General features: G+C 43.9%; 1 protein-coding gene and 1 long non-coding RNA gene across 2 annotated transcripts; one reads left to right on the forward strand and one right to left on the reverse strand.

Moving 5' to 3' along the window:
- Window positions 1–47205: 47205 nt before the first annotated feature.
- ryr2 (ryanodine receptor 2) lies at window positions 47206–348888 on the forward strand. Its single transcript, XM_033025458.1, is given in 99 exon segments — window positions 47206–47275; window positions 48104–48182; window positions 49948–50060; window positions 51509–51608; window positions 57579–57675; window positions 67072–67146; window positions 75086–75242; window positions 81259–81423; window positions 82961–83082; window positions 85318–85501; window positions 85754–85889; window positions 87649–87744; window positions 93422–93540; window positions 95790–95923; window positions 105320–105561; window positions 112420–112612; window positions 114720–114936; window positions 116723–116827; window positions 128877–128980; window positions 130858–130941; window positions 141241–141400; window positions 150924–151071; window positions 154170–154378; window positions 154843–155017; window positions 162161–162369; window positions 164003–164355; window positions 165057–165174; window positions 167361–167521; window positions 170760–170919; window positions 173724–173810; window positions 175167–175393; window positions 178673–179468; window positions 183820–184020; window positions 186867–186972; window positions 189039–189182; window positions 190979–191252; window positions 192393–192507; window positions 194049–194181; window positions 195901–196004; window positions 200318–200453; window positions 202635–202821; window positions 203793–203895; window positions 204906–205026; window positions 208924–209093; window positions 210413–210633; window positions 212065–212155; window positions 214645–214785; window positions 224086–224249; window positions 225410–225488; window positions 226181–226270; window positions 227503–227640; window positions 228787–228864; window positions 231088–231163; window positions 232974–233097; window positions 233820–233935; window positions 236003–236067; window positions 237437–237558; window positions 242257–242306; window positions 243623–243683; window positions 244470–244708; window positions 248433–248514; window positions 249318–249448; window positions 254371–254691; window positions 259758–259998; window positions 261723–261810; window positions 261917–262009; window positions 265708–265878; window positions 271682–271816; window positions 272840–272952; window positions 275705–275801; window positions 277286–277392; window positions 280746–280797; window positions 281041–281094; window positions 286041–286140; window positions 288788–288867; window positions 290348–290424; window positions 291968–292041; window positions 299134–299214; window positions 301326–301414; window positions 303984–304112; window positions 305219–305323; window positions 307056–307137; window positions 308479–308942; window positions 308944–309786; window positions 311567–311634; window positions 316306–316453; window positions 319575–319661; window positions 322510–322731; window positions 323989–324119; window positions 325761–325803; window positions 327400–327533; window positions 333583–333643; window positions 338155–338301; window positions 339100–339234; window positions 341145–341301; window positions 342498–342562; window positions 345245–345345; window positions 346923–346974; window positions 347778–348888. Coding segments are annotated over 99 exon segments (14433 nt in total). The 5' UTR covers window positions 47206–47272; the 3' UTR covers window positions 347874–348888.
- LOC116975991 lies at window positions 53410–70977 on the reverse strand. Its single transcript, XR_004412831.1, has 3 exons — window positions 70967–70977; window positions 56706–56708; window positions 53410–53484 (listed from the first exon to the last, which is right to left on the reverse strand). It is a non-coding gene; the product is annotated as an uncharacterized LOC116975991 (long non-coding RNA).
- Window positions 348889–576716: the final 227828 nt, after the last annotated feature.

Consider the following 576716-nt stretch of genomic DNA (forward strand, 5'->3'; position numbering starts at 1 on the left):
GTTTTTGCTGAACTTTGAAGCATCTGCAGTCTCTAGCGTCTCCATCTTGCATGTCTAGTTGATGCCTCATCAATATAGTTGCTTCTTTCTCTCTGTGTTCTCATGTTTAATATATATTAAGTACCACTAATTGAAAACGCACACAATACTTTCCGGTGTGTCATCTTTTATTACTTAAAAAATTGAACTCAATGATGTGGTGACTCAAGCCAGTATATGGATGAACAGTATATTTTCATTTGGAAGACACAGTTTGGGTTAATGTGAGAACTATGTGAGAACTGTGCTCAGTAGTGTACTTGAGAGGGATTAAATAAAAGGCAGGACACAAGGAAATGAAAGTAATGTGATTAGATTGATGAATGCAATGCCCTCAGGAATATGGATGACCTGGTTGTTTAGTATTGATTAATTGGATCTGGAAAAACATAGATCTGGAGTACTGAGAGAAAATAGGAAGATACCCATTTTTGTGGCATTTAATTTCAGTGTTTTTTTAAATGACACCCGACACAGGCTAGATTTGCATTCAAAACTCGTGTGAAAGAAAAGCGAACAAGAACTGTAAATGGCACATGATCAACCTCATGTTGGGCATCTTTTGTTAATTGCAAGGCAGCAGTCAATGACAGTATAATTAAAAGATTCAGACTATGTAATTAACCATTATTCGCTCCTTGAGAGGGATTCTTGTCTCGGAATAAGTTCTGGATAACTAAGAACGAATTTCTATCTTCATGAATCTCAGTCAGCTCCAATGTGCATCACAGTCCTTTAAGATATTTTGGAATTGTGGTCACTGGTATGAGGAAAATGCAGTGGGTGTTTTTTACGAACAGCGATGGATGGCAGAGTTGTGCAGCGGTAGAGTTGCTGCCTTACAGTGGCAGAGTCCCGGGTCCAGAGTCTGCACTCCAGCGATACTTTGCAGCGATACATTTAACGACATTCAATCATGAACCAATAGGTGATCATGAACCAACAGACCTATCACACAAAGGCACGTCGGCAATGACTACCAACACAGTGGCGTAGCTAGTAGAGCTGTGTAGGAAAGAACTGCAGATGTGGTCTAAATCGAAGGTAGACAGAAAATGCTGGAGTAACTCAGCGAGACAGGCAGCATCTCTGGAGAGAAGGAATGGATGACGTTTCGGGTCGAGCCGAAACATCACCCATTCCTGCTCTCCAGAGATACTGCCTGTTCTGCTGAGTTACTCCAGCATTTTGTGTCTAGCAAGCAGAGCTGTTGCCTCACAGCGGCAGAGACCTGAGTTCAATCCTGATTACAAGTACAGTATGTATGGAGTTTGCACTTTCTCCCTGTGACCATGTGGATTTCCTCCGAGTGCTCTAGTTTCCTCCCACACCCTAAAGATGTGTGGGTTTGTAGGTTAATTGGCTTCTGTAACTTGCCCCTAGTGTGCAGGGAGTGGATGAGAACGTGGAATAACATAGAACTAGTGTGTGAAAGGGTGATTGGTGGTCGGTAGGGACTCGATGGGCCGAAGGGCATGTTTTCATGCTGCATCTCTAAACTAAAGGAGTCAAACCACCATTCCAGACATCCGGTCCTCAATCTGCAACATCTTGGAGCAGGAATGTAATGGACTAACTGCGTGAATATTGTGTTAGAGCAGGTCAGAGATGAGGTATTCGGGGAAGAAGGGAGTGTGGATGGTTGTCGATGGCATTGGCAGAGTTATGATGATGATCATGATTCCTGTGATCATGACTGAAATAAAGTAAAAGAAGGAAACTGCCTGGGTGAGATGTTTCTATGGGGAAAAATTAATCTGAATAAGGGTTCCGACCCGAAACGTCATCTATTCCTTTTCTCCAGAGGTTCTGCCTGACGTGCTGAGTTAATCCAGCACTTTGTGTCTATACAAAGGGCCCTATCTGGCTACAGCATATTTCATTGTTTTGGCTCCACACTCTTCACAAGAGTAAAGACTGTACATATATATGTACCAACAATCGAACAATGAAATTCTTACTTGCAACAGCATATCTTGCCTGTAAACATATAACATATAATAAACAATGTGCTAGAGTTGGAGCTGGTGCAGAGGAGGATTACAAGACTGATACCAGTAGTGCATAGGTCAATGCCTACTATGTTCTGTTGTGCTGAAGCAAAGCAAGAATTCCATTGTCCTATCAGGGACACATGACAATAAACTTACTTGAACCTGAACTTGCACATAGGTTAACATATGATAAGCGTTTGAAGGCAATGGCCTGTACTCGCGGGACCTCATCGAAACTTACTGAATAATGAAAAGCCTGGATAGAGTGGATGTGGAGAAGATGTTCCATGAGTGGGAGAGTCTAGGACTAGAAGCCACAGCCTCAGAATAAAAGGATGTACCTTTAAAAAGAATTTCTTTAGTCAGAGGATGAATCTGTGAAATTCATTGCCACAAACGGCTGTGAAAAGGCCGTCAATGGATATTATTAAACCATTCTTTCATCATATGTCAGTCCCGCCATCCCAGGCATTAACCTGGTGAACCTACGCTGCACTCCCTCAATCGCAAGAATGTCCTTCCTCAAATTAGGAGATCAAAACGGCACACAATACTCCAGCTTTGGTCTCACCAGGGCCCTGTACAACTGCAGTAGGACCTCCTTGCTCCTAAATTCAAATCCTCTTGCAATGAAGGCCAACATGCCATTAGCTTTCTTCATTGCATGCCTTACCTGCATGCTTACTTTCAGTGACTGATGTACAAGGACACCCTGGTCTCATTGCACCTCCCCTTTTCCTAATCTGACACCATTCAGATATTAATCTGCTTTCCTGTTCTTGCCACCAAAGTGGATAACCTCACATTTATCCACATTATACTGCATCTGCCATGCATCTGCCCACTCACCCAACCGATCCAAGTCACCCTGCAGCCTCATAGCATCCTCATCACAGCTCACACTGCCACCCAGCTTTGTGTCATTTGCAAACTTGGAGATGTTACTTTTAATTCCCTCATCTAAATCGGTAATATATATTGTAAATAACTGGGGTCCCAGCACCGAGCCCTGCGTCACCCCACTAGTTACTGCCTGCCATTCTGAAAAGGACCCGTTAATTCCTACCCTTTGCTTCCTTTCTGCCACCCACTTCTCTAACCATGTCAATGCCCTACCCCCAATACCATGTGCACAAATTTTGCACACCAATATTATGTGTTCTAATTTTGCACACTAAGGCGGAGATTGACAGATTCTTGATTAGTAGGGGTGTCAGAGGTTATGGGGAGAAGGCAAGAAATTGGGGTTGAGAGGGAAAGATAGATCAGCCATGATTGAATGGCGGAGTAGACTTGATTGGCCAAATGAGAATTGGTCTAATTCTGCTCGGACTTTATGAATTTATGAACTTATGAAACAAAACCATTCAATGAATTAATAACACAATAATAGAGCAAAAAAAGCCCAAAGTCCTTAGTGCAACCGAAGGCCGTCTTTATCTTATATTGTTTAGTTTAGTTTACACATTGTGGAAACAGACCCTTCGGCCCACCGAATCCATGCCAACCAGTGATCACGCACACACTAGCACTATCCTACACACTCGGGACAATTTACAGAAGTCAATTACCCTACAAGTCAGCATGTCTTTGGAATGTGGGAGGAAATTGGAACACCCGGAGCAGTTACAAGCACCCGTAGACAGGATCGAACCTGGGTCTCTCACATTGATAGGCAGCTGCTCTACCACTGCGCCACTGCACCACCCATATCTTTGAATAAACTCTGAACTACATAAACTATTATTGTTATTATTGCACTATTATTGTGTTTTTTGCGTGTGTACGTATGTGTGCGTGTGTGTGTATATGTATATATAATATATATATATATATATATATATATATATATATATATATATATATATGTATATAAATGACCTATGTGTATTTGCGACTATGTGTATATCTACACACATTAAACTTTTTTTGTCTCTTGTTTATTATATTGTCTACAGTGTACTATGGTTACATATTGTGTTGTGCTACTGCAAGTAAGAATTTCATTGTTCTATCTGGGACACATGACAATAAAACACTCTTGACTCTTGACCTCTTGTACCAGGAAAGATTTCATTCAGTCGCATCTTCATTGTATGCTGTTTTTAATGTCACAGATGCATGCACAACAATCTCTAAGCATGCCTACATCTCATGTATGGAGATCTGGGTGAAAGAGTGCTATCAATGTGAAAGTGCCCGACTGTATTGAAAATAGTGCTTGTGATTAAAATTCTGCAGTGAATTTCTTTATTCAATGAAATTGGGCTGGGTGATATAGGCGTTTAGCCGCAGGTTCCCAATCAATATCAAGGACGGTGTGTTTTTTAACCATTGGGCTAAATTCCCTAAATGTAAGATAAGTGATCATCTGGAGTTCAGGTACAATAGCTGTAACAGACATTCCAGCTGAGGGATTTCCTCCAGCCCTGAAGTATTTCGAGCTGAATTATTAAACAAATGTTTTCAGAGGAACATCCAACAAAATCTGTTGTGACATATTCCACGCTGCAGCTTCACTCAGCCTCTGATAAGATTCCTCTACCTCCAGGAAGATTTTGTTTTTTTAGTCTTGGGATACAGGGCGGAAACAGGCTCTTCAGTGCACCGAGTCTGCTCTGACCAGCAATCCCAGTAAACCAGCACTATCCTACTCACACTAGGGACAATTTACAATATTTATCAAATCCAAATTAGCCTACAAACCTGCAGGTCTTTGGAGTGTGGGAGGAAACTGGAGCACGGAGAAAGCCTACATGGCCACAGGGAGAACGTACAAACTCTGTACAGAGAGCACCCGCAGACAGGATTGAACCCAGGTCACTGGAGCTGTAAAGCAGCAACTCGACCGATGCGCCACTGAATACACAGTGTCATAATTACCTTGCATTGGACCACTTAAACTTTATATTTTTCTTGTTATGGGTCAATTAAATGTCAAATTGAAGTGCGGCATAACACTTTGCAAATATTTTTTTGCATAAAACTGGTTTCAGTTTTGAAAAATATACTGATGCTGGTGAACTTATAAATGGGTAATAAAATGGAGCTGTGGATGCTGGTTTATACCAAAGATAGACAAAATGCTGGAGCAACAGTGAGCCAGGCACCATCTTGGGTCGTGTCCCTTCTTCAGGCAAGTTTTGGGTCGGGTCCTTCTTCAGACTGATTGTTGGGCGGGTGGGATGCAACTGGAAGCAAGAAAAGACCAGGACAAATCAGGGCCAGTGTCATCAGGCAGGGTGGTTCCCTGATGGGCCAATTGTTGACTGGGGTTAATTTATAGTTTATATAAGTTTATTGTCACGTGTACCAAGATACAGTGAAAAGCTTTCATTGCATGCTAACCAGTCAATGGAAAGACTATACATGATTACAATCGAGCCACCAATAGTGTACAGATACATGATAAAGGGAATAACATTTAGTGCACGACCTGCTACTTTCCTCCAGTTATTTTTATTTTTACTGAATATTAACTTTGGTAAAGCACAAGCCATGTTTCTGTAGAGAACCTTGCATCATGATTGCATCACCTTCCAGTGCGTTGGTAACTGTAGCGGTTGTGTAGGTGGTCCCTATATCCAAGCAGTACTTCTCCCATTTTTTGATGCTGGACAAGTGCTGTTTTTTAGTGGATGTTCGAAGGGATGCTGACATGGTGTCGACGGTTTGTTATGATAATCCCAGTCCCAGAAGTGGTTTGTGCAGAATCTGCAACCCAGGAGTTTGATTTTTCCATGGCACGGGTGGCTTGTGCCCAACACTGGGTGTTAATAACTCTGGGTCACTGGGGAATACCATCGGAGTTTCAACAACCATGTCATGGAGTATTGGGAATCATGGCTGTGTAGGCCAGTCGGGTACTATCAAAATACCTGAAGCAGAGTCCATTTGTATTGTGCGTAGTCCCCGACTGATGAGGCAGAAGGGAGGAAATGCATAGAAGAAGAATTTCCCCAATCCAGCGCGAACGCATCTACCGCCGCTGCCTCATGGTCTGGTTCCCAAGCGACATACATAGGTACCTGGTGATTTAGCCTTGATGCAAATAAATCGATATCTGGCGTGCCATATTTTTTTATTTTTTTTTGGGGGGGTTTTTAACATCCATTTGATGTTGTCATTAAATTTACGTGACCTGGTGTCTGCCACTGTATTTAGCTTACCTGGCAGGTAAGTTGCTGATAGCCAAATATGTCTTTGGACACACCATTGCCAAATTGTGTTGACCAACTTGTCGCATGATACCGATTTTATGCCGCCCATATGGTTAATGTAGGCCACCACCGTAGTATTATCTATTTATAACCGTACATGCTAGTGATGCATATTTATGCCATGACAATATGTTTTTGTCTTCTGAATATTGCCAGAGCTGGTTTTAGTGTCTGGATGACACTCTTGGGCTGATGTGAGCCCATTGGGTAACGCTTTAAACTGCTATAGCTGCCCCATCCAGGTAAATTTCAGGTATCTGCGATGATCCTTGTGAATGGTACTTAATAGTAAACATCTTTAAGATGAATGCTTGCCATGAAGTATCCTTTGGAATTTAGTTGTTTGGCAGTAACAACCGGTTCCATTTTGAAATGTATATACTTAACAAACATATTTAGTGAAGTTAAGTCAATGATGATGCGACATCCACCATCTTTTTTGGGTTTAGTGAATACATTTGATACGAATTGCAAGGGTTCAGGTTTTCCAATGATACCCTTTGTAATTATTCTCACCAGTTCAGCTTGTCCCTCTTGTTTCTTTAACGGAGAGGGGAAAAATACCCTCTGGGGTGAATGTTGACCTGGTGGCAATTTTTCTAGTATGAATTGTATTCACTAATGCCATTGAGTATATACTGATCACTCGTGATAGACTCCCATGTGTTAGTATTACTCTATATACTGGTAGGAACCAGACCCACCTACCTCCATGGTTATGGGTATTCTTCTGTTTCCTGCCGGTCCAACGAGTGTTGCACGTCGTCTGACGTGGCGGTGACGTTGGGGGGTGGCACATTTTCCATGGGGTCCGCTCTGGGCCCTGGTCTTAAGAAGACTTTCGGTGATAGAATGCGGACCACGAGCTTTCATCAGTCCGATATGGTAGACGTTGACTGATGGACGCGATGGGGTGCTGCTGCGTAGGAATTACTGTTTTTGGTTACTCGTCCCGGCCCTGCCCTCATGAGCCGAAAGTTTTGTAAAACCTCTTGCATGTCCTTCATATGCTTTGTGAGGTTTTTGCCAAAGAGCAGTGGGTCTGGCTCAGTGGCTGGGGTATGCACAACCCCGCAATGTAGGATTTTATGGCAGGTCTTATGACTTGTTTACGAAGGTTGTGGTCATCTCCGTATTTGTCCATGGAACGAGGAAAAAAACTATGTGATGGCTGTCGTCAGGCTTTTAACGGCCTCCTGCACGTGGGGTTTCCACGTAGCTGTCCACCACACCTAGCAGCTCTTCCTGTTCCTGCACCCCTTGCATACTCCCGAGATCTTCAGCCATTGCCCCTGTTCTTGACCAGCCCAGTCCTGGTCACCAAAGCTATCCTCTGGCAAGGAGGAAGCAATGGACAGTGCACAAGGCACTGTGGAGGGAGTGCCTGACCCCCCTCTGCGAGAGCGCCCCTCCTGGGGTGCACCTCGCTGGAGCTCCTGCTCCAAGAGCCGCTCCATGCGGCTCAGGCGGCTGTCTCTCCCCCGCCTGGGTGGAGAGACGTCCCCGTCCGACAAGTCGGAGCCACCGGCCGGATGCCTCTTCTTTGGCTTTAACATCCAGCCCGCTGCTCAGGCGCTAGCGGGCTGGGCTCGGACACGGTGTCGGGGTAGCGGACTGCCCGGTAAGCGGTCCTACCACCTTGATGCTGCCCCCGCGAGATGAAACGCTCCTCCGTGGAGTCGAGCGTGGGGCAGGTCTGTTCAGGCGGCTGTCTTTCCCCCCGGGCGGGCGGAAAGACGTCCCATCCGATAAGTCGGAGCCTCCGTGGCGTTACTTCCAGCCCGCTGCTCAGGCGCTAGCGGGCTGGGCTCGGCGTGGTGTCGGGACAGCGGAGCGCCGGGTAAGCGGTCCTACCGCCTTGTTGCTGCCCCCCCGATGGAAGGCTCCTCCGTGGAGTCGAGCGGGGGACAGGTCTGTTCTGTTGCTGCCCCCCCTGATGGAAGGCTCCTCCGTGGAGTCGAGTGGGGGACAGGTTTGTTGCAGAGCCTTTCTTCTCTGCCGGACAGCAGAAGGCTCCCTGTGAAAGAAAAACCCGACGTCAGCTTACCTGACGGTCCGTTCTTTCACCTCCATAGCTGAGCGCCTGACTCCCGCTGTGCCGCTGTTGCTCTGCTGGACGTAATGGCGCGCATGCGTGCTGAACGGGTTCTTCACGGAATCACTCACGTGACTCCGAAGTAAAATCAAGGAGTCTCACTCCTTCCCAGGCAAAAGGTACAAAAGTGTGAAAACACACACCTCCAGATTCAGGGACAGATTCTTCCCAGCTGTTATCAGGTAACTGAACCATCCTATCAACTAGAGTGCGGTCCTGATCTACCACCTACCTCATTATAGACCCTTGGTCTATATTTAATTGGACTTTACTGGACTTTATCTTGCACTAAATGTTATTCCCTTTATCCTGTATCTGTACATAGTTGGTGGCTCAATGGTAATCTTGTATAGCCCTTCCATTGATTGGATAGCATGCAACAAAAAGATTTACACTGTACTTCGGTCCACGTGACACTAAACTAAACTAAACAAAACAACAATGTTTTTAATGGAAATGCATCATAAACTTTTCTGATTATGAGAGTAGGAGGCAGTGATGCCCTGGAATTCCCGTTGATCCGTGGTATCAAGGGGCCCATCTTGCATGCGGGATCAGTGGACTATTTCTGTACCATTTACTAATCGGGGATGTGCTTAGGTATGGGCCATACTTTACTGGGACTGTTTGTGAGAAAAGAACTCCACTGTCCATTTGCACTTCACACATATGACAATGAAAGCACCTACAGATGGAGACACTAGGAACTGCAGATGCTGGAATCCTGGGCAGAGCACAAAGTGCTGGAGGAATTATTGCTGAGTTCCTCCAAAACTTTGTGCTTGTGCTGAGTTCTACAGGTGCATTGGCGGATATGACCTGTGTGTCGTGTCCTAAAGGATGGCTGTATGTTAGGCAAAATGTCCTCTGGAAAGCAGGTGTTGAACATAGAACACATAACTGTGCAGCATAAGAACAGGCCCTTCGGACCACTTTGTCTGTGCCCAACAAGATGCCAAATTCACTTAATCCATTCTGCCTGCACGTGATCCATATCCCTGCAAACCAAGCATATTCATGCGCCTACTGTAAACACCACTATCATATCTGCTTCCCCCACCAACCCAAGCAGTGCATTCCCTCTGCACAAAATATTTGATGTGGTCACAGAGAATTTTCCCCTCCATAGACATGGAGACATAGACATTGTCATAAAGGTGGTAGATAGATGATAATCAATTTTATACCTGCAACATCATTTTGCAGGGAGTTAAAAAAGGATTATTAGGTTTGTGGTCACCTGTGTCAATTTTGTCACCTATTTGGGCATTAAATTATGTGTAGGAAGTAACTCCAGATGTTGGTTTACAACGAAGATAGACACAAAATGCTGGAATAAAGCAGCGGGTCAGCCAGCAGCTCTGGAGAAAAGGCACAGGTGATGTTTCAGGTCGAGACCCTTCTTCAGACTGAAAGTCAGGGGAGAGTTAAACTAGAGGTATGAAATGGTTCCAAAAAATCAGAGCCGGCACTGATGACCAAGGGAAGATAGAGCCCACAATGGTTCATTGTTGGCTTTGGAAGAGGTGATAATAGGATTAAACGAGAACTTACCGTTTGAAGTTTGATCTTTATTTTATGAAAAGTTGGATTGAGAGACTACGTGAAGAACCCACCAGCATGCATGCGTATCAATCTTCAGAGCCACTATATGAAACCACAGTCCACTTGAACCAGATTCAAGCTATAGAAAGATTAATAACCCTTGACTTACCAAATGAAATTTATGAGATTCGGGATTGGGAGTGGAAGGCACGTAGTCTCTCACTACAACTTCTCATGAAATAAAGATCAAACTTCAAACGGTAAATTCTCGTTAAATCTTTCCATTTTATTTCAAAGTCTATTTGAAGCCTTTGAAGCTGTGTGGTTTCATGCAGTAAACCAATCTGTATGTAAACACACTACACAGATAAACCATAAATGGTAGAAAAGACATGGGCCATTAACACATGATGCTAACTTTACATACATGTACATCGCCCTTAATTGGACCACAGTCCCATTAGCCTTGGAGTTGCAGACAAACAGCTCATGTAACACTGTCTAGAATTCTATCTGCAATCGCCCAGACATGTTAAGCGATTTATTATAAACTTCCGAAAGTGCGTTCATCTGAGCCTCCTGCTGTTGCAAGAATGTGATCAAGAGGAACATCCATTCTATAGGCTGCCGACGTGCCAGCAGCCCTAGTAGAGTGTGACTTGAAATTATCTGTATTCACTCCCGCTTTCAACAGCGTACACTCTATCCATCATGAAATAGTCTGTACCGACACTCTCTTGTGAGACTTTTTTATAACTATGAAGAAAGCTTTTCCTTCATCTCAGAAGTTCTTCAATGTACTTTTTCACATAATAAACACCCACAATCTCCAATCTGGTGGGTATGCTGCCAGCTCCAACTTTTACCCAACCGTGCCTGCTCTGCTTTATGAGTTCATTTACATAAATTGCTACCCTCTTGTCAGATATGACCGAGTTATCCAGACGGAGATTGCATAAAGACTGAGCTCTTCATGCTGAAATAAGTGTCATAAGCATGACTAACATGAGTAGCTGCTCCAGCGTTAGGATGCAGCTGGTGCCAATTTGCGTAAAAAATATAATACCGATTACACATTCCACACTACTTGTATCTGTGCTTTAGAGGGTTCATATTAAAGACACCTCCCATAAACATTGTCTCCAGTGGGTGAGAGCCAAAAACGTTTGTTGTCCCAATCCAAGCACTAGATATGATGATAAGGCACTGCGAGCAGTGTTAATAGTAAGATTAAACGAGAACTTACCAGTTTGAAGTTTGATCTGTATTTTATGAGGAGTTACGATGAGGGATTACGTGAAGAACCCGCTCAGCGCGCATGCGCGGCATACTTCCAAGCAGTGGTGGAATCACAGATAGACACAGTTATTGAAGTAAACATAGTAAAGAAAAGGAGACATCAGTTATCAGTTTGACCTATATTATGAGGGTGGGAGCGGAGGGCACATAATCCCTCATCGTAACTCCTCATAAAATACAGATCAAACTTCAAACTGGTAAGTTCTCGTTTAATCTTACTATTTTACTTCGGAGTCACATTAGTCACTACGTGAAGACTTCAAAGCTCTGTGATTTCAAACCGTGTAACAGTTTTATTTCACTCACTGCCGAAGTTCTTGTGGGAGGAAGTGTGTTATCGTAACCAACCAATGAATCTGTTTTTCGAGAAACAAAAATGGTATTTAGTAACAATAACAAATTAAATTGCTCCCCCGGGCTTAAATTAAATATTTGCAGTTTGTAAAAAATTTCTGCAAACAAGTCAGGTTTCGTCAACGGCTTATTGTAAAAATTTCTGAATGTCGTTTCCCTCGACCATTCTGCTGTCGTCAGAATATGGTCAACTGGTACGTCCATTCTTTCGGCCGTTGATGTAGACGCTGCCCTGGTGGAATGAGATTTGAAAAAGTTAGTGTCTATTCCGGCAGCCTTTAGAACCTGCTTGAGCCTTCTTGCAATGGTTTGGCTCGTTACCCGGCCATGAGGTTTTTTGTGGCTGACCCATAAGGCCTTTTCACTCCCTCTGATGTTATAGGTTGTGTCTATATAATATAGTAGATAGGTCATGACACACAACCGCGGCTCTGGCGGGTAAGCCCGGAACACCACAACTGGATTGGCTATACCTGGCCTGCTCTGTTCTACCAGACCCTGGATGATGAACGAGATCTGGTCTGGGGTGGTCACCATGTTGTCCAGTCGCAATCGATGTAGTGACTGGACCCTCTGAGTGGATACAAGTGCCATCAACATGAGCGTTTTCAGGGTAGTTTGTTCGAGGCTGAGGGATCTGGCTGGTGGCCATCCCCTGAGGTATGTCAGGACCACACTGACATCCCATAAATGGGTATACCTTGGTCTAGGGGTTTGATGTTATATTTGTTCATTAATCTTCATTAATTTGACCACCAGTGGATGGGATCCCATCGGCTGTTGTCCTGGTGCTGGTTTCAAATAAGCAGACAGGGCACTCCTTGCTGTGTTGACGGCACTGTAGCTGATTCCTCTTTGTGGTGTAGGTAGGCCAGGAACTCCAGTGCGTTGGTGACTGTTGCTGTTGTGTACGTGGTCCCTGTTTCCTGGCAGTACTTCTCCCATTTCTTGATGCTGGTTAAGTACTGCTTCTTAGTGGATGTTCGAAAGGGATGCTGACATGGTGTTGATGGTTTGTTCTGACAATCCCAGTTCCAGATAAGGTCTGTTTAAAACCCTGCAACCCATGAGTTTGATTTTCTCATGGCATGGGTGGCTTATGCCTGATACCGGGTGAGTTAACAACTCTGGGTCACTGGGGAATACCATCGGTGTTTCAACAAACATGTCATGCAGTACTGGGAACCATGGCTGTGTAGGCCAGTCGGGTACTATCAAACCCTGATGCAGAGTCCATCTGTATTTTTCATAGTACCTGACTGATAAGGCAGAAGGGAGGGAAAACATAGAAGAAGGAATTTTCCCAATCCAGCGTGAAGGCATCTACTACCGCTGCTGCCTCTGGGTCTGGTTCCCAAGCGACATGCATAGGTATCTGGTGATTTAGCCTTGATGCAAATAAATCGATATCTGGCGTGCCATATAGCTTGATAATTTTTGCAAATACTTTGGGTTTTACATCCATTCGATGTTGTCATTGAATTTGCGTGACCTGGTGTCTGCCACTGTATTTAGCTTACCTGATAGGTAAGTTGCTGACAGCCAAATATGTCTTTTTGACACACCATTGCCAAACTGTGTTGACCAATTTGTCGCATGATAATCGATATTTATGCCTCCCATATGGTTAATGTAGGCCACCACCGTAGTATTATCCATTTGTAACCGTACATGCAGTGATGCATATTTGATGTATATGCTTTTAATCCATAAAAGGCACCCAACATCGCTAAATAATTAATGCCCCGTGTAAGTAGTAATGATGACTTTAGGTTAGTCCATCTACCACATGTTAGATAATGATAGGGCTGAAACTATGCCAACTGTTTTGATATAGTTTCAGTGGGTAATTTCATGACCCGATCATAATGACCTGCATGATATTTTAATGCCTGTACCTTTGCTCTTTGTAGGTTTTATAATGCAATGGTCCGAATTGTGTAGCCAGGAATGCTGCTACCATTTTCCCAATTACTCTTGCTACTTGTCGAATAGCTGGTTGCTCGTTGACCATTAAATTGTGGCATAATTGCGCCAATTCTACCGTTTTGTCTTTTGGCAAAGTCACAGTCATATGGACTGAATTAATTGGGAAGTCTAAGTAGTCCATGATAGTGGATGGCTTCAACTTTGATTTATCTGGATGTAAAACAAACCCCAGGGTTTCGAAAACTGTTTTGTAGCTGAAAAACAGCTGACATAGCCAATTCCATGGTCTTCTTATTAGTTTTGCCAGGGCTGGTTTTAGTATCTTGATGAATAACCTTGAGCTGACGTTACCCCATGGGGTAATGCTTTAACTGTCATAGTTGCCCCATCCAGGTAAATTTTAGGTATCTGCGTAGATCCTTTTGAATGGGTACTGAATAGTAAGCATATTTGAGGCCAATGCTTACCATAAAGTATCCTTTGAAATTAGATTCCTTATTTTACATATTATTGTAGGCACCAGACCCACCTACCTCCATGGATATGGGCATTTCTTCTGTCTCTTCCCAGATCAGCGAGTCTGGCGCGTTGTCTGACGTGGCGGTGATGTTGGGGGGTGGCGCATTTTCCATGGGGTCCTGCTCTGGGCCGTGGTCTAAAAGACTCCCGGGCATAAAAAATTGCAGTCCCCGAGCTTTCACCAGTCCCATATGGTAGACGTCGACTGGTGGACGCGATGGGGTGCTGCCGCTTGGGTATTGTATTTTTGGGGTTTGCTCGTCCTGGGGCCTGCCCTCATGAGGCCGAAAGTTTTTATTCCCATGAGGTTTTTGCCAAAGAGCAGTGAGGCTGACTCAGTGGCTGGGGTTTAGTACAACCCAAATTCGGGATTTAGGGCAGGTCTTATGATTTATATACGGAGGTAATTTATCTCGCTCTGCGTGTTGCACAACAGTGCGAGAGTGATTTGTTAGTTAGTGATCATCTCCGTATTGTCCACAGAAAACGAGCAAATGGTGTGATGGCTGACGTCAGGAGCCTGAGGATCCGCTGCAGTATCAGCTCCTGGTCCGAGTATTTGTCCCGACGTGCCCCCAGATTTGGCTGTTGACTGCCGGCACTTTGAAGGACTATAATTTATTGGAGCTGTACATTTTAAAGCCTCATTAACCACCTGCTCCTGTAGGTGCCTGTCGGAGAGGTGGTCAACGCTGGCCGTTAGTTTTTAGGCTCTTATGGCCTTCCTGCACGTGGGGTAGCCACGTAGCGGTCCACACACACCCAGCAGCTCTTCCTGTTCCTGCACCCCTGGCATACTCCCGAATTCTTCAGCCAGCGACCCCCCCTTCATGACCAGCCCAGCCCTGGTCACCCCAAAGCTAACCACACTAAGGAGGAAGCGATGGGCAGTGCCTAGGCACTGTGGAGGGTATGCCTGAACCCTCCAGTGAGACTGCCCCTCACGGCTGTCTCTCTCACATGCGGGTGGAGAGACGTCCCCTCCGACAAGTCGGAAGCCACCGGCCGGATGCCTCTTCGGATGGCTAAACATCCAGCCCGCAGCTCAGGCACTAGCGGGACTGGGCTCGGCGTGATGATGGGGATAGCGGAGCGCCCGGTAATTGTTCCTACCACCTGTTGCTGCCCCCCCTGCAATGGAACGCTCCTCCGCTGGAGTCGAGCGGGGGACAGGTTCTTCTAGAGCTTTTGTGCCTTGTAGAAGCGAGAGCGCCCCTCAAGCAGCGCGTCTCGCAGGCACCTGCTCCGAGAGCCGCTCCAGCGGCTCAGGCGGCTCTCTCTCCCCCCATGCGGGTGGAGAGACGTCCCGTCCGAATCGGGAAAACACCTGCCGGATGCCTCTTCAGGTGGCTATGCACCCAGCCTGCTGCTCAGGTACTAGCCGGCTAGGCTCGGCACGGTGTCGGGGAATAGCGGAACACCGGGTAAACGCTCCTACCGCCTGTTGCTGCCCCCCTCCCCGACGGAAAACGTTCCTCCTCGAACGGGGGACAGTTTTGTTCCAGAGCCTTTTTCTCTGCCTGTAAAACAGAAGCAGAAAAAGGCTCCCCTGTAATAGAAACCCGACCTCAGGGTACTCACCTGACGGTCCGTTTCATTCTGTAGTGGGAGCGCCTAACTCCCGTTGCAGCCGCTGTTGCACTGCTGGCGTTAATGCCGTGCATGCGCGCTGAGCGGGTTCTTCACGTAGTCACTCATGTGACTCCGAAGTAAAATTGCGCTATAACTTAGTGGCTTTTCATAAAACCAAACTGAAAGAAACCCCCAAACCTCTGCTACTTCTGGTTTAAAGTTGCTTACATGTGTCTCATCATAAAACTTTCCCTCTGTTTTATGTAGGTAGCATAGTTTTCTTGTGCCATCTCGCCAAGCTGCAGTGATCACGTCAACTGTCCTGCTGCAATAGTTTTGTCGGCTCAAGCCTGGGCTTTCCTGGATAAATAACAAATCCTAGATCTTCTAGGAGGGTCTATCTCTGTGTCGTCTCTCATCTTTCCTATGATGAGAGTGTCAACTATTTCCTGTGATTCACATGTAGTGATACCGGAAAGAATGCATCTTTGAGATCAGTATTGGAGGGGGAAGGGGTGATAAATGTTTGGTAACTGGGGGATCGCGTGGGCCAAAGTGGATTGAGCAGAGGTGCTCAGCGAAATGACCGCCCAGACTGCGCTTGCTCACCGATATATGGGAGTCCACACCTGAAACAACGGGTACAGTCGATGAGGTTTAGTTTAGTTTCGTGATCCAGCACAGAAACCGGCTCTTCGGCCCACCGAGTCCCCACTGACCAGTGATCCCCGCACATTGACACTATCCTACACACACGAGGGACAATTTACACATACACCAAGTCAATTAATCTACATATCTGTACGTCTTTGGAGTGTGGGAGGAAACCAAACATCGTGGAGAAAACCCACATGGTCACGGGGAGAACAGTCGGGATCGAACCCGGGTCTCCAGCGCTGCAAGCTCTATAAGGCAACAACTCTACCTCTGCGCCACCGTGCCGCCCTTTGCATTAGACCATTAGGTATTTCATTAGATTATTTCCAGCATTCTTGTGCCTTCCCAGAGTTCATTGACTTCCTCCAGTTGCTGCCCATGTACTAATAGTCACCGTCTTGGCAATTAGCCCTAGGGTGACAGCCAGCGTGTGTGGAACTGTGCTGCAGTGTGAGTCAAGGACGCATACTGATCAGTGCAGAGCTACAATCAAGTTCCAGCAGACTGCTCCCACTGTGCAAGAGTATGTTCGGTGTAATTCATTACATTGTGAAATATAACAGTACCGGGTGGAGGTGATGGTGCCTCTTAATTGTCGGGGTTGCTAGGTAAAATATTATTATTTGATGTCTCAATGCAGAAATATTTTGTGGAGCAGGTGCAAGAGAAATGATTGGACACCAGTGAGAGCGCATGATTGCCTTGTCTGCCTAACAGGGGGATTGATTGATTTTTTCATTTTGGCCTTGTATCATTAATAAAAAATCAGTGAGCTCTTGGCATCAAAGGAGCGAACTCAGACAACGAACCAATCTTCGGAAAAGGCTATTCAGGAAATCCAACTGTTCTGCTTGCTGTTGAGACAGAAGCTCCAATAGACGAGGGGAATCGAAGGGGGTGAAAAGGGGGAAAAGCAGACAATTTGGCAACACTCTCTTCAGCTTGTCTCCTGGCTCTCCAAAATGTTTCAATAGAGTTATGGAGTCATACAGTGTGGAAACAGGTCCATCAACCCAACTTGCCCATACCAACTGACATGCTCCATTGACACTAGTCCCACCAGCCTCCACTTGGCCTGTATTCCTCTAAACCTACCCTGTCCATGTACCTGTTCTAAATGTTTCTTGAACGTTGTGATAGTAACTGCCTCAGCTAATTCCTCCGGTAGCTCTTTCCATATTCCTACTACCACCCTTTGCGAGAAACAAGAACAAAATCTCTTGTCTCTTGAAGCTGTTGACTCTTGAATCTCATTATTTCAGAATTAGCTGTTGAATTTATACTCTGTAAAATTAATCTGAGATTAGAAATTAGTATCAGAAACACAGACTCTAAAACGGAATAAAGGCTAAGTCACAGTTAGATAGTTAGATCTATCTCTCCCTCCTAACCCCATTCTCCTGCCTTCTCCCCATAACCCCTGACACCTGTACTAATCAAAAATCTATCTGTGCCTTAAAAATATCCACTGACTTGGCCCCAACAGCCTTCTGTGGCAAAGAATTCCACAGATTCGCCCCCCTCTGACTGAAGACATTTCTCCTCATCTCCTTCCTTAAAGAATATCCTTTAATTCTAAGGCTGTGACTTCTAGTCCTAGCAATTATATATAACCATGCTCAGTACCTATAGAGTTGTACAGCACAGAAACATGCTTTATGAACAACCAGCTTGGTATAAAAACTTTGGTTTAGGCACGGGGCATTTTCACGATGTAGCAGACAATGAGAATTCATCTTTGGACCCCAATTTAGTTAATTCATTGATTTTGTCCAAAACTCTTGGTAACAGAAATCGAAGCCATTTTAAATTCACTGAAAAACTGGATATAGAGAAGGAAGTGATTACGTTTCTGAGGCTCAATCTGGAGGTAATAGTTTAATTGCACTTAGATAATATTTGGTTGCACTCCAGACTTCGATTCTTGGAGCTAATATTATAGTTATTAATTAAAAAAAAAAATCATTATATTGTCTTTACAGACCTGTTAAGATGCAGCAAGTAAGAATTCCGTTGTTTCATTGTCGGTACATATGGCAATTAAACACTCTTGAATCTTGATATTTCTCTAGGAATGTTGGTTAAAGCTGGCTAAACAAAATGAAAGCAAATACTTTGTAATGATAAGAAAAGTTAAAGGGAACAATTTTCAGTACAAGGTACTTCCAGTCTGAAGAAAAGTCCCGACCCAAAACATTGTCCATTTCCTCCACCAATCATTTTCCAAAGGATTCATTAGCATGAGTATAAGAGCAGGGAGGTTCTACTGCAGTTGTACAGGGTCTTGGTGAGACCACACCTGGAGTATTGCATACAGTTTTGGTCTCCTAATCTGAGGAAAGACATTCTTGCCATAGAGGGAGTACAGAGAAGGTTCACCAGATTGATTCCTGGGATGGCAGGACTTTCATATGAAGAAAGACTGGATAGACTCGGCTTGTACTCGCTAGAATTTAGAAGATTGAGGGGGGATCTTATAGAAACTCACAAAATTCTTAAGGGGTTGGACAGGCTAGATGCAGGAAGATTATTCCCGATGTTGGGGAAGTCCAAAACTAGGGGTCACAGTTTAAGGATAAGAGGGAAGTCTTTTAGGACCGAGATGAGAAAATCATTTTTTACACAGAGAGTGGTGAATCTGTGGAATTCTCTGCCACAGAAGGTAGTTGAGGCCAGTTCATTGGCTATATTTAAGAGACAGTTAGATGTGGACCTTGTGGCTAAAGGGATCAGGGGGTATGGAGAGAAGGCAGGGATGGGATACTGAGTTGGATGATCAGCCATGATCATATCGAATGGCGGTGCAGGCTCGAAGGGCCGAATGGCCTACTCCTGCAGTTATTTTCTATGTTTTTATGTTTCTGTGTCGTCTCCGCGCCGTTCAGAGCTTTTCTCCGCCTCCCTGCCTTTCAACGAGTTCTGGGTCCGCCACGACGTAGAGCTTTTCTCCTGTCGCCTCTGCCTCCGTGCCTTTCCCTTTTTCCTTTCAGCACTCTCACTAACTTGAAAGATTGGGAAGATCATGACTGTGCAGTCATTCATTTGATTATGTTTTGCTGTATTTTACATTAGCTTAGTTTAGTTTATTGTCACGTGTACCGAGGCAAAATGAAAAGCTTTTTTGTCGCGCTATCCACTCAGCGGAAAGACTACACATGAGTTACAATCGAGCTGTCCGCACTGAACAGATACAGGATAAAGGAAATAACATTTAGTGCAAGATTAAGTCTTTTTATAGATGGTCCGAGGGAATTGCAGTGTAAAACATTGTTATTTAAGAAGTGCGAGGCGATGACATATAGTTTAGCAATTTATTTAAAGGTTTATGTACAGAATACGATTGTGTGTTGTGATTATTTTTGAGGAATATTTGTGCAAGTAGCGTATTTATGCAGCCCACATCCTTCATTCCCCATGGATGGTGGATGTCTGAGAATATACTTACTGTAAATTAACTTTCATCAGATGAATGAGTTTTCAATTAAATGTCTTGTTTACATTTTTAATGAATAATTTTTCAAATCATTTAAACATATTTTAAATATTTTTAGATGTCTTTGATTATCAGTTGAAAATGCTTTCGACAGCATGAACAGCCATGGGGTCATGAGGCTGCTTGCGATCCTCAGGAATGAACATCTGAGGTTTAATTACTGCTCCAAGACTATTATGTTTTGTGGGGCAGCTGCAGCAGCAAGACCTTGAGGTTGATGGAGCCATGGGGCCACAATATGTTAGTGTGGCCAAGGGATTAACAGGGAAACTGGTGTAAACAGGCAGAGTCAAGCACAATCTTCCCAATCTTTCCCAATAGATTCTCAAGTTGTTCATCCTAAAATCAACACCTAATATGCAAGTTTTCTATCCCTGAGCCTAACAATTCGCAACTCTATCCTTTTCAGGCTCACACACTTTTCTTCTTCATCTCTGGCGTTTCTGCCTATCAAACTGCCTATCAAATAACCCACTCACCTCTGTCATTCTATTACAGGCCACTCCCTATCCTGTCCGAAAGAAGGGTCCCGACCTGAAACGTCACCTATCCATGTTCTCCAGGGATGCTGCTTGACCTGAGTTGCTCCAGCACTTTGTATATATCTTTGGTGCAAGCCAGCATCTGCAGTTTCTTGTGTAGGAAGGATGCTGGTTTACACCACAGGTAGACACAAAATGTTGGAGTAACTTAGGCAGCATCTCGGGAGAAAAGGAATAGGTCATCTTCTTGCATATGGCGTGCATAGCCTAAAGTTGTAGATCAACCTGTTCTATTTGATCTCTTTGTTTGTGCACGTTGATTGCATTAGTCGAAACAGGGTGGACCACGTGAAAGTTGCAATCTCTCACCCCAAGGAATAGGTGACGTTTTGGGTCGAGATCTTTACCCGCAATGTCACCCGTTTCTTTTCTCCAGAGATGCTGCCTGACCCGCTGAGTCACTCCATCATTTTGTATCTCTCTGCGGATTCTTGTTATTAGTCCCCAAATATATGTCTGGCTGATGGAAAAAGTACAACATCAAACATTATGATTAAATGTAAACTTTGCAAATATCCAGACACGAGTAAGGGCCTCATCTATGATGGGAAAGGGGACCCCCATTTCCTAAAGAATGAGGACATCTCGGATATCCTGGTATGGAACACCTCATCTTGCACCAGATGCAGTGTAGACGGAGGAATTGGGAGTAGGGGGTAGAGTCAGTCAGTTGGCACTGTGGTGCAGGGGTAGAGTTGCTACCTCACAGCATCAGAGACCCGGGTTCCATCCTGACAGGTGCTGTCTGTACGGATTTGTATGTTCTTCCCGCGACCACGTGGATTTACTCCGTTTCCTCTCGTACAGATTTGTAGGTTAATTGGCTTTGGTGAAAATTGCAACTTGTCCCTAGTATGTAGGATACTGCTAGTGTATGGGGTGATTGGGGGGACAGTGTATGAGGGAATGTTTGGAGATAAATTGGACAATTGCAGACATACAGGATGAGCTCCATTATAAACCCAGTAATGTTGCGGGTCAAGTAGCATCTCTGGAGTAACATGGATAAGTGATGGTTTGAGGTTGGGTCCTCTCCTTCAGTTATAAACCTGGTCGGCATGGACAACATGGGATGAAAGACTAGCTCCCTGCGCTATGACTCTGTATATTGAGGTTCATCTTCATGGGGCTGTATTAAGCACTCTGACAGTTGTGTCGATCAGAATGCCTGACTGAATGAAATGGACCAATTTTCATTCCATTAATTTAAATGGAAGGAATATTGAAGAGTTTACCTCGTAGGTGTGTGCTTTGTCTTGCTGCATAGCTAGCTGTACATTCAAGAAACTATTCCTTCCTCTGTGCTTGGACATTAAGGTACATTTAAAATAACTTTGTTCAACTGCTGGACATGGTGTGCGTTGTAAGCAGCAAAAAGAATTGCAAGCTGTTTAAAAATCTAGACCAGACTAGCTTCCTGTAGTTGAGTAAGTGTTTCTTTATTGGTTTAGTTTAGTTTAAAGATTCAACACGGAAGCAAGCCATTCGGACCGTTGAGTTCACGCCAACCAGTGATCCTTGCACACTAACATTATCCAAAACACTAGGGACAATTTACAATATTTACCAAAGCCAATCACCCCACGTCTTTGGAATGTGGAAGGAAATCGGAGCACCCGGAGAAAACCCACGCGGTCATGGAGAATACGTACAAATGTGCAAACAAATGCAATAAAAGCTTTTCACTGTACCTCGTTACATGTGACAATAAAGTAATATGATGTCCCGCCCAGCCCATCGAACCTCTTCATCTGGGGCAAAGCTTTCTGTAGACTTGGTGAAACAGCTGAAATTCCCACAACGCATTGCCATGACCACCCTGAGGCCAGATATCTTCCTGGTCTCAGAGGCGATCAAAAACATCGTCTTGTTGGAACTGACAGTGCCGTGGGAGGACCGCCTGGAGGAGGCCCACGAGAGGAAGATGACCAAGTATGAAGAGCTGGTCATAGACTGCCGCAAGCAGGGCTGGAAGGCAAGGTGTATGCCCATCGAGGTTGGCTGCAGAGGTTTTGCAGGGCAATCGCTCTACAAAGCCTTGAGTGCACTGGGCATCAACGGAATGGAGAGGAGAAGAGCCATCACGAACACCACAGAGGCAGCGGAGAAGACCTCGAGATGGCTCTGGATCAGGAGAGGAGGTTCATGGGGAGGAGCGAATGCCACCTGAACACAAGTTGTGGTCTGATCAACCACGGTTGGGTTGCCTAGGTGAGGGTGTCTGATGTTGAAAGACCCGAAACACCCAATGACCCCAGGTTACATCACTGATGATGTGTTCAGGAGCATCAATAGATGTATTTGTATAAACTCCGTACAGACAACACCCGTAGTCAGGATCAAACCCTGTCAGGCAGCAACTCTACCGCTGCGCCACCTTGCTGCCCTTAAAATGTTTCTTTATTATTTTTCATCAACAAAGATTATGGTGAAATTGGTCCTACTGGCAAGCCATATGTGGTTCATTCACGTGATTTAGATGAACTAAATCATTTGTTGGACTGCAAATGAGATCAGCTTGAAAGATACATTTTTGTTCTGCCTTCTATAATGGGAGTTTTAATCACCTGCTGAAGTGAGCAGTATTTCAGTAGTCTGTGTGCAGTGCACAAGTTTGCGTTTCTGATCATTAAATAGATATTGAGCAATAAAAGTCATCTTTTAGATCAGTAAGGATGTGACAGCCATGTAGGGGAACAATGGATGATGTTCATCGTAAAATAATTATGACTCTATATGTTACTGTCACATGATGAGCAATCTCCCCCACACCGCCGTGCATCCAAATTCAGTGACTCTAGACAGTAGGTCTAGGAATTGTAGGTCTACAATTTTGGTGTGAAATACATTAATTGAGGTAAGGTGAGTCACAGCTTCATACAATTCTCTCAGACAATGTGAAGTTTATGTGTATTGGATATCAGGATGTAATCATTAGACTTGTTCCAAGTCTCTCTGTCGCTGCTGCCGCAACACATGGACGTGTCCAGATACATACAGTGATCTCAACTGGCTTAGCTGTGCATGCTTGTCCCACAAGCACCTTAATGGGGTCAGGGTGCCTGTACGTCCCTCTTCACCACCGCTCGATCTGTCTTAAAAGTGTTCATAATTACCACCAATTCAACACCTCTGAACTACGAACTGCCCTGATTGTACTAGGCTTTGGTTTTGTTTTTGCAGAATCTATTTTTTAAATTTTGTTGTTTATTCTGGTATCCACTGAGAACGAGTCTAAGTATCTGTTGAGCTGCTGCAAGTAAGAATTACATTGTTCTGTTTTGGGACATAAGACAACAAAACACTTGGCTCTTGACTCCTGACTCATAACTACTATGTTTCTTTCCTCTCTTCCATTTTATTTCTGAATTAAATGTAAGTCTATTTTTAGATCTGTGTTTTGGTTTATTCTCTTAACATGCACTGGTATTATGCTGGAAAATAACAGGTTGATGTCTCTAAATTGCATTAAATCAATGGCTGATTTTTGTTCTGCATTTCATGTGAGCCATGTGGTGTAGACGGTGAACTCTCAATGACGTATTTATTCTGTTTACTTGCAGAATGATGAAGTTGTGCTGCAGTGCAGCGCCACTCTCCACAAGGAGCAGCTCAAACTCTGTCTCGCTGCCGAGGGCTTTGGCAATCGACTCTGTTTTTTGGAGTCTACCTCAAATTCCAAGGTGAGCCTTTGTGAAATCTTCATTGCACTTTCACCATTCGCCATAGAATCGTCATCGGTAATTGGTAATGTGCCGGAACTGTGATACTATGACGAACAACTTGTACTGTCAAATAAATTGTATTGTAAGAGAAGCTAGGCATTGATTTGTTAGTGAATAAAAGTAACCATTTCCAGCACGTCCCCAGCAACTCTCACCAACTTCTTCAGATGTGCCGCAGAAAGCATTTTATTGGGATGCATCACAGCATGGTTTGGGAACAACTCCATCCAAGATGGCAAGAAATTGTAGAGCATTTTCCACTCGCCCATCGGGCAAGAGGAACAGAAGTGTGAAGATGCACACCTCCATATTCAGAGGGATAGTTTCTTCTCAGCTGTTATCAGGCTACTGAACCATCCTATCACCAACTAGAGAGTGGTCCTGAGCTACCATCTACCTCATTGGAGACCTTCGAACTATCTTTAAATGGGCTTTGCTGGACTTTATCTTACACTAAACATTATTCCCTTTATCCTGTATCTGTACACTGTACATGGCTTAATTGTAATCTTGTATAATCGTTTTGCTGACTGGAGAACGCAACAAAATATTTTTATACTGTACCTTGGTACCTGTTACAATAATAAACCAAACTAAACTGTTGGAAACATAACCAATCAAGAGCTGCCACATTTTCAAAAAATTAGGCTTCTATGAAGCAAACAACTGCTTGATAAGATCATAGAAACAATGACAAAACGTGCTGGAGTAACTCAGCGGGTCAGGCAACATATCTGGAGAACAAGTCTGAAGAAGGGCCTCAACATGAAATATCACCTATCAATGTCCTCCAGAGATGCTGCCTGACTCGTTGAGTTAATCCAGCATTTTGTGTAATTGCTGGTTAAAATGAATTGTTCAAAAAAGATAATTATTAAGTGGGATTTCTTGTTTAATTGCTCCCCACACCCCACGATCAGTCTGAGGAGGGGTCCTGCAGTGAAACGTTACCTATCCATGTTCTACAGGGACCTGCAGAGTTGCCCGACCTGCTGAGTTTTATGCCCCTGTCCCACTTAGGAAACCTGAACGGAAACCTCTGGAGACTTTGCGCCCCACCCAAGGTTTCCGTGCGGTTCCCGGAGGTTTTTGTCAGTCTCCCTAATAGTTGAAAGTGGTTTCCGCTTCTTCTATCTTCCGGCGATTATTTCACAAAATTCAAAACCGGCCGCGACTAAAAATAGGTTGCCGTTTTAAAAATCGGTAATTTTTTGGTCGAAGCCGGTTGCGATGCTAGTTGAAGGTGGTTGCCGGAGGTTGCATGTAGTGGAAGGTCTTCCACTACTTGCAACCTCCGGCAACCACCTGCAACCTCCGGCAACCACCTTCAACCTCCGGCAAACAACCTACATTAATGATTTAGATGAGGGAATTGAAAGTAACATTAGAAAATTTGCAGATGACACAAAGCTGGGTAGCAGTGTGAACTGTGAAGATGCTATGAGGATGCAGGGTGACTTGGACGGGTTGGGTAAGTGGGCAGATGCATGGCAGGTGCAATATAATGTGGATACATGTGAGGTTATCCACTTTGGTGGCACGAACAGGAAGGCAGATCATTATCTGAATGGTGTCAGGTTAGGAAAAGGGGAAGTTCAACGAGACATGGGTGTCCTTGTAAATCAGTCACTGAAAGTAAGCATGCAGGTACAGCAGGCAGTGAAGAAAGCTAATGGCATGTTGGCCTTCATAACGAGAGGAGTTGAGTATAGGGGCAAATAGGTCCTTCTGCAGTTGTTCAGGGCCCTGGTGAGACCACTCCTGGAGTATTGTGTGCAGTTTTGGTCCTCTAATTTGAGAACGGACATTATTACTATTGCGGGAGTGCAGCGTAGGTTCCCAAGGTCAATTCCCGGTATGGCGGGACTGTCATATGAAGAATGGAGCGACTGGGCTTGTATTCACTGGAAATTAGAAGGATGAGAGGGGATCTTATAGAGACGTATAAAATGATTAAGGGATTGTACACACTAGATGCAGGAAACATGTTTCCGATGTTGGGGGGCTCCAGAACCTGGGGCCACAGTATAAGAATAAGGGGTAGGACATTTAGAACTGAGATGAGGAAAAACTTTTTCGCCCAAAGGGTTGTGAATTTGTGGAATTCTCTGCCTCAGATGGCGGTGGAGGCCAGTTCGCTGGATGCATTCAAAAGAGAGTTACAATACAATACAATTTATTTGTTATCATTTGAACCTCTTGAGGTTCAAACGAAATTTGGTTTTAGTAGTCATACACACAAGAAAAAGAACCAAGACACAACACAATTTACATAAACATCCATCACAGTGAATCTCCTCCTCACTGTGATGGAAGGCAAAGTCTTATCTCTCCCCTGCACTCCTCCCGATGTCAGAGTCAAAGTCCCCGGCGGGCGATGGTAAGTGTCCCGTGGCCATTAAAGCCGCGCCGGGCGATGTAAGGCCCTGCTCCAGGTACTTTTCAACCCTGCAACTCGGGTGGGAAAAGTCGCCGTTGCTGAAGCCCCGAAAAGCGGTCTCCCACCAGGGACCCGTGGGCTCCCGGTGTCACCGTCCACCAGACCTGCGGTTGGAGCCTCCGAATCTCCGGGGTCGGGCCGCAGCAGCGCGCCATCACAGCTCCACCCGCTCTGAACTCGGCCAGCTCCGCGATGGTGGGTAAGTCCGCCGGCTCCGCGACTGGAGCCCCAGGTCGTTCCGGTTGGAGGCCGCCCATGGTGCTAGGCCCCAATGACGACGGAGACCCGACAGAGAAAAGGTCGGGTTCTCCGTAAAGGGAAAAGATTTTAAAGTTTCCCCCACCACCCCCCCCCACCCCCCGCCCCCCACACACATACTCAGTTAAAAAAAACCCACTATAACTACATTTAAACGAGACAAAAAATAATAAAAGACAGATGGGCTGCAGAGGCCGCGGCGACGTGAGTCGCGCCGCCCACCCGATGAGATAGAACACCCAGTTAGATAGAACTCTTAGGGCGAGCGGAATCAAGGGATATGGAGAGAAGGCAGGAACGGGGTACTAATTATGGATGATCAGCCATGATTACTTTGAATGACGCTGCTGGCTCGAAGGGCCGAATGGCCTACTCCTGCACCTATTGTCTATGTAGCTATGTATCTATGTTCTCCACATAGACGTTTAACTGGTGCACATTTTCCTTGGGCTGCTTTGTTTCACACACTGAATGACAATAGGTGTCAGCTTTCGCACATTATGAAAGCTGTTTTCTACAAATGGGTTTGAAGTGTCAACGAGTATTAATCCTGCAACAGAACGTCACAGAGATACCGCCTGATGATGATGCAAGTTGAGCACTTCATTGTAGCTTGTGCTTTCAACTTAAATGTCTACTTTAATGGAACCAATCTTTTGCAGTGGAAAGGCATTTGTCTGCTGCAATGTATATATTTTATGGCACTCACTCTTTTGACAGCAGGGCCAGTTGGCTGTGACTAACCAGTATAATAATCATTTTAGGATAGACACAAAATGCTGAAGGGTCAGGCAGCATCCCTGGAGAACATGGGGAGGTGACGTTTTGGGTTATAGACAATAGACAATAGGTGCAGGAGTAGGCCATTCACCCTGTCACCCAGCTTTGTGTCATCTACAAATTTGCTAATGTTACTTTTAATCCCTTCATCTAAATCATTGATGTATATTGTAAATAACTGCGGTCCCAGCACCGAGCCTTGCGGTACCCCATTAATCACTGCCTGCCATTCTGAAAGGGATCCGTTAATCCCTACTCTTTGATTCCTGTCCGCCAACCAAATTTCTATCCATGTCAGCACTCTACCCCCAATACCATGTGCCCTAATTTTAAGGAAGTTTATTGGCCAAGTATTCACATACAAGGAATTTGCCTTGGTGCTCCGCCCACAAGTACAACATGACATACAGTGACAGTTACGAATGACTCAGAAAAAACTAAACATTAATAATAATAAAACATTAAAGATAAAACACCATTGATCAAGCATGTGAACCAACAAAATACCAGATCAAAGGGAGGCTACAGATTTTTGGCTGTTGAGTAGAGCAACTACTCGTGGATGAAAACTGTTTTTATGTCTGGCTGTGGCAGCTTTGACAATCCGGAGTCGATTTCCCGAGGGAAGTGATTCAAAGGGTTTGTGGCCAGGATGAGAGAGGTCAGAGATGATCTTGCCCGCTCGCTTCCTGGCCCTTGCAGTGTACAGTTCATCAATGCAGGGAAGGTTGCAGCCAATAACCTTCTCTGCTGATCAGCCGATTCGCTGCAGCCTCCAGGTGTCGTGCTTGGTGGCTGAGCCAAACCAGACCATGATGGAGATGGTGAGAACAGACTCTACGATGGCCGTGTAGAATTTGACCATCATTGCCTGTGGCAGATTGTGATTCATCAGCTGCTGCAGGAAGTACATCCTCTGTTGTGTCTTTTTGACTGTGGAGTCGATGGTGGCCCCCCACTTAAGGTTCTTGGAGATGATGGTTCCCAGGAACTTAAAAGACTCCACAGATGTGACTGGGGTGCCCACTAATCTCCACTATTTGCCCACTAATCTCCTATGTGGAACCATATCAGCTTTCTGAAAGTCGAGGTACACTACATCCACTGGCTCTCCCTTGTCCATTTTCCTCGTTACATAGAAACATTGAAAATAGGTGCAGGAGTAGGCCATTCGGCCCTTCGAGCCTGCACCGCCATTCGATATGATCATGGCTGATCATCCAACTCAGTATCCCATCCCTGCCTTCTCTCCATACCCCCTGATCTCTTTAGCCACAAGGGCCACATCTAACTCCCTCTTAAATATAGCCAATGAACTGGCCTCAACTACCTTCTGTGGCAGAGAATTCCACAGATTCATCACTCTCTGTGTAAAAAATGATTTTCTCATCTCGGTCCTAAAAGACTTCCCTCTTATCCTTAAACTGTGACCCCTAGTTCTGGACTTCCCCAACATCGGGAATAATCTTCCTGCATCTAGCCTGTCCAACCCCTTAAGAATTTTGTAAGTTTCTATAAGATCCCCCCTCAATCTTCTTAATTCCAGCGTGTACAAGCCGAGTCTATCCAGTCTTTCTTCATATGAAAGTCCTGCCATCCCAGGAATCAGTCTGGTGAACCTTCTCTGTACTCCCTCTATGGCAAGAATGTCTTTCCTCAGATTAGGAGACCAAAACTGTATGCAATACTCCAGGTGTGGTCTCACCAAGATCCTGTACAACTGCAGTAGAACCTCCCTGCTCTTATACTCAAAAATACTTACATCCTCAAAAAATTCCAGAAGATTAGTCAAGCATGATTTCCCCTTTGAAAATCCATGCTAACTCGGACCGATCCTCTACTGCTATCCAAATGTGCTGCTATTTCATCTTTTATGATTGACTCCAGCATCATCCCCACCACTGATGTCAGACTAACTGGTCTATAATTCCCTGTTTTCTCTCTCCTGCCTTTCTTAACATGTGGGATAACATTAGCTACCCTCCAATCCACAGGAACTGATCCTGAACCTATAGAACATTGGAAAATCACCAATATCAACGGTTTCTAGAGCCACTTCCTTAATACCCTGGGATGCAGACCATCAGGCCCTGGAGATTTATCAGCCTTCAGTCCCAATGGTCTACCCAACACTATTTCCTACCTAACATGGATTTTCTTTAGTTCTTTCGTCACCCCAGGTCCTCCGGCCACTACTATATCAGGAAGATTGTTTGTGTCCTCCTTAGTGAAGACGGATCCAAAGTACCTGTTCAACTCATCTGCCATTTCCTTGTTCCCCATAATAAATTCACCTTTTTCAGTCTTCAAGGGTTCAACTTTGATCTTAACTAATTTTTTCCTCTTCTCATACCTAAAGAAGATTTTACTTTCTTCCTTTATATTTTTGGCTAGCTCACCTTCGTACCTCATCTTTTCTCCCCATAATGCCTTTTTAGTTATCTTCTGTTGATCTTTAAACATTACCCAATCCTCTTGCTTCCCGCTCATCTTTGCTATGTTGTACGTCTCCTTTATTTTTATACTGTTCCTGACGTCCCATGTTGGCCATGGTCGCCCCTTACTCCCCTTGGAATCTTTCTTCCTCTTTGGAATGAACTGATCCTGCACCTTCGGGTATTATTCCCAGAAATACCTGTCATTGTTGTTCCACTGTCATCCCTGCTAGTGTATCTTTCCAGTCAACTTTGACCAGCTCCTCCCTCGTGGCCCCATAGTCCCTTTTATTCAACTGTAACACTGACACCTCCGATCTACCCTTCTCCCTCTCTAATTGTAGATTAAACCTGACCATATTATGGTCACTACCTCCTAATAGCTCCTTAACCTCAAGTTCCTTTATCAAATCTGGTTCATTACATAACACTAAATCCAGAATTGCCTTCTCCCTGGTAGGCTCCAATACATGCTGCTCTAAGACACAAACTCCCTTTCTTGGGGTCTAGTAACAACCTGATTTTCCCAGTCTACCTGCATGTTGAAATGCTACATGCCAATTTTAACTCCTGATTCAACTTGCACCTTTAACCAGGCTACTGTTTGGGCAGCTTTCTATATAGGGTATCTTTCTTCCCATCAGACCATCTGAAGCGTGAAAACGCACAACTTCAGATACAGCGCCAGTTTCTTCCCAGCTGTTATCAGGCAACTGAACCCTCCTATCGACAACTAGGGAGCAGTGTTGAGCTACCATCTACCTCATTGGAGACCTTTGGACCATCTTCAATCAGACTTTATTGGACTTTTTCTTGTATTATTCCCCGTATCCTGTATGTGTACACTGTGGATATGTGTTATAATCATGTAGTCTTTTCGCTGACTGATTAGCACACAACAAAAGCTTTTCACTGCAGTTCGGTGCATGTGACAATAAACTAATATAAATTATAAACTATCCCAGCCAACAGTTGGCCTATCAGGGAACCACCCTTACATTTGATGATTTTAGGAGTTCTTGGAAATGAAACCGTGTGCTCAGTCACAGAGTCACACAGAATAGAAACCGGCCCTTTGGCCCAACTTGCCCATGCCGACCAAGATGCTCCATCTGTGCTAGTCATACATGCTTGCGTTTGGCCTGCATCCCTCTAAACCTTTCTTGTCTGTCCAAATGTATTTTTAATATTGTTCTATTACCTACCTCAAGTACCTCCTCTGGCAGCTTGTGCTATATACCCACCACCCTCTGTGAAAATGTTGTTCCTCAGGTTCCTATTAAATCTTTCACCCACACCTTAAAACCTCTGTCCTCTGGTTCTTGTTCCTCCTACTCTGGGTAAAAGACTCTCCCTGTGCATTCGCCCTGTCTATTCCCCTCATGATCTAATACACCTCAATAAGATTGACGATACTGTGCCTGATGGGCAGAGCGGTTCTGATGGGCAGAATATTCTACAGAGAAATTGTTCTGTAATAACCACAGTGAGCAAGTGAGGCTGGTGTCTGGAGTGGAGGCTCTGCCTGCAGGATTCCTTTCACTGACCCACTAAATGAGCAATGAGTTATTTTTGAATTTGACCGCATTGTCATGTAGGGATACGCAAGCTGTCCTTTTTTGGAGAATTGGAGCAGGCACCGGTTCTTTGTTACAATCACATTTTCTTTTAAAGCTGCATTGAATTGTTTAGTTTAGTTTAGATTAGCGATGCATCCTGGAAACAGGCCCTTTGGCCCACCCTGTCAGCGCCGGCCGACCAGTGATCCTCATAGACTAGCACTATCCTAAACAGGGAGAATGAACAAACTCCATGCAGATAGCACATGTTGTCAGGATTTGTCTCTGAGGTGGATGGGCAGTGATATGTAATTTAACTCCCAGTCGCTTAAAACTTCCCACAAGGAAAACAATCCTTTCTAATGAAATTTAGTTTACTTTAGTTTAGAGAAACAGCGTGGAAACAGGCCTTTCGGCCCACCGAGTCCACGCCGACCAACGATCACCCGTACACTGGTTCTGTCCTACACACTAGGGACAATTTACAGAAGCCAATTAACCTACAAACCTGTACGTCTTTGGGATGTTGGAGGAAACTGGAGCACCCGGAGTAAACCCACACAGTCACAGGGAGAACGTGCAAATTACGCACAGACAGACAGAGATGCTGCCTGACCCGCTGAGTTACTCCAGTAATTTGTGTCTATCTTTGGTATAAACCAGCATCTGCAGTTCCTTCCTCAACTAAATAACAGACAGGTGCTCCAAAAGGCAGAAGGTGTCAAATAGTATCCTGCAAGGATCTGTGTTCAAAATATTTATAAATAATGGGATAAAAATCCACAAAGCCCACAGATGACACAAAGGAAGGTTGCATTATAAACAGTGAGTGTGGCAGTATTAATTATCAAATGTTATTAATAGGTTGAGCTGATGGGGGACTCTGCAGGAAATGGATCTCAGTATTGGCGCTGGTTGGGTCATTCATTTAACAAAACCCTTTCTAACGAATAAAAGGTGAGGGGTGGCACAGTGGTGCAGCTGGTGGAGCTGCTGCCTTATTGTGCTAGAGACCCGGGTTTGATGCTGACCTCAGGTACTGGCTGTGTGTAGTTTGCATGTTCTTCCTGTGACCGAATGTAACCGAATATATGCAGGCTTCAAGAATCTCTGATCAATGACCTGGAGAAAGAACGATTTGAAGAACACAAACTACTATTTATTAAAGCAAAATACAGTAAAACTATTGGCAAAATAACGGGTCTCATGCACATCTGCACATCCAAGTCTCCTGTCTGCAATGGCTGGCCCTCCACCTCCCCTTCCCCCTCCACCTCCCCCACCCCCTCCAGTGAATAGCATTTTAGATAAGGAGAGAAGAGGAGTGAAATGTGAAGCTTTAGGGAGGGATATGGGTGGAGATAGAAAGAGGGGAATAAAAGGAACATTTGTGACGGGGATTGGAGATGAATGGATTGAGTAATGGAAAGGAGCATGGAGGCTGGAGGGGTAGGTGGTGGTGGAAAAACTGTGTGCACACCAGGGTAGGGTGGGTTACTGGTTGAAATTCACTTTAGTTTAGTTTAGATTATTGTCACGTGTACCAAGGTATAATGAAAAGCTTTTGTTGCATGCTAACCAGTCAGCAGAAAGACTATATGATTACAATCAAGCCACCCACAGTGTACAGGTACACGATAAAGGGAATAATGCTGAGTGTAAGATAAAGTTCAGTAAAGTCTGATTAAAGATAGACTGAGGGTCTCCAATGATGTCGATAGTAGATCAGGACTGCTCACCAGTAGATCAAAGTGGTGAATTCAGTGCAAATTCCTTGTGTCTCTAAATGTTATGCCTTGTTCCTTTTATTGCAGAATGTTCCTCCAGATCTGTCTATCTGCACCTTCGTATTGGAGCAATCCTTCTCTGTACGAGCTCTTCAGGAGATGCTGGCAAACAATGAAGAGAAAGCCGAAGGGGCAAGTAAAGCTTCATCAACAAAATATTTTCCCTTCATATGCATAGAGACTTAGAACAGGTCCTTCAGACTGACTCATCCATGCCTACCAAGATGCCCATCTAATCTAGTCCCATTTGCCTGCATTTGGCCCATCTATATTACTAAAAGTCTGATCTTGACCGCTTTTGGCTCGCTGTGGTGTGATTTCCGAGAAAACGCCGCCACCTATGGCCGTCATTTTTGGCCACCTCGCTCAGAGCCCCACTCCGCCTTCCGGGACTGGAGGATTTTTCCAATCGATGAAAAATCAGAGAGATATTAATGTTTTTTTTTTAAATGCCATTCTCTCTGCTGCCCCTGCTGGTGAGAGGGGGAGGGACTATAAAACCCGGAAGTGGTGTGCCTCACTCAGTCTCTGCAAGATGGAGGAACCAAGAGGGTCACATCTCTCTGAGGGGGGGGGGGGGGGGGGGGGGGGGGGGGGGGGGGGGTTTGTGTGTTGGGGGGGGGAGTGTGGAGGTCCAACTTTGTGTTTTTAGGGGTTTGAACTTTTCTCTCACAGGTCACACCTTGTCTGAGTTGTCCCCTGACCCACTGTGTCGTCTGGTTGTGTGTTTTTTTTTGTTGTTTTATGGTGGTTTCACCTTGCTTGAAATGGTATGAAACTTAATTTGAATCTGGTGGCCTTGCACCCTGCATGAAATGGTATGAAACTGCATTTGAATTTGGTGGCCTTGCACCCTCCTTGAATGGTATGAAACTGCACTTGAATTTGGTAGTCTTGCACCCTGCTTGAAGTGGTTGGAAACTGCACTTGAATTCAATGGCCTTTCACCCTGCTTTAAGTGGTAGGAAACTGAACCTGAATTTGGTGGCCTTGCACCCTGCTTGAAGTGGTATGAAACTGCACTTGAATTTGGTAGTCTTGCACCCTGCTTGAAGTGGTTGGAAACTGCACTTGAATTTGGTGGCCTTGCACCCTGCTTGAAATGGTAGAAAAATGGATTTGAATTTGGTGGTCTTGCCCTCTGCTTGAAATGGAATTTCAAGGAATAGCCGTGAGTCAACTGCCAGCACCAGCCATGAGTGAGCTGCCAGCACATCAGGCTTGAGGGACTGAGCTGCCACCCTAAGAATCCATTTGGCCTACAATTTCCATACTAGCCCTCTGGAGACCAGTAGTCCCTGCAGCCAACAACACCCATACCTTAATACTGGAATTGGTGGAGAGGTGGAATATTGCATTGGGGGACCAGCCCTCCCGTGTGAACATGCGACCCAATGGGTCCCACTTAGTCTAGTATACCCCTAAACCTTTCCTATCCATGAACCTGTCCAAGTGGTTTTTCAATGTTGTTATAATATCTGCCTCAACTACCTCCTGTGGCAGCTTGTTCCATATCCCCACCATCCTCTGAGTGAAAAAAGTGCCCCTCCAACTCATTAAATCCTTCCCCACTCATCTTGAAGCTACATCATCTAGTTTTTGATACCCCTACCCTGGGTAAAAGACTCTATGCATTCACTATATCAATACCCTTCATGGTTTTATACACCTCGATAAGATCACCCCTCATCCTCCTGTGCTCCGAGGAATGAAATCCTAGCCTGTCCAATCTCTCCCTATAGCTCAGGTCCTCAAGTCCTAGCAACATCCTCGTAAATTCCTCTTTGCACTCTTTCCAGCTGAATGACATTCTTCCTATAGCAGGGTGACCAGAACTGAAACAATATTCCAAATGCCGCATATTATATCATATTAGGAAGCCATTCATCCTATCTTGTCCCTGTTTGCCAACAATGGGCTTTGGGTCAATCTCACTTCCCGGCTCTTGTTCTGCAGCCATGCAGGCTATAATTTTTCAAGAGTTGATCTAAAAACGTTTAAAATGAAGCAAGACTTTATCCACCAACCTTCCAATCAGTGAGATCCAGAGTTGGATTAAATGTCCTCAATTCTCCTTTTACCAGTTAACACGAATCTATGACAAGCAATTATGGTCCTCCTTGCCAAGAGAGCTGTTCACGTTGTTTACGCCACCCATCATTTTATACACCCTAATCTTCCTTTAGTCACTTTTATTCTAAAATGCCCAACACACAATAGGGTAGCAGGTACTATCACAACTTTTAAGAAACATTTAGACAGGTACATGGATAGGATAGGTTTAGAGGGATATGAGCCAAATGCAGGTGGGTGGGATTAGTGCAATGGGCCATGTTAGTCTGTGTGGGCAGATTAGGCCGAAGAGCCTGTTTCCACACTTTATGACTTTGACTCTAACCCCTGTATTTCACAAGGTTATTTCTAGTTCTGACTACTGGATGTAATTCTAAGTCAACTGCATGCCATTGAATCGTCTCCAATAATGCTTCTACCACCAAAGGTGGGAAAAACTGGTGAAAGAAAATGATTCCATTAAATTCAAAGTGGGCTCATTTCCATATCTTGGGTCTGTTTTCGGCTGCTTGAACCTGAAGCACAAAGGGTTTTGTCCCCAAGTGAAGTGTTCCCTCTGTGCTACTATCAATACTGGAATTTTCATTTAATCATGATGTACTGCTAATTCCGTCAGTTTCAAAGTTCTGTTCATCCTCATGGCCCAGGTCTCCCACACCTCACCCAGTCCAATCTGAGACACGCGTGCAGCATCCGCAACACAACCACAGCAGGTTTGGTGCAAAGGTAGGAGTGTCAAATGGGAACACATGACAGATAGGGTCACGGAGACCAGCAGGCTGCAGAGTAGCATTGTGACCGGCCTCCAGTTTACCTGAGCACAACACAAAGTGCTGGAGGAACCTGGGCAGCATCTGGAGAGGGAATAAGTTCATACGTTCATAAGTTATAGGAGCAGAATTAGGCCATTTGGCCCATCATCTACTCCGCCATTCAATCATGGCTGATCTATCGTTTCCCCTCAACCCCATTCTCCTGCCTTCTTTCCATAACCCCTGACACCCTTACTAATCGAATGGACAGGCAACGTTTTGGGTTGAGACCCTTCTTAATACTGATTGTGGGTAGGGGGTGAGAAAGCTGAAAGAGTGTCAAGATTTATGGGGAGAAGGCAGGTGAATGGAGTTGAGAGGGAAAGATAGATCAGCCATGATTGAATTGTGCAGTAGACTCGATGGGCCAAATGGTCTAATTCTGCTCCTATAACTTATGAAATCAGTCTGAATAAGGGTTCCGACCAGACCCGTCGTCGATCCACTCCCTCCACAAACGCCTGACCCATTGAGTTCCTCCAACAATTTGTGTTTTGATCAAGATTCCAACATCTGCAGTTCCTTATATCCTTAGTTCATCTGATATGCGTTTGCTCCCTGGGTGGAACTAGGTAAATTGTAAGAAAATATGTGTGCAAAATCTAATATAGGTTTGCCACACAAAACAATGAAGAATGCAACAAAGTGTGAGAAGTCATCTTCTACAATTTCTAGTGGACAAAGAATGCTGGAGAAACTCAACGGATGAGGCAGCATCTATGGAGAGAAGGGATTGGCGACGTTCGGGTCGAGACCCTTCTTCAGACTGGATAGGTGTCTATTTGAAGGACTGATCACAAAATCTAGGCCAAGGGGGAAATTCAACCGAGAAATATTGCCAGTGAAAGATTAGAAATCAGGACTCGGAGCATTAAGCATTGCAAGGTGTTGAGTTAGGGTTATGAAGAAATGCGCAATAGAAAGCATTTTATCGGGATGCATAATTTGGGGACAGCTCCATCCATGACCGCAAGAAATTGCAGAAAGTTGTGGTCGTAGCCCAGATCATCACACAAACCAACCTCCATCTATACTACATGCTGCCTCGGCAAGGCCACCAGCATAAGCAAGGACCAGTCTCACCCTGGACACTCCCTCTTCTCCCCTCTCCCATCAGGCAAGAGGTACAGAAGTGTGAAAACACACACCTCCAGATTCAGGGACAGTTTCTTCCCAGCTGTTATCAGACAACTGAACCATCCTATCACCAACGAGTGCGATTCTGACCTCCCTTTGAGCTGATTGGAGACCCTCGGATTATCTTTAATCTGACTTTACTGGACTTTATCTTGTACTAAACATTATTTATTTTTACCTGTATCTGTACACCATGGATGGCTTGATTGTAATCATGTGTACTCTTTTCGTTGACTGGATAGCACACAACAAAAATGCATTTTACTGTACCTCTGTACAAGTGACACCAATAATAAACTAATCTAAACTGAAACTAAAATGGTAAAAAGACCTTCAAAAGATTTTTTGTCATATAGCAGAATACTTGGGAAAATGCTGATCAGACTAACATTTCCACCCTTGCTTTCCTGCCCTATAAATAAATATGGCAGGTAGAAAACATCAATGTATATGACTCAATAAACGTTATTACGGTTCCCTATTTATAGACGTGTAAGAGATATAATTACAGACGTTACAGGATGAGTAACATTACGTACCTATGAGACATTCCAATTCTTGCTGTTGCTGCTCTTGATAAAGATATTATCGTGTTTAATGTGTAATACAGCCAGGCCTTGGTTTAGCTCATTGCAATGCTTAATTCCATTGTGAATAATGTCAAATATCTTCATTGTCTCAGCTTAAGTTATGCATACCATCTTCTCTACTGAGTTTTAACCGTATAACTCAATCTAAAGTTTCTTGATTCAGTTGAGATGCTGAGTCAGGTCGTACAGTCATGAGTAATATTTGAGACTTTGTAGATTTAATATTGTTTTATGGATATTAAACATTTATTTTAGATTATGTGTCTGCTATTTGGAGACAATGACTCAATTATTTTGATGTATTAAGACTTGACTTATTAATTCCTCATATGTTAGAACATTAAATAGGACTGAATTTGTGGAAAGGAACTGCAGATGCGAGTATATATTGAAGATAGACACAAAGTGCTGGAGTAACTCAGCAGACCAGGCAGCATCTCATGGAGAAAAAGGATGCCTGATGTTTCTGAAGAAGGGTCCTGATCTGAAAGGTCACCCATGCTTTAACTCCAGAGATGCTGCCTGACCCGCTGAGTTACTCCAGCAGTTTGTGTCTATCTATTCAGCAGTACAGCACAGGAACAGGCCCTTTGGCCCACAATGTCTGTATTGAACATGATCCAAGACCAACTCTTATCTGCCTATACATAATCCATATCCCTCAGGTCCTTGCATTTTATTCCCTACATCATTTTCAAATTATCACTCAAAGGTGATGGTTAAGTGTTTAATTCTTTCTAATGAAATGATTCTGTTTAGTTATTCTGTGCAAATATATTTTTGATTGTTAAATGGATTAAAATACTGAACAGAGGAGTGTGCCCAACTATAAGAAAGTGCCAACATTTATTTTCAGCCAATTCTTAATCACAAGAAGGTACACAAAAAAACTGGAGAAACTCAGCGGGTCCAACAGCATCTATGGAGCGAAGGAAATAGGCAACGTTTCGGGCCGAAACCCTTCTTCAGACTTAATCACAAGAAGTTTGCCAAGATTTACAACTTATCAGTTTCTGACATACCTTTGTCGAATCTTCATCTTTGGTGCATACCTTTTGTTTGCCCATACTAAGTTATGGCTGTAGTACTGGGAGCATTATTAAGTTCAAGGTTTCAAGGTCAGTTTATTGTCACATGTACCAATTAAGGCAGAGTGAAATTTGAATTACCATACAGCTATACTAAAAAAATCAACAAGGCACACAACTACATAAAAGTTAACATAAACATCCACCACAGTGGATTCCCCACGTTCCTTACTGTGATGGAAGGCAATAAAGTCCAACCTTCCTCTTTTATTCTCCCATGGTAGGGGCAGTCGAACCATCCGCAGATGGGTTGATCGAAGCTCCCGCAGCCGGCGGTCAAAGCCTCCACATTGGGGGGATTGAAGCTCCCGTGTCGGGGAGATCCAAGCTCCTGCGGGCTCCTCGATGTTGAAGTCCGCAGGCACCCGTGGTGGAGCTCTCGAAATCGGTCTCCAGCAAAGGCCGTCAACTCCTTGATGTTAGGCCGCAGTGCAGACGGAGATACGATACGGGAAAATAGCATCTCCATCGAGGAAGGAGATTAGAAAAAGTTTCCCTCAACCCCCTCCCCCACCCTCACATAAAACAAGCAGAAGAACACTAAAAACATACATTTAACACATACAAACGCACAACAAAAGAAGGAAGGGGCAGACAGACTGTTCGGTTCTAGGAACAAATCAGGCCATTCGGCCTATCAAGTTTCGCCATTCAATCATGGCTGTTCTATCTTTCTCCCTCAACCTCATTCTCCTAGCTTCTTCCCATAACCCCTGACACCCGTATTAATTACAAATATGTCATTCTAGGGCTTCAAAATATCCATTGATTTGGCCTCCACTGGCAATGAAATCCACAGATTCACCACCCTCTGCCTAAAGATTCTCAGCTTCTGAGACAAATGTCTGTATCATCAAGCCTCACTTCAGAGAGCTGACTTCACTTTAGGCTAAGCCACTAAATCATGCCCCCTTTATTCGTTTATTTTAGTTTAGAGATACAGCGTGGAAACAGACCTTTCGACCCATCATGTCCACGTTGATCAACGATCACTCATACACTGGTTCCATCCTACACACTAGGGACAATTTACAGAAGCCAATTAACCTACAAACTTGTATGTCTTTGTAATGTGGGAGAAAACCAGAGCACCCGGATAAAACCCACGGTCACAGGGAGAACATGCACACTCCACACAGACAGCACCCCAGTCAGGATTGAACCCGGGTCTCTGGCACTGTAGGGCAGCAAATCTACTGCTGCGCCACTGTGCCGACCCTTATGTTGGCGTAATAGATCCTATGTGACTATTCGTAGAAGAGCAGTGGGGCCTTCTCTGGTGTCCTGGCCATGCTATTCCTGAACAATGATGAATAAAACAGATTGAAAAAAGACCAAGTGTTAGAGTAACTAAACTGGTCAGGCACTCTGCCAGGGACCCCCACATATAACCATATAACCATATATATAACATCCATCTGAAACTTTGGTGACAGGTAAATGCGTGCAGATGCAGCCCAACCAATCAGTGTAAAGAATGGTCCCATTCCCTCCGCAGATGCTGCCTGACCCGCCGAGTTACTCCAGCACTTTGTGTTTTGTTCACGATTCCAGCATCTGCATTTCTGTGTGTCTCCTGCAGCCTAATCGTTTTGTAATTTCTCAACGCATGCACTCAGTGTCTCTATTTATCAAACCCATGACCTAATATGCTTTTCAAAAGCACTTAATTGTTTTTTCTCTCCTTTGAGATTTCTTGAGGATGTGAAGGACCCATTTTGTTCCTCCTTTCCTTTTCTTGTACTATTGACGCCTTGTTGCATGATGAAGCAACATGACATTGGAACTACCAATTCCTTTGGGTATTGCACTGTGGCACTTGAAACATCTTTAAAATATTGCCTCCAATTTTAAAGAACATTCGAGTTTTGTGTGTTCTTTCACTGGAAAGTATCCACTTTTAAATTTAATTTTAAACTGTCACTGGCACAATTGATCACCTGTTTAGCTGGATTGTGGGAGATGAACACAATCCAGAGGTGTGCCCAGGAATTTAAATTTGACTGATTGGGAAGGGAGGGGGGAGGGGGCACTTTAAACGTTTTGGGTCGGAACCCTCCTTCACACCCTTCTGAAGAAGGGTTCTGACACGAAACATCACCCGTCCTTTTTCTCCAGAGATGCTGCCTGACCCACTGAGTTACTTCAGCGCTTTGTGTATCTTCGGTATAAACCAGCATCTGCAGTTCCTTCCTTCCTATATATGGGTATGTGCCTTGAATGTGTTTGCTGATCACTGGGCAGATAGAGATCTTGCTGCCATTACTATTTCTCCTTCACCCTACACCAACACCCACTCCCAATGCATACACCTGAAGTGACCCCATTTATGAATGAATGCAACCTAACCTGTGTGAATTCAGGTTAGATTCAATAGTAAACTTCTGTAATTGATCACATATTAACACAAGCATAAACCTGCTATAAATCTAGAATTTGAACTAAAAAAAACTCCAAGTGCTGGAGTAATTCAGTGGGTCAGGCAGCATCCCTGGAGGACATGGATAGGTGACATTTCGGCTTGGAGCCAACAAATCCTAGACCAATTCCCAACAGCAGTGCATTACTATAATCCGCCAGCCATGATGTGTCTGAGTTTAGTTGGAAAAACCTTGAGTGTGCGCACGGAGGAAAACGCAGATTGGTCCATTCACTGATTTTCCCAACCCAGTTTACACCCATCCACAAAGAAAACCCAGCAATATAGATACCGGCCATGATTGCTCCTGGTCTTTCTCGCCTGGAATTCTTTGCCTCCGAAGGCTGTGGAGGCCAAGTCAATGGGTATTATTAAGGCAGAGATAAATAGATTCTTGATTAGCATGTGTGTCAGGGGTTAGGGGGAGAAGGCAGGAGAATGGGTCAGCCATGATTAAATGGCAGGTCAGAGTTGATGGGCCAAATGGCCTAATTCTGCTCCTATCACTTATGACCATATGACCTGATGAATCTCAGTCTGAAGAAAGGTCTCGACCCGAAACGTCACCTATTCCTTTTCTCCAGAGATGCTGCCTGACCCGCTGAGTTACACCAGCATTTTGTGTCTATCTTCTGCTGTTCCTTTCTACACATGATAAGATGTAACTTGTATTTTCTAGGACGTTAGCATAGGCCTGTGGATTATTCAGATGCTAGAATAAATATTGAGCCAATGCATGCAATGCAGTGAGTCAGTGCACCAGCGGTCTATGAGGAACCTCCTTGCTTGAAGTTATCCGTTGCCGGGCCTGGTTGGTCCTGTTTTTTTCTTGCTTCCAATTTCCACCCCAACCCAAAACATCACCTATCCACGTTTTCCAGAGATGCGTCCTGACTCACTGAGTTACTCCAGCAATTTGTGTCTACCTTTGGAATAAACCAGCATCTACAGTTCCTTTTTACGACACAATAAAATGAACAATTAAAAACAGAACCTGTTTTGTTGATATTATTATTTAACATTTTAATCTCGTGTGTATACAAGCTGTTAACGGAAGATTGTTCCTTACTAATGATAAAGAGTTTGGGGATACACATTGTAGGTTGCGGGCGTGTTATCAGTATCACACATCATAATGCTTGCCAACTGGCTTCATATTGGTTTAAATAGGATAATACCATCATTTATATAGATGTTTATGTGATAATGTTTTAACCCAAATCTCTTTATAAAGAGATTATTATTAATGTTTATTAAACTGCAGTTTTAGTTGGTAAGCTTATCTTCACTTATGCAGGCTTTATATAACACATGCATGGATTTATTAGAAATAAAAAATAAAAAAACATGTTTAGTTGATGCGTTCTGCTTTCCTGTTGCAGTGAAAAGCTGAGATGCTTCATATTTAGTTGTATTCATATTCTAGCAATGATAAATTCTGCTGATTTTAATATGATATTTCTATAAATTAACTTTTTCAAAATATTTCATATGCTTACACAGAAATTCATGAAGGTAAGTTGAAAAATACCTCACTGACCCTTGCATTGCTTGCTGCAATCTGTAGTTTGCTTGTGAAATGCATTGATTAGCATTTGCAACTTCCCTTGACGCATGCCTTCACATTCACGTATTAGTGGAAATAATTTTGTTAGAAGTTGATTTAGTTGAGCTAAAAGAGATCAACAGAATCTTGATTAGTACATGTGACAGGGGTTATGGGGAGAAGGCAGGAAAATGGGGTTGAGAAGGAAAGATAGATCAGCCATGATTGAATGGTGGAGTAGACTTGATGGGCCGAATGGCCTTATTCTGCACCCAGAATTTATGAACTTTGTAAGTTCTAGGAGCAGAATTAGCCCATTCGGCCCAACGAGTCTACTTCGCTATTCAATCATGACTGATTTATCTTTCCTTCTCAATCCCATTCTCCTGCCTTCTCCCCATAACCCCTGACAGACACCCTTGCAGAGCATGAAACCATTTGTCCAAATCGTTGCAAGATTAAAGAGAGCCATCCAGCATCACCTTTCATCCACTTCTTGGTTTGCTGCCATGAAGTTACAGCATTTAAAGTGTCACGCAAGTACTTTTTAATCTGATGAGGCTTTCTGTCTCTCCATCTGACAAGCCGTGAGCTGTGATTATTCACCACTCTGCAAGTGAATTACTCATCCTCATTGCCCTGCTAATCCCTCATAGCAATTATATTAAACCATGCTCAGTACTTATAGAGTATAGAGTAATACAGCACGGAAGCACGACCTTCAGCCCAACTCTTTTTGGCCTTACTTCAAATTTTAGTTACAGCACAGAAATAGGCCCTTCGGCCCACCGAGTCCGTGCTGACCAGTGATCACCCTATACATCAGCACTATCCGACACACTTGGAACAATTTACAATTTTTACTGAAGCCAATTAACCTACAAACCTCCATGTCTTTGGAGTGTGGGAGGAAACCAGAGCACCCAGAGAAAACCCACACAGTCACAAAGAGAACAAACAATCACCATACTGGCGACACCCATAGTCAGACTTGAACACTGGTTTCTGACACTGTACGGCAGCAAGTCTACTGCTTCACAACTGTGCCACTCTAGGATACTGTAGCACCCTGAGAAAACCCACACTGTCACAGGAAGAATGTACAAACCTCATCCTTGATAGACACCCTAGAATAGATAGGATAAGTGCACAGTCTTCTACCCACAGTGGAGGAATCAAGAACCAAAAGATATAGGTTTATGCTGAGGAGGGAAAGATTTAATATTAACCTGAGGGACAACTAGTTCACACAGAGGGTGGTGGGTACAAGGACATGTGTGGGATAGAAGCAGGCAGAAGATAGGACTGTTCGATGAACTTTTATAACTTTGTCGGCCCCAGAAATGTGGCGACTCTTGTTTACTGCCTAGGTGAGGACTGCTGCATGATTTTACCATGTTGTATGCAAAACAAAACATTTCACTGTACCTAAGTACACGTGACAATAAAGTATCATTGAATCACTGACACTAGAGATGTTGCATGACCCACTGAGTTCCTCCAGTACTTTGAGTCTTTCTTTCAAACTAATGCCTCTGGATTATTTGCTCTGGCACCCGGTTGGTGCTGTAATAAATTAAATACCATGCTCACATAAGCCTGATTATTATCTTGTTAGATATGCTGTGATGTACATTTGGTATTCTGTGAAGAAAGTTATTGAGCTAGGCTGATAAAGTCTCAGTGGACACCAAAAATCATGACTATCTATAATTAAACTTTCAAGGGTTGAAGTTTTTACTATACTTTGCTTGGGGAGTCTTCTTTATGATTCATTTATTATTTCCCTCGCTATAGCTTTGGCCACACAACATTGGGAAAAAGATCATAAACAGCAGAATATTTTTCCCAGAGCATTTTTCTGGGCTGCAACCACGGCTCTGTGGATGATAGGAGACTCCGGTGTGTCAACTCGATTTAGTGCATGGATATTATCTATTTTTTCAAGATTATGTCTCTTGTGTGCAAACATCTTGGACGGTCATCTAAACTCAGTTTGTAGGAGACAGTAAACTAACATTTGAATGAAGAATTTTTGTTGGAGCTGTTTGTGATTATATTATCTAACCTGAATTACAGGACAAGTAATGGGGTGGCACAATGGCACAGAGTTGCCGCCTTACAACAACAGAGACCCGGATTTAATCCAGACTACAGGTGCTGTCTGTACGGAGTTTGTATGTTCTCACTGTGATTCTTACAGTGTTTTCACTGTTTTCTATTGACGCTCCGGTTTCCTCCCACATTTCAAAGATGTATAGATTTGTAGGTTCATTGGCTTTGGTATAATTGTCCCGAGTATGTAGAATAGTGCTAGTGCATGGGGTTATCACTGGTAAGCACGGATTGGGTGGGCAAAAGGGCCTGTTTCTGCACTGTATCTCTAAAGTTTAAAGACATCCTGTTTCCTGACCTTTGAATGGAGATGAGGAGGAATTATTTTAGCTAGAGGATGGAGAATCTGTGGAATTCATTGCCATGGCTGGCTGTGGAGGCCAAGTCATTGGGTATTTTTAAAGTGGAGATTGATAGGTTCTTGATTAGTAAGGGTATAAAAGCTACAGGGAGAAGGCAGGAGAATGAGGTTGAGAGGTAAAAATACATCTGCCTTGATTGAATGGCAGAGCTGACACGATGGGCTGAATGGCCTAATTCTGCTCCTATGTCTTATGGTCTTATGATATTTGTGGTTGTTTAGATATTACATTTTCCCAGATCCTGTAGTGCAATATTAAAGGCACGCAGATTAGTTCAGTTTCGAGATACAGCGCGGAAACAAGCCCTTCGGCCAACCGAGTTCATGCCAACTAGCGATCCCCGCACATTAACACTATCCTACACACACTAGGAACAATTTACATTTATACTAAGCCAATCTGCCTACAAACCTGTATGTGTTGGAAGGGACTGCAGATGCTGGTTTAAACTGAAGGAGGGTCACGACCCGAAACGTCACACCATTCCTTCTCTCCAGAGATGCTGCCTGTCCCGCTGAGTTACTCCAGCTTTTTGTGTCTTTCTTCGGTACAAAACAATATGTCTTTGGAGTGTGGGAGGAAACCGGAGCTTCCCAGGGAAAACCCATGCAGGTCATGGAGAGAACGTACAAACTCTGTATAGATAAGCACCTGTATTCAGTATTGAATTCGGGTCTCTGGCGATGTAAGGCAGCAACTCTACCACTGCATCACTATTACCACTCTATTATAGAGTCATACAGCGGGGAATCCGGCCCTTCGACCCAACTTGCCCACATTTCCCAGGAGCTTTGCCTGAGACATCTACACTTTAGAAGTTCTGAATTACATTGGATTAGGTAGAAAGTAAAGTGCAGAAATGGACCATGCAATCCAACTGGTCCCTGTCAAGTGTGGGAGCATCTTCTTCTGACACCTCTTCAGCAACCTAATCAGTAGACCTTTTTATTCTATTCCGTCCCATGAATGTATTTAGCTTTTCTTCTTTAGAGGGAATAACCGTACAATTACAGCGTGGGATCCTCGGAGTTATTCTTTATAGAATCTAGAGCTTTATGGGATCTAGAACCATCTGGCAGAATTCTATTTTTGAATTGAAAGATACAGCAAGGAAACAGGCCCTTTGGCCCATCGGGTCCATGCCGACCATTGACCATGCGTTCACACTAGTTGTATGTTATCCCAATTCCCCATCCACTCTCTACACACTGGGGACAACTGTACAGAGGCCAATTATCCTACAAACTCGCCTGTCTTTAGAAACATAGAAACATAGCAAAATAGGTGCAGGAGTAGGCCATTTGGCCCTTCAAGCCATTCAATATGATCATGGCTGATCATCCAAAATCAGTACCCCGTTCCTGCTTTTTCCCCATATCCATTGATTCCGTTAGCCAAAAGAGCTAAATCTAACTCTCTCTTGAAAACATCCAGTGAATTGACCTCCACTGCTTTCTGTGGCAGAGAATTCCACAGATTCACAACTCTCTGGATGAAAAAGTTTTTCCTCACCTCAGTCCTAAATGGCCTACCCCTTATTCTTAAAATGTGGCCACATGCGGGAGGAAGCCAGAGCACTCGGAGGAAACCTATGCGGTCACAGGGAGAACTTGCAAACTTAACACAGAGAGCACCCGAGGTCCGGATCGAACTCGGGCGGCTGGCCCTATGAGGCAGCAGCTTTATCAGCCACATACACCACTGTGCTGCCCACAGTGGAATATTTAACAGGACAATTGAATTGGTTGTAATAAGTGTTGTGCCTTATGTTTTATCTGTTGTCATATCCTGAAACATTATCATTTTTTATTAACAGACAGCTCAGGGTGGAGGCCACCGCACCCTCCTGTATGGACATGCAGTATTGCTCAGACACTCTTACAGTGGAATGGTAAGTCGCTAACTTTAGTGCACTATTTCACGTCAAGGTTCATAAAATAGAATTCAGAATCACTCGTTACCCTATCTATTCCTCTCATGATCTTATACACTTCAATAAGATCACCTCTCATCCTCCAGCGCTCCAAGGAATAAAGTCCTAGACAGCTCATCTTCAACATAGCTCAGGCCCTCGAGTCCCGGTAACATCCTCATAAACCTTCACTGTATCCTTTGCAGCTTAACAATATCCTTCCTATAACAGGATGACCAAAACCTAAATCAATACTCTAAATGTGGCCGCACCAACGTTTTGTGCAACTGTAACATGGCCTCCCAACATCTACATTCAATATTCTGATCAAGGCCAATGTGCCGAAAGCCTTCTTGAGCACCATACGAACCCGTGACATCACATTCAATGATCTTCCAAGGTGCTTCAGGTGTTTTAACATTGGTGTTTTAGGCATTTTAACAGTGAGAAACTAGCATATTTTGTTGATCACGGAAAAGGTTCAACAATGATAATACTACACATACTGGACATCAATAAAATTAGAAAATGCCAGAGTCAGGCGATATCTCTGGACAGAGAGACCGAGTTAACACCTTGGGCTGTTAATTTGAAATGTTATCTCTGTTTCTGTCCGCACAGATATCACCTGACCTTCTTAGCATTTACAGCATTTCCATTTGTATTCCGTATCTGCAGTTAGAGGCTTGATCTGATTTACAGAAAATAAAAAATAATCCTCAATAACTGCTGTTAATTATCATTCTCATTTGAACTGTTGCCAGTCTGATATTTTAACCCATTGCTGTCCTGTATTTTGTTTCCAAGTATCTTTCTTGTTTGTCCACATCTCGATCTTCAACAGACAAATTGGCCTTTGATGTCGGGCTGCAGGAAGATACAACTGGTACGTTTGAAAGAGGTCCTACAGGTCAAATGGTTCTTGGGTTGGACAGGAGAATGTAGGCTTTTCTCTCTTTCATGGGGCAGTTTGAGGTATAATTGTCTTACAGAGCCTACAAGCAGTGTAGCAGAGGCGTTGGTAATGAGAGAGTGGGCATAGCAAGCTGGGGACGAACCTTGGTATTGGTTTGGTTTGAGTTTATTACCATGATCATCATTTAGAGTATTAAGAGTCAAGAGTGTTTAATTGCCATATGTACTGAAACAGAATAATGAAATTCTTACTTGCAGTCGCACAATAGACAGTACAGTTTCAAACGGTTCTCGGGTTGGATGGGAGAATGTAGGATTTTCTCTCTTTCATAGGGCAGGTTAAGGTACAAATGTTTTACAGAGTCTACAGAGAGGAGGTGCTGATAATGGGAGGGTGGTCATGGCAGGCTTATAGCAAACCTTGGCTTTGGTTTTAGTTTATGCAGTAATCATATTACTGTAACCATCATTCAGGGTATTAAGAGTTGAGAGGGTTTAATTGTCATATGTACCGACAACGGAACAATGAAATTCTTACTTGCAGCAGCTTAATAGGTCTGTAAACACAATACTCAAAATGTGTAAATGGTGACAAATGGCAACAAAACCTGGCAACGTTGGCATGTGCTCTCAGTGGAGTATTTCTATGCTTTTTGTACTATCAGGGATTGTGCTTCGGCGTGGCAATACTTCACAGAACTGTATGCAAAATAAAGAATTTCACTCTGCATCTGTACACATGGTAATAAAGAAGCATTGATAATAAAGAAATATTGGAAAAAAGCAATAAATTAAAAACCCCAATATTAGTGCAAAAAGCCCAAAATCTTCCGTTCAACCAAGACCATTCGTAATTCATAATTTAGTTATTGGGGATGTGTGTGGATGGGTGCATGGGACTGGCTTGTGCTGAACTTATATGCTGCATGGATTTACCTCCCTTGTAGTTCAGGGAGAATGAACCAACATTCCACCCCTGAGGCAAATAGTGAGGGGCAGTGACTGGCCGATGGTATCAATGGCCATTTGAAATACCTTTACACTATTCAAATATATTTAAAATACAGCTCCACCACTGATTTTCCGGCACCCTTGGTTCCAGAGCCTTGCTGGATTATCCGTTTTGCCAGACCAACAATGGGAGGAGTCCAACGATACAGGAACGGCCCGCCTTGACCCACGGGGAGCCGAGACATCAGCCCACAAAGTCGGCCTCGGAAGACGGCTATGGGAACAGATCCGCCGGCTCTGGCCAGGCGGAGTTCCAGAAACACAAGCATTGGGACAGTGGAATCTAAAAACTTGGCAGCTTTCAAAAATTGAAAGGCAACAGAGAATATATTGCTGAAAAGAGACTAAGGGGTAAAATTAGCACTGTATAAATAGCAATGTAAATGTTCTAATTAAGATTCAGTTGTATTTATTGCATGAGCCTGATTATTAAAAGTACAGCATATTGACATGAAGATAGACACAAAAAGCTGGGACCCAGGAATGGGTGTTTCTCTCCAGAGATGCTGCCTGCCCCGCTGAGTTACTCCAGCTTTTTGTGTCTATCTTTGGTTTAAACCAGCAACTGCAGTTCCTTCCTACACTGCATTTTTGAATATAGAATTCAGTGTGCGTTTACTTCTGTTAAGTTTCAAGTTATACTGACATTGCTTATGTGCAAAGTGGACATGGTATTGTGTAATTGTATAGACTAGAGCACTGATTTAATTGCCCTGTTTGTGTAGGGGAGGCCTGCTGGTGGACGATACACCCAGCCTCTAAACAACGCTCAGAAGGAGAAAAAGTACGTGTTGGGGATGACCTTATTTTAGTCAGTATTTCTTCAGAGCGGTACCTGGTGAGTAAAATGTTTCACGTATCACTTTCCAGTGCTTGCAAGGAAACATGCTGTGAATTTCATCCGACTAATTTGTGCTGGTCCGTGAAGCAAAATCATAGTCTGTTTACAGGGCGGCACAGTGGTGTAGCGGTAGAGTTGCTGCCTCACAGCGCCAGTCCCGTGGCTTAGATCCTGCTTACGGGTGCTTGTCTGTACGGAGTTTGCACGTTCTCCCTGTGACCGCGTGGGTTTTCTCCGGGTGCTCCGGATTCCTCCCACATTCCAAAGACGTACGGGTTTGTAGGTTAATTGGACACTGTAAATTGTTACCAGTGTGTAGGATAGAACTAGTGTATGAGGATTGCTGGTCGGCGCGGATTTTGTGTGTCGTCTCTAAAGTAAACTAAGCTGAACTAAACTAGTTCTGGTAAGAAATAAGCAGCTGGCAAATGAAACCTGCTCCAAGGTTTAAGTTTACTTTTAGAAACATAGAAACATAGTAAATAGGTGCAGGAGGAGGCCAGTCGGCCCTTCGAGCCAGCAGTGCCATTCATTCACAATCAGTAACCTGTGCCTGCCTTCTCCCCATACCCCTTGATTCTGCTAGCCCGTGAAAAGCTTTTGTTTGCATGCTATCAACATTTAGTTAAAACTATACATGAATATAGTCAAGCCAAACATAAGTACAAAAGAGGGAGTGAAAAGAAAGATACCAGTGTGCAGAATGTAGTTTCTCAGCATTGGAGCATAACAGTTCCTAATTGGAAGTAATTCACTGATATTTGGGTAAAATGGACTTTGAACAAATGTTCAAATATCTTGAATATACTTTAACATATAGAAACACGAAATGGCAGATGCTGGTTTACAAAGAAGGATACAAAGTGCTGGAGTAACTCAGCGGGTCAGGCAGCATCTCTGGAGAACATGGATTGGTTCATGAAGGCCCTATCCTTGACTGAAGAAGGGTCCCGACCCAAAACTTCCCCTACCCATGTTCTCCGGGGATGCTGCCTGACCCCCTGAGTTACTCTAGCACTTTGCCCTTCTTTGTAAACCAGCATCTGCCCTGTCTTGTTTCAATATGTTAAAGTACAGGTATATTAAAGATATTTGAACATTTGATCAAAGTCCATTTTACCCAAATATCAGTGAATTACTACCAATTAGGAACTGTTACACTCCAATGCTGAGAAACTACATTCTGCACACTGGTATCTTTTTTTTCACTATCTTTTGTACTTATGTTTGGCTTGACTATATTCATGTATAGTTTTATCTACATTTTGTACCCTTTGTATATACTTGTCTTCGAATAAATTCTTGAAGCAGGCTTGAAGGCTGACGTGTTTGCCCTTTGAATGGCGAGAGGATGCGGTGTTTAAAGAGACCAGCATTCTGTTAAGATGTATTTAAGTCTGACCCGCAGTCTCCAGCCGATGCTGAGCTGATTTGTTCTCTTGCAGCATTTGTCATATGGCTGTAGCACTTTACAAGTTGATGCCGCATTCCAGCAAACCCTCTGGAGTGTTGCTCCAATTTGCTCTGGAAGTGAAGTAGCGCAAGGTAAGATTGTCTCAACACCCTCCCCTCGTACTGCAGTGTCATTGCTGCAATTGTGCCATTCGGCTTCCACCCTGACGGAATATTTCACATACACATTCCACCCCCCCCCCCCCCCATCGTTTGAGAGGAGTTGATATCTTTAAGTTGTTTTTAACCGGTTTTAATCAATAATTTGTTTTTTATCCCCCCTCTGTTTTTCTGGAGATTCCCGATACAGCATGTACCATTTATTCAAATTAGACTACAGAAATGTAGCGTGGAAACAAGCCCTTCAGCCCACCGAGTCCGCGCCGACCAGCGATTACCTCTAAACATTAGCACTATACCTCACTCAGGGGATAATTTTACAATTTACAGAAACCAATTGACCGACAGACAGGTGAGGTGTGGGAGGAAACTGGAGCATCCGGGAAAACCCCACGCGATCACAGGGAGAATGTACAAACTACGTACAGACAGCTTCAAACGCAGGCGTCTGGCGCTGTAAGGCAGCAACTCTACCAATGCATAACCACGCCACCCTTATTTGCCCTTGACAGAGACAGACCCGGATCCAACGGCATGGACTCCACCACGGTTGGGAGTCTCCCTGCTGCAGTCTTCTCAGCTATTGTGGTGATCCACCTCCTGGCCCCGCCAGTTTCAATATTGAGGAATTGGTACTCATCAGCCGACAGCACCCGAAGCCAGGCCCGCTGCGCCACTGTGCCACCCATGCAGTCTATGGTAAAGAACACAAGAGGCGGCATAGTGGCACAACGGTAGAGTTGCTGCCTTATAGCGCCAGAGTGCTGGGTTCGAGCCTGACTACAGGTCTGTACAGAGTTTGTACTTTCTCCCTGTGACCGCATGGGTTTTCTCCGGGTGCTCCACATTCTTGTTTCCTCCCACATTCCAAAGATGTGCAGGTTTGCAGGTTAATTGGCTTTGGTAGCATTGTAAAATTGTCCCCAGTGTGTAGGATAGTGGTAGTGTATGGGGTTCGTTGGTTGGTGCGCTCTCAGTGGGCTGAAGGGCCTGCTTCCACTCTGTATCTCTAAACTAGATGTACTTGGATGTTGCCAGGACTCGAGCGTCTGAGGTACTGGGAGAGGTTGAGCAGGCTGGGACTCTATTCCCTGAAGCGCAGGAGGATGAGGAGTGATCTTATTGAAGTGTATAAAATCATGAGAGGAATAGATCAGGGAGATGCACAGAGATTCTTGCCCAGAATAGATGAATTGCGGACCAGAGGACACAGGTTTAAGTTTAAGGGGAACATTTCTATTTCCTACCACTAACAGAATCTGAGGGGTAACATTTTCACACATAGGGTGATGGGAATATGGAACGAGCTGCCAGAGGAGGCAGGGACCATCGCAACGTTTTAGAAATAGTTAGACAAATACATGGATAGGACAAGTTTGGAGGGATATGGGTCAAATGTAGGCAGGTGGGAGTAGTGTAGCTGGGACATGTTGGCCGGTGTGGGCAAATTGGGCTGAAGGGCCTGTTTCCACATTTTGCAGGTGCCGAAATCACTACCAAAACATGGGGGACACAATTTCTTGGCGCAGCGCGCAAACGCATACATGCACACACACACATACACGCGCGCCCACACACACACACGCGAGGCTTCGGAGGCTTCGCCGGTGGGCCCTGTGGACGGTAACATTGGGAGCTGACCTGGTTGGTGACCGACTACGAACTCCAGCAACAGCAGCTTTGCCCACCCAAAATCGTGGGGCTTGAATCGGCCCATTCTCGGGCCTTTTCATCGCCCGGCACGGCTTAAAATCGGCCGGCGGGAGCTTCAACATCAGGAGCCTCAATCGCCTTGATGCAGCAGTTTGATTTGAAGCTGCGCTGGGCGATGAACGGCCCCACGAACGGGCTGAGTCAGCCCTCAGAAAGCATCTGATACCCACTTGAATCTTTCAAAAGCTACAATGTGATAAATAACACAAACAAATAAACCCGAAGTAAATGAAGGCAAACAGAAGAACCAACCTTGGAGGGGGGAGAGAGAGATGGGAAAAACATACTAAATAACGTGAGTGACCGTGAATGAAGGATTTACCTGCAAGCTAACCAGGAAACCCGTTTGACCAGATTCCTTAATGACCTGACCCATTTAAATCCGATCCCGTTTAAATCTTTCCCATCCACCAATACATCCAATTAGTTCAAATGGTATTCAAAAGGGAACTTCAGATGCTGGAATATCGAAGGTACACAAAATTGCTGGGGAAACTCAGCGGGTGCAGCAGCATCTATGGAGCGAAGGAAATAGATAGTCTGAAGAAGGGTTTCGGCCCGAAACGTCGCCTATTTCCTTCGCTCCATAGATGCTGCTGCACCCGCTGAGTTTCCCCAGCAATTTTGTGTACCCTAGTTCAAATGGTAATTGTACCCACATCAGATTGCTTTGGAAGGTCAAACACAATTGGTGACACATCGTGTTAATATGGTGTTAATAGAGACATTTAACAAGCGCTTAACAGTGAAACCCCCACTGTCTCAGAAAGCGGAGATTTTAATAGTTTTATTTCACCCGAATTTCAAAATCTGGATTACAAAACATGGGGGGATTGTTCCCCCCCTCTCAAAACATGGGGGGGGGGGGGGACATGTGTGACCCCCCCCCCAGGATTTCCACCCATGACTCTATGACTATATCTATGAGTAAACCATTTACTCTGGGGGGGAAAGACTTAATGGAGACCTGAGGGGTCACTTTTTTACCCAAAGGGTGATGGGTGCAAGGAACAAGCTGCCATAGGAGGTAGTTGAAGCTGGGACTATCCCAACATTTTATACATGGATTAGAGGGATATGGGCCACAGGCAGGTGGGAGTGGTGCTGATGGGGCATGTTGGACAGCATGGGCAAGTTGGGCTGAAGGGCCTGTTTCCGTGCTGTATGACTCTGTGACTCTATCTAACCCTCAAACATTCCAGCATTCAACAAGGTCACGCCTGATCTTCTACCTCAACATAATTTTCATGTATTATTCCTTGAATCTGCCTCTACCTAGAAATCTATGGATTTCCTGATTTTAATCAAACCGTTAGCTGAGCCTTTACAAACTACCAGGGTAGAACATTTCAAACATCTAAACTAAACTAAATCTGGAATGATTCCATTTTGAAATGTGGCAACGCAGTGGCACAGAGGTAGAGTTGCTCCATTATAGCTCCAGGGCCCGGGTTCCATCCTGACTACAGGTGCTCTTTGTGTGGATTTTCTATGCTCTCCCTATGACCGTCTGGGTTTTCTCCAGGTACCTCCCACATTCCAAAGACGTGTAAGTTTGTAGTTTAATTGGTTTCTGTAACTTGTCCTTAGTGTGTAGGATAAAACTAGTGTATGGGGGGGTTGCTGGTCTGCGCGGACACGGTGGGCCATAGGACCTGTTTTCACACTGCATCTCTAAACTAAACTAAACTAAACTAAACTAAACTAAACTAACCTAATCTACTTTCCTCTTCCTTCAGCGATAGAGATAAGCGATAGAACATAGAACAATACAGCACAGGAACAGGCCCTTTGACCCACAATGGCTGTGTCGAACATAATGCCGAACACAAGCTAACTAATCTCATCTACCAGCACGTGATCCACACCCTTCCATTCCCTGCACATCCATGTGTCTATCTAAAAGCCTCTTAAACGCCACCATCCTATCTTTCCCCACCTCCCCACCACCTCTGACAGTGCACCCCAGACACTCATCACCCTCGGTGTAAAACAATTGTCCTGCACATCCCTTTAATGCTTGCAGTTCATATGGTTGACAGTCTATTCTTGTTTTTATTTAGGTCATAATGTCATAAGGATTAGGAGTAGAATTAGGCCATTCGGCCCATCAAGTCTACTCCGCCGTTCATTCATGGCTGATCGATCTCTCCCTCCTAACCCCGTTCTCCTGCCTTCTCCCCATAAGCTCTGACACCTGTACTAATCAAAAATCTATCTATCGCTGCCTTAAAAATATCTACTGACTTGGCCTGAAATATTTACAGCCTTCTAACATAGAAACATAGAATATAGGTGCAGGAGGAGATCATTCGGCCCTTCGAGCCTACACCACCATTCATTGTGATCATGGCTGATCGTTCCCAATCAATAACCCGTGCCTGCCTTCTCCCCATATCCCTTAATTCCACGAGCCTCAAGAGCTCTATCTCACTCTCTCTTAAATCCATCCAGTGACTTGGCCTCCACTGCCCTCTGTGGCAGGGAATTCCACAAATTCACAACTCTCTGGGTGAAAACGTTTTTTCTCACCTCAGTCTTAAATGGCTTCCCCGTTATTCTAAGACTGTGGCCCCTGGTTCTGGACTCGCCCAACATTGGGAACATTCTGTGGCAAAGAATTCCACAGATTCACCATCCACTGACTAAAGAAAATGCTCGTCATCTATAGTGACAGATTTTCATTTCGTTTCAAGGATATTTTCCTTTCGTCGCTATGATTGAAGACAGGGGATCAGGAGATAATCGAAACGCACTCACGAGCTCTCCACGAAAAATTCAATGCCGTCGAAAGATAAATCTGCCAAACACACCCTTGATTAATAGTTTCTTTATTGTAGTAGTAAAAACAGTAAGATATTTATCCAAACTTCTTCTCCTATAAGTACATTTTAATCTTACTCGTGATCATACTCGTGCATGGTTGAAAGCTGTGACCTCTCCCCCATGCTTCTTCAAACTAAACTAACTACTAGGGCGCATGCGTGAGAATCTCCGCCGCAAACATGCCTCAGACTACGTATAAATCCCACCCACATAATTACAGGCAGATAAAATTTAAAGGTAACTGGTTATAGTTATAACACACTGAGTTAAGCTAAATGGTCACCACATCATCTCCTTTCAAAAACAACGTCCTTTAATTCTAAGGCTATGACCTCTAGCCCTAGACTCTCCCACTAGTGGAAACATCCTCACCACATCCACTCTATCCAAGCCATTCACTATTCTGTGTGTTTCAATGAGGTCCTCCCTCATTCTTCCAAACTCCAGCGAGTACAGGCCCAGTGCCGACAAACACTCATCATAGGTTAACCTACTCATTCCTGGGATCATTCTTGTAAATCTCCTCTAGACCCTCTCCAGAGCCAGCACATCCTTCCTCAGATATGGTGCCCATAAATGCTCACAATATTCCAAATACGGCCTTACCAGCGCCTTATAGTAAGATTGCATTCTTTACTCCCAATTCGACTTGCAGATTAACTTTTTGGGAATCCTGCACCAGCAGTGTCAAGTCCCATTGTACCTCCGATTTCTGGATTCTCATCCCATTTAGAAAATAATCCATACCTTTATTCCTACTACCAAAATGCATCTCCACACTTTGCTACACTATATTCCATCTGCTACTTCTCTGCTCACTCTCCCAACCTGACCAAGTCCTTCTGCAGAGTTGCTGCCTTTTCTACACTACCTGCCCCTCGACCTATTTTCGTAGCATCCACAAACTTTGCCAAAAAGCCTTCAATCCCCTGGTCTAAATAATTAATGTACAATGTGAAGAGTAGCGGCCCCAGCACCAACCCTTGCGGGACTTCACTAGTCACTGGCAGCCAATCAGAAAAAAAAACCTTTATTGCCACTCTTTGTCTTCTGCCATCCAGCTAACCTGCTATCCATGCTAGTATCTGTCCTTTGATACCGTGGGCTCTCATCTTCTTTAGCAGCCTAACGTGTGGCACCTTATCAAGGGCTTTCTGAAAATCTAAGTAAACGCCATCTCCTGACTCTCCTTTGTCTGTCCTGCTATTTACTTCTTCAAAGAATTTCAGCAAATTTGTCAAGCAGGACCTCCCCTTCACAAAGCCATGCTGACCGGCCTATTTTATTGTGAACTTCTAAGTACTCTGTAACCTCATCCTTTATAATGGACTCTAATTTGTGAATAAACAGTATGTTTTTTATGTTTCATGTTAAGTGTTAATTTAAATTATTTTCTATTAATAGGATATTTAAAGGGAGGGGATGTACTGAGGTTACCACATGGACACATGGATGAATGTCTTACTGTACCTTCAGGAGAGCATGGAGAAGAACAGCGAAGGTAATTAATGGCTGCCAACCAAAGGGCCTGTCCCACTAACGCGACATTTCAACGATTGTCTTCGACCTTCAAGCTCGAGGGCACTCGCCTGAAAAACCTCGAGCTGGATCGACCGTCAGTGATGAAACCGTGAGGTGGATCGACCGTCTGCACACACACACACACACACACACACACACACACACACACACAAACACATCGCAAAGGCGGGGGCCAGGGAAAGCGGGGAGCGCTGTCTGAAATTCACACCCGCGATTAACAGGAATGTAAAACACGGCACAGTTACGGTAAGTCCTTTAGAGAGAGCGGAGGGGGGGGGGGGGGAGAGAAGGGGAGAGAAGGGGAGAGAAGGGGGGAGAAGGAGTGGAGACACTTTTTAAAAGCCAGACAACTTTTAATAAAGTTTAGCGGGCATTTAACATTGGCGGTCGGTATATTACCTTTTTTTTCTCAACGAGCTTTATCTTCGACAACCTTCGATTACCTTCGATTGCCTTTGACTACCTACAATAGTATTACAACCTACTACGACCTACCTCGACTAAACCTACGAGTAAAAAAATATAGATTTTTTCCATGGCGATCTTTTTTTACTCGCGGGCATTTTTCAGCATGTTGAAAAAAACGCCGCGACCTAGCTGAGGCCTCGAGTACACGGGGACTACTCTCGAGCATGAAGGAGAGTTACAAAGACCCCCTAGGACCTCGTGTCGACCATGCTGCGAGTGTGAGTCGAGGGCAAGCTCTTCTATACTTACGAATTAGGTCGCGCTGAGCCTGTTCTCGCTGGAGTATTGAAGGATGAGGGGTAACCTTATTGAAACCTACCGAATAGTGAAAGGCCTGGATAGAGTGATTGTGAATATGTTTCCACTAGTGGGAACGTCTTGGACCATCGGCCATAGCCACAGAATAAAAGAATATTACTTTAGAAAGGTAATTAGGGAGAATTTCTTTCGTCAGAGGCTGGTAAATCTGTGGAATTCATTGCCAGATGGCTGTGGAGGCCAAGTCAATGGATATTTTTAAGGCGGAGATTGACAGGTTTTTGATTAGTAAGGGGTCAGGGTTTATGGGGAGAAGGCAGGAGAATGGGATTAAGATCAGCCATGATTGAATGGCGGAGTGGGTTCAATGGGCTAAATTGCCTAATTCTGCTTCTATAACATGAATGTGAACATGAACTTGAAAAAACACAACATCCAACAGATTTGCAATGATGAAACTTATTTGCAAAAGCCTCTCAAATGCACATCAAGTGGCACATTGGTAGCTGATAGAACTGCTGCTTCACGGCCCCAGAGACCCTGGTTTGATCCTGACCTCGGATGCTGTCTGCGTTGAGTTTGCATGTTCTCCTTATACAGGCACCACGTGGGTTTGCTCAGGTTGCTATTGTTTCCTCCCACATCCCAAAGACGTGCAGGTCTATAGGTTAAATGGATGCTCTAAATTGTCCCTAGTGTGTGGGTGAATGGATGAGAAAATGGGGTAATGTAGAATTTGTGTAAATGGGAGATCCGTGGTTGGTACGGACTCAGTGGGCCTGTTTCACCACTGTCACTCTAAAAGCTAATCTCTCAAGTATTTCTTGTACAGCCATGCAATTGCATGCGACAATATGACCTGCAGATTAACATCTTAATTTAGGATCCACACATGATATGGTTTAGTATTGTCACCTGTACTGAGGTACAGTGAAAATCTTTTGTTTGTGTGCTATCCAGTCAAAGCAAAGACAACACATGATTACAATCAAGCCATCCACAGGGTACAAATGAAGGATATTAGGAACAACATTTAGTGCAAGATAAAGTCCGATGAAAGATGGTTCAAAAATCTCCATAAAAGTAGGTCAGGACGGCACACTAGCTGATGAGAGGACCGTTCAGTTGCCTGATAACAACTGGAACGAAACTGTCCCTGAATCTGGACGAGTGTGTTTTGAAACATCTGCACCTCTTGCCTGATGGGAGAGTGGAGAAGAGGGAGTGTCTGGGGTGAGACTCGTCCTTGAGTTGGCCTGGCAGCCTTACCGAGAAGATGGAGTCAATGGAAGGGAGGTTGGTTTGTGTGATGGACTGGGGTACATCCATAACTCTCCACAATTCTTTTTGTGGTCTGGGATGGAGCTGTTCCCAAACCATGCTGTGATGCATCCCGATAAAATGTTTGCTGCTTAAAGGTTTTACCATTCCAGTACATGCTGCATTATCCGTCAACGTTGATTACTCAAAGGTTTTAAATAACCTATTGCAGTTACCACGAGCAGGTTCAAAGTCGGATTATACATTTTAATCACATATTTGCATCCTTTTAATGTCACATTCAAGAAGCCAAAGAGAATTTGATGCTGTTACCCTACAATTAACTTAAGGAAGTGATAGAAACAATGCAGGTCTATTATTCTTACCCCTTTTTCCAGTATTTAACTTGTAGACTTGTATTTAAAAATAGAGGGAAACAAAAGTGATGGGGCTAAATTAGATAAGAAATTCCCTCTTGCACACTTAGATGCCTAGAAAATGTCAGCCTGGATTCTGCATCCAAGTTTGTGGAATAGGACTATGAATTCATGTTACTCCGAGTATTCATTTTGAGGGAATAAAACCAGGGATGTAATGCTGAGGCTTTGTAAGGCACTGATCAGATTGCATTTGGAGCATTGTGAGCAGTTTTAGGTCCGATATCTGATGAGGATGTGCTGGCATTGGAGAGGGTCCAGGGGAGGTTTACGAGAATGATCCCAGGAATGATTGGGTTAATGTATGTTGAGCATTTGACAGCACGGGGCTAGTACTCACTGCAGTTTAGAAGGACGAGGGAGGCACCTCATTGAAACTCACCAAAAAATGGTAGAGTGGATGTGGAGAGGATGTTTCCACGAGTGGGATAGTCTTGGAAGCAGAGGGCACAGCCTCAGAATAAAAGGATGTATCTTTAAAAAAGAGATGATGAGCGATTTATTTAGCCAGAGGGTGGTGAATCTGTCGAATTCATTGCCACAGGTGACTGTGGAGGCCAAGTTTTTGGGTGTTTTTAAAGCGGAGATTGACAGATTCTTAGTAAGGGTGCAACCATCATAGGGAAAAGACAGGAGGATGGGGTTGAGGGGGAAAAATAGATCAGCCATGATTGAGTGGCGGAGTAGACTTGGCAGGCCAAATGACCTAATTTACTGTTATGACTTATGAAACATGGGAGTTGTACCGTGGAAGGGGAGGTAGAGCTTATACTTCTCCCTGAAAGGGGCTGACGCTGTGCTCCCATGAACCTCCGTGAACTATTAGTCTCTGATAGCTATCATAATCCATTTGGATACCTGTTAATTGTATTTATATCTACACCTTAAGGAGTGTCACAGCACAGAAACAGGCCATTTAACCCAACTTGCCCATGCCGACCAAAATGCCCCATCTATGCTTGTCCCACCTGCCTGCGTTTAGCCGATATCCCTCTAAACCTTTCCTAACCAAGTGTCTTTTAGATATTGTAATAGTACCTGCCTCAATTACATCCTCTGATAGCTTGTTCCATATACCCACCAGCCTCTGTGAAAAAAAATATCCCTCAGATTCCTATTCAATCTTTCCCCTCATCTTATATCTAGATCCTCTGTTTTTTGATTCCCAGTCTTGGAAAAGACTGTGCATTCAACCTTTCTAGTGCCCCCCATGATATTGTACACCTCAATATAATCACCCCTCATGCTCATGCACTCCAAGGAATAAAGTCCTAGTCTGCCCAACCTCTCCCCATTGTTCAAACCCTAGCCAGAATTTAGTATTGTAACCTGCATTTTTTAACGAATGCCTCTGTTATAGTCATACAGCATGGTGACAGGCCCTTTGTCCCAATTTTCCCACGCCAACCAACAATCTCAATCTACACTAGTCCCACCAGCCTGTGTTGGGCCCATATCCTTCTAAACCTAATCTATCCAGTCTGAAGAAGGCCCGAAACGTTGCCTATTTCCTTCGCTCCATAGATGCTGCCTCACCCGCTGAGTTTCTCCAGCATTATTGTCTACCTTTGATTTTCCAGCATCTGCAGTTCCTTCTTAAACAACTATCCATGTGGATGGATTGTTTTTAAACAATGAGTATCATGAGTCATAGTTGAGGGTGAGTGTTGTTAAGATGGAGCGAGATGCCCATCTGGGTAGAAACAGGGCCAGATAAGTGTGTGAGGTTAGACAATTGAGGTTGGATGTAATTGAAAAGGTTGAATAGAAAACAACAACTACATGTTTACTTCGCACAGTAAAGATCATTTTTTACCAGTGGTCAGGTGGTAAATAGACTCTGCTACAGGATTCCAACGTAGACAGAGTTAAGGAGTTTGTACCATGATTAACTTTTGTACTGGAATCCTATTTTTTAGCATAACATTTTCTCAAAGAGAGGAGAAACGTTGGACAGTGAGTTCTTTACATGAAGTAGACACAACATGCTGGAGAAACTCAGCAGGACAGGCAGGGCAGCATCTCTGGGGAAAGGGAACAGGTGACTATTGAAGAGATGAACTCTTCTTCAGACCCAAAACGTCACCTGTTCCTTTTCTCCACAACTGCTCCCTGACCCGAAGATAGACACAAAAAGCTGGAGTAACTCAGCGGCACAGGCAGCATCTCTGGTGAGAAGGAATGGATGACGTTTCGGGTCGAGACCCTTCTTCTGACTTTGTCTGCTTCCTGACCCGCTGAGTTGCTCCATCACTTTGTGTCTAACTTCGGTATAAACCAGTTCCTTCCCACACACCTTTACAAGAGGTATTTCTTTTCATGAAAATTTTTTTTTAAACTACCTAAAGTTGTATATTAGTCATCCTTAATAATGATTGCTATGAAGTTATCCATTTCCTACCGATTTTCCCTTGCTGATTGATGTGTGAATCTATTCACAGTATGCAGCAGCCATACATCACTGTCAGTTCGCTCTGAACTGTTTCCTCAGACTTAATCTGTCACAAAGGGAAATAGCAAATAATGTGAGTGACCTTTGATTTTCATTTATGTCAAAAACTCAACTGATTCCGTTCAGAGTTTGCAAAGTGAAACTATTGAGTTCTGAGTTTTTCTGAACATTTCTTCAAGGATAGTGGATCTTAACGAAATTGTAATCACCTATATATGGTCTTTTTAATCATGTATAGTCTTTTCACTGACTGGATAGGACACAACCAAAAATCTTTTCACAGTACCTTAGGACACGTGGCAATAAACTAAACTAAACTAGATTTAATGGGAACCTGAGGGGTAACTCTTTTATACAAAGGGCGGTGGCAAGTGGCTGCCAGAGGAAGTAGTTGAGGCAGGCACTATTGTTTAAGAAACATTTAGACAGGTATATGGATAGGACAGGTTTAGAGGAATATGGGCCAAATGCAGGCAGGTGGGACTAATGTAGATGGGACATGTTGGTCGGCGTGGGCAAGTTGGGCCAAATTCCTGTTTCCACGCTGTATGATTCTAAGACTGCAATCTAAAAAACTAAACTAAACTAAATTTCCACATTCCTGCTTCCATGTATAGCATAAAATGCCAGTCAGATCATCTTTGACTTAGAAAAACTTCTTACGTTTGTTGAGAGCAGAAGTTTTAACTTAATTGGCTGATGTAAATGGAGTGTGTATTCCTCTATGATTTATGCCCTTCAATAGACTACTGTTTGTATGTATGATTGTAGTACTAATGTTGAATGGAGTTGATCCAATTGCTTGATGAGTAGCCACAATGAAGCTACTCTCTCAGTAGATTCTTTGCCATATAAAGTACTTTTCATTAATTTAATCTTTTGACCAGCCTTCAGTATCTTAAAGAGTCATAGAGTCATACAGCATGGAAACAGGCCCTTTGGGTCAACTTGCCCATACAGACCAACATGCCCCATCTACACTAGTCCTACATGCCTGCATTTGGCCCATATTCCCCTAAACCTTTCCTATCCATGTACCTGTCCAAATATTTTTTGTTGTGATAATACCTGCCTCAACTACCTCCTTTGACAGCCCATTCCATGTACCTTCCACTCTTTGTATGAAACATCATCCATCCCTTCTCTCCAGAGATGCTGCCTGCAATTCAGACTGAGGAAGGGAGTTAGATGTGGCCCTTGTGGCTAAAGGGACCAGGGGGTATGGAGAGAAGGCAGGTACAGGATACTGAGTTGGATGATCAGCCATGATCATATTGAATGGCGGTGCAGGATCGAAGGGCCGAATGGCCTACTCCTGCACCTATGTTTCTATGTTTCTATGTATCTCTTAGTCTCTCCCCAGTTTATGCAGTGGAAGTTTAAAAATGGAGCAAAGCTTTAAAATCATAAGCATTAGTTCAGCTTGTTGACATCCAAGGAGAAAGTGACTTTGCTTTACAGCAAAATGTGTGTCTAATTTTGGATGAAATTGTTTCACATGGACCTGCTTTAAGTCAATATGTGAAGCTGGCTGATTTAAATGGGTCACCTTGACCGGAGAAGGGATGTTGCTGTGCATAAGAATATTCCCTGGATGGTGCAATGATCTGTAAATGCATTTCAGACAATGCAGCAATGTTCACACTATAGATTGGACAATGTTTAGTTGGGAAACTAACATAATCATGTGTTATTTAATAGCAATCTTACACAAAGGCAATTGCAAAAAAACGGTGGCTTTCCATTGTTTAAAGTACTTTAGACTTTAGAGATGCAGTGTGGATACAGGCCCTTCAGCCCAATGAGTCCGTGCTGATCAGCGATCACATCATACATTAGCACTATCCTACACACCAAGGACAATTTACAATTTCACCAAAGCCAATTAACATACACATTTTCATGTATTTGGAGAGTGGGAGGAAACTGGACCCCTGGATAAATTCCTCGCGGTCATAGGGAGAACGGACAAACTCCATACAGCCAGCACCAGTAGTCATGATTGCTACCTGGGTCTGCTGCTGTGAGGCAGCAACTCTATCACTGCGTCACTGTGCCAGAATCATTCATATGTTTGATATATTTCATTGTCTGGCATTGTGATTGTATGGAGCAAACTGCTTGACTAAATTAGTGAACCTTTGTTTGTTACAGTGAAGTAATTACTCCATTAAAAATAAATGAGTTAAATGCACTGTTAAAAGAGTGGACAGATCAACTTCAGAAATGTATTTGCTAAGGTGTTAAATTGAGAAATTCTGATCTTACAAGGCAAAATGTGTTTAGTTGCTCTGCCTGCTGTCAGTAAATGCATGACCATGGACAGATCATCCTCTAATGGGAAACATATACATTACATATGCAATACATTGTGTATGTATAGTGCGGCACAGTGGCGCAGCGGTAGAGCTGCTGCCTTACAACGCCAGAAACCCAGTTTCGATCCTGACTATCGGTGCTGTCCGTACAGAGTTTGTGTGACTCCGTGGGTTTTCCCTTGCCACTCTAGTTTTCTCCCACACACCAAAGAGTACAGGTTGTAGGTTAGTTTGGTTTCGGTAACAATTGTAAGTTCTCCCTCATGTGTTGGATAGTGTACAGGGATCACTGGCCGGCATGGACCTCGTGGGCAGAATAGCCTGTTTCTGCACTGTATCTCGAAACTAAACTAAGCATTGGGGTAAGAAATCCTCTGGCTCTCGGTACCATTAATTAATTGAATGTGTTACAAGTCAGTGAGACACAGAAATAGTCTTCACTAAGGCGTCACTACATATCGACAAATTGTGTTGGCAAGATATGTAAGCAAATCGTTCATATGCTTGAGATGAAATTACATAGTCTGGTATTTAGATTGAATGGAGCAACCTGTTTGACTTAATCAGTGAACCCTTCAGCTCTCATTGTTGTAATTAATTGAAGGGGATGTAATGTGTCCATATTAAAAGTATCAAGGCTAATTTTGATGCTGATAAGCAGTGAGATACAAAACCAGCGGTAATTTACAATCACACTGTGTATTGGCTGTGCCAAGCCAACGAGCAAGTCAAAGACCAGTAAAGAATTATTTCTCAGAATTTACATTTGCTGTATTGTTGCTTTGTTAACTTTAAGAAAGTTAAGAAAGTTAACTTAGTTAACTTTAACTTGCCATGATAAGTGGCTGGCGGGCTTGGAGAAGGTGTGGATCAGAAGCTGAGGAGAGCCTCAAAGACTGGAGTTTGGGGTCTTAAGCCCCTGTCCCACTTTCACAACCTAATTGGTGATCTTTGCCGAGTTTGCCCTTGACTCATACTCGCAGCATTGTCGCCACGAGGTTGTAGGAGGTCTTCGTAACTCTTCCTCATGCTTGTGAGTGGTCTCCGCGTACTCGTGCCCTCAAGTAGGTCGAGGCGTTTTATCCAGCCTGATTAAAAATGTCCATGAGTAAAAAAAAGGTCGGCATGAAAAAAATGGATACTTTTTACTCGTAGGTAGGTCAGGATGGTAGTCGTAGATAGTCATAGATAGTCGTAGTTGGTCGTGGGTAGTCGTAGGTCGGTAACAGGTCCAAGAGAAAAAAAAGCGAACATGACATAATTTTATCATGTGATCATTTTCCACTCGTAGCCAGTCGTATTTGGTCTTAGGTGTGGAAAACTGAGGTCGAGGGGGTTGTAGGAGGTCGTAGACATAGTTGTAAGAGGTCGTAGACATAGTCGAAGGAGGTCGTAGGAGGTCTTTTACTTCGGCAAGTCAACACGACCGTGACATTTTTTTTCCAACTCATCTAGGGTCTTCTAAACTCGTGGATTAGGTCGTCCAAGTGGGACAGGCCCTTTATGATTTAAGGGTGGAGAGATGGTTAATCAGCAGCCTCAATTGCACTGGAGGGAGATCTTTTGAACACGGTGTGGGTCTGAGCTTGGTGATGGGGGATGGAAGCTTTGTGATTAGGGTCTGGTTGTTTCCAGGAGTTGGGGGATGAGGACGAAATGGCATTTGTTCCATGTGAGGATGGGTCAGGAAACAATGGTTATCAGATCGGCTTCAAGTAAATGGGAGTTCTTTCGACTGAAGAGTTAATATAATATGGTTGCTGCAGTAGTGACCACCGATTGTCCATTAGTGGTTATTTCCTTGAATGATGTGCATCAATTTCTTTCTTAATGTTTCAAAAGAAATGTTGGATGTGAAAGAATGCCATTGAAATAAATCATGAAAAGCACCCAGAAATACTAGGTGGGATTATAGATCCAGCTGCATAGTTGACAGCAACCATTTTGCCTCCTACCAATCAATATTAGATCGGATAATTAACAATATGCTTGGATCGGATGGTAATTTAATGCAAGTAATGAATATAATATCTAGGTCATGGTTTTGAACGTTTGCAATAATTTATTGGTAAATAGTAATTAGATGTAACAAGTTATGTTATGGCACAAATCAACATTAAATCAAAGATGGTCCAATTATAACTCTTTCAATTTTCTTTCAGGACAGTGCATTATGAAGGTGGAGCAGTGTCCATTCATGCCCGATCTCTGTGGAGACTGGAGACACTGAGGGTTGCGTAAGTAGCAAATCTCATCACTTTATCCGAGAGTTCCCTAGAGTCCCATTGCAGAGGAAGGATGTGCTCGCGTTGGAGCGGGTCCAGAGGAGATTTACGAGAATTATCCCAGATATGATTGAGTTTATTTATGATGAGCGTGTGATGGCACTGGGCCTGTACTCGCTGGAATTAAGAAGGATGAGGGGACACCTCATTGAAACTTACCGAATATTTGAATAGAGGATATTTCCACCAGTGGGAGAGTCTGGGACCAGAGGCTAAAGGCCATATCTTTCGAATGAAGATGGGGAATTTCTTCAGTCAGATTGTGGTGAATCTGTGGAATTCCTTGCCACAGACAGCTGTAGAGGCTAAATCATTGGATATTTTTAAGATGGAGATTGACAGATTCTACATTGGTACAGGTGTCGGGGGTTGTGGGGAGAAGGCAGGAGAATGGGGTTGAGAGGGAAAGATAGATCAGCCATGATTGGGCCTAATAGGAGTAGGCCTAATCCTGCTCCTACAACATGAATATATGAGAGTTGGATAAAAAAAGTTTGAGGTTAAAACTTCACTGTCAATAACAGGTTGGTTAAGTCATAGAATTGTGCAGCATAGAAACAGGCCCTTCGGCCTGCCGTGTCCATGCTGACAAGCGACCATCGATCACCCATGTCCACGCTAGCTAGCCTGCCCATTTATACTAATCCCACTTAATTTCATATCCTTCTGTGCCCTTCTCAAGTACTAGTTGAAAAGCCTCTTATATGTTGATACTGTTACCGCCTCTGGGGCAATACTGTGGCACAGCGGTAGAGTTGCTGCCTTACAGCCCCTGAGTCTCGGGTCCTGAATATGGGTGCTGTCTGTAGGGAATTTGTACATTCTCCCTGTGACAGTGTGGGTTCTCTCCGGGTGCTCCAGTTTCCTCCCACATCCCAAAGATGTACAGGTTTGTAGCTTAAGTAAGTAAGTTTATTGGCCAAGTATTCACATACAAGGAATTTGCCTTGATGCTCCGCCCACAAGTAACAACATGACATACAGTGACAGTTACGAATGACTCAGAAAACACTAAACATTAATAATAATAAAACATTAAAGATAAAACACCATTGATCAAGCATGTGAACCAACAAAATACCAGATCAAAGGGAGGCTACAGATTTTTGGCTGTTGAGTAGAGCAACTACTCGTGGATGAAAACTGTTTTTATGTCTGGCTGTGGCAGCTTTGACAATCCGGAGTCGACTTCCAGAGGGAAGTGATTCAAAGAGTTTGTGGCCAGGGTGAGAGGGGTCAGAGATGATCTTGCCCGCTCGCTTCCTGGCCCTTGCAGTGTACAGTTCATCAACGGAGGGAAGGTTGCAGCCAATAACCTTCTCTGCTGCTCGGACGATTCGCTGCAGCCTCCAGGTGTCGTGCTTGGTGGCTGAGCCAAACCAGACCATGATGGCGAAAGTGAGAACAGACTCTACGATGGCCGTGTAGAATTGGACCATCATTGCCTGTAGCAGATTGTGCTTCCTCAGCTGCCGTAGGAAGTACATCCTCTGTTGTGCCTTTTTGACTGTGGAGTCGATGGTAGCCCCCCACTTAAGGTTCTTGGAGATGATGGTTCCCAGGAACTTAAAAGACTCCACAGATGTGACTGTGGTGTTGTTGATGGTGAGTTGGATGAGGAGACGGGGAGCTCTCCTAAAGTCTACAATCAATTCCACTGCACTGTCTTGAGCTCTAGGTTGTTGCGTCTAGGTTGTTGTTGTCTACTAGGAAGCCAGCTGTGACACTTCCTGTCTGTAGGCAGATTCCTCCCCATCCTGGATCAGTCCAATCAGGGTTGTGTCGTCCGCAAACTTGAGATGCTTGACAGAGGTGTCTGTGGAGTTGCAGTCGTTGGTGTAGAGAGAGGAGAGGAGAGGAGAGAGTACACAGCCTTGTGGTGCTTCTATGCTGAGCGTTTGCGAGTCCGAGATGTGCTTTCCCAGCCTCACATGCTGCTTCCTGTCTGTCAGGAAGCTGGTGATCCACCGACAGATGAGTTCAGGCACAGTCAACTCGGAAAGACAGTCAACATTGGAGTGTAGTAACTCTGGCACAATGGTGTTGAATGCAGAGCTAAAATCAACAAACAGGATCCTCGCATGGATCCTCGCTTAGTTGGCTACTATAAAATGGAAAGAAATTGTCCCCAGTGTGTTGGTTATTGTTAGTTTATGGGGCGATTGCTGGTCGGCGCAGACTCAGAGGACGGAAGGGCCTGTTTTCACGCTGTATCGCTGAAGTCTGAAGTCTGAAGTTTGATGTCGGGTCTAAAGTCTAAAGCCTCCACCACCGTCTCTGACAGCTGATTTCAGATGGAGGAGAGTCAGGGAAGAGGGAAACTAGAGGCATGAAAAGGTTCAGAACAAATGAGAGCAGGCACCAATGACCAAGGAAAGGTTTATGGTCCATTGTTGGCTGTGGAAGAGTTTATAATGAAGGGATATATGAATGCAAACAGTGGAGCTAGCAGGACGACTAGGGTGGAGGGGGGGCAGAGAGAGAGAGCGGCTATCACTGTCTCCAGAATAATTGGATTCACAAGGCTAAGTGACTGTAGTCACATGAAGAGTGTGGGGGTTGAGTGGGGACAGCAGACTGGATCGAAAATTATCCAGCCATTACAGTTCCCAATGCTTAGAGCAGTTGATTGGTGCAAATGCAACTTGTATGGGACACTACAAACAGAGAAACTGCAGACGCTGGTTTACAAAAACGACGCAGTAACTCAGCGGGTCAGGCAGCATCTACAATAAAAAAGGCACAAATGCTGCTGCCTGACTTGCTGAGTTCCTACAGCAGTTTGTGTCTTTGTAAGGACGCTGCTTGGCAGATATAAATTGGACAATCCTAAAGTTATAACCTGAAGCTGCATTCCATTTCACCAGAAAGGAATTGAGCACATCAGGTAATTGGATTTTAATGAGATGTTGCTTATTTATTCAACACATTTATTATTCAAGAGGAAAAAACAAAGGGGAAAAACCAGGGTCAGGCCGCATCTGTGGAGAGAAATGGACAGAGGACGTTTTGGGTCAAGACCCTTCTTCAGACTGAAAGAGTATTGGGGTGATTAGAGAGCGAAAGAGGCGTGGTGAAGGGGTTGGGTAAGAACTGTGAGTGATGGGTGGATCCAGGTAAGGAGGGTAAGATTTGCAGAAGGTTCGGTTGGGAGGGTGGGGAGAAGGGTGAGAGAGCAACCAAAGCTGGAGGTGATGTGTGGAAGATAAAAGGGTGTAAATGGTGGAAGGAAGGTAGGAAGGAAGAAAGATGGGGAGTGAGATGTGCAACAGAGGGAGTGATGGAGGGTAGATGGGAACATGTGAAGGGGGGTGGTTGTGGGGAGGAGTGGGTGATGAGTGGATGAAGGAGGTTGAGGATGGGAAAGGAACTGGGTGATTGGGTTTGGGTGGGAAAAAGAAAGGGGTGCATGGGTTGGGGTAGGAAGCTGGGAGGATGAGAAGGAGGCAGGTGGGGGAAAGAGAGGGTGTGGTTTACCTGAAATTGGAGAATTCAATGTTGATGCTGGAAAGTTGGTGCAGTGGTAGAGTTGCTGCCTTGCAGCGCCAGAGACCAGGGTTCAATCATGACTACGGGTGCTGTCCGTATGGAGTTTGTACGTTCTCCCTGTGTCCGCGTGGGTTTTCGCTGGGTGCTCCTGTTTCCTCCCACTCCAAAGATGTACAGGTTTGAAGGTTGATTGGCTTCGGTAAGTTTAAACTCCCTAGTGTGTGGGATAGCGTCAGTGTATGGGTGATTGCTGGTTAGCGCGGACTTCCAGTCTGCTGTCAACATTCAACCTCCCACACTTTTCCCGTGATTACAACACTTGGCCCTGTGAATCCAATTATTCTGGAGACGGGGTATTCACAGCATTCCCTCCCCCACCATAATCATCCGGCTAGCTTCACTGTTTGTATCCATATATCCCTTCGTTATCACCTCTTTCACAGCCAACAATGGGCCATTGTGGGCCCCACCTTTTCTTGGTCATTGGTGTCGCCTCTGATTTGTTCTGAACCTTTGTATACCTCCCGTTTCCCTCTCCCCTGACTCTCTGAGTCAAAGTCTGATGAAGGGCCTGGGTCGAAGGACATGCGCACTGTATCGCTAAAGTCTAAAGTAAAGACAATGCCGCAGAAGGGTCTCGAACTGAGACGTCATCAATCTTGCCTGACCCGCTGAGTTACTCCAGCACTTTGTGTTTTTCCTTGGTAAAACAACATCTGCAGTTTTTAAGCCCCTGTGGCTCAGCACTTCAACTCCCCCTCCCATTCCCAATCTGACCTCTCTGTCCTGGGTCTCCTCCATTGCCAGAGTGAGCAACACCGGAAATTGGAGGAACAGCACCTCATATTTCGCTTGGGGAGTCTGCATCCTGCGGGCATGAACATCGAATTCTCCCAATTTTGTTAGCCCTTGCTGTCTCCTCCCCTTCCTCAGCCCTCGGGCGGTCTCCTCCCATCCCCCAGCCCTCGGGCTCCTCCTCCTCCTTTTTCCTTCCTTCTCCCCGCCACCCCCTATCAGTCTGAAGAAGGGTTTTGGCCCGAAACGTTACCTATTTCCTTCGCTCCATAGATGCTGCTGCACCCGCTGAGTTTCTCCAGCATTTTTGTGTACCTTCTGCAGTTTTTAACCCTGTTTCTATTCAATGTTTCCCACTCTGTCAGTGGAGGAAGTTAAGGACAGATATGTCGTTGTGGGGGTAGAAAGTGCAATTGAAGTGGATAGCAACTTGGAGCACCAGCTGTCTCTTGTGTACCATTCCAGCATTTGCAATCTCTTGTTTCTTCATCTGTTATTCAAGCCATTGCTGAATAATACAACCCCACAACAGTTAAAGGTGATTAATTGTATAAGTTAATTGCATATTAATGAAGTACGGTCTAGTTAATGAACACCTGTCTCTGCCCAAAACGCATGGGCTGTTAAACAAGCAGCAAGTGGCAGCATTGTAATTAGCCACAGCGGAAACGGCAAATAGTTGGCATCAATAACTAATTTTAATAACTATCCATTTTCAGAAGTGGCGTGGCCTGGCCTGATTCCCTATTAAAATTATAAAAATATCATAATTACCATTAATTGGCTACAACGCTCCCACTAATGGAGGGGTCAAGAACCAGGGGGCGCAGATTTTAGATGAAAACAGATACAGAATGGTGTAGTAATTCAACGAGCCAGGCAGCATCTCTGGAGGACATGGATGGACTATGTTTCGGGCCAGGACCCTTCTTGTGACTTCTTCACTGAGTCATCAATTGAATAACCCCTTTCATCAGTGTTGTCTTCTTTCCCTTCTCCTTCCCGACCCAAAACATCACCTATCCATGTTCACCAGCGATGATGCCTGACCTGCCGAGTTACTCCAGTACTTTCTGCCTTTTTTTGTAAACCAGCATTTGCAGTTCCTTGCTTCCACTGTCACTTGGCAGACTTTGTCCTGCCCCGACATGTCTTCCAGCTTTCTCCCCTCCCCCCACCCCACATTCCAATCACAATCAAAGTGAAGAAGGGTCTCGACCCGACACGTCACCTATCCATCTTCTCCAGAGATGTAGCCTGACCCACTGGGTTACGCCAGCACTTTCTGTCTTGTTTTGTAAACCAGCATCTGCAGCTCCTTGCATCTACAGATTTTAGATGGTTGGCAGAAGTAATTGCCAGGAAATTGGTTTGCCTCTGGAATGGACGCAGTGTCAATCGTGCTAATTTAGTTTTTAGTTTAGTTTAGAGATACAGTGCGGAAACAGGCCCTTCGGCCCACCGAGTCCACACCGACCAGTGATCCTCGCACATTAACACTATCTTACCCACACACACTAGGGACATAGAAACATAGAAACATAGAAAATAGGTGCAGGAGTAGGCCATTCGGCCCTTCGAGCCTGCACCGCCATTCAATATGATCATGGCTGATCATCCAACTCAGTATCCTGTACCTGCTTTCTCTCCATACCCCCTGATCCCTTTAGCCACAACGGCCACATCTAACTCCCTCTTAAATATAGCCAATGAACTGGCCTCAACTACATTCTGTGGCAGAAAATTCCAGAGACTCACCACTCTCTGTGTAAAAAATGTTTTTCTCATCTCAGTCCTAAAAGATTTCCCCCTTATCCTTAAACTGTGACCCCTAGTTCTGGACTTCCCCAACATCGGGAACAATCTTCCTGCATCTAGCCTGACAATTTACACAAACCAAGCCAATTAATCTACAAACCTGTACGTCTTTGGAGTGTGGGAGGAAACCGAAGATATCTGAGAAAACCCATGCAGGGAACGGGGAGAACGTACAAACAGCACCCGTAGTCGGGATCGAACCTGGGTCTCTGGTGCTGCAAGCGCTGTAAGGCAGCAACACTACCGCTGCGCCACCGTGCCGCCCTAATGATCGAATTGGTCGAATGCAAGAATGGATCAGAATGGAAGAAATAAAACTTGCATGGGCCAGGAGGATGGGCAAGGATTAAGACCAGCTACCTGCCCTTGGAAAGATCTGGCACGTACCCAATGATGCCGCTGACCACTCTGCTGGGCAAATTTTATGAATTCTACAAAAGAAAAACAATGTTAAAAAATGTATATTTTGTTTGAGATTTCAAAAAAATAGCTGTCAGTAACAACAATGAGAAGCTGTTGAGACAGAATCCTATTGTCACTGTATGGAGAATTGGCTTGGTTTCATTTTTATTTATGAGATTTTGATTGTCCTTTACCTGACTTTATTCTGAATGGATATGATGTAGTTTTAATTTTTACATGGATGTTGCCAGGACTTGAGGACCTGAGCTATAGGGAGAGGTTGGGCAGGCTAGGACTTAATTCCTTGGAGCAAGGGGGTTTGGAGGGAGGGGGGGTGGGGGGGGTGGAGAAGGGGGGGGGGGGGGGGGGGGGGGGGGGATCTAGAGGTGTATAAGATCATGAGGGGAATAGATAGGGTGAATGCATTGTCTTTTACCCAGAGTCAGGCAACGTAAGTTTAATGAGAGAGGGGAAAGATTTAATAGGAACCTGAGGGACAATTGTATAGAAAAACTTAGAAAATAGGTGCAGGAGGAGATCATTTGGCTCTTCGAGCCACCACCGCCATTCATTGTGATCATGGCTGATCATCCACTATCAGTAACCTGTGCCTGCCTTCTCCCCATTTCCCTTAATTCCGCTAGCCCCTAGAGCTCTATCTAACTCTTTTAAATTCATCCAATGAATTAGCCTCTACTGCCGTCTGTGGCAGAGAATTCCACAATTTCACAACTCTCTGGTTGAAAAAGTTTTTTCTCATCTCAGTTTTAAATTGCTTCCCCTTTATTCTTAGACTGTGGCTCCTGGTTCTGGACTCCCCCAACACTGGGAATATTTTTCCTACATCTAACTTGTCCAGTCCTTTTATAATTTTATATGTTTCTATAAGAAACCCTCTCATCCTTCTAAATTCCAGTGAATACAAGCACAGTCTTTCAATCTTTCCTCATATGACAATCCCGCCATCCCGGGGATTAATTTCGCGAACCTAAGCTGGACTGCCTCAATAGCACGAATGTCCTTCCTCAAATTAGGAGACCAAAACTGCACACAATACTCCAGATGTGGTCTCACCGGGGCCCTGTACAACTGCAGAAGGACCTCTTTACTCCTATACTCAAATTTTGTTATGAAGGACAACTTGCCATTAGCTTTCTTCTCTGCTTGCTGTACTTGCATGTTTCACAGAGGGTGGTGGGTGTATGGAACAAACTTGGAGCAGGTAATATGACAACATTTAAAAGGCATTTGGACAGGTACACGGATAGGAAAGGTTTCGAGGGATAGGGGCAGGTGACTAGAGTAGATGGGGCACCTTGGTCGGGATTGGTAAGTTGGGCCGAAGGGCCTGTTTCTGTGCTCTATGACTCTATGACTCTTATTGCAGATGGAGTGGAAGCCACATCAGATGGGGCCAGCCATTCAGACTGAGACATGTTACAACTGGAAACTACTTGAGCCTCATTGACGAGAAAGGCCTTCTTCTAATGGGCAAGGAGATATCCGATGTAAAAAGCACAGCTTTTTGTTTCAGATCATCCAAGGTATGTTGGAGCAATTGCTTCGTACTCTAGACCGGTGCCATTACAATGATAATGTCATCATCTGTCTTCCTGTACTGCTTTGTGTGTTTCCATAAACTGCAGAGTTAGGGAATGTAGACTTAAGGAAACCAGAATTGAAGTTCCTCCACTCAACATAGAATATGACAATAGGATAGATTGGACTTTAGACAATAGTGTACTTAAATGTACTTAAATTGCTTCTAGTTAAATTACCCATATTCTGGAATGATGTTTTATTAAAATTTATTTGGGACATGTGGGCATCCATCAATGGCAAGGCTAGCAATTATTGCCTATCCAAAAGCACCTTTGAGAAGATGGTGTTGAGCTCCTTATTTAACAAAGTGCTGGAGTAGCTCAGTGGGTCAGGCAGCATCTCTAGAAAACATGGATAGATGACGTTTTGGATCAAGTCCCTTCTACTGTTAATAGTGGAACAGATACCATTAAAGAAAATAGATGGACATTTGAGGTAGTGGCCGGAGGGAGAACCATTGGTGGCAGGTTTGATATTTGATGATAATATTGACTGCAATGCCAAAACTTACAGTACACCCAGCTTGAATACATTGCTACTTATCATTGGAAATGAAAAAGAAATAGAGACATTTAACAAGTGGTTGGATTTTACACTCCCATCAAAAATGAAAATTACCCTCATTATGCCTATCTGATAAATTGTATTTAAGCGGTGTATTGGGACTCCTAACTACTTTGCTCTTGAACCAGAGAAATGAAACTATTATAGATATATTTCTTCAAAGGTGATTCATCCCACATTTTCCATCTTAATATTAGCGAAATATTAAATTTGATAGACACCAAAGTTTTCTGGTAAATATCATTCTTGCTTCAAATTGCGGATTATGTATAATTGTTAGACATTGGCACAACTGAACTCATTATGATGAATTAAGAGCAACTCACTTTCTTTTGCTGCTGTCTTGGATTCTTTTCAAGTGGCTATAATAAGATCCATCTAGCGTGGGTGTTTTTCATGGCGTGCCTGAGCTGTAAGATTGGACATTAAAATTAAAAAACTCACGATGCCCCCTCCCACCCACATGCTGACATATACTGGTGCTTTTCAATTTGATACTGTGTTGTGTTATTTTAGCTGCACATAGTTGAGAATGTATCAAATAATTTTCCCACATACAAAATTGCACTTAACCTCAGCTCTTTGAGTCATAGTGAGCCATGGAGTTATGCAGCGTGGAAACAGGCCCTTCAGCCCAACTTGCCCACGACAACCAACATGCCCCATCTACACTAGATCCACCTGCCTGCGTTTTGCCCCTATCCTTCTAAACATATCTTATCCATGTCCCAATGTTTGTTAAATGCTGTGATCGTACCTGCCTCAGCTACCTCTTCCGGCAGCTCGTTCCATACACTTACCACCCTTTGTGTAAACAAAAGTTGTCGCTCAGGTTCCTATCTTTTCCCCCCTCACCTTTAATCTATGTCCTCTAGTTCTTGATTCCAATATTTTACATAGAAAGCTTGTATGGAATATAATTGATGCGTTGACATTGGTGATTGACCAAAAAGTGGCCGTGATTTGAAGAAAACTAAATTATTGATTAATATCAAGGGTTGTAAAAATTAACTTTTCTATTGCTTATAATGAACCAAGGCTAATATGTTTCTCAATCTTGACAACAGCATAAACTCAGAGTAGGAGAAAAGCAAACTCAAGAAATACTGCCTCATAGACAATGCCAAGTTGGGGTTTGTTCAGAATTGGCCATGGAAGAGAGGTACAGCATGGAAATAGGCCCTTCTGTCCACCGAGTCCACGCCGACCATCAATTACCTGTTCGCACTAGTACTATATTATCCGACTAGTATACAATTGTATACAGGTCAGATTAACCTACAAACCCGCACATCTTTGGGATGTGGAAGGAACCCCTCCCGATCATAGGGAGAATGTACAAACTCCACTCAGACAGCGCCCAAGGTCAGGATTGAACCCGGGTCTCTGGTGCTGTGAGGCAGAGGCTCTACCACCCTTTTATGATTAAAAGACAAGGATAATTGCTTATGAAAGAAATCTCCAATGCAATAATGTACTGACGCTGTTCAGAGACAGAGGCCATTGATCACCCATACACATTATCACTCCTACACACTAGGGGCAATTTTAAGCCAACAAACCTGCACGTCTTTAGAGTGTGGGAGGAAACCGGAGCACCAAGAGAAAACCCACAACCAACATGGTCACAGGGAGAAGGTACAAACTCCACACAGACAACATCCGTAGTCAGGATTAAACACAGCTCTGCCGATGCAATACTGTGCCTTCCTTTTGTGCTCTCAAATTTATGGCGTGTTCACTGGTGTAGAGAAATACAAATTACAGGAAGAAAAATGTGGGAATACAACATCTTGAATTTTCCATTTGTTACATGTGCCTCTTCTAATCATCTAGCCCTCAATGTAAATGTACTTATTACAGTGAGCCTATCGCTTGATTCACAATCTGTTGAGATTGTTGCACATTTATAATAATGCGCCATATGTCAGTGTTGTTAATCAAATGCCAGAGGTCTCCCTTTACACGTCAGGGTAACAGTGGTTTTGTATATCTCCTCTATACTGAATAACTCAGCATCTGTGAAAGATTGCCAAAAGCAATGCCCAGAAATTACCTGCAACAAATTTTACATTTCCTTGAATGCTGCTGATGCCAACCAGACTCGTACACCAACATCTGGAATTTCTTTCGGTTCTTCTGATTAGTTATCATAACAATGAAGGAAAATTGATGCAACACACAAACCTGCCCAATCTTGGTTTCCACTGAGCCCACAGCAGCTAAATGGGACTTTTGATAATGGTGTAGAGAGATTGTACATCTCCAGCAAAGATGAACCATTTAGGACCAGGGGTTTTCAAATGTTCCTAGTGCCAGAGAGCATTAGAGATGTCACGGATGGAAGTGGGAAGGGATTGGACAAGGGAAGAAAGCATGGAGTAAAGGTAGGAAGAAATGCGTTTGGTGGGGAAGAGCATGTTGAGGATTGCTTGCTTTCAGCAACAGTGGTTTCTATATCAGGAACTATATTGAATTATTCTCACAGCCAGACAAATCAGGAAGTAGAAAGTTCAAAATATGAATTGATTGATTGATTGATTATACCTTTAATAATCCTTTACAGGAAATTACAGTGGCACGACAGCTTCAAGACAGACATAACACCACACATTTCCTCAAATAGCTTCCATACTTAACAAGTTAAAATACAAGTTAAAATACAAGTTAAAATACAATGAATGAAAAAAAGTGCAGTTATTTATGCGCATTATATAACCTTATAGCAGCTGGTAAACAAGACTTCCTATGTCTCTCAGTTTTGCACATTGGTGCAATCAGTCTCTGACTGAAGATGCTGCTCTTGATCACCTTCAGGGCATGGAGTGGGTGAGTGGGGTTGGTCATTATTGAACCCAGTTTGTTCAGAGTTCTGGCCTCTGCCACCTGCTGGACCGTTCGTTGCTCAGCCCCGACCACTGAGCCGGCCTTCCTGATCAGCTTGTCCAGTCTGTTTTTGTCTGCTATGCGGGCGCCATCTCCCCAACAGGCCACAGCAAAAAACAGAGCACTGGCCACCACTGAATGGTAGACACTGCACAGCAGGGGTTGGCAGATGTTAAATGACCTCAGCCTCCTTAAAAAATACAGTCGACTTTGTCCCTTCCTGTACACCGCCTCCATATGATTCTTCCAGTCCAGCTCACTGTCAAGCTGCACACCAAGGTACCTGTGGTTGGCGACCACCTCCACCTCAGTGCCCCTAATGGTGATTGGTGTTGGTTGAGTCCTCCTCCTCCCCCTCCTGAAGTCCACAACTATCTCCTTAGTTTTTGTGGTGTTAAGATGGAGGTTATTGTGTGCACTCCACTCCACAAAGTTGCTTATTATGTCTCTATACTCCTCCTCATTGCCCCCTTTGATGAGGCCGACAACAGCTGTGTCATCCGAAAATTTCTGCAAAAAGCAGCTGTTGGTGTTATATTGGAGATCCGCTGTGTAGATGGTAAACAGGAATGGAGCCAGCACAGTTCCTTGTGGAGCCCCTGTGCTGCTCAAGATGATGCTTGAGACATTGTTCTGTAGGCGCACGTACTGTGGTCTGAGGAAAAGGTAATCCAAACACCACAGTACCAGTGATGGATGAACTAACTTTAAATATTACAAAATTAAATTAAAATGCTCATTACCCATTGCTAATGCCCCACAGTGGCATAGTACCATTGTAGTGGTAGAATTGTTGCCTTACAATGCCAGAGACTCGGATTCGATCCTTTCAATGGCTGCTGTCTGTATGGAGTTTGTACGTTCCACGTGGGTTTTCTCAGGGTGCTTCTGTTTCTTCCCACATTCTAAAGATGTACAGGTTTGTAAGCTAATTGGCTTCGGTAAAATTGTACAATTGTCTCTTGTGTAAAGGATAGTGTTAGTCTACGAGGATCGCTGGTCAGTGCAAACTCGGTGGGCCAAAGGGCCGGTTTCTGCACTGTTTCTCTAAAGTCTAATTTCGAAAACTCAAGGGGTTAAGAATATGAAATTTCCCAGATAAGCTTTAAAAATACAATGTTCATTTTTTTTAAAGCATGGAAGAGTGAACTAAATTTCTGAGAGTAATTATTTTTTTTTACACAAAATACAGTAAGATGGTGGTTACATTTCTATCCAGAAACCTGACCTGTTCTGGAAACATGAGTTCAAATCCCGATGTAGCAGCTGGAAAATGTAAATTGAATTGAATACATTTGTGATAAAAGGCTAATATTGGCAACGATAACATGGAATGAGTAGATTGATTTAGAACCCTTTCTGTTTCACTCTTGGTCATGAGAGAAGAAAAGGGGCCGCACAGTGGTGCAGCGGTAGAGTTGCTGCCTTACAGCGCCAGAGACTGGTTAGATCCTGACTATGGGTGCTGTCTGTAGGAGTTTGTACATTTTCCCTGTGACCGCGTGGCCAGTATTTGGCCCACATCTCTCGAAACCTATCCTACCCATGTACCTGTCCAAATGTCTTTTGGAGATGGTACCTGTCTCCAGTGATGCTGCCTGTCCCACTGAGTTACTCCAGCATTTTGTGTCTACCTTCGATTTAAACCAGCATCTGCAGTTCTTTCCTACATTAGCTCCACTGCAAAATCTCCACAAGGTATTATCTGAATGGTATCAGATTAGGAAAAGGGGAGGCGCAACAAGACCTTGGTGTGCTTGCACATCAGTCACTGAAAGAAAGCATGCAGGTAAAGCAGGCAGTGAAGAAAGCTAATGGCATGCTGGCCTTCATTGCGAGAGGATTTGAGTTTAGGAGAAGGAGGTCCTATTGCAATTGTACAGGGCCCTGGTGAGACCACACCTGGAGTATTGTGTGAAATTTTGGTCTCCTAATTTTAGAAAGGACATTAATGCCATTGAGGGAGTGTTGCGTAGGTTCATCAGGTTAATTCCAGGGATGGCGAGACTGACATATGATGAAAGAATGGGTCGACTGGGCTTGTAGTCGCTGAAATTTGGAAGGATGAGAGGGTATCTTATAGAAACATATAAAATTCTTAAAGGATTGGACAGGCTAGATGCAGGAAAAATTTTTGCAATGTTGGGTGTCACAGTTTAAGAATAAGGGGTAGACCATTTAGGACTGAGATGAGGAAAAACTTCTTCACCCAGAGAGTTATGAATCTGTGGAATTCTCGGCCACAGAAGGTAGTGGAGGCCTATTCACTGGATATTTTCAAGAGAGAGTTAGATTTAGCTCTCAGAGGTAAAGGAATCAAGGAATATTCTTAAACTGTGACCCCTGGTTCTGGACTCCCCCAACATTGTAAACAACTTTCCTGCATCTAGCCTGTTCCTGTGACTTGCGTTTCATTTCACTCTTTTGACTTTTGGGACTGTCATAATATTTGACAATTCTTTTTTTTTAACTGAGGAATTGTTTCAGAACAATGTGATTCATTTTCAGGAAAAACTGGATGCCGGAATAAGAAAAGAAGTGGACGGGATGGGATCTCCAGAGATAAAATATGGTGATTCTGTGTGCTTTATCCAGCATGTAGACACTGGACTATGGCTCACCTATCAGTCTGTAGACGCCAAATCAGCTCGGATGGGAACGGCTCAACGTAAAGTAGGTTTTTTGGCCTGGGTATTACTGACATGGCTGAATTTCTGACATTGTTCATGAGTTTGTCTTCATGAATATCACGCTCATTGAGGTGACTACTCTCCAGTTTGAGTATGAGATAATCCCAACAATGTTTACATTCCATGGTGTTGGTTGAGAATGTTGAAAAGCAGGAACATAGTCCTTCTGCACACAACGTGCCACAATTCACCCTTTGGAAAAAGACCCCGTATTCCAAGCTTGTGATCTTATACCATTTCCATCATCCGCCATCCTCTGGTATTTCTCGGTGTAAGTCACCTATAGTACCTAGCTCATGCCACTTTAAGTTACGTGGAATTAGTTCATTAGTTCGTGTCCATAGGTTGTAGTTGCAGAATTAGGCCATTCAGACCATCAAGTCCATCAAGTCTACTCTGCCTTCAAATCATGGCTGATCTATCTCTCCCTCTCCTGACTCCTCCCCATAACCCCTGACACCCACACAAATTCAGAATCTATCAATCTCCGCCTTAAAGTGAGATTACCTGAATATATTTTACACAGTAACATCAGAGGTGACACCGGTCCTGTCAATTCAGGCTAGATTTCAACACAAAAAGCTGAAACCCTTCTTCTGTTAATGTAATGGGCCTGTCACACTTAGGCGAATTTTCAGCGGACTACTGGCGACTGTCAAGTTGCCGGCAGTCGCCTGAAAAACCGGCAACTGGAACGGCGACAGTCAGAGTGGAACACACACACAAACGCATCGCTTCCTTCACCAGCCCATTATGCAGGCGGGGGACAGGGCAAGCGGGGGGAGCGCTGTCTAAAGAATTCACACTGTGCAAAGCCAAGGTGAAACAGACACACACCGCGATGAACAGGAAGGTTGGCGCTATACAAAGACGACTAAAGCATAGTGTACGGTAAGTCCTTTAAAAGAGGGGAGAGAGGAGGGGGGGGGGGAGGAGGGGGTAGAAGAGGGGTGAAGGAGTGGAGACTTTTAAGAAGCCAGAGATACACAGCTGTGAAGTTGCGCTGACATTTAACATTACCGGTCGGTTATCCTTGGTTCTGAAAACTACTGCTTACCTTTTTTTTCCCAATGAGCCAATGAAATTCACCGGTCAGCACCGACTACAACCTGTGAGAACCTGTGAGAACCTCCGAGAACCTTCGACCTCCTGGCAACCCATTAGGTCCTCCTGGCGACCTACCTACGGCTCGAGAATTCTCGCTACTCTCCATGGCGGCTTCATTCTAGTCGCCGCTAATTTTTCAACATGTTGAAAAATTCACAGCGACCATAATGAGGCCGCGACTAGTTCCCAGAATGCGGGAACTCCTCACGACCATGAAGGTGACTCCCTGGCAACCACCCGCAAACACGTGGCGACCATGTGACGACAGCATAATCTCCTGCAGTCGCCTAAAAAGTCGTTTAAGTGGGACAGGCCCATAATGATCACGTTTTATTGAGAGAGGGAGAGAAGCCAAGTTATCAATTGAAGAGAGGAGTGGCCGGTAATAAACGGTTGTGCCTTATGTTTTTCAGGCCATAATGCATCATGAAGGTCACATGGACGATGGCTTAACTCTCTCACGCTCTCAACATGAAGAATCGAGGACTGCCCGTGTTATACGCAGTACCGTCTTTCTCTTCAACAGATTTATTGGGTACGCTGTTGAATTCTGGTTGACTCTTAAGTTGAGGGTGGCAGATATAGGGGAGGTGGCTTATGTTCATAAGTTCTAGGAGCAGAATTAGGCCATTCGGCCCATCGGGTCTACTCTGCCATTCAATCATGGCTGATCTATCTCCCTCTGAACCCCATTCTTCTGCCTTCTCCCCATAACCCCTGACACCCTTACTAATCAAGAATTTGTCATATCCGTCTCAAAAATATGCATTGATTTGGCCTTCACAGCTGCCTGTGGCAATGAATTTCACAGATTCACCACCTTCTGACTAAAGAAATTCCTGCTCATTTCCTTTCTAAAGATACGTCCTTTCATTCTGAGGCGATGGTTTCTGTGCCTAGACTCTCCCACTAGTGGAAACATCCTCTCCACATTCACTCTATCCATGCTTTTCACTACTCTAAGTTTCAAAGAGGTTTTAGAGTCCCACAACTGCAGTGCTTTGTTTGAGTAGCTTTGAAGTCACTGGTTATATGTCGAGTCAGTACAGGATGAGGCAATGTCCCTCAATGATTTTGTTGTAATTCAAAGCAGTTTCACATTCAGTTTTCCACCTCAGTAAAAAAACTTACGTTTGTAACTTTTTCGGCATGGATGGATTAGGCCGAAGGGCCTGTTTATGTGTTTCTAGCTTTGTGACTTGGGTTCTACTAAAAATAAAGAACGTCTACTTTGCCCACTCCACCAATCTAACGAAGGTTACAGATTCAAGTCCCTAGAAATTTGAGGCTAATGTACTACTGGAATATTGAGGGGTTTTCCCGTTGAACTGAGCTTGTGTGTTCCCCTACATAATGCATAAAACATTCTGAGGCACTTTTTTGAAGGGTAGTTGAGCCTTGAGTATTTGAGTGTAGTGCCAGAGACCCGGGTTAGATCTTGACTATGGATGGTGTCTGTACTAAGTTTGTACGTTCTCCCTGTGACCGCGTGGGATCCCAAAGATGTGCAGGTTTGTACGTTAATTGGCTTCTGATAAATTGACCCTAGTCTGTAGGATAGAATGAGTAGATGGGTGATCACTGATCAGCGCAGACTCAGTAGGTTGAAGGGTCTGTTCCCACGCTGTATCCACCTGCATCTTGGCCAGCATTTACCCCCATAGCCAACATCACTACAATGGTATATTTTGTCATTATTGATTAGCAATTTTTGTGAGCTACCTTTGCAAATATTGGCTCCAACAATTCAAGAGTCAAGAGTGTTTTATTGTCATATAATACAGAACAATTAGATTCTTACTTGCAGCAGCACAACAGTTATGTAAACCCATAATTTAAATTAAAAAATCTTCACCACATTTGATTTAAAGTACTTTGTATAAACCTTGAGAATATGAAAGTTTCTGTACAAGTCAGCCACCTCTTTTATGAACAAACATGTTTGTGAGAAAGGATGTCCTAATCGGATCTAATTGGCCCTGTGCCACATTTCTGAAGAAGTGCCTGTGGGTATATTAGAAATGTATCTTGCAGGAGTATTTTTAGCCTAGAGATGGAATGTGGAAACAGGCCCTTCGGTCCATCGAGCCCACGTCGACCAACGATCATTCGTACGCTAGTTCTATGTCCTACACACTAGGGGCAATTTACAGAAGCCAATTAACATACAAACATGCACGTCTTTGGAATGTGGGAGGAAACCAGAGCACTTGGGGAAAACCCATGCAGTCACAGGGAGAACATACAAACTCCACATGGACGGTACCCGTAGTCAGTATCGAACCTGGGTCTTGGCGCTGTGAGGCAGCTGCTCCATCGCTGCGCCACTGTGCCGCCCAAGTCCTGGGTTGTCAGAGAGTGCTACCGATGTGTCTCCAAACAAATGGGACATGGAGAAAGAACTGGTGTTTCAAAAGTTAATGTAGCACAAACATAGAAACATAGAAAATAGGTGCAGGACCGAGATGAGGAAAACATTTTTCACACAGAGAGTGGTGAATCTCTGGAACTCTCTGCCACAGAGGGTAGTTGAGGCCAGTTCGTTGGCTATATTTAAGAGGGAGTTAGATGTGGCCCTTGTGGCTAAAGGGATCAGGGGGTATGGAGAGAAGGCAGGTACAGGATACTGAGTTGGATGATCAGCCATGATCATATTGAATGACGGTGCAGGCTCGAAGGGCCGAATGGCCTACTCCTGCACCTAATTTCTATATCTATCTTTGTGCTACATTAACATGATGGATGAATATTGAATTTGTTCAATTTTCAGGGGCCTTGACGCTCTCAATAAACAAGGAAAGTCCACCTCTGTTGATTTACCCATTGAATCAGTCAGCTTGAGTTTGCAGGATCTGATCGGCTACTTTCAGCCACCCGACGAACATCTAGAACACGAAGAGAAACAGAACAGATTGCGAGTGCTGAAGAACAGACAAAATCTCTTCCAGGAAGAGGTAAACAACCAACCCTTTGTGATGCTTAGACATTACCATCTGTGCCAATTTGTTCAGTTAAGGTTATATTAGTGCATAATGCCCTGAAAAATTGCTTGTATAAAATACAGCCCGTTTCCATTTGATTCTCAAACCTATCTGATGTCAATCTGGTGGTAACTCTGCCTCACGATAAATAAGTAAATTCAAGACAAATGGAATGGATGCAGATAAGAATGCTGAAAAGGTTTATCTATCTACATTCACTTTCAGGGAATGATTAACCTTGTTCTTGAGTGCATTGATCACCTTAACGTGTACAGCAGTGCGGCCCATTTTACCGATGTCGCTGGGAAGGAAGCAGGAGAGTCCTGGAGAGCAATTCTCAACTCATTGTATGAATTACTAGGTAAGACTCTGTTCTCTGAATTTGTATTGAGATGCTTCTAACAGCAGGTCGCACGCACGATTATTGACAATGTCTCCCAGTAACAATCCAGATGAAGGATTTTTCTCAGACTACTTTTGAAAGTTATTCTGGATGTTAAAGGTTTGAGGTGGCCAATAAGTTGAAAGCACCAGTTTTTTTCTGTGGGTTGTGAGACTCTCATGGCATAGAACAATCCATTCTACCATGGCAATAGAAGGCGAGAGCGATGTAAATATCGAAGAGGAATTTTGGCATGTAAACTAAGCAATTAATTACAGATAAATTAACTCAATAAGTTAATGTCATAGAAGCAGAATTAGACCATTCGGCCCATCAATCCTACTCTGCCATTTGGGACCTGAGTTCGACCCTGACTATAGATGCTGTCTGTACGGAGTTTGAACATTCTCTCTGTGACCGTGTGGGTTTTCTCCGTGTGTTCCGGTTTCCTCCCATATTCCAAAGACGTGCAGATTTGTAGGTTAATTGGCTTGTGTAAATTGCTCTTGGTGTGTAGGTAGTGGATGAGAAAGTGGGACAACATAGAACTAGTGTACGGGGGATCAATAGTCAGCATGGACTCGGTGGGCCAACGGGCCTGTTTCCACGCTGTATCTCTAAACTAAACTCATTAAAATGGAATTACCAACAAATGAATTCTAACATCAAGTAGACATCACAGTGTTTCATAAACTCTTTAGACTTTAGAGATACAGCGTGGAAACAGGCCCTTCGGCCAACCGAGTCCGCACCGACCAGTGATCATCGTAAACTTGTATTATTCTACACAGGAGGGACAAATTACTGCTTTCATCGATGCTAATTAATCTGCAAACCAGTACTTCTTTGTACAAACCAGTACAAACCAGAACACCTGGAGAAAACCCACACGGTCACAGGGAGAATGTACAAACTCAGTACAGACTGCACCCGTAGTCAGGATAGAACCAGGTGCTATAAGGCAGCAACTCTAGAGCTGTGCCACTGTGCTGCCCCACTTGTCCACTTGCTCACTTTAAATTTTGGTTCAAGGATTAATTGAAAACGGAAATGTATTTTAACTGAGTCTCAAGCAGCATGTGAATCTAATGTTAGGTCTGGAGCACAATCTATTGAATCAACACCTCAAATTCTAAAGCTTCAGATTTTGTTGTAAGGTGAAATGATTCAACACATGCAGTTTGGCATGACTGCTGGACTTCGAAGTCATGGCCATCCTTGTTCTCCTTCTGATCAGTTCAATATGGTATGTGAAATACTGCTTGGCCTAATTCTCCTTTTGTAGACTGGTCTCCAAAATTCTGCTTGGAAGATAAGCTACAGTGATTTAAAAAAGTAAACATTTTAGTTTGGTTTAGTTTAGAGATACAGTGTGGAAACAGGCCCTTCGGCCCACCGAGTCTGTGCCAACCAGCGATCCTCACACATTAGCACTATCTTACTCACACTAGGGAGAATTTCACTGAAGCCAATTAACCTACAAACCTGTACATCTTCAGAGTGTGGGAGGAAATTGAAGCTCTGGGAGAAACCCATGCAGGTCCCAGGGAAAAAGTACAAACTCTGTACAGACAGCACTCGTAGTCAGGATCAAACCCAGGTCTCTGCTGCTGTAAGACAGCAACTCTACCACTGCACCACCATGCACCCTCAAATAGTCATTAGTCGATTAAAACGGAATATACTGAAATGTAAAGGGGCATATAGTGGTAACTCATTGTTTATTGTTTTGTTTTAGCTGCCCTAATCAGAGGAAATCGCAAAAACTGTGCCCAATTTTCGGGTTCCTTGGACTGGCTGATTAGCAGACTGGAGAGATTAGAAGCTTCTTCCGGTGTGTATGAATCTTTCATAATCTTACCATTTTTTTGAAAGGATATACAGGTCCACGCCCGATTTTCCGGCACCCTTGAGTCCACAGCTTTACTGGGTTATCTGTTTTGCCGGCCCAACAGAGGTCACGGCCTAGGGGATGGTCAAGAAACCAGCCCTCAAAGTTGGCCAGGGATGTCGGCTATGGGAACAGTCACTGCCGGCTCCAGTGGGGCCAGAGTTCCAGACCCTCAGGCACATGGGCAAATTTGACCCACTGATCGGCGCAGAAGTCCCACCTCACCCAGCCTGGGCACTGCATTTTTGGGGGGGAATTCAGAAGGGGGGATTTCTAGTGCGCTCTCGTAATTTTGTCCGGATTAAAGGAGGTGCTGGACCACCAGTTGTCGGACATTGGTGCTGGAGCTGTAAGCAGATTATTTCTCTGGTTAAAATTGTGTTTTGCATTTAAAATGTATGTGGCATATATTACAAGCAATATTATAGGCATTTCCAAAGATTGCATAATTTGATTCAATACTTAGTTTAGTTTACTTTATGAGGTGAATTCTGTTTTGAAGTTTGGATTCACAATTTATTGATGACCTTCCTAATCAAAACCTATCTCTCGCCGCTTTGAAAATACCCAATGATGGCCTCCACAGCCGTCTGTGACAATGCATTCCACAGATTCACCACCCTCTGATGAAAGATATTCTCCTCGTCTCCTTTCGAATGCAGTCTTGACTCAATAATGTCAGTCCAGACAGATTTAAACTGAACCCTGCTGTCTCGCTCTGCTAACAGGTGATGCCTACATTTGCTGCATCCAACATCTAATTAGGATGAATCGCGGAATGGGCATGTATTTTATACGTTGGAGCACAGGAAGATGAGGGGTGATCTCATAGAGAAGTGTAAGAACATGAGAGGAATAGATAGGGTATATGCAGTCTTTTGCCCAGAATAGGGGGATCAAGACCCAGAGGGCATAGGTGTCAGACACAAAGTGCTGAAATAACTCAGCGGGTCAGTTACTCTATTAATTTGTGTTTATCTTTGTTATAAACAAGCATTTGCAGTTCCTTCCTACACACGGACATACTGTAGGTGTAAGGTAACCGAGGAAAGATTTAATAGGTACCTGAAGGGCAACTTTTTTACACAAAGTGTGTTAGGTATATGGAACGGGCTGCCAGAGGAGGAAGTTGAAGCAGGTACTGTCATAATTTTTAAGAAATGTTTGGACAGGTACAATATGTTTGGAAGGATATGAGCCAAGCACAGACAGGTGGGACTAGTGTGGATGGGGCATGTTGGTCGGCATGGACACATTTGGACAAAAGGCCAGTTTCCATGCGGTATGACTCTGTTTCTTTTGTCAACTGATGTGTTTGGTGTGTTAGAAGACACTTTTTATATCATAAGGTCATAAGTGATAGGAGCAGAATTAGGTCATTCGGCCCATCAATTCTACTCTGCCATTCAATCATGGCTGTTCTATCTCTCCCTCCTATCCCCATTCTCCTGCCTTCTCCCCATAACCCCTGAAACCAGTATATTATTGACCTTGCCTTTCACAGAGAAACCGCAGTGTACCGCAGTGTTATGTGTATCGCAGTGAATTATGACCATGCATATTTCGAGCTCTGTCCAGACCCCGCAGAATGCTGTGGAGCTACAAAATCAGCAACATTAAATGCATTTTGGATATACACTGACCCAGCCTTACTGTAGGTCTCCATCATCTGGTACTTCAAATCTTGTTTATTTCCCAGATCTGGGGCTGATTCAGAAAAATAAATTTCAGCACTAGGTTGTTCCACTGGGAAGGTTAGTAAAGGATGTGATATTTAAAAATTAAGTAAGTTAAATAAGTAAATGCAATTTCCATGTTGCATTGTGCTAATTTCTGGGATGAATCAATTCCCATTTCATGGCACTGGTTCAATTTTTGCTGGAAATGATGCAAAACTAGCCAATTAGACAGGTGGGCATGAACCTTTTCACTTTGCTTTAATATATTTGAGAGTAATTACAAAAATCCAGCCTTAAGGTTTGAATGATGTTTACTTCATGATACAGGCTTTCAATGGTTGATTGTCATGAGACTGTTTCAGAGATAACCCTGTTTCCTGTAGAAACAAAGAACTGCAGATGTGGTTTATACCAAAGGTAGACACAAAGTGACTCAGTGGGTCAGGCAGCATCTCTGGAGAAAAAGAATAGGTGATATTCTGGGTCAGTATGATTGAAGAATCTGAGTCTGAAGAAGGTTCCCAAACTGAAACGTCACCAATCCTGTTTCTCCAGAGATGCTGCCTGACCCACCAGCATTTTGTGTCTTTGGCTTCTCTCAGAGTGTTTTTCCAGTGCGAACTGTTGTCCTTCAATAAACCGACCTGTTGGACAGACTCACTCACCACTTATCATCGAGCTGTTTTATATTGTGTCGGTGCCTATCTGAGTAAAAGCCAGATACCGGGTACAAGTATAGCACAGAATTCCCTCCTACATGTCTAACCCTGTTTCCTTCTTATTTGGAGTGAAGTTCTAAAGACGATGAGATTGTTTTTTTTACTGTGCTTCAGAGGAAACCAACAGGGAAATCTAACATAAAAAACACGCTCAGCTGATTAGAACTATTAACCTTGGAAAAACAGACAAGTAATTAGCTAGAAACTGAGTTAGCTTTTTGTAACTGTTGGAAGCAGTACATATACTAACAGATTTCATCAGGGGTTGAGGGCACTTTATTCGGATTCACCACTGTGAGGAGGATTATCTTTTTTTGCTCTTTTTTTTTCTCACATTATTCCTCGCAGTTGTCTGTTTTTTAATGTTTTCAAAGCGCGTCATACTCAAGCAGTTTGACTCCCTGTGGCGGAAACCTCTCTTTCCTTGAACACATCCATTTATTTTTTATGGAACCAAGTTTACTGTAAATGCCCTTTATTTCTTACGAATTATGGAAATGACGTTAATGTGAAGAACTATCTGTGGAGAGATGTGTACAAAGCAGAAAATATTTGATCTTCAGGGTCCGGTTCTTCATTTGATTAAAATATTTCTGTTTTACCGTGCTTTGTCGTTGACGTTGATTCTGCTGACTGCAGTGAAGTGGCCGCACTAGGTCCTGATTTTGTTTTAGAAATGGTTTGGAAACAGGCCCTTCTGTCCATGCTGACCATCGATCCATTCACACTAGCTCTCTGGTGTCCCACTTTTGCATCCACTCCTTACACAGTAGGAGGGATTTACGGAGGGGCCAATTAACCTACCAACCCGCACATCTTTGGGTCGTGGGAGGAAATCGGAGCACCAGGGGAAAACCCACGTGCCCACAGGGAGAACGTGCAAACTCAACACAGACAGCACCCGAGGTCAGGAATGGGATCGATCACGGGTCTCTGGTGCTGTGAGGCAGTGTTTAGCTGACTGGGGACTTCATCGCAGTGAACGTCTACATCATAGTGCACCATTCCAGCACACTTGTAGCAGTGGCAGAGTGCCATTGAGTTCAGCCTGCCATTAGGATAATCAGGAGACACAAGGAACTGCAGACGCAAGTGGAATATGATGAGCAATTCCTCCAGTTTGCAAGGTCTGCTGGATCTCCCCGTTGCTAACCATTTAAACTCTCCTTCCCTTCCCCGTTCTGACCTTTCTGTCCTTGGCCTCCACTATCACTAGAACGAGGCCACACGCAAACTGGAGGAACCGCACCTGTGGGGCAGCACAGTGGCACAGCAGTAGACTTGCTGCCTGTCTATACAGAGTTTGCATGTTTACCCCGTGACCGTGTGAGTCCGCCAGGTGATCCAGTTTCCTCCCACATTCCACAACCATGCAGGTTTGTAAGTTAGCTGGGTTCTGTAAATTGTTCCTGTTGTGTTGGATAGAACTAGAGTAGGGGGCTCATTCGTCGGCGTGGACTCGGTGGGTCAAAGGGGCCTGATTTCAAGCTGTATTTCTAAACTAAACTAAACTAAACCAAAGTAAGTGCCCCATGTTCCCCTTGGGTAGCTTACAATCCAACGGTATGAACTTTGAGTTCTCCAATTTCAAATAATATCCCTCCTCCCTCTCTCTTCCCTGCGCAGCATCCATCCACCCACTCCCCCCCCCCCCCCAGACCCCTCCTCCCAGTGGGCAAACCCTTCTTCTACTATCCCAACTCTGTTCCTCTGCTCCTTTCCCCTCCTTTGTATGTTCATGTCCCATCCCTATGCCAGTATTTCCTTTGATCCTTCCCCTCTCCCCCATCTCCTTCCACCTCTATCCCTCCTTTACATTTCACACCTCATCTCAGACCCTTTTGTCTCCTTCATCACTCACTCCACCCCTCTGCCAATGACCCCTCCCCCCGCCCACCCCCCCTCACCAGTATCTACCTATCACTTCACGTTGTAGGAGTAGCTTTAGGCCATTCGGCCCATCGAGTCTACTCCACCATTCAATCATGGCTGATCTCTGCCACCTAATCCCATCTTCTTGCCTTCTCCCCATAACCCTTGACACCCTGGTGTCCTGGATCACCCTGGATCACCTGCCAGGCTTTGTGCCATCCCCCCTACTATCTTTCCTGCGTTCTCCACCCCAACTACAAACAGTGTGAAGAAGACCTGACCCAAAACGCCACTATCTACAGATGCTGCCGGAACCACTGAGTTCCTCCAGTGTTTTGTGTTTTGCTCAGGACAAACAGACTGCTTGTACTCCAGGCAGGAATGAATGGGATGTCTAGATGTGTTAGAAACAAGGGATAGCAAATGCTGGCTTTACAAAAAAAAGGACACAAAGTGCTGGAATAGGTCAGGTCAGGCACCAGCTCTGGAGAACATGGAGCGGTGATGTTTCGGGTTGGGACCTTTTTTCAGACCAAAGAAGGGTCCCAACCCAAAACGTCACCCATCCATATTCTCCAGAGATGATGCCTGACCCCCTGAGTTACTCCAGCACTTTGTGTCCTGCTTAGAAGTGATGATGCACACAGAAAAAAATCTTCCCTGATAATAGTGAAATGAAAATTCACTTAATGCATTCATAGGAACATAGAAACATAGAAAATAGGTGCAGGAGGAGGCCATTCGGCCCTTCGAGCCAGCACCGCCATTCATTGTGATCATGGCTGATCGTCCCCTATCAATAACCCGTGCCTGCCTTCTCCCCATATCCCTTGACTCCACTAGCCCCTAGAGCTCTATCTAACTCTCTCTTAAATCCATCCAGTGACTTAGCCTCCACTGCGCTCTGTGGCAGGGAATTCCATAAATTCACAACTCTCTGGGTGGAAAATATTTTCTCACCTCAGTCTTAAATGACCTCCCATTTATTCCAAGACTGTGGCCCCTGGTTCTGGACTCGCCCAACATTGGGAACATTTTTCCTGCATCTAGCTTGTCCAGTCCTTTTATAATTTTATATGTTTCTATAAGATTGCCCCTCATCCTTCTAAACTCCAGTGAATACAAGCCTAGTCTTTTCAATCTTTCCTCATATGACAGTCCCGCCATCCCAGGGATCAATCTCGTGAACCTACGCTGCACTGCCTCAATCACAAGGATGTCCTTCCTCAAATTAGGAGACCAAAACTGTACGCAATACTCCAGATGTGGTCTCACCAGACCCTTATACAACTGCAGAAGAAAGTTGAACAAATTCATTGAACTAATTAACTTCCATTTTTTACCAAATAGGAATCCTTGAAGTTTTGCACTGTGTTCTTGTGGAAAGCCCGGAAGCTCTGAACATTATCAAGGAAGGGCATATAAAATCCATTATTTCCTTGCTAGATAAACATGGAAGAAATCATAAGGTATTGTTCATCAATATTTTACTTCCTGATAAGGCATACTGTATTGCTAAATTTATTATGGTAAGGTTCGAAGGTGTTAATATGTTTATAAAGAAATGCTCACGTTTATTTGTATATTTGAATTTTACAATGAATAGTAAGCAGAGCAATAAACCTCTTAGTATTTTGCAATTTCTACATGTTTTAATTCTAGATAATGTATTTTACTATTTACCTTTTTCTTTAATAAAAAATAAATTGTAATTGATTATAGATGTCAGAATTAGATGGATTTTCTTGGCTTCAGTATTTATGTTTGTTTTAAAAAATCAGATTATTGAAGATTTTAATATTACTTTATGTTTGTTTCCATTTCAAAGCCAAAACCTGGCTTCAGTTTTAGCCGTAATGGGAGGGTTGTGTTGTACTGGTCATCTGGATACCTCCAAGTATAGCCCACGTTAATCCATTTTCATCTCTTGCCACCCTCTTCCATTTTCTTGTCCGTCCTCCATTTTTGACGAGAGGTTACAGAGTGACAGAGCAGGGAAACAGGTTCTTCAGCCCAACTTGTCCATGCCCACCAAGATGCCCCATCTACACTAGCCCCATCTGCCCGCGTTTGTCCTATGTCCTCTCACCCTTTCCTATCTTTGTCTCTACAAGTGTTTTGGTTTAGTTTAATTTGGAGATAAAGTGTGACAACAGGCCCATTGGCTCACTGAGTCCGTGCTGACCAATGATCACCCTATTCTACCTGAAGACCGTAAAAGGTGAATTTATTATGGAGAACAAGGAAATGGCAGATGAGTTGAACAGGTACTTTGGATCTGTCTTCACGAAGGAGGTCACAAACAATCTTCCTGATATAGTAGTGGCCAGAGGATCTGGGGTGGCAGAGGAACTGAAGGAAATCCACATTAGGCAGGAAATGGTGTTGGATAGACTGATGGCAGGCAGTGACTAGTGGGGCACCGCAAGGCTCGGTGCTGGAGTTTGAACAAATTTATAAAGTTGAGTGCTTTTCATTTCTAAATTGTGCATTGACATGAATTGAATAAACGCCCCAATCTCGTGCTGAAAATTATGTTTCATGAGTGTAACAAGTTATGAAGTCGTTCTGTCATGCCTTATCCTTAAGGAAACCTCTAACTTTGTTTTAAATTATGATATTCTGGAACCACTTCATCAGTAGATTGTGCTGGACAAAGATTATTCCCCAAATTTTTAACCATAAGACATAGGAGCAGGATTAGGCCATCTGGCCCATGGAGTCTACACCGTTGTTCACTCGTGGCTGATCTATCTTTCCCCCCTCAACCCCATTCTCCTGCCTTCTCCCTGAAATCATTGACACCCTTTCTACTCATGATCCTATCCATCCCCGCTTTAAAAATACCCAAATTACATCCTCCACGGCCGTCTGTGGCAATGAATAACATTGATTCACCACCTTCTGGGTAAAGGAATTCTTCATTATAAAGATACATCCTTTTATTCAGAGGCTGTACCTTTGGTTCTAGTCTCTCCCACTGGTGGAAACATCCTTTCCATGTCTTCTCTACCCAGGCCTTTCATCATCTGGTATCTTTCAGTGAGATCCTTGCAAGTCTGGATGGAGCATCTGCGGATGAACAAGTTTCCCCTCCACACCTGAGAGATGTCTCATGAGCAGCTTAAATGGACTTCAGATGCCATACAGCTGAGGCCTGTCCCCTAGAATACCTGAGGTGGTTTTAAATGTCTCTGGAGTACATTGGGTCTCCCTCTCTAATACATCAGCCCTCAACCCACCTGGCTCAATGCTGGCTGCAGTAGCAGAGCAGGAGATCTAAGGTGCAGCATCTGATCTCCACCTCACCTCAATCTTGCACATTCGGTAGCGGGTGCGTAGAGGAATAAGGACCAAACGCAGAAAGGTTTGACTAATGTAGATGTAGGGGGGTAACTTGGGGAAGAAGGATCTGTTTTCATGTTGTATGACTATGACTCTCAGTGTACTGTTGGATCAGTGAAATGTTATGGCAGATTGTCTATGTTTGGTATAAACCAGCATCTACAGTTCTATCCTGCACGTTTCATCTTGTGGTAACCGATGTGATGGAAAAAATCAGAAGCGACACAATTCGAACTGAAACGTCACCGAATCCTTCTCTCCTGAGATGTTTCCCATCCCGCTGAGCTACTCCAGCATTTTGTGTCTATCTTCGGTGTAAACCAGCATCTGCAGTTCCTTCCTACACATACAATTAATTTTCTTGTTACCCAAGGTTTTGGATGTGTTGTGCTCTCTGTGTGTCTGCCATGGAGTTGCCGTACGATCTAACCAGCATCTAATTTGTGACAACTTACTACCAGGAAGAGACCTACTGTTGCAAACACAGCTCATCAACCATGTCAGCAGGTAATGCTACCCACTTACTTGCTGAAACATAATGTATTTTTAAATGTCAAGAATGCAGTAAAGCAATCGACTGATATACTAATTTCTTCCAACACTTTTATTAACCCACAACTATTCTTTGTTGATTCTGATGTGAATGATAAACAATTTTAGATGAGATCTAAATGATGACTAAACATTAGTCTCATGCTTCTTTTGTTCATCTTCTGTTGTAACTTGTATTTTCTCTGCATGTCAGGAAATGGTGTTCGGTAAACTGTTGGGACTGGAGGCAGATAAATCCCCAGGGCCTGATGGTCTGCATCCCAGAGTACTCAGGGCGGTGGCCCGAGAAATCGTTGATGCATTGGTGATCATTTTCCAATGTTCTCTCGACTCTGGATCAGTTTCTGTGGATTGGAGGGTAGCCAATGTAACCCCACTTTTAAAAAATGGAGAGAGAGAGAAAACGGGGAATTAAGGACCAATTAGCCTTACATCGGTATTGGGGAGGTTGCTTGAGTCGATTGTTAAAGATGTTATAGCAGCGCATTTGGATCGGTCAAAGTCAGCATGGATTTCATAGTCAGCAAGGGGAAATCATGTTTGACTAATCTTCTGGAATTTTTTGAGGATGTAACAGATCCTTTTCAGAATGGCAGGCAGTGACTAGTGGGGTGCCGCAAGGTTCGGCGCTGGGACCCCAGTTAATTACAATATATATTAATGATTTAGACGAGGGAAATTGATTGAAATCTCCATGTTTCCGGATGACACAAAGCTGGGGGGCAGTGGGAGCTGCGATGAGGATGCTATGAGGCTACAGGGTGACTTGGATAGGTTGGGTGAGTGGGCAGATGCAGTATAATGGCAGATGCAGTATAATGTGGATAAATGTGAGGTTATCCACTTTGGTGGCAAGGACAAGAAATCAGATTATTATGTGAATGGTGTCAGACAAGGAAAAGGGGAGGTGCAACGAGACCTGTGTGTGCTTGTACATCAGTCACTGAAAGTAAGCATGCAGGTACAGCAGGCAGCGAAGAAAGCTAGTGGTATGTTGGCCTTCATTGCGAGAGGTTTTAAGGAGCAAGGAGGTCCTACTGCACTTCTACAGGGCCCTGGTGAGACCACACCTGGACTATTGTGTGCAATTTTGGTCTCCTAATTTGAGGAAGGACATTTTTGCTATTGAGGGAGTGCAGCGTAGGTTCACCAGGTTAATTTCCGGGATGGCGGGACTGACATATGATGAAAGAATGGGTCGAATGGGGTTGTATTCACTGAAATTTAGAAGGATGGGAAGGGATCTTATAGAAACATATACAATTCTTAAAGGATTGGACAGGCTAGATGCAGGAAAAATGTTCCTGATGTTGGGAGAGTCCAGAACCAGGGGTCACAGTTTAAGAATAAGGGGTAGGCCTTTTAGGACTGAGATGAGAAAAAACCTCTCCACCCAGAGAGTTGCGAATCTGTGGAATTCTCTGCCGCAGAAGGCAGTGGAGGCCAATTCACTGGATGTTTTCAAGAGAGTTAGATTTAGCTCTTACAATACAATACAATACATTTTACTTCGGAGTCACGTGAGTGACTACGTGAAGAACCCGCTTCCAACGCATGCGTGTAATATCGCTACACGCATTGCACGAGTCAACAGAAGGGTGGAGGACATCCCCCAGTAACGGGAGAAGGAAAAAAGGACCAGCAAAAGGCAGGTAAATGGACAGAGTGAAAAGGAAGCGGTCTGCAAAAAAGCTGCCCGAGAAACGCGTTGTAAACGTGGATGAACGGCAGAGACAGCAGCCGTCGGCTCTAGATGCCTCGGTAGAGGAATCAGCTGTGCCAGAAATCATTCTGGCACCGACGAAACTCACTCACCGGCCGGGAGGCAAAGTTCAAACAAAAACGCACCATCTAGCAGAGCCCGACTTGGAGCAGCAGCGGGCGACCAGCCCGTATCAATATCGGACCAGGGCTGAACGGGTGCGGCAGACGGAACAAACCCGCTATGAGTGGCTGCATACGGAGCAGCCAGGAGAAACAGCTGACCGGGAACACCGGGAACAGACGTGGACCGACAGTCAGGACCGGTGTGGCCAGCGGCGGGACGAGGAAAGCCCGCAAACCAGCACCCGTGAGTACCGGGGACGGGAACAGCGGGGCTACAGAGAACAGCAGCACACTGCTGAAAGGCTGCAGGGAGGGAGCAGCCAAAAATAGCAAGTGCAGCTCACCGTCTAAAGGAGCTGCTGGAGGAGCTCCTTCACAGTGGCAGTCCCATGAATGTGGAGACTAGCCACAGTGGGCAGACAAGCCCCATATGGGTACCCCGTGAGGGACCCCCTGAAATCTCGACCTCTTCGGAGGAGAGTGGGCAGGACCCTGATGGGCCAGACCCTGATCACACAGCTTCCCATGATCCTGAATCTGCAGAAAAACATACACTGCTGGACATGGTGGCTGATTACTTCAAACCAAGTCAAACAGGGGCAGACTTGGATTCCAGGATGGCAGCCAGTATTAACTACATGTCTGGCCATCAACTCCAACAACAAATATTCACAGAGACACTGGCCAGACATCTGCCACCTGGTAACTGTGATGCATTACAAATCCCCAGTGTCAACCAATGCATTTGGAAGCATATGGGGAAGGACATCAGGAACCATGATCTCAAAATCCAGAAAGCCTTAAAGGGGCTTACGGCAGGGATCACAGCTTACATCCGCACCCTGGACAAAGAGCAAACTAAAGGCCACCAAGACGCACTAGCCCTGTTCTGTAATGTACAATATGAGCTGAATAGCATGCGGAGGGCGGCTATTCAGCCAGCACTGGATCCTAAATATGCAACAATTTGCAAACAAAGAGCCGTTAAAACCCAACCCTTTTGTTTGGGGAAGCCAAGACACTGGGGCTCATCAAAACCAGCGCAAAGGCTTATTTTGGATCACGGTACCAGCCACATGGAAGACCGAAAAGTGTGGCTTATATCAGTGGCAGTGCCAGAACCCAATATAACCCGCAGCAGCCTTCTTTTAGGGTATGGCCAGGGACGGCCACCCTGGAAGATGCGGAAGCCTAAACCTCCAGTACAACCACGAACACGAATAAAAACAAAACCCCCTTTTTTCAAAAAACAAAGAAAATAATACAACCACCAGTAACCATGGAGGTAGGTGGGTGTGGTTCTTTTGTAAAAAAGGGACCCACGACGGTGGGAGGGAGGTTGCAATACTACAGTGACGAATGGTGTAAAATCACTACAGACTCGTATGTTCTAAGCAGTATTCAGGGTTGTCTGATAGAATTTACTCATCCCAATAACCCCCCAGTACAACATACACCAGAAAGGCATTTCGTCCTTACAAAAACCGAACAATCTAAAGCCCACATGGAGCTACAACGATTGTATACAAAAGGTGTGATTGAGCATACTACTCATGAACAATTAAAATTTGTATCAAACATATTTATTAAAAATAAAAAGATGGGTGTTGCAGGATTATCATTGACCTTTCAACCCTAAACACATTCGTTCAATATGTTCATTTTAAGATGGATACCTTTATCACTGCTAAAGAATTAGTATCAGCTGGTTTCTATATGACAAGCATTGACTTAAAAGATGCATACTATACAGTACCCATCAGAGGGGAACACAGACATGGAGTTAAGTGTAAATTGATACCAGAAACGAATATGGATTATCTAGGATTCACCATTAACACGGTCAATATGTTAGTAACTTTACCAATAAATAAAGCCGCAGCCCTACAGGAGGATTGCAGCGAGCTTCTTAACACCAACAGACCCTCCATTAGACGGGTAGGCCGGATAATTGGGAAGATTGTGGCTACATTCCCGGCCACACATTTTGGGCCATTACATTATCAAAATTTGCAAAGAGCAAAAATTAGAGCACTCAAATTTAACAAAGGTCATTTTGATAGACCTATGGAGCTGCCTACGGAAGCTATAATTGAACTACAGTGGTGGGAACATAGCATTAGGTATTGCTCCAACCCCATCATTATTGACAACTCGTCTATGGTATTACAAAATGGTGTATCCAAAGAAACATTTGGATATCGGCAACATACCTACCAGGTAAGCTAAATTCAGTGGCAGACACCAGGTCACGCAAATTTAATGAAAACACGGAATGGATGTTAAATAAAAATGTATTTGCTGAAATTACAGCAAAATATGGTAGACCAGATATTGATATTTTTTGCGTCCAGGTTGAATCACCAATTACCAAGGTATGTGTCCTGGGAACCAGACCCTGGGGCAGAAGCTACAGATGCTTTCTCACTGCATTGGGGGAAATGGCGTTTTTTATGCTTTTCCCCCATTCTGCATCATCAATCGGGTACAAAGGAAAATTCAACAATATTTGGCATCTGGGATTCTCATAGTACCCGATTGGCCTACTCAACCGTGGTATTCGGTCATACAGGGGATGGTGTTAGAACCATGTTCCATTATTGGACATAGCCCGAATTTATTAATTCATCCAGTAACTGGAGGGGGGGCAGTCACCCATGCCATAAGACTATGGATTTGTTGATTTGTAGAGTCTGAAAGACCCACTACACGGCATGGGGCTGTCAGACAGGACGATGAATCTCATCACATCCGCACAAAGACTGTCAACACGGAAGCAGTACCTCGGACACATCAAGAAATGGGGCATATATACTGCTTTGACAACAACCTAGACCAAAGGGCCAAGAACATTCCGGCCGTATTGGAATTCTTAACAAACCTCCATTATGATAAACGATTGGGCTACAGTGCCATCAATAGTGCCAGAAGTGCACTCTCCAATTACCTATCACAAGGAACGGAGCGGCACACGGTGGGAACGCACCCCCTGGTAACAAAACTTATGAGGGGCATATTCAATGCAAATCCCCCTAAAACCAGGTACTCCAAAATCTGGGATGTGGGTGTCGTTTTAAACATGCTGAGGAGCTGGTGGCCCATAAACAGCATTATCACTGCAGAAACTGACCATGAAGATGGTTATGCTCATGGCGTTAGTTACTGCACAACGAGTCCAGTCATTAAGCAAACTGAGCCTGGACTCCTTGATCATCTCACGAGAGAAACTGGTGTTTGTCATACATGAGTTAATAAAACAAACAGACCAGGTTCATCGGGTCAAGAGATTGAATTTATGGCATATCCATATGACGAACGTCTGTGTATAGCAAGACATATCCAATTATACATGGAATATACTAAGAGCATTCGAGGTCAGGAAATGGCTTTGTTAATTTCTTACAAGAAACCGCACAAAAGGGTCACGACCCAAACTATCTCAAGGTGGCTCAAATGTGTCCTAAAGATGGCAGGAATAAACACTAATGGTTTTAAATCTCATTCCACCAGGGCTGCAGCAAAATCCGCAGCAAAGGTTCTGAGGTACCCACGGACCAAATCCTCAGAATAGCAGGATGGTCATCCGAAAGGACTTTCCAAAGGTTTATAATAAACCAGTTTTGGAGCCATCATCATTTTCGGAAAGCATTTTACGTTCAATATTATAATTTGCCCGAAGGGTTACAGGGCTATGATTTCAATTAATAAATGTATTTTCTCGTTATATCACACAAGTCTTTGTATAAGTGTGTCTAAAATTGCTAATGATACTCTCTCCCGATACCCAAGGCAGTTGTGAAGCATGGACTCGTTCCACGGCATGAGGTCACAGAGCTTTGAAATCTTCACGTAGTCACTCACGTGACTCCGAAGTAAAATAGTAAGATTAAACGAGAACTTACCAGTTTGAAGTTTGATCTGTATTTTATGAGGAGGAACGTTGAGGGAATACGTGCCCTCCGCTCCCACCCTCCTATGATCATATCAAAACTGGTATCTCTTTGATAATCTTACTATGTTAGGTCATTATAGTTTCTGTGACCTCACACCGCTGCTTTGAAGAATGACACGCATGCGTTGGAAGCGGGTTCTTCACGTATTCCCTCAACGTTCCTCCTCATAAAATACAGATCAAACTTCAAACTGGTAAGTTCTCGTTTAATCTTACTAGTTTATTTGTCATTTGAGCCTCACATGAAGTTCAAACGAAATTTGGTTTCTGCAGTCATACAAGAGAAAAGAACCAAGACACACACCAACACAATTTACACAAACATCCATCACAGTGAATCTCCTCCTCACTGTGATGGAAGGCAAAGTCTTGTCTCTCCCCTGCTCTCCATTCCTCTCCCGAAGTCAAAGTCAAAGCCCCCGGCGGGCGCTAGCAAGTCCCACGGTGACTTAAAGCCGCGCTGGGCGATGTAAGGCCCTGCTCCGGGTCCCGATGTTGGAGCCCCCGGCGGGCGCTAGCAAGTCCGCGGCCATTTAAAGCCACGCCGGGCAATGTAAGGCCCCGCTCCAGGTCACTTTCAACCCCGCAATTCGAGCGGGAGAAGTCGCCGTTGCCGGTGCCCCACAAAGCGGTCTCCCACCAGGGACCCGCGAGCTCCCGGTGTCACCATCCACCGGAGTCGGGTCGCAGCAGCGCGCCACCACAGCTCTCCACGCTCCGAAGCTGGCAAGCTCTACGGTGGCAGGTCCGCAGCTCCGCAGCTCTGCAGGCTCCATGACTTGAGCTGTCGTTCCGGTTGGAGGCCGCTCCACGGTGCTAGGCCCCAACGGCAACGGAGACCCGACAGGGAAAGGTCGGGTCCCCGTACAGGGACGAGATCTAAAAGTTTCCCCCACCCACCCCACCTGCCCCCCACACATACACAATCGAAAACCCACCACAAACTATACACTCAACAGGACAATAAAATAAAAAAAGACAGACGGACTGCAGAGGCCGCTGCGACGTCGGTCACGCCGCCAACACCGCCAACTCTTGGGGCTAAAGGAATCAAAGGACATGGGGGAAAAGCAGGAACGGGATTTTAGATGATCAGCCATGATCACATTGAATGACGGTACTGGCTCGAAAGGCCAAATGGCCTACTCCTGCAGCAAGGTTTTTATGTTTCTATGTTCTATGTTTCTATGGACTGGACAGAATGGAGCTGCTGTCACACACAGCCACTTCAGTGGTCCACCAGTGAGACAATTCCACATCTCTCTATGTTGTGGTACCCTGAAGAAAGATTGTCAAATTCATCAAGTTTTATGTTGTGACCAGGATTGCACTTGGAACTTGATTGAAACTGGTCAAAATTATTTATTAATGGCAGGGGGATAAAGATGAGCTAGAATTTGAGGGAACAAGGAATAAAGTTTAGTTTAGTTTAGAGATACGGCTTGGAAAGAGGCCCTATGGCCCACCGTGCCCGCACCGACCAGCGATCCTCTGCACATTAACACTGTCCTACACACACTAGGGACAATCTAGACATACCAAGCTAAAGCCAAGTTGTTGAGTAAAATAGTAAGATTAAACGAGAACTTACCAGTTTGAAGTTTGATCTGTATTTTACGAGGAGTTACGATGAGGGATTACGTGAAGAGCCTGCTCAGCACGCATGCGGGGCATACTTCAAAGCAGCGGTGTGGAATCACAGATAGACACAGTTATTGAAGTAAACATAGTAAAGACAAGGAGACACCAGTTTATCAGTTTGATCCATATTATTGAGGGTGGGAGCGGAGGGCACGTAATCCCTCATCGTAGCTCCTCGTAAAATACAGATCAAACTTCAAACTGGTAAGTTCTCGTTTAATCTTACTATTTTACTTCGGAGTCACGTGAGTGATTCCGTGAAGACTTCAAAGCTCTGTGATTTCAAACCGTGTAACAGTTATCACTTCACGCACTGCCGAAGTCCTTGAGGGAGGAAGTGTGTTATCCTAATCAACCAATGAATCTGTTTGTAGAAAAACACAATGGTATTTTTTAACAATAACAACAAAGAAATTAAATTGCTCCCCTGGGCTTAAATTAAATATTTGCAGTCTGTAAAATCTTTCCTGCAAATAAAACAGGTTTTGCCAACGGCTTATTATAAAATTTCTGAACGGTCTTTTCCCCGACCATCCTGCTGTAGCCAGGAAGTGGTCTATAGGCACGTCCATTCTTTTAGCCGTCGACGTGGATGCTGCCCTGGTGGAATAAAATTTGTACATGTTAGTGTTTATCCCAGCAGTTTTTAAGCACCTGCTTGAGCCATCTCGCAATGGTTTGGCTCGTCACCCGACCATAAGGTTTTTTATGACTGACCCACAAGGCTTTTCATCTCCCTCAAATATTTTGGTTGTGTCTATGTAGGATAGTAGGTGGGTCATGGCACATAACCGTGGTTCTGGCGGGTAAGCCCGGAATTCCACGACTGGATTAGGTGTTCCTGGTCTGCTCTGTTTGATCAGTCCCTGGATGCTGAACGTAATGCCGCACATGCATGCTGAGCGGGCTCTTCACGGAATCACTCACGTGACTCCGAAGTAAAATTATATGAAAAGTAGTAATTGTATCTCAGAGATGCTCTGCAGCATCTCTTGCAAAAAAGTTAATTGGTATTTCTGTTATAAACTTTTGTTCTGAAGAATAAGTTATGGAAAACTTTCCAGCATCAGTGTTATTTTATTCATGAGGACATGTCTGTTCACTTGAAGAGTTCAGTTTTCTATTAGCATAATGGGTAAACACTAATGATGTAATCTGTTCGCTACACAAACCAAGTGGGAGTTGTGTTTTCAGTACTATTAGAACAGAGATCAGTACAGATGATAGGCATAAAATGCTGGAATAACTCAGAAGGTCAGGTAGCATCTCTGGAGAACATGGATAGGTGATATTTCGGGTTGAGACCCTTCTACAGTCTCAGGCTGAGTCCGAAGTAGGGTCTCGACCCGAAATGTGATCTATCTATATTCTCCAGAGATGCTGCCTGACCTGCAGAGTTATACTCCAACACTTTGTGCCCTTTTGTGTACTAACCAGCATCTGCAGTTTCTTCTTTCTACAAGTAGGTGGAAAGGTTTTGTGTTGGTGATTTGTACCAACCTTATTTAGACCAACATATCTGTCAAAATATGTAGGAAGGAACTGCAGGTGCTGATTTATACTGAGGATAGACACAAAATGCTGGAGTAACTCAGCGGGTCATACAGCATCGCTGGAGAAAAATAATGGGTGACATTTTGAGTTGGCTGAAGAAGGGTTCCAACCCAAAACGTCGCCTATTCATTTCTCCAGAGATGTTGCCTGACCCGCTGAGCTACTCCAGCATCTCGTGTCTATCTTCAACATGTCTGACAGGTGCGTTGGTGACTCTTGTGCAATTGAGTACCATCTAAGATTCCAGCACGACAGGTCTGTGGAGCTGCTATTTCCTTAACAGACAAAGGATTGTGTGCTGGAATGTATTTAGAACTTGAAACATGCAGCAAAAGTTTCCTGAATGAAGGATCCCAATTTCTCTTTGCTACTTTCAGCATGAGGCCCAATATCTTCCTTGGAATCAGCGACGGTGCTGCCCAGTACAAGAAGTGGTACTTCGAGCTTATAGTGGACCACGTTGACCCCTTTGTAACAACGGAAGCTACACACCTTCGGGTTGGCTGGGCTTCCACAGACGGCTATTCACCCTGCCCTGGAGGAGGTGAAGGATGGGGTGGAAATGGTGTAGGAGATGACCTCTACTCCTACGGATTTGATGGACTGCACTTATGGTCAGGTGAGTGGTCCTTTTTAATTAGTGGTAACAATATTGTAAATAACCCAATTACAAATGCAACTTGAATTCTACTCCTCGGGAGCACATTCTAACAAAAAAAATTAATGAACTCCAAATTATATTACAGAAACATAGAAAATAGGTGCAGGAGTAGGGCATTCGGCCCTTCAAGCCAGCACTGCCATTCAAAATGATCATGGCTGATCATCAACAATCAGTACCCCGTTCCTGCCTTCCTGCCATATCACTTGATTCCATTAGCTGAGAGTGAGAACCAACTCTCTCTTGAATACCATATTAGTGTCATAGTTAGACAGCGTTGAAATAGGTCCTTCGGGCCAACTTGCTCATGTCCCATCTATGCTATTCCCGCCCGTCCGCGCTTGGCCCATATCCCTCTAAACCTATCCTACCCATGTACCTGTCCAAAGGTCTCTTAAATGTAACGGTAGTACCTTCCTTAACTACCTCTTCTCGCAGCCTATTCCGTATACCCACCACCCTCTGTTTAAAAATATGGTAAACTAAAAACATCTGGCCCTTGTCATACATATGAGGTGTTGCATTTTGGTCTGTCAAACCAAGGCAGGACTTGCCCAGTAAAGGATAGAGCTCTGGAGAGTGCTGCAGAACAGAGTGATCTGAGAGTACAGGTGCACTGTTCCCTGAAAGTGGTGATTCAGGTGGGCAGGGTGTTGAAGAAGGCATTTGACACACGTGCCTTCTTCGGGAAGAGTATTGAGGACAAAAACTGGTGCGTTATGATGCAGCTGTACTAGTCATTGGTGAAACCACATAAGGAGTACTGCATGCAGTTCTGGTTGCCCAGCTATAGGAAGGATGTTATTAAGTTGTAAAGGATGCAGCAAAGATTCACCAGGATATTACATAGACTTTATGGACTGAGTTATAGAGTGAGGTTCGATGGACTGGGATGGACTGGGAGTTTGTTTTCTTGGGAATGTAGGAGGTTGAGGAATGATCTTCTGGAAATACCCAAAATCATAAGGAGCATGGATAAAGTGAGCATTTACAGTATTTCTAGAATACTCTAAAACTGGTGAGGAAAACTGTAAGAGGGATCTTGGGGGTGAAATGTTGTCATGCAGGGGATGGTTGGATAGTGACTTGGACGGGTTGGGTGAGTGGGCAGAAGCATGGCAAATGCAGTATAATGTGGATAAATGTGAGGTGATCCATTTTGGTGGCAAGAACAGGAAGGCAGATTATTATCTGAATGTTGTCAGATTAGGAAAAGGGAAAGGTGCAACGAGACCTGTGTGTGCTTGTACATCAGTCACTGAAAGTAAGCATGCAGGTACAACAATAGCTGGAGCGCTATTGCGGAGCGGGCGATGCCTTTCCTGGGTCGCCGCGCTGGAACTCCAGTATGCTGGGACCGCCGATAAGAACATTGTGGAGCCGCGGTTCTGTGGAGCGGCCAGCTGCGACGCTGAACGTTACATCCCGGAGCCTGGGATCTCTTGCTGAGATCGCCAGTGTGCGGAGCTCCGTCCGGCGCGGTCTGTTGGCTTGGAAGCCGCGGTCTCCGGTGGGAAGGCGGCCGTTCCTGGCACCCCAAGCCGCTGGGGGTTCTCCCGACGCCGAAGCACCATCACCCGGCGAGAACATCGGGCGCCGTGGCGGCGACTGTGGAGGCCTCAATAGGCCCGACTTTGGGTGGACAAGAGGATGGGGACTGGACTTTGTGCCTTCCCCCACAGTGGGAATCACTGTGGGGGGATGTTTTTGTGTTGAACTTCTTTTTGAATCTATGTTGTATTTTTATTAGTGTGCTGCAAGGACATCAGAATTTCCCCTGAATAAGGGGATTAATAAAGTTTAATCTAATCTAATCTAATCTAGTCTTAATTTACCCGATCTCCCAGTGGTTCAGCACTTCAACTACCCCTCCCATTCCCAATCTGACCTTTCTGTCCTGGGCCTCCTCCATTGTCAGAGTGAGGCCCAGCGCAAATCGGAGGAACAGCACCTCATATTTCGCTTGGGTAGTTCACACCCCAGCGGTATGGACATTGACTTCTCTAACCAGATAGCCCTTGCTTTCTCTCTCCATCCCCTTCCCTTTCCCAGTTCTCCCACTAGTCTTACTGTCTCCGACTACATTCTATCTTTGTCCCACCCCCTCCCCTGACATCAGTCTGAAGAAGGGTCTCGACCCGAAATGTCGCCCATTCCTTCTCTCCAGAGATGCTGCCTCACCCGCTGAGTTACTCCAGCATTTTGTATCTATCTTCGATTTAAACCAGCATCTGCAGTTCTTTCTTACACACGAGGTCCTAACGCAGTTGTACAGGGCCCTGGTGAGGCCGGACCTGGAGTATAGTGTGCAATTTTGGTCTCCTAATTTGAGGAAGGACATTATTGCTATTGAGGGAGTGCAGCGTAGGTTCACCAGGTTAATTCCCGGGATGGCGGGACTGACATATGAGGAAAGAATGGAGTGACTGGGCTTATAATCACTGGAATTTAGATGAGAGAGGATCTTATAGAAACGTATAGAATTCTTAAGGAATTGGACAGATTAGATGCAGGAAAAATGTTCCCGATGTTGTGCGAGTCCAGAACCATGGGTCACAGTTTAAGAATAAGTGGTAGGCCATTTGGGACTGAGATGAGGAAAAAACTTTTCACCCAGAGAGTTGTGAATCTGTGAAATTCTCTGCCACAGAAGGCAGTGGAGGCCAATTCACTGGATGTTTTCAAGAGAGAGTTAGATTTAATTCCTGGGGCTAAAGGAATCAAGGGACATGGGGAAAAAGCAGGAATAGCGTACTGATTTTGGAAGATCAGCCATGATCATATTGAATGGTGGTGCTGGCTTGAAACATAGAAACATAGAAATTAGGTGCAGGAGTAGGCCATTCGGCCCTTCGAGCCTGCACCGCCATTCAATATGATCATGGCTGATCATCCAACTCAGTATCCCGTACCTGCCTTCTCTCCATACCCTCTGATCCCCTTAGCCACAAGGGCCACATCTAACTCCCTCTTAAATATAGCCAATGAACTGGCCTCGACTACCCTCTGTGGCAGAGAGTTCCAGAGATTCACCACTCTCTGTGTGAAAAAAGTTCTTCTCATCTCGGTTTTAAAGGATTTCCCCCTTATCCTTAAGCTGTGACCCCTTGTCCTGGACTTCCCCAACATCGGGAGCAATCTTCCTGCATCTAGCCTGTCCAACCCCTTAAGAATGTTGTAAGTTTCTATAAGATCCCCTCTCAATCTCCTAAATTCTAGAGTATAAACCAAGTCTATCCAGTCTTTCTTCATAAGACAGTCCTGACATCCCAGGAATCAGTCTGGTGAACCTTCTCTGCACTCCCTCTATGGCAATAATGTCCTTCCTCAGATTTGGAGACCAAAACTGTATGCAATACTCCAGGTGTGGTCTCACCAAGACCCTGTACAACTGCAGTAGAACCTCCCTGCTCCTATACTCAAATCCTTTTGCTATGAAAGCTAACATACCATTCGCTTTCTTCACTGCCTGCTGCACCTGCATGCCTACTTTCAATGACTGGTGTACCATGACACCCAGGTCTCGCTGCATCTCCCCTTTTCCTAGTCGGCCACCATTTAGATAATAGTCTGCTTTCCTGTTTTTGCCACCAAAATGGATAACCTCACATTTATCCACATTATACTGCATCTGCCAAACATTTGCCCACTCACCCAGCCTATCCAAGTCACCTTGCAGTCTCCTAGCATCCTCCTCACAGCTAACACTGCCCCCCAGCTTAGTGTCATCCGCAAACTTGGAGATATTGCCTTCAATTCCCTCATCCAGATCATTAATATATATTGTAAATAGCTGGGGTCCCAGCACTGAGCCTTGCGGTACCCCACTAGTCACTGCCTGCCATTGTGAAAAGGACCCGTTTACTCCTACTCTTTGCTTCCTGTTTGCCAGCCAGTTCTCTATCCACATCAATACTGTACCCCCAATGCCGTGTGCTTTAAGTTTGTATACTAATCTCTTATGTGGGACCTTGTCGAAAGCCTTCTGGAATTCCAGATACACCACATCCACTGGTTCTCCCCTATCCACGCTACTAGTTACATCCTCGAAAAATTCTATAAGATTCGTCAGACATAATTTACCTTTTGTAAATCCATGCTGACTTTGTCCAATGATTTCACCACTTTCCAAATGTGCTGCTATCCCATCTTTAATAACTGACTCTAGCAGTTTCCCCACTACCGATGTTAGACTAACTGGTCTGTAATTCCCCGTTTTCTCTCTCCCTCCCTTCTTAAAAAGTGGGGTTACGTTTGCTACCCGCCAATCCTCAGGAACTACTCCAGAATCTAAAGAGTTTTGAAAGATTATTACTAATGCATCCACTATTTCTGGAGCTACTTCCTTAAGTACTCTGGGATGCAACCTATCTGGCCCTGGGGATTTATCGGCCTTTAATCCATTCAATTTACCCAACACCACTTCCTGGCTAACCTGGATTTCACTCAATTCCTCCAACTCCTTTGACCCGCGGTCCCCTGCTATTTCCGGCAGATTATTTATGTCTTCCTTAGTGAAGACGGAACCAAAGTAGTTATTCAATTGGTCCGCCATATCCTTGTTCCCCACGATCACCTCACCTGTTTCTGACTGCAAGGGACCTACATTTGTTTTAACTAATCTCTTTCTTTTCACATATCTATAAAAACTTTTGCAGTCAGTTTTTATGTTCCCTGCCAGTTTTCTTTCATAATCTATTTTTCCTTTCCTAATTAAGCCCTTTGTCCTCCTCTGCTGGTCTCTGAATTTCTCCCAGTCCTCTGGTATGCTGCTTTTTCTGGCTAATTTGTACGCATCATCCTTCGCTTTGATACTATCCCTGATTTCCCTTGTTATCCACGGATGCACTACCTTCCCTGATTAATTCTTTTGCCAAACTGGGATGAACAATTTTTGTAGTTCATCCATGCAGTCTTTAAATGTCTTCCATTGCATATCCACCGTCAACCCTTTTAGAATTAATTGCCAGTCAATCTTGGCCAATTCACGTCTGAAGGGCCTTATGGCCTACTCCTGCGCCTATATTTCTATATTTGAAATGAGCTGTCAGAACAGGCTGTCGGGATAAATAAAATAATGACTTTAAATAGACATGTAGACAAATATATGGATAGGAAGGGTTTAGAGGTATATGGGCCAAATAACACAGCCCAGAATGCCAACTTGCTTGGCATAGACGAAGCTTGGTTCTGTGCTGCATAACTCTATGCTGTATAACTCTGGCTCTGTTCCATAATGAAGGTCTCTCAATAAGAAAACCAGAATAGAAATAGATCAATAGTTCGTTGCCTGCCAGTCATTATGCATAATTTCATTTGTTATCATTATGCTATAATGATTAGAGTATTAATGCATAATTGTATGCAGTGTTTTTCTGTTTTAAGATGTAATGCAGTTAAGTTTAGAAAAGAGCTAAATAGAAATCTGCCCACCGTTGTTGTATATTCCCATTTTCTCATACTTTAGGTCGTGAAGGTTCATTTAATAAATAAAATAATTTTACATGGTAATTGTTAACACTGTATTACATGTAAAATCACCTATCTAAATTGAGATTATCTGTGGAATTGTCTTAAAGAAATTAGTGTGCCTGACAATTGAAAGCACCTCACAACCATGGTGGAACCAGGAAGGAACTGTAGATGCTACGAGTAAATCTACATTAAAATGGTTAACCAAAAACCATGGATGTGAGATCGACACAAAATGCTGGAGTAACTCAGTGGACAGACAGCATCTCTGGATAGAAGGAATTGGTGACGTTTCGGGTCACGACCGTTCTTCACACTGTCAGACGTCACCCATTCCTTCTGTCCAATGATGCTGCCTGTCCCGCTGAATTACTCCAGCATTTTGTGTTGATCTCACATCCATGGTTTTTGGTTAACCATTTTCAGCAGAGAATCTGCTTCGCACAAAGTCCACAGAGGAAAGGAATCGCCAGATGATGGTTTGCAATGAAAACAAAAGATTGCAGATATTGCAAATCAGAAATAATACCAGAAAATGCTGAAATCTCCCAGCAGGTCAGGTAGTATCTGGGGAAAGGCAGAGTTTAGTTCAGATAGACACCAAATGCTGGAGTAACTCAGCAAGTCAGGCAGCATTTCTGGAGAAAAGGAAAAAGTGACGTTTTGGGTCGAGACGCTTCATGAGTCTCAGAGTGCCATTTTATATGGCTTTTGTTTAGTTTGTTTCATTGGTAAGTGCACCAATGTACAGTGAAAAGCTTTTTATGGCGTGCTGCCCTGTCAGCAGAAAGACAATATATGATTACCATCAAGCCATCCACTGTGTGCAGGTACAGGATTAATTTGGTTGAACTCCCCTGAGGTTGGCTTGAAGCCCCCGGCTACAATGACCAGACAAAAGCGTGGAGCAATTGTAATGATTAATTGCAGATCCACTTCTGGTTCCACCACACAGAGAGTCGCCTTTACTTACCTTCAGCTTTGGAGATACAGTGCCAAACCAGGCCCTTTGGCCCACCGAGTCGATGCCGACCAGTGATCAGCCCGTACACTAGCACTATCCTATACACTAGGTACAATTTGCAATTTATAAGTTGAACCTACAAACATGTACGTCTTTGGAGTGTGGGAGGAAACCGGAGCACCCAGAGAAAACCCCACGCAGTCACAGGGAGAACGTGCAAACTCCATACAGACAGCACCCGTGGTCAGGATCAAACCCGGGTCTCTGGTGCTGTTAGGCAGCGACTCTACCATTAATTGATGGGGTTTTGTTGATTCAGGGAGGGGTTTTCGGAAATAGATGCTGATATTCTCTTCACCTGACGCTTTCTCTCTTTGTAGGCTGCATTGCTCGGACAGTAAATTCACCAAACCAGCATTTGCTGAGGGATGATGACGTTGTCAGCTGCTGCCTGGATTTAAGCGCTCCAAGTATTTCCTTCCGCATTAATGGACAACCAGTTCAGGGAATGTTTGAAAATTTCAACACCGATGGGCTCTTCTTTCCTGTGGTCAGCTTCTCGACAGGAGTAAAGTCAGTGATCCTCAACATCTTTTGCTTATCCTCATGTATATTTTACTTTATTACATCGCGGAAGCAGGCCCTTTGGCCCACCTAGTCCATGCCGACAATTTATAATTTTACCGAAGCCAATTAACCTTCAAACCTGTACATCTTTGGAGTGCGGGAGGAAACTGAAACACCCGGAAAAAACCCACGCGGTCACAGGGAGACCGTACAAACTCTGTGCAGACAGAACCCGTAGTCAGGATCGAACCTGGGTCTCAGGCACTGTCAGGCAGCAACTCTACCACAGCACCACCATGCCTCATTTGTTCCACATCCCTCAGTGCCCTTGTTCGGGGAGGCATTGTTGGTGAATTTGGAGGTCAGTTAAATGTACTGCTGTGGATCTGGTTTCACTTTGAGATCAGCTCGAGTAAGGGCAGTACATTTTAGAACAATACAGCACAGGAACAGGCCATTCAGCCCATAATTTCTGTGCTGGACATGATGCCAAGTTGAACTAATCTCTTCCACTAGCACATGATCTATTCCCTGCATATCCATATGTCTTTTCCAAAAACCTCTTAAATAATGTTATTGTATCTGCCTCCACCACCCCCTGGCAGAGTGTTCCAGGCACTTTTCTCCTTCAAAAGACATTGTGAAAAAGATTAGGTTTATGATCATCCAACATTTTTACGGTCACCATGACCGACGCTAATTTTTTCATTTAAAGTCTGGAATTTATGCCCACAATCCGTATGTGAATGAAAATAAATCCCAGGACTTGTCTGAATTGAATAAATGTATGAAATAAAAGCTATAGATGTTCCAGGAGTAGAAGTAATCGCAGCATTCATAGAGATTCACTGTGAAAAAGTATGAATTTGATTTCTGTGCACAAGAAAATCTGTTGAAGTTGCTTTGTGACGATATTGGCAATGCCAGTATTATTTAAATTGGAGAAAGGCGAGTTTTATTTCCCAAACAAATATCGAATACTGTCATTTATAACAGAGTGAAATATTTTTCACACGCATTTCCTACATTTAGAACATGGAATTACGATTAGTATTGTGAAAGAACAAAGTCAGGATATTCTGGAGCTTGGTGATGCAGCAGAGAGTTGTTGCCTTCCAGCGCCTGAGACTCGGGTTTGATCTTAACTGTGGGTGCTGTCTGTTTGGAATTTGCATATTCTCCCTGTGGGTTTTCTCCGGGTGCTCAGGTTTCCTCCCACATTCTAAAGAAGTGCGGGTTTGTAGGTTAACTGGCTTCTGTAAAATATTAGAACTTATGTACAAGTGATCGTTGGTCACCAAAGGGCATGTTTCAACTCTGTGTCGAGATACTGGCCCGAATGTCAGCCTTGGAAGTCGGCTATGGGAACGGATCTGCCGGCTCCAGCTGGTACAGAGTTCCAGAGCCCTGGCCACAGGGAGCAAATTTGACCTGCCGATTGATCACGGAAGTCCCGATGAGGTTGAGATCGGCCGTCTCACACAACCTAGGAGTGACATTTTCGGGGGCCGTCCGGGGGGGATTTCAAGTGCACTCTCTGTATTTTGTTTGGATAAAGGAGATGCTAGACGACCAGTTGCCAGAAAATCAGTGGTGGACCCGTAATACAGAACATTTCACTTTTTTGAACCTTTCACACAGTAGGCTGCGGGATTATTGGAGTTTCACTGTGGTGTCGCTCACAGTTTTCAGCCCAATTCCCCTTTAAGCGATTATAGAGTCATATAGTGTGGAAACAGACCCTTCAGCCTCACCTGCCCACACCGACCAACATGTTCCATCTACACTAGCCCCACCTACCTGCGTTTGGCCCATATCTCTCTAAACCTATCCTATCCATTTAACTGTCTAAATGTTTCTTAAACGTTGCAATTGTACCTTCCTCAACTACCTCCTCTGGCAACTTGTTCCATGCACCGCCCACTCTTTGTGGGGAAATAATTACCCCTCAGGTTCCTATTAACTCTTTACCTCCTTAGCTTTAAACCTATGGCCTCCGGTTCTCAAATCTCCAATTCATTTATGGGTCGTAGTTGTAGTTATTTTGCTGGTTTGCTCTCCGGTTTTCTAATCAACCATTTCTTCCAAACAAGCCGTACTTGTGTCTCCCTAGAGTTCGTTTCTTGCTTGGCGGTCGCCACGGGGAGTTTAAGTTCCTTCCACCTCCTGGTTATGCTCCGTGTTTCGAAGCCTTGCTGCCAAAAGAAAAAATGAGGGTGGAACACACGAACGAATATAAGCAAGACCACAATGGCGTGCGTGACCTACTGGGTCCGACCATCTCTCTCACACAAGCTGCCTTCACTCCAATGCCTGTGGATACCTCTCAGGTACTATAGAAACAAGGAGCTGCAGATGCTGGCCTACACAAAAGGACACAAAGTGCTGGAGTAACTCAGGAGATCAAGTAGCAACTTCGGAGAACATGGATAGGTAATGTTCTGCTCGAAGTAGGTTCCTGACCCATAACGTCACTTATCCATGTTCTCCAGGGATGCTGCTTGACCAGCTGTGTTATTCCAGCACTTTGTCTGATTTTCTGGAGGAAGGTACATTGGTATGTGGGGCCCTTCTTCTGACCGAATGTTGGGGGAGGGGAAGATAACTGGGAGAGAGAAGGGGGCGGGCAAAGTGTGGCAGGCAATAGATAGACATAGGCAATGGGGTTTTTTGATAGACAGATGGTTAGAACAAAGGCCCGAGATTAAATCCGAGGGTGTAAGACAGACTGATTGAAGAGTGGCAAATTGTGAAGCCAGAGGAAGGAATGTAGGGGTGTGGGAATGGGGGGATCGGAGGCTAAAGGGGAGTGGGAAAGGGTCATTATTACAGTTCAGGTACAACACCAAAAATTGTTACTTGTTTCACTGACCAATTGGACACTATTATGTGTCACACCAAATATAACTTTATAATAGCATGTGAAAGTATTTTCAACATTTTAGGACAATTTTGTTTTTGGACAATTGTTCTCCATGTTATAGAGTCTTGCAACACAGAAGCAGGCCCAACAAAATCATCACCTCACTCCCCCGAAATCCACCGAATGAAACAATTTAGGACGAAGAGGGAGTGGCATGAACTCTATGCACTCGTGGAATGACTGTACATTTACCCTATCTAATGCTCTCATCCTCCTGCACTCCGTGGAATAAAGTCCCAGGCTGCTCAACCTCGCCCTACAGCTCAGGCCCTCGAGTCCTGGCAACATCCTTGTAAATCTTCTCTATGGCCTTTCCAGTTTAAAAACATCACACCAACAATGGCATATAGTCCATCTGTTCAACAACACTCCTCAGGGGCCCTATTCCCCGTGAAAGTCTGACCCTGGTTTGACTGCTGTGTTGCTGTGTGCCTTCTGTTATATCACTCCTAAGCTCTGGTTTAAGGATGACATGGCAGTGTCATTGAGTGGAACTTTTTCCCAAAATGAATATCTGCTGGCCTGGTGAAATTAAAAGTCAGAAGCTCCCGGGTATCTCAAATCCTCCGGCACACTTATCTGCCTGTAATCATAATCATAATCACGGAAGGATGCACTCGTGTGGGTTCTGATTTCCTCAAGGCAATGTGCATACTGTTACTGAATGCTTCAAATCGTTATCAGTCATCTCACACGCTTCATGTTGTTCTCTTCAAGGCAAGCAGAAGAGCTTGCCTTTTCTAGCGTGACAAACTTCTGATTCTACTGCAATAAATTGAGAAATGGTCTTGAAATACAAATGGAACTGTAATATGGAGTCTGGTAACCTAGAGTCATTGAGTCACGCAGTGTGAAACCAGGCCCTTCGGCCCTACTTGCCTACGCTGACCAACATGCCACGTTACATCACGTTTGACCAATATCCCTCAAAACCTATACTATCCATGCACCTGTTTAATTGTTTCTTCAATGTTGTGATAGTACCTGCTTCAACTACTTCCTCCAGCAGCTCGTTCCATGCACTCACCACCTTTTGCGTAGTTAATGAAAAGTTGCCCTTCAAGTTCCTATTAAATCTGTCCCCCCATCACCTTACAAAAGCTTTGCTGGTGTTTTCTCTGTGTTGTATGTTTAACGGAATAATATTTTGTACCTTTACTTACTGTGACATTCCCAACTTGAACCTGTTTCAGATTGTGCTCCCACCTCACCTGGACCGTATACGAGAAAAGCTTGCAGAAAACATCCATGAGCTCTGGGTGATGAATAAAATAGAGTTGGGGTGGACCTATGGACCGGTATGTCCGCAACGTACAATTAATTTGCTTGGTCTTGAATGAGGCAAGTGTCGTGTCTTTGATCTGGGCTGAATGAGTCAAAAATATTCTTTAGTGTGATGATGAAAACAACTCTGGAGAAAAGTAGAAACAGGAAACTGTAAATGCTGGCATACAAACAAAAGACACATGTAACTCAGCAGATCAGGCAGCATCTCTGGAGAACATGGATAGATTATATAACCATATAACCATATAACAATTACAGCACGGAAACAGGCCATCTTGACCCTTCTAGTCCGTGCCGAACACGTATTCTCCCCTAGTCCCATATACCTGCGCTCAGACCATAACCCTCCATTCCTTTCCCGTCCATATAACTATCCAATTTATTTTTAAATGATAAAAACGAACCTGCCTCCACCACCTTCACTGGAAGCTCATTCCACACAGCCACCACTCTCTGAGTAAAGAAGTTTTACCCTCATGTTACCCCTAAACTTCTGTCCCTTAATTCTCAAGTCATGTCCCCTTGTTTGAATCTTCCCTACTCTCAGTGGGAAAAGCTTATCCACGTCAACTCTGTCTATCCCTCTCATCATTTTAAAGACCTCTATCAAGTCCCCCCTTAACCTTCTGCGCTCCAAAGAATAAAGCCCTAACTTGTTCAACCTTTCTCTGTAACTTAGTTGCTGAAACCCAGGCAACATTCTAGTAAATCTCCTGTACTCTCTCTATTTTGTTGACATCCTTCCTATAATTAGGCGAGCAAAATTGTACACTCTAGAATTAGCCTCACCAATGCCTTGTACAATTTTAACATTACATCCCAACTTCTATACTCAATGCTCTGATTTATAAAGGCCAGCACACCAAAAGCTTTCTTTACCACCCTATCTACATGAGATTCCACCATCGGGGAACTGTGCACAGTTATTCCCAGATCCCTCTGTTCACCTGCATTCTTCAATTCCCTACCATTTACCATGTACGTCCTATTTTGATTTGTCCTGCCAAGATGTAGCACCTCACACTTATCAGCATTAAACTCCATCTGCCATCTTTCAGCCCACTCTTCCAACTGGCATAAATCTCTCTGTAGACTTTGAAAACTACTTCATTGTTCACAACCCCACCTATCTTAGTATCATCTGCATACTTACTAATCCAATTTACCACACCATCATCCAGATCATTGATGTACATGACAAACAACAGTGGACCCAACACAGATCCCTGTGGCACCCCACTAGTCACTGGCCTCCAACCTGACAAACAACCATCCACCATTACTCTCTGGCATCTCCCATTCAGCCACTGTTGAATCCATCTTGCTACTCCACCATTAATACCCAACCATTGAACCTTCTTAACCAACCTTCCATGAGGAACCTTGTCAAAGGCCTTACTGAAGTCCATATATACAACATCCACTGCTTTACCCTCATCAATTTCCCGAGTAACCTCTTCAAAAAATTCAAGAAGATTAGTCAAACATGACCTTCCAGGCACAAATCCATGTTGACTGTTCCTAATCAGACCCTGTTTATCCAGATGCTTATATATATTATCTCTAAGTATCCTTTCCATTAATTTGCCCACCACTGACGTCAAACTAACAGGTCTATAATTGCTAGGTTTACTCTTAGACCCCTTTTTAAACAATGGAACAACATGCGCAGTACGCCAATCCTCCGGTACTATTCCCGTTTCTAATGACATTTGAAATATTTCTGTCATAGCCCCTGCTATTTCTACACTAACTTCCCTCAATGTCCTAGGGAATATCCTGTCCGGACCTGGAGACTTATCCACTTTTATATTTCTCAAAAGTGTCAGTACTTCCTCTTCTTTGAATCTCATAGTTTCCATAGCTACTCTACTTGTTTCCCTTACCTCACATAATTCAATATCCTTCTCCTTGGTGAATACCGAAGAAAAGAAATTGTTCAATATCTCCCCCATCTCTTTTGGCTCTGCAGATAGCTGTCCACTCTGACTCTCTAATGGACCAATTTTATCCCTTGTTATCCTTTTGCTATTAATATAGCTGTAGAAACCCTTTGGATTTACTTTCACCTTACTTGCCAAAGCAACCTCATATCTTCTTTTAGCTTTTCTAATTTCTTTCTTAAGATTCTTTTTACATTCTTTATACTCCTCAAGCACCTCATTTACTCCATGCTGCCTATAATTATTGTAGATCTCTCTCTTTTTCCGAACCAAGTGTCCAATTTCCCTTGGCTCTTTCCAATTTTTACTATTTCCTTTCAACCGAACAGGGACATAAAGATTCTGTACTCTTAAAATTTCACCTTTAAATGTCCTCCATTTCTCTTCCACATCTTTCCCATAAAACAAACTGTCCCAATTTACTCCTTTTAAATCCTTTCGCATCTCCTCAAAGTTAGCCTTTCTCCAATCAAAAATCTCAACCCTAGGTCCAGTTCTGACCCTCTCCATAATTATATTGAAACTAATGGTATTGTGATCACTGGTCCCGAACTGTTCCCCAAAGCATACCTCTGCCACCTGACCCGTCTCATTTCAATTCAATTTCAATTCAATTCAATTCAATTTATTGTCATTTGGACCCCTTGAGGTCCAAACGAAATGCCGTTTCTGCAGCCATACATTACAAACAAATAGACCCAAGACGCAACATATTTTACATAAACATCCATCACATTGCTGTGATGGAAGGCCAAAAAAACTTCTCTCTCCACTGCACTTCCCCCCCCCCCGATGTCAGAGTCAAAGTCAAAGCCCCCGGCGGGCGATGGCGAATTGTCCCGTGGCCATTTAAGCCACGTCGGGTGATGCAAGGTTGCGCACCGGGTCTTGATGTTAGAGCCCCCGGCGGGCTCTCGCAGTCCCGCCGCCATTCCAAGCCGTGCGGGGCGGTGCTGTAAGGCCCCGCTCAGGTGCTCTTCAACCCCGCAACTCGGGCGGGAGAAGTCGCCGTTGCGGGAGCCCTGAAAAGCGGTCTCCCTCCAGGTACCCGCGGGCTCCCGGTGCCGTCCGCCAAACCCGCAGTTGCAGCCACCGAATCTCCGGGGGTCGGGTCGCAGCAGCGTCCACCACAGCTCCACCCGCTCTGGACTCGGCCAGCTCCGCGACGGTGAGGTGAGTAGTCGGCACCACAGCCCCCGGTTTTCCTGTTGGAGGCCGCTCCTCGTTGCAGCCCCAACGACAACGGAGACCCGACAAAGAAAAGGTCGGGTCTCCCGTGCAGGGAGAGATTTAAAAGTTACCCCCAACCCCCCCCACACCACCCCCACCCCCCCACACACATACCCCAACAAAAATAACAAAAACTACATAAAAATATAGACATAAAATAATAAAAACGCAGACGGACTGCAGAGGCCGCTGCTGACGAGAGTCGCGCCGCATACCGGATACCGGATTTCCTAACAGGAAGTCCAGCACCGCCCCTTCTCTAGTAGGCACTTCTATGTATTGCTGCAAAATACTATCCTGCACACATTTTACAAACTCCAACCCATCCAGCCCATTTACAGAATGTGTTTCCCAGTCTATGTGTGGAAAATTGAAATCTCCCACAATCAGTACCTTGTGCTTACTACTAATATCTGCAATCTCCTTACATATTTGCTCTTCCAATTCTCGCTCCCCATTTGGCAGTCTATAATACATGATAAGTGTTGCTACCCCTTTCCCATTTCTCAGTTCCACCCAAATAGCCTCCCTAGACGAGCCCTCTAATCTATCCTGCCAAAGCACTGCTGTAATAACTTCCCTGATAAGCAATGCAACACCTTCACCTCTTGCCCCTCCAATTCTATCACACCTGAAGCAACGAAATCCTGGAATATTTAGTTTCCAATCACAGCCCTCCTGCAACCATGTTTCACTGATCGCCACAACACCATACTTCCAGGTGTCAATCCAGGCTCTAAGTTCATCCGCCTTTCTTACAATGCTCCTAGCATTAAAATATACACATTTAAGAAACCCACCCTCTCTTATTCTGTATATTGTCTTTTTCTTCTCTCTCCCCTACATTTTGGGTCAGTGCTACCATTCTCTGCCTCCTGCCTCACACACTGACTGCTAGCTTTCCCAATTTGAGTCCCTCCCCCCAACCATACTAGTTTAAAGTCTCCCCAGTAGCCTTTGCAAATCTCCCCGCCAGGATATTGGTCCCTCTCGAGTTCAAGTGCAACCCGTCCTTTCCGTACAGGTCGCACCTTCCCCAAAAGTGGTCCCAATGATCCAGAAACTTGAATCCATACCCACTGCACCAGTCCCTCATCCACTCATTTATCCTCCACCTCGCTCCATTCCTACTCTCACTGTCGCGTGGCACAGGCAGTAATCCTGAGATTGTTACCTTTGCAGTCCTTCTCCTTAACTCTCTACCTAACTCCCTAAATTCTTCTTTCAGGACCTCTTCTCTTTTTTTACCTATGTCGTTGGTACCTATATGTACCACAACCTCAGGCTCCTCTCCCTCCCATTTCAGGATTTCTTGGACACTTTCAGACACATCCCTGACCCTGGCACCAGGGAGGCAAACTACCATCCGGGTCTCCTGTCTGCGTCCACAGAATCGCCTATCCGACCCCCTGACTATAGAGTCCCCTTTTACAATTGCCCTCCTCTTCTTTTCCTTACCTTTCTGAGCAACAGGACCAGTCTTTGCAACAGGACCAGTCTCCAGAGGCCCGGCCGCTGTCGCTGCCCCCAGGTAGGCTGTCTCCCCCACGCTTACTCAAACATGAGTACTTATTTTCAAGGTGTACAGCCACCGGGGTACTCACCAGTCCCTGCCTCTGCCCATTGCCCTTCCTAACTGTGACCCAGTTTTCTGTCTCCCGTGGTCTTGGAGTGACCACCTCCCTGTAACTCCTTTCTATGACCTCCTCGCTCTCCCTGAGCAGACAGAGGTCATCGAGTTGCTGCTCCAGGTTCCTAACACGGTCCCTTAGGAGCCCCATCTCGACGCACCTGGCGCAGATGTGGACGTCTGGAGGGCACTCAGACTCCATGACCTCCCACATCTGACATCCAGAACAGTAAACTGCCCTGGGCCTCATTCTCCCCCTTCTCCGAATACAATAAAGCCTTACCCGGAATACAAGCCAATCAGCTGCTTCCTCTAGTCCTGTAACGGCTGCTTCCTCTAGTCCGTTCGACCAGTCAGAGGCTTCCACCAGCCCCCTTAATTTGAAGTGTGATCTGCGAATGGAACATTGCAGATTTTGGCCGCTCCTCCCTCTGTAACAGCTCCTGGGCCTCTGTTGAAACAAGCCCCGCGATGGGTTTTTGAACTCACCACACGGACGTCGCTCCTCCCTCTGTAACGGCTCCTGGGCCTTAACTCCCAGAATCCTTAACTCCTTAATTATGTTTTGGGTATGGTCCCTTCTGTCTGAAGAAGGGCCCTGATCCAAAACATCACCTATCTATGTTTTCCAGAAATGCTGCCTGATTGGCTGAGTTACTCCAGCACATTGTGCCATTTTTCTGGAGAACGGTATACTGGCAGATAGTGAACAGAACAGTAGTTTAGTTTCATTTAGAGATACAGTGCGGAAACAAGCCCTTCGGCCCTCCGAGTCCACGACGACCAGCGATTCCCATACACTATCACTATCCTGCACACTAGGGACAATTTACAATTTTTACGGAAGCCAATTAACGTGCAAACCTGCAGGTCTTTGGAGTGCGGGAAAGAAACCCCGAGCACCTGCAGAAACCCCACACGGTCATGGGGAGAACGTACAAATTCCGTACCAGGATTTGATACTGACTACTGGTGCTGTCTATACGGAGTTTGTCCGTTCTCCCTGTGACCGCGTGGATTTTATCCGGGTGCTCCGGTTTCCTCCCACATTCTAAATGCCTGCAGGTTTGTAGGTTAATTGGTTTCCATAAAAAAAATTGGCCCTAGTGTGTAGGATAGAAATAGTATTTGGGATGATCGTTGGTTGGTGTGAACTCAGTGGGCAGAAGGGCTGAAGTGTATCTAAACTAAACTAAACTAATCAAACATGCCCGTCTCTGGGAAGTGACTCCGGCGCTACTGTGGCCAAGTGTTGTTGAGCCTGCACCTCCCCACAAAAAACATAGAAACATAGAAATTAGGTGCAGGAGTAGGCCATTCAGCCCTTCGAGCCTGCACCGCCATTCAATATGATCATGACTGATCATCCAACTCAGTATCCCGTACCTGCCTTCTCTCCATACCCCCTGATCCCTTTAGCCCCAAGGGCCACATCTAACTCCCTCTTAAATATAGCTAATGAATTGGCCTCAACTACCTTCTGTGGCAGAGAATTCCAGAGATTCACCACTCTCTGTGTGAAAAATGTTTTTCTCATCTCGGTCCTAAAAGATTTCCCCCTTATCCTTAAACTGTGACCCCTTGTTCTGGACTTCCCCAACATCGGGAACAATCTTCCTGCATCTAGCCTGTCCAATTTAAGAATTTTGTAAGTTTCTATAAGATCCCCCCTCAATCTTCTAAATTCTAACGAATACAAGCCGAGTCTATCCAGTCTTTCTTCATATGAAAGTCCTGACATTCCAGGAATCAGTCTGCTGAACCTTCTCTGTACTCCCTCTATGGCAAGAATGTCTTTCCTCAGATTAGGAGACCTAAACTGTACGCAATACTCCAGGTGTGGTCTCACCAAGACCCTGTCCAACTGCAGTAGAATCTCCCTGCTCCTATACTCAAATCCTTTTGCTCTGAATGCTAACATACCATTCGCTTTCTTCACTGCCTGCTGCACCTGCATGCCTACTTTCAATGACTGGTGTACCATGACACCCAGGTCGCGTTGCATCTCCCCTTTTCCTAATCGGCCACCATTTAGATAATAGTCTACTTTCCTGTTTTTGCCACCAAAGTGGATAAAAACAAAACAACGTCACATATCCACTATTTAGGACATTAGACATCTGGTATAAACAGGTTGTCTTTGTGTGATGCATGGTCTGAAATTTTTCTCAGTCCTCTCATTGTTTATTTTATTGTTACCTTAACCGGGGTATAGTGAAAAGCTTTTGTTGCGTGCAAACTAGTCAGTGGAAAGACAATACATGATAACAATTGAGCCATCCACAGTGTACAGATACATGATAAGCGGAATAACGTGAATAACGTCTTGTACAAGATAAAGCCTTTAAAGTCCGATCAAAGATAGTCTGAGGGTCTCCAATGAGGTAGATGGTAGCTCAGGACTGCCCTCCAGTTGTTGGTAAGATGCTTTAGTTGCCTGATAACAGCTGGGAAGAAATTTTCCCTGAATCTGGAGGTATACGTTTTCATACTTCTATACCTTTTTCCCAATGGGAGAGGGGAGAAGAGGGAGGGGCCGGGGTGAGACTCATCCTTGATTATGCTGCTTGCCTTGCTGAGGCCGTGTGAGGTGTAAACGAGTCAAGGGAAGGTAAGTTGGTTTGTGTGATGGTCTGGGCTGTGCCCACAGTTCCCTGCAATTTCTTGCGGTCTTGGATGGAGCTGTTCCCTAAACTATGCTGTGATGCATCCCGATAAAATGCTTTCGCAGCATTTACCTCATTGTATATTTCACCAGCTGTCTCAACGAATGCAGAGCTGGGTATCAGTGTAGGCTGTGTGGAGGATGTCAAGAGATTTTAGAGGCTATAGGCAGACTACTTGAGTTGGCGAGGATGTTGTGGATGGTATACAACGTGAAAAAATATGAGAACAATGATTTTGTTGGGAAAGATAGAGCAAAGTTTCTTTTTAAATATTGAGAGTGAAATGTATTCATCTTCAGACTTCTCTTCCTAAGAGGGCTCTGGAGCAGCCACTGAATATATTCAAGACAGAGATTGATAGATCTTTGGGTAACAAGGGAATTAAGAGATAGCACAGGAAAGTGACGCTCAAGTAAGTGATCTTAATGAATGATGGAGTAGATACCAGAGACCAATTAGCCTGTGACTGTTCCTATTTCCTATGCTGTTATGTTCACCTGACAATTGCATCAGGTTAGTTTTAGGGGTCAATAGAGTGGCTAAAGTCTCTATTAAGTATTGTGCAACTAGCTACCCAAGTATTTCAGCTAAAAATGTGTGGCTGTCAGGTGAAAGGTGTCTGTCTCCTTCTCTCATTGTCCCCATCACCGGAGCGGTCATGAGAAAGGTGGCCAAATGTACCAGGAAGTAGAAGTGTATCATTGTCCTTCTGAGATTGTTCAGCACTTCAGGGCACATTTAGTTTAGTTTAGTTTATTGTCACGTCTACCATGGTACAGTGAAAAGCTTTTGCTGGGTGCTGTCCAGTCAGCGGAAAGGTTATACATGATTACAGTCAAGTCATCCACAGTGTACAAATACATGATACAGGGAGTAACATTTAGTACAAGGTAAAGTCCCATCAAAGATAGTTCAAGGGTCACCAATGAGGTAGATGTTAGCTCAGGACTGCTGTCTTGTTGTTGATAGGATGTTCAGTTGAATAGAATAGAATAGAATAGTTTCTTTATTGTCATTTTAACATGAACCATGTACAACGAAATTGTAAAATGTCAGCCAGTCAGTGCACCATTTCAAACATTTCTAAAAGCTAACGATACATACAAGGTAAAATATTAAAAAAGATAAACAACTAAAATAAATATCATAAAAATAGCACGCATAAACACCCAGCCCTACATCCTTCTGTCGATTTCACAGTCTCTTAGTATGTATCGCCCCTGCGTTCCTTGGCGGCTACATTTAGTGCCTTTATAGCAGTGGGGTAAAAACTGTTTTTAAGTCTGTTTGTCCTTGTCCTTGTAGATCTGTACCGTCTGCCTGACGGTAACAGTTCAAACAGGGAGTGTCCGGGGTGGGAAATGTCCTTTATAATACTCTGGGATTTTTTGATGCAGCGGGAACTGTGTAAGTCCTCCAAGGTAAGGAGAGGGCAGCCGACAATCCTCTGGGCGTTGTCAATGGCCCTCTGGAGCGCTTTCCTCTGAGCCGCTGTGCAGCTGGTGTACCATACGCATACACAGTATGTTAGGATGCTCTCAATGGAGCACCGATAAAAGGACAGCAGCAGTCTCTGAGTGATGTTATTCTTCCTGAGCACCCTCAGGAAGTGCAGTCTCTGCTGGACCTTTTTCAGCAGCGCAGAGGTGTTCACGCTCCACGTCAGGTCCTCCTCAATATGGATTCCCAGGAAGCGGAAATCCGCCACCCTCTCCACACAGTCCCCTCTGATAATTAATGGTACCATGTCCGTTTTATTCTTTCTGAAGTCTATTATTATTTCCTTTGTCTTTAAGGTGTTGAGGAGCAGGTTATTTTCTCCACACCACACTGTCAGCTGCTCCACCTCATCCCGGTAGGCGTACTCGTCCCCCCCGGAGATGAGTCCCACCACCGTAGTGTCATCCGCAAATTTGACAATGGTGTTGCTGTGGTGGGCGGGGGTGCAGTCATGTGTGTAGATGGTGTAGAGCAGGGGGCTCAGCACGCAGCCCTGTGGAGAGCCGGTACTGAGGCTGAGGGCCGTGGATGTGTGATGGCCCACTCTGACTCTCTGGCTGCGACCCGACAGGAAGCTATTTATCCACATGCAGGTGGAGTGTGGAAGTCCCAAGTCCCCCAGTTTGTCCACCAGTTTGTGGGGAAGGATGGTATTAAAGGCAGAGCTGTAGTCCACAAAGAGCATCCGCACGTAGCTCCCCCGCTGCTCCAGGTGGGACAGTGCAGTGGGGGATAACAGCTGGGAAGAAACTGCCCCTGAATCTGGAGGTGTGCGTTTTCATACTTCTGTACCTCCTGCCTGATGGGAGAGGGGAGAAGAGTGTGTGACTGGGGTGAGACTCATCCTTGATTATGCTGATGGTCTTGCCGAGGCACATACACAAATGACACTGCAACTGAAATTTGGTTGCAGAGCAGCTGAATTTTAGAAGTTTAGTACAATGTGCATGCTATGTTGAGGATTCAATATGTGTAGACGCGGATGATTTTCCAAGTCACTCACTCACCTCACTACCCCGAAATGCATCGAATGACACAATTTAACCTGGTTGGGAAAATGTCTATTTTATTACTTATTGAATTAAGTATTGTGTGAGAAAGATGTCTTTGAATAGAAGGTAATTACAGTGCAGTATGCTTGCCTTCATTGCTAGGGGCACTGAGTATGTCAGGAAAGCCTGAGGCAGGACGACAGGACTTTGGTTAGGCCACACTTGGAGTATTACGTGCAGTTCTAGTAGCCCCCATTACAAGAAAGATGTGGAGGCTATGGAGAGGACACAGAGGAGATTTGCCAGATTAAAGGGTTTCAGCCATAGGGAGAGGTTGTATATACTTTGATTGTTTTCTCTGGAACGTCGGAGGTTGATAGAAGTAAGTAAAATTATGAGAGGCATAGATAGGGTAGACTGTCATAACCTTTTTCCCAGGGTGGAAATGTCCAACACTAGAGGGCATAGCCATATAGTGAGAGGGGGAAGGTTTAATGGACATGTGCAAGGCAAGTTATTTTACACAGAGAGTAGTGGGGGCCAGGAACGTGCTGCAAGGGTGGTGGTGGAGGCAAATACAATAGTGGTATTTAACAGGCTTTTTGATAGGCACATGGAAGTGCAAGGAATAGAGGGATATGGATCATGTACAGGCAGATGAGATCAGTTCAACTTGGCATTATGTTCGGCATGAACATTGTCGGCTGAAGGTCCTGTTCCTGTGCTGTTCTGCTCTATGTTCTAATTCATTTAAATTTAAGTGGCAGAATTGTGAGTTTTTTTAATTGCTATTTTTAACTCACACTTGATATATTGACAAAATCTCAGTGATTGTCAGCTAAGTATATTATTTCATCCAAGTTGTGTTAGATAGATTTAGATTACTAGATCAAGTGGGACCCGTTGGGTCCCATGTTCACACGGGAGGGCTGGTCCCCAACGCAATATCCACCTCGCCACCAATTCCAATATTGGTGGCCAATGTGGGGGGGGGGGGGGGGGGGGGGGCTTCTGGAGATCTAGTATGGGTGTTGTGGGCTGAAGGGCCTGGTTTCCACAGGGCTAGTATGGACATTGTGTGCCAAATGGATTCTTGGACTGGCAACTCAGTCACTCAGGCCTGGTGGACTGGCAGCTCAGTCACTCAGGCCTGGTAGGCTGGCAGCTCAGTCACTCAGGCCTCGTGGGCTGGCAGCTCAGTCACTCAGGCCTGGTGGGCTGACAGCTCAGTCACTCAGGGCTGGTGGGCTGGCAGAACAGTCACTCGGGGCTGGTTGGCTGGCAGTTCACTCACGGCTATTTCTTGAAATTCCATTTCAAGCAGAGTGCAGGCCACCAAATTCAATTTCATAGCATTTCAATCAGAGTGCAGGCCAGCAAATTCAATTTCATAGCATTTTAAGCAGAGCGCAGGCCACCAAATTCAATTTCATAGCATTTCAAGCAGTGCAGGCCACCAAATTCCATTTCATAGCATTTCAAGCAGAGTGCAGGCCACCAAATTTAATTTCATAGCATTTCAAACAGAGTGGAGGCCATTAAATTGCTAAACAACTCATTGCATTGTAACTAAGGGCTAACAAATCATTTTAATTTTGCATTGCATTGCATTGTAATTGTAACTAAGGGCTAAGAAATCATTTATTGCAAGTACATTGCAGACTCACAGTTCAGTTGATTCACGGCTTAGAATCACAGTTGTGGACTCTCCCTCGCGATCTTCCAGAGTGACTGACTCACGTCCAGGCATCCGGGGTTTTATAGTCCTGCCCCCCCCCCCCCCCCCGGAAGGGGCGTAACTTTCATCTTGGTGATTGACAGGCGAGAGGACTAATCAGCTGATCTCAAGATTTTTTAAACACTCACAACTTTTTTATTTTCCATCGATCGGAAAAATCCTCGGGGCTGCCTCAGCGGAGGAGGACTATGAGTAAGATGGCCAAAAATCATAGCGATATATGGTAGCGCTTTTCTAAAATCAATATACAGCGCAGACAGGAAGTGGTCAAGATGAGACTTTTAGTTATATAGATAGATATCATGGCTTCAGAAGAAGAGCCATGAGTTCTGCCTGCAATTAATTGAGCATTTTCCTGCAGATCCGAGATGACAACAAACGACAACACCCTTGCCTGGTAGAATTCTCCAAGTTGCCAGAACAGGAGCGAAATTACAATTTGCAGATGTCTCTGGAAACCCTGAAGTGAGTTTGTTCTTTAATATAATATTTTCCTTCATAAGGGGGCAATTTTCCTGGTGTAAGTAAATTTAGTTTTTATTTATACAATTAATACTTTTTGTTATCTAATGTGCCTTGTGAAGTTTATCTTTATTGTTTAGATCAGGAGATATCTTCCTGAAGATCAAGGTAGCACAGTGGCGCAACGGTAGAGATGCTGGCTTAATAATAATAATAATAACTTTATTTATAAAGCACTTTAAACAACCGCAGTTGCCACAAAGTGCTGTACATGAGAACTCATGGACAAAAAGTTATTACAAACCATTAAAAACCGTAAAACGAAGGACTAAAAAACAGTAAAAATATAAAAGACATTAAAACCACTAAGAACAGGAGCAATGTCTCAGCCAGTGTCGAAAGCCAGAGAATAAAAATGAGTTTTTAGGGAGGATTTGAAGATGGACAGTGAGGGGGCCTGTCTGATGTGCAACGGCAAGGTGTTCCAAAGTGCCGGAGCAGCAACAGAAAAGGCTCTATCCCCTCTGAGCTTCCGCTTAGACCTTGGTACCTCAAGGAGCAGCTGATCAGCTGACCTGAGGCACCGGGCAGGAGCATATAGGTGGAGCAGCTCAGAGAGGTAAGGCGGGGCGAGCCCATTCAACGATTTGAAAACAAATAAAATAATTTTAAAATGAACTCGAAAGTGCACTGGGAGCCAGTGAAGGGAGGCCAAAATTGGCGTAATGTGCTCCCTCTTTCGAGTTCCGGTTAAAAGGCGAGCGGTGTAGAAGGTGGGGAAGAATGGGGGGCGGGGGGGAATGCAGGAATTACTTGAAATTAGATAAATCAATGTTTATACCGCTGGGGTGTAAGCTGCCCAAGCATAATATGAGGTGTGTTCCTCCAATTTGCATGTGGCCTCACTCTGATAGTGGAGGAGGCCCAAGACGGAGAGGGCAGTGTAGGAATGGGAAGGGAAGTAAAGATGTTTGGCAACTGGAAGATTGCATAACAAAAGACAGACCGATCATAAGTGTTGAGCAAAACGATTGTTTTCGAACTTGCTTGCATGTAGATTTAGTGCAAATGTAACAAAGGCAGTTTAGTTTGTTTTCTTCCCATGTTCTTATTTGCAGAAATGCAGTGCTTTCAGAGATCGTGGTGGAGGCAGATACGACAGTGGCATTTAAGAAACTTTTAGTTAGGGACATGGAAATGGAGGGATATGGATCAAGTGCAAGCAGAGGTGATTAGTGAAACTTGGCACCATGTTTGGCATGGACAATGTGGGCTGAAGCTGTCAGCTGTGCTGTCCAACCTTGTGTTGTGGTTATCTTGATGACAGCACCTTGTCCATCTTGTACATTACATTTGCTCTCTGTATATGTTCTGATGATTTGTTCCACATCGGTGCTTTCGAAATGTCTTCCTTTTTCCTTCACTGTGGCTTTCCGACCACATTGTGTCAGGGCTCTCAACCATGTCTCCTCTGTTTTCCCAAACTTCTGCTTTCACCTGTTCCAGAGCAAGGATATAAGTACCTCTTGTCCTCTCCTTTCACCCCCTCATCCTGAAAATTCATAAGATTCTCCTCCATGATTTCTATTACCAACTAACCTACAAACCTGTACGTCCTTGGGGTATGGAAACTGGAGCTCCCGGAGAAAACCCATGCGGTCACAGGGAGAAGGTACAAACTCCATACAGACAGCACCTGTAGTCAGGATCGAGCCCGGGTCTCTGACATTGTAAGGCAGCAACTCTACCACTGTGCCACCGTGCCGCCCTTGTTGAGCCAAAGGACCTGCTACTGTTCAATAAATACCACACGCACCATGCCAATGCTGATCTTTGCCGCTGTCTGAGCTGTTACTTATTCTTGTACCTTTGTTTTGCAGAACACTTATGGCTTTGGGGTGCCATGTTGGCATCGCCGATGAACAGGCAGAAGAGAAAGTGAAGACATTAAAGCTGCCCAGAAAGTGAGTTCATGGAGCAAGTGTGTGTATGTGTGTGGGCGTACACGTTTATATGAGTACGCATCTGTGCATGTAACACTTCTGCCTCTTGGCTTCCAAGGTATACTTCTTTGTTCTCCTTTCCATTACCACTGTAAAAGAGAAGTTATGGTATCTATGTCCACCCTGACAATATGTTAACAACTAAGTACAGCTTATTTGCTGAATGAGGCTTTTTTGAGGATAGTCAGAGAATCGTCATAGGCCCCCCTCGGTCATGACTGACCATGGGTGATGCATCCTAGTTGCTGGCTGCTTGCTCCAAACCTCGGCTAGAGCAGCGTCACTTGTGGCTAAAGAGACCAATGCGGGAGTGACAGTCTCTGTGGCAAAGGTCACATTTGTGTGTGGTCTCTGGTTTGTTGAAGTTGCTGCGTCCCATCTCTGCGTGCCCGCTTGTTTGCCGCTGCGTTCAACAGTTCCTCTTCCCCCGTTTTGGGACGTTGGTTCAGGGTACCTCTCCACCTCGTGCGGTCAGCTGCAAGGCTCTCCCAGGACCACATCGATGTCGAGCGGCTTCATATCTCTCTTGCAGACATCCTTGTAACGTAGCTGGGGGCGGCCGATGGTTCACACAGAGAGATGGTTCACACGATGGTTCAGAGAATCACACAGCACGGAAACAGGCCCTTCAGTCCATCTTGCCCACGCCAACCAACATGTCCCATCTACACTAGTCCCACCTGCTCACATTTGACCCATATCCCTCAAAACCTTTCCTATCCATGTGCCTGCCCAAATGTATTTTAAATGTTATAGTACTTACCTCAACTCCCCCTCTGGCTGCTCGTTCCATTTACCCACCAACCTCTGTGTGAAAAAGTTGCCCCTCGGGTTCTTTTTAAATCTTTGCCCCCTCACCTTAAACCTATGATCTCTAGATCTTGATTCCCCTACTCTGGGTAAAAGACAGTCTGTAGCATTGGTTCAGAGAGGCGTGTTGTTGGATGTCACAGTGAGGTGGAAATTGATATTAGACTGGTGAGGCTGTAAGTTCTGCATTCTAAGTTTACAAACCCGAAATATGCACACTTTCCCCATTTCCCCTTTATCATGCAGTCCCAAATCAGCAGTCCAGCAATGGGTTGGTTTTAACATTTTCATCTTGTGCACTGTTTGCTTTCTTTCCTGACTCTAGGTGGCAACACAGTTAGGAAAGAGAGCACATTGTAAACCGGATGAATAATTTAAAAGCAAGTTGTAGTTGGACCATCGATTTGGACCACTAGGATTCCAAAGCCAGAGTTAATAAAATCCGATTCAGTTCATAAATGTGGAGCTGTGGCAATTTAATCATAAGCTCATAAATCATGTGATAGGAGCAGAATTAGGCCATTTGGCCAATCAAGTCTACTCCACCATTCAATCATGGCTGATCTATCTTTCCCTCTTAACCCCATTCTCCTGCCTTCTCCCCATAACCCCCGACACCCTTACTAATCACTACAGATTTGGTACGCAATCTATCAGCTGGTAAATCAATCCTTAAGTTGCGCAGTGGTAGAGCTGCTGCCTCACAGCGCCAGAGACTCGGGTTCGATCCTGACCTCGGGTGCTGCCTGTGTGGAATTTGCACGTTCTCCTGTGACCGTAAGGGTTTCCTCTGGGTTTCCTTAGGGTTCCTCCCACATCCCAAAGGCGGCGGGTTTGTACAATAATTGGCCTCTGTAAAAATTGCCCCCCTAGTATGTAGGGAGTGGGTGTGAAAGTGGGATATCGTGAACTAGTGTGAATGGGTGATTGATGGTCGGCGTGGGCCAAAGGGCCTGTTTCCATGCTGTATCTTTCGACTTCATCCACTCTGAAATTCCACCCTGAATTCCTGGCTTCTCTCCCTTTCTCCCCCACCTCCCCCTCTCCCGAATATGTATGACTCAGTGTGCTGACCCTTTAGCACAGTGCAAACTATTGTTGGAGTTGAGTGAGAGTAGTGAAATGTGTAGGACAGAACTACAGATGCTGGTTTACACCGAAGATAGACACAAAATGCTGGAGTAACTCAGCGGGTCAGGAGCATTTCTGGAGAAAAGGAATAGGTGACGTTTCGCTTCGAGACCCTTCATCAGACTTGACCTCTGGTCTCGACCTGAAACGTCACCTATTACTTTTCTCCAGAGATGCTGCCTGACCCGCTGAGTTACTCCAGCATTTTGTGTCTATCTTGAGATTAAAGGAATGTTCTGCTGGCATGATTTGTATTTTGACAGAAAGTCCATTATTTTCCAAGGCTGTTGAGCAGTTTTTCAGTTTGATTGCTTGGCCTCCCATGACACCAGCACTGCCACACCGATGGTGACAAGTGAGCTGAAAATCATTGCCACACTGTATCACTTCGGAGAAGGGAAGCAAATACTGAACAGGTTTGCTTTGCTCATTGCACAGTACTAAACCGAAAGACATTTGCACAGTGGAGCAGTCAAAATGTAGAAACAATGATAGACATAAAGTGCTGGAGTAACTCAGCAGGTCAGGCAGCAACTCTGGAGAAAATGAATCAGTGACGTTATAGGTCCACACCCTTCTTACATAGGCACATAAACAATAGGTGTAGGAGTAGGCCAATTGGCCGTTCGAGCCAGCACCAGCATTCAATTTGATTATGGCTGATCATCTACAATCAGTAGCCCATTCCTGCCTTCTCCCCATACCCCTTGACTCCGCTAGCCCGAAGAGCTCTATCTCACTCTCTTTTGAATGAATCCAGTGAATCGGCCTCCACTGCCTTGAGGCAGAGAATTCCACAAATTCACAACTCTCTGTGTGAAAAAGTTTTTCCTCATCTCAGTTCTAAATGGCCTACCCCTTATTTTTAAATTATGGCCCCTGGTTCAGGACCCCCAACATCAGGAATATGTTTCCTGCATCTAGTGTGTCCAATTCCTTAATAATTTTATATGTTTCTGTCAGATCCCCTCTCATTCATCTAAATTCCAGTGAATACAAGCCCGGTCGCTCCATTATTTTAGTCTGGCAAATTAGGACTTAATTGAAGAATTATTATTTTTAAACAAATCCACAAAATTATCATTTGGGGTTCCAAAGGGTAAGAAATATTAACATAAGACAAATGAGATGTGGTATGATGGCTTCTATTGCAAATAGAATAGAGGACAGGTGTGAAGAAGCTGCAACTGTACAGACCTTTGATAATCACTCGTGTTTTATTTAGCTGCATGTGAAGAATGCACTTGGTTCTTACAGAGATTTCCCACACTAACACTCACCCTCCTCCCCATTTTAAGTCTGCGATACAATCTCTCAGTTTACCTGCTGTGATAAGACAAGCTGCTTCACTTTTATTTTCAACATGTTTATGCATGCTTTCGCATATTTTCAACATGCATTTTTTTCACCTTCTCGGAGTAGCGCGAGATCGTGACTGAGTTACAAGCTCATTAAGTGTTTGATGATACCATAGCAGACATGGTAAAGGCTTGAAGATCATGATCTCATCCTCTGGCAGCTTGTGATGGCAGGGCTCTGTCGAGCTTCCCCATCTGAGTGGATAATCCAACTTAAAAGAACACAACCTGCTAGAGTAACACAGGGGTACACAAAATTGCTGGAGGAACTCAGCGGGTGCAGCAGCATCTATGGAGCGAAGGAAATAGGCGACGTTTCGGGCTGAAACCCTTCTTCAGACTGATGGGGGGTGGGGAAAGAAAGAAGGAAAAAGGGAGGAGGAGCTGTCTCCTCCCACCCTCCCATCCGCCCGCCCTCGGGCTCCTCCTCCTCCCTTTTTCCTTCTTTCTTTCCCCACCCCCCATCAGTCTGAAGAAGGGTTTCGGCCCGAAACGTCGCCTATTTCCTTCGCTCCATAGATGCTGCTGCACCCGCTGAGTTCCTCCAGCAATTTTGTGTACCTTCGATATTCCAGCATCTGCAGTTCCCTTTTGAACAGAGTAACACAGGGGGTCAGGCAGCATCTCGAGAACGTGGATAGGAACGTTTCGGGTTGGGACTCATCTTCACACTATTCTTCAGAGTTGCTGCCTTACCCGCTGCGTTACTCCAGCACTTTGTGTCCTTTTGATGTTCTGAATCAGCACCTGCAGTTTCTTTTTGTTGCTATGGATAATCCTATTTGTTATGTGGATTCCTGGCAGCCTTTGGATGAGATTTCTATAAGCCACAGAGTGCAGTAAAGTGGAAGTAACAGAGCAAGTGGTTTAATCAGAAACAAAATGGAGATCAGCAAAGCCATGCTGGCTCAGTCTGTCTATTTCCTTGCTTAATTCTGCTAATCCTGACTGAAATTAATCCTTAAGATCCTATCTTGGTTGAAGGCTGAAAGAAACAAATATCAGCAATTACTCTGCTGCGGACGGTATGGGGTTTCTCGGATTTAAAATAAAATGTGGGCTTGTGCAAAGGATGTGCAAAACGTTGTTATGCACAGCACTATTGAGTTGAGCTGTGAAGTTAATAGCTGATGTGGTTTGGACTGTTAGAATGCAAAACGCATTGTGCGACTTAGCATTGTCAATTCCAGAAGCCCAGAGCAAACTGGATGAGTGCATACTGTCGTTGTGTCCTTGGGCAAGACACTTCACCCACCTTTGCCTGTGTGTGAATGTGTGTGAGTGATTGGTGGTGGTCGGAGGGGCCGTAGGCGCAGATTGGCAGCCACGCTTCCGTCAGTCTGCCCCAGGGCAGCTGTGGCTACAGAAGTAGCTTACCACCACCGAGTGTGACTGAGGAGTGAATGAATAATGCGATGTAAAGCGCCTTGAGTATTAGAAAGGCGCTATATAAATCCCATCCATCATTATTATTATTATTATTATTCAGGTCTCTGAAGGCTCGCACCGGTAGACTAAAAAATAGTTTCTACCCATGTGCGATAAAAGAGCTTAATTCCAACAGAGAACACTGGGGAAGCAAAATGTAATTCCAAGAAATGCCACCAAATTTTTTTAAATTCTTTTTAAATACTTATTTATTACTTTACTAATAAGTGTACATATGTGTCAATGGTTGTCGTGTTTGTATTTTTTTAACCAGAGGAGATGTAATGGAATTTCGTTGCACAGTATTGTGCAATGACAATAAATGTATTCATTCATGCTCCAAGCTTGGATGCCAAAGGAACAAAACTATTTGCATCAAAGAGGTAATAAGAAGAAACTGCAGATGCTGGTTTATACCAAAGATAGACACAAAGTGCTGGAGTAACTCAGCTGATCATGGTTGGTAATGTCATGTCCATTTTATCCAGGGATGGTGTCTGACTCGCTGAGTTAATCCAGCACTTTGTGTCTATCTTTGCATCAAAGAGGCCTCAGCTGAAGGAAGCATTTCCATTCAGAAATATGAGCGCACAAGACAATACAACAGTGCTTTGTTGTCACATGAAAAACACAGTGGAATTCTTTTTGAGTTGGCACCATTTCCAATTTGGCACCATTTCCAATGTCTGGTCTGTGCACTGAGTCTTAAGGAACAACGCCCAATTCAACAAACTGATGTGCCTCTTCTCTCCCGTCCACCTTAGTGCCCAAGGAGATCAGCCATTCAGGCCAGCTACGCAACTTGATAAGACCGTAGTCTCAACTCCACATTCCATTATGTCCCCCTGTTAACCTTAATCGCCCTTGGCCGTAAGGTGGGAGGAGGAGTGCGATGTAGTTTAGTCTCGTTCTTCACAGAATCTTGCCAGGCAACCTGTGCAAATGCTCTTGGTTATAGATTTGGAGGAGGGGGTGAGGGGGGGGGTGATAGGGTGGGGGGGATCAGGCAATGCAATGGCGTTGAGCAACGAATTTGCTTCAAGACCATGTCAAATGCTTTCTTATGAAATACCAGCACAGATGCTGTTCCTGTTGTTGCACGGCTTGTAACAGTGAATGTTCACATTTAAACTGCTGTTCTCAAATATCTATTGTATATGAGTTTGAGCTGATTGTATCTACATTTGGTATATCTGGATAGCATGTAATGGAATGCCCTGGTGCAACATTAGCGGACATGCGATGTCATAGGCAGATCAAACCACAGCAAGTAGTTAGGACGGCACAGTGGTAGAGTTACTGCCTCACTGCGCCAGAGACCCAGGTTCCATCTTGACTGTGAGTGCTGCCTGTGCGGATTTTGAACGTTCTCCCTGTGACCGCGTGGGTTTCCTTCAGTTTCCTCCCACATCCCAAAGAAGTGCACGTTTGTAGGTTCATTGGATTCTTGGCCCCTGGTGAGTAGCATGCGAAAGTGGGGTAATATAGAACTATTGTACGGGTGATTGATGGTCGGTGTGGACTCGGTGGGACTGTTTCCATGCTGTATCTCTAAAGTAAACTCTAAACTCCAGTTACACTTTCTTGGGTTTAAGCACAGCTTGGTGTACCCAAACACAAGGATAGGCATGCAATTGAGGGCCACAATGAGTATATTTATTGGTATTGGTTTATTATTATCAATTTTACAGTGACCGTGTGGGAAACATGAAAAGCCTTTTGTGGCATACTAACCAGTCAGCGGAAAGACTACGTGATTACAATCGAGCCGTCCACATTGTACAGATACATGATCAAGTGAATAACATTTAGTGCAAGATAAAGTTCAGTAAAGTCCAATTAAAGATAGTCAGAGGGTCTTCAATGAGGTAGATAGTATAGGAATGTTACAAAATTTTGAGATTTTAAAAATCAAGCTTGTAATTTATCCCATCAGATAAAGCATAAAAAAAAAACCTTTAATATTTACCTAATTCTTTTTCATATCTTCAATATTAAAAAAGTTATGGTTATTTTCATACTCGGAAATTAGCATCTTGTTCCCTATTGTTTTGCATTGACTTAAGTCAAAAGCTGTGATCGAGGACAAGGGCCGTTTTACCCAGACATACATACAGATCGGTCATGGCTGCCGCCATTTTCAACATGGAGGCCGCCATGTTTAACATGGTGGCGGCCACAATCCGATCTGTATGTACTGTGGAAATTTTTAGTCAGATATTTAGCATGAAAATAGTGATCACGGATAGACAATTACACAATACAGATAATCTTCATGTTGCCGATATCGGGGCCTAATTAACTTATTTCGCATCATCAGATTAAAATTAAATTACACCTAATACTAGATGTTAAGTAAACGTCCTACATACCTTTTGTTTTAGCTTGAACTTGTGATCCGTGATTTTGAAGGTCTTGAATTTGAGCCGCGACTTTCAAATCCAGCGATTCAATAGACCAGCAACGTGTTGAATAAAAAACGCAAACGGATGACAGAACGGGATTTCCTCTACATCATAAGCTTGTTGTAAGAGGAAATCCCACCCTGACAACAATGAAAAGCCTGCAATTTACTCACCACCCCTCCCCCCCCCTACAGTCTCTCGAGTTCCACAGTCGGCAGATCTGGGATCTGGGGTGCCACTGATGGCAGGGATTGTAGCAACGCTAGATGGTAGCTCAGGACCACTCTCTAGTAGTTCGTAGGATGGCAAATCATATCATACATGAGTACATCAGGTAATACCAATGGGAAAATAAACTTATTGGCACTGGGCATATCTTAATTTCCTCTGCGGAGATAGAAATGTATTTGGAATCCTCCAGTCAATGTGATCACTTCAAACATTCCTCCTTGTGGTGTAACATGCTCTATCTATCTATACATAGCTAAAACTCTGATCTTGTTATCTTCCGGTTTGGCTATCATTCTATTTGCGCAAAAACGGTTCGCGATAGCGCTATGATTTTCCGCCAGTTCACTCACCGTTCTCCTGTGCTGCGACTGCACCAAGTTTTGCTCCGATCGGTTGAATGTCGCAAACGTTAGCGAGGTGTGAAAATCATAAAAAACGCGCGTGCGCAGATCGATCTCTTCTCCTGCCAGTCAGCGCTGCGCGGATTACCTGTCACTCTCCGGGACGGTCCGCCCCTTCCTGCGCCATCGCATCTTTACTGGAGCTGAGGATGGCTGGCGGAGGTTTCCAACCGGACTTTTGGAGGGACCTGAAGCAGCCGCCCCGCCCCAAGCAGCAGGCCAGTGTCGGAGACCCAACCCATAGTTGGAGACCCAGCCTGGAGTCGGAGATGTCGCCAAACGGAAAGCGAAGACTCTCATCCCGGCAGAGGAGAATGACCAGCGACCAGCGCCCACTGTGAGTCCCCATCGCACCGCCATTCCCAGCCACTACCCCTCTGGTCCCCCTCGCTGGCTCCTCCCCCCCTCCCCCGTGATGCCCCCCCTCTCCCCCATGGCTCTTCCCCCCATCTTTTCTCTGAGCTCACTACCCCCCCCCCCCGCCCTCACACTTTTCTCCCCCCACAACTCCCCCCGGCCACACACCCGTCCCACACACACCCTCCCACACACATACCCCGGCACACACACCCCCCCCCCGCCCCAAACCCCCCCGCCCCCACAACCCCCCCTTCCCCCATAAACCCACCTGCCCCACATACACCAACCCCCCTAACATGCCCCCCCACACAGCACCCACCCACACACCCTGCCGCCACACTTCCCTGCCCCCACAACCCCCCTCCCCCACAACCCCCCTCCCCCACAACCGCCCCGCTGCCACAACGCCCCCGCCCCCACACACACTCCCCTGCTCAGACACCCCTTCCCCCACAACCCCTCCACCCGCACACCCCTCCCCCCTCACAACCACCCCCACAACCAACCCTCCTCACAACCACCCCCCCACACACCCTGATGCCATCACCCCCCCACACACCATCCTCTCCCCCCTCCTACACCTCTCTGTCCACACTAACCCCTCCTCTCCTCCCACCACACCCCCCCACCCCGCCACATATCCCACTTCCCTCTCCCCCTCTCCTCCCACACATGAAGAGGAGGGTGAGGGAGTGCTCGGGGATGAGAGGAAATGAGCCGCGCGTGAGCAGTTAGGGGCTATGGGTGAGTGGTGGAATATTGCGTTGGGGAATGGGTTGCGTTGGGGGACCAGGCCTCCCGTGTGACTGGGACCCATTGGGTCCCACTTTGTCTAGTTCTTAAAATGACTGCAGACAGTCTTGTCAGGATCTGTTAACTTGGAAATATGCCCAATTTCAACAGCTGTGCCAAAACATGCTGCAAAATGTTATTTTCCCTTTAATTGTTTTTGTGAGTTGTTTTATTTTCTTGTAAATGATGTTTGCTCATTCATTGAATTCACACTCTAGTTGTCTAATTATTTCCGTGCACTGAAATGGTCTAGGAGAGAAAAATTAGGGGTTTGTTTAGCAGTTGAAGAAAAGGCAGATGTCGTCATTATTTCCCATCTCATTGACAACAAACTAAATAAGATTAGTTTAGACCATGACTAACTGTGTTCTCGGACTTGTGGTGTTCCTATATGCTAACTCTAATATGTTGCTACCAAATCTCCAATTGTTGTACAAAATAATTCATGGAGGACTACTAATTCCTTCAAACCACAGAAGGAACTGCAGATGCTGGTTTACAAAAGGAGATGTAAGCGTTGGAGTAACTCAACAGGTCAGGCAGCATGCCCGGGGAACATGAACAGATGACGTTTTGGGACGGGACCGTTCTTCAGACTGATAGGTGGGGGTGATGTGGGACTAGTAGGTTGGGGAGGAGGAAAGTTGGAGGAGTGGCAGGACATAGCATGGCAGGTGGGCATAGGCAAGGGGAGGTTTTGATAGAAAGATGCTTGGAACATGTTTGGATGGTTGGACTCTTCGGGTTTGAAGAAGGCTTCTGATCCAAAACGACACCTATTCCTTTTTTCCAAAGATGCTGCTTGACCCGCTGAGTTACTTCAACACTTTGTGTCTATCTTCTGTATAAACCAGCATCTGCAGTTCCTTCCTACACAGGAAATTACTGAATTCATTGTTGGGTCCAAGGGTTCCAATGTGCCTGAACAGAAGATGTGATGCAGTTTCTCGAGTGTTATATGGGGGCTCATTGAATTGTCAACTGTTGGTGTTTGGAAAATCTAAAGAGCGCAGTTGCAATTGGGATTCAGTGTATATAGAGCACTACATAAGTTCATAAGTTATAGTAACAGAATTAGGCCATTTGGCCCATCAAGTTTACTCCGCCATTCAATCATGGCCGATCTATCTTTCGTTCTCATCCCCATTCTCCTGCCTTCTCCCCCAAATCCCAGAACCAAAATTCTGTCAATCTCCATCTTAAAATCCATTGACTTGGCCTCCACAGCATTTTGTGGCAATAAATTCCACAGATTCACCACCCTCTGAGTAATGACTGCATACTGTAAGATACCTTAATGTAACTGAAAATGACTAATAAGAAATACTGCATTTTCTGACACAGCTACCAGCTACCCAGTGGATACAAGCCCGCTCCTATGGATTTGAGCCACATCAAATTAACCTCAACCCAGGAGGCCATGGTGGATAAACTGGCAGAGAATGCGCACAATGTTTGGGCCAGAGACCGCATCAGACAGGGCTGGACATACGGCATTCAGCAGGTAAGCCCTGTCCTGTCTGTTTAGAATGTAGAAATAAGGAACTTCAGATGCTGCTTCATACCAAAGATAGACACAAAGTGCTGGAGTAACTCAAGGTGTCAGGCAGCAACTGTAGAAAAACGATAGGCAACTCAATATGGACGTTTTTGTGTGATGGGAACTTGAATGGAAAGCCGTACCTCACAACTCTTGTTCCTTTCTGACATTAACTCCAACTTGCTTCAATCTGCTTTAACTAAGGGTTTTCTTTTTGCCCAGTCCTGCCATGTTGTACTAAATAATTGTATATATTTCAAGAAAAGGGCATTCGAATGACAGCATAAATGGCTTTGAGTGTTAATTAGATGAGTATTTAAAGAGAATTGATTAAGGGACACAATAAAAAGTCTGACTTTTAGGTTTGATATTAATAAAGAAGGAAAGGTTAGGTAGACTTAATGTCTTTTGCCTGTTCCAAGGGATAATTATGTTCAAATGAATCATATGTTGAATTTTGAATTCTACTCAATTTGCTCAACGTTAAACTATTTTTCCAAAGTGGATATCAATAATAAATGGGGTCCTGATGTTTGGCTGGAAACTTGCATTTGTGTGGAGTTTCCGGAATTAATATGTGCTATCTGCATAGATTAATTATATAGATGAATATTTATTGCTGGCTTAAAATTAGATATTTCAAATAGAAGAGAAATGCTGCGGTATTTCATCGAGGCAAATTACTTATTTGACAACAAGGAAATATTAAGACATAGAATATGCCATCAAGGTCAAAGTTGAAATAATTGAATGGTGTCATTCATCTTCACATGACTAAACACCATTAAAACTGCACTCTATTTGATTAAACAATGTTAAAAGTCATCTTCTAATGCACTTTTGAGAAAAAAATAGACGAGGGCAGTAAAAATGTAACCAATACTGTGAATTTGTATGCTATGACATTTTCTATTGAACAAATAAAGTATTATTAGCAGCTGAGAATTAGGGAGAAAAAAATCAATTTCCTACCAGTGGCCGTGCGAGTCTAGTGCCGATTCCATCCATCCAGTCAGCAGCTTGTCCATGTTGAATCCTGTGCTGATTCTGTTGGCTAAGCAACAGAAAATAGAGAGTCAAGATATATAGGTTATGTTTGGTTTAACAAGGTTATAGTAGTTTACATGGATAGGACAGGTTTAGAAGGATATGGGCCAAATGCTAGTACTAGTGTAGATGGGACAAATTGGGCCGATGGGCCTGTTTCCATGCTGTAAGATTCTATGACTCTAAGCTGTAACTGGTGAAATGCTACAGGAGTACTGTAAACATCATACTCTGTATCAATAACTTGGATGAAGGGAATATGTTGACACAAAGAAAAATGGGAAAACATTCCGTGGAACATAGAACAGAACACGATAGCACAGGAACAGGCCCTTGGGCCCACAATGTCTGTTCTGAACATGATACCAACACTTATATGCCTGCACATGATGCATATCCCTCTGTTCCCTGCATATGAGGGAGCCACAAAATACAAGAAATTGCATCCACCCAGCACATATTTTCATGTGCAAATTCAAAATAAAAACCTAGATTTTACTTCGGAGTCACGTGAGTGACTACGTGAAGAACCCGCTTCCAACGCATGCGTGTCATATCGCTACACGCATTGCACGAGTCAACAGAAGGGTGGAGGACATCCCCCAGTAACGGGAGAAGGAAAAAAGGACCAGCAAAAGGCAGGTAAGGACTCTGCATTTTTATTCACAGAAAAATGGACAGAGTGAAAAGGAAACGTTCTGCAAAAAAGCTGCCCGAGAAACGCGTTGTAAACGTGGATGAACGGCAGAGACAGCAGCCGTCGGCTCTAGAGGCCTCGGTAGAGGAATCAGCTGTGCCAGAAATCATTCTGGCACCGACGAAACTTACTCACCGGCCGGGAGGCAAAGTTCAAACTAAAACGCACCATCTAGCAGAGCCCGACTTGGAGCAGCAGCGGGCGACCAGCCCGTATCAATATCGGACCAGGGCTGAACGGGTGCGGCAGACGGAACAAACCGGCTATGAGTGGCTGCATACGGAGCAGCCAGGAGAAACAGCTGACCGGGAACAGACGTGGACCGACAGTCAGGACCGGTGTGGCCAGCGGCGGGACGAGGAAAGCCCGCAAACCAGCACCCGTGAGTACCGGGGATGGGAACAGCTGGGATACAGAGAAGAGCAGCACACGGCTGAAAGGCTGCAGGAATGGGAGCAGCCAAAAATAGCAAGTGCAGCTCACCGTCTAAAGGAGCTGCTGGAGGAGCTCCTTCACAGTGGCAGTCCCATGAATGTGGAGACTAGCCACAGTGGGCAGACAAGCCCCATATGGGTACCCCGTGAGGGACCCCCTGAAATCTCGACCTCTTCGGAGGAGAGTGGGCAGGACCCTGATGGGCCAGACCCTGATCACACAGCTTCCCATGATCCTGAATCTGCAGAAAAACATACACTGCTGGACATGGTGGCTGATTACTTCAAACCAAGTCAAACAGGGGCAGACTTGGATTCCAGGATGGCAGCCAGTATTAACTACATGTCTGGCCATCAACTCCAACAACAAATATTCACAGAGACACTGGCCAGACATCTGCCACCTGGTAACTGTGATGTATTACAAATCCCCAGTGTCAACCAATGCATTTGGAAGCATATGGGGAAGGAAATCAGGAACCATGATCTCAAAATCCAGAAAGCCTTAAAGGGGCTTACGGCAGGGATCACAGCTTACATCCGCACCCTGGACAAAACAGAGCAAACTAAAGGCCACCAAGACGCACTAGCCCTGTTCTGTAATGTACAATATGAGCTGAATAGCATGCGGAGGGCGGCTATTCAGCCAGCACTGGATCCTAAATATGCAACAATTTGCAAACAAAGAGCCGTTAAAACCCCAACCCTTTTGTTTGGGGAAGCCAAGACACTGGGGCTCATCAAAACCAGCGCAAAGGCTTATTTTGGATCACGGTACCAGCCACATGGAAGACCGAAAAGTGTGGCTTATATCAGTGGCAGTGCCAGAACCCAATATAACCCGCAGCAGCCTTCTTTTAAGGTATGGCCAGGGACGGCCACCCTGGTAGATGCGGAAGCCTAAACCTCCAGTACAACCACGAACACGAATAAAAACAAAACCCCCTTTTTTCAAAAAACAAAGAAAATAATACAACCACCAGTAACCATGGAGGTAGGTGGGTGTGGTTCTTTTGTAAAAAAGGGACCCACGACGGTGGGAGGGAGGTTGCAATACTACAGTGACGAATGGTGTAAAATCACTACAGACTCGTATGTTCTAAGCAGTATTCAGGGTTATCTGATAAAATTTACTCATCCCAATAACCCCCCAGTACAACATACACCAGAAAGGCATTTCGTCCTTACAAAAACCGAACAATCTAAAGCCCACATGGAGCTACAACGATTGTATACAAAAGGTGTGATTGAGCATACTACTCATGAACAATTAAAATTTGTATCAAACATATTTATTAAAAATAAAAAAGATGGGGGTTGCAGGATTATCATTGACCTTTCAACCCTAAACACATTCGTTCAATATGTTCATTTTAAGATGGATACCTTTATCACTGCTAAAGAATTAGTATCAGCTGGTTTCTATATGACAAGCATTGACTTAAAAGATGCATACTATACAGTACCCATCAGAGGGGAACACAGACGGTAGTTAAGTGTAAATTGATACCAGAAACGAATATGGATTATCTAGGATTCACCATTAACACGGTCAATATGTTAGTAACTTTACCAATAAATAAAGCCGCAGCCCTACAGGAGGATTGCAGCGAGCTTCTTAACACCAACAGACCCTCCATTAGACGGGTAGGCCGGATAATTGGGAAGATTGTGGCTACATTCCCGGCCACACATTTTGGGCCATTACATTATCAAAATTTGCAAAGAGCAAAAATTAGAGCACTCAAATTTAACAAAGGTCATTTTGATAGACCTATGGAGCTGCCTACGGAAGCTATAATTGAACTACAGTGGTGGGAACATAGCATTAGGTATTGCTCCAACCCCATCATTATTGACAACTCGTCTATGGTATTACAAAATGGTGTATCCAAAGAAACATTTGGATATCGGCAACATAAAGGTAAGCTAAATTCAGTGGCAGACACCAGGTCACGCAAATTTAATGAAAACACGGAATGGATGTTAAATAAAATGTATTTGCTGAAATTACAGCAAAATATGGTAGACCAGATATTGATATTTTTGCGTCCAGGTTGAATCACCAATTACCAAGGTATGTGTCCTGGGAACCAGACCCTGGGGCAGAAGCTACAGATGCTTTCTCACTGCATTGGGGGAAATGGCGTTTTTTATGCTTTTCCCCCATTCTGCATCATCAATCGGGTACAAAGGAAAATTCAACAATATTCGGCATCTGGGATTCTCATAGTACCCGATTGGCCTACTCAACCGTGGTATACAGGGGATGGTGTTAGAACCATGTTCCATTATTGGACATAGCCCGAATTTATTAATTCATCCAGTAACTGGAGGGGGGCAGTCACCCATGCCATAAGACTATGGATTTGTTGATTTGTAGAGTCTGAAAGACCCACTACACGGCATGGGGCTGTCAGACAGGACGATGAATCTCATCACATCCGCACAAAGACTGTCAACACGGAAGCAGTACCTCGGACACATCAAGAAATGGGGCATATATACTGCTTTGACAACAACCTAGACCAAAGGGCCAAGAACATTCCGGCCGTATTGGAATTCTTAACAAACCTCCATTATGATAAACGATTGGGCTACAGTGCCATCAATAGTGCCAGAAGTGCACTCTCCAATTACCTATCACAAGGAACGGAGCGGCACACGGTGGGAACGCACCCCCTGGTAACAAAACTTATGAGGGGCATATTCAATGCAAATCCCCCTAAAACCAGGTACTCCAAAATCTGGGATGTGGGTGTTGTTTTAAACATGCTGAGGAGCTGGTAGCCCATAAACAGCATTATCACTGCAGAAACTGACCATGAAGATGGTTATGCTCATGGCGTTAGTTACTGCACAACGAGTCCAGTCATTAAGCAAACTGAGCCTGGACTCCTTGATCATCTCACGAGAGAAACTGGTGTTTGTCATACATGAGTTAATAAAACAAACAGACCAGGTTCATCGGGTCAAGTGATTGAATTTATGGCATATCCATATGACGAACGTCTGTGTATAGCAAGACATATCCAATTATACATGGAATATACTAAGAGCATTCGAGGTCAGGAAATGGCTTTGTTAATTTCTTACAAGAAACCGCACAAAAGGGTCACGACCCAAACTATCTCAAGGTGGCTCAAATGTGTCCTAAAGATGGCAGGAATAAACACTAATGGTTTTAAATCTCATTCCACCAGGGCTGCAGCAAAATCCGCAGCAAAAATTCTGAGGTACCCACGGACCAAATCCTCAGAATAGCAGGATGGTCATCCGAAAGGACTTTCCAAAGGTTTTATAATAAACCAGTTTTTGGAGCCATCATCATTTTCGGAAAGCATTTTACGTTCAATATTATAATTTGCCCGAAGGGTGACAGGGCTATGATTTCAATTAATAAATGTATTTTCTCATTATATCACACAAGTCTTTGTATAAGTGTGTCTAAAATTGCTAATGATACTCTCTCCCGATACCCAAGGCAGTTGTGAAGCATGGACTCGTTCCACGGCATGAGGTCACAGAGCTTTGAAATCTTCACGTAGTCACTCACGTGACTCCGAAGTAAAATAGTAAGATTAAACGAGAACTTACCAGTTTGAAGTTTGATCTGTATTTTATGAGGAGGAACGTTGAGGGAATACGTGCCCTCCGCTCCCACCCTCCTATGATCATATCAAAACTGGTATCTCTTTGATAATCTTACTATGTTAGGTCATTATAGTTTCTGTGACCTCACACCGCTGCTTTGAAGAATGGCACGCATGCGTTGGAAGCGGGTTCTTCACGTATTCCCTCAACGTTCCTCCTCATAAAATACAGATCAAACTTCAAACTGGTAAGTTCTCGTTTAATCTTACTATTCTACTGACAATCATCCATTTTCTGATACTGAACATTAGTCATAGAGCCATATAGTCAAACTGTGGGAAAACAGACCCTTTGGCCCAACTTGTCTACACGACCCAACATGTCCTATCAACACTAGTCCCATCTGCTTGCATTTGGCCCATATTCCTCTAAATTTATTCTATCCCTGGGCCTGTCCAAATGTTTTTTAAACATTGTGATAGTGCCTGCTTCAATTACCTCCTCTGACAGCTTGTTCCATACACCCACCACCCTCTGTGCAAAGAAGGTGCCCCTCAGGTTCCGATTAAATCTTTCCCCTCTCATCTTAAAACACATTATATCAAACAGTTGGTTGGTGGGAACTCAAAACACACTGTTTCCGCCCCCAACCACACAAAAGCATCTTCACAAAACATTCAACACAAAGACAGGTCATGGATGTTTCCTCACACTTTGTTCCTAGGGCGATAGGGCCTTACGTGCACATGTAGTCATAGAGCCACACAACATGGGAACAGGCCCTTAGGCCCAACTTGACCATGCCAACCAAAATGCCCCATGTAAACTAAATACATTTGCCTGCATTTGGCCCATATTCCTCAAAACCCTTCCCTGTCCCTGTCCAAGTGTCTTTAAACGCTGTTATAGTACTTGCCTCAACTACCCTCTCCGGGAGCTTGTTTCATGCACACTTCACCCTCTGAGTGAAAAAGTTGCCCCACAGGTTCCTATGAAATCATTCTCTCTCACCATAAACCTATGTTCTCTGGTTCTTGATTCCCCCGCCCTGGGTAAAAGACTGTTTGCATTCACCCTGTCTATTCCCTTCATGATGTTGTACCCTTCTAAAGCTGGGAATTAAAAATTGCATGTAAGTCTCGATCACTTTAGAAACCAAGACAGTAAAGTAAACATCATTGCTAATATATGATGGGTTCCCTCACTCACAGCATGTTCCTTTTTATCACTCCAATGATGAACGCGATATTTTTTAGAGATATTAGATGAAGCTTTAAGTAAAGCTGGTATTCTTCAACATATTGGAATGAGAGATATGATTCCTGATATCCCAATTACAGCTTATTCAGAGGTAGCGGGGAATTGCATGCTGCAGCTTCCAGAAAGATGTAACATGCTGAAGAAACAGAGTCAAGAGTGTTTTATTGTCCTGAAACAGAACAATGAAATTCTTACTTGCAGCAGTGCAATAGATAAGTAAACATATCACTCTGTAAACAACTCAATAATCGTGCAAAGACAAAAACAATGGCCCAAAGTCAATGTAGTTCAGAGTTTATTTGGAGGTTGTATTGTTTAATAGCAAGATGGTTTAAGGGATGAAGCTACTCTTGAACCTGATGTTACAGTTTTCAGGCTCCTATACCGTACCGATGGCAGAGGGAAATGAATGTGTGGCCAGGGTGGTGTAGGTCTTGCTGGCTGTCTTCTTGAGGCAGCGATTCCTGTCAGTCCCTTGGATGGTGGGGAGGTCAGTACCCGTGAGGGACCGGGCAGTGTTCACTACATTTAGCAATCTTCTACATTCCTGGGCATTCAAGTTGCTGAACCAGGCCGTGACAATGCTTGGTGTTTGTTTTAAAAAGACGATTTTGCTGTTTCAATGAGATATAAAATACTAAACAATTGGATACATTTTCCAATTTTGGGGAAGCTAAATGCACATCAATTAGCTGTAATTTTAAAGAAGCATTCTAACTCTTGGCTGATAGAATGGCGGAGACCTGCAACTGAACCAAATGGTTTGGGATCTCCACAAAGTAATGTAGTTAATGGGCACATTTCAGCACCTGACTAGGTGAGTCAGTTTAGTTTATTGTCACGTGTACCGAGGTACATGTCAACAGAAAGACAATACATGATTATAATCGAGCAATTTACAGTGTATAGATACACAATAAGGGAATAACGTTTAGTGCAGGGTAGAGGCAGCAAAGTCTGATCAAGGGTAGTCCAAGGTTCTCCATCATAAAATTTGCTAATTACACCACGGTGGTAGGACTGATCAGTGACAACAACAAATCAGCCTCCAGGGAGGAGGTCCAGCACCTGGCAGCTTGGTGTACCAACAACAACCTTGTCCTCAACACACAGAAGATGAAGGAAATCATTGTGGACTACCGGAAGACCAGAGGCGGTAGACACACCCCCATCCACATAAACGGGACTGAGGTGGAGTGCGTCTCCAACTTTAAATTCCTCGGGGTACACATCTCTGAGGATCTGTCCTGGTCCCTCAACACCGCCAAACTGATTACAAAGGCGCAGCAGTGCCTCTACTTTCTGAGGAGGCTTAAGAAAGTTCACCAGTCCTCTCAGATCCTGTCCAACTTCTACCGCTGTACCATAGAGCATCCTGACCACCTGCTTCACGGTGTGGTACAGTGGCTGCACCAGGAAGGCACTGCAACGGGTGGTGAAAACCGCCCATCACATCATCGGTGCCCCCTACCTGCCATGGCTGTCTTTCACCGCACACGGTGTCTGAGACGGGCTGGCAAAATCATTAAGGACCCCTCACACCCCAACCGTGGACTGTTTGCCCTCCTCCCATCAGGGAGGCGGTACAGGAGCCTCAGGTCTCGCACCAGCAGGCTAAGGAACAGTTTCTTCCCCAGCACCATTACCCTGCTGAACTCACAGGCCTGGTGCTAGCCCTCCCCCTTCTCATCGGTATTATTTATGGTTTTTATAATTTATAGTAAAGCCTTTATTCACCAGAATATAGCACGTCAATCTTTTGCACCTTAACAACTATCTGTATATATGTATATGCCTATGCACATGCACCAATATATCCTCATTTGTATATATTGTCTTGTAATTGTAATTGTAATTGTAATTTATTTATTTAGTCAGCACTTTACTACTTTGCACTCTGGTTAGGCTGCATTTCGTTGTACCTGTACTTGTACTATGTGCAATGACAATAAAGTTGAATCTAAAAATTAAAAAAATAAATAAAAAGAGGTAGAGCACCCTTGGCATCATCTTTTAGATTAGTTCAGATAGTTCATAAAAATCATCAGTTCTCTCAGTCAATGTTGAATAAAGACCAAGGCAGCTTTTCCAACTTTCCCTCAATCGTAGTAGCTAAAGCAAAGCTGTAACATTTGGAAGCTGGACTTAAAACTAGTTTGAAAGACACAAAGTGCTGGAGTAACCCAGCAGCTCAGGCAGCATCTCTGGAGATCATGGAGAGGTGATGTTTCAGGTCGGGACTCTTCTTCAGACGGATTGTAGTGGAGGCGAGGAAAGCTCCATCTTCTGCAGAGATGCTGCCTGACCCGCTAAGTTACTCCAGAACTTTGTGTCTTTTTTTTTATAGCATTATCTGATTTGACTGGATAGCATGCAAAACAAAGCATTTCATTGTACCTCAGTACATATGGCAATAATGAACCTAAACCTAAATCTGGTGTTTATTTTATTGTAGGATGTCAAAAATAGAAGAAACCCTCGTCTGGTTCCATATACCTTGCTGGATGAGCGAACAAAGAAGTCCAACAAAGACAGCTTGCGTGAAGCAGTTCGCACACTGCTTGGGTACGGATATAATCTGGAGGCACCAGACCAAGACTATGGTAGGTGTCATTCCTTCCTTTCCTCAAGAAATGAGTCCAGAATCAAGAGTGTTTCATTTTCATATGTCCCGAAAAGGAACAATGACATTCTTACTTGCAGCTCTAATTCAATTCTTTATTTCTTTTTAAATCTTTTTATTGTTTTGTTTTTCAAAAAAACAAGAATAAAACATAAAAAAACAGCAAAAAGAATAATGATAAACATAACAATGATATTGATACATAGGGATCAGGATTACATCAATAACAGGTATAACCTAATATGAGAGCAGTGTCAATATACACATTGAAAATAGACCTCCTGGTCTCTATGTAAATATAGTTAAATCTTTAAGAGAAAACTTATAAATGTAAAAGAAAACACAAAGATAAAAAGACAAAAAGAAAAGGAAAAAAGGGAAAAATAAAACCCCCCTAAACTAAAGGGAAAAAAAATTAATAATAATAAAATAAGAATATAAATAAAATAAATTAAAAAACGAAACAAAGCAAAACCGAATCTGAACTGAGAATTTCAACAATTTAAGTCTGTTTGTCGTCAAGTCCGTTCCACCCTACAGAGGTAAAATAGTTTTTATAACGGTTAAAGAGGGAGCAATTTATGTTGTGTGAAAGTGTTCAATAAATTTTCCCCAAGTCTTATGAAATTTAACCAAGGGTTCAACAATGTCACTCCTGAATTTTTCTAAATTTAAACATGATATCGTTTCAGAATACCACTGGAATGTGGTCGGAGGGTTGGAGTCTTTCCATTTAAATAAAATAGATCTTCTGGCGATTAATGTGGTAGCTCTAATTAAATTCTTACTTTGTGGCGCAGCAGCAGAGTTGGGGGTGGGGGGGAGGGGGGGGGAGGAGAGGCGTTTGATAGGGGGCTGGACAAAGGCCAAAGTTGAAGAGACGACAACAAATGTAAGATAGGGATTGAAGAAGTGCCAATAGTGTAGTCAGAGGAAGGAATGGAGCAAGTGGACGGAGGGATGGGGAAGGGGAAAAATTGATGCAAATCCAGGTGGGGGACAGGAAAGAGGGGAGGGGTGAGGCCGGTGGGGGGGGGGGGGGGGGGGGGGGGGGGGGAGAGTTGTTAGTTGGTTAGTTACCTGAAATTGTGGAGACTTCAATGTTCATACCATTGGGTTATAAGCTATTATGACTCTGGAGGAGGCCCAGGACTGAAAGGTCAGTGTGGGAATGGGAAGAGGAAATAAAATGGGTAGCAACTGGGAGAACCTGCTGGTCTCAGCAGACTTAGTGCAAGTGTTCTGTGAAATGAACACCCTCTGCATATTTTTGTAAAAATTAACTGAAAATTAGTCAAGGGACTGAGCTATAGGGAAAGGTTGAACTGGCTAGGGCTTTATTCCTTGGAGCCCAGGAGGGGTGATCTTATAGAGGTGTACAAAATCATGAGAGGAATAGATCGAGTAGACGCACGGAATCTCTTGCCCAGAGCAGGGGAATCGAGAACATGCGGACATAGGTTTAAGGTGAGGGAGGTATGATATAATAGGAACCTGAAGGGTAACTTTTTCACAAAAAGGGTGGTGGGCGTATGGAACAAGCTGCCGGAGGAGGTAGTTGAGGCAGGTATTATCGCAATGTTTAAGAAACATTTAGATAGGTACATGGATAGGACAGGTTCGGAAGGATATGGGCCAAACGCAGCAAGTTGGACTAGTTGGTCGGCATGGGCAAGTTGGGCCGAAGGGCCTGTTTCCAAGCTGTATGATTCTATGACTGACTCTCTCCAAGAGTAATTTTTAAAGAAATGAGAGCGACTGAAAATCTCAAATAAAAAGTCTCTTGTGATATATTATTCATTTCCATTGGGGAAGGAAACCTGGAAATTGCATGTAAAAATGGCTTAACGTATGTTTTAATACGAGAGTGATCATCATCTGTTGAAAACCCACCACCTTGGCCTGGGTGTGAATCAGATCAGCACAGCTGTCATCTTCGACATTGGGAATGCGTCAAGCTCATCCTTTGGTTACTGGTGGAAATTGGCGCAATAACATACATCCCACGTCCTCTTAGCTCCCAGTAAAACAAAGAGCAAATCTCGCAGCGGGTTGGCATCAATATGCTGATTAAAAGGTGCCTCCTGAGACACAGAAGAGTAACTGGATGCATCTGCCTGCGCAGGTTTTACATTTTCTGCATGTTCTGCACATTGTTGTTGGTACATTTAGCAGCAATGTTTCTGTGGTGAAATACCTTTCTCCTCAATTCAATGCAGAATATCCTGCAGCATTGTGGCAGAACTCTCCCTGAGCTCTAGGGAACAAGTTAGCACTATTCACCCAGAGAAAATCCATGCGATCACAGGGAGAAGGTACAAACATAGACAGCATGCCTAGTCGGGTTTGAACCTAGGTCTCTCCCCTAGGTTTCCTCCTTCCTCCGACTAAGGGCCTGTTTCTGTGCTGTCTCTCTAAAGCCTAAAATTCTAAAGTCTAACAACATTTTTTTTTCATCTAATCTTCTGCATACATTTATCACTTGGAATTTTGTAAAACACATTGTGAGGGAGAGGTGGATTTGATAGAGCTTAACTGGAGAAGGATTGTGGCTGGAAACATCTGTCTGCTGTACAAACGAAGAGGAGCAGCTGAAATAACCTAGTGGGTTAATTAGCATCTGCAGTCTCTTGTTCCTCCTGGTTGTTGTGCACTTTGAGGCTTCCATGAGTGGCTGATTTAGTTTAGTTTAGAGATACAGCGTGGAAACAAGCCTTTCAGCCCACCGATTCCGCGCTGACCAGCGATCCCCGTACACTAGTTCTGTCCTACACAATGGGGACAATATACACAAGTTAATTAGCCTACAAACCTGTACGTCCTTGGAATGTGGGAAGAAACCGGTGCACCTGGAGAAAGCCCACGCGGTCACAGGGAGAATGTTCAAACTCCGTACAGACAGCACCCGTAGTCAGGATCGAACCCGGGTCTCTGGCGCTATAAGGTATCAACTCTACCGCTGTGCCATCATGCCGTCATCTGTTGTTCTCTCACCGCAGACGTTGCTTGACCTGCTGTGTATTTCCAACATTTTCCGCTTACATTTCTTTCCTGTGTTTTTTTTTGGTAAATTTGTAGCTGCCCGATCTGCTCAGTCGAACAACGCGGCTCAGAGGTTTCGCATTTTCCGTGCGGAGAAAACCTATGCGGTGAAAAGCGGGAAGTGGTACTTTGAGTTTGAGGCGGTGACTGCTGGGGACATGCGTATCGGCTGGACCAGACCAGGCTGCCGCTCGGATCAGGAGCTCGGCACCGATGACCAGTCCTTTGTGTTCGATGGTTTCAAGGTTTGTTACCTGTGAGACAGGCAACTTGGCAATAATCGAGTAAGATAGAAACAGTGGGTTTCTTTATCAAAGAATATAGAAGAGTACAGAAATAAAAATGAACTGCAGTTGCTGGTTTATATCAAAGATAGACACAACATGCTGGAGTAATTCAACAGTTCAGGCTGCATCTTTGAAGAACATGGATAGGTGACTTTTCGGGTCGAGACACTTCTTCAGACTGATTATGATGAGAGGGGGTGAGAAAGCTGTAAGAGAGTTGGAGGTGGGACAAAGCCTGGCAAACTAAACTAAACACAATGAAACAATGCAAATGAAAATGCTTTTTCATGACTTGGTTTAAGAAGGGAATGATTGTACTTTGGACATGTTCTGGGTGTACTCTGCTCTGGTTAACACTGGTTGTACTACAGTAGCACCGAGTCGCATGCCTTGTGACCATGTCCACACGCTATCTCCTGCAGGGCCAGCGGTGGCATCAGGGCAATGAGCACTTTGGCCGCTCCTGGCAGGCGGGTGACGTAGTCGGCTGCTTGGCTGACATGAACGAGAACACCATGACCTTCACCCTGAACGGGGAGGTGCTGCTGGATGACTCAGGATCCGAGCTTGCCTTCAAGGACTTTGAGGCCGGTGATGGTAAGAAGCAGCTGATATGCAATTTAGAAAAAAAAACTTAATTTTGATTCAATAATTCAATGATACTTTACTGTCACATGTACCTAGGTTCAGTGAAATTCTTAGCTTTCCTGGTAAAATTGTACTATAGATAAGCACAATCATATAAGTACAAAAGAGCAACTATTGTGGTGTAAGAATAGTGGACTTCACCGAGGCAATACATAAAGAGTCGCCACATTTTTGACGCCAGCTTGTGCCCTGCAAGTTTCAGATTTCTGATCTTGGCCATAGAGACCCGTTGTCCTGGTGGCAGCACTGAGTCGGTGTTGCAGGGGACGGCCTGACATGGCGATGCTGTTAGTGTCCTCCACCGCTCTTCTGCCTCTCCTGCTGCTGAAGGCCGCGTCCAATCCATTTACTCGGCCTCAGTGGAGCCTGCAATTTAGTAAAAAAACCCTTGCCATTTAATTCAATGATTCAATGATACTTTATTCTTGCATATACTTAAGTCCAGTGAAAGTCTTTGTTTTGCATACAATCTGGTAAAATCATACCTGATCATAAGTACAATCATAGATCAGTACAAAAGTGCTGATCTATGATTGCAGATGTTATTATTATTATTGTTATAGAGTCATAGAGTGATACAGTGTGGAAAGAGGCCCCATGGCCAACATGTCCCAGCTACACTGGTCCCACCTGCCCGCATTCAGTCCATCTCCCTCCAAACCTATCGATATAATAATAATAATAAATACTTTATTGATCCCCTCAGGGAAATTCAGATGTCCAGAAGCCCCCAACCAACAAACCCACAGATTCAAAACGAACGCAGACAGAAAATACATAGAATACAATGTGGACACTACCTGAGAGCAATAAATACTTAAAAAGACCAATAATTAACAATTAAAAATTAAAAATTGCAAAATGCATCCCCTTATATCCCTCCAAATCTATATTATTGTAGATGTTAATTCAAATATAAGCCCTACATGAGGGAGAATTATGAATCGGATTAAAAGAGAATTGTGAATATTTTGTTTCCCAAGATGTACGGATGATCGCTGGTCTGCCCTGTCCCAGTGGGCTGAAGGGCCTGTTTCCATACTGAAATCTAAAATCTAAAGATGAGATTGCAAGTTACATCAGTCTTAACATTGTTGCAGGGTTGGTTCAGACAGAGCTGACACTAGTTCTAATGAATAATGAACTCCCACGTGTAGTATGAAGGAACTGCAGATGCTGGTTTATACCAAAGAGACACAAAATACTGGAGTATTTTGGGTCGGGACCCTTCTTCAGATCCCCACATAAGGGAGAGTTTCAATCTTGTAGCAAACAACCTGCTGGTTGGAGCTCAGGCAATCCAAAAGAGACATGATTGCAAATAGTGCTAACAACCAATAGAAAGAGAAGGGAGGTACTTTCTGAACCATTGGAAAATTTAAATGGTAGCTGCATCCATAGTTTCCTTGTTCGTCAGTACCATGCTTCACTTGGATAGAATGTAAGCTCTGTGCTTGAATAAAAGATTTAAAAGCGATGACATGACTCGGGGAATCATTGAGAATTTGATGATCTAACATCACACATTGTTATCTTTAAAAGAATGAGAATCATCAGGCATCAATGCAGCTTTTGGCTGCGTTATAAGACTTTAGATCGGATTCGGTGTGGGTTTAGGTCTAACCAGTGTCACACATCAGCAGGTTAGGTGAGTATTGTCATGACCATAAGACATAGGAGCAGAATTAGGTTATTCGACCCATCAAGTCCACTCTGCCTTTCAATCATGGCTGATGTGTTTTTCCGTCACAAACCCATTCTCATGCTTTCTACCTGTAATTTTGTAATGCTCTTCCTAATCTATGTATCTCCGTTTTAAAAATACCTATTGACTTGGCCTCCACAGCCATCTGTCACAATGAATTCCACAGAATTACCACTCTCTGGCTAGTGAAACTCCTCATCACCTTTCTAAAGGTATATCCTTTTATTCTGAGGCTGTGCCCTCTGGTTCTAGACTTTCCCACTACTGGAGAAATCCTCTCCACATCCACTCTATCTTTAATCTCTACCTCTATCCTAAAGGCTCTATCTTTAATCAGTCTGAAAAAGGGTCTCGACCCAAAACGTCACCTGTTCCATCTCTCCAGAGATGAGGCCTGTCCCGCTGAGATGCTCCAGAATTTTGCGTGTATCATCGGTGTAAACCAGCATCTGCAGTTCCTTCCTACATGTATTGAATATAGAAGTTGGGAAGTCTTGTTGCAGTTATGTAAGATGTTGGTGAGGCATTTTGAGTATTGTGTTCATTTCTGGGCACCATTGTTATAAGAAATATGTTGTTAAGTTGGAAAGGGTACAGAGAAGATTGACAAGGATGTTGTCAGGACTCGAGGGCCTGAGCTATAGGGGGAGGTTGAGCAGGCTGGGACCCTTGATGCGCAGGTGGATGAAGGGTGATCTTATAGAGGTGTACATAATCATGAGAAATAGGTTGGGTAGACAAACAGAGTCTCTTACCCAGACTAGGGGAATCGAGAACCAGAGGACATAGGTTTAAGGTGAGGGGGGAAAGATTTAAAAGGAACCTGAGGGATAACTTTTTCAGGTAAAGGGTGGTGGGTGTATGGAATAAGCTGCCGGAGGAGGTAGTTGAGGCAGGTACTAAACGCAACGTTTAGAAAACATTTGTACAGGCACATAGATAGAACACTTTTAGATGGATATGGGCCAAATGCAGGTAGGTAGGACGTGTAGATGGGACATATTGTTCAGTGTGGGCAAGTTGGGCCAAAGTCCTACACTGTTGGACTCTATGACCCATGAGCTGAGAGCTATACTGTGACAAATTATTTCATTGTGAATCACTAGATGTATCCAGTCGAGAGCAATTGAATTTGAGAACATGTTGCAGTCTGGCTGTTGCTCGTAGCATCTGTTTTGTGTTTTTTTAATATTCATGATCTGCTCTTCAGCTGCTAACACACCAAACTACCTGAGTAGGTTGAGAGGCAACACAGACAGAAAACCTACTGTGTCCTACGAACAGTAATTGAATTTGAGAAAATCATCTGTGCTGGTATAGGATTTAAAAAATGCAGGTCCACCATTGATTTTCTGACTCCCAGGTTCGTGAGCATTTCTGGATTATCCTTTTTGCCGGGCGAACAGAGGTCACGGCCCCTGAGAGGAGATGAATGGAACCAGCACCATCCGCCCTGGCCGCCCAGGGACCGAGATACTGGCCATGAAACTCTGCCGTGGGAACGGATCTGTTAGCTCCGGCTGGGCCGGAGGTCTGGAACCTCGGCCACAGGGAGCAAATTTGACTCGCCAATCAGCCGCAGAAGTTGGCTACGGGAACAGATCTGCCGGCTCCGGTCGGGTCGGAGGGGGCAAATTCAACCCGCCGATCGACGCAGAAGTCCCGGTGAGGTCGAGATCGGCCACCTCACCCAGCCTAGGCACCACATTTTCGGTGGGACTTCCTGAGGGGATTTCAAATACGATCTCGTAATTTTGTCCGGATTTGTGTCGGACCACCAGTCGCCAGAAAACGTTGGTGGACCTACACCAACATTTCCAAAAATCAAACAATATGGAGACACAAGAGTCTGCAGATGCTGGAGTCTTGAGCAAAACACAAAGTCTTGGAAGAACTGAGTGCGTCAGGCAGCATCTGGGAAGGGAATGGACAGACGATGTTTCATGTTGGGACCATTCCCTCACCAGATGAGTTAAGCGATACAGTGTGGAAACAGGCCCATCGGCCCACAGAGTCGACACTGACCCATACACTAGTTCTATCCTACATACTAGGGACAATTTACAGAAGCCAATTAACTTACAAACCGACAAGTCTTGAGAATGTAGGAAGAAACCAGAGCACCCGGAGAAAACCTAAGCGGTCACAGCGAGAATGTTCCAACTCTTTTTACAAAGCGTTTGTAGTCAGGATCGAACCCGTGTCTCTGGCGCTCTAAGGCAGCAACTCTACCCCTGCATCACTGTTGCCTGACCCACTCAGTTTTCCCAGCACTTTGCATTTTGCTCAAGGCTAACAATATAGCTAGTACTGCTAACACACAATACACATCCTTTGGTTTATTGTCACATATACTGAGCTGCAATGAGAAGCTTTGTTTTGAAAGCTATCCAAACAGATTAGATTATACTATACATGGATACAATCAATTCAAACTCAAGTACAATAGGACCAGCAAAGGGGAATATACAGAGTGTGGAATATAGTTCTTAGCATTGTAGCTGAGGCAGGGACTATCGCAATGTTTAAGAAACAATTAGACAGGCAAATGGATAGGACAGATTTCACGGAATATGAGCCAAACGGAGGCAAGTGGGACTAGTGCAGATGGGACATGTTGGTCGGCGTGTACAAATTGGACACTGTTTAACTCTATGACTCTATGACCATATTGTAGCACATTAGCTCCTCAGACAAAGTTCAATGTCCTAATGGGCTCGCGGTGAATCGAACAGTACCATAGTTTATGGAAGGACTGTTCAGATGATGGAGGGGAAGAGGATGTTCCTGAGTCTGGTGATGCATGCTTTCAAGCTTCCGTACCTTCCACCAGACGGGAGCAGAGAGAAGATGGAATGACCGGGGAAGGACAAGTCTTTGATTAATATTGGTTGCTTGTCTGAGGCAGCATGAAGTAGAGATGAAGTCAAAGGTGGGGAGTATGGTCTGTGAGATGTTCTGGGCTATACCTGCAACTCTCTGATCATGTGGGTTTCTTCCCACATCCCAAAAGCAGGCTGCTTTGTAGGTGAATTGGCCCCGAGTGTGCGGGGAGCGGTGTGAAAGTGGGAAAGCAGAACTGGCGTGTGAACGGGTGATCAATGATTGGCATGGACTTGGCAGGCCAGAGGATCTGTTTCTATGCTGCATCTTTCAATCAATTCAAAGTGCTTCCATCACACTGTCTTTTACTCATTTTGTCGTTCACCCATACTTATTTTTATTTCCTTACTGAGTAAAGGGTGAATCTTCTGATGCTGCAGCATGAATGTTCATTTTCAGTTTTCAAAGCTAAACCTAAAATTCGCATCACAATATTCCAGTGGGAAGAGTGTTGCTTGCATTATAATACATTCTTTTAGAGCTGACAGCAATGCTGGTTGAGATCTGTGAGAACATTTCAACGCATCATCGCAAAGGGACTAGACGATAAGGCTCTCACTCTTTGAGTGATTTTTATGGTGTTAGGGTGTCTAGCAACACAGTTTTAACACCAAACAAATATGGCTTGGAATAATTTCTTGGCCAATATGTTTGAAAACTGAAATTGAACACTCATGTAGTACCAGAAGATTCACCTTGCCTCTGTAATGAACTGAAAAGAATGGATGAAAGACAGTGTGACTGAAATACTTTGAAATGAATTGAATGATACAATATGGAAACAGGCCCTTCAGCCTGCCGAGTCCACGCCAACCATCGACCACCCATTCACACACTAGTTCTATGTCATCCCACTTTCACACCACTTCAAAAGCTTTGATTGTAATCATTTATTGTCTTTCTGCTGATTGGTTAGCTTGCAACAAAAAGCTTTTAACTGTACCTCGGTACACATTACAATAAACTAAACTGAAACTGAAACTGAACTCCCTACACACTGGGGGCCAATTAACCCAACACATCCACATGTCATTGCGATGTGGGAGGATACCCATGTGGTCACAGGGAGAACGTGCAAACTCCACACAGCCAGCACCCGAGGTCAGGATCGTTCCCAGGTCTCTGGCGCTGTGAGGCAGCAGCTCTACCAGGTTCACCACTGTTTTAAAGCAGATTGTAACCTAATTTTATGTGACCTTAAATAAAGTCAGTTTAGGTTTCGCCTAAGGGATTAGTCAGATTGTTCAGTTTAAGTAGCTTATTGCATCAGGATGACTCTCTCTACTGACGTTGCTCTATAGTGATAATTAAATTGTTAAATATTTTACGTACTTGGTTTTACTGTGGTCCTCATCAAGACCTTCTTTCACATCTTTGTTGAGGATTTAGCTTGTGTCTCTTTTTCTAATGAGATTGTATTTTTCTCCTTCAAAATTGTTTTTTTACTCGCCCCTTACACAAATAATTTAAAAAAAAACTATTCAATACGAATCTGAGAGACAACTTTTTCGTTCAGAGGATGATGCGTTTATGGATGGAGCTGCCAGAGGGAGGTATAATAACAACATTTAAAAGGCAACTGGATAGATATACGGATAGGTTTAGAGGAATGTGGGGACGAGCGTAGATGGAACACCTTGGTTGGCATGGACGAGTTTGGCCATAGGGCTTGTTTCCATGCTGTTTGACTCTAAATGGGATGAGCATAGATGGGTATCTTGGTTGACATGGATGAGTTTACTTTAGTTTAGTTTAGTTTATTGTCACGTGTACCGAGCTACAGTGAAAACTTTCTGTTGTGTGCTAACCAGTCAGTGGAAAGACTATACATGCTTACAATCAAGCTGCCCACAGTGTACTGATGCAGGATAAAGAAAATAGCGTTTAGTGGAATACAGGTCTACCTCATTGGAGACCGTCAAACTATCTTTAATCAGACTTTAGTCAATGTTATATCGCACTAAACGTTATTCCCTTTATCCTCCATCTATACACTGAGGACGGCTTGATTGTAATCATGGACAGTCTTTCCGCTGACTGGATAGCCCACAACAAAAAGGTTTTCACTGGATCTCAGTACACGTAATATTAGTAAACTAAAATAAGTGTCCGGCACGGACTAGAAGGGCCGAGATGGCCTGTTTCCCTGCTGTAATTGTTATATGGTTAAACTAAACTAAACATTGTGTACTTTCTTCACCGTATATGTTTAGAGGGTGAAGGGGCTGCAGTGTGATATTTCTGCCAAAGATAGACACATAGTGCTCGAATAACTCAAGAGGGTCAGGCACAAAGGGATGGGTGAGGTTTCGGGTCGGGACCCTTCTTGAGACTGTGAAGAAGGGTCCCGACCCGAAACATCACCCATCCTTTTTCTCCAGAGATGCTGCCTGACCCGCTGAGTTACTCCGGCACTTTGTGTCTATCTTCGGTGTAAACCGGCACCTGCAGTTCCTTTCTACACCCTTACAAGGCTGCCATTTATTTCTCCGTTCTCTTTGCAGGGTTTATTCCAGTGTGTAGCTTGGGACTCTCTCAAGTTGGTAGGATGAACTTTGGAAATGACGTTGCTACGCTTAAGTACTTCACCATCTGCGGTCTGCAAGAGGGATACGAGCCCTTTGCGGTGAACATGAACAGGGACATCACCATATGGTTCAGCAAGAGGCTGCCTCAGTTCATCTCTGTGCCAGCAAACCATGAGCACATCGAGGTAAGGGTGAACGAGGGATTGACAATAGAGATGACCTATTGCTCAACAGTTTCAAGAGTGTTTATTGTCACATGTCCCAAAATGGGACAATTAAATTCTTACTTGCACCGGCACAGCAGGTATGTAAACATAGTACTCTGTGGACACCATAATAGGAACAAATAAGTTCAGTGTATATACCCAGAAGCAGCTATTCATTTCCTCAGGCCTCTTCAATCATTCCATGAGATTATGGTGGATCTGAATTCTATCTCTGCCATAAAAATTCTTAATGTGTTCAGTGAACAAAATACTTATCGATTCAATTATATTTAAAGTCAGCAATTAACTTGGCATCAATGATCATTTGAGGAAAAGTTCCAGATTTCAATCACACTGCGCAAGTAAAATTGTTCATGAACTGAAAGACCAGGATCTAATATGTGAAGTCTTCCTCCTTTCCCTCCTCTGCCAACTACTGAAATTATTATTCTATATCAAATCACTCGTTCCCCTTAATATATCCCCATAGCCTCAGAATAAAAAGATGTACCTTTAGAAAGGAGCTGAGGCATTTCTTTAGTCAGATGGTGGTGAATCAAATCCATTGCCACAGATGGATGTGCTGGCCAAGTCAATGGATATTTTAAAGGCGGAGATTGACAGATTCTTGATTAGTACGGCTGTCAGGGTTTATGAGGAGAAGGTAGGAGAATGGGGTTGAGAGGGAAAGATAGATCAGCCATGGTTGAATAGCAGAGTAGACGATGGGCCCAATGGCCTCATTCTGCTCCTAGAACGTATGAACATGATTATCTCAGAAGACATCTCCTCAAAGACAGTTCAAGAAGGCACTCATTCCCACTATATCAAAAGCGAATTGAGGTGACAAATATGTGTTGATATTGCCAATGATGCTGACATGAATAAAAAGTAATACCATTTGAGGGATGCTGACTACACAAGCAAATGTCATCTACGAGTCCTGTTATAGAGTCATTGAGTTGCACAGTGTGGAAACAGGCCCATCGGTCCAACTTTCCCACACCAACCAACATGCTCCATCTACACTAGTCCCACCTGCGTCCTTTTGGCCCATATCCCTTTAAACCTATCCTATCCATATGCCTTCTGTTTTTTAAACATTGCAATAGTACCTGCCTCAACTACCTGCTCCGGCAGCACCTTCCATACACCACCACCCTTTGTGTAAAAAAGTTACTCTTCAGGTTTCCATTAAATCTTTCCCCCTCCTCACCTTAATCCTATGTTCTCTGGTTCTTGATTCCACTACTCTGGGCAAAAGAGTCTGTGCATTCACCTGATCTATTCCTCTCATGATTTTGTCCACCTGTCACAATAAATATTTTATCGTAATTTCCGAGCTTTTCAGTTGCAAGGTTATTTTAATGAAATGTCAGTACAGATCTTTATGACCTGGCATTTGAAATTAAAGCTTCAACTAATATGTCTAATACAGACATTTAAGGTAAGCAAATGCCATGTTTGCTTGCTGCAGAAGGCTTGTTTAGATTCATAGATGCTTTGATCAAAGTGTATTTTTTACATGTTGTTCTTTTACTTACTACATTTGAATTAAAATGTCAAAATCAAGAACACATTTGCAAACCCATCTGTTGCACATATGTACTAGGTGACGAGAATAGATGGCACCGTGGAAAGCTCGCCCTGCTTGAAGGTCATACAGAGGTCATTTGGCTCACAGAACAGCAGCACAGACATTGTTTTCTACCGACTGAGTATGCCCATTGAATGTGCAGAGGTCTTCTCCAAAATGCCCATCGGAGGTCTGGCCAACACCAACATCCTACCTCAGAAAAACGAAATTGAAGACTACGACGCCGATTCGGACTTCGAGGTTCTAATGAAAACAGCACATGGGCACCTGGCCTCGACCACCTCCGAGAAAGAGAAGGAAAGTGTCAAGGCAGAATTCAATAACCACAAGGACTACAATCAAGAAAAGCCTTCTCGCCTAAAGCAGAGGTGGGTGGCAGCTTTGGTTCATGCTGATTACATGCTGTGGGTGGCCCGGAAGCGCAGCGGTAGATTTGCTGCCTAACAGCGCCAGAGACCCGGGGTCGATCCAGACCACGGGTGCTGTCTGTATGGAGTTTGCAGTAGGGATGAAGCTTTCAAGAATCTGGTGGTATGTGGATTCAGCCTATTGTGTTTTCTGACTGGTGGGAGAAGTGGAACGGACACAGGTGAAAATGGTCCTTGATTATGTGTTAGCCACTTGAAAAAGAGTGAAAGTTAGATGAAGTCGATGGTGGTGAGGTTGGTTTGTGTGATGGACTGGGATGGATCCACAACTTTCTGCAATTTCTTACGGCCTTAGGTGGAGCAGTTGTGGTGCATTCTGTCAGGATGCTTTTTAAAGTACATCTGTGGAAAAGGGGAAGAGTTTAACTTGCACTAAACATTATTCCCTTTATCCTGTATCTGTACACTGAGGATAGTTGGATTGTAATCATGTATAGTCTTTCAGCTGACTGGATAGCATGCCACAAAAGTTTTTCACTGTACATGACAATAAACTAAACTAAACTAAACTAAAGAGTCCTTGGAGATAGTTATATTACATTGCTCTGTGCCACCTATCCATTTTAAAGTGAGATGCTACTGGCTTTTATGAATGCTTCAGAAAATATCACGGCTCTAATAAAATAAAACTTAATTTTCAGATTTATGTTAATGCGAACAAAACCTGACTATAACTTAACACATTCTTCAACACGACTCCCTGAGGAGGTACATGCTGACGATAGAGATGATTATGACTTCTTGATGCAGACAACAACAGTAAGTGGTCGATAATGGTCACAGAAAGATGATGCTTTCAGTAAATTTTTGATCTATTTTGATTTGTATGAATCTTTTTGAACCTGTCTTCATGTACATGACAAAATAGTTAGAAAAATAGTTAATAGTTAGAAAAAATCAATTGTTGCCCAGTATTAATGCAACCCAGCGGAATGAACATTGGTTTCTCTAATTTCAAGTAACCCCTGTATTTCCTCTCTCCCTCCACTCTTCCACCCTAGTCGTCTGATTAGATCCACTGTTCACATCCTTGTATCCCTGTCGTTATCACCTCTTCCACAGCCAACAATGGGCCATTATGAGTTATTTCTTATCTCCAGTTCCCACCCCTCTACTTTCAGTCTGAAGAAGGGTTCCGAACCGCAACGTCACTCCTCCTTTTTCTCCAGAGGTGCTGCTTGAAAATAGTGGAAATCAAATTAAAATGTCAATTTTATGTGAAACATTGTCCAGTTTGTAATTGATTGCATGGATAGGTCATTGTTGACATCGTTCTTTTCCCTCCCTTTTACTTTCATATTATTTTGTCACCATATTTTTTTAACTATTGAGGCAATTTGACAAGTACCTCATTGTCAGCGATCTGCATTTTCCTTATTTAGTTTATAATTCTCAGAAAAGTAGCAGCTGTTTGTATGTTGATCATGACCTTGATTATGCCAAAGTAAACCACAGTAGGTGCTGGATATTCTGCAATGAAAAGGATGCTGGAAGTAGTCAGTAGGTCAGGCAGCATCTGTGGAGAGAACAACTGCAACAGATCTTTTTTACCAATGCTGGTGCTAATTCCAGGTCATCCACATGAATGCACGTATTTCCCAGTTTCTAACTTTAAACTTTAGACTTTAGAGATACAGGTGGAAACAGGTCGTTCAGATCACCGAGTCTGCACCGACCAGCAATCACCCTGTGCACTAACACAATCCTACACACCAGGGACAATTTAAAATTTACAGAAGCCAATTAACCTATAAATCTGTACTACAAACATTGCACTGGACAGGCGCTCCTGGAGGAAATCCGTGCAGGAAGGAGCTGCACGTCATGAAACGGAACTACGCCGTGTCGCAGAGACAAAGCGACAGCATCGTAAGGAGAGAGAGAAGGGGGCTCGACGACTACCAACCACCTCCAGTCTCCACTGCCCACGTTGCACCATGGTGTGTGGATCGCGGATCGGCCTCTACAGACATCTGCAGACCCACAAGTAGACGACACTATGGAAAGGAGAGGACTGTCATACTTGTTTCGAGTGACCACCGATGAATGCAACAACACAATAATAAATGTACAATAGGCACTAATACAATAAATTATCAGTTATTCTTGGGTACCCAGACTGTAATAGTGCAAGCTGAAGTGTGTATTGCATCCAATACAAAGACCATAGCAGTTTGTTGCTAAGGTTAGGGTTGTGCAGCGTGGTTCAGGAACCTGACGCTGAGTCTACAGAATGATGCAAGGATCCTTGTCATGGTTTATCCCAATCAGCTCCATACCAGGGGACTCTCTGATTTACGTACAGTTTCCAGGGACACATTTGGAGATGGACATCAAGTGCTGCTGGAAGATCATCAACTCTGTGAAGGACGCTCATGAAACATGTTGGACTCCCAGCAGAGCGAGATTTCCGTCAGGGAATGTTGTCAACTGGCACTTTCCAGACTGCAGGAGTATGTGCTGAGGGACTCGCTGAAGCTTGGCGCAGTGGGGGAGTGATGGAGGACCACAGTCTAGGGTCTTCCCGCTACTGCCCATTGGGGTGCAGGGTCTGTTGGGATGCCCCTCAAATAAGGGAAGGGATACCACCCCAGGGGGCCACATGAGTGGTAAGGACGCCTGCTATAATGATGGTTTTGTGAGCACTACTAAATACAATGCAAAATAATGTATGTATAGCTGCTGAGAATGTCGGAAGCATTTTTGCTCTGTTCTTGTTTTGTGTATATTTTGTATTATTCAGAATAAAGTTTATTTTGGGGAAAAAAATAACCTGACGGTGGATGAATAAAAGTTGTTCTACCACTGGGAGCCAATCTCCTGGACCTCTGGTCTTCTGTCCAAACTAACTTAGAAGATCCAGAGGCTGGGACAATTGAGTTGAAAGGGCAGTTCTTGTGGTTGGGAATCAAATTCTCTGTTGATACATTTTTCTTTATTTTCAGTATTATTATTCCGTGAGAATATTTCCCGGTCAGGAGCCTACAAATGTTTGGGTTGGTTGGATCACCTCAGACTTTCACCAGTACGACACTGTCTACGAGCTGGAGAAGGTTCGCACCGTGACAGTAACCCTAGGAGACGAGAAGGGGAAGGTTCATGAAAGGTAAGAGTTTGTCCGTTGTTGGGAAAGTATTCTTGCAGCAGTTTGCATTCATTATTCACTTCCCAAAGGCAATTGAACAAAAGGGCAAAGAGAAAATGAGTGGACAAGTGGCTTCAGACACTTGAGGTCTGTCTGAGGCAGGGTCCTGACCCGAAACATCACCTATCCCTGATCACCAGGGATGCTGCCTGACCCGCTGAGGTACTCCAGCATTTTGTGCCTTTCCTTGGTAAACCAACATCTGCAGTTCCTTGTTTCTACATGGGACATCTTTCAATTGGAATCTCTAATGACATCTGTTAATAACCAGGAAGTGGGGTGGCACCAAGTAATTTGTCCAGCAAACAGTCAATTGTCCACCAAGCATCATAAATTAATCTGGAAAATATTAAATTTAAAGTAGAGCTTATAAAAAAAATCTTCAGCAGCTTCTCTCAATAAAAGTCGAGTTAATTTGCCCTAAAAGTGCAGTGAATCGAAAATAATTACCTCAGTTCAATGAATGTTACTTTATTGCAAGTAACACTGTTTGAACTGAGGTAATTATTTTCGGTCACCTGACTTGTTTAACAATGGATAGGGGCAGCACAGTGGCGCAGCGGTAGATTTGCTGCCTTTCAACACCAGAGACCCGGGTTTGATCCTGACTATGGGTGCTCTCCGTACGGAGTTTGCACATTCTACTTGTGACCGCATGGGTTTTCTCTGGGTGCTCTTGTTTCTTGCCACTCTCCAAAGATGTATAGGTTTGTAAGTTAATTGGCTTTGGTAAAAAATATTGTAAATAGTTTCTGGTATTTAGGATAGAGTTAGTATGCAAGGTGATTGATTGCTGGTCGGTGCAGACTCGGTGGGCCAAAGGGCTTGTTTCTCCGCTGTATCTGTAAAAGTCTGGTCTAAAGAATTGCCCACTGGTCCTTTGGGAAATAGTCTAATCATCATATCCAGATTTTTTATTAATGAGGTGGAAGGTTTTATATGGATCTACAAGTCTAGGTAGGAATCCCTTTTATTGGATATTCTGTTTGAGGTTTAGGCTTTCAATTGAAGGCGAGAGAAGCTTTGGGTATGAAAGGGAATTTCTACATGGGACACTTATAGTAGCACTGTTCTAATGGCAGCAAAATCAGACTGTCACTGGTGAGCTGTCAAAAGAAGGAGAGCTTTGATAGATAATGATGCCAGTCGCCTCATGAATGCAGTTGTGTCACTAAACAAATTGAGGGCAGCACAGTGGCACAGCAGTAGAGTTGCTGCTTTACAGCGCCAGAGATCCAGGTTCGATCCTGACTACGGGTGCTGTCTCTATGGAGTTTGCACATTCTACCTGTGACCCACGTTCCAAAGATGTGCAGGTTTTAGATTAATTGGCCTCTGTAGCTTGTCCCCAGCGCGTAGGATAGAACGTGTATGGGTGATCTTTGGTCAGCGCAGACTTGGTGGGCCGAAAGGCCTGGTTCCACACTGTATCTCTAAACTAAATTAAAATAAATGGGAGCTTTAATAAACAAAGAACTGCAGATATGCTTTACATTAAAAATAGATGAAAAAATGCTGGAGTAACTCAGTGGGTCAGGTAGCATCTCTGCAGAAAATGGCTAGGGGACGTTTTTTGGGTCGGTCCTTTCTTACCTGTCCAGATTCTCCAGAGATGCTGCCTGACCCACTGAGTTACCCCAGCACTTTGTGTTGTTACATGGGAGTTTTGTTCTTTATCAACAGAAGAGATATGGATATAAAAAATTATTGGTGGAAGAATGATGGGGCATTCACGTGCAGGTTGTGATCAACAATAACTTGTATCATGTTGAACATGGTTCTCACAAGAACAGAAATAATTTGCCACACATAGCCGAAGATGTCAGACATGTTGGTGCAATGTCAAATGTCTGATTAATTGATAGTGAGTTGGGTTGCATTTAGAAGGATGAGGGAAGGCCTGGATAGAATGTATGTGGAGAGGATGTTTACAGTATTGGGAGAGTCTTGGACCAGAGGGCACGGCCTCAGAATAAAAGGGCGTACCTTTAGAATGGCGATGAGGTAAAATTTATTTACCAACAGGAGGGTGAATCTGGAATTCATTGCCACAGATGGCTGTGGAAGCCAAGTCATTGGGTATTTTTAAAGTGTAGATATGGTTCTTGATTACTAAGAGCATGAAAGGGGAGGTTAGAGGAGATGGCAGGAGAGTGGGGTTAAGAGGAAAAATAGATTAGCCATGGTTGAATGGCGGAGCAGACTCGATGGGCCGAATGGCCCAATTCTACTCCTGTGCCATGGTTTTATTATATTATGGAGATTACAGGCAAGGGATGAGGGAAGTGATTATCCAGTGAAACTCACCTTCAGTTAGTGAAAGAGTCATAGAGTCCTACAGTTTAAGTAAATACTGCAGATGCTGGAAAAATCGAAGGTAAACAAAAATGCTGGAGAAACCAAGGATATGTGACGTTTCGGGTCTCGACACGAAGCGTCACCTATTCCTTCGCTCCATAGATGCTGCCTCACCCGCTGAGTTTCTCCAGCATTTTTGTCTACCTTAGAGTCCTACAGGATCTACGGCCTAACTTCCCCACACTGACAAACGTGCCCCATCTACACTCGTCCCACCTGCCTGCGTTTGACCCATATCCCTCTAGTCCTATCCTATCCTATCCATGTGCCTGTCTAAATGTTTCTTAAACATTGCAATAGATATGCCTCAACTAGCTCCTCTGGCAGCTTGGTCCATACACCCACCACCCTTTGTGTGAAACAAATTGCCCCTCAGGTTCATATTAAATCTTTACCCCCTCAGCTAAAACCTACGTCCTCTGGTTCCCGAATTCCCAACACGGGTCAAGAAACTCTGTGCGTATGCCCCAACTATTCCTCTCACGATTTTGTACATCTCTATAAGATCACCCGTCATACTCAAGCGCTCCAAGGAATAATGTCCCAGCCTGCTCAACCTCTCCCTATCGTTCAGGCCCTCGTGTCCAGGCAACATCCTCGTTAATCCTGTCCTCGCCCTTTCCAGCTTGGCACCATCTTTCCTATAATATAATTTTGTACACCTCTATAAGATCACCCCTCATCCTCCTGCGCTCCAAGTTGCTTTTCGGAGAGACGGAACGATGCGGTTAGCTGCCAATACAGCTGGAAGTCTTTCATTCCAGGCATTGTTATATCTGCCCACACACATTGCGGCATAGCTCTGACTGATTTTTCTGTAAATGTTTTTTTCCCATTGCAGCATAAAACGAAGTAACTGCTACATGGTGTGGGCGGGAGAAAGCACAAGCCCTGGGCAAGGACGAAATAACAATGGCCTGGAAATTGGCTGCCTAGTGGATACTGCTAGCGGCTTATTGACCTTCACTGCCAATGGCAAGGAATTAAATACATATTATCAGGTAAGTCTTAGGTTGCAAATGGAATGGAAAGAGAGATTTCCACTTTACTGTAGTTTTTATCTTTCTTTCTGTATGGGAAATCATGTCTCATGAATTTTAGTTTTAGTTTTAGTTTTAGAGATACAGCATGGAAAGAGACCCTTCGGCCCACCGAATCCGTGCCGACCAATGATTACCCGTACACTAGTTCTGTCCTACACACTAGGGACAATTTACATGATTTACCGCGTGGATTTCCTCCCACATCCCAATGACGTGGGTTGGTACAATGGCGCAGCAATAGAGGTGCTGGCTTACAGCACCAGAGACCCGGGTTCAATCCTGACTACGAGAGCTGTCAGTACTGGGTTTGTACGTTTTCCCTATGACTGCATGGGTTTTCTCTTGGTGCTCCTAAGATGTGGGGGATTGTAGGTTAATTGGCTTCTGTAAATTCTAGTATGTAGGATAGAACTAGTTGACGAATAATTGAAAGTTGGTGCGGGCTCAGTGGGATGAAAGGCCTGTTTCCACGCTGTATCTCTAAAACTAAAGCTTAAAACTACTGGGTTTTAAATCAAATTCGTGCATTTCATTCTTAATTTAATGAGTTGTGGTTTTCGTGTTCAGCTGACCCATTTAGCGAGTTTTGATGTGCAAACGTGCTAAGAGCGATAAAATGTTGTTGACAAACTATATTAACACATTAGGCATGTTTGTTGTACAGGGGCTCTTGTTTGGGAATGTGTCTGTACTGTAATGGTTGAAATTTCTATCTGCGCTTTGGGAGAAAAAAAACCCCCCATGTTAAATTGATCTCAGTTACTCTTTATTAGTCAAAAAACACATTTCATATACCTGCTGAAGTGTCCCTTTCTAAGGACTTCCACACTGTGGGTTGCATTAAAAACCCTCACAACCACACAATGTGCCACCATTTTGTTAATGTTACAATGGACCACACACTTCATTGAACCATAAGTAGGCAGACTGGAGTGGTGTTCCGTTATTCATTATCCAGATCCATTATCTTGTTTTTTTGTGTGTGCTAATTTATACCTCCAAGTAGATTGCTCTTCATCAAAAAAATTGCACTAAGTGTTTGCTAGAGAGTGCTTGAGCACTCATTTGTACGCCTACAGAGCAGAGTTATTTGTTGGGATATGAATCAAAATGTTGGTTGGATCTTCTGTTTCATAGAGACATAGAGCCACACAGTGTGGAAACAGGCCCTTTGACCCAACTTGCCCATGCCAACCAACATGCCCCATCTACACTGGTCCCACCTGCCTGTGTTTGGACCTTATCCCTCTCAACCTATACTATCCATGTACCTGTCCAAATGTATTTTAAATGTTGTTATACTACCTGCCTCCCTACCTCCTCCAGCAACTCGTTCCATTAACCCACCATCCTCTGTGTGGTGAAAGTTGTCCCGCAGGTTCCTATTATTTTTTTCCTCTCTCATCTTAAACCTATGTCCTATGATTCCCCAACTCTGTGTAAAAGACTCTGGGCATTCACCCTATCAATTCTCCTCGTGATTTTATGCACCCCTCATCTTTCTGCGCTCCAAGGAATAATGTCCTAACCTGTTCAACCTTTCCATATAGCTCAGGTCCTCGAGTCCCTCGAGTCCTGGCTTCATAACTCTTCTCTGCACCTTTCCAGCTCAACAACATTTCTCCTATAACATGGTGACCAAAACTGAACACAATACTCTAAATGTGGCCTCAGCAATGTCTTGTACAACTGTAACATGTTCTCCTGACTTCCATACTCAATATTCTGACTGATGAAGGCCAATGTGCTAAATGCCTTCTGGACCACCCAATCTACCTGTGACGCCACTTTCAAGGAAAAAGCTGGGCCTGAGCTATAGCGAGAGGTTTACCTGACAGCAAGGATACCACACATAGAAACTAAAAACTGCAGATGCTGGGTAGTACACACAAGGACACACAGTGCTTGAGTAACTCAGCAGGTCAGGCAGCAGTCTGAAGAAGGGTCTCGATCCGAAACATTACCTATCCATGTTCTCGAGAGATGTTGCCATACCTGCTGAGTTACTCCAGCAATTTGTGCCCTTTAGGATACTGCATGTTTTTCCACGCACCATGGCGGACCAGACTTACGTGTATTTAGCTGCAACTAGCATAACGAGAATGCAGACACAAGGAACTGCAGATGCTGGCTTACAAATAAAGGTGACAAAGTGCTGGAGTAATTCAGTGGGTCAGGCAGCATCTCTGGAGAACATGGATAGGTCACCTTTTGGTTCAGGACCCTTCTTCAGACTGTCAAGGCAGGTACAATGTTTATAAGATATTTGGACTGGTACAAGGATAAGAAAGGTTTTGAGGGATATAGAGGCAAAACGGGACCAGCTTAGATGGTCGTCATGTAGAAACAAAGAAATACAGATGCTGGTTAATACACAAGAGGACACAAAATGCTGAAGTAACTCAGCGGATCTGGCAGCATCTCTGAAGAACATGGATCGGTGATGTTTTGGGTCAAGACCCTTCTTCAGGCTGATTTACATGGTGGGGGGTGGGGGGGGTGGGGGGGAGAAAGCTGAATAGGGTAGAGGCAGGACAAAGCATTTAGGGTTTGGTCCCTTCATCAGAATGGTCTATTATCCCTAACGTCCCTATTATCTTGGATTAAAACTGAGATGTATGTGCTCACTCACTTGGAACATTCAATAATTTCATTGCATCCAGAATGACCCTGCAGAAGACTAGGTTGCATTCTTTAGATGTTGGTCTAAACCCTAATTGAAACTTTCTCCAGCAGTAACATTAATGTTCTTCTTTGATTAGGTGGAAGCAAGCACAAAACTATTTGCTGCGGTCTTTGCGCAAGCCACAAGTCCCAATGTATTCCAGTTTGAACTGGGAAGGGTTAAGGTAAGTCATGAGTTCATGCTTCCAATGAGCCTTGCTTGAAGATTTGAGATAGGCCTGCAGAACAGATATGAAGGTTAGAACTAGGACTCTACTCCTTGGAGCACAGGAGAATGAGGGGTGATCTTATAGAGATGTACAAAATCATGAGAGGAATAGATTTGGTGGACACACAAATTTTCTTGCCCAGAGTAGGGGAATCGAGAACCAGACGACATAGATTTAAGGTGAAGAGGGAAAGATTTAATAGGAGGGGTACGTTTTTCTCAAAGGGTGGTGGGTGCATGGAATGAGCTGCCAGAGGAGGTAGTTGCGACAGGTATTATCGCAACATTTAGAATAGGTACATGGATAGGACAGATATGTGGGATATGGGATATTAGAGGGATATGGGTTAAATGCTGGTAGGTGGGACTAGTGTAGATGGGACACTTTGGCCGGTGTGGGTGAGTTGGCCCGAAGGAGCTTGTTTCCACGCTGTATGACTCTATGACTCCAACTGGTGAGTTTATGCTGAGGGAAGAGATCCATTTATTCACCATTTATTGGCCATTATTGGTATTGGTGAATTTGTTGCATTTGGCAGCAAGGGTATTTTACTGACCATCTATCACCACCTAGTGGGTTATTGTTGTTTAACAGGTAAGCACAAATTTGACTCTCAGAACACAGAACGTTGAACAGCACAGCACAGGAACAGACCCTTCAGTCCACGATGTCTATGCCAAAGAGGATGCCAAGATAAATTAATCTCACCAGCCTGCGTGATCCTTATTCCTCCATGTCCTACATATCCATGTGCCTATCTAAAAGTCTCTTGAACCACCACCTTAAATGCCTCTTAACACACAGTTGATATCAACTAGCTGAATGTGCTTTTCCAAGCTGGCTATTGCAAGCAACAAACAGAAAAATCAGGAAAAGTGGTTTCCCCTGAAGCTCGGGTTTCCTCACACATTCCAAAGACACACAGATTTGTGCGTTGACATAACAAGCTGGAGTAACTCAGCTTTGCTAAATTGTCCATATGGTGTAGGTGTGTCCTGAGAACAAAGAGCGACCTGGCGGGGGAGGAGGGGGGTGCCGAGGATGAAGTCGGACAATCAGGACAAAAATGATTACTTGTGTAACTTTTTTGTCAGCGTCCTATACGTGGCGACTCTTTGCGAACTTGTGTACTATACGCAAACAGAGAATTTCACTGTGCCCAGGTACACATGACAGTAAAGTATCATTCATTTATTCATAGAACTAGTGTGTTAGTGACTGTTAGCCTGCGCAGACTCGGCGAGTTGACGCATCTGTTTCCACGCTGTATCTCTAAGCTAAAGTAACAGGCTGTATTTTTGTTTATTTCAGAATGTGATGCCCCTGTCAGCAGGGTTATTTAAAAGTGAGCGAAGGAACCCTATTCCACAGTGTCCGCCTCGACTTCACGTCCAGTATCTGACTCCCGTGCTGTGGAGCAGAGTGCCGAACGAGTTCTTAAAGGTGGATGTCAGTCGCGTCAGTGACCGCCATGGATGGCAGGTGCAATGTACAGAACCTTTACGATTCATGTCTTTACATATTCCCGAAGAGAACAGGTGAGCACACAGGAGCACTCAGTGATCTGTGAACACTTAATAAAGCTCGCATTCAAATTGTGGTCAATCACAATGCTACACGTCCAACATAAACATTTTGATGAGTTTTAAACACCAAAACCATTTCATGATCTGTTTATGTTTTGACACAAGCAGCAGGGAAACTATCTGGAGTGTCTGTGTGAGAACTATAAAAGGCGTGAACGCAATAAGGCTACTAGTCTATGGTGAGATATATATATATATACTAGACTAAGTGGGACCCGTTGGATCCCAGCATCACACAGGAGGGCTGGTCATCCAACGCAATATTCCACCTCTCCACCAATTCTAATATTGGTGGCCAGTTAGGAGGGGGGGGCTTTCTGGAGCACTAGTATGGGTGTTGTGGGCTGAAGGGACTGGTTTCCAGAGGGCTAGTATGCAAATTGTGCGTCAAATGGATTCTTGGGCTGGAGTCTCAGTCAATCAAGCCTGTTGTGCTGGCAACTCACTCACTCACGGCTGGTGGGCTGGTAGTTTGCTCACGGCTAGCAGGGTGCAAGGCCACCAAATTCAAGTGCAGTTTCATACCATTTGAAGTAGGGTGCAAAGCCACTAAAGACAGCGAGTCGTGACCTCTCCCTCCTCCATCTTGCAGAGACTGAGCCACACCCACATTTCCGGGTTTTATAACCCCTCCCCCCCCCACTGGAAAAGGTGTGGCTTTCATGGAGTGATTGACAGGAGAGAGATTCTCAACATTAAAAAAAAAAACTAATAACACTTTTATTTTTCATTGATGGGAAGAATTCTCTGCATCTGCTCAGCGGATGGGGACTGAGTAAGATGGCCAAAAATCACAGCCGTAAGTGGTAGTGTTTTATCTAAAATCAATATACAGTGCAAACAGGAAGTAAGTGCATTTACAGTAGTGCCTTTTAACTTCAAGCCAAAGCACCCAAGCCACCATTTGCAGTAAGTAATGCCTTTTAACTTCAAGCCATTGCATCTAAGCCACCATTTGCAGTAAGTAATGCCTTTTAACTTCAAGCCATTGCATTTAAGCCACCATTTGCAGTAAGTAGTGCCTTTCAATTTCATGCTACCATTAGCAGTAAATAATGCCTTTCAACTTCAAGCCAAAGCACCCAAGCCACCATTTGCAGTAAGTAGTGCCTTTCAACTTCAAGCCACCATTTGCAGTAATAGTGCCTTTCAACTTCAAACCAAAGCTCCCAAGCCATCATTTGCAGGAAGTAGTGCCTTTCAACTTCAAAGCTCCCAAGCCACCATTTGCAGTAAGTAGTGCCTTTCAACTTCAAGCCAAAGCAACCAATCCATCATTTGCAGTAATAGTGCCTTTCAACTTCAAGCCACAATTTGCAGTAATGGTGCCTTTCAACTGCAAGCCAAAGCAACCAAGCCACCATTTGCAGTAAGTAGTGCCTTTCAACTTCAAGCCAAAGCTCCCAAGCCACCATTTGCAGGAAGTAGTGCCTTTCAACTTCAAGCCAAAGCAACCAAGCCACCATTTGCAGTGAGTAGTGCCTTTCAACTTCAAGCCAAAGCTCCCAAGCCACCATTTGCAGTAAGTAGTGCCTTTCAACTTCATGCCACCATTTGCAGTAAGTAGTGCCTTTCAATTTCAAGACACACCCAAGCCAAGCCAACCAGGGGAGGGGGGGTGCTTTCTGGAGCGCTAGTATGAACCGTTTTAGAACCAATAGACATTTTTCTTGCAAGCTTTAGAACCAGTAGAGACACTTTTTGCAAGCTTTAGAACCAATAGACATTTTTTTTGCAAGCTTTAGGACCAATAGACATTTTTTTTGCAAGCTTGAGAACCAATAGACATTTTTCTGCAAGCTTTAGAACCAATAGTCATTTTTTTGCAAGCTTTAGAAGCAATAGACACTTTTTGCAAGCTTTAGAAGCAATAGACACTTTTTGCAAGCTTTAGAAGCAATAGAGACACTTTTTGCAAGCTTTAGCAATAGATACACCTTTTGCAAGCTTTAGGAGCAATAGAGACATTTTTTGCAAGCTTTAGAACCAATAGACATATTTTTGCAAGCTTTAGAACCAATAGAGATATTTTTGCAAGCTTTAGAACCAATAGACATTTTTTTGCAAGCTTTAGAACCAATAGACATTTTTTGCAAGCTTTAGAACCAATAGACATTTTTTGCAAGCTTTAGAACCAATAGACATTTTTTTGCAAGCTTTAGAACCAATAGACATTTTTTTGCAAGCTTTAGAACCAAGAGACATTGTTTTGCAAGCTTTAGAACCAATAGACATTTTTTGCAAGCTTTAGAACCAATAGACATTTTTTGCAAGCTTTAGAACCAATAGAGACACTTTTTGCAAGCTTTAAAACCAATAGACACATTCTGCAAGCATTTTAGAACCACTAAGGGCACTTACATTTGAGTAGACATGTGTTCAGTGTTATTCACAGCTCAGAGAAACGTGACCCTCTGCCTTCCTCCATCTTGAAGAGACTGTGTGGCACACCACTTCCTGGTTTTATAGTCTCTCCCCCCTGCCACCAGCGGGGGCAGCAGAGAGAGTGGAGAATTTTGTAAAAACATTAATATCTCCGTAATTTTTAATCGACGGGGAAAATCCTCAGCACACATGCGGCGGAGGGGGGCTCTGAGCGAGGTGGCCAAAAATGACGGCCGTAGGTGGCGGCGTTCTCTCGGAAATCGCAGCACAGATGGCCAAAACCGGTCAAGAACAGACTTTTAGTAATATAGATATATATAAACATATATGTCTGTGTGTGTCAAAGCATAGACCAGTTTAATCCAGGCTTATTGCGTTCACGCCTTTTATACTACGCACACACACATGCACACGCACACATAATATGTGTGTGTGTGTGTGTATATATATATATATTTTGTTTTTGTTTTTTATTCTTTAGACGATTTTAACATTAAGAAACGGTTAGGTCGGCGGTTGGTTACAAAAAAAAGGCGATCAAGGTGGCATATGTGAAGAGATTGGAACATGGAATAAAAATGACAATCCTTGTACAGTGTGACAAGTTCGGCTGACCAGCCTTTCCTTTGTAATTTTCACATGGTTCAACCAGACAATTCATATAATCATGCAGCACTGAAACAGGCCACCATTAGTTTAGTTTAGTTTAGTTTAGTGTAGTTGTACAGCATGGACCTCTATCTGAAGTACTGTGAATCCCGCGTTCAAGTATAGACAGAAAGCTTGCAGAGGGAATCATAGTTACAGTAAACGCTAACCTTTCCTTTGATTCTTTACGATATGTAGGTCTTTGGATATCTTGGAGCTGACAGAGCACGAGGAGCTGCTGAAATTTCACTACCATACCTTGCGTTTGTATTCCGCAGTTTGTGCTTTAGGCAATAACCGAGTGGCCCATGCTCTTTGCAGCCACGTGGACGAGTCTCAATTGCTGTACGCAATAGAGAACAAATATGTACCTGGCTTACTGCGGGCAGGTTACTATGACCTACTCATTGACACTTACCTGAACACCTATGCCACTGCTCGGCTGATGATGAACAATGAGTTCATTGTTCCCATGACGGACGAAACCAAGAGCATCACCTTGTTTCCGGACGACAACCGGAATCACGCTGTCCCTGGCGTGGGGCTTAGCACCTCCCTCAGGCCGAGGATGCAGTTCTCCTCCACCAGCTTCCTCACTGTGACCGGGGAGTGTTTCCAGTACAGCCCGGAATTTCCGCTGGACATCCTGAAGGCCAAGACCATCGAGATGCTGACTGAAGCTGTGCAGGAAGGCAGCCTCCACGTGCGGGACCCAGTGGGCGGAAGCACTGAGTTCCTCTTCGTCCCCCTCATCAAGCTCTTCTACACCCTCCTCATCATGGGCATCTTCTGCAGCGAGGACCTGAAGCACATCCTGCAGCTGATCGAGGCCAGCGTGTTCTCCGAGAAGACCGACACCAGCGAAGAGAAGAGTGAGAAGGATGTAATCAAAGACGAACAGAAAGCAGAAGGAGGAGACGAGGAGTTCAGGGGTGAACAGGTTCCCCAGGAAGGCCTGCTACAGATGAAGCTTCCTGAGCCAGTCAAACTCCAGGTAACTCTTTAACCCTCATGGAGTCATTAACTCTCCAACAGGCCCTTCATCACTTGCCCACGCCGACCAGCATTCTTGATAGACACAAAGTGCTAGAGTAACTCAGCGGGTCAGGCATCATCTCCAGGATATTGCTGAACTCAGGTTTCGCTGAACATCTCCGCTCAGTATGCATTAACCTACCTGATCACCCGGTTGCTCAGCACTTTCACTCCCCCTCCCATTCCCAATTTGACCTTTCTGTCCTGGGCCTCCTCCATTGTCAAAGTGAGGCCCAGCGCAAATTGGAGGAACAGCACCTCATATTTTGCTTGGGTAGCTGACACCCCAGTGGTATGAACATTGACTTCTCTAACTTCAAATAGCCCTTGCTTTCCCTATCTCTCCATCCCCTCCCCCTTCCCAGTTCTCCCACTAGTCTTACTGTCTCCGACTACATTTTATCTCTGTCCCGTCCACTCCCCTGACTTCAGTCTGAAGAAGGGTCTCGACCCGAAACGTCACCCATTCCTTCTCTCCAGAGAGCTGCCTGTCCTGCTGAGTTACTCCAGCATTTTGTGTCTATCTCCAGGATATTGACAGTTGCCATTAGAGATTCCAATTGAAAGATATCTCTTGTCTGAAACAAGGAACTGCAAATGCTGGTTTACCAAGGAAAGACACAAAGTGGTGGAGTAACACAGCAGGTCAGGCAGCATCCCTCGAGAACAGGGATAGGTGATCTTTTGGGTCGGGACCCTTCTTCAGACTCAAAGTAGAGGCGGGAGGGAGGGGGGGAAATAAACTTGAGGTGAGTTTGCTTGTCCCCATTGTGGACATTGGACTTTGTCGATTAAACCGATGTACTACAATGCTGAGAACTATATTCTGCACTCTGTATCTTTCCCTTGTTCAGGCATCATCAAAGTGCTTTAAGAAGCATGACCTCTGGTTTAACACCATGTTGACTCCTGACTGGTTGTCTTACGATTTCCTAAATGTTCCGCTATTACTTCCTTAATAATAGATTTCATGATTTTCCCAAAGTCAGATGTCTGTGTACCTGGTTTTGTACCTGAGTTAACCCGAGTTTATGATTCAAGTTGAAGACCTGAACTCTCATGAGTTGGACTTTAGACTTCAGAAATACAGCTCGGAAACAGGCCCTTCGGCCCACCGAGTCCACGCTGTGTCGCGATCACCCGTACACCAGCACTATCCGACACATTGGGGACAATTTACAACTTTACCAAAGGCAATTAACCTACAAACCTGTACATCTTTGGAGTGCGGGAGGAAACTGGAGTACCCGGGGAAAACCCATGCAGGTCACGGGGAGAACGTACAAACTACATTCAGACAACACCCGTAGTCAGGATCGAACCCGGGTCTCTTGCGCTGTTCGGTAGCAATTCTACTGCTGCTGTCCCTAAGTTCTGATGAAACCTAAACTCCGTTTCTTCTTCCACAGTCATTGCTCGACCTGATAGATTTCAAGAAATTAGATCAAAGGAGTTTTGATACATTTTCATGATTCTTGAAATAATTAATTGTGCATTAAATAGGGTTATTGTATCTGTATGTTTGCAAATAATTGCAAATTATAGCAAAACAATATTTTAAGCCTGAAAGAATCTTCAGAGACATGTTGCATGGTTAATCATTTAATAATTCAATGATTCGATTATGCTTTATTGTCACATGTGCCCAGGTACAGTCAAATGCATTGTTTTGCATACAACCCAGCAACATCATGTAGCAGAACTCACCTGGGCAGTACACAATTGTTGCCACGTTTTGGTGCCGACAATATTGCAGAAGTTCACCGAACAGTCCCATCTACTGCCTGCTTACCGCCGCACGTGGCAGCAGCCACCCCCCTACTCCTCTGCCAGTTCCCCCTTCGTTCTCGGCTGTGTCCCCCCCCTCCCCCCCTGCCAGGTCCCTGTTGTTCTCAGCAGCCATTACCTAATGTCTTTTTAAATGAGGACGCTATTACTTCACTAATTAGGTGCCAGTCTGCTGAGATTTGGCTCTACTCCTACACATTTCTCATCCGTGGGTGTACTAAAGTCTTATATCAATGAGACATTGGTATTGAATGTCTGTCAGCCAGGCGTACTTCCCCCTTACTATCAAATACTGAAATATATATGATATGTTGAAGCAGAATGCTAATTGACGCTTTGTGTGTGGGCTTTAATAGTGCCCTGTTAAGTAAAATTATTCAGGTTTGTTTTTGTGAGACAACTACAAAGCTTAACTCCTTGAATTATTGATCATTACATTTTTTTAACTCAATGTTCATGTACGGCAGGGGATCATCCTTGATTCCTCTAGTCTAGTCTAGTTTTTAGTTTAGAGATACAGTATGGAAACAGGCCATTCGGTCCTCGGAGTCCATGCCAACCAGGGATCCCCCATGCATTATTCTAACCTACACACTAGGGAAAATGTATGGATGCCATATCTGAATTTGTGAGGCAGCAACTCTACCGCTGCGCCACTGTGCCGCCCCAAAGATTGGGAGTAAAAAGAAGTGAAATCTCTGGTCAGAAAACTGACAGGCTGATTAAAAATGGGGAACTTGGTTGCTGCGAAGAACCAAGAAACTGCAGATGCTGGTATATACCATAGATAGACACAAAGTGCTGGAGTAACTCAGCGGGTCAGGCAGCATCTCTGGAGAAAAAGGATAGAGTCTGAGGAAGGGTCCCAATTCAAAATGTCACGGAACCTTTTTCCACCAGAGACGCTGCCTTACCGCTGAGTTACTCCAGCACTTTGCGTCTCATCTGATTATTGTGTGGGAGAGTACAAAATAATCCCTGCTAACCACTTAACTGGTAATGATCCCACGCATCATCAAATGTAAGTGGACAGTTGAATTCACAACTCACAATTTGAAAGCTTTTTCTCAAATAATTATTTTTATAATGTATAAAGGTGATATTTTCAAAAGAGAAAAAAAAGTCATTTATTCCTCTGTTGATGTCCTTCTTTTCATCTCATAGTCATAGTCAATCAGCGTGGAAACAAGCCCTTACACCTACCACCCTTTGTGTGAACAAGTTACCCCTCATGTTCCTATTAAATCTTTTCCCCTTCACTTTGAACCAATGTCCTCTGGTCCTCAATTCCCCTACTCTGGGCAAAAGACTCTGTGCATCTAGCTGATCTGTTCCTCTCATGATTTTCTATGCCTCTATAAGATCACCCCTCATCTTCCTGCGCTCCAAGGAATAGAGACCCAGCCTACTCAACCTCTCCCTATAACTCACACCCTCTAGTCCTGCCAACATCCTCGTTAATTGGCTTCTGTAAATCGCCCCAAGCATGCAGGAAGTGGATGAAAAAGTGGGATAACACAGAACTATTGTGAACGGTATGGACTCGGTGGGCAGAAGAGCCTGTTTCCATGCTTGCAAGAAACCTGGAATAAAGAAAGATATGGGAGGTGGAGATCAAGAGATGCCAACAATTTTTAGGATATTTTGATGAGAGCTGGCAGAACAGAATCAATAACTCTGTAACTCAGAAACTTTGCTCTAAACTGAATTTCTTGTAAGATTTGCAATTAGTTGAGAGTTAAGAATATTTGGAAAATAAGGTTTCTTTCAACAATTCATACAAAATAGAATTCTCCTTGGGAACAATTCCTGCTTCAACCTATTGTAAAAGCACTGTGTTTACAGAGTCTCTGAAAGTAAGAAGTATTCTGTCATACTAATGGGAAGAGACACTGATGTATGGGGAGAAGGTAGGAGAATGGGGATGAGAGGGAATGATTGATCAGCCATGATTGAATGGCGGAGTAGACTCGATGGGCTGAATAGCCTAATTCTGCCTCTATGGCTTGTGAGCATAAGCACTTCTAGCTTCACCACCAATTCAGGTAGTGAGCTTCAGATCCCAGTAGAGTCATATAATCATTTCTCAACTGACTTCTAATTCTTCAATCAATTACTCTAAATCAGTGCCTCCAAGATATTGCCTTCGCTGCTGTAAAATAAAAATGTTATCTGTTTACCATGTCTAGGTCTGTCTTAGTTGAGTTTATAGATACAGCGTGGAAACAAGCCCTTCGGCCCACCAAATCCGCGCCGCCCAACACTCACCCTGTGCACTAGATCTATCCATTAGTCTAGGGACAGAAGCCAATTAACTTAGAACCCCGCACATCTTTGCAATGTGGCAGGTAACTGGAGTGCCGGGAAAAACCCACGCGGTTACAGAGAGAACATGCCAACTTAAAGACAGCGCCCATCGTCAGCATCGAACCTGAGGCAGCAACTCTATCACTGCGCCACTGTGCTGCCCGATGGTGTGTGTCTTATGGTGTGTGTTGAAATTTTGACTGACTTTCCCACAGATGTGCCACCTTCTGCAGTATTTGTGCGACTGCCAACTCCGCCATCGGATCGAAGCCACCGTTGGCTTTTCCGATGACTTTGTGCTGAAGCTGCAGGAGAACCAGAGGTTCCGGTATAACGAGGTGATGCAGGCATTAAACATGTCCGCTGCATTGACCGCCAAGAAAACCAAAGAATTCCGATCGCCTCCACAGGAGCAGGTAGGGAAAATTGCACTGGATGGACCGGATATTTAATTGAATCAAGAGTCAAGAGAGTCAAGAGTGTTTTACTGTTATATGTCCCAGACAGAACAATTAAATTCTTACTTGCAACGGCACAATAGAATATGTAAACATAGTACACTGTAAACAATATACAGTAATAAATGACAAAAAACGTTCAGTGTATATATATATATATATATATATATATGTGTGTGTGTGTGTATGAGGTAAATGTAGATCAGGATCGCTCTCTAGTTGGTGATAGGTCTGTTCAGTTTACTGATAACAACTGAGAAGAAACTGTCACTGAATCTGAAAGTATGTGTTTTCAAACTTCTGTACCTCTAGCCTCAGAGGGGAGAAGAGGGAGTGATTGGGCCCTTAATTATGCTAGTGGCCTTGCCAAGGCAGCGTAAAGTGTAGATGGAGTCATTGAAAGGGGAGTTGGTTTGCCTGATGGTCTGGGTTAAGTCACAAACTCTGCATTCCCGATAAAATGCTTCCTACAGCACATCTGTAGAAGTGGGTGAGGGTTGTTGGAACTTCGAACTTCCCAAACATTCCAAGGAAGTAGACATTGATCATACTTAAATAATTTCATTAATAGTATCAAATCCATTGTAGGTGTTTAATTGTTGAAAAGTTTAGTAATATCCATGTGTTAGAATAAAATTGAGATCTATAGGATTTGAGCCGCAGTTGGAGTATTACGTGCAGTTCTGGTCGCCCCATTACAGGAAAGATGTGGAAGCTTTGGATAGGGTGTGGAGGAGGTTTATCAGAATGCTCCCTGGATTAGAGGATTTCAGCTGTAGAGAGAGGTTGGATGCACTTAGAATGTTTCTCTGGAACATCTGTTACCAGAATAAGGGAGTTTAAAATTAGAGGGCATCGGTGTAAGTGAGAGGAGAAAGATTTAAAGACTTGTTAAGAAGTATTTAGACACGCAGAGCGGTGGGTATATGAAATGAGCTGCCAGAGGAAGTGGTAAAGATGAGTACAATTACAATGTTTAAAGGCCATTTGTACAGGTTACTGGATAAGAAGGGTTTAGCGGGATATGGTCAAAATGTGGTCAAATGGACCTTACGTAGGAAGTCACCTTTTCAACATGGATGAGATGGGCTGAAGGGTCTGTATTGCTGCTGTATTTTTCTATGACTGTAAGGAAAGGGAAGAATTTATAAGACCTCTAAATAGTATAATTTGCTTCTGTGCTCAGTTTAATATTTAACCAACATTACTACAACAGATGATAGACACAAAATGCCGGAGTAACTCAGCGGGTCAATCTGTCTCAGTTTGAAGGAGGGTCTCAACAGAAAACATCACCTATTCCTTTTCTCCATAGATGCTGCCTGACCCGCTGAGTTACTCCAGCATTTTGTGTCTATCTTTTGTGTAAAGCAGCACCTGCTGTTCCTTCCTACACATTACTAAAACTGATTTATGGCCATTGTGAGGTCTTACTGTGCACAAAGTAGCAGTCATATTTCCTCTGTTAAAACAGACATCATCAAAAAGCCTGCATCACTAATAAAAGCACTGCAGAACAGCCCAAGGTCATTGAAGAGTCAACATATTTGTGCCTTTTTTCTTTCACCCTTCTTTGCTAGTTTCAATAATTTAGCACAAAGCAACTTCTCTCTGAGAGTTTATAACTGAATATCATTCATGGAATATATGGGTGTGACTTCATTTGTGCATGGAATTTAATACAGAGAAATGTGAGGTGTTACATTTTGGAAAGTCTAACATGGGCAGGACCTACACGATGAATGGTAGGGCTCTGAGAGGTGTTGTAGAGCAGAGGGATCTCGGAATGCAGGTACATAGTCCCTTGAAGGTGGTATTATACGAAGATTGGGTGGTCAAAAAAGCTTTTGGCACATTGGTTAGAATATCGAGTATAGAGGTTGGGAATGTGTAAGAAGGAACTGCAGATGCTTGTTTAAACCGAAGATAGTCACACAAAGCTGGAGTAACTCAGCAGGAAAAGGAGTGGGTGACTTTTCGGGTTGAGACCCTTCTTCAGACGGTCATGTTGCAGTTATATAAGACGTTGGCGAGGCTGCATTTAGAGTATTGTGTTTAGTTCTGGGCACCATGTTTTGGGAAAAATGTTGTCAAATTGGACATGGTACAGAGAAGATTTATGAGGATGTTACCAGGACTCAAGGGTCTGCGCTATAGAGAGAGGTTAAACAGGCTGTGACTCTATTCCTTGGAGCGCAGGAGGATGAGGGGTGAATTATAGAGGTCTATAAAATCATGAGAGGAATAGTTCAGGTAGATATACAGAGTCTCTTGCCCAGAGTAGGGGAATGGAGAACCAGAGGATATAGATTTAAGGTGAAAGAGGAAAGATTTAATAGAAATCTGATGGGGTAGCTTTTTCGCACAAAGGATGGTGGGTGTATGGAACGAGCTGCCAGAGGAGGTAGTTGAGGCAAGAACTATTGCAATGTTTAGCAAACAATTAGACAGGTACATGAATAGGACAGGTTAAGAGGAATATGGGCCAAACACAGGCAGGTGGGACTAGTGTAGATGGGACACGTTAGTCGGTGTGGAGAAGTTGGGCTGAAAGGCCTGTTTCCACACTGTGCCACTCTATGTACAGTGCCCATCACTTTTTGCAATCTTCTTCATTTCTGGGCGTTCGAGTTGCCGAACCAGGTTCTCATGCAACCAGACAATATATTCTCTACTGTACACCTGTAGAGTTTCAACAGAGTATTTGTTGACATACCGAATCTTCTCAGATTGAGGGGTTCATCTATGATTCTTTTAATATGAGAGCTTTGTTTTTAAGATTAATAAATCTATTTTATTTTCAGATTAACATGTTGCTGAGCTTTAAAAACGACAGGCGTGAGTGTCCTTGCCCGGTGGAAGTGCGTGAAGATCTGTTGGATTTCCATGAAGATCTCATGGCTCATTGTGGTCAGTACCCGCTCTGAAGTATCCTTCTTATAACTCGGAACATTGCAAGCAAGGCAAAACATCATTTATGGGATATGACTCTAAATGAGATGAGCGTAGATGGGAACCTTGGTTGGTATGGACGAGTTTACTTTAGTGTCGTTTAATTTATTGTCATGTGTACCAAGGTGCAGTGAAAAGCTTGTTGCGTGCTAACAAGTCAATAGAAAGACTATACAGAATTACAATCGAGCCATTCACAGTGTACAGCTACATGATAAAGGGTATAACGTTTAGTGCAAGATAAAGTCCAGTAAAGTCTGATTAAAGATAGTCCAAAGGTCTTCAGTGAGGTAGATTGTAGGTCAGGCTTGCTCTCTAGTTCTTGATGGGATGGTTCAATTGCCTGATAACAGCTGGAAAGAAACTGTCCCTAAATCTGGATGTGTGCCTGCTCTAGTAGGCAAACAAATAGTCTGATTAAAGTGGCAGATCTGAGAGGAAATTAAAAAGAGCATAATTAGAGTAAGAAATGCTGCTGCTGCGGTGGAGAGATTTTAATGTGTGATTCCATGTTCTGGGACCAGCAGGCAGAGTCGTCTGGCTTGGGAGCCATCTTGTTCCAAAAAGTGCTTTACATAAATAAATGTATACATTAGTATTAAAATGTGATGCTATGGGGAATGTAGAATTATACAATGGGGGATTCATTAGTGAATTAGAAAGACAAATAGCGTCAGTACTTGAAAAGAAACAAGCGTGGTTGAACATTGAAGCATAGGTGCTAAAAATCAACGTTGAACCTCGTGAGATTCTCACTGAACAAAGTGAAGTTATAGCATTGTCTCATAGCAATGAACTGCAGATGCTGATTTATATCAAAGATAGACAAAAAGTGCTGGAGTAACCTAGCAAGTCATGCTGCATCTCTTGAAGAAGGGTCCCAACTCGAAGCATTACCCATCCATGTTCTCCAGAGGTGCTGCCTGACCCACTGAGTTACTCTAGCACTTTGTGTCTCTTACTACACTATCTTCCTGGGATGGTTTGCAATCAGGGATTGGAGGCATTGGATGGTGAGGTTGTAGTCCTCGTAGAGGGAGAAGGTCAAGTGCTGGGGAGCGGTTGGTGTGAGGACAGGATGGGTTGAAGGTTGCGATAAGTTGATGTCAGATGAGGGAGGGAGAGACAGGTAAATAAATCATCTGTGTTGGTTGTTAATACCTGCCTGGTGGTAACCTTTAGACTTCAGTAATACAGTGCGGTAACAGGCCCTTCGGCCCACAGTGTCCGTGCCGACCAGCAATCACCCTGCACACTAACACTATCCTACAAACTAGGGACAATTAAAAAATTTACTAAATCCAGTTAACCTACAAACCTGCACGTATTTGGAGTATGGGAAGAAACCAGAGTATCTGGAGAAAACCCACGTGGTCACAGAGAGAACAAACTCCAGACAGACAGCACCCTTAGTCAGGATCAGGATCAGGTCCCTGGCGCTGCAAGGCAGTAACTCTACCGTTGTGCCACCGCACTCCCAAAGAGCAGTCATTATGAAGGCTTCACTTCTGCCTGAGTGGGCTGCAGATGATGTGGGACGTGGATGCATTAACATGCCAGGCACACCGATGACTCAAGAAAATTTACCGTTTAGCAGCCCACACAATAAGTCCTCGACTTTAATTATATTTATTTCTCATTAAACAACATATTTGCTGATAAATCTCAGTTCTTCTTGCATCAGGTGCATTTGTGAATTGAGAAAATCTATTCCAAAGCTCTGGCATGAAGAAAACAATATCAATTTAACAATGCAGTGTCTTTCCAACACTTGCTAACACAATGTAAACAGAAACAATCATTTTCTTGTGAGCAAATTTTATTGACATTTTGATGAAAAGAGTCAGTAACTTTATTGATTACTTAGAAGTGAAATCAATCCAGGCAGTTTTTTTACCCATGAAATTAGGTCGTGAAATTAAAACGAGTCAATTTAAAACAGCCCTACACAATGTTGCTTTGTTTTCTGACTGTTGTTAATTTGGTTGGGGTTCAATGAAATGGTTTTGCTGACCCTTTTTTAGGAATTGAATTGGAAGAAGAAGAAGCTAACAGCGACGACAGTGACTCCACAATCCGCGGGCGCCTGATGAACCTGGTAGAGAAAGTGGCCTACTTGAAGAAAAGAAAAACGGAGAGTCCACTGGAACAGGAGGCAAAGAAACCCAGTTAGTGTTTCGAATCTTTCACACAATTGTCATTCTGGGGATTCCAGTTGTCACTCTGGAGGCAGCACAAGGAACAGCAGATGCTGGAACTTTGAGCAAAACACAAAGTGCTAGTGGAACTCAGTGGGTCAGGCAGCATCTGTGCACTTTTTCTTATACATATTTTAGTTTAGTTTTGAGATACAGCGTTGAAATAGGCCGTGCCGACCAGTGATCACCCGTACTCTTGTTCTAACCAACTCATTAGGGACAATTTACAGAAGCCAATTAACCTATAAACATGAGGTACACAAAAATGCTGGAGAAACTCAGCGGGTGCAGCAGCATCTATGGAGCGAAGGAAATAGGCAACGTTTTCACTTTAGGTGTGTTCACTTCTTAAAAGAGTACTCCCACACACTAACATTATCTTACACGCAAGGAACAATCTACAATTTTACCAAGACAATTAACCTACAAATCTTTACGTCTTTGGAGTGTGGGAGGAAACCGGAGTGTGTGGGGAAAACCCACGCAGGTCACGGGGAGAATGTACAAACTCCGTACAGCCACCACCGGTACAGACACCACCACGAGTCTCTGGCACTGTCCCACTTAGGCGACCTTATTTGCGAGTTCAGGAGACTCTGCGCTCGCCACACGGTCGCCACACGGTCGCCACATGTTCGTAGGTGGACTCTGGTGAGGCTCCTTCATGGTTGAGAGGAGTTCCCGCATGGTGGTACCTATTCGCGGCCTCAGTATGGTCGCGCAAAATGTTTCAACATGTTGAAAATTTTTCCCCGACCTAAAATTGCTCGCCATGGAGAAAATCGATACTTTTGAAGTCGTAGTGCAGTGGTAGTGGGATCGCCATGTCGTTGTAGGTAGTCGAGGCAGCCGTAGGAAATCTCCTTTGCTGACCGGGCATTTTAATTGGCTCATTGGGGGAAAAAAAAAATGTAAGCACGAGTTTTCAGAACCAAGGAAAACCAACCGGTAATGTTAAATGCCCGCTAAACTTCACAGCTGTGTATCTCTGGCTTATTAAAACGTTGCCTGGCTTCTTAAAAGTCTCCACTCCTTCTCCCCCCTCTCCCCCCCGTCTCCCCCCCTTCTCTCCCCTTTCTCCCTTCTCCCCCCTTTCTCCCTTCTCCCCCCTTCTCCCCTTCCCCCCTGCCCGCTCTTTTAAAGGACTTACCGTACACTGTGCTAGCTGTCTTTAACCTTCCTGGTCATCGCGGGTATCACCTTGGCATTGCACCGTGTGAATTTCAGACAGCGCTCCCCCACTTTCCCTGGCCCCTGCCGTGTGTGTGTGTGTGTGTGTGTGTGTGTGTGTGTGTGTGTGTGTGTGTGTGTGTGTGTGTGTGTGTGTGTGTGTGTGTGTATGTGTGTGTGTGTATGTGTGTGTGTGTGTGTGTGTGTGTGTGTGTGTCATCGTGACGGTGGTTCCAATTCGCGCTTTTTCAGCCGAGTGCCTCCGAGCTTGAAGGTCCGCTGAAAAGTCGCATAAGTGGGACAAGCCCGTAAGGCTCCAACTCTACCTCTGTGCCATCATGCCGCCCCACGGCTTCTGTGAAATGGCCCCTAGTTTGTGGAGAGTAGATGAGTAAATGGGATAACATAGACCTCGTGTCAATGGGTGTTCGTTGGTCGGTGTGGACAGTCGAAAGGCCAGTTTCCACGCAGTATCTCTAAACTTCAACACCAAACATACACAACAAAAAAGCTTCATCTTCGATGCATCCCAAAATACTGCAAGGATATCTGATAAAGTCCATTGAACTGATTGACTGGTTTTGATTTATTTTCAGCCACCCTTCAGCAGTTGATCTCGGAGACCATGGTTCGGTGGGCGCAGGAGTCAGTGATCGAGGATCCGGAGCTTGTGCGTGCCATGTTTGTTTTGCTTCACCGGCAGTACGATGGCATTGGCGAGCTTGTCCGTGCTTTACCCAAGACCTACACGATCAACAGAGTGTCGGTGGAAGATACGATAAGTCTACTGGCTTCACTGGGCCAGATCAGATCTCTTCTCAGTGTTAGAATGGGCAAAGAAGAGGAAAAGCTGATGATCCGTGGGCTTGGGTGAGTGAGCAAAATGTAGTCTTTGTTTAATTCGTTGATACATAATGTTGATATATGTGCAATGATACAGAAATTAATTGTAGTTGAAATGTTAGTGATGGTATTTTGTTATGCCTGGAAATTATTTCCATGCCGGTAGCATTAAATGACCCATGCAATCGTATCATTATATCATTCTCTGCAATTCAAATTCATTGACCTTTAAATGGCGTGAATTTTGAAGCAGGAGTAGAATCATTGACTTTGTCATATAATGCAGTTAGCACGGCTAACATAGAGCCATACAACACAGAAACAGTCGGCCCAACTTGCCCACGCCAACCAACGTGCCCCATCTACACTAGTTGACCTTCCCTTGTTTGCCCCATATCCCTCTAAACCTATCCTATCCACGTACCTGTCCAAATATTTTTTAAAGTTGTGATAGTACCTGCCACAACCACTTCCTCCGGCAGCTCATTCCATATTCTCACCACACTTGGTGTAAAAAAAGTTGCCCCTCAGATTCCTATTAAATCTTTCCCCCCTCATCTCAAACCTATTCTTGATTCCTCTACTCTGGGTAAAAGACTCTGTGCATTTACCCTGTCTATTCCTCTCATGATCTTGCCCACCTCTTTCAAATAATGGGGGTGTTAAGCCATTAAGTGTCCTTGGTTTTTAAATTGAACAAGATTATTTCTGCTGGACTTGTCAATATTAATTTAAAAATCAACAAATAATAGAACATAGAACAGCACAGGAATGGGCCCTTCAGCCTACAATGCTTGTGCTGAACATGATGCCATGTTAACAATCTCATCTGCCTGGACATCATCCATTTCTGCCCATTCCCTGTACTTCCATATGCTTATCTAAAAGCAAACACCACTATCGTATCTGCCTCCACCACCACTGCTGGCAATGTGTTCCAGGCCACCACTACTCTCGGTGTAAAAACAACACTTGCCCTGCCCTTCTTCCTCTCACATAGCTATGCCCTCTAGTGTAGGACATTTCCACCCTGGGACAAAGGCTTTGACTGTCTACCCGCTCTACGCTTCTCAAAATTGTATTTAGTGATAGAGGACTTTTCAGAGCTATGTATCATTATCCATTTGTGCTTAATAAGTATTTTCTTTTCTTGTGTTTTCAATGAAGGGACATAATGAATAATAAAGTGTTTTACCAGCATCCCAATCTAATGAGAGCCCTAGGGATGCATGAGACAGTGATGGAAGTCATGGTGAATGTGCTTGGAGGGGGAGAATCTAAGGTGGATACAGTTCGATTTAGTTGTATTGTTCATGCTTCTATTTCACTGTGCGCTTTTTTCTTTTGTGTTTGTTTTCCTACAAAAACTGAAAGTGAATTGATTAGTTCAAGTACGATTCATCGATTATTTTCTGTGTAGATAATCTGAGAGAAAATTTACTGTTGTAATGAGATTTTGTTCTATCCAACCAGACTGTTGTAGACTACAGAAGCCAGGAGTTACATTTCACCCTTTGATAGGGGTTGTATATAACACTAATACAGTGTAGGGAGACCACAAAACAATACAGTAAACCTTTGCTATTGCAGACCTCTTTATAACAGATTTCAGTTATAGTGGATTGCCTTTCACAGGCTGCTAGTTACACCAATTCTACTGACATTGACAAGGCATTGACATTCACAAAGCATTGACTCACAAGGCATTGAAAATTTGCCCCCCTCACCTGGCAAGTAACTCCTGGCCTCTTGCTTTTGATCCCCCTACTCTGGGTAAAAGACTCTGTGCATTTTCCGCATTCCCTCATGACTTTATACACTTCTGTATGTTCACCCCTCAGCCTCCTGCGCTCTAAGGAATAAAGTCCCAGCCTTTGTCAATTCCACCCTCTCCAGCACTATCACATCTTTGTCCTTTCTTTTCGTGAGAATTATGAGCAATGGTCCCAGGCTGAATATTATTGCTTCAATTTCTACCGGTAGGATAGCACACATTGTGGACATCAGCACGTGCATAGATGAGAACAGAATGTAGTCAGCTGTTAAAGTGACTAGCGCACAGAATTTAGAAGTTCAATTTTATGAAAGGCAGGGTGTCCATTGGAAGTGGTCACTAACATATTAAAACAAAAGCAAATTGTATCTTGAGTGATTTATGCTTTGGGGCCCTATTTCTTTTGATGCTATTTTGGCTCCAGTGGTAAACCCAGGAAATGTTTCTGATGAGTCAATATTCTCACTATTAACATTTGAAATGTTAAAAATTAAATACGTATGCCCGAGTAAGGTAAAACACAGTTAAATGTAGTTTAGAGATACAGTGTGTGGAAACAGGCCCATTGAGTCCATGCCGACCAGCAATCACCCACAGTATGTTCAAAGTTTTTTTCTCTAGTTTGGAGACAACTGTTTCTAATATTAAAAAGATAGAAGATAGATAAAATAAAAATGATAGATGTACTTGTTGATACATCGTTATTGAAAGGGGTGTGGTGCCACCTGGTGGTTAGGCCACTTACTGAGCAAACCCTCGGCACTAGGACTGGCAAGGTCACATGACTGTTTGACGGGATGAAGTCGTCAAGTGGTTGAGGGGTGTGCCTCTGGAAGAACACTCCCCAGTCGCATGTGTGCTGTTCTCTGTATTACTTTTGATTCACAACGCGTGGCTCGCTACACGGGCAATGTTTTCAATGACCATGTGCAGTAATCATGTATGGTATTTTTTCTGAACATCAACAGTTTCACATTAAAAGCCATTTGCAAACATAATATTCACAAATAAACTGAAACTCTCTTGACCTCTGAATCTGTTCCCTTTAGGAAATAATCTTCCCGAAGATGGTGGCCAACTGTTGTCGTTTCCTCTGCTACTTCTGCCGAATCAGTCGGCAAAATCAAAAAGCAATGTTTGATCACTTAAGCTATCTGTTGGAAAACAGCAGTGTTGGATTAGGTAAGGTACCGAACACTTATCGCATTACAGATCCTACCATACTGTAAGTTAATCGGCTATTTGGATTCAGCTCGTAATTTGACCAATATCAAAAATATCTAAGCAGTTAGATATTGTACGAATTATGAAAATTATAGTGAAATGTAAAGAGATTCCTATATATGTTTTTCATTTTCAGTTTAGTTTATTATCACATATACCGAGGTACATTAAAAAGATTTTGTTGCGAGCTAACCAGTCAGCAGAAAGACAATACATGTTTACAATTAATCAATTTACAGTGTATAGATACATGATAAGGAGTAAAGTAAACTGTTGAAAAATGAGGGGTTTTATGGAATATTGCATTGAATTATATAGGGTTAGGCTATGGTATAGTTTCTGTACTTTGTTGATAGAGATTGTGATTGATTGAACGAGACAGTACTGAAACAGGCCATTCGGCCCACCGAGTCCATGCCGACCATTGATCACCCGTTTATACTGTTATCCCACTTTCACAACCACTCCCTACACATTAGGGGCAAATTAGCTTACAAGCCCGCACGTCTTTGGGATGTGGGATGTACATGTGACGGCATTGGCTGCTGTACGTCAATCTAGTCCTAAGGGGTTCAGTCACAAAAAAACCTTGAGTGGCATTATATCTTGTGTAGGGTAGACATGAATATTTTCAGACAAATCTTTTCAGTTGCATTTGTCTCTGAGAAGTTATACTGCTTCATAAAAGGAGAAATGTTCATTCATTCGTACCGTTTGGTGAAGTGAGAGCGAAAATAATCCAAAATCCAATTTCCTGCAGGGTCAAATGCATGGGCAGCTCATTCACTGCCAGTATATAGTGATGTTGAATCAGAGTATTTGGCACTCAACTTCATGTCAAGATAGCTAAATCCACACTGAAATTAAATGACTGGTTCTCTTTAGCACTTAGTAAACTCAGTCTACTGAGCCCGAATGCAAGAGGCAAAATGTTTTGGTGCTATTTTCAGAGATACAGCGTGGAAAAAGCCTTTCGGCCCACTGAGTCGGCTCCGATCAGCGATCACCCTGTACACCAGCACTATCCTACACACTAGGGACAATTTCCTATTTTCAGAAGCCATTTAACCTATGAGCCTGCACGTATTTGGAGTTTGGGAGGAAACCGGAGCACCATGAGAAAATCCACGCTGTCATAGGCAGAACGCACAAACTCCATACAAACAGCATGAATTGAATGTGAGTTTCTGGTGCTGTAAGGCAACAACTCCACTGCTGCGCCACTGTGCCACCCCTTAGGTTCTGTAATACTTGGGAGAGGTACCTGTAATGGAATCATAGTCAGATAAACCAGCGATCACCCCTACACTAGTTCCATCTTACACATTTGGGAGTCAATTAATCTACAAAACCTGCACGCCTTTGGAGTGTGGAAGGAAACTGGAGCACCCCGAGAAAACGCACGCAGTCACAGGGAGAATGTACAAACTCCATACCGACAGCACCCATAGTCAGGATCAAACCTGGGTCTCAGGTGCTGTAAGACGGCAACTCTGCCACTGTGCCAGTTCACTATCACTTAATCTAATAGTGCCAACGATTAGATTAAAATTAAAAACATATTTTCTATACATCATTTAACAGAGGGTAATTTACATCTAGATTATTTTGTCAAGTAGTACAATGTACAAATCTTTTACAAACCTTTTACTTATGTTCCATCATTTTTCTTCACAGCATCTCCTTCCATGCGAGGTTCCACTCCTTTGGATGTTGCTGCAGCATCTGTGATGGACAACAATGAACTTGCCCTGGCATTGCGAGAACCCAATTTAGAAAAAGTAATTTTCAGTCATCCAGATCTAGTTGCGTCAGAAGGAATTACAGATGCTGGTTTGCATCAAAGATAGACACAAAATGCTGGAGTAACTCAGGGGGTTAGGTGGCCTGATCCACTGAATTACTCCATCATCCCCATGTATCCAAATCTAGTTACTGGCGATTAAGTTAATTGCTGATTAAACTGGGTTTGTTTAAATTCTACCGAATGTGCACCTTGGACACGAAATGCGAATCAAAACCACATCTTTCAGCTTTGGGTCCTGAAAAGGACACAATATAGTGTTGGAATGTTAAAAAAAAAGTGAACTTTATATTCTAGAAGAAATCTAGTATCTGTTGACTGAGATGGTCTCACAAATCCAATTCCATGTCCCTTATAGATTGACACTGGGTTTACAGACCAGTTAGTCTAACATCGGTAGTGGGGAAACTGCTAGAGTCAGTTATTAAAGATGGGATAGCAGCACATTTGGAAAGTGTGGACAAAGTCATTGGACAAAGTCAGCATGGATTTACGAAAGGTAAATCATGTCTGACGAATCTTATAGAATTTTTCGAGGATGTAACTAGTAGCGTGGATAGGGGAGAACCAGTGGATGTGGTGTATCTGGACTTCCAGAAGGCTTTCGACAAGGTCCCACATAAGAGATTAGTTTACAAACTTAAAGCACACGGCATTGGGGGTTCAGTATTGATGTGGATAGAGAACTGGCTGGCAAACAGGAAGCAAAGAGTAGGAGTAAACGGGTCCTTTTCACAATGGCGGGCAGTGACTAGTGGGGTACCGCAAGGCTCAGTGCTGGGACCCCAGCTATTTACAATATATATTAATGATCTGGATGAGGGAATTGAAGGCAATATCTCCAAGTTTGCGGATGACACTAAGCTGGGGGGCAGTGTTAGCTGTGAGGAGGATGCTAGGAGACTGCAAGGTGACTTGGATAGGCTGGGTGAGTGGGCAAATGTTTGGCAGATGCAGTATAATGTGGATAAATGTGAGGTTATCCATTTTGGTGGCAAAAACAGTAAAGCAGACTATTATCTAAATGGTGGCCGATTAGGAAAAGGGGAGATGCAGCGAGACCTGGGTGTCATGGTACACCAGTCATTGAAAGTAGGCATGCAGGTGCAGCAGGCAGTGAAGAAAGTGAATGGTATGTTAGCTTTCATAGCAAAAATATTTGAGTATAGGAGCAGGGAGGTTCTACTGCAGTTGTACAGGGTCTTGGTGAGACCACACCTAGAGTATTGCGTACAGTTTTGGTCTCCAAATCTGAGGAAGGACATTATTGCCATAGAGGGAGTGCAGAGAAGGTTCACCAGACTGATTCCTGGGATGTCAGGACTGTCTTATGGAGAAAGACTGGATAGACTTGGTTTATACTCTCTAAAATTTAGGAGATTGAGAGGGGATCTTATAGAAACTTACAAAATTCTTAAGGGGTTGGACAGGCTAGATGCAGGAAGATTGTTCCTGATGTTGGGGAAGTCCAGGACAAGGGGTCACAGCTTAAGGATAAGGGGGAAATCCTTTAAGACCGAGATGAGAAAAACATTTTTCACACAGAGAGTGGTGAATCTCTGGAACTCTCTGCCACAGAGGGTAGTTGAGGCCAGTTCATTGGCTATATTTAAGAGGGAGTTAGATGTGGCCCTTGTGGCTAAGGGGATCAGAGGGTATGGAGAGAAGGCAGGTACGGGATACTGAGTTGGATGATCAGCCATGATCATATTGAATGGCGGTGCAGGCTCGAAGGGCCGAATGGTCTACTCCTGCACCTAATATCTATGTTTCTATGTTTCTGTGACACAAAGTACTCGAGTAACTCAGTGGGTCAGGCTGGGTGACGATTTGCATCGGAGCCCTTCTTCAGACCATCCACATTCTCCAGAGATGCTGCCTGACCTGCTGAGTTACTCCAGCACTTTGTATCAAACTTTGGTATAGACCTGCAGTTCCTTGGTATAGCATCTGCAGTTCCTATATATCCCTTATGCCACACTATAGGTGGAAGGGGTGTGGGAGAGGGAGGGGAGAAATGCGTGTGAGTCCAGGTGGGGTGCAGGGTGGGAGTGGGAGTAGAAGAAAGGTGTGTGGGGAGAATGGAAGAGCTCGGAGCAATGGAAGAGCGGCCTACATGTATTCAGCTACTGTGAGGCCATCTCCTTCAAGCCCCAAATGTCTTGTTGCACCTTATCTTCAATGGTTCTCTGGATAGTTTCATGAGAAAGCTAGGTGGGGCTCTTAAAGATAGCGGAGTCAGGGGATATGGGGAGAAGGCAGGAACGGGGTACTGATTGGGGATGATCAGCCATGATCACATTGAATGGCGGTGCTGGCTCGAAGGGCTGGATGGCCTACTCCTGCACCTATTGTTTATTGGACGATTGGACGGGGACGACAGCAGCAATGGACCTTTATGGTCAGCTGCAGCTTGGACTTTCATAATGGCGCCAATACTTGGCGACTCTTGCATATATAACCATATAACCATATAACAATTACAGCACGGAAACAGGCCATCTCGACCCTTCTAGTCCGTGCCGAACACGTATTCTCCCCTAGTCCCATATACCTGCGCTCAGACCATAACCCTCCATTCCTTTCCCGTCCCTATGGACTCAGTGGGCTAATCCTATGCTTTCTGTACTTAATCGGGAACTGTACTTGCGTATGGCAACAATCTTACTGATCTGTATGCAAAAAAAGAAATTGCATTGAACCTTGGCATATGTGATAATAATGAACCATTGAACCATTCCATCATAATGCTGGTGTTTGAAAATAGACTGGTTGTGGGTAATTAATTAGATTGGATTTGTCCTGCTTTTCTGTGACGAAAATAGGCCTGGGCAATTTAATAGAGTTTTTGAGCCATCCAGTGTGGAAACGGGCCCTTTGGCCCAACTTGCCCATAATGACCAACATGTCCCATCAACACAAGTCCCGCCTGCCTGCGATGGTCCATGTCCCTCTAAACCTGTCCTATCCATGTACAGTCCAAATGTCTCTCCAGCAGCTCGTTCCATACACCCACCACCCTCGGTATGAAAATGTTACCCCTCAGGTTCATAGTAAATCTTTCCCCCCTCAACTTAAATCTGTGTTCTCTGGTTCTCGATTCCCCTACTCTGGCCAAAATACTGTGCGTTTACCCAATCTATTCCTCTCATAATGTTGTACACCTCTATAAAATCACCCCTCATCCTCCTGCGCTCTGAACAAAATATGTTCTGCATATATTGCTTCTATTTTCTTGCTCAGGTATTTGACACAATTATTGTCAATGACAGTACCATTTTCTATGTTGTTGAGTAGATCCCACTGCTATTATTATACTGGGATACCTGGGATAGACGCACAGCTAGTACCGAAGTACAAATCTTCAGGCCTGCAGCCAGCGTGTTATCTGGCCACATTGTCTTCTCTGCATCATGTGCACTCAGCCGTATCATGACACGTGGACTGAATTATCTGCAGACCGCCTTCTGTCATGGTCGAAGCCAAGACAATTTATCCATCATTTTCGCTAAAATGGAGTCGCTCTTGGAGCCACTTTCTGCTAGCTGTTTAACTGTTTACCACCACAGACTCATAGAGTCACACAGTGTGGAAACAGGCCCTTCGGCCCAACTTGTCCACAACAACCAGTTCATTTCAGTTTCATTTATTATCACGTGTACCCAGGTACAGTGAAAAGCTTTTGTTGCATGTTAACCAGTTAGCAGAAAGACAAATCATGATTACAATCAATCCATTCACAGTGTATAGATACATGATATGGGAAAAACGTTTAGTGCAAGGTAAAGCCAGCAAAGTCCGATCAAGGATAGTCCGAGGATCATCAAAGAGGTAGATAGTAGTTCAGCACTGCTCTCTGGTTGTGGTAGGATGATTCAGTTGTCTGATAACAGCTGGGAAGAAACTGTCCTCAAATCTATTGTCTATTGTCTATATTGTCTATTGTTTCACTGCCGATTTATTGTCACATGTGCAAAGTGCAAACTTTTCTTACAAACAGCGCAGTAGGGTATCGCCATACCCAGGCACATCCCTGATTGGTAATTGTACAGAAATAGTCTACTGAGTCGGTGTGCAAGAGGCACCATGTTTTGGCGCCATTTTCCAAGTCCAGGGGCCCTATTCAGGCAAGCCCCAGGCTGCTGCAGGCCTCCATCCATCGCTTCCTTGGTCGACCTGCAACCGACCCAACAGCTATTCCAGAATTTCAGTAAAACCACAAACTGGCACAAGCATAGCCAATGCAGATTTGAGGTGCGAGCTGATTTCTGATATTATTTTGTTCCCTAGGTGGTTCAGTATTTGGCTGGATGTGGGTTGCAGAGTTGTGCCATGCTCGTTGCCAAGGGCTACCCTGATATTGGGTGGAATCCTGTGGAAGGGGAGCGATATTTGGATTTTCTCCGTTTTGCTGTATTTTGCAATGGTAAGATTCTATCCAAAAGCATGTTCTGTAAAGGCAAAGCCTTTATAGGCAGTGTGGAATAATAGTTACACTCACATTGTGCGAAAAAGGAATGAAACAATGAGGACATGGTACTTTCTCCGTTTATTAATTCCTTGTATAACAAAAGAGTAACTCCAACAGAAGCCACACTGATAAACTGAACGTTATTCCCTTCATCCTGTACACTATGGATGGCTTGATGGGAATCTTGTAGCCTTTTCTTTGACTGGATAGCTGCAACAAAAAGCTCTTCACAGTACCTCAGTACATGTGGCAATAATAAACAAAACTAAACTAGACTCCCACACTCCAAAGACGTACAGGTTTGTACCCGAGTGGAACTGAAAATACTACTGTGAAATAACATAACAAATCCAAGATATAATAGAACACCAACTGAATGCTTGACTTGCAGATTTTTTATTGTGTTGGTTATCTTTTCCCCTGGAAATAACACTGCACAAATAATTAGTTCTGATCTGTTTAGAACAAAATAACACTCTCTTTTAGTTTTTAATAAATATTTTAATTTTGTGTTAATTTTAATACTTAATTCTTCCTGCTTAAACAGGAAAATGTGATATTATTTAATAGCGATTTTATGATAATAATGTGTGAATTGAGTGTCTTCAGTATATAATTGCCATCACAGTTGTAACATTCAGCCAGTAAATTGAACTCAAGAATCAATGTGCGCGAATGCGTGATTTATTTCCAATATTCAATGGGCGAGGACTGACATTTATCTCATATTAAGGAATGGGTAATAGCTGCGAGTCTTGGTACTGACTGCTGTGAATGAATGGTGTGTCATACGTCCATGTAAAACAGAGGTGGCACAGCGGTAGAGTTGCTGCCTTACAGTGCCAGAGACCCTGCTTCGAACCTGACTCGGGTGCCGCCTGTACCTGTCTAGTTTGTACATTCTCCCTGTGACTGTATGGGTTTCCGCCTGGTGCTCTGGTTTCCTCCCATATTCCAAAGACTTACAGGTTTGTAGGTTAATTGGCTTCTGTAAAATGCCCCTAGTGTGTAGGAAGCAAAACTGGGATCACAGAACTAATGTGAACGGGTGTTTGTTGGTCGGCGTGGACTCGGTGGGCTACTTGGCCTGTTTCCGTGTCGTTTCTCTAAACGAAACTAAAAGAACTGATGCTCAGTTGCTGAGGTACAGTGATAAAAGACAGACTTGGCTTTAATTTAATTTATTTTTGTGATTTACTTAATTGTAGAATTTGCTTAAATGTTGCAAGTGTACCATTAGAGCAATGTAGTTCTCCTGTACTAATTTGTTCACGGTAATACCTTACCTATGTTAGCTTTGAAATTACATGCATTTTTGTGCTTTAAAATGAAAATCATCGATAATATTCAATACAATTCTGTATCATTCTATTATGCTAAATTCATTTACATCTGTAATTTTTTTTATTATAAATTCAGTTATATCCTTAAATAAATTATCGATAACTATGGTTTCCTATAATTGCAGGATTTAATTTGTGTTTCATTTAATTTCCAATTTGCACATTTTTAATATTCACCCGTTTAACAAACTCATTTGATTTCTCCCTGGTTGTTCGTGTTGTGTTGCAACTGTACCTTAGTTTTAGAGATACAGCATGGAAACAGGCCCTTCGGCCCATCTGGTCCACGCTGATCAGTAATCACCCGTACATTAGTTCTGTCCTACACACTAAGGGCAATTTACAGAAGCCAATTAACCTGTAAACCTGCTCGTCCTTAGAATATGGAAGGAATCTGGAGCACCCGGAGAAAACCCACATGGGTCATGGAGAGAACATTCAAATTCTGTACCGACAGTACCCGTGGTCAGGATCAAACCTGGGTCTCTGACACTGTTAGGCAGCAACTCTACCACTGTGCCACTATGCTGCCCAGAGTTGCTTACTCTGAAAGACATTCATTAACTAGATATATTGTTAAATCTAGATTTTCTTTTTAAATATTACAGACATCAGCTGATTGCTCATTGTGTAACATAGAAAGGTACAGCAAGGAAAAGGCCCCTGAGACCACAATGTCTGGTGCTGTAAGGCAGCAGTTCTACCGCTGCACCACTGTGCCTAATGTTGGTTTTGAAATTAATTTTGATTTGAGTGTAGTACAGTTTTAATGTATTGTTTCCACTGTTTGCAGGCGAGAGTGTGGAAGAAAATGCCAATGAGGTTGTAAGATTGTTAATTCGTCGTCCGGAGTGCTTTGGTCCAGCCTTGCGTGGAGAAGGTGGAGATGGTCTTTTATCTGCCATGGAGGAAGCCATTAAGATCTCTGAAGACCCAGCTAGAGATGGACTATCACCGACTGATGAATGTAGTAGAAGTCTGTGAGTTCAACAAATGGTTTCCATTTAGAATGGAATTATAGAGCCATACAGCGTGGAAATAGGCCCTTTGGCCCAACTTGCACACACCGACCAACATGTCCTATCTACCCTAGTCCCACCTGCTTGCATTTGGCCCATATCCCACAAAACCTGTCCTATCCATGCACCTGTCTAAATGTTTTTTAAACGTTGTGATAATACCTGCCTCAACTACCTCCTCTGGCGGCTCGTTGCATACACCCACCACCCTTTGTGTTGAGGAGGATTTCAGGAGGATGATGAGATATCTCATTGAAACCTACTGAATAGTGAATGGCATAAATAGAGTGGATGTGGAGAGGATGTTTCCACTAGTGGTAGAGTCTGGGACCAGAGTGCACATCCTAGAATAAAAGGATGTATCTTTAAAAAAGTAGGTGAGGAGGAATTTCTTTAGTCAAAGGGCGGTGAATCTGTGGAATTCATTGCCACTGATGGTGGTGGAGAATGTCATTGGGGATTTTTAAAGCAGAATATAATAGGTTCTCTATTAGTAAGGGTGTCAAAGGTTACAGGGAGAAGGCAAGAGAATGGGGTTGAGAGGGAAAAATAGATCAGCCGTGATTGAATGGTGGAGCAGATTTTATGGGCCGAATGACTTAGTTTTGCCCCTATGTCTTTTGAACTTATGCTACTCATAGGTGATGTGGCCTTGTCACGCTTATAAATGTTTTTTTCCACCACCTAAACTAAAAGAAACAGTACTAAAGCTTTCACTCACATTTATTTATTTGTATCATTATTATGGGTTATGTTTCATAAACAGCTGAAAGCATCAGAAATATGTTGGAAAACATACAGCAGGTCTGGCAGTATCAGTGGAAATTGGAACAGTCAACATTTCATATCTGATCCAGAAAGGCTGTGTATTTTTTGTAAACCAACATCTGCAGTTGCTTGTTTCTACATTGTCTCATATCTTTGTTTAACAGGGATATTGAAGAAGAGGATGATACCATTCATATGGGGAATGCTATTATGACCTTCTACTCTGCTTTAATTGATTTATTGGGTCGATGTGCACCAGAGATCCATGTAAGTAGCAAGTTAACTTCAGGAAAAACTGCATCAATGGTCTGAATGTTACCATTTTCCAAACCTTATTTCTATTAATAACTTCTCACAAACTGAGTTGCTTTGCAGAGAGATTCCACATAGTTAATTTTCTTTATAGTGAGATTGAATATAGTAATTTTCTCAGAACTGAATATGGACTGGCATGAATCACCCAACAATGCAACACAGGTAAATAGAAGAGTCCTTGTGCACTCTCAGTTCTGCAGTATCTCCTTGGAAAAATATATGAACAATATATTTGCATTTGGTAAATCAGAGTTCTATTGAAATCATTCAGCCTTTGGCAACCTACAAATGGTACAGTTCTTGCATAATGAGCAGCAGTCAGAAGTACGAGTTTATTAAGTATTGGACAATATTTGATGAGTAGCTCACAGCCCTTGCTCCTTGGAACCACTCGGATACAAGTGAGGTTACCTTGGGTTTATTGGGCAAACATTGGAGTTAGGATTAGGTGAAAAGTTCTTGGCCTCTTGAGGCTGAGAAACATCATTGTAAGCTCATTGTAAGGTCAGTTCTGCATTCTTGCCTACCCCAGTAGTTTAGTTTAATTTAGAGATACGGCACAGAAACAGGCCCTTTGGCCCCCCCCCGAGACACTGCGTGCTATCTGTATAGCGTTTGTACGTTCTCCTTGTGATCTGCTGGGGTTTTCTTCAGGTGATCAGGTTTCCTCCCACATTCCAAAGATGCGCGGGTTTGTAGTTTAATTGGCCTCTGCAAATTGCCCCATAGGCTAAGAGAGTGGATGAGAAAGTGGGATAACTTAGAATTAGCGTGATATCATATTGCCTTCCTGTAGTTGAGGCAGGGAGGAAGGATTTTCGGAATGGGAGGGTTACCAATCACCACACAACTAGGAAAATCACCATCACTAAAGCGCATTGGTAATCATGGTACACCATTTGCATGTAGTTTCCCAGATTCAAGTATCTCACCTTTCATTTCCTTTTTTTTAATTGCAATAGCTCATAAATGCAGGTAAAGGTGAGGCAATACGGATTAAATCCATTCTCCGGTCCTTGATCCCTCTGGAAGACCTGGAAGGAGTTATCAGCATTCCCTTCCAGATGCCAACAGTTGCCAAGGGTGAGTTAGATGCACCTTGAAAGCATATTAAGTGATTATATCTGTAGACTTGAATGCATTGTTATGTCTTTAGCAGATTGCAATTCATGAAATAGAAGCTATGTTTGAGGCAATTGGGACTTTACTGAAGAATAAGAGGCTGAGGGAGTGGATGAGAAAGTTTCTTTTCTTGAACAAAAGGGATCTTTTCTTGAACAAAAAACTGGTGAAAATGGTCCCTGATAATTTACAAAGTACTAATTCAGCTCAGATATTTCACTGCTTGAAACATTCGTTGTATGATTTGTTCCAGTCTACTAATGAGAGGGAACAGATCAAGTTATTCTGACTGACAGTCAACACTTGGCAAAAAATAAGATGGCACCCAAGTCATCAGGCATCTCTGCGTGCTGGTCCCAGAAGCGAATCTTATATCATTCATTACAATCGTTCTACTCTTCAAAACCTCTACTTCATTCACAACATTTCTTACTTTGACCATGCCCTTCTTAATCTCCTCTATCTTGCACTATATGTTATTCCCTTTATCCTGTATCTGTGGACGGCTCGATTGTAATCATGTATAGACCTTCTGCTGACTGGCTAGCACACAACAAAAATGCTTTTCACTGTACCTCGGTACACATGACAATAAACTAAACTAAACACAACAAGTATAAACGGTTTAAGCTATGTTTTTTAACAAAATCGGTTTGCACACAATATTGACAGATGATTCAATACCTTATTTTGAGTGCAAAAAAAGGTGGTCATAAGGTTATTGAGCTGGATGTAGAAATGCAAAATAGACTTGAAAAATAACATGATTTTCTGGCATAAAACCAGAAAATATTGAAAATACTTCATTACTGTAGGTCAGGTTGCATCCGTGAAGAACAAAACAGATCCCGCTTCAACGAGGGGACCATTCACTTGGTCTGTTGCTTTCCAAAGTAATTTTTACTTGTCACCATGATTACAAATGGTAATAACATACCAAAATGTAATAACCTTATTTCACTTTAATACAGTGGATCAAAATTGTAACATAGTGAGTATAGAAGTTGGGAGTTCATGTTGCAATTATATATGAGGTTGGTATTCTGTTCAGTTTTGGGCACCATGTTATAGGAAAGATGTTGTCACGCTGGAAAGGGTGCAGAGAAGATTTACAAGGATGTTGCCAGGACTTGAGGGCCTGAGCTATAGGCAGAGGTAGAGCAGGCTAGAACTCTATTTGTTGGAGCACAGGAGGATGAGGGTGATCTTAGAGAGGTGTACAAAATCATGAAAGGAATAGATTGGGTAAATGCAGTTTCTTGCCCCGAGTAGGTGAATCAAGAACCAGAGGACATAGGTTTAAAGTAAGGAGGGAAAGATTTAAATAGGAACATGAGGGGTACATTTTCTTTCATGAAGGGTGGTGGGTGTATGGAATGAGCTGCCAGAGTTGAGGCAAGTACTATCGCAATGTTTAAGAAACATTTAGACAGGTACATCGATACGATAGATTTAGAGGGATATGGTTCAAACACAGGCAGGTGGGACCAGTGTAGATGGGACATGTTGGTCGGTGTGGGCAAGTTACTCTGAAGGGCCTATTTCCACGCTGTATGATTATGACTATCTATTTACAGCTCACTCAAATAGAATTGTGTTGAACAATGTCACACAATTTGATTTTGGGCGAGAAATCTTGGTGAAACTCATCTACATAAGCTGCAATGGAACAATGCACGCATACTAATTATTTTCTTTAAAATACATTTTTGGCATACTGCAGATAAACTGTTGTTGACTGTCCTAAGCATAAGAGATGTACATGGGACTTTATAGTGAGGTAACCTGGCCATTTAAATTACATTTACTACCTCACATGTAATTAGACAAACTTTGAAAATGGAGTCAGATATAATACATTTTGACACAGAAAATGTAAATGGCAAATCAATGGATTGGGCCAAATATATATATATATCCAACTGCATAACTTGAACGTCCAGATAGCAAATGAGTTAAACTTGTATTATTTACTGGAATGAAAATTAAATGCCATTTGTAATCTGTGGGTCATTTTGTCTAACAAAATCCAGCCCTTATGACGAAGACGTTTTTTTCATCCTGTTCTATTCAAATTGTTTTAAGTTCTGATATAACTTTTTTTAAATATTTGAAGCATGTGGGATATATCTGCTCATATTGACTGATTATTCTTTGAATGTCCCATCTAACTAGTCACACCTGTCTGCGTTTGGGTCATTTGGACGACAGATGGCACAATGGGCTAAGTGTTCGGCTGGCAACCGGAAGGTAGCCGGTTCGAATCCCGCTTGGAGTGCATACTGTCGTTGTGTCCTTGGGCAAGACAATTCACCCACCTTTGCCTGTGTGTGAATGTGTGTGAATGTGTGTGAGTGATTGGTGGTGGTCGGAGGGGCCGTAGGCACAGATTGGCAGCCACGCTTCCGTCAGTCTGCCCCAGGGCAGCTGTGGCTACAGAAGTAGCTTACCACCACCGAGTGTGACTGAGGATTGAATGAATAATGCGATGTAAAGCACCTTGAGTATTAGAAAGGCGCTATATAAATCCCATCCATTATTATTATTATTATTTCCATCTAAACCTTTCCTATCCATTTGCCTGTCCAAATGTCTTTAAAATGTTCATGTCATAGGAGCAGATGTAGGCCATTCGGCCCATTGAGTCTACTTCACCATTCAATCATGGCTGATCTATCTTTCCCTCTCAACCCCATTCTCCTGATTTAAACCCTTAACCCTTGACACCCGTATCAATCAAGAATCTGTCAATCTCCGCCTTAAAAGTGCCAAATGACATGACAATGAATTCCACAGATATACCACCTTCTAACTAAAGAAATTCCCCCTCATTGCCTTTCTAAAGGTGCGTCATTTTATTCTTTGTTATAGTACCTGCCTCAAGTCCCTCCTCTGGCATCTCATTCCATATACCCACAGCCCTCTCTGTGAATCAAAAATGGCCCCTCAGATTCCTATGAAATCTGTCTCCAAGAACACCCTCATTAACTCCAAGAATTTGGCTGTAGAAATCCAGGTTCGTTGCACCACAGACGGAATGCCAAGCTGTTGGATGCTTAGGGTTGTTAGGATGAGATGTTGGCTTGCCCAACCTGGATGAACACTTAAAATGTTGTAATGTACTGATTGGTGGGAAATAGGATTAACCTAAATGGGTAGGAAGGAGCTGCAGATGCTGGTTTATTCTGACGATAGACACAAAATGCTGGAGTAACTCAGCGGGTCAGGCAGCATCTCAGGAGAAAAAGAATAGTTGATGTTTCGGGTCAGAACCCTTTTTAGGACTCTGAAGAAGGGCCTGACCTGAAACGTCACCCATCCTTTTTCTCCAGAGATGCTGCCTGACCTGCTGAGTTACTCCAGCAATTTGTGTCTATCTTTCAAATGTACTTCACTGGTCCCCGACATTGCGATGTGTGTTGTAGAAATGGCAAGGGGTGTTTTGCTCAGTGTGATGTTTCGGCATTGATGAAGGAAAACAAAATGAACAAAGTATGTGAAGAAAATTTGGGGATTATCTGGAAATAATTGGTAAATATTTTTATTTAATAGAGCTGCCTGAAAAACTGTAACGTCCAGGTTCAGGTTCAGGTCCAGGTTCCCTACTGTCATCAGGCTATTAAACACTACAACCACCAAATATGCTCTGAACTGCATAGACTTTGGGGCATTGGTTTTGTCTTTTGGCACTATTATAGTTTGTTCAGAAAATACATACGGAACATTTTTTTCTTATTTATTACATTGTTTACAGAGTACTACGTTTACATATTCTGTTGTGCTGCTGCAAGTAAGAATTTCATTGTTCTGTCTAGGAAGGGTGCCAATTAAACACTCTTGACACTTAATTTCTTCCAGACGGGACCGTTGTGGAGCCAGACATGTCAGCGGGCTTCTGCCCTGATCACAAGGCAGCCATGGTTTTGTTCCTTGAGCGGGTGTATGGGATAGAAGAGCAAGAATTCCTCTTGCATCTGCTGGAGGTTGGCTTCTTGCCAGATCTCCGAGCCGCTGCCTCACTGGACACGGTGAGTAGATAAGGTTGGCACGGTGTCACAGCGGTAGAGTTGCTGTCTTATAGCGCCAGAGACCTGGGTTCGATCCTGACTACTCGTGTTGTCTGTGCAGAGTTTGTACTCTGAGTTTTCTCCGGGTGCCTCGGTTTGCTGCTACGTTCTAAAGACGTACAGTTTTGTAGGTTAATTGGCTTCTGTAAATTGTCCCTATTGAGTATGATACGGTTACTGTGTGGGGATCGGTGGTTGGCGTGGACACAGCGGGCCGAAGAGCCTGTTTCCGCACAGTATCTTTAAACAAAACCAAACCAACCTCCAAGGCCTAATGGGCATCATGTTGCTTTTATATTTCTGTCAACACGATTCAGGTATAGTAGTGTTCCAGGATTTCAGCTGTTTGCAGTGAAAATGAGCCTGAAAGAAACCAAAGATAGACACAAAATGCTGAGGTAACTCAGCGGGTCAGGCAGCATTTCTGGAGAAAAAGGATAGCTGACGTTTTGGGTCGGGACTTTTTTTCAGAAGAAGGGTCCCAACTCGAAACGTCATCTAATGTTTTTCTCCACAGATGCTGCCTGACCTCCTGAATTACTCCAGCACTTTGTGTCGATCTTTGGTATAACTTTCAAAGAAGAGCAGGTGAAAGAAACCAAGATGTGTTTGACATAAGCAAGTAGTTACAAAAATAAATTCATTGTTGTTGCTGCCACAAAGAGTTGGGTGAAGTGTCATGTGAATGTCTACAGTTTTTATATTGCTACACATTTTCATCAATTTTGATATTTATCATCAGCATTTTCTTCCAAATAATGAGCAGATAAAACATTAATAATATATTCACTTGAACAGAACATGTGATGGATTAGTTATAAAATTTGTTTTTTCTAAGTGGGATTGTGACTGGTGCAAACATTTTGAAGAGCTCATACTGGAATTAGATATTAATCATTACATGACTGCTGCTAGCAGATTTTAGGTGAACAATTAAGAGCATCACTCAATGATTCAATGACACGTTATTGTCACATGTACTTAGCAACAGTGAAATGCTTTGTTTTGTGTATAACCCAGTAAAATCATTTAACAGTCCTCACCTAGGCAGTACACAAGTATCACCATGATTTGGCGGCAACACAGTTACAAAAATTCACCATACAGTCCTATCTACTGCCTGCCGCTGCACGTAACAACTGGAACAAAATGTGGCTTTTTACAGTTGCTTTTAGATAGGAATTCTCGAACACATCATTGGAAGAGCACACAACATTGCCATCACAGGGTAGATTAAATACAGGTGCGATAAACATGCCTGGTCTCTTCTTAATCTTCAGGTCGCCTTGAGTGCCACAGATATGGCGTTGGCATTGAATCGATACCTATGCACTGCGGTTTTGCCACTGTTAACCAAGTGTGCCCCACTCTTTGCCGGCACTGAACATCACGCTTCCCTTATCGATTCCTTGCTGCACACTGTCTACAGGTTGTCTAAGGGATGCTCCCTCACCAAGGCCCAGAGGGATGCCATTGAGGAATGCTTACTTGCAATTTGTGGGTAAGTTAAAAAACTATCATTGACCGCTCTTGCTAAATATGGGGTTATTGAACGAAGCCAGGATTGGGTTGAGAGGGCAAGATATGATTGAAAAGGACCAGGTTCAGGAATAGTTACTTCCCCTCAGCCATCAGGCTATTAAACCTGGCTCGGACAAAACTCTGATTATTACCAACCACTTTCTGTTATTTGCACTATCAGTTTATTTATTCATGTGTGTATATATTTATATCATGGTATATGGACACATTTATCTGTTTTGTAGTAAATGCCTACTATTTTCTGTGTGCTTAAGCAAAGCAAGAATTTCATTGTCCTATACAGGGACACATGACAATAAACTAACTTGAACTTGAACTTGAACTTGAACTTGAATGGTGGAGTAGACTTGATGGGCCGAATAGCCTCTCTCTGCTTTTAGAACATGAATTTATGAACTAAATACACATTATACTCTGATTTCCTTTTCCATTTGTTTCACTTTAGTATAGTTTAGAGATACAAGATAGAAACAGGCCCTTCGGCCCACCGAGTCCACGCCGACCAGCGATCCCCGCACACTAACACTATCCTACACTTACTCCGGACAATTTACATTTATACCAAACCAAGTAGCCTACAAACATATACGTCTTTGGAGAGTGGGAGGAAACCAGAGCTTCCTGGAGAAAACCTCACAGGCCACGGGGAGAACGCACAAACTCCGTACAGACAGCACCGTAGTCAGGACCGAGCCCATGTCTCTGTCACTGTAAGGCAGAAACTCTATCGCTGCGCCACCGTCCCGCCTTGAGCAGAACTTTAGATGTACAGGCATTGCTCCATGAGTTTAGCACTGGCAACTAACCCCAACATTGCTAATAAAGAACAAGGTAGAGGTTGTAGAGCTGCTGCCTCACAGCGCCAGGCACCTGGGTTTGATCCTGATCTTGGTTGCTGTCTGTGTGGAGTTAGCATGTTCTATTTGTGACTGCATGGGTTTCCATCGGGTGCTCCGGTTTCCTCCCCATCCCAAAGACGAGTGAGTTTGTAGGTTAATTGGCCTCTGTAAATTACCCTTAGGTGTGTAGGAAGTGGATGCGAAAGTGGGAAAACAGAGAATCAGTGTGAATGGGTTCTCAGTGGTTAGCATGGAATCTGTGGGCCGAAGGGTCTACTTCAATGCTCTATCTTTCAATCAATCAAAAAGACATTTGGTTCCTGCTATGTGTGGCAGAGCGTAATTTATTGCATTACTTTGTGTTTTTACGAGTCATTCATTTTGATTTTAAATCAGGTGACTGATATTCCTGCTATTGTTTGGAGAACAAATCTCACGATGTATAGACCTTTGATAAATTTATATTTGGATTGTCAAAGCCTTGATGTTTTGGTAAGAGCAATAAGGAGTCGCAACTGTAGCTCACCGTTGCAAATTCCCTTTCCACATAGACAATTGCGGCCATCTATGATGCAGCACCTGCTGAGAAGGTTGGTGTTTGATGTTCCTCTGCTGAATGAACATGCAAAGATGCCTCTCAAAGTAAGTGTGCTTCATTTGGACTTAATTGGCCTTCTATAACCAAGTGGGTTCATGCTCAACAATTTCAAGCGGTATTTCTTATTCTGAGTCTTTCAATTTACAAATAAAAGGAGAATTGCAGCGAAAGAAAATGGTAAGTAGGAGCAAATGAAGGGAATTAATATGGATAATAGACACAAAATGCTGAAGTAACTCAGTGGGTCAGGCAGCATCTCTGGAGAAACTGGATAAGAGATATCTCGGCTTGGGACCTTTCTTGAGAAGCTCAGATGGTCTGTCTTTGCTATAATCAAATAGGAGGTGAAAAATCTAAAAAATATGATAAGGAAAAAATGAAATCAATTGCCCAGTTGCTTATTAAAGGAGGAAAACTATTGATTACTGAAAGAGTGGTCATGAACTATGAGCCAGTAAAGTGGCTAACTTTAAACATTAGATATTATAGTCATAGAGTCATACAGCATGGAAACGGGCCCTTTGACCTAACACCCACACCAACCAATATGTCCCATCTACACTTGCATTTGGCCCCTATCTCCCTAGGCTAAATATTTCTTAAACGTTGCGATAGTACCTGCCTCAAAAACCTCCTCCAACAGCTCGTTCCATACACCCGCCACCCATTCTGTGATCAATTTACCCCACAGGTTCCTATTAAATCTCTGGGCAAGGGTTCTTTAGTCCCTTGTCTAAATGCAGGAATTACAAAAAAAGGACCTGGCTGGAGGAACTCAGCGGGTCAGGCAGCGTCCCTGGAGACCAAGTCTATATCTATGAATTCTGTATGTTACATGAGATTTGAAACTATTCTCCTGGGATACGCTAATGATGTCTGGTGGGTTAGAAACAGTAGAAGGGTCCCGCCCCAAAACCTCATCTATCCATGTTCTCCAGAGATGCTGCCTGAACCACTGAGTTACTCCAGCACTTTGTGTCTTTTATTGTGCATCTGTGGAATTCTCTGCCTCAGAGGGCGGTGGTGGCCGGTTCTCTGGATACTTTCAAGAGAGAATTAGATAGGGCTCTTAAAGATAGCGGAGTCAGGGGATATGGGGAGAAGGCAGGAACGGGGTACTGATTGGGGATGATCAGCCATGATCACATAGAATGGCGGTGCTGGCTCGAAGGGCCGAATGGCCTACTCCTGCACCTATTGTCTATTGTCTATTGTCTATTGTAAGCCAGCATCTGCAATTCTTTGTTTCTACATAACTTGCCTTGGGGCTATTTAGTGATGCAGTGGATGTTTTTTGAATGTGCAGTGCTGTCAAGGGGTGAGTTAACCAAATAGTTAATGTGATAGCTGTGGAGCAGAACACAGAGCTTTATAAATGTTGGAAGCACAATTCTATGCGCCACCGACAGTGATACATGACTGACAACGTATTAGCTTATTCAGTCCTTTGGGCCTGTGCTGACTCTCTGAAGGAACAATTAATTAATTTTACACCTCATGGGCCTGTGGATTTTACCTTTTTACAGAGTTGCAAGGTGTCGGAGATTACCATTCAAATGTACCTCATTGGTTCCTGAGGTTGCTAAGTATGTTGTATAAATGCAAGGAATGCTTTGCTCAGTGCGATATAGAGTCACAAGGTTAGAGAGTCTTGCAGTATAGAAACAGGCCCTTTGGCCCATCATGTCTATGCCAGCCTTTTTGGCCATCTACTCTAATTCCATTTGCTCCCAGTCTTAGAAAGATACAGACATATCTTTAGAATAATTTTATTCTTTTTTCATTATTAATACAATAAAGTATTAAAATTAATTCTGCTCACCTTACCACAAGTTCATTTGCACTCTTGTACATACCTCAGAGTGCTATACTTGAGAGAGGTTTGGACACTGATTTATTGCTGGCCTTCTTGTATAAAAATAGGAAATACAATGAAACCGGGAATAAGCCATTTGACTCTTGTGTCTCGGAGTAGACCTTGTGTCTGCTCCACCATTCATTAGGATCAAGGCTGATCTTTTCCATGGTATCACTTTCCTGGACTAGCCTACGTCCCTAGATTCACTTAATATTAAAAAACGTGTTGATCTCTATCCTGAGAAATCTCTGCATCTGAGCTGCTTTCGCCCCCTGGGTAGTGAAATGCCTTCCTCTCTCTTTCCTGAATGGTCAATCTCTAATCTCATTATGAAGACACAAGGAACTGCAGATGCTGGTTTACCAAGAAAATGCACTGAGTGCAGGAGTAACTGAGTCAGGCAGACAGCATCTCTAGAGATGCTTCCTGACCTGTTGAGTTACTGTGGCAAATTGTGTCCAATTTCATTATCCTAGTTACAAATGCATCAGCCAGATGAACCACCAAGTCCGCATCTATGAATTCTGCATGTTTACAATGAGATTTGGAACTATTCTCTGGGGATACGCAATTTCATGTAATGTATATATTGGTAGGTTAGATACAGTATAAGTGATATAAATTTAAAATAAATTACTCTCTGCTCTGTAACTATCTGTCACTTTTCTCTTTCAGTTACTGACCAATCATTATGAAAGATGTTGGAAATATTACTGCCTCCCGGGAGGTTGGGGGAGTTTTGGAGCTGCCTCTGAGGAAGAACTTCACTTGTCGAGGAAGTTATTCTGGGGAATTTTTGATGCCCTGTCCCAGAAGGTACTTGGCGGGGGGAAGAACAGAATCTTTGGGCTTCAGACCGACTAGACACCATACCATTAGCTCTTTTTAAGTTGTTACTTTTGCTAATTGATGTCAAACTTCGCTGAAGCAGTCTGGATTAGTAATGCAGAAAATAATTTTAAGGTAGGAGTGGCACAGTGGCACAGCAGTAGAGTTGCTGCCTCACAGCGCCAGAGACCGGGTTTCGATCCTGAGAATGGGTGCTGTCTGTGTGGAGTTTGTACGTTCTCCCCGTGACAACGTGGGTTTTATCCGGGCGGTCCGGTTCCCTCCCACACTCCAAAGACGTGCAGGTTTAAAGGTTAATTGGCTTCAGTAAGAATTGTTAATTGTCCCTGGTGTGTAGGATAGTGCGATTGTACGATGTGTCTGCGCGGAAATGGTGGGCCAAAGGGCCTGTTTCCGCTCTGTATCTCATAAAACTAAAAACTAAAACTAGTCAAATTTTTCATTTTCCTGTGTTTAATAATATGTAGACTATGTCTCTGGTGAAAATGTTGGAAAGAAGGCTTTTACTCTGGGGGAAATACTGCTCTTGTTCCTGCCATTTAGAAGAAAAGAAACTACCTGGCATTTAGAATGTTCATTCAATGATGAGAATCAGGACATTTTTCATCCCGTAGTTTGCTGTGGGTTAATTTGAATTAATTTAGTGCTGAATATTACAATAACATACAAAGACAGGGCACAAGTAAAAAAACTTGTCACATTAAAAATTCCAGTCATCTGGAACTGGAGTAGTCCTGACCTACCATCTACGTCATTGGAGAGGCGGACTATCTTTAATCGGACTTTCCTGGACTTTATCTCCTTTATCATCTATCTGTACACTATAGACAACGATTGTAATCATGTATAGTCTTCCCGTTGACTGGATAGCACGCACCAACTGTACCTCAGTACACGTTATAATAAACTAAACTAACTATCGAACCACGTAAATTCGTAGGTGCCGGACTAGTAGATTTTTAAAAACTATTGGATGTTAGGTGTGCGGGTATGCAGTCTTAAAAATATGTTGTAGAGTAGTATAAAAACATAAACAGTGAACCCGAGAAGTTTAAAGGGAATGGGAAATTGATGCTCCAGTTAGTTTAAGGAGAATGGAAAATAGAAACAGGAGAGGAAATAGTTCATAAGATTAGGCCATTTGGCACATCAAGTCTATTCCATTATTCAATCATGCCTGATCTATCTTTCCCTCTAAACCCCATTATCCTGCCTTCTCCCCGTAACCTCTGACACCCTTACTAATCAAGAAACTCCAGAAATAGCTGGAGTCCTGACAGCAAACTGTTAAAGTTTCAACTTCATAAATTTCAACGTGTATTTTTCAACGCTAGCTCTTTCGTCTGTGCAAAACGACTTTCTTCTCAAAGGACGGATATTAAAGCAGAATGTGTGAGACAGCAGGATTGAAGAATTGCAAATTGTGAAGCCATGCAAAGGAATGGAGGAAGAGGAGGAGGGGAGAAATAGGCCACGGGACTGGAGGAAATGGAAGTGAATTGCTGTTTCACCTGGAAAGACAGCTTGGGAGCATCGTTGGTGGGAGGGGAAGAGGTAAAGGGGCAGGTGTTGCATTGCCTGCATGTTGACTTTGGTTGTCAACTGTTCGATCGTGGATAGAACAGTGCAGCACAGGAGCAGACGCACTTCCACGATACATGTTATGGCTTGGTATGCACCAAGACATTTTCAATAAACTAATAAGCTTATTACTTCCTTTTAAATGTTGAACGCTCTCACACTACACTCTAGGGGCAATTTACAGAGACCAATGAACCTACAAACGTCTTGGGGATGTGGGAGAAAACGGGAGCACTCAGAGGAAGCTCACGCGATCACAGTGAGAACATGCAGATTAGACAGCACTGTGGCCAGGATCATACTTGGGTGCGAGGACAGGATATCCTGGAGTCAGTGATGAGAGGCCTCGATAGAAAGGCACGCCAGCAACATGAGCGGTTAAATCCAAGTGGGCAAGGATTAACATCTGGAATAAGGAACCGATGGTGGATATGAAATGACAGTCTCTCTCGCCATGGGCCATTAAGCATTCTCCTTTTGTGAGTCACCAACACTGTGCAGGTTTGCGTTGGAATCAGAAGAGTGTTGGAATGAGTGGGCTGGTAATATTTTTATGTTTTCTCTGCAAAAATAGCTAAAAATAGTAAGATTAAACGAGAACTTACCAGTTCGAAGTTTGATCGTTATTTTATGAGGAGTACGTTGAGGGAATACGTGAAGAACCCCGCCAGGACACATGCGTGTCATTCTTCAAAGCAGCGGTGTGAAATCACAGATAACTGTAATGACTGAACATAGTAAGATTAGAGAAGAAATACCAGTTGAGTATATGATCATGGGTGGGAGCGGAGGGCACGTATTCCCTCAACGTACTCCTCATAAAATAACGATCAAACTTCGAACTGGTAAGTTCTCGTTTAATCTTACTATTTTACTTCGGAGTCACGTGAGTGACTACGTGAAGATTTCAAAGCTCTGTGATTTCATGCCGTGGAAACGAGTCCATGCATCACATCTGCCTTAATGACTGTGGGAGGAATTGTGTCAACATAATTTAGACATGAATCCGACATTGAAATCCATGAAAAATTTATTAACACCAAATTATAGCCCCTATTTATGGGGTAAATTAAATTACAGAACTTAAAATTGTTTCTGCAAACGTTCCAGGTTTAATGACAGGTTTATGATAAAATAGTTGGAATGTTTTTTCCCCTGACCATCCTGCTGTCTTGAGGATTTGGTCCATTGGTACATCCAACTGCATAGCTGCCGATGTAGCTGCAGCCCTGGTGGAATGAGATTTAAATATATTAGTATCCACCCCAGCCTGTGTTAGAACCTGTTTCAGCCATCTTGAGATGGTCTGGACCGTCACTTTTTTGTGTGGTTGTTTGTGGCTGACTAAAAGTGCCTTCTCATTGCCTCTGATGATTTTCGTGTTCTCCATGTATAACAACAAATGTCTTACTATACAGAGACGATCATCTATTGGTTAAGACCTAAATTCTATTTTGAGGCCTGCTGATCCCTGTCTGTTCTGCTTAACTAATTCATAAATATGAAACGTAATATTTCCAGATGAAGAAGTCATGTTGTCCAGTCTTAATTTATGTAACAACTGTACCCTTTGTGCCGTGACCAAAGCCATTAGCATGACTGTTTTCGGTGTCAGTCTATGTAGGGACAGAGCTGTTGCTGGAGACCAATTCCTTAGCATCGTCAGGACAATACTCACATCCCATATTTGAGAGTACCTGGTTCTTGGGGGATTGGTATTAAAAATTCCCCTCATAAGTTTTGTTACCAGGGGGTGAGTGCCAACTGAATGACGCTCTGTTCCTTGCCATAGATAAGTTGATAGGGCATTTCTGGCGCAGTTGATGACACTATAACTGAGCCCCTCATCATAATGGAGGCCTGCCAGGAATTCCGGAACAGACGGGATGTTCATTGATCTGTAGGTGATGCTGTTTCTGTGACAATACATCTCCCATTTCCTGATATAGACCAGATACTGTTTTTTGGTGGACTGTCTGTGGGCCGCCAAAATTATGTTCACTGTTCGGTCCGTCAGTCCCAGCTGTAGTAGAGGTATTTTTAGACTCTACAAATTAATAAATTCATATAGTTATGACATGGGTGGCTATCCCTTGTTACGGGATGAACCAATAAATCTGGTCTATTCGGGATGGTGATACATGGTTCTAATACCATGTTGAGTATCACAGGGAACCATGGTTGAGTAGGCCAATCGGGTACTACCAAAATACCAGACGCAGAGTCTTGCTGTATTTTCCTTAATACCCGACTGATGAGGCAGAAAGGAGGGAATGCATAAATAAACAATTTCCCCCAATGCAGCGAAAATGCATCTGTCGCCGCTGCCCCAGGGTCTGGTTCCCACGAAACATAGTTTGATAACTGGTGATTAAGTCTGGATGCGAATAGATCGATATCTGGTGTTCCATACCGTGCTGTAATATCAGCAAATACTTTTTTATTCAACATCCATTCGGTGTTTTCATTAAATTTGCGTGACCTGGTGTCTGCCACTAAATTTAGTTTACCTGGTAGGTAAGTAGCTGATATCCAAATATGTCTCTGGATACACCATTGCCAAATTGTATTAGCCAGATTGTCACATGATGTCGATTTGTTTCCACCCATGTGGTTGATATATGCTACCACGGTGGTATTGTCAATCTGTAGTCTAACATGCTGGTGATATAACCCAGAACAATATGACTTTAGGCCATGGAATGCACCCAACATTTCCAGGTAGTTTATGCCCAGTGTTTGTAATAATGATGCCTCCTGTGCAGTCCATCTACCTCCACAGCTGGAGATGGAATTGGTGGCACCCCAATCAAGTGCACTGGCATCAGTTTGTAGCACCATAGAAGGGTTGCTGATAATGATTGGATTTAAACAAAGCCGAATGTTATCTTTCCACCATTTTAGTTCCATGATAGCTTTGATTGGTAGCTTCATTGGTCTGTCAAAATGATCAGCATTAATTTTGAGTGCTCGTATTTTTGCTCTCTGTAAATTTTGGTAATGTAAAGGTCCGAATTGTGTGGCTGGAAAAGCAGCCACCATTTTGCCAATTACTTTTGCTACCAATCTGATGGACGGTTTACTGATGTCAATGAGGTTATTGCAAGCCTCTATTAAGTCTATAGCCTTTCCCTTTGGCAAAGTCACCGACATGTGAACTGAGTCAATGGTGAATCCCAAATAGTCCATAGTAGTGGAAGGCGTTAATTTAGATTTAACTGGATGGATAATAAACCACAATTTTTAAAATAACTGTTTTGTGGCTGTTACGGTTTGTTTGGCCAATTCCAAAGTTTTGCCCACAATAAGTATGCCATCTAGATATGCCATGACCATGTGTTTTCGTTTCCGTAGAAACGCTAGGGCTGGTTTCAAAATTTTTGTGAACAGCCTGGGGGCTGATATTAACCCATTTGGCAGCGCTCTATACTGCCAGCGCTGTCCCATCCAGTTGAATTTTAAGTAACATCTGTGGTCACCTCGTATAGGCACTGAATAGTAAGCATCTTTTAAATCGATGCTAGCCATGAAGTAACCTTTGGAAATCAATTGTTTTGCAGTAACAAAGGTTTCCATTTTAAAATGAATATATTGTACAAATGTATTCAATTTGGTCAAATCTATGATGATGCGACAACCACCATCTTTTTTGTTTTTGGTAAAGATATTGGACACGAATTCGAGCGATTCGTGTTGGGATTTTTCAATTACCCCTTTAGCGTAAAGCCGTTCCAGTTCAGCATGCGCTTCTGATTTTTCTTTACCTGAAAGTACGAACATTCGGTTCCGTACATGCTGAACTGGAGGGCTGTATTTGTGTATAAATTCTATGGTATATCCCTGGATACTGCTTAAAATATAAGTGTCGGTAGTTAACATACTCCATGCATCCAGAAAGAAGTGTAATCTCCCCCCAACCTCCATGCTCCCTGCAGACCCACCTACCTCCATAGTTACCAGTGGCAGGTTTACTTCTTTTTGTAAATCCTTCGTTGATGTTAAGGCGCCGGTGTCTGGGTTTGTGGTTGGGTTGGTGTTGGAAGTTTGCGTATTTTCCAAAAAGGCCGGCCTGGGCCATGGCCTAAAAAAGACACATGTTCGGTGTACCGGACCTTTGCGCTTTCACCAGTTTGTCTTGTTCTACTGGTGAGTGCGTAAGGGTGCTGTTTATGGCCGTAGTAGGTTTTTGATGAAGTCGCTTTAATAGCCCCAGGGTTTTTGCCTCCTCATCGAGCTCCTTGACTTGCTTCGATAGGTTACCTCCAAATAGTAAAATTGGTGGTTTTACGTTTCCAGGTTTGCACAGACCTGCGAATTTCGGGTTTAGAGCAGGTCGGATGGCACTCTTCCTGATGCTGTTTATTTCATATTGTGTGTTGCAAAGCAGTGCCAGTGCATCCTGTTGGTCCTGCGACATGTCCTTCTCATCTACTGTGCGGGTGAAAGCTGTTATTCCCGCTGTTAGGAGCTTTAGTACCTTTTGGAGTTTGACATCCATGCCTCTAACTCCCATTACGGGTGTTTCCATATGCAATTATTTACAACAGGAACATTCAGGGATATACAGTTACCCGGTGCCAAGTGTCTTGCCGTGGTGTCCAATACAGCCTGTTCCTGTCGCTGGTTAAAGGACATATAATCTATATTTGATATATTTACAAAGCTCTTCAAGTCAAGAATAGAACCCAAAATGGAATGGATTATATTTGGAATAATAGGAGAAGATACCAATTTAAATAAAGACCAAAATGTTTTTTTTAATTATGGGTTAATAATTGGAAAGAAATTGATACTTAAATTTTGGAAAAATACAACCATACCAACTGTTAAAATGTGGATTAGGAATATGATGGACATAGCACGCCTTGAAGAAATGAGACTCCGACTAATAGATAAATATGACCAATTCTTAAGGAGTTGGTCTCCTTTCATCGACTTTTTGGAATCATGTGATGCAGCGGTACCATAAGGATTGCTGATTTCAGTTCATGACGTGGATAGATCTACATCTCCGAATATAGATTTGAAAAATTCTCTTTCAAGGGGCCTTTTCTTCTTTTTCTACTTTCCACCTTTTCTTTTTTATTTTATTTTTTTATTTTTATTTTTTATATCCACACTTCACATTTTTCTACTTTCTACCATCTATTTTTCCACTCTTTCCCCTTTCTATTGTTTTCTTTTTCTTGTCTTGCCTACTCATAACATAAAACTAGAGGTTGTACATAGAATGGATTACGGTATGACATAGTTGGCACCTAAAATTAGGTGCCACTGTATTGTTTTGTATTGTATTAACTTCTAATAAAATAAACAAAAAAACAAAAAAAAAAAAAAAGGACATATAATCTATACTGGCAGCTAGTTTTTCTTCCAGGTTTTGGCCAGTCTGGTCTGGCTGTATGAAGTTGGACACCATGTCCAGTAGATTTTCACGTTCCTGCACCCCTTGCACACTTGATTTCTCCTCTGCAAACCCCTCTTCAGGATCAGCCCAGAACTGACCCCCAGTACTCCCCTCTGACGAGGGAGATGCACTGTGCAGCCCTACAAGAGGTGCTGCTGTGGGTTTAACATAGTGCCCACAGTGACTAGACTCCATCTCCCGGAGCCTGTCACGTTGGAGCAACTGCTCCACACACCGCTCCATCCGGCTCCAGCGCTCACGGTCGCTGGCCGCTTGCGGCTGCTCTAAGTCGGACTCATCTGAGTCAACGACTTTGTTGGTTTTTTGTTTTGCCTTACCGCCCGGCCGCGGAGTGGATCTGGCCAGTGCGGAGGCGACATCGGGCACAGCTGTTCCCATTACGGGTGATTCATGTGCCGCTGGCCGCTGCTGGCTGCCCGCAACTCCGCGGTCCTCCCCCGCCAGCTTTGTCGCAGTCCTCGTTGTTTTCTTGGACTTGTCCATTGACTCCCCACCTGTAAATCAGTATGGGAACAACACAAAAGACCGCAGAGTATCTCTTACCTGCAGGTTCAGGCTTTTAAAACTGCCACTGCGGGGGAACGTCGTTCCACCCCGCCTGACTGTTTCGCAATGCATGTAGCGATATGACACGCATGCGTCCTGGCGGGGTTCTTCACGTAGTCACTCATGTGACTCCGAAGTAAAATAGAAGTGGTTTGTTGAAAAAAAACCTTTATGATTGGTTTTAAAATAAATTTCAATGTTAATATGCCAGTCAACAATTAAAATCATGAGAGGAATAGATCGGGTAGATGCACAGAGTCGCTTGCCCAGTGTAGTGAATCGAGGACCACAGGACATAGGTTTAAGGTGAAGGGGAAAAGATTTAATTGGAATCTGAGGGGTAACTTTTTCACACAAAGGGTGGTGGGTGTATGGAACAAGCTGCCAGAGGAGGTAGTTGAGGCTGGGACTTTCCCAACATTTAAGAAACAGTTAAACAGGTGCATGGATAGGACAGGTTTGAAGGGATAGGGACCAAACGCAGGCAGGTGGGACTAGTGTAGTTGGGATATGTTGGCCGGTGTGGGCAAGTTGGGCCGAAGGGCCTGTTTCCATGCTGTACCACTCTAATTTGGCTACATTGAATTCTTGTAAACAAGACATAAGATGACATGCAAATTCTACCAGGGCAGGTCAGTGGCACAACTTATAGAGACCCAGGTACGATCCTGGCCACGGTGCTGTCTGTGGCGAGTCTGCATGTTCTCTGTGATTACGTGAGCTTCCTCCAAGTGCTCCGGTTTCCCCCCATGTTGAGCTCTGTAAATTGCCCTTAGTGTGTAGGAAGTGGGAGACCTTGCAACATTTAAATGGAAGTAACAAGGAGATTAGTTTATTGATTTTTTTTGTATTATGGCACCTACGTGTATTATGTTTACAGGCCTGATATGATGCTGCAAGTAAGAATTTCATTGTTCCATTCTCAGTATATCTGACAATTAAACACACTTGACTCTTGAACCTCTTCACAGATTCATAATTTGATTCTAAATGTCCTGGGAATGTGGGAATGTGGAACACAACCAATTACTTTTTTTCAGATGCTGACCAAATGAAATTGGGTGGATGGAACTGTGGATAGGCATGCTTTATTTTCAATGATTCAGTGGTACTTTTTTATCACATGCAATTCCTTTTTTGCATACAGTTCAGTAATAATCTTACTATACATAGGCAAAATCATACTCAAGTACAAGAATGTAAGATAATAGATTACACCGAGCTAGTACACAAGTCGCCACATATCCGGCACCAAATGGTACCCTTCAAGTTCAAAATTGTTAAAAATGTTAGAATATTAATTTGGCCATAAAGGGCAATACAGTGGCACATCGGTAGTTGCTGCTTTACAGCACCAGAGACCCGGGTTTGATCCTGACTACAGATGCTGTCTGAAGGGAGTTTGTACTTTCTCCCAGTGACCGTGTAGGTTTTCTCCGGGATGCTCCAGTTCCCTCCGACATTCCAAAGGGTTGTTCCTAATGGTCCCTAATGTGTAGGATAGTTTTAGTGTGCAGAGTGAACGCTGATTGGTGCAGACTCAGTGGCCGAAGGGCCTGGTTCCGCACAGTTTCTCTAAAGTCTAAAAGTAAAGTCTAAAGTCCTGGTGGCGGCACTGGGTTGGTGTTGCAGAGGTCGGCCTGGCCATGCAATGTTGTCGATGTTAAGAAGAGATCAAATGGAAGGTTATGTTCCCATGTGTTTTACTGCAGAAGTATGAACATGAGTTGTTTAAGCTGGCTCTGCCTTGCCTGAGTGCAGTTGCTGGAGCCTTGCCCCCAGACTACATGGAGTCCAACTATGTGGCAATGATGGAGAAACAGTCTTCAGTGGACACCGAAGGCAACTTCAACCCCCAGCCTGTCGCCACTTTAAGGTTTGATTGTGCTACGTTTGAGCGCTCGAGATTTTACAAACTTCATTCATTGCTGCTCACAACATTCTGATCAGGAGCAGTTTTTACCTGGGTGGATACGTGGCTATACCTGGGTGGACAGGTATCTATACCTGATGGATAGTTGTCTTTACCAGAGGACAGATGTCTATACCTGTGTTGGCAGGTGCCTTTACCTGTCGACACAGGTGCCTTTACCTGTCGACCCAGATGCCTTTACCTGGGCAGACATATGGCTTTACCAGGGGAGTCAGGTGCCCTTACATCGGCAGGTGACAGGGACCTGTATCTGAGCATGTTCCCGATCTTTATGCTTATCTTTGATATGCTAATATAAAGCAATGGTTGACCCCAGGTGGTCATGTGAGAGTAGCAGATTAACTGAGGATTCAACACTATCTCCATGTGGAGCTGAGAAATATGTCTGGGGTAATGATGTAAAACATCTTATGGGCCCTTTTAATCATTGCTGGTTATAGGAATTCCCTGGAAATGCTGTCGGGGTAATAAACCTACATCTTACTCCTTTAACCTACAATAGAAGAGTAGAACAGAATCTAATGATGCATGGTCCCTTTTCTAGCTTTAATTTGAGCCACTATTTTACTCCACACTGCCCTATCTGCACTTCACACTAAACTTGCCAATGGGATTTGGTAGACGTGAAGTCTGAACAGTTGAACCCATGATTGAATGTTTTGTATAGCATCCTGTTGAGTAAAAAGGAGGGGAGGGCAATCCAGGATGACCACAGCACAGTGGCGCAGCAGTAGAGTTGCTGCCTTACAGCAGCAGAGATCCGGGTTTGATCCTGACTACGGGTGCTGTCTGTACAGAGTTGTACATTCTCCCTGTGACCACGTGGGTTTTCCACGGGTGCTCAGGTTTCCTCCCACATTTCAAAGATGTGCAGGTTAATTGGCTTCTGTAAACTGTCCCTAGTTTGTAGGACAGAACTAATGTATGGGGTGATTGCTGATCAGCACCGGCTCGCTGGGACAAAGGGCCTGACTCCACGCTGTCTCTCTAAACTAAACTAAACACCGGATTGATAATATGGTTGCAAATTTCTTACCAATTACTTAATCATAAAAATGTAGTTGAGGAAATAACCAGTGTTGTTTGTTCACTTTCACTGCCAGTGTAACTCTCCCGGAAAAATTGGATTATTTCATCAATAAATATGCAGAGCACAGTCACGACAAATGGACGATGGACAAGGTAAGGCAGTTAATTTTATTTTTTATTCCTTTCTTGGTTTAACGGTGGTTCAGATTGCAGCCTATTCCTGCCTTTGTCACTTTAGGTCTTGGTCCATATTTCCCAGTCCATTGCCTCGCTGATCAATTATGAGTTCAGCTGAACTCATTATCAATCGGTTCAGCTGAGCTCAGGGAGTTAGTAGGTCAGATTGAACCTCCACTGCCGTCTGTGGCAACGAATTCCATAGATAGACCACACTGATAACAATCTTGAGATAATGTTATGATAATAAATCTGTAGCTACAAAATCTAAATAATATATGTTTTTGCAGTATTGTATAAATTTGTTTTCTCCCCATTTTATTGCATATTATTTTATGATATGGATGCATTCTGCCAATGATGAGAACCTTGGACTATCTTTAGTCAGACTTTACTGTCTTTATCTTGCATTAAATGTTCTTCCATTTATCATGTATATGTACACTGTGGATAGCTTGATTGTAATCATATATAGTCTTTCTACTGACTAGTTAGCACGTGACAAAAGCTTTTAACTATACCTCGGTACGGTAAACTAAACTAAACTAAATCTAAACTATGACCAAACTCGTCCCGACCATGTTGACTGTCTATAGTAATCCCATTTGTCCCATGTCCCTCGGTCTTCAATCTAACCCAGACTGCAGCAAATGCTGTTCTTTTTCCAGCTAACAAACGGATGGGTGTATGGAGAAACAAACAACGAGATTACCAAGGTTCATCCTTTGTTAAAGCCATTCAAGCTTCTGTCTGAAAAGGTGAGTAGGCAGCCCACTTTATCTCATGCATCCACTTTCATTCTAAGGGGAAGATGACATGTTAACAAAGGATCTTCCTGCCACTTGACCCACTGAGTTCCCCCAGCAGCTTGGTTTTTGCTCCAGATTCCAACATCTGCAGTCTCCTGTGCCTTCATCACATACTTGGCACTACCTGTTGTCAACAAGTTCCAAAAACCAGTGCGGAGACTGGTAAATCACTTGTTGAATGCAGTAACCCACACACAAACCAAAGTTCAGTTCCACAATGATTATCTCTATTCCCACTGGGCATCTGTGTCTGCACCATCCACAGTCCTATTAGATGACTACCTCTGGCGCTGCCTTTAAACTTATAGCAGACTAATTTATTGTCATGTACAGCAGGACACAATAAAATCCACCATGGCATATAACATCGTGTTGTTAGCGGGCAACTGAACTGTCCTCTCACCAACTAGAGAGTGGCCCTGATCTCCCATCTACCTCATTGGAGACCCGCGAGTTATCTTTAATCAGACTTTATTTTGCACTAAACATTATACTCGTAACCCTGTACACTGGACGGCTTGATTGTAATCATGTATAGTCTTTTTGACTGGATAGCATGGAAAAAAGCTTTTCACTGTACCTCGGTACACGTGACAATAATAAACAAAACTGTCTTCTTCCCTTCATTATCAGACACTTGAACAAACTTCTCATATGCTTGGGATAAATTACCCAATCTACCCTGTTGCAACTCTTGGACTTATTTTGTATCTGCACACACTCTGTAGTTGTAACACTCTATTCTGCATTCAGTTAATTTTCTCTTTTGCGCTACCTGATGTACGCATGTATTTTGCCTGGATAAGACGTCGAGATGCACATGACAATAATAAACCAGTATCAATATCAAATTCAAACGAATCTCAGGAGTAATCATTACACCTACTGAAATCATCACACATGGGGCCTCGAATGAGATCCAATTATTTTAGTTTTATTAATAAATCTGATATTGCTAGGTACGTATTAGGTGCATTATCCATGCAGATCATGGCTTCAAAGTCCTTTCTTAAAAAAATAATTGTTAATTCTAACTTCTACTTGCCAATGTTTTCCTGCCTCACTTCTCACATGAAAAAAGCACATCAGTATTTCTCCATGTAATTTCCTTGGGTTTTTTCCAAATCTTGAACAACAAAATGTAAATGAAAAATTACTTTTTTTTTCTGATTAACTTCCAGGACAAAGAAGTGTATCGTTGGCCAATAAAGGAGTCTCTGAAAACAATGGTTGCCTGGAGTTGGACAATAGAACGGACTCAAGAAGGAGAATTCATGGCATTGCATCATAGAACTCGCCGAATATCTCAGTCAAGTCAGGTTAGACTAGTTGAAGGATGTGCTGGCATTGGAGAGGGTCCAGTGGAGGTTTACGTGAATTATCCCAGTGTGATTGGGTTTACATATAATGAGTGTTTGAAGGCACTCGGCCTGTACTCGCTGGAGTTTAGAAAGATGTGGGGAGATCTCATTGAAACTTACCGAGTAGAGTGGATGTGGAGAGGATGTTTTCAAGACTAGGATAATCTAGGACCAGACGCCATAGCCTCAGAATAAAAGGACGTACCTTTAGAAAGGAGATGAAGAGGAATTTCTTTAGTCAGAGGATGGTGAATCTGTGGAATTCAGTGCCACAGATGGCTATGGAGGCCAAGTCAATGGATGTATTTAAGGCAGAGATTAACAGATTCTTGATTAGTAAACTTGTCATGGGTTATGGGGAGAAGGCTAGAGAATGGGGTTGAGTGGGAAAGATAGATCAGCCATTATTGAATGGCGGAGTACTTAATGGGCTGAATGGTCTAATTCTGCTCCTGGCACTTATGAACTTATTTGGATCGGCCTGGTAATGCCACTGTTCTTTCCTCCAAACGATTTAGAAATCTTTATGCATTGAATTCATGAGTTACTTGAGTCTTTAGTTAAATGAATTTAGGAATTGCAGCTAGTTTTCATCACCACCACAGTTTGCCCTCCTCTCCATTATCTGAAAGGCCTAGATAGAGTGGACGTGGAAAGGATGTTTCCAGTAATGGGAGAGTCTAGGACCAGAGGGCATAGCCTCGGAATAAAAGGACGTACCTTCAAAATAGAGATGAGGAGGAATTTATTTCGCCAGAGGCCAGTGAATCTGTGGAATTCACTGCCATTGACGGCTGTGGAAGGCAAGTCTTTTAGTATTTTTAAAGTGGAGATTGATAGATTCGATTAGTAATGGTATCAAAGGTTACGGGGAGAAGGCACGAGATTGGGGTTGCAAGGGATAACCAGATTAGCCATGATTGAATGTCGGTTTAGACTTGATGGGTTTAATGGCTTAATCCTGTTCCTGCGTCTTATGATCTAATTAAAAATTAAGTTTGACCTCTTCATTTGCTGCCCTTTACTGCAATTGAGGCATGAGGTGTATACATCTGCTGAGTTTATGTACCTACCGTTACAAATGTATTTGTGCTTATTGCTCAGGTGTCTATAGACTCTGCTCATGGTTATAGTCCTCGTCCCATCGATATGAGCAATGTTTCGCTTTCCAGGGACCTGCATGTAAGTTCTACTCGTTGCAGTTGGTTCTCAGGCAATGTGTTGCGGTGCCCGAGAAAAATTGCACTACAGTGCTTATGCTTTGAATTGTCGTTTCATATTGATTGTTACAACGGGTCTTGCATTGACAGATTACATACACCCACCGCACCCTTATTTTTCATCCAATGATATTCAATGTTCTTGATTAGTAAGGGTGGCAGGGGTTATGGGGATAAGGCTCGAGAATGAGTTTAAGAGGGAAAGATAGATCAGCCATGATTGAATGGCAGAGCCGACTCGATGGCCGAATGGCCTAATTCTGCTCCTTCCAAGAGTTATAGGCATTCAGCACCTTCTGTGTAAAAAACACCTTGCCCCAAGTTGGCTCACAATCCTTTCCTGCCCCACCCTGCTCACAGGTCTTTTGCCCTGTGCACGCCAACCCCACGCCCATGCAGATCGGCCACCCCAGCTGTTTAATTCCTTGATGATTTCCTGACTTTCCACATCATCTGTTCCTGATCTCTTGGTCACAAACTCAACCTGAGGATCTCCAATCCTCCACCAATCTCCAATCCTAACCAGTCCTCTCCCATCTCCTGAGCCTCACTCCTATCAATATCCACGGCTGACCACAACCCTCCCTTCTTCGATGGCCCTCACCCCACCTTCGAAAGGATCTACAAGAGTAGCTGACTCAAAAAAGCAGCCAACATCATCAGAGACCCACACCTCCTTGGTCTTTTCACTCCTGCCATCGGGAAGGAGGTACAGGAGCCTAAAAACTATAGCGTCCACTTCAGGAACAACTTCTTCCCTACAACTAAAAGGCTATTAAACACTACAACCTCCAAACACGTTCCAAGCTACATCGACTTAGGGGGTATTATTTTTTACTTTGCGCGCACGCACACACACACACACACACACACATTATATACTGAACTTTTTTGTTGTTAATTGTGGATGTTACAGAATACAATGTTTGTATAATTGTTGTGTTGCTGCAAGTAAGAATGTCAATGTTCCGTTTTGGGACATATGACAATAAAACACTCGTGACTCTTGACCCCCCCCCACCCACCCTCCCTAAATGATGATCCAACCCCCATCACTCTCCCCCTCCTACCACCCTGTGAAGAAGTGGTGATTAAGTATGTAAAGCTGAATCACCAGCATCATGAAGGCACTGAAATTTGCAACAGAGGGTCTTAGCCCTTTAAAAGCACCGTAAGGGGGGGCAACATTCAATTTTGGTGCAGCGGGATTGCGGTTAGTAAACGATCAGTACAGGTATCTCCATCTCCACCTCTGCAGAAATTAGTCATCGTGTTTTGGGGCGGCACAATGGCGTAGCAGTGGAGTTGCTGCCTTATGGTGCCAAAGACCAGGGTTTCATCCTGAGTATGGGTGAATGGAGTTTCTATGTTCTCCCTGTGACCACATGAGTTTTCTCCGGGTGCTCTGGTTCCCTCCTACACTTAAAGATGCACAGGTTTGTAGTTCAAGTTCAAGTTCAAGTGAGTTTATTGTCATGTCCTTGATAGGACAATGAAATTCATTGTCCTTGATAGGACAATGAAATTCATTGTCCTTGATAGGACAATGAAATTCTTGCTTTGCTTCAGCACAACAGAACATAGTAGGCATTGACTACAAAACAGATCAGTGTGTCCATATACCATTATATAAATATATCCACACATGAATAAATAAACTGAAAAAGTGTAAATCACAGATAATGGGCTATTAATGTTCAGAGTTTTGTCCGCGCCAAGTTTAATAGCCTGGTAGCTGTGGGGAAGTAGCTATTCCTGAACCTGGTTGTTGCAGTCTTCAGGCTCCTGTACCTTCTACCTGAAGGTAGCAGGGAGATGACTGTGGCCAGGATGGTGTGGGTCTTTGATGATACTGCCAGCCTTTTTGAGGCAGCGACTGCGATAGATCCCCTCGATGGAAGGAAGGTCAGAGCCGATGATGGACTGGGCAGTGTTTACTACTTTTTGTAGTCTTTTCCTCTCCAGGGCGCTCAAGTTGCCGAACTAAGCCACGATTAATTGGCTTTGATTAAAAAAAGTATAAATTGTCTCTAGTATGTAGGATAGTACTAGTACTAGTGTACGAGGTGATCGCTGGTCAGCATGAACTGAAGTGGGCTGAAGGGCCCGTTTCCAATGCCGTATGTCTAAAGTTTAACGTTGAAAGTGGTGACATTTGATGACATTCCTTTGCAATTTACTGCAGGCAATGGCAGAGCTTCTAGCTGAAAACTACCACAACATCTGGGCTAAGAAAAAGAAAAACGAATTGGAAGCAAAAGGTAATGATGCATGTTGTATTATCATTAGGTTACTGTCAGCTTATCGTATTTGAAAGGATTTTAATGATTCAGATCTCATTCTGGTTATTTTAAGTGAAAATTTAAAGTAACTTATGACTTGTCAAAGATTGTGGCAGTGTGCTGCAATCAACACATCACTTTGGCAGATCATGAAACTTATGGAAAAGCCCCCTCCATAACTTCTTCACACAATTTGGCCTGTGATCCCTGTTCGAAAGGAAATAACCCTGGGATCTGATCACTGAAAGAGTCAATGTCAAAGAAAGTTAGAGCGTGGAAACAGACCTTTCAGTCTACTGAGTCCATGTCGACGTTCAACCACTCACTTAAACTAATTCTTCATTCATCCCATTTTATTATCTCCATATTCCCATCATCTTTCCCCACTCCCCTCCACAGTGGGGGCAATTTACAGCAGCCAATTGTGGGAGTAAACCGGAGCACCCGGAGGAAAGGAGGAAGGGGAGAAGGTAAAACCGGGCTGTGCGGGGCTGGGAAACGATAAAGTTGGAGGCGGTGGAAGGCAGACAGCCGGAAGTGATGAATTCAGAAATGGTGTGTGAGATTAAGGCCTGGTGCTCGTCTGTGGGATCACGGTCCAAGGATAAGTAGGAGAACATGCAAACTCCACACAGACAGCAGCCGAGGTCAGAATCGAACACAATGTTTTGCATTCCCAACATTTTACTTTTCCACAACGAATCCTTGACAAGTCAATGGAGAATGTACACACGCATTGAAGGGAAAATAATAACATCGATTCACAAAGAAAGTAGAGACACAGCTATTTTGGGAGTGTGATTTGGGAATGCAACATCATTGTGCTGAATTGACTTTGCAGGTCTTCTGGGTGAGGTGGGGATTAAACCTGGGATGCTGGAGCTGTGAGGCAGCGGCTCTACCCCCTGTGCTATTGTGCTGCCTTCTGAATGTTTTTGTTTCACTTATGAACTTATGAAAGTAAATTCGCCACAGTGATGTTAGACTTTGCAGTCGCAAATCGCACTCCCGAAATGGCTGTGTCTCTGCTTTCTTCATGTTCATGTTATTCGAGCAGAATTAGGCCATTCAAGTCTACTCTGCCATTCAATCGTGGCTGATCTATCTTTCCCTCTCAACCCCAGTCTCCTGCCTTCTCCCCATAACCCCTGACAACTTTACTAATCAAGAATCTATCAACCTCCACCTTAAAAATATTCATTAACTTGGCCTCCACGACAGTCTGACTGTCGCAGAGGCACTCTCTGACTAAATAAATTCCTCTTCATCTCCTTTCTAAAGGTCCGTCCTTTTATACTGAGGCTATGTTCTCTGGTCCTAGACTCACCCACTAGTGGAAACATCCTCTCCACATTCACTCTATCCAGGCCTTTCACTATTCGGTAAGTTTAAATGAGGTTCCCCCTCATCTTGCTCGCTGGAGTTTAGAAAGATGAGGGGGGACCTCATTGAAACTTATCGAATGAATAACATTTCTTTACTAACTATTTTACCATATTATTATCTCTAAAAAATTGTTCTCCTGTGACCACGTGGGTTTCCTCCAGGTGCTCCGGTTTCCTCCCACATCCCAAAGGGGTGTGGGAGTAATTGGCCTCTGTATATTGCTCCTAATGTGTAGGGAGTGGATGAGAAAGTTGGATAACATAGAACTAGTGTGAACGGGTGACCGATGGTCTGCGTGGACTCGATGGGCTGAAGAGCCTGTTTCCTTGATGTATTAGGAAGGGGGAAAGATGGCAATGGAGCCTCAGATTTTTGATCCTTCTGTTCATTGTCTTACACTCAGGAGGAGGAAACCACCCATTGCTGGTACCCTATGACACACTAACAGCCAAAGAGAAAGCCAAAGACCGGGAGAAAGCACAGGAAATCCTCAAGTTCCTGCAGATCAATGGCTATGCAGTCTCAAGGTACGAAGGGCAGCTTAGGGAAGGCTTCAGTATCAGTATATGTAGTTTATGTGCAAAGTTAATTAACTTTATTGTCACAGTTAAACGCTTTGTTTTGCATACAACCCAGTAATATCATGGACAGTAGCCACTTTTTGATGGTTTATACGAAAGGACACAAAGTGCTGGAGTAACTCAGTGGGTCAGGCAGGGGACATGTATAAGTGATGTTTCAGGTCAAGACCCTTCTTCTGACTATTTTGAAGAAAAGGTATTGGGTCGCACAGTGGCGCAGTGGTAGCGTTGCTGCCTTACAGCGCCAGTGACCCGGATTCAATCCTGACTATGGGTGCTGTCTGTATGGAGTTTGCACGTTCTCCCCGTGACCTGCGTGGGTTTTGTCCGGGATCTCTAGTTTCCTCCCACACTCCAAAGACGTACAGGTTTGTAGGTTAATTGGTTTGGTATAATTGTAAATTGTCCCAGGTGTGTGTAAGATAGTGCTGGTGTGTGGGGATTGCTTGTTGGCGCGGACGCGGTGAGCCGAAGGGCCTGTTTCCATGCTGTATCTCTAAACTAAACTAAAAAGAGTCCCGACTTGAAACGTCACCTATCCATGTTCTCCAGAGATGCTGCTGCCTGTCCCACGGAGTTACTCCAGAAGTTTGTGCCCTTTTCATTTAAATGACTGGTTATTCTACTAAGTAGGATTTTCTAACTGGAGTTTGTTTATGTCCCCCCAGGGGTTTAAAAGACATGGAGTTGGATACACCATCCATTGAAAAGAGATTTGCCTACAGCTTTCTTCAGCAACTCATCAAATATGTTGACCAGGCTCATAACTACATTCTGCAGTTTGGTAAAGTCCACATTGACCTGTTATGAACATATCAGATTCCAAATGGGAGCGGTGATTTCATGCTCATTTTTACTTTCGATTTTACTGTAGAGATAGAGCAGGGAAACAGGCCCATTGGCCCACCGGGGCTGTGACAACTGGCGATCACCCCATACACTAACCCTATCCTACACAACAGGGACAATTTACAATTTACTGAGGCCGATTAACCTACAAACCTGCATGTGTTTGGAGTGTGGGAGGAAACTGGAGTGCCCGGAGAAAACCTACACAGTCACAGCGAGAACATGCAAAGTCCGTACAGACAGCACCTATGGTCAGGATCGAACCCTGGTCTCTGGCGCTGTATGGCAGCAACTCTGCTGCTGTGCCACTCTTCCGCCCCTTGGGTTCTGCCATACTTGAGAGATGTACCTGTCGTGGAAGAATACTCAGAGGAGACTTACATGAAGAACAATGGGGTAGTGTAGATGATCTGGGAAGTGTGTTTAAGTTGACGCACCATTTTCCATATATCTGCGCAGTTGATCCAGGAACACCAGTTCAAATCCTGCCATGAACAACCATAATCCCACCATAGACATTCCCAAAATTTCCACGAGTCAAGAGTGTTTTAAGCCCCTGTCCCACTTACGTGTCCTTGGCATGCTAATTACGCGACCTTGTGGTCGCGTTGAGCCTCGACGGTCCCTTGAAGGTCGCGCGTGACTTCATTCGACCGCACAGCCATCTGGAGCGCGTGATGTCATTTGAAGATGGACGCAGAATGCCGGAGTAACTCAGCGGGACCGGCAGCATCTCCGGAGAGAAGGAATGGGTGACGTTTCGGGTCGAGACTCTTCTTCAGTCTGAAAGAAGGGTCTTGACCCGAAACGTCACCCAGTCCTTCTCTCCAGAGATGCTGCCGGTCCCGCTGAGTTACTCCAGCATTTTGTGTCTATCTTCAATTTTCTTGGCCCCGCTCTGTGAGTAGAAGAGGGGGCGGATCCGGACCTCAACGGCCGTGAGCCCCAGGCTGAGTTCGGCGATCGTTTGCCTGCTTCTGCTGCTATTGAAGGTGAGACGTGACGTTGCATTGCGCCAGGGTCTTGGGCCTGTCCCACTTTGGCCGTCAGTTCCGCGACAGGCCGTTGGCGCGCGAAGATTTCATTCCCTACAAAAATTTCGGAGCCCCGCGCGATGTCGCGTACAACTACATACCCCTCCGCGCTTCTCAGTGGGACCGGCCCCGCGCGGCCACACGATGCCCGTGCTCCTCAACGCGACCACGAGGTCACGTAATTTGCGTGCCAAGGACACGTAAGTGGGACAGGCCCTTTATTGTCATATGTCCCGAAATAGAACAATGAATTTCTTACTTGCAGCAGCACAACAGACATGTAAACATAGTACTCAATAGATACCATAATAAACAACAAATTCAATACATAAAAACAAACAAACAATATAATACAAAGACAAAAAAAGTCCCTACTACAATCGAGGGAGTTTGTAGTTCAGAGTTCAGTTGGAGCTTGTAGTGTTCAATAGCCTGAAGATTGTGACTGAGATAAGCTGATACAGGACATCAGGGAGCAGTCTATTTCCACTAGAATTGCATCTTCACCTCACCTAGCAAGTCAAACGCCTGGAGCATTGGAGGAATTCTCATGGGAATAGACAGGTGAGGTGGAGATCCAATTCCAGTGGAAAAGCCGAGAGGACTGTAGGTTGTCTGAGAATTCTGCCACAGATCACGTTCCTTCTACCAGTTCCCACCTTTTTTTCCTATCGTGGGTGTTGCATAAACCTGGGAGATCAATCAGAAGAAGGAAATAATATCGTTCTGAAAACAGAAATCACTGCAACTTTCAATCAACTTCCAATTACCAAGAGTAAAATATTTCTGCATAAAAATGTGATTGTGCCTGTCTCTATTCTGTTTATTTCATATGCCACATTTGTGCTTGCTATTGTTCCTGGACTGTTCGCATTGTTTCTAATTTTACAAATTCCAATTCTGCTTCTGACACTTGGTTATGTTCATGGCTGCTGTGTCTCATTGCTTGATTTTGCCCTCGCTTCCAGATCTCTGTTGCACAACAAGAGGTGAAAAATTTGTGCATGAACAGGAAATCAAGTTCTTTGCCAAGGTACTGTGTTTTGAGGGGAAAAGTTGCAATCTATTTCAGGTTTATTATTGTCACATATACTGCGGTACAGTGAAAAGCTTTGTTTTGCCTACTGTCCAATCAGATCAGATATTCCATACATAGATACAATCAGGTCAAACTCAACTACATCATAGACCCTTCTCAGGGAAGAGCAAGCAAAGAGTTGATAATCTTTAACGCCATTTCACTTGTTGGCATTTATTTCTGTTTGTCATGGCTCTGCCCAACACTGTCTCATATATATATATCCTGCTGTACCCTTCGTTAAGCTTACACATTATCCGCAACACGACCAGTCTTCATACCAATGCCGCTTTATTTTCACATGTACAAATGCACAGCAATATTTATTTTTCCATACAGTTCAATAAAGTATAGCCATACTTAAGCACAACCCCCAATTAGTACAAAGTATACAGGAATAGTCCACTGAGCCCGCATGCAAGAGTTGCCAGATTTTGGCGCCATTTGTTCAGTCCCGTCTCCTGATCGGCGCCCGATCCAGGTGACCCCCAGGCTGCTCCAGCCGTCGCCTTCATCCGGATCATCCAGCGAACCGTCGTCCCTCTCCTTGCCCGGCCACCTTCAGCCTTTGTGTCCCGGGGAGTGCCTCCAGCAGCCGACCTTGAGGGTGCGAAGGGTAAGACCCCGGTTCACCCTCCTACCGGCCCTTACTCGTGCATCCGCCGGCTCACTCCCCTCTGGTTGTCTGGTCATCGGGGGATGAGCAGGGGTTGGACTCTGCAGCCCCCTCTACAGGCCATCGCCCGCCAGTGACCATCAGAATAGTGGAATGTGTCTGCAGAAGCAAGAGTCCTGAAATTAAGGCAGACGTTACAAGAGTCAAGTCAAGAGTGGTTTATTGTCATATGTCCCGGATGGAACAATGAAATTCTTACTTGCTGCAACACAACAGAATATGTGAATATGTAAGCATAGTACATAATGGGGAAAAAAAGAAAAAGTTCAATAAATAACAAATATAGTGCAAATACAAATAATAATAGAGTATTTTGCAGTTCAGAGCTCAGAGCTTATTCATTGTTGTGTTTAATAGCCTGATGGAAGAAACTGTTCCTGAACCTGGACGTTACAGTTTTCAGGCTCCTGTACCTTCTTCCTGATGGCAATAGTGAAATGAGTGTGTGGCCAGGATGGTGTGGGTCTTTAATGATGTTGGCTGCCTTTTTGAGGCAGCGACTACGATAGATCCCTTCGATGGTGGGGAGGTCAAAGCCGGTGATGCAGAGAATACTTAAGCAACCAGAGGCATCAATGAGGCAAGAAAATAAAATGGAAAATTATGATCTGTGGTTTGACATGTACTGTATGTTCTTCTTATTTGCAGGTCGTTCTTCCTTTAATTGACCAATATTTTAAGAACCATCGTCTGTACTTCCTGTCGACTGCAAGCAGCCTGATGAGCAGTGGAGGGCATGCATCCAACAAAGAAAAGGAGATGGTAACAAGGTAATGTTTGAATGTGCATCGCAGTCTATGTTTGGAGGCAGCACGGTGGCGCAGTGGTAGAGTTGCTGCCTCGCAGTGCCAGGGACCCACTTTCGATCCAGACTATGGGCGCTGTCTGTACGGAATTTGTACATTCTCCCTGTGACCACGTGGGTTTTATCCAGGCGCTCTATTTTCCTCCCATATTCCAAAGACATACAGGTTTGTAGGTAGGGTCTGAAGAAGGGTTTCGGCCCGAAACGTCGCCTATTTCCTTCGCTCCATAGATGCTGCTGCACCCGCTGAGTTTCCCCAGCAATTTTGTGTAACTCAGGTTTGTAGGTTAATTGGCTTCTATAAATTGTCCCTAATGCAAAACTGGCAAAACATGGAACTAGTGCCTGTGTGATTGATGGTCAGTGTGGACTCGGTGGACTGAAGGGCCTGTTTCCACGCTGTCTCTAAACTGAGACTAAACTAAACTAAAGTAAGTAGTGGGGTGGGAAGTGGAGGGGAATGTTTTATTGATGGTCATTTTTCAGGTTAGTTCATTAACACACACATTTCCGGTGGGCGGCGCGACTCACGTCGCAGCGGCCTCTGCAGTCTGTCTGTCTTTTTATTATTTTCTGTCTCGTTTTAATGTAGTTTTTATTTTATTTGTTTTGACGGGGTATGTGTGTGGGGGCGGGGGGGGGGGGGTGGGGAAACTTTAAAATCTTTCCCCTGCACGGGAGACCCGACCTTTTCTTTGTCGGGTCTCCGTTGTCGTTGGGGCTGCAACGTGGAGCGGCCTCCGGCAGGAACGACCTGGGGCTCCAGTCGCGGAGCTGCGGACCTACTCACCATCATGGAGCTGGCCGAGTTCGGAGCGGTGGTGGCGCGCTGCTGCGACCCGACCCCCGGAGATTCGGAGGCTCCAACCGCAGGTCTGGCAGACAGGAGCACCGGGAGCCCACGGGTCCCTGCTGGGAGACCGCTTTTCGGGGCTTCCGCAACGGCGACTTTTCCCGCCCGAGTTGCGGGGTTGAAGATTACCTGGAGCGGGGCCTTACATCACCGCCCCGCGCGGCTTGGAATGGCTGCGGGATTTTGCTAGCGCCCGCCGGGGGCTCCAACAACAAGACCCGGAGCGTGGCCTTGCATCACCCGGCGTGGCTTTAATGGCCGCGGGACAATTACCATCGCCCGCCGGGGGCTTTGACTCTGACATCGGGGGGGAGAGGGGAGTGCAGGGGAGAGATACATTTTTTGCCTTCCATCACAGCGCATCTCCTCCTCGCTGTCTGTGTAAATTGTGTTGTGTCTTGGGTCTTTTTCTTTTTGTATGTATGACTGCAGAAACAACATTTCATTTGGACCTCAACGAGGTTCAAATGACAAATAAAATTGTATTGTATTGTTGTATTGTAGTTCAAATTTGACAAGATGGGACATTTAGTCATAAGTAACACAGCATGTGCAGTGACAATCAACCACCCATCTACAACAGATAAGAGTCCGACCCTTCAGATGGAAATCGACCCTTTGGTCCACATGCCCACGCTGAACAGGATGCCCCATCTACATTAGTCCTACCTATCTACATTTGGCCCATAGCCCTCTAAACCTAAACCACAAGTCTAAACTTTACTCAGTAGCATAAAGGATTAGAAATTCTAAGCTAATATGGTCACATATTGGCTTAGAATGTGGCACTAGGCAAATCAAAATATGCCTGGTGCCACATTTATTTTACATCCCTAATAATAAACCATGATCAGTTCTGGCAGCCATTAGTCTTAGAGATACAGCATGAAAACATGCCCTTTGACCCACTGAGTCCAAGCCGACTGACGATCAGCCGTACACTAGTTCTATCCGACACACCAGGGCCAATTTACAGAAGCCAATTACGAACCAGCACGTCTTTGGAATGTGGGAGGAAACCAGAGCACCTGGCAAAAACCCACGCGGTCACAGGGAGAATGTACAAACTCCATACAGACAGCATCCATAGTCATAATAGAACCCAAGTCTCTGGCGCTGTAAGGCAGCAACTCTACTGCTGTGCCACTGTGCCGCCCATTTTTAACGTTTATGTATTTGGATGTTCCTTATTCCATTTTGATTTGCATGTAAACCTACAGCTATTCATATTTACAGTCACATTATAGTCAAAAAAAGAACCTGCATTATGCTTTGCAATTAGAATTAGAATCTATGCATTAATATGGAACTGTGTTTGGACAAATATGAGTTTGGTTATGTTAAATCGGCTAGTAATTTAGTTTAGTTTAGAGATACAGCATGGAAACATACCCTTCAGCCCACCGAGTCCGTGCCCACCAGCGATCACCCCGTACACTAGCACCATCCTACACACTAGGGACAATTTATAATCTTTACCAAAGCCAATTTACTTACCAACTTGTACATCTTTGGAATGTGGGAGGAAACCGGAGCATCTGGAGAAAACCTGTGTGGTCACGGGGAGAACGTACAAACTACGTACAGACAGCACCCATGGTCAGGATCGAACCCAGGTCTCTGGCACTGTAAGGCAGCAATTCTACCGTTGCGCCACTGTGCCACCTACATGTTGAATGGATCTTTATATCATTTTGCAAGGTTTTTTTTGCAGACATCCCAATTTAATTGTAATTTAAACCCTTGCACTTCCAAGCAGAGGCTGATTCATGGCAGTCATTTCTGTACCATGTGATCAGAGTGCCATCTAGCGAGAGGATTTGGTAGAAGTTCAATAATTTTAATGGAAGAAATCACAAGAGGGAAATAGGTCAATTTATTAAACAGGTGTGCAGGGACTCTCCTTTGTATTTCACCGGTAAGGTAGTGGCGTAGTATTCTTCCAGTATGAGGGAAACAGAATGAGGGAAATAGGACAATTTATTAATCAACTATACAGGGCATACTAGCGACGATTGTATTGAATGATGGAACAGGCCTGGAAAGGCATTGGTATCGTTTTGTCCCTGCAACATTCAGGAGTGCATTCTAAATTGCACCTTGCCTCTGGAGAGGGACTTGGATTTCCAGCCTTTTCTCACAGAGGTGACAAAGAACTAACTGGAAATCCTATGTACTATATACAGAGTACTATGTTTACACCAAAGATAGACATAAAATGCTGGAGGTACACAAATGCTGGAGAAACTCAGCGGGTGCAGCAGCATCTATGGAGCGAAGGAAATAGGCAACGGGTCGGCCCGAAACGTTGCCTATTTCCCTCGCTCCATAGATGCTGCTGCACCCGCTTAATTTTTCCAGCATTTTTGTGTATCTTCGATTTTCCAGCATCTGCAGTTCCTTCTTAAATAAAATGCTGGAGCATCTCTGGAGAAAAGTAGAAGTAGCATTTCAGATCAGAATCCTTCTAAATGTCACCTATTCCTTTTCTCCAGAGATGCTGCCTGACCCTCTGAATTACTCCGGCACTTTGTGTTTATCTTCGGTATAAACCAGCATCTGTAGTTCTTTCCTATACACTCTATGGTTTACATATCTGTTGTGCTGCTGCAAGTAAGAATATCATTGTTCTGTTTCGGAACATGTGACAATAAAACACTCTTGACTATTCAATGTAGAATAGGTGTTATCAACACCGGTTGCCACGAAGAAAACCCACACGGTCACGGGGGCGAGAACGTACATATTCCATACAGACAACATCTGTGGTCAGCATCGAGCCTGTGTCTCTGGCGCTGTCAGGCAGCAATTCTACTGCCGTGCCACTGTGCTGCCCCAACTACTCTGAACTCAAAGACTTGTAATGGAAGGAAATTCCCCAAAGACATGAAAAAAGAGAGGAATTTAACTTGCGTTTGCATGAGTGGAAGTTTTGATCTTGGGCAGTTGGTGGATGAGAAGTGCAGGGCAAAGGTCAAGGAGTTCTCCAGAGGCAGTAAGGAGAGGGAAAGACCTGCCCTCATCCTCATTTCATTTAACAGCCGGTTGTACTGGACATTGGCAATCAGTTTGGGACAGGTCACTCATATCCTAATTATGTCATTGAATAATGTGTAATGATAGTTAACATTGGTGCATTTGAAGTTTGGGGAAATTAAGGTAATTAATTGTGTGTTGGGAAAAAAAATGTAAGTTAAAATTATGTCATTAATCCATCTGATTAATATTGAGTACAATTGGTGTGAAATTTCAATGAGTCAAGGCAAAATTACACATTCTCTTTCTTTAATAAACTTAAGTTTACTAACAGACCTGCTTGAAAGGATACAAAGTGCTGGAGTAACTCAGCAGGTGAGGCAGCATCTCTGGAGAACATGGATAGGTGATGTTTCGGGTCAAGATCCTCCTACAGACGCTTCAAGCAGACTAAGAAGATACCTTGACCCAAAACGTCACCTATCCATGTTCTCCAGAGATGATGCCTGATCCACTGAGTTACTCCTGCACTTTGTGTGTTTTTGTATATTAACCAGCATCTGCAGTTCCTTGTTTCACCAGACCTACTTGTATCATTTTAATTAGAGCTTTGCTTTTGGCTTTCCTTGGGATTTGCTTATCTCTTGTGTTCTTGTGTTACAGACTCAGCAACATTTCTCCAAAATTCTGTGATGGTTCCTTGCTGTTTATTTAGAGTTTACTTTTTTTTCATGATGTTCTCTTCACTGAGTAGGCTTTTGTTTCAGCTGTTTCCTTCTTCTGTTTTCCTTCCCCCTCTGTCCTTATTTCCCCACCCTCCCCTCTCTACTTCAGCCTCTTCTGCAAACTCGGAGTGCTTGTCAGATATAGGATATCACTGTTTGGTAAGCAACAGCATGAATGAATGAAGCATGGCCACCTATTGTTGTCTTACCATGTGCACGCGTTGTTATTTGGCCTTTAGCGTGGAGAGTTTTGCACGTTTTAATTTTTACTTTGAAGAATACCTTTGAAGAATTGCTTTGAAAAATTAATTTTTGCTTTGAAGTCTATCCTTTGCATCCTGTACCCTGTTCTTCCAGTAACTCTGTCACTTTCTCCAGGTGCTGTGCCTTGCCTATGCTTCAGCTAGTCCCTGTCTTTGCGACTGATATCTGATTGTGATGGTTCTTTGAAATTTAGACTTCTTATCAATAAGCTGATCATCTGACGGTGAAATATTTTATTCAGCTGAGTGATGGAAGCTATTATTAGTGACTGCCATTGTGTCTCAGTCTTCCAAGTATTTGTGCGATTGGAATCAGTTTTTGGTTTCATTAGGTATAAATATACCTTATTTATAAAGGGGGGGGTGATTTCATTGAGCACAGTCTCAGAATAAAAGTACGTAGAAAGGTGATGGAGGAATTTCTTCAGCCAGCGGGTGGTGAATCTGTAGAATTCATTGCCACAATCGGCTTTGGGTATTTTTAAAACGGAGATTGACAGGTTCTTGATTGGTAAGAGTTTATGGGGAGAAGGCAGGAGAATGGGGATGAGAAGGAAAAATAGATCAGCCATGATTATGTTCAATAGAACTGTGCTTCAGAAGCAGTGCAAATACATAGTTGTTGCTCTTCATACCAAATGTCGACAAATGTGGACCATAATTTTTTACTAAGTGTGTACCTGTTCAAATATTTTCTGCTCTTTGTCACATTTTGTTTAGAAGTTGCAGTTACTTAGCATTAACATTATCTGTGACTAGATTTCCATCCACTTCACCAGAATCCCATGTCTGTATCTATAACTCATTCACTCAAACCTGCTCCTGGATTTGCAACTGGTAAACAAGCAAGTACATTTGAGTGGAATTTCAAATGATGTTACCCAATCTCTGCCTTTAACTTTGGAACTACAGGTTGAATACCATCCTTCTGTGCCATTACTCCCAAAAGGTTTTGATTCAAGCTGCATGTAGCTTCATGCTGCACCCACCCTCAAATGTGGCTGCAGCTTCCTCATACTGGTATTTTACTGAGTGAAAGGCTGCAGGTGCAAACTTACCAGTTGTGGTATTTGTTTGGTACGTAGCTGTTTTGCTGCAGAGTTAATATTATTTATTGCCATGTGTCTTGTGCTTAGAATGGTTTTGGAGAGCACCTCAATGCATGCCCCATTCTGCCCTGGAGTTTTAAATCAATCTTGTTCTTTAATGCAGGGAGTGACGCAACATCAATTGTAAACTGTCTTCACATATTGGGCCAGACCTTGGATGCCAGGTAAACATTTAGTTTCGTTTAGTGATACAGCGCGGAAACAGGTCCTTCGGCCACTGACCAGCGATCACCCGTACACCAGCACCATCCTAAATGCGAGGCACAATTTACAATTATTTTTTTACCAAAGCCAATTAACCTACATACCTGTACGTTGTTGGAGCGCACCCGGAGAAAACCCATGTGATCACGGGGAGAACATGCAAATCTGTATAGACAGCACAGGTAGTCAGGATTGAACCCGGGTCTCTGATGCTGTAAGGCAGCAACTCTACCGCTGGACCACTGTGCTGCCCTATTCAATCCAGTGATTCAAACTATTCAATCCAGAGATTTTTTAGATAAACTGGTAACAATGCTTTCAGCAGAGAAATGGTACAATGGGTTCAGCTGGACCATGGGCTCCTCAGTGTCCGTGTTAAACAGGGTCTCTCTGTACCTTAGAAAAGAAGTCGGAAAGTGCATCATTGATCTAATTAGTTTCCTCCGTTAGCTGCGCAGGAGGAAAGTTGGTGGAGGAAATGCCATGAACTTGTTTTCCTAAGCAATGCACGTCACTCATGCCACAAGCCACAACTGAATATCGCTTCACGCAAGAATAATCTTGTTCTTCCCAATCGAAGGGTTGCCATTTAACAATGATTTTCAGACACAATGTATTTCTAGATGTGACCGCACCACAAAGGAATTTTATTTTATAAAGGAAGAGGAGCACTTTAGGACTCAAAGACTCAGCAGGCTGTGGCTGCCTCTTCTCCAGGTCTAAATGGGGTGTTTTGATTTGCACAGAACCTTGATGAAAACCGGCCTGGAGTCTGTCAAGTTGGCTTTGCGGACGTTCTTCGAAAGCGCAGCGGAAGATTTGGAAAAAACCATCGAGAATCTCAAACTGGGTCAGTTCACTCACACCAGGACACAGCCGAAGGGAGTGACCCAGATCATCAATTACACCACAGTGGCACTGCTGCCTGTTCTCTCATCGTTCTTCGAACACATCGGACAACACCAGTTTGGCGAAGATCTGATCCGTAGGCTTCTCCTCTTTTCAACATTATTTTCGAACAAGTTCATGCTAAATCTAAATGAACCTATAGATTGCCCATGTTAATTTCTGGAAATTTAAGATGGATTAATTCTTGAGATAGACACTATCTCAACCTTGGCTTCTCCTCTTTTCAATGTTTTTTTTTAACAAGTTTAAGTTAAATTTAAATCACAGTATATAGTATGCCCATGTTAATTTCTGGAAATGTAAGATGATTATTTCTTGAGATAGGTACTGTTGAATCGTTTAAGAAACATTGAGACAGGTACATGGATAGGATGGGTTGAGAGTGATATGGGCCAAATGCAGGCAGGTGGGACCAGTGTAGTTTTGGCATGTTGGTCATTGTGAGCAAGTTATGCCGATGGGCCTGTTTCCACGCTGTCAGACTCTATGACTCGATACGAGGGACTGCAGATGTTAGTTTACAAAAAAAGGCACAAAGTGCTGGAGTAACTTGACGGGTCAGGCAGCATCTCCGGAGAATATGGGTAGATTGGAATTGGAACCTTTCTTTAGAGTCTGAAGAAGGACCCCAACCAGAAAAATCACCTATCCATGTTCTTCAGAGATGCTGCCTGACCTGCTGAGTTACTCCAGCACTTTGTGTCTGGATTCTGATCAACTTTGATCAATTTAAAATGCTTCATCCTTTCCTCTGGGTGGATGTTTCTATGGCTGTTTCAACCCGAAATGTCATCTGTTTGTTCCTCCAGATGCTGCCTGACCCGCTGAGCTAATCCAGCAATTTGTGTTCTACGCAGGTCTGATCTTCCTTTAACAAATCCGCCGTGATGGAATTTGGTTCCTTTGCCTCTCGAAATACAGATTATACTGTACCTCATGTGATATCTTGAGCTCAGACACAGAATAACAAGTTAACTCACTGCTGACCAGAACATCACTGCACAGCTGCACTGTGGTTTATTCAATCATTTACAATCCTCCAACCAAAGGTGGCGCTATTACACCTCACATGTTTAATAATATGCCCACTCTCAATGTTATTCTCTCAATATACTCTCAAGGTCTGAAGAAGGGTTTCGGCCCGAAACGTCGCCTATTTCCTTCGCTCCATAGATGCTGCTGCACCCGCTGAGTTTCCCCAGCAATTTTGTGTACCTGCCCACTCTCAATGTTGCTTTTCTTTTCCATTTATAACAGTTTCTCAAACCGAGAGGCAAGGTTAGCCTTTTCACAGTGTAGATCAATTTTAGTTGTCTTCCTGGAGACACGTGTAAGCCAACCCAGCTGAAGACACACAAAATGCTGGAGCAACTCTGCGGGATATGCAGCATCTCTGGCGAAAAGGAATAGGTGGCATTTCGGGTTGAGACCTGTGTGTCAGGGGAGAGGGAAACTAGAGATATGAAAAGGTACAAAGAACAAATGAATGAAAGGTATGAAAAAAACAAATCAAAGCCAGATGGATCAGGTTTAGTTTAGTTTAGAGATACTGCATAGAAATAGGCGCTTTAGCCCACCGAGTTCATGCCGAACAGCGATCGCCCAAACACTCGTTCTATATTGCACACTAGGGACAATTTACAGATGCCAATTAACTAACGGACCTACATGTCTTTGGAGTGTGGGAGGAAACCGGAGCACCTGGAGAAAATCTATACAGTCATAGGGAGAAAGTATAAACTCCCAACAGACAGTACCTGTGCTCAGGATCGAACCCGGGTCTCTGGTGCTGTGAGGCAGCAACTTTACCGCTGCACCACTGTGCCATTGTGAGCAGTGGATTTATTTCCCTACAGGTCATTCATGAGTCAAAGGGATTTTTTAAACAACCATTAATTACCTGCTCACCATTATTTAATTACATTCAGTTAATTATCTGAAATTAAGTTTCCCATCTGGAGTGATGGGATTTGGATTTGGCGCATTGGTATTCTGGATAGCTGTGTCATAAAGCCATACAGCACGGAAACAGCCCAACTTGTACATGCTGACCAAGATGCCCCATCTACACTCGTCCCATCTCCCCCCAGTTGGCCCATATCCCTCAAAACCTTTCCTTTCCATGTACTCGTCCAAGTGTCTTTCAAATGGTTATAGTACCTGCCTCAATTACCTTTTCTAGCAGCTCGTTCCATAAACCCACCAACCTCTGGCAGCTCGTTCCATACACCCACCAACCTCTGGCTTAGTTCTGCAGGCATATATTATTGCAACACGACATTACTGTGCAATTTAACAGATTTTGAACTTTATAGTAGCTTTGGTTTAATTTCTAAGAGACTCGGAGTGTTGCCTTTAAGGTGAGCATGAAGAATTCACAGCAGTGAGAGGGGAAAGATTTAATAGGAACTTAAGAGTGAATTTTGTATTCAGAGGGTGCTGGATATATGGCATGAGCTGCCAGAGGGGTAGTTGAGGCAGATACTATAACATAATTTAAAATATATTTGGACAGGTACATGGATAGGAAAGGTTTAGACGGGAAGATAGACACAAAATGCTGGAGTCATACTGTGGGTCAGGCAGCATCTCTGGAGAAAAGGAATAGGTGACGTTTTGGGTCAAGACCCTTCTTCAGATTCTAAGAGTCTGAAGAAGGGTCATGACCCATAATGTTACCTATTCCATTTCTGCAGTGATGCTGTCTGACCCGCTGAGTCACTCTAGCATTTTGTGTCTATCTTCGGTGTAAACTAACATCCGCAGTTCTTTCCTGCACAAGGTTCAGAGGGATATGGGCCAACATGGACAGATTAGACTAGTTTCGTTGGGACTTCTTGGTCAGCATGGACAAGTTGGGCCGAGGGGCCTGATTCCGTGCTGTATGTTTTCATGAGCAGTATTTTGGAGTAGTTGCTCTTTAATATTATCATACTTAAATACACACAAACGCACCATAGTTCCCATTGAGATTATCTGAATTCAAGTGTTACCTCTATTGGTAAAGAATTATTTTTCTAATAGAACCCTCAAAGCTCAAGAATGTTATCTGAACCCACCAAAATGTATGTTCTTAAATCTTTATTTGGATACACAAAATGTGACGGTGACATAGAAAAAAGCATATTTAGTACAACTTCATCTGCTAACATGAATGAATACAACTTTGAGCAATCTTTATGGTCTGTAACATAATAGACCAAGTAGCCCCTCTACTTGCAGTCTGAAGAAGGGTCCCAACTTGAAACGTCACCCATCTTTTTTCTCTAGAAATGCTGCCTGACCTGCTGAGTTACTTCAGCACTTTTTGTCTATCTTCGGTATAAACCAGCATCTGCAGTTCCTTTCTACACATAGTAGAAGTACTTTCAATAGAACTATGACCACTGGGCTGTTGCAAACGTTATAGTCATAGAGTTATACAGGGTCTTCTGCCCAACCTGCCCACATCGACCAACATGTCCCATCTACACTCGTCCCACCTGCTTGCATTTGGCCCATATCCCTCTAAACCTGTCCTATCCACGTACCTGTCTATTTGTTTCTTAAACATTGCAGTAGTCCTGCTTCAACTACCTCCAGTGGCAGCTTGTTTCATGCATCCACCACTCTTTGCATGAAAAAGTTACCCCTCAGGTTCCTATTAAATCTTTTCTCCTTAAACATTGTTAAGAAATTCTCTAATTAATTGTAAATCTTTCTTATCTCCAGAGATAACTTTTATATTTTTCAAAAGGTGAATATAAAGAGTTGAGTTTCCAGTATAGTAACATCAAGCGGCTGCTACTTTTATTTTGCAGTGGATGATGTGCAAGTCTCTGGCTACAGAATATTAAACAGCTTGTATGCATTGGGTACAGGGAACAGCATATACGTTGAAAGGTAAGGAGATGGTAAATGGAAGTATTAAAACATAGACCATATGTATCTAAGCAGGTATTTTACACACATGACAGATATCATTGTAATTTGGATACAGTGAAGTTGTACTAGTAATTCAGCTACAAACGTGTTAGTTTAGTTTCGTTTAGAGTAGAGATACAGCACGGAAACAGACCCTTTGGCTCCCCGAGTTCATGCCAACCAGCGATCCCTGTACACTAGCACTATCCCGTACACTCGCACTGTCCTACACATTAGGGCCAATTTTACCATTTTTACCGAAGCCAATTAACCCACAAAACTGCACGTCTTTGGAATGTGGGTAGAAACCGGGGCACATGGGGAAAAACCCATGCGGTCACGGGGAGTACGTACAAACTCCATACGGACAGCACCCATGGTCAGGTTCGATCCCGGGTCTCTGATGCTGTAAGGTAGACAGTCAGAACGTTTATCCCATGGTGGAAATGTCCAACACTAGAGGGCATAGTTATAAGGTGAGAGGGGGTAAGTTTAATGGAGATGTGCAGGGCAAGCTTTTTTACACAGCGGGGGCCTGGAACGCATTGCCTGTGGTGATGGTGGAGCCAGACACGATAGTGGTATTTAAGAGGCTATTACATAGGCACATGGAATGGAGGTATATGGATCATATGCAGGCAAACAAGACGAGTTCATCATGTTCGGCACAGACATTGTGGGCTAAAGGGCCCATTTCTGTGCTGATCTGTTCAAAGTTCTATGTTCGGAGTCTTTATGATCCTTTGTTAATTTAATTTTTAATTATGTTTTGTTGTCCATAGGCAGCGCCCAGCCCTTGGGGAATGTCTGGCAGCATTTGCCGGAGCTTTTCCAGTCGCCTTTCTGGAAACTGACTCGAATAAGCACAATCCATTCTCAAGCTACAACACGAAGAAACCAAAAGATGTAACAGGTACATTAACGTCATGGCAAAATGTTGCAGGTTGTGCAATTCTGCGCACACACAAACATGTTCAGAGAACAGGCAGCAGAACAGTTCTGAAGAAAGGTCAACTCTGTTTCTTTTATTCACAAGTGTGGTCTGATCCAGAGTATTTCCAACCTTTCCTCTTGATCGTGATGGTATATTAACTTTCTGTACAGCTAGAAAGCTCTTGGATATCCATTCATCAGATTCTGTGCGATCTTTGATTGCAGAGCAATACTGTAAACCCTTGTCACAATGCTGGATCTAGCATTGGGAAATTGGGAAGGGCAAGTTAATGAAGTGTTTGTGGAGGAGCCTTTTGGAACCAGTGACCACGGTTCGATTATGTTTAAGATAGTTATGGATAGGGACGGAGAGGGTCCACGTGGTAAAATGCTCAACTGGGGTAAGGCCAACTTTGAGGGTATGAGAGAAGGTCTCGCTCAAGTTGACTGGAGCAGGTTATTTGAGGGGAAAGGAACATCGTCCAAGTGGGATGTTTTTAAAAGTGTACTGACGAAAGCTCAGGATATGTACGTCTCCGTTAGATTGAAGTGCCAAGCAGGCAAACGTAAGGAAGCTTGGCTGACGAGGGAAATTGAGGCGTTGGTCAAAAACAAGAAGGATGCATGGGGCAGGTATGGGCAGCTGGGATCAGGTGCATCCCTGGAGGAGTTTCGGGAACTAAGGAGTAAACTGAAAAAGGAGATCAGAAGGGCAAAAAGGGACCAGGATAGCTCTGGCAAGTAGCATTAAGGACAATCCCAAAAGATTTTATAAATACCTAAGGGGGAAAGGTATTTACCGAGGAGAAAGACACTAGGACAGAGGAAATTGGGGCAGTCAATGGAAGTGTCTTGAGAGCAGTCAGTGTTATTGTCGACAGATGGCACAATAGGCTAAGTGTTCGGCTGGCAACCGGAAGGTAGCTGGTTCGAACCCCGCTTGGAGTGCATACTGTCGTTGTGTCCTTGGGCAAGACACTTCACCCACCTTTGCCTGTGTGTGTCCTTGGGCAAGACACTTTACCCACCTTTGCCTGTCTGTATGGAAGTAATTGTGTGAAGCACTTTGGGGTCAATGCAAGTTGACTAAAAATGTGCTATATAAATAAAGACATTATTATTATTATTATTATTGTCGAAGAAGTACTGAAGGTACTGCCGTGTATGAAGGTAGACAAATCTCCAGGGCCTGATCAGATATATCCAAGGACATTGCGGGAAACTAGAGAGAATACTGCGGTTCCCCTGGTTGAAATTTATGAGTCGTCCTTAAATACAGGAGAGGTGACGGAAGATTGGAGGGTGGCAAATGTTGTGCCTCTTTTCAAGAAGGGCTGCAAGGAAAATGCTGGGAACTATAGGCCGGTGAGCTTAACATCAGTAGTTGGAAAGTTACTAGAGAGTATTCTGAGGGATAGGCTTTACAGGCATTTGGATGGGCAAGGGCTGATTAGGGATAGTCAACATGGTTTTGTACGTGGGAGGTCGTGTCTCGCATATCTGATTGATTTTTTTGAAGACGTGATCAAAAAGGTTGATGAGGGCAGAACTGTTGTGTACATGGATGTCAGTAAGGCATTCGACAAGGTTCTGCAAGGTAGGCTGCTCATGGAAGGTTAGATAGCATGGGATCCAAGGAGAGCTAGCTGGATGGATAGCAAATAGGCTCCATGGACGGAAGCAGAGGGTGATGGTGGAAGGTTGCTTCTCAGACTGGAGGCCTGTGAATAGCGGTGTGCCTCAGAGTTTGGCGCTGGGCCTATTTGTCATCTACATCAATGATTTGGACGAGAACATACAGGGCAAGATTAGCAAGTTTGGTGATGATACAAAATTGATTGATTTTGCAGACAGTGAAGATGGTTGTGAAAGATTGCAGCAGGTTCTGGATCGATTGGCCAGATGGTCGGAGGAAAAGTTAATGGAATTTAATACAGAGAAGTGTGAGATGTTGCATTTTGGGACGTCGAACAAGGGCAGGACCTACACAGTAAATGGTAGGCCTCTGGGTAGTGTTGTAGAGCAGTGGGATCTAGGAGTGCAGGTGCATGGTTCCTTGAAGGTCGAGTCACAGGTAGATAATGTGGACAAAAATGCTTTTGGCACTTTGGCCTTCATCAGTCAGAGTATTGAGTATAGAAGTTGGGAGGTCATGTTGCAGTTGTATAAGACATCAGTGAGACTGCATTTAGAATAATGTGTTCAGTCTGGGTACCATGTTATAGGAAAGATATCGTCAAGCTTGAAAGGGTCCAGAAAAGATTTATGAGAATGTTGCCAGGACTAGAGGGTGTGATCTATAGGGAGAGGTTGAGTAGGCTGCGTCTCTATTCCTTGGAGCGCAGGAGGATGAGGGGAGATCTTATAGAGGTATACAAAATCATGAGAGCAATAGATCGGGTAGATGCACGCAGTCTCTTGCTCATAGGGGAATCGAGGGCCAGAGGACATAGATTCAAGGTGAAGGCGAAAAGATTTAATAGGAATCTGAGGGGTAACAAAAGGTGGTGGGTGTATGGAACAAGCTGCCAGAGGAGGTTGTTGAGTCTGGAACTATCCCATCGTTTAAGAAACATGGATAGGACAGGTTTGGAGGGATATGGACCAAGCGCAGGCAGGTGGGACTAGTGTAGATGGGACATTGTGTGGGTGAGTTGGGCTGAAGGGCCTGTTTCCACACTGTATCACTCTATCACTCTATAACGGATCATGGGAGGAGGGGGGGAAATGATGTCCATTATTGCCGATTGCCCGCTATAACCGAGTAAGGGATTTACTGTGAAGTGAGCTATTTTCAAATACAAAATTTGTTTTAACAGCTAATAATTTACTTTTGTAACTGCAATCAAAAAATGCTAAAGGCTGGTTGTTACATTGCTTATTAGAATTAAGTGTGGATCGGAGTAATTGCTTGTCATATTCATTGCCTTGCCAATTTCAATTACCTGTCAATTTCGACAACTTGTCAATTTCTATGTCTTGTCAATTTCAATAGCCTCCGCAGTGTAACTGAAGGGCCTGTCCCACTGTAGGAGCTAATTCAAGAGCTCTCCGGAGTTTAAAAAAAAAATTAAACTCGTGGTAAGCACGTAGAATGTACGTAGCAGGTACGTCGGAGCTCGGGATGTCTCTTAGCTGCTTGTAGCGCTAACGGCTGGTACTCGGGAAACGCAGTAAGCTCGTGAAGACTCGTGAACGTTGAAAAATGTCCATGAGAGCCCCGAGTACCTACGAGCGGCTATTACCGTAATTCTCCGAGTTCGAATCAGGGGAAACTCGGGAGAACTCTTGAATTAGCTCGTACAGTGGGACAGCCCCTTAACAGCCTGTGTTCTTATAGAGACAGTCCACTATAACTGAAATCTGTTATCAAGAGGTTTGTTGTAACAAAGGTTTACTGTACTTTGATATTCTGTTGAGTCGTGATGCAACCTTTGGTCAATAGGTTTGGTTCTTCCGGTCTGTAGAAGGTTGGAAGAGGCAGCAGCTCTATCTCCAACAAACACCTGTGGGCTTCAAACATGCAATTCATCCAATTCCATCCATTTACCAACATATTCCTGGATGTACCTGATCACTGCCGTTTGGAGGCAACTTAGTTTTTCTTACTGTTGCATTATGTGGCAGGCAGTGTTATAATGGCATGTCATCAACCACGAGGTTTGGAGACATTTCCCTTTGTTAATCTGGATACATTATGTGGGCCCTTTGCAGTCTGAAACCGTCTCAATAACACAGCTCACAACATTTATCCTCCTCCGTTAACTCGTGTATATTTATCTCTGTTGCTCCATTTATCTTTGCTATAATACCATCTGGGGTAACAAGTCACGCAAACCAACATGAAGCCGTATCAGAGATGATCAAATATATATTATTACCAATGGAATATATTTTGTTAAAGAAAGGAAAGGAAAAATAGACACTACATAGGTTAAAGCTTGCTATGTGAGGTATGAGCTCATTTACCCAGAAAATAAAGTTTTAAATAAAGCACTTAAAGTTATGCCCCTGTCCCACTTAGGAAACCTGAACGGAAACCTCTGGAGACTTTGTGCCCCATCCAAGGTTTCTGTGCGGTTCCCGGAGGTTTTTGTTAGTCTCCCTAATGGTCGAAAGTGGTTTCCGCTTCTTCTATGTTCCGGCGATTATTGCAAAAAATTAGGCTGCCAGAAGAGATCATTGATACAGGTACTGTAACAGCACGTGAAAGATATTTAGAAGATCAACACACATTGTTCAAGTTCAAGTTCACGTTTATTGTCACTTAACCAACTAAGGTAAAGTGAAATTTGAGTAACTCAGGGCGTCAGGCAGCATCTCTGGAGAAAAAGGATGGGTGATATTCAGAAAAGATATTTGGACAGGTATATGGATAGGAAAGGTTTTCATAAGTTCATGTTACAGGAGCAGAATTAGGCCATTCGATCCATCAAGTCTACTCTGCCATTCATTCATAGCTGATCTATCTTTCCCTCTCAACCCCATTCTCCTGCATTCTCCCCATAGCCCCTGACACCCTTACTAATCAAGAATCTGGCAATCTCCACCTTAAAAATATCAATTGACTTGGCCTCCACAACCTTCTGTGGCAATTAATTCCACGGACTCACCACCCTTTGACGAAAGATATTCCTCATCATCTTCTTTCTAAAGATACGTCCTTTTATTTTGAGACAATGGCCTCTGGTCCTAGACTCTCCCACTAGTGGAAACATCCTCTCCACATCCATTCTATCCACGCCTTTCACTCTTTGGTAAGTTTCAATAAGGGAGATGAGCTAACACAGGCAAATGGGGCTGGATTAGATGGTGCATCTTGATCGGCATGGATGAACTGAGCCGAAGGGCCTATTTCCGTGCTCTATGATGCTAATGTTAAAATTGTTTCTTATCTTTTAGCACTGAAGCTACCAGCTAAAGTGGAAGATATGTGTCCCAATATCCCTTCCCTAGAATGTCTGCTGGATGAGATAATAGAGCTGGCAGAATCTGGCATACGCTACACGCAGATGCCCCATGTGATGGAAGTCATCTTGCCCATGCTGTGCAGCTACATGTCGCATTGGTGGGAGCATGGTCCGGAGAACAACCCGGAGAAAGCAGAGCTCTGCTGCACTGCCCTCACCTCCGAGCACATGAACACCCTGCTGGGCAACATTCTGAAGATCATATCCAACAATCTGGGCATCGACGAAGGAGCCTGGATGAAGAGATTAGCAGGTAATGATGTGTAGGATCAACGGCTCAGGCAGCATCTGTGAAGAAAAAGGAATAGATGGCGTTTTGGATCAGGACCCTTCTTCAGACTGCTCTCAGTCTGAAGAAGGGTTGTAACCCGAAATGTCACCTATTCCCGCTCTCCAGCGATGCTACCTGACCCTCTAAGTTACTCCAGCATTATGTGCCTATCTTCAGTGTAAACCAGCATCTGCAGTTGCTTCCTACACAGAACTGCATATGCTGGTTTATACCAAAGATAAATACAAACTTGAGAAGTGACATGATTGACGTATATAAAGTTACAATAGGCAAAGATAGGGTAGATAGCCCATATCTGTTTTCCATGGTAAACAAAGCTTAGATTCGTTTAGAAATACAGCGCGGAAACAGGCCCTTCGGCCCACTGAGTCCACATCACCAGTGATCCCCATATATTAACACTGTCCTACACACTATTTGCATTTATATGAAGCCAATTAACCTACAAACCTGTACGCTTTGGAGTGAGAAACTGAAAATCTCAGAGAAAACCCACATGGTCACGGGTAGAACGTACAAACACTGTACAGACATGCACCGGTAATCGGGATCAAACCTGGGTCTCAGGAACTGTAAGCGCTGTAAGACAGCAACTCAGCTGCTGCGACACTGTATCACCCTAAGCATGTCTAAAACTGGAGGGAATGAGTTTAAGTTGAGAAGGATGAAGTTTAAAGAGAATGTGAGGAATAATTTTTTTAACACAATGGTTGCTATTATCTTGTATGAGCTGCCAAAGGAAGTGGTGGAAGCAGAAATAGAGGCAACATTTAAGATTCAGCTGCAGACGAGTTGAACAAGCAGAGCTAAGAGAGAAATGGAATGAATGCAGCCAAGTAGGATTAATGGCCTGTTTCTATGCTGTACCCTTCTATCACTCTATGAGTGTAATGATAAGTTGATCTGACTGTTTTTCAAGTGAGTCAAGAATGTTTTATTCTCACATGTCCCGGAACGGAACAATTAAATTCTTACTTGCAGCGACAGCTTAACAGTTTTGTAAATACACTACTAGATCATATAATAAAATACACAAACAAAAATAAGTTCAATTAAAAGAAACATTATAGTGCACAAACAAAATAAAGCCTGAAGTCCCTCGTGTAAAGCAGCCAAAAAAAGAACAGTGCCAGAGTAACTCAGTGGGCCATGCAGCATTTCTGGAGAACACTGATAGGTGACGTATCATATAACCATATAACCATATAACAATTACAGCACGGAAACAGGCCATCTCGGCCCTTCTAGTCCGTGCCGAACACGTATTCTCTCCTAGTCCCATCTACCTGCACTCAGACCATAACCCTCCATTCCTTTCCCGTCCATATAACTATCCAATTTATTTTTAAATGATAAAATCGAACCTGCCTCCACCACCTTCACTGGAAGCTCATTCCACACATCTACCACTCTCTGAGTAAAGAAGTTCCCCCTCATGTTACCCCTAAACATCTGTCCCTTAATTCACAAGTCATGTCCTCTTGTTTGAATCTTCCCTACTCTCAGTGGGAAAAGCTTATCCACGTCAACTCTGTCTATCCCTCTCATCATTTTAAAGACCTCCATCAAGTCCCCCCTTAACCTTCTGCGCTCCAAAGAATAAAGACCTAACTTGTTCAAACTTTCCCTGTAACTTAGTTGCTGAAACCCAGGCAACATTCTAGTAAATCTCCTCTGTACTCGCTCTATTTTGTTGACATCCTTCCTATAATTAGGCGACCAAAATTGTACACCATACTCCAGAATTGGCCTCACCAATGCCTTGTACAATTTTAACATTACATCCCAACTTATATATAACCATATACCCATATAACCAAGCCCTAACTTGTTCAAACTCTCTCTGTAACTTAGTTGCTGAAACCCAGGCAACATTCTAGTAAATCTAACTTCTATACTCAATGCTCTGATTTATAAAGGCCAGCACACCAAAAGCTTTCTTTACCACCCTATCTACATGAGATTCCACCTTCAGGGAACTGTGCACAGTTATTCCCAGATCCCTCTGTTCAACTGCATTCTTCAATTCCCTACCATTTCCCGACTGACTTTGGTGCCTTCCCACACAGTGGGAAACTTTGATTCTGCTGTGTGGGGATGTTTTATGTTAAATTCTATAGTGTGTGTTCTTTATACCCTTTCTGACTTAATCCCTCCATTCACCACCTCCAGTTTAAATTCCAGTTGGAATATTTTGGAGGACCCAAGAACCAAGAACCAAGAATTTACTATTTTGATTTGTCCTGCCAAGATGTAGCACCTCACATTTATCAGCATTAAACTCCATCTGCCATCTTTCAGCCCACTCTTCCAACTGGCATAAATCTCTCTGTAGACTTTGAAAATCTACTTCATTATCCACAACACCACCTATCATGAATGAATGAATGAATGAATACGTTTATTGTCATTGCACAATACTGTGCAACGAAATTCCATTACATCTCCTCCGGTTAAAAAAATACAAACACGACAACCATTAACACATATGTACACTTATTAGTAAAAAATAAATAGGTATTTTAAAAGAATTTAAAAGAATTTGGCGGCATTTCTTGGAATTACATTTTGCTTCCCCAGCATTCTCTGTTGGAATTTAGCTCTTTTATCGCACATGGGTAGAAACTATTTTTTAGTCTACCGGTGCGAGCCTTCAGAGTCCTGAATCGCCTCCCAGAGGGTAGCAGAGTAAAAAGGTGGTTGGCAGGGTGGGATGTGTCCTGCTTGATATTTGTGGCCCGGCGCAAGCATCGGGCCCTATATATGTCATCCAAGGAGGGCAGTTGGGCGTTTGTAATGTTCTGCGCAGTTTTTATAATTCCCTGCAACGCCCTCCTCTCAGCCACAGTACAGCTAGCAAACCACACCAGGATTCCATAGGAGAGGATACTCTCCACGGCGCATCGGTAGAAGGACAACAGCAGCAGCTGTGAGACGTTTGCTCTCCGCAGAGACCTCAGGAAATACAGCCGCTGATGTGACTTCTTCACGAGAGTGACGGTGTTCATTTGCCATTTGAGGTCCTGGGAGATGTTTATTCCCAGGAACTTAAAGCCAGTGACTCTCTCCACCATGTCTCCTTTGATGTATAAGGGAGCAGGTTCCTCTCTCCTCTTCCTCCTGAAGTCAACGACCAGCTCTTTTGTCTTTGATGGATTGAGTACCAGGTTGTTTTTGGTACACCAGACAGTCAGTTTTTGGACTTCATCCCTGTAGGCAGACTCGTCGTTGTTGTTTATCAGTCCCACCGCAGTCGTGTCGTCCGCAAACTTAATGATCCTGTTTGTACTGTGTGTTGGTATACAGTCATAAGTGTATATTGTATACAAGATTGGACTCAGCACACATCCTTGTGGCGCACCTGTGCTAAGCGTCAGGACTGGGGAGTAATTGGACCCCATCCTGACAGTCTGTGGGCGATCTGTTAGAAAGTCCTTAATCCATCCGCATGTGTTTGCATTAACACCCAGATCAGACAGTTTGTCCACCATTCTGCTGGGGATGATTGAATTAAATGCAGAACTAAAATCTACAAATAACATCCTCACATATGAGCCAGGACGCTCCAGATGTGTCAGTGCAGAATGTAGAGCTGTGTTGATGGCATCTTCCGTTGACCTATTAGCTCTATACGCAAACTGATGCTGATCCAGGGTGGGTGGGAGTGAGGACTTAATGTGGGCCAGGACCAGCCGTTCAAAACATTTCATCACGGTCGAAGTGAGAGCAACAGGTCTATAGTCATTCAAGCTCTTAATGAATGTTTTTTTGGGTACAGGCACGATGGTAGCAGTCTTAAAGCATTTAGGGACAGTGCACGTTAACAGAGAGAGGTTAAAGATTTTGCTAAAAACCTCCGCTAACTGGTCTGCACAGTCCCGCAATACTCTCCCTGGGATGCCATCTGGTCCAGCAGCCTTCCTGGGGTTGACCCTGCAGAGTGTTCTTCTGACGTCCTCCGTACTCACAGCGAGTGGCGGGTTGTCAGTGCTGGGTGCGGCTGCAGGTGCAGGCTCTGCCTCATTCAGCTCAAACCGGGCGAAAAAATGGTTGAGCTCCTCAGCTAGCGAGTTGTTACTGCTGCAGATGATCGGCCCCCCCTTGCCCTTATAGTTCGTGAGTTGCTGAATGCCCTGCCAGACACGCCGAGGATCCCTCTCGTTGAAATACCCCTCTATCTTAGTATCATCTGCATACTTACTAATCCAATTTACCACACCATCATCCAGATCATTGATGTACATGACAAACAACAGTGGACCCAACACAGATCCCTGTGGCACCCCACTAGTCACTGGCCTCCAACCTGACAAACAACCATCCACCATTACTGTCTGGCATCTCCCATTCAGCCACTGTTGAATCCATCTTGCTACTCCACCATTAATACCCAACAATTGAACCTTCTTAACCAACCTTCCATTCGTATCGGGTTGGTACCCTTTTAGTTACTCCAGCCCTTTGTATCTTTTTTTGTAAATCAGCATCTACAGTTCCTTGTGCCCATAAAAAGCAGCCACTTGGCCCAAAGTTTTTATCACCCGCAGCCCACGGTTCTTTCTCTACTTTAGTAACTGCCTAGTGTACTTATCCAATTCTCCCTTTGTTTAGTTTATTTATTGTCACGTGTACCGAGGTACAGTGAAGAGCTTTTTGTTGCGTGCTATCCAGTCAGCAAAAAGAATATGCATGATTACAATCAAGCCATTCACAGTGTACAGATACACGATAATGGAATTAATGTTTAGAGCAAGGTAAAGTCCAGTAAAGTCTGATTAAAGATAGTCTGAGGGTCTCCAATGAGGTAGATGGTTGGTCAGGGCTGCTCACTAGTTGGTGGTGGGATGGTTCATTTGCCTGATTGCAGCTGGGAAGAAGCTGTCCTTGAAGCTGCATTTTCCACATGAGAGAGGGGAGAAGAGGGAGCGACTGGGGCGAGACTGGTCCTTGATTATGCTGGTGGCCTTTGCAAGTTACAATTGATTTTCATGTCAAGTTCCTCTAAGTTGCTGCTCTGCTTCCAACAGTGTTCTCGCTGCCGATTATCAGCAAGGTGAAGCCGCAGCTCCTTAAAACCCACTTCCTGCCCTTGATGGAGAAACTGAAGAAGAAAGTGGCCACGGTGGTACTGGAAGAGGAACACCTCAAGGCCGAGGGCAGAGGAGACATGTCAGAGGCTGAGCTGCTCATTCTGGATGAATTTACTGTACTGGCCCGGGATCTTTACGCTTTCTACCCACTGCTGATCCGATTTGTCGACTACAACCGGTAAAATAATTTTAAAATGTTCTTTAAATGCTGTTATAGTATCTGCCTCAACTACCTCCTTTGGCATGGCTGATCTATCTTTCCCTTTTAACCCCATTCTCCTGCATTCCCCCCATAACCATTGACGCCCTTGACAATCAAGTATCTGTCAATCTCCAGTGCTAACCCAATAGACTCTTGAGCTGGGGAATTCCAAAGCTTTAGGTACAATCCTCATCTAAATAACTCACTCCCTATCCAGAGATATTCATAGAGTCACACAGCATGGAAACAGGCCCTTCGTCCATGCCAACTAAAATGTAATAATGGTCCTAAAGATTGGATTTATTCCCTAGTTAGAGTGTTCCGATTTTCTCCCACACTCCAAAGACGGACAGGTTTGTTGGCTAATTGGCTTGGTAAAATTGTAAATTGTCACTCATGCATACAGGATAGTGTTAGTGTGCAGGGATTGCTGGTCGGCACGGACTCAATGGGCCGAATGGCCTGTTTCCACGCTGTATCTCTAAACTAATCTAAATCCAAGTAGGAAGATATACAACTGCTGCATAAATGCAGGTTGATGCCCTTGAAAGCAAGTACAATGTGCCGCTCGGCTTAATGTTCAACCTTTTGGAAAGACAGGCTATGGATAACCTCAATATTTTTCTGCACATTACCAAGAACACTAATAAATGAGGAATCTGATTCTTGACATTTTAATAGTTTTGGCAAATTCTCTTGCCTGATTTGGACCTTTGAAAATATGGAATAGAAGCAGTTAGCTGTGTGCAGTAAGGTCAAAAGCAGTTATATTTTTAGCAACAGTTCCACTTTACTTTGCCTATTTCAGTCTTGAATAGACTCAGCATCTGCAGCTCCCTCCTAGATAGAGAATGCCAAAGATTCATGGCCTTCCGGGAGAGGAATATGCCTCAGTCCATCTGCTTTTTACCAACTGATTTCATTGTGATATTTTTTTTCATTTTGAGTTTGAAGGAGGCTCTCGATCAGAAACATCACCTATTACTTTTCTCCAGAGTTGCTGTTTGACCCACTGAATTACTCCAGCATTTTCTGTCTATCTTCGGTGTAAACCAGCATCTGCAGTCTCTTCTTTCTAATTTTGTAATTTCAGATTGATTTTAGACTTTTAGGCTTTATAGATACAGGCGGAAACAGGCCCGTCAGCCCACCATCAGAGTCCGTGCCAACAATTTATAGAAGCCAATTAACCTACAAACCTGGATGTCTTTGGGATGTGGGAGGAAACCGGAGCACATGGAGAAAATCCACACAATTACAGGGAGAAGGTCCAAACTCCATACAGACAGCACCCGGATCAAGCCCGGGTCTCTGGTGCTGAGGCAGCAACCATACTGCTGTGCCACTGTGCTCAAGCTGTGCCTAAATATTTATTTTACCAGCTTCTTTGAGATGCAGCAATATTACAATCTCGCAGTGTCATCCATTAGCTGATGGTGATTTCAGGGCACCCAGGGCAGCCCTTCCTCCCAGCGTTGCTCCTTTCCACAGGGTAGATCAGCCTTATTTTCATTACAAGCACAGTGGAGTTAAAATCAAAATATGGAGAAGGGTGCTGACCCAAAACATCACCTTTCCATGTTCTCCAGGGAAGCGGCCTGACTTGCTGAGTTACTTCAGCACTTTGTCCTTTGGTGTTAAAATCAAACATGGTTTTGCAACATTCCCGTGAAATGTCTTTTTTATTTGTTCAATTTCAGCGCAAAGTGGCTCAAAGAACCAAATTCTGACGCAGAAGAGCTTTTCCGTATGGTGGCTGAAGTTTTCATATACTGGGCAAAATCTCATGTGAGCAAAATGTTCAATAATGCAAAAAGTATTTCAAAGTAAATCTCAATAAAACAGTGCAAACTTTATCAGTTTCATTCACTTTTAACATGTGTTATTATTGCAGAATTTTAAAAGAGAAGAACAGAACTTTGTGATTCAGAATGACATCAACAACATGTCGTTCCTCATCACTGATACAAAGTCCAAGATGTCCAAGGTTCTAACTTTGCTGTCATTTTTATATTGTGTTGCATTATTTTATGTTATACAGGAATTTCAACTTTTATTTTGCATTGCATTGAATTTAAAGTTACAGGAACTCACATTTATGTATATATTTGTTGTTTATTAGACTAACATTCCAGCTCATTGGGTGGCTCATTGAGTGGTTCTGCTATAACATGTGTTTCCATGACACACATTAGCAATGTTACAAAATTTTGAGATTTTAAAAATCAAGTCTGCAATTTATCCCATCAGATAAAGCACAAAATAAGTTTAATTTGACACCTAATTCACTTTCATATCTTCAGTATTAAAAAAGTTATGGCCATTTTCATACTCGGAAATTAGCATCTTGTTCCCTATTGATTTTCCATTGACTTAACACAAAAGCTGTGATCGAGGACAGTGAAATGGCCATAACTTTCTTAAAAATTAAGAGAACTGAAAGAAATTTTCAGTTATTATAGATTAAAGCATTCTGAAACAAATATGAAACAATCTTACTTGGATGACCTGAAATTAAAGCATATAATTAGTTAGTTACCCAATTGTAGCTAATTCCAAACTTCAATTACTAGATCTAAACATCTATCCATTTCTTAAGAAAAGATTAACATTTTTTAAATAGCCTAAGTGTCCAAATAACATTCACAAAGAATTCACAATAAAACATGATTTTTAAATCTCATTTACATTAATTTATAGGCCAAATGGAAGGAATTTAGTGTTCCATTGCTGTAAATTAATGGCCATTTAAATCAGCTTTCGAGTGGGATCCTGTGGAACTCTGTGGAACACGCTGGTTTGGAACGTTCCCATTGCGGTAGATTTGTACCCCATATGCCCAGAAAAATACTGCGGGATTTAATGGGGCCCCAAATTAGCTACTTGCAACATAAAACTTTGTATAGAGGGATCTTAAGAAGCCCTTTTCAATGTAAAAATAAACAACCTACCTTCCGTTGTCCCCTGTATGAGATCCGTCCCGTTGTCGGCGGTCGCGGGTTTAGAGGATAATTTTTAACCTACTATAACAATTAAATTAACCAATTAAGTTTAAAAATAGCTGCAGCGAATGAACCTCGCAGCGATTTTTCGTCAGCCACTAAGTAGGCTGAACAACCTCGATTTGAATAACCTAGGGAAAATCGCGTTTTAAACCCGCCCCCCTCTCAACGGCGCCAAAATCACGCACACGGGCTGGGACAGATCTGCAGCCCCGCTGAAGGTAGGTTTTGCAACATACCTACACACATTGGATACAATGCGAGTAATGAGTTAGGGGCTGTCCCACTTGGGCGACCTAATCTGCGAGTTTAGAAGAGTGTCTTCGACCTTCAAACTCGAAGCATGATCGACACGTAGTCCTAGGAGGTCCTATGAGGTCGCTAGAACTCTCCTTCTAGCGACCTCATAGGCAACTATGATCGGGCACTGGAAACCCATTTAAAAGTTACTATGGAAATTGACAAGCAGAAAAAAAGCAGTTTTGGATTTAAACAGTACATAGAGAAAAAATAACATTCCATGCAGCCTTCCCCTAAAAATCGGACACCCATTGTCTCTTAAGAACACAGCTGCTACTTTCACTACAGGTGGCCATTTAAATTAACAAGCGAGTGCATCTTAGTTTAGTGTAGTTTAGAGATATAGCATGGAAACAGGCCCTTTGGCCCACCGAGTCCACGCTGACCATCGATCACTGGTTCTATCCTACACACTAAGGACAATTTACAGAAGCCAATTAACCTACGAAGCCGCACATTTTTGGAATATGGGAGGAAACCAGAGCATCGGAGAAAACCCATGTGGTCATAGGTAGAATGTACTGCTCCATACAGACCATACCCGTGGTCAGGATTGAACCCAGATCTCTGGCACTGTAAGTCAGCAACTCTAACACTGTGCCGCTTCTATTGACACTTATGCAACAATATTTTATTAAACAACACTCTATTAAGCAATGTAACAGACAGCCTTTAGTATTTTTAATTGCAGAAAAAAACCCGATTGCTATTGAAAGGGCATTTATTTTGAAAAATTGAAATATTGGTTGATTGGATTGAAAGCTAAGGCACAGAAATAGGCCCCTCAGGCCACCATAGATTGGATACTGTAAACTATCCCTCGTGTGTTAGATAGAAAAAGTGGGTGATTGCTGGTTGGCATGGACTCGATGGGCAGAAGGGCCTGTTTTCATGCTGTATCTCTAAACTACATAAAGTAAACACTGAGTCCATGTTATCCCACTTTCACATCCACTCCCTACACACCAGAGGCGATTTATAGAGGATCAATTAACCTATAAACCCACAAGTCTTTGGGATGTGGGAGTAAACCGGAGCACCCAGAGGAAATCCACTCGGTCACCGAGAGAACATGCAAAGTCCACACTTGTTGCAAGTCTGATCTGAAACTGTCTAGTTCCTTTACCTATTGAAACAAAGAGGAGCACACGGTGGCTTTATATCAGAACCACTTGCATTTTAGATTTTTATGTCTAGTGTGTGCTGGTCTGAAATTGGCAAGAGGTACAGAAGTTTGAAAATGCCTACCTTCAGATTCACGGACAATTTCTTACCAGCTGTTATCAGGCAATTGAGCCATCCTCTCATCAACTAGAAAGTTCTGACCTCCATTCAACCTCATTGGAGACCTTAGAACTATCTTTACTCGGATTTTACTGGACTTGAACTAAAAATTATACCCTTTATCCTGTAACTGAATACTGGGATTTGTAATCATATAGGCTTTACTCTGACTGACTTTCGATTTTAGAGATAGTGTTGAAAATGACCCTTCAGCCCACCGTACCTTTCCCCAAGGATTGGTGGCAGAATCTTCAGTTGCCTTAGAATCATAAAATCATACAGCATGGAAAAAGACCTTTTGACCCAACATGCCATGCTGACCAATATGCCCCATACTAGTATACTAGTCCCACCTGCCCATGTTTGGCACATATCCCTCTAATTCTTTCTTATACATGTACCTGCCCAAATGTCTTTTAAATGTTTAGTTTATAAATACAGCATGAAAACAGGCCCTTCTGCCCACCTAGACCCCGTCAACCCGCAATCACACAGACACTAGTTCTGTGTAATCCCACTTTTGCATTGTACGCACACGGGACACTTTACAGAAGCCAATTAACCTACAAACCTGCACGTCTTTGGAATGTGGGTGGAAACCGGAACACCTGGATAAAACCCACGTGGACATAGGGAGAAGGTACGAACTCCATACAGACACCACCCGAGGTCAGGATAGAACCCGGGTCTCTGGAGCTGTGGGGCAGCAGCTCAATCACTGTGGCCACTGTGCTGCCCTTTATAGTTCCTGCCTCAACTACATCCTATGGCAGCTTGTTCTACATAACCGCCACCTCTCTCCACCCCTCTCTCCTCCTCTCTCCACCTATTTCTCTTCCCCCTCTCTCGCTGCTCCCTCCCCATACTCTCTCCACCCTCCACCCCCTCTCTCCCACTTCTCTCCCCCTTCCTCCCCCTCTCTCCCCCCCAGTGTCCCTCTATCTCTCATTCCCTCATTCCCCCCACTCTACCCCCCCCCCCCTCCACACTCTCCCTCCCATGCTTCACCCTATGTACAAATTCAGTTGCTCTCCCCTGATAAAAAATGATAGCAACACCATTTTATCTGTCAAGGAAGTATTTTGTTTTCTTTCCACAGGGAGGGGTGTCTGATCAAGAGAGAAAGAAGTCAAAGAGGAAAGGAGACCGTTACTCTCTACAAACTTCCCTCATAGTGGCAGCATTGAAGAGGTTACTGCCTATCGGGTTAAACATCTGTGTACCCGGCGACCAGGAGCTAATCTCGTTGGCCAAAAATAGGTTTAGCATGGTATGCATATGAACACTTTTTATATTATTCTGGTTGTCTTGCCATTAATAAGTTTTAGTATGTTGGGTAACATGATTCTGGAGCCTTGTGTGTGCAAGGGGAACGCCAGGAAAATGTTTTTTTAAGAATAGTTGTAATCAGGAATTGAATTTTTGACGGAATTATGTTTACCAGAGGTTGATCCATTGCAGACGTGCAAAGAATATGGTGGTGTAGTCTAGATTAGCAGTTACACGTACATTGAAGAGGATTTCATCGGCAGTAGAAACAATAATTGAATTGCTGAAAGAATTCAGCCAGCCAAGGAGTCAGCTGTTGGATATGCCCAGAAAGGATACAAAGTGCTGGATTAACTCAGCGGGTCAGGCAGCATCTCTGGAGGGGTCGGCTACTTTTCGGCGCTGCCATTCCGGCGCCTCCGTTTTGGCGCCGCCCATTCCGCGCAGGACACGCTACTGAAACTGGAAGAGTGCAACGGCCACCTGAAGAAAGAGCAGCTGCAGACGAGGAAGCGAGTGGAAGAAGCACGCCAGGCTTTGCTGGAGAGTCTGGAGAAAACTGTTTTGCCATAACATTCACCAGTGGCCAATTTGACATAATCTGCCATTAGAAGGGCAGGCTGTCAATGTCAAAGTACATAAAATGAAATGTGTTACTTTTGCACGAGTTTAAAAAGTTTTACTTTTGCATGGAAATTGTCCAATTTGGTGTTTTAAGTTGAAGATATGGAGAAGATTGTGTGAAAAACAATTGAACCCTTTATACGATCACCCTCAGGCAAATCCAAATTAGATGAATTAGCAAAAGATCGGCGCCTCCAAAATGGAGGCTCCAAAACGGCGGCGCCAAATGGTACCATTCCACTCTGGAGAACATGGATAGGTGGCGTCTCAGGGCCGGGACCCTCCTTCGGACATGCCATACTGTTTAAAAAGGCTTAAGAACACTATAAATAGTTGCTCAAGCAACATTGGATTGTATTGATTGAAAGATACAGCGGCTCACAGACTCCGTGCCAACCATCCATCACCTGTTCACATTAGTTCTGTTATCCCACACTCGCATCCACTCCCTACACACTTGGAACAATTTAAAGAGGCCAATTTACCTACAAACCCCACATCTATGGAATGTGGGAAGAAACCGGAGCACCCTAAAGAAACCCACACGGTCACAGGGAGAACATACAGACTCCACACAGACTGCATCAAAGGTCAGGATCGAACACGGGTTTTTGGTGCTGTGAGGCAGCAGCTTTACCAGCTGTGCAACTGTGATATTTCTTTCATTTTACTGCTATTATAACTCATGGCTTATTCATCATAATTCCAGTAATAAAAATACTTCATTTCTACGTGGGTAATTCAGTCCCGAAGAATCTAAAGTAACAGATCTTTAAGAGTAATCTCTTCAGCTTTGATTTCTAACTCATAAATGTTGCTGTGAGTGAGATGACAGGTAGTAGTTGTTTTCACTCTTGTTGTACCAGGGAGACTGCCATCCTGATTATTGGAGTTTTATCAGCCTGCCAGTTACATGGTAACTTTTTTGCCCATGTACACTAATCCCATTTGCCTGCGTTAGGTCTCTTAGCATTTAAAATGTAACCTTTCCCTGTGGTTTAACTTGTGCTGCAGTGACTTCTGTGAGTGATCCCAATCTATCAAGTATTGTCCCCTGATGAGGTTAGCTCTGTTTCACTCTCCACAGATGCCGCCCTACATGCTGAGTAGTTCCAAAATTCTCTACTTTTATTTCACATTTCCAGCATCTGCAATTTATTTTTCAGCTTGCATCCAGTTTAACTGAGCTGGGTAAGGCAATGATGGTGGTCTGAGGACCCTGAACCCTTCTTGTCCTAACAAAATATAGTTAAAACATCACTGACCTCCAGATTTTATGGCCAAGTTAACACTTGATATTTATAACAACTTCGGACTTGAATCGTACAAGATGTTGCCGGAAATGTAGCAATTCTTGGGTACTTGGTTTAGAGATACAGCGCGCAAACAGGTCCTTCAGCCCACGGAGTCCAAGTGGACCAGCGATCACCCATACACCAGTTCCACCCTACACGCCAGAGACAATTTACTGAAGCCAATTAACTTACAAACCTGCACACCTTTGGAATATGGGAGAAAACCCACGTGGTCACAGGGAAAACCTACAAACTCCATACAGATAGCACCCTTAGTCAGGATCGAACCCGGGTCACTGGCGCTGTAATACAGCACCACTACCACTACGCCACGGACTGTCTCAGTGTAATGTACTATCTTACACTCTTGTACTTGAGCACGATTGGCCTGTCTTTACTAAGACTTTTAATGAACTGTGCGCAAAATTGGAATTTCACCGAACCTAAGTACACGCAACAATAAAGTACCGTTGAACCATTTATGGCATGTTGCAGAATGAGTTGGAACCTGTGTAACTCTCAAAGATCTAAAGCTGAAGTATCTCATATAAGTATTTTTTTTAAATAGGCCCACGCGGTTCTGCAGATTATGCTGTTACTGTTTTATTGATAAAGGTACGGAGAATTGCCTGATGTTGTGGATCTGTGTGGAAGGTAGTTTGTTAACGCTTAATGATTTTTCCCTCTCGAAACAGAAAGACACGGAGGATGAAGTTAGAGAAATAATTCGCAATAATCTACACCTTCAGGGGAAAGTAGGTTTCTGGCACGACGCACTGGCCAACTGCTCTTTTCGTGCATGCGGTAAAAGTGCACCCGTTTCATTCGCACTGCAACGTTAGAGCATGGTTACAAACACGTTTCATTGAAGTCAATGCTTGGTTGTTCCATCTTTTATGTTTTAAATTCACATCTGTTACATTTTCTCTCTCTCTCTCTCTCTCCCTCTGCATGAATGCATGCTGGTTTTCAACTTCAAGCCTTTTATTATAGGGAACTGCTGAAGAGACTAAATATTATTCAGAAAAGTGCGCACAACAAATGTATCAAATCCAATCCGAGGTTCACCAACTCAAGTCCAAATTTGTCAGCTACTTGTATTCAAAAACACTTGACCATACAAAAATGGTCAGTTGCATCAGGCATTAATCCCAGAAGTCCTGGGTCCATACTAATAAAAAAGCCATTGATTGATTCTTACAAATTTCTACAGGTGCATCGTAGAAAGCATATTGTCAGGTTGCTTCACAGCTTGGTTTGGTAACAGCTCTGCACAAGACAGCAAATAATTGCACAGAGTTGTAGTTGTAGCCCAGTCCATCACACAGACCAGACTCCCCACCATTGACTCTATCTACACCTCACGCTGCCTCGGAAATGCAACACAATCAAGTCGTCAAGTCAAGTCAAGTTTATTCGTCACATACACATACGAGATGTGCAGTGAAATGAAAAGTGGCAATGCTCGTGGACTTTGTGCAAAAAGACAAACAAACAAACAACCAAACATGAACACACACATATTCTTTTACATATTAAATATTGGAAGGAAAAACGTTCAGTAAAGTTAGTCCCACTGCGGTCAGTCCATCTTCTGCCTGCTCCCATTGGGCAGAAGATACAGAAGCTTGAGGGTGTGCACCACCGGACAGGAACAGCTCCTTCCCCTCTGTTATCAGGCTTCTGAACAGTCTTTCCAGAAGCTAATTGTCCAATTCACCTCTACCCCATTGCGTTCATTGGATTTTGTCTATGGAACTGATGCACTTCAATGCTGAGAACAATATTCTGCATTCTGTATCTTTCCTTACCTATTGTACATAAATTTGACTTGATTGTGCTTTTGTATAGTATTATCTGATTTGATTGGATTGCATGCAAAACAAAGCTTTTCACTGTACCTCGGTACACGTGACAGTAATTAATCTAAACATTGTGCCTCTGACAAGACACTCAAAGACCAGTCAAATTATTTGGAGATACACAAAAAAGCTGGAGAACTCAGCGGGTGCAGCAGCATCTATGAAGCAAAGGAAATAGGCAACGTTTCGGGCCGAAACCCTTTTTCAGATTATTCAATTATTCTTCAATTATTTGGAGGATCTTGGCTTGTAAGACCAAGAAAAATCTGAAAGTGGAAGGGACCAACAAACTTGGGTGCAACAAACTGGTAACGATGTAAGTCAGAATAATCTACAAGGGCTAATTAATAAAATAAGATGGCACCAAGCTTCCATGAGGTGTTGATGGTAGATTCTTTATTTTGCAAAAGAGCTGTGCTTGAAGTATATATTTATTCAAGGCTCGCATTTTAGTCGAAAGATAAGATGTTTAATTAAAATACAAACATAAGAATAACACCCCAATTCTGGATAAACAAATCACTTAACCATGGGATATATTTCAGATTTTATGTTTGCATGCATATTGTGTATAAATTGATATTATTCAATCAGATTTTTTTCTTGGAAATTTGCTTTAAACATATTAAAATAATAGAAATATGCAGTTAGTTTAAATTGCATTAAGTGCTTTGCTGGTATATTTTACAGAGGTTAATTATGTGGATATCAGTTATAGTTTAGATGTGCTATTGATAAATTAAACAAACATATCACCAGCAGCATACTGCATTTTAGTATATACTCTAAAGCTGCAGCACATTTCTGAAAGAAAAAGCTACCTTTTTTATTACAGTTAATAAATATGCCATTTCCTGAACACCAATCACCCAATTTCTTTCCATTAAACTTCCATCACAGCTGTAGGTAGTTCAGTGGAGGCATCATCGGGTATCTAATACATGCGTGGAGGTTATTAATCCATTATAACATCTGCACCAAGGAATTTCCAGTGTGGAAAAAAATGATTCTCTTGAACTGGACAAAATGACAGAAAAGGCTATTTTGCCACTAATCCCAATGCTTTAATTCTAACCAAATGATAGATTCTCTAACCATTGTGTTGCCATTTTAACATTATGTTTGCAACTTTTTCAATGGTTCAGTGGTTATTGCCACGACATGAATGTTTTGGATTCTGAGCTTATGTGTGCTTTGTAATAATTTTCAGGTATTGGTTGCTTTTTTCGTGTGATGCTTGCATAATCATCTGATATGTATGAATTATGGTTTCTTATAGTTTCCATTCATTTCACAGCCTTGCTTTTATTTTAGCATGGCTTGGAGAAGCAATGTTATGCAAAGTTCCAAAAGCATTCATTGCTTAAATAATCTGAAATGTTTCCAGTGGTGGGAGAGAGTAGAAGCAAAGGGCACAGCCTCAAATTAAAGGAAGTACCTTTAAAATGGGGACGAAGATGAATTTCTTTAGCCAGAGGGTGGTGAATCTGTGGAATTTATTGTCATAGACGACTGTGGAAGTCAAGACATTGGGTATTTTTAAAGCGGAGATTGATAGGTTCTTGATCAGTAAGCGTGTCAAAGGTTTACAGGGAGCTGGCAGGAGAGTGGGGTTGAGAAGGAAAATGAGATCAGCCATGATTGAATGGCGGAATAGAATCGAAGAGCTGAGTGGCCTAATTCCGCTCCGATGTGTTATTATGGTCTTAAGGGAATTTTTAATTGCAGCTGATCTACCGTTAAATAGACCCTCACTATCAATTTCCAAAATTCATAGTGTGTAAATGTGTACAGCTGTTTAAAATGTGATCTTTTTTTCATCCTGTTTTTCCAACCTGCTGTTTAAATTGTTCGGAAGTGATTATGTTTTAAAAGCTGTTGAGTGAATGTTTAGTGAGGACCCTAACTATGGAAACATTTCTTCATTTGGTGATTTAAAGTTGCAGCATGGGTTTTGAAAAAGAAGTGCGCTGTGCTTGGTGGATATTGTGGTGTGACAACTGACACATGTCTGTTCCAACAGCTGGAGGATCCTGCTATTCGATGGCAGATGGCACTTTACAAAGATCTACCCAACCGGAACGAAGATACGTCCGACCCAGAAAAAACTGTCCTGCGTGTGCTGGATATTGCCAACGTGGTCCTCCATTTGGAACAGGTCTGTTCATTACCTAGGATCAATAATGAAGAGAAGTGCACTGGAGCTTACAAAATGTGTAGGAAGGAACTACAGATGCTGGTTTAAAACAAAGACTGGCGCCAGAGCTCAGTCTGAAGAAGGGTCTGGACACGTAACGTCACCCATTCCTACTCTCCAGGGGTGCTATCTGTCCTGCTGATTTACACTAGCATTTTGTGTCGATCTCCAGAGCTCAGCTCAGTGGGTGTATTCGGAACGATATGGCAGAGTGCCGACCATTGTGTTGGGGGTAGACACAAACTGCTGGAATGACTCAGTGGGTCAGGCAGCATCTCTGGTGAAAAAGTCTGGGTAATGTTTCGGTAAGAGTCATACCCTCAGTTCCCTCCCCTGCACTTTAAGCCCCCATTATGTCTGGACCCAAGAAGGGTCCCAACACGAAACATCACCCATCCTCTTTCTCCAGGGATGCTGCCTGACCCGTTGAGTTACACCAGCACTCTGTGTTTATCTTTGGTATATACCAACATCTGCAGTTTCTTTCTACACATTTTATTGGGGACTTGGAGGTGGAAATGGAGGAGCTGACAGGAGGTGGGAATAGTACCTGCCACAACTTCCTCCTCCGGCAGCTCGTTCCACCACCTTTTGTGTAAAAAGAGCTATGCCTCAGGTTCCTATTAAATCTTTCCCCCCTCACCTTAAACCTGTGTCCTCTGGATCTCAAATACCCTACTCTGGTGCATTCACCCTATCTATTCTTTTCATGATTTTGTACACCTCTGTAAATTGGCCCTAGTGCGTAGGATGCGATAAATAGGATAACATGGAACTGGTGTAGAGGTGAACAATGGTTGCCTCAGACTTGGACGAAGGGCCGCTTTCTACGCTGTATCACTAAACTAAACTAAACTATCACATTGCAGCAGGAACAATGAGTGTCAGAGTGAGAGCATAAGCTGACTGAATCTCATTCATTTCCGGGCAGTCACACGGTTGGGGCGGTGAGATTAATGTTTGCCTTTGTACTTAATACTTCAGGTTGAACATCCACAGAGATCTAAAAAAGCTGTGTGGCACAAGTTGCTGTCCAAACAACGCAAGCGGGCAGTGGTGGCTTGCTTCAGGATGGCACCACTTTATAATTTACCTCGGTAAGAAATGATTTGTTTCCCTCTCACTACTATTATTGGGAGTATTGCATGCAGTTCTGGTCGCCCCATTACAGGAATGGTGGACAGTAGTGCATGGTGGCATAGTGGTGGGGCGGTATAGTGGCTGTCTCACAGTGCCAGGGACCCGGGATCGATCCTGACCACGGCAGCTGTCTGTATGGAGTTTGTACCTTCTCCCTGTGGACCACATCGGTTTCCTCCAGGAGCACTGGTTTTCACCCACACGTCAAAAACATACAAGTTTGTAGTTTAGCTTAGTTTAGAGATAGAGCACGGAAACAGGCCCTTTGGCCCACCGAGTCTGTGCCTGAAATGATGGAGAATATAGTGGCAGATTATTATATCGTTCAAGAAATCGCTCCCTCTAGTCACTTAGGAGAAAACACGGAGTTAGGAGAATGTTTAAGAAGGAACTGCAGATGCTGGAAAATTGAAGGTGGACAAAAATGCTAGAGAAACTCAGCGGGTGAGGCAGCATCTATGGAGCATTCTGAAGAAGGATCTCGACCCGAAACGTTGCCTATTTCCTTCGCTCCATAGATGCTGCCTCACCTGCTGAGTTTCTCCAGCATTTCTGTCTACCTGGGGTTTGGAGAATGTTGTTTTACGCATGTGAGCTCTCCACGAGACTTTCAAAGCTTCTCGAAAGATAAATCTTTAATAGTTTCTTTATTGTTGAAGAAAAACAGTAAGATATTCATCCAACCTTCTTCTTTGACTCGTACACTTTAAGCTTCGTCAAACTCCAGCATGTCGCTTTGAAACGTTAGAAAACTCCTCATGTTGGAATGCTCTGACCCATGGTCGAAAGATATTCCTTCTCACCATGCTCCTCCGAACTAAACTAAAAAGCTAACAGCTTCTGCACAAGAATCCCCGCAGCAAACACGCCTCCGACTACGTAATAAATCCCACCCACATAATTACAGGCAGACAAAATTTAAAGGCAAATGCCATAATTTATGACACACAAAATTAAGCCAAATGGCCACTACAGAGGTTGAGGGGAGACTTGACTGAAGCATATAAAATTATGAGAGGCGTAGATAAGGTAGACACTCAGAACCTATTATCCCAGGGTGGAAATGCTCAACACCAGAAGTGAAAAGGTGAGAGAGGGAAGTTTCATGAGGAAGTGCAGGTCAAGTTTTTTACATGGAGGGTGGTGGGAGCCTGTTACGCATTGCCAGGGGTGGTGGATGTGGAAGATACAATAGTGGCGTTCAACAAGCTTTTAGATAGGCACATGGAATTGGAGGGAATAGAGAGATATGAATCCTGTACAAACAGATGAGATCAGTTTAACTTGGCATCATGTTTGGCTAAACATTGTGGGCCAAAAAACCCCGTTCCTGTGCTGTACTGTTCTATGTTCTAAGCCAGTAAAATAATTTTTGCATTTCCTCTGCCAAGATCAGATTGCCCTTGTCACAGCAAGGGGAACTTTTCACAACATTATATATAGATAGATTTAGTTCCAAGCAGCAAAAGGGTGCAATTTATATATGACCTACACAAATTTACACTCCCATTTTAGCTTAACAAATTTAGTGAGGCCCTTCACACATGAATACTAAATACAGACAAGTCAGCATGATTGGTTATGCAATGATGTTGAGAAGTGTGGAGATGAGTGGCACAGTAGCTCAGCGGTAGTATTGCTGCCAGAGAACCAGGCTTGATCCTGACTACGGGTGCTGTCTGTATGGAATTTGTACAGTGTGACTGCATGGGTTTTCTCCCACACTCCAAAGACGTGCAGGTTTGGAGTTTAATTGGCTTCTGTAAATTGCAAATTGTCTTTAGTGTGTAGGATAGTGTTAGTGTACGGGGTGATCTCTAGTCGGCACGGACCCGGTAGGCCGAAGGACACGTTTCCGTGCTGCATCTCTAAAGTCTAAAGCAAAGTCTGGTGGAGTCGCCGAAGAGGTTACAAGTGCATGCAAACCAGTTCCAGGAACTGAGAATGATTGAAGACCCCGCCATTATAGAGAAATGGGAGAAACTGGGGAACCTGCAGGAAACTGCATGAGAGTTTTATTAAACACATACCAGGACCTCTGAGGCTTTTATAAATGAGGATGGAGATTGTGAATTCAGGCATGAGAAGTCAACTAATGCTGTCAAGGATACAGGGGATCTTCTGGGACAGAGTCATCATAGTCATACAGCATGGAAACAGGCCCTTTGGCCCAACTCGTCCATACTGACCAAGATTCCGTCTAAGCTAATCCCACCTGCCCGCATTTGACCCATATCACTCTAAACCTCTTTTATCCATGTACCTGTCCAAGTGTCTTTTAAATGTTATTTTACCTGCCTCAACCATCTCCTCTGGCAGCTTGCTCCATATACGCAGCACCCCCTGAGTGAAAACGTTGCCCATCAGGTTACTATTAAACGCATTGGAGCGCGTTGTGTAATCACAAAAATATGCTTGAGAGAATAAATTTAAATGTAAGATTCACAGTCATTTTATGTTGATGTAAATATTATTAAATAGGACCCTAATCAGATTGAGGCTGATGAAAAAATCTAGCTTGAGGTGAGAAATGATCAAAATCTACTGCAACAGATGGTATTAACTGACAGTGAAATGCGACATAATGGGTTTTCAGTAGCAGCATCCATTTCTTTAATCAGTTTAATATTGTGTGCAATGATCTTCAGTCCTTATCCATTAAGCAAAACAAGTAACCCTGTCACAATGCCGTTGGATGTTCCTCTACAGGCACCGAGCTGTCAATCTCTTCCTCCAAGGCTACGAGAAGTCATGGATTGAGACCGAGGAACATTATTTTGAAGATAAGCTAATAGAAGATATTGCCGTGAGTAACATTTTGCAGTTGGTTCCCGTGGAGCCAGATTTGCATGAAATATTATAAGGAGATAGATGCTGGAAGGTTATTCTACAAATGTTTTCCAGCAGCGCCTTAATTGTTTGCGGTAAGCCCTTCCGACAGACATTACTGTTTGATATGTGCATCCAGCATTTTTAGTCCAGGAGGAAACAATTTCACTCAAGTTTCTGAGATCAAAAATCAGCTATCTATATCATTACAGTATAAGATATAGAATATAAAATATTAAGTGATAAACCATGGAGTCATATAGTGCGGAAACAGGCCCTTCGGCCCAACTTGCCCTTCCTAACCAACATGCTCCAGCTGCCTGTGTTTGGCCCATATCCCTCTAAACCTTTGCTATCCATGTACCTGTCTAAATGTTTCTTAAATGTTGCAACAGGACCTGCCTCAACTACATCCTCCAGCAGCTTTTTTCATACACCCATCAAAATGGAATTATGGAAAAAATATTCTATTACTGTGCATATTGATCAGCAATGCCAAAGGAGAATATTTTTATTTAATAGATTTGGTTTGGAGCTTCTCAGTGCAAAGAACTTCAGGTCAATATTATGCAGGGAGCTTTTCAAGTTTACAAACTATGCACCACATATTTTGCTTCCAATCAGAAAAGAATCATTTGACCACTGAGATAGACACAAAAAGCTGGAGTAACTCTTCGGGTCAGGCAGCATCTCTGGAGAATAGGAATAGGTGATATTTCGGGTCGAGACCCTTCTTCAGACTTGCGGTTCAGGTCTGAAGAAGGATCCCGACCCACAATGTCACCTATCCATGTTGTCCAGAGATACTGCCCAACCCGCTGAGTTACTCCAGCACTTTGTGTCATTCTTTGAAGATTGTCCCCTGCCTCATATCACCTATAGTGTTGGATCCAATTAGCCAGCTCGCTTTGTATCTCATATGTCTTGAACTTTGAGACCAGCCTATCTTGTCACATGCCTTACTGGAGGTACTAGGTCCAGGAACATCGGAACTTCGACCATAAAAAGATATAAAGTGGTAAAGTGCTGGAGAAACTCAATGGCTCAGGCAGCTGATCTGGAGAACATGGATAGGTGACGTTTTGGGTCGGGACTCTTTCTCAGACTGATTGTGGGGGAATGGGAGAGGGGAAGAACACTAGAAGTGATGAGCTGCAGGACAAAGCATGGCAGGCAACAGGTGAACACAGGCAAGGGGGGGTGGGGGGGTGGGGTGGGGAGGGGGGGTTGATTGACAGATGATTGGACAAAGGCCCAGAGATGAAAATAACAAGAGGTGAGATTGAAGGGTTGCGAATTGTGAAGCCAGAGGAAAGAATGGGGAGAGGGAGGGGCGAAATAGGTGCGGGTGCTGGCGGGGTGGAGGGGAGAAACCCATTCTGAGTTATTGTGGTGAAAGGTAGTGATGCTATTTCCATAGAATTGCAGTTTACTTTCTAGTTGATTTGTTGATTTCCCCAGAAACCAGGGGGAAAGAAGCCAGTTGAAGAAGAGGAGGGAACCAAGCACCTCGACCCACTTCACCAACTCATTCTACTTTTCAGTCGAACAGCTCTCACAGAAAAATGGTACGTTGACAACAGTGTCTCAATTAGCTAGAAATATACGACGAGTCAGACAGCTGCCGTGGAGAGAGGCAGAACATTCATTCATTTTAAAGAGGTTTTAGTTTAGTTCAGAGATGCAGTGTGGAAGCAGGTCCTTTGGCCCATCTGGTCTGTGCTGATCACCCATACATTCTATACTATGCATTTGGGACAATTTACCAAAATCTATTAATCGACAAACCTGCACTTCTTTGGAGTGTGGGAGGAACGTACAAACTCTGTACAGACAGCACCCATAGTCAATAGACAATAGACAATAGGTGCAGGAGTAGGCCATTTGGCCCTTCGAGCCATCACCGCCATTCAATGTGATCATGGCTGATGATCCACAATCAGTACCCCGTTCCTGCCTTCTCCCCATAACATCTGATTTCACTATCTTTAAGAGCCCTATCAAGCTCTCTCTTGAAAGCATCCAGAGAACCGCCCTCCACCGTCCTCTTTGGCAGGGAATTCCACACTCAGAACTCTGTGTGAAAAGGTATTTCCTCATCTCTGTTCTAAATGGCTTGCCCCTTATTTTTAAACTGTGGCCCCTGGTTCTGGACTCCCCCAACATCGAGAACATGTTTCCAGCCTCTAGCGAGTCCAAACCCTTAATAATCTTATATGTTTCAATAAGATTCCCTCTCATCCTTCTAAATACCAGAGTATACAAGCCAGGATCGAACCAGGATCTGTGGCACTTTAAGGCAGCAACTCTACCGCTGCACCACCATGCCGACCTGTACACATCTCCATTAAACTTTCACCCTCTCGCCTTATACCTATGCCCTCTAGAATTGGATATGTCAACTCTGGGGAACAAGGTACTGATTCACAGGCTTGGATATTCCACGCTGCCATCACTCATGTGTGTGATATTATGTGGAATAACCTTTGGCCTTGCTCTCAAGTTTACAGGATCTTTGCAAGCAGCCGATCTCTGCCATGTCTCCTAAGTACTGCCCACCATTGTATCAGAGAGGTCACCCAGGTACCAGGTAATGGAGACACAAGAGATTGCAGATGCTACAACCTTGAGTAGAAAAACAAATGCTGGATGAACTCAGCAGGTCAGACAGAATTTGTAGCGGGAAATAGACAGTTAACATTTTGGGTCCAGAGGACGGCACGTTTGCTCAGCAGTAGAATATCTGCCTTGTGCTGCAGAGACCCCTGTTCGATCCTGGCTATGGATGCTGTCTGTGTCGAATTTGTACATTCTCCCCATGACTGTGCGAGTTTTCTCCGGGTGCTTCGGTTTCCTCCCACATTCCAAAGTTGAGCAGGTTTGTAGGTTAATTGGCTTCTGTAAAAATTATCCCTAGTGTGTAGGATAGAGGTAGTGTACGCTGGTTGGCATGGACTTGGTGGGTTGAGGGGCTGTATCTCTAAAGTTTAAAGTAAAGTCTGCTGGAGTTAGAGAAGAGATTCTGTAAAAATTGTCCCTAGTGGGTAGGATAGTGTATGGGTGGGTTGAAGGGCCTGTTTCCACGCTATATCTCTAAACTAAACTAAAATATAATACAAATTTGATGGCATCATTCTAAACTGTGTGCAGGAACAGAGGGATCTGTGGGTTCCTGCTTCCATCTTTGAAGACGTCATGTTGAGAGAGTAAGATCTTGGGCTTCATAAACATGTGTATTGAGTATAAAAGCCAGCAAGTTATATTGAATCTTTATAAAGGTCTGGTTAGACCACAACTAGCCATTGTGTCTTGTTCTGGTCACCACACTATAAGGAGGATGTGAAGTTCCCTGAAAGGTTGCTAGGGGGTTGCACTAGAGTGGTTTCAGGGATCATAGTGTTCAGCTACCAAAGAACCTTGTTGGAAATCCTTCCTCATTTTCTTACAGATGGCGATCATAGCCACGAGAAGAATTAACTGAATATTGATATGAAATTATATTCAAAATAGAGTCAGGCGACTCTCTGTGTGGTGGTCCCAGAAGTAGATCTGCAACCATTCATTACAATCGCTCCACTCAGTTAAACCTCTACTTCAATAGATCCTGTATTTGTACACTGTGGACAGCTTGATTGTTATGGGCCTGTCCCACTTAGGCGAATTGTTAGGCGACTGCAGGACATTCTGCTGTCGCCACATGTTTGCGGGTGGTTGCCGGGAAGTCACCTTCATGGTCGTGTGGAGTTCCCGCATTCTGGGAACTAATGTTGAAATATTAGCGGCGACCAGAATGAAGCCGCCATGGAGAGTAGCGAGAATTCTCATGCCTTAGGTGGGTCGCCAGGAGGTCCTAGTGGGTTGCCAGGAGGTCGAAGGTTCTCATAGGTTCTCGTAGGTTGTAGCCGGTGCTGACCGGTAAATTTCAATGGCTCATTGGGGAAAAAAACGTAAGCGGTAGTTTTCAGAACCAAGGATAACCTACCGGTAATGTTAAATGTCCGCCGAACTTCACAGCCGTGTATCTCTGGCTTCTTAAAAGTTGTCTCCACTCCTTCTCCCCCCTCTACCCCCCTCTTTTAAAGGACTTACTGTACACTGTACTTTAGCCGTCTTAATTACAGCGCCAACCTTCCTGTTCATCGTGGTGTGTGTCTGCATCACCTTGGCTTTGCACCGTGTGAATTTCACTCAGACAGCGCTCCCCCCACTTGCCCTGTCCCCCACCTGCATAATGGGCTGGTGAAGGAAACAATGTGTGTGTGTGTTCCACTGACATTCATCGTTCCAGTTGCCGGTTTTTCAGGCGACTGCCAGCAACTTGACAGTCACCGGCAGTCGCCTGAAAAATCGCCTATGTGGGACAGGCCAAGAACCATGTAGAATATTTCCACTGACTGAATAGCACACACCAAAAAGCTTTTCAATGTACCTCTGTACACGTGACAATAAACTAAACTAAACTAAAAAAAATGAGAATAAGCAGACAAATGAAACAAGCGAGAAGAATCAAGATGGACACAAAATGCAGGAGTAACTTACCAGGTCAGGCAGCAACTAAAGAAATAGGAAAGGAAAAGGAAAAGAAATAGTATCTCAAGAGATGCTGCCTGACGCGCTGTGTTACTCCAGCATTTTGTGCTTATCTTCAGTGTAAACCAGCATTTGCTGTTACTTCTGCACAAGCAGAATCAAGGGCAGTCCTAAATGTGAAACTCAGGTTTATTTTTTTAAATAATTCATTAAATAATTAAAACTAAACATACATCATGGAAACATATCCTTTGGGCCAACTTACCCATGCCGACCAAGATGCCCCATCTACACTAGTCCTACCTGCCTGCATTTGGCCCATATCCCTCTAAACCTTTCCTATCCAGTACCTGTCCAAATGGCTTTTACATGTTTTTGTTTTAATCTACAGTAACCTGGAAGAAGACTTTCTCTACATGGCTTATGCTGATATCATGGCAAAGGTAATATTTGAATAAACATTTGCCACGTTTGCACGTTGCAATTACTCGTGGTATCTATGACAAAATTGTTCAGTGTCGAGGCTGGAAGTCCTGAAGTGAATTAATCAGCTCAGCAATGCAGTTTGAAATGACGGTGAAAGAGCTGAGAAGTTTAGAATTGGGTTAAGAATTATAGTCATTGCTCACGCAAGTTTTAAAGTGAATCACTTTTCAGTGAGACATTTTCCTGTTCTGTTGCCGCAGAGTTGTCACGTAGAAGAAGATGAAGATGGTGAAGAAGAAGTCAAAACCTTTGAAGTAAGATTTTCCTCCATTAATCTCTCCTACTATACATATTAGATTATGGTTCATAGCTTTTATGTCCTTACAAATTTTCTTTTGTAGATGTCTTTTCTTAATACTACACACGGTGAGCTTTGCTCTTTAAATTGGCTGCTTATTTTAAGTTGGATGCGATATTTAATTCCAACAAAGTGGTCATACACAACCATAGAGTGGAAACAGGCCATTCGGCCCAACTTACCCACACCGACCAACATGTCCAATCTACACTGGTCCTACCTGCCTGCGTTTGTCCCATATCACTCTAAACCTGTCCTATCCATGTCCATAATTTATAGAGGCTGAATTAGGCCATTTGGCCCATCAAGTTTACTCTGCCATTCAATCATGACTGACCTCTCTTTCTCTCTCAACCCCATTCTCCTGCATTATCTCCTTAACTCCTGACACAGCTGTACTAATCAATCTAATGTACCTGTCTAAATATTTCTTAAATGTTGTGATGGTACCTGCCTCAACTACCTCCTCTGGCAGCACATTCCATATACTTGCCAAACTTTGTGTGAAAATGTTACCCCTCAGGTTCCTAATAAAGTTTTCCTCCCTCACCTTAAATCTATGCCCTCTGTGCGTTTACCCAATCAATCCATTACAAATTATGTGGACACCTCAATGTTTCGTTGCTTGATGTTTCTGTGCAGAACAAATGACCCCAAGGAGAAATACTTTCTCAATAAAGATGATTCTATCAGTTGTTCTTCAAGTTAGATTACATCATTGCAGAGACTGGGATTATGCACAGTGTTACATTCTTCCGAAATTAATCTAATCATCATTGGGGGTGGTATGGTGTTGCAGTAGCAGAGTTGCTGCCTTACAGTGCCAGAGACCCGAGTTTGATCCTGACTATAGGTGTGGTCTGTACTCAGTTTATATATCCTCCCTGTGACCGCATGGTTGTTCTCCAGGTGTTTTGGTTTCCTCCCACATCCCAAAGACATGCAGGTTTGTAGGTTAATTGGCTTCTGAAAATTGCTCCTGGTGTGTAGGTGGGATAACATAGAACAGGTGATCAATGGTCGGCGTGGACTCATTGGACTGAAGGGCCTGGTTTACATGCTGTACTCAACTAAACTATACTAAGATATTAAATGGACACTATGTGCCAACCTATCCCTCACCTCATTGAAAGCTTTTGAGGGCAATTTACCTGCAAGCTAATTTTGTTGGAGTTTTCACACTGGAGAATTTGTGTGTCAGGCATGGAGGGAGCAAAGCTAACTTGAGAAAGAAGGGGCGGCATGTTGCCATAGTTGCTGTCTTACAGCGGTGTGTAGGATAGTGTTAGTGTGTGGGTGATCACTGGTCGGCGTGGACTCGGTAGGCCGAAAGGCCTGTTTTATCTCTAAACCAAACTAAATTAAAATGTAAAATCCATTCACAAAGGTTACAAAACGGATACTGAAGCTTTAATAAAAACAAAAACGTTTTTCCTGGCAGGATTTTGTTTTCTTTCGCTGTGTAGCTACAAAGGAAGGAGTTGGAAATGAAGGCAAAACCTTGCAGCTCTTTTTTTATTTTATCATCAAAAACTGTATTCAATCATGGAAAGAAACCAATAAAACAAAACAGAACCCATCACCATAATACAAGACAAACAAATATACTAAATAAACTACTATACAACTACGTTACAATCCTTGTCAAGGATGCTTTCAACCCCCTGCGGTGCTCAGCCGTCCCAGAAATTCCTCAGGGTGCCCGTGGACAGTGCATAGTCCCTCTCTAACACCACCCGGACCCGGACGTAACCCCGGAAAAGGGACAGGCAGCCGGCTCGGGCAGAGCCCTCTTCCGCCTGGCACCATGATTCACGGATGGCCATCTTGGCCAGGCCCAGGAGCAACTCAACCAGGACATCCTCGGCCCTACCCTCTAACCTTTCAGCTCTTGGCAGGGCTAAATGACACAAGGTTGTTTTCTTACTTTACGCTCCCTTTTCAGACTTTTCTCCATTTTCTTCCAGACTTGAGAGTTCATGCGCTCTGTGGAAATGACAAAAATTGATCAATTTTGTTTTTACAGCATGATATAATCAAAGATTTACGAAACAAATTTGGCAGCTTCTGGGAAACAACTCTGGTAAAACAAAAAAAACAAAAAAACAACCAAAAAAACCAACACTAATTGTTCTGTGTTAGTGCCATCTACTGTTTTACAATTAACCTTCATTTAATTTCCAATTCATTACCTTGCTCATTTGTGTAATTGCTCTTCTATTTATTTGTATCTCTAGTCCTGTTAAAAGAGCCTCCCCTTTTCTTTAACCTTTGCCATTTGAACCTGTGGTTCTTCCAACATGTTCCTGAATGGATCCGGGAGAACATAAAGGCAGCAAAGCCAACATCACGACAGGCTCCTGCTGTTGCTGCTGTTTCACTGCTCCTCATAAGCCACACATGTCTCCCAGATTCCTTTTGTCCGGACATGATGCGGATTTGATTGTGTCATGCCCTGTGTCCTCAGCTTTGAGCTACACCATTGAACACTCAACACTATTTGCAGAGCTCTAAACTGTCTTCTGTAGGTCCTCTTGTCCCAACCAAGCTGCGGTATCTCATTTTTTCAGTTGACTTGCAAAATGTATGTGGGCAGGAGTCCAGGCTTGCTTATGGCGTGCTGATTCCCATGGGTTTTGTCAGGCCTGTTACATTGAGCAGAATAGAAACAAGGAACTGCAGATGCTGGTTAACACACAAAAGGTCACAAAATGCCGGAGTAATTCAGCTGGTCAGGCAGCAGCTTGAGAGAACATGGATCGGCTGATAATTGAAGCTGGACAAATGATTTGGGAACAAAATGGTTCAGAGTCTGGAGCGACAGAACAATTCTGGGATAACTGGAGGCCAAAGGTTTAAGGCTAGGGGGTAAAGATTTAATAGGAACCTGAAGGGAATTTTTTTTACACAGAGTGGTGCCAGAGGAGGGAGTTGAGGCAGGTACAATCACAACGTTTAAGAAACATTTAGACAGGCACATGGATCCGACAGGTTTGGAGGGATACGGGTCAAACACCAGAAATAGATTAAATTAAATTAAATTTCTTTATTTATATAGCACATTTTTAGTCAACTTGCATTGACCCCAAAGTGCTTCACATAATTACATCCACACACACAGGCAAAGGTGGGTGAAGTGTCTTGCCCAAGGACACACACAGGCAAAGGTGGGTGAAGTGTCTTGCCCAAGGACACAACGACAGTATGCACTCCAAGCGGGATTCGAACCAGCTACCTTCCGGTTGCCAGCCGAACACTTAGCCCATTGTGCCATCTGTCGTCCAGATGGGACATGTTGGTCTGTGTGGGCAAGTTTAAGCCGAAGGGCCTGTTTCAATGGTACGTGACTCTATGCTCTCAAGGAGTGTGGCACAGTGGTGCAGCGGTAGAGTTGCTGCCTTACAGTGCCAGTGACCTGAGTTCGATATTGACTATGGGTGCTGTGTTTAAGCAAAGTATGTACATTCTCCCTGTGACTGTGTGGGTTTCCTCCATGTGCTCCGGTTTCTTAGTAAGATGTGCAGATTTATAGGTTAATTGGCTTCTGTAAATTGTAAATTGTCTCTGGTGTGTAGGTAGTGATAGTATTGGGTGATCGCTGGTCGGCGCGGACTTGGTGGGCAGATGCACCTGTTCTACGCTATATCTCCTTCGTAAAATGCACAGACAATTTTGATTATTTTCTTTCGTGACTGTTCAAATCACCAAAAATAAGCTTTTATTTTCCATGCCATACGAAATAGCAGCCAAAGTTCATGCTTGCACAAGGTTTGTATTGGATCAAACAATAATGCTGGAGCAACTCAGGTGGGTCAGGCAGCATCTGTGGAGGGAATGGACAGATGGGTCAGGACCCTTCTTCAGACATCGCTGTGCAGATGCAGTCTGACCTGAGTTCCTCCACCAGTATGTGCTTTGCTCAAGAATCCAGCATCTGCCGTTTCTATTTTGCTCAAGATTGTAGCATCTGCAGTTTCTTGTATCCCTTTGTTCTGGATTATTGTTTTGACTGTGCAATCTACTCAAAAAATGATACTTCAGCTTATTAAGATGATCGAATAAGTCATTAACATCATTTAAACATGGTTGGGCCCATGTCTTGATATCTTTGTCAGCATCCTGTAAAGACGGACTATAGATGGTAACAGAACAGTTGAAATTTCAATGCTAGATCTCCATTGTGTCCAAAGATAGACACAAAATGCTGGAGTAACTCAGCGGATCAGGCAGAATCTCTGGAGAAAAAGGATGGGTGACGTTTCGGGTCGGGACCCATTTCAGACTCAGATTCTTTAAGAAGGAACAAAGGACCTTAAGGCCTTCCTGGTGGAGGATAGAGGTGTAGAATGACTGAACGTCCAAGGTAAAGATAAGTGAATGAGGGCCTGGAAACCAAAAGTTATTAAACAATTGCAGGGCGTGCAAGATGTTCTGGATTTAGGTGGGAAAGGATTGGAGAGGGAAGGTGGGGGATGGGGGGGAAATAGCATAAAATCAAGGTACCTGGAGAAAATGCGTAGAAAGGAACTGCAGATACTAATTTACACAGAAGACAGACACGAAGTGCCGGGGTAACAGCGGGTCAAGCAGCATCTCTAGAGAAAAAGGATGGGTGACCTTTCGGGTTGGAACCATTCTTTCTACTTGAGTCTGAAGAAGTGTTCCGACCCGAAACATCACCTATTCTTTTTCTCCAGAGATGCTGCCTGACCGACTGAGTTACTCCAGGACTTTGTGTCTTTCTTTGGTATAAACCAGCATCTGCAGTTCATTATTTCTCCAATATGTCCAGTCTGAGAAGTTAGCATGGAGCCCTTGGTTTAAAAACAGAAGAACGTCCTTGTCGGAGAATTGAGTGTTGTTTCCTTTGCTCCTGTTCAATCACCTGGCTTCTCCGTTTAGGAAAAAGAAATGGAGAAGCAGAAGCTGCTGTACCAACAGGCAAGACTTCATGACCGAGGGGCTGCTGAGATGGTTCTACAGATGATAAGTGCCAGCAAAGGTAAGGCAGCTAAGATTTATACCGGGGCAGCGGTAGAGTTGGTGCCTTACAACATCAGAGTCCTGGGTTCAATCCTGACTATGGGTGCTGTCTGTACAGTTTGTATGTTCTCCCTGTGACTGTGTGGGTTTGCTCCGTGTAGGTTTCCTCCCACGTCCCAAAGACATGCAGGTTTGTATGTTGATTGGCTTCTGTAAATGGGCCCTAGCATGAATTGAACTAATGGTTTATGTTTTGTCATGTTTGAATGGCAGAATAGACTTGATGGGCTGAATGGCCTAATTCTGCTTTGGTGACTTATGGACATGAAGTTAGTAGAGCTTCTGCCTCACAGCGCCAGAGACCTAGGTTCTATCCGGGTGCTGTCAGTGTGGAGTTTGCCACTATCATTTGGTCTTAAAGAAAAATACTTTTTTTCCCCTCCAAATTCACAACTAAGCATTCCATTTATCTTACAGCATCCACGATGCATGTTTTTGCTGGGTGATCACTGGTCGGTGTGGGCTCGGAGGGCCAAATAGTCTGTTTCCATGCTGTAGCTCTAAGTTAAACTAAACATTACATCAAGAACTATTGCTCAGATCAAATGATGCCTCTTTAAAAGGGCCACTGCAGAGTTGTTCTGCCACTGGACAAATTCCAGAGGCCTGGAATGATGAACTCGGAGAAGTGACTTTGATGCCCACAATGGCAGCTGGGGGGTTCAAACATAGTTTAATGAAATTAAGGAAACCCAGTAACAAAACAATGTAGTAAAAATGGGCAGCACGGTGATGCAGCAGAAGACTTGTTGCCTTACTGTTATACTGTTATAATTTTGCCCGAACAGTCTGTGACCCATAGCGCTGTGGCCGGTAGCGCTTTGTTTAAACTCCCACGCACAAAGCCGACAACGCTCTGTTTAAACCTTCGCGTGCCAAACCGGCAACGCTGTGTGTATTACCTTTACCCCAAGTCTTTAGCGCTGGATATTGCTTCATGCGCCAGTCTGCAACTGATAGCACTTTGTTTCCAAAGTGGGGTGGGGGCCCCGCTTGGTGCAGTTTAAATTTGGGAGCAGTGCTATTGGCAAGGACTTACCGGCAGTTATTTCAACACCTGATTTTTTACCTGTATAAAGGCAGGTGTCAGTAAGCCAGAAGGTAGTTCAAGTTTATGTACGAGAACGGTTCACCGACGGGCTGAGTCGCAATCAGCGCCACGTACAGAGGCAGAGAGAGAGAGACGTGTGCTGCTGTAAAATTAGACCTCGCGCATACCAAGACAAGTATTATTTTGTCCTCTCCTGCCAATAAAATTGATTTGCAACTAAACAGACCAGTGAGTTTTTTCCTGTTCTACTAGTCAGATCCTTGAACCTGTTCCCTTGCAACACTTATAGCGCCAGAGACACGGGTTAGATCCTGAATATGGGTGCTGTACGGTCTTCCCATGACCGCGTGGGTTTTCTCCAGGTGCTCCGGTTTCCTCCCATGCTCCAAAGGCATATAGGTTTGTAGGTTAATTGGCTTCAGTAAAAATTGTCCTCATCTTTAAGGGCAGAGGGGGAATGTGATGTGCAGGGCACAGTTTGAACACAAAGAGCAGTGAGTGCCTGGAACACTCTGCCAGGGGTGATGGTGGAGGCAGATATGATAGTGCAGTTTAGGCTTTTAGATAGACTTTAGACTGCAGAGATATAGTGCGGAAACCGGCCCAACAGCGCATCGAGTCCACGCTGATTAGCGATCATCCAGTACACTAGCACTACCCTAGGGACAATGTGCAATTTTACCAAAGCCAATTAACCTACAAAGTTGTACATCTTTGGAGTATGGGAGGAAACCGGAGCAGCCGGAGAAAACCCGCGCAGTCACAGGGACAGTGTGCAAACTCCATACAGACAGCACCCGTGGTCAGGATCGAACCCGGGCAAACAGAACTTCGGTTCATTGGAGAAGGCGATGCACTTAAAATAAAAGCATGCTTCATGGATGCTGTGGGAGAAATGGGTAATTTGGTTGTAACTTTGAGAAAAAGTATTTCTCTGTAAGACTGAATAATTAGAGCGGCACTGTGAACCAGCGGTAGAGATGTTGCCTTACCGCGCCAGACACCCCGGTTCGATCCTGACCTCTGGGTGCTGTCTGTGTGGAGATTGCATGTTCTCCCTGTTAATGCGTGGTTTTCCTCTGGGTGCTCTGTTTTCACAAAGACGTGCCTATAGCCATCAGTCTTTTAAACACTACAACCGTCAAATAAGCTGTGAAGTACATAGACTTGGAGGCATTGGTTTAATATATATATATATATATTAATAAAAATAAACACACACTGAACTTTTTTATCGTTTATTATATTGTTTGCAGAGTACAATGTTTACATATTTTGTTCTGCTGCTGCAAGTAAGAATTTCATTGTTCGATCTGGGACATATGACAATAAAATACTCTTGACTCTTGGTTTGTAGGTTATAATAGTCCTCTGTAAATTTGCCCCTCAGGGAGTAGATAAGAAGTGTGATAACATAGAACTAGGCTGAATGGGTGATCGATGGTTGGTGTGGACGGTGGGCTGAAGGCCTGTTTTTATGCTGTGTCTCTAAGCTATTTCATTCGCTTTGAAGTTCTGAACAAATATGTTTCAGCATTGCTTTCAATCCCTTTAGGTGAAATGGGGCCGATGGTTGCGTCTACTCTGAAACTTGGCATTGCTATTCTAAATGGTGGGAATTCCACCGTTCAACAGGTAAATCAGACTAAATGCAGGACTGTGGTATTGGTGGCAACTCTGTACCAAATGTTCATTTGGCCAGTGATTACGTGGAGTTTGTTTGGTTAGCCTCACACTTGACTGGCAAGATAGTCTTCTGCCACAGTTCAGACAATTCAGATACATCACTTTCACAACCTCTATACTCAATACTCTGACTGTCGAATGCCCATTTGCCCAAAGCCTCTTGACACATTGGCCTTCATCAGTCAGAGTATTGAATATAGAAGTTGTGAAATACTCAACACTCTGGCTGATCAAGGCCAATGTGCCAAAAGCCTTCTATTACACATTGGCCTTTATCAGTCTGAGTATTGAGTATAAAGTTGCAAAATACTCAACACTCTGACTGATGAAGACCAATGTGCCAAAAGCTTTCTTGACACATTGACCATCATCAGTCTGAGTATTAAATATAGAAGTTGTGAAATACTCAATATTCCGATGAAGCTTTCTTGACCAGCCCATCTACCCATCTGTAGGATCACCAGTGATGATGAGATTTGTTTCAGAACTAGTTTTGCACCCTTTTCTCCCCTTCCCCCTCCCCTACCACCCATGTTCCTTTCTCTGGCTTCACCATTCGCTCCCCTTCTATCTTGATCTCACACCTTCTGTCTTTTCACCTCATATTTTTTGTTTTTTCATCTCTGGCCTATGTCTGACCAACTGCCTATCACAAACCACCCTCACCTATCACTGGCCAGGTTTTGTCGTGCCCCCGCCTCTCTTCCAGCTTTCTCCCCACCGCAACAATCAGGCTGAAGTAGGGTCCTGACCTGAAGCGTCACCTATCGAATAAAAGAGAGAGTTGGGTTTAGCTCTTAGGGCTAACAGAATCAAGGGATATGGGGAGAAAGCAGGAACGGGGTACTGATTTTGGATGATCAGCCATGGCGGTGCTAGCTCGAAGGGCCGAATGGTCTACTCCTGCACCTATTTTCTATGTTTCTATGTTTATCCTTGTTCTCCAGAGAGATTGCCTGACCCGCTGAATTACTCCAGCATTTGTGTCTTTTTTTTGTAAACTAGCATCTGCAGTTCCTTGTTTCTACTTTTTATAAAAGGAGCTTGCCTTGAGTAGTAAAAAGTGAGGGTCATTCTATGATTTCTAATAACATTATTTTAAAAAATATGATGTTTAATACTGTGCTAAATGAGACACAGTCTTAAATAGATTTAGTACACACTTATGTTCTGATGAGCATGATGATCATAATAAAACAGATTTAGTATATTCTTATATTCAAATGGTTCAAACTTCAATTGTTCTTTCAAATGAATGTCATTCCAGCCGTGCCTACAAAGTAAGTGTAAAAGCTGTTGTAAAATTATTGAGATGCAGAATGATTTTTCTCAATAATGTTAGTTGACCGATGTGTTATGTTATTTTTCTGTTTAAACAATGACACGGTCATCAATCTTTCATGTGAGGTCTGTTTTTCATGTTCTGCAGAAAATGCTCGATTGTCTCAAGGAAAAGAAAGATGTTGGTTTCTTTCAGAGCTTGGCAGGTCTCATGCAATCTTGCAGGTAAGAATGTCTAAGGCGCTTCTTCCCCTTGAGTTCATTGCAATGGGACGGCTGTTCTAATGCCAGGCGTAACTTGATGCAGGGTTAGTGGGCAGATTTCACAGCTCTCGAGCTGGGAAACCAAGGGAAATCTGCACTGCCCTGTTGGGACGCCATGAGAAGTCCATGATCGTGGCGCATTGATAGAGTTGCTGCCTTACAGCGCCAGAGACCCATGTTCAATACTGACCACGGGTGCTGTCTGTACGGAGTTTGCACGTTCTCCCTGTGACCGTGTGGGTTTTTTCTGGGTGCTCTGGTTTCCTCCCCAATCCAAAGATGTGCAGGTTCGTAGGTTAATTGGCTTCAGCAGCAGACAGTAGACAGGACTGTTCGGTGAACTGTTGTAACTGTGCCGGTGCCAAAACGTGGCGGCACTTATGTAATGCCAAGGTGAGGTCTGCTATATGATTTTACGAGGTTGTATGCAAAACATATTGTATGACAATAAAGATTCATTGAATTTAATTATTGGATAGGTGACGTTTCGGGTTGGGACCCTTCATCAGACTGATGAAAAGTCCTGACCCAAAATGGGTCATCACTGCAAAGAATTGTCCTGACCCGAAACATCACCTATCCATGTCCTCCAGGGACCCTGCTTGACCTGTTGGGTTATTCTAGAACTTTGTGTCTTTCCGTGGTAAACCAGCATCCACTATTCCTAGTTTCTATTTTTTTTAAAGGAACGTTTGTTAGGTAATAAATATTGAGGGTCATTCTATAATTTCTACTATTTGGAATCTGGAGGTTTCTATGGAATCATGACCCAGTTCATGTGAATTTGAGTGTTCATTGGGAATAACATTTATTGTATGAAATGATAAAATATATGCTACCATCTAACAGTGCCACTTCGAACTGGTCATGCCTGTGTCCCTGATGTCTTATCTTCATCTGTGGTGAATCTGTGGAATTCATTGCCACAGACGACACAGTGACACAATGGTAGAGTTGCTGCCTTACATCGCCAGAGATCTCAGTTCATTCCTGACTATGGTGCTGTCTGTAAGGAGTTTGTATATTCTCCCTGTGATGGTGTGGGTTTTCTTCGGGTGCTCTAATTTCCACCCACACTCCAAAGACATACAGGTTTGTAGGTTAATTGGCTTCAGTAATATTGTAAATTGTCCCTAGTGCGTAGGGCAGTGCTAGTGTATGGGGTGATCGCTGGTCCATGTGGGCCGAAGAGCCTGTATCTGCTCTGTATATCTAAAAAGTCTAAAGACGGCTGTGGAGGCCAAGCCATTGCCTATTTCTAAGGTGGAAATTGGCAGATCTTTGATTAGTAAGGGTTAAATGGAGAAGGCAGGAGAATGGGGTTGAGACGGAAAGGTAGATCAGCCATGATTGAATGGTGGAGTAGACTCAGTGGGCCGAGTGGTCTAATTCTGCTCCTATGACTTATGAACTTATTATCTGCAATATCCTACATTATAATCTTGTTTCTGGGAAACCTAAACAACTTAAATATCAAACTAATGTTTATTTATTTTAAATACAGTGTTCTTGATCTGAATGCATTTGAACGGCAGAACAAAGCTGAAGGACTTGGCATGGTAACAGAGGAGGGATCAGGTATATGCTGAAGCACCTTATGGTATTCTAGTCATATTTTATAAGCTTTGCCATAATATATGTGATGGAATAGAATATTGATGTGAAAATGCCTAATGCATTTGTATATGTCTGCCTTTATTATCTTGGATCAGGTGTAATCCTGCATTTTAATCTATCAGGTCCGATAGAAATGAAATAAAATTCACACAAATATGTCTTCACATAATAATATCTGATGGGACTATTTTAAAACCACTGTGTTGTAATTAACAACAGCTAAAATGCACAATTTGCAGGTACACTAATTCATATAACCTGGTTTATGAACGTTTTACTTATCCATGAGTAGCTAATGGTAGTTATGGTACCTAACTACCATCATAAGTAATGTATGGTAGTTATATTACTTATAATATAAGTAATAATATATTGTGGTCAAATGTTACCTATGGTTCAGTGATAGAGAGAGTGCAGCTACTGTTGTGTTGGACAGTTAGAACACTGCACTATCACTGAATAATCATCTGCACTATCTGCCTGCCTATTTGTTCAAAACAACGAAGAATAAGTTTCTATACCACCGAAAAAAGCATAATCTTATATATACTTCAGCAAAGTAGGACATTTTCACCTACCCAGGATGAAAATGTCAAAGAAGAGAGGGTAGACACAAAGTGCCGGAGTAACTCAGTGGGTCAGGCAGCATCACTGGAGAAAAGGAATAGGTGACGTTTCGGGTCAAGACTCAGAGTCATGGGAGAGGGAAACTAGAGGTATGAATAGGCACAAAGAACAAATGAGCAGAGGGCATGTCAGAGGGGAAAAATTAAAAGGAGATGTGCAGGACAAGTTTTCATACACAGAGTGGTGGGTGCCAGGAACGTGCTACCATGAGTGGCGATGGAGGAGGTTATGTTTGTGGCAATTAAAAGACTTTTTAGATAGGCACATGGATATGCAGGGAATAGAGGGATATGGATCACAAGCAAGCAACGGAGATGAGTTTAACTTGGCATCATGTTCAGCACAAACATTGTAGGCTGAAAGGTCTATTCCCTGTGCTGTACTGTTCTATATTCTATGCTTGTATGAACATTCCTCTATACATGATATATTATTATAGATGACAACTGAGAGCTGTTATCAACAGACGGTCTTTCTGATGTTACATAAAGTTAGACACAAAATGTTGGAGTAACTCAGCGGGTCAGGCAGCATCTTGGGAGAAAATGGATAGGTGATGCTTTGGGTTGGGACCCATCTGCAGACCGATTGTAGTGGGGGAGGAGGGGAATTGGAAGTGAGAAATAAACCAGGACAAATCTGGGCGAGCAACAGATTATTTCAGGCTAGGAGGTTCTCTGATAGTCTGATTATTGGCAAAAGACAGCGTGTGCTCATGAGAGATACATTGTTTCAAGATAATTTATTACAAGATAATGTTACATATTCGTCATGAAATAGCTACAGATATCAAAAGATTATGCATTTTACTTTTCAGCAACAATATATCGTGTTTAATCCAATCTTTGATGTATCCAGCAAAATCTCTTTTTCACAAAGATTTGAAGTTTAGTTATTAGAAAAATTGTACATACTATTTGATACTGAAACCTTTTTTGCTTGGGCACAAGCCAATCATACTACTGCATTTTACATTTTCTAAAGTTGTGGTAATTTTTATTTCATCCTTCTTTCTCTCGGTTTTGAATCACTCCTCATTATAATTTTTCACTTGTTGTTCAACAATCATAGCCATTGCATTGTGATACCACTTGTATTCTTGTTGTGTTGTGTGACTTCCTAAAAAAACATATTTAATGCTCCTCGACAAATCCATCACCATTTACCAGACTACAAGTGGAAGTTAGACTTGCAGCAGGCAGCAGGATTGGATATTAAATAATAAATAAGCAAGCCTTTGAAGTGCGCAGATTTTTCATGTATTTTTCCAATACCAGTGTGTATAAAATGTGTGTACCTATGCAAAGGGATATGTACGTGTGTGCATGCTTGTATATGTCTAACAAATAAAATAAAATCGTGTTTAATTTTTCTTTACATAACAAAATGTAAAATAAACACAGGGTTTGTCAATTATTAAGAATGCCTATGGTTTATCCAGCATAAAATTCTTTGTTATTTGGTTTAAAATAATCCAAGGAGAACTGTATATTAAAAAAACACCAAAGGACACAAAGTGCTGGAGTAACTCATCAGATCAGGCAGCATCTCTGGAGAACATGGATAGGTGATGTTTCAAGTCAGGACCCTGCAGAAGGGTCTTGACCAGAAATGTCACCTATCCTTGTTCTTCAGAGATGCTGCCAGACCTGTTGAATTGCTCCAGCACTTTGTTTCCTTTTGTGTATTGACCAACATCTACAGTTCTTTGTTTCTACATTGAGATCTGTAAATATTCTATGATTATTAATATATGGTTTTCCTTCTGTGTGATTTTTTACAATTCTGTTTCCCCCCCTCTTTCAACCTATCCGATTCTTAAAAAAAAAAACAATTTTAAATGAAGTTGAGTATAATTTCTAATACCTAATCTCATCTTTTTTTTTCTTTTGATTTCAATTGTTCTGTCTTCCCCCTCAGTCATCACTCATGAACGTGGTAATTATAATTGCCATTTCCTTTGTAACCTTGTGTCAGAACTGTACAGGTCCTGAACTCTGCCAATTCGCACTTTGAGACACTGTGCATAGTCGCTAATGAGAAAGAGAAAAAAAATATATATCTTTCTTTTTGTTTTGTTCTTGCTTTAGAGAAGTTTAAGCCTTTTGGTCAACTTCATGTCTGTTTTGCCTCTCTCTCAGGATTTGCACAGTAACTGGCACACTAGATGTAAGAACTGTGAGCCGTTCAGTGGCATAGTTATTGCAGTGGTTGGATGCGCCAAGCTGTGGTGTACAGTCACCGTAGCGTTTGTTGTGTATTCAATGTGGCTTTATGGCTGCACCCATCAATGTGCAAGTAACACATAAAAAAGGAACTTTAGTCTTAAAAGTTTGTACCTGATTTAACTTTTCAGTTGCTTTAAGACTGGTGTGCAATGGTGCTGATTATTTGTTGTATTGCAGATGACATTCTTTGTGTGAGTTTACTGCGTGTTTTACTAGCTGTCTTTTTTTGCAACTCAGCTGGGTTCCTTTGCATACATTGCAATGTAAATTTCAGACTTGTCAGTGGGGACGTCTGGTTATTTAGGCTCAGCCCATTAAACATGAAACTCTCAAAGTCAGAAACGCATACTGGTTGCAGAAACAGAAAAACGCTTCACAATAAAACAACATTCTGGTCTTCAGTGTCGTAAGATTGATTGATTCTCAATTAAATTCTCTGCAATCAATACTTATAGGAGAAGTTACATTAGTGAGACGTTGTTTCTGGCAAACATTACATAAGGCAAAATTTGCTTCAGGCAAACTAATTCAGGCAAAAGTTACTTCAGACAAAAGTTACTTCAGGCAAAATGTTTGCTTCAGGCAAACTTTGCTTCAGATAAAAGATACATCATGCAATAGTTACTTAAGGCAAAAGTTACTTCAGGCAAAAGTTACTTAAGTTGCTTTCCACAAGCAGTCCTGATAGCTAATGGCAGAATACCTTTTTCCAAAATTGAAAGGAAATCTGAATTCCAAATAGGTCCTGAAATCCTCAGCAATTTCTTCAATGACTTCAGGGAGAAGAACTGTATATGACATTAGTTAAACCATAGTGTATAATCCTGGCTCCCATGTGACAGGACAGATATGATTGCACTGGAGATAGTGCAGAGAAGATTTATGATGAATTTTTGAAGGCACAGATGAACAAATTCTTGATTAGTAAGGGTGTCGGGTTATGGGGAGAAGGAGAATGTGGTTGAAAGAAAGATTGATCAACCATGATTGAATGGCAGAGTAGACTTGATGGGCAAATGGCCTAATTCTGCTCCTATAATTTATGACCGTTGCCAGTACTGAAAAATTGGAGCTACGAGGAAAGATTGGATAAACTAGGTTGGCTTTTAACAGATCGTGTCCGGGAGAATCGTAATTGAGTTGCATAAAATTGTGAGGGGCGGTGGCTAAATGGCGTAAATAGGAAGGACCAGTTTCCCTTAGCAGGGGAACAAAAAGTCAGGCACTATAAAGTAATTGGTGGCAGGATTGAGGGGAAAGTGCTTTTAAACAGAGGGTGCCGGAGGTCTACAGTCTGAAAGGGGAAGAGGCAGAAATTCTCATCACATTTAAACAGCACATGTCAGGAGCTGGGATCTGTACAGCCACGGATCATATGCCAGAAATGAGATTAGGCTTTATTTTTGACCAGGTCAGACATGATGGCTTTCTGTGTTAAAAATGTTCAATGGTATTGTACAATTCTATTAAGAATTGCCAGAGGCGGTAGGTGAAGCAGGCACAATCACAAAGTTAAAAACATATTTGGACAGGTACATGGATAGGATAGGTTTAGAGGGATGTGGGCCAAATGCTGGCAGGTGGGACTAGCGTAGATGGGGCATGATGGTCGGCGTAGGCAAGTTGGGCTGAAGGGCCTATTTCCATGTTGTACGACTCTATGACTGTCAAACTCTGTTTACCATCTAGAAATAGATATCTTTGGAATGTTTTATCATTGTGATTTTGTTCACCTTGGAGTTATATTGACAGCTGCAAACCTCTTCAATATCACACGTGTAGGATGTTAAACTAGGGCATGTTCCCCCTCAACCACTGAAGCAGATGACATATTTTGTTACATCTCGTGATTACCCTTCACTAGCCAGACAAAAGTTTTAGTTGCTGAGTCTCGGCCACTCTCATCCTAAAGAGGGAGGTGAGAAACACTCAGAGAAAATTACAACTTCAGTTTAATTCTTTAACGACTGCACTGTCTTTTGCTGTGTCAGATAGAACCTCCAGCTCACAGAATGTCTGTGACCCCTTGTGTTTCTGGATCCAGTATGCTCTTTCAGCCAGGTCATTTAAGCCTAGATAGTAATTCAATTCACATCAAAATAATCTTTGTTTTTTGTTTCCCTGTGTTGTCATTCACTCACTGTACTCCATCTGTGGTGCACATCTAAAAAGTCCCATGTGAAGTCATAAAGCCATTAAGCATTAGCTTTTTACCATTAGCCATGACGTTGTCAGTGATCTTCATATTTTAGAAATGTTGGCATGGTTCATAGCCACGACTTGACATATTTGGTTCGAATGACTTGTTTAAAATTGAGTTTGGATAAACTGCGATTTATATTAACTGTGCAATTATCTTAACTCTGCTTCAGAGCTTGGTGAAAGTGTGGAGTATGAATATTAATTTCTCTAATTTCAGGTAGCCCCTGCATTCCTTCTCTCCGTCCCTCCCCCACCCTAGTTGTCCTGCTAGTTCCACATATCCCTTCATTATCACCTCTTCCACAGCCAACAATGGACCAGTGTGGGCTCTACCTTTCGTTGGTCATTGGTGCCGGCTCTAGTTTGTACTGAACCTTTTCACACCTCCTGTTTCCCTCTCTCCTGACTCTCAGCCTTGACCCGAAATGTCACATTTTCCTATCTCCAGAGATGCTGCCAGACCCTCTGAGTTACTCCAACATTCCCTATCTATCTTCAGAATGTGTGATAGTTCAGTTTGAATAATTCCACTCCTCAAAAGAGCACTCTCTGGATATTACAATTTAGTGAAGAAAGAATTTTTAGTTAAGTTAGTCTTTTACTGTATAACATAGATATTCATGTTTTCCACTGCCTTTGTTAATGATTGCCTCTGTTGTCTCTTTTAATTTTAATTTCAACCATCTCATATTTCAATGTTATAAAAAAAATTAAGACATAAAGAATTACAAGTATATCCGGGTTTTGATAAACCTGTCTCCTTTCACAAAGCTTTCTAATCCATGTTAAACAACTGAAAAGGACACAGTGCTGGAGTAATCCAATGGGTTTGGCAGTATCCCTGGAGAACGAGTATAGGTGACATTTTGCGTTGGGACCCTTCTCCAGCCCGAAAATTTAATTGACTTCACAACATGCCAAACCTACATGCAAAGGAAAACAGCATAAAGATTAACATTGAAGGGTTGGAGTTCATTATTGTAACTTTTGTTCCACATAACTATACAAGCCTTTTTTGCTATTATTGGAAAAAAACGCAAAGGGCGTGAGTTGCGCAAAATAACTCAGGGTGTGGAAGATTCCCAACCTAAAACGTCATGTTCTCCAGAAATGCTGCCTGATCTCCAGAGATTTACTGCAGCATTATGTGTCTTTTTTTATAAACCAGCATCTGCAGTTCATTTGCTTCCACTTATTAGGGTCATACAGCCTGAAAACAAGCCATTTGGCCTAACTTGCCCATGCCGAACAACATGCTCCATCTACATTAGTCTCACCTATCTGCTTTTGGCCCATATCCCTCTAATTAATCCGATGCATGAACCTATCTAAATGTTTTTTATGTTGCAATGGTACCTACTACAGCAGCTTGCTCCATACACCCATCACCCTTTGTTACCCCTCAGGTTCTCATCTAATTATTATAGGATTCAGTCTGATCAATTCAAAGCTACTGCATTTACCATTGCATTAAACTTTTCCAAATCCCTGCATCAGTAAATCAAGTAACTTTATTACCCTTGAAGCTTCATTGTCCTGCAATATCAACATTGAATTTTTTCTAATGTTTAAAATTAAATTGGCGTGTTCTAAGGATATTTTTAGTGTCCCCACTCGTGCATTTACCACTCTAATTCTTATTAATGGCGTACACTCTCAAATTTTACCACATAATTTGAGAAAGATCATTCATTGCTGGCTAGAGCCATGCCAACTACTAAAATAGTTCTGTGTGTTTTATTTTGAGTGTTTTCAGGTTTTATTTTTGGTAGGCATATTTTGTGTGTGGCTGTTTTTCATTTGTTTTCTATCTGTGAAGTGCACTGTGTGGGCTTCTGATAGAACAGTAAGGTATGATTAGCAATTGTTGGAAAGATTGGAAGGATATGTGTGTGTAATTGAACAAGCGTAATGCAAGGTTGTTGGATATAAGATGCAACACACCAGGTTGCTGGTACTGACACATTGCAATCTCGCTCTCACTGACATCTTGTAGGGGAGAAGGTGATGCAGGCTGATGAATTTACGTGCGATCTCTTTCGATTCCTGCAGCTGCTCTGTGAAGGCCACAACTCAGGTGAGTAACAAAGGTTCAACATGTTTCTAGGACGTAGAGAGTCATGGAGACACACGGCATGAAAACCGGCCCTTCAACCCACCACGCCCACACCGTCCTCCAATTAATCCCACACTTGTTTACTCTCCCCAAATTCAGGCGCAACCTGTGGTCCTCATGCTACGTCCAATGCTACACCGTTCATCTCGGCATAGGCACAAAGCGCTGGAGTAGCTCAGCAGGTCAGGCAGCATCTCTGTTGAAAACAAAGGGTGATGTTTCGGGTCGGAACACTTCGTCAGTCTGAAGAAGAGTTTCGACTCGTCACCATCCTTTGATGCTGCCTGACGCACTGAGTTACTCCAGCACTTTGTGTCTATCTTCAGTGTAAACCAGCATCTGCAGTTCCTTACTACACTTTCAATTTGAAGATAACACAGTGGTGCAGCTGGTAGAACTATGCCTCACTGTGCCAGAGACCTGGGTACCTGGATGAACATTTGCACAACCAAAACTTATAGAACTTGGGACCAAAGGCGGGGGAAGATGGTTTAAATAAGATTCAGCTTTGAGAAAAAGACCAAATTACCTCCTTCTTTAGTTTTGTTTTGTTTCGAGATGCAGTGTGCAAACAGGCCTTTTGGCCCACCAAGTCCACACTGATCAACTATCACCCGTATACTAGTTCTACATTATCTCAGTTTCGCATCCTATGCACTAGGGACAATTTACAGAAGGCAATTAATCTACAAACCTGTAATCTCCTGTGCTTGCCTCATCCTACAGTGGGTCAAGAACACTGCACATTCGTGATTTGCCCAACCTCTTCCGTCCATTCAAACAATATTTTAGTTTTTGTTTAGTTTAGAGATACAGTGTGGAAACAGGCCCTTCGGCCCACCATGCTGACCATTGAGGATCCAGACACAAGTTCGATCTTACACCCTTGGGGCAATTTCTGAAACCAATTAACCTACAAACCTGCACATCTTTGGAATATGTGAGGTAACCGGAGAACCCGGTTTGTTGGTTAATTGGCCTCTGTAAATTGCTAATGTAAACTCTGTACAGACAGATCACATTGAATGGCGGTGGTAGCTCGAAGGGCCGAATGGCCTTATCCTGCACCTCTTGTCTATTATCTATTGTCACCCATAATCATGATGGAACCGGGTCTCTGGCACTGTAAGGCAGCAACTCTACTGCTGTGCCACTGTGCCCTGAATATTGGGTTTCTATCAATATTAGGTTCAAGTAGCAAACCGCTTGCGTGACTCCAAACATTATATTTGGGAATAAGCATATACCAAATTGTAGGTGTGCATGCCTAAGGAATACAATTCTTCATGTACATAAAACAAAGCCCAAAATCTGAGATCCTTAGAGACACAAAGAAGTGATGCTACCAATACCCCCAAAAAAACCCCACTCCAAATCAATGGTAGTAAGACTTGTTACATAACAGTAGAGAAAAAAGCATTTCAAAACTCAGTAGTAAACAAACACATCAATATATAAAGTCAGCAAGATCCATCAAACATTAATGAGACCTTCTCTCATGCAAAATTAATCCAAGGATGGGTTATAAACGCCCTAACCCACCGCTGCAACTCCTCGCATGTAAAATCTGCAACTGTACGTAAAGTAAATTGCAATTTCTTGAACAGTCCAAGTTTTGGATTGTCTGTCAATGCTGATGTTCTTGTTTAATATTTCATTGAGATGCACAGAGTCTGTTGGGAAGGAAGAGTAGGGGAATCAAGAACCAGAAGACATATGTTTATGGTGAGGGAGGAAAGGTTCAATAGAAATCTGAGGGGTAACTTTTTCTTACAAAGTGTGGTGGGTGCATGGAATGAGCTGCTAGAGGAGGTAGTTCAGGCAGAGACTGTTGCAACATTTAAGAAACATTTAGACAGGTACATGGATAGATTAGGATTAGAGGGATATGGGCCAAAAGATGGCAGGTGGGACTAGTGTAGATAGGACATGTTGGTTGGTGTGGGAAAGTTGGACCAAAGGGCCTTGTTTTCACACTGCATGACTCTGTGTATAGAGCTGCAGCAGTAGAGTGTACAATGGTTTGGATTGTAGTTCATTCTTTACATTCTGACCTTTTTTTTTGTCTGAAGATTTCCAGAACTACCTGAGGACCCAGACGGGCAACAACACGACAGTCAACATCATCATCTCAACTGTGGACTATCTCTTGAGAGTTCAGGTACTGTGCGTGAGAAATTCATGGTTTTCTTTAATTTTTCTGAGAGCTGATGCGTGAGGAAGGCATGATGAGAAAATGTCAAGATACTAAAAGAAGGCGCGGTGCTGGAGCAGCTCAGCGGGTCAGACAGTATCTCAGAAGAATGTGGATAGGTGACCTTTCTGGTCGAGATCCTTCTTCTTCCTATCCATGTTCTCCTGAGATGCTGCCTGACCCACTGAGTTACTCCAGCACTCTGTGTCTTCTTTTGGAAACTAGCATCTGCAGTTCCTTGTTTCTACGAGGGATACTTGTAGCCTGTTGGTGGCCTGTTTCCACACTATCTCTGAACTAAATGTGCCAATAAAGTACCATTGGACCATTGGCCCTGGAGTGTCAGGAGTGGGAAACTGGGATAACATTGACTCTGTGTGGACTCGGTGGGCCGAGTTTCCTGTTTCCCAATTGAACCCAATGAGCCCACATGACAATTTGATAAAGGGCGGCACAGTGGTGCAGGGGTAGAATTGCTGCCTTACAGCGCCAGAGAACCGAGTTCGATCATGACCATGGGTGCTGTCTGTATGGAGTTTTTACTTTCTCTCTGCGACCTTGTGGGATTTCTCTGGATGCTCCAGTTTCCTCCCACATTCCAAAGACTTATGGGTATGTAGGTTAATTGGCCTCTGTAAATTGTCCCTAATGTAGGATAGAAATAGTGTACGGGGATCGATGGTTGACGCGGTCTCTGAAACTCGGGCAAGTCAGGAATGTACAGTGGACCTGACATATGGTAGGATGAGGCTGGAACGGGAGATTGCTGAGGCTTGTCCGAATCAACCCTATACAGGAGAAACTCAGCGGGTGCAGCAGCGTCTATGGAGCGAAGGAAATAGGCAACGTTTTGGCCTGAAACGTTGCCTATTTCCTTCGCTCCATAGATGCTGCTGCACGCGCTGAGTTTCTCCAGCATTTTTGTGTACCTTCGATTTTCCAGCATCTGCAGTTCCTTCTTAAACACTCAACCCTATACAGGTTGGGTGAGGTTACAATTAAAGGCAATCAGGATCATTCATTTAATATTTATTTATGGCGTCCCAGACAAAACCAGGGCATTGCCTCCAGTGTCTTCAAGGTCGGCCGCAGGAGGAACCCTTGGGACACAGAGGCGGTCGGGCGAGGAGAGGGACTTCATTTTCGCGGGCAGAGCCGGTCGAGGGCGATGGAGGAGGCCCTGCAGCATCCTAGGGCTTATCTGGATTGGGGGCGCTCCAGGACATCCAGCATGTGGACCTGACTTTGGACTTATTCATTTAGTAAATGGCACCAAGTCATGGCGATTTGTACAAGTGTGAGCTATGCAAAAAGAATTTCCCTTCCTGACAAAGCACCATTGTACCATTGCAAGCAGTGCAGAAAAGAAAAACCCAGCGCCATGGAGTACTACGCACAGAAAAAGGCCCTTCAGCCCACCGTCCATGCCGACCCTTAAGTACCCATCCATGCCAGGACCACTCTGTCGAACCAAAACCAACCTCTCGACCCGAAAAGACACCTGTCGATGTCCTCCAGAAATGCTGCCTGACCTGTTGAGCTCCTCCAGCATTTTCAGTTTCACACAGAATTTCAGCATCAGCAGTTCCTCCTGGCTCTTGAACCTCTTCATTATGGTGAATATAAATGGGAGCCGAAGGTAGTCATTGAGGCAGGTCACCATGCTGTTCATGGGCACTGGTATGATAGATGCCCCTTTGAAACATTGGGAAACACAGCCCGAAGAAACTGTATGAAAGTACATTGAATGATGAATCTATACACTTGTACGAGTGTTTAACAAGGGAAGATCAATTACTCAGATTTAGAGTCATAGTCACAGACTCATACAGCACAGAAACAGGCCCTTCAACCCAACTAGTAAGGGTGTCAGGGTTTATAGGGAGAAGGCAGGAGAATGGGGTTGAGAATGAAAGATATATCAACCATCATTGAATGGTGGAGTAGACTTGATGGGCCGAATGGCCTAATTCTTTTCCTATAACTGTAACTATCGCCCATGCCAACCAACAAGCCCCATCTACACTAGTCCCACCTGGCCGTGTTTGGCCTATATCTGACTATACCTTTTCGATCCATGTACCTGTCCAATGTCTTTAAAATCTTCTTATAGTCTATGCTTCAACTACTCCCTCTGGCAGCACGTTACATACACCCCCCCCCCCCCCCCCCCACTCCGCCCTCTTCCGGGTGAAAACATTGACCCTCTTAAATCTTTCCATTTTCGCCTTAAAATTATGTCCTCCAGATTGGTTTCTGGTTCGCTTCTCTGAGTAAAGACTGTGCATTATCCTCATCTGTTCCTCTCATGATCTTATACACCTCTATAAGATTACCCCTCATTCTCCTGTGCTTCAAGGAATAAAGTTCTAACCTGTCCAACCTCTCCCTATAGCTCAGGCTCTCGAGTCACCAAGCTTAAACATGAGATTATTCAGATATTGAAGCAGCGTTCAACCTTCTGAAGTGTGCAAAGTGTTCTGAAGGTATTCAACTGTTGGTGTCTATAATAATCACCACATTTCTTTGCTTGCAGGAATCGATCAGTGATTTCTATTGGTTTTATTCTGCAAAGGACATCATTGATGAACAAGGACAGCGCAATTTCTCAAAGGCAATCAATGTGGCAAAGCAGGTGTTCAACACTCTTACAGAATATATTCAGGTACGATCATCACTTCCCAGAAATTAGATATGTTGCAAGGTGGCACGGTGGCACAGCGGTAGAGTTACTGCCTTACAGCACCAGTGACCCGGGTTTGACCCTGCCCACGGGTGCTGTCTGTACGGAGTTTGCATGTTCTCCATGTGACCACATGGGTTTTCTCCGGGTGCTCTGGTTTCCTCCTACACTCCAAAGACGTGCAGGTTTGTAGGTTAATTGGCCCTCTGTAAGTTCTAAATTGTCCCTGGTGTGTAGGATAGAACTAGTCTACGGGGTGATCGCTGGTTGGCGCAGACTCGGTGGGCCAAAGAATTAGAGTTTCCATGCTGTATCTTTAAAGTCTAAAGGTGAACAGAGATAGGCTGTACATTCATTTTATCTTGGCTTCAAGGGTTTGACCCTAAACCTGGCGTGCTGTCTGCGTGGAGTTTGAATGTCATGGCTGATCATCCACAATCAGTACCCCGTTCCTGCCTTCTCCCCATACCCCTTGATTCTGCTAGCCCTAAGAGCTCTATCTAACTCTCTTTTGAATGCAATGTGAATCGGCCTCCACTGCCTTCTGAATGCCACAAATTCACAACTCTCTGTGTGAAAAGGTTTTTCCTCATCTCAACTCTAAATGGCTTAACCTTTATTCTTAACTGTGGCCCCTGGTTCTGGACTCCCAACATCGGGAACATGTTTCTTGCATCTTGCGTGTCCAATCCCTTAATAATTTTATATATTTCTATAAGATCACCTAAATGCCAGTATACAAGCCCAGTCGCTCCATTCTTTCATCATATGACAGTCTCGCCATCTCGAGAATTAACCTTGTGAACTCTCTCAATAGCAAGAATGTCCTTCCTCAAATTAGACCAAAACTACACACAATACTCCAGGTATGGTCTCACCAGGGCCCTGTACAACTGCTGAAGGACCTCTTTGCTCCTATACTCAACTCCTCTCGTTATGAAGGCCAACATGCCATTCTTCAATCCTTCAACCTTACCCTTATCTTTGTCACTTCAGCAATTTAAATCTTTTTTTTGTAAACCAGTATCTGCTGTTCCTTGTATCTCCTTACACTTCAATTGAACTCATCGTGCATTACTATTCCACAGGGTCCATGCACTGGCAACCAGCAGAGTCTGGCGCACAGCAGGCTGTGGGACGCAGTGGTTGGCTTTCTTCATGTCTTTGCTCACATGCAGATGAAGTTGTCCCAGGTGAGTTAATGGTGAACTTTTGGGGTGGCCCAGTGTTGCAACGGTAGAATCATAGAAACTTACAGAGTGGAAACGGGCCCACTCTGCCCAACTTGCCCACAGTGGCCAACATGTCCCATCTACACTAATCCCACCCGCCTGTGTTTGGCCCTCGTCCCTCTAAACCTGTCCTGTCCATGTACCAGAGGTGCTCCCTTACAGCACTAGAGACCTGGGTTTGACCCTGACTACGCGTACGGGTAAGTGATGTATGCCGTCACAGAGAGAACATACAAACTGCATGGAGTTTGTACATTCTCCCTGTGACTGCGTGACTTTTCTCTGGCTCCTCCACTTTCCTCACACTTTCCAAAGACGCACAGGTTTGTAGGTTAATTGGTTTGAGTAAAATTGTAAATTGTCCCTAGTGTGTTGGATAGTGCTAATGTATGGAGTGATCGCTGGTCAGCGCGAACTTGATGGGCCGAAGGGCCTGTTTCCTCGCTGTATCTCAAAAGTCTAAAGTCTAACTGAACAAGGATGGTAGAATTGATCCCAAATCAGAGCGATGCAGCAGCTTTACATTTTAAAGAGCTGAATGAACCTTAAAAAACAAGGGACAATTTAGCTGGAAGTAAAGGGACATTAGTAGACAATAGACATTAGGTGCAGGAGTAGGCCATTCGGCCCTTCGAGCCTGCACTGCCATTCAATATGATCGTGGTTGATCATCCACAATCAGTACCGCGTTCCTGCCTTATCGCCAGATCCCCTATCTTTAAGAGCTATATCTTGAAAGCATCCAGAGAATTGGCCTCCATTGCCTTCTGAGGCAGAGAATTCCATACTCACAACTCTTTGTGTGAAAATGGTTTTCCTCATTTCCGTTCTCAACGGCTTACTCCTTATTCTTAAACTGTGGCCCCTGGTTCTGGACTCCCCCAACATCGGGAACATGTTTCCTGCCTCTAGCATGCCCAAACCTTTAATTATCTTATGTTTCAATAAGATAACCTCTCATCCTTCTAAAATCCAGAGTATACAAGCCAGAGTATACATTCTATCAACATATGACAGTCCTGTCATCCCAGGAATTAACCTCGTGAACCTATGCTGCACTCCCTCAATAGCAATAGCACTTCCTCAAATTTGGAGACCAAAACTGCACACAATACTCCAGGTGCAGTCTCACTAGGGCTCTGTACAGCTGCAGAAGGACCTCTCTGCTCCTATACTCAACTCTTCTTGTTATAAAGGTAATGAGAATTTCATTACAGGCATTCCCTGACTTACGTAATAGGTGACTTGCGTAAACTCGGACTTCCGAAATCCATTCTTAAAGCCCACTTGAACCCCTTTCATTAAGAAATAAGGATTAATGCTTCAAGCTTTATTTCCGAGTTTGGTATCTTGGTAACAGTGCACTGTTGCTGTCGCATGCGGCCATTTCCGATCTCATGGATGCTCCTGCATGGTCTCTGCGTTGGAGCTCCCCCCGTGGTCTCCACGCCGGAGCTCCCCCATGGTCTCCGCGTTGGAGCTCCCTCGTGGTCTCTGCGTTGTTGAGAATTTGGGGATGTTAAAGGAATGGAATTAATGTGGGATCCTTGTCAATGAGTGGTTGCAAGGAGTCAGTAGCCTGAATGGCTTGTTCCTCTGCTGTATGTTTCCATGACTCTCTGACACTTCAGTATCATTTATAATTTCAGTATAATAAAAATAATTTATTAAAGCATCTGCTTCTCTTTTCAAGGATTCCAGTCAGATTGAGTTGCTGAAGGAGCTAATGGATCTACAGAAAGACATGGTGGTGATGCTGCTTTCAATGTTAGAAGGTGGGGACTGGTCAATAAAATGAGGTGCAAAAACATTCATAAGTTCATAAGTGATGGGAGCAGAATTAGGCCATTTGACCCATCATGTCTACTCCACCATTCAATCATGGCTGATCTATCTATCCCTCTCAACCCCATTCTCCTGCCTTCTCCCCCTAACCCCTGACGCCCGTACTAATTAAGAATCTGTTAACCTCTGTCTTAAAAATATCTGTTGCCTTGGCCTCCACAGCCGTCTGTGGCAATGAATTCCACAGATTCGCCACCCTCTGACTAAAGAAATTCCTACTCAGGTTGCCCTTAGTTGTCTGCTTAGGTCTGCTCTTGATTCTGCTAGCTCGTTTCATTGATCTGCTATTTCTCTTGTTTATTAGTTTAGTTTATTGCCACACGTACTAAGGTACAGTGAAAAGCTTTTTGGTTGCGTGCTATCCAGTCAATGGAAAGACCATACATGAATACAATGAAGCAGTGTATAGATGCAGGAAAAAGGGTATGAAAAACGTTTAGTGCAAGACAGTCCAGTAAAGTCCGAGGGTCTCCAATGAAGTAGATGGTAGGTTAGTTGGTGATGGGATGGTTCAGTTGCCTGATAAACTAAACTAAACTCTAACCACTGCCAGGTGTAATATGACAAAGGGAGCCGAGATTTGTCTCAAAAGGCTGTGAGCAGTGATGGAGACTTGTCCATAACAGGCTGCAGCATTGGAAACTGAGGTTGGTATATGCCTTGCCACATTGCTGATCTCCGCGCAATAGAACATAGGAAAATACAGCAGATCAGGTATTATCTCTGGAGAACATGGATAGGTAATGTTTCGGATCGGAACCCTTCCATGTAATCCATCGATAAGTACAGCATAGGAACAGGCCCTTCGGCCCACAGTCTGTGCCCGACATGATGCCAAGTTTAACCAATCTCCTCTCCATTGCACATGAGCCATACCCTGCATTCCCTGCATATTCATCTGCCCAACTAAAAGATTCTTAAACACCAATATCATATCTGCCTCCACGGGGGGGGGGGGGGGGGGGGGGGGGGGGAGATTTAATAGGAGCCTGAGGGGTAATTTTTTTACACAAAGGGTGGTGGGTGTATGGAACCCGCTGCTGGAGGAGGTAGTCGAGGCAGGTACTATCATAACATTTAACAAAACATTTAGACATGTACATGGATAGGATAGGTTAAGATGAATATGGGCCAAGAGCAGGCAGGTGGGACTAATGTATATGGGGCATGTTTGTCGGTGTGGGCAAGTTGGGCTGAAGGGCCTGTTTCCACACAGTATGACTTTATGACTCACTGACCAAATGTAATGCTGCATGAATTATTTGTTTCAGGTAATGTGGTGAACGGGACAATCGGGAAGCAAATGGTGGATATGTTGGTGGAATCTTCAAACAATGTCGAGATGATTCTCAAATTCTTTGACATGTTCCTGAAGCTAAGGAACCTGACCTCTTCCGATGCATTCAAAGAATATGATCCCGATAGCAAAGGCTTGATCTCCAAGAGGGACTTTCAGAAGGCCATGGAGAGTCATAAACACTACACGCAGTCAGAAACCGAATTCTTACTCTCTTGCGCAGAAACAGATGAGAACGAGATGCTGGATTATGAGGAATTTGTTGAAAGGTTTCATGAACCAGCGAAGGACATTGGTTTCAATGTCGCCGTACTACTTACCAACTTATCTGAGCACATGCCCCATGATACGCGGCTACAGACCTTCCTGGAGTTGGCAGAGAGCGTTCTCAATTATTTCCAGCCATTTCTCGGCCGTATCGAGATTATGGGAAGCGCCAAAGCGGATCGAGAGGGTGTACTTTGAGATCAGTGAATCCAGTCGGACTCAGTGGGAGAAGCCTCAAGTGAAGGAGTCCAAAAGGCAGTTCATCTTTGACGTTGTAAATGAAGGAGGAGAGAAAGAAAAGATGGAACTGTTCGTCAACTTCTGTGAAGATACGATCTTTGAAATGCAGCTGGCAGCACAAATCTCGGAATCGGATTCTAACGAGAGGTCCGTGTGTAAGGGAGAAACGCAGAAGGACAAAATCGAGGAAGAAGATCCCAGAGTGGGTTTTTTCTCCATGACGACAATTAGATCCGCCTTAATGGCGCTCAGGTACAATGTGATGATACTCATGAAGCTGTTGACAACCAAAAGCCTCAAAAAACAGTTGAAGAAAATGAAGAAGATGACCATGAAAGATATGGCCAAGGCCTTGTTCTCCTTCTATTGGAGTCTATTGATTGGGTTCTCCCATTTTGTCTTCAGTGTTTTCCGGGGATTTTTCCGCATCATGTACAGCACTTTCCTTGGGGGGAGTCTGGTGGAGGGAGCCAAGAAGATGAAAGTGACTGAGCTCTTAGCTAGCATGCCGGACCCAACGCACGACGAGGTGCGTGGAGAGGTTGGAGAGGGAGAGGGGAAGGTTCGGCCATCGACCCTGACGTCTGAAGACCTGACGGATCTAAGAGCAATCACCGAGGAGAGCGATTTCTTATCTGATATTTTTGGTCTGGACCTACGGCGGGAAGGAGGGCAATACAAGCTAATTCCACACAACCCAAATGCCCACATGACCGATCTGATTGACCCACCTTCTCCTACTCTGCCACTGCCAGAAGTTCAGACGAGCTGCCAGGTAATGTGTAGAATTTTCTTTCCTCCTGCAGCATTCATAAGACTTAGGTGCAGAATTAGGCCATTCGGCCCATTGAGTCCACTCCACCATTCAAACGTGGGCTGATCTATCTTTCCCACTCAGTGGGGTCTTACCTTCCACACCCTCAAGGTCAACTAGGGCAGGGGTGAAGAGGGCCAATCAAGTAGAGAGGCGAATGGAGGTGATGGCTGTAATGGGCCTTTGTGGCCAGCTGCATCTGGAATTGTAAAGTGGTGCTAAAATGGTGACCCTTGCATATGGCTTCAGTGGGCTGTTCTGTACATTTTATGCTTATGTAAGGCACAATCTTTCTGAGCTATATGTAAAAAAACATGTGTTCACTGTACCTTGGTACACGTGAGAAAAAAGTGATATTGAACCCTCTCCTTATAACGTTTGACGCCCTTACTAATCAATAACTTATTAATCTCCACTTTGATAATACCCAAAGACTCCACAGCCATCTGTGGCAATGATTTCCACAAAAGAAAATATGTGTTTCTTTCTTGCACTCGGCTACTCACTTAAATCCAACAATATTGTGAATCTGAGTTCATCCCACAATATCATAGTTCCACTTTGCCGATCACCCACCATTTTGGGTGCGACTCCCTGCTTTAAGGGAGCAAATGCTGAAATTAAATGTAGATATTCATGGAAAGCAATTTCTCATCTTTTAATTTGAATTATTATAATTTTAAGTTTCATTGATATTTAGGACATCTTTGGGCCAGGTGCTCAAATTCATCATCTAATTACAAATTATACTTTTTATAAGAACAGCATAATTTTGCAATTTCCTATTTCATTCCACATTTTATAGAAACTAGGATTAATTGATTGATTGATCTCTTACCTTGCAAATTAGAAGTTTAATTAAATGAAATTAAATTAATGTAATTTAATGCAAATTAAATTAATGTAATTTAATTAAGTTTAAATACACGTTGTAACATTTCGGCCTCACGTGACAATGCGTGAAATAAAACACAAGGTGCTGGAGTAACTCAGCAGGTCAGGCAGCATCTATGGAGAGAATGGACAGGCGACATTTAGATGTTTTGTTCTGTCACAGGTCTTGCTACAACAGGCAAGTTACTGATTCTTAATGCGCATGGTATTACAGATCAACCTATCTCTTCCCGCCCTGATGTTTTGTCCAGACTTCCTACTTCCTTAGCAAAACACAAAGTGTTGGAGGAACTCAGTGGGTCTGGCAGTATCATGGAGGGAAATGCTTTGGCGTTATTTTGGGTTGGGACCCTTCTTCAACAAACCAAAAAGTGCTGTCGGAACTCAGCACATCAGGCAGCATCTGGGGAGGGAATTCATATGTGGCGTTTTGGGTTGGGACTTTTCTTCAACAAATCACAAAGTGATGGAGGAAGCACAGGTCCCGACCTGAAACATCATCTACCCATCCCCTCCACAGAAGCTGGCTGACCCACTGAGTTCCTCCAGCACTTGGTGTTTTGCTCAACATTCCAACATCTGCAGTTCCTAATATATCGCCTCCGATTCCTTACTAAACATCGTTCCACTCCTTCTATCCCTGACATTATCTTAACCTTTTGTTTTGACCCCTCCAATCTTCTGGAATCTGACTATTTTTAATATTAACAAATCTTTTGCGCTCTTGATAATGCATCATGTCCACTAAATTTTCCTTGAGTAAAAAAAATCACAAACATGATTTAATAAAAGAGAAAGAGATCTCTTTTGCCTTCATCTTTTTTTAAATATTTGGATGTACTGTTAGGCTGAAGAAACAAAGGAAGACGAGAAAGAAGAGAAAGAAAACTACAAAGACAAACCAGAGAAAGCTGAGTGAGTACATCGATAAATCCAAATCCTTTTGGTTTTGAAAATGAAATTGAAAGTGTGGGAAATACTCAGACGATCAGACAGCTCCTGTGGAAAGAGAAACAGTTAACGTTAGCATGAAGGGCCATTGATCTAACACTTTTCACCACAGTGTTGCCTGGATTAGAGGGCATTACCTACTATGAGCGGTTGGATGAATTTGTAATGTTTTGACTGTAGATACGGCATGTCTGTCCAAAAGCCTCTTAGGCCCCACTAACGTATCTGCCACCACCACCACCCCTAGGAATGCGATCCAGGCCCCTATCACTCACTGTGTATAAAATACTTGCCCCGCACACATCCATTAAACTTTACCCATCTCACCTTAACAAAGCTGATAGGGTTATTGTCATCTTCAATCGCACTCAACACGACCTGATCAGCTGTGAGTTTGGGCTTTCAGGGAGGAGAAAGTACGCTGGTGTTTAGTCAGGATGAGGGGAGTTCCTAAATTCTAGGAGCAGAATTAGGCCATTCGGCTCATCAACTCCGCCATTCAATCATGGCGGATTTATTTTTCCCTCTCAACCCCATTATCCTGCCGTCTCCCTATAACCCTGGACAAAGGAAAGATACAGAGGAATATGGGCGAAACACGGGCAGGTGAGACTCATATAGATGGGGCATCTTGGTCAGCATGGGCAAGTCCATGACTTTATGATTCTGAAGATTCTGCCACAATCCCAGGGGAAAGGTATCCAACAGCCAAATCAGGAAGTATTGGAGATAGTAATAGTGACGGAGTGTAGGAGTTTAGTATACATTGTGTATGTGCATGCCTTCTCTCCATGACCCCTGACACCCTTGCTAATCAGGATGTAAGATGTAAGGGAGGGAGTAGGATGGAATCACTTACACCACTGCACTGGAAAGGAAAAGACTACAAAAAGTAGTAAACACTGCCCAGTCCATCATCGGCACTGACCTTCCTTCCATCGAGGGGATTTATCGCAGTCGCTGCCTCAAAAAGGCTGGCAGTATCATCAAAGACCCACACCATCCTGGCCACACACTCATCTCCCTGCTACCTTCAGGTAGAAGGTACAGGAGCCTGAAGACTGCAACAACCAGGTTCAGGAATAGTTACTTCCCCTCAGCCATCAGGCTATTAAACCTGGCTCGGACAAAACTCTGATTATTACCAACCACTTTCTGTTATTTGCACTATCAGTTTATTTATTCATGTGTGTATATATTTATATCATGGTATATGGACACATTTATCTGTTTTGTAGTAAATGCCTACTATTTTCTGTGTGCTTAAGCAAAGCAAGAATTTCATTGTCCTATACAGGGACACATGACAATAAACTCACTTGAACTTGAACTTGAACTTGATGAGATGATTGTTATACGAGAATTTTGCCCAAACAGTCTGTGACCCATAGCGCTGTGACCATAGCACTATGTTTAAACCGCATAGTGCTGCGGCCAGTAGCGCTATATTTAGACCCCATAGCGCTGCAGCCGACAGCTCTTTGTTTAAATCCCCACGCCCCAAACCAGTAGCACTATATTTAAACCTTTGCCTGCCAAACTGGCAGCGTTGTGTGTATTGATTTGTGCGGCGTCTGTTGTGCTGTGTATCGCTTCACATGCCAGCCTGCGGCTGATAGCGCTTTTTTCCGAATGGGGGGGGGGTTTATGTAGGAGAGGGGTACACTGACAGGCTGAGTTGCGATCAGTGCCGTGGACGGAGGCAGAGAGTGGGAGGTGTGCTGCTGTAAAACGGGCTCCGCGTATACCAAGACAAATATTGTTTTTATTCTCTCTCTTGCTAATAAAACTGATTTGTGGCTAAACAGATGAGTGAGCCTTTTTCTGTCTAGTCAGATAATAATAATAATAATAATATCTTTTATTGTCATTGCACATAAGCGCAACGAGATTTGGTATGCACCTTCCAACCGATGTCATAACATAAATAACCAATAAAATTTGGATTTAGATAACCTGAGAACATGGATTGTAAAAAGAACAGTAAAACAGTTCATTAGACTAAAGTGCAGATGTGTCTGTGCGACGTGACCATCTGAGGGAGACAGTCCAGGGGGGATGGGGGGCACTCAGCAGGGCCGGTTCAGAGCCGCTATAGCTCTCAGATTCAGATTCAGATTCAACTTCAATTGTCATTGTCAGTGTACAGTATAGAGACAACAAAATGCAGTTAGCATCTCCCTGGAAGAGCGACATAGAATATGATTTCAATAAATAAATCTATTTACATGTATACAGACATAGTGTTTTTCCTGTGGGAGGAGTGTCCGCGGGGGGGGGGGGGGGGGGGTGATTGGCAGTCACCGAGGTACATTGTTGAGTAGTGTGACAGCCGCAGGGAAGAAGCTGTTCCTGGACCTGCTGGTCCGGCAACGGAGAGACCTGTAGCGCCTCCCGGATGGTAGGAGGGTAAACAGTCCATGGTTGGGGTGAGAGCAGTCCTTGGCGGTGCTGAGCACCCTTCGCAGACAACACTTGCTTTGGACAGACTCAATGGGGGGGAGCGAGGAACCGGTGATGCGTTGGGCAATTTTCACCACCCTCTGCAGTGCTTTCCGGTCGGAGACAGAGCAGTTGCCATACCATACTGTGATACAGTTGGTAAGGATACTCTCGATGGTGCAGCGGTAGATGTTCACCAGAATCTGAGGAGACAGGTGGACCTTCTTCAGTCTCCTCAGGAAGAAGAGACGCAGGTGAGCCTTCTTGACCAGAGTTGAGGTATTGTGGGTCCAAGAGAGGTCATCGGAGATGTTGACCCCCAGGAACCTGAAGCTGGAAACACGTTCCACCTCCGTCCCGTTGATGTGGATGGGGGTGTGCATGCTGCCCCTAGACTTCCTGAAGTCTACAATGAGCTCCTAGGTCTTCTTGGAGTTAAGGGCCAGGTTGTTGTCAGCGCACCATGCTGCTAGGAGCTGGACCTCCTCCCTATAGGCCGACTCATCGTTGTTGCTGATGAGGCCAAGCTCTGGGAATGAAGCTGTTCCTGAGTCTGGAGGTTTGGGCGTAGAAGGCCTTGTAACGTCTGCCGGAGGGAAGTAGTTCGAACAGTCCGTTACAAGGGTGTGAGGAGTCTTTATGGATGCTGACGGCCTTCCTGAGGCACCGTGTGTGGTAGATGCCCTCCAAGGCTGGTAGCTGTGTCCCAATAATCCTCTGCGCTCTGTGGACGACGCGCTGAAGAGCTCTCCTCTCCGCCTCCGTGCAGCTGAGATACCACACAGAGATGCCATACGTTAATATGCTCTCTGTGGTGCAGCGGTAGAAGGTTGTCAGCAGCTGTTGGGGCAGACCAGTCTTTTTTAATGTCCTCAGGAAGAACAGTCGTTGCTGTGCCTTCTTGACCAGCGCAGCGGTGTTGGTGGACCATGTGAGGTCCTCTGAAATGTGATTCCCCAGAAACTTAAAGCTGGACACTCTCTCCACACTTTCCCCGTAGATGGAGATTGGGGCGTATTCTGCATTATGGGACCTCCTGAAGTCAATAATCAGCTCCTTGGTCTTGGAGGTGTTTAGTGACAAGTTGTTACGTGCGCACCAGTCCGCCAGGTTCTGCACCTCCGCTCTGTATTTTGTTTCATCACCGTTGGTGACCAGCCCAATCACTGTTGTGTCGTCTGCAAACTTCACGATTGTGTTGGTGTCGAATGCAGGAACACAGTCGTGAGTGAAGAGGGAGTAGAGCATGGGGCTCAGTACACAGCCCTGTGGTGTGCCGGTGCTCAGGGTGATAGTGGAGGACAGGTGCGGGCCCAGTCTCACTGCCTGCGTATCTAGTATCTAGTCAGATACTTGAACCTGTTCCCTTGTAACAATGATGTAACGATTAGATACAATGATATTGCTCACTTCAAAGTCCCACAACAGGCGGCACAGCGGTAGAGTTGCTGCCTTACAGCGTCAGTGACCCAGGTTCAATCCAGATTATGGGCGCTGTCTGTACGTAGCTTGTACGTTCTCCCTGTTACTGTGTGTTTTTTTCCCGTTTTTTTCTTTGGGTGCGCTAGTTTCCTCCCACATTCCATAGACGAGCGAGTTTGTAGGTTAATTGGGTTCTGTAAGTTTCGTTGAGTTCATTATTGTCAGGAGTATATTTGTGGAGTTGCTATCCAGTCAGCGGAAGGACGATACATAATTACAATCAAGGCGTCCACAGTGCACAGACGCAGGAAACAGGATATAACGTTCAGTGCAAGATAATGTCCAGTAAAGTCCAATTAAAGATAGATAGTTCAATGGTGTCCAATGTGGTAGATGGTAGGTCAAGACTGCTCTCTAATTGGTGATAGGATGGTTTAGTTGCCTGATAACAGCTGGGAAGAAGCTGTTCCTGAATCTGTAGGTGTGCATTTTGTCCCCAGTGTGTAGGATGCAAAACGTTGGACCAGTGTAGGTGTAATCATTGGTCGGCATGGACTCAGTGGGACAAGGGGCCTGTTTCCACGCTGCTTGCAAAAATAAACAAAACTAAATGATCTCCACCCCACCAATGGCCAAATGCTCAGTGGCTCCCACCTCAAAAACCATGAACATTTTCACTCCCACGTCGATGTCTCGCATTTAATTTAACGTGTGAGTCTTAAACATCATGATTTAAGCATGTTAAATAACAAGTGTCCTTCTGCATTAAAGTGGGGAGGATGGAGAAAAAGGGGAAAATGTGACAGAACAGAAGCCTCGACGAAAAAGGAGACAGCGACACGCTGAGAAAATAGATGAACCTGAAGTACAAGAGTCTGCCTTCTGGAAAAAGATTACAGCTTACCAGCAGAAGCTACTTGTGAGTGATATTTTGATTTATGTTCGCATCATTAGTGTGAAATAACTTGATTCTCTTACCTGTTCAACCACAGAAATTGGTCTTTCCAAACCTTAAAAAAAAAACTTTAACATCATTGAATTGTTATAGCACAGGATGAGACCATTCAGCCCATCAGATTCTGATATAGCAATCTCTTTTCCCTTATGCCCAGTATCCTTTCCCATCATTGTGTTAAAGTTTCCTTTTATGCAGGCATTGAAGTCCAGATCAGAGCCACTGCATTACCCCACATTGAATGTTGTGCCCTTTATCCTTTATCTGTGTACAGTGGATAGCCTGATTGTATTCAGATATAGTGTTTTATTTGACCGAATAGTAGGCAAACCAAAGCTTTTCAGTGTACCTCGGTACACTTGACACTAATAACCTAAACTAAACTACACAGCTGTACCTAGAGTTGGGTACAGTATAGAGAAACAAACAGTTATATATGCCCCAGCCTTCTCCAATCTTTCATCATTTAAAACAACATTAGTGGACCTATATTTCCATCTCCTTATATTTATCCAGCCTCCCCTTAAATGCATCTATACGTCAGTAACACCTCTCCATATGGTGGTGGGTTGTCACCATTTTATGAGTTACCCCAGTGTTAAAAAAAATAATAATCTCCCCCGTTGTATCTACACATCATATTTTTAATAATAATCGAGTTGCTGCCTTACAGTGCCAGAGACCTGGGTTCGATCCTGATTACAGGTGCTGTTTGTACGGAGTTTGTACGTTCTCCCCTTGACCGCATGGGTTTTCTCTGGATGCTCCGTTTTTCTCCCACATTCCATAGACGTGCAGGTTAATTGGCTTCTATAAATTGCCCCATGTGTGTAAGATGCAAAGCTGAGATAACATAGAACTAGTGTGTGGATGATTGTTGCTTGCCGTGGATGGGCCTGGTGGGCTGAAGGCCCTGTTTCCACACTGAATCTCTAAACTAAACTACAGGTGCACAACCTTTTATCCGAAAGCCTTGGGACCAGACACTTTTCGTAATTCAGAATTTGTCGGTCTTCGGAATGGAAATTTTTTAGCGTAGATTTTAATGGCTGGCTCAGTGGTAGAGTGCTCGGCTCATATCCGCAAGGTCGCGAGTTTGCGCCTTGATCCCAGCAGTAAACTCGGTCGCGAGTTTGAGTCTTCAATGTAGTTTTTTCTTGCAGAATAAATGTTTGTATGAAATGCAGTGCAGGAGAGGTGTACTGACTGTGTGGGCAGAACTTTGGAAGTGATTGCCAACCAGTCTAAAAAGCCGCTGTGTCTCCCTGTCCCTGGGATAGCAGGGGGCGATCAAACAGCACAATACCCCCCTCCCCCTCCAACTCCAGAGGAATCCGCTCCCCGATGGGCCGCTACGGCGACAAGTGGCAGTTTGCCCACAACCCGAGCTGCGCCCCCTCATCCGCCACCCCAAGAACAAGACGTACCTTGCACACAATCAGCTTCTGCCCCTACGTGTTCCTCTGGAGTTGGAGCGGGGCTGGGCTGGAGTTGCTGCTGGCTGTGGGTCTCTGGGATCTCCGTGCTTGCAGTGGGCCTGGGGGTCGGTGTCCCGTTGGTCCTGACGTCTCCGGCCACCCCCCTGGACAGGAGCTGAGACTGGGAACTGTACCGCCCTTGCCCCCTCCCTCTGCAACTGCAAACAACCCCACTCTCCTGCAAGGGCGGTACAGTTCCCGGAGGATGGCAGGTGGCCGGAGACGTCAGGACCAACACGACGCCCCGAGCTGCCCCCGTCATCCGCAACCCAGGTTCCTCTGTAGTTGGAGCGGGGCTGGGCTGGGCTGCTGTTGGCTGTGGGTCTCTGGGATCTCCGTGCTTGCAGTGGGCCTGGGGGTCGGTGTCCCGATGAGGGGGCGCAGCTCGGGGAACGGCTTCTGGTGGTCCTGACGTCTCCGGCCAGTTTGCAGTTTTCCTCTGGAGTTGGAACGGGGCTGGGCTGCTGCTGGCTGTGGGTCTCTGGGATCTCCGTGCTTGCAGTGGGCCTGGGGGGTCGGTGTCCCGTTGGTCCTGACGTCTCCGGTGACTGGCACTGACCTGCTAGCGTCGCCGACATGAAGACAGTGCAAAGCCCCTGCGCCGGTGCAGAGGGGAGGGAAGGGGTCACACACATGGCCGGGAAGCAGAGGGGTGTAGGTGGGGTGAAATTGAAGCGAGCGACAATCTGCTGCTGCCTGCCCCGCTGAGTTAAAATGTTCCCACGCAAGACTCACGATACACTGTGTATCGTGCTACCGTGGGAACTTTTTAACTCAGCGGGCAGGCAGCAGCATATTGTCAATTATTAACCCTCCCGCGCAATATAGCCTCACCTTCTCTTTTATGAATGGGGATTTAGTTCCCCTTTCTTCGAGGACCGACCAGAGGTTCCGCTGTCACCTCTGCGGGCCGCCCTCGGTGAACGTTTTCAAGGACCTTTCTTCAAGGACCGAAAAAATGGCCGCTATTCAGAGGTTTTCGTTATTTGGATCTTCGGATAAAAGGTTGTGCACCTGTACATGAGAAAATATTACTGCTTGACATTTGTTACTTGGACAGCCTCAAATTAAAGCAAAGTTAGAGCATCCAGTAATGTTTAATTATGAATCATTGCTAACAATCTAAACAATTTATTACACACTAAATTGTTTCCATCATTTTGCTGGACATTGTGACCAGAGGATAAAATAATTTGTGTGACAGTTATTCTTGCTAAGCGAACTGATTTTTAATTATTCAAAGCAGTGTTAAATGTGACACTTTGAAATGAAAGGATGTCCATAAATAGCAGCAGAAAGGAAATATAAGCGGCAGGTTGCCACAACGGTAGAGTTGCTGCCGCACAGCGTCAGAGTCCCGGGTAATGTCTGTACAGAGTTTGTACGTTCTCCCTGTGACCACGTGGGTTTTCTCCGGGTGCTCCGGTTTCTTCCCAATTCCAAAGACGTGCAGGTTTGTAGGTTATTTGGCTTCTGTAAATTGTCTCTAGTGTGTGGGACAGGACTTGTGTACGATGATCGTTGGTTGACACGGACTTGGTGGGCCAAAGGGCCTGTTTCCACACAGTATGTCTAAACTAAACTAAATTATCTTCCTATTTTTCCAGAATTATTTTGCCCGTAACTTCTACAATATGAGGATGTTGGCACTGTTTGTAGCCTTTGCAATTAACTTCATTCTCCTTTTCTACAAGGTAAGAGATTTTGTTTCCTTGTTTAAATGTGATGAACATTTCCTGGGGTGCTGATGAAGTGGTGAGGGAATAGTAGTGTTTTTTGCTAATGTAATGAATCCTTACCAAAAACCCTCTGGAAGGGGAATGGCAGCAAGCATGGGGACACCACAAACTGCAGCACCACCTTGCCCTTGTCACCCCATTACAGGAAGGATGTGGAGGCTTTGGAAAGGGTGCAGAAGAGGTCTACCAGAATGCTGCCTGCATGAGAGGGTGTTAGCTGTGGTTGGAGAAACTTGGATTGTTTTCCTTGTTGTGTCAAAGGCTGAGAGGTAACCCGATAGAATTATATGAAACATGAGAGACATAGCTAAGATAGACAGTCAGAGCCTTTGTCTCAGCGTTCAAATGTCAAAGAGTTTTAAGCTTTAAGACGGAAGGGAGAAATGTTTACAGGATATCTGCCTGCTGTTTTTTGTAGATAGTGGTGGGTGCCTGGAACCCGCTGCCAAGGGTGGAGGCTTTTTAGAGGCCTTTGGATAGGCACATGGATATGTAGGGATATAGATCACGTGCAGGCAGTGAAGATTACTTAACTTGGCATCATGTTTGGCATGGACATAATGGGCCGAAGGGGCTGTTCCTGTGCTGTCCTCTATAACTCCCTATGTAGTAATGCCAGGAGACCACCTTCCCCAGAAGCACAGCTGTATTTCAGGAAACTGTCTCAACACCAACTTCTCAAAGGCATTTAGGGATGGGCAACAAAGCAGGTACTTTTTTAGATGTGGCTAAAGGGATCAGGAGGTAGGGAGAGTTAGATGTGGCCCTTGTGGCTAAAGGGATCAGGGGGTATGGAGAGAAGGCAGGTACAGGATACTGAGTTGGATGATCAGCCATGATCATATTGAATGGCGGTGCAGGCTCGAAGGGCCGAATGGCCTACTCCTGCACCTAATTTCTATGTTTCTATGTTTTGCAGCTTTTTAGAAACATTCAGACAGGTACGTGGATAGGACAGGTTTAGAGGGATATAGGCCAAAAGCAGGCAGGTGGGACGTGTAGATGGGGCACGTTTATCAGCATTGGCAAGTTGGGCCGAAGGACTTCATGCTGAAGGACTTGTCAGCGATATCCATGCTTCAGATAAAAATAATTATTTGTTTCCCATTGACTATAATGCAGTTCAAAGCTCTTTCAAACATGCTAACAATTTGATGTTGCTATTGAAGGTTGCTGCGTCAGTGCAAACTGTTCTATATCTAAAATAAGCAAACAGTAAACTGTCGTTATAACGGTCCGTAGGTTGTTGGAGGGGGTGGAGGGGTGGGGGGGTGTCTGTGATTGTCTGCTATAACCAAGTGAGGGGGATTTGACCCAGGGCCGGGAGGGAAGAAGCATGACATTGTGGTTGGGGGGGGGAGTTTAAAAAGCATGAATTCACAGGCCAGGGAGTCGCAGAGCCCTGGCCCCACACACGCCACCTTCACGCTGCTCGCTCTCACCGCTCTCACGACCAGAAGCTCCTGCCACATGGCGGCAGCTGGATGCGGGGGAGCGGGAGTGGGGGTGGGGGTGGGAGGTAGTACAATGGGAGCCTCATGCCATTACCAGATAATTGAGACGTGCATGGCCAGGACGACGCAGGTGCAGTGGCGCTTTGTGGCAGCCGCTGCAAACCGGGGCCCAATGCAACGCTCTTGTGGGTTCATAAATTATAGGAGCAGAATTAGGCCATTTGGCCTATCATCTACTCCACCATTCAATCATGTCTGATCTATCTATCTTTCCCTCTCAGCCCCATTCTCCTGCCTTCTCCCCATAATCCATGACACCTGTTTGCACGTACTCGCTGTGACCGCGTTCTCTACAGATGCTGCCTGACCCGCTGAGTTATTCCAGAACTTTGTACCTAACCATATCAAGAATCTGCCAATCTCAGCCTTAAAAATATCCACTGACTTGGCCTCCACAGCCGTCTGTGGTAATGAATTCCACAGGTTCACCACCCTCTGACTAAAGAAATTCCTTCTCATCTCCTTTCTAAATATACTTCCTTCTATTCTGAGGCAATGGCCTCTGGTCCTTGACTCTCCCACGAGTCGAAACATCCTCCTCACATTCACTCTATCCAGGCCTTTCACTATTCGGTAAGTTTCAATGAGATCACCTCTCATCCTTCTGAACTCTTCAGGAGTGCTATACTGCTCGCTCTCTCACCACAGTTGCCTTGCTGCTGTTCTGCGCGCCACCTGCCAACCGCCACCACGAATGGACGCCTCGGTCCGCTATAACCAAAATCCGTTATCTGGAGGTCCATAATAGCGATGGTAGAGTGTATGGACAAAATCATTCACTTCTGAGATGCAATGAAAGCACGGAACTGACTCGAGATCAAAAGGTCACTGGAGGACAACATTTACCCACCATTTTCTCACCTATATATTGGGGGCTCAAAATACAATAACAAAAGTCAAACTTGAAAGACACTTGGCTTTTGCGATGTACTTTCAATACATAATTTCTAGATAAACTTTCTATGATTCTGTCATTCACAAAGGGTTCAATGTTATTCATAATACATTGCTCTCCAACCAAACAGCCACTGAGAGAGATTTCTGTAAACCTGAAATGCTTGTGTATGATGAGTATGGAATTGTGTTGGGAATTTCGATCATTGTTGGTAAGCAAAACTCCCCAGAACGTTGTAACTTTGTCGGCACCAAAACGTGGCGACATTTGTGTACTGGAGAGGTGAGGTTTGCTACAGGATTTTACCGGGTTGTATGCAAAACAAAGCATTTTACTGTACTCGGGTACATGTGACAATAAAGCATCACTGAATCATTGAATCACTGTGCAACAGGTTTCCACGTCCCCAACGTTAGAAGAGAAGGAAAAAAGACTTGGTGTTTACAGTCAAGACGGCAGAGGCTCTCGATGGAGCGGAATGGGAAGTGGGCGTAGGGTCACAGTGCATTATGTTCTACAAGAAAGCAGTGGCTATATGGAGCCAACACTGAGGATTCTGGCCATCCTACACACTATCATCTCTTTCTTCTGCATCATTGGCTACTACTGTTTAAAAGTAAGGTTACGGACACTTCTGGTCATTGCATGCACTTTACGAAATAAATATCCTCTGTGATGGAGAATCAAGGAACTGCAGTTGACAAAAAAAAGACACAAAGTGCTGGAGGGTGGCACAGTGGTACTGCAGTAGAGTTGCGGCCTCGTATGCAGTTTGACCAATTTCCCTGTGGCTTTGTTGGGTAATTGGATTCTGTAAATTGTATCTAGTGTGTAGGATGTGAAACTGGCATAGCATAGAACTAGTGTACAGGTAATCGATGGTCAGCATGGATGTGGTGGGCCGAAGGGCCAGTTTCCACACTGTATCTCTAAACTAAAAACTAGATTGTACATATTTATCAAACCAGTCTGAAAAATTGGGGCAGAAAATAATTGGAATAAGAATAATGGAACATTCCTGTCTTTGATTTGTTGTCAACTTATGAGGGTCTGAATTAATGCATATACCTAAAACTGGAGTACAATGCTCTTTAACTAAGTTTTTGGTATCATATCAATGAGCAAAAGTATATCAAAGAAATGAAGCATATCAGGATCAATGTTAATCACGATTAAGTTGCATAATTTTATTGGTTGTGTGCTAAGTTAATGTTGAACTTCAGAAGTTAGGAAAATAATACCCAATCTAGAAAACATTGCTGTTCATAAGTTCTGGGAGCAGAATTAGGCCTTATAGCCCATCAAGTCTACTCCACTATTCAAACATGGCTGATGTATGGCTGTTACATATCAACTATTGCACAGTTGCCCAAATTCATGCTATTTTTGCTGTGGAGCATCAAAGTTATATAAATTCCTTGAGGATAAATGTCTTTCTTGCATGTGATTAAAAACCAGTCTGGAGTCAAATGATAAGGTGGGGTTCATGGAATTATAGAATTATGATCTTTGAAATTGGGCTGCTGTGTAACTCAGATGACTCTCCCTTCCTTTCTCCCCCCCCCCCCCCCCCCCCTACCCGCCTCCCTTTACTCGACCCGCAACGTTCAACCAGTTCCACAGTTCACAAAATGTTTTTCTCTTGGGATCACACCTTCCCTAGCTAACAATTGGTCTAGCGGGGAACCTCCCTGTCTGTGATCATCCGGGTTTTTTTCTCTCCTCCAGTTTTTCCCCTCCCCACCCCTACTTTCTTCAGGGTCCCGACCTGAAACATCACCTATTCTTTTTCATCAGCGATGCTGCTTGAGCTGCTGAGTTACTCCAACACGTTGTGTCTATCTGAGCTTGTCCAATTGTTTGGTTCATGTAGGTCCCCCTGGTTATTTTCAAACGCGAGAAGGAGGTGGCCAGGAAGTTGGAGTTTGATGGATTATACATCACAGAGCAACCTTCAGAGGATGACATCAAGGGACAGTGGGATAGGCTGGTCATAAACACTCAGTAAGTACAATGGTTCAATTCAATGGTGCTTTTATTATCTGCATACTTACAGAGAATAGAGGTTGGGAGGTCATGTTGCAGTTATATAAGATGTTGGTGAGGCCACATTTAGAGTATAGTTTTCAGTTTTGGGCACCATGTTATAGGTCACTATTCAGCAAGTTTCAATGAGGTCCCCCACCATCCTTCTGAACTTCAGCGAGTACAGGCCCAGTGCCGTCAAACAAAGAACAGTTACAACACAGATTAGCTCTGGCTCCTTTAACAATATGTTACCACACTGATACTGTGGAACATATGCATATATTCAGCTACTGCTGAAGTTTTCTCTCTGTTAAACCAAATCAATCTGTACATAATTAAAATTCTGATCATGTGCTCTGCCAGTTTGCGTATCGTTTCTATTCGCGCTAAAACGGTACGCGATAGCCCTACGATTTTCTGCCAGATTACTCGCCGTTCTCCTGCGAGGGCAACAGGTTTCGTTCCGATCGGCGGTATATTGTAAAAGTTATCGTGGTTTAAAAATCTTAAAAAACGCGTGTGCGCAGATTCCTTCAGTCAGCGCCTCGCAGATTGTCAGTCAATGCCACGGCCGGGATGGCAACGCCCCTTCCTGCCCCACTGGCGGTGGCATGTCCCGCCTCACTCACAAACTCCTCTCTGCCCTCATCACAGTAACTTGTTTATCGTCTTCCCAACACAAGCGGCGGCCGCGGGCGGGGTTCAGTGGAGGCCCTGGTCCCTGGTCTCTCTCTCTCCCTCATCACTCACCCCTCTCCCCCACCCGCCCTCTGCGGCAAGGGCGGTCCCGTCTACCCATCCTCCCGGGTCCGTCGCCTTAGCTGCTGCCGTCGCGGTAACTCACCCTCACGGCCGTCTCGGAGGAGATCTTCTCCACCAGCTCATCAAAACTCGTGTTGCCCACTGTGACAAACACTGATTCCATTCCCCCCCCCCCCCGGCCCGGCGGCGGCAGCAAGTAGGTAGGCGGATGGGCAGGGAGGGGACGGGCTGAGCGGCAGCAGCGGGCGGGAGGACAGGACGGGGACGGCTGAGCGGCGGCTGAGCCGGAGTGGGCAGAGGGAGGGAGGGAAGGAGTGGCCGAGCAGTTTGCAGGGTGGCCGAGCAGTTTGCGTGGAGTTTGAGAAACTCACACACACACACACACACACACACACACACACACGATGCAAACTGGTCCAATCATCAAATCAACAGGATCTAAACCACAGCTAACAATGAATGACCTGTGGAAGAAGGAACTACAGATGCTGCTTTTTATGGATTTAGGGATGAAGGGAGTGACTGAGGGTAGGGGAAAGGAGAGGGAGGGAGAGTTGAGGGAGGGATTGGGGAGGGGATGGAGGAGAGGGGAAAGAAGCGGGAGGGTAAGGAGGAAGGGGAGGGAGTGCTGGGGGAAGAGGAGAAATGTGTGAGTGGTTGAATGTTGCGTTGGGGAAAGGGTTGCATTGGGGGACCAGGCCTCCCGTGTGACAGGGACCCAACGGGTCCCACTTAATCTAGTATTACACTATCTTTCCACATCTGGTCAGGAAATTCAGCATGTTTGTTACTTTTATGGTATGAGTGTGTTAAGAGACATGATCAATGGTACTAATACTGCACTCCTTTTTTCAGATCTTTCCCATATAACTACTGGGACAAGTTTGTGAAGAGAAAGGTAGCTACTGTCTTCCGACCTACACATTCTGTGATGTTTTTCATTCTGTGCTCCCTGGTTACCTTTTACTGTAGGAAAACACTTTGACTGATTATTAGTTTAGTTTAGTTTAGACATACAGTGCGGAAACATGCCCTTCGGCCCACCGAGTCAGTGCCGACCAATGATCCCCTTCGCTAGCACTATGCTACACACTAGGGACAATTCACCATTTTTTACCGAAGCCAATTAACCTGCAAACCTGCAAGTCTTTGGAGTGTGGGAGGAAACCGGAGCACCTGGAGGAAACCTACACGGGCACAGGAATAACGTTTAAATTCTATACAGACAGCATCCATAGTCAGGATCGAACCCTGGTCTCTGGCACAGAGAGGCAGCAACTCTACCACTGTGCCGCCCTACACGATGGCAGACAGTTTGAGGGTTTATTTGCCATCAAAAATTGTTTTGTTGCTGTACTAATCTGTAGAGGAACATGCTAACACAGTAGCAGATCAGAATTCCCACATTCCATGGAGGCACAAGACACTGCAGATGCTGGAATCTTGAGCAGGAAACCGAATGCAGGAAGAACTTAGCAGATCAGGCAACATATGGGACAGGTACACAAAATTGCTGGGGAAACTCAGATGGGACAGACGACGTTTCGGGTCGGAATCCTTCTTCAGACTGATCAGTTTGATCAGTCCGTAGAAGCATTCCAACCTGAAATGTGGCATCATCACAGATGCTACCTAACCTGCTGAGTTCTTTCAGCACGTTGATTTTTTGCAATATTTAAATCTGCATTTTTGTCCTTTGGGTCGTATTTCATGAGCTGCCATCGGGAAGAATGTACTGAAAACTGTAACATCCAGGTTCAGGAGCAGCTAAGCAAAGCAAGAATTTCATTGTCCTATACAGGGACACATGACAATAAACTCACTTGAACTTGAACTTGAGCTTCTTCCCAACAGCCTATTAAACACTACAACTTCAACTAAGCTGGAACTACATAGGTTTGGGGTGCATTGATTTTATTGTTTTTGTCTTTGCACTATTATTTTTTTTATAAACTGAATTTTTTTGTTGTCTATAATGGTGTTTACTATGTTTATATATCTGTTGTGCTACTGCAAGTAAACATTTTTTGGGCGGCACAGTGGTGCGGCAGCAGAGTTGCTGCCTTACAGCGCCGAAGTCCGTGTTCGATCATGACTACGAGTGCCATCTCTATGGAGTTTGTACATTCTCCCCGTGACCTGCGTGTGTTTTCTCTAGGTGCTCCGGTTTTCTCTCCCGCTCCAAAGACGTACAGGTTTGTATGCTAAAGTGGCTTGGTAAAATTGTAAATTGTCCCTTGTGTGTGTTGGATAGTGCTAGTGTAGGGGGTGATCACTGGTTGGCACGAACTCAGTGGGCCGAATGGACTGCTACTGCGCTGTATGTTAAAACTAAATAAACTAAACTAAATTTCATTGTTCTGTTTCAGGACATTTGTCAATAAAACACCCTTTACTCTTGTTTTATCTGCTGTTACTCTCATCATAGGTCCAGACACATATCTTAATATGGCAGTAAAATATTTTGGTCACATCTTACCATGCATCCCTGCAGGTTATGGACAAGTATGGAGAATTCTACGGTCGGGACAGGATTAGTGAATTGTTGGGCATGGACAAAGCTGCTTTGGATTTCAGTGATGCGCAAGAAAAGAAAAAGCCCAAGAAAGAAAACTCCTTCTGTGCAGTGTGAGTAGTATTTACATCTGCTATGAAACCATTCAAGTGTAACACTCTATCTCTATAAGTCTCCATATCACTGTTTAACCTATAACGTTTTATTCTTAATGTTTTATTCTTAATGGTTCACTGTATGTTGTGATGTCACTTGTGAGCGGAGCACCAAGGCAAATTCCTTGTATGCGTACATACTTGGCCAATAAACTTATTCATTCATTCATTCATTCATTACATGTCTCGTTTCCCTTTCCCCTGAGTCTCAGTCCTCAGAAAGGTCACCTGTTCCTTTTCTCCAGAGATGCTGCCTGACCAGCTGAGTTACTCGAGGTTTTTTATGTCAATCTTCAAGTATAAGAACGTATTGCTTTGTCTCAAGTAATCTATTTTCTTGCAGTGGGGGCATCACAGTGGCGCAGCAACAGAGTTGCAACCTAACAGCGCCAAAGACTCGAGTTCCATCCTGACTATGGGTGCTGTCTGTATGGAGCTTGCACATTCTCCCCGCGGTCGTGTGGGTTTCCCCCAGGTGCTCTGGTTTCCTCTCACACTCCAAATACATACTGGTTTGTCGGTTAATTGGCTTTGGTTAAAAATAAATTGTGCACTGTCCCTAGTGTGTAGGGTAGTGCGGAGATCACTGGGTTGGTATGTTCTTGGTGGGCTGAAGGGCCTGTTTCTGTGTTGTATCTTTAAACTAAACTAAACTAAGACTGGGAGGTGAAAGTTCACACGGGGGTGCGCATACTGTAATTTATTTATTTAAAATGTTTATAAAATCCTATCTGGAGTTCACGAGCTTGATGATTTGTTTCAACAAGTTATTCAAAAGCAAAACTTCCCTTTAGTACAACGTAATCAAACACGATATACTCCTACTGTCTATTATAAATGAGAATCTTCACAGGTTTCTGGATGATTTAATTGACATTGGAAATGTGATCTGGATCCTTTGTTGTTCAGTGGCAAAGATTGAGTGTCTGTTACAGTTGCCTGGTCATGCAGACAGTAATCATCACCTATAAAAAGTGACAGTGCTGGAGTAACATTATGATTGTACCTGTCTCAACTACCTCCTCTGGCAGCCCGTTCCATACACCTACTACCCTTTGGGGCCTTCTGGATCCCCCACCTCTTCCAGCTTTTCCCCTCTCAAAACAATCAGCCTGAATAAGGGTCAATCCAAATCGTAAGATCCATGTCCTTCAGAAATGCTGCCTGGCCCATTGAGTTCATCCATCACTTTGAGTTGCTCAAAATGTCAGCATCTGCAGTTCCTGGGGCCTTCATATCCTTCTATCATCTTTCTGTGCATTTATGGAAGGATGAAAGGACGGTCCTTTTAAACTCGTAATTCCAATATTCATATGACTGGAAAGTATCTATTTCAAGGAGCAATTGGTGGGTTAGCTTTTCAGTGGACAATCTCCCAGCAAAGATGTACATGCTATCTATTCCTTAGAGCATGGGAGGATGAGGGGTGCTTATAGAAGTGTACAAAATCGTTAGAGGGATTGATTGCGTAAATGCAGAGAATCTCTTGCCAGAGTAGGGGAATCAAGAACCAGAGGACATTGGTTTAAGGTGAGGGGGAAAGATTTAATAGGACCGTGAGGGGTATCTTTTTTACACAAAGGGGGGTGGGTGTATGGAACGAGTTGCCGGAGAAGGTAGTTGAGGCAGGTGCTATTGCAACATTTAAGAATCATTGAGACTGCCAAACCCAGGCAGATGGGATTAATGTAGATGGGACATGTTAGTTGATGAGGGCAAGTTGAGCTGATGGGCCTATATGATTCAATGACAATCTATCTCTTGGATGTTGACTGTTTCACGACTTGCTTAAGTTCTTACTGTGAATGACAATCCAAGAATTAATAGCTTGCATTACCTGTTTGGCATCTACATTGAGGCTGGCTGGCTGGAATGATGGTGATATGTCCTTGCTTGTTCCCTATTGCTAACCAGCTGGAGATCGTGATTTATCCAAAACTGTAGCACAGCAAGGTTCAGCAGTCACAGTGGAGTCAAAATTGACCACAATCCAATTTGGAAATGCTGACGGGGTCATCCTTAAGCTCTGTGAAGTATCTCGAATTTACTACCACAAATTCTCTGCCTCAGAGGGCGGTGGAGGCTGGTTCTCTGGATGCTTTCAAGAGAAAGCTAGACAGAGCTCTTAAAGACAGCGGAGTCAAGGGATATGGGGAGAAGGCAGGAACGGGGTACTGATTGCGGATGATCAGCCTTGATCACATTGAATAGCGGTGCTGGATCGAGGGGCCAAATGGCCTACTCCTGCACCTATTGTCTATTGTCTAAAGGGTGGTTGGTGTATGGAATGGGCTGCCAGAGGAGGTAGTTGAGACAGGGTATGATCGCAATGTTTAAAAAATATTTGGACATGTACATGATAAGAAAGGTTTAGAGGGTTATGGACCAAACACAAGCAGGTGGGACTAGCGTAGATGGGACATGTTGGTCGGTGTGGGCAAGTTGAGCCAAAGGACCTATTTCCACACTATATAACTCTATGATTATTGCCTCTGGATTCTTGCTTGTTCCATTCACACAAATGAGCCACCCACAGAGATGCAGCCTTGGTTTGATTGCATCCATGAAATTCTTTCAGCATAGCATTTTTGAATATAGATAGCTTAATGAGAGGTCAGAGAGTATATTGTGGAAAGATATCATTATCCACTTTGAAAGGAAAATTGACAAATGTACAAAAGATGGAACTCTGTCTGTCTGCTCCTGTTCCTTATGAGACCCTGTGAAATGGTTGACTTCTAAAGGAGAATTTGTTTATTTGCAAATAAACAATGGATGGATCTTGAAAGTCTTCTGCCCTCTCATACCTGTGATATAAAGCAACTTCCTCCTGGCAAAGGTGGCAGTAAAGTTGCTACCTTTCAGCACCAGAGATCCGGTTCAATCCTAACTGAGGGTGCTGTCCATGCAGAGTTTGCATGCTCTCTCTGTGACCGCGTGGGTTTGTAGGTTTAAGTGAAATTGGAAATTGTCCCTAGTGTGTAGGATAGTGAAAGTGTATGGGGTGATCACTGGTTTTCTCAGACTCAGTGGACCAATTTCCATGCTGTATCTCAAAAAGTAAGGTAAAGTAAAATCCTGAGGCCCAATATATATTTTCACAGGCAACATTTGAAAAAAAATCTTTTCATTGGGACCCTGGCTGCCTCTGGTGAAATCCAATTAAATTGTCAAAGAGATTCTCTCCTTTAATATTCGTATGAAAGGTTATTTTATATTTATGATTTATTCAGCTCAATGCTAAAACCTGAAGTTATCTCTGCATATTTCTTTAAACTATTTTTTGGCTGATACTTTAAAACGTTTTAATTTGACTTGATTCTCTAATTTCCTACAGCCCAATTTTTAGATTTAACTGATTAAAAATGCTAGATTAGCAACTGCAGTCTACCTGGGTGTTTTTTTTAATACATTCAAGGGATGTGGGCTTTGCAGACTTAGCCAACCTGTCAATTGCCTGTCCCTAATTGCCCATGAGAAGAATTGATCAGTGCATATGTGTTCAAAGCAAGAAAAGACATCTAACAACCAGCTTTGACCGAAGAGCTTATGTTAGAGAACAAAACTGCATCAAAGTGTGTGAAGATTGACGCAGTATTGGCTCTTTACTGCATTTATCTCAAAACATTTTACAACCATGTCACGTTTTCCTTGTGAAACATTCTGTGTTCACATGGTTCTAAAATGTTTTGAGATAAATGCAGTAAAGAGTCAAATCTGCATCAATCTTCCCACACTTTGATGCAGTTTTTTATTTCAATGTCGTGGATAATGTAGAGAATGGATCAGACAATTGAACCGTCCTCTAGAGAATGGTCCTGACCTACAATCGACCTCATTGAAGACCTTCACACTATCTTTAATTATTCCTTATGGAGAAACAAAGAACTGTAGATGCTGGTTTGTACCAAAAATAGACACAAAGTGCTGGAGTAAGTCAGCGAGTCAGGCAGCATCTCTGCAGAAAAAGGATAGGTGACGTTTCAGGTCAGGACCCTTCATCAACCCCGACCCAAAATGTCACCTATCCTTTTTCTGCAGAAATGCTGCCTGACTCGCTGAGTTACTCTGGCATTTTGTGTCTCTGTTTAATTATTCTTTACTGGACTTTACATTGCACTAAACGTTATACCCTTTATCCTGTATCTGTGTGCCGTGGACAGCTCGATTATAATCATGTATAGTCAAGTCAAGTTTATTCGTCACATACACATATACGAGATGTGCAGTGAAATGAAAAGTGGCAATGTGGCTTCTTATAGTGAGGTGCGATATTGTACTGAGGTACAGTGAAAAGCTTTATCATTGCGAGCTGTTCAGTCAGCGAAAAGACTATATATGATTACAATCAAGCCGTCCACAGTGTACAGATGTAAGATAAAGGGAACATTTAGTGCAAGCCAAAGTCCAGTGAAGTCTGATTAAAAATAGTCTGAAGGTCTCCAATTAGTTAGATGGTAGCTCAGGACCAACTCTCTAGTTGGTGTTAGTCTGATTAAAGTGAGAGATCTAAGAGGAGATTAAAAACAGCATAATTAGAGTAAGAAATGCTATTGTTGGATTAGAACTTTAATAATGGAGCGATGGTAATGAATGATTGCAGATCCATTTCTGGGACCAGCATGCAGTGAGCGGCCTGGCTTCAGCACCATCGACAAGGAAGCAAGGTCAACATGTACATGTCCGTCTGTGTCAATTATGTCAAAGTTGGAGATGGTCAAAGCTTCAAATTCCTAGGCATAAATACCACCAACAATTTGTCCTAGAACATGGAACATTATTGCACAGAAAAATGGTCTTGGTCCAAACACATTATGGTCAAAAAAGCACATCAATGCATCTCCTGAATCGAAAGACTAAGGAAATTTGATATCCAACAACTCTTTTCTTCAGATGCAGCACAGAAAGCATCATTTTTGGATGCTTCTTAACTTGGTTTGGCAACTGCTCTTCCCAAGAGCACAAGAGATCGCAGAGAGTTTTGAATACAGCCCGTCCAACACGCAAACCTGTCTCCTGCCCCCTCAACTCCGTCTACACTTCATGCAGCCTCTGGAAAGCAGGCAACATAATCAAAATAATACAAGGAACTGCAGATGCTGGTTTACAAAAAAAGACCCAGACTGTTGAAGTAACTCACCTGGTCAGGCAGCATTTCAGGAGGACAGTGATGGGTGACATTTTTGGGAGAGATTATAGGGGGAGGTTGAGCAGGCTAGGACTCTATTCTTTGGAGTGCAGAAGCATGAGGGGTGATCTTATAGAGGCGTACAAAATTAGAAGAGGAATAGATCGGGTAAACGCACAGCCTCTTGCCCATAGTAGGGGAATCGTGAACCAGTGGACATGGGTTTAAGGTGAGGTGAGAAAGATTTGATAGGAACCTGAGGGGTAACTGTTTTTCACAAAGGGTGGCAGGTGTATGGAACGAGCTGCTGGATGAAGTAGTTGAGGCAGGTGCTATCACAACATTTAAGAAGCAATTATATGAGTGCATGGAAAGGGTAGGTTTAGAGGGGCTGTGTAAGAAGGAACTGCAGATGCAGGTTTACACCGAAGATAGACACGAAATGCTGGAGTCACAGCAGGTCAGGCAGCATTTCTGGAGATAAGAAATAAGTGACGTTTCGGGTTGAGACCCGTCATCAGACCGAGTCCAGCATTTTGTGTCTTTCTTAGGTTGAGAGGGTTATTGGCCAAATGCAGGCAGGTGGGACGTGACGATGGGGCATGTTGGTTGGTGTGGGCAAGTTGGGTCGAAGGCCTGTTTCCATGCTATATGACTCTCCATGACTCTATTGGACTGATATTGGAGTGGATCACTGGGAGACGTTCACATGGTTTAATGTATGGCAGCTCACTTTTAATCTCCTCGATCAACAAATGTTTTAACCTTCATAAGGTTATTTCGCTCTCTGTTCCTGGCAAATATTTCCTGCAAAATATTTATCTTCCCATGTCATTCAGTTGTTAAACCTAATCAGTTGATTGGTTTTGTTTCCTGCAGACTTAACTCTATTGATGTCAAGTATCAGATCTGGAAGCTGGGTGTCGTGTTTACGGACAATGTAAGTGATATACATGGATGAAGATTGTGCTGGAATCCAATGAACCAGGAATTTGGGTATAAGAGCAGGGAGGTTCTACTGCAGTTGTACAGGGTCTTGGTGAGACCACACCTGGAGTGTTGCGTACAGTTTTGGTCTCCTAATCTGAGGAAAGACATTCTTGCCATAGAGGGAGTACAGAGAAGGTTCACCAGACTGATTCCTGGGATGTCACGACTTTCATATGAAGAAAGACTGGATAGACTTGGCTTGTACACGCTGGAATTTAGAAGATTGAGGGGGGATCTTATAGAAACTTACAAAATTCTTAAGGGGTTGGACAGGCTAGAAGCAGGAAGATTATTCCCGATGTTGGGGAAGTCCAGAACTAGGGGTCACAGTTTAAGGATAAGAGGGAAGTCTTTTAGGACCGAGATGCGAAAATCATTTTTTACACAGAGAGTGGTGAATCTGTGGAATTCTCTGCCACAGAAGGTAGTTGAGGCCAGTTCATTGGCTATATTTAAGAGGGAGTTAGATGTGGCCCTTGTGGCTAAATGGGATCAGGGGGTATGGATAGAAGGCAGGGTTGGGATACTGAGTTGGATGATCAGCCATGATCATATCGAATGGCGGTGCAGGCTCGAAGGGCCGAATGGCCTACTCCTGCACCTATTTTCTATGTTTCTATGTAACCAGGAAACACTATCTCATGCACTCTGATCACTTTCTCTTTTGTTGTGCTCACGCTTGATAAGATTTGCTTAGACAACTCGCATAATAAAGGTTTTTACTGTATTAGGGCGACACAGTGGTGCAGCAATAGAATTGCTGCATCACAGCACCAGAGACCCAGGTTAAATCCTGATTATGGGTGCTGTCTGCATGGAGCTTGCACATTCTCCCTGTGACCACGTGGGTTTTCTCCAGGTGCCTCGGCTTCTTCCTGTAATTCCAAAGATGTGCAAGTTCTTAAGTTAAATGGCTTCTGTAAATGGTTCCTCGTGTGTAGGACAGAACTACTGTACGTGCTCATTAGTTAACGCTGACTCGGGGGACCCTGTTTCCACACTGCATCTTTAAACTAAAACTAAACTGATGCATGTGGCAATAATAATAATCCAAACCAATGTATCGGCTGTTGAGAACATGTCTGAATTTCTGCATCTATCATAATGACAGAGGTGGAAGAAAAGAGGGGAACCAGAAGCTACCTTTGTCAAATCTAGAACCAACATGATTTCTATCATCAACCCTCTCAGTCACATCGTCAACTTTATGAGCACCATATATATTTTTTCACATTTTACTGGGAATTGAAATTTAGTTCGATTTAACAAACTTCCATGCCAGTGATTGAACTTGCATTCTTTAGTCTTTGACCTTACCTTTATCCTTGAAAGTGGCATCACAGGTAGATAGGGTGTTCAAAAAGGCTGTCGGTACATTGGACTTCTTCAGTCAGAGTACTGCGTATGGAAGTTAGGAGGGCATGTTGCAGTTATATAAGACGTTAGTGAGGTCACATTTAGAGTATTATGCTTTGGGCACCATGATGTTGTTGCCTGGATTCGAGGGTCTGAACTATAGGGAGAGGTTGAGCAGGCTAAGTCTCTATTCTTTGGAGTGAAGGAGGATGAGAAGTGATGTTATAGAGGTGTACAAAATCGTGAGAGGAATAGTTATATGGAATGAGAATTGAGGCAGGTACTATCATAACATTTAAGAAAAATTCAGACAGGTACATGGATAGGACACGTTTAGAGGGATATGGGCCAAATGCAGGCAGGAGGGACCAGTGTAGATGGGGCATGTTAATTGGTGTGGGCAAGTTTGGCTGCAGTGCCTGTTTCCCCACTATGACTATCTGTCTTGGAATGTAATCATAACACAATACTGAAATTGTTATGAGTTTGACCTAGACAGCTTACTAACTTCAGTTTTATTTCATCTCACAGAGATTACCTTGAAAGCAATGCTCGATGCCTTGAAATAGCATCAAGATGGCCAACATTTTTCTGCTTTCATTTCCATATCGCTCATAATGTTCTTTTAATGAATGTGCTGCTCATTTAATATTGAATTTACATAATGCAGTACAAAATGTGAAACACATTGTGAATATTGAATGGTTCAATCAATGACAATTAAGTTTGCAACTCTTTGACATAATTAGGTCTCAGAACACCAAGCATTATTGTTTTTTTAATTGGCATAGATAGGGTGGACAGTCAGAACCTTTTTCCCAGGGTGGAAATGTCCAACACTGGAGGGTATAGCTATAAGGTGAGAGGGGGAAGGCTTAATGGAGATGTGCGGGACAAGTTTCTTTACACAGAGTACCTGGACCGCACTGCCAGAGGTGGTGGTGGGCAGATATGATAGTGGCGTATAAGAAGCTTTTGGATAGGCACATGGAAATGCAGGGAATAGAAGGATGTAGATCATGTACAGACAGATTAGATCAATTTAACGTGGCATCATGTTTGCCACAAATATTGTGGGCCGAAGGGCCCGACTTGAAACGTCACCTATTCATGTTCTCCAGAGATGATGTATGATCCCATGAGTTACTCCTGCACTTTGTATCCTTTTGTGTTAGCCAGCATCTGCAGTTCCTTGTTCCTACATACTAACTCTTTTAGTTTCCTTTTATTTGTCCTCATTTGTAAATCCCGTTTACCTGCTTGGGAGCCCCACTGGTAAATGAGGCTTTGTACCTTTCCTGAAAATTGGTACTTTTCATAAATTGTCCAGAATTAAGAAACTCTTTCTACAAATTTCAGTGCAATTAGAAAATATTATTCAAGAGCTTTGTGGCCTGGATTTCTAACGTGATACCTTTAAATATACCACCATAATTTAAAATTGGACATCAGCAAAACCTGTTCCATTACTGGGCAGCACTGTGGCGTAACGATACAGTTGCTGCTTTACAGAGCCAGAGGGGGTTTGATTGGCAAATGATTGGCCAAAGGCCAGAGATGGAAAGACAAAAGGTGTGAGATAACAGATTTATAAAGGTGATCTTATATAGCTGTACAAAATGAGAGGAATTGATTGCGTAAATATGCAGAGTTTTTTGCCTAGAGTAGGAGAATCAAGAACCAGAGGACATAAGCTTAAGGTTGGGGGGGGGGGGGGGGGGGGGAAACATTTCATAGGAACTTGAGGGGTAAGTTATTTACACAAAGGGTGGTGAATATATGATACAATCTGCTGGAGGAGGTCGTTGAAGCAGGTACGAACATAATATTTAAGAGACATTTAGACAGGTGCATGGATAAAAACATAGAAAATAGGTGCAGGAGTAGTCCATTCGGCCCTTCGAGCCTGCACCGCCATTCAATATGATCATGGCTGATCATCCAACTCAGTATCCTGTACCTGCCTTCTCTCCATACCCCCTGATCCCCTTAGTCCCAAGGGTCACATCTAACTCGCTCTTAAATATAGCCAATGAACTGGCCTCAACTACCTTCTGTGGCAGAGAATTCCACAGATTCACCACTCTCTGTGTGAATTTTTTTTTTCTCATCTCGGTCCTAAAAGACTTCCCCCTTATCCTTAAACTGTGACCCCTTGTTCTGGACTTCCCCAACATCAGGAACAATCTTCCTGCATCTAGCCTGTCCAACCCCTTAAGAATTTTGTAAGTTTCTGTAAGATCCCCCCTCAATCTTCTAAATTCTAGCGAGTACATGCCGAGTCTATCCAGTCTTTCTTCATATGAAAGTCCTGACATCCCAAGAATCAGTCTGGTGAACCTTCTCTGTACTCCGTCTATGGCAAGAATGTCTTTCCTCAGATTAGGAGACCAAAACTGTACGCAATACTCCAGGTGTGGTCTCACCAAGACCCTGTACAACTGCAGTAGAACCTCCCTGCTCCTATACTCAAATCCTTTTGCTATGAATGCTAACATACCATTCGCTTTCTTCACGGCCTGCTGCATCTGCATGCCTACTTTTAATGACTGGTGTACCATGACACCCAGGTCTCGTTGCATCTCCCCTTTTCCTAATCGGCCACCATTCAAATAATAGTCTACTTTCCTGTTTTTGCCGCCAAAGTGGATAACCTCACATTTATCCACATTATACTGCATCTGCCATGCATTTGCCCACTCACCCAACCTATCCAAGTCACCTTGCAGCCTCCTAGCATCCTCCTAGGGCAGGTTTAGAGAGATATGGGCCAAGAGCGGGCAGGTGGGATTAGTATAGATGGTGCATGTTAGTCAGCGTGGGTAAGTTGGGCCAAAGGGCCTGTTTCCACACTGTTTATCTCTATGACTGTGGCTAAGAAATAAGGCACAAAATGTGAGGAAGGAATATAGGTGGAAATGGATAGGAGGAAAGGAGAGAGAGAGAAATGGATGCACAAACAGGTGGGGCACGGGGAAGAGAGGGGGAGAAAGGAGGGTCACTTTTCTGTCTATTTTATTGTAAGCCAGCATCTGCAGTTCCTTGTGTCTCCACCAAAGTTCTGGCTGTTGTCTGTATGTAATTCCTGCTTCTCTTTGTTTGCAGTCGTTCTTATACCTTGCCTGGTACATGACTATGTCAATTCTAGGACATTATAACAACTTCTTCTTTGCTGCCCACCTGCTGGATATCGCGATGGGATTTAAAACATTGCGGACTATCCTTTCATCAGTGACGCATAATGGCAAACAGGTACCAAAACTTGGCCGTGTGTGTTTCTACATTTAAAATCCTGAGAGCAGGTTAGTAGAAGAATGCAAAGAAACTTTAATATCATGAGTGAAAAGGGTAAACAGAAGCTTGACGAGGATGTTGCCAGGACTTGAGGGCCTGAGCTACAGGGAGAGGTTGGGCAGGCTAGGATTTTATTTCTTGGAGTGCAGGGGAATGAGGGGTGATCTTATAGAGGTGGATAAGATCATCAAAGGATTAAATGCACAGTCTTTTATCCAGAGTAGGGGAATCGAGAAGCTGAGGACATACATAGGTTTAAGGTAAGAGTGGAAAGATTTAATAGGAACCTAAAGGGCAACTTTTTCATGGAATGAACTGTCAGAGGAGGTAGTTGAGGCTTATACTATAACAACATTTTCAAGGCATTTGGACAGGTACATGGATAGGAAAGGCTTAGAGGGGTACTGGCCAAATGCAGGCAGGTGGAACTCGTGTAAATGGGGAAGTTTGGTTGGAGTGGGAATGTTGAAGGGCCTGTTTCCATGCTGTATGACTCTAGGAGTGAGAATTTCCCATCTAGTAGGCAGTTCTTCAGATTTAAAAGGTAAAGCATTGAGATCTGCTTGTCCTAATTTAAGTGCACATAAGTTATAAATTGAACAGTGAGTCAGATGAATTAACATCAAATATAGAATCATTCAACATGAAAGGCCTGTTCTGTGTTCTCTGCTAATACATGTTACAATTTTTCATAATATATGACCATTAACTATTTAATGAAGATCTGACATGCATTTGCTCCTTGCTCCCGCACAGCTGGTTTTAACTGTGGGCTTATTAGCCGTCGTGGTCTATCTGTACACCGTGGTTGCTTTTAATTTCTTCCGTAAATTCTACAACAAAAGTGAGGACGGGGTCACTCCAGATATGAAGTGCGATGATATGTTGACGGTAAGTGGCATACTATTTGTGATTTAATTCACTTGTCTAGTCCGACTCTTAAACATACAAAAGAACACAAGGTTCAGGAAAACCAGTAGCCTCGCACCTGTTCTGCCATTCAATGTGATTGTGGCAGATCTGATCTGGGCCTCAACCCATTTACCTTACCATTTCTTGTTTCACTTGACTTCCTGAGTCCAAAAATCTGACCATTCTGGCTTCCATGAGTCAACCGTTGCTGCTCTCTCTGGGCTGTAGAATTTCACAGATCCATGGCCCTCTGAGAGAAAACATTCCTTCTACTTCTCAATTAAATGGGAACCCTCAATTTTGAATCTATGCCGAGACAAAGAACTGCCAATGCTGGTTTACCAGCTAGTATGTAGAAACAAAAACGGCAGCTGCTGGTTTATACCAAAGATAGATGCAAAATGCTGGAGTGACTCAGCGGGTCAGGCAGTATCCCTGGAGAACATGGATAGGTGACGTTTCGGGTCAGAACCTGTCTTCATACTCACCAAATCAGAACCAATGCTGTTGTCGGAAATGTTGGACATTATATGGGAGCTCAAATGCTGGGGAAACATGATAGGAACAATGGTCGGCACAGGATGTTAGGAGGACAATACATGGATGTGGATTTAACTTCCACGGCAGAGCTAGCATCGATAAGTAAACATTGAGGGTTGTAAATAGCTAAAAGTAATCAAACCAATACACTCTTCTGAAGAAGAGTCTCGACCCGAAACATCACCCATTCCTTCTCTCCAGAGATGCTGCCTGTCCCGCTGAGTTACTCCAGCTTTTTGTGTCACTCTTCTGAACAGCTGGTTTCCTTATCGATTGAGAGGAAATAGTTGCTCGCAGTTCTGTTTAAGTTCTTATCTGTTGCAAACCTGAGATTACAGTTGCTCTTTGTCACTGTGTTTGGCAGGCAAGTCTCTCAGAGATTAACGAGCAGCCTTCTTTGATATGTAGACCCCACCAATTCTCCTTACAGAGATATTGCCATCTATGGTATCTATGTGAAACAGATTTTTGAGTTAACACAAAGCGTTGGGTTAAAGATAACTCTGCGGAAAGACAAAGATGAAAGGTTACAGAGACATTGGTCAATGATGACCTACTTCAAATGTGCAAGTAACCAATGTGTCTTGAAAATATAAAATACTGTAGGTACTGTGAATCTTTGAAACACTTTGGGTTCTCTCAGAGTGTTTCTGATGTGCATTGTTAAAGCCTTCAATAAACTGACTTGTTAGATAGACTCACCACTGATCTACGAGCTGTTTTATTTTGTTTCTGTGCCTATCTAAAAAAGGCAAATACAGGGTATGGGTGTAGCACAATATTCCCTCCTACTGATGCCACCTTGTATGCACATCTCCTTTGAGGTGATAAGCCCTCCCTTCTACATTGGCAACCACCACAGACTCCAAAGTTTCAAACTTCTCAACCCCAAAGGGTATAGACTGAACTTGCTCAACTTCTCATCAGACAACTCCTTCATCTGAAGAACATTCTCAATTGACCTTCTCTGACCTGCCGCCTCCAATGCAAATTTAGACTTTAGAGATACAGCGCGAAAACACGCCTTTCTCCTTGCTAAGTCCGCACCACCTGTGAACTAGTTATATCTTACACCCTAGGATCAATTTACAGAAACCAATTAGTCTACAAACCTGCACGTCTTTGGAATGTGGGAGGAAACCAGAGAAAACCCACGCAGTCACAGGGAGAACATACAAACTCTGTACAGACAGCACCCATAGTCAGGATCGAACCCGGGTCTCTGGCCCTGTAAGGCAGCAACTCTTATCACTACGCCACTGTGTTGCTGTATGCCACCCATATCTGCTCATATGTCTTATCTGAAGTTGTGGTAAACTAGCCGTGACTGAGCTGTGATTTTATTACAGTGTTATATGTTCCACATGTATGTGGGCGTCCGTGCTGGTGGAGGCATTGGCGATGAGATTGAAGACCCAGCCGGGGATGAATATGAAATATATCGAATCATTTTTGACATCACCTTCTTTTTCTTTGTAATTGTCATCCTGCTGGCCATCATTCAAGGTATGAAATTCTCCGTCAGAACTATTTATGACTGATTAGGGGTGCTCATAATCATATTACAGATCCACCACTGATTTTCCAGCACCCTTGGTTCCTGAGCCTTTCCGGATTATCCATTTTGCCAGACTAACAGAGGTCATGGCTTCCAAGAGGAGTCCAATGGTACCTGAACGAGGCCGCCATTCCGACCTGCAGTCGGCCTCGGAAGTCAGCTTTGGGGAGGGATCTGCCTGGTCGGAGTTTCGTAGCCCTGGCTGTAGGGGGCAAATTCGATCTGCTGATAGGCTTTGGAGACCCAATGAGGTAGAGATCGGTCTCCTCACCCAGCCTAGGCATCACATTACTGGGGGAACTTCCAGGAGGGGGGGGGGGGGGGGGGGGGGGGGGGGGGAGTTTAAGTGCACTCGTAATTTTGTACGGATTACAAGAAGATTAAAGGACGACCAGTAGCTGGAAAATCGGTGGTGGACCAGTACAAAAATAACTCAAATCTAGCTCTTCAAACTTTATTTATCAATTAATACACGTTACTTGCGTGAAGAGAACAATAATAACAAAAAAAAATGGCAATAACTATGCCTGGATTTATTTGCAGAAATAGCAATGGGCATATCCATTGTTTTCACAAAGATAGCAATATCATGGAGATACTGGTTTATACCAAAGATAGACACAAATTGCTGGAGTAACTCAACGGGTCAAGCAGCATCTCTGGAGAAAATGGACAGGTGATGAAGAAGGTCTGAAGAAGGGTCCTCACTGGAAACGTCACCAACCCATGTTATTCAGATAACACACTGGGAATATTTTACAATTTTACCAAAGCCAATTAACCTACACACCTACAGTATATGTCTTTGGAGCGTGGGAGGAAACCGGAGCCCCTGGAGAAAACTCATGCGGTCAGAGGGAGAACGTACAAACACTTTACAAACAGCACCCATAGTCAGGATCGAACCCGGGTCTCTGGCACTGTAAGTCAGCGACTCTACTGCTGCGCCACTGTGCTGTTCTTTCTTTAAATTGTAATTGAGATTCTGCCTGACTTGCTGAGTTACTTCAGCACTTTGTATCTATCTTAGCAATAACTTTGTCCAATGCCTCAACATGAAACATGTTTGCAATCCACTGCACTGCTCATTTCAGAGACCACCACAAAATCCATCAAAGTGATCTTGTTCTTGTTTTTAACTCAGGTCTAATTATTGATGCCTTTGGTGAACTGAGGGACCAGCAGGAGCAAGTTAAGGAAGACATGGAGGTAAGAGTTTCAACACTTGGAATAGCGATGTCTGCATTAAGGTACCTGACCTGACCACAGAATATGTGCCCTTATCTCTGGAGCCAACTTTTGGTTGAGTGCTTCTTATCTTTGCATTCTCTCACTGCAATTTCAAGGTCAGATACTAAAAAATGTCAGAGCAATGTTGCAAGGCCTCTTTTGTGAAGGGTGACAAAAAAGAAGACACTTGGTGTACGAGCAACTCAGTGGGTCGGGCAGCATCCCCGGAGAACATGGATAGGTGACTTCTTCAGACCCAACCTGAAACGTCACCAGTTCATGTTCGCCAGAGATGCTGCTTGACCTGTTGGGTTACTTCAGCAATTTGTGTCTACATGTGCCTGCAGTTCCTTGTTTCTACATCAATAAAGGCTTGATCAGTGACAGAGGCCGAAGGAAGAATGATTGGCACAGAACTTGCAGGGAAGTCCATTGCATCTCTGGGGCTTTGGCACATGTACTGTGAAATGCAGAAGTCCTGACATTACTCACAGATGATCAATGGTCCCTGTCACTTGACTGTCTCACAGAGTCCTGGAGCAGAGCTCCATCTCGCTGAGATTCCCCACCATTTACCAGGGAACTGGTTGTTAATGCACGACGTCTAACCTGAGCAGCCCTTATATTAACTTCAATGGTTTGCTCAGCTGAGGGAAGCAAAAGTGGAACATTTTATTTTTGACATTCGGAAACATTTAGAGCTTTGACAGCCAGCACAACTGGATGTGGGCTTTTGTTGGCTGCCAAAGGGTATTTTAGGCAAGGAGCTTTATTTGTTGCTTCTCTGTCGACATAAATGTCCACATAAGAAAGCTGTTTGCAATTTCCTAGTTATGTTTTGTGTGGGAATTACATCGGCTAGGTTTAAATTGTTGGACAAATAATTTTGTGTTCAATTTAATTTCAGTTATGCAAAACATCTCAAATTCCTTTTCATAACTTTCCCACCGTTTATGTGACCAATCAGAGATGATTCAGGAATGAAAACCGAATTGGAGCATAATGAGTTAGGACATGTGATGGAAAAGTAGAGGAATCGAGAACCAGAGGACATAGGTTTAAGATGAGGGGGGGAAAGATTTAATAGGAACCTATGGGGCAACATTTTTTACACAAAGGGTGGTAGGAATATGGAACGAGCTGCTGCCGGAGGTAGTTGAGACAGGTACTTTCACAACAAAAACATTTAGACAGGTACGTGGATAGGACAGATTTTGAGGAATATGGGCCAACAACAGGCAGGTGTGAGGGCGGCACAGTGATGCAGTGGTACAGTTGCTGGCTAACAGCACCAGAGACCTGGGTTTGATCCTGACTATGGGTGCTGTCTGTATGGAGTTTATACGTTCGCCCCGTGATTGCGTAGAGATACAATGTGGAAACGGGCATGGAATTTCTCCAGGTTCTCCAGTTTCCACACTCCAAAGATGTCCAGGTTTGTAGGTTAATTAGCTTCTGTTAATTGGCCCTACTGTGTAGGATAGTGCTGTTTTATGGTGTGATCGCTGGTCGATGTGGACGGTTGGACAAGGGCCTGTTACCACGCTGCATCTCTGAAGTATAAAAATGGGACTGGTGCAGATGGGATATGTGGGCAAGATGGGCCGAAGGGCCTGATTCCACGTATTTCTGAAGTCTAAAGGTGGGATTAGTGTAGATGGGGCATGTTGGTCAGTGGGGACAAATTGGGCCGATGGGCCTGTTTCCACGCTGTATGGCTCAATAGACAATAGACAATAGGTGCAGGAGTAGGCCATTTGGCCCTTCGAGCCAGCACCGCCATTCAATGTGATAATGGCTGATCATCCCCAATCAGTACCCCGTTCCTGCCTTCTCCCCATATCCCCTGACTCCGCTATTTTTAAGAGCCCTATCTAGCTCTCTCTTGAAAGCATCCAGAGAATCTGCCTCCACTGCCCTCTGAGGCAGAGAATTCCACAGACTCACCACTCTCTGTGAGAAAAAGTGTTTCCTCGTCTCCGTTCTAAATGGCTTACTCCTTATACTTAAACTGTGGCCCCTGGTTCTGGACTCCCCCAACATCGGGAACATGTTTCCTGCCTCTAGCATGTCCAAGCCCTTACCAATCTTATATGTTTCAATGAGATATCCTCTCATCCTTCTAAACTCCAGAGTGTACAAGCCCAGCTGCTCCATTCTCTCAGCATATGGCAGTCCCGCCATCCCGGGAATTAACCTTGTAAACCTACGCTGCACTCCCTCAATAGCAAGAATGTTCTTCCTCAAATTAGGGGACCAAAACAGCACACAATACTCCAGGTGTGGTCTCACAAGGGCTCTGTACAACTGCAGAAGGACCTCTTTGTTCCTAAATTCGATTCCTCTTGTTATAAAGGCCAACATGCCATTCGCTTTCTTCACTGCCTGCTGTACCTGTATGCTTACTTTCACAGACTGATGTACAAGGACCCCCAGATCCCGTTGTACTTCCCCTTTTCCCAACTTGACGCCATTTAGATAGTAATCTGCCTTCCTGTTTTTGCTACCAAAGTGGATAACCTCACATTTATCCGCATTAAACTGCATCTGCCATGCATCCCACCTTTAGACTTCATCTCCCCTGCTGACTGATTAGAATCATCAGATAAGATTGATCAGCATTCTACCGGTCATTGCTGTTTCCCTTTTCTGTCCTTCCAGACCAAGTGTTTCATCTGTGGAATTGGCAATGACTACTTCGACATGGTGCCCCACGGCTTTGAGACTCACACACTGCAGGAGCACAATTTGGCAAATTACCTGTAAGTACTTCCATTGCCTGCCACTCAATCAGCCCATAGGCGAGGCCCGTGAGTGACCTGCGGTCTTTAATCAACGGAGCGGCTGAAAAGAAGAAAAGACAATAAGCTGCCTCATCAGTGGTGCATTTATATGGGAAGACTGCAAACTGCCAGGAAAAGCAATCCCTTCCTAATGCAGTTCCATTAAACATCCTTTTAAGGACAGAATCCATTGCATCATAGAGCATTGTCAGTTCCCTTTGTACCAGCAGATGGAGGCAAATGTCTTGCTAAGAATGTTGCTGTACTGTTAAACTTGCAGCTTAATAGTTTAAGTGATTGAGTGACCCAAAGACGTAGAGGTTTGTAGGCCAATTGGCTTGGTAAAAATGTAAATTGTCCCTAGTGTGTGTGTAGGATAGTGTTAGTGTGGGGATCGCTGGTCGGTGCGGACTTGGCGGCTCAAAGGGCCTGTTTTCGCACTGCATCTTTAAACTAAACTAAACTAAAATACGAACACACACACACACACACACACACACACATACATATATGTCATAGCTATTAGACAAGTGATTCATGCCATCTAATGCAGAGTCTGTATATATTTAAGTGTGTGTGTGGGGCTGAGGACTGCATAGCTTCAGAATTTTTCGTTTATGGGGTGAAGTGAACGTGCAAAAACAAAGAACTTGCAGATGCTAGTTAATACACAAAAGGAGACAAAGTGTTGGAGCAACTGTGTCAGGCAGCATCTCTGGAGAACATGGATAGGTGACGTTTCGGGTCTAGACGCTTCTTCAGGAAAGGTTGGTTGCTTCTGACTTCACCTGAGCGATGTACGAGGGAAAATTGTTGGGGCCTCAGCCATTATCTTCCAAACCTGCAAATCTGAGCTGGTGGCTAAGATCTAAAGGCAGCTGGTAGAGCTGCTGCCTCACAGTGCTGGAGAACCAGGTTCAATCCTGATCACAGGAGCAGTCTGTGTGGAGGTTACACATTTTCCCTGTGACACATGGGTTTCCTCCTGGTGCTCCGATTACTTCCTACATCCCAAAGATGAACGGGTTCGCAGGTTCAAAAGTTTCAAAGGTTTCAAAGGTCTTTTATTGTCACATGTACCAATTAAGTTACAGTGATATTTGTATTACCAGACAGCCATACTAAAAAAAGCAACTACATAATAGTTAACATAATCATCCTCCACAGTGGATTCCCCACATTCCTCATACAATCATGTGATAGTAGCATTAGGCCATTCGGCCCATCAAGTCCACTCCACCATTCAATCATGGCTGATCTATCTCTCCCTCCTCACCCCATTCTCCTGCCTTCTCCCCATAAACTCTGACACCCGTACTAATCAAGAAAGGTTAATTGGCTTCTGTAAATTGCCTTGAGTGCGTAGACAGTGGATGCAAAAGTGGATTGTAGTTTTCAGAAGGGAAATGGATAGAAATCAATAATGCTCTTCAAGAAACCTACATTGCAACAATGCATTGCCATGATTGATGTGATATTTGAAAATAAGTGGTGTAGTGGATCCGTATGCATAATACTTATTTAGATGCTGACAATTGATGTCTTTTTACCAACAGATTTTTCTTGATGTACCTTATTAATAAAGATGAAACAGAGCACACAGGACAGGTAAGAGACATCACTTTCTAATCATGGAATACAAATAGCTGGATGTATGGTTCAAAGACATTTGATACCGTGGATCTCACGATGGTGCAGCTCATAGAGCTGTTGCCTTACAGCGCCAGAGACCCAGGTTGGATCCTGACTTCGGGTGCTCTCTGTATGGAGATTGTACGCTCTCTCTGTGACCACGTGGGTTTTCTCCGGGTGCTCTAGTTTCCTCTCATATTCGTGCAGGTTTGTAGGTTAATTGGCTTCTGTAAATTGTCCCTGGTGTGTACGGGCGATTGCTGGTCGGCGTGGGCTTGATGGGCCGAAGGTCCTGTTTCCACGCTGTATCACTAAATTAACGTAACATGACTAAACTAAAGTTAGCTAAATAACATTTTAACTTTAGAAAGACACAAAGTGCTGGAATAACTCAGTGGGTCAGGCAGCATCTCTGGTGAAAAAGGATGGGTGATGTTTTGGGTCAGACCCCTTCTTCAGACTGATTGTAGTTGACAACAACGTATCCTCTTCGGCTCACACCCATCTCTACCAAATAATCTGCCGACCAGGGAACCTCCTTGCTTGGTCATCTGTTGCCAGCCTTGATTTGTCCTGACTTTTTCTTGCTTCTAGTTTTCTTTCCCCACTCTTCCTACTACTATCCGTCCGATGAAGGCTTGCACCTCGAAATGCCACCTATCCTTTTTCTCTGGAGATGCTGCCTGACCCGCTGAGTTACTCCAGCACTCCAGTGTCTAGCTTTGGTACAAACCAGCGTCTGCAGTTTCTACATTCAACGTTTTATCTTTGTCCACCAGGAATCCTATGTATGGAAAATGTATCAGGAACGTTGCTGGGAGTTCTTCCCCGCAGGAGATTGCTTCCGCAAGCAGTATGAAGACCAGCTCAACTGAATGAGGACTAAGCTGGCTTTGGGACATTGGAGATTGGTCATTGGACCTGGAGATTTCCCTCTTTGAATGCTTTCAAGCCTTTCTTTGTGTATAACCTGCTCAGTGTGCATCCGGAACAACAACGCTGGAACGCACTGAGTCTGCTGACAGCACATCTGCTTTCAAATTGATGTAGAGGGGGGGGAAAAAAATATTGATTTAAAACTGTGCGCCGATACGTTTTCAGACATTTCCTTCATCTTGTGAGCACATGTGACAGATGATAAATTGCTCTCATCCTAAACATTTATGTATTTCTTCATCTGGAATGCTATTGTGTACTTCTTGATGTCCATGGCATCCAATTTACTGACGGACAGTGGGCTGTGATGAGGAAATAGTGCCTTACTATATGTGGGTTGAGCTATGCAAGAGGTTGTGTGCATGACCGTGTTACACTGTAACGAGATCTTTTGATGTACATGCTTCTGTTTGACTGCCCATGCGTCTCAGAAGAAGTGCAGGACATTCACATAAAAACCTAAGATGTTTGTTTCTGGTTCTTTAGCTCTTTTATTTTGGTGATGCTCTTATGCAATACAGCAACAGTCCGAACCTTTGCATAAAAGATTCTTTCAAAGGAAAGAAAGTTATTCCATTGCATGTCTATTATGCAAGTACAAGAGAAAATAAAAATGGCCATCTGATTATTGTGACAACTATTTTTTAGGTTTAAGGTTATTGATTACTCTGTAGTTACAAAGTGTTGTGTACCTTATTGTAGATTCAGAACCAGTTTCATCAGCCATGAATGCCGTGTTTAATCTCGGTCGCTGTCTCACATATTTTCTGCCACTTGTGGTATATATAGCGATTGAAGAATAACTATCCACTCATTGCTGACTGAAGCTGAAGCAATATCCATTCAGGGATGTCACCGGACACCATTGTATAATAATTATGTGTAGAATACTTCATTTGATTTGTTTTAACTTGTAATGCCAATCTTTCAAAATAAAACATTCGGAATAAAAAAGTAGAAGCGCACTTTTCATCCACGATTGTGAAGCTGAAGGCACATTGTTTAAACAAGGCTTTCCTCCCTTCTCCAGTATGTTCGATCTCACTTTTGGCAACATTAACTCTGACTGGGATGTAGTGCAGAGGCTTTATGAGGAGCTGGTCACGCTACATTTGGAGTATTTTAGTGAGCATTTTTGTTCATATCTGGGGAAGGATGTGCTGGCATGGGAGAGGGTCCAAAGAAGGTTTACGAGTATGATCCATCCTGGCGATGATTGGGTTAACTTATGAGCGTTTGAATGCTCTGGGCCTGGAGTTTAGAAGGACGAGAGGGCATCTCATAGAAACTTACAGAATAATGAGAGGCCTAGGTAGAGAGGATGTGAGGAGGATGTTTCCAGTAGTGGGAGAGTTCAGGAGCAGAAAGCAGAGTCTCAGAATAAAAGGAGACACCTTTAGAATGGATATGAGGTGGTAAATCTGTGGAATTCATTGGGTATTTTTAAAGTGAAGATTGATATGTTTTTAGGTGGTAATTTGTAAATTCAGTAAAGATGCAGTTCCATTACCCAAACAGCCACATTGCAGGGGTCAGCCATAGTTACAAATTCAGATACATCTTTAAACAAGAGACACAATACTTAAAAAAACCAGCTGGTCAGGTTCAGGCTTGGTTAGTACTTGGATGGGAGACGGCCTAGGAATACAGAAGCTGTAAACTAGGGATCGATAGGATAGACAGTCAGTACATTTTTCCTAATGTGGAAATATCAAAGGCTAGAGGCTTAGCTTTTAAGGCGAGAGGGGCAATATTTAAAGGGGATGTGTGGGCATTTTCTTTAACACGGACTGTAGTGATGCCTGGACCCACTGCCAGGGGTGGTGGTGGAGGCAGATATGAAAGTGGTGTTTGAGAGTCTTTTAGAAAACACATGGATATGAAAGGAATGGTGGGATGGATCACGTGAAGGCAGAAGAGATTAGTTTATCCTGGCATCATGTTCAGCACAGACATTGCGGGCAGAAGGGCCTGTTCCTGTGCTGTACTGTTGTATGTCTTGTGTAAGGTGGGGCGAGAGAAGATGTCGTTATCCACATTCCTTTGACTTGCACTTTTGAAAGATCTCATGGTCCTTTTGAATTTGTGAATGCTAGGCATCTGCATCTTCTAAAAAATGAAGAGTCAGTCAGTCAACAATATAGTTTTTGCCAAGCATAGCAGCCAACTCTTCATAATTCACAGCTATATGTATGGATTTATTTTCTTGGTCACCAAAGCCTTGTTTAAACTACAGTTTGCTTTGTATTATCTATCAAACGATATATCGCCACCTGTGCAAATTCATTCTCCGTTCACAAGGTGAAATTAGCCTAGACCATACCCAAATATACCCGTGCTTTATTGGGGCAGCATAGGTGGCGCAGTGGTAGAGTTGTCACCTTACTGCACCAGAGACCCAGGTTCGATCATAACTATAAGTGCTGTCTGTACGCAATTTTCATTTCTCCCTGTAACAGTGTGGATTTTCTCTGGGTGCTCCGGTTTTTCCCACATTTCCAACACGTACAGGTCCGTTAGTTAATTGGCTTCGGTAAAATTGTAAATTGTCCCTAGTTTGTAGGATAGTTCTAGTGTATGGGTGATCACTGGCTGGCTTGGAGTCAGTGGACTGAAGGGCCTGTTTCCACATTGTATCTCTAAAGTCTCTTGTCATATCTCTAATGTGCAGTGAGTGGATGAGAAAGTGGAATAACATAAAACTAATGTGAACAGGTGATCGATGGTCAGTGTGGACTTGCTGGGCCGAAGAGCCTGATTCCGCACTTTATGTTGATAAAGACACTGGCTGTCAACTTGTGTAACTTGGTTTACCTTTATTATTGTCATATGTATTGAGGTACAGCGAATGCTGTACTGAATGCTGTCCAAACAGATCAGATATATCACACATAAATAAAATCAAGCCGTACAATAGAGCAATGGGGAAGATACAGAGTGCAGAACATAGGTCTCAGCATTGCAGCGCACCAGTTCCATGGACAAAGTCCAATTTCTACAGTGGGGTAGAGGTGAATCGGACAGCACCCTAATTAATGGGTGCAGCAGCATCTATGGAGCGAAGGAAATAGGCAACGTTTCGGCCCGAAACGTTGCCTATTTCCTTCGCTCCATAGATGCTGCTGCACCCGCTGAGTTTCTCCAGCATTTTTGTGTACCTTCGATTTTCCAGCATCTGCAGTTCCTTCTTAAACCCTAACTAATGGACTGCTTTTCTCTCCTCAGTGTGATCATCACTTCAGCTCATTCAAGCGCTCTTCAAGACAAAGCAAAGCACCCCTGCTACCTGACTAATGTTTCAGCCTCTCAAACAACAAGCTGCATCATCTCTCAAACAGTCTTGTTAAGATTACAGAAAGTTTATACTCACAAATGTAATTCTGGGTAGAAACAATAATTAGAGATGTAATTGCTCAGCATTGTTTAACGAGCTTGTGATTAGAGTGGGAATTGTGATTGGGGATAGATTGTGCCAATTAATTCCAGCTGAGTCACAATCAGTCCTGCCTTCCCCATCGGCATCTGGTTAGCAGAACGAGAGGCATAATCAACAACAGATAGCAACAGTGAATCAGGAAGCAGGCTTGGGTGACTTTTATTGTTGTTATTATCCTGACTGCAGATAGTCAGAGATAGACACGCACACAAACTGCTGGTGTCAGGCCGTATCTCTGAAGAAAAAGTATGGGTGACGTTTCGGGTCGGGACCCTTCTTCAGACTGCTGAAAAATAGAAGGCCGTCCAGGGGGGAGTCGAAGAGGAGGAGGAGGATTGTTGGAGGATTGAGGAGGAGAACACTGGGCTCAGAAACACTGAGGGCTCCTTCCCATTGGAGAAGGCACGGAATGCGAGGCGACAGAAGAACAACTCTACATCATGGCGGGCCTGGAACTTGTTGAGATGGGGTCACAGGGATACAAAGGTAAGGGCTCTGTTGAGGACAGACCATTGTGTATGGAAAAGGGGGAGACATTTACAAGGATGTTGCCAGAACTTGAGGGTTGAAGCTATGTGGTGAGGTTAAGCAGGCTGGGACTCCCTGGAGCGTAGAAACTTGGAGAAATAGGTGCAGGAGTAGGCCATTTGGCCCTTTGAGCCAGCACCACCATTCAATATGATCATGGCTGATCATCTAAAATCAGTACCCTGTTCCTGCCTTTTCCCCTTATTCCTTATTTAGCCCTATTGTATTCACTGGAATTTAGGATGAGACGGGATCTTATCGAAACATATAAAATTGCAAAATTTCCCAATGTTGGGGGAGTCCAGAACCAGGGGCCACAGTCTAAGAATAAAGGGGAGGCCATTTAAAACAATCTCAATGAGAAACTGTTTCACCCAGAGACTTGTGAATTTGTGGAATTCTCTCTCACTGAAGGCAGTGGAGGCCAATTCACTGGATGAATTTAAAAGAGAGTTAGATAGAGCTCTTGGGGCTAGTGGAATCAAGGGGTATGGGGTGAAGGCAGGCATGGGTTACTGATTGTGGATGATCAGCCATGATCACAATGAATGGTGGTGCTGGCTCGAAGGGCTGAATGGCCTCCTCCTGCACCTATTTTCTATGTTTCTAAGATCTAAATCTAACTCTCTTGAAATCAGGGGTGATCTTATAGAGGTGTATAAAATCATGAGGAATAGATTGGGTGAATGCACAGAGTCTCTTGCTCAGAGTGGAGGAATTGAGAACTAGAGGGCAGAGATTAAGGTGAAGGGGGGGGAAATGTTATTGGAATCTGAGAGATGACTTTTTCAAGCAGAGGGTGGTAGGTGTATGGAACGAGCAGCCGGAGGAGGTGGTTGAGGCGGGGACTATCGTGACATTTAAGAAGGAATTAGACAGATATATGGATAGGACAGGTATACACGGATATGGGCCAAACACAGGTGGGACTAGTGTAGATGGGACATGATGTTCTGTGTGGGCAAGTTGGACCGAAGGGCCTGTTTCCATACTGTACGACCCTATGACCAGTGGACATAGCTTCAAAACGAGAGGGGAAAAGTTCAAAGAAGATGTGCGGGGCTAGTATATTTTTTTTACACAGTGGGTAGTGGGTGCTTGGAACTTGCTGCCGAGGATGGTGGCGGAGGCAGATAGATATAACTGGTGTGTTTAAGAGGCTGTTTGATGGGCACTGGGATTGGAGGGATATGACTCTTATGCAGGCAATATGATTAGTTTAACATTGCATGGTGTTTAGTACAGAGGTTGAGGGTAGAAGGGCCTGTCCTTGGATTGTACTTTTCTAACTCCTACATTCCATTTACAGTAGTTTTATATTAATTGGATTAGTTTTGTATTATCGTTAAAATGGTTTTGAAAGTCCCTATTTGTTTTGCAATCTACCCACTGTCTGTCACGAGTGGGACTTCTGGGGTTTTTTTTTTTTTTTTTTTTTGCACTAATATTGGATTTTGTTTGTAACTTATTGAACTTTATTTGATTTATTATGTTATCTATGAGTTGTGCGTTAAGACTTTGGAGAGACACAAGGTGGAAAAGGGCCCTTCGGCCCACTGAGTCCGTGCCGACCAGCGATCACCCCATGCACTGCCACTATCCTAAACACTTGGGACAACTTACAATTTACAGAAGCCATTTAACCTACAAACTTGTATGCCTTTGGAGTGTGGGAGGAAACCGGAGCACCCGGAGAAAACCCAGATGATACTTGATGGCTCTGCACCTGTATTTGTTGGAATTTAGAAGGATGGGGGGAGAACATCATTGAAACTTACTAAACAATGAACGGCGTGGATAGAGTGGATGCAGAGAAGATCTTTCCACCACTAGGAGAGTCTGGGACCAGATGGTACGGACTCGTAGCAAAAGGGCGTACCTTTGGGAAGGTGATGAGGATCAATTTTCTTATCCAGAGGGTGATGAATCTGTGGAATTAATTGTCATAGATGTCCATGAAGGCCAAAGCCATTGGCTGTTTTTTAAGCAGTGATTTGTAGGTTTTTGATTAGTGAGGGTGTCAAAAGTTGCAGGGGGTTGAGGGGGAAAGAGCAATCAGCCATGATCAAATGGAGGAGCGGACGATGGGCCAAATGGCCTAATTCTGCTCTTGTGTCTTATGAATATGAAGCTTATGAATTTAAAAGACATTTGTACAGGTACATGGATAGGAAAGGTTTCGAGGGATGGGTCAAATGCAGGCAGGTGAGACTAGCACAGATTGAGCATCTTGGTCACCATGGGCAAGTTGGGCCGAAAGGCCTGTTTTGTGCTATATGACTGAATGCAGCTGTGTAGAAAGGAGCAGTGTTAAACCTTTCAGGTTAATAACCTTTGCCAGAATTCATTCAGCAGAGTCCACTCTGTTGCCCTCACTGCTGATAGGGTTCTGATGAAAGATCATTAACTTAGTGGTGGTAGACACCTGGGCTCAATCCTGACTTCGGGTACTGTCGTACGGAGTATGTATGTTCTCCCCCTGATCTGCATGTGTTTTCTCCGGTTTCCTCCCACACTACAAAGACATACAGGTTTGTAGGCTAATTGGCTTGGTAAAATTGTAAATTGTCCTCGGTGTGCGGCATAGTGCTAGTGTACGAGGTGATCACTGGTCGGCGCAGACTATGAGGGTCGAAGAGCCTGTTTCCACGCTGTCTCTCTAAACTAAACCAAACTAAATGTGAAACTATGCTGCCTGACCAGCTGAGAGTTTGTCCCATTCTTAGTTTTTATGTCGGATTGATGTCTGGTGTGGTATTTTATGAATGTGTAAATGAGTGGTGCATCAGATCATGTAAAATGATGTGCTAAATACTGATGTTGGTAACTCTGACCAGCCAGTCGGACACATCTGTCCCCACGTTGCATTTTTGCCAGTAGATTTAGTTTAGTTTAGAGATACAGCGCGGAGACAGGCCACTGAGTCCACATTGACCAGCGATCCCTGTACACCAGCACTATCCTATGCACCAGGGACAATTTACAATTTTACCAAAGCCAATTAACCTACAAACCTGCACACCTTTGGAGTGTGGGAGGAAACCAGAGAACCAGAAAACCCACGTGGTCATGGGGAGAACGTACAAACTCCGTACAGACAGCACCCGTAGTCGGGATTGAACCCGGGTCCCTGGTGCTGTAAGGCAGCAACTCTACTGCTGCACCACCGTGCCGTCCCAGATTGGAAGCAGTGCGCCTGGCATGTGAATCGTACAAGTGTAGTTGTGGTTGTATGGGCTGTAAACAAACTCTCCGCATCTGGAGTGGGGCCAAGTGAACAAAGAATTGGAATATGGGCGAGTAAATTAATTGGATTAGTTAGAAAAGAAAAGTAGCACTATCAGATTATTTCAAAACCCATTAAAATCAAGGTTGGTTCAAAGATATTTGCAAATCTAATGAATAATTCCACTCTGTAATTAAAGTTATTAAGCAGTAGAAATGCCAGCCAGCTGAAAGGGATGATTTTTCACCACTATATTTGCTTTGTTACCTCATCCTCCCCCTCAGACTCGTCAGATCAAAACAGCAGCAATGAGATTTTAAATCGTATAATAATGCTGGCTAGGCAGACAATAGCATAAAAATATGAGAAGCCAGGCAACATGCTTGGCAAACTACACCCTAAAGAAGAATGTACTTGCCTTATGCTAGTTTAGTGTAGACTTGCAAGATTTATTTCTGGGCTGAGGAACTGTGTACCACCAGATTTCGGAACACCTTCCTTCCCTCAGTTATAAGTCATAGGAGCAGAATTAATCCATTCGGACCATCAAATCTATTCCACCATTCAATCATGGCTGATCTATCTTTCCCTCTCAACTCCATTCTCCTGCCTTCGCCCCATAACCCCTGACAATACCCCCTCAAGTATCTGTCAATCTGCTCCTTAAAAATAAGAAAGGCCTCGACCTAAAACGTCACCCATTCCTTCTCTCTAGAGATGCTGCCTGTCCCGCTGAGTTACTCCAGCTTTTTGTGTCTATCTTCGGTTTAAACCAGCATCTGCAGTTCCTTCTTGTACACCTTAAAAATACCCAATGGCTTGGCCTCCACAGTCGTCTGTGGCAATGAATTCCACTGATACACCACCCTCTGACTAAAGAAATTCCTCATCATATCCTTTCTATATCCATATTTCCTTTTATTCTGGCATTTTGTGCAGTTCTATTTGTAATACTTCCACCTTTTGCAGTTGTGCATTCAAATGCATTAAGCTCTCGATTTTTCACCCTGAGACATCTCTTCCTTTCTATCCATGTTTAAAATCTAAATCTTTAGAGAATCAACAAGTCATACAGCATGGAAACAGGCCTTTTGGACCAACTCACCCATACTGACCATGCTGCCCCATCTACACTGCCTGTGTTTGGCCCATATCCCTCTGAACCTTTCCTGTCTATTTACAACATTGTTGTAGTATCTGCCTCAACTACTTCCTCTGGCAGCTCATTCTGTTACACAGCACCCTCTATGTGAAATGTTGCCTCTCAGATTTCTATTAACTCTTTCCCCTCTCACCTTAAACCTTCCCCTTTTACCTCACTTTAGTCTTCAGAGATACAGTGCGGAAAAAGGCCATTGGGCCCATCAAGTCCGCTGCCAACCATCACCCCTACACTAACACTATTCTACAATTTTTACCGAAGCCATTTAACCTACAAACCTGTAGGTCTATGGCGTGTGGGAGGAAACCTGAGCACCCGGAAAAAATAACCTGGGTCTCTGGCGCTGTAAGGCAGCAAATCTAACTGTGGGTCACCCCTTTTTTGGTTTAGTGTCCTGAAGAGTCTACTTCCAGCTCACGGTTATTTGTTTTATACAATCCTCTGCGTCATGTTGGGATATTCTGATTAAAGGCTCTACGTAAATGGGAGTTGTTTTTCAAGCATTAACGTCATAAGGTCATGAGTGATAGGAGTAGAATTAGGCCATTCGGCTCATCAAGTCTACTCTGCCATTCAATCATGGCTGATTTATCTCTCCCTCCTAACCCCATTCTCCTGCCTTCTCCCCAAATAACCTCTGACACCTGTACAAATCAAAAGGTTCAAACTCTTTGATTGTAGAATTGTTGGTGAAAGATGCAGTTATTGGGCTGTACGGAATTGCTTTGATTAAATGTGTCCAGAAAGTGATTAATGATTCGAGCCCGATTGACCTAATGAGGTGAGCCATTAAGAGATTTATTGCCATATTAATAAACACTAATTATTCTTCTCTCCACATTGTCTGTTTCTACCACCCAAGTTCTTTTGATTTATTGGAATTTGTATCATTTATGATTAAACTCATTTAGAAGTTAATTGTATGCATGATTGAGCAGACAAAAGCAGGGATGTGTGATTCCGTTTCACTTTCCCTGTGGCTGTTGAAAATTTGAGAAATGGGTATTATTTTCCATGAACACAATCGAGCGCTCATCTTTTGAACCCTCTAGACTTGATGAGCTAATGCCTTTCATGTCTGATTCATGGCGATAGGATTGTCTTTCCATAAATGATACAAATCGTTAATTCAGGTTTGGCAAAGTCTAAAACCATGTTCGTTATGGACTGATTTGGAAGAGGGGTGGTGGAAATCCATCTGTCAGAATGTGCTAGTCTCCAAGAAAGCAGTCACCACCAACTATTCTCGTCAAAGAAGGCAGACGAGGTAATTGGATTTTAGGACATGAAATATAGAACAGTACAACACAGGAACGGGCCCTTCGGCCCACAATGTTTGCGCTGAACATGATGTCAAGATAAACCGATCTCATCGGCCTCAAAACTCATTACTCTTGACAACAATAACTTTTGACCTGACTAAAAACAAATCACATTTATTTTCACAATAACGGATATTTGCTGGGAGCTTTTGATTAATTGAGTGAATATTACAGCATGTGGATAGGCCCTTCGACCCGTGGAGTCCATGTCAGCCTTCGATCACCCGTTCACACTAGGCCTGTGTTATCCCACTCTCTCATCCGCCCACTACACACTAGGGGCAATTTACAGAGGCCAGTTAACCTGCAAGCTTTGGGATGTAGGAGGAAACTGGAGCACATGGAGGAAATCTATGTGGTCACAGGGAGACAGTGCAAACTCCACACGGACAGCGCTTGAGGTCAGGATTGAACCCAGGTCTTTGGCATTGTGAAGGATAATAACTGTTATAGTAAAAGATTGGGGAAGGAGGCTTTGGAGAACTGTGCTTATTGAAAAGAGAGAAAATAGATTAGAAAAGGGATAAATAGCTGAGAAAGTGGAGTAATGGATGTTAGTAATCATAGTTTAATAGATGTTAATAATCATAATGTGAGCATGAAGCTATCACCATCTCAAATATCTGTTTTACTCAATGAAAGAGTACTTTCAAACAAAATTCACAGAACATTTACCGCAGTGGGATTGTAATCAGATGAAATGGTAAAAGGAGTAAAAGAGTCATATAATCTGGAAACAAGCCCTTCGGCCCAACGTGTCCCAACTACCTGCTTTTGGCCCATATCTCTCCAACCCTGTCCTATCCATATACCTGTCTAAATTTATCTTGCATGTTGCAATAGTACCTGCCTCAACTACCCCCCCCCCCCCCCCCCCCCCCCCCCCCCCCTCCTCCTCCCCCCTCCCCCCTCCCCCACTCCCGGCAGCTCATTCAACACACCCACCACCATTTGTGTGAAAAAAGTTATAGTACCTCTCAGGTTTATATTAATCTTTTCCCTGCTCACCTTAAACGTATGTTCTCTGGTTCTCAATTCCCCAACTCTGGGCAAAAGACACTTTACCTTTACCCGATCTACTCCTCTCATCTTTTCACTCCGTGAAGAGCCCATTATTCACTCTGGGAAGCCTCGAGGAGCTTTGCACATAGTTTTACATTGGGCACAAACCGTAAGCTGGAGTGAAAACAAATGACTGGCTTTCGCATTTTCACAGCTCCTTCTGCCGACATGATTTTCAAAGTGATAAATCATGTGGTACATTGCACTCTGCAGGTGCTACATCAAGCTACTATTAAATTGTCATCGTCGAGAATGCTTCACCACCCATGCAGCCTCAGCTAAATGTTGCCTCAGCTAGTATGTCGAAACAAAATCTGCAGCTGCAGGTCTATACCAAAGATAGACGCAAAGTGCTGGAGTAACTTAGCGGGTCAGGCAGCATCTCTGGAGAGAAGGAATGGGTGACTTTTCAGGTCGAGACCCTTCTTCAGGCTGAAGTGTGGAACTGGTTAAGTGACTAGGGTGGAGGGAGGGGAGTGTTAGTAGAAGTTATTTAAAATTAGATAATTCAGTTTTCATACTGCTGGGTTGTAAGCTACCCTGGCGAAATATGAGGTGCAGTTCCTCAGCTATGTTGGCAAAGTTCCTGTGAAGTACAGTGAAGGGGCGGCACAGTGGCTCAGTGGTAGAGTTGCTGCCTTACAGCGCCAGAGACTCTGGTTCGATCCTGGTTACGGGTGCTTGTCTGTACGGAGTTTGTACGTTCTCTCCATCACCTGCGTGGGTTTTCTCCAGGTGCTCCGGTTTCCTCCCACACTCCAAAGACGCACATGTTTGTTGGTTAATTGTCTTGGTAAAATTGTAAATTGTCACTAGTGTGACGGGTAGTGGAAGTGTGCGGGATCGCTGGTCAGCGCGGACTCGGTCGGCCGGAGGGTCAGTTTCCGTGCTGTATCTCTAAAACTAAAAAAGTACCTTGAGACGGGTGCTAAGTAAATGCATGTAAAAGCTAATGTATTCAATCTTTTCTCTTTAGAAGGCAACACACAGAAGTCTTTAATAGGTTAGTTATGAATAAAATGTCTCCATTTGCAGGCAGATCCTAAACCAGTGACCATAAATACCAAATAAGGCACAAAGTGCTGGAATAACTCAACGGGTTAGGCAGCATCACTGGAGAACATGGATGGGTGACCTTTCAGATTGGAACCCCTCTGCAGACTGTTGTTCTCCACAGATGCTGCCTGGTCCGTTGAATTACACCAGCACTTTGTGCCTTTCTTTGTAAATCGGCATTCGCGGTGCAATGAGCGACTGTAAATACAATGTCGTTTCTGATAACATAGAATTTTCTTCCTCTGAAAAATGTTGGAAAGCATCAAAAGATGATTTGTGTGGAAATTTTCACACTACTGTGGAAGGGATTTCCTCTTGAAGTTGTAATGAACCAAGAATTTACTAAACATCCACGAATATGAATTCAAGAAGATGGCACTGTGTAGCTGATCATCATACAGCATGGGAACAGGCTCATCGGCCCAACTTGCCCACTCTGACCATTATGTCCTATCTACACTAGTCCCACCTGTCTGCTCATGGCCCATATCCCTCTAAACCTAGGCTATCTGTCTACCTGTCTAAATGTTTCTTAAACATTGCGATAGTACCTGCAACTATTTGTAGATCTGCTGACTCACTGCACCAGTGACCTGGGTTTAATCCTGACCTCTGGTGCTGTCTGTATGGAGTTCAAATGTTCTGCCTGTGACCGCATGGGTTTCCTCCGAGAGCACCGGATTCCACTCTCATCCCAAAGGCGTGCGAGTTTAAGTTAATCGGCCACTGTAAAATTGTCCCTAGTGTGTAGGGTGTGGATGTGAAAGTGAGATAACACAGAACTAATGTGAATGGGTGATCGCTGATCGATGTGGGCCAAAGGGCCTGTTTCCATGCTGTTTCTCTAAATTAAACTAATATTGTTGTGGCATCCTGAAAATTATCTACATTCTGGTCCTAAAATCACTCACTCTAATGATCCAAAGGTCTACTAAATGTTCTCAGAATAAAAGGACATACTTTTATCAAGGAGATGAGGAAGAATTTCTTTGTTCAGAGGGTGGTGAATCTGTGGAATCCATTGCCACAGATGACGTGGGGGCCAAGTCTTTGGGTAATTTTAGTGGAGATTGACAGGTTCTTGATTAGTATGAGTGTCAGAAGGCACTAAAATGGGATTGAGAGGGAAAGATAGATCAGCCATGATTGAATGGCGGAGTAGACTTGATGGGCCGAATGGCCTAATTCTGCTTCTATAACATGGGCTAATGAGCTCCTCCAGGGGAACAGAGAGGGGAAATTAATATTTCACGAAAAATCTTGACATTATTAACAGATTTCAGGATTTTAAAATCAATTCCTCTTTGCGTCAGAGGTTTAAAGAGTGATTAACGCAAATAATATTGCTGTTGGGTCATTAGTTTCTGTGATTTGTCATGATTACATAAAGCGAGTATTTATTTTACAAAGTATTTAACACCCACTCGACGTTAAGTCGCAAAATAAAATATATGCCTCAAAATCTAGACAGCAGGAAATATATAGTCTGTGTATTGAAAAGGGAAACCAGAGGCAAGGTTCTTGTTAATCTACTATAAATCTTTTTTCTGCTGTCTCCTTATGGGCTTACTCAGTAGCACTGTAAACCCATATAAAGCAACATTGCTGATCGCTACACGACTGATACTCATATAGGGATAACAAACTCGCTGTGATTGTAGAAGCAGCTGTGTAACCATTGAAATTATTAAAAGATAAAAAACAAACATGGAATTAACGAGCAACAGTGCATGAAATGTATGAATTGCCAGTGAAGCAGGACAATGTTTAAGCAATTCTTCGTTAAATATTAAATAGTGCTTACTTGTAAAAATTAGTTATTTTTTACTAATAAATTACTACAGGAGCTGTCTGTTTGGAGTTTCCACATTCTCCCTGTGACCGCGTGGGTTTTCTCCAGGCGCTCCGGTTTCCTTCCACGCACCAAAGACCTGCAGATTTGTAGGATGACCGACTTCTGTAAATTGACCCTAGCGTGTAGGATAGGATTAGTGAATGAGGTGACTGTTGGTCGACGCGGACTCTGAGGGCTGAAGGGCCAATATATTGTGTGCGTGTATATATATATATATATATATATATCTAACGTGCTGGTTTGTAGGTTAATTGGCTATTGGAAATTGTCCCTAATGTGTGGGATGGTGCTGGTGTATGGGTTGATCGCTGGTTGGCGCAGACTCGGGCCGAAGGGCCTGTTTCTACACTGTGTCACCCTAAAGTAAAGTTATATGTATATGTATAACATATACATACATATATGTATAATATAATATGTGTATATCTACAGTATCTATCGTTGCCATGTGTCACTGATGAATAGTAAAAAGCTTATTGTTCCGTTCTATCCAGTTCGGCATAAAGACTTTTCATGATTACAATTGAGCTGTCCACAGTGTACAGAATAAAGCAAATAATGTTTTGTCCAAGGTAAAGTCTGATTAAAGATAGTCAGAGGGTCTTCAAAGAGGTAGATAGTAGTTCAGAACTGCTCTCTAGTTGATAGGACAGTTCATTTACATGATGACCTCTGGGAAGAAACTGTCCCTGAATCTGGACGTATGCATTTTCACACTTCAGCACCTCTTGCCTCTTGGCTTTGACATTTCCCCTTTGGGGAAAAGATTCTGATTGTCTAGTATGTCTATGGTTCTCATGATTTTATATATTTCTATCAGGTCACTATTCAGCCTCCAGTTCTCCAGAGAAAATGATCTAAGTTTGTCCAATATCTCTTTATAGCTAATACGTCTAATTCGGGTTGTATTCTGGTAAACCTCTTCTGCACCCTCTCCAAAACCTCTACAAACATCTTGTAATGGGGCCCTCAGAACTGCTCATCATACTCACAATGCCACCTTATTAAAGCCCTGTAAAGCTACAACATGACTTCCTGACTCTTATACCGACTGAAGAAGGCAAGTATACCATATGCCTTGTTTACCACTCTATAGACTTGAGTTGCTACTTTCAGGGAAGTGTGGACTTGGACGTCAAGATCCTTCTGGGTTGTCCGATGTTGTCCAGGAAATAAAAACAAGCATTGGGGAATATTCCTCCCAAGTATTATGCAAAGATTAAAACATCGGTCTGTTTATGACAAATGAATTTGAATTTTCACTGCAAATAAAGATGGACTAAACATCTATGATGCTGTTGACACACATGCACTTCATATCAGAAGGTTATGCACAGTACTGTTAGAACATAGAACAGTACAGCACAGGAACGGGTCCTTCGGCCCACAATATTTGTGCTGAATATGATGCCGAGCTTCCATGCTGTATGGCTCCGTCTGTCCAACCTCTCCCTGTAGCTGAACCCCTCTAATCCACCCTCCGACTCTTTGCATTTGGAGCAGTCTATTTGAATTCTTCATAATCACAAGAATTATTAACAAAGCTCTTCAAGCTTACAAAATGTGAAGGAAGGAACTGCAGATGCTGGTTTACACCAAAGATAGACACAAAAAACTGGACTAACTCTGAGGGCAGCATCTCTGGAGAAAAGGAATGGATATTGGTTCGGGTCGAGATCCTTCTTCAGACTGAGAGTCAGGGGAAAGGGAAATGAGAGATAGAGAACAAATGAATGAAAGATATGCAAAAATGCAACGATGATCAATGAAATTGCTTAGTGCTACTTTAAAAGCACTCAACCATGCACCTTGTTTATTTGGTGGTTGGTATCAGACTTTCTGCCACCATTAATTAAAAAATAATGATTACCAAATGTTTTTACATGAGCTTGCTGAGAAATTTGCGAGAACACCAAACAAAAACTAACCACGGGATTTATTATTATATGCTAACAATCTGGCAGAAAACTCCAATGATATATTGGCTTTAAACAGTTGTTTATTTTGGGGATTGACAAGGCCATTTTTCATTGTGGAATTATTTTTATATTTTAATGTAAATTTTAATTCTACTGTTGTTCTTGTAATAACAATCTGAACTCTTGCCCTGAATACTCTAATTCTATGGGTATTTACTGATTGCCTCGGGTGTTCACAATCACCTTGCTTGTCTAAGGTGTTTATTAATACCTAGCTATTTTATCGAGCCAGATATCTTCCCCAAGACTTGTTTTTAAGATATGATAAAGAATGATTGCTAACTTTGCAATTTAAAGTTAGCAATTATTTAAAAAAATTTTTTTTTTAAAATCACTGACTTTTAGATTCGGAGATACATGGAAGCAGGCCCTTCAGCCTACACTGACCTTCGATCACGCGTTCACACTAGTTCCATGTTAGTTCACTCCCTATATACCACGGGCAATTTTACAAAGGTCAATTGCCCTACAAACCCGCAAATCTTTGGGATGTGGGGAGAAACCGAATCGCCAGGTGAAAACCCACGCGGTAACAGGGGGAACGTGCAAACTCCACACTGACAGCACCTGTAATCAGGATTGAACCGGGTCTGTGAGGCAGCAACTCTACTGCTGCGCCATTATGCTGTCCTAAGCCACTTTGTGCCTTTTTTCCAAGAGTATTTGGAAGTAAGTCGGCCTAGAGATCTGAGACTAGGGGGGTTGGCCAAGAGACGTCAAAGGTTGGTGGTGAAGTCAGGCCAAAAGATTCAGGATGTCAACAACGGGCTAGGCCCATGGACAGATTGGGATGTAAGACTGGGGTGCAACCATATAGATTCATATAGTCCAAGATGGACCACAATAAGGTCATAAAGCAGAAGGTCATAAGTGATAGGAGCAGCAGTAGGCCATTCGTACCATCAAGTCTACTCCGCCATTCAATCATGGCTGATCTATCTCTCCCTCCTAACCCCATTCTCCTGTCTTCTCCCTATAACCCCAGACACATTCGGAGCCAAAAATGGATATCTCATTAATCTCCACACATCAAATATGTAAATTGGAAGGAGAGGAAAGGAAGTAGAGACTCATCTTTGATAGAATCAAGAACATACTCAGAAAATTAATATTTGACATTTTTAGTATTTCCTAAAATAAATGCCAATCTATCAGATTGCGATACACAGCGAAGGAAATGAATAGATTTAGCTTCTGGGCATATGAGGTTGATTCCAAATCATTATTAATTATCATGTCATTAAAAGTAGACGTGAACGAGTGATTAGTTGGCAAATTTCAGCGATAGGTTTATTGGCCAATTAATATGGAAATTCAGAATATAATGGGGAGATTAAAGTCAAGATGCAGCATTATGATCAGGATCGAACCTGGGTCTCTGGTGCTGTGAGGCAGTGGCTCTACCAGATACTGCACAGTGCCACATGTTCTTTAAATAGTTGTTATCGAGCTGGAAAGGGTGCAACAAAGATTCACGAGGATGTTACCGAGACTCAAGGGACTGAGCTACAGGGAGCACTTGAGCAGGCTGGGATTCTATTCCTTTGAGTGCAGGAAGAATGAGGGGTGATCTTATAGAAGTGTACAAAATTGTGAGCGAAATAGATTGGATAAACGCATAGTCTCTTGCCCAGAGTAGGGGAATCGAGAATCAGAGGACATAGGATTAAGGTGAGGGGGGAAAGATTTAATTGCAGCCTGAGGGGTAATTTTTTTAAACAAAGGGTGGTGGGTGTATGGAACGAGCTGACGTCAAAAGTAGTTGAGGCAGGGCTTAAAATAAATGTAGACTGGTATATGGATAGGATGGGGTTAGAGGCATATGGGCCAAATGCTGACAGGTGGGACTAGTGTAGATGGGATATGTTGGTCCGTGTGGGGAAGTTGGGCCGAAGGGTTTGTTTCCACGTTGTATGATTCCATGAATTAAGTGCCAAACAATAGGCTTTGGCTACTTTTTTGTACATTGTTTCCAATAAAGTTCAAACATTTGTGCATTTTAGATCATCCTGGTGTTGGTGCAGTTGATATTTTGGCATTGTGCTGGTGTTGAACAGTAATAATCCAACTCTTGGCCGTGCTTCTGCTCAATCAAATCTGCAGCCTAGGAAATCTGCAAAACTAGTAGAAGCAGGGCATCTCACAGGAAAGGTGGTGAATTCCTAATGTTGGGGGAGTCCAGAACCAGGGGCCACAGTTTAAGAATAAGGGATAAGCCATTTAGAACGGAGATGAGGAAACACTTTTTCTCGCAGAGAGTTGTGAGTCTGTGGAATTCTCTGCCTCAGGGCAGTGGAGGCCGGCTCTCTGGATACTGTCAAGAGAGAGCTAGATAGGGCTCTTTAAGATAGCGGAGTCAGGGGATATGGGGAGAAGGCAGGAAAGGGGTACTGATTGGGGATGATCAGCCATGATCACATTGAATGGCAGTGCTGGCTCGAAGGGCCGAATGGCCTACTCCTGCACCTATTGTCTATTGAATTTCCATCATTTTATTGTCCTCTCCTTTCAGCCTCAGTTATTTCTACATCACCGCTGGCCAGAAGTGTAAATTGTTAATAGAACGATGGGAGGTTCTAAATATTGGGTTGTAGCCAAAGAACTAAGGGCGGCATGGTGGCACAGTAGTAGAGCTGCTGCCTTACAGTGCCTGAAACCCAGGTTCGATCCTGACCACTGGTAACCATCAGCAACTATAGGATGTCTTTATCATAACCTACTCAGTAACATTTCTATCTAGTCCTGTTTCATAGTTCCTTAGGGAAAGTGTCTACCATTGAGTCATACAGCACGGACGCCGGCCCTTCAGCCCAACGTGTCAGTGGTACATTACCTTAATTAAAAGAGATAAGGGCGGCAGAGCGATAGTGTTTGTACCTTACAGCGCCAGAGACCCAGGTTCGATCCTGATTACAGGTGCTGCCTGCACTGAGTTTGTACGTTCTCTCTGTGACCGCATGGGCTTTCTCTGGGTGTTCCGGTTTCCTCCCACACTCTAAAGACATGCTGGTTTGTATGTTAATTGGCTTTGGTAAAAATTGTAAATTGTCTCTATAGTCTAGATTAGTGGTAGCATACGGGGATTGCTGGTAAGTATGGACATTGCACTGAAGGACCTGTTTCCATGCTGTATCTCAAGTCTTAAGGATGGAGTAAGACTACATTGAGGGGCAAAATGTGAAACGGAGCAAAGATAGAAAAATGAAAGAAAAACAAAAAAATAGAGACACTAGGGACTGCAGATGTTAGTTTGCAATAAAAGACTAAGAGTGCTGGTGTATCTCAGTGGGTCAGGCAGCATCTCTGGAGTATATGGAGTGTTCTCCTGCACTTTGTGTCCTTTTAAATAAAGTTGAATCGTGAATATATAGTTTTGAATGCAAATTATTTACATGCAATTTAAAAAAAAAAAGAATTTTAAGTAAAAAATACCCATTTCAGGCAGCATCTCCAGAGAGGATGGATAGGTGACGTTTTCGGTTGGGATCCTTCATACTGATTGCAGTGGGGAACAAGGTGCGGGAGAGCTGGAAAAGAGGTGGGGGAAGTAAAAAGCTGGCGAATGATAGGTTGGGCTGGGGGGGGGGGGTTACTTGCACTAGGTTGGACCAAGGACAGATATTAAAAGCATACGTTCAGGAGTGAAGAGGTGCCAATTATGAAGCCAGAGGAATACATTTGGGAGAGGGAGAAGGGGGAAAATGGGTGCAAATCCAGGTGGGGCACAGGGAAGAGAAGGGGTTAAAAGGGGATGGGGGAGAAGGAGGTTGGATTGGGAAGAAAAGTCAGAAATTCCAAAAAAACACGCAATCTGATGTTTTCAATTGTTTTTTTCCTCAAGCCTCTGAGATTAACTGGCATCGTAGGATCATAAATCATAAAGTGAAAATGCCATCTCCTAAATGTCTCTGGCAAGATTCAATTGTACTCCAGGCACCAGTCCAGCAATTTCTTGGCATTTCTTGGGAGTCTAATGGCGAGTTTTGATCCTCGCTATGGGTGCTTTGCACGGTGTTTGTACATTATCCGTGTGACCACGTGGGTTTTCTCTGGGTCCTCTGGTTTACTCCCACATGCCAAACACGCGCAGGTTTGTAAGTTAATTGGCTTCTGTAAATTGCCCCCATTGTGTGGGATAGAACTAGTGTACGGGGTGATCGTTCTGTCAGCGTGGACACGATGGGCCGAAGGACCTGTTCCCACGTTGTATCTCTAAATAACTAAACATACTGCATGAAACAGGCCCTTCGGCCCACTGAGTTCACGCTGAAAATCGATCATTAGTGCACTTGTTCTATCCTACACATTACAGACGCAAATTAACACACACACCTGCACGTCTTTGGGATGTGGGAGGAAATTGGAGCATCCAGAGAAAAGCCACATGGTCACAGGGAGAAGATACAAACTCTGTACAGACAGTTCCTGTAGTCTGGTGGTACGCGTGACTCTGGCAAAGTGGCAACTGCTCTACCTTTTTAATTAAAAAAAATTTCATATCACTTGCATAGGGTCAGGCATGGCTCATTTGGTAGCATTCTTATCTCTGACTCAGGAGGACATTATTGAAAGACTCGCTCCATACACTGGGGAAAACATCTACGCTGTGCTCACAAGCTAAGGGGTACCTGAGTCTTGGAGACTTTGGGATGAGACAGAATTCCCTTTGCGGCAAAGTGGCACAGCTGGAGATTTGCTGCTTTACAGTGCAAGAGACCTGGGTTCAATTCTGACTATGGATGCTGTCTGTACGGAGTTTGTATGTTCTCCCTGTAACCATGTGGGTTTTCCCCAAGTGCTCTGGTTTCCTCCCTTACTCCAAAGACGTGTAGGTTTATAGGTTAATTGGCTTTGGTAATAAAATTGTAAATTGTCCCCAGTGTATAGGATGATCGCTGGTCGGCACGAACCCGGTGGGCCGAAGGGCCTGTTTCTGTACTATATCTCTAAAGTCTAAAAGTTTAAACAAAATTGATGCTCATCTTTCCCCTCAGACTGGCATAGACAATCTGTATTGAAAGGGTGGGAGCTCTGCCTGGCTTCAATATCACAGTGCAAGTCAGATGGCCATTTGCAGTGATTAGCAGCTCCAGAGTGATCCCTCTCCTGCCAGGAGCCGCTGTGCTGTTTACGCACACAAGATGACGGGAGCCATGGACTTGCTCCACATGTTTTGGCTTAAGGAGAAGCTGAATTTAAATCTAGCAGCTCAGTATTGTGTTGCATAATGTTATGCACTTCTTGCACTAACGTTCCTGCACTAAACATTATTCCCTTTATCATGTATCTGTACACTCTGGATGGCTCGATACACAATACAATACACAATACAATTTATTTGTCACTTGAACCTCATAGAGGCTCAAATGAAATGTTGTTTCTGCAGTCATACACACAAGAAAAAAAGACCCAAGACACAACACAATTTACACAGACATCCATCACAGCGCATCTCCTCCTCGCTGTGATGGAAGGCAAAAAAACTTATCTCTCCCCTGCACTCCCCATTCCCCTCCCGATGTCCGAGTCAAAGCCCCCGGCGGGCGATGGCAATTGTCCCGCGGCCATTAACGCCGCGCCGGGTGATGCAAGGCCCTGCTCCGGGTCTTGTTGTTGGAGCCCCCGGCGGGCGCTAGCAAAGTCCCGCAGCCGTTGAAGCCGCGCCGGGCGATGATGTCAGGCCCCGCTCCAGGTACTCCTCGACCCCGCGACTCGGGCGGGTGAAGTCGCCGTTGCGGAAGCCCCGAAAAGCGGTCTCCCACCAGGGACCCACGGGCTCCTGGTGTCACTGTCCACCGGACCTGCGGTAAGCCTCCGAATCCCCAGGGTCGGGTCGCAGCAGCGCGCCACCACCGCTCCACCCGCTCCGAAATCGGCCAGCTCTACGATGGTGAGTAGATCCGCAGCTCCGTGACTGGAGCCCTAGGTCGTTCCTGCTGGAGGCCGCTCCACGGTGCTAGGCCCCAAGGACAACGGAGACCTGACAGGGAAAAGGTCGGGTTCTCCGTGCAGGGGAAAGATTTTAAAAGTTTCCCCCCCCCCCCCCCACACACACACACACACACACACACACACACACACACACACACACACACACACACACACACACACACACACACACACACACACACACACACACACACACACACACACACACACACACATACCCCATCAAAAAATAAATTAAAACTACATTAAAACGGGACAAAAAATAACAAAAAGACAGACGGACTGCAGAGGCCGCTGCGACGTGAGTCGCGCCGCCCACCGGACATCTTGCAATTGTGTATTGTCTTTCTGCTTGGTACGTAACAAAAGCTTTTCACTGAACCTTAGTACACTCAACAATGAACTGAACTAAACTGAATATTACAGACATAGAATATTTTCAAAACATTTATTGCAAAGAGAAAATAGGGTATTAAGTGTATTTCTGGAGATTAAATGTGGGACTGAGAGTGACGTAACAAATGCAGAGAGTCCATGATGAGTGGTTGCAACAAATTGCATTTGCCATTCACAGATGGTTTGCCCACAAGAGGATTTATTTAAAGAGCTGTAGTTCTAAATCCATGCCAATTCTTAAGGAAGCACAGTGGCAAAGCTGGTGGAGCTGCTGCCTTGAAACTCCAGTGACCTGGATTCACTACTGACTTTGGTGCCATCTATACGGAGTTTGCACATTCTCCCTGCATGGACTTATTTTAATTTATTATTGTCATGTGTACCGAGGTACAATGAAAAGCTTTTGTTTGCATGATGTCCAGTCAAAGAAAATGCTGCACATGATTACAATCAGGCCATTCACACTGTACAGATAAAGGGTAATGGTACCATATTTAGTGGAAGATCTTGTACAAGAAATAACATTGTGGTCTGAAAAAGTACAATTAATGGTAGTTCTAAGGTCCTGCGTATGGTCTGATTTGCATCAAATCCCCAAAACGTGCAGGTTGGCAGGTTAATCTGACTTTGTATATTAACCTGAGGGTGGAATTAGGTACTGGAATGTGGGGGGAGCTGATGGAACAGTTGGGAAATTTGGTTACAGGGAAAACTAGAAAGCTAGCTAGACCAGCTATCAGCTGCATGGATAGGAGAGGTTTGGAAAGATATGGGCCAAATGCAGGCAGGTGGAACTAGTCCAGTTGGGGCATGTTGGTCAGTGTGGGCAAGTTGGGCCGAAGGGCCTGTTTCCATGCTGTATGATTCTATGACGCTAATTTCAAAGTATGATCAGCTCAGTGGATGAAATAGGAATAAGTTCAGAATGAGACACAGAATCTATAGGTGCTGGAATCTTGCATAGAACACAATGTGCTGGAGTAACTCAGCGAGTCAGGCAGCAGGACAACATGGATAGGTGACGTTTTCGATCGGAACCTTCCTTCAGTCTGATTGTAGTGGGGGAGAGAAAGCTGGAAAAGAGGAGGGTCCTGACGAAGCATTGTCTGTCTGTATTCTCCAGAGATGCTGCCTAACCTGCGCTTACTCCAGCACTTTATGTTCTATGCTAGGGGTCAGATTGAGTTAGCTTCATAATTGAACCACATGATGGCAGACTGGGTAATGACTTCAACAAAATAGAGCGAAGTAGCTATCGATCCATTCAATGAACATCAAGATTATATATTGGAGGAGCAGCACCTCATATTTCGCTTGGGTAGTTTACACCCTAACGGCATAAATATTGACCTCCAATTTCAGATAGTCCTTGCTTTCTCCATCCTTCTCCTCCCCTTCCCAGCTCTCCCACAGCCTACTGTCTCCGCCTCTTCTTTTCTTTTTCCCACCTCTCCCCCGACATCAGTCTGAAGAAGGGTCTCGACCCGAAATGTCGCCTATTCCTTAGCTCCATAGATGCTGCCTCACCCGCTGAATTTCTCCAGCATTTTTGTCTACCTTCAAGATTATGTTTGAACCTCAACTTCTTCGCCACGATAAAACAGGAATGCAAATACAGTCCATGTACTGCAGGTTGTGATCTACATTTAAACAAATTCTTGTTTTTATTTTGCATCAGATCTTGCTGGGAATTATTTGCTCAGCAAATAGATCATTGTCTATTTGAATGGCGATACTTCAGTCGGCACAGTGGGGCAATGGTAGAGCTGCTGTCTCACAACACCGGAGACACAGGTTCGATCCTGACCTCGGGTGCTGTCTGTGCAGAACTTGTACGTTCACACTGTGAGGGGTTTGCACGTTCTCCCTGTGACCACGTGTGTTTCCTCCGGTTGCTCCAGTTTCCTCCCACATTCCAAAGATGTGCCAGTTTGTAGGTTATTTGGCTTCTGTAAAAATTGATCCTTGTGTGTTGGAGAGGTAATGTGAACAGAATTGAATTGAATCCTTTATTTGTCATTCAGACCTTTCGGTCTGAACGAAATGTCGTTGCCTGCAGCCATACATGTAATAATAACAACACACAATAAACACAAATTAACATCCACCACAGTGAGTTCACCAAACACCTCCTCACTGTGATAGAGGCAAAAGTCTTAGGGTTGCTGTCTCTTCCCTCCTCTTCTCCCTCTGCGCTGAGGCGATACCCCCCCGGGCGATGGTAAGTCAGTCCCGCGGTTCAAGCTTCGCGGCCCGGGGGTGGTCGAAGCTGCCGCCCTCCAGTCCAGCGGACGCAGCTGTTGCTGCGGGAGCTCCGGAAAACAGGGACCAGCCTGCGACCCGCGAGCTCCCGATGATGTCGTCCACTGGCCCGCGGCCGAGCCCCGGATTCAGGTCGCCGCCGCCAGAACGCCGCCTCAGCCACCGGAGCACCGTCTCCGCCCCGCACCGGGCCGCCCACACGGGAGCGTCTCAGCCCCGCACCGGGCCGCCCACACGAGAGCACCTTCCAGCCGTGAGCCGGTCCGCCCTCACGGGAGCGCCTTCCAGCCGGGAGCCGGTCCGCCCTCACGGGAGTGTCTCAGCCCCGCGCCGTCCGCCCTCACCAGAGCGCCGAGTCGTGCTGCTGCCCGAACGCCGCCGCAGCTCAAAGACGGCCAGCCTCGCGTTGGTGAGTCCTGGCTGGCTCAACCTCCGGAGCCTCGATGTCGGTCGCAGGTTGGAGGCTGCCAGCTCTGCCATTAGGCCTCAGCTCAGACGGGGAAGAGAAGGGGGATACGACAAAAAAGTCGCATTCCCCCGAAGGGAGAGACAGAAAGCCCTGTTTCAGCCCTCCCCCCACGTAACACAACCTAATAACTAAAAGTGTAACTGAACAAGACCAAAAAAAACAACACAAAAAAGCAAAAACAGACAGACTGCAGGCGAGCCGCAGCCGTTTCACAGCACCACCACTTCCAGAGTAACTCAGCGGGTCAGGCAGCTTCCCTGGAAAGAAGGAATGGGAGAGGTTTCGGGTCGATTGATGGTTGGTGAAGACTCTGTGGGCTTAAGAGCTGGTTTGCTGTATCTCTTTAAACAAAAATGCTGCAGAAATGTTGTAAGTGTTTTAATGATTGATTTAAATTGCAGTCACTCACTAGACAAGTATATTGATATCATTCCTAATTACTGTGTATTTTTCAAACATTATGTTTTGAACAATGGTGCTCACTAGAGCTGATAGATATCGACTAGCTGTCAACAAACTATCCGTGCAAGTCGATAAGAAAGCATTTGTTTCATTGGAGTTGTCAGTATCATTTGGAAAAGATGTTCCTACCTTTCTTCAGCTCTGCATGGTATTGTTTTATTTTATTACAGCCACTTGTGTAAAAAGTCTGTTTTGTATGTGATCTAGGCGGACCCTACCCTACACTAGTGTTATCAAACCATACATAGGGGTGCCATAGTGGTGCAGCGGTAGAGTTGCTGCCTCACAGCGGCAATGACCTGGGGTTGATCCTGACCATGGGTGCGGTCTGTACGGTGTTTGTATATTCCCCCTGTGACTGCATGGGTTTGCTATAGGTTCTCGGGTTTTCTCCCACACTCAATTGTAGGTGGATTGTGCCAATTTGTAGGTTAATTGGCTTTGGTAAGTTGTAAAGTTGTCCTTGTGTGTAGGATAGTGCTGGTGAACGGGGATCGCTGGTCAGCACAAACTCGGGGGTCCGAAGGGTCTGTTCCCACACTGTTTCACTAAAGTCTAAAGTTTCCATGAGTACAACAGCCAGTATAAAAAAAGAAAGGAAACGGAGTTCAGAATACAGTGTAGACACAAGGAACTGCTGATGCTGGTTTAGAAAAAAAGACAAAGTACTGGAGTAACTCAGCGGGTCAGGCAGCATCTCTGGAGAACATGAATAGGTGACATTGGATTCGGGGCCCTTCTGCAGATGGGTCTCGAGTCAAAATGACATCTATTCATGTTCTCTAGCGATGTTGCCTGTCTCACTGAGTTACTCCGGCGGATTGTTAAGTTGCAGCTATAGAGTGCAAATAGGAAAAAGTGCAAGGGCTGCAACAAGATGGATTGGAAGATAAGAAATGTTTCCTTAATGTATGAGAGGTCTGCTGGGGAGTCCGATAACATCAGGGAAGAAGCTGTTCTTGAATCTGTTGGTACTTGCTTTCAAACTTTTGCATCTTCTGCCTGATTTGGGGGGAGGGGAGGGGAGAGAACAATCCGTAACTGGCCGTATAAAACTGGTTGTCACTTTAAGACTGTTGCCTCTTTGGTCATGCAGTGAGCTGCTTTTTGTACTTCTATGTTGTCAGTCGTGAATCTTCCAAAGCCAGGCTCTGACAAACCACCGCGGTTCTCGACCCACAATATTTGTGCTGAACTTGATGCCAAGACCATTTCTTATAGACCTGCACATAATCCATATCCCTGCATATGCCTATCCAAAAGTCTCATAATGCTGCTATTATCTGCCTCGTCCACCACCAGGCACTAGCAACCCAACTTGCCCATGTTGACAAGATGCCCTATCCACACCAGTCCCACCTGCCCATGTTTGGCCCTTATCCCTATAAACCTTTCCTATCACTGTACCTACCCAAATATATTAAATGTCGTTATAGCACCTATCTCAACCACCACTTAAATGCCACTATCACATTTGCCATCATTACCACCTTTGGTGGTGCATTCCAGGCCCCCATCACTTTTAGTATTAAAAATATTTAAAAAAACATGCCCTGCTCATCTCCTTTAAAATGTGCCTCTTTCACCTCTAGTGTTTGACTTTTCCATCCTGGGGAAAAAGGTTCTGACTGTCTACCTTGTCTATGCCTGTCATAATATTATATACAGTGCACTCAAAGTCAAGAACGGAACTCACTATCAAAACATGGAGGGGACGGGGACACACCTTTTTTTTGGCGGCTGCGCGCGCACACTCATGCGCGCGAGGCTTCGGAGGCTCAATCCAGCGCTAAATGCAGCTCAACTCTGCCTGTCTCACCGGGTTAACCAACAGCCCTGTCTGGACTGACGGGACACCAGCGCTGCTTCTCTGCAGTGGCCATATTTCCCACAAGCCCAGGCAGGTTAACCTGGCGGGGATGTCGCCCACCTCTCAAAACATGGGGGGGACGTGTCCCCTCTGGGCCCCCCTAGGTTTTCCGCCCCAGCTCAAAGTATTCAGAACCCTTCACTTTTTCCACATTTTGTTACATTACAGCCTCATTTCAAAATTGATTACATTCATTTTTTTTATCATCAATCTACACACAATACCCCAGAATGAAGAAGTGAAAACAGGTGTTTAGAAATGTTTGCAAAGTAATTAAAAAGGAATAACTGAAATATCACATTTACATAAGTATTCAGACCCTTTGCTATGACATTCAAAATTGAGCAAAATTGTCCGTAGACCTCCAAGACAGGATTGTGTCGAGACACAGATTTGGGGAAAGGTATAAAACAATTTCTGCAGCATTGCAGGTCCCAAAGAGCACAGTAGCCTCTGTCATTCTTAAATGGAAGAACTTTGGAACCACCAGGACTCTTCATAGAGCTGGCCGCCCGGCCAAACTGAGCAATCGGGGGAGAAGGGCCTTGGTCAGGGAGGTGACCAAGAACCCGATGGTCACCCTGACAGAGCTCCAGAGTTCCTCTGTGGAGATGGGAGAACCTTCCAGAAGGACAATTATCTGCAGCACTCCACCAATCAGGCCTTTATGGTAGAGTGGCCAGACGGACGCCACTCCTCAGTAAAGAAATTAAAGTTTAGTTTGGAGATACAGAGTGGAAACTGGCCCTTCGGTCCACCAAGTTCTGCCAACCAGTGATCACCGGTACACTAGTTCTATCCTTCATACTGGAGACAATTTGCAGAAGCCAATTAACCTACAACAATGCATATTTTTGGAAAGTTGTACAAAACAGGAGAACACCTACAAGGTCATAGGGAGAATGTACAAACTCTATACAGGCAGCACCTGTGGTTACGATCGAACCTGGTTACCTGGCGCTGTAAGGCAGCGTATCTGGTGCTGTAAGGCAGCAATTCTGCCGCTGCGCCACTGTGCCGCCCATAATTATGTTTGCATGGCGTGCAAAAAACCAAGCTTTTCTCTGCACCTCTGTACACGTGCCGATAATAAATCCAAATCCAAATGTAAAATTATCATGTTACACAGTATCGCTGTATGCCTTCATCAAAACCCTGTGCAACTATAAAAGTTACAGTGAAAATAATGATAGCTGGGAAGTGCTGACATCCGAGTGTGGGGAAGGTTCAGATGAAAGCAGCTTGTCCCAAAGAGTGGGAATTGGTCACGGCTGATCAGTGGAAGCAGATATTGAAAGCACGTCAAATAAAAGCTCCATGGAGAAGGAGATGAGATCAGAGGAGCAGATAAGAAGCCAGTGGTTCTAAAAAGAAAATAAAGAGGCAAACAAAAATCTTAGTATCGTCAAGATTGAAAGATAGTTGTTTTTATCAACTTATCACGATCTTTGAGGAAAGTCACAATGCATACAGTTGCTGCCTTGGATTCTTGTTCTCTCTTTCTCTTTTCCCCACTTGTTTCTGAGCAGTGAATTACAGTAATGCAGTGTTGTAGGTAATGCCTCGTGCCCAGAGAAAAAGAGCCGTCACTTTCACAACGTTTAAGAAACATTTAGATGGGTACATGGAAAGGAGAGGTTAAGAGCAATGTAGGCCAAATGCATACAGGTGGGATGTGTAGATGGGGCATGTTGGTTTGTGAGCCTGACAATTCCATCGTGTACAGTCCCATCTTCAGTGACTTTTACGCAGCAGACATCGTCAAGGATTTCTATCTGACTTGAAAATAAAAAAACCTGCTGATGCTGAAGAATGTTCTGTTGTGCCCGCAGCATAATCAAGGACGAGTTGCAACTCAGTCACTCCTGCTTCTCCCCACTCCCAGCAAGCAGGTATAGGTATAAAAACGCACAACTCCAGATTTGAGGACAATTTCTACCCAGCTTTAGACTTTAGAGATGCAGTGTGGAAACAGGCCCTTCGGCCCGCCGAGTCCGTGCCGACCAGCGATCACCCTGTACATTAGCACTATCCTACATGCACAAGGGCCAATTTACAATTTTACCAAAGCCAATTAACCTACAAAACTGTACGTCGTTGGAGTGTGGGAGGAAACCAGAGCACCCAGAGAAAACCCACGTGGTCACAGGGGAGAACTTACAAATTCCATACAGACAGCGCCCGTAGTCTCTGGCGCTGTATGGTAGCAACTCCACCTCAATGCCACTATGCTGCCCTGTCAGGCAACTGACCCATCCTACCAACAACTAGAGAGCAGTCCTGAGATACTGTCTACCTCATTGGTGACCCTCGGACTATCTTTGATTGTATTTTACTGGACTATCTTGCACTAAACGTTATTCATGTTATTTCCTTTATCGTGTATCTGTATGCTGTGGATGGCTGGATTGTAATCGTGTATTATCATGCCACTGACAGATTCGCAATGTATAGCAAGAACAGTGGGCAGCACAGTGGCGCATCTGGTAGAGCTGCTGCCTCACAGCACCAGAGGCACAGGTTCAATCCTAACCTCAAGTGCTGTCTGTGTGAAGTTTGCACGTTCTCCGTGTGACTACCTGTTCCTGTGCTGTGCTGTTCTATGATCTATGTTTTCAGAGAATGCCAGGAGGTATCAATATTTGCTTCAATTATAATTTTATCAATTGTGATGAATGATTCAATGATACTCTATTGTCACTTGTATCTCAGTACAGTGAGATACTTTGTTTTGCATACAACCCAGTAGAATCACACAGCAGATCTCACCTGGGCAGTACACAAGTGTCGCCCCGTGCCTGGCACCGACTTAATTTACAAAAGATCACCGAGCAGCCTATCTTCTGCCTGTTTCCGCATGTGGCAGCAGTTTGGCCCCTGCCAGGTCCCCCCTTTGTTCTTGGTGTCCCCACTTTGTAATCACCGGGTCTCGCCATTGTTCTCGGTGGCACAGTGCCTAAACCCTTTGTTGTTGCCAGATCCCTCTTTGCTCTCGCTGACCCCCCTGCCTGGTTCCCCATTGCTCTTGCTGACCCTAGGTCGGGTTCCCCTTTGTTCTCAGTGGACCCCCTTCGTTCTCATCATCCTGGTCGTTCTAGAATGAGTAACTTCTAACGTGTCACTCCTTCATCAGAATTAATAAAAAGTAAGGGATATCTTTTGAAAATGAAATAGCAAACAAAATTTCTCAAATGCATTTTTAATGAAGGCAGTCAGAGTCTCGACATGAAAAGGAATTTGTCATTTATTTTCCAAGCGAGGCATCCAAAATGTGAAATTATGAATGCTTTATATAGACAGCAAGACGAGCTAGGTTTCTCGCAGATAGAAGGCAGGGAGTTAGTGCCAAATCATGTGGAACACAGAATCATCTGGCAACTCATTATCTGCTAAAGATGAAAGCGATTCTTTCTTGCAAATTTTTCTATTCGGTACTTAGTTCACGCAACAAGGTCAATTCAGTTATGTGTGGGTGTTCAGGTTGGGAGTCATTGTACTGCAAAAGGAATTTAATAAATGACATTAAAGTGAGATTTCTTTCTAGACTATAAATTACATAAAAATTACAATGTGTTGAACAAACCTCCTTTCTGCTGATTTATCTCTCTCAGGTGCACAGTCCTGTTTCTGTGTATTCTAAATTAATATCCTCCCTTTTCGTAACCACCCACCTGAACTATTCTCAAATGCTGACATGATCTCCGCTTCAGTCATCAACTCTGGGAATATGTGAAAGGGTCTCTCTATTCTCTGTCGTAATTCACTTACATTTAACTATTTTCAACACTATTGTTCAAAGTTCCTCAATCATTGCAAGTCTGGTTTTTATCCAAAAGAGGCATAAGAAACCGCAGGTGCTAGTTTACAAAAAAAATAAGACAGTGCTGGAGTAACTGAGCGGGTCAGGTAGCATCCCTAGAGAACATGGATAGGTAACGTTTCGGGTGGGGAAACTTTTTCAGACTGGGTTTCAGAATGGGCCGGAAGAAGGGTCCAGACTTGAAACGTCGCTTATCCATTCCTTCCAGCAAACTAGTGTAGATGGGGCTTGTTGGTCGTTGCGGGCGGGCGGACTTGCCAAACCTCACTGCCAGACAGTACTGCCGATGCCACCCCTGACCACACTGCCTCACCAGCCGCTTAAAGGCCGTACCTGCTGCCACCACCTGTATTACTGTATTGATGGCGAGAGGGATCTCTGGGTCAAAATCCCTGGAAGTGGCAACACATGGACATGCAGCAGTAGCGAAGGTGCATGGTCTTGATTAGTACAGGTGTCCGAGGTTCTGGAGAGAAGGCAGGAGAATGGGGTTAGGAGGGAGAGATAGATTAGCCATGATTGAATGGCACTTGATGGGCCGAATGGCCTAATTTTACTTCTATTTCTCATGATCTTACTCTTGCCTTCATCAGTCGGGACATTAAGTATAGGAATGGGGAAGTTATTCCTATGTGTAAGAAGGAACTGCTGATGGTGGTTTACACCGAAGAGAGACATAAAATGCTCGAGTAACTCAACGGGTCAGGCAGCATTTCTGGAGAAATAGATTAGGTGACATTTCTGAAGAAGGGTCTTGAGCTGAGTGTCACCTATTCCCTTTCTCCAGAGGTGCTGCCTGACCTGCTGAGTTACTCCTACGCTGCAGCTTTGGGGTGGTGGTGGAAGCAGTTATGACGACGGCATTTTCGAGGCTTTTGGATGGGCACATGGATACGCAGGGAATGGAGGGATATGGATCACGTGCAAGCAAAGGAGATTAGATTAACAGAGACACAAAGGGCTGCAGTAACTCAACGGATCGGGCAGCATCCCTGAAGAACACGGGTAGGTGATGTTTCGGGTTGAGACCCTTCATCATACTGTCCCGATCCGAAGCGTCACCTGACCATGTTCTCCAGGGATGCTGCCTGACCCACTGAGTTATTCCAGAACTTTGTGCCTTTTTCTATATTGACCAGCATCTGCAGTTCTTTGTTTCCACATATTCCTAGTTTAACTGACCATGTTCGGCACGGACATTGTGGGCCGAATGGCCTGTTTCTGTGCTGCGCTGTTCTATGTTCTATATAAGGTGGGCCAAATGGCCTAGTTTGTGCAGTCAGTGTGTATGATCCCATGACATGGTCAATGTATGTTTGTTGCTTTGCAACTTGCGTCGTTGGATGACTGTGCACCACGGAAATGATTCTCTGGCAACTAGTGGTGCAGCACCCTCTTTAATCTGGACAAAATTATGAGAGCACACTTGGCATCTCCCCACCCCCACCCCCCCCCCCCCCCACCCCGCTCCCCGGTAGTCCCCCTGAAAATGTGGGGCCTAGACCGGGTGAGGTGGCCGATCTCGACCCCATTGGGACTTCCCCACTTATTGAATTTGCCCACTGTGGCCGGGGCTCTGGAACTTCAGAGCCAGTGTCTCGGCTGCTTGATGAACCATTCCAGTACCATTGGACTCCTCTCGGAGGCTGTGACCTTTGTTAGTCTGGTAAAATGGATAATAAGGCGTTGGAATCAAGGGTGCTGGAAAATTGGTGGTGGACCCGTAACAAGAAGTATTCTTTCTGTCTGAAGAAGGGTTCCTACCTGGAATGTCACCTATTCCTTTTCTCCAGTGAGTATGCCTGACCCACAGAGATGCTCCAGCACTTTGTGTCTATCTTTGGTATAAACCTGCATCTGTAGTTCCTGCCGCCACAGTTTTCTTTTAATGATGGAGTCTGAATCCTATTGCATTTGTTGTTCTGCAAAGTCTTAGTGAACTCCTCTGAGATGCTCCACTGTAAAATGTTTCTAAAGCTTCAATTGTTCATCATCTCTCTGCTGTTAGCAACAATTAATGGAATATTTCCCACTGCTCAGTGGGTGGAAGAAGGATTCTCGCTGTGTGAAGAGAATGTGTAGGAAGAAACTGCAGATGCTGGTTTACATTAAAGGTAGACCCAAAATGCTGGAGTAACTCGAAGGGTCAGGTAGCATCACTGGAGGAAAAGAATGGGTGATGTTTCAGATTCTCAATCTGAGTCGGGGGAGAGGGAAACTAGAGGGATGAAAAGGTACAAAGAACAAATGAATGAAAGGTGTGAAAAAAACAAATCAAAGCCAGCAACAATGATCAAGGAAAGGTGGAGTCCTCTGTTGGCTGTGGATGAGGTGGTAATGAGTGGATACAAGCAGTGAAACTGAGCAGGGCGTCAGTGAAATTAGTAGTTTAAGAAGGAACTGCAGGTGCTGGAAAAATCGAAGGTAGATATAAAATGCTGGAGAAACTCAGCAGTTGAGGCAGCATCTATGGAGAGAAGGAATAGGTGACGTTTCGGTTGAGACCTTTCTTCAGACTGACCCTTCAACTAGCAGGACGGTTATGATGGGGGAGGGATGGAGAAAGAGGGAATGCAAGGGTTACTTGAAGTTAGAGAAATCAATATTCATACGGCTGGGTTGAAAAAAAATGTTCTTTTGTTTAAGATGACCATGTTCAATCGTGGGGAATGACACATGGTGCAAGAACACAATAATAGAAGCTGCCTGGACAATTCAGGCTGAAAATCAACCTTTTAGGAAAGTCAGCTCTGAATTAAGTGACTTGCAAGACCACAGCAGCAGCAATTCATTTGGTTTTAAAAAAAGGATCTTGGAATAGAATGGGTAGATCTTGGAATAGAATGGTTCTTGACTCCCCTACTCTGGGGATACGTTTAAGGTGACTTGCGAAAAATTTAATAGAAACCTGAGGCGTAACTTTTTCACACAAAGGGTGGTGGGTGTATGGAATGAGCTGCCAGAGGAGGTAGTTGAGGCATAGTTTAAGAAACATGTGAACAGTATATGGATAGAGTAGGTTTAGAGGAATATGGGCCAAATGCAGGCAGATGGGACTAGTGCAGATTGGGCATGTTGGTTGGGGTGGGTTAATTGGGCCGAAGGGCCTGTTTCTACGTTGTATGACTGAGTATGACACAAAGTGCTGGAGTAACTCACTGGTTCAGGCAGCATCCCTGGGGAATATGGATTGGCGATGTTTTGGGTTGGGACCCTTCTTCAGATTTAGTTGGCTAAATAAACCTTCCAGAGGGTCAGGCAATATTTGTGGAGAACATGGATAGATGACATTTCGGGTCGGATCCCTTCTGAAGACTGAATCAGTCAGAAAAAGGGATCTTAAGAAGGGTCTCGACCTGAAACGTCTCCCATTCCTTCTATCCAGAGATGCTGCCTGTCCCGCTGATTTAGTCCAGCATTTTGTGTCTATCCCAGCCGGAAATGTGGCCTGTCCATTCCTTCCACAGATGCCACCTGACCCGCTGAGTTCCTCCAGTACTTTGTGTTTGCTCAACATTCCAGAAACTGCAGTTCCTTGTGTCTACATAATTCTGTATAAAGTAATTTGAGCTAATTTTAAAACTAAATAAAAACAGATTTTTCTGTTGACATACGAATGACTTTTCACTGAAAGGCTTTCTGGAACAGTTTGGAGCAAACCATAAATATAAACTGAAATGTATTAATAATGCTCTGAATATGTGATTCTGTTCCATTCTGTTTGTAGTTTGTTTGGTTGTTTGTTTGTCTTTTTGCACAAAGTCTGCGAGCATTGCCACTTTTCATTTCACTGCACATCTCATATGTGTATGTGACGAATAAACTTGACTTGACTTGAATCGATAATACAATACATAGAAACAAAGAACTGCGGATGCGCCACCATTCCGGCCTTAGTTGGAACCTGAGGAGCAACTTTTTCACACCTAGTGGTGGGTATATGGAATGAGCTGCCAGAGGTAGTTGAGGCAGATACCATACAACATTTAAAAGACATTTGGACAAGTGCATGAATAGGAAGGGTCCATCCCATCCCCACCCTAGTCATCGTACTAGTTTCACTGTTGTGTTGAGTTTCACTGTCTGTATAACTAGTTATCACCTTGCCCACATCCAACCAACAATGCACCATTGTGAGCTCCACCTTTCCTTGATTATCATCACATTTTGCTTATCTTGCATTCATTTGTTCTATATCACCATATCACAGCCTATATCTCTTGTTTCCCTTTTCCCTGACTCTCAATCTGAAGAAGGGTTACTGCAGCCTTTTGTGCGCATCTTTGGCAAGAAGGGTCTTGACCCGAAACATCACCCATTCCTTCTCTCCAGAGATGCTGCCTGTCCCGCTGAGTTAATCCAGCATGTTGTGTCTATATTCTGTTTAAACCAGCATCTGCAGTTCCTTCCTACACAAGGTTTATAAGGATACGGGCAGGTGGGTCTAACATAGATGCGGCATCTTGGTTGGCATAGCCAAGTTGGGCTGAAGGGCCTATTTCCCTGATGTATAACTCTGACCATATGACTCCAAGATGCTTATTCCTTAATGTATCCATTCCCAGATGTTACATTGAATGGGCTTCAGGTTTCAGTGGCCAGTCTGAGAATTAACTGCCTGCAGTTGAAAATTATCTCTATTTTTCTTTCAGATATTGCCTAGCCAGCTGCTTTAAAATAGTTTAGAGAGATAGCGTGGAAACAGGCCCTTTGGCCCACCGAGTCCATGCCGACCAATGATTCTCTATCTTACCCAGCACACATTAAGCACAAAATTGTAAATACTATAAATATTTCTAAAAAACAGTTCAATACCTCATATACCCAGAGATCAGCAAATTAGGTTTAACTCTTTGATTTGGAGTTTAGTTTTTGCATTTTAGTGATATAGTGTGGAAACAAGGCTTTCGGCCAACAGAGGCAGCGCCAACTAGCAATCACCCAAACACAAGCGCTATCCAACACACCAGGGACAATTTACAAAGGTCAATTAACCTGCAAACCTACACGTCTTTGGCATGTGGGAGGAAACCCACCTGGAGAAAACCCACATGGACACAGGGAGAATGTGCAAACTCTGTTTGGCACCACTGTGCCACCGTATCACTTTAAATGTGGTGATATACCATGGACACGTTGGACTGAAGGGCTGGCTACTGCGCTGTATGACTTAACAGCAATCGCTTTCCCGAAGGAACTATGAAAAGTCCAGATAGAAATGTTACTGAGTAGCTTATGATAAAAAGCTTATGTAGTTATTGATGGTAATCGTCCAAAGAATAAATAATCAATGTTCTCTTCACGAACATTCTAAAGAGGAATCAAAGAAGAGTGGGCTTTAATTTTGCATGAAGAAATTTTGCTTCATGGAAACTTGGGACCAATTTAAAGTTTGGGCTTTAAATTATTAAAGAGGAAGATTTCTCCATCTTAAATAGTCTCTTGAAGGGAATTATGATTCAACCTAATAGCAATTCAGCTCATGTCAGAATTGTAGTAATGTGTTTAATTTCTCTACATTCAATGTATGTAGAGGCATCGAGTCATACAGCACAGAAACAGGCCATTTGGCCCAACTTGCCCATGCTGACCAAGATGCTCCATCTACACTAGTCGCACCAGCCTGCATTTGGCCCATAAACCCCTAAAGCTTTCCTATGTCGGCACAAACGATGTCGGAAAGAAGGGGATGAATATTCTGCAGCGTGACTTTAGAGAGCTCGGAAAAATGCTGAAAAGCAGGACCTCCAGGGTTGTTATCTCCAGTTTGCTTCCAGTTCCTCGTGCTGGCGAGAGCAGGAACAGGGAGATACGGGACCTGAACGTGTGGCTGAGGAACTGGTGCATGGGGCAGGGATTTAGATTCTTAGATCACTGGGATCTGTTTTGGGGTAAGGGGGAACTGTACAAAAGGGACGGATTGCATCTTAACAGGTGTGGGATCAGTATTCTGGCAGGCAGGTTTGCCACTGCTACACGGGTGGTTTTAAACTGAATAAGGGGGGTGGGGTGTCGAATGGGATAGTGGAGGATGGAGTTAAAGGGAAAGGGTTTCTTAAATGTGTGAGCGTAGAGACAGAGGGGTGTAAAATGAGGGTAGAAGCAATAGGTAGCAAGGTGAAAAATAAAAGTGGCAGGCCGGCAAATCGAGGGCAAAAATCAAAAAGGGCCACTTTTTAGCATAATAGTATAAAGGGTAAGAGTGTTGTAAAAACAAGCCTGAAGGCTTTGTGTCTCAATGCAAGGAGCATTCGTAATAAGGTGGATGAGTTGAATGTGCAGATAGCTATTATTGACTATGATATACAGGTGCACAACCTTTTATCCGAAGATCCAAATAACGAAAACCTCCGAATAGCGGACATTTTTTCGGTCCTTGAAGAAAGGTCCTTGAAAACGTTCACCGAGGGCGGCCCGCAGAGGTGACAGCGGAACCTCCGGTCGGTCCTCCAACAAAGGGGAACTAAATCCCCATTCATAAAAGAGAAGGTGAGAGTATATTGGGTGAGTGTATATTGCGCGGGAGGGTAGGAATCATTGTAAATCATTGCTTAAATGTTAGTCAGTTAGTTTGGTGGGCTTTTGGGGGGGAACTTTAATTCTTAGTCCCCTACCTGGTCGGAGAAGCGGGGAGCGGGCAATGCCTTACCGGGTCGCCGTGCAGTAAGCTCCGGACCGCTGTGCCGCGGCTCCCAACATCGTGGAGCTGGGGCTGTGGCCGGCTGCGCTGGATTTGGATTTGTAGCGCCGCGCAGCCAGGGGTAGAGTTCGCCGTGGTCGGAGCTACAACCGGCGCCGCCCGTGGCCGGACCACCGCAGCCCCAGCTCCACGATGTTGGGAGCCGCGGCCCACAGCGGTCCGGGCTGCGGTGGTCCAGCCACGGGCGGCGCCGGTTGTAGCTCCGACCACGGCGAACTCTACCCCTGGCTGCGCGGCGCTACAAATCCAAATCCAGCGCAGCCGGCCACAGCCCCAGCTCTGTGATGTGGGAGCCGCGGCACAGTACTGCACGGCGACCCGGAAAGGCATTGCCCGCTCCCCGCCTCTCTGACCAGGTAGGGGACTAAGAATTAAAGTTCCCCCCTTCACCCCCACCACATAAAATCCCTCCAAACTAACTGACTAACATTTAAGCAATGATTTACAATGATTCCCAGGTCTCCGGGGAGGAGGCAGCCGCTCCAGACTTTCCAAACCGCCAGCGCTACCTACCTAATCTACGCTAAAAATCTTCCATTCCGAAACCCGAAAATGTCCGATATCCGAAATGTGTCTGGTCCCAAGGCTTTCGGATAAAAGGTTGTGCACCTGTAGTTGGGATCACGGAGACATGGCTCCAGGGTGACCAAGGCTGGGAGCTGAACATCCAGGGATATTCTATATTCACGAGGGATAGGCAGAAAGGGAAAGGAGGTGCGGTAGCGTTGCTGGTTAGAGAGCAGATTAACGCAATAGAAAGGAAGGACATTAGCTTTGAGGATGTGGAATCGATATGGGTAGAGCTGCGAAACACTAAGGGGCAGAAAATGCTAGTGGGAGTTGTGTACAGGCCACCTAACAGTAGTAGTGGAGTTGGGGATGGCATCAAACTGGAAATTAGAAATGCGTGCAACAAAGGTAAAACAGTTATAATGGGTGACTTCAATCTACATATAGATTGGGTGAATCAAATTGGCAAGGGTGCTGAGGAAGAGGATTTCTTGGAATGAATGCGGGATAGTTTTCTAAACCAACATGTAGAGGAACCAACGATAGAGCAGGCTATTCTAGACTGGGTATTGAGTAATGAGGAAGGGTTAGTTAGCAGTCTTGTTGTGCGTGGCCCCTTGGGCAAGAGTGACCATAATATGGTTGAGTTCTTCATTAGGATGGAGAGTGACATCGTTAATTCAGAAACAAGGGTCCTGAACTTAAAGAAAGGTAACTTTGAGGGTATGAGACGTGAATTGGCCAAGATAGACTGGCGATTGATTCTTAATGGGTTGACGGTGGATATGCAATGGAAGGCATTTAAAGACTGCATGAATGAACTACAACAATTGTTCATCCCAGTTTGGCAAAAAAAAAAATCAGGGAAGGTAGTGCATCCGTGGATAACAAGGGAAATCAGGGATAGTATCAAAACAAAAGATGAAGCGTACAAATTAGCCAGAAAAAGCAGCCTACCAGAGGACTGGGAGAAATTCAGAGACCAGCAGAGGAGGACAAAGGGCTTAATTAGGAAAGGGAAAATAGATTATGAAAGAAAACTGGCAGGGAACATAAAAACTGACTGCAAAAGCTTTTATAGATATGTGAAGAGAAAAAGATTAGTTAAAACAAACATAGGTCCCTTGCAGTCAGAAACGGGTGAATTGATCATGGGGAACAAGGACATGGCAGACCAATTGAATAACTACTTTGGTTCTGTCTTCACTAAGGAAGACATAAATAATCTGCCGGAAATAGCAGGGGACCGGGGGTCAAATGAGATGGAGGAACTGAGTGAAATCCAGGTTAGCCGGGAAGTGGTGTTAGGTAAATTGAATGGATTAAAGGCCCAGGGCCAGATAGGCTGCATCCCAGAGTACTTAAGAAAGTAGCCCCAGAAATAGTGGATGCATTAGTGATAATTTTTCAAAACTCTTTAGATTCTGGAGTAGTTCCTGAGGATTGGAGGGTAGCTAATTTAACACCACTTTTTAAAAAGGGAGGGAGAGAGAAAACGGGGAATTACAGACCAGTTAGTCTAACGTCGGTAGTGGGGAAACTGCTAGTATCAGTTATTAAAGATGGGATAGCAGCACATTTGGAAAGTGGTGAAATCATTGGACAAAGTCAGCATGGATTTATGAAGGGTAAATCATGTCTGACGAATCTTATAGAATTTTTCGAGGATGTAACTAGTAGAGTGGATAAGGGAGAACCAGTGGATGTGTTATATCTGGACTTTCAGAAGGCTTTCGACAAGGTCCCACATAAGAGATTAGTATACAAACTTAAAGCACACGGTATTGGGGGTTCAGTATTGATGTGGATAGAGAACTGGCTGGCAGACAGGAAGCAAAGAGTAGGAGTAAATGGGTCCTTTTCACAATGGCAGGCAGTGACTAGTGGGCTACCGCAAGGCTCAGTTCTGGGACCCCAGCTATTTACGATATATATTAATGATTTGGACGAGGGAATTGAATGCAACATCTCCAAGTTTGCGGATGACACGAAGCTGGGGGGCAGTGTTAGCTGTGAGGAGGATGCTAGGAGGCTGTAAGGTGACTTGGATAGGCTGGGTGAGTGGGCAAATGCATGGCAGATGCAGTATAATGTGGATAAATGTGAGGTTATCCACTTTGGTGGCAAAAACAGGAAAGTAGATTATTATCTGAATGGTGGCCGATTAGGAAAGGGGGAGATGCAACGAGACCTGGGTGTCATGGTACAGCAGTCATTAAAAGTAGGCATGCAGGTGCAGCAGGCAGTGAAGAAGGCGAATGGTATGTTAGCATTCATAGCAAAAGGATTTGAGTAAAGGAGCAGGGAGGTTCTACTGCAGTTGTACAGGGTCTTGGTGAGACCACACCTGGAGTATTGCGTACAGTTTTGGTCTCCTAATCTGAGGAAAGACATTCTTGCCATAGAGGGAGTACAGAGAAGGTTCACCAGACTGATTCCTGGGATGTCAGGACTTTCATATGAAGAAAGACTGGATAGACTCGGTTTGTACTCGTTAGAATTTAGAAGATTGAGGGGGGATCTTATAGAAACTTACAAAATTCTTAAGGGGTTGGACAGGCTAGATGCAGGAAGATTGTTCCCGATGTGGGGAAGTCCAGAACAAGGGGTCACAGTTTAAGGATAAGGGGGAAATCTTTTAGGACCGAGATGAGGAAAACTTTTTTCACACAGAGAGTGGTGAATCTCTGGAATTCTCTGCCGCAGAAGGTAGTTGAGGCCAGTTCATTGGCTATATTTAAGATGGAGTTAGATGTGGCCCTTGTGGCTAAAGGGATCAGGGGGTATGGAGAGAAGGCAAGTACAGGATACTGAGTTGGATGATCAGCCGTGATCATATTGAATGGCGGTGCAGGCTCGAAGGGCCAAATGGCCTACTCCTGCACCTATTTTCTATGTTTCTATCCATGAACCTGTCCAAATGTCGTTTAAATGCTATTCTATAGCACCTACCTCAACAAGCTCCTCTGGTAGCTCTTTCCATATGCCCACCAACCTCGAATTGGAAAAGATGCCTCTCAGGTTCCTATTAAATCTTTCTCCTTCCCCAACATTGGGAACAATCTTCCTGCATCTAGCCTGTCCAACTCCTTATGAGCCCATGGTAGCTTTGGAGGGATGAGATGAGAGTGTGGGATGTCTCAATTCATTGACTTAATCTTTGGTAGATGTCGTTATGCTTGTTCCCTGTAGGGGCTCTGATCCCAGATGAGAGCAAACCCTCTCATATTCCCTATGACATGGTAGCCTGAACTGAACACCCTAAATGTGGCCTCACCAATGTCTACCCGATCTATTCCTCTCATGATTCTGGACACCTCTACAAGATCACCCTTCATCCTCCTCCTCTTCAAGGAATAGAGTCCTAGCTGCTCAACCTCTCCCCATAGTTCTGGCACATTATAATTGTGAGAATGTTTCTCACTGCCAGTTTGCTAATCAATCGCTGTTTATCACTTTGCTGCTGCTCCAGAGTGTCACATTTTAAAGTCATGGTAACCAAATAAAGGTTAATTATAAAATGAAAAGTAATAGCATGAAGGTTGATGGCAGTAATTTGCATTCAGTAGTAAATGTCACAGAGCAGCTGCTTTTATTTTGACAAAGCACAGGCGAGGAACAGCAGGAACATTTTTACAAGCTGAAGTCTTGAGCAGGTCAGGAAGAGATTAGAAGGGATTTGCCTTGTCTCTTTCGACAATCCAAGAAAGACAGAAAGCCACTTTGCTTGCAATCGCCTCTGCAGAAACAGAGTGAAATCCTTCCAAACCAAATCGTACAGATGTCTTGACCATACAGAACATAAATCTACACTTCCAAATAAGGGTTGCAAAGCAAAAGAATATTTTGCCACTAAGTGGCTGCTTCCCGAGTAGCAGATACAAAAATGTCACTTAAGAGGCTTTTAGGTCGGCACATGGATCAGTTTAGTTTGTGTAGCAAGGAACTGCAGATGCTGGTTTATGCCAGAGAAAGACACAATGAGCTGGAGTAACTCAGCGGGTTAGAAGTGTCCCGACCCTGTCAGGTCTGAAGAAGAGTCCTGACCCGAAACATCACTCATCTTTTTCCTCTAGAGATGCTGCCTGACCCGTTGAGTTACTCCAGCACTTTGTGTCTATCTTCAGTTTAGTTTAGTAAATTATTGTCACGTGTGCTAACGTACAGTGAAAAGCTTTAGTTCAATGTGTTATCCAGTCAAAGTAAAGACTATACATGATGATACAGGGGTGGCGCAGTGGTAGAGTTGCTGCCTTACAGCGCCAGAGACAGGGTTTGATCCTGACTATGAGTGCTGTCTGTATGGCATTTGTATATTTTCCCTTTGACAGCGTGGGTTTTCTCTGGGTTCCTCCCACATCCCAAATTGGATAGTTATATGGATGGGAAAGGAATGGAGGGTTATGGTCTGAGCGCAGGTATATGGGACTAGGGGAGATTATGTGTTCGGCACGGACTAGAAGGGTCGAGATGGCCTGTTTCCGTGCTGTAATTGTTATATGGTTATATGGTTATATGGTGTGCAGATTTATAGGTATATTGGCTTCTATATATTTTCCCTAGTGTGTGGTGTGTAGGATAGAACTAGTGTAAGGGTAATCACTGGTTGTCGTGGACTCGGTGCACTGAAGGGACTGTTTCTGTGCTGCATTTCTAAACAAAACTAAAGGTCTGATAGATTAGAAACAAGGAACTGTACCTCCAAAACTTAAATTCAGTGATCACAATAAAGCCTTCCTCAGTGCACAGATAAAGGATAAAGGGTACAACATTTAGTGTAAGACTGATTAAAGATAGCTCAAAGGTCTCCAATGAGGTTGATGGGAGGTCAAGGCCGCACTCGAGCTGATGAGAGGACTGTTCAGTTGCCTGATACCAACTGGGGGGACTGGAGGGATATGGATTTCGTGCAGACAGAGGAGATTTGGCAACATGCAGCACAGAAATTGTGGGTCAAAGGGCCAGTTCCTGTGCTGCATTTTTCCATGTTCTAGGTTCAAGCAAATCAAGATAGTGTTATGAATATTTAAGTGCAAAGATAAAAGAAAACATTTGTCCTAATGAAATATAATGATCGGTAATTTTGCAAGCAGTATTTTCAATTTACAAAAATTTAGCAAATTCCACATAACGTGGAGTCCTCAAATCACAACAACCCAATTATATTTTGCGTTCCTACTTGTCACAAAATGATTAATGCAGCAACTATGATGCAACTGGAGGAATTTACGTTCAGTTAGAATTAGAGTCGCAGAGAAATACAGCATGGAAACTTGCCCACACTGACCAACATGTCCCATCTACACTAGTCCCACCTGCCTGTGTTTGGCCCATATTACTCTAAACCTGTCCTATCTGTGTACCTGCCTAAATGTTTCTTGAACATTGTGATAGTTCCTGCCTCAACTGCTTCCTCTGGCAGCTCGTTCCATTCACCCTCATCCTCCTGCGCTGCAAGAAACAGAGTCCTGCCCTGCTCAACCTCTCCCTATAAGCTCAGGCCCTCGTGTCCTGGCAATATCATGGTAAATCTTCTCTGAACCCTTTCCAGCTTGACAACATCTTTCCTATAACATGGTGCCCAAAAATGAACACAATACTCTAAATGCGGCCTCACTAACGTCTTACACAGCAGCAACACAACCTCCCAACTTCTATACTCAAAGTGCGTATGAAAGAACTGTAAGTGCTGGTTTAAACCAAAGATGGAGACAAAATGTAGGAGTAACTCAGCGGGACAGGCAGCATCTCTGGAGAGAAGAAACGGGTGACCCATTCCTTCTCTCCAGAGATGTTGCCTGTCCCGCTGAGTTACAGGTACTCCAGCATTTGTGTCTATTTTATCTGCTCAAAGTTCTGACTGATGTGCCAAAAGCTTTTGACACCATCTACCTGTGATGCCACTTCAATGAACTATGTACCTATATAACTAGGAATGGTTTCACGAACCATAAATATTTCCCTGAGAGTATTAACGCATAAATGTTGCCAACCTGATCATGCCTGTTCTCTATCAGCATCGGCTGTCAGGCAAAGATTCATGCCTTACCCAACAATTTGAGTTGAGACTGACACGAGGGAGTTCTGACACAGTGACCATGCGGGATCTCCCACAAGATGATATCGGCTTGCGGAAATAGCTGCATGCGCAGTGCAACCAAGACTATTGAGATACGCAACTCACAAATAATGGGGTGGGCTTGAAAAATTGCTTACGTAAGTGCGAGCTGGCGCAAGTCGGCTACTTTAAGTCGGGGAGTGTCTGGACTTGATTTTCACCTGATTGTATGTTTGCATGGTATTTCTGATCTGTTTGGATAGCATGCAAAACATGGGCAGCATGGTGGTGGAGTGGTAGAACTACTGCAATACAGCGCCAGAGACCTCGGTTTGATCGTAACTACGAGTGTTGTCTGGATTTTCTCAGAGATCTTCGGTTTCCTCCAACACTCCAAAGACGTACAAGTTTGTAGGTTAATTGGCTTAGTGTAAATGTAAAATGTAAAATTTACAAATTCCATATAGACAACACCCAAGGTCAGGATCGAACCTGGGTCTCTGGCGCTGTAAGGCAGCAATTCTCCTGCTGCACTGCCCGATTTATATATATATATATATATTAAAAAACTTTTTAATGTCTCCAATGAGGTAGATGGGAGGCCAGGACCACACTCTAGCACAATTTATAGCTCTCTATCCTGCAAATTGTGTGTTCAAGTCCAGCTCTGGAGGGTATAAATTCAAGGACCAAGGTTATTGTTCCAGTGCAGAACCATGGGACATTCTGCTTGAGAAACAAAATCAAGACCCTCCTGCCTGTAAGGAAGAATATAAAATATCCTACTACATTCTTTCAGGGAGAAACTGGTCAATAACTATTGCATATTACCAATAAAAAAGATTATCTGGTTGCTTATCCAACTATTGTTTGTGTTGATTGCATTTCCATGAAGTCTTAATTTGCTTTGGAATTCATTAGTAGCTGAAAGGCACCATATAAACCTGCTTTTGTTTCCCCAGACTAAATCTCTGAAGTCTTGCTGCTGCCTTATAATGACTTTACTATTTGTAATGATCTATTATTTTTTTGAATTTTGCTATGCTATTTTGTAGTTCACATAATCCATCATCGGAAATGTTTATGTTTGTCACAAATAATGAAACCTCCGGGACATTGCTGTTATGTATCACACACATATCTGAGTCAATGCTGTACTGGTTTTACCCAACTACCGTTTCCCAATGCAGGAATTTGGCATCTGGATCATGATGGGACCACAGTGAAGATAATTAATGTCTGTTTTAGCTGGACCATCGCCAACACTGTTTATGCTATGCTTTATGTTTAATTTAGTCAATAAATTCCAACTTCATGCCCAAAGGTTCACATGAAACGTCGTGGCTCTTGTTCTGATGCCCTCTGGAACCCAGGTAATGGATAAAAGTTATAATTTAATTTATGTTTAGAGATATAGTGTGGAAACAGGCCAACATAGTTCTTTAATCCCCAAGCCTGGCAAAAGACTGCATTTTTCCCTTTCTATTCCCCTCATGATCATATACACCTCTATATGCACCTCTATAAGATCATCCCTCATCCTCCTGCGTGCCACGGAATAAAGTTCTAGCCTGCCCCTTCTGTCTCCCTCTCGCTCAGATCCTCGAGTCCTGGCAACATCCTTGTAAATCCTCTCTACAATTTTTCTAGCTTCAAGGTAGCTTCTCAGAAGGTCTTTGAATCTCTTTTTCTGCCCTCAGTCACTCGCCATATAGTGGGTTTGACATTCTGTTATCAGGCATTTTTCTGCACCATCCTACCCACCTGATCAGTGTCAGTTTCTATTTTATAATCTTTTGGTTAACGCTTTCATCAACTTTATTTCCCTTTGTTTGAAACAGAAGGTGCTGGGATTGGTTGGGTTTTATTTCAGCATTTCAGCATCTGCAGTGCTTTGATCTTATTGAAATATAGCATCTCCTATTTATTAAAGAAAACCGAGGCACCATTAACTGGGCAATCGAACCACTTCACTGCATCTGCTCCAGGTCCACCACTGATTTTTCGGCAACTGATAGTCCGGCACATCCTTTAATCCAAACAAATTCTCGAGAGTGCACATGAAATTCTCCCTCCCCCCCCCCCCCCCCCCCCCCCCCCCCCCCACCCCGGAAGCCCCCCCAAAATGTGGAGCCTTGGCCTGGTGAGGCGGTCGATCTCGACCTCATTGGGACTTTTGCAGGTGGACCTGCGATCAGTGGGTAGAATTTGCCCTCTGCAGCCAGGACACTGAACTTCAGCCCAACTGGAGACAGCAGATCGGTTCCCATAGCCAACTTCTGAGGCCGACTTTGCTGACCGGTATCTCGGCACCCCCGGTGGCCTGGGCGTACCATTCCGGTAACGTTCAACTCCTCTCGGACCGTGATTTCTGTTGGTTCGGCAAAACAGATAATCGTCAAGGCTCTGAAATCAAGGGTGCCTGAAAATCAGTGGTGGACCTGTACTTAATGTAAGTGTCCAGTGTTCCCAGGGTAGGGACAACATGGTGAAGTAAGCCTTACACTGCTCATCGATCGAGACAGATTTCCTCTGATCATATATTGGTGGCTTTTTGAACATCAATAACTTCATATGTTATAACTTTCACCAAAATCAGAAACATATTCTTAAACATTCTCTAAGTAAATTTTTCCTCCCCTTTACAATGTCAGTCTCAACCAAGAAGAGCAAAAATCTTACTCCACTGTGACTGATGAGTAGTTTCACGACCCAGACTAGTTTCAGCTCTGAAGAGGGCTGCGACAGTCTAAGCTCATTTTGCGAGACATTTGAGTTGGGTGAGAGAGGAATATTCATGCCATTGATCGGCTTAGATTCAAATTAATTGTGAAAGGACGTTGTGTTAAAAACTGCTCCTTTATCAAATCCCATCTGCTCTGCCATATGTTTAAAATGCCTGCCTTCTCACGATGAAAGTTGCCAAACATTGTACCTTATTTATGAACGACAGGAGAATGTAAGGGACACGCTCAAGGATGTAGGCACATCTGTTACAATAAAATCCCATCTTACTCGATAAAACGCTTCACCAAACATATGGCAGCACGTCGATAGGGTGGTAAAGAAGCATATGGTGTGCTTGCCTTCATTGCAAGGGGCATTGAATATAAGAGTCATGAAATCATGATGCAACTCTATTGGATATTGGTTAGGCCGCATTTGGAATACTGCTTGCAGTTCTGGTCACCCCATTACTGGGAAAATGTGGAGGCTTTGGAGAGGGTGCAGAGGAGGTTTACCAGAATGGTGCCTGGATTAGAGGGTTTTTCTCTGGAACTTTGGAGGTTGAGTGGAGACTTAACAGAGGTAAAATTATGTGAGGCTTAGATATGGTAGACAGTCACAATCTTTTCCCCAGGGTGGAAATGTACAACACTAGAGAGCACAGCTGTAAGGTTTGCTGCCAAGATAGTGTTTAAGTCGGGTGACTGTGTGCGCTGGTCCCAGAAGCGGATCTGCAATCATGCATTACAATCACTCCACTATTTTAAACCTCTACTATCTGTACACTATGGATGGCTTGATTGTAACCATGTATAGATTTCCCGCTGACTGGATAGCACGCAACAAAAAAGCTTTTCACTGTACCACGTGACAATAAAATAAACTTAACAAGTTGAGAGGAAGGACAGTTAAATGGAGAGGTGCAGGGGCAATTTTTTAAATTTTACACAGAACGCATTGCCAGGACTGGTTGTGGAGGCAGATACAATAGTGGCATTTAAGAGGCTTCTGAATAGGCGTAGGGAATAGAGGGATGTGGATCATGTCCCTCTATGGGGATGAGATCAGCTTAACTTGGCAACATGTTCGGCACAAACATTGTGGGCTAAAGGGCCCGTTCCTATGCTGTACTGTTCTCTCTTCTATGTTAACCATAGCACGTTGAGAACACAGGTTGTCATTGGTTTGAGATGAGGCCAGAATCTAATTAGTTCAACCATTCTTTAAGTGCTTCATTAAGTTTCTCAATTCATAATATGAAAAGAGTGCATATTTAATATTTTAAAGGTACCTGTAATATTTTTCCTTCCAGCAAATCTCGTTAAGATGCAATGTATTTCCGTTTTATCACAGCTTCTGACATCTCCCAAACTTCAGAGCCTCATCTCACTCAATGTTTTGAGATAATTGAAAGTAATGAGCCCCTGAAGACAGAAATAAATGTCTCGGGTGGGAAGCAATTTAGTTTGATGACAATAATGTAAAAGGACTTAAGGTTTAAGTATGGATTTGGATTGATCAATGTGCTTCTCCTGGGTAAATGAGAAAGAGCATCAATTGATAAGAGAACCAAATTAATTGAGGTCAGGCAGTCACTATATGTCAATAAGAAAATAAAAGATGGTGACCTGCAGCAAGAGGTTTGTGTGATTCATTACTTGCAATTTGACTTGCAAATTTGCCAAAAGAGCTGAAGATAAAGGCAAGGAGGTGCTGCGTTTAGTTTAGAGACACAGTACAGAAACAGGCCCTTCAGTCCATCAAGTCCATGCCAACCATCGATCACTAGTTCCGTGTTATCCTACTTTCTCACCCACTCCCTACACTCCGCGGACAATTTTACGAAGGCCAATTAACCTACAAACCCGCATGTCTTTGACGGTAGGAAATTGGAGCACCTGTAGGAAACCCACGCATTCACAGGTAGAACATGCAAACACCGTACAGCCAGCACCCGAGGTCAAGATCAAATCGAGGTCTCTGGTGATGTGAGGCAGCACCTTTACCAGCTGCGCCACCGTGCCACTATCTAATTTCAACATAAAAAGACGTGCGGGTTTGTCTGGTGGATTCTATAACAAGATTAGAAGTAAGTTATTATATTGTGCTTACAATCTATCAATTATATTTAGAGCAAGAAATATTCAGCAAGACTTTGACCTTCTACATATCTTTGTGAATCTTATGAAGAGAGTCAAAAGATGTGGAACTTTAAATAGTCTCCAGTTGCTCTGATTTTATAAAACGTTTGATTTTTCTTTTGGTGTTAAGGAATTGCAGATGCTGGAATCTTGTGCAAGAAAAAAGTGCTGGAAGAACTCAACATGTCAGGCAGCATCTCTGGAGAACATGGATAGGTGACAGTTCCAGTCTGATGAAGGATCCTGACCTGAAACATCACTTATCCATGTTACGGTGGTGCAACGGTGGGATTGCTGCCTTAAGGGTCTGTCCCACTTTCACGACCTAATTCACAACCTCTGCCGAGTTTGCCCTTGACTCATGCTCGCATCATGGTTGTCACAAGGTCGTGGGTAGGTCGTAGCAGGCTGTGATGCTAGTAGTAGGTACTCGTGGCATCAAGTAGGTCGGGGCGTTTTTTCTTGCATGATGAAAAATGTCCATGAGTAAAAGTCGTGAATTAGGTTGTGAAAGTGGGACAGGCCCTTTACAATGCCAGAGACCCAGGTTCGATCCTGACTACGGGTACTGTCTGTGCGGAGTTTGTAAGTTCTCCCTGTGACCACATGGGATTTCTCAGGGTGCTCCGATTTCCTCCCACACTCCAAAGATGTACAGGTTTGTAGGTTAATTGGCTTGGTAAAAATTGTCAATTGTCCCTAGTGTGTGTGGGATGGTGTTGGTGGGCGGGGATTGCCGGTCGGCGCAGAAACGGTTGGCCGAAGTGCTTGTTTCCGTGCTGTATCTCTCTATCTCTAAACTCAACTCAAATCCCGAGATGCTGCCTGACCCGCTGAGTTACTCCTGCACTGTTTTTAAATTTTTATTTTTGTTGTCCTAAACTTTCTGAGTTTGCAGTATTTTAAATATGCTTTTCTAATAAAAGCACCCAATTGTCCAGATAGAAACAAAAAAAGGGTTGCCATGGGCTTAAACTGTTTAGTATAGTTTATTGCCACATGCAGTGAAAAGGTGGGTCTTCAATTAGGTAGATGGGGGGAGGTAGGAGGTAGTTCAGGCAGATATTATCGCAATGTTTGAGAAACATGTCGACAGGTACATGTTGATAGGACAGGTTTATATGGACATGGGCCAAATGCAGGCAGGTGGGACTAATGTAGACGGGATGTGTTGGTCAACATGGGCAAGTTGGGCCGAAGGGCCTGTTTCCACGCTGTCTGACTCTACGGTTCTCGTATCAAACTGCAATTTGTTTCCGAAAGTCAATTAAACTGCAGCTGCTGGAAATCTGAATTAAAAGTGCTGGAGACTCCCAACAAGGTAACCAAACTTCTCCGTATTTCTGAAGAAGGGTGGCATGGTGGCGCAGCGGTAGAGTTGCTGCCCTACAGCGCTGGGGACCCGGGTTCGATCCTGACCACAGATGCTGTCTGTATGGAGTTTGCACATTCTCCCTGTGACTGCGTGGAGTTTAAGAGCCTTTTAGATAGGCTCATGGAAGTGCATGGAATAGAGGAATATGGATCGTGTAGATGCATTAAGCAGAAACATTGTGGGCTGAAGAGCCCGTTCCCTATGCTGTACTGTTCCATGGTCCATGTTCCATGTGTATGGCTGGAATATGCTTATGTATAGTATAATTTGACTGGATAGCATGATAACAAAGCTTTTCACTGGATCTCAGTCCATTGACGATAATAAACCAATGCCCACAATAAATTGTGAGGTTTGAGGACAGAATATAACCTCTTTTAAATGTCTCCCGCTTGAGAAATGCTATCTTGCCCATAAAATTAATCCAGCATTTTTGCAGCAGTTATCTGTTCAATCATTAATTTTCTGAATTTTTCTTGTTCGGTCATAAACATCTATTGTTCAGCAGATGGCATTAGATTAATTAGTCGGAAGTTCTTAATTAGCCTATTCACGTTTACTTAGTGATATCAAATGCTCTGGTTATTCTGAAATGACCCCGTCTGTGTAACATTTGAACCAAAATTAAATAGTTTAATATTTTCAGTGATTTCTGGGCCGTAATGATGTGAAAATTATTGTTCGAGAGATTTACTTTTGCATGCTTTTCTTTTTTCCCACTATTAATCACCAGCCCAATATTTATGTTGACATAAATGTATCCCAATTTTCATGTCTTCATTAACATGAGCATTTGGACTCTGGCCAAAGTATAAATTGCTCTCTGAAATATTTTTGGAATGGCTATTCAGGACAATATCACAACATTCAGTAAATGTGAATATTACGCAGACAGGGTGACCAGCTGTATTGTTACCAGACGTGGCCTTAAAGGTGAATGCAACATCTATGCCCTGAAATATTTAATATTTTCATCCTGGAAAAAAGGTTCTGACTGTCTTCCCCATCCATGCCTCTCATAATGTTATACACTTCTATCAGGTCTCCCCTCAACCTCTGGCACTCCAATTAAAACAATCCAAGTCTGTCCAACCTCTCCTTGTTGCTCATGCCCCCCATTTCGAGGCATTATTCTGGTAAACCTCCTCCGCACCCTATCCATGTCGCCTACCCATGCCGTCCAACTATGCTGCCTGACCCACTGAGTTACTCCAGAATTTTGTGTTTTGTTTTTGTAAACCAGCATCTGCAGATCCTTGTGTGCAGTTCCTTGAATTGGATTTCCTACAATTATCAGGTTCTTGAACTGAACCACGCAATCCTGATCATACCTCAACAATGAAACACTATTATCTAATGCCCCTGTCCTACTTAGGTGATGACAGATGACTAGGCTGTCGCCACATGGTCGCCGGGGTTTTGCCTGTATGGTCGTGAGTAGTCTCCTCAGTCGCCCGAAGAATCGTAGAGTTTTTCTGGTCGCCGCTGGATTTTGAAATGTTCAAAACTTTTCGGCGACAGTCAGTGACAGTCGGCTTGACGCCAATGATCGTAGCTTGACTTCTCCTGACGTAGGTGCTGTCTTATGTTGTCGCCAGGATGACGTAGGTTGTCGCCGGTGCTGACTTTGGTGAATTCCAATGGCAACTACCTACGTCAACCGGCATCGGGTACCGGCGACTGAATTGTCTTAAGTGAGTTGTCTTCAGTTTTCGCCGACGGGGTCGTACCTTGTCTTAGCTTGTCGCGGGTGGACATAGGCTGTAGTAGGTGTGGTTGTAGGTGGACGCCTTGATGGGTCGCCGGTTGTTGGTAACTTGCCGTAGCTTGACGTCGACTAGGTGGTAGGTTGTTGGAGACATTGTCGTAGGGGGGTCCAGTCACCGTTTTTTCAGCAACCTGCTACGACTATGACAGTCGCCGAAAAAAATCGCCTAAGTGGGATAGGCCCATAAAGCTTTGCTTAACAGTACAGATCTCTCCTAAGTATGTACACAACATAATAAAGTGGTCCAAATTGTATGTAATATAAATTATAAGTGGTCTCTTCCAAATTTAAATGCAAGGGCTATAGGCATGAGAACTTTTATAAGACTTACAATACTTGTCTGAAAATGTCAATCAACTTGAACCCAATTATTCGCCATTAAAGCCTAATGTTTATAAAAAGCAATATGATAAGGTAAATGTCAGCCATAGATATAACATTCATTTGTAGGTCAGTTATAAGAACCAGCATGCAGAATGGAAAGGAAGCATCGGGGAAATACCACACTCAAAGGTTAATAATTTTCTTGATAAAGCAAAATAGAGTTCCACTCTTTTTCCTGTGCAGCAGCATTCAGCAAACTTTGTAAAACCAAAATGTTCAAGTACTGCCAATGCTAACAAATCAAATATTCATGAATCGATTGATAAATTGCAATTAGGAACAGTGGTCCGTATACACGTTGGCTGGGTTTACACAATGCATAATTATGATTACATTCAATGACGTGTATCTGATGGTGCTAATTTCTGATTGATATTGGCATTACTGAGTTAATCTCTCAGTCGGTATTCTAAAGAGCAAGAAGTGTGTGTCCAATGGTTTCCACCTAATAATACAACCCTCTCATAAGCCAGGAACTATCCTCATGAACCATGCACGAAAGCAACGATAACGCTACTTTAATTAGCCAATGAAATCATTTTTTGAAGCTTCGCATCCATTACTTACATATCCATACTGACACCATTATCAAATAACTACTTTAATTCATTTGTCAAACTTGATTTCCTTTACATAAGACCATATTGGCCATATTAGAACAAGGCAGATTATTAATTGTATGGTGTCAGATTAGGAAAAGGGAAAATGCAATGAGACCTGGGGGTCCTTGTACATCAATCACTGAAAGTAAGAATGCATGTACAGCAGGCAGTGAAGAAAGCAGATGGCATGTTGGCCTTCATAGCTAGAGGATTTGAGTTTAAGAGCAAGGAGGTCCTACTACACTTGCACAGGGCCCTGGTGAGACCACACGTGGAGTATTGCGTGCAGTTTTGGTCTCCTAATTTGAGGACGGACATTCTTGCTATTGAGGGAGTGCAGCGTAGGTTCACCAGGTTAGTTCCCGGGATGATGGGACTGACGTACGATGAAAGAATGGATCGACTGGGCTTATATTCACTGCAATTTAGGATGAGAGGGAATCTTATAGAAACATATACAATTCTTAAGGGATTGGACAGGCTAGATGCAGGAAAAATGTTTCCGATGTTGGGAGAGTCTAGAACCAGGGGTCACAGTTTAAGGATAAGAGAGTTGTGAATCTGTGGAAATCATTGCTGCAAAAGGCAGTGGAAGCCAATTCACTGGATGTTTTCAAGAGTTGGATACAGCTCTTAGGGCTAATGGAATCATGGGACATGGGGGAAAAAGCAGGAACGGGCTACTGATTTTGGATGATCAGCCATGATCATATTGAATGGCGGTGCTGGCTCGAAGGGCCGAATGGCCTACTCCTGCACCTATTTTCTGTTTCTATATTAATATTCAAAGCAGGCCCCATAGCTGAAGCGTCCACGTCGCGGGGCTGGTAATTGGAAGTATCCCGAGCTAATTCTACTACCACCACCATCTATTGCAACAAGTGATGGCTCCCACTGATTGTCGCCGGAAGCTATATCCTTTTCAGCACGGATGATGACAACATTGTCAACATTTGAAACATGGAAGATGGACACGAAAGAAGAAGAGTCAAAGCAGAGTGGTGTTGGCCTGCAAAGAACACCTGCCAGATTTCACAGGGGAGTGATTTCAAAATGCTTTTATCTGCTTCTTCGCATTTGCTCAGTATTCACATATTCACCCGAGCTGTTCACCCATCTTCCGATTATTACGTGGGCACTTCAACTTTAATTGTGTCAGCTTGCTCTGCAAAGAGCCATTGCAGGCAATGGGGGAAGGGCGATTTCCGCTTGCAAACCCTGTCGTCGGTCCGTGGCAGCCTGCGCGGATGTCTCTGGAATGTGTCCAATGGAAGGATTGCGAACATAAATCAAACAAAATTCCAACAAACGGTCTGGAAAGTCAAACCAGGGCAGGACCTTCACAGTGAATGGTAGATCTCTGGGGGGTGTCGTAGAGCAGAGAATGAGTTAGTTCCTTGAAAGTGGTGTCACAGGTCGGGTGGTCAAAAAGGCTTTTGGTGCACTGGCATTGTACATTGTTATGCAAGAGTCAAGTCAAGAGTGTTTTATTGTCATATGCCTCAAAACGGAACAAAGAAATTCTTACTTGCAGTATTGAATATAGAAGTTGAGACTGTTGTACTATACGTTGGTCAGGCTGCATATGGAGTATTATGTTTAGTTTTGGTCACCCTGCTATTGGAAGGATTTTGTTAAGCTGGAAAGAGTGTAGAGAAGATTTATAAGGATGTTATAGGGCCTGGGCTATATGAAGATTAAAATATTTAAGAGTCATTGGCCAGGTACTAGATTACATGGGGCATCTTGGTGGGCATGAGTAACTTGGGCTGAGGGGCCAGTTCCCATGCTGCATGACTCTACCATGTTGGGCAGGCTATTCCTTGGAGCGCAGGAGGCAGAGGGGGTGATCTTATAGCGATTTATAAGATCACGAGGAGAATATATATGGTGAACACAATCTTTTACCCAGAGTGGGGGAATCAGGAATCCAAGAATCAGGAATCCGAGAGACAAAAGATTTACTGGCAACCTGAGGGACAACTTTTACACACAGGTACATGAATAGCCAAGGTTTAGAGGGATGTGGGCCAAAGACAGGCAGGTGTGGCAAGTGTAGATGGGGCAACTTGGTCACACGGGCAAGTATGACTCAACAAGGCCTGAAGCTGCTTGAGTGAACAATGTTTGAGAAACAAGGGTGGGGGGGAAATGCTCAAGTTAGGGAGCACCTTTGTAGAGAGAGTCAGTGTTAATGCTACAGGTTAATGATCTTCTATGAAGCAGGTCGCCTGTTATTCTCCAAAAGGGGGAAGTCTCTCATATTCCTACAAATGGGAAAAGGTTGGCCGATTCATCATGTGATTTATTTACTTAAATGTCATAATCATAGTCATACAGTGTGGAAACCGGCCTTTGCCCATCTACACCAGTCCCACCAGCCTGCCTTTGGCCCATATACCTCTACACCTATCATATCCATGTCCCTGTTCAAATGTTTCTTAAACGCTGTGATTATACCTGCCTCAACTACCTACTCCACCAACTCATTCAATAAACCCACCACTCTTTGTGTTAAAAAAAAAGTTTCCCCTCAGAATGCCCGGTTCTCAATTCCCCTACTCTGGGTAAAGGTGTGCATTTACTCTATCTACTCCTCTCGTGATCTTGTACACCTCTAGAAGATCACCCCTCATCTTCTGTGCTCCAAGTATTAAAGTCCTAGCCTTCTCAACCTCTCCCTATAGCTCAGGCCCTCAGGTCCTGACAACATCCTCAGAATTCTTCTCTGAACTCTTTACAACTTGACAGCATCTTTCCCATAACAGAATGTCCAGAATGAACACAAAACTTCAAATGTGGCCCTCATCGATGTCTTGTACAGTTGTAACATGACCTCCCAACTTCTATATTGAACAACTACTAGTGTGTGGGGAGCTAATATGTGAGGGGAATGGGCACAGGAGAATCTGACATGCTCTGCTCACTCTGACTACCTCTCCTGGTGGTCACCAACCACCAGCTGTTGCACCTTAGGAGCTTCAGTGAGGTGGATACACCTATCTGCCATCTCTCAGCATCATAGAACATAGAAGAGTACAACACAGGAATAGGCCCTCCGCACACAATGTCTGTGCTGAACATGATGCCGCATGATCTCACCTGCCTGAAAGTGACCCATAATCCCTCCATTCCCTGCAAATCCATGTGCCTATCAAAAAGCTTCTTAAACACCACTATTGTATCTGCCTGAACCACCACCACTGGCAATGTGTTCCAGGCACCCACCACCCTCCATGTAAACAATCCTTGCCCCACACATCTCCATAATATATTCCACCTCTCTGCTTATAGCTATGCTCTAGTGTTGGACATTTCCATGCTGTTGTAAAAGGTTCTGACTGTCTACCCTATCTATGCCCCTCATAATTGTATATACTGCTATCAAGTCTTCCCTCAACCTCTGACATTGCAGAGAAAACAAGTCTATCCAACCTCTCCCTGTAACTGAACCCTCTAATCCAGGCAGCATTCATGGATGTCCTTGAATGTATCCAATTGCCGTTCCAGCCTCTCAATGGTCAGTCAGGACCTAGACCTGGATGCACTTCCCACAGAGACTCTGGGAATTTCCCTGATCTTCCACATCCTGCAGGAGGAGTATCCGACTGCCTCAAGTGGCATCTCGAGCACACTGAGACCGAAGAGGAAAGCTGGAAAGACTTTGCCATAGACTTGTCAATGTTCTATAAAGTCCTTGCCTTCCCTTACCTTTCCACTGCTCAGCCTCTTCGCTAAAGGCTCCTATGATAATGAGTGGCAGTGGTGCAGGGGTAGAATTGCTGCCTCACAGCGCTAGAGACCTGGGTTCGATCCTGACAATGGGTGCTGTCTGTACAGAGTTTGTGTGTTTCTCCTCTGTGGGTTTACTCGGGGTGCTCCAGTTTCCTCCCACATTCCCAAAGACATGCAATTTAGTAGGTTAATTGGCTTCTGTAAATTGTCCTTGGTGTGTAGGGTAGAACTAGCGTGCGTGTGGTTGCTGGTCAGTGCTGACTTAGTGGGCTGAAGGGCCTAGTATCCCACTACATCTCTAATCTAAACTAAACTAAACTGAACAATGCTTATGAATTTATACTCAAACACTATGCTTAGAAAGTAAACAAAGCCACTTTCACAATGCCCAAAGGCGTATGGAGTGGTAGGTTAATTGGCCACTGTAAACTGCCTCTTTTGGCGCCACCTGGTGGTTAGGCCACTTACTATGCGAACCCTCGGCAGTCGGGGGTAGGGTCACGTGACTGGGTAATGGCGGGAAGGAGTTGTCACGAGGTTTAGGGGTGTGCCCTAGTATAAGTATTGAGCCCTGGGTCAGCCTTCCCCCATTCGCGTGCTTGCTGTTCTCTTTACTTCAACAATAAAGAACTCTTTGATTCGTCACGCGAGGCTTGCTTATTCGCCCGCCATACTCTAGTGTATACTTGTGTTGTAGAATCTGAGTGAAGTTGATGAGAATGTGAGGATAATAAGGAAAAGAGATGAGTGAATGCGTGCGCAATGGTTGCCATTAACTCTATGGGCTGAATGGCCTGTTTCCATGGTCCATGACTCTATGATTGTGTGTCAAATGCCAGAACATTGTCAGCAGACACCTTGGCTAATGTCACCTTTGATTAGTGCGCTATTGCTTAAGGGTTTTACTTTGCAAGCATTCCCCCTAAAGCATTTTTGACAGGGTTGTAACAAAGAAGTGACATTTATGGAAGCTGACACATTCAATTTGATCACTTACCTGGCTTACAGCTGAAGTATTCTGAGCTGTGAATGATGTTTCTATGTCTGGCTCGGTTTGATTGATTTGAAGAAGGCAGTAGGAGAACATTGTGGCCCAGATCTCACCAAGTCGGGTCTCTATGTAGTCCCTACTTGCAATCTCCTTGGTCTGGAGCTTAGCTTAATTAGTCTTGTGCACCTCAATAAGATCACCACGCAACCCTCTTCACCCCAAAGATAAATGTCTCTCCAAATACTCAAGCCCGCAAGCCCAGGTAAGAACTCATTCAAAAATTGGCAGCTCCAGCGCTAAAGCAATTTCAGGCCAGAGTGGGAATTGAATTGAAGAACTTCAGACTCCTAGGGGATGAGTTGTATCTCTGACTCATGCTTGGCCATCTTTCTAGGAGTCCAGAGTGAAGAGTATTTTATTGTTATATGTTCCGAAATGGAACAATACAATTCTTACTTGCAGCAGCTGCAACAAGTATGTAAACATAGTACTCAGTAGATGCTATGATGAACAGCAAAACTAAGTTCAATAAATTAAAAAATAAAACAAAGCCTAGTGTCCCGAATGCAATTAAGGCAGTTCATAGTTGGGAGTTTCGTTGGAGTTCATAGTGTTCGCTGGCCTGATGTTTGTTGGGAAGAAGCTGCTCCTGAACCTGGACGTTACTGTTTTCAGGCTTCTGTACCTTCTTCTCAATAGCTGGTGTGAAATGAGAGTGTGGCTAGGGTCCTTGATGATGCTGGCTGCCTCTTTGGGGCAGTACCTCCTGTAGATCCCTTCGATGGAGGGGAGGTCAGGACACATAATGGGTGATGAACCGGGCAATGTTCAGCACTTTTTGTAACCTCCTTTGTTCCATTTCCATTCCCAAATGTCTTCCTGTACACAGAGGGTTAAGGTGGAGGAATACTCCAAGTTAGTCACAAAGTGCTGGAGTAACTCAGCAGGTCAGGCAGCATCCCTGGAGAACAAGGATGGGTGACGTTTCGAGTCGAGAACAGAGAGTGACGTTGGTGGCTATGATTTCCTTCTGATTTTAATTGCTCCCATGCCATGGTTTTATCAGTTGTTTGAAGTTAAAATCTCCCTTAGATTTTGGACCTTAAACTACTATTTGCATGGAATTCACTCCCAGCAGAAGTACTAACTGACAAATGCTATTACATTACGTTTGAAAAGAACTAAAATATGAGTGAAGCGCTGAAACTATACTGTTGTAGCTTCAAAGAGTAAGTTCCACAGTGAATTGGACTGTGCCCTTTCTGATTCTCATTCTAATTAGGCATGGATTTTTGTTACTTCATTTGAATAAGAATACAATTACAGCATGGTGCAGGCAATTCATAAGTTCATGTCAAGAGAGCAGAATTAGGCCATTTGCCCCATCACGTCCTTCTCTGTCAGTCAATCATGGCTGATCTATCTTTCCCTCTCAACCCCATTCTCCTGCTTTCTCCCCATAACCTTTAAAGCCTTCACTAATCAAGAATCTGTCAATCTCCACCTTAAAAATACCCAATGACTTGGCATCCACAGTCATCTGTGGCAATGAATTCCACAGATTCACCACCCTCTGACTAAAATTCTTCCTCATCTCCTTTCTAAAAGTACATCCTTTTATTCCGAGGCTGTACCCTCTCTCATTTGTGAAAACACACCTACCCGATCCAGGCCTTTCACTATTTGGTAAATTTCAATGAGATCCCCCTACCCCTCATCCTTCTAAACTCTACAATACCCTGGCCAATTCAGACCAAATCGACTGCGTTCATTGGCAAGAGGTTACATCCAACTTGATGCAGCTACCTTCATCTGCACATCCTTTATGTTATAATCTAGTTCACTTATGAATGTATCTGTAGACACAAAGAAATGCAAATGTTGGAATCTTGCACAGAATGCAAAGTGTTAGAGAAACTCAGCGGGCCAGACAGTATCTCTGAAGAAGTGTCCCGACGTAAAACATCACCTGCCCATGTTTTCCGGAGATGCTGCCTGACCCATTTAGTTACTCCAGCACTCTGTATCCGTTTACACTACCTGTCTGTCTACTCATTCACAAGAGTTCTATGTTATTTCAGTTTCACATTTACTCTCTAAATTCTAGGGGGCAATTTACAGAGGCCAATTAACTTTCAAAGCATGTCTATGGGATGTGGGAGGAAACCGGAGCACCCGGAGGAAATCCACGTGGTCACTGGGAAAACGAGCAAAATCCACTCAGACAACACCCGAGGTTAGGAACAAACCCGGGTCTCTGGCGCTGTGAGGCAGCAGCTCTCCCAGCTGTTCCACCGTGCTGACCCTAATATTAGTGAAGCAATGTTCACTGGATGATTGTCTTTTGAAATATTGCTTGCTGGAAATGCCACAGAAATATTATCCTGGAAGCCTCGGGGGTTGGAACTTTATTATTTTACTGATATCATCGTTTCTTTGATGGTTGCAAACATTTTAAACAGCACTTTATCATTGCTTGCATGGGCCATTAAATAAAGTGGGAAATGTTGCACTGTAAATTCTGTGCTTATTCAAATTGTTGTGAATACTGCTGCTTTGAAATTCAAAATAGGATATACAACATTCCAGCTGCATCAAGGAAAGAAAATCTACTCAAACATTCTGCAAAGATAATTGTCGCTTGAAATACAAATCAAGGCATGCTTGAGATTTATTATTAATTTAATCAGCAAAGGTGCATCAGCAATAATTGACATTTACACATAAAAAATAAGTTATTTTAGTATATGGAAGCAAGTAAAAAATAGGTTTGGAAGAGATATCTGCCAAAGAAACATTTTTATTTGCAATTTTTAACGTTTGGGAGAGATCAGATTTTGTCTGTTGACTTATGTTATAGTGCTACATGTCAGTGGCAATTTATTTTCCAAGGATCAAGGGTGTTTAATTGTCATATGTACTGACAACGGAACAATGAAATTCTTACTTGCAACAGCACAACGAGCCTGTAAACACAATCATTTCATGTCATGGGAGCAAAATGAGGCCATTCGGCCCATTGAGTCTACTCCACAATTAAATCATGGCTGATCTTTCCCTCTCAATCCCATTCTCCTACCTTCTCACCATAACCTTTGACACCCCTACTAGTCATGAAGCTGTCAATCTCCAAAGGAGATTACAAAAAGTGGTGGACGCGGCCCGACCCATCACGGGTACTGACATCCCACCATCGAAGAGGTCTATTGGAGACAATGCCTCAGAAAAGGCAGCCAGCATCATCAGAGACCCACACCACACTGGCCACTATCTCATTTCAATCCTGCCATTGGGAAGAAGGTGCAGGAGCCTGAAAACTGTAACATCCAGGTTCAGGGACAGCTTCTTCCCAATAACCATCAGGTTATTGAACACTGCACCCTCCAACTAAATTCCAAACTACGAACTGCCTTGATTTCATCATTTCGATAAACAAAATATGTTGCTTTTCTCGTTCTCCATGGCAACACAGCAAGGTCAGATGTAGGAATCTTGAGCAAAACTCAAAGTGCTGGAGGAATGGTCTGAGGAAGGGTCCCAATCCAAAACGTTATCTGTCCATTTCCCTCCACAGATGCTGCTTGACCCGCTGAGTCTTCCAGTGCTTTGTGTTTTGCTCAAGGATTTGAATATATCTAAAATTACTTCACTGCTATGGTTTTCATAAATTCACTCTGAGCCTTTCAGAATTGCCTGGATATATATGTATTGATGGTGACCAGAAGCAGGCTCCACTTCTACTTCAGGGAACATTTTTTCTCCATAGGACTTGACAGAACAACTGATGGTCAATCATAACTCGAGGACAAATTGAACCCCCTTCTCTTGTGCTTATCACATTTCACAGCTAGATACAAGGAACTGCAGATGCTGGTTTATACCAAAAAAGACACAAAGTACTGGAGTAACTTAGTGGGTCAGGCAGCATCTCTGGAGAACACGGATAGGTGATGCTTCACGTCTATCCATTTTCTCCAGAGATGCTGCCTGACCCGCTGAGTTTCTCCAGCAGTTTGTGTCTTGAGTGATTAGGTGGATAAAGGTAAAGAGGGATTTTGATCGGCAGATGGTTGGGCAAAGGCTAGAGATTAAAAAAAAAAAAAAAGATAATAACATGAGATACGGAGGTGGTAATTGTGAAACCAGAGGGAGGTATGTAGGACTCGAAACATCGCCAATCTTTGTTTTCCAGAGATGCTGCCTGTCCTGCTGAGTTACTCCAGCACTTTGTGACATTTTACAGGTATCTCCCCTGTTGGTCGGAAAGGCCATGGAGGTGAAATATTGACTGTTCGAATGCCTTAAGGGAAACAGTTTGGATGAGTATTCACTGCAGTGTCGTTCCCAGTTACTGAAAGTACATTCACACGGGTGAAGTAAGCAGCTTTCTGAGTTAATTGATTCCACCAGGGTGAACAAATCGCAGTGCAACGCTTCAGGTGAATTCGAAGCGTTTTCTCAATTGATCAACGCTGTCTGCTGCTTATCGGGATATCTGGGACTTGTTAACCAGCCTGGTCTGTGTTGACATCGCACTAACGTGCTGTGCAATTTATTGTTTAAATATATGCAATAAAACCTTACAGCCTGAACCGTCGGTAGGGAAAGATTGAACGCAAGGGGAGGGGGAACATGACTGTCAGGTCTGCAAATGCAGAGAGTTACGGGAGCTTTTTAAGGGGAGGAATTACCATGAAATCAGACACCCAAAAGAAGCTGTAACGAGATAAGAAGGGAAGAAGGCACGCTGAAGAACTCGGGGATAACCTTGAGGTGAGTGGATAAAAACCTCTATTACTCGAATCGTGTGTGTTCATGTGAAATCGGTGATGTTGCTGGTCACTCTGTCACCTCCTGTCCCGGCGTTGATGGAGCCGGACTTTGGGAGCGCTGGGAATAGTTTGCAGAGACACCCCGTGAATTGAAGTGATGCGTTGCATCAGCCCCCGCTGTGAGGGCGAGGGGCAATTTAACTGTCGGTGGCAAATAACAGACGCTCATATTTCTTTTGCTTTTGAGATGTGGACATTTTATTTTGTGCTTATTTCCCGCTGTCGTGATAACTTTGTTATCAACAACATTTGGCGCAAGTTGGAGAGAGGGAAAACAGACTCAAAGTGCTGAAGTAACTCAGTGGGTCAGGGAGCGACATTGGAGAGGCGATGGTTCTGGTCCGGACCCTTAATTAGACCAAAGATACTAGAGAAGCTCCTCTAGTATCTTTGATTTAAACTATGAAACGTTCTCCAGAGATGTTGCCCGACCCGCTGAGTTACTCCAGCACTTTTATGTCCGACGCAAGATTGCATCTAGCATCTGCGCTTCACTGTGGCTACATTAGTCACAAGTCTACGCCTGTCGCAATATTTATGTGATTTTTTCTTCTTACGCTGTTATTTAGAAAAAAAACGTTTTGAGGGCGTCTGCGTTCTGTCAACGAGTGCAGTCTACGAATTAGTTGTGTAGATGAGAGCGAGAGAGAGGAAGGGGAGGGGAGGGGGTATTTGAATGGTCTCCAAAGAGAAATAAAAAATATTTCTGTGGAAGTTCTCTTCATAGCTATTTTGCATTGCCTCTCTCACGTAGACTATCCTCACCTGGCCTCGTAACTTAGGCCTATTCTCCGGCTCCTTTACCCCCCCCCCCCCCCCCCCATGTGCTCCTACCCACCCACGGAAGGAAACTAAGCGCTTCACTCTTCCCCAATTAAGCCAGTACTGACTGTATCAGGGGGTCTCCAAACTGGCCCGCGGGCCACATCAGGCCCGTTACGAGATTCTATCCGGCCCGCAACAAGTTCAGCGCAGGAGGGATTTGTCGGGGAGCACGGCACCCTGGAGCTGTTCTTAGTGTTGTTACCGGGTAGGTCCCTCGAGTGGGCCGCTGTGAAGAAGTGTGCAATATCTCTCCCCTCTATGCCCTCTCTCTTTGTGTCCATCCCCCCCCCCCCCCTCCCACACATGTTTTAAAAGTGGTTTCCGCCCATGCGAGAGAGCAGTACTGAGCTACCATCTACCTCATTGTGGACCCTGGGACTGTCTTTGAACAGACTTTACCTTGTAGGTTATTCGCTATGTCATGTATCTGCGATAGCTCAATTGTAATCATGTATTGTCTTTCTGCTGACTGGTTAGCACACAACAAAAGCTTTTTTAGTGTACCTCCGTACACGTGCCAATAAAGTAAACTTAAACTAAACTCTCCAGTCACTTTAAAGACCAGCAATCTACTCCACACCAGTAAGCATTGAAGAGCAGCAAACATGTGTTGGGTAGACAGATAAAAGGAACAGTAGATGCTGCCCAGTGTTACTTCTCGATAAAGCCACCCATTTGTCCTTAATTTAGTTTAGTTTACTGTCATGTGTACCGAGGTACAATGAAAAGTTTTTTGTTGTTGCATGCTATACAGTCAACAAAAAGACTACACATGATTGCAACTGTGCCATCCATGGTGTACAGATATAGGATAAAGGGGATAACATTTAGTGCAAGGCAAAGCCCAGTAAAATATGATTGAAGATAGTCTGAGGGTCTCCAATGAGGTAATGGTAGGTCAGGACTGCTCTCTAGTTGTTGATAGGATGGTTCCGTTGCCTGATAACAGTAGGGAAGAAACTGTCCCAGAATCTGGATGATGCATTTTCACACTTCTATACCTCTAGCCTGACAGGAGAGGGGAGTGACGGGGTGCGATTCATCTTTGATTATGCTGGCGGCCTTGCCGAAGCAGCGTGAAGTGTAGATGGAGTCAATGGAAGGGAGGTTGGTTTGCGTAATGGTCTGGTCTGTGTCTACAATTCTCTGCAATATCCGACGAAGTTGGATGGAGCTGTGCCCACACCATGCTGTGATGCATATGCCAGTAACAAGCATATGCCAGTGAAAGAAAAAACATTAAAATGATCTGTGGGGCATACCCATAGAATCATACAGCACCAAATAAAGCCACTTGGCTCATAGTTTGAAAGAGTTAACTACTTAATATCACACCCAATTTTTCACCACATATCTCCAGTTAATAGTTTGTATTAATTAATTTATATTAATGCAAATATTAATTAATACTTTGCTCCTGCAGTGAGGGAATAATGAAAAATTCAGAGATGTGTTGTCTCGTGTCAGGGGAGTCATTGGGGTGCAAGCTGCATGTTGTGTACATGTGTGTGCATCTGTGTGTACAAGCTGCATGTGTGTGTGTGTGTGTGTACATCTGTGTGTACAAGCTGCATGTGTGTGTACATAAATGTTGGAAGGTGACAAGAAGGTCAATCTTTGTTTTTAAAATGTTTCATAAATTAAACATAGTATACAAAGTGAAGAGATTATGTTTAACCATGATATTTTAAAATAAAGCTGCAGGTTTAGTTTTATAGTTTAGTTTAGAGATACAGCACGGTGCTAGGCCTTTCGGTCCACCGAGTCCATGGGGAGAATGTACAAACTCTATACAGCCAGCACCCATAGTCAGGATCGAACCCGGGTCTCTGGTGCTGTAAGGCAGCAACTGTGCTGTCCCGGTGTTGGAAGTTTAGGACAAATCCATAAACATGGAGACATTGGGCCGATAAGGCAGACCAAAGAGTGGTGGACCTAAAACTATGCTTCCCATTCTGTGTGACGGCATGAGTTTCATCTGGGTGCTCCAGTTTCCTCTCACTTTCCAAAGAAATGCAGGTTTGTAGGTTAATTGGCTTCTGTAAATTTTCCATAAAGTCTGGGATAGCACTGGTGATCATGGTGGGCCGATGGACTTGTTTCCACACTAATTCTAAACTAAACTCATCTAAATTTAAAAGACATTTGGACACGTATATAGATAGGAGACATTCAGAGGGATACTAGACAGTCGGGGATATAGGACTAGCCTGGGTGAGGCATCTTATTTAGCATGAACAAGTTGGGTCGGAGGGCCTGTTTCCATACTGTATGACTTTATAACTCAATAGGTTGGAAATCATTTTTTTTAAATTCCAGTCTTTCAACAGCCTTGCTAAGTTTCACAGGGTGTTCAACATAGTTTGGCTACTTTTAGAAGCTTTTGCTTATCAGCTAACTCTGGTTGACAAAACTGTCATGGGTAATGTGCTGGTGAATCTTTAATGGATGTGCTGTGGATTTGTTGTGGAGAGGTTGCGTCATGAAGGCATGGATGTATAAATAATAAAGAGACTATTAAACAGAGGATGGTCCATCCCTCTGGGCTTTGTCATTGTTTGCTGCGGTTTCGTTTCTTGCCGTGAATTATTGGGAAACGTTCGGGAGGTGTCAATGAATCTTGGTGGAGTTAACTCATCAGGCTTCTGATCAAGTAACCTTTAGAATTTAGAGATCCAGCACAAAACAGTTCCTTCGACCCAGTTCACGCCGGCCAGCGATCTCCCTGTACACTAGCACTACCGAGGCCTGTTAACTTACCGACCTGTACGTCTTTGGAATGTGGGAGAAAACCAGAGCACCCAGCGAAATCCCACACGGTCACAAGGAGAACGTACAAACTCCGCAGAGAGAGCACCCGTAGTCGGGATCAAACCGAGGCCTCTAGCACTGTAAGGCAGCAACTCAACCATTGCGCCACTGTGCTGCCCCTCTTTCACTAATGAGATGAAGGGTAATTTATTTCTGCAAAGGGTTAGTCTCTCAATCTTGTAATTTCACCTCAAAATCTCACGGAAAGAAAGATCCCTGAAATCTAATAGTAAACACTTTGTTATTGATTTGCACATAATGCCTTGCCAATATTTTGCAGACAGTGATTGAAAGATCTTGGCTACACTTCCAGAGCCAACTGAATGTTTGCAGCAAATTGCGCCCAGCATAAATACTGTGAGCATTGTAGTCTTCTGGAAGTAATCCCTTTCATACTGAGAGACTTTTTAAGCATTGTTTATTTAACAGTGAATTCATTTTATCCCTTTTGAAACAACACAACAGTGTCAAATTGGGAATTTGAATGTAATGAGGAAAAAGATTGTAGACTTTGATAATGTAAAATTAGTTTGAGTTAAATAAAATTCTTCCTGTTGGATGAAATGTGTTGTCTGCAACACATCAACTTTCTGGTTGTCTGAAGAAGGGTGTCGACCCAAAGCATCACCCATTCCTTCTCTCCAGAGTTGCTGTCTGTCCCACTGAGTTACTTCAGCTTTTTGAGTCTATCTTCAACTTTGGTCCTAACTGCTCCATCAAAAATGAGCAAAATGAGTGAATTTGTTTGTAATGTAGTGATACTGGCTGTTTGTTGTAAAGAATAATCTTCACACTCCATCATTTGGGTTGGTTATTTAAGTCAATCACTGATGCCATTATTGTGAATGGCAACAGTAGCTAGATACTACGAGTATTTGATGCAACCTTTCATCTGTGGGGTGGGGGTAGAGGGTTAACAAACTGTGTATTCTGCAGGGAAACATATGGTTGCATTGTACAATAGCATTTTTCTTTGGGATCGATTGAGTAAGAACTCCGAAGTGAAGTTCATACTATACTCCAATCTGGTGCATCGTTTTCTTCCCATTGACAGTTGAGAAACTTAAGAAAATGGTACTGGCTAACAGGCAATTTAACAAAGTATTTGATCTTAACTTCCATAATTAACCAAGCTTCGATCATAAAATATATGTGTGCCTAACTTCAAAGATACAGTTTGGAAACCAGCGAGTCTGTGCCGATTAGCGATCATCCTTTACTCTAGCACTGTCCTACACACTAGGAATAATTTACATTTTTTTTTACAGAAGCCAATTAACCTACAAAATTGCACGTCTTTGTAGTGTGAGAGGAAACCGAAGCACTCAGTCACAGGTGGAACACACAAACTCTGTACAGGCAGCACCCGTAGTCGGGATCGAACCAGGGTCTCTGCGCTGTGAGGCAGTAACTCTACCGCTATGCCTCTTGCCTAATCCAATTCCAAAGGATAGACAATTAAGAGAGAAAATGCTAGTGTTCATATACGCGCTGCCGGAGGAGATTAGTTTAACTTTGGCATCATATTCGGCACAGAAATTGTGGGCTGACGGGCCTGTCCCTGTGCTGCACTGTTCTATGGCGGTGTGCTAATAATATTTGGAGAGCATTCTTGGTGTGCATTGCTGCTGCATAACAAGAATACTCTCCCCGTCATCATGTACATTTGGAAAATGCTAAATTGCCATCCACTTGGAAGAAATAATTTGTGAAGAAGACATTTATGACAACACCATTCTTTTATGGCACTAAAGCAACCACTGAGATGGTTTAAACATTATACTGAGTGAGTATAGGAATGTTCAATGTTAACATTTATTCCCAGTACAGTATTGATCTTTATAGGTGTCATTGATAGGTACAAACTCTCATAATCAATCACTGATGAAAATTGCCAATGAGGCTAATGTAACATTGACATGCATAGGTATGTGCATGCTTATTTCAATTGGAGTCCAACTCTCTCTTCCTGGAATTCATGTAAATTTCTATCTATTACCTTTTGTAAATCCTTTTAAGTCTGTGAGCTGTGCAATACTCCCACCCAATGTTGCTTTTGCACCACCTCTATCTTTAAACTGAATGTACGATCACAGTTTTTTCCAACTGATTGGTGAAACGGTGATAACAGCAGTGAAGCAACATAGTTTCTGGAAATGCAGGATGTTCTGAATTAGGAGGCAATGCATTTGCTGCAATTAAGTCACAATCAATCAAACAGCTAATATATCTGCAGCCACACAAAATCCATCAGGAGCTTCAACAGTGTGAAGTTGGAGCTGCAGGCTGGGTCTCTTTCCCAGCTCATTTGATTATTAGCTCCGAGCAGTGAGGAGGAATATTGTATCATTCATTATGTTCATTTTTTAATAGCATGGGTACATGTATAGAAGGAAGAGATCACATTTTGGTTATTTTTGGCTATTCGATCCAGTGAAACTTTGATGATTTGAATCTGGCGATGGCTATTTGGGCCAGTACAGTGGCGCAGCGGTGGAGTGCTGCCTCACGGCGCCAGAGACGCAGGTTCGATCCTGACTCCGGGTGCCGTCGGTACAGAGTTTATACGTTCTCCTTGTGACCGCGTTGGTTTTCTCCGGGTGCTCCAGTTTCCTCCCACAACCCAAAGACGTGCAGGTTTGTAGGTTAATTAGGTTCTTTAATTTGTTCCTAGTCTGTAGGATAGAACTAGTGTAGGGTGATTGCTGGTCGGCACAAACTCAATGGGCTTGTTTCCTAATTGGATCTCTAAACTAAGGTATTGCCAATAATGTGCAGTTAGAAACATAGAAAATAGGTGCAGGAGGAGGCCATTCGGCCCTTCGAGCCAGCAGCAGCATTCATTGTGATCATTGTGTTGTAGCGGCACCTAGTGGTTAGGCCACTCTTGCTATGCAAATCCTCGGCAGTCACGGGAAGGAGTAACGAGATATAGCGGTGTGCCCTAGTATATAAGAACTGACCTTCCCTCTCTTTCTCTCTTGCTCTTCCTCTCTCTTCATGAGAGTGTCTTGCCATCTCAGCAGGAGCTCAACCGAGCCTACGAGGCAACAGCCTCTCAGCAACAACAATGACTATTATGTTAGAGTGTTAAACGTGCATGTATATCTATCCTACAATGCCTAAATAAATAATCCATTTATTCACGACATTTGTGCCTCTACACACTAATCCAGAGGAGATATTCTGATGGGGTTTACTCAAAGACTCCGGGAGGCTCACTTTTCTTTGACTTCGTGTACCTGTCAAATCTAAGAGCTCATCTCTCATTTCATTGACTTATTGGGCTGGGGCTTGCTAATCACTGCACTGGATGTGTATTTAAAAACAATCAAATCCATTAAACTGCATTTAACCTCTTAATTGTCATTGACTTGTTTAAAGCAATATAATGGCACCATGTCATTGTTTAAAAAATAAGTGCGGTTGGCTTTTGTGTTTTTCTTTTACTTTGGAGATGCACAGGTCCTTCAGCCCACTGAATCCGCACTGGCCGGTGAGCTCTTCACACTGGCACTACCCTACACGTCAGGGACAATTTAGTATTTACAGAAGTCAATTAACCTACAAACCTGTACGTCTTTGCAGTGTGGGAGGAAGCCAGAACATCCGGAGTAATCCCACGCATTCGCACAGAGAGCACCCATGGATCGAACCCGGGCCTCTGACACTGAGGCAGCAACTCTACCGCTGCACCATTGTGCTTCCCTCAATTTATTTTTAGTCAAGTCAAGTCAAGTCAAGTTTATTTGTCACATACACATACTAGATGTGCAGTGAAATGAAAGTGGCAATGCTCGCGGACTTTTGTGCAAAAGACAAACAACCAAACAACCAAACAAACTATAAACACAATCATAACACACATATTCTTTTACATAATAAATAATGGAAGGAAAAACGTTCAGTAGAGTTAGTCCCTAGTGAGATAGGCGTTTACAGTCCGAATGGCCTCTGGAAAGAAACTCCTTCTCAACCTCTCCGTTCTAACCGCATGGCAACGGAGGCGTTTGCCTGACCGTAGCAGCTAGAAATTCTGGTGATGGAAGCTGTTCACTAACAAGGGTGTATCATGCTGAATTTGTGTATAATTCACGCAAAATATACATACCAAACTGACTGACAAGCATGGTCCTCTATTAACAGTGTATTTCACAAGGACAAGGCAGCCTTGTTAGAGAACTACTAGATAAAGAATGCAATATCTAGTTATTGCTTGGATCCTCGTTAGTGATTTAAACTGAGGAAAATTGAGTGCAATCTCTCATCAATCACCCCTCTCTTCAACTATCTCATTGCCCCCTCTATCTTGCACTATCCCTCATGTTCTCTCACTTAAATTTAATATATTCTGTGTAATAATTCCGTGCGTGTGTGTGTCCTATTTCCGTGCTGTATCTCAACTAAACTGAGGCAAATTGAATGTGACCTTAGTGTGGAGGGAGTGGGTGAGAAACTGGGATAACATAGAACTTGTGCAAACGGGTGATTGTTGGTCGGCGTGTGCCGAAGGGCCTGCTTCCGTGCTGTACCTCTAAACCAAGCCAAACTGAGGCATATTAAATGTGATCTCTCATCTATTATCCCTTCCTGCTCCCTCAAGTTTGTGCTAACCCTCATGTTCTCTCGGTCAAATGAATATATTGTGTGTTACAAATCCTGATGTGGATATAATAGGAGTCTGGGATCTGCAAATTAGCCCCAATTATGGGCTTATTTGTAAATGGTTGGTAGATGTAGATTGAATTCAGATGTATGAATCTCTAATACTAGTTTATGTCTAATACTACTTTAATTTTGCTTTTTGCTTCACTTACAGTATTACTAATAATCTTCAAATAGAATTGGTATAGTTGAGTATAGGAACAAAGAGGTCCTTCTGCAGTTGTATAGGACGCTAGTGAGACCACACCTGGAGTATTGTGTACAGGTTTGGTTCCCTAATTTGAGGAAGGACATTCTTGCTATTGAGGGAGTGCAGCGTAGGTTTACAAGGTTAATTCCTGGGATGGCAGGACTGTCATATGCTGAGAGATTGGAGCAGTTGGGCTTGTATACTCTGGAATTTAGAAGGATGAGAGGGGATCGTATTGAAACGTATAAGATTATTAAGGGTTTGGACACGCTAGAGGCAGGAAACATGTTCCTGATGTTGGGGGAGTCCAGAACCAGGGGCCACAGTTTAAGAATAAGGAGTAAGTCATTTAGAACGGAGATGAGAAAACACTTTTTCACACAGAGAGTTATGAGTCTGTGGAATTCTCTGCCTCAGAAGGTGGTGGAGGCCGGTTCTCTGGATACTTTCAAGAGAGAGCTAGTAGGGCTCTTAAAAATAGCAGAGTCAGGGGATATGGGGAGAAGGCAGGAATGGGCTACTGATTGGGGATGGTCAGCCATGATCACATTGAATGGTGGTGCTGGCTCGAAGGGCCGAATGGCCTACTCCTGCACCTATTGTTTATTGGTATCTTTCCTATCATGGATCCCTAACTCAGTTTTATTTTTGTTATTTCTTTTCCTTGTTTTAAAATGGCAGCATCTGTGTTGAGAATTGAGGGGTGGCGCAGTGGTGCAGCGGTAGAGTTGCTGCCTCACAGTGCCAGACACCCGGGTTCAATCCTGATTAAGAGTGCTGTCTGTACGGAGTTTCTATGTTCTCCCTGTTACTGCGTAGGTTTTCTTCGGGTGCTCCATTTTCCTCCCACACTCCAAAGACGTCCAAGTTTGTAGGTTAATGGCCACGGGACTTACTTACCATCGCCCGCCGGGGGCTTTGACTCTGACATCGGGAAGAGAATGAGGAGTGCAGGGGAGAGATAAGACTTTGCCTTCCATCACAGTGAGGAGGAGATTCACTGTGATGGATTTTTGTGTAAATTGTGTTGAGTCTTGGTTCTTTTTCTTGTGTGTATGACTGCAGAAACCAAATTTCATTTGAACCTCAATGAGGTTCAAATGACAACAAATAAATTGTATCATTGTATTGTATCATAATTGGCTTAGTGTGTAGGATAGTGCTTGTGCACGGGCTGATCGCTGGCCGGCGCTGAAAGGCCCGTTTCTGTGCTGTATCTCAAGTCTAAGGATAATTTTCATTTGTTTTGCACAACTTCACAAACATATAATGTGCAAACTCCATACAGATGGCACCCGTAGTCAGGATTGAACCCAGGTTTTGGGTGCTGTAGCACAAAATGTTCTCTTGGTCAAATTAATATATTGTGTGTTACGATTCCTGATGTGCTTATAATAGGAGCTGGGAACTAAGAACAGCTCCAACTATGGGCAAATTTGGAAGTGGTAGGAAGATATGGATGGAATGCAGATGGATAGATCTTTATGATCTTGTCCATTGAATCGTAATCCAACAGGAGATTTGAATTTGAACCGTTTGCTCAAGGTTTGAATCTCCGAAATAATTACAGTTAGCTGTAAAACGGCATCTAGAGATAAGAGTTCCAGCTCTGAAAAGATCAGAGTCAATTAAACTCTTTGCCTCCTCTGCATCGGTATTGCAGGAAGGGAGAGCAGGCTTAGGGACATCAAAATTGGCAGAGTTGACCATGGGCATAAAACTAACAGACAGAAATATCCTACAGGGCTTGTTGACCTCCCCACTCTCATTCATATGCATTTACCGAGAGCAGTGAAAACTAGTTCATAAATCTATCATTTCAGCTTGGAACTTAGAAAGGGCGGCATGGTGGCGCAGCGGTAGTTGCTGCCTTACAGCGCTTGCAACATCAGAGACACGGGTTTGATCCCGACCAAGGGGGCTGTCTGTACAGAGTTTGTACGTTCTCCCCGTGACCGCATGGGCTTTCTCCGAGATCTTCAGTTTTCTCCCATACTCAAGGCATACAGGTTTGTAGGTTAATTGGCTTGGATTTGTATACTTGGTATAAGTGTAAATTGCCCCTAGTATGTGTAGGATAGTTTTAATGTGAGGGGATTGCTGGTCGGCGTGGATTCGGTGGGCCGAAGTGCCTGTTTCCACGCTGTATCTCGAAGTCAACCATAGAACAGTACAGCATAAAAGCATTGTTGTGCCGTACATGGTGCCTAGTTAAATTGATCTCATTTATAATTAAAGTAGTGTTAGACTCATAAAGCTGTATGGTGTGGGAACATGCCCTTCGGCCCAACTCTTCCATGCAAACAATTTGCCTCACTGTGCCCATGTCCGGTCAATATAATTTTTCCAGGGCGAATCAAACCTTGATCAAATACAAATCTATCGACAAGGGCATAATGATTTATCTGCATTCAATCTACATCATTCCATTGTTGGGAGTCCAGAATACACACAAATATATAATTAATACCTTTTATGCCCAAAATGCTCCATTGTTGTCTGTGGGGCAGGTGATAACGAGTTATACAGACAGTGAAACTAGTATGACGACTAGGATGGGGGACTGACAGAGAGAGAGGGGATGCAAGGGTTAATTGAAGTTGGAGAAATCAATAATCCTCCTGATGTGTTGCAAGCTGCCCAAGCGAAATAAGAGCTGCTGTTCCCCAATTTGTGTTTGGCCTCACTCTGCCCTAGCTTTGCTTTAAATCCTTGAGTTCTACCTTTGCAGAACCCATTGCTGAATTTAGAGACTTATCAAAGAAAATAGTTTTTAGTACATCCAGTGTACCAAGTAAGGTAATCCTAACACGTTTGTGAAGAAAAATGTGCCACAGGCAAATTGGAAACTGTTTGTTAACTGAGAATTTAGGCAGAACTGTGCAGAGTACTCAACTTCCGAAACTCTTCCATTTATTGTCAATCCAGAGAGCTAGAGCAGTACAATCTTGGGTGGTTTGCTCTTCATGCTGTGAGATTGTCAAGAGTGTTTAATTGTGTTAAGAATTTCATTGTTCCATTTCGGGACATTGAACAATTAAATACTCTTGTTGTTCCAAAATAGAACAATTCAATTATTTCTTGCAGCACCAGCAAAACAGGTTTGTAAATCCAGTACACAATGGATAAGATAATAAACCAATGTTTTTTCAATAGATTTAAAACAAAACAACGTGGTGCAAAAACAAAGTATGCCCAAAGTCCCCTATTGCAATCCAGGCAGTTCTTTAAGTCCCTGTCCCACTTGCGTGTCCTTGGCACGCTAATTACGCGACCTTGTGTACGCGTTGAGGCGAGACGATCCCGCGAAGATTGCGTGCGATTTCATGCGCCCACACAGCCGTCTGGAGCGTGTGACGTCATTTGAAGATGGACACAAAATGCACAACTACATACCCCTCCGCGCTTCTCAGTGGGACTGGCCCCGCGCGGCCACACGATGCCCGTGCACCTCAACGCGACGACGAGGTCGCATAATTTGCGTGCCAAGGACACGCAAGTGGGACAGGCCCTTTAGACTTTAGAGATGCAGAGTGAAAATAGGCTCTTCCACCCACTGAGTTGACGCCAACCAACGATTAAAATTAAATTAAATTTCTTTATTTATATAGCACATTTTTAGTCGACTTGCATTGACCCCAAAGTGCTTCACATAATTACATTCACACACACAGGCAAAGGTGGGTGAAGTGTCTTGCCCAAGGACACACACAGGCAAAGGTGGGTGAAGTGTCTTGCCCAAGGACACAACGACAGTATGCACTCCAAGCGGGATTCGAACCAGCTACCTTCCGGTTGCCAGCCGAACACTTAGCCCATTGTGCCATCTGTCGTCTACACCGTACACTAACACAATCCTACACACTAACGTCAATTTATGGAAGCCAATTAACCTACAAACCTGCATGTCTTTGGGGTATGGGAGCACCCGGTTAAAACCCACGCAGGTCACTGGGAGAACGTACAAACTCCGTACAAGCAAGCACCCATAGCCAGGATCAAACCCAGGTCTCTGGAGCTGTACGGCAGCAACGCTACTGCTGCACCACCGTGCCGCCCCCAGTGTGACATTTTATCTGGAAATTAAATATTTTAGGCTTTTTGGAAGACTCTCATAATGGATAGGGGTGGAATGTAAGCAAGGGATGATAAATGGCTAGCAAGTGCAATAATAAAGCGTAAGCAGAACTAAAATAATTTAAAAATAAGTTAACCATTCTAAATCAAGATTATTTCTTAACATGGGCTCAAACACATTTAAATAGTGTACTGAAGATACACTGAAGATAGACACAAAATGCTGGAGTAACTCAGCGGGACAGGCAGCATCTCTGGAGAGAAGGAATGGGTAACATTATGGGTAGAGACCTTTTCTTTAGACTGAGACTCGGAAGAAAGACATGAGATATGGAAGGATAAGATGTGAAAATGAGAGATCAAAGCAGATGTTGTTCAAGGAGATGTAGAATAGTTCATAGTTGACTGAGGATTAGGTAACAAGGCAGACAATAAAAATAAATAAATCAGGAGGACAGTGAAACTAGTTGGAGAACTAGGGTGGGGCGGGATGGAGAGGTGGAAAGGAAACGTTACTTAAAGAGAAGTTAATATTCATACCACAGGGTTGTAAGCTGCCCAAGCGAAATATGAGGTGCTTCTACTCCAATTTGCGTTGGACCTTACTCTGACAGTGGAGGAGGCCCATGGCAGGAATGTCAGTATCGGAATGGGAAGGGGTGTTAAAGTGTTTAACAACCAGGAGATCATGTCGACCTAGCTAGACTGAGCTGAGGTGTTCAGCGAAATGATCGCCGAGCCTGCTCTTGGTCCATGACCTGTAACAGCGGATACGGTAGATGAGGTTATCCCCTTCCCAGGTACTTTCCCCAGCACCACAGAAGATGCAGTACCTTTTCCTGTACATCCTCCCTTGTCTCCATCCAAAGACCCCAACAGTCCTTTCATGTGAGGCAGAGGTTCACTAGCACCTCATCTATTGTCTATTCCATCTGTGGAATCCTATATACTGTATCTCTCTGACAATTACAATTGAGGCAAAAGTGTTTTTTTAATTGTTGTCAACATGTGAGAAATTAAAGGAAGTATGGTCCTGATGCATAATAATCAAGTGGTCCAGTTCTTTCTGCCCTGTGGTTCCTGTGTTCACTGCGTGATCTAAACAAATAATGGCGGCACGGTGGCACAGCGGTAGAATTGCTAACGTGTGCGTCAGTGACTTGGGTTTGATCCTGACCACGGGTGCTGTCTGTACAGAGTTTGTACATTCTCCCTGTGACATCGTGGGTTTGCTCAGATTTCCTCCCAGACTCCAAAGACGGCTGATTTGTAGGTTTATTGGCTTCTGTAAACAGATTGCACTTTGTCCCTAGTGAGTAGTGTATGTTAGTGTAACGGGGATCGCTGGTCGACGTGGACTCGGAGGGCCGAAGGGCCTGTTTCCGCAATGTATCCCTAAACTAAACTAAAGAAAGCTTTTCACTGTACCTCAATACACATGGAAATAAACTAAAACAAAATATGGGTTCCCATCCCTCAATCTTGACCTGATGCCTATTGTTGTCCTGACCCAGTGGAATGAGGTGCTGCACAAATGCAAGGGATGGATCGAGCCCCAACTGCTTAAAACAGCTGAGGTGTAAAACCTCTGGCTCAGCAATGGCTCCAGGTATTACCAGCTGTCAAGTGCTTTTAATGATTTCAAAAATCTTGATGTTCACTCATGCTCACAGCTGCTAACAGAAAAAATCAACTCGGTAATTAGGCAATTAAAAAGAAAGCACACTTAATTAATTAAAATATATTACATTTTACATTATTGCAGCCATTTACCTCTTGAAATGGAGATGCCAGGAAGTGCAGATGCTGGAATCTTGAGTGAAACACAGTGCTGGAGGAACTTCACACATCTGAGGATGGGTCCCAACCTGAAACATCACCTATCCACTCCCTCCACATATGCAGCCTGACCCGCTGAGTTCCTCCAGCACTTTGTGTTGTTTAGTTTAGAGGTACAGTGCAGAAGCAGGCCCTTCGGCCCACCGAGTCTGCACTGACCAATCATCACCTGGCACACAAACACTATCTTACACACGTTAGGGACAATTTACGATTTCCCAAGTCAATTAGCCAACAAACCTCTACGTCTTTGGAGTGTGGGAGGAAACCGGAGCACCTGGAGAAAACCCACGCAAGTTATGGGGAGAACATACCAACTCCATGCAGACAGCACCAGTAGTTTGGATCAATCCCGGGTCTCTGGTGCTGTGAGGCAGCAACTCTACTGCTGTGCCACCATGCTGCCTATGTGTGTTATCTCTAGAAATGAATAGGCTTGTTGTTCATTAGTCTACAGGTATTGTATATTTACACAAATACAGTGATTACACTAGGAACTGAGTACAGAGTTGTTTACGTAAGTGCAAGTTTGCGTATGTCACCTATTGCAGGAGTCGGGGAGTGTCTGTACAGCATGGAAACAGGCACTTTGGCCCACTGAGTCCACGCTGACCATTGATCAAACATTCACTATACCATTATTTCATCTATTCCCTACACAGCTTACAGAGAGCCAATTAACCAACATACCGCATGTCTTTGTCATCTGGGAGGAAACCGGGGCACCCGGAGGAAATCCGCACGGTCACATGGAGTATGTGCAAACTCCACTCAGACAGCAGCCGAGGTCAGGATCGAACCTGGGACTCTGATGTTGTGAGGAAGCAGCTCTACCTGCTGCACCCCACATGGTCCTTGTTGCAGTTTCTCAGATTCAGCGGGCAGGTTCCCCAGTATAGGTTTGGTTATTTAATCTGAGGAGAGTAGAACATCGGATTAGAGTTTGGACTATCTGAGGTTTCTCGGTCAACACATGGAACTGCAGAAAGTACACAAAAATGCTGGAGAAACTCAGCGGGTGCAGCAGCATCTATGGAGCGAAGGAAATAGGCGACGTTTCGGGCCGAAACCCAACTGCAGATACTGGTCACAGAGTGCTGTCGTAACTCTGCGGGACACCCTTGTGTCCATTTGATACTTCTACTACATTCCTTACAAACTTCCTGCCACTTGTGATAATACTAGATTGTTTGAATACTTGCTGCTTTTGTCATTTACGGTGATAAATGTTTAATTAGTCACCAACAATTTACGAACAAAAGAAGTGAGGGGAAACTTAGACACGAGAAGAGATGTGAAGAATCATTTGGGTCCAAACATGGATTTTAATTTTGCGTGGACATTTGCACAAAGCTATTGTTTATTAGTCCTTTTAATTAAATTGCAGATGGCAAAGGTTAAAAAAGGTTGCAAATGTTAAATAAACATTTTGGACTGGGGACACGAGAGTGCAGATGCTGGAATCTTGAGCAAAACACAAAGTGCTGGAATAGCTCAGTTGGCCAGGCAGTATCTGTGGATAACATGGATGGGTGACGTTTTGGGTCGGGGCTCTGCTTCAGAATTGATAGGTCACATTTTGGGTTGGGACCCTGCTTCAGTCAATAGGTAATATTTCGGGTTGGGATCTTTCTGCAGACTGAATACGAACCCCGACCCAAAACATCGCCATCTCGAGTCTGAAGAAGTGTCCCAATCCAAAGTGTTATCCATCCATGTTCTTACAGAAATGCTGCCTGACCCACTGAGTTGCTCCAGCACATTGTGCTGTATTTTGGAAACAGTTTGCAGAAGTGTTATAATGTAGCAGATAGGAAAAGTTCTGAAAGTTGGGCAATGTCCATGAACAGAAAACGTGTGCTAATGGTTGGGTTCGTAGCCTGTCACAAGTTGACATGAAGCATTAAGTCTGGGTCTTAATGATACTTTATTATCACATGCACCTCGGTACAGTTAAATGCTTGTTTTGCATCATGTAGCAGACCTCACCTGGGCAGTACACAAGCGTCGCCACGTTTATGCGCTGACAAGGTTACAAAAGTTAACCGACCAGTCCTGTCTACTGGCCACACACTCATCTCCCTGCTACCTTCAGGTAGAAGGTACAGGAGCCTGAAGACTGCAACAACCAGGTTCAGGAATAGCTACTTCCCCACAGCCATCAGGCTATTAAACCTGGCACGGACAAAACTTTGATTATTAATAACCAATTATCTGTTATTTGCACTTTATCATTTTATTTATTCATGTGTGTGTATATATTTATGTTACGGTATATGGACACATTGATCTGTTTTGTAGTAAATGCCTACTATTTTCTGTGTGCTGAAGCAAAGCAAGAATGTCATTGTCCTATACAGGGACACATGACAATAAACTCACTTGAACTTGAACTTGTACTGCACGTCGCCGCACGTGGGCAGCAGCCCACCCTTTCATTTGCACGTAAAAACATTGACATCAAAAGTTCTTGATGTATTAAATCAACCGATTCAATAACAGCTAAAGAATATTTGAGAGGAGAAATCATCCAATCTGCAGAATAATTTCTGAAGAGTTCAAGATGCACTTTACCCATTTGGGAGCTTTCAAGGCAATGTAACTTCTAACTATGCAAAATTGAAAAGATTGCACTGATAATTTTGAAAGTTGATATTCCTGTTCATGGCATTATAGGAGACCGAGTTGTTGCTGTGTTTATTTATGACTGCCATAGGAAGTTAATTTTCAAAGTGCTGCAATCATCTCAACTGTGTGGTATTACTTTGAAAAACGGAGTGCAGTTTGTGCTGGTAAGTGCGAATTAGGGTCTATGCACAAATGTGGTGATATCTGTAAGGCAGTTGTGTGTATCTACATGTGACAGATAAAACAAGTAAGTGTCAATGGGAATGAGTAATAGAGTGCCACACTATTACAGGTAAAGTCTTTCAGGAAAAAAAAATCTTAATAGTGACTGCACTTCAAGATTCAAGAGTTTATTGTCATGTGTCCCAGATAGGACAATGAAATTCTTGCTTTGCTTCAGCACAACAGAATATAGTAGGCATAAATAAATGCAGAACAGATCAGTGTGACCATATACCAATGAATATATATACACATAAATAAACCGATAAAGTGCAATGGGCTATTAATGATCAGAGTTTTGTTTGAGTTGAGTTTAATAGCCTGATGGCTGTGGGAAACAGCTATTCCTGAACCTGGACGTTGCAGTCTTCAGGCTCCTGTACCTTCTACCTGAAGGTAGCGGGGAGATGAGTGTGTGGCCAGGATGGTGTGGATCCTTGATGATGCTGGCAGCCTTTTTGAGGCAGCGACTGCGATAGATCCCCTCGATGGTAGGGAAGGTCAGAGCCGATGATGGACTGGGCAGTGTTTACTACTTTTTGCAGTCTTTTTCATTCCTGGGCGCTCAAGTTGCCGAACCAAGCCACGATGCAACTGGTCAGCATGCTCTCTACTGTGCACCTGTAGAAGTTAGAGAGTGTCCTCCTTGACATACCGACTCTCCGCAATCTTCTCAGGAAGTAGAGGCGCTGATGTGCTTTCTTTATAATTGCATCAGTGTTCTTGGACCTGGAGAGATATTCAAAGATATGCACGCCCAGGAATTTAAAGCTCTTGCCCCTCTCCACCATCGACCTGTTGATATAAACTGACTATGGGTCCCCATCCTACCCCTTTCAAAGTCCACAATCAGTTCCTTGGTTTTGCTGGTGTTGAGAGCCAGGTTACTGTGCTGGCACCATTTGGTCAAACAGTCGATCTCACTTCTATACTCTGACTCATCTCCATCAGTGATACGTCCCACAACAGTGGTGTCGTCAGCAAACTTGATGATGGAGTTCGCACTATGACCGGCTATGCAGTCATGAGTATAGAGTGAGTACAGCAGGGGGCTGAGCACGCAGCCTTGAGCTGCTCCCGTGCTGATTGTTATCGAGACTGACACATTTCCACCAATACGGACAGGCTGTGGTCTGTCAATGAGGAAGTCGAGGATCCAATTGCAGAGGGATGCGCAGAGACCCAGTTCTGAGAGTTTGGTAACCAGCTTGGAGGGGATGATTGTGTTAAATGCCGAGCTGTAGTCAATGAATAACAGCCTGACATGAGTTTTTGTTGTCCAAGTGGTCCAGAGTGGAGTGGAGAGCCAGCGAGATCGCATCCACCGTTGATCTGTTGTGGCAGTAGGCGAACTGCAGTGGGTCCAGGTTTTTGTCGAGGTAGGAGTTGATTTGCGCCATGATCAACCTCTCAAAGCACTTCATCACCACCGACGTTAGTGCCACTGGTCGATAGTCATTGAGGCACGTCACCTTGCTCTTCTTGGGCACCGGTATAATTGATGCCCTTTTAAAGCAGGTGGGAACCTCAGACCTCAGAAGTGAGAGGTTGAAAATATCCGTAAAAACTCCAGCCAGTTGATCCGCACAGGTTTTTAGAACACGACCGGGTATACCATCAGGCCCAGACCTTTTCCGAGGGTTCACCCCTCTGAAGGATCTTCTGATGTTGGCCTCTGTGACTGTAACTGAAATACCATCACGGTGAATGGGGGCTTGAGAAGGCACATCAGTGTTCTCCCTATCAAAGCGTGCGTAAAACGCATTGAGCTCGTCAGGGAGTGATGTTTCGCTGACATGTGTGCTGCCTCCTGCAGCAGGAGACATGTTGGTGGAAGTTAGGGAGCGATATCTTGAGGGTTGCTTTGTTGAAGTCCCCGGCTATGGTGGTAAACGCCTCGGGGTAAGACGTCTGGTGTTTGTTGACCATGGCGTGCAGCTCCACCAGTGCCAGATGGACGTCTGCTTCGGGTGGGATGTGGACCGCGATCAGGATGATGGAGGTGAATTCCCTTGAAAGGTATAAGGGGCGGCACTTCACTGCCAGATGTTCGAGGTGTGGAGAGCAGGAGTTGGATAGGACTGCCACGTCTGAGCACCACCCAGAGTTGACCATGAGGCAGACGCCCCCCTCCTCTCCCTTTCCCAGATGCCTGCGTAGGTCCATATGGTGGATGGAGAACCCTTCAGACTGGACCGCTGGGTCTGGGGAGCTGGGGTGAGCCATGTCTCTGTGAAACAGAACACAGAGCATTCCCTCAGCTCCCTTTGATAAAGCAGCCTTGCCCTTAAGTCCTCCACTTTGTTTTCAAGTGACTGTACATTGGCCAGTAGGATAGTAGGGAGAGGGGGCCAAAGTCCCCTCTTAGAGTAGGATCAATACTGTAGGGTCAGAAGATACAAAAGTATGAAAGCATGTACCACCCGATTTAGGAACAGTTCTCCCCCAATGTTATCAGACTATCATTGGTACTCCTTTGAGCTAGGATGTGGTCCCAATCTTCCAACCTACCTCATTGTGGATGGTGCACTTTTTAAAAATCTGCACTTTTTCTGTAACTGTGATGCGATAACACTATCTTCTACACTGGTATTTTTTTTGTTTCGGTGCTACCTGGTGTACTTATGTATGGCTTGATTGTACTCGTGTGTAGTATGATTTGATTGGGTAGCACACAGTTTTTCACTACATTTCATTGCACGTGACAATAATTAACCAATGATAAGACATATATTGTCAATGGTGAGACTTTAGAAGAGTTAAAGTACAGAGCGATCCTGGCCTGCAATTTCATAGTTTCCTGAAAGTGGTGACATGAGTGGATAGGGTAATGAAGAAGACATTTGATTTACTTGTATTCGTAGGTCATGGCATTCAGTAAAGGAGTTTGGATATCATGTAGCACATATACAAAAGGGGCAGCACAGTGCACAGCACAGAGTTGCTGCCTCACAGCACCAGAGACCCGGGTTTGATCCTGTCTAAAGGTGCTCTCCGTACAGAGTTTGTACGTTCTCCCGTAACCGCGTGGGTTTTCTCCGGATGCTCCGGTTTCCTCCCACTATCCAAAGACATACAGGTTTGTAGTTTAAATGGCTTTGATAAAAAATGTAAATTGTTCCTCTTGTGTCGGATGGTACAAGTGTACAGGGATCACTGGTCGGCGTGGACTCGGTGGGCCGGAGGGCCTGGTTCCACACTATCTCTAAACTAAACTTTAAAAAAAACATTGGCCAGGCCGAATTTGGAGTATTGTATACAGTTCTGGTTGCCACACTACAGGATAGATGTAGCATTAGACGGAGTACAAAAGAGAGTGATCAGTATGTTGAAACAAAGATCTGCATTGCTGGTTAATACACAATAGGACACAAAGTGCTAGAGTAACTCAGCAGGTCATCCAGCATCTCATGAGAACATGGATAAGACCTGTGATGATAATCACCTGAACATGTTTCAGGTTGGGACCCTTCAGACTGCAGTCACCCATCAATGTTCACCAGAGATGCCACCTGACCTGCTGAGTTACTCCAGCACTTTGTGCCCTTGTACCAATATGTTGTCAGGAATGGAAGGCTTTGCTTGTAATGACAGATTGAACGGGCTGGGTTTTCTCTCGCTCTGATGTTGAAGGCTGAAGGGTGACCTTTATGGAGGGTTTGTCAAATTAGGAGAGGCATCGATAGATTAGATTGTCACTGTCTTTTTATTAGGGTGGAGCAGTTTAGGGCTTGGGTTTAAGGTGGGAAGGGTGAAATTTAAAGGACATCTAGGGCATAGGTTTTTCTCCCAAAAGATGATGGTTATGTGGATTGAGGCCTAAGTCAATGCAGATCCAACTACAATGATTAACAGGCATTTGGGCAAATACTTGGATGGAATAGGAGTGGAGGGATGCAAACAGGCAAATGGATGAGTTAAATGGGCTGCACTGTTGGTCTGGACGAGTTGGGCTGAAAAATGCCTGTTTCTGTGCTGTACATTGGCACAGCTGGAAGAGCTGCTGCCACACAGTGCCAGAGATTTGATCCTGACCTCGGGTGCTGTCTGGATGAAGTTTGCACATTCTCCCTGTGACCATGATGGTTTCCACTGGCTGCTTCTGTTTCCTCACACATTGCACAAACGTGAGGATTTGTAGTGTAATTGGTCCACTGTAAATTGCGTGGAATTAATGTGAATGGGGAGGAAGGAACTGCAGATGCTGGTTTAAACCAAAGGTCACCAATGGTCAGCGTGGACTCAGTGGGCCAAAGGGCATGTTTCCATGCTGCATCTCTAAACCATAGCTAAACAACTCTGTGACTCTCTGACATTGCTGCCTAGGGTCCAGTAGACATCCTGAATGCATTAGAAACTGAAATAAGCCTGCACCATGGTGCCATTCTAGAAATAGGAGCTGGTGAGTCTACTTCTACATCTATGCCAGCTGCAGGTAGTGACTTTCTCTAAATGGTGTTTTCTTGCAACTATGAAATAAAAGACTTCAATTATGCTTTGGAAAAGTCACAAGGTGCTCCAATTTGAAGTAAGACTGCAGTCAGGTGAAGTGTGTTCTGTGAAATTCAGCAATTACTTTACACCCTAACAAGCTCTCGGGGGAAGAAGTATGGAAGTGACCAGGTAACCTCCGAGTGATAATAGCTGAGAGGCAAATATTGGCTTGGATACTGGTGTTAACTCCCCTGCTTCTCTTCAGAAGCTGTGAAATCTTATCTCCTCCTGAGAGAGTAGTTGGACGTTTAGCAATGCTTTATTTTTCCAAAAAAGATATCACCTCCTGACGAAGAAGAAAAAAAAGAAGAGTCTCGATCAGAAACATCACCTATCCATATTCTCCTGACATGTGAAAAAGCTACTTACTTAACTACTAAACCAGGTTCGCTTCTTAATAAACAGACACCACACAAACTGTTTTGGTAGACCAGTTCAAAACTTTACTTAACATCGGCCGATGGAAGGGAGCAAGAATTCCAGCTAAGTGACCAATATAGACACTCGACTGTCCTCTGTTCCCTTCTCTGAACAACAGAATTACATTGCATTATATAGTGTTTCTTTGTCACATTAGCACATTCCACAGACATTAGTCATGGTCAGAGGTACAGGAAAAGGCATCACATCAAAGGCCTTTTGTTTACAGGTTATGATATACTAAAAACATTGGCCATTTGGTTTACAACATTTTATCTTCACAGAGATCACCCTAGCTCTCGCTGCTTTCTCTCTGTCATTTGGTCCTTCATAAACATAGGCCATTTGGTTTATGGCATCTTACTTCACAGATATGACTAGCTGTTTCTCTCTTCCTTTCTCGCCTCCTCCCCCATAACATTGGCCATTTGGATAATGCCATTTTATCTTCACAGAGATCACCCTAGCTGTTTCGCTGCTTCCTCGCTGTCATTTGGTCCCTCATAAACATAGGCCATTTGGTTTATGGCATCTTACTTCACAGATATGACTAGCTGTTTCTCTCTTCCTTTCTCGCCTCCTCCCCCATAACATTGGCCATTTGGTTTATGGCATCTTACTTCAAAGAGATCTCTCTAGCTTCTCCTCTCTGCTTGTCACTTGGGAGACAATGTTATAGGATTTATTATCTCACACACAGCAACCTGAGGCAAGCCTAATTTGAGACTAAATATAAGCTGCAAGCTAGCCCAGAAGCCAATTTAATATCTTCTTATATTTTAACTAAAATTCAGCTTCATCATTCCATCCTTTTATCAAATTTTTGATAACAACTACAGTCCTTGCTGAGTACATACGAAAGACAATAAGCATCTCATCAGACAAATTAATAGTACACTAGTAACACAATCATTTCATAGTGGACAATCGTTCCACAAGTCCCTCCAAACATTTTAAATGGCCACCAACCTCCCCCGGACGTGACACTAAGATACTACCATAGGACAGGAAAAGGATCATTAAAATTGCTCAGCCTTTATTCGGCTTCGCTTGGAATTCCCCGTGTGCTGGTGTAACTGGTTCATGCTTCTCTTGTGTGGCACTGCATTTGCAACATAACAATGCCTGTCACAAATATACTGTTTCCTAAAAATACACCAGTGCCTTGGTTGTGGCAAAAACAGGTAGATTTAACTGGCCTTTGCAGACCTCTTACTGTCTGTAGTCAGAGTATCTTTGCTGCGCTTGTCATGTTTGACTTCAATCTTGTTTAAAAGGAGGTGTGTACCATCCTTTAAATGTGGGTTAGTCCACAAGCTTGCCAGCCTGAAGAAAGTTCAGTCCATGTGGGCTGGGCCACCCCAGAATAAAGGGAGCATCGATAGCCCATCGTCCTTGTTTCCACAAACTGTTCACAGTCAATCAAATGTATCCAGCGACGATGATCTTCAATCTTTACAGCAGTTCATGTTGTTAGCAACTCTTGGTTGTTTCTTTTAACACAGTCTCAATTTTTCTTGTCCCAGCACCATCATCGTATAGCTTTTATGGCCTTGGTCACTGGTTTCCAGCAAAAACTCCTCCAACCTGGGAATGTAGATCTGGCAAGACATGGGTTAATTGCCGACCATACATAATTAGTTAATTGCCCAGGGCCTGTCGGTGGCTTCCCCCCCACTCTCCAGGGGGTGGACACCGCAGCTTTTCCTGTATCAATCTTGTTCCCAGCTGAGTTTCTCCAGCACTTTTGTCTTCCTTTGATCTCTCAGCATCTCCAGTTCCTTCCTAACACTTCCCTTTGAATTTATTCTTTAATTCGATAATATCCGAAGAGGCTCTCTCCACCTAAATATTCAATTCTCCAAATATGTTCTCTTCCCCAATCTACTTTATGTTCTCTGCTTTCATCCCTCATTGTGAGTTCCCTCAAACCCCCTTTTGTAAGTCATAAGACAATTTTCATCTACCTAATTTCCCTCACACAGCCCATGCTTCAACATCTTTTTGTTTGCTTGAAAACAGTAATCTTGCTTCATTTGCATTTTAAAAGACAACCTCTGTTATCATATCAAAACAATCTTTCCTAAAAGAACTCACTCAGAATCAGTAATCAATAATACATTTTCTTTTTCTCTGTAATTTTGACATTTCCAATCTCATTTAACACTTTAATCGGGATGAGTCTTTTTTAAACTTGGTTCAAAAGATTTATAATCAACCAACACATTTTATCATTCGAGTATAGCTCCGCCCCCCCCCCATTCATGCCTGTTTCTTAACGGAGCACACCATAAACTGTCCATTTGCATTTTAAAGGACAAACTTCTTAAAGCTACACACAACTTTGCTCATTGCTTCAAATTTCACACATTCCACATAAAAAACATTGTTTTACAAGCAGTACATATACAAAAACATTGTTTTACCAGCAGTATATATACAAAAACATTGTTTTACCAGCAGTATATATACAAAAACATTGTTTTACCAGCAGTATATAATATTTCATCTTCAAAGACATCTCTTTGTAATTTACTTTCCCTTTTTCTGACAAGACTTCTGTTTACCAAAATCCTGGTTACCTAACCCTAATTGGACATTGATCCAGATCATGATTAGTCAGACTCCCCTTGACTTTTCAGTCTCCCTAGCTCTTTCCTCATTTCTCCATCAAATTTTCCTTCATCCCCAATTTTTTTATAACATAGTTGCCTGTCAGAAAAAGGATTTACCTCCGGGGTAATTTTGTTTTGCAATCCCCATTGACTCTTTCCACCATCCCAGATGCCTGTGGGTGGTGTACACAGTGAAATTGCAGTCGAATATTAAAATGTGCACATTTTTCCTTATTAATAGTGGTTAAAATGAGGACCATTGTCTGAACTTATGGCAGTGGGTAGGCCAAACCTGGGATTACAACAATGTTACTGTAGTTTCAGCAGTATTATTAGTGGTTGGTAGAGCTTCACTCCATCTGCTAAATAAATCTAAAATCACTAAGCAATATTTATAACTCTGAGCCCTTGGTATTTCAATAAAATCAATCTGTATGCATTCAAACGATCGTGATGGCATTGGCGTCAACGCTGAGGGTATCTTAATTGATTTGCCTGGATTATTTTGTTGGCAAATTTTACATTCAGAGGCCTGCCACCACGTTTCCTTTGTTATCCTATCATTCCTTCCTTACCAGCATGGGTAAGACGGGTAAAAATGTATTGAATACACCAACTTGTCCAAGCGGGGTGTGCTGTATCAATGGCACAGCCCTCTTGTTTCCATAGTATTATTATATATGAGAGGCGTCCCTCTGTAATGTACATACCTCCTTCATGTTTGGCAGGACCGTTCTATTTGCTAGCATCTGTTTACGTGCTGTCACTACGCATTTGGATGTACAGGCTGCACTGTTTGGATACACTATCGGCAACTCATTGCCTTTTGTTATAGGGTCCCCAGCACCAGTGTGTGCAGTACATTTAACAATGACCAGCTGTTCTGGTAGCATCAATGCGTTAAAACAAATTATGCACAGAAAGGCATTCCCGTGCTCCCAATCCTGGGGAGCTTTGTAAGGTCAGAACTTCAAGGTATAGGGATGTTACTGACGGAACTGTCACAGGTAAGGATGCCATTGCTACTGGTAGGACATAGGGAGGTGGACATCTCCCAAGATTATCTAACTCCTCATCTTCATTACCAAATAGGGTCGTCGTGCCAGACACGAAGTCTCCTCCAGAGGATTTACCAGAACTGGGTTTATTTTTTTCTAACCATCACCTGTTTCTCACCTCCCTGTTTATCACCTCTCTTAATTATTTTCTCTTGTTCCTCCGCCCACTGGCATTCTAGTTGCAATACTTTCCATCCTTTCATAGTGTTATCCTTGTTTCATAACTCTATCCCCTTCTTACATACAGTATCCATCTAACTTCGAACTCTACTTTCCTCATGCTTCTCCTCTGTTCCTGCTTTCCATGTTTTAATTCCTTTCTCCCATTTCTTTCCTGTCTTCCTTTCCCATATAAATGTCTCTACATTCCATGTTCCCCCTACTGGCCAGGCTTCATCCCCCAATTGTTTGGTCAACTTGTAACTTAACATTCTAAATTTCTTATTATACTTAGGATTCAAATAACACATATGTTGGACTGTTATCCAGAGCATTCCCCATAGATAGATAGAAAGAAAGAGAAAGAGAAAACAGACTTCTTAATTCCGAATCGTTCCAAATATATCAACCAGGCCGACTCGCTACTCGAGACCCCAGTTTCTCAATTTGGCTGACTTTTTAACTCTTTAATATACGACCCAAGTGTCTCAACGAGGCCAACTCGATAACCAAGACCCCCGTTTCTCAACCTGGCAGACTTCTTATCCCTTAAAATAAGCCCCAGTTGTCTCAACCTGGCAGACGTTTTAAACTTAATATACAACACCTCACCCCCCGTATCTCAACCCGACAAATCACGGATGTCTCAATGAGGCCGATGAGCCCTTAGTAGAGAGAGAGATAAAAAAGAGAAAACAAAGAGAGATAGAAAGAGAAACCGCTCCAGTCCTTCTTAAAAATATACACAAGCCCTTCTTAAAAATACATGCACAATTCTGTCTTAAAAATACATACACAATCCCTTCTCAAAAATACATACACAATTCTGTCTTAAAAATACATACACAATCCCTTCTTAAAAAAAAACCATATAAAGCCCAACTGGTCTTACCTTTGTCTGTTTCTAAGAACCTCGGCAGGGAACCAATTCAATGTCTGATGAAGGATCACAGATGTTCCCGGGAGTTTCTAGGGAGTCGGTCTGACAAGGGGGCCGATAGAGCTCAGTTATCTCCCTTCCAATCCCGGCAACCTCTGCAACCTCTTGCACAGTCAGCCGTTGATGTGGTCCCAGCGAGGCCTGCATAACTACGCCAATGAAAAAGCTACTTACTTAACTACTAAACCAGGTTCGCTTCTTAATAAACAGACACCACACAAACTGTTTTGGTAGACCAGTTCAAAACTTTACTTAACATCGGCCGATGGAAGGGAGCAAGAATTCCAGCTAAGTGACCAATATAGACACTCGACTGTCCTCTGTTCCCTTCTCTGAACAACAGAATTACATTGCATTATATAGTGTTTCTTTGTCACATTAGCACATTCCACAGACATTAGTCATGGTCAGAGGTACAGGAAAAGGCATCACATCAAAGGCCTTTTGTTTACAGGTTATGATATACTAAAAACATTGGCCATTTGGTTTACAACATTTTATCTTCACAGAGATCACCCTAGCTCTCGCTGCTTTCTCTCTGTCATTTGGTCCTTCATAAACATAGGCCATTTGGTTTATGGCATCTTACTTCACAGATATGACTAGCTGTTTCTCTCTTCCTTTCTCGCCTCCTCCCCCATAACATTGGCCATTTGGTTTATGGCATCTTACTTCAAAGAGATCTCTCTAGCTTCTCCTCTCTGCTTGTCACTTGGGAGACAATGTTATAGGATTTATTATCTCACACACAGCAACCTGAGGCAAGCCTAATTTGAGACTAAATATAAGCTGCAAGCTAGCCCAGAAGCCAATTTAATATCTTCTTATATTTTAACTAAAATTCAGCTTCATCACATGCTGCCTGACCCACTGAGTTACTCCAGCACTTTGTGTATTTTACCTCCTGACAATGCAGACTGACATATTCATGCAGTTCAAAATTCTTGCATTTAATTTTAGAGCAGAGTTTGGACCCTCAAGCTTCAAACTCCTATTATGATTGCAACCCTCTGAATCATGACGGACTCTTCACCAGATGTAATCTGATATGAGATGGCTGAGGTGAGCTTGCAATGTGGTGGATAGATGCCATTATGTGTACCCACGTTTCACTGGGTCGTTACCTGGGATTGTGGACATGCTATGGGGATAGATTGGATAGGCTGGGCCTTTATTTATTTTTTGTTGCAATTTAGTAGCCTATAATACTATTAAGGTATACAAAATCATGAGGCATTATTTTGAAGCTTATTTGCGTTAATAATGCTAACTACATGGATGGGTCCTCTTTAGAAAACAGATGGGGCATCCTTAAGATGGAAATTGTTCTTACAATGGACGTTACTTCTTTTGGTCAAAGCTGAGGTTACGGGGGGGTAGGTCTCGTGCAGGCAGATGAGATCAATTTAACTTAGCATCATGTTAGCACAGACATTGTGGGCCGAAGGGCAGGTTCCTGTGCTGCACTGTTCTATGTTTTAAAATCAAGGTGTTTATTTATTTAATTCTGTTTTCTAACTGGTAGAAAGTTCTGCTGTGCAGTTTAAAAGGCAGTTGTGGAATTACTATGGCACAGGAAGAGCTTTTGCAATGTAATCTGCCAGGCTGAATTACCCTGCTTAGTTTAGTTTAGAGATACAGTGTGGAAACAGGCCCTTCGGCACACCCAGTCCGTGCTGACCAGTGATCCCTCCATTGTATACTGACACTATCCTACACACTAGGCACACTTTACAATTTTTCTGAAGCCAATTAACCTGCAAACCTGTACTTCTTTGGAGTGTGGGAGGAAACCGGAGCACCCGGAGAAAACCCACATGGTCACAGGAAGAGCGTACAAACTCTGTACAGACAGCAATCGTGTCGGGATCAAACCCAGATCTCTGGCGCTGTAAGGCAGCAATTCTAACACTGCTACCATGCCACCCTTATTTGTTTAGACCAAGCAGTGAACACAGGAACCACAGGGCAGAAAGATCTGGACCACTTGGTTGTTATGCATCAGGACCATACTTCCTTCAGTTTCTCGCATGGGTCTCTGGCGCCGTAAGGCAGGAACTCTACCAGCGCACCACCGTGTCGTTCTTTCTATGGTCTTTACTCGGTCCTTTACCCTCTAGCACTTATTGAGTTATTTTTATTTCTGAAAGCCCAGATTGGTTCTGATTGATTTTTGATTTACGTCATTCTTCCAGCTAGCGGGGATCAGAAACATAAACATTCCCTGCATAATTTTTTTAAAATCACTTCTCATTTCCCCAATGCATTTTATACCCATCGATTTGAGTCTGTGCTCCATCTGCTAATGGTAGAGCTGCTGCCTGACTGCGTCAGAGATCCGGGTTTGATCCTGACCTTTTGTGACTTCCTTTTGTAGAATAATCATGAAACTCTATGGTTATGCGTCTTTCTTGTTCTTAACTCCCTACTCCCTCAGCACAGGAGGCACAGTAGTCGAGTTGAGACGCGGGTTCGATCTTGACGATGGGTGCTGTCTGTACAGAGTTCTTGATTGCGTGGGTTTTCTCTGGGTGCTCCGGTTTCCTCCCACATTCCAAAGACTTGTAGGTTTGTAGGTTAATTGACTTCTATAAATTGTTCCTAGTGTGTAGAGTAGTACATGCGTACGGGGATCGCTGGTCGGCTGTTATCAGGCAACTGAACTGCCTTATCACCATCTACAGGGTGGTCCTGAGCTAGCATCTACATAATTAGAGACCCTTGGACTATTTTTAATTGGATTTAACTGGACTTTATCTTGCACTAAACGTTATTCCCTTATCCTGTATCTGTACACTGTGAACGCCTTGATAGTATATCATGTATCATCTTTCCACTGACTGGATAGCACGCAACAAAAAAGCTTTTCACTGTACCTACATGTAACAATAATAAATAAAACTAATCTCTAAACTAAACTAAAATGAAAAATCACATCAATGAGTGGAATTGGTGAGTTTGCAGTAATTGAACAGTGAAAGGCCTGGATAGAGTGAATATGGAGAGGATATTTCCACTTGTGGAAGAGTCTCGGACCAGAGGCCATAGCCTCAGAATAAAAGGATATTCCTTTAGGAAGGAGATGAGGAGGAATATCTTTAGTCAGAGGTGGTGAATCTATGGAATTCATTGCCACAGAAGGGTGTGGAGCTCAAGCCAATGGATATTTTTAAGGCAGAGATTGACAGATTCTTAATTAGTAAAGGGCCTGTCCCACGAGCATGCGACTCCATGCGGCAAGCGCGACCTAAAGGGCCTGTCAAACGAGCATGCGACTCCATGCGGCAAGCGCGACCTAACATGGTCACTTGAGCCATACGGCCTCACGGGGCCGGTCCCACTTCGATCGCCGGAGCCGTATGGAGTTGTGCGGAGCTGGTCCCGACACCGCGCGGGGCTCCGAAAAACTGACCGTGTTCAAAAATTCCGCGCGGCAACAGCCTGCCGGCCCGCAGCCGCCTCGACGCCGTACGCACCGCCTCGACGCCGTACGTCACGCGCGAACTTCCCGCGGACTTCGCTCGAACTTCATGTCATTCACTCAACCTCCGCGCGGCCCCCGCTTCTGGTTTGGTCGCGCTTGCAGCATGCAATCACATGCTCGTTGGACAGGCCCTTTAGGTCACGCTTGCCGCATGGAGGCGCATGCTCGTGGGACAGGCCCTTGAGGGTGTCAGGAGTTATTGGGAGAGGCAGGAGAATGGGGTTGAGAGGGTAAGATAGATCAGCCATGATTGAATGTAGTTGGCTTGATGGGCCGAATGGCCTAATTCTGCTCCTATAACATGATCTAACGCGGTGCAATGGCAGGTCACTGCAGTCCTGGTCATTGGAGCAGGATGTACCCAAGATACATCCCTAACTAATACACCTTCCTGGCCAATCCTACAGTAATGTAATAAACATTGACACATGATAGCCTCACAATTGTGCGGTTCAAATATAATTAAAACAGTGTAAATTTAAATGATTATATGAATTTCGCCTCATTTATGAAGATTATTGGAATGAAAACTAACTCGGTGTAACAGATGGTCAGTAATAAATTCATTTGGCATTTTAGTACCAATCTGCAGCGTTGAACAGAACAAGCCTTAATTTCCCTTATTTTACAGTAATTGCTTGCACAAACATTGCATAAACATATTCAGAACAGTTGGCGTAGTTTGGATTTAGAGATGTGGCATGGAAACAGGCCCATCGAGCCCGACTGATCGCCTGTTCATATCAGTCTTCTGACATCCATGTTTCCCATCCACTTCCTACACACCAGGATGGTGATTTACAGAGGGCCAATTAAAGTGCAAACCCACACGTCTTTGGGATGTGGGTGGAAACCGGAGAACCCGGAGGAATCCCACGCAGTCACAGGGAGAATGTGCATACTCCGCACAGACAGCACCCAAGGTCAGGATTGAACCTGGGTCTCTGGTGCTGTGAGGCAGTGGCTCTACCAGCTGCGCCACTGTGCAGCTCCCAAATTGAAAATGTTGGTGATGAACAGAGCAGGTTTGGTGTGGCCTTGGATGGAGGGTGAGATCCACAGATGATTGGAAGGTCGGCAATGGAACTCTATGAAAGGTAAAGGTGAGTTTAGATCTAATTTTGTTGAGAGTATGCCCATGTGATGGACAGCAGTCTTATTTAGCCTCCGCAGTTAAGAACAATAAAAACATGCAGCCATAGAGATTCATGGCTCTTCCTGTTCTACAAAAGGAAGCCACACAGGAGGAGGAGCCATCTTGGTGAACGGCTGCTAGCCAGCAGCTGTCCGTTTTAAATTCGTTTTTTTAATAGTTTTTAGTGAGTCCTGTTTTTTGTTTGTAGGGGATATGGTCTTTTTAATGTGGGGGGTAGGTGTAAACTTTATTTCTAGGTCCCTACCTGGTCGGTGTGGCAGCCTTTTCTCCGGGCTGCCCGTCGACCGTCCTCGTGGCCTACCTGCGGGCTTGGAGCGCCGTTTCCTGGCGGGGACCGCCCAGCACCTCGGCCTTGGCGGTGGCACAGCGTTGAAGCGCTGGAGCGGAGTGGAGTGGAGCGGGCGATGCCTTGCCTGGGTCGCCGCGCTGGAGCTCTGGCGAGCTGGACCGCCGAGAGCAACATCTCCGGGCTGCGGGGCTGCGGAGCGGAGAGGCGGCGTGCGGAGAGGCGGCAGTGCGGCGAGGTGGCAGTGCGGAGAGGCGGCGCCGACTTTTTCATCGGGAGCCTGGGAGCTCCAAACCGGCGCGGCCTTGTCGGCTTCGGCAGCCGCGGGCTCCAACCAGGAAGCGGCCGTTCCAGGTGGCCCAGCCGCCGAGAGGACTCTCCCGACGCCGGGGCAAGACCACCCGGTGAGAACGGCCAGGGACATCGGGCCTCCGTAGAGGCAATTGCGGTGGCCTCAATAGGCCTGACTTTGGGGTGAACTTGGGGTGGGGACTGGACATTGTGCCTTCCTCCACAGTGCTATCCACTGTGGGGGGATGATTTTTTTGTCTAATTGTAGTCCTGTAGGTCTGTGTCCAAGATGGCTGCCGTGAAGAGAGAGTGGACGCTGGCGCGCTTTGGCTGCCGCTGCTCCCTCTTCACACTGTGTTTTTGATTTTCTGTTTTTGGATTGAATTCTGTTTTTAATTTGTGTCTCTGTGATGTCTTTATTACTTGTTATATTCCAATTATATGTTATTCCGTTTACTATGTAAGGTGTCCTTGAGATGTCTGAAAGGCGCCCATTAAATAAAATTTATTATTATTATTACTATTACTGGAGTCACACAGAGAATACAGCACGGAAACAGGCCACTCAGCCCTACTTGGCCAGTCTGACTGACATGCCCCATCTTTGACACATAAGCCTCTAAACCTATCTTATTCATATGCCTATCAAAATGTTTTTTAAATGTTGTGATAGTACCAACTTCCTCTGACAACTCGTTCCATAAACCTACCACTCTCTGGGTAAAAAGGTTGCTCCTCTGGTCCCTATTCAATCTTTCCGCCTGCAACCTTAAACCTATGTCAAAGATAGTCACAAAATGCTGGCGTAATTCAGCAGGTCAGGCAGCATCTCTGAAGAAAAGGACTAGGTGACGTTTTGGGTCAAGACCCTTCATCAGAGTCTATCAGCCTGAAATGTCACCCATTCCTTTTCTCCAGAGATGCTGCCTGACCTGCTGAGTTACTCCAACGTTTTGTGTCTATCTTCTGTGTAAACCAGCATCTGCAGTTCCTTTGTGCACTTAAACCTATGTCCTCTGGTTCTTAATACCTCAACTCTGTGTAAATGAGTGTATTTGCCCTAAATATTCCTCTCATAATCTTGAAATCGTTTTTATGTTAAGAAAGTATTGCACTTAGCTCAATTTCCATTTATAAAATTCAATTAAGATGAAGTTACCTGTGGTGATATTTATATATTTGCCTTGAGTCTTGCCATGGAAACTAAATGAAAAACAGAAAGGAGGCATCTGCTACTGTTGGTTGGCTAGAATGTATTTTCTTTTGTCATTGTGAAATTGGTGAGGAAGGCATATTGCCGGAACAATTGCAACTTAGCTTCACGTTGGAGAACCGTTTCACAGTTAACCTGTAACTGGCCACATAAGATTGGCCTGTTCTTTTCTATCATTTATCATTTTGTGTTCCCTACCTTTAGAATGATATGGGCCAAATGCAGGCAGGTGGGACCAGTGTAGATGGGACATGTTGGTCAGTGTGGGCAAGTTGGGCCAAAGAGCCTGGGTTCCTCCCACATTCCAAAGACATGCATGTTTATTGGTTAATTAGCTTCTGTAAATCGCCCCTAGTGTGTAGGAAACAACTTGCGTATGGGATCGCTGGTTGGCTCAGTCTTGATTGGTCGAAGGGCCTGTTTCCACGCTGTATCGCTAAACTAAATGCGAAATCTTGTGCCTGGACTCGTAATCTGGAGATGGGAGTTAAAATTCCACCAGTTCGTTTTCCTAACGGTCATAAATCTATCAGATTCTCATTAGAAAGTCATTTGGTTTGTGATTTATTCTTAACAGCCCTCTGGGGTGAGCCAGCAAGCCATTCTAATTACAGCAGGACCACAATTTTAATGCAGAGAATCTGTACTTTGTACATTGTACAGTGTACACTGTATCTGTACACTGTCGAATACTCTATTATAATCATGTATTGTCTTTCCGCTGACTGGTTAGCACGCAACAAAAGCTTTTCACTGCACCACAGTATATGTGACAAAAAACTAAACTCAAAAAAAATTAAGAAGCAAACAAAATTACTTGGCTTCAATCTTGACATCAAAGTCAAGGTCGCTCCCAGCCTGAAAATCTAAACTGCGGATGCTGTCTGTGTGGAGTTTGTACGACTGCGTGGACTTTCTCTGGGTGTTCCGGTTTCCTCCCACATTCTAAAGACCTGCAGGTTTGTAGGTTAATTGTAGGCTTCTGTAAATTGCTCTGGTGTGAAGGATGTTGAAAGTGGTCTTGCATGGAACTAGTGTACGAGTGATCATCGTTCGGCATGGACCCCGCGGTTCAAACGGCCTGATTCCACATTGTAACTAAAACTAAAACTAAACTAAATCCTTATCTTACAACCAATGTAGAATGTAAGGTAGTGTGGGATACAGCAGGGAAACGAGCACTTCAGCCCAACAAGTCCACGCTGATCATCAATCTGCCTTTCTAATGGTTTGTAACGTTAATCCCATTTCATTCTCCCCCAGATTCCAGTGAACCATGCAATGGGATCAATTTAATCATAATCATACTTTATTATCCAAGTATGTTTTGCATGGAATCCATATTGAGGAGGACCTGACGTGGAGCGTGAACACCTCTGCGCTGCTGAAAAAGGTCCAGCAGAGACTGCACTTCCTGAGGGTGCTCAGGAAGAATAACATCACTCAGAGACTGCTGCTGTCCTTTTATCGGTGCTCCATTGAGAGCCTCCTAACATACTGTGTATGCGTATGGTACACCAGCTGCACAGCGGCTCAGAGGAAAGCGCTCCAGAGGGCCATTGACAACGCCCAGAGGATTGTCGGATGCCCTCTCCTTACCTTGGAGGACTTACACAGTTCCCGCTGCATCAAAAAATCCCAGAGTATTATAAAGGACATTTCCCACCCCGGACACTCCCTGTTTGAACTGTTACCGTCAGGCAGACGGTACAGATCTACAAGGACAAGGACAAACAGACTTAAAAACAGTTTTTACCCCACTGCTATAAAGGCACTAAATGTAGCCGCCAAGGAACGCAGGGGCGATACATACATACATGAAATCGACAGAAGGATGTAGGGCTGGGTGTTTATGCGTGCTATTTTTATGATATTTATTTTAGTTGTTTATCTTTTTAAATATTTTACTTTGTATGTATCGTTAGCTTTTAGAAATGTTTGAATGGTGCACTGACTGGCTGACATTTTACAATTTCGTTGTACATGGTTCATGTTACAATGACAATAAAGAAACTATTCTATTCTATTCTATTCAACATATGAGGAATTTGATTTGCCATACAGTCATACCAATAAAAAGCAACAAAACACACAAAATACATTTTAACATAAACATTCACCACAGTGACTCCTCCACATTCCTCACTGTGATGGAAGGTGAAAAAATAGTTGAATCTCTTCCCTTCTTTGTCCTCCCACGGTCAGGGGCCTCGAGCCTTCCGTTGACGGGACTATCTTGGCTCCCGTAGCCGGCAGTCGGACCCTCCGCATTGGGACGATCAAGCTCCCGCATCGGGGGGATCTCAGCTCCCCCGCGTCAGGTGAACAGACCCCGGGTCGGGGCTGGTCGAACCTCTTGCGACTTTGGAGCTTCCCGATATCAGTCTCTCTACCCGAGACTGCGAGCTCCTCGATGGTGAAATCCGCAGGCCGCGGTTGGATCATCAGGTGAGGGATTGCAGGCTCCGATGGTAAGTCCATGGCCCCGTGGTGAGGCTCTAATTCAGTCTCGAACAAGGCCACCAGCTCCATGATGTTAGGCTGCAGAGCGACCGGAGATACGATCCGGAAAAAAGTCACATCTCCGGCAAGATAAGAGATTGGGAAAAAAAATGTTTCCTCCGACCCCACCCACATAAAACAAACCAGAGAACATTAACACATACTTTCTTAAACCACACTAAAAACAACAAAAAAGACAAGACAGACAGACTGTTGGCGAGGTTGCCATCACCACCCGGTGGATATTTAACAAGGCTAATTAACAGAATCATACAGCATGGAAACAGGCCCTGCTGTATGATTCTGTTAATTAGCTGTATGACTTGTCCATGCCGACCAAGCTGCCCCATCCACACTAGTCCCACCTGTTCACGTTTGGCTCAGAAGAGGTGGGGAGTGGAATTATGCCATCATCTGCCCCTTTTGTTTCCTTGTCTGCTTCCACCTATCACTCTTCTCCTGCGCATCATCCTTTGCCCTTCTTTGATCCTCCTATCACCCCGCTCACCCCTCCCCCTCTCCTCGTTACACTAGCCACCTTTCCTCTCCGCTCTTAGCCCTGACGGAGGGTCTCAAACTGAAATAATGACAATCCCAAACATTTCCTTAACAAGTGTTGCTGGAAGGTCATCGACTTTGTGAAAGATGCTCTTTGCATCAAAAGATGCTCCAGAACATGTTTGTCCCCCAGCAGTGTGAGATGTCCGTCAGGGAATGTTGCCGACTGGCCCATTCCAGACTGCGGAATACGTGTTGAGGGACTCGCTGAAGCTTGGTGCAGCCAATGCTCTGTCTGGGAGGACTACAATCTTGGGTCCTCCTGCTACATTGAGGGGTAAAATCTGATGGGGACACCCCTCAAATGAGGGAAGGGATATTACCCCAGGGGTTTTGTACAAAGATGGGTGCAAATGTTACTGAGTATTGCACCTGTAGGAGCCATTCAGCTCAAGTCAATATTATTATCATATCTGATATTTTTAGGTTTAGTTTTTATCTGCGTGTACTTTTGTAGATGGGATTTGATACATAGTAGGGATGTGTTCGTTTGTTAGAGGAGTCTGGCACAGACTCTCAGATTAGAAGTTTCAGTTTGGTGTCAGAGAATGAGGAGAAATAGTTTTCTACCATGATCACGACCCACACATGTTACGAGACGCCATATTTTTATAACAAGAAGCTTTTATGCGATTTATATGTTGTGAATGGAACATCGATTAAGAACGGAAAGTTATGAGTTATTTCTTTGTTTTGTATTACTTGAATAAAAAAGCAATTAATCAAGAAACGACATCTAGAAGATTCATCTTAATGTCTTGTGTGTCGTGGGTGCGTTAGACTATACCTCCAAATCATCTCCGATAATTAATGGCTATCGGAGTTGGACTTTGAGAAGTTGTAAAAACTGCCATTATGACACCTTTGGGTGTACAGACATTGAGAATGTCTGAAGAGAGATCATTGAAGTTTAAGTTTTGAAAATATAATTTTATTCTGAATCATTTATTTTTGGAAAAAAAAATTATTTCATGCAAATGATGCGGCTTGAACTGTTGCGTTCCTCCCGCTATTCGACAACGTCGTGGGTGAAATAAATGTCAAAATTCGCTCTAGATTCCAGCATCTGCAGTGATTTGTGCCTCCTCAAATTTAACTAAAGCTAACTCTTGAGATTTGTTTGTGACAATGGCAGAGCACTTTGTGTTCAGATATGTTGCTTGTGTTTCAACTAATTTATTCATGTATTCTGTACAATGAAGCAATGCTTAAAAAAAGAGTATACCTGTAGGCTTCTTCTCAACCCTTGGGGTTCGGCTGAGTGTCTGTACATATGTGTCTGTTCTTTGTCTATGTATAAGATCATAAAAGGAGGAGATGGGCTAAATGCAGTTTTTTGCCCAGAGCAGTGGAATCAAGAACCAGAGGACATGGGTTTTAGGTGAAGGGGAAAGTTTTAATAGGAACCTGAGGGACAACATTTTTACACAAATGGTGGTAGATATATGGAACGAGCTGCTAGATGGGATAGTTGAGGCAGGCACTAGCTAGTTTAAAAAAATTAAATTAAATTAAAAATGTCGACATGTGCAATGATAAGATAGGTGGGCCAAATGCAGGTAGGTGGGATGAGTCTAGATGGGGCATGTTGGTCGGCATGGCCAAGTTGGGCCGAAGGGCCTGTTTCAGGACTCTTAAGACTCCTAACTACCAATTTACAGAACTATTTCCTCCCCCCCTCCCCACTTTCTATGATGCTTCTATCATTATAAATAGCACTGTCTCTTTTGCAGCTCGAGCCATTGTTTGCTTGTCCTTGTGCACATGTGAGCTGTGCCTATGATGAACATCTAGAATTCTGCCACATACATTGCTAACTTCAGGAGCATTGTCCTTGCCACGTTCCAATGTCCTTTCTATTTCTCAAACAGTGGCCCTACTTGTCCCAAACCTCATTACCACCTCCTTGGTAAATTTTGTAATCAGGCTGTCCCTGGGTAACAAACAAGTTCCTAATTTACAGTTTGATTTACAGTCCTTAGTTTGATTTTGTCATTAAGTTTGAAGGTACACGAAAATCACTCTATTCTGTTTGTCGCATGTCCATGGTATTGTACTGAAAGACATTGAAAACATGTGAGCAAAAATAAAACACAAAATGCTGGAATAACTCAGATGGTCAGGCAGTATCTGTGGAGAACATGGATAAGTGACGTTTCGGGTTGGCACTGGAGAACTAAAGAAATGAAGAGTCAAGAGTGTTTTATTGTCATAGTAGACCAAGTGGGTCCTATTGGGCCCCGTTCCCCCAATGCAATATTCCACCCCTCACCCGTTCCCCCAACGCAACCCGTTTCCACCACCCACCCGTTCCCCCAACGTAACCGTTCCCCAAATGCAATATTCCATCACTCGCCCATAGCCCCCAACTGCGCAGGCATGGCTCATTTGCCCTCATCCCCCAACACTCCCTCCCCCTCCTCTTCAGCCTTCCTCTTCTCTCCCCTTTCCTTTCTTCCCCTCCTATCCTTTCTCCCCTCTCCTCACCTCTCCCCTCCCCTATCGCACTCCCCTACTAAACACAATGTTTAAATAACATTTCTCCTCCTTCCCTGCCCCACTCTCTCCCTCTCCTTATGACAATGTAACACATCTCTCATGGCACTGCGTGGAACACTGTTGACGAGCAGTTTATGTAAATGAGATCCCATTGTGACATCATAGCTACTAACTGCCAAACTGGCACTGCAGTGTTCAAGTGATTCTTTCTCAAACTTTCTCAAAAATATGAATAACTTGTAAAATATAACATCAATCTGAACTAAACGATACACTACACCACAAGACAATTGTGAGTAAGGTGGTGCAAAAATTGTAGCGCTATAGATGTCCCAGGCAGAACAATGAAACTCTTACTTGCAGCAGCACAACAGAACATGTAAACGTAGTACTCTATAAGTAATATAATAAACAAAAAAAGTTCAGTGCATGACACGCTGAGTTACTCCAGCAAATAGATTGTCCTGCATCTCCTCCTTTCCGACATTCTTCCCACAACCTGCCCTCCATAATAAGTCTGAAGAAGGGTCTCAACCTAAAACATTACCTATCCCTGTTCACCAGAAATGCTGCCTGTCTCGCTGAGTTACTCCAGCATTTTGTGTCCTTTTGTGTATTAACAACATCTGCAGTTTCTACATGATGACTATCTAAGCTGGTCTCGTTTTGCCTCTATATCCCTGTAAACCTTTCTTATCCTTGTACCTGTCCAAATATCTTATAAACGTTGTACCTGCCGCTACAGTCTGAGGAAGGGTCCTGACCTGTAAGTTTACCTATCTATGTTCTCTGGAAATGCTACCTGATCCACTGAGTTACTCCAGCAGTTTGTATTTTCTGCTCAAGACTTCAGCATCTACAGTTCCCTGTGTATAGCTGAAAACACACAAGACTGATAGGAAAGAACGATTCAAGAACAAAGTACAATACTAAAAGTGGAGAGAGTGGAAACTAATTCTGATGTTCATAAGAACTCTATCGTATTTTTGAATTTGATAATATTATGGGAGCTTGTGTATCTCTATGGGTGTCTATAAAGTCGCATTTGTCCGAAACTTGTCCTGAACAAGACGGTCTGTTTCCAACTGCTTCGAACATATGACGAGCATTTGACGACAATGGGCCTGCACTCGCTGCAGGATGAGACAAGACCTCATTGAAACTTACTGAATAGTGAAAGACCTGGATAGAGTGGATGTGGAGTGGATGTTTCCACTAGTGGGAGAGTCTTAGACCAGAGGGCATAGTCTCAGAATAACCTTCAGAAAGGAGATGAGGAGGTATTTATTTTATCAGAGGATGATGAATCAGTGGAATTCATTGCCACGACCTCCATTGGCTCAGTCACTGGGTATCTCTAAAGCGGAGACTGACAGATTCTTGATCAAGATTCAAGATTCAATTTAATTATCACATGTACCAAATAAGGTACAGTGAAATTTGAGTTACCTCGCAGCCATATTAAGTAATTCTGCTAATATTACTTATAAACTCTACCTGATACCTATTATATATCTGTTCACGGCAATAATTTGCCCATTCTAAATTCCACACTTTGGAATCTCTTGTTTACATGCTGCTTTTCACTGCACCTCGGCAAACACAAGAATAAACCTAAATCAACGGTAATTCATTTTGAGGGTTAACAAAAAAAACGAAAAACATGAAGTTCTATGGTAATGGATAAAATGCTGCCACCAGCATAATCAAGGGCGAGTCTCATCCCGGTCACTCCCTCTTCTCACCTCTTCCATCGGGAATAGATTCTTCCCAGTTTCTTGCTAGCTGTTATCAAGCAACTGAACCATCCTATCACCAACTAGAGGGCGGTCCTGAAGATAAACACTGCTGGTTACTCAGCGGGTCAGGCAGCATTTCTGCAAAAAAGGATAGGTGAAGTTTTGGGTCGGCACCCTTCTTGTTTCCCTACAGAAACAACATTGTGCAAACAAGTCAATATTTTGTATTGATTTAAGATGGGACTATTTTAATTAAAACCTCCATGATTAGTTAGGCTCCGATTCTATTTCTTGGCAAGTCGGAGGATGAGGGGTAATCTTATACAGGTGAACAAAATTATGAGAGGAATAGATTGGGTAGATACACAGAGTCTCTTGCCCAGAGTAGAAGATTCAGGAATCAGAGCACATAGGTTTAAGGTAAGGGGGGGGAGGGGAAAGATTTAATAGGAACCCGAGGGGTAACTTTTTCACTCAAAGGGTGGTGGATGTATGCCAGAGGAGGTAGTTGAGGCAGATACTATTGCAATGCTTAAGAAACACTAGACCAAGTGCGGACCCCTTGGGCCCGGACCCCCAAGGCAATATTCCACCACTGACCCATAGCCCCAATTGCGCAGTCGCAACTGACGGGTTCCCGTTGTGACGCCAGAGATCCCCGTTGTGACGTGAGTCACAGCAACCCTCCTCCAACTGCGCAGGCGCAGCCGGCAAGTGGGAGTGCAACTGCGAAGTTTTTAAAGTTCAAAATGGCAATAAGCTGTAAAATATAAGATCAATGTGAACGCATCTCACTCTCCCTCTTCAGTCCCATGTTCCCCTCCTCCATTATCCTCCCTCTCCCCACCCTCCACCAACCATCCTCTGCTTCCTCCCCTCAGCCCCTCCCTCCACTCCTCTCTCTTTCCCTCCCCTCCTCCATTACCTCACCATCCCTCTTCCTACCCCTATCCTCCTCCATTCCCCCTCATCCCCAGCACTCCCACCCCCTCCTCTTCACCCTTCCTCTTCTTTCCCTCTCCTCCTCACCTCCCCCACTCCCCCCTCGTCTCCTTCTATCTCCCCCCCCCCCCCTCCTCCCTCACTCCCCCACTTTCCCCTCCCTAGGGGTAGGAAGAGGAATGGCGAGGTTAGGTTAGGTAAGGGGGAGGTGCAGCGAGACCTGGGCGTGATTGAGGCAGTAGGTTCACGAGATTGATCCCTGGGATGGCGGGACTGTGATATGAGGAAAGATTGAAAAGACTAGACTTGTATTTACTGGAGTTTAGAAGGATGAGGGGAGTTTAAGAGAGAGTTAGATAGAGCTCTAGGGGCTGGTGGAATCAAGGGATATGGGCAGTAGGCAGGCACGGGTATTGATTGGGTACGATCAGCCATGATCACAATGAATGGCGGTACTGGCTCGAAGGGCCGAATGGCCTCCTGCACCTATTTTCTATGTTTTTATCATTCCCCCTCCTCTATCCCCCTCCTCTATCCCCCTACTCCCCCACTCCGCACCACCCCCCCCCCCCCCCCACACAATGAAAATCACAAAAAAAAATATTTATAATAACTTAAAGTTAGCTGTTAATGAAAATGAAAGAAATTGATTAAAACAGTTTTTTTAGAATAAAATCAATGTCAATGAAAATCGCGATTAAAAAATAAATAAAAAAATAAAAAAATTTGGGGTCCTATTGTGACGTCGAACGCAGCTGACGGGCAGGGCAAGTGGAAAAGTGTTTTTTTTTGTAAAGTTTAAAATGTGAATAACTTGTAAACAAAACCAGGTTCGTTCAGATTGAGGGTATAGTTTACATCACAGGACAATGGTGAGTAAGGTGGGCCAAAAATTGTAGCGCTATCGTGTATCGTTTTGGCGGAGATTACGGAACTCACATGCACGCACGCATACAAACAAGATGATAGTTTTAGTAATATAATATAGATAGATTAAGGCTGGTACATGGATAGGACAGGTTTAGAGGGTTATGCGCCAAACTCCGGCAGGTGGGACTAGTGTAGTTGGGACCTGTTGGCCAGTATGGGGAGGTTGGGCCGAAGGGCTTGTTTCCACACTGTATGACTCTTAAGTAAGGCAAAACCACAAAGCACTACCACCCATGCAGTAAGCTTCCAATTGAACCAATAACAAAGGACAGAGTTGACTTGAGTTTCAAAGGTTTCAAATATATTTTATTGTCTTTTATAAGATACAGTGATATTAGTATTGCCATACAAAAAAAAGCAACCAGACACACAGCCACATAAAGGTTAACATAAACATCCACCACAGCGGATTCCCCACATTCCTCACTGGGATGGAAGGCAACGGTCTAATATTTTTCCCTCATTTTTCTCCTGCGGTCGGGGCAGTTGAATCATCAGCAGTCGGGACGGTCGAAGCTCCCGCGTTCAGGCGATCGACGCCCCCGCATCAGGGAGGTCTAAGCTCCTGCTGCTTGGAGCTCCCGAAGTTGCTCTCTAACCAGAGACGGCGAGCTCTACGATGTTAATGTCCGGAGGCTCCCGCGTTTGGAGCTCCAAGGTCGATCCCTGGCAAAGGGATCACCTGCTCCACGATGTTAAGTCCTGCAGGCTCCCTCGATTGGAGCTCCCGGAGTCGGTCTCCAGCAGAGGCCACTAACTCCTCGATGTTAGGCTGCAGTGAAGACGGAGATACGATACGGAATAAAATCGCATCTCTGTTGAGGTAGGAGATTTAAAAAAAGTTTTCCCCACCCCCCCACATAAAACAAGCTAAAGGACACTAAAACATACATTTAACACATACTAAAAAAAGCAAAGAAGGAAGGGATAGACAGAATGTTGGCGAGCCAGCCATTGCTGGCGCCAACCTATTACTGGATGTGAATTGCTTTCTGAGTACTAAGTTTATGTGATTAAGGCACAGTTGGGCCTTTAATGTACATTTTGCAAAAGAAATGCTTGGTGACATAATTCTCTCCTCATTGACAGTGCAATGACTTAGACAAATCACTCACACTGCGAAGATAATTGCCAAAAACAATTAAAAAGACATATGCGATATTGGCTTTTAACATTAAAGATGACAGGAGTACAAGAGGAAGGTACATATCAATTACAAATAGCGCGGCCTCATATCAACTGGAGGATCCTGTTCAATTCATGAAACTTTCAACTTTAGTAATACAGCATGGCAACAGGCCTTTTGGCCCACCTCACCTTTGGATCCTTCTACCCAACAGACCCCAATCAGTGAGGATAGGGGACAAATCATCCTCCACGATAATCCTCAACACTGGTGCCCGCTACACCCACAATTGTACAGCCATGTACAAATTCAAGTTTCAGATTCGCAGACAACACCACCATTGTGGACCAGATATCAAATAATAATGAGACTGAGTAAAGGAAGGAGATCGAGAACCTTGTGACCTGGTGTCAAGGCAACAACCTTTCTCTCAATGTCAACAAGACAAAGGACATAGTGCATGACTTCAGGAAGTGGTGCACATGCACCAGTTTGCATTGACAGCGCTGAAGTAGAGATGGTTGAAAACTTCTAATTCCTAGTGAATCCACCAGGTGGCGCCACGAGCGGCGGCCTCGCCAGCTGCATGTGTGTATTTTAAACTTTATTGTTATTTTTATTGCATCTAAATGTATGTTTTAATGTTTCACCGTAGGTTTGAATGGGGGGGGGGGGGGGGAGCAATAGGGGAAACAGTTTTCAGTCACTTACCTCGATGGAGATGCAACTTTTTTCCATGTCGCATTTTAGCTCCCCTCGCAGCCAAACAACTGGTTTGGTGCGGCCTTTCCAGACCGGAAACCGGCCCAGAGCTTCAGGCAGCAGGTGCGGCACAGACCTACCATCGCGGAGCCTGGGATCCTTTGCCGAGGATCGCCAGTGTTGGAGCTCCGACGGTGGGTGTTTGTTGACTTTAACATCATGGAGCCGCGGTCTGCGGTGCTTCTAGCCACGGGCGCGGTGCGGAATTTAACATCGCGGAGCTGCGATCCTTTGCCGAGGATCGCCAGTGTTGGAACTCCTGTGGACTTTAACATCATGAAGCCGCGGTCCCCAGTAAGAAGCGGCCGATTCGGGAACTCAAAGCCGCGGACTGTGTTCTGAACCCGGCGAGAGAGCCTGAACATCTGTAGCAGCGACTGCGGAGGGTTCAAGGCCCCGACCACGGGTGAACAAAGGAGGAAGATAACTGAACTTTATTGCCTTTCATTACAGTAAAGAATGCTGATTCCACTTTGGTGGATGTTTATGTTAAATTCAATTGTGTTTTGTGTTCTCTTTACTTGTATGGCTGCATGGTAACTCAAATTTCACTGTACCTTAATTGGTGACAATAAATGTGAACTTGAACTAGAGTCAATATAACCAACAACTTCTCCTGGACCACCCTTATTTAAGCAACGACCAAGGAAGCACACCGATGCCGTTACTTCCTTAGAAGGCTTAGGAAACTTGGCATGTCCCCTACAATACACCAACTTCTACAGATGCACCATAGAGAGCATTTTATGAGAATGCATCACAGCTTGGTTTGGGAACAGCTCCATCCAAGACCGCAAGAAATTGCAGCGAATTGTGGATGCAGCCGAGACCATCACACAAACCAACCTCCCTTCTATTGACTCCATTTATACCGCACTCTGCCACGGCAAGGCCAGCAGCATAATCAAGGATGTCGCAACCTACCCATTCCCTCCCCTCCCCTCTCCCATCAGGCAAAAGGTATAGAAGTGTGAAAATGCACACCACCAGATACAGGGACAGTTTCATCCTGGCTGTAATCAGGCAACTGAATCATCTTACCACAATCAGTGCTGAACTACTATCTACCTCATTGGTGATGCTTGGACTATCCTGGATCAGACTATGCTGGCTGTACCTTGCACTAAATGTTATTCCCTTATCATGTATCTATACACTGTAAATGGCTCGATTGTAATCATATATTGTCTTTCTGCTGATTGGATAGCACCCAACAAAAGCTTTTCACTGTACCTCGGTACATGTGACAATAAACGCTGACCACCGATCACCCCATGCACTAACACTATCCTACACACTAGGGACAATTTTTACCGAAGCCAATTAACCTACAAACCAGTACATCTTTGGAATGTGGGAGGAAACTGGAGCACCCCGAGAAAACGCAGGCGGTCACAGGGTGAACATGCAAACTCTATACAGACAGCACCAGTAGTTAGGATCAAGCCTGAGTCTCTGGTGCTGTAAGGCAGCAACTCTGCTGCTGCGGTATTGTGCTGCCTGAGTTACTCCAGCAGTTTGTGTTTTTGTTTTGTAAACCAGCATCTGCAGTTCCTTGTTTCTACCTTGTAATTTGCTGGTTAGTTTATAGGAAAAATATATGCATTAGCCATTTCACCACATTCTCAGTGAGTTGAACAAGCTATGAGTAAAGACCTATAGTACGGTGGTACAGCGGTAGATTTGCTGCCCTACAGTGCCAGGGACCCTGGTTTGAAACTTCAAATTCCTGGGCGTGCATATTTCCGAAGATCTTTCCTGGTCCCAGCACACTGCTGCAGTTATAAAGAAGGCACATCACACCTCTACTTCCTGAGAAGATTATGGAGAGTCGGTATGTCAAGGAGGATTCTCTCGAACTTCTACAGGTGCACAGCAGAGAGCATACTGTCTGGCTGAATTGTGGCCTGGTTCGGCAACTTGAACGCCCAGGAGCGGAAAAGACTGCAGATAGTTGTGACCACTGCCCAGTCCATCACCGGCTCTGACCTCCCCACCATCAAAGGGATCTATCGCAGTTGCTGCCTCAAAAACGCTGCCAACATCATCAAAGACCCACACCATCCTGGGCACACACTCATTTCACCGTTGCCATCGGGAAGAAGGTACAGGAGCCTGAAATCTGTAACATCCAGGTTCAGGAACAGCTTCTTCCCCACAGCCATCAGGCTATTAAACACAAGATCAAATAAGCTCTGACCAATAACAGTCTATTATTATTATTGCACTATATCTGTTTATTTATTGTGTATCTATGGTCTATAGACACACTGAACTCTCACCTTCCGTTTGTATTATGTTTACATATTCTGTTGTGCTGCAGCAAGTAAGAATTTCATTGTCTTATCTGGGGCACATGGCAATAAAACTCTCTGTACTGAGTTTGTACAATCTCCGCGTGACCACATGGCTTTTCTCTGGGTGCTCTGGTTTCCTCCCACTTTCGAAAGACATGCAGGTTTGTAAATTAATTGGCTTCAACAAAATTGTAACTTTTCCCCTGTGTGTGGGATAGTGCTAGGGTGTGGTGATCGCTGGTTGGTGCACCGAAGGGCCTGTTTCCACACTGCATTTGGAATATTGTGAGCAATTTTGGGCACCATATCTAATGAAGGATGTGCTGGCTTTGGAGAGGGTCCAGAGGAGGTTTACAAGAATGATCCCAGGAATGAGTAGGTTAACCTATAATGAGCATTTGTCGGCACTGGGCTTGTACTCGCTGGAGTTTAGAAGAATGAGGGAGGACCTCATTGAAACACACAGAATAGTGAAAGGCTTGGATAGAGTGGATGTGGGGAGGATGTTTCCACTAGTGGGAGAGTCTTGGAGTAGAGGTCATAGCCTCCTTAAAGGACGTTCTTTTAGGAAGGAGATGAGGAGGAATTTCTTGAGTCCGAGGGTGGTGAAGCTGTGGAATTCTTTATATTTGAGGCAGAGAAAGATAGATTCTTGATTATTACAGGTGTCAGAGGTTATCTGGAGAAGGCAGGAGAATGTGGTTAGGAGGGAGAGACAGATCAGCCATGATTGAATGGCATACCTTGAGGAGATTTTGCAGTTGTGCAGTTGGAGAGAGGTGGAAAACGTTTTTCAAAGTTGGTAGGTTAATTGGTAACTGTTAATTGCCTCTAGTGTGAATGGGATATAAATTAATGAAAAATGTGAGGAATGCAATGAATAAAATGTGTTGAATGTACGATTAGTGATAATGTGTTGGTTGGCATGGACTCAGTAGGTCAAAGGATCCGTTTCTGTGCTGTATGTCTCTATAATGCTATCTGATTCCAACTCATTTTGAAGTGCAGATACTTTAGGAAGTAAGCCAATTGCTTAGCACACAGCCTGCTCCCACAATAAGTGATGTTATTATGATCAGATAATCTACTTGATTTTAGGGATCAGCATTAAGAAGGACACTGAATTTGTAGAAACATGGAACGGTATATGTTGGTTCTGTAGTATGAGAAGGGAACTTGTAAAAGCTGTTTGGAGTAGGTTGTGGGCAAAGGGATGTCAGGAGAATTGGAATATTTTAAAAGTGTGATAGTTCAAAGTATGCATGTTCCTGTTAGAGTGAGGGGCAAGGCAGGCAGGAGTTAGGAACCCTGGATGGCAAGTAATTGAGGTTCTGATCAGGATAAAGGAGGTATGGGTCAGGTATATGCAAGCAAGATCAAGTCTATCGCTGGAGCAGTAGAAAGGATTGAGGAACACATTTCAGATGGAAATCAGGAAGGCAAAATAGGGAGCATGAGATGTGTATGGCAGATAAGATTAAGGAAAAAAGGATGATGAGAGAGGGATGAGGGTCCCTCAGAAACTAAATTGGTCATCAATGTGCAGCGGTCCTCAATGGGTATTTCTCCTTTGATTACACCTTTGAGGAAGACATGAAGACTAGGACACTTGGCAAAGTTAATGAAGATGTCTTGTGGATAGTCCATATTACAGTGGAGGAGACGCTGAATGACCTAAAATGTATGAAGGTATATACATCAGTTGTATTCAAGGACACTGTGGGAAGCTGGAAAATAAATTGCAGGAGGCCTGACTGAGATATATGAATCATCTTGGAAATCTCATAGGAATAAATATCACCAGCAATTTGTGCTCCAGTAAGATCACCAGCAGATCGAAGCTATGGTCTCTACTTTCTTAGAAGGCTTAGGAAGTTCGACATACCCACAACAACTCCCACCAACTTATGCAGATGCGCCATAGAATTATTTTTATTGGGAAGCATCACAGCATGGTTTGGGAACAGCTCAATCCAAGACCACAAGAAATTGCAGAGATGTGGGCGGAGCCCAGACCATCACGCGAACCTACCTCCCTTCCATTGACTCCATTTACACTTCACGTTGCCTCAACAAGGCCACCAGCATTATCAATGACAAGTCCTACCCTGGACACTCCCTCTTCTCCCCTCTCCCATCAGGCAAAAGGTACAGAAGTTTGAAAATGCATACCTCCAGGTTCCGTGACAGCTTCTTCCCAGCTGTTATCAGGCAACTGAACTGTCCTATCACAAACTAAAGAGCTGTACTGACCTCCCATCTACCTCATTGGAGACCTTTGAACTATGTTTAATCAGAATTGACTGGACTTTATCTTGCACTAAAAATCATTATACCCTTCATCCTGTATCTGTACCCTGAGACGGCTTGATTGAAATCCTGTAGTCTTTTCGCTGACTAGATAGCACGCAACAAAAAAGCTTTTCACTGTACCTCAGTACACATGCCAATAATAAACTAAAGCATTGAGCTAGGTCCGGGAAGACTGGTTGTGGCTAATATTGTGCTCTTATATATACGCTTGGGTATTCATCCTGCATTATCTTACACTGGTGGCCTCAATCAGTTTTTATGTCAGGTCAGCAGTTTCCGTTCCTTTATATCTTCTCCAAGAAACATTCATGCAATGAGCACGAGCCAATGAATCCTGTGCAATAAAGACTTCAAATGATGGTTGACCAAGCCATTTAAGTGCATTACTGTGCAAAGATAGTCTCCACTGCAAGCATCATTTCATTGGAAAACTAGAATAAGGTGGCTTGAACCACAGATGAAACTGGAATGAAAATTAAAAATACAGGAAATGCCCAGTAATTTGATCTGAAAATTATTGCGCATTATTGAATGGCTAAAAATTATAACCGTTGAGAGGGTAGTGGGAAAATGAGGGGGGGCCGTCGAGAGCCACGGGGCAGGGAGCTGCTGAGAGTGAAGTGGGGAAACCAGCAGCGGGGGGAAGCCATGTCTGCCACGTGCAGCGACAGGCAGAAGATAACGCTGTTCGGTGAACTTTTGTAACTTTGTCTGCACCAAAAACGTGGCGACATTTGTGTACTGTCTAGGTGAGGTCTGCTGTATGATTTTTCCTGGTTGCATACAAAAAAAAGCATTTCCCAGCTGTTATCAGGCAACTAAATCACACTATCAACAACTAGAGAGTGGTCCTGACCTACCATCTACATCATTGGAAATCCGTGAACTATATTTAATCGGCCTTTATTGTACTTTATCTTGCACTACACGTTATTCCCTTTATCATGTATCTGTATACTCGGGATGGCTTGATTGTAATCATGTACAGTCTTTCCGCTGACTGTTTAGCAAGCAACAAAAGCTTTTCACTGTACCTCAGTACGTGTGACAACAAACTAAACTAAACTAAACCAAGAGCTTGAGGAAATAGGTTTAAGGTGAGGTGGGAAAGATTGAACAGGAACCTGAGGGGGTAACTTCTTCACACAAAAGGCGGTGGGTGTATGGAACGAGTTTCCAGAGGAGGTCTTTAAGGCAGATACTATAGCAAAAAATTTTAAAAGACATTTGGAGCAACTAGAGAGCAGTCTTGACCTCCCATCTACCTTCGGACTATCTTTAATTGGACTTTATTGGACTTTATCTTGCACTAAATGTTATTCCCTTTATCCTGTATCTGTACACCATAATGGCTTGATTGTCATAATGTGCAGTCTTGACTGGATAACATGCAACAAAAACGTTTTTCACTCATCCCCATGGTAGACGTGACAGTAATAAACAAAACTAAAACTACGGGCAACACGGTGGCGCAGCAGTAGAGTTGCTGCCTTACAGCACTTGCTGCGCCCGGAATCTGGGTTTGATCCCGACTATGAGTGCTGTCTGTACGGAGTTTTACATTCTCCCCATGACCACGTGGGTTTTTCTCTGAGATCTTCGTTTTCCTCCAAAAATGTACAGGTATATAGGTTAATTGGCTTGGTATATGTGTAAATTATCCCTCGTGTGTGTAGGATAGTGTTAATGTACGGGAACCGCTGGTCGGCGAGGACTCTGTGGGCCGAAGGGCCTGCTTCCACACTGTATCTCTAAACTAAACTACAGCAGTAGGAAAGGATTAGAGGAGTATGGGTCAAATGCAGGCAAGTGTGACGAATGTAGATGGGACATCTTGTTGGACATGAGCAATTTGGGCCGAAGTGCCTGTTTCCATGCTGTATGACACTGACTCCACGACTCTATGTCCAATGAAATGTTGCAGAATCTGTTGCTATTAAGGGGTCTGATATTGCCAGACAGTCTTGAGCGTTTGCTATTATTACAATGTTAAATATCCGATTTATTGAGGTCCTTTCCGGTGATAATGGCAAATCTAAATTGTGTAATGGTTCTTCATTGTCATGTACGCACAGCACAGTGAAATTCTTTTGAACAACCCACAAATGCACAGTCTCCATATTTTTGGCGCTGTTTACAAAGAAAAAGTTCAAATTTCAAAGTCCAGTCCACATGGCGGAGGTACTGAGCGCCCCCCAATCCAGGTAAATCCCAGGCTGCTACAGGCCCGCGACCCAACGTCCCTCTCCTCTCCTCACCCGTCCACCCACCTCTCTGTGTCCCAGGGGTGCATCCTGCAGCCCACCTTGAAAGTGCTGGAGACAAAGTCCCTCTCCGCCTGGCCCATTGTAGAAACATAGAGAAACATATAAAACTCTTAGAGGATTGATGCAGGAAAAATGTACCCGATGTTGGGGGAGTCCAGAACCAGGGGTCACAGTTTACGAATAAGGCGTCGGCCATTTAAGACTGAGATGAAGAAAAACTTTTTCACCCAGTGAGTTCTGTGGAATTCTCTGCCACAGAAGGCAGTGGAGGCCAATTCACTGGATGTTTTCAAGAGAGAGTTAGATTTAGCTCTAATGGGGATATGGGGAAAAAGCCAGAACGGGGTACTGATGATCATGTTGAATGGCGGTGCTAGCTCGAAGGGCTGAATGGCCTACTCTTGCAACTATTTTCTATGTTTCTATGTACTTATGCACATATAGTGAATGAATGAATGCCACTTTATTATCACATGTGACATGTCACGTTGAGATTCTGTTTTGCGCACACACAAGGTACACAAAGAGGCGCCACACATAGGGTGCTGACAGAGGTACAAATTATTTCATTTAGTCCCCAATGGTTCCCTTTTGTTCTTGGCGGCGCCCCCCCCATGCCGGGTGCCATAATTGTCAACATCTCAGATTAATTATGCTGGCTTCGATCACTTTGGAATGAGATGCTGAACAAATTAGAAAATAGACATTGATAACATTTTGATCAATGACTGTAGTCATTGGTAAATCTGTGGAATTCATTGCCACAGATGGCTGTGGAGGCCAAGTAAGTGGGTATTTTTAAAGTGGAGATTGACAGATTCTTGATGGGTATGGATGTCAGGGGTTATGGGGAGAAGGCAGGAGAATGGGATCGACAGGGAAAGATAGATCAGCCATGATTGAATGGAGGAGTAGACTTGATGGGCCGAATTGCCTAAATCTACTCCTGTAACTTATGAGATGCTCTGGTGTTGTATTCCTTGTGCTTTGGGTGAAAAGCAAGACAGATTCACTGCATTTCCAATACCAGTTCATTTAAAAAACAGGAACGTTCGATGGCTGAAGAGAAAACAAACAGCACTCCATTTTCTCCACACTCGATGCAGCCTGAAATATCCAGGCTTCTGTGCACAGACACATAATATTTTATTTTCAACATTTTCTATCCCTCGGGGCACAGATATTCTTTTGCCGTCTAACACGAATGTTCAGCAGTTCATTTCTCAGCTCATTACTCTGAGACAGTTACAAAGTGCTGGAGTAACTCAGCAGGTCAGGCAGCATCTCTGCTGGAGAACAAGGATACGTGACACTGTGTCGGGACCATTCTTCAGACTGAGCTGAACAAAAACGTCGACCATCCTTTTTCTCCAGAGATGCTGCCTGACCCGTTGATTTACTCCAGCACTTTATGTCTATCTTTGATTTCAACCAGCATCTGTGGTTCCTTCATTGTACTATGAGAAAGTGTTGGATTATAGAATATAGAACTGTACAGCACAATAACAGGCCCTTCAGCCCATAATGTCTGTGCTGAACATGATACCAAGATAAGCTCTTATCTACCTATATCCATGTATCCCTCTATCCCCTGCAAATCCAGGTCCCTATTCAAAGACACTTAATTCCCGCTATCATATGCAAAGAGAAAATGTAATGTAGGATAATAAATTACCTTGAATTATTCAAATATCGAACATGTGTGACTGAAGGTAAGTGCATTCTAACTTTAAAATATCTCAACAGCGAACATAACGCATTTGCACTCTGTTATACTGGAGGTGTCCCAATAATTGATAATGGAAACCATTTTGCTAAGGTCACTTTGTCGCATTCACATGTCACAGAATTTAAGATGCAAAAGCTGTAAGTGCTATGCATGCATTAATACAGCTACTTAATCTGTCAACGCTCAAGGGCGAAGGGATGCAAGGGTTTGGATGCACAAATTATAGAACAAGGCAGGGCAGATTAAGGAAGGAGTTGATAAGGCATACACCACTCTGGGCTTTATCAATAGAGGCTTTGAGTGCAAATGCAGTGACTTCATAGAGTTCATAAGTTCATAACCTACCGAATGTTATTCGGCCCATCGAGTCTACTCCGTTAATCAATCATGGATGATCTATCTTTCCTTCTCAACCCCATTCTCCTGCCTTCTCCCCATAACCCCTGACACCTGTACTAATCAAGAATCTATCAATCTCTGCCTTAAAGATATCCATTGACAACCTCCACAGCCGTCTGTGGCAATGAATTCCACAGATTCACCACCTCTGACTCAAGAAATTCCTCATCTCCTTTCTAAAGGTACGTCCTTTTATTTTGAGGTTGTGCCCTCTAGTCCTTGTCTCTCCCACTAGTGGAAACACCCTCTCCACATCCACAATCCAGGCCTTTCATGGTAAGTTTTTGTATATTGCTCAAGGTTCCACCATCTGCAGTGTCTTGTGCTCACAATCAAAGCTGTGACCTTATAACCTTAAATCCTGTTTGCTCTGCCTACATTTGCTGAATAATGAATTACAAAATAGGATGGTTGACAACTTATGAGCCTGTTTCTGTGATGTGTCTTTGGTTTAGGTTTGTTATTGTTTCATGTACCAAGGCATAGTGAAAAGATTTGTCTTGCATGCTGTCCGATCGGTTCAGATAATAGTATACATAAATGCAAAATCAAACTCAAGATCAATAGGTAGAGCGGAGGGAAACTAACAGAGTGCAGCATATAGTTCTTGGCATTGTAACGCACCAGTTCCATAGACAAAGTTCAATGTCCGCAATGGGGTAGAGGTGAATCGGACAGTACCCTAGATTATGGAAGGACCATTCAGTAGCTTGATAACAGAGGGGAAGAAGCTGTTCCTGAGTCTTGCTATATGTTTCCTCGCCCAAAGCTTTGCTCCTGCATCTTTGAAGGCACAGTTAAGTTTAGAGATGCAGTACGGAAACAACCCATCGAGTCTGCGCCAACCAACAATCCCCCATGCTAACACTATTCTACACACCAGGGACAATTTATAATTTCACCGAAACCAATTAACCGACAAACCTGTACGCCTTTGGAATGTGGGAGGAACCTGGAGATAAGCCATGCAGGTCACGGGGAGAATGTCCAAACTCCGTACAGACAGCACCCACAGTCAGGATTGAACCTGGGACTCTGGCACTGTAAGGCAACAACTCTACTGCTGCGCCACCCTAAAACAGCATTCAAAGTTTAAGGAAAATATAGGATTGCTGTCTAAGTTCTTCATACAAGTACTGTGACGTATTAGTTTCACTGTCATCCTGTTGAGTTTCATTGTCTGTATACTCATTATCACCTACCCCACTGCCACCAATGGACCATTGTGGGCTCCACATTTACTCGGTCAGTGTTTTTTTTGCATTTCTAACATTCATTTGCTTATGTGCCATCTACATCTCTCATTTCCCTTTCCACTGACTCTCGATCTGAAAAAAGGGTCTTGACCCAAAAAGTCACCTATCCCTTTACTCCAGAGATGCTGCCTGACCCGCTGAGTTACTCCAGCTTTTCGTGTCTATCCTTGGTTTAAACCAGCACCTGTAGTTCCTTTGTACAGGTTTGGGAGTCTGAAGAAGTGTCCCGACATGAAACGGCACCTTTCCATTCCCTCCACAGATGCATGTTGCATGCTGTAGTTTAGAACGTGAGGGTATCATTTAGTTGGCTACTGGAGAAAGGGTTTAGTGTTACTGACTCCTGTAATAATTCTGTGCATCCTCGACCTAATTGTCACCTGGTCTCAGCATCGCCTCACTCGGGTGGCAGCTGTAGCTCAGTGGTGGCACGTGCCCTGAGTTTGACAGTCGCCCGTTCAAGCCCTACGCTAGAGACAAGATCTAGATGAGCAGTCTAGAGCATAATGTGTGTGTTCCCCACCATTGGATGCGCTGTGTTTTGAATTTGACGCATAGTCTTGAGTGGACTTTGAATATTCCATGAGTTTTAAGAAGCATTTTGGTACAGGGAAAGGGTAGGATTAGAGGGATATGGGCCAAAAGCAGGCAGGTGGGACCAGGTGGATGGGGCATGTTGGTCGGTGTGGGCAAGTTGGCCCAAAGGGCCTGTTTCCACGCTGTATGACCTCATGACTCTATGACACTATCTTTCATGGTTTTTTTAAGTTTCGTTTAGAGATACAATTTCGAGATTTAGTTTAGCACAGAACTAGCATATTTGGTGATCGTTGGTGGGCCGAAGGGCCTGTTTTCACTCTGTGCCTCTACAGTAAATGATCTGTTGTATTTGCGTACGGGCTTGATTGTACTCGTGTATAGTGTGATCTGCACGTTCTCCCTGTGACCGTGTGGAAGCTCCGGTTTCCTCCCACACTCCAAAAACATACGGGTTTGTAGGCTTATTGATTGGTATAATTGTAAATTGTCCCTAGTGTGTGTAAGGTGGCATTACACTGCGGGATCACTGGTTGTAGCGGACTCAGTGGGCCGAAGGGCCTGTTTCCGTGCTGTATCTCTAAACTAAACTAAACTTATGAAAGTTCACTAAATTAAAAAGAAACAATTTTGGTGCAAAACAAAAGCTCAAAGTCACTAGGGCAACCAAAAGCCGCAATGAGGTCTTATTGGACCAAGGTTTTGGAAATTACTGTAAAGTACCAAGTTCTTTATTTCTCTCTGGTCTTCTGACTGAGAGGAGGCATTAAATCACTGTCAGCTGCACTGTCAGATCTATGGAGAGATTTATTCAAACTGCAGCAGATAAGAAGCGGAAAACCCATCGTGAATGTGAAGATTGTGCCCGAGACAATGTACAGAATGATTTAAGGCGGCTTTGAAAACTAATAAAACCAAGCCAGAAGGCGACCTGTCAGGGAAAAAAAGATTTAGAAACTTCAAAGATCTCCAAATGTTAGAAAGAAGCGAGCACCGTGAATGTGACACGGCAGATCCCTGAAGAGTCGGGAGTGAATATGAAAGGGCAACAACTCTGACACGTATCCCTGGAGGGTAGGGAGTGAATAAGAAAGAGCAGCACGGTGGCGCAGCGGTAAAGTTGCTGCGTCACAGCGCCAGACACCCGGGTTAGATCCTGACCACGGGTGCTGTCTGTGTGAAGTTTGCACGTTCTCCCTGTGGCCACGTGATGGTCCTGTTTCCTCCCAGGTCCCAAGGAGGGAGTCAATTGGCCTCTCTATATTGTCCCTGGAGTGCAGGGAATGAATGAGAAAGTGTGATAATGTAGAACATTCTGGATGTGACCAGATGCTCCAGTTTCCTCCCACATCCCAAACACGTGCTGGTTTGTAAGTTATTTGGCGTCTATAAAGTGTCCCCAGTGTGTAGGGAAAATGGGATGACATGGAACTAATGTGAATAACTAGATCTATGGTCAGCATTTCTATTTAACTTGGTGGGCCGAAGTGTCTGTTTCTATGCCGTATCTTTCAATTTAACATTTTGGGTACTTGTGGGTTAGGCAAGGTAGGAAATTATTAGAAAGTGCAAGTCAAATATAGGTATTGGGCTCCAGGCAACAGAGTTCTGATGTAGAAACTCAGTCGCTGCAAGATTTATTCTGCACAGTAGATACTGCAGATGCTATAACTTTTGGGTGGCACAGCGGTAGAGTTGCCGCCTTGCAGTGCCGGAGACCCGGGTTCGATCCTGAAGACGGGTGCTGTCTGTACGTAGTCTCTATGTTCTCGTGACTGTGGGTTTTCTCTGGGTGCTCCGGTTTCCTCACAGCCTCCAAAGGCGTGCAGCTTTCTGGGTCAATCGGCTTCTGTAAATTGTCCCTAGTGTGAGGGATAGCTCTAGTGTACAGGTGATTTTTGGTTAGCGCTGACACTATGGGCCGAAGGGCCTGTTCTCACGCTGCATCTCTAATGCTGTATCTCTAAGGTCTGAAATGGGGAGTAACAAACGATCTGCTGGAGGAACTCAGCAGGTCAGGCAGCATCTGTGGAAGGAAATGGGCAAGCAATGTTTTGGGTCGGGACCCGTGATTTGGACTGGAAAATATCCTTAAGACTTTAGAGATACAGTGTGGAAACAGGCCCTTCAGCCCACTAAGTTCAGAAATCAGAGATCGCCAACCACGATCACCTCGTACACGAGCACTCTCCGACATATTAGCGACAATTTACAATTTTACCAAAGCCAATTAACCTACAAACCTGTACATCTTTGGAACCTGGGAAGAAACCGGAGCACCTGTAGAAAACCCACATGGTCACAGGGAGACATAGAGACACCGTACAGACAGCACAGTCAGGATTGAACTTGGGCCTCTTGGGTGCCGTAGGAAAGGCAGCAATTCTACTGCTGCGCCACCGTGCCGATCCTGATTGAACACTTAAAATTGACACTTTAATTTTGTTGAAAATGTCTTCAATATAAGAATTAAACTATTCAGAAAGAATCACCCCTTTTTCCTCAGTATAAATGGATCAGACTGTGTAATTGGGTAAAATAAAATAGGAAATGGAATGCACAATCATTTTCTTTGGTTATTGTCTATATAATTTCACAGGTATTAAAATATCAGCACAACCCCATTTACGCTCTGGCATTTTCCATCAGTGCGGAACACACTCATAATTTATTTGCCCAAAACGTAAGCGTTGAAGTTGGTCAGCATTCGAAATTCAGCTGACTCTATCTAGATGTATAATTACTTGCTTGTATTTCTAAATAACATGCCGTGACATTACCTTTATCCCCAATTTCGAAGAAAATATCTTTTGTTTTTTTTCGTTGAGTTAGCACCATTTTAGAACTATTAACATAGATTTCCAGGGCCTTCAGGAAAATGTGGCAGTGGTCCAGCTAATGGAGCCACCAGAGACCCGGGTTCAATCCTGACCTCGGGTACTGCCTGTGTGGAGTTTGAATGTTCTACCTGTGACCGCACGGGATTTCTCCGGGTTTTCCGCTTTCCTCCCACATCCCAAAGGCGCGTAGGTTTGTAGCTTAATTGACCACTCTAAATTGTCCCTAATGTATCTGGAGTGGATGCGAAAGTGGGGCAACATAGAACGAGTATGAATGGGTGTTCGATGGCTGGTGTAGCCTCGGTGGGCTGAAGGGCCTGTTTCCATGCTGTATCTTTCAATTAATTCAATCTAGACCATCAGTACTATGCGGGGTAGGACCTTAACTTCCACTTAGGGCTTGGGACTTGGGGCAGAAGGATCTCTGAGTGAAAACCTTCAGATCTCTGGGTGCCACGGCAGGGAATCAGTATTTTCCATTTTCAATTCAGATACCCAGCTTGTATATTTACTTAAGTCTACGTCTGTCCTTCGCTCAGTTAACAAAGTAAATGCTACAACAGGCAATGCTTGCATTTGAATACGCCAAATATCCACCTATTCCTTTTCCCCAGAGATGCTGTCTGACCCGCTGAGTTACTCCAGTTTCTTGTGTCTATTCATTACTGATTAAAGCTGGATCAATATTCATCAATTAAGGATCCCTCCCTGCTTGCCTCGTTGATTTTGTTGTCTTTCCTTTTAATTTTTAAACCATTCTTAATTTACAGCACAATTTGAGTTAAATTGCAATCAGCAAGCTGTGTGCCACAACGTTGTACTGTTCAACCAGGTGCTTAAACTACCTATTGATTTAGGTTTAGGTTTAGTACTGTCAGATGTACCAAGGCACAGCAAAAGGTTTGTTTTGCATGCGATCCAATTATACCACACTTGGATACAATCAGTTTAATTTAGTTCAGATATACAGTGTGGAACCAGACCCATTGGCCCACTGATTCTGCACCGCCCAACGATCATCCATACACTAGTTCTATCCTACACATTTGGGACAATTTACAGAAGCCAATTAACCTACAAACTTGCACATATTTGGAGTGTGGATGGAAACCAGAGCACCTGGAGAAAACCCACGTGGTCACAGGTAGAACGTACAAATTCTGTAGTCAAGATCAAACCCGGGTCTCTAGTGCTGTCAGGCAGCAACTCGACCATTGCATCGTTGTGCTGCCCTTAAGTTCAAACTTAAGTACAATAGATAGAGGAAAGGGGAGGATACAGAATATGTATTCTGCATTGATATGTATCAGCATTGTAGTGCATTAGTTCCTTTGACACATGGATGACACAAAGCTGGGTGGCAGTGTGAATAGCAGGAAGGATGCCATGAGGCTGAAGGGTGATGGATAGGTTGGGTGGGAAGGCAGATGCAGTATAATGTGGATAAATGTGAGGTTATCCACTTTGGTGGAAACAACAAGAAGGCAGATTATTATCTGAATGGTGTCAGATTAGGAAAAGGGGAGGTGCAACGAGACCTCTGTGTCCTTGTACATCAGTCACTGAAAGTAAGCATGCAGGTACAGCAGGCAGTGAAGAAAGCAAATGGCATGTTGGCCTTCATAGTGAGAGGATTTGAATATAGGAGCAAGAAGGTCTTACTGCAGTTGTACAGGGCCCTGGTGAGACTGCACCTGGAGTATTGCATGCTGGTTTGGTCTCCTAATTTGAGGAAGGACATTCTTGCGATTGAGGGAGTGCAGCATAGGTTCACCCGGTTAATTCCTGGTATGGCAGGACTGATATATGATGGAAAGAATGGATCAACTGGGCTTGTATTCACTGGAATTTAGAAGGTTGAGAGGAGATCTTATAGAAACATATACATTTTTGAAGGGATTGGACAGGCTAGATGCAGGAAAAAAATTCCCAATGTAGGGGGAGTCCGGAACCAGGGGTCACAGTTTAAGAATAAGGGGTCGGCCATTTATGACTGAGATGAGGAAAAACCTTTTCAGCCAGAGAGTTGTGAATCTGTGGAATTCTTTGCCTCAGAAGGCAGCGTAAGCCAATTCACTGGATGTATTCAAGAGAATGTTAGATATGGCTCTCGGGGCTAACCGAATCAAGGAATATGGAGGAATAAGCAGGAACAGGGTACTGATTCAGGATAATCAGCCATGATCCTATTGAATGGCGGTGCTAGCTCGAAGAGCCGAATGGCCTATTCCTGCACCTACTTCCTATGCTCTATGTTTCCATGACAAAGTCCAATGTCCTTAATGGGTTAGAGGTGAATCAAACAGTACGCTTGCTTATGGAAGGACCATTCAGAAGCCTGATAACGGAGCAGGGGTGAAGCTGTTCCTGTGTCTGGTGGTGCACACTTTCAAGCTCCTGCACCTCCTGCCAGGCAGGAGCAGGGAGAAGAAGGAATGACTGGGGCGGAACAAGTCTTACATTTTGTTGGCTGCTTTTCCGAGGCAATTGTTTCAATTTATTGTAGGGCTCCCTTTGGTCCAAAATCTTTCTCGGCTTCAAGTAATGGAATTTGACAAGCACCCATTAAAATGGATTTAACATTGACTCAGCCTTGAACTGGCTTCAGTCCAGGGGTCTTTCACAACGTTAGCTGTGATCTGTAATTTCTTAATCCAATTTTTGGCCCGGCTATACTTGCTTGTTGAAAGTTTCTGTTTGAGTTTTGCTTCGTGTGACAAGATGTCTCAAACTGGTTAGAAATAAGGGTCAACGAGTTGGAGACCAGGCTGTGTCTTGGAGGAGTTAGACACAGTTGTTTCACTTTACCACTCAATACTTGATTTAATTCTCTTACTTCAGCTCACCTGGGAAAGAAGGTAATCTGAGTTTTGATGCATCTGTGGTGAGGTTTCGAGAAGCCTGCGCAATGATAAATGACAGGCAAATGACATTGGTAGTTAACATTTATATGCTTTGTCGACTAAGTTTCACAATGTGATGGAGCTTTGTCCTTTCAACATTACAATTGGGTGAAGTCCTCATATTGTTCACCTTACAACATAAAAGGAGGATACTCAGCCTAACAAACCTGTATTGTTTCTTTAGCTTAGTTCAGAGATACAGTGTGGAAACAGGCCCGATTGCACACTGACCAACGATCACCCATACCCTAGTTCTGTCTTACACACTAAGGATAATTTACAGAAGCCAAATAACATACAAACCTGTACATCTTTGGAATGCGAGAGGAAACCGGAGCACCCGGACAAAACCCATGTGGTCACGGGAGAAGGTGCAAACTCCGTACAAGCAATGGTTCAATGGTGCTTTATTTATCACATCTGCGACTGCTCAGTGACATTTATTTTGCATATATTGCAGGCGCCACCATTTTCAGCGCCAAAATCCGTTCGGCTCGTACGCTCGATGTCCAGCTATCTTTGATCCCGGGGCACCTCCTGCAGCCGACCCTGATGGTGCTGGAGGCATTGCCTGGTTCACCCTCTTACCGGCCCACTCCTCGTGTCCGACGTCTCCAGCTCCCTCCTGGTCCCCCTGTCTGCCGAGCCTTCAGGCAGGTTCCTGGTCCCACCGACCGATCGACGGGCAGCACCTGTAGTCAGGATGAAACCTGCTTTGTGGGTCTATCAACATCTGTGGTGTTGTGAAAGAAGGGATCTCTGCGGAGGTCTCTTGTTCGGTCAGCTGTTATAATTTTTGATCAGTGTCGATGTGTCGATGTCTGAAACTGCCAAGCTAATGCAATGCTCCCTGTGGCTGAATAAATGATTCGTGAAAGATCGCAACTGTGTACAGGACCAACATTGCACACGCATGCATTTCGTACAAAGAGTTTTATTAAAGAGGACGGTGCAGTGGTGGAGTTGATGCCTCACAGCGCCAGGGACCTGGGTTTGAACCTGGCTAAGGGTGCTGACTGTATGGAGTTTGTACGTTCTTCCTGTGACCATGTGGGTTTCATCTGGGTGCACGGGTTTCTTCCCACATTCCAAAGACGTGCAGGTTTGTAGATAAATTGGCTTCTGTGAATGGTCCCTAATGTGTAGGATAGAACTAGTGTACGGGTGATCATTTGTCGGCGTGGACTTTGGGGATCTCTTTCCATGATGTATCTCTAAACTAAGTTAAATTAAAGAGGAATCGATAGCATAGATGATCAGAAAAAGACAAAAAGTGCTGGAGTAACTCAGGCGGCACCTCTGGAGACTCTGGAGCCTAACTCCAGTACTTTGTGGCTATTTTTGTAAACTTGCAACAGCAGTTCCTTGTGTCTAGACAATCTGAACCAATCTTTCCCAGGATGGAAATGTCAAAGACTGGAAGGCATAACTTTAAAGTGAGAGAGGGGCAAAGTTTAAAGGAGATGTGCTGGGCAGTTTTTTGTACACAGAAGGTGGTGAGTGCCTGGAACAGATTGCCAGGGTGGTGGTGGAGGCAGATATGATAGTGGTGTTTAATGAATCTTTTGAAGCAGATTGAATGAATAGATGACGTTTCGGGTCGAGACCCTTCTTCAGTGATTTTGTGTCTATCTTTAGTATCTGGGTGATCTCCAAATGCTGTATCTCTAAACTAAACTAAAGAAGCAAGGAGGCTACACTCGATTAAACATTTGTGATTTTTTTGTTGTCCACTGGAGAAATGGCAGGCAAGTTGGTGCAGTGTGTTTCATGCAGGATGTGGGAAGTCAGGGACAATGCTGGTGCTTCTGGAAACTACACCTGCAGCAATTGTGTCCAAGTGCAGCTCCTGAATGAACGTGTTGGGTAACTGGAGCAGCAATTGGATGACCTCGGGGCCATTTGGGAAAATGAGAGTTTCCTGGACAAGTCCTACAGTGAGGTTGTCACGCTAAGGATACAGGAAGAGTGAAGGTGGGAGATTGTGAGAAAGAGGAGTAAACGTGGAGTACTGAAAACAGTTACACCCTCTTGGGAGCGGATGACATGACAAGATTGATTGAAACCTGGTTATGGGTGGGTCAGGACTGGCAGCTCAATGTTCCCGGGGTACAGGAGAGACAGGGGTGAGGAAAAAGAGGTTGCATTGTTGGTTAAGGAGGATGTCACAGCTGTGTTCTGAGGTGACATTATGGATGGTTCATCTAGTGAGGTTATATGGGTGGAGCTGAGGAACAAGAAAGGGATGATCACCTTGTTGCGGGTGTACTACAGACCCCCAAATAGTCAACAGGAATGAGAAGAAAAAAAGTACTGAGAGATTGCAGACAGCTGCGGGTCAAATAAGGTTGTTGTAGTAGGGGATTTTAACTTTCCCAATATAGATTTAGAAAATCATAGTGTGGAGGGTTCAGATGGGGTGCAATTCCTCCAATGTGTTCCGGAGAGTTTTCTTAAGCAGTATGTGGAGGCCCCCGCATGTGAGAGGGCAACGCTGGATCTAGTAATGGGAAATTGGGAAGGGCAAGCTAATGAAGTGTGTGTGGAGGAGCCTTTTGGGACGAGTGACCACAGTACAATTAGGTTTAAGATAGTTATGGATAGGGACGGAGAGGGTCCACGTGTTAAAATGCTCAACTGAGTTAAGGCCAACTTTGAAGGTATGAGAGAAGGTCTCGCTCAAGTTTACTGGAGCATGTTATTAGAAGGGAAAGGAAAATCAGCCAAGTGGGATGTTTATAAAAGTGCACAGAAGAAAGCTCAGGATGTGTATGTCCCCGTTAGAGAGGGGAAAAGCAGGCAAACGTAAGGGCAAAGGCAAAGCAGGCAAATGTAAGGAAGCTTGGTTGACGAGGGAAATTGAGACGTTAGTCAAAAACATGAAGGATGCATGGGACGGGTATAGGCAGCAGGGATCAAATGCATCCCTGGAGGAGTTTCAGGAACCAAGGAGTAAATTAAAAAAGGAAATCAGAAGGGTAAAAAGGGGCTAGGGGATAGCTCTAATGGGTAGCATTGAGAACAATCCCAAAAGATTTTATAAATACCTAAGGGGGAAAAGGGTAACAAGAGAGAGAGTGGGACCTCTCAGGAATCAAAGCTGTCACCTCTGTACAGTAAATGGTAGGCCTCTGGGTAGTGTTGTAGAGCAGAGGGATCTAGGAGTACAGGTTCCTTGAAAGTCGAGTCGCAAGTAGAAAAGGTGGTCTTTTACTACTTCGGCCTTCTGTCAGAGTATTGAGTATAGAAGTTGGGAGGTCATGTTGCAGTTGTATAAGACATTGGTGAGACCGCATTTAGAATATTGTGTTCAGTTCTGGGCACCATGTCAAAGGAAAGATATTGTCAAGCTTGAAAGGGTTCAGACAAGATTTACGAGGATGTTGCCAGGACTAGAGGGTGTGAGCTATAGGGAGAGGTTGAGTAGGCTGGGTCTCTATTCCATGGAGCGCAGGAGGATAAGGGGTGATCTTATAGAGGTGTATAAGATCATAAGAGGAATAGATCGGGTAGATACATAGTCTTTTGTCCAGAGTAGGGGAATCAAGGACCAGAGGACATAGGTTCAAGGTGAAGGGGAAAAGATTTAACAGGAATCCGAGGGGTAACTTTTTCACACAAAGGATGGCGGGTGTATGGAACAAGCTGCCAGAGGATGTATTTGATAGTGGGTCTATCCCGTTGTTTAAGAAACAGTTAGACAGGTACATGGATAGGACAAGCTTGGAGGGATATGGACCAAGAGCAGGCAAGTGGGACTGGTGTAGCTGGGACATTGTTGGACGAGTTGGGCCGAAGGGCCTGTTTCCACATTGTATCACTCTATGACTCTATACAGCATGGACACCACCCCTCAGCTCACAGATTCCGTACCGACCATCATGAAGCGGAGAAGAGATTGGAGATCATGTGCAGACAGAGGAGATTGATTGGCATCATGCTCGACACAGACATTATGGACCAGATGATGATGATACTTTATTGTCACATGTTCCTAGGTACAGTGAAAAACTGCTTTGCATGCATTAAAATCACACTATAGATAAGCACAATCATGGATAAGTACAAAAGTGCAACAATTGTAGTGTAATAGTTCAAGTTCAAATTTATTGTCACATGCACAAATTAAGGTACTGTGCTATTTGAGTTACCATACAGCAATATATTAAGTGAAAAGCAACAAAACACACAGCTACATAAAATTAAAATTTAACATAAACATCCACCACGGCAGAATCAACATTTCTCACTGTGATGGAAGGTAATAAAGTTCAATCATCTTCCTCATTGATCACCTGTGGTTGGGGCTGTTGAACTCTCCGCAGTCACCACTGCCGAGGGTCCGATGTCCAAAGCCCTCGCGTCAGGATGATCGAAACCGCAAATGCTGGTTTAAACCGAAGATAGACACAAAATGCTGGAGTAACTCAGCAGGACAGACAGCATCTCTGGATAGAAGGAATGGGTGCCCTTTTGGGTCAAGACCCATCTTCAGACTGCACCTATCTTCTGTATTGTTCTATTTCTATGAGGCACTTCTCAAATTAGCTTGTGTTACCGGGACCACGGTTTGAATGATGAGTAAGTGGGATAACATAGAACTTGTGTGAAGGGGCGATTGATGGTCGGCGCAGTCTCTGTGAGCTGAGGGGTGGTGTCCGTGCTGTATCTTTAGGTTGACAAAAATGCTGGAGAAACTCAGCGGGTGAGGCAGCATCTATGGAGTGAAGGAATAGGTAATATCTATTCCTTCGCTCCATAGATGCTGCCTCACCCACTAAGTTTCTCCAGCATTTTTGTCTACCTTCGATATTTCTAGCATCTGCAGTTCTTTCTTAAACACGCTGTATCTTTAGTTTAGTTCAGGGATACAGCATTTCGAGATCACCCAGACAGTAAAGATAGACGCAACATTCTGGAGTCTCAGCAGTCTGAAGAAGGGTCTCAACCTGAAACGTCAACCATTCCTTCTATCCAGAGATGCTGCCTGTCCTGAGTTACTCCAACATTTTGTGTCTATCTTTGGTGTAAACCAGATCTGCAGTTCCTTCCTATACATTTCACCCTGTACACTAGTTCTATCCTTCACACTTGGGACAATTTACTGAAGCCAATTCACCTACAAACAAGCACATCTTTGGAATGTGGGAGAAACCGGAGCACCCAGAGAAAATCCCATGCAGTCATTGGGAGAATGTACAAACTGTGTACAGACAGCACTCATTGCCAGGATTGAACCCTGGTCCCTGGCTCTGTGAGGTGGCAACATTGCGCCACACTGCTGTCCTCCTTAAACTAAAACTAAATGCAATTCCGTTGGATTCCTTCCACAATCTATCACATTCTGTAATTAAAGACATTTTTGTTTGCAGGTGTAAATTACAGGCTATTTATTTGGGGCAACTTTTGATGTGTGACTATATATTACCATAAATTACAGTCTAAACTGTTGCTGCTGAATAACTTCAATGGAATCCATCAGCCTTATTTAGAGGAGACAGGCCAGGATTCTCCTGTGATTTTGACCTGCCAGACAAAAAGGAATTTAAGTGGACTTTAGTCTATTAATTGAAACACACCAGTTTTTGTTTTATTTGAACAAAGATTTATTAACTGACCTGCACTCATTTTTGTTGTGTTTGATTGTAGTTTTATTGGAGAGTCGAACATTTGCAGAATGATCTCATAAAAAATCAGGAATTGCAAAAGATGACAAATTTGGGTTACTTCTTTCAGTGGCAATTATTGTGAAATTAAAGTATGAGGATTATTTTGAAAACCAAAGGTATTAAGAACATTAGATGTAAGGAGTCTAAAGAAGAATCCCGACCCAAAACCGCACTTATCGAGCTTGATAAAGGGTCCCGACCCGAAACGTCACCTATCCACGTCCTCCTAAAAGCCCTGTCCCTCGGTATGAGTTCATTCCAAGAGCTCTCCCAAGTTTATAAAAAATCAAACTCATGGTAAGCACGGAGAATGAACGTAGCGGGTACGTCTGAGCTCGGGGACATCTCTCAGCGGCTTGTAACGCTAACGGCAGGTACTCGGGAAGACTTGTGAAGATTTTTCAACGTTGATATGTTGAAAACATTTTTCAGCATTTTTCAACTGTTGAAAAATGTCCACGAGAGCCCCGAGTACCGACGAGTGGCCATTACTGTAAATCGCAGAGTTCGAATCAGGGCAAACTCGGGAGAGCTCTTGGAATGAACTCGTTCCAAGGGACAGGGCTTTTAGATGCTGCCTGTTCTGCTGAGTTACTCCAACACTTGTAGTCATCGACACTTTGTGTGTTTTTTGTATTGGGAACAATGTGTACCTCCCCCCTTTGCTTTCTTTCCTTCTTCCTCTCTTTCGCCTCTTAAAATATTCTTTTACCTCTATTTTCAATTCTCCTAAATCCCAACGTTTTTATATTCGTGCTTGAGGTGTGTAGATTGTCAGTCATCCTTTTTCTCCAGAGATGCTGCCTGACCTGCTGAGTTACTCCAACCCTTTTTTCTATCTGGGTTTTGTGTATTTTCGGTTGAATGCTGACTTTCTCTTTCTCATTGTTGGCTAAAAAATGTGAGTGAGTGCAGTAAAATTAAGGCTGGTATATCCACGCAACACTCTGATAGAAAGGGACTTAAAGGCCGTGTAATTGGCAGCTAGCGTTGGTTATCAAACAGTAATCTTACCGAGGAAGCCAGATCAGAATGACTTGAACTTCAAAATATCAAGGCATTAAATTCAAACATTAAAACAGACATTGGCTTTGCCTGCCGCTGGTTTTACAAGTTGACAAAGGATCATGATCCTATTGCAACAGCGTATGTCATTTTACTTCAAACACTGAAAATTGTAAAATGTTGTTCTTCAGCAAGAAATCAGAAATATTTGTGGTCTATTCTAGCTGTGCTGGCCAGAAGTTGACATCTTGAAACTATTCTCGCATCCCAGATGTAGTTTTTTAGTAACTTTATTGCGACCTGTGCACCTCGGCCGGTGAGTACTGTTAAAGATCGCCTGAGGGAACCTAATGAGGTACCTGGTAATAATAATAATGATACATTTTATTTAATGGGCGCCTTTCAGACATCTCAAGGACACCTTACATAGTAATCGGAATAAAAACATATAATCGGAATAAAATAAGTAATAAAGACATCAGAGACACAAATTAAAAACAGAATTCAATCCAAAAACAGAAAATCAAAAACACAGTGTGAAGCGAGAGCAGCGGCAGCCAAAGCGCGCCAGCGTCCACTCTCTCTTCACGGCAGCCATCTTGGACACAGACTTACAGGATTACAATTAGACAAAAAAATCATCCCCCCACAGTGGATACCACTGTGGGGGAAGGCACAATGTCCAGTCCCCACCCCATGTTCACCCCAAAGTCAGGCCTATTGAGGCTACCGCAATTGCCTCTACGGAGGCCCAATGTCCCTGGCCGTTCTCACCGGGTGGTCTTGCCCCCGCGTCGGGAGAGTCCTTTTGGCGGCTGGGCCACCTGGAACGGCCGCTTCCTGGTTGGAGCCCGTGGCTGCCGAAGCCGACAAGGCCGCGCCGGTTTGGAGCTCCCAGGCTCCCGATGATAAAGTCGGCGCCGCCTCTCCACACTGCCGCCTCTCTGCACGCCGCCTCTCCGCTCCGCAGACCCGCAGCCCGGAGATGTTGCTCGCGTCGCTCCAGCGCGGCGACCCAGGCAAGGCATCGCCCGCTCCACTCCGCTCCGCTCCAGCGCACCAGCGCTGTGCCGCCGCCGAGGCCGAGGCGCTGGGCGGTCCCCGCCAGGAAACGGCGCTCCAAGCCCGCTGGTAGGCCACGAGGACGGGTCGACGGGCAGCCCGGAGAAAAGGCTGCCTCACCGACCAGGTAGGGACCTAGAAATAAAGTTTACACCTACCCCCCACATTAAAAAGACCATATCCCCTACAAACAAAAAACAGGACTCACTAAAAACTATAAAAAAAACGAATTTAAAACGGACAGCTGCTGGCTAGCAGCCGTTCACCAAGATGTCTCCTCCTCCTGGTAGGTCAGGACCGCTCTCCTGTTGGTTATAGGATGATTCAATAGCCTGAACTTTTTTTCCAAATAAAATATTTTATAAAAATAACATGTATTTTGAACATTAGTGACATTTTGACAGATTCAAATATAGTTTATGAGTGCTTTCTCTTGATATTAGTTCAATCGCAAGGTTGTATTTCTTGTGCATCTCAGAGTTCCACTGCTGAGTTTTATATGTCTGTGAGGGAGTAGTGACAAGATACTTGAAAGTGAGAAGCAAAAATGAGCTCTGTAACATATTATGTAAATGCATTACGTTTGGTGTTTTGCCTGGATTAGCTGGTATGGGAAGCAGTAATGGAAAACAGTCAGTTCCCTGTGGCTGAATAAATGATTCACGTGAAAGATTGCTAAACTAAAAAAAATGATTTGTCGGTCTATATCCTGGCATGAGTAATATAAAATTCTGAACCAGTATGGGATTGAAACACTTTTCATCACTATTGATCAGTAATGGAACATTGTGGAAAGAAAACTCAAATTAATTTACTGAAGGAGTTTCGTATTGAATGGCTCTCAGAATTTAATTTAAATCAAAATCCGAGTTGTGACAATGCTTGTAGGCTGTCCTCCGTGCATTCAACTTGCACACAATACGGGCAGTCGTGTGCTTTCCTGACATGTTATGGTGTTGCCTCAGAATTTGAAACGAGCAAAATGCTAATAGAATCGAGCACTGATCCCTTGGATAATAAATTATGAAAAGCTCACATTATTATGTTTGGGGTGCTGCTACTGATGGAAGAAGGGTAAATCGTCACTCATTCTCTGTGTTCATGAACCATTCTTTGCAGCCGCTGAATATTGATAGTCATGGAGTCATACAGTACAGAAACCTGGCCATGGTGACCACGATGTTCCTTCTAGGCTGGCCTCACCTGCTCATGTTTGCCCCTTAACCCTCTAAACCTATCCCATCCATGTATCTGTCCAAAGGTCTTTTGAATGTTTCTTTTTAAATGTACGTTGTTGAGAGGCTGTCTGTTCAGTTGTTGAATGACTAGAATGGGAAATCGGTTAAATCTATACAGATGGTTGATTCTGTGTACACTCCTGCTTGTTTAAATGTTTTCCTCTGCAGTACAAAGTATTGTAGGAGCTGTTCTTTCAAGAGTCAAATCAAGAGTTATTGTCACATGTCCTGAAACGGAACAATGAAATTCTTACTTGCAACAAACAGCACAACAGATATGTAAACATCGCACTCTGTAAAACCCATAATAAACGACAATAATATGTTTTTTAAATGTGACCTACGGCCGTCATTTTTGGCCACCTCACTCAGAGCCCCCCTCCGCCGTATGTGTGCCGAGGATTTTTCCCGTCGATGAAATATGACAGAGATATTAATGATTTTACAAAATTCCCCATTCTCTCTGCTGCCCCCGCTGGCGGCAGGGGGGATGGACTATAAAATCAGGAAGTGGTGTGCCTCAATCAGTGTCTGCAAGCTGGAGAAAGGCAGAGGGTCACGTTTCTCTGAGCTGTGAATAAAACTGAACAAATGTCCACACAACTATGAGTAAGTACCCTTAATGTGGTTTGAAAATGAAAATATGGTTAAAGTAAAAAAGCATTGCCTGCAAATGGTTGTTTGGGTTGAAATAAAAAGGCACTCTCTCTCCCCTCCTCTCTTCCCCCCCCCTCTTCTCCTCTTCCCCCCCCTCCCCTCACCTCACCCCCCTCTCAGCACACCCCCTCACTCCCTCACTCCCCCCCTCCCCTCTCCTCTCTCCCCCCCTCTCTCTCACCCCCTCACCCCCCTCTCAGCACCCCCTCTCTCTCCCCCTCACTCTCACCCTCACTCTCTCCTCCCCTCCCCCCCCTTCACCCACCCTCCCTCTACTCCTCCTCTCCACCCCCACTCCCTCTTGCCCCTCTCTCTGTGTCTCTGTCTCTCTCTCTGTCTCTGCCCCTTCTCTCTCTGCCCTCACTCTCTACCCCCACACCCCCCCCCCTCTAGGTGTGACTGCAAGTTGGGGGCTATGCGTCAGTAGATAGGGTGTTTATGGGGTGAAAGGAGCAAATAAATAATATTAATATAATATCAAGGGGGGTAATTAGCGTGAGTGCGGGGGGGGTGATAGTTAGTGTGTGTGACGCTGCATGCCGCCCCCCCCCCCCCCACAACTGCACGTTGTTGGGTGAACAGACCCAACGGGTCTGCACTTGGTCTAGTATATAACTAAAAGTCTGTTCTTGACCGGATTGGGCCATCTATGCTGCAATTTCCGAGAGAACGCCGCCACCTACGGCCGTCATTTTTGGCCACCTTGCTCAGAGCCCCCCTCCGCCATATGTGTGCCGAGGATTTTTCCCGTAGATGAAAAATGACAGAGATATTAATGTTTTTACAACTTTCCCCATTCTCTCTGCTGCCCCTGCTGGCGGCAGGGGGGAGGGACTATAAAACCAGGAAATGGTGTGCCTCACAGTCTCTTCAAGATGGAGGAAGGCAAAGGGTCACATTTCTCTGAGCTGTGAATAACACTGAACACATGTCTACTCAAATGTAATTGTCCTTAGTGGTTCTAAAACGCTTGCAGAATGTGTCTATTGCTTCTAAAATGTTTGCAAAAAGTGTCTATTGGTTCTAAAATATTTGCAAAAAGTGTCTCTTTTGGTTCTACAATGCTTGAAGAATGTGTCTTTTTTGGTTCTAAAATGGTTTTTAGGTTCTCCCACCCCCTTTCCTCTCCCCCCCCCCTTCCCCCCCCCCCCCCTTTCCTCCCCCCCCCCTCCCCCCTCCCCCCCCTTCTCCCCTCCCCCCCCTTCTCCCCTCCCCCCCCTTCTCCCTCCCCCCCCCTCTCCCCTCCCCCCCCTATTAATATTAATATAATATCAAGGGGGGTAATTAGCGTGAGTGCGGGGGGGGGGGGGGATAGTTAGTGTGTGTGACGCTGCATGCCGCGTATATACCGCATATATACACACACACACATGCATGTGTGTATATATATATATATGTGTGTGTGTGTGTGTGTGTGTGTGTGTGTGTGTGTGTGTGTGTGTATATATATATATATATATATATATATATATATATATATATATATATATATATATATATATATATATATATAGCGAGAGAGAGAGATTGTAGTGTTTTAATAGCCTGACGGTTGTAAGGAAGAAGCTGCTCTTGAACCTGGATGTTACAGTTTTCAGCTACTGTACCTTCTTCCCAAAAGCAGGAGTGAAATGAGAGCATGACCAGGATGGTGTAGGTCTCTGATATTGCTGGCTGCTTCTTTGAGGCAGCGACTTTGTGGCAATAATACTGCAAAAGTAATTGGGAAGGAAGTCGATGAGCAGATGAAAGAAGTAATAACAAGGAACTGCAGATGCTGGCTTATACCAAAGATGGACACAAAATGCTGGAGCAACCGCTCAGATCAGGCAGCATCTCTGGAGAATAATGGATCAAAGCCAATTAACCTACAAATCTGCGCAGATTTGAAATGTGGGAGGAAACCGGAGCATCCAGGTGACACCCGTACTAATGAAAAATCTCTCAATCTCCGCCTTAAAAATATCCATTGACAGCCTCAATAGCCTTAAGTTTTGGGTTGGGATCCTTGTTCAGACTGAAAATAGTGGGGGGTGGTGACGATGGAAGGAGGGTGAAGGTGCAGAGCTGGAGGCGAGGCCAGGGTCAATCAGGGCCGGCCACAAATGACCGCGGGAAGGGTGATGCCCTGGTAGGTCCATTGATGGCTTGAGAAGGTGTGATCTCCATGAGGGATACACTGTGGAGAACTGAGGAGGTGGTTAAACAACTAGGGCGGAGGAAGGCACAAGTGGTGAAGGGGTGCAGGGGTGGGAAATGTAAATGAAAGTCACTTAGAGAATTCAACATTCATACCGCTGGGTTGGAAGCTACCCAAGCACGACTATGAAGTGCAATGAGCTGGCAATGGAGGAGGCCCAGTATAGAAAGGTCAAAACATGCACTGCTAAAGAACATTATGAATCTACAGAGTGTCTTGAGTCTGTCAATGGACTGTGAGTAATTATAGATTCATCCCCTATTATGTTTGTTCCCACTTGTACAGTGTCTCACACGCTCTCCAATGAGGGATTGTAATTATGACTTTGGTATGTGGTGGTGAATTTGCGACTGTTAGAAATTATATTTCAGCCGCAATGGTTACTTTCATTAGTGACACATACCCACTATCAGGGTGATACTATTGGACCTGATTGCTTTCATGGTGGGTCTGAAATGCAAATTGTATTTGTATATTACTTGAAGTAATATTATTTGATGTGCTATTTCACATTTTGATTAGTCAATTAAAGTAATTAAAATGTTGATTTTATTTTTATAATGTGATGATGAAAATGTACCCGGCTGCCATCTGGGCCAGTAGGTTTACCAAGACTGTTGGTCATTATTTCTGTTCTTTATGCCATCTTCTCATAAGTTCATAAGATAGAGGAGCGGAACTGGGCCATTTGGCCCTTCAAGTCTCCTCTGCTAATCAATCATGGCCGATCTATCTTTCCCTCTCTCCCCATTCTCCTGCCTTCTCCCCGTAACCCCTGACACCCTATCAATCAAGAATCTGTCAATCTCTTACTTAATAATATCCATTGACTTCTCCCCTCCCCCCTTCTTCCGCGAACCCCCCTCCATCAACTAATTTCGACCCCATTCTCCTCCTGGTTCTATTTATCTCCAGCAGAATCAAGGTGCTGCAGATGCTGGTATACATAAAAAGACACAAAGTGCTGAAATATCTGTTCATTCCATTGCGTCTGGAAATGACTGAGAATTGTAGACACAGCCCAGACCATCACTCAAACCCTCCTCCCTTCTATTGACTCCACCCACACGTCACGCTGCCTCGGCAATTCGGCAGCATAATCAAGGACCAGTCTTACCCTTAGCATAATCAAGGACCCTCTTCTTCATCTCCCATCAGGCAAGAAGTACAGCAATTTGAAAAATGAATACCTCCAGGCTCAGAGACAGATTCTTCCCAGCTGTTATCAGGTGACTGAACCATCCTCTCAACAACTAGAGAGGGGTCTTGACCTACCATCCAACTCATTGGAGACCCTCTGGTTATCCTTAATCAGACTTTGCTGGACTTTATCTTGCCCTAAACATAATACCCTTGGTCCTGTATCTGTATACTGTGTACGACTAGATTGTAATCATGCATAGACTTTCTATTGAATGTATCGCATGCAACAAATAATAGCATTTCACTTTTCACTCGGTACGAGTGACAATAATCTAAACTAAACTAAATTTGTCGTAGACTTTTCACCTTATTATATGGGGACGACAGATGGCACAATGGGCTAAGTGTTCGGCTGGCAACCGGAAGGTAGCTGGTTCGAATCCCGCTTGGAGTGCATACTGTCGTTGTGTCCTTGGGCAAGACACTTCACCCACCTTTGCCTGTGTGTGTCCTTGGGCAAGACACTTCACCCACCTTTGCCTGTGTGTGTGGATGTAATTATGTGAAGCACTTTGGGGTCAATGCAAGTTGACTAAAAATGTGCTATATAAATAAAGAAATAAAAAATTTAATTTATTTCCCGGTGCAGTGTTAGTTAATCTCTTGAATCATACAAGAGAAAATCATAGAAACTTTGTGAAGTGAACTGAATTTTTCCTAAGATGGGCACAAAGTGCTGGAGTGACTCAGCGGGTCAGGCAGCACCTCTAGAGAAAAAGGATGGGTGACGTTTCAGGTCGGAACCCTTCTTCAGACTGGACTTTTTCCTATTGTTCTGAATGCATATTGACTCCAACTAATTTGGAAATGAGAAAATAAAATCTTGGGTGGAATGTAACATCCATCATACATTAAGCCTGACTAATGTAACTGCTAATGGGTCATTAGAAAAATGCAGTAGAGTTCTAAACTGAATTTTATAGGAAACCTGCAATGTGATGGCTGAACTGGATTTATAATCAGACGTTGCAGAAGTAGGTAGCTTCACTTGCTATCATGGTTGCCCTTTATGTGGTTTAGTTCCGTTTAATTTGGAGAGAGCGTGGAATCGGGTCCTTCGGCTCACTGAGTTTGCGCCGACTAACTGTAATATCACCTGTGCCCTAGTTCTATCCTACACACTTGGGACAATTAACAAAAGCCAAATAACCTACAAACCTGCACATCTTTGACTGGAGCACCCGGAGAAAACCTATGCGACCACAGAGTGAACGTGAAAACTCTCTAGACAGCACCCATAGTCAGCATCAAACCTGGGCCTCTGGCACCATGAGGGAGCAATTCTTCTGCTGCGCCACTATGCCGCCCTTAAAGAGGATTTGACTGTCTACCTAGCCGGCGGCATCTGATATTCCCAGGAGGTCTCCTATCCAAGTACTAACCAAGCCTGAGCCTGCCTAGCTGCTGAGATCAGACAAGGTTGACAGAACCAATGAAATGTCAAGATTTGCTTGTCTTGTTCTCGAGTGACCAGTTTCCACAGTTCCACTGGGTACTTCATTTATACTTCATTTACACTTTGCTTTCACACTTGAGTTGTTTCCAGAAACTCTGATAAACATGGTTTGCCAAGTGGCAGAGATAGAGGCAATTATCCAGCTTTGTCTTCCCGAGGAGACAGTCTTATAGTAAACAGGCCAGTCACTGGGAAAGCTTGTCCCATCACGAACATCTGTAGTCTGTTCCCTTTGTGACTCTGCACAAATATTATTGTTATCCATGACCAGCTGGAAGAGTTATTTTTCCAAAATGCTGCTTCAGGATACAACAGTGGTGCAGCGGCAGAGTTGCTGCCTTACAGCACCAGAGACCCAGGTTCGATCCTGACTACGGGTGCTGTCTGTACTGTACTTTTGGTTGTCATCTACCCAAGCAGAATGAGGTGCTGTTCCTCCTGTTTGCATGTGGCTTCACTCTAGCAATGGGGGAGGCCCAGGACAGAAAGATCGTATGTCTGTATCTCAAGTGATGATATCGTGATTAGACTATTCAAACTCATCCTCTCTCATTCTGGATGAGAAGAGAGGAATCACCGCATGACTACTTCTTCAAAATGGATGAGGGAAATGGAAAGAAATTTCCATTTCATGTTATATTCTATTGTGTATTGTGCTCTTTTGTTTGTTTGGCTGCAAATACAAGATTCAAATACAAGATAGATTTATTCATCACATGTGCCAGATGGCACAGTGAAATTAAATTCCCATACAGCCATACAATACAAAAAGGGACACAACACACTATAGGGTTTGACATAAAACATCCCCACACAGCAGAATCAAAGTTTCACACTGTGTGGGAAGGCACCAAAGTCAGTCTCTTCCTCCACTGTTCCCCGTGGTCAGGGCTGTACCTTAATTGGTGCATGTGGCAATAAATGTGAACTTGAACTTGAAATGTGGCTTTATTCTTTCATCATGAGTTGAAACAAATTGTTAATGTTTGTGCATCTCAATTCCTCTACGGGATAATAATATTAATTGCATATTTTCCAACAAATGCATCAACCAGCCCAGAAACATTAGCTGTAGAGTGAAGATGGTGTCTTGTGTATAATAAAGTATCTATGTGGCTTCAGGGGGGAAATATTACATTTGACAAAATTTTGGGTTATTTAGGAATATCTATTAAAGCGGTTCTGAGTCAAGGATTATAGGATGTTTTGCTAATTAGAAGCTGTATAAATGCACGTGATGTTCTTGCTTTATTACCCATTTAGTTTATTTTTGTTAAACTTTATTTGCTGAGCCTGCTACAATAGTGTTTCTTTAACACCTTGTGTTTAGTAAATAGGGCTGTTAGTCTGCTGATAATATAATATCTAGGCTCTGTAGACCATAGATCATTTCCATTGGAATCACTTTTACATTACTGCTAGAGTTGCTTGAAATTAAATCAATTCGGGGAACCTTTGATCAGGAGAATAAAATGTAATCTCAATTAAATCCCAACTGAAATAATGATTTGCATAGAACAGAACAGTGCAGCGCAGGAACGGGCCCTTCAGCCCACGTTGTTTGTGCTGAACATGATGCCAAGTGAAACTGATCCTGTCTGCCTGCACATGATCCATATCCAATACTGACTACAGGTGCCTGTACATTATCCATATCCATACTTGTCTGTTGTGCTGCTGCAAGTAAGAATTTCATTGTTCTGTTTTGGGACATGACAATAAAACACCCTTGACTCTTGACTTGCCAAGGACAACCTGCCTGTACATAATCCATATCCCTCCATTTCCAGCACATCCACCCAAAAGTCTCTATTGTGCCTGCCTGCACTGCCACCTCTCGGCAGCACGTTCCTGGCACCCACCACCCTCTCCTTTAAACTTTGTCTCTCTCATCTTCAAGTTGTAGGTGTCCAGTATTTGATGTTTCAATCCTGGGGAATAAAGGTTCTGACTGTCCACCCCATCTATGCCTCTTCTTTGCCCTGTCATTTCTCCTCTCTCACTCTGCCCTGTCCCCTCCCTCGTTCTGCCCCCTCTCCTCCATCTCTCTCTAGCCTCATGGTTTCCACATTCACAGAGCATTGGTTCACTCGTGGGTATATTAATCCACTCTCCCTTCACTTATTGCTACATCATCCCAATTATATAATTGAGCCATCAACGAATGCCTGAATTAGAAGGTTTCATCTATCAGGAGAGGTCGGGCAAACTTGGATTGTTTTCTCCGGAGCGCCGGAGGCCGAGTGAAGTATGTTTGCGAGCTCTTCGTGGAGCAGTGGTAGAGTTGCAGCTTTACAGTGCCAGAGACCCGGTTTCGATACTGACAATGGATGCTGTCTGTATGCAGTTTGTGCGTTCTCCCTGTGACCACATGGGTTTTCTCTGGGTGCTCTGGTTTCTTCTCACATTCTAAAGAAATGCAGGATCGTAGGTTGATTGGCTTCTGAAAATTGACTCTAACAGGGAGGATGCAAAACTGGGATAACATACAACTTGTGTACAGGTGCTTGTTGGTCGGCGTGGACTAGGTCCAGCCGAAGGGCCTGCTTCCATCAAAGGTAGACACAACAAGCTGGATAAATTTGGAAGGATATGGGCCAAATGTGGGCAGGTGAGACTAATGTAGATGGGGCACGTTGGTCGATATGGGCAAGTTGGGCCAAAGATAGACACAAAGACTGAGGGTCTCGACCCGAAACGTCACCCATTCCTTCTCTCCTGAGTTGCTGCCTGTCCCGCTAAGTTACTCCAACATTTGGTGTCTATCTTCGATTTAAACCAGCATCTGTAGTTCTTTCCCACACAGTTGGGCCAAAGGGCCTGTTTCCATACTGACTATGACTCTGCACTGTTTCACTTTGCCTCTTTAATGCAGGAAACACAGCAGTGGTTCACTGGAATATGCTTTTTTATGATTTAAATATTCTATTTACTCCTTAAATATTATTTTTTTAGGTCTGAGATCAAGTGTCATAGATTTATTAAGTATTCAGTACATGCAGACATGTCAACAGGCACTTAAAATACTATTTACAACCCTGGTTGATGCTTTGGTTGGGATGCAATACTTATGAGCCTGAAATGTGGGAGCATTTTTAATCCAAATTATAATCTGTCTCTTTTATACATTCATCTAACTGCTTTCATATGAGAATGCAAAAACAAAAAGAAGGATATTTAATTGAATTTGATCCTTTAACAGGTAGTTCAGTGAATATTTACTGAGATCTTTTCTCTCGGGTTAATGAGACCAATTGTCACTTCATTTTGTCAGTAGTTTCACTTTTGTATACTCTGCCATGAAACTTTTAATTGTAAATCTTTCTGGTTTGTTAAACTCCCGTCTCGAAATCTTTTAGGTTCCAGTATTCTCACCCACAGCTACAATCTGCCTCATTAATGCCAGTCTGTGATACAGGACCCCCTTTGAATATATGCAGTGTGTGCTATGCAAGTATGACCCAGTGAAACTGAATCAAGCAATCTGGGTGGCACAGCGGTAGAGTTGCTGCCTTCCAGCCCCAGAGACCTGGGTTCGATCCTGACTGCAGGTGCTGTATGTTATGTTTAGTTTAGTATAGAGAGAAATACAGTGCGGAAACAGACCCTTAGGCCCACTGAGTCTGCGCCGACCGGTGGTTCCCGTACATTAACACTATCCTACACACGGACCAATTTACAATTTATTGAGCCAATTACCCAACTAAGTCGGATACCCGGAGAAAACTCATGCAGGTCACGGGGAGAACATACTAACTCCACACATACAGCACCCATAGTGTGTGGAGTTTCCACATCCTCCCACACTTCAAACACGCGCAGGTTTGTAGGTTAATTGGTTTCTGTAAATTGTCCATAGTGTGTAGGATAGAACCAGTGTATGGGGGATCGTTGGTCGGTGCGGACTCGGTGGGCCGGACGACTTGTTTCCACGCTGTATCTCTACACAAAACTAGTCAAGAGAGAAACAATAAAACCAGGACACCATGGCAGTTTAAAAGAAGGAGAGTGACCTCATTCAAACGTAAGCAGTCCTAAGGGGGATATAGACACAAAATGCTAGCGTAACTCAGCAGATCAGGCAGCATCTCTGGAGAAAAGGAATAGGGGCCGTTTTGGGTAGGGACCCTTCCTCAGACCCTAAGTGGAGCCTGATAAGGTGGACGATAGACACAAGGAACTACAGATGCTGGTTTACCAGAATAAAAATAAAAATGCAGGAGTAACTCTTTGCCTGTTGTCAGGCAGCATTTGGAGGACATGAATCGGTGATGTTTCAGGTTGGTTAAATGGTACTTTATTGTCATGTGTACCTATGTACAGTGGAATTCTTTTATTTGCATACAGTTCATTAAAAGTCTTACTAGAGCTAAAATAAAAACATGAGTACAATGAGAGGGGGACATTAAAACTTACAGAATAGTGAAAGGCCTGGCTCTGGACAGTGGCCACTGGTCCTATATTCTCCCATTGTCAGTGGTTAGAGAATCTGTGGAATTCATTGCCACAGACGGTGGTGGAGGCCAGTTCATTGGGTATTTTTAAAGCTAAGATTAAGAGATTCTTGATTAATAAGGGTGTCAAAGGTTATGGGAGAGGGATGCTATCCAGTCAGTGAAAATACTATACATGATTACAATCAAACTCTTTTGAATGAAAAACTCCCAAGAGTCAGTGTCCTCTTGTGAAGAAATATTATTGTTGTTTGCTGCATCTACACATTAAAGTGATTTGTGTATAAGGGCATCCAGGTGCACCAACTCCTTTGAAGCTCTCATCATTTAATTGGGACCACTTTTTTTTTCTGCGGCTGAAATGATGAGCACACATTTTTCCGCATTGCATTTCATTTGCCATGTCCTTGCTTACTGACTTAGCTTGTCAGCGTTCTTTCAAAGCCTCTCTGTATCCTCTTCACAATCCACACTGACACCAGCTCTGCATCGTCAGAAAGTTTGGATAAATTACATTTGATGCCCTTGTCTAAATCGTTGATATAGTAATTGAGCGTGGAAACAGGCCCTTTGGCCCAACTTGCCCATACCAACCAACATGCCCCCATCTACATGTGTCCCACCAGCCTGCATTTGACCCATATCCCTCTAAACCTAAACTATCCAAGTACCTGTCGAAATGTTTCTTAAATGATAGTACCTGTACAGCATGGTGGCACAGCGGTAGAGTTGCAGCCTTGCAACGCCAGAGACCCGGGTTCGATCCTGACTACGGGTGATGTCTGTACGGAGTTTGTACATTCTCCCCATGATTGCATGGGTTTTCCCCACATGCTCTGGATTCCTCCCACATTCCAAAGACGTACAGTTTTGTATGTTAATTGGTTTTGGTAAAGATTGTAAAATGTCCCGAATGTGTAGGATAGAGCTAGTGTACGGGAATCATGAGTTGTCGCACACTTGGTGGGCTGCATGGCCTGTGTCTGTACTGTATCTATAAACAAAAACTAAACTAAACTTTAAACTAAACTACCTGCCTCAACTACCTCCTCTGGCAGCTTGTGCCACACACCCACCACCTTTTGTGTGAAAAAGTTACCCATCAGTTTCCTATCAAATCTTTCCCCCATCACCTTAAACATTTGGCCTCTGGTTCTCAATTCCCCTACTCGGGGCAAGAGAGTGTGTGTCTGCCCAATCTATTCCTTTCATGATTTTGTACACTTCTAGTTTCCCTCTCCCCTGACTCTCAGTCTGAAGAAGGGTCTCGACCCGAAATATCACCTATTCCTTTTCTCCAGAGATGCTGCCTGCCTCACTGAGTTACTCCAGCATTTTGTGTTTGCCTATCTTCCGTGTGAGATGCATTGGCACATTTCCTTTAATGTGGCTCCGATGGCAACGAAAACTGATCCGTAATACAGCCGTCTGGCAGCGCAAAGTGACACCGGGGAGTCATTAATGTGAAAGTGCTTCAGCAGCTGCCTCTCCAATACTAATGTGACATTAGTGTATGCAAAATGGAATTTCTCCAACAAAATCAAAATCAAAATGCTGCAAGTTAGGAAAAGCAGATGGCTTGTTATTTTTATTTTCAAGTTGTCAATTCAATATTCAGAGACATTAAGCATTCTTTCATGAACGGGCTGGCGTTAGTAAGTAGTGATCGTGCTGTGAATGGGACTATCCAACGCAGGGCTGAGGTTTTCTATCAACCCATTGTCATTGGACACCAATTTAAAAAATAATTAGTGTTGAAAGATTTTATGTGATCCAAGAAGGCTATTTGACGATGCCATCTTTACTGGGTCTTTAGTCCAATTTTTAAGATCCGTTTAAGTTACCATTACAAAACCACTCATGTTTGTCATTGTCCACCTTGTCTTTTGCAAACTACTAGAGCAATCTGCTGGATCATAGAACATAGAATTCTGGCCTTTGTTCCAACCAAGGATAGCCACAAAAGGCTGGAGTAACTCAGCGGATCAGACAATCTCCGGAGAAAAGGAAAAGGTGACGTTTCGGGTCGAGACCCTTCTTCAGATTGAGTGTCCAGGGGGGGGGGGGGAGGGAGAGGGAAACTAGAGGTATGAAAAGATTCAGAACAGATCAGAGCTGGCACTGATGACCAAGGAAAGGTGGAGCCCACAATAGTCCATTGTTGTCTGTGGGTGATAACAAATATGGCAGATCCAGCAGTCTGTCTATCAAAACTCCCCTCGCCTATGTTCACCTATTACCTGTCACATTTTGACCTGCCCTTCCTCTCTTCCAGCTTTCTTGCCCCTCGTCCCTGCAAGAAGATGCCCAAACTGAAATGTCACCTATCCATGTTCTCCATCGATGCTGTCTAACCTGCTGATTTACTCCAGCACTTTGCATCCTTCTTTGTAAATCAGAATCTGCAGTTCCTGTTTCTTCATAGAAATGTGCACAGACGGCAGTGGAGGCCAAATCTTTGGGTATTTTTAAAGCTGAGATTGACCGGCTCTTGATTAGTCGGGGGTTAAGGGGAGAAGGCAGGAGAATGGGGTCGGGATGGAAAGATAGATCGGCCACTATTGAATGGCGGAGTAGACTTGATGGACCGAATGAATTATTTTTGCCCCTGGAACTTATGAACGTATGAACTTATGAATATTATGTTGCACGAGATAATGTTTTAGCTGAGGGACGGCAGTATATTACTCACGCACAGGACCCAGTGACACTGGGCTGATGCAGCTCAACACTTCTGTAAAAAACATTTGCTTGGTCCGCATCAGGAACACTCAGCCCTGTCGCACGTTTCTGCTGAAGATAGATTTCCTCTGCTGTCACAGCCACTAAAGAGATGAATTTCTTCATTACAATGGAAGGAAGGTCATGGCTTGCAGGGTATGTGTGGCACATCATAGCTCAGACTTGGGCAGACGGCATCAAAATTGTGCGGGTTGCAGGGTGAATCATTGCTCTTCAAACACGAGTCAAAACCACATTTTACCGGTTAACATTCCCTGTGTGTATTCTCTTTTCCTTAAAATGCTGAATATTTTGACAATGTAGTAAATTGATGATAATCCTAGAGATGTACAGTTTGAATGGTCATAATTTGGGCGGCACAGCGTTTGAGTTGCTTCCTAATGCCCCTGTCCCACTTAGGAAACCTGAACGGAAACCTCTGGAGACTTTGCGCCCCACCCAAGGTTTCTGTGTGGTTCCCGGAGGTTGCAGGTTGTTGCCGCAGGTTGCAGGTAGTGGAAGCAGGTAGGGAGACTGACAAAAACCTCCGGGAACCGCACGGAAACCTTGGGTGGGGCGCATAGTCTTCAGAGGTTTCCGTTCAGGTTTCCTAAGTGTGACGGGCATTATAGCACCAGAGACATGGGTTTGGTCCTGACTATGGGTGCTGCCTGTACAGAATTTGCATAAAAACACACTCTACCAGATTTAGGGACAGTTTCTTCCCAGCTGTTATCAGGTAACTGAACCATCCTATCAACAACCAGCTACTATCTATCTCATGTTATTCCTCTTATCATGAATCTGTATACTGTGGATGGTTCAATTGTAATCATGTATAGTCTTTCTGCTGACTGGTTAGCAAGCAACAAAAGCTTTTCACTGTACATCAGTACACGTGTCAAAAATCGAAACCAAAACTAAACTAAACGTTCTCCCCGTGACTGCATGGGCTTTGCCAGGTGCTCTGGTTATCTCCCACATTCCATGACGTGCAGGTTTGTAGATTAATAATTTTCTCTCTAAATTTTCCCAAGTTTGTAGGATAGAACTAGTGTACGGATGATCGCTGGCCTGCGTGGACTTGGTGGGCCGAAGGATCTGTTTCCACACTGTATCACTAAACAAAACTAAACTAAATGTATCCATGCTAACTGTATTGTATTTCTACACTGATCCTATTTATCTGGATTATTCCCAGAACTCTCTGCACCTTTCTTATCCAAATGAATGCCAATTTAAAATCAACATCACCTGTATCAACCTGTTACCTGCCACATTCTGTCCTGCCCCTCCTCTCTTCCAGATTTCTCCCCCTCCCCCAATGATAAGTTTGAAGAAGTGTCCTGATCCGTAACGTCACCCATCCTCGTTCTCCAAGGATGCTGCCTGACCTAACGAGTTACTCCAGCACTTTGTGTCTTTTTGTGTAAATCAGCATCTGCAGTTCATTGTATCTACCAATACTTGTTCAAATGCCTTTTAAAAGTTGTAATTAAGTCAGCCTCCATCATCTCATCTGGTAGTTTGTTCCAAATAACCACCGCCATCTGACGGAAAAATGTATTTTAAATTTCACACCTCACTTTCAAATCTGTGCCCTAATCCTAGACTCCTTTCCGTTGGAAAAGAACTCAAACTATTTATCCTAATTTTGCCCAGAGAATGGTCAATGAATACACCCTCAAGGTCTGATGTTCCAGTGACCATAAACCCTGCCTATCCAAACTTACCTTATCGTGACACTGATGGTGGAAAGAGAAGGGGAACTTCTTCAAAGTGGGCACACCTTGAGGAGATTTCACAATAGAGAAGTAAAGTCCATCACGGGTACTGACCTCCCCACCATTGACGGGATCTGCAAGAGTTGCTGCCTCAAAATGGGAACCAGCATCATCAGAGACCCACACCCACCCTGGCCACGCTCTCATTTTACTCCTGCCATCGGGAAGAAGGTGTAAGAACCTGAAAACTGTAAAGTCCAGGTTTAAGCAGGATCTTCCTTACAACCATCAGGCTATTGAACATTAAGTAATCGACATAAGCACTGAACTACAGAGACTATATATAAATATACACTGTGTATGTGTGTGTATATAAAATGTGTAGTATATGTATCATAGAATATATATGTGTATCATATGCATATATGGATATACACACACACACGCGCATCCATGTGTATGTGTGTACATAATACGATGTTTACATATCTGTTGTGCTGCAGCAAGGAAGAATTTCATTGTTCTGTTTAAATACTCTTGACTCTTGACAGAAGGAACTGTAAATTATGCAATCTGGAGCAAAACAGGAAAACTCGGATCAGTCTAAAGAAAGAACCCGACCCGAAGCATATTTATCCATTTCCCTCCACTGACACTCCGACACTTTGTGTTTTGTGTAAGATTCCAACACCTGCAGTTCCTTGTGTCACCAATCATCCAATTGGAGTTGGCTATGCATTGCCCTAAGACCCCTGGCAGTAACTGCACTGATTTTGTGAAAAGTTTGCATGTTAGTGCCCATAGCATGTACAAAATCATGAGAGGAATAGATCGGGTGGGCGCAGAGTCTTCTGACCAGAATAGGGGAACCAGAGGACATAGGTTTAAGGAGAGGGGGGAAAGATTTAATAGGAACCTGTGGGGTAACTTCTTCACACAAAGGGTGGCGGGTGTATGGAACGAGCTACCAGAGGAGATAGTTGAGGCAGGTACTGTCGCAACATCAAAGACGCATTTAGACATGGATATGACAGGTTTAGAGGAATATGGACCAAACACAGGCAGGTGGTATTAGTATAGATGGGACAGGTTGGTCTGTGTGGGCAAGTTGGGCCAAAGTGGCTGTTTCCACGCTGTGTGACTATAATTATCACTAACTCTTTGAGTAATATATGCATTGGCAGAGTGAATAAACGGGAATATGGGATTTGCAAACATCTGTTAGAATTCTGGAGTCTCATCATCAGTAACCCATTTTCTCAGAGTGAATCTTTGCAACCAGTAAGGTCATTGCTTTAATTGACAGGTGATGGCCTTGCTCAGCATCTTTCATGGAAATTATACTCTCTCCAACTATCTAATTAGTTGTAAATGTTCTATTTGCTAATGCTGCTGGATAATTCTGGAAAATTAAAGGGCACACTTTCTCGAGATACAAAGCAAACAGTAGGCATCTAAGAGGATGTGGGATAAGAGCTGGAGAAATGTATACATTGTTATTCAGGCTGTTATTTCCGATCTCTGAAGCCTGAGCTATGCTTGAATTTGAATAACCAGATGTTTCTATGAGTAGGTTCCTTGTATTCTATATCTTTAGACTTTAAACTTTACATTAGACTTTAAACTTTAGAGATACAGTGCAGAGAGAGACCCATTGGCCCACCAAATCTGCGCCGACCAGCGATCATCCCGTATACTAGTACTATTCTACACACTAGGGGAAATTTACAATTTTACAGAAGCCAATTAACTTACAAACCTGCATGTCTTTAGAGCGCGGAAGGAAAGTGGAGCACCCGAAGAAAACCCACACGGTCACAAGGAGAATGTACAAACTCCATACCTCGGGCTCTACAGAACCCCTCCCCCTTCCCCTCACAGAAGCGATTGTGAAGAGAAATTTAGTTTTGCTTATCAAGAGTTAAATGTGTGCAAGGCTATGCTACACTCTCTACTGCACATTCTGTTCCACTGACTTCAGTGCGGAGGGAGTAGCACTGATAGTTCTGCTCATACTTGGCTCGGGCTACAAAGAGCAATCTCCTCTGAAGGTTCAAAAATAAAGACTTTTGTCTTTAATCACATTTTTATCATCCTAGGCTTGTCCCAAAGTGCTTTACAGCCAATAAAGTATTAATGAAATGTTGCCACTGTTGTATTGTCAGTACAGCACAGGAACAGGCCCTTTAGCCCACAATGTCTATGCTGAATGTGATGCCAAGCCCAACACTTATCTACCTGCACATAACCCATATCCCTCCATTCCCTGCATATCCATATGCCTATTCAAAAGTATTTTAAATGCCACCAATGTATCTGGCTCAACCACCACCCCCGTTCCAGAGTGCCTGGCAGCGCGTTCCAGGCGCTCTTTGTAAAAAAAAAAACAGCCCGCACATATTCCTTAAATTTTGCCTCTCTCGCCTTAAAGGGGCTCCCACTGCAGCGACCTAATCTGCAAGTTTAGAAGAGTTTGCCCTCGACTCAAACTCGCAGCATGGGCGACACGTGGTCCTAGAAGGTCCTATGAGGTCACTGGAACTCTTCTTCATGCTCGAATGAAGTTCCCGAATACTCACAGCCTCAGCCAGGTTGTGGAAAAATTTTCAGCATGTTGAAAAAATTTCCGCAAATAAAATTTAGTCGGCATGGTTCTTTTTAACTTGTTGTGCAGTGGAGTGGGGTCGCTATTTAGTTACAGGCAGGTGAGGGCAGACGTAGGCAATCTCCTTCACTGACCGGGCATTTTGATTCGCTCATTGGAGTTTTCAGGACCAAGGAAAACCGACCGGTAGGTAAAATGCTCGCTAAACTTTATTATACTTCTTAAAAGAGTCTCCACTCCTTCTCCACTCCTTCTTCCCCCCTTTTCTCCCCTTCTCACTCCTTCTCTCCTCTTCTCTCACCTTCTCTCCCCCTCGCTCCCCCCACCCCCTCTCTGCGCTCTCTAAAGAACTTACCGTACACTGTGCAGCAGTCTTTTACCTTCCTCTTCATCACGGGTCTGAATTTCAGACAGCGCTCCCCCACTTTCCCTGGTCTGCGCCTTTGCGATGTGTTTGTGTGTGTGTGCGCGCAGAAGGTTGATCCAGCTCGCGGTTTCAACGCTGACAGTCGATCAGCTCAAGGTTTTCCAGGCGAGTGCCCTCGAGCTTGAATGTCGAAGACACTCTTCTTAACTCGCAGATTAGGTCGCTGCAGTCGGACAGCCCCTTTAAGCTATGCCATGTAGCCTTGGATTTTTTTCGTTAGAAACATAGAAAAATAGGTGCAGTAGGCCATTCGGCCCTACGAGCCAGCACCGCCATTCAATATGATCATGGCTGATCATCTAAAATCAATACCCCGTTCCTGCTTTTCCCCCCAATATCGCTTGATTCCTTTAACCCTGAGAGCTAAATCTAACTCACTCTTGTAAACATCCAGTGAATTGGCCTCCACGGCCTTCTGTGGCAGAGAATTCAACAGATTCACAACTCTGGGTGAAAAAGAATGTCCTCATCTCAGTCCTAAATGGCCTGCCCCTTATTCTTAAACTCTGACCCCTGGTTCTGGATTCCCCCAACATTGGGAAAGTTTTACCTGTATCTAGCCTGTCCAATCCCTTGAGAATTTTATATGTTTCTATAATGTCGTTCCTCAAATTAGGAGACCAAAATTGCGCACAGTATTCCAGGTGCTGTCTCACCAGGGCCCTGTGCAACTGCAACTGCAACTCCTTGCTCCTAAATTCAAATTATCTTGCTATGAAGGCCAACATGCCAGTAGCTTTCTTCGCTGCCTGCTCTTCCTGCATGCTTACTTTCAGTGACCAATGGATAACCACACCTCGGTCTCATTGCATCTCCCCTTTTCCTAATCTGACCATTCAGATAATAATCTGCCTGTTCTTGCCACCAAAGTGGATAACCTGACATTTATCCACATTATACTACATCTGCCATGCATCTGGCCACTCACCCAACCTATCAAAATCACCCTGCAGCCTCGTAGCATCCCCATCGCAGCTCACACTGCCACCCAGCTTTGTGTCATCTTTGTCTCATTTTCCCCCAATTTGCAACTGAAAAAAGATTCTGACTGTCTACTCTATGTTGAAAATCTTGTGGCCAATTTGTGCTTCGCGTGTCCCCATAAAAGGCACCTGATCTGAGAACCAAACATTTGCAAATCATCTGGCGAGGTGAATGAGGAGTGTCATTACTTTAAGAGAGTTAAGAGTCAAGAGTGTTTAATTGTCACATGTTTTGAGAAAGGAACAATAAAAAAAATGTTCAGCAGCATAACAGATCTGTAAACATGGATAGCATAATAAACAAAAAATATAGTTCAATAAATTAAAGCAAAAACCTCACCAATATTAAAACAAATAAAAGCCCAAAGTGCCGAGTGCAACCAAGGCAGTTTTTAGTTCATAGTTTAGCTGGTGTTTGTCACATTCAAGAGCCTGAAGGTTGTTGGGAAAAAGCTGTTCCTGAGGTCACGGTTTTCGGACTCCTTTACCTTCTTCCCGATGGCAGGAAAAAGGTTCTGATTGTCTACCCTACCTGCCTGTGCTTCTTAGAATTTTATATACATTGTTTTGATGATAATATGGAGGGAAGAAAAACTAATTAAATAAGTGTACATGGGTGGTTGATGGCTGGCAAGGATTCAAGGACCCGTTTCTGGGCTGTGTGTCACTTTGACTGCAGCCTCCCATCATGTTTGTGAAGATGCATTGAATCATAACTGGCTGATTGAAATTTAGTATGCAGGTTATGGGAAAATCTCAGTGAAGAAAAGTGTTAATACAATGGAGAAGCTGTTCCATTAAGCTGCAAACCTCAGGCTGTGCAAATCCAAAGAAATTTCTGTTCAATCTCTCGGGCAATACAGATAAAAGACAAATGTCAGGAGGAGTCGTGATAATGTTGCTTAAAATCTCTGCAGAACTGAAGGTATTTCACCAGAATTTGACGACCTAGATTTTCAACTGAAAAGCTAATTGGCATTGAATTCCGTGACATTTTATATCCTTGAAACACATCTAAACAAACAATCCCCGATATTTATTGCCTGGTGCATTTTTTTAATATCAGGGAATGTAGAAACAAATAAACTCAGCGGGTCAGGCAGCATCTCTGGAGGAAAAGGATAGGCGACGTTTTGGGCTGGGACTCTACTTCAGACTCTGCAGGGATGTGGTCTGTAACTCACAGTTTGAAACTGTTTGCCTTGATTGCAGAATTAAATACGGAGTACATCAGAAGCTAATCCAAAGTAAATTGATCAGCCCTTCACCACCCTTACACAAGGACTTGACAATGAAATGTGTGAGTGAGCTTTCTGCCTCCCACCACAATTAGTCTGAAGAAGGGTCCCGACCTGAAACATCACCTATTCATTTCACTCCACAGATGAAGTCTGACCCACTGAGTTCCTCTAGCACTGTATTTAATTTAAATGCTTTGGTCAGCAAAAACTATAACAAGAATCCCTCCTGCTTATTAGTTCAACTCTGAACTTGAAGAGCTCAAGATGGCATGTAGGCAAAAGTGCTGGAGAAACTCAGTGGGTGCGGCATCTATGGAGCGAAGGAAATAGGCAACGTTTCGGGCCGAAACCCTTCTTCAGACTGATGTACGGTGGGGGGGGGGGGGGGGGGGGGGCAGGAAGAAGAAAGGGAGGAGCCAGAGGGCTGAGGGAGAGCTGAGAAGGGGAGGAGACAGTGAGGGCTACCGGAAATGGGATTATACTGCTGGGCATCACTAGCGCTGGATTTGTAGTGATTTTCTGTACTCAGTGCAATCTGCTCTCTTACACTCTTGTACTTGTATGATTGTGCCTAATGTACAGGAAGATTATTACTGAACTGTACGAAAAATACAAATTTCCCTATATATATATATATATATATATATATATATATATATATATATATATGTATACATATGTGTATATATATGTATACATACACACACTGAACTGTTTTCTCGTTTATTATGTTGTTTACAGAGTACTAAACTATGTTTAAATTTTCTGTTGTGATGCTGCAAGTAAGAAGTTCAGACTTTACTGGACTTTATACCCCTTGTTTCCTCCCATATGCCAAAGACGTGCAGATTTGTAGGTTAATTGTATTCTGTAAATTGTCCATGATGTGTAGGATAGAACTAGTTAGTCGGCGTGGATTTGGTGGGCCAGAGGGACTGATTCCGCACTAAACTAATCTAAATCCCTTTTTCAGTCTGAGAAAGATAGGATTTGAGCATTAAATTTTGAGCGAACATTTCCTGATAATATTTCCCGCTCTTCAGACACTGTTGCCCAAGCATGGTTCTGACTTGCACACATTGGAATGATTTGCTGTGATTATAAGAATCAGATTCAGATTGAGTACATTCAGCATAATTACAAGAGCATTTGAAGGGCTGCATTATTTTGGGAGGTCTCGCAGCCAGATCAAGATACTCTGGAGTTGGCGCTGGGTTTAGTCTCTGCTTCATTGCTAGATCACTGAGGCATGTCCTTGCATTTGGCTGGAGAGAGTCAGAGAGTATGACAGCACAGAAACAGGATCTTCAGCCGTTGCAAGCCAAGATGATAGTGGGGCAATTAAGAGACCAATTAATCTACAAACCCACATCTTTGGGACCTGTGAGGAAACTGGAGCACTCAGGCTCAATGAGAGCAGATTTTGTGTAGTCAGTCACCATCATTTAAGGATAGTAACAGATTGATTCATCTCCTTTATGGAGAAAGCACGTATCCACTATTGAAAAAGAGACAAAGTGTTGGAGTAACTCAGCAGGTCAGGCAACATCTCTGAAGAACATGGATGGATGTCTTGTACCTCTAGCCATTAGTGAATGACATTTCAATCAACTGTCAAAAATTGCTAAATAAACAGCAAATAGCTGTTTATCATCATTGCTGGCTTTGATCTATCGTTTTGCATATCTTTCATTAATTTGTTCTATGTAACTTTTCATATCTCTTGTCCTTCTCCCCTGACTCTCAGTCTGTAGGTCTCGACCCAAAATGTCACCTACTTTTTCCACAGGTGCTGCCAGATCCGCTGTTTCTATCGTTGGTTTTAACCAGCATCTGCAGTTCTTTCCTGCTCAAGCAAACTAAGATCACTGATATAATGGGAAACTTTTATTAAAGTTAGAAGAGGGGCAACAACCCAGAACCTCTGAGTTGGTCGCTCCCCAGATGTTGCCTGACGCGCCGTTCCTGCAGTTGTTTGTGTTTTGCTTTTATAAAGTTGTTTTTCAGCAAAAGTCTATTTCGCAAAGTAATACTTTCAGCTTCAAAAAGTGCTTTCTAACACCTGCATAATACCATGAGAAACAGAAGCTTGAAAATGCATACTGTAGATTGGTTTCCGATGGTCTTGGATTTCAGATTGTAACTTTCCCCCCGTAAGCATGCAGAGTGGAGTTGTCTTCAGTCAAGGCCTCATTATTTCTTATCTTGCTGTAAAGGTGTACATTACGTCCACTTTTGCTCCTGTGTCTAATTTGGCCTTGAAACTTTTATTATTAACCGACATCAGAACTGTATTACCAGTTCATCGCACACTAAGAAGAACGACTGCACCTCTGTTGGTACACTGGATTGTCTGTCTGGCCAGCCTCTTTTGATCACAGATGAAAATATCTGGAGCGTGGCGTCGGCGGCTGTGTGTTCAGCTAGGTCAACCCACTCAGTCACGGGGAGAAAGTACAAACTCCGTACAGACAGCATCCATAGTTGATATCGAACCCGGGCCTCTGGCGCTGAAAGTGCTATAAGGCAACAACTCTACCACTGCGCCACTGTGCTGCCTGTTGACGGCCTTGTTTTGCTTCGGCCTTCTCTTTCAGTCTGAAGAAGGGTCTCAACCTGAAAAGATACCTGTTGCTTTTCTCCAGAGATGCTGTCTGATCCACTGAGTTACTCCAGCATTTTGTGTCCATCTTTGGTATAAACCAGCAACTAGTTCCTTCCGACACAGCTTTTCACTGTACCGCGATGCACGTGACAATAAGAAACAAAACTAACCTAAAACTAAACTAATAGCTGGTATTGGAGACCCAGTGACATGGACAGGAGCAAGAGTAGGCCCGTACATCATCTTGAGCCTATTCTCCCATTTAATTAAGTCATGGCCAATTGGTATCTCACATCTAGCCTCCCAAAAGTTTCCATTGTTTAATAAAAATGTTACAATCACAAAACCTGTGTTGATCACATCCCACCATTCGTGGTTGTTTCTCTTTGTTAGTCATAGAGCAATAAAGCCATAGAGCATGGAAACAGACCCTTTGGCCCAACTTGCCATTCCTGACCAAAATGCCCCATCTACACTAGTCCCACCTGCCCACACTGGCCAATATCCATCTAAACCTTTCCTTTCCCTGTACCTGTCCAAATGCCTTTGAAATGCTGTTATAATACCAGCCTCCTCTGGCAGCTTGTTCTGTACACCCACGACCCTGTGTGTGAGCATGTAAAGCCTGAAGTAACAATAGCTATTAAGGTTCTCGGCAATCATTACTCAGTGCCAGATTTTCTCTCATGTTGAGTTACTGGCATACAGAGAGCACTGCACATAATAATAGTTTGTATTTATGAAAGCCTCTAATCGTTTGGGTTTGTAATTACCTTTTGTCTTGCTAATGACTCTAATTAAAACAATTGCACTTACAAGTCAATGCAAAAATAAATTGACATTAATGCATAAACATGTTCTCTGGTGTCACTGTCAACTTCTTCCAAGAAGTAGGAGGCAGCAAGGTTGTTAGAAGAGCTGCCTTCTATCATAATCATAATCATAATCATACTTTATTAGCCAAGTATCTTTTGCAACATACGAGGGATTTGATTTGCCACACGGTAATACCAATAAAAAGCAACAAGACACACAAAATACATTTTAACATAAACATCCACCACAGTGACTATCCCACATTCGGAGCGTCCGGAGATCTACGATCTGGAAACAAATCGCATCTCCGGCAAGGTAAGAGATTGAACAACAGTTTCCGCCCCCTCCCCACTCCCCACATAATATTAAACCAGAGAGCATTAACACAAATTGTTAAAAACACACTAAAAATAAGAAAAAGGACCAAAAGACAGACAGACAGTTGGCGAGGTTGCCATCACTGACACGCCACCCGGTCATTTATAAATGTTTACAATGGCAAATGTAGCTCAACCAAGCAACAATGGCAAGATATGACTAATGATATGATTACATCGATTCATATGTGACAGGTTATTTTTCCTGTTACTTCACAAAAAAATAGAACATCCTTTATCTTAGAATCTTAGCACAAGAACAGGCCCTTCACCCCGCAATGTCTGTGCTAAAAATGATGCCAGGGCCATCTCTTATCTACCTTCACATAATCCCTGCATATCCATGTGCCTATTCAAACGTTTCTTAAATGACACTCTTGTATCTGCCTCAACTACCACCCTTAAGACTATAACGCCATGACATATGAGCGGAATTAGGCCATTTGGCCCATTGAGTCTGTTCCACCATTCGATGATGGCTGATCTATTTTTCTTTCTCAACCCCCATCCTCTTGTCTTCTCCCCGCAACCTTCGACACCTTGACTAATCAAGATCCTATTACCTCATCTATTGCATCCGCTGCTCTAGATGTCAGCTGATCTACATCGGTGAGACTAAGCGGAGGCTGGGCGATCGTTTCGCCGAATACCTCCGCTCGGTCCGCAATAACCAACCTGACCTCCCGGTGGCTCAGCACTTCAACTCCCTCCCACTCCGTATCCGACCTCTCTGTCCTGGGTCTCCTCCATGGCCAGAGCGAGCAACACCGGAAATTGGAGGAACAGCACCTCATAATCCGCTTGGGGAGTCTGCATCCTGGGGGCATGAACATTGAATTCTCCCAATTTTGTTAGTCCTTGCTGTCTCCTCCCCTTCCTCAGCCCTCAGGCTGTCTCCTCCTACCCCTCAGCCTTCGGGCTCCTCCTCCTTTTTCCTATCTTCTCCCCGCCCCCCCACCCCCCAACAGTCTGAAGAAGGGTTTCGGCCCGAAACGTTGCCTATTTTCTTCGCTCCATAGATGCTGCTGCACCTGCTGAGTTTCTCCAGCATTTTTGTGTACCTAAGATCCTATTAATCTCTGCTTTAAAAATATCTAATGAATTAGCCTCCCCAGCCATCTGTGGCAATGAATTCCACAGATTCACCACCCTCTGGCTAAATAAATTATTTCTTATCTCCTTTCTAAAGGTACGAATGTCTTATTTATCCTAGGCTGTGCCCTAGGTCCTAGACTTTCCCACTACTGGAAATATGCTTTCCACATCCACTCTATCTAGGCATTCCTTTATTCGGTAAGTTTCAATAAGATTCCCTCATCCACCGGCAGTGTGTTCCAGGCACGTACCAAACTCTTTGTATAAAAAAAGTTGTAATTTTCCTTACCAAAGCTAATTAATCTCTGCCTTTGGAATGTGGGAATAAACCCACATGGTGAGAACGAAAAAAACTCTGTACAGACAGCACTATTAGTCAGAATCGAACCTGGAACTCTACTGCTGTGCCACCATGCGTAAATAAATATAAAATGTGTTTGTTATATATTATCTGCATGTACTGTATACACAACTAAAGCATGACAATTGAACACTCCTGACATATGCTTCAATTAATTTCAATGGAACGAGGAGCCAAGAGAGAATGAATAAAAAGAACATCGTTCCCTCTGCACAAGGATCAAAGGGGGTATACATTTAAAGGAATTGGAGGAAAGACAAAGCCAACAATGATTGTTCCGACCATAACCCTAATCTGAGGAAAGACATTCTTGCCATAGAGGGAGTACAGAGAAGGTTCACCAGACTGATTCCTGGGATGGCAGGACTTTCATATGAAGAAAGACTGGATAGACTTAGCTTGTACACGCTAGAATTTAGAAGATTGAGGGGGGATCTTATAGAAACTTACAAAATTCTTAAGGGGTTGGACAGGCTAAATGCAGGAAGATTGTTCCCGATGTTGGAGAAGTCCAGAACAAGGGGTCACAGTTTAAGGATAAGGGGGAAATCTTTTAGGACCGAGATGAGGAAAACATTTTTCACACAGAGAGTGGTGAATCTGTGGAATTCTCTGCCACAGAAGGTAGTTGAGGCCAGTTCATTGGCTATATTTAAGAGGGAGTTAGATGTGGCCCTTGTGGCTAAAGGGATCAGGGGGTATGGAGAGAAGGCAGGTACAGGATACGGAGTTGGATGATCAGCCATGATCATATTGAATGGCGGTGCAGGCTCGAAGGGCCGAATGGCCTACTCCTGCACCTATTTTCTATGTTTCTATAACGGCACGTTAAACTGATCTCATCTGCCTGAACATGATTCCTACCCCTCTATTTCCTGCACTTTCATGTGCCCATTTAAAAGTATCTTAAACACCACCATCAAATCTGCCACCACTACCACCACCATTGGCAATGCATTCCAGGCCCTCACCACCCTCTGTATACTTGCACATCTCCATTAAACTTTCCCCTTCTCACCTTGCAGCTATAGCCTCTAGTGTTGGACATTCCACTGTGGGAAAATGGTTTTGACTGTCTACCCTATCTATGTCTCTCATCATTTTACATACTTCTAACAGCCTCAGCCTGTTGTCATAAGGTCATAAGGAGTAGGAGTTGAATTGAGCCATTTGGACCGTCAAGTCTACTCCGCCATTCAATCATGGCTGATCTATCTCCCCCTCCCTAACACCATTCTCCTGCCTTCTCCCCATAACCTCTGACGCCTGTACAAATCAAGAATCTATCTATCTCTGCCTTAAATATATTCACTGACTTGGCCTCCACAGCCTTCTGTGGCAAAGAAGCCTGTCTATCCTATCTCTGACTCTCATAATTGTATATACTTCGAACAGCCTCAGCCTCCAACATAAAAGAAAATGTGTGTGTGTTGCAATTACACAAAACAGGCAGCACTTGACTTCTCATCTGAATCCGGGGTAATGTTAGCGCAACACAGAGGCTCAGAGATGGAGTTGCTGCCTTACTGCACCAGAGATCCGGGTTTGATCTTGACCAGGGGTGCTGTCTGTTCTCCCTGTGACCGCATGGGTTTTTTTCTGGGTGCTCAGGTTTCCTCTCACTTTCCAAAGACTTACAGGTTTGTAGGCTAATTAGCTTCTGTAAATTGTCCCTAGTGTGTTGGATAGAATTAGTGAATGGATGGTCGGTGCAGACTCAGTGGGCCGAATGGCCTGTTTCCATGCTGTGTCTCTAAACTAAACCAGCTATGTACTTTACAATATAATGCCACTCTAAGTATAACTAAATGCAGGTTGAGTTTTTAAACAGCAGTATATTATTTATTTTTAACCTTGACCCAGAGCTAAATATCTCTGTTATGATTTGTTGGGTTGCATATTATTTCTGAGTAGTTATTTTGTTGAGCAATTAGTTTCCAAAAGAGATGAATGTGCTGCACAATAACCGTCTCTGTTACGGTGTGCTGTTATTTCTGTTAAATTATGTAAAGGATTTTTTCTTTTCTATTTCTGGTGGAAACCTACGAGTCCACAAGTAAAGCGTGCAAACTCCACACAGACAGCACTGACAGGATGGCACGGCAGCATAGTTACTGCCTTACAGCATCAGGAACCTGTGTTCGATCCTATCTATGGGTGGTGTCTGTACAGAGTTTGTACGTTCTCCCGTGACCACGTGGGTTTTCCACGGGTGCTCTGGTTTTATCCCACACTTTAAAGACATATAAGCTTGTAGGTTAATTGGCTTCCATAAAGATAACAAACTGTCCCTATTATGTAGAATAGCACTTGTTTATGGGGTGATTGCTGGTCGGCATGGACTCGGTGAGTCGAAGGGTTTGTTTCCAGCACCCGATGTTAGGATCAAACCCGAGTCTCTGGTGCTACAAGGCAGCAGCTCAACAAGCTGTTTACTTAATTTTCTTTTAATAATATTGAAGGTCCCTGTCGTAATTGAAAACATAAAGTCTTGACAGAATGAGACTTTGATCTCTAGCTTTAACCTGGATTCATTGAATGATACAGCACAGAAACAGGCCCTTCAGTCCACACCGTCTTATAACTCCTATCCAAGTGATGCGAGACCTAATTTTGTTTGGTTTAGTTTTGAGATACAGCGCGGAAAAAGGCGCTTCGGCCCACTGAGTCCAGGCCGACCAGCGACCCACGCACACTAACACTGCACTACTCACTACGGACAATTTTACCGAAGCCACGTAGCCTACAAACCTGCATGTCTTTGGAGTGTGAGAGTGTTCCCAGAGAAAACCCATGCAGGTCACGGAGGGAATGTGCAAACTCTGTAGAGACAGCACTCGTAGTCAGGATCGAACCCAAGACTCTGGCGCTGTAAGGCAGCAACTCTACCGCTATGCCACTGTGCAGCTCATTGGTACACACAGTGAGGTTTACTCCGTTCTTGGGCTTGACAAGTCTTGCTGGTTACTTCAAGATGTTGGCATAGATAGGATAGACAGTCTGAACCTTTTCCCCAGGATTAAAATGTCAAATACTAGAGTGCATAGCTTGAAGGTGAGACGGGCAATGTTTAAAGGAGACGTGCGTGGCACGATTTTACATAGTGGGGGCCTGGAACGCATTGCCCACAATGGTGGTGAAGGATTTCTTTCTGAGTAACGCAGCGGGACAGGCAGCATCTCTGGACAGAAGGAATGTGTGACGTTTTGGGTCAAGACTGAAACGTCACCCATTCCTTCTCTCCAGAGATGCTGCTTGTCCTGCTGAATTACTCTTAGCATTTTGTGTCTATTGTATAAATTCAAATTGCATAAAAAAAGGTAGTTATTTATCAGGCTAAAATGCGTAGGTTTTACTTTTTCTGCTTCCCCTTTTCTGCTCCTTGCTAGAACCCTGTTCACAGAACAGTGCAGACTCAATGAAAAATCATATGTGATTTTACATCATTTATATTCATAAACTAATTCTCTTGGTTGAAGTCGAACATGAGCAGATTTATAGGGTTTGCCTGCTTGAAATCACTAACATAAAGTTCATGTTTTTGTTAATTGTTAAGGAAATCATCTTGTTCCATCAGAATCCATTTCACTGATTGTTTCTGGGACCATTACACACTGAAATACCATGAAATTTGGATTTTATCTGGCAGAGTTAAGTAAAATGTAATACATTGTATTAGCTTATGAGACTTAATGCATCAATATAGTCATGAGCAAGATTGGTTTAATATAAAGTGACTAAATTTCAAACATACATTACACCAAGGCATTCAAACATGAAGTGATTTGAGACTGCATGGTCATGCCTTGGAACCATTGACAGGTCATTTTACTACCTCTGAAGCAGAGATTAGCCACTTAATAGAATTTCCATAGACTATTGGTTACTTGAGCTGAATTTTCTGAATTTCTATGCAGTGAAGGCCTTAAACATTCTTCTTCATTATTAGTTTAGGTGGATAAGCACAGCGGTAGAATTGCTGCCTTACAGCGGCAGAGGCCCACTTTCAACCGTGACCACGCGTGCTGTCTGTACGGAGTTTGCACGTTTACCATGTGACGGCATGGGTTTTCACCGGGTGCTACAGTTTCCTCCCGCATACAAAAGACGTGCAGGTTTGTAGGTTAACTTACTTCTGTAAATTATAAAGTGTACCCAGTGTGTAGGAAAGTGCTAGTGTATGGGGATGATTGGTCAGCATGGACTCGGTGGGCCTAAAGGCCTATTTACACGGTGTATCTCTAAAGTCTAAAGTTTAGAGATAATGCATGGAAACAGAACCTACGGCCCACCGAGTTCGTGCCGACCAACGATCACCCGAACATTAGTTCTATCCTACAAACTATGTACAATTTACAGAAACCAATTTACAATGCTAAGTTGACTCACTGAACTGTACATTTATAACATCCTCTTTAAATTCATCAGTACTGGAAGATTGAGGCAGAACAAGACCATTTTCTTTTGGTCTGGTTTGTTTTTTACAAATACAGGTACTTCAATTCAGATATAGTTATTGACATACTCGTATGTACGAGTGTGATGGTCCAGCTATTTCGCACCAACAACCAAGCTGTGTAATTTCAGCGAGTCATAGACATGCAATGCGGAAACAGGACCTTCGGCCCAACGCCCACACTGACCAACATGCCCCATCTACACTAGTCTCACCTGCCTGCCTTTGGCCCATATCCCTCTAAACTTTTCCCATCAAAGGGCCTGTTTCTTAAATATTGTGATAGTACCTGTCTCAACTGCTTCCTCTAGCAGCTCGTTCCATATACCAACCACCCTTTGTGTAAAAAAGTTGCCCCTCGGGTTCCTAATAAGTTTTTCCTCCTCACCTTAAACTTATGCCCTCTGGTTCTTAATTCCCTTACTCTGGGTATAAAGCTGTGCATTTACCCTATCTATTCCTCTCATGATCTTATACACCTCTGTAAGATCACCCCTCGTCCTCCTGCGTTCCAAGGAGTAAAGTCCTTGCCTGCTCAACATTTCCCAATAGCTCAGGCCCTCGAGCCCTGGCAACATCCTCGTAATTCTTTTCTGCACTCTTTTCCAACCCGGCAACATCTTTCCTATGACAGGTGACCAAAACTGAACACAATACTGGCCGCACCAATATCTGATACAACTTTAACATGACCTCCCAACCTCTATACTCAATACTCTTGACTGATGAAGGCCAATGTGTCGAAAGGCTTCTTGACTGCCCTATCTATTTTGCTTTAGCAAAAGATATAACCTCACTTTTTATAATCTGCTTAACTTTATCAAAATATACAAAACCATATAAACTTGCAGTAAAATACTGAGCATTTTAGATAACATCTCAAATTACATAACCAGAGTGAAACAGCATATCAATGTCATCTCAACCCTGGGATCTGTTATTACCTGGTATTAAGATTGGTTGTTCTACTTAAAGGTGACCAAAAATGATTAATTTGCTGCTGTTATCCTGATTCATTATCACTTGTACCTGACAACAGTTATTTTAATCACACAAGGTTAATTAATAGGCACTGATGTTTGTTTGTGATGAATTGAGTGTCCCAAAGATTTGTCATTGGCCCATTCCTATTTTGCGTTTATCTCATCAATGCTATCTATACAAATTTTCATGTGTTCTGCATTCGATGCAGCACAAAGATTCTCAAAGTTATTTAATGGCATGTTCCCAAGAAAGTCTGTGTGCCTGTAATGCTGATGTAAGCAAGATTTTCATTGTACCTTTAATGCACCATCATTGTTTATGTAACTTTACACTTGACTTGACTTGACAGCCAATTCCACAGATTTGCCACAATCTGAGTGAAAAGAATCTTACCTCATCTCATTCCCTCACTCTGTTTAGTTTAGTTTAGTTTAGAGGTACAGCTCGGAAACAAGTCCTTCGGCTCACCGAGTCCACGCCAGCCAGCGATCCCTGTACACTAGTACTATCCTACACACGAGTGACAATTTACAATTTTTTCCTAAGCTAATTATCCTACAAACTTGAATGTCTTTGGAGTGTGGGAGGAAACCGGAGCACCTGGGGCAAACCGACGTGGTCACAGGGAGAATGTACAAACTCCTTACAGACAGCACCTGTAGTTAGGATAGAACCCAGGTCACTGGCACTGTGAGGCAGCAACTCTACCGTTGTACCACTGTGCCACCCAAATTTGGTATAATTACATTCCTGTTTCAGAAGGAGCAAAGTGCTGGAGTAATTCAGCAGGTCAGGCCGCATCCCTGGAGAACATAGATAGGTGACGTTTTGGATTGGGAATCTTCTTCTGAAACCCTTGATTCAGAAGATAAGATATTCATTCCTCTCAATTATATTGTTGGAGATCATCAGGCCAGTATGTCAAATTTAATGGAGGTCCAGTCCATGTTCCAGTTGTTTTCAGCGTTGCCCGATCCAGGCAAGCCCCAGGCTGCTGCGTGCCTTCAGCCGTTGCCTTAAGGTCATAAGGGCATAAGGAATAGAAGTATAATTAGGCCATTCGGCCCATCAAGTCTACTCTGTAATTCAATCATGGCTAATCTATCTCAACCCCCTAACCCCATTCTTCTGACTTCTCCCCATAACCTCTGACACCTGTACTAATCAAGAATTCCGAGAATGTCTGGTTTGAACAGTGAACCAACGTCCCTCTCTTTGCCTGCCCACCTTGTTCCCCTGGGGTACCTCCCGCAATCAGCCTCGAGGGCACAGGAGGCCAGACTCTGGTTTCCTCTCCACTCCTACAGGCCTTGCTCCTCGCCCAGCCGCATCTGTCGTCGTCACTGGCTACATCCCCCTGGCCTCTGGTCTTGGGGGAATAAGCAGGGGCCGGCTTAGTGGGCTCCCTTTTCCAGGCTAAGGTCCGCCGTGTCCCATGAGCAGGGGCCGGCTCGGTAACCACCTCTGTCCAATGCTGATTGCCCCTGAAATAGCGGTGGAGAACCATGTTTTTAAAGCAGTGCATTCATCATTATGTTGTTGGGTGGGATTTTTAAGGTAGGAGTTTCAGGTAAAATAACCTAATATCTACAGATGGTCTTCCAAAAATAAAGTCATGGATAATTCTGAAGTATGAAGGGATGTTGTTTTCAATCTGAGTCGGAAGAAGGGTTCCAACCCAAAACGTGTTTTCCAGAGATGTTGCCTGACTTGTTGAGTTACTCCAGCACTTTGTGTCTATCTTTCTAAACCAGCATCTGCAGTTCCTTGTTTCTACATTATTTTCAATTGTGTTTCAGTGAGCCCGGGTTCAGAGCTTGAGGCTAAAACAAAACAATAGCAGGCTAGAACTTTATTCCTTGGAGCGCAGGAAGATGAGGGGTGAGATTTTAGAGGTGTACAAAATCATGACGGGAAAAGATTGGGTAAATGCATTTGGTGATTTTTCATACCATAGATAGACACAAGGTGCTGGAGTAACTTAGTGGGTCAGGTAGGTTCTGGAGTACATGGATAGGGGACGTTTTAGGTCCGAAGAAGGGTCCCAATGCAAAACGTCACCTATCCATGTTCTCCAGAGATGCTACGTGACCCACTGAGTTACTCAGGCATTTTGTGCTTATCTCTGCCAAACTCTGAATGTCGAGCATCCTCTTTGACCAAAAGCAGCACAGATGGATGAATCTAGGGACAATTTTCGGAGGCCAATTAACCATAAGCCCACACATCTTTGGGATTTGAGAGGATACTGGAGCACCCGGAGGAATCCCACGCAGTCACAGGGAGAATGTGAAAACTCCACACAAACAGCAGCCGAGGTCAGGATCGAAGCTGGGTCCTCTGGCGCTGTGAGGCAGCAACTCTACCAGCTGAGCCACTGTGACGCCCTTTTTAAAAGATTTATAGAGATGGTCTGTATGGAGTTTGTACCTTCTCCCCGTGACCTGCGTGGGTTTTCTCCGAGATCTTCGGTTTCCTCCCACACTCCAAAGACATACAGGTAGGTGTTTAATTGACTTGGTAAATGTAGAAATTGTCCCTAGTGGGTGTAGGATAGTGTTAATGTGCATGGATTGCTGGTCGGCACAGACCCGGTGGGCCGAAGGGCCTGTTTTTCCGCGCTGTATCTCTAAACTAAACTAAACTAAAGATACACCATGGAAACAGGCCCTTTGACCCATCGAGGCAATGCCGACCAATTATCGCCGGGCGAGGAGAAGGTTGTCGGTTCACGGGAACTGCTCCAGTATATCGAGCGCGTGGGCCGACCAGACTTGGAATAATTGCGTCAAAAATGGCGGCGTCCGCTTGTGTGATATATCCAGAAAGAATTTCACTGTGTAGTTGCATATGTGACAAATAAAGCACTATTGAACCATTGAACCATTTCTGGAATCTTTTTAGAGATAACAAGAAGTTGTGAGTGTTGCAAAGAAAGACACAAAGTACTGAAGTAAATCAGCAGGTCAAGTAGCATCTCTGGAGAACACGGATAGATGATGTTTCAGGTCAGGAACCTTCTTTTTGTCTTTATTATATAAACCAGCATGCATAAACCAGTTGCTTGTATCTACTTGAAGTGTTAACATGTATTTGAAGCAGACATAACAACACACCAAGTGTTTTTCTGATGTATAAGGTAATAGTTAAGTCATGTCAATACTCCAGGTCTTCTGATGATTTACCTTCACTTCTGGGAATGATCACCGTTTACTGAATCATTTCTGAACTAATGATTGTCTTGATATCTTTCATTGTTTGTTTGCCAATGCAAAAGGCTTTTTCGATATTGAATCTATTTAGTATATTTTATGCAGTATGTGATCAGAATACCAAAAGATTTGTTCCATTAAATTCTGCAATAATTAACCTTCAAAGCTATTAAACTATTCCTGCTTGCCTTTTTTTCTCATTGCACGACATTGTGATGTCTAATTAGCTAACGGAAATTTCTATTCACAAACTCATTGCCAATTTGAAAAGGAATATTATATAAAAATCCCAGCATGAGAATATCGTACATCTTAGTATCGTATAGCATTTTACACTCAGTAACAAAACCAAGTGTGTACATAACATGTAGAAACAAGGAACTGCAGATTCTGATTAATATTCAAAAGGACATTAAATGTCGGAGTATTCAACATGTCAGGCAGCATCTCTGGTGAATATGGATAAATTACATTTCGGGTCGAAACTGAAGGGCGAGATGGTGGTGCAGCGGTAGAGGTGCTGCCTTGCAGTCCCAGAGACCCAGATTCGACCCTGACTATGGGCATTGTCTAAACGGAGTTCGTACATTCTCCCTGTGACCTGCGTGGGTTTTCTCCCGGTGCTCCGGTTTCCTCCCACAAAGACCTGCAGCTATGTCGGTTAATTGGCTTTGGTGAAAATTGTAAATTGTCCCTGGTGTGTGTAGGATAGTGTAAGCGTACGGGATTGCTGGTGGGTGCAGTCTCAGTGGGCGCTGTTCCCGCGCTGTATCTCTAAACTAAACTATACTAAACTGAAGAAGGGTCCTGACCCGATACGTTACCTATCCATTTTCACCAGAGATGCTGACTGTGATGAAGGCAGGTGGGATTGGTGCAAATGGGGTAGGTTGACTGTGAAGGCCTTCAAGTCAGGCTAACCATTAAGCACCCATTTACACCAATCCAACATCAATCCTGTTTTGTTCCCTGCACATTTCATCAACAACTATCACCTCCAGCCTAGATCGTAGATTCTACCACCCACCCTGCACACCTCAGATAACATTCATGGGCCCAACTTGCTCACACTGACCAACATGCCCCATCTACACTCATCCCACATGCCTGCATTTGGCCCATTCCCTCTAAACCAGTCCTATCCATGTATCTGTTTAAATGTTTCTTATATGTTGTGATAGTACTTGCTCATCTACCACCTCTGGCAGCTTATTCCGTGAACCCACCACCCTAAAAGAAAAGCTAATAAGGTTCTTAATAAATCTTTCCCCCATCATCTTAAACCTATGTCCTCTGGTTCTCGATTCCCCTACTCTGAGCAAAAGACTCCATGGATTTACTTGATCTATTCCTCTCATGATTTTGTACACCTCTATAAGATTGCCCCTCATCCTCCTGTGCTCCAAGGAATAAAGTCCTAGCCTGCTCAACCTCTCCCTGCAGCTCAGGCCCCTGAGTCTGGGCAACATACTCCCACTATCATGCCCTACTTTCCCCTTACACCTTGTCCCTTTCCATCTATCTACCTCCCCTTGGCTTTACATTCCACTCCTCTTCTCTCCTTATCTCATGTCTCCATTTCATTTCTGGCTGTTGTCCAGCCATCTGCAAATCAGACTCCCTTGTACTGTATGTACCTGTCACCTTTGCTTTCTTCTGGCCCCACCACTTTTCCAGCTGTCTCCCTCCTACTGCAATCAATCTGAAGAAGGGTTCTGACCCAGAATGTCGCCCATCCATGTCCTCCACAGATGCTACCTGACCCACTGAGTAGTTTAGTATAGTTTACAGATACTGCATGGAAACGGACCTTACAGCCTAACGAGTCCACGCTGACCGTTGCGCACTTGCACACTAGTTCCCTGTTATCTATTTTCCTCATCTATTCCCTACACAGTTGGAGCAATTCACAGAAGCCAATTAACCTACAAACCAACACTCCTTGGGATGTGGGAGGAAACGGGAACACCCGGAGAAAACCCACCCGATCACAGGAAAAAAGTACAAACTCTGCACAGTCAGCACCTGTAGTCAGGATTGAACCCAGGTCACTGGTACTGTGAGGGAGTGGATCTACTGCTGTGCCACCATGCCACCACTTTACTCCAACCTTTTGTGTTTTATTTGTAGTTTGTATCTCCACCCTGTGTTTGAGCTAGGCGCCTGAATGCAAGTTTGTCTTCCTTCACTGAATGTCCCCACTGCTGTCCACATTGACGAGGTCATCAAAACATCCCTTCTCACACTTCACCGAAGAATATCAGTGGCACAGCAGTAGAGCTGCTGCCTCACGTCGCCAGAGACCTGGGTTCAATCCTGACTATAGGTGCTGTCTGTGCAGAGTTTGTACGTTCTTCCTGTGACCACGTGCATTTTAATAAGTTATCGGAGCAGAATTAGGTCATTCGGCCCATCAAGTCTACTTCACCGTTCAATCGTGGCTGATCTATCTTCCCCTCTCAACCCAATTCTCCTGCCTTCTCCCCATAACCCTTGCCGTCCGTACTAATCAAGAATCTATCAACCTCCGCCATAAAAATATCCATTGACCTGGCTTCCACAGCCTTCTGTGGCAAATAATTCTGCAGATTCACCACCCTTTGACTAAAGAGATTGCAGGTCATCACCTTGTTACAGGTATGTCCTTTTATTCTGAGGCTGTGTCCTCTGGTCCTAGACTCACCCACTAGTGGAAACATCCTCTCCACATCCACGTGAGGAGCATGGGCCTGTAAGAGGGTGAACTGGGGTAGTGCCTCCAGTGCCTTCAAGGTCAGCTGCAGGATGCGCCCATGGGACTCAAGGACGGCCGGGCAAGGAGAGGGACGTCAGTTCATGGGTTGAGTCAGTCATGGGCGATGGAGGAAGGCCCTGCAGGAGCTCCAAGCTCCTGCATCAGGAACCGCTCCAGTAGACTGAGCGCATGGGCAGACCGGACTGTGGACATTGGAAAATGGCGCTACAACATGGCAACGCCCGTATTGGTAAATATGCAAAAGGAATGTCACTGTGCAGATGCACTTGTACAAATAAAGCCCAATTGAACCAATCTTCCAATATACCTCCTGCAGCCCTGGCACTTTTTATCTACATTTTCTCTGTGGCTGCAACACTATTTTCTGAACTCTGTTTAGTTTCTCTTTTGAACTAATTGATGTAATAATGTGCGGTGTGATCAGCCTGGATCAGTCTTTGAGCAATCTGACTGTGTGCATCAGTCACAATAAAAATGTGACAATAAACTAAACTCAAACTCAAACTCTGGCCCTGTGAGACAACAGCTCGACCAGGTGTGCCACTGTGCTGCCTATTTTCCATTTTATTTCAGCTGCTATTGGATATGTGTGGGTCGCAGTGGTAGAGTTGCTGCCTCACCGTGCCAGAGACCCAGGTTCGATCCTGACTATGGGAGCTGTCTGTACAGAGCTTGTTTATTCTCCCCGTGACCACGTGGGTTTCTTCCGACTGCTCCGGTTTCCACCCGCATTCCAAAGACGTGCAGGATTGTAGGTTAATTGACTTCCATAAATTGTCCTGAGTGTGGAGGATAGAACTAGTGCACGGATGTTCGATGGTCAGCATGGACACGGTAGACTGAAGGGCCTGTTTCCATGCTGTATCTCTAAAGTCTTTAGAGTCTCACAGTGTGGAAACAGGCCCTTTGGCCCCACTTGCCCATGCTGATCAAGATGCCCCATCTACACCAGTCCCAACTCCCTTTGCTTGTATCATATCCCTCTAAACCTATCCTATCCATGTATCTGTCCAAATGTTTTTAAACGTTGTGCTAGGACCTGCCTCAACTATGTCCACCGGCAGCTCATTCCAAACACCCACCGCTCTTTGTGTAAAAAATGTTACCCCTCAAGTTCTTATTAAAGCTCCCCCCACCTTAAATCTCTCCCCCCTCTACCAGTTGCACCACTGTGCTGTCCATTTTCCATTTCAGTTCAGCTGCCATTGGATTTGTGCAAAAGACAGCATGGGCAGTTCATGTTTATGGCATTATCAAACACGGTGCATGAAGCAGCAAAGAACGCCTCTGATTAATGAGACGATTACTTTCATAGATAAAAATAATCGCTGCCACTAATTACTTTAAACACTCTTTTCCTGTCCCAATATTTACTGGTTTAAAATCCCAAAGAAAGGAATATTCCAGCACTGATCACCAGTAGGGTGGTGTCCACAGTTTGTTTGGTCAACTTTATTCCACGAGTATTCCTTTACATATTACGTGTGACACTGCAGTCTCTGACCTACAACAGTCCTATCTCACTGGAAGAACATCGATAGAAAGTGATACAAGGAACTACAGATGCTGGAATCTCAGAACACAGAACGTAGAACAGCATAGTGCAGAAACGGGCCCTTCGGTCCAGGTGAGGGGAGTGACAAAGGCTAGAGATGAAAAAGGAGACAAAAGGGTGTTAGATAAGGGAAGAAGTGGGAGTGAAATGTAAAGCTGGAGGAAGGGATGTGGGTGGAAATTTGGAGGGGGAAGATGGGATATAAAAGGAAATGTGGGACTCATGGATGGGAGGTGAACGTGGGAAGGAGGGGAAAGGACCAGGGGACTGGGGGTGTGGGAGATGGTGGAGAAAATATGGGGATTGGTGGGGGGTGGGGGGAGGGGGAGGGGTGGGGAGGAGGGGTAGAGGTGGGGGGTGGGAGGGGGAGGGTTGGGGTACAGGTGCTTTGGGTACAATGGCCTTCATCAGTCACGGTATTGAGAATAAAAGTTGGGACGTTATGCTACAGTTGTACAAGACGATGGTGAGGCCACATTTGGAGTATTGTGTTCAGTTTTGGTCGCCCTGCTATAGAAAGGAAGTTGTTAAGCTGGAAAGAGTGCAGAGGAGTTTTACGAGGATGTTTCCAGACTTGAGGTTATATTGTATATTCTATAATCGAGGACTATATTCCTTGGTCTGCAGAGGGATGAGGGACGATCTTATTGGGGTGCATCACATCATGAGGGGAATAGATAGGGTGATTGTATTTTTGTGCCAAGTAGGATCAACAAGATCCAGGGGACAAAGGTTTAAGGTGAGAGGGGGGAAAGTTTAATAGGAACCTGAGCATCAACATATACACACAGAGAGCGGTAGGTGCATGGAACAAGCTGTCAGAAGAGGTCGTCAGGCAGGTAGTATAACAGCATTTAAAAGACATTTGGATAGGTGAATGGATAGGGAAGATTTAGTGGGATATGGCCCAAATGCGGGCAGGTGGGGCATCTTGGTCGGCTTGGGCAAGTTGGGCTGAAGGGCCTGTTTCTGTGCTGTATGACTCTTTGACTAGGTTGGTTGGGGAAGATATTACTTGACATTGGAGAATTTAATGTTTATACCTTTGAGTTGCGAGCCACCCCAGTGAAATATGAGATATTCTTTCATAGAGACTACCTTAAATGGGACAACAAACAGAAAAAACAGATTAACTCCAAAAATGATCAAAATATTGCAGACCCTGAGTCATTGTACAGCCAGATCACTTCAAATAATATGATTCAATGTGTAACCCTTGCCCTAAATATTGGAACTGCTTCAAAGCTGCATTTATCTCAATCCAAATTCATCACAAGAGCACACAACATAGATGGAGGATATTATTTTCCGACTTGAAATACTTAGAATTTCATTTTGTTTTGTTAGTTGGTTGGTAAAAATGTTTAAAAAGAATAACAATATGTAATGTGCACAATGGAGTATTTTTATTGAGAAACTGTGAAATATTTTTATTAGCGTGCTGTCCAATTTAATCAGTAATTAGACATGAGTAAAATAAAGCCATCGAACAAGTAATGGAAGAGAAAATACCAGAGTGAAGAGTGTAGTTTACTGCGATGTGACGTCACAGGTACGGGGGGGGGGGGGGGGGGGGGGGAGACCTATGTCTGCAAGGAGGTGATATAGGAGCCTGAAAACTGTAACATACAGCTTCTTCCCGTCAACTGTTAAACATCACAACCTTGCAAGAGGCTCCAAACTATATAGAATTTGACTTTGCACTATTATTTATTTATTTGTCTGTTTGCTTATATATGTGTGTGTGTGTGTGTGTGTGTGTGTATATATATATATATATATATATATATATATATATATAGTTTATTGTGGATATTACAGAGTACTATATCTACATATCTGTTGTGCTGCTGCAAGTAAGAATTTTATTGTTCTGTTTCGGGACATATGACAATAAAACAATCTTGACTCTTGAGTCTTTGTTGAGGGTGTTAGGAATATTGGGACGACAGTCTAGTTTATGGGAGGACTGGTCAGTAGTCTGATAACAATTCTGTTCACTATCCTTAGCGCAGCACACTGTCAATCCCCGCCTTAACAATACGCAATGACTTGGCCTCCACCGGCATCTGTGGCAATGAATTCCACAGATTCACCACCTTCTGAATAAAGAAATTCCTCCTCATCTCCTTTCTAACGGTACATCTTTTTATTCTTAGGTTGTGACCTCTGGTCATAGACTCTCCCCCTAGTGGAAACATCCTCTCCACAAACCACTCCACACAAATCTTTCACTTTTCGGTAAGTTTCAATGAATTCCCTCCTCAGTCTTCTAAATTCTAGCGAGTTCAGGCCCAGAGCTGTCAAACGCTCATCATACGATAACCCAATCATCCCTGGGATAATTCTCTGACCCTCTCCAACGCCAGCACATCCTTCCTAAGCCATCGGGCTCCAAACATCTCCCAGTACTCCAAATACGGTCTGAACAGTGCCTTATAAAGCCTCAGCATTTCATCCATGCTTTTACATTCTTGCCCTCTCTAAATGAATGCTAACATTGCATTTGCCTTCCTCACCACCAATTCAATTGCAAATTAACCTTTTGGGAAGAAATGCCTGATCACTGAACAGAGAAGTCTGCTATTGGGTTGCATGACTAGTTATCGACTTCAAGAAGCATGAGGGAGTGCATGCCTCAATCCGTAGATGTACCTTAAACCACTTTACGGGCGACACGATGGTGCAGCGGTAGAGTTGCCGCTTTAGAGTGCCAGAGACCCAGGTTCGATCCTGACTATAGGAGTTGTCTGTACGGAGTTTGTACGGACCCCCGAGACCTGCAAGGATTTTCGCCAAGTGATTCGGTTTCGCCCCAAATTCCAAAGAAGTACAGGTTTGTAGGTTCATTGGCTTATGTAAAATCATAAAAAATATCCCTAGTGAGTAGGATAGTGCTAGTGTATGGGAATGGCTGGTCAGTGCGGAACTGGTGGAATGAAGGGCCTGTTTCTGCACTGTATCTCTAAAAACAAAGGAAAACAACATAAAAAACTAGAATTAACTGGCCAAACATGATTTCTCTTTCATAAAACTGTTGATTTTCCACGTTTATCCAAAGCAGAATATCCTTGGTCTCAATAGACAATAGGTGCAGGAGTAGGCCATTCGGCCCTTCGAGCCAGTACCACCATTCAATGTGATCTTGGCTGATCATCCCCAATCAGTACCCCGTTCCTGCCTTCTCCCCATATCCCCTGACTCCGCTATCTTTAAGAGCCCTATCTAGCTCTCTCTTGAAAGTATCCAGAGAACCAGCCTCCACCGCCCTCTGAGGCAGAGAATTCCACAGACTCACAACCCTCTGTGTTAAAAAGTGTTTCCTCATCTCCATTCCAAATGGCTTACCCCTTATTGTTAAACTGTGGCCCTTGGTTCTGGACTCCCCCAACATCGGGAACATGTTTCCTGCCTCTAGTGTGTCCAAACCCTTAATAATCTTATATGTTTCAATAAGATACCCTCTCATCCTTCAAAACTCCGGAGCCCAGTCGCTCCATTCTTTCATCATATGACAGTCCCGCCATCCCGGGATTTAACCTTGTAAACCTTTGATGCACTCCCTCAATAGCAAGAATGTCCTTCCTCAAATTAGGGGACCAAAACTGCACACAATACTCCAGATGTGGTCTCACTCGGGCCCTTTACAACTGCAGAAGAACCACTTTGTTCCTATACTCAACTCCTCTTGTTATATGAGTCTCTGGCGCTATGAGTCTGCAGCTCTACCAGCCGTGCCACTGTGCTGCCCCTATTGCATTTTCTATTAATTTACCAGTGAAGCACTTACACCGATATAGACAACTACATCTAATCCCTTCTGTATTCAGATTTTTCTCAGCCTGACGGCTTGGAAACACACTGATTGGCATCAACTCTCTGTACTTGTCACTTATTTCTGTGAAGATATTTTCAAACAAACCATGACCCAAAATAAATCCAATCTTCAAAGCACAATTCCTATTATTGTATCAGCCAAAAGAATGTGGAAATATTACAAATGGAAAGAATGCCTTGTTAAAAGGAGCAACGCAAATCAGCATCTGAACTTGGAGGAAGTTACAAGTTGTATTTCGAGCCAACAAAACGATAGTTATCTTAGTTCTGCTGTTATGTTAATAGGTTCAAAATTGTATTTAACACACAACATGACTCTGTAACACCAGGATATCAGAATCCATAGAGTGAATGTACACTACTCCATGCTTTTGCCTTTGACCTGACATCTTACTCACTCAATGCAGAGTTTAGTTTCACTTCAGTTTAGATTGATTGAAAAATATCGCATGGAAACAGGCCATTCAGCCCACTCAATCCATGCCAACAATCGACCACACGTTTGCATCCCCTCCCTCCACACAAGGGGACAATTTACAAGGGGCCAATTAACTGAGAAAACCCACACTTCTTTTGGATGTGGGAGGAAACTAGAGTGGAGGTGGAGGTCCAGAGGGTGTTTACAAGAGGAACCATCCCAGGAATGATTGGGTTAACATATGATGAACGTTTGCAGGCGGTCAAAACCAATTGGATGTTTAGTTTAGAGATACAGTGTAGCGGCGCCTGCTGGCGCACGCAGGTATCGAACCCGGCGTTCGGAAGCCGCGGTCACATGACTCGGGAGGGGCTGCTGTTTTCGCGCGGTTTCGCTTTAGCGCCACAGTTGTGTGCTGACCACCGTTGTGGCCAGACGTGTTTGTAAGGACCTGTGAATCAAGAAGTTATTTTCAAAATAAATAAGTTAATAAAACTTGGTTGTCGTTCTTGCAACCGCCAAATTGGTGACCCCGACCTGTCTAGCCGTCGTTAGACAAGCAAAGATGATGCAGGAAGACTACGTTCCCGCAGAATCGGCCGGCACGAGGCAGGGCTCACCGGGCTTCAAACTATCTTTGTTTTGGCCGAATCAACCTCAGGTGTGGTTCGCCCACGTTGAGGCGCAGTTCCACCCGCACCGCATTACTGCGGATGACACCATGTATTTCCCTGTGGTAGGAGCTCTGCCACAGGACTGTGCCTTGAGGCTGTTGCCTTACATCAGGGACCCGCCGACGATCGCCAAGTACGAAGGTCTGAAGGCCCTCCTGCTCCACACCTTCGGTCTCAGCTGCAGAGACAGGGCGGCAAAGATCCTGCACATGGACAGCATCGGTGATCGGCGGCCATCCACCATCATGGTGAAGATGCTGGCCCTGATGGACGGGCACCGCCCATGTCTGCTCTTCGAACAGGCGTTCCTAGAGCAGATGCCCGACGAAGTTCGCCTGATGCTCGCCGGAGCTGATTTCAGCGATCCCCAGCACCTCGCAGAGAGAGCTGACGAGTTGTTGGCCCACAGACGGCGGGACGTTTGTGCTTTCACCCGCTCCCCCGTCACGGCGCGGGTGCAACCAAGACGACATCGGGAGGAAGAGGAAGCCCTGCCCAGCGCCGAAGAAGCATCGCCGCTACCAGTGGTCTACATTCGACGACGTTGGTGCTACTATCATCTTCGCTACGGTACCGAAGCCCGAAGATGCCGAAGCCCCTGTTCGTTTCAGGGAAATGCCTCGGCCGATCGCCCATAGTGGCGATCGCGATCGGACCAAACGGACGTCTCTACGTCCGTGGTAGCCACTCCGGCCACCTGGTCGATTCCTGGTCGACTCCTGTGCCATAGCCAGCCACCGACCGAGAGTGTGTGAGTGTGTGAGAGTGTGTAATAGTGGTGCAAGTTTGTGGCAGTGTGTGAGTCGGTGTGTGTATAAGTCTCTGTGTGTAAGTGTGCATATGAGGGGTTGATGGTGACGGGGGGATGATGGTCAGCGTGGACTCTGGGCCGAAGAACCAGTTTCCTTGCTGTCTCTAAACTAACCAAAGAACTGTCCGCACCCAGGATTTTGCTGTTGAGAACACAGTGGGACCATTGAGACACTAATGCAGGGGTTGGCAACCTACGGCCCCCGGGTCGAATGCAGCCCATAACCTGAAATCATCCGTCTCGCAGGCGTATTTTTTTTCCGTAATCGTCTGGCCCGCAGACTTCCGTCATCTCGGGTACCACCCGGGATAGAGGCCGCAACGCCCAGGTGCGGTGACACAAGGACGCAAGGAAGCCTGCGCTGGTGGCCACAATGGCGGAGCCGCCAAGCATGGCCGAGTGCCGAGTTCTGGCTGTACTGCATCCTGCGCAAAGCCGACGGCACGGCCTCGCACCTTCTGTGTCTGGGCTTCACTGTCGGGATCGGGGTTATCAATAGGCCGTGGATGAGTGAGTGTGAGTATTTGAGTCACCGCCCTCAGGACAGAGCCAAGGCAATGGTCCATAAGTACGCCATGTTCGTGAGCGCCCGTAACTAGGGGCCAGTGCTCCTGGTGGCGTCCTCGAAGGGGTGGGATCTATGTGAACATGTGGTAGATGTGGCCCGCCATCCGCTCACAGTCATGCGTCCTGGCCCCAATGCAGAGCAAGGTTGCCGACCCCTGCTCTAATGAGTACTTTGTAACTCTGTTGGAGCCAGCACAGTGCGAATCTCTGCGTACTTTGTGTATAGTATGCAAGAAACAAAGAATTTCGCTGTACCTTTGTACATGTGACGATAAAGTATATTGATATGCAGGAAACGGAGGGATATGGATCGCGTGCAGGCAGGGAAGATTAGTTTAACGGCATCACAGATATTCAGCACGGATATTGCGGGCCGAAGGGCCTGTTCCTGTGGTGCACTGTTCCATGTTCTATGTTCTGGAAGGATAGCATGTATGTTATCCGTCAGCTGAACTGAAACTGAGAGGAAGTCAATGTGAGTTTGCCACATGCATGTGATCAAGGAGACTTTGTGAGCTTTTTGTTATTGAGGTGTGGGAAAAGTGAAATCAGTTCTGACAGTGCTGGTAAGGGAATTCTGGAAGCGTTGAACTAATAACCATCAGTCTGTGTCAGCTATTCCCACTGCGATATTCACTGATCTTATTTGGGAAGTAACTTAAACAAGACAACAGAACTTAAAATCTGCTTCAAAATCGGCACAGTGGTGCAGCGGTAGAGCTGCTGCCTTTCAGCGCCAGAGACCCGGGTTCGATCTGGACTAAAGGTTCAGTCTGTACTGAGTTTGGACGTTTTCCCTATGACCGCGTGGGTTTTCTCCGAGTGCTCCGGTTTCCTCCCACACTCCAAAGTTTGTAGATTAATTGGCTTCTGTAAATTGAAATTGTCCATAGTGAGTATAATAGTGCTAGTGTATGGGGTGATGACTGGTCGGTGTGGACTCGGTGGGCTGAGACACCTGTTTCCATGCTGAATCTCTAAAGTCTAAAATCTAAGGTTCAAAGTCCTGACACAAAATGGGAAATGCAGAGGTAGAGAGCTAGGACAGGGCATTTCATGCACAATTTTTATTTTCTCTCTGATTCTACACAGCAAGGACGCATTGATTCTCATCTGGGGAAAAATATGGTCCAGAATTAACTTGGATTGGTAAACTGGATGTCGGTAAACCTTTCCCTGTAACAAAACATCTAAACGCAAACCAATCTAAACGCAAACAAGCCTCTCCCCCATTGACTCCATCTATACTTCACGCTGCCTTGGCAATTCCACCAGCTTAATCAAGGACCAGTCTCACCCCGTTAACTCCCTCTTCTCCCCTCTCCCATCAAGAAAATGGTACAGATGTGTGAAAATGCACACCACCAGATTCAGGGACAGTTTCTCAGCCAAGTATGTAAAAACATACAATTTTGATTTGCCATACATTCATACCAAAACAGACTGCGTGGCTGCCATCGTACAGCACCGGCTGGTAATAAAAAGTCAGAGGGTGGTGAATCTGACTTTTTGCCACAGACGGCTTTAGGGACCCAGTGCCATCAAACACTCATCATACGTTAACCCAATCGTCTCCGGGATCAATCTCGTAAAGTCCTATTTAGTTGTATGGTGTCACCTTGCGTATTACCCTGCAACAATCACATTAAGCTGATTCATACCCAGATGAAACCAATCCCAATTATGGAATGACAAAGAAAATTGGAAATGATTGTTATCTCATTTCATCCTAAAAGACAAAATAGATTTTTTAAAATTAATTACACAATGCTTTAAGGGAACTGGAGTTATATGACTGAATTTCTAGTCTGTTTGTTTTTTTTCCCCAGTATTCTTTCCAGTAAAGGGACTGATAAATAAACCAGGCAAGATAGTGATCTCACATGAAGTCTCCAAAATGTAGCTACGCTGTGTGTTAAATACAAATTTGAACCTATTAACCTCAACAGCAGAACTAAGATAACAATCGGTTTGTTGGCTCAAAATACAACATTCAGATACCGATTTGCTTTGCTCCTTTTAACAAAGCATTCTTTCCATTTGTGATATATTTCCAGGTTCTTCTGGCAGATACAATAATAGAAATTGTGCTTTGAAGATTTGATTCATTTTTTTTTTTTTTCATTTATTTCTGGTCATGGTTTGTTTGAAAATATCTTCACAGATATAAGGAGCAAGTGCAGAGAATTGATACCAGCTTCAAAACAGTGTGTTTCCAAGACATCAGGCTGAGAAAAATCTGAATACAGAAGGGATTGGATATAAATAGATAGAAACAAAATGCTGGGGTAATTCAACGGATTAGGCAGCATCTCTGGAGAAAGCAGATTGTAGGTGTTTTGGGTTGGCACCCTTGCTTGTCTAAGTGTTTGACTGATAAATTAATAGAAAGGGCAATCGAGGTAGCACAGTGACAGAGCTGGTAGAGCCGCTGTCTGTGTGGAGTTTGCACATTCTCGCTTTGACTGCGTGGGCTTCCTCCGGGTGCTCTGGTTTCCGCCCACATCCCAAAGACGTGCAGCTTTGCAGGTTAATTGGCCTCTGTAAATTGCTCCTAGTATTTAGGGAGCGGATGAGAAAGTGGGATAACATAGAACTAGTTGCTGAAGGGTCTGTTTCCATGCTGTAACTCAGAATTAAATTAATAATACAGGACCACCCTCAACTGCAGTGGACCGGAGACTGGGCCAGGGAACAGTTCAAAGCATCGACCCAGCGTTCCAAACCAATTGGATGTTTAGTTTAGCGATACAGCATGGAAACGGGCCCTTCGGCTCACCAAGCCCACTCGACCAATGATCAACCGTTCACACTAATTTTATGTTATTCCACTTACAACCTTTTGATGCTTCATACTGTGTCAGTCAGAAGATTTATCATTTATTTTGCTGCACTTAACCCTACTCTTAGGTGGCACAGTGGTGCAGCTAGTAGAGCAACTACCTCACTCAGCCAGAGACACGGGTTCAATCCTGACTAGTGCTGTCTGTACGGAGTTTGAACTGTGATTGCACGGGTTTTCTACGGATTGTTCCGTTTCCTACCACATCTCAAAGACGTGTAGGTTTGCAGGTTAATTGGCCTCTGTAGAATTCCCTCTAATGGGTAGGGAGTGGATGCGAAACCATAGAACTTGTGTGAACTAGTTTGTGAGCTTGGGAGATGTGTGTTTGAGTTTATGGCTGTGTGTGTGTGAGCATCAGAGTCTGTGAGAGTGTGTAAGTGTGAGAGTGTGGGAGTGAGTGTAAATGTGAGAGTGTGTGGGAGTGAGTGTAAATGTGGGAGTGTGGGAGTATGTGTAAATGTGAGAGTGTGTGGGTGTGTGAGCGTGTGTAAGTGAATGGGAGTGTGTGAGAGTGTGTGAGAGTGTGGAGAGTGTGTGCGAGTGTGTGAGAGTGTGTGAGTGTGTAAGTGTGAGAGTGTGTAAGTGTGAGAGTGTGTAAGTGAGTGGGGGTGTGTGTGAGTGTGTGGAGTGTGCAAGACAGTGAGAGTGTGGGAGTGTGTAAGAGTGTGAGAGTGTGTGGGTGTGTGAGAGTGTAAGAGTGTGTGAGAGTGTGTGGGTGTGAGAATATGTGAGGGTGTGTGAGAGTGTGTGGGTGTGTGAGAGTATGTGGGTGTGTGAGAGTGTGTGGGTGTGTGAGAGTATGTGGGTGTGTGAGAGTGTGGGTGTGTGAGAGTGTGGGTGTGTGAGGGTGGGTGTGTGAGAGTGTGGGTGTGTGAGAGTGTGGGTTTGTGAGAGTGTGTGGGTGTGTGAGAGTGTGGGTGTGTGAGAGTGTGTGGGAGTGTGTGAGAGTGTGTGAGAGTGTGTGAGAGTGTGTGGGTGTGAGAATATGTGAGGGTGTGTGAGAGTGTGGGTGTGTGTGGGTGTGTGAGAGTGTGTGAGAGTGTGTGGGTGTGTGAGGGTGTGTGAGAGTGTGTGAGAGCATGTGCTTGAGTGTGCAGGAACATACGAGTGTGTAATAGTGGTGCGAGTTTGTGGGAGTGTGTTAGTCGGAGTGTGTGTGTGTGTATCTGTCTGTGTGTGTGCGTGTGTGTGTGTGTATCAGTCTGTGTGTGTGTGTGTGTGAGTGTGAGTATGAGGGGGTGATGGTGACAGGGGGATGCATGTGATCAAAGAGACTTTGTGAGCTTTTTGTTATTGAGGTGTGGGAAAAGTGAAATCAGTTCTGACAGTACTGGTAAGGGAATTCTGGAAGCATTGAACTAATAACCGTCAGCCTGTGTCAGCTATTCCCACTCAAGTTGTCCCACAACTTTAGGCTGTGCATGCCACATGAAAGAAGACGAAGAGAAGCTATTCCCACTGCGATATTCACTGATCTTATTTGTGAAGTAACTTAAACAAGACGTCAGAACTTAAAATCTGCTTCAAAATCGGCACAGTGGTGCAGCGGTAGAGCTGCTGCCTTTCAGCACCAGAGACCCGGGTTTGATCCGGACTAAAGGTTCAGTCTGTACTGAGTTTGGACTCATGGGTTTTCTCCGAGTGCTCCGGTTTCCTCCCACACTTCAAAGACGAGCATGTTTGTAGGTTAATTGGTTTCTTTAAATTGTAATTGTCCATAGTGAGTATATAACTTGGATTGGTAATGCGGATGTCGGTAAACTTTCCCTGTAACAAGACATCTAAACGCAAACCAATCTAAACGCAAACAAGCCTCTCCCCCATTGACTCCATGTACACATCACTCTGCCTTGGCAAAGCCGCCAGCATAATCAAGGACCAGTCTCACCCCAGTTACTCCCTCTTCTCCCCTCTCCCATCAAGCAAAAGGTACAGAAGTGTGAAAATGCACACCACCAGATTCAGGGGCAGTTTCTTCCCAGCTGTTATCAGGCAACTCTCACCAACCACAGAGCAATCCTGACCTCCCATCTACCTCTTTGGAGGCCTTTGAACTATCTTTATTCGGACTTTATCGTACTTTATATTGCACTAACTGTTGTCCCTTTATCTTGTATCTGTACACCGTGGACGGTAGGGTTGCCAACTGTCCCGTATTAGCCGAGACATCCCGTATATTGGGCGAAATTGGTTTGTCCCATATGGGACCGCCCTGTTCCCGTATTTGACTGCTACCACTTGGGTCGAAGGGACTATCAGGTCGGAGCACCGCATCCGGCCCCGCCTCATCCGTCCCGATGTAGTGCACTCCATGGAGTGCAGCACCAGCGCCTCGCCCTCGATCATCAGTTCATGAGTTGGATGGGTTGCTGGACTTTGCATGCAGCAGAACACAAAGCCCTGGCGGCGGGCCAGCTTGGCCCGGGGCGCCGGACGTTGCGCATGATGTCCGGCGCAAAGTCTAGGAAGGAACTGTATATGCTGATTTACATCGAAGATGGACACAAAATGCTGGAGTAACTCAGTAGGACAGGCAGCATCTCTGGATAGGGACTACAACCCAAAACTCCTCAGCTGGCCCGGCACCTGGGCTTTGTGTGCAGTCCAGCACCCGGGCCAACTCATCATTCACCCAGCCACGGCCGAGTCGGTCAATGAATTGCCCCGGATTTGGTGACTTGGTTGACGTCCTGTCACATTCCGTGCATCAGTTGCACGCCTGGTTCGTCGAAAAGATAAAAATTCAAAATTTGAAGTACGGTTTCTACTGAATGTGTATCGCTTTTGCACCATCGTAAAGTCGAAATATCGTAAGTTGAGGAGCATGTGTACTCTGTAATCACCAGAGGGCACGCTGACAGTCAGATCCTAGATCTGATATAACAGCGTGCGTGCACGTTGCATGTGCTGTTGATGCCACGCACGAGTGATTCCCCCGTCATCCAATCACAGGCCCCCTTATGCGCATCAGGTATACGCTGTATTTTGCCAATTCCTGCCAAAACAAAAAGTTTCAGTAACGTCTGGTGTTCGGTCGGTTTGGCATGTGTACATATGGATAAACCTGCAAAATAAAGACTGTACAGCTATAACAAGCAATGAGAAGCAAAAAAGACATGGGTTATGCCCGTCAGCGGTGACTCGACGAAGACCTTCTGTACTTTATGCAAAGATCCAAAGAGGATCTGAAGAAAAATGTTTTTACCCAGAGGGTGCATGCAATCCAGAAGATGGAGGAGGCAGGTACAGAGAACAAAGAACATAGAGCAGTACAGCACAGGAAAAGGCCCTTCAGCCCACATTGTCTATGCCCAGGGCGGCATAGTGGTGCAGCGGTAGAGTTGCTGCCTCACTGCCAGAGACCCAGGTTCAATCCTGACTACGGGTTCTGTCTGTACGGAGTTTGTACGTTCTCCCTGTGACCACGTGGGTTTCATCCCAGTGCTCTGGTTTCCTCCCACACTCCAAAGACGTACAGGTATGTAGGTTAATTGGTTTTGGTAAAAAATTGTAAATTATCGCTCGTGTGTAGGATAGTGTTAGTGTATGGGGTGATCTCTGGTTGGGGTGGACTTGGTAGACTGAAGGGCCAGTTTCTGCACTGTATCTCTAAAGTCTACAGTCTAAAGTAAAGTCTGTGCATGATGCCACATTGAACTAATCTTCTCAACCTGCACATGATCCACATCGCTCATTTCCCTCTATATCCATGTGCTTATCCATAAGCCTCTTAAACCCACTATTATTGTATCTGCCTCCATCACCACCCTTAGCAGTACATTCCAGCTACCTATTACTCTCTGTGTTAAAAGAAAAACGAACCAACACCCACTGGCAGCACATCCCACGTATTCACCACCCATAAAAAGTCCTTTACATTTTTGCCCTTCTCACCTTAAGGCTACAGCCTCCAGTGTTTGATATTTCCATCCTGGGAAAAAGGTTCTGACTGTCTACCCTGTCTACGCCTCCCAAAATTGTACGTCTCCCCTCAACCTCCAGCATTCCAGAGAGAACAATGGAAGTCTTACTGAGGCAGCTGGAAAAAACTCGGCAGTTCGGGTCGATTAGCAAATAAAACAGGACTTTAAAAATAACAAATTGCATTCAACAATGTAGCATCAATTCTCACTTCCAAAATAGTTTTCCGTCAGGTTTCTCAGAGTTGTTCATAATAGTTCATCTCCTACATGAAAGCTACAAACACAATTACTTATTCATTGCAAATCTCATTCAATTGAAGACTAATTAAAATCCCAGAAGATTAAAATTGCTTTTAAAATTAGATTTGAAGAACTGATGTGCTTTCAATTTCAACTTTTGAGTCGATTTCACAAGCAGAATAAAGAATAATTCAAAATTAGGGAATCGTATTAAAATTAAAATGCATGCATTTCATGTACATTGGCAGTTTCCGGAGTAATTTTCATTGTAAACTGACTTTAACCAAATGGAAGGGCTTGTAAACTCTCAGGGGAGGCTCTCTATCTTGTTATTGATGTGTCGCATTTAATAATAGAAATTCAAGATAATATTAATTCATAAAATTATAAGATCATGAGATGGGAGTAGAATTATGCCATTCGGCCCATCAAATCTGCGCCTCCATTCTTCCTTTTGTATTGCACACCAATATCTGCAGGGTGGCGCAGCGGTAGAGCTGCTGCCTACAGCGCCAGAGACCGGGGTTCGATTCTGACTACGGGTGCTGTCTGTGTGGAGTTTATATGTTCTTCCCATGACCGTGTGGGTTTTCCCCAGGTGCTTCCACACTCCAAAGACGTACACGTTTGTAGGTTAATTTACTCCTGTATATTGTCTCAAGTACGTATTGTTTTTTTAGTTTAGTTTATTTAGTGAAAAGCTTTCTGTTGCATGCTGTCTGGTCAGTGGAAAGACTCCTGGGCCTGGTTGGTCCTGGTCTTTTCTCACTCCTGGCTCTTTATCTACCCCCACTCCCCCTCCGACCCCCTACGTTCAGTCTTTATGCCGCCTGATCCGCTGAGTTATTCCAGCACTTTACGTCTATCATCAGCGCGAAGACTATACAAGATTACAATCGAGCCATCCACATTGTACAGGTATAGAATAAAGGAAATAACTGGCAAACGACTTGTTTCTGCTCTATACAAGCTAAACTAAACTAAATTTCCAGACTCTTACCACCTCGTCTAATGTAGAATATTGATGGTATTTGGTTGACCTTGTTCCTGGTGTTAACATGCTTCATTGAAGCCGATGTTCTGCATCCGACAACTGAATGGTTCCCATTGAAATTATAGAAATGCTGCTCTCAGTTTCTTTGTCCTACAGACATCCTGCTTCTGTCTCGCAACACTAAACAAATGTTGGTAAATTTGCACAAAAGCGCAAACGTTTAACAGCACAATAGAAATACTTTTTCTGTAAAATAAAAGTCAACCTGGAGAGAATGTCTTGCACGTTGATGCAGCGGGTGGAGCTGCTGCCTCTCAGCTCCCGTGACCCAGAGTGTCTCCTGATGAGTCATATAGTCACCATGTTCTTCGTTCCTATGCAGGTTCTTCAGAGATGCTGCCTGACCCGTTGAGATTGAAGTTCCATTAATTAGGCCATTCGACCCATCGTCCATATCAACCGCGACGTCCTGTCTAAACAAGTCCCATTTGCCCATATCCTTTGAAACCTTCCCAACCATGTACTTGTCCAAGTGTCTCTTAAATGTTATTGTAGTACCTGCGTCAACTACTCCTCTGGAAGCTCATTCCACACGCCCACCAACTTCTATGTGAAAGAGTCTTCTGCTACAATGATGACTTAATAGGAATCTGTGGGGTAACTTTTTCACTCAAAGAGTGGTGGGTGTACGGAATGTGCCGCCGGAGGAGGTAGTTGAGACAGGTACTATTGCAACGTTTAAGAAACATTTAGACAGGTACATGGGTAGGACAGGTTTAGAGGGATATGGGCCAAAAGCAGGCAGGTGGGACTAATGTAGATGGGGTATGTTAGGCCGAAGTGTCTGTTTCCATGCTATATGACTCTATAACTATGATAACTCCTATTTATAATCCTTTTAATCCCTCTGTCGGAGGGGACTCTGAAAATCCAGTCCAGGGCATAGAGAACCTGGTTCACCTATCCTTCCTTTCCTTCAAACCTTTCCTTATCTAGGATTTGCAGCTAAAGATTTTCTGCAGAGGGCCCTGGTTATTGATCAGAATCGGGATATGAACCAAAAGTAGGCAGATGGGACTCGTGCAGATGTGGCATGTTGGTTAATGCTGGCAAGTTGGGCCGAAGGGCCTGTTTCCACACTGTATGGCTTGATGACTATGAATGTTCAATCAATTTTTGCTCAACTGTTAAAAAATGCCACAGATTCCATTGCTGATGCTATTCAAATCTGCCTGAAGAAAAAGCACATTTTTGGTAATCACCTTTTCTGTTTATAGCTTGAGATAAGCAGTGATGTGTGTCTTAGTTGTACACGCTGGTGGTAACATGGATGAACCATTAGTTCGGTGATAGGCTATAAAGAAAATGGGTTCCCTCATGCAATAAATAACATAATCAAAAGCTTGCTTGATATCTGCATTTTAGCTTATGATTATTGAAGAAAACAAAACATACCTTGCAGTAAACTTAACAATGGTCAAGAAATCGGTAATCATTCCATGCACTTCGGCCTACTGAGTCTGCACTGACCAGTGATCGCCCAATACCACAATAGCACAATCCTACACACTAGGGACAATTTACAATTTTCTGAAGCCAATTAACGTACAAACATGTATGTCTTTGGAGTGCGGGAGGAAACTGGAGCATCCGGAGAAAAATAAATGTATCATCCTTAATGTTTTTAGTGGGTTAAAGCATTTTTTTAAATTGCAAAGTATCCATTTTCAATGGTTTTGATTATTTTGAATGTTTTTAATTATCTAATTTGAAATATATCAGAATGTCAAGAATATTCAGCGACATCAAGAATACACGAGGACTCCGACAGTCAGTAAAGCTGGGAAATACCCATGCAGTTGTGTAATGGAAGGCTTAAAACAGGCTTTTCATCAAAAATTGAGTTGTCTGCTAACAGTCCTTATGTCGAACAAGCAGTTTAGTTTAGCAAATCAATTTGTTGCTCAGGAAAATAATTGGGCTCACTTGGTAGAACAAGTAAATCGCAAGGTGTCAGATTGGGCAGCCTCAAGGGCATCTAGTGGTTAGGCACCAAGATAAGTAGTTGACTTACTGTATGTCCTGGAGGCTGAATGATTTGCTTCCCAGACACATCTGTGATTAGCTCAGTCCTGGTATAGGTAACATGGTGGTGCAGCGGCAGAGTTGCTGTCTTACAATGCCAGAGACCCGGGTTAGATCCTGACTACAGGTGCTGTCCATACAGAATTTGTATGTTCTCCCTGTGACCAGGTGCATTTTCTTCGGGCGCTGCGGCTTCCTCCCACACTCCAAATAATTACAGGTTTGTTGGTTAATTGTTTTCGGTAAAGATTGTAAATTGTCCCAATTGTGTCGGATTGTGCTAGTGTACGGGGATCGTTGGTCGGTGCGGACTTGCTGGGCCGAAAGGCCTCTTTCCGCACTGTATCTCTAAACTAAACTGAACCTTACTAAACTAAACTAAATAAACCCTGTTCGTATCATGAAGGTGGATACCTCATTTTATCATAGAACATAGAACAGTACAGCACAGGAACAAGCCCTTCGGCCCACAATGTCTGTGCCGAACATGATGCCGAGACCAACTCTTATCTTCCTGAGTATAATACATATCTCTCCTTCCCCTGCAAATCCATTTCCCTATCCAAAAGTCTCAAAAATGCTACTATTGTAGGTATGTTGCAAAGCCTACCTGAAGCGTCGTTGAAGATCTGCTGCTGTGGGTGTGAGCGATTTTGGCGCCGTTTAGAGGGGGCGGGTTTAAAACGCGATTTTCTCTAAGCTGTTCCAATCGAAAATGTTCAGCCTAGTTAATTATTAACGAAAAATCGCTGGAAGACCCCGTCGCAAAAGCTATTATTAGGTTTAAAGGCCTTGAATAATAGTTATAGTAGTTTAAAAATCAATCTCTAAACCCGTGACTGCCAGCAACCGCAGGGTCTCATAAAGCAAATAGCAGAAGTTAGGTTGTATATTTTTACATTAAAAAGGGCTTCTAAAGATCCCTTTATACTAAGTTTAATATTGCGAGTAGCTCAATTTGGGCCCATTATATCGCGCAGTATTTTTCTCGGCATTTGGGGCACAAATCTACCGCAATGTGAACGTTCTAAACCAGCGCGTTCCACAGGGACCCACTGGAAAGCTGATTTAAATGGGCATTTATTTACAGCAATTAAACACTAAATTCCTTCCATTTGGCCTATAAATTAATGTAAATGAGATTTAAAAATCATGTTTTATTGTGAATTATTTGTGAATATTATTTGGACATTTAGGCTATTTAAAAATGTTAATCATTTATTAAGAAATGGATAGATGTTTAGATCTAGTAATTGAAGTCTGAAATTAGCTACAATTAGGTAACTAACTAATTATATGCTTTAATTTCAGGTCATCCAAGTAAGATTATTTTATATTTGTTTCAGAATGCTTCAATCTATGATAACTGAAAATTTCATTCAGTTCTCTTAATTTTTAAGAAAGTTATGGGCTTTTGACTGTTCACGATCACAGCTTTTTTGTTATGTCCATAGAAAATCAATAGGGAACAAGATGCTCATTTCCCAGTATGAAAATGGCCATAACTTTTTAAATACTTGAGATATGAAAGTGAATTAGGTGTCAAATTAAACTTCTTTTTATGCTTTATCTGATGGGATAAATTACAGACTTGATTTTTAAAATCTCAAAATTTTGTAACATTGCTAACTATTGCATCTGCCTACACCACAACACATTGTCAGCGTGTTCTAGTCACTCACCCCACACATCTCCTTTAAACATTGCCCCCTCTCACCTTGCCCTCTGGTATTTGATTTTCCCATTTGGACAGAATGGTACCTACTGCCTATCTATGCCTCTATCTTTTAAAAACACAGTTGGTTTTGTTTAGTTTAGTGGATTGTTCTCATGTGTTGTTGTTCACCGAGACACAGTGAAAAGCTTTTGTTTGCATGCTCTCCAGTCAAAGAAAAGATTCTATGTGAATACAATTAACCTCTTCACAGTGCACAGATTAAGATTAAAAGCTGCGACATTTTGTGCAAAGATATAACATTGGAGTCCAATAATATCTGATTTAAGATCGTTCAATGGTTCTGTTTCAATGTTGTACCTCTAAACTAACCTAAACTAAACTTAACATAACTTAGCAAGCCTTTGATTCTATAGATTTGCCACATTTTATGAACTGAAGGAAAGTTTTAATTGCACAGATATGATGTTCTTATTTCCAGTTCCTAGGCATAAGGTCATAAGGAATAGGAGTAGAATTAGGCCATTTGGTCCATCAAGTCTACTCTGCCATTCAATCATGGCTGATTTATCTCTCCCTGCTAACCCCATTCTCCTGCCTTCTCCCCAAAACCTCTAACAGTCTGCTCAGCCTCTCCCGAAAGCTCAGGGCCTCGCATCTCAGGCCTCCGACACAGGACTATGCCTCCATCAAAGGCTATATCACTTCTTGCCTCTATCTGGCAACTTTTCATAGAAATTAATGAAAATTAGACAGGCCCTTCGTTCCAACGAGTCCGCGCTAATAACGAACACCCCGTACACTAGCACTGTCCTACACACTAGGGACAATTTATAATTTCAACCAAAGCCAATTAACCTGCAAACCTATACGTCTTTGGAGTGTGGGGGGAAACCGGAGCACCTGGAGGAAATCCACGCGATCACAGGGAGAATGTACAAATGCAACCCGGGTCTCTGGCGCCGTAAGGCAGCAACTTTACCACTGTGCCACCCCAAAGGTTGTCAACTGAGCAATTACTTATACATTGATATGACTGTTTAGATGCATAAACCTTCCACGGGCTGTTTTTGTGCAGTGATGATTCATTCTAAGTTACAAAAAAATCAAATGTGAGCTGTTTCGATTTAGTTGGGCTGTGCTACTGGGCTGCTATGCTACTTTGTATTCTGCTTGGATACGAAGATTTAATATTCTACATTGATTGAGCTTGTCCCCTACACATTGCACCAGGCCTTTGTTGTTCGTTGTGGCTGAGAGGGAAGATGACAAATTGCCTCAGAAACACAACCAGGACTGCCTGACAGTTTGCCTATTGGTCTGCGGCTGATTTCATGTCACCAATGGCCATTTCTCAAAATACCTTTTAGACGTTGGGCTTTAGAGATACAGCACGGAAGCAGCAACTGTATTCAGGATCTAACCTGGGATTCTGGCGCTGTAAGGCAGCAACTCTACAGCTGTACCACTGCGATGCACACAAAGACTTGCAATCTACCTGCGGGGCAAAGTAGCTTACGAAAATGTCCATTAGCCCGCAACCCTGCCTCCAACTTTACCCTGGAACCTAAAATGGTTCTGCATGAGTTATCTGCCACCTTTTCCATTCTCAGGAACAAGAAGCAAGGAGGTCCTACTGCAGTTGTACAGGGCCCTGGCAGTTTTGGACTCGTAATTTGAGGAAGGACATTCTTGCTATTGAGGGAGTGCAGCGCAGGTTCACCAGGTTAATTCCTGGGATGGCGGGACTGACATATGATGAAAGAATGGGTTGACTGGGCTTGTATTTACTGGAATTTAAAAGATGAGAGGGAATCTTATAGAAACATATAACATTCTTAAGGAATTTGACAGGCTAGATGCAGGAAAAATGTTCCTCACGTTGGGAGAGTCCAGAACCAGGGCTCACAGTTTAAGAATAAGGGGTAGGCCATTTAGGACTGAGATGAGGAAAATCTTTTTCACCCAGAGAGTTATGAATCTGTAAAATTCTCTACCACATAAGGCAGTGGAGGCCAATTCACTGGATGTTTTGAAGAGAGTTAGATTTAGCTCTTAGGGCAAACGGAATCAAGGGATATGGGGAAATAGCAGGAATGGGGGACTGATTTTGGATGATCAGCCATGATCATATTGAATGGTGGTGCTGGTTCGAAGGGCCGAATTTTCTATGTTTCTAAGAAGTCTTGTTGAAGAAATTACATGGCTTACTGCCAGCTTCCCTTGTCTAAATGGATGAGATATCTTGGCTGAGGCACAACATTACTTTAACGTGTATTTATTTCCAAAGGCCACATGTTAGCAGGTCTTGGGTGGCACCAGCTACCAAAGGAAATAAAAATTAACAAGTTCTCTTTCATGGGGTCTAGTTTAAAATAATTTACATGTAATTGTAATTTGTCTAGTTATTATGGAGTAAGTTATTAAGCTGAATGGGGTGTAAACTATGGATTCAGCCTGCCAGAAGTTTGAATAGAGATATATAGTCATAGTCATAGCGTTATATAGAATGGAAACCGGCCCAACTTTCCCATACAGATCCAGATACCCCATCTGCACTAGTCCCAGCTGCTTGCATTTGGTCTTATCCCTCTGAACCTCTCCTATCCATGTACCTGTCCAAATGTCATAAACATAGTCATACATTGTGGAAACAGGCCCTTCGGGGTCACATCACATCACTCCTGCCCCGAAGCTTTGACCCCCACCAGTTTGCGTACAGAGCGAATAGATCTACAGAGGACGCTGTAGCCACAGCTCTCCATGCTGCACTGTCCCACCTGGAGCAGCGGGGGAGCTACGTGCGGATGCTCTTTGTGGACTACAGCTCTGCCTTTAATACCATCCTTCCCCACAAACTGGTGGACAAACTGGGGGACTTGGGACTTCCACACTCCACCTGCATGTGGATAAATAGCTTCCTGTCGGGTCGCAGCCAGAGAGTCAGAGTGGGCCATCACACATCCACGGCCCTCAGCCTCAGTACCGGCTCTCCACAGGGCTGCGTGCTGAGCCCCCTGCTCTACACCATCTACACACATGACTGCATCCCCGCCCACCACAGAAACACCATTGTCAAATTTGCGGATGACACTACGGTGGTGGGACTCATCTCCGGGGGGGACGAGTACGCCTACCGGGATGAGGTGGAGCAGCTGACAGTGTGGTGTGGAGAAAATAACCTGCTCCTTAACACCTTAAAGACCAAGGAGATAATAATAGACTTCAGGAAGAATAAAACGGACATGGTACCATTAATTATCAGAGGGGACTGTGTGGAGAGGGTGGCGGATTTCCGCTTCCTGGGAATCCATATTGAGGAGGACCTGACGTGGAGCGTGAACACCTCTGCGCTGCTGAAAAAGGTCCAGCAGAGACTGCACTTCCTGAGGGTGCTCAGGAAGAATAACATCACTCAGAGACTGCTGCTGTCCTTTTATCGGTGCTCCATTGAGAGCCTCCTAACATACTGTGTATGCGTATGGTACACCAGCTGCACAGCGGCTCAGAGGAAAGCGCTCCAGAGGGCCATTGACAACGCCCAGAGGATTGTCGGATGCCCTCTCCTTACCTTGGAGGACTTACACAGTTCCCGCTGCATCAAAAAATCCCAGAGTATTATAAAGGACATTTCCCACCCCGGACACTCCCTGTTTGAACTGTTACCGTCAGGCAGACGGTACAGATCTACAAGGACAAGGACAAACAGACTTAAAAACAGTTTTTACCCCACTGCTATAAAGGCACTAAATGTAGCCGCCAAGGAACGCAGGGGCGATACATACATACATGAAATCGACAGAAGGATGTAGGGCTGGGTGTTTATGCGTGCTATTTTTATGATATTTATTTTAGTTGTTTATCTTTTTAAATATTTTACTTTGTATGTATCGTTAGCTTTTAGAAATGTTTGAATGGTGCACTGACTGGCTGACATTTTACAATTTCGTTGTACATGGTTCATGTTACAATGACAATAAAGAAACTATTCTATTCTATTCTATTCTATCAACCAACATGTCTAATCTACTCTAGTCCCACCTGCCTGCATTTGGCCCATATCCATCAAACTCTTTCCTATCCATGTACCTGTTCAAATGTCTTTAAAATGTTGTTATAATACCTGCCTCAACTACCTTCACTTGCAGCTCATTTCATATATCCACTACCCTAAGTGTGAAAAGTTGGTCCTTGGGGTTTTGTTCAATCTTTCCCCTCTCATCTGAAACCTATCCTCTCATTCTCGATTCCCCAACTCTGGGTAAAAGACTATGTGCATCTGCCCTATCTATTCCTCTCTTGATCTTATACACCTCGATAAGATCACCTCTCATCCTCCTGCGCTCCAAGGAATAAAGTCCTTGGCTGCCCAACCTCTCCCTGTTGCTCAGGCCCTCGAGTCCTAGTGACATTCTCGTAAATCTTCTCTGCACTTTTCCCAGCTTAACATCTTTCCTAACATCTCTCAGCAGTGCGACCAAAACTAAACACATTACTCCAACATCTTGTACGACTGAAACATAACATCATAACTTCTATACTCCGTACCCTGACTGATGCAAGCCAATGTGCTGAAAGTCTTCTTGACCACCCTGCCTGCCTGTGACGCAACTTTCAAGAACTATGTACTGCAAATATGTTAGGAATATTTTTAGTTCATTGCCATTTGATGGGCAGCAGAGACTTCAAGTAATAACAGGGAATGCGCAGTAGCGCCACTAGTTATTAATATCCATATTCCTGATGACGTGGAAATAGCTGCACTTCTGGATAATTAGTGATAGTGCTCAAATAAAAATAGACAGTTTTCTAAATATATTCAGCCCTACAGCATTTGATAGTTTTGTCTTTCAGCCGGAGATCACCTCTGCCATGCCTTTGTCATGAACTGAACAGCCAGGAAGTTCGCAGCAAGTGCTACATGTTTCCAACCTGATGTGTGACCACCCAAAGCAAAAATATTAATCATTGTCCATTGCCTACTTATGAAATCTGGACCCATTTCTTGTTTATAGATATTACGTCTTTAGTCACGCTTTCTCATATTGAAATTCCAATATCTCATTCTGTTTTAAACATTAGAATTTAAACTATAGGCTTTAAACGTCAAACATACTGCACAGAAACAGGCCCTTTGGCCCACTGTGTCTATGCGAACTAGTGATCACCATGCACTTAACACTATCCTACACACTAGGGATAATTTCACCAAAGCCAATTAACCTACAAACCTGAATGTCTTTGGAGTGTGGGAGGAAACCGGAGCATCTGGAGAAAACCCATGTGATCACATGGAGAACATATAAACTCTGTTGTCCAGACAGCATCTGTAGTCAGGATGGAACCCGGGTCTGTAGCACTGTAAGGTAGTGACTCTACCTCAGTGCCACTTTGCTGCCTTTTTTAAAAAGTTTGTTTTGAGTGCAATTCTGACATCTCATGCCATATATGAGTGCAATCGATTAAAAAAATACATTCCTTTAATGGGAAGAGAAGAAAGGAAGGTGATATTTTGAACAGTTCCCAAAAACATTTGCTCCAAAGAAATAAGAAGCTTGATCTGGGCAAAACTGTTTGTATGTTCTCCCTGTAATCGCGTGGCTTTCCTCCCATACTCATACTCAAAGATGTACAGGTTAGTAGGATAATTGGCTTCTGTAAATTGTAAATTGTCCCTCGTGTGTAGGATAGTGCTAGTGTACGGGGTGATCGCTGGTCGGCGCGGATTCGATGGGTCGAGGGGCCTGTTTCTTCACAGTTTCTCTGATATCTAAAAGTCTAAAGAATAGTATCTGCAATTTAATATCATTTTTTGTGCATTTAAAATAGCCAGTGATTTATAGCAATGTAAAGGATCTTGTTTGTTCAATATAAATCATATAAATTGTTCTGAACAAGCGTTAAGTCTGAAGAGGGGTCCCGACCCAAAACACCACCTATCCATGTTCTCTAGAGATGCTGCCTGACTTGCTGAGTTACTCCATCATTTTGTGTCCAGTAATGCTTAATGTTTAGTTTTTTGTTTAGTTCATTGTCACGTGTATCTAGCAACAGTGAAAACCTTTTTTTGTTGTGCGCTATCCAGCCAGCGAAAGTCTAGACATATTTACAATCAAGCCGTCCACAATGTACAGATACAGGATAAAGGGAATAACATTCAGTGCAAGGTAAAGCCCGATTGAAGATCGTTTGACGTTCTCCAATGAGATAGTTGGGAGGTCAGGACCGCTCTCTAGTTGGTGACAGGATTTGTTCAGTTGCCTGATAACAGCTGGGAAGATGGTGGTGGGTGTATGGAACGAGGTGCCGGAGGAGGTAGTAGAGGCAGGCACTGTCGCAATGTTTAAGAAACATTTAAACAGGTACATTGATAGGACCCGTTTAGAGGGATATGGGCCAAACGCAGGCAGGTGAGATTGGTGTAGATGGGATATGTTGGTCAGGGTGGGCAAGTTGGGCCGAAGGTCCTGTTTCCACGTTGCAGACCAGATAGACACAAAGCTTTCATTCCCTGGGGAACATGTGGACATTCATCCAAAAGCACTCCTTTAATTGCTCCAATTGCTTCCTCTGCTGTCTGTAAAAGCTACAGGAGTCTAATATTCAATTATTGTATCTTGCCCACTGTTTAATTCAATAACAGCCATATGCAATAAGATATTTATTTCCAAATTGTTTCGGAGACCATTTTGCATTCTGATCCTGAACCACAGATATCAAAGATAAACGGATTAATCACTAACTGGTATCTCTCTGTGACCTAATTCTGAGTAGGTGAAAATACAATTTTATACACAGTTCATGCAGAAGGCTACAAAACCATGAAGAAAGGTCCTGCCCCAAAATGTCCACCATCCTTTTCTCCAGAGATGCTGCCTGACCCCGCTGAGTTACTCCAGCACTTTGTGTCTTTTTTTGTGAACCAGCATCTGCAGTTCCCTGTGTCTCCAAAATTATATTTGCCATATATCTTGGTTAGCATGCAACTAAAGAACTAAAGCTTTCCACTCGACATCAGTACATGTGAGAATAAACTAAACTAAACTAAACATATTTCTTATTTCTCCAGCTTCATGTTCTTCTCGCTCAATCCAATACTCTTCCTATTGAATGCCTTAAGAGGCAGCACTGGTGTACTGAGTCTGAGGAGCGGTCTCGGCCCAAAACGCCACCTATTAGTTTTCTCCGGAGATGCTGTCAGAATCCGCTGACTTACTCCAGCATTTTGTGTCTAGTATTGAAGCGCAGCGCCAGAAACCCGGGTTCGATCGTGACCTTGAATGCTGTCTGTGTGGAGTTTGCATAAATTGGAGTTTCATAAATCATAATCATAATCATCATAATCATAAGTGTGTTTTGCAAAATACGAGGAATTTGATTTGCCATACAGTCATACCAAAAAAGCACCAAGACACACAACTACTTAAAAATTTGACATAAACACCACCACAGTGGCTCCTCCACATTCCCCACTGTGATGAAAGACAATAAAGTCTTATCTTCTTTCTTCCTTTCCTCCCGCGATTGGGGGAGTCGAACCATCCGCAACTGGCGATCGAGCTCCCACATCGTGCGGTCTTAGCTCCCGCATCAGGACGGCCGATACTCCTGTGGCTTGGCGTTCCCGAAATCGGTCCCGAACCAGGGACTGCGAGCTTCACAATGTTAAAGTCCGCACAGGTTGAAGCGCCTAAAAGACTGACCCCTGGCAAAAGGATCGCCCGCTCCAAGATGTTGAAGTCCGCAGGCTCCGTGGTATTGGAGCTCTGGAAGTCCCAAACAAGAGGCCGGCAACTCCACGAGGTTAGGCCGCAGTGCAGACGGAGATACGACACGGAAAAAGTCGCATCTCCGTCGAGGAAAGCGATTAAAAAAAGTTTCCCCCACCACCCCCCACAAATACAAAATCTAAAGATAAGCTAAAACATACATTTTACAACAAACTAAAACCACAAAGAATGAAAAAGACAAAGACAGATCGTTAGCGAGGCAGCCATCGTGAGGCGCCCCCTGCCACATCAAAAAGAAGTGTTGGATTGCTGGTTAATTGGCCTCTGTACTTTGCCCCCAGTGTGTATGGAATGGATGAGAAAGTGGGATAACATAGAACTAATGTGAATGGGTGATTGATGGTCGGCATGGATTCAGTGCCCCCGACTTTCAGTCTGAAGAAGGGTCCCGACCCAAAACGTCACCCATCCTTCTTTCTCCAGAGATGCTGCCTGACCCATTGAGTTACTCCAGCTCTTTGTATCTCTATCTTGGGTATAAACCAGCATCTGCAATTCTTTTTGTTTATTTACTTTTCAGTGTTCTATATATTTAATATTGTGTATCGCAAGTGGAACTGAATGGAGGTGGAGAGAAACACAGATAATAATACAATGACAGGCATAGTGATGAGGAACAAACAATATTTTTGCTGTTGAATAAGGCGATAGGTAAGAAATAAACCAAATACAGCTCCTCTCGCATCTTCATCCTCTGATTCACATGATTTATGTAAAGATGAGATAAAATTCAAAATGAGAGAAATGAAATAGCAAAATTAATAAAAGGAACGCAAGATTACAAAGCGGTGGTAGTGATTTATGTTTGAGTTCAGAGTTCGAATTATGATTCAAATATTCAGGAAGTCGATCCCATGTCTGATAATTGGATGTAGTCAGCCACGTAGATTTTGCTGTTAACGTGAATTGTTCTAACTGGTTACATTTGTCCCCCGTCTGCTGTTAACTCTGATAACATTTATTGTTGGAAAGGGTTGAAGGTGGTAGAAATACATTTGCAGATAACAGAAAACCGAGGGCAGTATTAATAAAAAATTATGAAAGGGTTAATGTAGAGAGTGGCATGGTGGAGCAGTCATAAACCTGCTGCTTTACAGCACCAGAGACCCGGGTTTGATCCTGACTACAGGTGCTGTCTGTATGGAGTTTGTACGTTCTCCCCGTGACCATTTGGGTTTTCCCCAGATACTCAAGTCCAAAGGCCTGCAGGTTGGTACGTTAATTGGTTTTAGTAAAAATTGTAAATTATCCCAGTGTGTAGGATATTGCTGGTGTATGGAGTAATTGCTGGTCAGCATGGGCTCAGTGGATTGAAGGGCCTGTATCTCTAAACTAAACTAAGCCCAAAAAAAGGTATCTAATTTATGGAGAATCTAAAATTAGGAATGATAACTGTAATTTAATTAACTGTAAATTAAATATTCACCCCATAACAAAAGGAATAGCCATGTGATTTCAATGCAATTAAATATGGATTTGTACTGTCCTTGGCCTCTACTATTATGCAAATAAACCTGCCAGCCAGATCAATGTGTACAATTCACACTTTAATCGCTGCAAAGATGCATAAAGTTGTAACATGATTGTATCGGTGGTTTATCTATTTGCCTTGAACCACATACCATAAGACTATGGCGTGGGAAGAAATTGCAGATGCTGGTTTACACCGAAGATAGACACAAAAAGCTGGAGTAACTCAGCGGCATCTCTGAAGAAAAGGAATAGGTGGAAGGAATAGGAGAAAAGGAATAGGAATCAGAGCTGGCACCAATGTTGAAGGAAAGGTGGAAGAGGTGATAACGAAGGGATTTATGGATGCGAACAGTGGAACTAGCATGATGACAATGGTGGTGGGGGGGGGGGGGTAGAGAGAGGGAATGCAAGGGTTACTTGAAATTAGAGGAATCAACATTCATACCGCTTGGTTGTAAGTCTTCTGTCATGATCCCCAAAGATCTTAGTCTTGCTGATCTAAGTCTTGCTGATATACAGGAGCCCACACTGAGAACAATGGATACAGTAGATGAGGTTGGAGGAGGTGCAAGTGAACCTCTACCTCACCTGAACGGAGTGTCTGGGTCCCTGGACAGAGTTGCGGGAGTAGGTATAGGGGCAGCCCTGTTTCATGGATTTTGCAATCATTGTTTATTTAGTTTAGTTTGGAGATATACAGTAGCGCGCAAACAGGCCCTTCGGCCCACCGTCCGCACAGACCAGCGATCCCCGCACATTAACGCTATCCTACACACTGGGGACAATTTAGCATTTATACCAAGCCAATTAACCTACAAACCTGTACATTTTTGGAGTGTGGGAGGAAACCGAAGATTGCGGTGAAAAACCACGTGATCATGGGGAGAACGTACAAACTCCATGCAGACAGCATCCGTAGTCGGGATCACGGGTGTCTGATGCTGTAAGCACGGTAAGGCAGCAACTCTACCGCTGCGCCACCGTGCCTCCCATTGTGTAGGGCCATAGTAGTTGCAGATTAAGTCAGTACTGGCTGCCAGTCACACTTGCTGTCTTCAACAAACAACGTTTCTACGTTCTATTCATATTAAATTTCATCTGCTGATTGCTATGTCGAGAAGCAATGCCGTGACATTTCCCGACTGACTTGTAAAACATAATCTACAAAATTGTTTTGAAAGCAATATGTCTAAGGCCTGTGGACCTCTGCATTCTTGAGGAATTAAATGTGTTTTATGTTCTTTAAGTCAAGTTAAACCATCGCAGATTTATTTCCTTAGGAGATAAAAGCACATGATACAATTGTCATAGTCATAGTCAAACAGCGTGGAAACAAGCCCTTCAGCCCCACTTGCCCACACTAATCAACATGTCCCATCTACCTGCCACCAATCCAAGAACCAACCTTCCGCCATCACCCTCTACTTCCATTAAGCCAATTTTCCGTCCATTCAGCTATCTCTCCTTGAACCCCATGCAATCCCATGGGACTCTTCATCAGACTGAGGGATGAAGTCTGATGAAGAGTCTTAACCCTAAACATCACCAGAAATGCTGCCTGACCTGCTGAGCTACTCCAGCATTTTGTGTCTATCTTCGGTGTAAACTAGCATCTGCAGTTCCTTTTTACCCAAAGACTAAAGGAGATTTGCCAGGCCAGTTTCTTTTTACACCATGGTAGGTTCTTTAGACTTTAGACTTTAGTGCAGAAACAGGCCCATCGAATCTGCCCCAACCAACAATCACCCTAAACACTAGCACTATCCTACACACTAGGGACGATTTACAATTTACTGAAGCCAATTGACCTACAAACCTGTGCATCTCTTGAGTGTGTGAGGAAAGCGGAGCATCCGGAGGAAGCCTACACGGTCGCAGGGAGAACATACAAACTGCGTATGGACAGCACCCGTAGTCAGGATCAAACCCGGATCTCTGGCACTCTAATGCCCCTGTCCCACTTAGGAAACCTGAACGGAAACCTCTGGAGACTTTGCGCCCCACCCAAGGTTTCCGTGCGGTTCCCGGAGGTTCCCGGAGGTTTTTGTCCGTCTCCCTACCTGCTTCCACTACCTGCAACCTCCGGCAACCACCTGCAACCTCCGGGAACCGCATGGAAACCTTGGGTGGGGCGCAAAGTCTCCAGAGGTTTCTGTTCAGGTTTCCTAAGTGGGACAGGGTCATTAGGCAACAACTCTACCGCTGCGCCACGGTGCCACCCCTGCCAGGAACATGCTGCCAGTGGAGGTGGTAGAAGCAAATGTGATAGTGACTCTTAAGAGGCATTTAGATAGGTACATGAACAGATGGGTGATGGAGGGATATAAACCATAAGCTGATAGATGAGAACAGTTTAAATTGACACCAGAGTCAACGCAGATATGCTGGAACGAAGGACCAGTTCATGTGCTGCACTGTTCTATGTTCTATGTCTAAAAGATTTTTTCACTCATTTCAGTTGATTTTTTGGTAGATTTAAGTTTAAAGAGATATTTTCATACTGCTTTGCCACATTGCATTTTTGCAGACTGACTTCATTCTGGGTCGGGAATGTCTAGTAAAATCTAGTCGTTACAGATCTCGGGGGAGAAGATTTGTACATGACAGGACATTCCATAAATCTTCTCCCACCACATGACTGTCACTGCAACCTTTGTTCCTCTGACTGTGTAATATTGTTTTTTCCCCCAATTAACGTCACTTTAGACTTTAAACGTTAGAGGTACAGCATGGAACCAGGCCCTTTGGCCCACCGAGTCCGTGCCTACCAGCGATTCCTGTACACCACCATTATCCTACACTCTGGGGACAATTTTACAATGTTACCAAAGCCCATTAACCGGTACATCTTTGGAGTGTGGGAGGACTTGATCACAGGGAGAACGCACAAACTCTGTACAGACAGCACCCGTAGTCAGGATCGAACTCGGGTCTCTGGTGTTGTTAGGCAGCAACTCTACTGTGCCACTATTATGTTCCGGAAGTGGCGGCGCTGGGAACGGCTGCGGCTCGCCTGCAGTCCGTTTGTTTTTACTTTTTTGTGTTGTTTTTTTTCGTTTTGTGTAGTTGCGTTTTTGGTTTTTAGGTTGTGTTTATGTGGGGGGGGTGGGGGGTTGAAACGGGGTTTGCTGTCTCTCCCTTGGGGGGAATATGACTTTTTCGTCGTATCCCCCCTCTCTGCCTCCGTCTGCGCTGAGGCCTAATGGCGGAGCTGGCGACCTCGGGACTCCGGAGGCATCCTGTCAGGACTTGCCCTGGGCTCGCTCCCGTGAGGGCGGCCCAGCTCGGGGCTGGAACTGCGCTCTCGTGAGAACGGCCTGGCGAGGGGCCGAGACTCTCCCGCGAGGGACTGTGGCACTCCCGTCGGAGTGGCCCAGCCCGAGGGTGGAACGGCACTCCCGTCGGAGTGGCCTAGCCCGAGGGAGAACGGCACTCACGTCGGAGTGGCCCAGCCCGAGGGTGGAATGGCACTCCCGTCGGAGTGGCCTAGCCCGAGGGTGGAACGGCACTCCCGTCGGAGTGGCCTAGCCCGAGGGTGGAACGGCACTCCCGTCGGAGTGGCCCAGCCCGAGGGTGGAACGGCACTCCCGTCGGAGTGGCCTAGCCCGAGGGAGAACGGCACTCCCGTCGCAGTGGCCCAGCCCGAGGGTGGAACGGCACTCCCGACGGAGTGGCCCAGCCCGAGGGAGGAATGGCACTCACGTGAGGGCGATCCGGCTCGGGGCTGGAACGGTGCTCCGGTGGCTGGGACGGCGTTCTGGCGGCGGTGACCTGAGTCCTGGGTTCAGCCGCGGGCCAGCGGCTGCGTATGCTGGACTGGAGGGCGGCAGCTTCGACCACCCAGGGCCGCAGTGTTTGAGCCGGCCCGTTGCGGGGTTCGGTGAGCCGCGGGACTGTTGTGCCATCGCCCGGTGGGGAATCGCCTCAGCGCAGAGGGAGAAGAGGAGGGAAGAGACAGTAACCCTAAGATTTTTTGCCTCCACCACAGTGAGGAGGTGCTTGGTGGATACACTGTGGTGGACGTTAATTTGTGTTTACTGTTGTTTATTATTGTATGATGTATGTATGACTGCAGGCACGAAATTTCGTTCAGACCGTAAGGTCTGAATGACAATAAAGGGATTCAATTCAATCAATTCAATTCAATTCATCTCTGGTTAATCGGTCCTACTGTTTATAATTGCAAGTATAAGACACAACACTTTGCCATTTCCTCTTTAGACAAAACCCTTCAGCGCCTATTTTCTTTTTAGTTGGAGTCCATTTCTCAGCACGTAGAGTGTTGTTTAGTTTAGGGATATAGAATGGAAACAGGCCCTTTGGCCCATTGAGTCCACTGCGACCATCGACTGCCCGTTCACGCTAGTTCTATGTTATCCCACTTTTCATCTACCCCCCTACACACTCGAGGCAATTTACAGAGGCCAATTTACCTACAAACCCGCACATCTTTGGGATATGCGAATAAACCGGAGCACCTGGAGGAAACCTATGCAGTCACAGGGAGAACGAGCAAGCTCCACACAGGCAGCACCAGAAGACTGAATTGAACCTAGGTCTCTGACGCTGTGAGGCAGCAGTTCAAATCATCACACAAACCAACTTGCCTTCTAGTGACTCCATTCATACCTCAGGCTGCCTCGGCAAGGCCAGCAGCATAACCAATGACGAGTCGCACCCTGGCCACTCCCTCTTCTCCCCTCTCCCATCGGGCCAAGAGGTATACTAGTGTGAAAACGCACACCACCAGATTTGAGGACAGTTTCTTCCCAGCTGTTATCAGACAACTGAATCATCCTACCACAACCAGAGAGCAGTGCTGAACTACTATCTACCTCTTTGATGATCCTCGGACTATCCTTGATCGGACTTTGCTGGCTTTACCTTGCACTAAACGTTTTTCCCATATCATGTATCTATACACTGTGAATGGATTGAATGTAATCATGATTTGTCTTTCTGCTAACTGGTTAACATGCAACAAAAGCTTTTCACTGTACCTGGGTACACGTGACAATAAATGAAACTGAAATGAACTGGTTGTTGTCGACAAGTTGGGCCGAAGGGTCTGTTTCCACACTGTGTGACTATGAGTCTGTGGTGGTAAACAGTTAAACAGCTAGCAGAAAGTGGCTCCAAGAGCGACTCCATTTTAGCGAAAATGGGGCCAACAAAGACAAGGCTGAAACATTTGCAGCCGCGCTCAGCCAAATCTACTGATGGATAAATTGTCTTGGCTTCGACCATGACAGAAGGCGGTCTGCAGATAATTCAGTCCACGTGTCACGATACGGCTGAGTGCACATGATGCAGAGAAGACAATGTGGCCAGATAACACGCTGGCTGCAGGCCTGAAGATTTGTACTTCGGTACTAGCTGTGTATCCCAGTATAGTAATAGCAGTGGGATCTACTCAACAACATAGAAAATGGTACTGTCATTGACAATAATTGTGTCAAATACCTGAGCAAGAAAATAGAAGCAATATATGCAGAACATATTTTGTTCAGAGCGCAGGAGGATGAGGGGTGATTTTATAGAGGTGTACAACATCATGAGAGGAATAGATTGGGTAAACGCACAGTATTTTGGCCAGAGTAGGGGAATCGAGAACCAGAGGGGACAGATTTAAGTTGAGGGGGGAAAGATTTACTATGAACCTGAGGGGTAACATTTTCATACCGAGGGTGGTGGGTGTATGGAACGAGCTGCCGGAGAGACATTTGGACTGTACATGGATAGGACAGGTTTAGAGGGACATGGACCATCGCAGGCAGGTGGGACGTGTTGATGGGACATGTTGGTCATTATGGGCAAGTTGGGCCAAAGGGCCCGTTTCCACACTGGATGGCTCAAAAACTCTATTAAATTGCCCAGGCCTATTTTCGTCACAGAAAAGCAGGACAAATCCAATCTAATTAATTACCCACAACCAGTCTATTTTCAAACACCAGCATCATGATGGAATGGTTCAATGGTTCATTATTATCACATATGCCAAGGTTCAATGCAATTTATTTTTTTGCATACAGATCAGTAAGATTGTTGCCATACGCAAGTACAGTTCCCGATTAAGTACAGAAAGCATAGGAATAGCCCACTGAGTCCATAGGGACGGGAAAGGAATGGAGGGTTATGGTCTGAGCGCAGGTATATGAGACTAGGGGAGAATACGTGTTCGGCACGGCCTAGAAGGGTCGAGATGGCCTGTTTCCGTGCTGTAATTGTTATATGGTTATATGGTTATATATGCAAGAGTCGCCAAGTATTGGCGCCATTATGAAAGTCCAAGCTGCAGCTGACCATAAAGGTCCATTGCTGCTGTCGTCCCCGTCCAATCGTCCAATAAACAATAGGTGCAGGAGTAGGCCATCCAGCCCTTCGAGCCAGCACCGCCATTCAATGTGATCATGGCTGATCATCTACAATCAGTACCCCGTTCCTGCCTTCTCCCCATATCCCTTGACTCTGCTATCTTTAAGAGCCCTATCTAGCTCTCTCTTGAAAGTATCCAGAAAACCGGCTTCCACCGCCCTCTGAGGCAGAGAATTCCACAGACTCACGATTGTGTGAAAAAGTGTTTCCTCATCTCCATTCTAAATGGCTTACCCCTGACCTCCAGCGAACTGTGCAAACGCCACACAGCACCCAAGGTCAGGATCAAACCTGGGTCCCTGGCGCCATGAGGCAGCAGCCCTGCCACTGTAGACTGCAGGCTCCTTGGAAAAGTGACACTGTTTTTGCCTGTACCCTTCACTGGAGGAAATTTAGCTCATTTTGTTCCAATATAGTCAGGCTGAGTTATTTTATTGATCTAAAATTACCATTAAGGCGGACAGCTAGTTTTGACTTTATGGTGAAGCAGCGTGTGCAGTAATCTATCATGCGCATTTCCAAGAGAGATATAAATGAGTCTCTTTGGAGATACTTTGGAACAAAAAACAGACATTCACGTTTGATCAAGGAGACTGCCACACTTTTTATTCTATTCCACAGCAATTGATAAAATAAGAGGCAATCAAAGGATATGCCATATTTATATTCATTTTTGAAATATTTCTGCTAACAAGCTGCTCCATCACTCTTGTCATTGTAACATGCACTGCAATGGAGAATGTATCAGAACCCTTGTAATCTCACTTTCAGAATTCACTCCCGACACACTAGCCAATTAAACTGCAAACCCACAAGTCTTTGGGATGTGGGAGGAAACCCACGCGGTCATAGTGAGAACGTGCAAACTCCCCGCAGACAGCACCTGAGCTCAGGATCAAACCTGGGTCTCTGGCACTGAGAGGCAGCAACTCTACCGCTGCCAATTCAACAATAATAACTACAGGAACAAGCTTAAAGCAGGAAAATTAACCAGATGCTTCACAGATCCATTATCAGTCAACTTTATTGCCAAGCCACATAGGAGATGCAAGGCTGATGACCCATAGGTTGGACAAATATGCAGTTTTCAGAAGCGAGTGAAAGAGGAAATTGAGGGAAAGAAGCAATGCATTGTGGATCAATCCACTACACCATCTATTTTATTATATTTGTGAGAAATTCATTAATTGTGGGTGGCATATGGCACAGCAGTAGAGCTGCCCCCACAGCACAGAGATCCAAGCACTGTCAGTGCGGAGTTTGGATGTTCTCCCTGTGGCCTTTCACTGGGTGCTCCGGTTTCCACCCACATTCCACAGACGTACAGGTTTGTAGGTTAATTGGCTTCTGCAAAATTGCTGATAGTGTGTGGGATGCGAAAGGAGGATAACAAAGAGCGAGTGAACGCCGGGGTGGGCTCGGAGGGCCAAAAGGCTTGTTTCCATGCGAGATCTCTTTTTAAAAATAAATAAATTGGTGCCTTAAAATGACACTGAGCACCACTTATTTGTACATGATTTTCATGCCCAGGCCTCAAGCATTCACCTGTGTGTTTAGAGGCTGCCAATCAGTATGCTTGATCAATTAACACTTGTTAAGTGCAATAACATTCAGGTGTAATGTGCAGCTACTGAAATTGGCCTGTGGTCACAGAGGGAGAAGGTAACCACTAATCTGCTTACTGCAGGATGTTGATGCAAGGCTTTGAGAAACACTCACTGCAGCACAAGAATGGGATTCACCATCCTGTTTCCCCCGAGCATAGATCATATTAGAGGAGATGGGCACCGGAAGAGAGGGTCTACACACAAATGGGCTGAGAAGCCGTTTGCAACCCCCTCCACACCAAGGGTGACCTTGACGACCAACCTGGTTTCAGTGGATCACTTCCTGTAAGTATCTGGGCAAGCAAGCATTGCAAACTGCCTTTATGATATGTACAAGTGGGATGATTACATTGTTTGCTTCTTGATAGAATAGCTTCAAATGTTTGTCATGTTGAATCTCTTCCATCATTTAAGCGTAAGTAAATGTATTTAAAAGACACTTGAACAGGTACATAGGTTCAGAGGGATGTGTGTCAAAAGTGGCCAGGTGGGACGTGTGTAGACTGGCCACCTTGTTCAGTGTGGACAAGTTGGGCTGAAGGGCCTGTTTCCATGTCGTATGATGCTATGACTGTGAAAGTTGTGTGGAATGTTTGCCTTCATTGCTTGGGACATTGGGTATAAAAGTCAAGTAGTCGTGTTACAGGCCTTTGGTTGGGCTGCTTTTGGGGTAATTGTGTGCAGGTCTGGTTGCCCCATTATGGGAAGGGTGAGGAGGCTTTGGTGAGGGTGCAGAAGAGGTTTACCAGAATGCTGCCTGTATTGCAGGTGAGGTTGAACACATTTTAATTGTTTTCACTGGAATGGCAGTAGTTGAGAGCTGATAGAAATGTATAAAATTATTAGTCCAGACCTTATTCCTGGTTTGGAAATGTTAAGGAATAGAGGGCTTAGCTTTATGATGAAAAGGCACAGTTTTAAGGAGAGATGTGAAGTATTTTTCTCATTTTTTACATAGTGGTGGGTACCTGGAATGTGTTGCCAAGGGTGATGGTGGAGGCAGATATCATAGTAGCATTTTGGAGGCTTTTGGATAGGCACGTGCATCGTGTGCAGGCAGAGTTTAGTTTAACTTGGATTATGTTCAGCACAGACATTGAGAGCTGGGTCGATTCCTGTATTGTACTGTTGTACGTCTAATGATCAGTAACATGTCAGTGTGAGAAATATGGCATCCTGCGGACTTGAGTTTCTATTCATTTTTGCTTGTGTTGGATTTGCCTCCCCCTGTGTTGCTTATCTCTGTTGGCTTCAAGGATATTTATCCTTGAATAAACACAAAATGCTGGAGTAACTCAGCGGGTCAGGCAGCATCTCTGGAGATAAAAAGAATATGTGATGTTTCAGGTTAAAACCCATCTTCAGACTGAAGAAGGGCACCGACCCGACGCGTCACCTATTCCTTCTCTCCAGCGGTGCTGCCTGACCTGCTGAGTTACTCCAGCTTTTTGTGTCTATCTTTGCTATAAACCAGCTTCTGTAGTTCCTTTCTACATGTATGTATCCTTAAGTTATGTTCTTGGACCTGCTACAATGATTTTTCTAAAAGTACAATTATGGGGTAAGCTGCAACATAATGAATGAGTAAATGTACTGGAAATGGAAAGTATTCTTCCTGGGTCTGAAGAAGTGTCTTGACCTGAAATGTCACCTGTCTATGTCCAGCAGATATGCTGCCTGTCTTGCTGAGTTAAGGGCCCGTCCCACTTGGCGATTTTTTTTTTTGCCGACTGCTGGCGTCATATCAGTGTAACCAAAAGATTTTGAACATTTCAAAATCCAGCGGCGACAAAATAATGTTGCGACACTTGGAAAACAATCGTGCGTGAATACATCATCACGCCGCGAATTTTACAGTGACCTGATACGTCAGTCAATGATGCTGGCAATTGCCGAAAAAATTGCCAAGTGGGCTTTGCTTATTTTATTGTAAACCAACGTTGGCAGTTATTTGTGTCTCCACCTTCCTGTGATTATGTTGTGTGACTTGCATTGATGTTCAGATACCTTTCATGCAAATATTTTAAGGTACCTTAACATCAAACCTTTTTATTTGGCTTCTCTGGTGTTACTGATACATAAACTGGATTTCCTGCTAAGGAGGCAGAAGCTTATCATTTGACCATTGAGCCATTGTATGTCTAATTTGAGTCTGAAGAAGGGTCACGACCCAAAACATCACCTATCCATGTTCTCCAGAGATGCTGCCTGACCTGCTGAGTTACTCCAACAGTTTTGTGTCCCTTTGTGTCTAGCTGGACTATCTGACTTTAAAATTAGTAATAACCTCCAGAATGTTGGCAGTGTTGAAAAGGGGGATTTAGCAATTGAATATTGGGGAGAATATATTAGTCTTATATTGGGCATTTTGTTTGCTGTTATGAAATGCAATTTCTATTTGTCACCCAGCAGCTTACACTGATGAATCATTGGTGAGCATGAAAACTGCATCAGTCATCAAAAGATCCTAACCTGCAATGTCATTCATAAGTGATAGGAGCAGAATTAGGCCGTTTGGCCCATCGTCTACTCTGCCATTCAACCACGTCTGATCTACCTTTCCTTCTCAACCCCATTCACCTTCCTTCTCCCCATAACCCTTGACACCCTTGCTAGTCAAGAGCTTGTCAATCTCTGCCTTACAAATACCCAATGATGACCTCCACAGCTGTCTGTGGCAATGAATTCCCACAGATTCACCACCCTCTGATTAAAGAAATTTCTCCTTGCCTCCTTTCTAAAGGTACATCTTTTTTATTTTGAGGAATACAATTCTGAAGAAGGTCCTGACCCAAAACGCCACCTGTCCTTTTTCTCCAGAGATGCTGCCTGACCCGCTCGGTTACTCCAGCACTTTGTGTCGATATTTAGCATCTGAAGATGTTTGGGATTCAAGCAATGGTAGCTTGGGGCTGAACTAATCCCAACCACTAGTTAAATAGCAGATGGCAACATTAAATTTGTAAACAATATATTATTAATCTCTCGAGTTCACATCTCAATAAGCAGTGTGATGTTGGATCTACTTTGTATTCAATTCAATTTTCAATTAAAAAACTTTATTGGCATGATAAAAAAACATTGTTATATTGCCAAAGTATAAAACATGACATACATATTTGAAATGCATAAGTATAAATACAAGTATACAGTGCATGGATAGATATGTCCCTGTACATGAACTTGCAATAGGCCGATAGCCCTTTATTGATTGCTACACGTTCTTGTAGCTGTAAGCAGTACAACACAGTAGTAAGTTTAGCAATTCAGTATTAATTTCTTAGTGTTAGTTAATGTCGATTAGTGTGTGCGTACATATGTGCATGTTGGTCATTCACCGTCTCTCAGATTATGGCATGCTGTTACGTATTGTGCACCAAGATGTGCCGTATTTCCTTCGCCAAGGATTATTCTTAGTTTTGATGCATCATCTAGTTATTTAAAATCAGGGGTTGCCACACTGAGTTTGTCAAAGTATGCTTTCCTTGTTTTGTCAAATTTATTGCATTTTAGGAGGAAGTGCAGCTCTGTTTCAACCTCATCTGTCAAACAGTGGCCACATATTCTGTTTTCTCTTGGTTGCCAGAATCTCTTCTGTCTTCCTTTTTCAACTGCCAAATGGTGGTCACTTAACCTGTATTTGGTGAGGGTCTGTCTCTGCTTTATGTCTCTAACAGTTGAGAGATAGTCTGCCAATTTATAGTCTCTTTTTGGGGAACGGTAACATTCTAATCTGCTTTGGCTTTTGGTTTCTTTATCCCATTCATTACATCGTGCTCATTTAACTTGTAATGGCAAATGTGGCTGTAGCCCAACAAAAGATTTTGGGCTGAAGTCTTATAAACTGGAAATGGCTGCCACCATGAGATTATGTGTTGAAGATCAGAGCTGGGCTGGTTGATTTTTAATTGGATCAGAATTGGGCAATCAACCTTTGAGAATAGATCAAATTCTCTCAAATCCATTCTTCTGCCTTTAAACCCCCACCCCCAATAACCTTTGGCATCCTTGCTAATCAATAATCTGTCATTGCCACAGATGGCTGTGAAGGCCAAATCAATGGGTATGTTTAAAGCAGATATTGGCAGGTTCTTGATTACTTAGTGTCAAACTTTATGGGGAGAAGGCACGACAAATGGGTTGAGTGGAAATTTGGTCTCTTCTCAAAGGTGAATTTCACAATCCTGGTTGAAATCGGGGTGGCACAGTGACGTGGCTGGTTGTGCTACTGCTTCACAGCGACAGGGTCCTGCGTTCAGTCCTGACCTCTAGTGTTGTCCGTATGGAGTTTGCACATTCTCCCTGTGACTGAGTTTTCTCCCACATGTCAAAGAAATGTGGGGTTGTAGGTTAATTGGTGGTCCTGGTGGTCCTGTCACCATGCTGTGTCACTAAACTAAACATCCTTCACTCTTCTATACCAAATCTAATTCTTCACTGAACTAAGCAAAGCAAGCAGAAATTTCTTCCTGTGCAACTAAACTATTAAAATGTCTGGTGGCATCTTTATTTTTAATGGTTCAATTTTAGCATATGGTTATTGCAGCTATTCATATGCTCATAAGAGTGAGAAGTTGTCATGGACAACAAAATGCTGAGCACAAAGAACTAATAAAGGGTGTGTTTCATAAACTTCCCTTGTATTCATTTATTTGGATAGGGTGCAGAAGAGATTCACCACAGTGCTACCTGATCTTGAGGGCTCGAGTTATAGGGAGAAGTTGGATAGGCTGGGACATTTTGGAGTGTCGGAGGGTGAGGGGTGATGTTATTGAGGTGCAAATTCATGAGACATGGATAAAGTGCATGTTTCTCCTCCCCCCCCCCCCCCCCCCCCCCCAGAGTAGTGGATTATTATTAAAAGTGGAGGGTATTGGCTTGGGGTGAGAGGAGAGATATTTAAGACACCTTGTGGGGCAAATTATTCACTCCAGGTCATCCTAAACTTGAAAGACCAGGCACGAGAAACTGATATTGTTATCATAGTCATACAGCGTGGAAATAGTCCCTTCGACCCAACTTGCCTACATCGTCCAACATGTCCCATCTACACTAGTCCCACTTTGGCTCATTTCCCTCTAAATCTATCCTATCCACATACCTATCTAGATGATAGCCTCCACTGTCTCCTCCAGCAGCTTGTTCCATACACGCACCACCCTTTGTGTTTATATAATGGAAAAAAAAAAAGTTACCCCTCGGGTTCTTATTAAATCTTTCCCTCCCAGCCTTAAACCTATATTCTCTTGTTCTCTATTTACTCTGGGCAAGAGATTCTATGCGTCAGCCTGATCTATTCCTGTCTTTAGAAGCCTTGCATCATTCACCCACAAACCGCTAATTCAGTTAAGAACATGCAGTAAAGGAGGGGGTAACATCTCTGGAGAACATGGATAGGTGATGTTTTGGGTGAAGGCCCTTCAGACATTAATTCAGTCATTTCCTGATTGAGGGGCTACTCGCAGAGAAGTCATACAGCATAGAAAAGGGCTCTTTGGCCAAACGTTCCCATGCCAAACAGGATGGATGACTCATCTACACTAGTCTCGCCTGTTTGCATTTGCACATATTGCTCTAAACCTTTCCTATCCATGCACTTGTCTGAATGTCTTTTAAATGTTGTTGTAAAAAATGTTGGCTACTGTATTATTGATAAGGTTTAGGTTATTTAAGGTTTAGGTTATTTATTGTCTCAATACTGAGGTGTAGTGAAAACATTTGTTTTGCATGCTGTCTAACACAGATTGGATATACCAAGCACATTTGGTTTAATCTAGTACACCAGGTTGCAGGTGATTTTTGTGTAAATGTGAATGCCGAGACGGATGTTAGTTTTTGTACAGAATTTACTGTTCCCAAATAACTCTTTCTAAAATAGTTTAGACAGCAGGTCATGAACATGCTATCCCTGGACATAACAGCAAGCTTTATCATATCTTAGCAGACTGACTTCTAAATGTCCATTAATTCAAACTGTGTAGGACAATATCTTTTATGGGGTCCTTGCATTCAAGAACATTTCAGAATGCTTTATAATGGGCTGTGGAGATACAACACAGGACATAGGGAAATAGACAAACTTGCTTTGCTGTTTGCGTAAGTGATATTTTCTCCTGATTGTGTTTTGCATTCAATAAAAAGTATTCGATCACCCTCCTGGTTGGTTCCTTGATGACGGAGAGTCAAGGTTGTTTAATCGCCTTATTCACTGGGGCTAGAGCAAATAAATTCTTCTTTGCTGCAATTTTGCAGGTGTATTAACACAATACACATAGTTTATTGTCACCTGTGCCGAGTTACAATGTGAAGCTTTTGGTGCGTGCTAACTTGTCTGCGGAAAGACAATATAACATTACAATCGGGCCATCCACCATGTATAGAGACATGATAAAAGGAATAACATTTTATGCAAGGTAAAGTCTGATTAAAGATAGTCTGAGGGTCTCCAATGAGGTAGATAATAGCTCGGGACCACTCTTTAGTAGTTGGTAGGATGGTTCAGTTGCCTGATAACAGCTGGGAAGAAACTGTTCCTGAATCTGGTGGTGTGCATTTTCACACTTGTATACCTCTTGCCTGATGGGAGAGGAGGAAGAGAGAATGGGTGGGGTGAGACTGGTCCTTGTTGAAGCTGGTGGCCTTGCCGAGGCAGCGTGTGGTGTAGATTGAGTCAATGGAAGGGAGGTTGGTTTGTGTGTTGGTCTAGGCTGCGTCCACAATTCTCTGCAATTTCTTGTAGTATTGTTTATAGTCTATTTCCCAGCTATAAGAGGAGACCAGTCTGTGGTAGTGCAAGCCAAAGTGTGCAGTGCAACCTTGTACAAAGTCTGTGAACGTTCACCTGTAGCTTTTGGGTGTTGGTTCATAAACTCCCGCCACTGCCCAAAATTGGACTGGGAAGGCTTCAAAGACGGGGATAAAACACATCCTCTTAAAAATTATTTTGTGCCCTAATTTTGTTTTTGGTGACTTAATTAGATTTTTATTTAGTACTGTACTTTAATTTTGTGTGTGATAATCAACAAACACAATCAAACATTTTGATGACTCGTCATTTTGACAATGTTTAAAGGAGATGTGTGGGGCAAGATTTTTTTCCCTCTCAGTGGTGGGTGCCTGAAAACACTGTCAGAGGTGGTGATGGTGGAAATGGATATGACTGTGGCATTTAAGAGGCTCTTAGACAGCCACATGGATATTCAGAGAATGGAGGGATATGGATCATGCAGGCAGATAGGGACTGGTTTGTCTTGGCATCATACTTGGCAGAGATGTTAGGCCAAAGGGCCTGTTCCTGTACTGTACTGTTATATCAATGGTATATATATAACCTTACAGCAATTAATTCATCTGAAATTGCTTAGATGGGGTGTCTTGGTCAGCATGGGCAGGCTGGGTCGAAAGGCTTGTTTTCATGCTGTATGACTCTGACTCTAACTCCAACAGATGCAAGGAAACCATTCATAAAATGTGTGGCTGCAATGACCAGTAAACTATAAACAATGCATGCCAATTGTGTGTCGCAGAGGTAGAGTTGCTGCCTTACAGCGCCAGAGACCCGGGCTTGATTCTGACTACGGGTGCTGTCTGTGTAGAATTTGTACATTCTCCCCATGACCGCATTGGGTTTTCTCTGCGTGCTCCAGTTTCATCCCACACTCCAAATACTGATGGGTTTGTAGGTTAATTGGCTTCAGTGAATTGTGAATTGTCCCTAGTGTTGGATAATGCTAGTGTATGGGGTGATTGCTGGTCGGTGCGGACTTAGTAGGCCTAAGGGCCTGTTTCTGCACTGTATCGCTAATGTCTAAAGACAAATCTTAAATCTAATGAAAAGCCTGGACTGAATTATTATAGTTTTTTGTTTGTTCTTTTTGGTGATTGTTAATATAATTGTTCCTTGCTGAGCATTTTACCATTACCTGTGGGGGGGATGGAAACCACCTACAAGTGTTATGCTTGTCTCAACCTGTATAATGGGATAATTTTTGTACAGTGCACTTCTGAGGATGAGTATAAAGTCCATGTAATTAAGCATGTAGCTAGGTGAGCATTTGTGATGTACACGACGTACAGATTTGTTTGATTACTGCTGATAAGAATAATAATACTGCACATAAAAGACACCTGCTGCGTTTCAAAGATAAAACTGAGATAACTATTGTGGCAGCATGATCCTTTGCCTCCTCTTGCTATATGTGAATTTATTAACTATCCCTAAGAAAAGTTTGAAAACATCATCTGCTTGCAGTTCCTTTTGTCCATCATCCATGATTCTTTTACAGCGGCCATTACAGTGGAAGTTACAGAAACTGCATCTATTAGTTTAGAGATACAGCATGTAAAAGTGCCCCCTGGCCCAACGATTCCACGCAATCGACCCGTACACTAGTTATATCCTAAGCACAAGAGACAATGTAGCCAATTAACCTACAAACCTGCGTGTCTTTGGGATGTAAAAGGAAACCGGAGCATCCAGGGAAAACCCACACGGTTCGGGAAGAACATACAGACAGCACTCGTAGTCGGGTTCGAACCTGGGTCTCTGGCGTTGTAAGGCAACAACTCCACCACTATGCCACCGTGCTGCCCAGCTCGCAGCTGCTTTGACATTATTATTTTGAACCTTTTATATATATATATATATTTTTTAAATAAATAAATAAATAAAAATCTGCACCCTGGTTATTGCACAGTTCCTGTTTTTGTTTCCCTACAGCATTATTTGAAACTGCCACGTATGGGACCAATACTCTTCACAAAATTTCCTACTAAAATATCATGTGTTTTTAAAATTATGGTAATTGTGGATATCATGGCTGTCCACAGCAATTGGGTTGCAAGCATATAACAAAGAACGGTACAATGCAGGAAATGGCCCTTCAGTCCACAATCTCGTCTGCCTGCAAGTGATCCATATCCCTGCATTCCCTGCTATGCGAACTGTCTATAGAAAAGCATCTTAAATACCGCTATCGTATCTGCCTCCACCACCCTGGCAGCGTGTTCCAGGTTTCTGCCACCCTCTGTGTAAAAAGTATGCCTGCCATTTACATGGATAGTAGTCCATGGAAGGCAGCAACTCTACCACTACACTACCCAATGGGCATATGGAAAGGTTTCGGTAAACACAGTCTGATTCCAGAATATCACCAAAATAAGAAACTTCTGACTATCCATCACTCATGGTTCAGCCATCTTAACTATCACCGTCTAACTTGTTGTATTCTCATCTGTTTGAAGTCCACAAAGTAGATGTGAAGAACTGCAGATTGATACACAAGGGCACAAAGTACATGAGTAACTCAGCAGGTCAGGCAGCATTTCTGGAGTACATGGAGTACTTTGGTATTTTGTAGAGAATCATGATTTTTATAAAAACATTTTTTTGTACACAGTGTTTTAGGCATGATAACATAGATTTTCTAATCCTGTCAGTTTAATCCATCCCCAAATACCAAGTCTCCTAAAACAATTGGGCACCTCCTGTTCACTTTGCCATGGTGTTAACATCTTTCTCCGAATGCCAATATACTGTCTTAACAAGTGCACTGCACTTCATAGTCAATGATCATTGCCATCAAAAATGTGTTTTCCTGGTGGGAAAACACCGTAGGAGCAATGAGCGAGGGAAAGGACAGTACTGTGGGAATATGTGGGCTGGTGGAGAGGCAGTGGATATGGGAATGGGTAGGCCAAGCAAGGGAGGGTGTGGGTGGACAACTCTTGGTTGATCGCCATGTGTCAAGTTCAACACGGTATGGATAACCGAGAAACGGCACAGTGCTGCAGTTAGGCAGCCATCTGTGGAGGACATAAATGGGTGATGTTTTGGATCGGGGCCCTTCTTCAGACTAATCTGCTCCAATAACCCTTCTGAAGAAGGGTGCCCTACCTGAAACATCACTTATCCATGTCCTCCCGAGATGCTGCCTGACCTGTTGAGTTACTCCAGCACTTTGTTTTTTTGTTTTTTTTAGTAAGTCAGCCTATGCAGTTAGTCATAGTCATTCAGTGTTGAAACGGGGCCTTCGGCCCAGCTTCCCCACACCGACCAACCTGTCCCACCTACACTCGTCCCACTTGCCCTCGTTTAGCCCAAATATCTCTAAACCTGTCCCATCTATATCTGTTTAATTGCTGCTTAAACGTTACAAGAGTCCCTGCCAAAACTACCTCCTTCAGCTGCTCATTCCATACACTCACCACCCTTTGTGCGGAAAAAGTTACCCCTCGGGTTCCTATTAAATATTTTCCCCTTCAACTTAAACTTATGCCCTCTGGTTCTCAGTTTCTCCCCCCTCCCACCCGGGCAACAGACTCTGTGCATCCACCTGATCTATTTCTCTCTTCTTCACTAAAATCTTCGTGTCATGGACGACAAAGCATCTGCAGAAACGAGGAACTGCAGATGCTGGTTTACAAAAAGAGTCAAAGGGCTGGAGTAACTCAGCGAGTCGTCCAGTATTTCTGGAGAATTTGGATATTGTGACTCATTGTAATGGTTGGGAATCTGAGCCAGCAAATGATGGAAGTTTTTGAGGATCAGTAAAGGGGGGAGAAGCAGAGTTGAAGCTTCAGGCTGTTGCTCTTCCTTTCGAATGGTTTTGATGGAGCATTATCTATCTGAAGTGGTAACCTTTCTTTCTCTGCAGGTGCTGTCTAACCTGCTGAGCACTTCTCGCGTTCTGCTTTATTTCAGTTGAGTGCTAGCCAGGGAAGCAGCAGAAGTGAAAAGATGAATGAATATTGCATTCCACTCTGACCTGCATGAGTCGCTGCAGCTGATCACCACTTAGCTTGACAATCAGTGAATGCATTCATTTCTTTCTGGTATAATGCAGTGTCAACACGCTGTGCCTGAAAAGCAATTTATGTGCAGACAGGCAGAAGCACCACGTGGAATCTTTCAATCCCAGATAAATTGGGAGCTCTTTCTACCTGCTGTTTTCTAACAGAAGAGAATTAAATGCCACTTGCTTTCTTTCAAGCGCAAGTCTCGGTGTAAGTGGAGGGCAGATTTTGAGCTTTGTATTACTTGATACAGCAAGGAAACAAGCCCATCAGCCCACTGCTTGTGCTGACCGTCGATCACCCGTTCACACGAGTTCAATGTTATCCCACTTTCTCATCCACACCCTACACACTAGGGACAATTTACAGGCCAATTAACCTACCAACCTGCACATCTTTGGGAATTGGGAGGAAACCAGCACACCCAAAGGAAACCCACACTGTTTCAGGGAGAACATGTGAATGCCACACAGATTATGGTGCCGCGGTAATGAGACTGCCTTGCAGCGCCAGAGACCCGGTTTTGATCCTGACTACAGGTGCTGTCTGCGCACGTTTTGTAACCACATGTGGTGCAGGAACAGAGTGGGCTTTCTCTGAACGCTCCAGTTTCTTCCCGCACTCCAAAGACGTATGGGTTAATTGGCTTCGGTGTAAATTGTCCCCAGTGCATAGTGTTAGTGTTAGTGTATGGGGATCGCTGCTCGGCGCAGACTCTGTGGGCTGAAGGTTAATAGGCTTCTCTAAATTGTGTCTAATATGTCGGATAGAATTAGTGTCTGGGTGATCGTTGTTCGGTGCTGACTCAGTGGGCCGAAGGGTCTGTTCTGTTCATGCATAACTGCATGACTATACTGAGGATTGAACCTAGGTCTCTGCTGTGTAGAGGCGGCAGCTATATCAGCGGTGCCACTGTGCAGATAATAATTCTAGTTACGCCCAAGTAAGTAAAAAATTGTAACCGTAAGTAAAATTCCTGGCTGCACTCTTGGGCAGCAGATGATAATCAGTCCTTGCCCTACTCAGACGCTGCTGATCATGGCTGAAACAAGATACATCATTAATCATGCTCTCCTCACAAATTTAACTTTTCTGAGCGTGGTGCCAGAGCATTGCTCCCAGAACATGCAATGCAAAAAGGAGTACTTTAAATGCTCAGAAGGTCAGTCAGAACCTGTAAAGTGAACACTAGAGATTATTCATGTTGATGATGTGTGCGGAGGCATCCATACAAATCAAACGGTTAGCGGGCAGGGAAGCCGGAGATGGCTCTGTTGTAGAGTTGCTACCTCTGTGCTGCTGCATGGAGTTTGTACGTTCTCCCTGTGACCACATAGGTTTTCCCCGGGTGCTCCGGTTTCCTCCCACACTTCCAGGTTTGTAGGTTAATTGGCTTAGGTAAAGATTGTAAATTGTCCCTGGTGCAAGCGTTCTGGGATTGCTGGCCGGCACGGACTCGGTGGGCCAAAGGGCCTGTTTCCACTCTGTATCTCTAAACTAAACATGCTTCCCGTCAAACGTAGAATAACAATGTAGTGTGTGATGTTGATGCCTGACGTGTGCGGCACGAGTGGAATAGCAAGATGCTTTGGCAGCGCTTCACTCTGTTCCTGCACCACATGTGGTTAAAATAAAAACTTTCATTATAGTGTTGAGTTTCTGCATAATCAGAAATACCAACAACACATGCTTAACTCCCCGCCAAGTCCTGCTCATCACACCATCATGCCCCATTGCTTTCTCACCATCACATTTATTTGGATTTTAATATCAATTTCTATATTCAAATGCAAAGGAAGACTTCACAGCAGATAAATTGAAGATGATTTCAGTTTGGTTTAGAGATATAGCATGGAAATGGGGGGGCTACGCCCACCGAGCCCATGGCGACCATTGCTAACCCGTTCACGCACTAGTTCTGTTATTCCACTTTCGCATCCACTCAATCAGTTCGAAGAAGCGTCCCAAACCGAAACGTCACCTATCCATGTTCTCCATAGATGCTGCCTGACCCGCTGAGTTACTCCAGCACTTTGTGTCCTTTTGTGTAAACCAGCTTTTGCAGTTCCTGGTTGCTACATAATTTGGACAATACACTGTCACATACTCTTTCCAGAAGCCATTAACCTACAAACCTGTACATCTTTGGAGTGTGGGAGAAAACCCGGAGAAAACCGACATGGTTGCAATGTACAAACTCCACACGGACATCGCCTTGGCTTTGGATTGAACCCAGGTCTCTGGTGTTGAGAGGCAGCGGCACTACCAGCTGCACTACTGCTGCAACTACTCGATGTTGAATTGAGTGCTGCAAATTAAGTGCCTGTCCCACGAGCATGCGACTGCATGCGGCAAGCTCGACCTAAAGTGGTCGCTTGAGCCGTACGGCCTCGCGGGGCTGGTCCCACTTCGATCGCCGGAGCCATATGGAGTTGTGCGGGGCTCCGAAAAACTGACACTGTCCAAAAATTCCGCGCGTCAATGGCCTGCCGGCACACAGCCGGCTCAACGGCATCTGTGTGCTGGCAAGCCGTTGACGCCGTACGCGACCGTCTCGACGCCGTACGCCTTCGCGCGAACTTCACGTCAACTCGTACGGGTTCACTCGACCTCCGCGCGGCCCCTGCTTCCGGTTTGGTCGCGCTTGCCGCATGCAGTTGGACAGGCCCTTAAGATCAGTAAAACAGTGTTTGCGACCTGTCCTTGGTGGCATCAGAACAGTTGAGTTCTAAGGTAATTCCCTGAAACAAGTTCATCAGACATAGTAATAAAATTAGGACATTCTGACTATCGAGTCTACTCTGCCATTCAATCATGGCTGATCTATGTTTCCCTCTCAACACCATTCTCCAGCCTTTTCCGCATAACCTTTGATACCCTTACCAATCAAGAATCTGTCAACCTGCACTTTTAAAAATACCCAAATGATTTGGTCTCCACAGCCGTCTGTGGCAATGAATTCCACATTCAGCACCCTCTGACTAAAGAAATTCCTCTATCACCTTTTTAAAGGAACATTTTTTTAATTCTGAGGCTATGGCCTTTGGTCCTAGTCTCCCACGTGGAAATATCCTCTCCACATTCACTCCATCCAGGCCTCACACTATTAGGGAAGTTTCAGTGAGGTCCACCACTCACCCTTTTAAACTTAAGTGAGTACAGGCTGAGTGCCATCAAATGCCCATCATACATTAACCTAAGCATGCCCGTGAGCAATCTTGTCAAATACTCCCTTGCTTTTCATAGATGCTTTCTCATCTGCTTTTGTTCAGCATCTTGTATTCCTCTATCTGGAACGCACGAGCAGGGTGGTGGAGGCAGATATAATAATGGCGTTTACATATACATAATAACATTTTAGACAAACATTTGGTTATGAAAGGGAGAAGGCGGAGAATGGGGTTGAGGAAAAGATAGAGCCGTTGTGATTAATTTAACTTGATATTGTGTGCGGTAAGGACATTGTGGACGGCAGTTCCTGTGCTGTACTGTTCTATTCATCTGATTTGGTCAATCCTTAAGTTTAATTTTGTATACCGATTCAAGAAAGGTATCTTTGCTATTCCCATTGCTGAAACTAGAAAATCATTTTGCTAGTATTTTCATTTTGAAAATCGTGCCTTGCACCCCACGTTTGAACTTTCTTTCAGTAACCATGACAACATATCTATAATTGCTTTGCGTTTTGAAATATGGTATTGAATTGTGCTCTACACAGTCAATGTTGTTAGTGCCATCTTGGGATGAAGAATTGCTAACAAAGGTGATTTCAACCAAAGTAGAAAGTATGCTCAACACCAACAGATGTAACTTTTAAATTCCCCAATCCATGACAATCCCTTATATTTAACTCTCAATTTGAGCATAGTTCTCAACATTCCTCTTCATAAATGCCTGAGATGCCAGCGCAATTGTTTCATCTTGACATAACATGAGAGTTTCTACTCCATAATTGAAAGTGTCAAGTTCAACATATTTGTGTCGTAGTAATTCATCCTTAACAATAGATGCTGTGGGAGGATTACTGACATTGTACTTTTTTGTATCAAAGGGAGGAAGGCATAAAATGAATGACTACAAGCCAATTAGTTATTTCACAATAGTGGGGAAATAGTTGGTGACAATTCCAAAGGACGGTTAAGTGAACGGGGTGATCTCTCATAGAAACATAGAAACATAGAAAATAGGTGCATGAGTAGGCCATTTGGCCCTTCGAGCCTGCACCGCCATTCAATTTGATCATGGCTGATCATCCAATTCGGTATCCTGTACCTGCCTTCTCTCCATACCCTCTGATCCCTTTAGCCACAAGGGCCACATCTAACTCCCTCTTAAATATAGCCAATGAACTGGCCTCAACTACCTTCTGTGGCCGAGAATTCCAGAGATTCACAACTCTCTGTGTGAAAAATGTTTTCTTCATCTCGGTCCTAAAAGATTTCCTTAAACTGTGACCCCTTGTTCTGGACTTCCCCAACATCGGGAACAATCTTCCTGAATCTAGCCTGTCCAACCTCTTAAGAATTTTGTAAGTTTCTATAAGATCCCCCCTCAATCTTCTAAATTCTAGTGAGTACAAACCGAGTCTATCCAGTCTTTCTTCATATGAAAGTCCTGCCATCCCAGGAATCAGTCTGGTGAACCTTCTCTGTACTCCCTCTATGGCAAGAATGTCTTTCCTCAGATTAGGAGACCAAAACTGTATGCAATACTCCAGGTGTGGTCTCACCAAGACCCTGTACAACTGCAGTAGAACCTCCCTGCTCCTATACTCAAATCCTTTTGCTATGAATGCTAACATACCATTCGCTTTCTTCACTGCTTGCTGCACCTGCATGCCTACTTTCAATGACTGGTGTACCATGACACCCAGGTCTCGTTGCATCTCCCCTTTTCCTAATCGGCCACCATTCAGATAATAGTCTACTTTCCTGTTTTTGCCATCAAAGTGGATAACCTCACATTTATCCACATTATACTGCATCTGCCATGCATTTACCCACTCACGTAGCCTATCCAAGTCACCTTGCAGCCTCCTAACATCCTCCTCGCAGCTAACACTGCCCCCCAGCTTCGTGTCATCCGCAAACTTGGAGATGTTGCATTCAATTCCCTCGTCCCAATCATTAATATATATTGTAAATAGCTGGGGTCCCAGCACTGAGCCTTGCGGTACCGCACTAGTCACTGCCTGCCATTCTGAAAAGGACCCGTTTACTCCTACTCTTTGCTTCCTGTCTGTAGGTATGTTACAATACTTACCTTCAGCGGCGCTGCAATTCTGCCACTGGCCATGTGCTCGATTTGGCGCGTTTGAGGGGGGGGGGGGGGGGGTTGGTTAAAATGCGTTTTTTCCCCCGACCTGGTCCTGAATTATATTTTGTTGGAGTGCAAGATGTTGCTAAAGAATCGTTCCGACGGCCGTTCCGTGTGGTTTTTTAAAAAAAAATTCGCGACAAGTTAATCGCTGGAGTGATTTTAAAATCAGCTTCTGAAGCCGTCTACGCCGACAACGGGGCCGGATTTTATGGAGGACCAGGTAAAAGAAAGTAGTTTATTTTTTGTATAAAAGTGTTTCTTAAGATGTATTTAATTCACATTTTAAGTTGCGAAACGGTGATTTAGTCCCCGAACGAACCGGCAGTGTATTTGCTGCTGATATGGGGGACTAAATCACCGCAACCTCAACGTTCCAAATGGTCCCGTTCCAGAAAATCCCACTCGCAAGCTGATTTAAATGGCCATTAATTTACAGGTATTAAACATTAAATTCCTTCATTCATGGGCCTATAAACCCATGACAATGAGATTTAAAAATTATGTTATATTCTGAATTCTTGTGTGAATGTTATTTGGACACTTAGGCTATTTAAAAATGTTAATCTATTCTTAAAAAATGGATAGATGTTTAGATCTAGTAATTGAATTTTGTAATTAGCTACAATTAGGTAACTAACTATATCCTTTAATTTCAAGTCATCTAAGTAAGATTGTTTCATATTTGTTTCAGAATGCTTCAATCTATAATAACTGAACATTACTTTCAGTTCTCTTAAATTTTAAGAAAGTTATGGGCTTTTAAATGTTCTCTATCACAACTTTTATGTTAAGTCAATGAAAAAGCAATAGGGAACAAGAGGCCAATTTCCGAGTATGAAAATGGCCATAACTTTTTTAAAGTGAATTAGGTGTCAAATTAAACTTCTTTTTATGCTTTATCTGATGGGATAAATTAAAGACTTGATTTTTAAAATCTCAAAATTTTGTAACATTGCTACTGTCTGCCAACCAGTTCTCTATCCACATCAATACTGAACCCCCCCCAATATTGTGTGCTTTAAGTTTGTATACTGATCTCTTATGTGGATTAGTATTCAGCCCACCGAGGCGCAGACTCAGTGGGCTGAAGGACCTGCTTCCATGCTGTATCTCAAGTCTAAACAAATAATTGATGAATATCCCAATAACATAATTTATCTAATCTTATTTGTCATTTAAGCATTTGTATTTTTTGATAACATTGCCTCTTGTTGACTTTTTCCTTGGACCAAGTGGAGCATTTTATGAAACTTATCAAGATCATTGGTCATGACATCAATTGATGTTTGAATGAGAACAAGCGCATTATCTGACTGTGCAGTACAACAGGACCGTGTATTTCACCATCAGGTTACTGGGAATGAATGAATACATTTGATATTGCATCTAAAATAACTAATAGAATTTGCAAGGATTATTATTTGCAGTAAATATTTACCTTGGATCTTCCTGCCTTGATGTTGAGCAATGATTTTGCTGCATTTTACAAAAGTTCTCTTTTTCTATTTGGCAGTGTATTTTGTCACACCTTGTACATATTGTATTGTATTTTCCCTCATTTGTACCATATTTGTTTGTATCATAAATGTATTCCCAGCTGTTGTCGGGCAACTGAACCGTCCTCTTACCAGTGTGGTCATGGTCTCCCATCTGCCTCATTGGAGACCTTTGAACAATCTTGAATCTGATTGTATCTTGCATTGTGTTGAACCCTTTATCCTTGTATCAGCACACTGCTTTGTCCAGCTTCCTCCAACCCCCACCCCCCCCCCCCACCCCTGCTTGCCCCTCCGCATCCTACAATCTGTCTAAAGATGGGTTTTGAAAACATCGCCTATGTTCTCCAGAGATGCTGCCTTACCTGCTGAGTTACTCTGGCAGTTTGTGTCCTTTTTTAAGGAGCCTGAAGAAGGGTCCAAACCCAAAACATCAACCCTCAAACTGAGTTATTTTTGCACTTAGTCTTCTTACAAATTAATTGCAAACTTTCTTAAAGGACTGGTTCTACTTACTGCAATAACATTGGCTGTTCATTTCTGCTGCAGTCTCTGTTTGTATTCGATCACCTGACTGAGGTCAGTTGACGGGGCTCATCACGGGGAGGTTGACAACATGAGCCTCTTCAATCTCTATATCAGCGATCTGCCACGCACGACCTCGCGCCACTACGGATACGCAGATGACCTGGCCCAACTGCACTCGGACAAAAGTTGGTCAAACATGGAGGATGTGCTCTAGGCGGATATGGAACTAGTCGCGGGCTACCTTAAGACCTGGAGACTAAAACTGAGTGTGGCAACAACCACCACAACGGCCTTTCACCTGAACAACAAGGAAGCTCAACGCCAGCTAACCGTCACCCTCAATGGGTCACCCCTACCCTATAACCCATTTCCTACATACCTCGGGGTGAAACTAGATCGGCAGCTGACCTGCAAGCAACACCTTGAAGCTCTCCATGCTAAAGTCTTGGTGCGGAACAACCTCCTGCGTTGCTTGGCTGGATCGTCATGGGGCGCCAGGACATCTACTCTCCGAACCAGTGCTCTTGCACTCGTGTACAGCGCCCCAGTATGGTGCAAAGCCCCATCGGACACCAAACATTCTTTACACCACCTCACCCAGGACTCGCAGCAACTGCAATCTCAACGCCTGTCACCTCGTCGCCCATTTCTCCCGTCACGCAGCGACCCTCTGTGGCTCCGGTTTCAACACACTAGGAGCATGGAGAACCAGCTGGGAACAGACTTCGCGACCTCCACAATTCACTGTTGCACCGAACACGACAGCCACACCCGGTTCGGACCTGCTTCTCAAAGAGTGGGTCGCTCTGAAACAGCTCCGTATAGGGTTCGGCAAGTTCAACGCCATGCATCGCTGGGGGCTGCGTTCATCAGCAAACTGCACAGCATCTCATTTTCAACTGCGCTGTCATCCGCCCCCCCACTAAAGTGTTGTCAGTCCATTTTAAAGAACTGCTAAATTTGCATCTATAGAAAGAGGAGCAGAGTTGATGCTATGAATTTAGTTTAGAGATACAGCATGGAAACAGATCCTTCGGCTCACTGGGTCTATGGCGACCAATGATCACCCAGAAACAACTGGGGCCAATTTACAGAAGCCAATTAACCTACAAACCTGCACAACATTGGAATGTGGGAGGAAACCGAAGCACCCAGAAAAAACTCCTCGTGTTCACAGGGAGAAAGTACAAACTCTGAAACAAGACCATGGTAGGGATTGAACCCAGATCTCTGGCAATGTAAGGCAGCAGCTCTACCACTGTGCCACTGTTGATGACTGTTTGCATGAACCAGTTTTAAGTTGCATGGAGGGTGGTGGAGAGAAGTAAAAGAGAATGACTCTGATGGGGTGAAGTTAGGATTGCTCTGATGATCAGCTGTTGGTGATGACAAGCAAGAGTCACAAATGAGGGAATATGTGAAAGTTGTAAAATGTCGGGCATTGTTCACAGAGAAAGAAAACTGAGCAGTTTTTAGCAAATTATTAGCAGTGGACAACCTATATCAGAACTGCCTAGTTCTGACATGAAAGAGAAACCCTGTCAACTGAAATGGTTGAAATTGACATTGAGTCTGCAAAGTTGCTTTGTACTCTGACAGGAGGTGAGGTACTGTACCTCGAGCTCAGTCATACAGCATGGAAACAGGCCCCACAGCCTTACTTGCCCACGCCGACCAAGATACCCCATCTGCACTAGTTCCGCCTGCCTTTGTTTGAACCGTATCTCTCTAAACCTATCCTATCCATGTACCTGTCCAAATGTCTTTTAAATGTTGTGATAGTACCTGCCTCAACTCCCTCCTCTGGCAGCTCATTCCATACACCTACCTTCTGTGTGGAAAAAGTTGCCCATTGGGTTCCTATTAAATCTTTCCCCTCAACTTAAACCTGTGTCCTATGGTTCTTGATTTCACTCTGTGCATTTACTATCTATTCCCCTCATGATCTTGTACACCTTTATAACATCATCCTTCTGCGCTTCAAGGAGTAAAGTCCTAGCCTGCTCAAGCTCTACCTATGGCTTGGGTCCTTGATTCCTTGGCTACATCCTTGTAAGTCTTCTCTGCACGTTTTCCAACTTGTGTTGACCTTGTAACATGCATCACTAACTTCCTGTTCTTGGCCCATAACTGAATGCGTCTTAAATCTTATCGCTCTTGGTCAGATATATGGCTCTATATTTCTTCAGATGGACACCAAGTGCTTGAGTAACGCAGTGGGTCAGGCAGCATCTCTGGATAAGAAAGGAATAGGTGACATTTCAGATCGGGACCCTTCTCCAGTCTGATGAAAGGTCCCGACCCGAAATATCACCTATTCCTTTTTCTCCAGAGATGCTGCCTGACCCGCTGCGCTACTCCAGCACTTTATGTCCATCTTTGATATAAACCAGCATCTGCAGTCCCTTTCTACACTAAGTTTTCATCCAGTTCTTTGCTGCATATGATGAAAAGCTGAGGCTCCAAGAAAGAATCCAATCACATCCACCCCAATAAACTCTCATTTACCTGTTGCTAATATTCATGCCTTTTCCTCAAACATTCAGGAAACATCTCCATCCACTACTGTACTACATCACCTGAACTATATATTTTTAAATATAACCGCACAGTGGTAAATCGGTTGCCTTACAGCATCAGAGATCCAGGTTTAATCCGTACTATGGGTGCTGACTGTACGGAAGGTTGTTCATTCTCCCTGTAACCATGTGGTTTTCCTCCCACATTTCAAAGACTTGCAGGTTAATTGGCTTCTGTAAAGTTGCAAATTGTCCCTAGTGTGTAGGATAGTGCTATTATGAACAGGTGACTGCTGGTCGGTGCGTTCTTAGTGAACCTGTTTCCACACTATCTTCAAAATATAAACCCAGATTTTGCAGGTAACCGTAAGCCTTCATTAATCTGAAGAGTCTCCACCCGAAACATCACTTATGCATGCTATCTGGAGATACTGCCTGACCTGAGTTATTCTGGCACTTTGTGTCCTTTTCTTTATTACTTGATGTTATCCTTTAGTAGAGTCCATTCAGCCATTCTCCAGTCTGTCTCTTGCAGGCTACTTCCATGAGAGATCCTTCCAAATGTTTGTCTTGAGGGGTTTTAGGGGGTTGTCAAGATTAGTCCCATACTGTGGAGGCTAAGGGTGGGTATTTTAAAAGTAGATATTTATGTTTTTGTGTTGGAAGGAACTGCAGATGCTGGTTTAAACCGAAGATAGACACAAAGCTGGAGAAACTCAGCGGGTCAGGCAGCATCTCCAGAGAGAAGGAATGGGTGACGTTTTGGGTTGAGACGTCTTATAGGTTCTTGATTAGTAAGGGTTTCAAAGGTTATAGAGAGAAGGCAGGAAGATGTGGTTGAGGGAAAATAGTTCAGCCATGATTGAATGGAGCAGTAGGTTTGATGAGTTGAATGGACTAATTTTGCTCCTGTGTTTTAAGATCTTGGACACAGAATTAAAGAAAAAGAAGATTGGAAAATAGGTCATGCCAGTTGAGTTAACCCAATCTGCTGAGATGAATGGCACTTAAATCAAGACTTTTAAAACCTTTCTTTGAATTTTCAAAGGTGCTGTCAGAAAAAATGTTAATGATATCTTGGAACGATGTTCAAGAACTTTAAAATAAATTTTACAATCATTTTAAAGATCTTAAAACAGATGACCAAATTAGCAACCTGATGGAAAGATTTAAAATTGTCTTTCGAAATTAGCAAAGTATTTAAAATCTACTACTTGCTTCAACTATCTGAAAACCATTGAGTCGCTACTCTGATGAAAATCGGCTAAGTGATGCAGTGTGGAAACAGGCCCTTCGGCCCACTGAATTCACACCGACCAGCAATCACCAGTTCACACTAGTTCCATGTCCTACACAGCAGGGACAATTTCAGATGTCAATTAACCTCCAAACTATCTTTGGTTTCATTAAAGACTTTGGGGATTTCTTTGCATTAGTATTGTGGTTAATTTATTGATGTTTTTGCTTATCTATTATCTGTGTTGCAGTCCTGTAAGCTGCTGCAAGCAAGAATTACCTGGCAATTTATTTAAGCTTGTGTGATAGGATTTGTTGACTGCATTTTGCAAAATATTCACAACATTGGTAGTTGATAGAACAGTACAATATGAGAACTGAACCTGTGCCTTAAATGTCCATGCTGAACATGCTGACTGCTCCCATTTCAGTTAGTCCCTGCTTTCTCCCTCCTTCCCCCTTCCCAGCTCTCCCACAGCCCACTGTCTCCGCCTCTTCCTTCTTCCCGCCCCCCCCCCACATCAGTCTGAAGAAGGGTCTCGACCCAAAACTTCACCTATTCCTTTGCTCCATAGATGCTGCCTCACCCGCTGAGTTTCTCCAGCATTTTTGTCTACCTTCGATTTTTTTTTTCCAGCCTCTGCAGTTCTTTCTTAAACATGCTGAACATGATGTTAGGTTAAACTAATCTCCTCTGCCTGCACATGAACCATATATCCTCCACACCCTGCCAATCCATGTGCCTATCTGAAAGCCTCTTGAATGCCACTTTTTTACCTGCCTCCGCCATCAGCCCTGGCAGTGTGTTCCATGATTCCTTTATCACTTGTATCGAGGTACAGATTTTTTTTGGTGTACTGGTCAGTGAGATTATTGCCATACACGAGTACAAAACCCTCGTAGAAACATGGAAAAATAGAAAATAGGTGCAGGAGTAGGCCATTCGGCCCTTCGAGCTATTTAATATAATCCAGAATCAATACCCTGTTCCTGCTTTCTCCCCATATCCCTTGATTCCATTCTGTTAAGCACATAATGCAAAGAAACTGCCCGCTGAGTCTAATAT

Source organism: Amblyraja radiata, chromosome 8, assembly GCF_010909765.2.
Source record: "Amblyraja radiata isolate CabotCenter1 chromosome 8, sAmbRad1.1.pri, whole genome shotgun sequence".
Classification (NCBI taxonomy): Eukaryota; Metazoa; Chordata; class Chondrichthyes; order Rajiformes; family Rajidae; genus Amblyraja; species Amblyraja radiata.